Genomic DNA, 576,716 nt, shown 5'->3' with positions numbered 1-576,716 from the left:
AAAGTTGATTGAAGAATTAGAATGCCTTAAAAATCCTAAAATTAAAATGGTTGAATCAATATTAAAGTAATAATTCTTGCTTTGTTGTCTATTTTGTTTCATGTTAGTGTACCTATACAATCTTTCTTTTAATTAATGTTTGCATGATTTGTATTTTTCCCACCTTGCACTTTTGATCTTTCTTGCCCTTAAATTTAAGGTATGCCTCTTGCAAGCAATATATATTTTTCTCAGTCTGATACTTCGTGTTTTTCATTGAAATATTTAGTCTGTTTACATATAATGTAATTGTTGTTTTGTTTAATTTTGAATCTTTAATCTTGCTAATTGTTTTCTATTTGTCCTATATGCTTTATGTTTCTTTTTTCCTCCTTTCTTGTCCTCTTTTGAAATGATCAAATATTTTCTCATTTTATATTTCCCCTCTCTATTAGCTTGTTACTTGTATTATTTTATTATTCTTTTACTGGTTATCATACAGATTATCATGTGTCTCTTTGACACATTACAATCTACTTTAAATTAGTTATTCTACCATTTTTCAGATAATGGGAGTATCTTACAACATTTTAACTCCACATAGTCCCCATCCTACCTCTGTGTTACTATTGTCAAGTATTTTATCTCTACATAGATTTTAAACTTCATAATGCTACTGCTACTGCTTCTCATTCTTTAGCAGTTGTACTTCCTTTTTGTATCACTTCTTCCTTAATATTTTTTAGTGAAGCTCTGCAGACAATAAATTCTCTCAACTTCTATTTGAATGAAAATGTATTTGTTTCACCTTTAATTTTAAGGGTATTTTCACTGGGTATCCAATTCAAGTTTGGCAGTTATCTCTTTTAGCCCTTGAAAATGCTATTCCACTGTCTTCTTGCTTCCATTGTCTACATTTAAAAAGTCAATTGTATGTCTTACCAGTGCACCTTTGAAGGTAACATATCTTCTCTGTTTTCTTGTTTTGTGTGTGTGTTTTTTTAACTTAGTCTTTTTATTATGATGTGCCTAGCTGTGGTTTTCTTTGTTTCTATCCTGCTGAGGACTCACAGAACTTCTTGAATACTTGGCTTTGTATTTTTCATCAAAATTGGGAACTTATCAGTCAGTATGTAAATACTGTTTCTGTCCTAACCTTTTTATTCTGGAATTAGAATTAAGCATGTATAAAGCAAGTTTATCTTGTCACATAATGACTTGCACACTGTCTTCTATATATATTATCTTTTTTCTTCCTCCACTTTAATTGGGTATTTTCTAATGATCTTTCATTTTACAAATCCTTTCATCTGTTGCTTTCCATTTCTCCCCCAACTTTATTGCAATATATTTCACAAATAAAAATTGTGTATATTTATGGTTTACAACATGATGTCCTGATATACATATATACTGTGAAGTGATTACTGCAATTAAGTTAATTAACACATCCATCACCTCACATAGTTACTTTTTCTGGGAAAGTAACTGGTTCTCATCTGGGAAGATGAGAATACTTGAGACTTGCTCTCTTAGCAGATTTCAGTATACAATTTACTATTATTAACTATAGTCACCATGCTGTACATTGGATCCCCAGAACTTATTCATCTTAGAACTGTAATTTTCTACCATCATCTCCCCATTTACCCCACTTAAAACTGTGGTAACCATCATTCTATTCTGTATGTTTGGCTTTTTTTTTTTATTTTTTATTTTTATTTTTTTAAGATTCTGCATATAAGTGATTATTCCATTAGGAACAAAGTTCCATGAAGCATTTGTCTTTCTCTGTCTGGCTTATTTCACTAAGCATAATGCCCTGTGGGTTTAACCATATTGTCACAGACAACAGATTTCCTTTTCTACTGCTATATAATACAGGTATACCAGCTTTTCAAAAGTTCATGTTAAGCCATTTTACTTCTATGAAAGACCTACAACAGCACCTGTCTTTGCTAACTGCCAAGAAATCCAATAGAGTTTTTTCACTTTGATTTTAGAAAGGTAAAAGCTGAAAATAGTGTTCAGTGTTTGTTTTGCAGTGGGCCATTATAGAGGTAGCACGTGCCCTGAACAGTGAGAGTGGCACCATCAAGCTCCGTCCTGAACTACACTCAGCATCTCAGCATCAAGCTGCCACAGCTTTGAAAAATTTCAAAGGTCAGAAACTCAAAGCAAGACTAGTATGCAGACCATGCAATGGCCCACATGAGAGATGATGAGGGCCTATCCCAAGGTCCTGAGATAATAAAGGTATGTGTATAAACATCCACTATGTTTATAAGATAAACAAAGCTTAAAGAAGCATTAAAAAGAACAAAGCAATTAAATCGGGGGTTGGGGGGGGAGAAAGGAAGTTAAAAAGAGTAAGTATGGGACAACCTAATAAGACATGTGGCAGGAGAAGAAAATGAGCCAACTTACCCTTTGGTTTCTCCTGAAGTGGTACCACAGTGCAGGCCTCCTTAGTCTTCCTTACCCTAAAATTACATATTATCATAAAATCACCTTTATGTAAATCCAGGATAGATTAATTTAAAAAATACAATAAGAGACAAGAAGCTGCCTTCAGCAAAACTCACCTCCCGAAGGACATCACATGGAAAGTAAATAAAGATTAAAGAAAGTGAACTCATTCCATCATAACTAATCCAATCAGAAGCAGATAGGAACAACTCAACATCTCGGGTTTTGTTAATAAATTTTACCTGTAGATAAGTGTAATGCCCAATTTTCCGCATATTTATCTTTATCTTAACTTTCTCCAAGTATAATTCAGGGAATGCTAAGAGGAAGGGAATCAAGATTAAATTAAAAAGGTATCTAGACAGGCCGATACTAACTATTGCTTATTTGTGTACCTTTTATTTGTTAATCACCACAATCTGAATTTTATCTTAATTAACTTTTGTTCCTACTGGGAACAGACCTACATAACAAGTGGGTTATTAGAGGAAGTATGTCACCACCGAACCTGCCGTAGGTGAGATAGGTGCAAATTTCCTGTACCTATATTAAACTGTAGAAGTCAGCCGGAACTTTTAAATGCCCTTCACCTCTAGGATTACTACTATCAGTTACATTACCAGAGTGTGCCTTGAGAGTCATTTTAAGTGTATGATTATAATTAAAGAAATTTGAGGGGTGCCTGGGTGGCTCAGTTGGTTAAGCGTCTACTTTCAGCTCAGGTCATGATCCCGGGTTCCTGGGATCCAGCCCCACATTGAATTCCCCCTGCTCTGTGGGGAGCCTGTTTCTCCCTCTCCCTTTGCCTGCCATTCCCCATGCTTGTGCCCTCTCTCTGTCAAATAAATAGATACAAAATCTTAAAAAAATTTTTTTTGAAAAAACAATCATTGTTTTAAAACAAATATTCACATATGGAAGGAAAAAAGGTAGGAAGGGGTTGTACACAAGACGAACAAAAATGTGTTACTTCCCTGCTTTGCCACGGCTTTTCGTTCACGGGGCGCTGTGCAATATGCAGAGGAGAATAAAACACTTGCACGCAACTCGACATGTTCTCACTAGACTGGCTAAAATAAAGACACTTGTTTCAAAGACAGGGAAAAGAACTAACATTTATGTTGGCCAAGCATTTCATAAACATTATGGCACGTAGCCACCACTCTTCCACTTTGTATACGAACAGCACTTGTCATAACATGAATTTAATATATTCAAATTATCCTTCCCTGGTTAGGCAAATTCACACTCAAGTCAATGTAAAATGGCGAGGAATCATTTCACTAACAGCCAAATTGCAAACGAAAGAAAAATGAAATAGAGTGAAAACACTAGGAAGCCAAAGGAAAACTTAAGATTAAGAGGTAGTTGGGCTAATTCAGGGGGAGCTTTCTGGGTTTCCAGTTTCTTAAAGATGAGCATGTGCACTGAAAGAAGAGTAACAAGACTGCTCTGTACTGAGACAAGTCTACTGCCAGACTTAGCCCTACACCCTCCTCCAAGGGTCCTGAGACTCCCAATGAGAATGACAAGGGTCAGGTAAGGGTTGGGGACACGGGGGTCTCAGTAAGGATGGAAAGTCTCTGTCCTTAAGTAGGTTTTATACTGTGTTTCCAGCTGTCTCTGTTCTTTCTACATCCTTGCCATCCCTCCTATTTACTGGTTACCATTTATTCCACTAGCAACTCGCTCGCTCTCTTCCACCATTGCTGATTCTGCCTTATTTCATTATAATCTCGTGGAAGAAAGAGTAATTTTGCTTTTCATACTTTTACAGCTTGGAAATCTGTCCTCAGATAATATTAAAAATGATAGGGAATAGTTTGGGGGCACCTGGGTGGCTCAATGTTTTGGGCCTGTGCCGTTGGCTTAGGTCATGATCTCAGGGTCCTGGAATCGAGCCCCACGTTGGGCTCTCTGCTCGGCCAAGAGCCTGCTTCCCCCTCTCTGCCTGCCTGCCTCTCTGCCTACTTGTGATCTCTCTCTCTGTCAAAGAAATAAATAAAATCTTAAAAAAATGATAGGGAATGATTAAACAAACTATGGATTCTTTAATAAGATACAATGTAGCCAGTAAAGACTGTTTGAAGGTCATGCAGTGACATGAAAAAATGAATATGTGTAATTAATATGTTAAAAAGGCAAAATAAAAAATCGTAAGTACACTAAAATCATAGAGAAAACAAAAGTCCACAAAAATGAAGAAGAAAAGAAGAGAGCAAACACCCAACAAGAAAAGTCGATATGTTAGGATGGGTAAATTATCAAAATATTGTTTATCTTTTTTCACTCCAAATTTTCTGCAAAGTTCTTGTGCATTTTCATAATTTAGTAAATTATACATAACTTTTCATTTTTAGTGTCATTTTATATGACCAAAACTTATATCAGGAGTAATTAACAAAAACAACACTGTGGAAAACTCAATAAGTATATTCTAAAACTCCTATATTTGTATGCTGTGTGTAACTGGCTGACTTTAAAGCTCAGGAAATATGAAAATACAAAATTTCCCCTAAGGAAAGTAGCAACTTGGACTACTATAAATGCATCATCTTTTTTTGTTTGTTTGTTTTAGGCTGCCAAAGTGAATAAGTCCTGGATATTCAATAGATACCTGATGAATAAATAAATAAACCAAAGCAACCACCAAATCGAATATGAGACCATCTTATTAATTTCTAGATCCCTTTGGAGAAAAGGGTTTTCTTTTAATGGTATGCCAGCTAGCCTAATTTATAAAAAGGAAGGTAATTATGATAATGGTTTTAAATGCCAATATTCAAAGTGAATGGGACTTTTCTGGAGGACAGCCTCCTTGTCCACTCGTCAGCGCAGGTCTTCCTCAGGCTGTCATCTCATTTAGAACCTCCCCTCACATGACGTCACTCAAACTAGAGACGAAACCCGAGGTACTATATTCAGCGTACAGAAACCTGTTAACATTGCAGAGACTTCATTTAATTTTATTGCTAAAAATTCCGATATTCTCATGGGCAATCTATACTAGAGCAACAGATATTTTTAAAAGGAAGTCCTTAAGTCCTTTCTGGCAATGTCCCTTGAAAACTGAGAAAATGGCTTACTTGTCAAACTGACTAAAATTGCTACCTAGACTAAAACAAGAGATCCTTTATGAAACAAATATCAGTGGGCAAGAAAGACTTCCACTCACTAGGCAGGAAAACCTCTCCGTTTAGCAGTTATTACTACAGATGCGAGTGGAACGCAAGAGAACTGAATAGCAATGGTCTACCTGACTGGACACATGTCGGGGTCAGCCTGCAGCAGTCTCTGACGAACCTCCAGTGGAGTTGAACTTACACTTTTTGGGCAACTCTGCAGTCCTGGTAAATACGGCATCTTGACACATTCTTTGAACTCTTCTAGACCAAAGGCTGTGGTGTATTCTAATTAAAAATGGTATCATAATTAATGGTATTTTTCCTGATGAAATGTATGTAACTTCTTTTACTACATATTAAAATGCATAATACAATATACTCAATCAGTCATTAAGTAGAGAAAATAAAGCTACTGTCCTTTATCTAGTATCTTTCCCAAGAAGTAGAATAAGGAAAAAGGGCAGGTTCACAGATCTCCTACAGTTGTCCCTGTCTTATGCCCTCATTATTTTATATAATTAGAATTTCCAGAATATTAGAGATATTCACATTGAAATAGAGTTTAAAAGCACTTTTAAGAGTCTAATATTATCTGCTACTTTAAACCTTTCTACCTTCTTGCTTTTATGTAAATAAGAGGTATAAATACATGGTTATTTAGTTAACAATGAGACATAAAAGAATTTTTTTCAGGCATTGATTTTAATTTTCTCAGGGGTGCCTGCGTGGCTCAGCAGTTAAGTGTCTGCTGTCAGCTCAGGTCATGATCCCAAGGTCCTGGGATAGAGCCCCACATCGGGCTCCCTGCTCAATGGAGAGTCTGCCTCTCCCTCTCTCCTTCTCCCTCTGTTGCTCCCCCCTGCTTGTTCTCTCTCTCTGTGAAATAAATAAATAAATGAAATCTTTAAAAAATGATAATTTTCTCTCTGCAAAATTTCACAGCAAACCTATAAACACTAACATTGAAGCATCAAGGTTTCTTCTTCTACTGACCTCACATAAAAGAGATTGTCAAATTATTATTTTTTTTAACGTTTATTTATTTATTTGAGAGACAGAGTGTGAGAGTGGAGAGCTCAGAGGGAGAGCAGACTCACTGCCAAGCAGGGAGCCCGATGTGGGACTCGACCCTGGGACTCCAGGATCATGACCCGAGCTGAAGGCAGTTGCTTAACCAACTGAGCCACCCAGGTGTCCCTGTCAAATTATTTAAAAACAAAACAAAATGAAGTCTAGCACAGTAATAAAAATAGTATTTAATGGGACTGGAGTTATATTAAACCCTCCAAATGCCATTTTGCTACCTTTGATTTTTCTTCTTCTGGGAAAAAAAGAAGTTTCTCCTGATCAAAAAACAGACAAATTCTCTTTTCAGCAATTAGATTTAGGGGTAAAAGGACAGATAAACTTAGGTTTTCTGAGTATCTTTAATGGGAATCCAGTGGAAAAGTTGGAAAAATAGAGCAACACACTCAAAACCAGGAGTGATGACATGGGTTGGGGAGTTTGGATTTTACTCTTTTCAAGAATTACATCTCTATTTATAAAGCTGAAGGCAGAATTCAGGATAAACAAGAAATACAATTAGAATTTGAAATTTGAAGTATAAACTGAAATTAAACTATTAATATATTCATACACATGTCAAAATCCCTCAAATTAGTCTTTATTGAGGAAGGGTAGAATGTAAGATACTTTCCACATAACTCACACAAAAAATAAAGTTCTGGTTAGAATTATGATAACAAAAAGATGCTGTTAAAGATTTGGGTTTCTTAAAACATAAAAATCAACTCGAGATGCTTAAAAACAAACAACATTTGTGAAAAGTAATATGACCCAACAGAGGTAGTACTGCACTGATGCCAAGAGAAGTAGTTCTTTAAAATTTGTTTCCATCATGAGTTACAGAATTATATTAAGTAAATTAATTTTAATTTGCTTCCATTTTTATTTTCCATAAACTTAGGATATTATCCTTCCATAAATGTTACAAAAATTGTAAGATGTCTCCTGACTGCTTAAAAAAATATATGTTAGTTTAAGGCACTATTTCTATATTTTCTTCAGTAAAATAATTGTAAAAATAAACTTACCTTTCTTCATCTTTTGTGTTTCTAAAACTGCTTTCCTCCAACTACTCTCAAAAAGAAAACAACTGTCAAAGGAATTTCTGGTGACACTGGAAGTATCAAATTTGATTTCCGGAGACAGGACTGGCATTTTTTCTTCTTCTTTCAACAGTGCTGATGAAAGTGAGATTCTGCTTCAAATTCAGGACACAAAATACAAACAAACAAACAAACAAAAAAAAACCCGTATTTTAGAGATAAGTATTTTTTCTGATTTGTTTTCCATCATACAGATTAAATATTAACATAGGCTTACATGGAAAGTTCACTTATAACATGTAAATACATATTCCTGTGATTTTAAAGTAAGTGGCCTTTAATAATATAGCTAAAATTGGTAGTAAAAGTTTTTTCTTTTAAATATTTTAATAAGTTCTTTCAAGTCCCAGGGCACAGATAATTTAGCAATATAAAAAAATTTGAAGTTCAACAGCAAGTTAGGGGGGACAAGACAATAAAATGTTTAGGATTCTCTCAAATATATTACCGTTATACACAATGACCAAGTGGGACTTATCTCTGGGAGGCAAGGATGGTTCAATACACAAAAATTAATGTGATATACCACTTTAAAAGAATAAAGGATTAAAAAGTCACATGATCATCTCAATGGATACAGAAAAGGCATTTGTCTCAACAAATGACAGTCTCAACAAAGACAAAGAAATAAAGACAAAGAGATAAAAGACAAAGACAAAGAGATTAAAAACTCTCAACAAACTAGGAATAGAGAGAAATTATCTCAACATAATACCGGCATGTAAAGTCCACAGTTAACTTCACAATCAATGGTGAAGAATCAAAATGTTTTCCTCTAAGATAGGGAATAAGGCAAGGATGACCACTCTTACCACTTCTATTCAACTCTAAGTGCTAGCCAGAGCAATGAGGAAAGAAATGGAACTCAGACTGGAAAAGCAACAGTAAAACTGTCCCTGTTTACAGATGTCATGATCTTAAATATGTAGAAAATCTTACAGACTCCACCAAAAAATCACTTGTACTTTTATATACTCAATAAACTATCTGAAAAGGAACTTAAGAAAACAATCCAATTTACAATAGCATCAAAAAGAAGAAAATACTTAGGAATAAACTCAGTTAAGGAATGAACAAATTATACACTGAAAAACACTGATGAAAAATTAAAGAAGACACAGCAGAAAGACATTCTATGTTCACAAATCAGAAAACTTAATTTTGTCAAGATAACCATACTACCAAAAATGATCTACAGATTCAATACAATTGAAATCCCAATGGCATCTTTATACAGAAACAGTTAAAAACATTCAAAAATTCATATGGACTCACAAAGGACCCCAGATAGCCAAAACAATCTTGAGAAAGAAGATCAAAGATGGAGGCATCAAACTTGCTAATTTCAAAATATATCACAAAGCTAAGGTAACCAAAACAATATGATAATGGTATAAAAACAGACATATAAACCACTGGAAGACTAGAATCCGGAAATAAATCAACATATACACAGTCAACTGGTCTTTGACAAGGATGCCAAGGAGTACACAAGAGGGGAAGGATAGGCTCTTCTAACAAACAGCATTGGAAAAACTAGATATCCATATGTGAAAGAATGAAACTGAGCCCTATCTTACACCATACACAAAAATCAACTCAAAATGGATTAAAGACTTAAACCTAAGACCTAAAACTGTAAAACTCCTATAAGAAAACATAGGGGGAAAAACTTCATGACATTGGTCTTGCAATGATTTTATGGATATGATGCCAAAAGCACAGGAAACAAAAGCAAAAATAGACAAGTAGGACCTGCATCAAACTAAAAAGCTTCTGCACAGCAAAGAAAACGATCAGTAGAGTGAAAAGGAAACCTCTAGTCTGGGAAAAATATTTGCAAATCATATATCTGATAAGGGGTTAATATCCAAAATATATAACTCCAAAGCAAAAAACAAAACAAAACAAAAAACCCTAATAACATGGTTTAGAAATAGGTTTAAGGACTTGAGTAGACATTTCTCCAAAGACATACAAATGGCCAACATGTATGTGAAAAGATGCTCTGGCCAAGGCCAAAGAGGTTACTGCTGTGTTTTCCTCTAGGATTTTGAGGTTTCCTGTCTCACACTTGGGTCTTTCATCCATTTTGAATTTATTTTTGTGTATGCTGTAAGGAAGTGGTCCAGTTTCAACGACATGTTGCTCTCAAGTTTTCCCAACACCGTTTGTTGAAGAGACTGTCTTTTTTTTTTTTTTAAGATTTTTTAATTTATTTATTTGACAGACAGAGATCACAAGCAGGCAGAGAGGAAGGCAGAGAGAGAGGAGGAAGCAGGCTCCCCGCTGAGGAGAGAGCCCGATGCAGGGCTCGATCCCAGGACCCTGGGATCACGACCAGAGCTGAAGGCAGAGGCTTTAACCCACTAAGCCACTCAGGTGCCCCGAGACTGTCTTTTTTCCACCGGATATTCTTTCCTGCTTTGTTGAAGATTGGTTGACCATAGAGTTGCGGATCCATTTCTGGGTTTTCTATTCTGTTCCATTAATCTATGCATCTGTTTTTATGCCAGTACCATACTGTCTTGATGACTACAGCTTTGTAATATGGCTTGAAATCTGGAATCATGATGCCTCTAGCTTTTCTTTTTTCTCTTTTCTTTTCTTTCTTTTCAGGATTGTATTTGGAGTCTTTGTGGCTCCATACAAACTTTAGGATTGTTTGTTCCAGTTCTGCAAAAAATGCTGGTGGTATTTGACAAGGAGTGCATTAAATGTATAGATTCCTTTGGGTAGTATAAATGTTTTGACAATGTTTGTTCTTCCAATCCATGAGCATGGAATGTTTTTCCATTTCTTTGTGTCCTCTTCAATTTCTTTCATCAGTGTTCTAGTTTTCAGAGGACAGATCTTTTACCTCTTTGATTAGGTTTATTCCTAGGTATCTTATTGTTTTGGGTGCAATTACAAATGGGCTCAATTCCTTGATTTCTTTTTCTGCTGCTTCATTGTTGAGGTACAGATGTTCTATCTATCTTTACACTTTGTTGAGGGTTTTTATCAAGAATGGATGCTATATTTTTCAGATGTTTTTTCTGCATCTGTTGAGAGAATCATATGGTTCTTATCTTTTCTTTTATTAATGTGGTTATCATATTGACTGATTTGTGAATATTGAACCACCCCTGCAGTCCAGGAATAATCTCACTTGATTGTGGTGAATAATTCTTTTAATGTATTGTTGGATCCAATTTGCTAGTATCTTCAATTTTTGCATCCATGTTCATCAGGAATATTGGCCTGTGGTTCTCCTTTTTAGTGGGGTCTTTGTCAGGTTTTGGAATCAAAGTAATGCTGATTTTGCAGAAGGAGTTTTCCTTCCATTTCTGTTTTTTTGGAATAGTTTGAGAAGAATAGGTATTAGCTCTTCTTCAACTTCTTACCAGACTAGTAATTCTACTTCTAGCTTACTAGACACATCACCAGAGATAAGGAAAATAAAAGCAAAAATGAACTATTGGAACAACATCAAGATAAAAAGCTTTTGTACAGTGAAGGGAACAGTCAACAAAACTAAAAGGCAGCTTATGGAATGGGAGAAGGTATTTTGGATCATATATATAGATATATAGAGAGAAAGGTACAGATTTCACATCAATAAAGAGTAAACAAAACAAAGACTTTGAAGTCCTAACTACAAATTGGAAGTATAAGACTTTCATCTAAAAAAAGAAAAAGACACACACACACACAAAAAAGCGTTTTCTAGCTGTTTACTAAACCTAATAAATAAAGTGTGACTTAAAAAAAGAAAAAGAAAAAGAAGCTTTGCACAGTGGCAGTATCGTGGCCAGTGAGGTTTATCTGAGGTGCAATTATTGCTAGTTGAAAAAGAAAAGAAAAAAGAAAAACACAAAAACCAACCAGAAATAGCTGATTCCAGGTCTGTGGAAGGAAATGTACAAGATAAGCCTAGAACATTTTGCCATTCCAGAAATCTAGTAATCTGTCAGTAAAGACTATAGCCATGGTAGTCATCAACTTAAAAAGGCTCCAAACTGACCAATAATGAGAGTTATAAACATTAATAAAAATATTAACTGCAGTGAATTGAAATATATTAAATATGTATAATACATACATATACAGGCATACTTGTTTTATTGTGCTTCACTTCATTGCACTTCACAGAAAATTGTTTTGTTGTTGTTGGGTTTTTCTTTTGTTTTGTTTTGTCAAATTTGAAGGTTGCTCCAACCCTTCATGAAAGCAAGTCTCTTGGTGCCATTTTTCTGACAGTATTTGCCCATTTCACATCTGTCACATTTTGCTAATTCTTGCAATATTTCAAACTTCTTCATTGTCATTATATTTGTCATGGTGATCTGTGATCAGTAATCTGTGATGTTACTATTCCAACTGTTTTGAAGTGCAATGAAGCGTGCCCATATAAGACAGCGAACTTAATCAGTAAGTGTTGTGTGTGTTCTCACTGCTCCACTGACCAGCTGTTCCTCCATCTCGCTCCCTCTTCCCGGGCCTCTTTATTCCCTGAGACACAACAATACTGAAATTAGGCCAATTAATAACCCTACAATGGCCTCTAATTGTTCAAGTGAAAAAAAGAGTCACATGTCTCTCACCAGAAATGATTACACTTAGTAAGGAAGGCAAGTCAAAAGCTGAGACAGGTTGAAAGCTAGTCCTTGTGTGTCAAACAGTTAGCCAAGTTTAAATGCAAGGGAAAGTTCTTGAAGAAAATTAAAAATGTTACTCAAGTGAACACACGAATGGTAAGAAAGTGAAAGTGTCTTAACTGCTGACATGGAGAAAGTCTGAGCGGTCTGGATAGAAGATCAAACCAGCCACAACAGTCCCTTAAGCCAAATACAGGGCATGGCTTTGATTCTCTTCAATTATATGAAGGCTGAGGGACATGAGGAAGCTGCAGAAGAAAAAGCTTAAAGCTCACAGAGGCTGGTTCATGAGCACTAAGGAAAGAAGCCATAACCATAACATCAAAGTGCAAGGTGAAGCAGCAAGTTCTCCAGAAGATCCAGCTATGATAATTAATGAGGGTGGCTACACTAAATAACAGATTTTGGGGGCACCTGGGTGGCTCAGTCGGTTAAGCGTCTGCCTTCAGCTCAGGTCACGATCTCAGGATTCTGGGATCAAGCCCTGCATCTTTCTCTCCCACTGTCTGCCACTCCCCCTGCTTGTGCTGTCTCTCTTTGTCAAATGAATAAATAAAATCTTTGGGAAAAAAAAAGAATATGTTTCATTTACAAAAAATAAAAAATAAACAACATATTTTCAATGGAGATGAAATGGTCTTCTGTTGGAAGAAGATGGATCTAAGATTGTCATAGCTAGAGAGGAGAAGTCAATGCTTGGCTTCAAAGCTTCAAAGGACAGGCTGACTCTTGTCAGGACCAAATGCACCTGGTGACTTTCATTGGAAGCCAATGCTCATTGACCATCCCCCAAATCCTAGAGCCCTTCAGATTTATGTTAAATCTATTCTGCCTGTGCTCTGTAAGTGAAACAACAAAGCCTGGATGACAGATGTCTGTTTATAACACGGTTTACTGAATATTTTAAGCCCACTGTTGAGACCTACTCAGGGAAAAGATTCCTTTCAAAATATGACCCCTCATTGACAATGCACCTGGTTACCCAAGAGCTCTGATGGAGATGGACAAGGAGATTAATGTTTTCATGCCTGAGCACAACAGAAATTGCTGGTTTGTAGGCCTGTAAAAGAACTGATCTCTGAATTTTTTAATTAAACAACTGAGGTCTGGAAGGGTTATTAAATGGTTTGTGTCTAACATTATACAACAAGGAACAACAACAACGAATATTAATTTTATCAAACTCTCTTCTTTTAGTGGAAAGGAGAAATGGACAAAGGAAAGCGATTAAAGAAATATTAAAATTGAGCTCTAACAAAATTAAGACTAAGCATGTAAAATATTAAGAAAAACAATTTTTAAAAAAATTGTAAGCGAAGTTTGCATTTGGACATAGGGGACTTCCCATTTCCTAAAATTCATAGGCAGTTAATTTGCCAGTTTGTGTTTAAATATTCAACTCACAGGAAGAATTACATAGAAGCAGTCCCTATATTAAGAATCCCCAGGCTGAGTTGAAAAATGAAGAAATATAGGAGCAATGGCACCTATGATATATCCCATCCCCCTATATATCCCAGATCCCTTTGTTACTTCCCCATTCCTGTTCACCCCTCCCTGGATGGGACAAAATATTTATTTTCTTATTAACCTTTCTGTGCCTCAAGTCTCTTCATCTAGGGAGCTAATAAGTTCTGCCTTACAGAGTTATTATGAAGTCTGAAGGTGATTTAAGACAAGCATCTAACTAAATGCCTAATATGTTGCTTTAATTCTCAAACCAGAATCTTTAGTTCAGACAGCAGTAAGGTAGCTTTATACACAGAGACAAATGATGGCTGCTATTATTATCATAATTATCATGATTACCACCCTAGGCCAAGAATCAACTAATGGCTGGGTACAAGGGAGATGCAGCTTGACTCAATGCCTCGTCCTCTTTTCCCTTCAGGGTAAAGGTGCACCCCTAGAACTCTTCTGTTTTTCTTCATACTGACCTCTTCTTGCCTTATGCTCTCCATGTCCTTCATCTCCTTGCATAGTACAAATGTAAATATTTTCCCATGATGTTCTATTCAGTTTTGCGGTATACATCTCCCACTGGCTGCATCTGCCAAGTCTCCTTCCTTGTTTCATTTCCTTATGTAGTTTGTAAACTTTGACTGTGAGCTCATCTTTAGAGAGATTGCTACCTATGGGAGTCCAGCACTCCCTGAGCTCTGGAAACGTTGCTGTACAGACTTCTCCATTACATGGTTTGGGTAGTATAGACATTTTGGTCCTGGGTTTCAGAGGTGCCAGAGTAGTGAATATGTCAGTTTCTTGGGTGGTGGTCCCCGAAGCATGTAGTCATGTGAATTCAGACCCCAGACTTGAGCTGTATGGGTATGAAGCTGTGCACAGTCTGTGTGTTAACAGCTAACTCTTTTCCTGCCATAGTCCAAGTGGATGGTAGGCTTCCTTGAAGCCTCCTCGGGCCAATGGGGGCATATTTTTCTATTATCACCTCAGTGTCTGTAGCAGGTTGTATTTTTCAAAGAAGGACACACTAATACATACTCATTCCTACACGTTCTTCCTTCAATGTGATGTTGATACTCCTCCTTCAAGAGATGAAGTCTGTGTTCCCTCTCCCTGAAACTAACTTCTTGCGTAAATATAGTGCCGTAGAAGTGACACTGTGTGATTTCCAAGGCTAGGGCGTAAAAGGCAATACAATTTCCACTGGCTCTCTCTTGGGATCTCACCTTTGAAATCCAGCCACCATTTTGTGAGGAAGCCATCATATAAAGGTTCCAGTTGACATCCACAGCTAAGGTCTCAGCCCACAGCGAGCATCATCCACCAGACATGGGGATGAATGAGCCTGCAGGTGATTCTAGCCCCAAGCTTTCGATTCTTCCATCTGAGAACCCAGACATCGTGAAGCAGAGCCAAACTGTTCCTGCTGTGCACTGTCCGAATTCCTGACCCACAGAGTACAATAAATGGTTGTTTTCCACGACTAAGTTTTGGAGAAATTTGTAATGCAGTCATAGTAACTGGAACAGTAGTCCTTTGTGATTTCCAGCTTTCGGCAGATGCTCAACAGTGGCTTCCTATGTGAGTGTTCCTTCATTGCTGGCACCTGGGGATTTCCTTCTCTTGGTCCCTAGCTCAGCTACATTTCCATAAGTTATCTTACTATATTTTACCCAGCATTTGAAATATTCCAAAGTAGAATGGAGTCCCATCCGTGTCAGGTCCTTCTGCCACATGACCCAGAAGTTCCCATAACTTTTCAAATAAGGACATAAAAGATGGACGCTTTTGATTCCTTTTATATGTATACTTAAAAATAGGAAAGATAATAAACCCTACAGAAACTGAATTTATTACAGGACAGATAGTTCCTTCCAGAAAAAAAATACAAATGATCAATAGAAGTTCATCCTCACTAGTTCTCAAATAAAAGCAAAATAATATAATGAGCTATGACTTTTGCCAATCAAAATGGCAAGGATCTTTCTTTAATACTAGATAACACAAGATGAGGTTCAAGGAAAAGAAGAACTCTCATAAGTTTTCAGCTTATGTATCAGTATATTATGTCCAGAAAGCAATCTAGCAGTATATATGTTCAAATAATTTTATATGCTTTTGAGCCAGCAAATAATATAAAATTTATATAATATTATATATATAATATAATAATTTTATATACTTTTGAGCCAGGGATTTATCCTAAAGGAATGACCATTGATACATACAAATACAAGGATGTCAAATCCTGTATTTTTTATAATAGAAAAGAAAAAAAGGCTGAAAATAACCCAAACATCAAAGAGCACTGGTAAGGTTATCTTTATTTTTAGCTTTGTTTAAAGCAAAATAGTTTTCAAGTGAACATAAAGACAAGTTGCAGATTCATTGAGAAAGCTAGTTATTTATTTACCCATAATGCCAGTCATTGTGCTAGGAGCTGAAATACAAAAATGATGAAGATGCAAAAGCATATAGTATGTTGAGGGAACAAAGTAAACAAACAATTATAATTCATTACAATAAATATTAGTGATAAAAGTACGTTTCAATTCTGTGGTACAACAGAGCGCTTGTGAACCTAGGCAGTTGGGGGAAGTAGGAGTTTTGCTTTTGTTTTTTAGCAAGGGATGTTCAAGCTAAGTCCCACAGGTTTTCAGAAGTCGAAATTGACTGTGATGGTCAATAGCCTGAATGTTTACTGACACTCTTGCTCCTCCAGAGAATAGAATTGTTCCTAAGAAGTGCCTGCCTCCCTGTGATTGGAACGTGAGCAATGTGTAACACTTTCTGCAAGAAGCCTTTAAGAAGTAGGTCTGCTTTCTCTGCACCTTCTTCTCCTTGCCACAGGTGAGATAATAGGGAAGTGCTAATGAACGGCAGAGCCTGGTCTTACAACCAATTGGAAGAAAGCTTCCTGCTGACCAGGATTATCTGCTTTGGAATTGTTATGTGAGCAAGAAAGAAACTTACCATTAAGTCACTAAGATGTTGAGGTCCATTTGTCATTACAGCTAGCAACAGACTAATACATGCAATTTTTTATTCCCAAGTGTGGTATTAGCTCACTTATTCAAATACATTCACTAAAGCATGTACTGTGTGCAAATCAATATGCCACGTGCATGACAGCTATGAAGAAAAATAGAGACTCTGGCTTTACAGAATTTCCAGTGCAAAAGGAAAAACAGCAGCCACTCACACAACTGTAATATAAGGCAACGTGTGACATTACAGCCCAAGAGGAGGGAGTGATGTCTCACACCAGGACAGTTTTAAAAAGGCAGATGCCATTTTCAAATGGAAGTTCAAAAAAGACTTGGAAGAGGCTAGAAAATGACACTCAAATAGAAGTTAGACAGGCAGAAATGCAGGTATAGGCATTCCAGGAAAAGATACAGATGTGAAAGATGCCTCAGAGAATGGAGCAGGATTCAGATGAGGGCGCTGTGAGAGAGAAGGAAACGACAGTTTGAGGCGAGATCACAGACAAATCTGAATGCTAGCCCAAGTGCTTTGCACTTCTGTGAGCAATGGGAAGGCGCTGACGGATTCTGAAGAGAGCTGCGGCACATTCAGGTACGCTTTAAAATTAATCTGGCAGAGACTGGAACCAGTTAAGAGTCCACTATAATAATAATAGTCCAGAGTGCTTAAATTAGAGTGGGAATACAACAGCTGATTGAATTTAGGAGGTTCAGCAAAGAAAAAAAGAGTCAAAGATGACTGAGACCGTGAACTAGGGTGACTAAGAGAATGATGAATTACATTCAAAGAGAAATTGCTAATCTGGGGATGGAGAGCAACAAAGAGCTAGGTTTTAAGTAAAATGAGTGGCAGACATCCAGGTGGAGCTACAGAACCTGGGTCTAGGCTGTAGGAATTGGGGACCATAGCTTCGGTTGGGAGAAGAAATTTTAAGAGTCATCTATTCACTAGTGAGAATTGAGGCCAGAGACTGGATTAAAGTTGCCAAAGAAGACTTGAGAGGCAGAAGAAAGCCAGATTTCCTTAAAAGGTCCACAAAGCAGGAAGAGAAAGAAGAGGCTGGGAGGTGACTGGAGAGGCAGAGAATACAGAGGAACCAGAATCATAGGAAGTACTGGACCATGTCCAATTCTCCAGACGCTCGAAATGGAAGGAACAATTAACAACACAGCAGCACCAAAAGTGCAATCTCATTTAATCCTCAAAGAACCCGATAAAACACAATTCCCAGTCAATTCCCGACCAGGAATTCCCACCCAACAAAGAACACATTTTATTCATCCAAGTAAAAGGAGCCCGGATTCTAACCTTGATTCTGCCCTGCAATAGCTGCATAACCACAGGGTCATGAAGAAAATAATAGCGCCTCCGATTCTCAGAGGGTTAGTGAGGATTAAATTTCAATGCACGTAAAGTGTTCAGCATGGTGCTGGACATGTAATAAACACTCAATGAGTGGAAGCTATTGTTTTAACTGTTTTTAAATAATCATAAACACAGATTTTTCATAACACAGTCTGTAGATGGAAATGTCAATCAGTAAAGATGTTTCAGAATGCAAGATTCCACCAAAACTTTTTAACATACATACGTGACCCAGCAATTCTGCTTCAGGGAATTCATTTTACAGAACTGCTCTCCATGTGTAAGAATGTTCATTGTTGCATTGTTTGCAATAAGTAAAAACTGGAACCAATCTTAAGGAGGAATGGTTACGTAAATTACAATACGTCCGTACCATATGATCACACATTCGTATGATGCAACTACCCTATCAATGCAGACCTAAGTAAACCGCTATGAAGTTATTTGTCACATCTTTTTAAGTGAAAAAGACAATTTCTAAAAAGAATCCAGATATGATTCCTATGACGATCCAAAAAAAAAAAAATGAAAAAAGAGTGGAAGGATAAACACTAAATTAACTCTAAGAAGTGTTAGAAAGAAAGGAGAAAAAGGTGAAGAGAGGGCCTTCACTTCTAACTCTATATTCTTCTGTATGAATGAGAACTACTAAATGTGTTATAATGTAATTTTAAAAATGTAAGAAAAGAAATGTCAGAAGTATTTTTGAAGAGATGCCACTGTAACAGAGGATTTAAACTCACCATTAGCAATGTAGAGAAAGTCAATGAAGATGGACAAGCGGGGATTTTTGTGCTTCAGAGAGTACAATACCTTGAAAATGGTTGCAAAGTTGCATTTCTCTAGACAGAGGCTCCGGTTTTCACGTCTATGGCCCCCCAAAGGTTGTAGAGGTAGAATGACCCATACAATAGAACAGACACAAATCTGTTCTAGTATGTGTAATCCCTCATGAAAAAAGTAATAAACACACAAACTATACGTAAATCAGAAATGGCACAAAGCAAAATTGGCATGAAAACGGAGCCAGAGCTAATTAACACGGTCAGTGTCCCAAGTCCTGCCCCACATGGCTGGGTTCAAGAGTGAGGTACAGCAGCAGCCAAAGGCAGAAGAGAAACAACCCCTTCCCCACACCGCCCTTTAGTCTGAACCCTGGGCAGGCTGGAGGGGTATCCTGAAAAGGCGTGTCCACCTGACACAGGGATGCTCGAACTAGCCTGTACAGAGCTTGCGGAGTGCTGAAACATACTCTGGCAGGCAGGTTCTCGTGTCCCGTTTTCGTTCCCATCTCTCTGCTTCACCCGACCCCGCAGAGCAGCTTTGGCCCGGTCCTCAGCCACTCCTTGCCCGCCAGCTCCCCTTAAAGTGTATCGAGAGAAACCTTGGAGTGATTCATGTGCCTCCCTGGGCTAGTTCCCCTGCCCGGAAGGGGGCCTGACCAGCTGACTTCTGGTCCCCACCTCCCCTTCAGCCCTGCCCTGCAAGGTCCCCCCGCCCCACCCCACCCCTCCGCTCCCGCTACGCCGGGGGTCCGGAGACTACCCGCACTCACTGTCCCCGCAGCTCCACCTTGGAGGAGAGGGGCTTCTTCGAATGCCTGGGCCGTGGCGGTGGTGCCCAGGTCTGAGGCTCCGGCAGCGGGGTCAACGGGGGCAGGGGACAGCGCGGGAGCCAGCGGCCGCCCGCAGCCGAGCCGAGCCCTCGGCCCAGCTTGGCCCGGGCGCGCGGCTGGCAGCGGCGGCGGGGCAGGGAGGGCGGCCCAGCGCTCGTGCGGGCGCCGCTCTCGGAGCGAACATGCTCGGCTCCCGGCAGCCCGGCGACGCTCCGGAGTGGAGCGCGGCTCGCCCGCCACTCAGCCCCGCCCGGCCCGGCGAGCCGCACGGGTTGCTGCAGCCCCGCCCGCCCGACGCGCTCCGGTTGCCAGGCGCCGGGAACTTCCGGGCCGCCTTAAGCTCTCGTTCACCAGCCACAGTCTTCTCCCAGCAGGGACTGACGATTAGGGTGCCCCGCCAGGAAGGCCCCTGGGCGGCTAGAAGGCCGCTTGGGACTCAGTCGGCAACTACTATAGGTGCCGCCACTATAGTAGGGGCACCGCTACGGCGGGTGGTGGGGGAGGGCGGAGTGCAGGTTGGGAAGGAGCTGAAAAGAGTCTGGGTGTATGGGAGTCAGACATGGCCCAAGTTCAGTGAGGCACGAAATTTGCGCCAGGCGCCTGTAGAGTGGGTAGTGGGCAGTTAGACAAAGTTATGTTCAGTTCTCTGGGTTGCATTTTTAAGATTCAAACTAACCAGGCTCTCCAGAGTACTGATGAGTGTGGAACTTTCAAACAGCCCAGCAATACCTGCTATCTCAGTCTCAGGTTAAGTGACCTAGCCATCCCAGAGTTCCCTCACCATGCCCACCCGAATTCCATGTTCTGTCTCCTTTGTCTAGGTTCTTTGGTGAAAGCTTAGGTGTGTGTCCCCTCCCCAGTAAGGAAGCCTAGCACCCTGACTTGCGTGATAGGACCTTAGCATCTATACTTTTGCTGAATTAAACCCTCTAGCTCCATTTCATGACCCCAAATAGTAATAGATGGTTTCAGATCTTTCAAAACTGAAGCTGCTTTCAAACACACCACTTTTCTGTGTTTATTAAGCGCCACACTCACATTTCCTAGTTCCTCTGGTTAAGAAAACTCTAATCAGATCTGGAACCCAATACTTATCCCACCACTTACTTGTGTGATCCTGGGGGAAGGAAATTTAACCCCTCACCTAAAAAATGGCGATAGTGGTATACTTACCTAATGGAATAGGCTGCACATTAAAATGACATGGAGAATTTAAAGAGAAAGGCCTGGGACCCATCCCCCCAACTAATCGATTCTAGGATTGCTCTCAAAGTGGAAAAGGGACCAAGGATTATATAAAGTGTACACTAGCAGTCAATGCATGATTGAATGTTTATTATTAAATGGTCTGCTTTTGAGTCTGTCATATCCTCTTGGCTGTCACATCTGCCACTGACACTGCCTCCCAACTCTTGACTCCTGCTGTTCTATCAACAGTTGTCCAAATTCTACCTCCTTTGTGAAATTTCCCAATCTGCAGAGCATGAACAATTTCCTATACTCCCCTAACATGCTGTTCTATTTTCACATAATTGACCCCTACACAATAAAACTCATCTGAGTCCTTTACAGTAATATATGTGCGTGTATACATACATACATGTATTTAATCTCCATGAACCCACAGTGCAGCCCCCAACTCCTCTGACCATTCACCAAGGACAATGTGCCTGCAACTGGAAAATTAAAACTTTAAATTCCTATTGCTTTCAAGAGGCTTGATTCAATCAAAAAAGCAAAGGACTGCAAAGCATCAGGCACTATTCTAGGTGCTAGAACAGAGAAGGCAAATACTCAAACCTTATAGTGGTACATATTCTCAAAACCTTGAGTGGCTGTGAAAAGCATCAGGAATAAATGGAAAAGGATTTCAAGGAGTAAGAAATGCTGTGAAAACTACAGGGTTATATTAAGAAATGTGTAATAAGACCTTTTTCCAGAATTACCAAGTAATATACACAGACCTGAGGGCCAAGTGTTCCAGACACAAGATTATAAGGGCCAAGAGTAATTAGAAGCTTGTCGCTTTTAAGAAACAAGAATATAGCTGGGAGCTAAAGATCAAAGAATGGCCCTCCCAAACATTTCCTTGCCATAATTCCTGGAATATGCTGCCTACAGACGACTTTTGCTGATGTACTTAAACTAAGGAATTTGAGATGTGGAGACTATCCTGGATAATCTGGGTGTCTCAATTTGATCACAAGCGTCCTTAGACTTTGAAGATGGAAGAAGGGGCTACAAGCCAAGAAATCCAAGTGGTTTCTAGAAACTGGGGAAAAAAAAAAAAAACACACCAAGAAATTGTGTTTTCCTCTAGAGCCTTCAGAGGGCAGGCAGGCCTGATGACACCCTTAGCTCTGGGAAACCAATTTTGGACTTCTTACCTCTGAAATTGTTAAAGACAATAAATCTGTTTTAAGTCCCTCAAGTTTGTAATTTGTTACAACAGCAATAGGAAACAAGAATTTAGTGCCTACTCTGTATCAAGTACTAAGTTGAAAGGATTAAAAAGCTGGCCTTAAAAAGTTTTAACCAAGCAAGGGAGACATCTGTATGAAAGCAACGTTTTAGCTGGTTCGATATCAGTCTGTAAAGGAAAGCAGTGGGGGCAGAATGTTGTCAGTCTTCCCCTACATGTGGTTCCAATACCCCAGAAAGCTGACACATTCTAGACATCTCTGTAGCACTTATCTCATAGTACTTGTGTTATGTCTAGCTTACTAATTAGACTGACAAATGAAAGTACAGGCTCTTTTCCTTTATATGACCCTGCTAGACGCTCAAGATGTAATATACAGTAAATAGTATTTACTTAGCACTTTGAGCTAGGACTGCTGTAAACACCGGACATCTTTATCAAAAATCCTAGATTAGACACATCTAAACTATCTTCCCCATTTTGCTGATAAAGATTCATTGGCCCAAGCTATTGAGTGAATGCTGGATATGAACTTATTTTGTCTCCAGAGCACTCAATCCAGCCTATGGCAAAAGAACTTCCAAAGCAGTATGAGGAAACACCTGCTAAAGATCAGTGAATGCAACAACTAAGCTTCATGACTTGAAGACAGGTAGTTGGTTTAAGATCTTAGAATGCTGGAATGTTGAAGGGCACAAAAGTAAATTTACATATGTGAGGTGAATTTTTGTAGAACCAGCTGGGTGGGGCCCAGGCTTTCAAAGATTTGTTAGCCTTCTAGGGAACAGTCCCTTATAGGTGATACCATCTTTTAGGAGGTGGGTTTTCTAAACAAGGTGTTAACCTGCATTTCAATAGGTTGTAACAGTTCACAAAGCATTTTCATACACCTTTTAGTCCTCACAATCCTGTGAAGGCAGACCCATTACCCTACTCTACTCCGTAGAACCTAACAGCAGAAATTACCACCCTGACATGCCTTTCTCCTTTCCTGCTTTGCAACTGCCTAGGTTCCTTTATTCTGAAGCAAGCACTTTAGACTGCTCCATGGCAGTATTAGATGTCTGCAACTCCTCCCTTACTCCCAAACTCTCACATGGTTGTTTCCCCATCCTCTGGGCCTCTGGCCGCAGTCAGAAAGTAATTTGTATGAACTGAATCTCCCAGACTGAAACATGTCCAGAAAGGACATGTACTACCAATATACTGTTTATCCTACATATTCCCACAGATGTTCCTATCCCTCCACCAGCTTCAAAAACTTTTGCTTCTTTGGGTAACGTGTCCATTTGTGGGCTATAAACAAATGTACCACTAACTACTGATAGTGGGCATTTACTGAAAGACCAAAATTTCTTGCAAAATACTGCTACACTCAGTAACATGTAATACTCACATGACAAACTCAAGAACCTTCTGAAGATGTCTAAAGAACCGCCACACCACTGGCACAATCAATCGAGGACTACAAAAACTTTTTATATGTACTTTGTATTATGTTCTACACTGAAAAGTATCAGTTCACTCATCTGTGATACATCCAATACATAAGAGTATTACTTATAAAATAACAAACCTTTTCACGTTTTTGCTTGTTAGTGCTATAGGTGCTCCAAAACAACTTGCATCTATGGGCACTAATTTCATTTTTTACCTTTATAACATCAAAATGCATAATGGAATTATTAAAATCTCACCTAAATATCCAGAAGATGCAAAACAAAAATGGAATACAAAACGAAAACACATTCACAACAGTACTTTATAGAAAAGCCAAAGCTTCAGAGGACAGAACTTCAGCAACATCATTATTTTTCTTTATAAACTGAGTTTTTATTACCTTACCTATAAATCATGTACAAAAGCCTATGAAATAGGCTTCCTTAGAACAGACCCATCTTGGCTAACTACGTGGCACAATGCAAAAGTGAAAAATTAAGATATATTCTTCATACAGAAGAGTCTTTAATAAACCTAAGTTATGTTTTCCACCAAGATACAAATGTGACCCTAGTTTTACACGCAAAGACTGTTGACTTTTAATTTTTTAAAGATTTATTTGTTAGAGAGAGAGAGAGCACGCGCGCGCGCCCTCGAAAGCACAGGCAGACAGAGTGGTAGGCAGAGGCAGAGGGAGAAGCAGGCTCCCTGCTGAGCAAGGAGCCCAATGTGGGACTCGATCCCAGAACACCGGGATCATGACCTGAGCCAAAGGCAGCCGCTTAACCAACTGAGCCGCCCAGGCATCCCTTGACTTTTAATTTTATCACATACTAAGACTTGCTTTAATGGTTGAGGGACAGGGGCACCTGGGACTGAGCCCCACGTGGGGCTCTCTGCTCAGTGGGGAGCCTACTTTACCCCCCTCTCTGCCTGCTGCTCTGCCTACTTGTGATCTCTGTGTCAAATAAATAAATAAATAAAATCATTAAAAAAAAATTGTTAAGGGACAGCAGGGTCAGGCTAGCAAAAAAGTCACCAAGACGACAACAGATTTCCATTTGAGAGTAGTCCTTTATTAACTGGCCCGATTACAAAAATAATCATGGTAGATACCTGAAAAGGGGGGGGGAAAAGCTCATTAAAGAAACCACTTTAGTAGATCACAATTAACATAAATCAAGAAATTTTAAGAAAGTGCTTCAGAAAAAAGTGCTTAAGAAAAAAAACCCAGGCTTTTTTTTTTCTTTCCTCCACAAATATCCACAAAAGGAGTAATCACACCAGCTGTAACCAGGTGACTGGCTTTCCACCCCTTAAAAATATTAGAACCCCACCCAACAATTAACAATGTTTACCCAAAAAGCCTAAGATCACCACCACATTTACTCTTATTATTAAGTAAACTTTTATTTGGATTTAGCTGCTCACCTTAGTTCATTCTTCGAATAAGCCTATTGATCTGGTCTTCCCTGTTGCCAGCATCTCCACCTTCCACAAAATGGGTGGTCTTTTTCTTCATCCCCCCTCGTGGAGAAGATAATTTGAAGGGCCATAAAAAGTTGTTTGCCTCTTTGAAACGTTTTCCAACAGTATAGATCTCGTGAATCAGATCCTCCATGCAGATGATGCCATATTTACCTGAACATTTTAAAGATCATTAAAATCGTTAGCTGTTTTTATAGACTGTAGGATATTTAGCAAGGACAATTACAGGCCATGAAACTTTAAATCAAGAGTAAAGCAGCAAAGAGGAAAATTCATGGCTGTATTTACAAAGATGAGGCTTGAGCCAATGAAATCATAACTTACATTTTCCAGACTTGTGCATCGTAGGGAATATGGATAGATTAATAATAGAATGAATATACGGCAACAAGATGCCAGAAAATGTCAAACTTTTCTAATAATCAAGTTTCTCCTATAGGCAGAACCTACCAAGAGATCGGGCAATCAATGTGTTATCTGTCAGGGCAATTCGCTTCTTGTTGATTTTGCCGTAACCACGCTTGTAGATCAATTCATTCACTGACTTCAGGTTAGGGTACCTAAAATAGAAAAAAAAAACAGATCTAAATAACCAAAGAATAGGGTTATCACCATCAGAACATCTGAAATCCATCTTGCTAATAGCCAGTTCAAAAGGAACTCTTAGTAAAGAACAGACTTACCCCCATGCTATATATGGTTCCACAATCCTTAACATGTTAACTGAAGCCTTGTTGAGCTTAACAAAGGTGCCATTGAAGATTTGACGAAGGCGAAGAAGCTGCAACACCTTTCGAACCTTTGGGCTCACACCATTGATACTGCAGAGAAAAAAGACAAAATTCACTCAGCTTTATCAGAATTTTTATTAAGAATAGGAAACAAACCATTATAAATTCTGGACAAGTCCCACCTAAATAAACAGCAATCTTCTCATGTTACAATGACCACTGGCATTTTTCCTTTAGTTAGCTACTCTGACATTTTAAACTTCCTGACCTATTTTTTTTTTCAGCTGAGTATTTATAAAGTTTGATTTTCAAAGCAAATAACATGTCTTATCTCATGCTGTCTACAAATATTTAACTATATTCTGCAGTTTTCAGCAATGTTCTTTCAATGTGAAATTTAATTATGAATTGATACTTTAATTCACTCATTTTCAACAGGCTGGTTCTGAAGTACTTGTATTACCAAAACTTTTTGCCAATTATATATTTAAGCTTAAAAACTAGGAAGATTTGATTTTATCCTAGAAAACTCATTGCTTTTGAAAATGGTACATCACAATATGGCACATTTTCTATAAGGAGTTTTTTTCCTAGGGGCCAATTTCAACGTATTGTGGTCTGTGTGAATACCTTATCTAACAGATGTTCTGAGTAACAATTCAACATCGGAACCTATTTCTTTAAGATTTTATTTTTGACTGAGAGGGAGACGGTGTGACATAATATAAGCAGGGGGAGGAGGAAATGGAGAAGCAGCTCCCTGCTGAGTAGGGAGCTTGATGCAGGGGCTCCAACCCAGAACCCTGGGATCATGACCTGAGTCGAAGGCAGATGCTTATGCTTAACGACTGAGCCACCCAGGTGACCCAACATCGGAACCTATTTCTATTAGCTTACCTAGAGGCAGAATTTCTGTGAGTTTCTGGGTTGGTTCAGCAGCTCTTGCTTTGACCATAGCTACAGCCATGTTCTGTATACCAGCAACTTGCTATCTTATCCCCTGACCCTTTTACCACTTCACTTTGTATGCATCTTTGTAAGAGCACTTATGAACTTATACTCTGGCTTCTTTTGAAGATAATCTCCAGGACACGGAATTAAAATTCAAATGCTCAGAGAACAGATAGGGCTTTGGGCACAGGCCTTGCAACTAAACCACTAAACCACAACCCTCCATGTTCTATGCCCAAAATACCTTTGTTATGCCCAAATATCTTTATTCCAGTGTTTCAGAACCAAAGCCCCCAGAAGCAATGTCAAATCTTGCTGAGACCATGTAGCTTTCCCTTCAAAACCAGAACGCAGTTAAAACTGAACTCACCCTCTGATCCTGATGACAAATGCCAACTTGGGTTCCGCAGGTACGTAGAAGTTGCCAGCTTTTCTTGCCATCCTCGCCATCCGAATCTCAGTTCTGTACATCTGTCTATATTCTTTGTGGTAATGCTTAGCTTTTTCATAGATAAGCTTCCTCCTTGCCTTTCGAAGCTGAAAACCAATACCAGTTATTCATCGGATTTTTAGTTCCCAAACACAATCAGCAATACCAGTTTGGCTATCTTACTTATTGCAACACTAGTTCTACTAGAAAAACGTTCCCTTGAAAACTTCTTCCATGCCAAAGCATGCCTTAATATCTCAAAGTGCAGACACTGCCTTCATTTAAAAAGCACCTTAAAGAGCTAATAACCAAGCTCACTGGTACAGTGAGTGAAATTAACAAGTCTTGCTGAGAAAGAACATCTAGTTCCCAATCCAACCACAAGGCCTTTACATGGAAAGTGCCTCAAAAATTTACTTACCATCTTTTGAGCAAACTTCTTCCTCAGACGCTTGATCTTCAGCTCAGCGAAATTCCTTCGCTTCTTTTTAAGGGTTTCTGGCACAGCAGGAACCTTCTTCTTCTTCTCTCTGGCATCAGTGAACACAACTTTATTAGTAGTTCAAAGAGCACACAACATCGCATTACTCCTCATCTGTACTGCGCAGGCCTTGTCATTTAGCACAACTACCGTCACTGCTTCTAAAAATTTGCATCTTCAGCTACTCTAGCTCCAGCATGCTGTAGTGGAAGACGCAGACTTCAGGAAGTTTCTGTGCGTACCTTCGCCTTTTAACACGAACCCCTCCACTTAATTAGGAGTCAGAGACTACCGCAAATTCACATCTAATGCACGGTCAGCCCCGGCCTCCGGGAACTGGAAACCTAGAGCCAAGTTAACGAAACGTACACACTGAGAAACTGCTGCAAGACATTATCCCTAGACTCCTAACGAGGCTGAGTCTAAGGACCTAGGATTCTCAGGAAAAGAAACTTAAAAAGCCTCCCAACTACCACCAATTCAAGTCTAAAGTCCCACATGCTAACACCAAAAGCCTCACGACGGGGACGACGGAGCCAAATACCAGAAAAGGATGAACCCAACTAAAACGTTCTGCGTCTCCTTTGAAAGACAAGAATACCCACAGGTCCCGCACATACTCGGCTCTCACACCTCGTTCCCGGTTCATCTCCAAAACCTCCGCCCCAAGGCCGCCTGCATCCCATCTTAGCCCGGCGGCCCCACTAGTGTCACAGAGCGTCACAAACACACAAACAAATGGGTAAAGGTACAAGCTACCGCCGGATCGAGGGAAAGTGAGACAAAAGATCTCTGGTTTCGCGGATGGAGAAGGATTCTCAAACTGACGAAGAGCAACTTACTCTGCACCCTCCATGGTTCCAGCCGGAAAAAAAAAAGAGGAAGTCAGCGCATGCGCGCTGTCCACTTAAAGACGACAAGAGCGAAGCCCCACAACTCATAGGTGTCCCAGGATAAGCCAGAAAACAACTCAGAACTGAGAACTCGTCTCGCAGACTCAAAATTAAGCACTCCCCTGATTCTGCACCTTAAGATCAAGTTTCGGGTAAGATTCGTATGAGAAAATGCATGCATCGATTAGACTCTTTAAGCGATATCATAAGAGCATAGAGCGCTGACACCTTGACTACTCGGGGTCCTAGTCCCTAGGCTGCGCTGACAGTGTACTTCTCGAATTCCACCCAGTACTGTACGCAAATGACACGCCGCACGGGGGCGAACTACAAATCCCGGCATGCAGCACTTTCATTGCCCGCCCGGAGGTAGCGCAACGTTTGACCCGGATTGTAGGTGACCACGGCGGTGGTGATTTCAGCCAGGGAAAATGAGAGCCTTTCGGCCCACGTTCCAGAGGGCTAGCTGCGATTCTAAGTCGCTGCCAAGACCCGGCTTTCGACGGCCTTCTCGGCTCTCTGCCAGCCCTAGCCATAAACGGCACCCTACTGGCGCCCTGCCGAGGTCCTTCTCTCGGCTCCTCCAGCCTGCAGGGCTGTCCTCCTCAGCGCCTGATCGCAGGAGGGGCCGTCCAGAATCCCACGTTTAACGAAAGTGTCGAGATAGGGACTAGCGCGGACTCGACGGCAGAAGGAGGATGGCCCGGACACTGCCGACTGCCAGGCCTGGCAGGCGGAGGCTGGGACACCCCACGGCAGGGGGCGTGAGCCCTGAAGGGAGGCGCGACGAGGGCTGGAGGCTGCGGCCACGGCCATGTGAGAGGGGCTGCCCCGCCGTGGTTCGGCGGACGGCTGGCGGGCGGGGGGCTGGGCCGGGGGCGGGGTGCGCCCGGGGGCGGGGAGGGCCGAGCGGAGGGAGGGCCGATGCCGCCGCCGGCTCTTCCCGGTCGAGGGTTATATAGCGCGGAGCGTGGAGCCCGCTCAGAGGCGGCCGGGAGCGCTCCGACTTGCAAGCGGCGCTGCGCTGTGGAGCCCAGTGCCCAAGTGACAGCCGTGGGGAGTGCAGGGCAGGGTACTCGAGACCGCGGGGGCAGCTGCAAGCCGTTGGGCAGCGCTCGACTGCGCCGAGAGAGTCGCCCCTTCGCGGCGCTCCCGCTGCCCCGCACCCCACTCTCCCACCCTTTCGCAACTTGGGTCAAGTTGACAACTCCCGCGGCGGCCGGCGGGCCCGTGCGGTCTCCGCTGCGCGCCCCTCCCCCGGGGTGAGAGGGAGCCGCCGCGCCGGCTCCGGGGACACTCGGGCGGCGGCGGCTTGGCCATGAGGGCAGCGCGCGCCGCCTAAGTCGCGGCTGTCACCGCCGCTGCAGCGGGACCGACCGGCCGGCCGGGCGGGCGCTGCGGGACGGGCGGGCGACCGCCGGCAGGAGGCGCCGAGCCGGGCGGCTGCCGCGGCGGGCACAGCTCGGGGGCCACCGCGCCGAGCCCGGGCGGGAGTGTCCCCGCGCAAGCAGGGAGCGGCGCCGCGCACTCCAGCCCGGAGGGCACCTCGAGGGAGGGCGCGGGGCGCAGCCTTCTGCTCTCGGCGGCTCTGACAAACGCCCCGGGGGCCGGGAGCCCGGCTGCCCTGCGCGGGGTGGGCGCGGACGCGGACGCTGGACTCGTGCGCGGTTCCGGGCGTCGCGATGAACATCGTGGTAGAGTTCTTCGTGGTCACTTTCAAAGTGCTCTGGGCGTTCGTGCTGGCCGCGGCGCGCTGGCTGGTGCGGCCCAAGGAGAAGAGCGTGGCGGGCCAGGTGTGCCTCATCACGGGCGCCGGCAGCGGCCTGGGCCGCCTCTTCGCGCTCGAGTTCGCCCGGCGCCGGGCACTGCTGGTGCTCTGGGACATCAACACCCAGAGCAACGAGGAGACGGCGGGCATGGTGCGCCACATCTACCGCGACCTGGAGGCGGCCGACGCCGCGGCGCTGCAAGGTAACTCGGACCTGCGCGGGATCAAGCCTCTCCCCACCCCCCGAGGCGTCTCGGGGAGGGCCCGAAACCCCACTGCCTGGGTGAGCCCCGCTCGCAAGGAAGAGAAGCACCCCCTCGTCTCCTGCGAGTGGAATTTGCCCCGTGAGAAAGGAACACGGTCACCTCTGTCTTAGAAGGGGGGAAGGTGTGCCGAACTCGCCTTGTCTTTTCGGAGGTCCTGGGGGAAGAATGTCGGGCTTCCTAAACCCTCTGAGGATAGCGAAGGCAGAGCGAACTTGCTAGCACAGGTTTGAATTCTAAAGAAATGCCTCCCTCCGGTTTGCGATGGGGCAATGAAGTGTCTGGGAAGTTATTCTCAGACTCGACTGATGAATGTATCTATATTATTAGATCTGAATCGCCGAGGCAGCATTGATGATTTCACTATAAGTTTAGCCACAAGAAAATAATTAACATTGTTTCACCAGGGACAAGTAAGTGCTTTAGTTATATACTCAGCCTCCTACCTTTCAAAGCGCTTGGAACATTTAAGCCTCATTATAAATTTATTTCATGTTTTTGTTAACCTCAGGAAATCTGCCTCACGGTATATTTATTAAATAACCTGAATCTGAGATTTTTTTTTTTTAAAGCCAAAGCGGAGACCATAACCAACCATAAATATTGGTCTAGGAAATTTGGTAATGGCTCTTACTCTTTGATAAAATTTTTCGTTTCCAGATAAAACATTGAACTATACCGGGAAGATTAACTTGAGACACCACCCCTCCCCCATATCGATCATTTTTTTCACTAAAACTATTGGCACCTGCCTTTTAGGTCAGAAAATCAAAGGTCAAGAATGTTACATTTTCAACAGTGGTATGGAAGGGTAGCAAATACAGATTATTGTGCTCCCTGCCAAAACCTAAAAGAGAAAAGGTATTCAAAAACCAGGAAAGAGAATTTTGGTTTTTAAATTGAGATCTTATGTGGTAAAATTGCATATTTACCTGTAAGTTTCAATTTACGTGAGGTGCTTCTTAGGAGATCTCAGCTATTCCAGTTAGAACAAACCAGTGACCTCCATTCTTTCACGAGAAACTTTAGGTTCATTTCTGGGTTTTGGATGACTTCAGACTGTTAACTGCAGTTTTGATTTGCGAGCCTGAAGGAGAGTTTCCATTTTGAGGGTGCTGGTACTAAAAGAGTAAAAGCCGGTTCTGGCCACCGTTCCTCAAAAAAGAGGAGTGTGTAGTGTTTGTGGTTGGGTGGGGGGGGGGCGTGTTACTCTCTGGGCTGAGATCAGTTTTTTCCAGGTGTCTTTAGCTCCAGGAAGCTGTTCCCATGAGGTCTGACTTGTATCGGGCTTGTCACAATTACATGATTTTCCCCTAAGCAAAGTTATCCGGTAAATTGCTGTAATTCCCAAAGACTTTTGGGGGAGGAAGGCAGCTGTAAGTTCAGTCATTGGCAAGCCTCAGGGTGTTAGAAATTTGAAGCTCACTGTAGTATTTTTGTTTTGTGTGATCTTTGTCCTACTGATTGCCATGTGACTCACATTTTGCACCCCCCACCCCCTTCTCTGTTCCATTTTCCCCCCCCTTCATCTGGACTTCTGAGGACAGCTGGAAATGGTGAGGAAGAAATTCTGCCCCACTGTAACTTGCAGGTTTTTACCTACACCTGTGATGTGGGAAAGAGGGAAAATGTCTACCTGACGGCAGAAAGGGTCCGCAAGGAGGTCGGCGAGGTCTCAGTCCTGGTCAATAATGCTGGAGTGGTCTCTGGGCATCACCTTCTGGAATGTCCCGATGAGCTCATTGAGAGAACCATGATGGTCAATTGCCACGCACACTTCTGGGTAAATATAAACATCCTTGTTTTTATTACTAGGCCCTCCTCAATGAGAAGGTTGGGAAGGAGCCAGACTTCAGTACCAGCCTGAAAGATACCCGTACTGTTTCACTGCAAAGCTGCTTTCTAATTTGTTGTTTCCCCGTGGTGAATTACACTGCATTGCCAGTTACTATCAAATAATTATTTTCTACCCTATCCCATGCAGTCTTTCTGAAGAGGGCAAAGGACTGAACATTTCGAACTAGTTTTGAAAGATTGCCATAAAAATAACAAGAGGGAGCATAAAACCCTGGGTTTGTTTATTTTACTTTCTGTTGAGTTTGTAAAACATTGGTTGTTCTTATGAATTCCTGAAGTCAGAGTTTAGGCTTCCAAATTACTGCTCAGCCGCATTTTAGAAAGTGCCAGAGATTCTGAGATCAGCATTTGTGGTCCATTGGGAGTGGTCAGGCCACCCTAGCAGTCACTTAACATCCATTGACCATCCACAGGGTCTGTGGCCTTGTCCTGGTAGAGTACATGTCAGAACTTTCTCAGCTTACAGGATGCCTCTCTCGGGAGAACAGAGGTCACCCTGCTAGGACCACAGAGTCACTATATGAGGGACAGGAGGACTGTGAGACTTGGGGAACGAGGGACTTAAACCATATCAGCTTCTAGCCATTGGAGCTCCTATAGCATCTAAGGATGAGGGAGAAGGAGGGCCTTCTTGCTCTGGGGACCAAACAGATCCCAGTTTTTCAGCTAAACTTCAATAATGGAAGGTGTGAAGCTCTCCCCTATAACTCTGCACGGTGGACCTTCTTTATGCTCTTTTTCCTCCACGTAATTCCTGTTTACTTTTGTAGACATGTAAGAGCCAATAAAGAAAGGGTAAGGAGATAGGAAACTCCGTTTTGTATTTTCTATAGGCGGATTAGCCTTCTAATGGAACACCACAAAGAACTGTTTCTTCTAAATAGGTCACATTAAACTTCCTTAATTTTTTAGCAACTGCCTACAAACTTAATCTGGCTTTAGAAGTACTTATTCAAATGTTGTTCCTTGAACATCAGACCATTTCTCGGATCCTGAAAGAAGCTTACTTTAATGTTTTATTTTAAAACATGAGTTTTATTTAATTCATTTTCAAACCTCTAGAAATGAACACACAAGTGGTGCGAGCTAACTCATATGGATGTTTTAAATGAGTAAGGAGATTATCAAATGCAGTTTGGTGGGATTTAAGTGTGCTTGTGCACATGGGCATGTGCATAGGTGTGAGAAAGAGTGTATGTGTGTGTGTGTGTTGTGTGCATTGAGGGTGGGGAACTGAATAAAAGTCCTTGCTGCCATGGGGTGCATAAGAACAAGTGGCAAGTGGCAAGGGGGTGGATCAGGTGAGTAAAGACCGGTACAAATGAATAAACTTGGCATTATGGTTTATCAAGAATCTTACGTTTTTATAATTCTGAGTAAAACAACCACCATTTGAAATAAGACACATGTGAATTGTGGGTGGACTTGTAGTTTTCAGAGTAGAAGGGTAAGGATGAAGCTGCCTTAGAGACTCCAGTTGCTCTCGGTCAACTTGTCATCTTCAAATAGATGTACAGCCATTGGTAGGCTAGTTGTGAACCGCCAATACCGGGACTGTTCTTTTCCAAGAACCTTTCATTGAGATGATCCTCGGTTTCTGAACTGTAAACTTTTACCTATACGGTGCTCTAAAGTTTAGTCATCTTGCTTGCTTTCTCTGTATGATTATTTTGCCGGATAATATAATTTCAAACGTAACCACACTTTTAAATCTGCAGTTAAATACCTCAAGAGGAAAGCAGCCTCTCTTCACTAGACATTCTGTAAAATGAGAGAGCTAATTGAGAGTGTGTTAAACACAGAAAATCCGTAGCTTTGGCTTTGAAAATGCACATCAATTGATAAACTGTGCCTTAACATTAGACTACTTTCTAACCTAAGGAGAAAATTGAATCAAATCTCCAATAGGAAAATGATTGTGGAATTGAACCCATATACTCCCATATACTAAGGAACATACCACCTTCCCAGAGTCCTTACTTTGCTTTGAGATGTTGCTTAACTACAGAATTTAGGGAGTTCTTGGAAGCCTTGACGGTAATGACGTCACTTCATATTAAAATATGGGAGGCTCCTGAATTCTCCAGCTGTTTTTCCCCTAAGCATCTAAACTTAAGAATTTATTTTCAATATTGAGTCAGAAAATTCATTTTAGAGTTGGAATTTCTGACTTCTTGCCGAGCCTTATAAACCCTTTAAGAAATTGAGATCTAGCAACTAAAATTTAGAAGAAGGCTTACTATAATTTTTACAATGATTTGGCGGGGGGTGGGGTGGTAGGTGGGGGGTGTTAGATGATGTAAGAGCTACCTGAATTCAGCTTCCCTTCCAGTAGTCCCCTTAAGCAAAAATGTCTGACAACTGTCTAAACATATATTAGCATGTGCTGTTTTCCTTCCAAAGAAAATAACCAGTGTGTCTTTTTACTGTATCTGGGTGGGGAGAAGTTGCCCCATACATTTTATTTAAAAAGTAGATCAGCTGAGCAGAGAGTTGTTTAGTCGTTTGAACGATTAGTCTTGAGCCAGACTTGTAAGTAGCAATTGCTGTCTGTTTTCATAAAATACTGCATGGTATGTTGATCCTGACCCAGCGTTAAAGTCCTGTGCAATGAAATAGAAAACCGTGTGGACTTCCACTGAAAAGCTGTGGGCCCCCCCCTGCTTAAAATCCCTTCTACTGCTGCCTCTGCCTTCAAGACCCTCTTCCTCCACTCTGGTACGTTTTAAGGCCTCGCACAAGGTCCTAATACAGTCTTCCCTCCCCATTCCAGCCCTTTTCCTGGCATTTTCGCATATTAGAACTGCAAGGATCCTTAGAGATCATCTTGTCCCATCCCTTGTTTTCTGATGAAGCTGCAGTTGAATGGCTTGTCTAAAGCTTTCTCTCTTCTTGCCATTAACGTCTTGCAGCATCTGTTCATTCTCACCCTTTGTGGCATAGTATGTACTCTTTGGTTTATTATTATTTTTTTTTATGCATTGTGTCCTGAAATTCCAAAATAGATGAGAAGCTGTCTGAAGGCATTTGTTCTATCCTTCCTATTTGTTTTCCCCTGCTCGGAATAGGACTCCACTCCTAAGATTCAATGAACATGCAGTAAATGAGTGTTCAGTAGGCTAGACTTCTGTTTAAAAATTCAGAAGATCACCTATTCAGGATGCTCACGGGGGCCTGTCTGCTGAAATTTCGAAAGGTAAGCCTTATGGTGGACTGACTAACGCTGTGCAAGATTGAGGAGACCTCAAAATGGGGCTGGCTCACATTCATAATGGTTTGTATCTCCTTTTGTTTTGCTGCACAACTTTTCCACTCTCCCTGCCCCACCCAGGTGCTCACATATTGATTTAATAGTATATTAAATCTGCTCTTGATGCCAGGCTAGCAACTTGAGAAGGCTGGTGTTGATAACCCCGTTGGAAACAGGCTCAAATCGAATGTGTGGCAACCATTCCTACCTGCCAATGGTGGAGCCTCAAGGAGAGGATGCCCACTGTAATTCCCTTGTTGGTTCTGAACCTCATACAGTTTATTTCCCTGCACATTGAAAGTTTTTGCTGTGCTCAGCATTATCCTACCCAGCCCTCCGGTCTGCTGTGATGCTCCCACCTTCCAGGATTCTTCTATCACCAGCAGCTCTCCTAGGAACCTTCTCTTGGTCGCCCGTCAAGAAGTGATAGGTTTGGGGTAGACTCCAGTCAGTATAATCTGTTGTGCAATATTCTCGTCAGGGTCAGTGCAAGACCAAGGAGAACGTGTGCAACACAATGCACTTTAACGTTGCCATAATCCTAGCAACCATTCACTTAGGCCCTTTCTGTGGCTCCATGGGATACGAAAGCTGGAAAATACCGTGCTCATCTCCGAAACATGGCAAGTCGGCCTCCATACAGGAATTGCAAGCCTGTATTTTCCTCGAACATGAATATTGCTTCACTTGTTATTTTTTAAGAGGAGTAGAATCTTAGCCTGCCATTTTTACAAGACAGAGTTTATCTGTAGATCCTTTTTGGCCCAAGAGCTGCACTTGGCCTTTATACGTGAGCAGCAAATTGATCCCTGATTAACCAAAAGGGGGAAGCAAAAGCATTTAACTCCAGGCCTTTTATGTTCTGAAGAAATTTTGCATGGTAAAGGGCTAAATCTGTCAAATAGCAAGTCGGTAATTTACTTCTATTGATATGGTAGTCAGACAAGATAATTGGTAGTTAATTAATAGACCACTTAACTTAAAAGGTTTCACAGTTTTAAAATACTAATTACTGAATTAGGCATTTATCTATATCCAAATGTCTAAAGTCTATTTAGTTAAAATCCATCCAGGAAAAGTAAAAGCCCACCAGCTAGATCTGAGTAATGTAGCACTTAAAGACATTAGTGCTATGGTAGTACCTAATATCTCATGAATGGTCCCTAATCATTCATGTTTAAGTTCCTATGTGATTTACTGGTTTTTAATCTCAAGTGCTGTATTGTTCTCTGGTTAGAGAAACCTAGTTTTGTTCGAGGTCTCTTAGATTTAGAATTTTTTATAAATCATTTCTAAAATATTCATATAAAACTCTTTGGCCAGTACTTCTTCCTTCAAACCATAATTTTAAGAATTGTTATACCATATATTTTATAAAGTAGTATTTTCCTATCTTAAGGTAGCTACTAAGAAGTTGGAATTCACGGCCAGTTTTTAAGTCTGTACTAGAACTGGCTTCTGTTGCCAAATAAATATCATAAGCTTAAAAATGTTTGAGCTTCAGAAAGACTTTTTATTTCAACTGAACTTTAAATTGACATGGGGTAAGCATACTTTATCTTATTAATTCTTGTGGTCCCATTTAAAAACATCTCTCAGGTAGCAATCACTTGGATACTTGGGACTGTATCCCTAACATATTCCTATCCCTAACATTTCATTGCCTTGCTTCCTAATACAAAATAAGATCATGTGCCCCTTAAACCTCAAGTTTCTATATTTGGTATGTTATGTGGTAGGCCCAAATTGCTTCTATTGCTACTAGAAATCAACATCTGTGGTGTGATAAAATGTCACTTTACATAACTGGTATGAGCAGGGCACCATCCTATAAAAATCCTTGCAGCATCTTTGATGTGTGTTCGAATCTGTGTCCGGATACGTCAGTAGTTTAGAAAATATTGCTAAGTGACCAAGATCATATGAAGAAATAGCAGTGCCCCCCTCGTTGCCAGTGTGTAGCTTGATCTTTCTACAGAATGTGATCCTGTTAACCATCTCTTAAACTCCAGTCTTTAGTTTCCACGATAAGCCCGCTTTCTCCTGCTTCTCTTCTGTCTTCCCAAGTCCTCCTGGCCTCCCTACTTCTGAGATGTAATGACTAGTATTACATGCTCAAACCTCTTTGTAACTCTAGCGGGGTAATCTGTTTATTTCAGTAGCTTCATCTAATTTCTGAGACAGTTCCCAAGTTCACACAGCTGTTTTGGCTGTTCCCCTCATTCCTAAAATCAATAAGTCTCAAAGCTGAACTAACTCCTTTTTGCCTCTTCTTGAGTCCCCTGGTATGGCCAGGGCCAGGTTTGGGAACATCAGCAGTATCTTTAATTCTCCATCCTGCCCACATTCGCGGGTCCTGACTCTTCTGTTGCTGCCATGTACTTTGATCCCCTCCTTCCCAGTCCCGTGTCCTCCCCTGTGCTTCTGTTGCCTCTCGCCTGGACTTTGGAAAGAGTGTCTGAACTTCTTTCCCCGTTCCTGGCTTTTGCTCTTCAACCTATGATTATCTAAGCAGACTCGAATTTACTATGTGTGTGCTTAAGGACTATGCTGACAAGAACGTACTCCAAACCTTTGGGTGACCGTATTGTTCCCAGCATGAAGTCCAGGCTCATTAACATGGCAGCTTAGATCTTCTAAAGCTGATTTCCACCTGCCTTCCAAATTCATCGCCTATTATGTCTCCTGGTCAACCCTAAACTCCTGCTGGGTTAGACACCCTGTGCCCCTGATGGAGCCCTGTGCACTCAGCTGTTCCACCATCTGAGACCTGTCTTACTGGGAGACAAAGCAGTTGAATAGTTTAAACAAAATGTATCACTCCTTCTGGGAGGGAAAAAAATATTCAAAATACTTTCATTTTGACTTAATAGTATCTTTATAGCTTAAAGAGGCGTTCCTTGTAGAGTAGTTTAAGTCCTGGTTCAAGGAATGGCCCACTCTTGCTTGCTTATGTGCTATTTATCTCGATTCCTTGAAGCAAAGTTGGTGTTTGGTCTTTTCTCCCTTGTTATTTCTACATCTAGGACTTCATCCATTATCTGTAGATAACGTAGTAGAAATTAATCTATAGGACACGTCAAAGTGAAGGCGTTCTTTAACCTGGGCTAACACTACTTAAATAGCTTTTTCAGAAAGGCTGAATGGAGGAATGTTCCCTGGGTGGGGCCCTCAGCCATTTATTGCAGGATCGGGTCACAGGACCTAGAGAAGAGCTACAAGCCCCATGGCCAAATACATAACTGCTCTCATTCTCCGGATTTATTCTCTGCCCTTAGGTTTGTTTTCTCCTTAGCCATTTTCAGATTTTTAAGATCTTTGGCAAATTCTAGTGAATTGACTTTAGTTAACTTCAAGTTTAATAACCTCATTTGGGACTTAGAATAATTTTTTGAAGTAGGAAACCCCTTGTATGTTGACTAGCTAAAATTTAAATTAAAAAAAAAAGGAAACCCCCCTTTTCTTAAGCTCCTTTAGTTAAGGAATATTAATAACAGACTCATCTAAACTTTCTGTTCAGTTTCTTTCAGAAACTAAAATTAAGCCTCATTCAATTATGATAAGTAACCAGTTTGCCTCCATTTAATCCGGATACGGGCCTATATGGATAGATGTGTAGATGACATGTTTATTTGCTTGTTTGAGAATGCCCAATGAATAATAAGGCTCGTGACTCTGGTGCAGTTATAGCCAACAGGCTGGAAAAAAAAGCCCTTTTGAGCCACACTGTGTTAAGTCCCAAATACCCAGGATGTTTTTGGAACCCCAAATTGTATTATGCTGAATTTCCACTAGGGGGTGTCCTGACAGGGTGGATTTGTATCTTATTTCCTTCTGCACTCACAAGCAGTAATTTTCCTAAGATAAAGGGCCTTTTGTAGCTAATCTTTGGAGTATGACAAACTCTGATAGTCCTTAAGAAACAGGGAACTACTCCCTGTATCGACTGAATGAGTTAAATCCAATGTTTTGAGCCTGGAACTCTGGGGATCAGATTAAAATGTGTTAATCTCTCTCGGTTTAATTAGTGATTTTTTTTTTTTTTAAATCTTAGAAGTTAGTATAGGAGTTAGCTATTCACAGAACTAACCCTTTCTTATAGTTTCTGTTAACTGACCTAAGAAGTTCCTTTAAGGCTGCGACCTCTTTTGTAAGCATAATGGGAAATTAACCCAGAGGATGGAATCTTGTAATTCTTTCTTTGAAAATACCAAGCGGACAGGTAGAGCATACAGCCAATCCTGTGGTAGGGCAGCCTTAGTGAAGTTCCCTATGTTGTGACCTAACACTGTTAAGATACTGCTGTGCAGAGTAAAGGTTGTCGGAGCATGGCCTTGGGATTTAATCACGATTACCCTGACACATTTGGCCAGCCAGTCAGTCCCTGCCGCCTGGGTTTGCAGGCTTACGCCATCCCAGCACTGGAGGGTATGCCTTTCAACACGAGGAAGGCTAACATGAGGAATGCTAACATCGTTTACTTGATCTTACCCAGCATGGCCCTTTCTTGAATTCCTTTTTCTTTTTACTTTATTTGTCAATTCTCTTAAAAACTCAAGTTCACACCTGTCAGGGACCATTTTCCTAAATGCTCTGAAACTAAAATTAAGTGAACCACAGGGAAAAATTGAATATCCTCTCATAATGATCATAAAACTTTCAACACTGCAGCAAATGCTGCTAGAATATTTAACAAGTGAGGGCAATTACTGCCGCAACCTTGAGTGCTGTCAAATTAGCCCAACTGACAAGCCACTTACAATGAATTCACATTTGGAAACAAAACATTACTTGGTCTGTGAAACTTTCAAAGATCACACAAAGTTATGTGTGAAAGATGGCAACTGTGTTAATGTTGTGAAGGTTGTTTTTTGTTGTCATTGTGTGGTTTTGTTTTTGTTTTTGATTTTTTTTTTTTGGTTGTAGGCTTTTTTGTTTATTGGTTTGGGGAAACCGTAGTGTTTCTCATTTGCTACTTGCATAAAATGTGAATTTCTTGCCTTTCTTTCAAATAGCTTGGTACTGGAATTTTTAAATATTAACAAGGTTCAGCTCCTTGGTGTTATTCTAAACAATGGGGCTCAAAATAACACTTCCCAAATCAGTGTAACTGGGAAAATATTTGTGGTGTAACTTATGTAAGCACATGGGTATTTTGAGGACAAGTGAAACTTAAAATTCAAAGCCTGAATTTTCCCACCTGCAAATTGCACTTAACGTACTGCCCCCTACTGATTTCTCAAGGATTTTTAAAAATGGGGTAGTTCTTCTACAGTCTCTTGGAAAAAAGAAACACCAGGTAAAATAAATTATCTTAAAATCGTTCTGTAACGACTTTTAGTATTATGTCTGCTGGACTTTTCTCTGCCAAGCGTTATTAATTTATCTTTTAAAATCATTGTTGTCTGTTCCTAGTAAAAGAGGACTAAAGGAGAGGATTAGAGAAGAGGTGTTACGGAAAGCGTTTTTGTTTCCCAGCATTGTCTAGGATTCTGGGTGAAAGGGGTCGGGGCAGCCGAAGCAGATGCTCAGCACTATGGTTTTTGAGGCTGCTTCTGGTGGTCAGGTAGTGGGTTTCTGCCGGAAGCGTGGTCTGGCGCTGCCTGGAGGGCAGGGAGGCCTGGGAGCCATACAAAGGAAGAACCAGGAATTGCAGGAACTTGAAGAAACAACATAACCAAAAATAGATAGCACTTATAACCAAAAGAGCCTATAAATATATGCTTAATGAGCCTGGAGTGCATTTACCGGTACTTTTATATAGCACTTAAATTTTACAGACCCTTTCATAAACACTCTTCTCTCATTTGAGCCTCAAAGCAACTCTGAATTAAGTAGAGCCATTATCCCCATTTTTATGGATGAGGAAACAAATGAGAGAGGTTATAGGAATTGCCTAAGGTCACCCCTGGGGAAAGAAGAAGCTAGGATTCAGTCCCTCATCCTAGGACTTTAGTTTAGAATCTCTACAAATACTCACCTGAGCTACATGTTCAAAGCTAGTAGATTTTCCTGTGAGTCACTTATGCTTTTGCCCTTTGGTATAATGAAAGAATCCACCTTCAAAAGTTGATTTTTTTTAAACTAGCATAGTTCATTTAACAATGACTAATGAACCCTAGCTTCATATCATCAGAAAGTTTGCTCCATAAATTAGACAAGAATGTAAAATTCTAGACTAAAGAACCAATACCACACTAGAATTTTATTACTAAAGGCCAGTTCAAGTGTTTTTCTGTAATTTTCCGTGGTTTGCATCTGAGATGGTTACTTCATTGAGATGACTAGGATATCCTTGGTCACTTAGCTTCCTTGCTTTTCCTAATTCACATGTCAGCACTGAAAGGCTGGACACAAAAAGCGAATAAACATGGCACTTCAACAAGATTTGGCTGCGCAAATTTCTATAAACACTTGGTGCCAAAATGTCAGTAACAGGATGGTTTTAGTTTTTTGGTTTTTGTTGTGATTTTTTTAAAGCTTATCTCCTAGAAAATGTAAAAGCTTTATTCTGTTACATAATAATCTTATAGGATTAGAATTCCAGAAAACTCCATAAGCTTTGCATTTTAGAAATGCTAATCATGGATTTTCAAAATGATGCAGTTTTGCCTAGTTGATGGCATCCAAACTTATAACCGAAGCATCTGATTTGTAAAGGGCTAATTTTTTTCCTAGGTGTGATTTCCTCACAGGCTTACCAAAGCATGAAGTTTTCAGAAAGGTAAATGAGAAAAACGGAACAGGTAAAGGCTGAGGCTGAAAGGCCTTGTCTTGAAAGCTGAGCCTTCAAAACCTCTGTGGATGTGGGGAGAGGACTTTGAAGCCTTCTCTGTCTGTGTTTGTGAGCTTGTTCTAATGGCGATGGGGGTGACTTAGTCCATTTACACTGCTGGAACAGAACGCCAGACACTGGGTGCGTCACTGACGACAGAGATTTATGTCTCACTATTCTGAAGGTTGGAAGTTCCAGAAGATGAGGATGCCAAGCAGATTCAGTCTCTAGGGAGGACCTACTTGGTTGGTAGACAGCTGTCTGCTGAAACCTCACACGGCAGAAGGGATGAGGGGTCTCTCTGGGGCAAAGGGCACTGATCCCATTCCTGAGGGCTCCCAAAGGCCCCCACCTTCTAATACCATCACAATGAGCATTAGATTTCAATGTGAATTGTGGTGACACAAGCGTTTAAATGACAGCAGAGTGCTGAAAATGGATCCACGGCAAATATACAGAGAAGCCGTCTGTAAACTCTCTCATAGTTGTCTGTAGAAGGCTCTGGGCAAAGCTTGTTTGGTTTGAACCAACCTTATCTTAAAAATATTGTTGGGGAAAAAATATATATATATATTGTTGGGGAAATGGTGTGGGGAGTGAAGAGTGGGGCTTCCCAGCCTCTGATATCCTGGTTCAGAGAGCACGGGTAGGCTAAAGGGTAGTGAAATCTTGCAGTTTTGCTGAGCTTCTAGAAGAAATTGATCTGAAGCCACTTGAGGTTTAAAGTAGATTCCTCAGGTCACCCTAGAACCTTGTACTCAGCCTGCACTCCAGGGCAGTGGTGGCAGCAGCATCACTTGGCAGGCTACACGTTAGGGAAGCGGACTCTCAGGCCCCCTCCCAGACCTACTGGATCAAAATCTGTATTTGATTCCAGATCCCAGGTGATTCTCTGGCACATCACATTTTGAAGAGGAACTGGTCTTGAATGTGCATTTTCCTTTCCACTTTCTCAATATTCTCCTTCCTGCTGCCTTTTTGTTTTTCTTTCCTGAGCTAATCAGCCCTTTAGGAATCTCATAGACAAGAAAAATTCCAGACCACACACTCTGTGTTCCAATCCTAGTCTAGGTTTATTTATTTATTTATTTTATTTGGATTCCGGTCCATTGTCTAAAAGGAAGAGTGCAGGTGCTATCTTGCTCACTATTCCCCTTGGTGACTGTGCCCGGAGTGGAGTTTCCAAAGCCATAAGCATCATGAAAGAAAGTCAAGACCCTTCAGGGAAGAGATACATTCTTCCCACCCAGGAAGTAAGTTAGCACCTTGCCTGTTGTGTATACCCCTTCCTCCACTCCTGGCCCTGGCGTATCATTGGCTTCCGGTATTGGCTGACGGAGAGCATGGTGTCTCATCCACTTATGATACCTAAGGGGAAGTCTTCCTTTTTAGTTTTCACAGTTTAATAATATTTTAGGTGGGTTAGCCAGAATTGTGATTGACAAGTGATTACTGCTGTCTTTTAGCCCACTTTAGTCTTCTTCTCCCACGAGGAGAGAACAGACCAGTTGCTGAATCAGCAATTATTACCCTTGAAGATATTTCTTAATTTCGTTGTGGAGTGGTAGTTCAAAGGCATGAACATATAACCTAAAACTGATGGGCTTTTTTTTTTTTTTTAAAGATTTTATTTATTTACTTGACAGACAGATTACAAGTAGGCAGAGAGGCAGGTAGAGAGAGAAGGGAGGAAGCAGGCTCCCTGCTGAGCAGAGAGCCCGATGCGGGACTCGATCCCAGGACGCTGGGATCATGACCTGAGCCGAAGGCAGCGGCTTTAACCCACTGAGCCACCCAGGCGCCCCAAACTGATGGGCTTTTGAGCCCAAATTTAAGTTGTGAGGTTTTTTAAAAAGCCCAGGATGCCTTCCAAACCTAGAAAAATGTCATTACATTACAAGAACTAAAGCTTAGAAAAAATCATCACTGGACTGTATGGAACTTGATTTGCTACTGTGCATTTCTTTCAGAGGTTCACAAAGCTTTCTCTTTAACAGTGCCTAATACTATTTAGGTACCCCTTAGACTCATATATAATGAGTAAATTCTGTGTTGCTACCATGCAAGCTTAAGAATAAAATAAGTTTTCAGGAGAACCTCTTGATTATATCTTTAGCTTTATATTTCATTTAGGTAAAGATTTTAATTTTTTTAAAGACTCCACAGTAAGCAAACTAAGAAGCGAGGGAGAAGTTAAACTATTTAGACATATGAAATACAAAGGACGATGGAGGGTGATCATGAGGACATTGTTGGGTAAAGCTATTGGAATGGGGGCAGGAGGGACAAAGGAGTCCTGCCCCTTCAGATAGCCTGAGCAGTGGCCGAGCCTGTGTGCGGTGTTTATGCCTCACGGAAGTGGTTACTAGTCACTGGAGCAAAACCGAAGCCTCTGCCCTTTGGAAGATCTGTCTTTATTACAGTTTCTGAGATGTGATTTGAGTCTGGGGCAAAGCAAAGGGATTAATGACAAAGGGTTGTTTAGCAGACTATTTGGCTGCAATTTTGTGGGTTATTTTCATTATTCTATAAAGCATTATTAAATAGGGAAAGGGCCCTGAGCTTGAAGGAGATCATGGAACACTCCTTTGATCATCTAGGACTCAGCCAGGGGGAGGGTCCAGGAAAACAGCACTTCAAAAACTGTGTTCAGCATTCAGTTTCTTTCAACATTCTGAGCTTTTGTGAACTCAACTGAAACACAGAAAAACGATTATTTTGCAGAGAATGTGTAATTTCATTAATATGTAAGAGGCATGAATTCAAGTTACATTATTTTAAGAGGCACAGTCATGACATCATATAAATATTTAATGAACAGATTTTTACTGCTCACCAGCTGCTGGCCTCTGTACTAATGGAACTGACACCTTGCTGAGTCATTTACGAGAGTCTTATGCAAGGTACACCTCAGTGTTACAACTTGTATTTCCAACGCGTGGTAGGAATCCAAGAAAGAATTATTGGACATAAGTCATCGTAACATTTTTGAACAAATGGAGAACCTCCTCTTTTTGTCTCACAGATGAGTTAAAAATCAAGGCTCAAAGAGGTCAAGTAACAAGGATGGACAGTTGATTGGCAGCTGGGACCATGTGGTTTTTGGACTCCAAAAACCAGTGTCCTTTCCAGACAGATTGAGTTTTAAGCCACCTCCTTTCCGGTATTTCTGCATAGCAAACCCTAAAACGCAAGGGAATGTTGGTGTCTTAGTGGCTGCCTTGGGCTAGATTCATCCTGTGCTTTAGCAGTGGGAAGGCAAGTTAATGAAGCATTTATTTTTGCTGAATAACTAATGGTGTCATCATCTAGGTGTTCATTTGAAAAGCCTTGCTCTTTTATTAGCTTCTTGGTTGCAGGGCAACTGTAGGAGTGTACTAGTGCATGTGTGTTAAGCATTAACTGCTGATGCCTTCAAATGTTAAACTAATCCCTGTAGCCTCAAAATAATAGAAGGATGGTAGATGTCACATGGGTAAGAACTCAGGAGTTAGGACACACTCTTTAGTTTCTTCTAGATGGCTAAAGACAGAGTGGTGTGTGTCAAGCTGATAAGAGACTTTGATGAACATTTTGTGAAGTCTGAGGGAGTAGTTCCAGGCTTTACTGTCTTGGGGCTCTGTTGCATGATTTGTTGGGAGACTTTTCCGTCTCTACAAACACACCCAACTAGGGAAAAAGGGGGAAAAGCTGTCATTCAGTTCCACGAATTTCAGAATTTGTGCTGTCAAATCCAACTAAAATACTTTGTCAGCATATTGTTAGCAAGTATAGATTTAGTTTTTAATTCCTAATTAAAGATAACTTTGTAGTGAAAAATTTTTAACTACATGTTCTGGCGTTGGAGTGAAATTTCTTAAAGTTTGGCAGTCAGTGTGTTTACTAAGCAGATAACCTTTAGATCTACAGAATTAGGAGTATTTATTTAGCCATACATTCCTTTCCTGGGGTAGCTTGTGGGGAGCATGTCACCATTTTACCGTCTTTAAACATGCTAGCGATTTCTCCTCCTCGCCTTTTTGACACCGTTCGCTGTATTTGCACAGCGCCTTCGACAGTTTGTTCTAAATTGAATCCCAGTTTTCCGGGAGCAGTGACTGAGTGTTCGGAGAAGAGTGCCACCAGATGTCATTTTAGCCTTGTAAATAAGCAGTATGTTCCTTTGTGATTCTGATAAAGATAAGTTACTCTGGTAGCAACAGAGGCAGAAGGAGCAAAACACCAACTAGAATTGTTGGACCACCTGGAGAGGTGCTAAGGGGATGTCCAGTTATATGTTCTTTGTGCAGTGGAGTCTTGATTGTCGTTTTTGATTTTGTTTTGTTTTTTTCCTCAAATTGTTTATATGCTGCTGTTATTTGGAGATTCTGAAAATCCTTATACATCAGAAAACGATTATGTATGTGCTGATGGTGTTAATCCTTTTCCCATCATAATATGATTTATGGCCCTCCTTAGAAACCAAAATCTCCTGTTTCTTGGGTGTTCAAATGAGAGAGAAACATTTTAAAAAGATTCTTTTTCAAAGATGGCTTTTCTGGAATTGACCAGAAGACAGTTATGCAAACACACAAAAATACAGTATGTGGCCTTTTTCTTCAAGAAATTAACATGGCTTTTTCCTTGGTGTCCATTAACCTGGAATCGCTTACAAATACAGAGAACACATTCTGGGTGTTTTAGCTACACCTTTAAAATGTCATCAGTCTCGAACATTTCAAAAGCCAGACTTTGCCGGATACCACATTTCTTCACATTCTCTTTTGTTGAACTTTCGGCTAATTAGCCCTGACAGTGCAGCTGCAGGCCCTGTGTCCCAGTGTGTCATTAAGAGCACCGGGAATGATCTGGGGGTTTACAACTGTTGGAAGTTAATTTGGCGTAAACCTAACTTTCAAAGATTTCTCGAGATAAGACATGTCATGTCTATGTCCAGTCACACTTCTGTTTCAGAAATTCTTGTTTATATTATAAATATGACCTTTACAGTTATCTTTCAAAGTGCCCAGGGCTTTGAAGAGGAACCCTGAGGAGCTATAGCAGCATTAGACTTAAGTATGTTTCATAAGAACGTCAGGGTCCATGTCAATGTCCTTCCCCCACTCCTTCTTTTTTTCTTTTTAGTCACATTAGCAACCTTGTCAGCTGGTGGCCGATTATGGTACTGGAGTCTTGTGATAAAATTACTCATGGGTATGCAAAGGTCCGTCTCCACACTTTTTAGCCAGAGTTCATTATTGAGAGTGTTCTCTTTTTCTAGATGAAATGATCCCTAGGTCCATTCTAACTTTACATTCTCCCACTGACCATACCAATTAGGGCATATGGGTTGCTGACTCTGAGACACCCTAGATCAAGAGTCAGCCGTCTCTTCCTGAAGAAGAACTACAAGGCTTCCTCTGTTTCATAGACATTTGAACAAAAGGACATAGCAATGGAGTGCAGTTCTCTGGCTCAGGTTAAGCATCTAGCTAACCTTGCCAGCCACCAAACTCCATACTTTAGACATCCTTGTACTAAGTGGTCACTTAGGATCCAAGTAATCCTTCCCTATAGTGGGGATGACACAGCAGCCCAGGTGTTCGGTCAGCGATCTGAGTTTCCTCTTTCAGATCGCTAATGGCGGCGCGCGCGAGGATTTATACTAAAGCCGTTTGGGTGTGCTCTTAGATTTGCCCTTGATGCTCCTTTAATGACTCTTCGAGACAAAGTTAAAGATCACGAACCTTAGCTTGAACTGACTGGTGTCATGGCAACTAGCACTTCACCTTTCACTGGTCCCCATCTCGTACATGTTACAATATTTGTGCGCATTAATAATTCATTGCAAAGTGCCAGATTTCTTTGTGCTGTCAAACTGTGTCAGGGACAGAATATGCTGTATCTCAGATGTCATCTACCAGACTGTTGAGGGCAAGAGTAATTAGAAAAGAAAACTAGTCAGGTTACTTGGGAAGATTCCTGAAAATATGATGCTTTCTAGCCACTCATTTATAGCATTTTCCCTGTAAAGTAAGGGATAGAATTAGTGTTGATCAAAGTTTATTTGGTAATGTGCCCCAGACATAAGGCAGGACTTGGGGCTGTGGAAATAAGGCATGAACAGTAATTGCTCGCCTCCATTCGGGCAGCAAAGGAAAATGATTAACAGCCTTCGTGCTCCGTCACATGGATCAGGCTCCAGCATGAGCCCTGAAACCCCAAGTTTAAAAAAAAAAAACAAATGGTCCTGATGTGAATGCTCTTATCCCAGGCTTGCCTTTGCCTGGCACATGGGAGCTGAGTGTTTGAGCCCAGCCTTGGAAGACGAGTCTGGGTTCGCTGCCTGACCCTGGCCTTGGATAGCTTTTTTCACCTCCCAATTTCCTGAACCTTGTTGGTTGTGCTCAACATTGATAGCGGTTGTTGTGATTGTAGTATTAGACCTATGATCGGTGTGCTTACTAAATAAAGAAAATAGGCCTTTGTCTTACGATGGAGAAAATGCAAGGAGACATTGGATTTCATTTGTACAACAGGCTGTGTTTGTCCCTGATTAGGCACAGAAATCACATATTTTAAACTAGACACTGACCTGCCACCTTTTTTTTTTTTAATTCTTCCTCTCTGCAGAAAGCTTTATATTAAAGCAAACCTGTGTCACAGTTTACTAGTTACTCAAAGTGAAGATTATTTTGCTGAAAAATGTTTACAACCCACAGTTGGAGAAGATTTTGGTCACTTAGCCATATTTAGATTCTTTTGTTTCTCTTTCTCTTTTTTTCTTTTTAATACAAAACCAGTAGCTTGAATGTCCCTCCAGACTACTTGGAAGGAGAGCAAGGGGGTGAGGAAAGCAAGCCCAAGTCACGTTTTTTAAAACATGCAGCCAGAGCACCCTGTGCATAAACTAGAGCTCTTATACTGGATGCACTGATTTAACATGGTTCAGTGCTGGGAAGTATGAATTCTGCTTAGAGACAGCCACAAAACCTGCTCCCATTCTAGCCATCATTGCTTGGCCACATCATTAAACAGTACCTGCATGTAATAGATGTTCAAGAAATAATCGCTGAAGGAGGAAGTTAATACCACAGACTAATTTCAGGACAAGGGGAGGGGTCATTAACCAGTTTCAGAACCATGCAACAAATTAAACTTAAAAAACAGCTAGGAACTTGTTAATCTTCTATCACCTACCTTTATGTGGTGCTGGGGATCTGGATTAGTCATTTAGCACCTGCAGGCAACAGCATTGCCCAGGAGTCGGGGGGAGGTCATTAGTGCCAGCCCGCTCGGGTGTCCGTGTGTTTCCAGCCAGGGCCAGCTGCCAGCTAGAGCAAATGGTCACTGGCGATATGAACAAACAGGGTCAGGGATTAAGCAGCAAATTCTTACCGGTGTTGTATCTTGTGTGTAATTTCTTGGGATTTAATATTGAGACTCCTCACTTAAGAACTTAACAGTAGGATCCTTTGTACTAAATCTATCCCTGTCTTCCAAGACTAGGCAAACTTTGAATACTGAGAAATGCTCTCTGAGTCGCATCACGAACACATTTTATATTTTTCTAGCTAATCTGGGAACAATCATAACCAGCTACTTAAAAGAAGCCTTATAGACTTGGTTACTTAAGGATGTTTTCTTATTCAGATTGGAATATATGTCTTTCTTTATGATATTACCTTATTGCAGTTCTGTGATATGATAGCCATATATAAGCCGGAGAGCCTGAAATTGAACATATAATCAATCACCTGAAGGACCAGGTCTTGCCTTTTTTGGCTACCAAGCACACCAAAATAATAATTACTCTCCTAACTACCCTAACCATTCCCACTTACTGCTGCAAAGAAGTAAAATCTGGGGGCACCTGGGTGGCTCAGTTAGTTAAGTGGCTACCTTTGGCTCAGGTCATGATCCCAGCCAGGGTCTTGGGATCCAGTCCCGCATCGGGCTTCTTGCTCAGTGGGCAGCCTTCTTCTCCCTCGCCCTCTGCCTGCCACTCTGCCTGCTTATTCTCTCTCTCTCTCTCTCTCTCTGTCAAATAAATAAAATCTTAAAAAAAAAAAAAAAGGTAAAATCCAGCTGAACGTGTGTCTCTCTTCCAACCAGCAGCAAGCCAGGTCTCTGAAGTTCACAAGGAACATTGTTCACATTCTCTCCTCCACAGTACCCATCACAGGGCAATAGTTCTCCCATGATTTTTGAAAGAATAATCAGTATCTTCCAGCTTAGTCTGAGGCAGCCAGGCAAATAAATCTAAAACAATCAATCAAAATATCACAAAACATGTAATTGTATGTTACAGGGAATGGTCCTGACCATATGTCTTAAAGAAATACGAACAAAGTCAAGGTGGTGCAGAATGATATAAAGGCTCCACACCTTCAGTAGAGAATTATTTGGAAGCTCTTGTGACATAAGCATGTTGAAAAGCACAGGAGGCTTTGTAAACATGTGATTAATATTATACTTCAAATTACGTGGGAGGGCATTGGAAGTAGATTGTCAGAGAGGAGATAAGTTCACAGGTAAAACCTGGTGGGTGAGAATAAGTGTGCTCTGGGTGACCACAGTGAGGAGACCCAGACAGATGGGGTATGAGTTGGGGTGAAGGGGGTCGTTGCATGATGATCAGGAGTCAGACTAGGGAAGACCTTGGGATACTTCGCAGCCGTTCATCTGGCAACTGTGTGCATCATGGATTGGAATGAAGAGAAACTTCAAAAGAAATGGAATGACTGTTTTTGATCTTGTACGTGCAAAAGTTATTGTAACAAATTAGATATTTATGCAAAAATTCAGTGATCCCTCAGCCAGGAAATGCTCAGAAAAGGGTATGCAAGTCTCCTTTAAGTCCACTGTGTTTTGTTTGGGTTCTTTTAACTTCATAAATCATGGGGAAGCTGTGTTGGCAATGGGATATAACTCAACAGTAGACAGATTGCTCTTTGCTGCTTTCTTTTAAGAAGCAGGTTATAAAACTGTTGGGAGCCTGGTAGAATAGTTAATAGATCATCTTAAGCAATTCGAAGTAATTTTTTTTTTTTTTAATATAGCCTTGTGTCTTGAAGGCAAAAGAGCCAGAGGGGGAAGAAAGAGTTTAGTGAATAAGAAATCAGTGCCTGGGTCTATTGCCCTGTAAGTGCCACGTGCTCAGCTACACTGAGTGGCGGGTCACCTGCTTCTGTGGACAAGTCACTGCCCTGTAAGCCCCCCAGGGGAGTGTGGTCATTTAGAATGCTGTAAGCTCCTGTCGGTTAGCACAGGACACATTTCTCATGATGAGCATCCTGTACTTTTATCCTGCATTTTTACATCCTGAAATACTTTACCTCCTGCTAGTGCGCTTTGGTGAAGCTTTGGATGCTGGAAGATGATGCTGGAAGATCTCTTCATTCACAGGTCCCTTCCTGTTTAGACATAGCCGTAAGGTAGACATTAATGCAAGGCACTTACTCGCAGGTAAGCTGGAGGTCCCTCACAGACTGTGAGATAGCTGTGTTAAAGTGTCAGGAGCATGAAAAGATCCCTGACCTGGGAGTAGTTTAGATTAGCAGATAACTATCACTTGAAAGGTGATAAAGAGCCTTCGACTGATGGCTTTCTTTTCATCTCTGGCGCTTGTCCCCAAAAGCTCTTGTGTTACAAGTCTGGTTGGTCACGGCTTCTAATAAGCCTGCCACACCGATGATACGGTGTTATGCTAACCAGACACTCAGAGGATCTACTCTTTTAGTAAATGTATAAGATCTTGAAACAAGTCAGAAAATGTACCATTATGTGGGTAAAACTGATTTTATCATGTGGCTAAAACATAACGTAGGATTGCTTTGTAAATGAAATTCAGTGTCTGTTCTAATCCTTGACTCTACTCTTCTTTCAGACCACAAAGGCTTTCCTTCCTACCATGCTGGAGATTAATCATGGTCATATTGTGACAGTTGCAAGTTCCTTGGGATTGTTCAGTACTGCCGGAGTAGAGGTTTGTGAGATATAAAGCATTTCCTTCAGTCAGTCGGTTTATCTCGTGATGTGTACACCAAAATCCCCCAAAGAGTACTGCCGCCCACACGTTCGTGAAAGCACTTGGTTCCACCTGTGTGCCGTGTGTGGAATGTCTGACAGTAACCCAGGGCCAGCTGTTGGGAGTGCACCTCTAGTATCTTCCGCCATAAAATCACTTACACTAGCTCGACAAAGCTACAGCAGCAGCTATGCCCCATTTTCATTAGCAGTTTTGCTTGATGGTGGCGGGGAGGCACAGGGTCAAGAATGAAACCGTGGAGGGCAGTGGCAGTGCCCTGGGAAACAGACACGTGAGGCCAGAGCTTGACGTCCTGTTTGGGTCGACTTGCCAAAAGCGAACTGTCTTGTATCCATTCATCAGAGGAGATGGTTATGGCAGATGTGAGGTGTCTGGCTTTGTTAAGTTTGCAGAACTGGGCTTAATCAACCCCATTCTTCACCATATTCCAAAAATAAAGTGTTCGTATGTGTGTCGTTCTGTTAGTCCTCTGGGTGCCTCCAGCATAAAATTGAAAACCTCATCCCCATGCAAATACACAAAAGGATACAGACTAGATGGCTTCCACATTCTGCATTTCCATTCCTACATCTAAGGTGGGGTAAGGGATAAGAACTTTCTGTACCATGTGTTTTTAGATTAAAGTCTGGCTTAAGTTTACAAGGTGTACTTACCATTTCCATTTTCACTTTATCCTAAAGAGAAAATCGGATCCTAACGACTTATAACCTAAGCTAGGTTCACCTTTGCTCTCCTAGCGTTAATTAGACAAACTGGATTTTCATTCTCCTTTACTGAACAAGAGACCATTTGTAAATTTTCCAGACACTTCAAAGTGAACCTCTCTCCATTTTTAGCTCCCGCTTGTTAGCTTTTATAGAATCCTTTGTGGTAACTTCCCCAAAGTAATATGATACTTGGTCGATGTGGCAAAAAGTGTTCGTCTGTTTCTGCTGTTGCTTTGAAAATATTATTTCTGCACTGAACCACATCAGATATCTGTCTTTGAAAATCTTTCCTTTTCTTTGCTTAGTCGCCTGTAACCTTCTGTATCAAACATGTAACCAGAGTACTAGGATCAGGGACACTTGGGTTTGGTCAGTGTGGTGTGGGATCTGTGCGCATACTTAGTGTTTCTGTTCTCCTCCCTCTAACTCAGGATTACTGTGCCAGTAAATTTGGAGTGGTGGGTTTTCATGAATCCCTGAGCCATGAGTTAAAGGCTGCTGAAAAGGATGGAATTAAAACAACGTTGGTTTGCCCTTACCTTGTAGACACGGGCATGTTCCGAGGCTGCCGAATCAGGTAAGTAAAAACCTGTCTTATTACTGATAAAAAACTTTTTTTGAAACTTTTTTTTTCCATGTTGGAGGAATATGTAGAATTAGACCTTGCACCTTAACTATCATTTGACAACTAAACTTGTTATTTCGTTGGTCAAGGTTTGTAAAATTCGGGTAAATAAGATTAACAAGTGAGGTTCTGGTACCACACTGATACTAACACGAGGAAGTCAGTCTAGAAGCATCAGACAGGAAGTGGCCTCTCTGTACCTTCAAAGGAGGAAACATAAATACCCAGGGTCTCCCTTGGAAGCTACTTCCTTAGGAGTTATTTTGTTTCTTTAGTATTAGTGTTGGTAAATGAATGTGACTTTGATTTGGATATGAAACAATGTGACTGTCACAAAAGAGTAAGCCTTTCTTCTAAAAAGACCTTTGAATATTGCCCTCCAGATTTGGGAGCTTTCTTTTTGCAGAGTATACGTAGGCAGATTCACTATAAAAAAATGAGAAGAACTGTTTCGATTTACTAAAAACAAAATAAAATACCCACACACTTTGAAAGGAGGCATGTGGGAATATAAATGTCAGGCCACGTCTGACTTGAACTAGCGAGTAAACAAAACCACAAATCATTAAAAAGATACTTGTAAAGACATGCTTACTTTGAGATTCTTTGCTTGGATGAGTTTGAACGGCAAGGGAAGATAACCGAACCAGTTACCCGTTGTTCAGGGCCATTCTGAACACGTCCTGAAGCTGGCCACGCTGTGAAGTAGGTGGAGCTTGATTTGAGTCATTCCATTGTCCGGCTGACTCCACGTCTGGACTGGGAATGGACTCGAGCTCTGCCTCTTTTCCCGAGCGTGCACACGTGTGTGTGTGTGTGTGTGTTTCTTTCTTTCGTCTTATATACTTAGGAACCAATTGCCTGGGGTCTAAGGAGCCCTGTTTCCTATTTAGCTGTTTCCTATTTAGCATCATGGCAGGTGTCCAAAGCTGTGGTGGGACAATGGAAAGTGAAAGGAATAAATTATACTATTAGGTTATTTCAATGTGTCATGTAATGAATTCAGCTGAAGGTAGGATTGTCTATATGCTCTTCATTTCAGAGAGCCCTGAGAGAAAATGCCTTGGTTTTCCCTCTGGGGGCATCCAGGAAAGTGTACAGCTGACTTATTTCACTCAGAAAATTTATGCCAGTGTTACACACCATCATTCTAACAACACTTAGCACTAAAAGTTTGGCATTGTGTTTGGGTTTACTGTTTATTATGCCAAACGTCCTCTTCTTTTTCTATTAAAAAAAATAGAGGGGTGCCTGGGTGGCTCAGTGTGTTAACGCCTCTGCCTTTGGCTCAGATCATGATCTCAGGGTCCTGGGATAGAGCCCCACATCAGGCTCTCTGCTTGGTGGGGAGCCTGCTTCCCTTCCTCTCTCTCTGCCTGCCTCTCTGCCTATGTGTGATCTCTGTCTGTCAAATAAATAAATAAAATCTTTTAAAAAAATAATAAAAAATAAAATAAAAAATAGAAAAATAATGTGAAATACATTTTAAGGCATTTTAAAAACATTATCTCACTTTACAGAAGAGCAGACCAATTTTGCTTTTTTTTTTAATCTGTTTTCTAGACTGTGCAAATAAAATATATTCAGAGTAGGAAAATTTAGAAAATACAGAAAAACACCATGCAGAGAACAAAATGGGCCTGAGATCCTGACACTTAGATAACCTCACTGGTAGTGGTTGGATGTCTATTTCCAGTCTTCCCTGCTTTGTGTTAACTCTTCATTTCATTTTTTGAATATTTAACTTTCAGGAAAGAAATTGAGCCTTTTCTGCCCCCACTGAAGCCTGATTACTGTGTGAAGCAGGCCATGAAGGCCATCCTCACCGACCAGCCCATGATCTGCACCCCCCGCCTCATGTACATCGTGACTTTCATGAAGAGGTAACTGTGCGGGTTCCCTCCTGGGTCGGGCCTCCCCCAGGACCTACCGCCAGCCAGTGCGCACTTGCTAACAGACCCCTTTCTCATTTCAGCATCCTCCCTTTTGAAGCAGTTGTGTGCATGTATCGGTTCCTAGGAGCAGACAAGTGTATGTACCCATTCATTGCTCAGAGAAAACAAGCCACAAACAATAATGAAGCAAAAAATGGCATCTGAGGATCTTTTTTGTACGGAGTATCGTTTCTATCAGAAGGCGATCCAGGTGTTTCAGTCCGACACACATCAGCATTACTGACAGTCTCTGGATTCTAAACCCACGTCGACTTTTTTTTTTTTTAATCAACTTTAAAAAATAAATAAATGAAGTGCAAATTAACCAACTAGAAGACTTGGAAACGTGATCAGCAAAAGTGAGCTTACGTTGTTGCCAACAGGGTCCTTTGAGGCAGAACCCTGAAACCTGTCCTATCTTTTAGACAAGCACTGTGTGACATCTCCAGGCTACCATTATTTTTCTTAAAGAGCAGAAAGCCTAGAGATGGGAACGACAGTGTGTTTCACCTGTGTGGTTTTTTTTTTTTTTAAATATCCGTAGAGTTTATTAACTCTTGTAATTAAACTCTAGCCAATTGACACCCTTGCAACTTCAAGGACTGCTAGTGCTATATTTTCTCATGTTTTCTAAGTTTCAGTTTTGCAAAGCCCATGGGGCTGCTTGTGGTGTTTGTGTGTACAGCTCTTTTAAAAAAGGAATTTTGAAATCTCCATCAATTTGAAGTAAATGATGTTTGATTATTACAGTAATGGGATCAGGTCTCTTTCTTAAAGTCATAAGGACTAAAGTGTTAGCCGAATTTTTAATTTTGTCTCTGAAATCTTTCCTTAAAGCTCTATTCCTCTGGAGACCTACTTATCCACAAAGGTCATACATTTTCTACCTGTGAATTTTGCTGCATACAGAAAGTGCCCTTTCCTCAGGAAGTTGCTGTGTTTCATTTCTTTAAATGGACTTTTATCTAGAATACACAGCAGCTCTGCAAAGGAACAGTTTCTAAAAATGGGAACTTCTGCATTAAAAAAAAGGTACCCATTTTTGTGCCAACTATGATTAGTGAGGGGGAAAAATCATATTCTATGGAGTACGTATTGGAAGGGTGTAAAGATTCTTTTGAAAGTTTTATTCACATTGTAGAACAGCAATTGACATTTTTACAGTATTTTTTTGTAAAGCAAACTATTTTGTGCCTTGAATTTGGTAAATGTGTATTAGTGAAATGTTGTTAAAGTGGACTTCTACCTCTGTATCTAAATGTATACCATCCACTTGTAAATTACTATAAACTATTATGTGATTGCTTTTTTTTTTTTTTAGAATGTCTTGTTTAAATAGCAACCTATGTTTAAGGCTATTAAAATAAGCCATCTTTTACTAATTAATTGGGAAGTTTTATAAAGGACTGATTAAATTTAAAGAATTAACTTACATGCCACTGACTGTGTGATTACTAGTGATCAGCAATATTCTAGAGAAAATCATTGCGTTCGTATTAGACCTTAAAGAAAAAAAATGTTTGAATGGGATAATGTTCAAGAACAGCCATTAACAATTTAGGGTGCCATACACTCAAATTTCCTTTGTTACCATACACTTAGATGAGATACTTTATGAGGGGTTTATTAACCCTGAAAGTGGGAAAATAGCATCTCATTACCTCTGTGAGTCTGCACCACAGATCAGATCAGCACTGTAATCACTTACGGGAAAGTCCTGCTCACTGTCAGTGTCCCCGATGCTGGTCTTCATTTATGTTTGAATTTCTCTAAAAAGAGAAATGATAACCAAGTCTAAGGCTATTATAATAATTGAGGCACTGGCTGCCTCTTAATTTTCAACTGGGGATTGAAAGTTTTGAAGTAGTGCTTCCTAACACTGTGGGGTGGAGAGACGGTTCTTATCCAAGTTTATCCGGTTCTGCCTCAGCCAGCCCAGAGCACTCTCAGACCATCAGAGAAATCTGTGCTACTTTCACAACTCATTTATTGATCTTAAGACTAAGGAAGGTCTTCTTTACATTTAATGTTATTCTCACCCGTTATAATTTAAACCTATTTCTATTTTCGTTCAGTACTGACCTTATAAGCTTGTCCATCTCTAAGTTCAATAAACCTGATGCATTGAACTTTCTGGTATAACTCATCAATTCCCTAGCCCCGGCCTAGTTTAATTAGTTCTGTGGCTCCCCCTTGAATACTGTCCAAATTCTTTTTTCTGCCTTTAGCTGTGGAGTTGGAAGAGTTAGCGTGTGTTTAGAACTGCAAGATTCCTATGTGTTGTATCTGTTCAGCCCAGTACCACGTTCTTCCTATGATGCTACTTTGATGATGACTGCTGTTTTCTCTAAACATGAACTCCCCTCGTCAAACCTACATACTAGTGTTGATCACATAAGTAATTGCGGAAGTTACTTTTCTTGCTAATTAATAATCTACCACACACACCCCCGCCCCCCCCCCCACCACCCCACCTGTCATTCATGCCGACTCTGAGTTCTCTTTTTTTGTCATCTGGCTCGTTCAGGGCTACTGGGCTCAAGGCTGGCACCCAGGGAGCACTTCTGTCCCTCACCTATAACTGATTTGTGCCCTCCTCCCCACCTTTCAACCAGTTTAATGATAATCATATTGAGTGGAATCAAAAGTTGTGAAGCCAGCAGAGATAAATTCCAACTATTGTTTCCCTCTTGATCTACCAGGTCTGCTGCTCTGTCACAAAAGATTAGATTAGCTTGACGGGATTGAGCTACATAAAGCCAGGCTCATTGTGTGTGTCTGTGTGTGTGTGTGTGTGTGTGTGTGTGTGTTAAAGTATCCTATTTCCTTGAAAGGCTATAGCTTTCATATTTTCCCCAAGTTAAAAAAAAAAAAAAAGTCAAATGTCGTTTTCAAAGTTTTCTTTTCCAACTGGCAGAAATAATTCAAAATTGGTGTTGATCTGAATCTTGGAAATTTGCTTTTGCCTCCAACAATATTTAAAATCAGTGGGGTTTGGGGGAGGAGGGTAGTTCTTTCCATGCCAAATTTATTGCCTGTGTCTGATTAAAAAGAGGAGAAGGGAAAGCGAGGCTGTGTTGGGCCAGAAAGGCTGGTACGTGGGGCCGGGGGGCCAGGAGCATAGTCAGCATCTGCCCGCCGTTCACCAAGCACATGAGGCATCTGCTAAGCCGGAGGGCCTGGCCCAGGGACCCAAGTCGCTTGCGGTTGACCCATAAGTTCAAATACCAGTAACTATGTGAGTATGCCACAAATGAAGCCTCAGAGTGTGACGAGGTCTCAGCGAGGTGGCATTTGAGAGAAGCCTTGAAGATTGGGGAGGTAGCACATGGAGATGAGAATGGGAGCTTGGGCATGCCAGGGAAATGAAGGTCAGGAGAGGCTCAGAGGTTGAAAAAGAAAGATGATACTCATTGTGCCTGAAATAGGACGCACAAAGAGAATGCCCTGTGTTTCCTAAGTGGGTCCCATCTTGAGGATCGCCTCCATTCTAGGCTGAGGATGGAGAAGAGAGAAGCCCTAGGAAAGGACATGAGCAGAGTTGTGAAGTTAATAGAATCCGTTGCCACAAAGGCTATTGGAATACAGGAAGCTGGGAGACCAGGTAGGAGGGAGGCTATTGCAAAAGTCAGGCTAAGAAGTGACGAGCATGAAAAGGGACAGATGGCCACCAGAGTCCCAGTGTTTAGCTTAAGGACTGAAGAATGGCTCATCACAAGCCAGGTTGTATGTAAGTGGAAACGGCAGAACAGCACACCTGATCTCAGAAGCATTGCCTTGGAGATGCTGGGGTACAGTCCCTGGCAGATAGGTGGACATCGATATCTGCTCCTTAGGAATAAGGCTGGTGCTAAGATTCTGGGTGCTAAGAGGCATCTGCCAAGAGGCTGTGCCGTGCAGTAGAGCTGGGGGGCACAGGAGAAGGGCCAGGGCCTGCAACTTGGGGAATATGAGGGAGCTGCCGAAGAAAAAGGCATAAAAGGTGACGTAGGAGAAAAGTTAGAAGAAACCAGACTAGAAACAATTATCTCCTCTGCCTGGACCTAATCTCCAGCCTGAGTCACACTTAAGAAACCTCAGTCTGGCCCAAGAAAAAGCGTCTGTGTGGCCAGCCCTGGGGCAGAGGCCCAAAAGGTGAAGGGCAGTGTTAACAGATAGCGCATGGAGTCTCTAGGCGTGCACTCAGGTTTCTAGTAACTGAATCCATTGTTTAAATGACCAAAGGAAAATTTCTTCCTCTGTGAAACCTGGAAACCGTTGTTTGGCAGTTCTGTTTGCTTGGCCGCGGAAGCACAACTTGCTTAAATGTGCAGGCAGCGTTTCATGAGAACCCTAGAGGAAAAACAAAGTACATTTCAAGTATCATCGAATGGATACATGTTAGCTCAAGTGAACCCCTTTCACTTGCCAAAAAAAGGGGACAGGACCTGCCTCTAGCCGACTGCTCAACAGGACAGTCTCCCATCTGCTTCCCTCGAGTGCTGAACCCAGCACAAGCCAGGCACGCTCTGGGCACATCCCTAGGTCAAGAGGGATGTCCTCTGCTCTCCCCGGCTCTCCCTGGGAAGGTCAAGATCGAGCCACGTGGGCGACCACAGTCCTCTGTGTTCGTTCTGATGACTCTTCAGGCGCTTGAGTTTCCCATGTCACACTCGAGAGTCCAGAGCAGCACTTAACTGCGTTCCTGACCATCTTCCCAGGGAAGTGTCGGGAATGTGCACCCGCATCGCCTGGAATCCTACTCACTGAGCAATTAATTCTCATCTCGCTTGCGCCGTTCCTGCAGAGCATTTCCACAGTGTCTTCCAGGAGCTTCTAGCAAGCTTTTTAGCTGTAATGGTTGAAACCTTTCTAACCACCAGCCAAAAGCAAGAGCATTGATAGGCCCGGAAAACAAAGCATCTTCAGCCCAGATTCTGAGTTTGAGGTTTTCCTGTCAAGGTGATTTAAACCATGCTGCAGAAAGATGTATGTTCACAGCAGCCATGAAAAATGTCCCCTTGCCTTGCCCACATGTCCTGGGTGGTCCACCTGGACACCACGTGGCAGACCTCCCCTTCCCCACAGCGGGGACATCAGGCTCCTCTCATCCTGGCCCTGGCCATCCTGACTCTGTGCGTGGCCTGTGTGGTCCAAGAGGCCAGTGGGCAGGTGGGACTCTTGGCCCTGAAACCAGCACATAGCGTGCCCCAGCTCTAGAGTTCCTGTTTGAGAGCTCAGCACTGTGGATCGAATCACGTCCTCCTCAAAGAGACCACATTGATGTCCTAACCCCCGGTTCCTGGTGATGTGATCACATTTGGAAATAGTGTCTTCGCTGTGTAATCACAATGAAGTCATTTTGAATTAGGATGGGCCCTATGTCCAACCCTGGCATCTGTCTAAGAGAGACAGACACACCAGGAGAACACCACGTAGAGAGAGAGAGGCAGGGACTGGAGTGATGGCAGCTACAAGCCAAGGGCCACCAAGGGGTACATGCAAGGAGGAAGCAAGGAGCAGATTCTCCCTTGGGGGCTCCAAAAGGGCGTCAGCCCTATCGAAGCCTTGATTCCAGATTTCCAGCCTCTGGAACTGGGAGAGAGTAAGTTTCTATCTTTTTAACCACCCCTTTTGCCATACTTATTTAAGCAGCCCGAGGCAACACACATACCCAGGGCCTGCAGCCTTGCCTCTGGAAGTCTCTGGTGTGTAACCTGGCCACTGTAGCTGGCCCCATCTCAAGGATATTGTGAGGGATCTATGGGAGGACACACAGAAGACACGAAGGGATCGCATGGGGCTGAATTACAGGAACCTGCTGTTATTCTGCCGTCTTTGACCTAACCAAGGGCCATTCCCCACTGAAGAGTTGAGCCCGATAGTAATGATGGCCGTGGCCGTGGCCATGGCTGTGATGGTGGGCAGTGCTGATATCAGAGTCCTTGTGGGTGGTCCTGCTTGGTTTTTCCAACAGTCCTCAATTCTCTGACCCTGGCTGGGTGTCCGGCAATTCAATTCTGCTCAGAGTCAGCACAGAAGGAAGGGCTCAGTCCTGTAAGATTGCCCCCACCTCAGATGCCAGTTGCAAATGCGGGCCCCAGCCTACCCACACAGCGGACGATACATTGGGGGATTTCCACCCCCCCACACCTCAGGTTTGATAATTTTCTAGAACGACTCAGAACTCAGGTGAACACTATCCTTATGAGTACAGTTTGTTATAAAGGATACACGTGACAAGCAGATAAAGAGGCACATAGGTCAAGGAGGAAGGAGGGGAGTTGGCGCACAGCTTCCATGCCCCATGGGGACACACCACCCTCCCAGCACCTTAATGCCTTCACCCACCTGCGTCTCTCCAAATCTCATAGGTCAAGAGTTGTTATGGTGGTTTAATTACTCAGGCTTTCTTGATTGGCCACAGTTGGCCACTGGTGAATGAACTCAATCTCCATCCACTTTTCCTACGCTGGAGGTTGGGAGGAGGGGTGGTCGAAATTTCCAACCCTCTAAGTGTGGCCCGCCCCTCCCTTGAAACTAACTACATGTCCACTCTGTGTCATCCCCGAAGCAGGAACTCAGGTATGGTGGAAAAAGGCTTTTATGAATAACAAAAGACACTCCCATCACTCAGGAAATTCCAAGGGTTTTAGGAGATATCTCTATGCCAGGAACTGGGGCAAAGACTAAATATACATTTTTTCATTATATCACAAACACCTACTGTGTTGCAATGACTTATTTGTACATCTGAGGACAAGTGTCCTGTTTCATTCATCCCATGTGGTTTCAGTCCTACCCCTCATATAATGCTAAGCACACAGTAGATGCTTAATAAATGTTGACCTGCATGACCTTTGTGCCCAACACACAATACCTGCTGGTCTTATTTGTGAAATAGAAAGGGTCTTTCCCAAGTCTTCTGTGTATGAAAGGATCTCTTCCCCCTGTTGTGTTGTTTCTGAAGGAACAGCAAGGACAGAGGAACTTTCTATTTATGTGCCCTTTGAGTCTTTTCTCTGATCAACCTCACCTGTATGCAGAAGTGACTGAAGACCAGAAAAATTTGTAAGGCACCCCTACAGATGCTGGTGTTCCAGCCCTTCGGGATATCTGGCTAGTCTCGGAGAGAGGGAGAGAGAAAGACAATAAAAGTTTTCCTGAAAAGGATGAGTGTTGAGGCAGACACAGAGAACTTTAATCTGACCCCTATAACACCATTTTCTTCTGGCTCAACTGACAATGGAAAGCTTGTCCTTTGGGGAAAATAAAATAAAATAAAATAAAATAAATAGAAGTCTCTATTGTCCAGGAGCTGCCTTTTCATTTCCACCACTTTGCTCTGACTTTGACAATGGCATTGTCAGATTTTAGGGGATTTCCTGCATGATGGATGCTAAAGGGTCTTCGCCATATCCCTGGAAGTAGACCCGAGTTGTCTTTCTCATGACGGCCTCTGGAGCCCAGTGCTCTGCCCTCGGCATTCCTGAAGCGGAGGGAGGCCCTCTAGGACTACCAGCTGGAAAACGCAGAGCCTGGCCAGGGAGTGAAGAAAGGAATACGGCTGTCACGGAAGGAACTAGATGGAGCAAAATCTGCAGCCCCGGGGGAGATTCCCTAACCACAGTTCCTCCAGCTGCTCCGACTTCCTGCTCCACCACCGCCTGGAGTCTGTCCCCGAAGACATTCCCACAGCCAGCTGAAAGCCCAGGAACCGTCCCCCCTTACCTGCTACAGATGCAGGAGAGTACGTTCTGGAGAAGAGGGATCGACCAGGCTTCCCTCTCAGGGACCCAGCATCTGGGAACAAGTTTCATGCCTGCCTCTAGGTTTTAGCTCAGTGAGCCACTCAGTAAGAAGTGTGTGCAATTTGGGCACTTCTAGTCCATTCTCCACAAAGAACTATCAATTCGAAATGATTTCTCTTAGAGGGGAAGAAGTAGTACTTTATGTACGCGAGGGGGGAAAAAATCAAGTCATTTTAAAAACCAGTTCAACGTCCGCTAAAGAGGAAAGGATGAGGTTATGCAAGAGGACTAGAGAAAAATGCACAAAATGGCAGGATTCACGGGGCTCTCCCCGGCGGTGGAGGCGAGTAGACTGACGTCGACTTCTTAATGAGCCCTAGGGTTTCTAGTATTTTCTTATTGTATGTGACCCCTAAATCAGATTCATTTGAAATCAAACCAGTTACACACCAGAAAATTTGGGAGGCAGGGAGATAGAAAAGAAAAAGGTTTTAGATTTCCAACTCCAAGTGAGATATGTTTAGAGAACATACCCCAGTCTTGTACAGTTATTTAAAAGACTAGAACCCCTGGGGCGCCTGGGTGGCTCAGTGGGTTAAGCCTCTGCCTTCAGCTCAGGTCATGTTCTCAGGATCCTGGGATTGAGCCCTGAATCCAGCTCTCTGCTCAGCAGGGAGCCTGCTTCCCCCTCTCACTCTGCCTGCCTCTCTGCCTACTTATGATCTCTTTCTCTCCGTCAAATAAATAAAATCTTAAAAAAGAAAAGAAAAGACTAGAACCCTTTATCATGCTGAGTGAAATAAGTCAATCAGAGAAAGACAATTATCATATACCTCTCTGATATGAGAAATTTGAGAGGTGGGAGGATTCATGGGGGGAAGGGAGAGAAAAAATGAAACAAGATGGGACTGGGGAGGGAGACAAACTACAAGAGACTCAATCTTAGGAAACAAACTGAGGGTTGCTGGAGAGCTGGAGGGGAGGGATAGGGTGGCTGGGTGATGGACATTGGGGAGAGTATGTGCTATGGTGAGTGCTGTGAAATGTGTAAGACTGATGATTCACAGACCTGTACCCCTGAAGCAAATAATACATTATATGTTAATTTTTTAAAAAAAGAATTTTAAAATAAAAAAACAAAAAATAAAATACTAGAACCCTTGTGTATTGTTGGTGGAAATATAAAAATGGTGCAGCCATTACGAAAAACAGAATGGCAGTCCCTCAAAAAATTAAACATCAAAGTACCATATGATCCAACAATTCCACTTCTGAGTAGATACTCATTAAAAAAAAAAGAATGAAATCTTGCCATTTGCAAATCATGGATGGAGCTAGAGAGTATTTTGTTAAGTGAAATAACTTAGAGAAAGACACCACCATATGACTTCACTCATATGTAGGATTTAAGAAACAAAACAAACTATCATGGGGGGAAAAGGAGGGGAAGACCTAGAAGCAGGCCCTTTTCCTTTTTTTTTTTTTTTTTTAAAGATTTTATTCACTTGGGGTGCCTGGGTGGCTCAGTGGGTTAAAGCCTCTGCCTTCAGCTCAGGTCCTGATCCCAGGGTCCTGGGATCAAGCCCAGCATTGGGCCCTCTGCTTAGCAGGGAGCCTGCTTCCTCCTCTCTCTCTCTGCCCGCTTCTCTGCCTACTTGTGATCTTTGTCTGTCAAATAAATACATAAAATCTTAAAAAAAAAAAAAAAAAGATTTTGTTCACTTATCTGAGAGAGAGAGCAAGCAGGGGAAGAGGGAGAGGGAGAAGCAGACTCCCTGCCAAGCAGGGAGCCCAACATGGGGCTCAAATTCCAGGACCCTGGGATCATGACCTGAGCCGAAGGCAGACGCTTAACCAACTGAGCCACCCAAGCTCCCCCAAGAAACAGACTTTAAACTGCAAGCTGGTGGTTACCAGCAGGGAGGTGGGTGGGGGATGGGTGACATAGGTGATGAGATTAAGAAGGGCACCCGGGATGAGCACTGGGTGTTGAATCACTAAATTGTACACCTAAACTAAACTAACAGTTCACTGCATGTTAACTAACTGGAACGTCAATAAAAGCTAAAAACTAAAAACAGAAAAATAAAAAACTAAAAAATGAGCAAAGAACTTGAATAAACATTTTTTCAAAGAAGATGTACAAACGGCCAACAAACACCTGAAAAGATGCTCTACATCACCAGCTAGTAGGGAAACGCAAGTGAAAACCAGAAGATACCACTTGACATCTACTAGGATGGCTATAAGATATTTTTTTAACAGAAAATAAATGTTGGCAAAGGCATGGAGAAATGTGCACACTTGTACATCGCCCATGGGACTGTCAAATGGTGCAGCTGCTGTGGAAAATAGTGTGGAGGTTCCTCAGAAAGTGAAACCTAGAACTACCATGGGACCCAGCAATCGCACCTCAAGGTATCCTCCTAGAGGAATTAGAAGTAGGTATTCAGACAAAAACTCACACACGAATGCTCACAGTGCTACTATTCATAATGGTCCAAGATGGAAACCATACAGACCTCCCTCAACAGGTGAATATGCTGTACCAGCCACGGCATGCGTCAACCTGGAAAACACTGTGCTGTGTGAAAGAAGGCAGTCACAGAGGACATGCTATGTGATTCCATTTCTGTGAAATGTTCAGAAGAGGCGAATCTGTGAAGACGGAAAGTTGACCAGCAATTGCTTAAGACTGGTGCTAAGGGTGGGGAATGGTGGTGTGACAGCTAAAGGGTACAGGGATTCTTTTTGGGATGATGAAAATGTCCTAAAATTGACTGTGGTGATGGTTGCACAAGTCTGAATATACTAAAAACCATTGAATTACACATTTTAAATGGGTGAATTGTATGGTATGTGAATTATATTTAAAAAAATAAAAGAATAAAGGAATGTGTTTAATAAACTTTTAAAAGTTTTCCATTCATGTTTGCAAAATTCATGCACTATCCCCATGGTCCACGACATACCATCATTTCAAATTTGCTGGGGCCCAATTTCAATTCCACAAGCCAGGAAGCAGGCTGGGACATCTGACCGAGCCCTGGGGCCTATTGGGAGACCAGAGGCCAGCCCAACTCCTTCACTCATGTGGCATTAGTGTTCTTTATACATTAAGATAAAAGAGAAATAGTAGACATTCTAATACCATTCTGTTTCTTTGTGAACAAAATGGTCCCGCTCCGGGGGGAGGGGAAGCCATAAAGTCAATAGGTATGAAAACGTGATGGTGTTTACTAATTGGAGTGATGTGGGAGTCTGAGTTTCTTCAGGAAATACTGAGAGTCTGGTGAGTTTGGAATGCTGGCTTTTAGAGCGAGGAAGTGACCACAAATCTAGAGGCAGAGTGTCCACATTTGCAGGGTTCATTCCACAAAGGTAGCTCTGGCCTGGTGTTGGTACCCTAACAGAACACACTGGCTGGACATCAAAGGACTTCCCATACAAGTACCAAGCCTTCAGGGTCAAGGACAGCCCAGGGGAGTGAGCCTCACCTAAGGCTCCCAGGTTGGTTATGGAGGATCAGTAGAATGAAGCTTGGCTAGAGGGCACAGTGCAGGGGTGGTTAGGCAGGGCTAGATGCGAGGGGCAAAAAGATGTCAGTGGTGACTGGGTCTACCAGCAGCCACAGGGGAAGGAGGCCACAGACTAGAATACCTTGCAATCAAGGGTCTGTAAACAAATGCTCAGTCTCACTGGTAATCAGGGAAAAGTGATATAAACCATGAAGAGATACCATTTCATGTCTATCGGATTGGCAAAAAGGGAACCAGTCTGACACTACAAATGGTGGTCCAGGGTGTGGAGCCACAGGAATTCTCGTAACACTTGGCGGGCACGTACAACCGTCTGGCCAAACTGAAGCCATACCCACTGCTCTACCCCACAACCCTCACCCTAAGTAGAAAGCCTAGAGAAATCCTCACATGTGCTCACAAGAGGATCAGAACAAGAATGCCCATTGCAGGACAAAATTAGAAGCAACCTAAATGTCCTTCAAGAGGAGAATGGACACACTGTGATATGTTCTTTCAGTGGATTATTACAAAGCAGTGGAAAAAAAAAGCATGAACTATTGCTATCTGTGCCCACAAGGATAAATCTTAAAACGTACTATTGAACACAAAAAGTAAGTTGCAGAAGGATACATTATATGATGTCATTTATTTGCAGTTCAAAAATATGCAAAACTATTTTAGGTTCTATTTTAGGTTCCTTTATGGGTGCACGTATTAAATAAAGGTGTAGAAACATACATAAAATGTTAAGCACCAAATTCCAGATGGGGCTCATCTCTGGGAAGGAAAAAGAATAGGGTCTGAGGATACAGGGGCTTCAACTGTATCATGTTTTTGTTTCCTTCTAAGGTTCTGTATCTGAATGAAGTAGGGGAAAGTGCTGAGCTCTAACAGATAGGTGGTAGACACCTGGATGTTGTCTTTTATTCTTTTTTGCATGCTTGAAATCCTTCAGTTTTCTAAAAGTCAAAGGTGAATAAAGGAGAAGAGAAAAGAAACGCATGGATCTCTTTCTGTATTTGCTTTCTAAAACCCTTTAAACCTAGAAAATTCCTTAGAGGAACAGAGAGGCATAGGCTCAGTCTATGTTTGTCTATAGACTGAGCCAAGGGTTAAAGAGGGACAAGTGACCCCACCTACCCTTACACCAGGAAAATACGCCCAGGGCTGGGGGGCACATGGGAGAAAGATGGATGAGAAGCTATGACAGAGAATATAGATTCTGTGATCCCTGGGTAAAAAATTCCTTTTCCTCCTCCCCCATGGGGAGTCCTGTGGAAGGGATAACAGTTAAGACAGTGTTTAAGGATTTGAGTGTATGGGCTGTATCCCTCTCCCAGGGATGTTGTATGGCTTCCCACCGCCTTCCCCGCAGCCATAAGTGGGGACAGGGCCCAGTCCGTCTGCACTATGACCACCGTGGGCCAACCATGGAGCTAGACATCACCATTGAAGAAACACAGAACCCAAGTAGGTGACATGAAATAGCTCTAAGTGTGTGGTCTTACTAGGCCAGAAGAATATATGGGATTGGGGGTTCTGAACAGAATCAGGCATTAAATAAATAAGGTGGAACAACATGGGCAGAGGGCATTGCAGACTCAGATCAGGTGGGAGACAGGGGCGATGGTTTACCTTGAACCACGGAGATTCCAACTCCTCTAAAAGCATGGCGTTCCTGCTGACGGTAGATCAACTTCCAGGTATGTGTCATGAAGAAAACTGGATCCTGTGTCCACAGAAAAAATCCCTTTTTGTTGTATCATCTCAGGCTGCTGGAATGCAAACTACAACTTGCTTAGTTCAACTTGCTTGCTTCTTTTGACCTTGTCTTTTGACCTTGGAAAGGGTTCAAATTAAGTATTAATACTTTTCTGTTAGGTTTTGCAACAACTTGTGTATACTGGGCATTCTGAGTGTTTGTAATGCTTAAGAGGAACTGGCATTAAAGAATCTAATCTATCAGCCTCGTGATTCTGACTTAAAATGGGAAATTGAGTAATTGTTTAGATTTGTGATTTTACTAGGTTTGTAAACAATATTGGAATGTTTACGAGAACTTGAGATGCACTATATTTTTAAGTTCAATTTATTATACTTATTAGAATTGTTTGAGCCTTTGGGAATGTTCTGATTGTTAGGCATTTGAAGTGCTTATAAATAAAACCAAATATATTAAATTTATAAATCCAATTTTAAATGTGTGAGGAGACTTAATTAACCCAATAAGGGGAAAAAGCCCCTTTAAGAGTGATTGTTAAAATTTACTAGATTTATAAGTAAAATAATGAAAGTTGTCAGTTGAACTCAAAAACTTAAGGAAAATTAGGGTTTTTTTTCCAATGTATTGCTGAAAGAAATTAAGTGTAATTTTTAAAATGTATCTACAGATGTATCTACAGATACATGTATCTACAGATCTCTTCTACACACAAAGCTGCCTCAAGGAAATTACAAAAAGCAACTCACACTGGCTCTGGCGCTTTACAGAAGTGGCAAAGTGGCTGCCCGGGGCCATGCGGTGAGAGGGACAGCATGCAGAGACACCAGGACATGCTGATGTCAAGGGCAAAGTGTTCCTTTCCCTAACCTCTGCCACTGCATTAGCAAAGAAGCTCCACAGAAGCTCTTTTCTACCTTTTTTTACGAAAAATTTCAAACACACAGGAAGTTGAAAAACATATAGTACATTGAACATCCATACACCTAGTTTCAAAAGTTGTAAAATTTTTTGATACTGGTTTTATTTATATCTATATTTCTGTCTGCCTATCAATCTATCTATCCATCTATCTGTCCTACAGAACCATTTCAACCATATCATGACATTTTATCTCAAGACGCCATGTGCCCCAAAGCTCTGACCTTCCAACCTCCAAACCTGTGCCACTTCCCTGGGTTTCTGTGACATGGTGTTCTCTCCCTTCTTTACCTCTTTGATCAACATGTGGGAGAATCACATGCAATGACTGGAACTCAGGGGACGTTTGGTTGGAAAGAGGGATACACAAATACATCTATGGGGGTTTGAGTGGAGACCCATACATGGACCATTAAAGAAGCAAAGGAATATATTTATATATCTACATACCTGTCCACTGATTAGCTGTGATGGGGTACCTCTGTAGGATAGGCTCAGGGTTGGGGGCTGGAGGGACTACTCCTCAATATTCCTCCAATATGCCTACCATGCATCTCCCTCAGGGCCTTTGCACTGGCTGTTTCCTTTGTTTAGAACACTCTACCTCCCAGATTTCTACATGGTTCATTCTCTCACCTCCTGCAAGTCTTTGCTGAGAAGTCACCTTCTCATTCAGCTCAGGTCATGATCCCATGGGTCATGGGATCAATCCCTGCATCAGGCTCTGCACTCAGCAAGGAGTCTGCTTGAAAGTCTCTCCCTCTGCCCTTCTCCCTGCTTGATAATGCTGCTCTCTCTGTGTGCTCTCTCAAATAAAACAAAATAAATCCTAAAACTCACTTTCTCAGTTGGACCATACCCATGCCCCTGAAGCTGCTTTATTCTCCTCTAAATCATGTAATACCTTCTATGTCTTACTTATTGCTTATGTTTACTGCCCATCTGACTGCACTACAGTGTAAGCTCCCTGAGGATCTGTTTTGTCACAGTAGTATCCCCAGTGCCTGGGACAGTGCCTGAACATCTCACAGTAAGCTTTCATTCATTATTTACTGAATGAACTAATAAGCGAATGAATGACTTCTGAGGTACCTTTTAGTTCTAAGAAGTTGGGAATTTAGATTGTGAAGGGTAAGAAGACTGGATTTGGAATCAGAAGGCCTAGGTTGGCATCCCAGTTTTTGTCATTCATAAGGGAGGTTATCTGAGAATGTTAGCCAAAAATGTAAATGAGTCTTAGTCTCCTCATCTGTACAATAGGGTTAATAAAACACAATATTTGCTTTGTGTTTGCTGTGTTCCAAGCAGTTACCAAGCACATTGCCACCTTAACCAAATTATAATGGGACCACCTGATATCACACGTCTCCTAATGTGATAAACGTATTTGGTATACAGCATCACTTATAAAGCATTTTTGTCCAGAATATTTGAACTTAAATAAGTCTCTTGACCTAATTTCTTTTTTTTACAAGAAAACCAGAGAGAAAGAAACAGATTAAAACAATCATGAAGAAAAAAATAGACAAATTCAGAATTTGGGACATTCTTCGAGACAACAGGCCTTGCCCCCGGAAACATATTAACTTATGAAAGTCATGATGATGGTGAAGGGCTAGTCTAGATTAAGATAATCTGAAGAGATGCACAACACGTGATTCTTGCTTGGAATGTGGTTCTAGAAAGCATCAGTTGGATAGGCAAAAACTAGAAACAACAATAGTACCTACAACCTGTTGGATGAATAAACGTATTTATAAAATATATATAATGGAATATCCCACAACAGTACAATATTCTGTGTTGAAACCCCTAGGTGATGGTACCCACCTGTCCCACCTCTGCCTCCACCCTCACATGGGTTAATTTTTGTAGACAACATGAGAAGAGCACTGACTAGCTGGATGAATAATCCATTTGTTTGAACCAATAAGTAGCTGGAGGTGAGGCCTAGTAGGAGAACTTGAATTTGCAGCTCTGGGGAGTAGAATTTCCAGTCTTGGAAAACCCCAACCTCGATTTACCAAACTGGAGATGCATGGACATTGCAGAACATCCCAGGAAGAAGTTCTGGAACTTCTCAGAGAGCAGAGTAGAGGGTACCTGCAAATCTTGGGCCTGCCCTGGACATGCCAGGTGTCTTTCTACCTTGGGCTTGGGTTCTTCAGGCTGGATTTCCACACATACCCATTGAATTAAGAACTTGGGCTGCACTCTCTTGGATCAGTTGTTGGCACAGGCTGCTTCGGGATCTCGTGAAGCCAGTCAAAGCCTGGGTGGCACCATGTTGATCACAGGACACATTCATTCATCCACGGTGCCAGTGAGGGCTCAGCCAAAGTATGCAGCTGGGATTCAGACCCAAGCCCTTGCTCTCAGGGCTGCCTAGAGTTCCTGCAGCTGGACAAACGGGTTATCCCTAAATGGGGAAGCTGTTCCACCATAAGCATGAATGACCCCTTAGGGGACCCAGGTGCACCATTTAGACCAGGATGGGGGACCCTGCCTTGGTGGCTCCTGTTGCCCTCAGGCCCACGCTGCATGCAGGTCCCCACTCCCTCTGCCAGGCGAGAATGCTTTCCACCATCTAAAACAGCATTTGCTCAATGGGGCTGGAAGAAAGGCTGTAAAACGGAGAAAGTCATTCAAGGTGACTTTCTTCTCACTTGGCAGATTTCCTGCCAAGATTTCAAACTTTTTCAGACTTGAAGTGAGAGCACGAGAAAATCAAGGGACCTTGGGATCTGAAGGGATCGCAGATAACGCAGAGGAAGCCATTCTGAGGAAAGGTTCCAGGGGGATTTCCCTGGAAGGATTTTCTGGAGCGTTGGGGTTTAGGTTGGCCGAGCGTCGTGTCAAAAGGACTGAGGTCCCCTGGTGGGACAGGGCAGGATTCAGAAGTATGGGGAGGCCCACGGTGGACAGAGAGGCAGCTCTTCCTTTCTGCCCGCAATGCCCAGGCAGTTGTGGTCCTGAGGACTAAACTGGCTTTTCAGATTCTACTTCTTCCATTCCTGGCCCTTTGTCTGATGATCAGAGCTACCCAGATTGTAAAGAGTTTCATCCAAGTGTTGCTCGGACCCAAGAGGGGCTATTAACTGAGACCACACTCTCTCTTGCTTTGAAGGCTGAGGCAGACAAATAACAGATGAGAGAGTTCTTATGTAGTTCAAATGCAAGACGGCCCAAAAAGAACTCCAAGGAGGCTGGTGAGCAGAGCGGAGCAAACATGAGCTTGATAGCCCATGCCCAGCTGAAGCTGAAATACAGAACGCCGAGGATAATAATAGCAGACACTTACGGCATGCTGGCTTTCATTTATTAACTCATCTAATCCACACAGCTACTCTGTGAGGCAGTTACTATTAATAAACTCAGTTACAGGCGAGAAACGAAGGCACAGAGACATTGACTCATTTAGCCCAAGGTCACATCCACCACGGCACAGAGCCGGGCCTGAAACACCTGGAAGTCAGTTTCAGAGTCGGCACTGCCGGCCACTCCCCTTTCTCACTTGCTCTCGCTCTGAGTCAGGGACCCATGTGTCTGTTTAACAGTGGAAGTTGGGCTCCGATTCCTGGGCCACACAGGGATGTAAAACAGGATGCAGGAAGCCAGCCCCACACCCCAGGGAGGGAACCACCGTCCCGAGGGGAGGAACCACCTTCTCTCCATGCGTCTTCCCATGAAGCACAACCCCAGACGAGGTGATCCAAGCAAGTCCTGCCTCTGGTTCAATGATATCCAGGGAAGGAAAAGAGGCTCAAGGTCATTAGTCATCAGGGAAATGCAAATCAACACCACAGTGAGATACCACTTCACACCCTCTAGGACGGCTAGAATCAGAAAGATAGAAAATCAGTGTTGGCGAGGAGGTGGGAAAATGAGAACCCTCACACAATGATTGGGGGGAATGCACAAGGGTTTGAGAAACAGTCTGGCAGTCTGCCAAAAAGTTAGATACAAAGTTACCATATGACCCAGCAAAGAGAGGAGGGGTTTCTTGGGACTCAGGGGAGAGGGATCTGGGGTGTGATTACTTAATGGATTATAGCTGATGAAACTATTCTCAAACCATATAGAGGTGATCCTTGCACAGCTTTGTGAATGTATTAAGTCCCACTGAATTGTTCACTTTAAAATGGCTGATTTTACTTTACCAGAACTTGACCTCAACTTTTTGAAAAAGCAAAAAGAAAGCATAAAGTGTAGAAGAGGGGAGAAATGTAGTTTGGCATCTGGTCTTCTGAAAACGTGAGCACTTTGGTGGATCATGGCTAAGCGCGAGCCACGGGTGCCATTGTAATGATGACCAACACATGTATGGTGGGCTTCCCCCCATCCAGCCCTGCCAGGCACGGCCCTAGCGCTTCCCTTGGATCGACCCATCTGCTCCTCATCACCGTGAAGGCGAGGCTGGGAGGCTGTATGGCACACTGCACACTACACTATACACTAGCAAAGGGCAGAGCTGGGATTCCAACCGAGGCACTCTACTCCAGAGTTCATGCCCTCACCCAAATAACCCGACTTTCCGCAGTAATAATGATAACGTTGAGAATCACAAGAGCCAACATTTAATTGGTTCTGAGTGTGTCAGGTATGTGCTAAGAAATGTGATTCCTCTCTCATTCCATGAATATTTGTTTTATTCTGTGGTGGTTGATTCGGTAGGCGATGGGTCACGTCACTAAGCGAGATAGGCGAGGTCTCCATGCTCATGCAGCTGACATTCCAGGAGGGAGAGACAATGCACAGATAAATGTGAATATTACATCAGGCAAAGGCTGATCCAGAAAACAAAGTAAGGAATAGGGCTGGAGGGAAGCTAGTGCAGCAGGGAGATCCAGGGAGACCGCTCTGAGCAGGTGACATTGAGCAGACTTGAATGAAGGGAGGGAGAAAGATGGGCAAAGACCCGAAAGGAGAATGGCTCTGGCCAAGGGGCCAGCAGCGCCCAGGCCCTGAGGTGAGAGCAAGCTCAGAGAGCTGCAGGAGTACTGCGGGGTGGGGTTGGGGGTGGGGGCCGGAGCATGGGTGGCGGCCTTTGGAGTCATGCAAAGAAGTCAGAGCACGTGGGGACTTGCAGGCCATGACGAGCAATTTGGAAGTTACTCTATTGAGAAGCCACGTCCTATCTCACTTAACTCTCACAAACAACCCTACGAGACACCCACACTGTTATTATTATCCCTGTTTTATAGGAGAAGAGTGTGAAGCACAGAGGGGTTGGGCAAGAAATTCAAGATTCCACAGCTAGGAAGTTTGGAGCTAGTAAGTCTGACCCAGGTGTTGTGATCCCAGAGCCCAAAACCTTAAACAAACAAACCAAAACTCTGCTGCAGATCGCTTGCCGCTACCCGCTGGGACTCAGGCTTTGCTAGTTCAAACTCCCAGGAGAAGCGCACATACCGCTCACGTTCTGTATTTGAGGCAGAGCCTTGAAGATGCCCAGAGAAAGAGGGGGACAGTGGCATTAGCCTTGGCACACGGAATCCCAGCTTAATCCTCAGTCTTTGAGCTCGGTCGGACTCATGGCCCCGTTTTACCAGCAAGGAAAACTGAGCTACAGTTCTTTAAGTTGCCACAGGTTCTAAGGGGGTCAGGTGGTAGAGCTGGAATTTGGACCCAGACAGTCTCAGATGAGAGTCAAGGTCACCACTAGCACCGGCCCTGCCAGCATTATATTCCATGAATTTAAAATTCTGTCTCTGGGAGCCTGGATGGCTCTGTAGGTTAAGCATCTGTCTTCGGCTCAGGTCGTGATCCCAAGGTCCTGGGATCAAGTTCTGCAGCAGGCTCTCTGCTCAGCGGAGAGTCTGCTTCTCCCACTGTGCGCCCCCCACCATGTGCACTCTCTCTCAGATAATCTTATTTTAAAAATAAAAAATAAAATAAGATGCCATGTCTTCTCCCCAGTTAATGTACCCCCTTCCTGTGGAAAGGGAGAGACCACTGCTTCTCCTCTTATACCCAGCACCTGTTCCCAGTCAGGCTAAATCCTCAGAGTTTTCTTTCCTCCCTGCCCTCAGCCCCACTGTCTGCTGCCACATCCTGCCAAGCTGTCTTGAACCTACTCATGCCCTCTCCTCCACACCCAGTGTCCCATTGCCTCTCACTCTCTCACTCACAAACTGGGAATGTAAAGACAATCGGACATGGCCCCACCCTCAACGAGCTTTCTATCCAGCAGAAACCAATGAGTAGACAATTCGTATACAATGAATAAGTCCATGGGAAAGGAGCGCATAAGGTCACACCCACAAGTGGGAGTTGGTGAGGGTGGACATTGAGGTGACTAGAGGAAGTCAGGGAAGGCTTCCTGGGAGAGGTGACACCTGAACTGAGACCTGCAGGACGGTAGAGATAGTAGTTGCTAGACAGCTCATTCACAGCTCTCCTCTCTGCTGTTTAGCCCTGTACACCAGTCCTGCCTCCCCAGCCCCAAGCACTCAAGAATCCTGTGCTTTCCATACTCTCCACCCTACAACTTGTGCTCAGACAGTAATTGGAAGGCAAGAAGCAACTGTCCACAGACCTAGGTTCAAATCCCCATTCTGACACAACTCGGTAGCCTTGGGTGGGTTGGTCAACCTCAATAAGCCTTCCTTTCCTCAACTCCAAAGTAGCGTTGGAAGAATTAGCAATAACAGATGTCAGCCTGGTGCATGTTGCTTACTAAGGGGTTGCTTTTTTAAAAAAATTTATATAAATACAAGTTAGTTAGCATGTAGTTAGCATGTAGTGTATTATTAGTTTCAAGGGTAGTATTTATATATTTTTAAAGATTTTGTTTGTTTATCTGATGAGAGAGAGAGAGTGTGTGTGTGCGCACAAGCAGGGGGAGCAGCAAAGGCAGAGGGAGAAGCAGGCTTCCTGCTGAGCAGGGAGCCCGATGTGGGTTTTGATTCCAGGACCCTGGGATCATGACCTGAGCCAAAGGCAAATGCTTAACCAATGGAGCCACCCAGGTGCTTCTCAGAGGCAGTATTTAGTGATTCACCAGTTGTGTATAACACCCAGTGTTCTTCACATCACGTGCCCTCCTTAATGCCCATCACCCAGGTAGCATATCCCCTCACCCCTCAGTGGATACCCCCACCGTATACCCCCTCCAGCAACTGTATCCCCTCCAGCAACCCTCAGTTTGTTCCCTAGAGTTAAGAGTCTCTTACAGTTTGCCTCCCTCTCTGTTTTAATCTTATTTTATTTTCCCTTACCTTCCCCTATATTTATCAGTTTTGTTTCTGAAATTCCAGGTCTGAGTGAAATCATATGGTATTTGTCTTTCTCTGACTGATACTGTTTGTTCTGCCTAAAACTTCTTTCCCTCTCAAACCTCCATTTCTTTAAGAAATCATCTGAGATCCAAGATTTGGAATTATTATCTCCTCCTCCAGACCCATTTCACTTCCAGTAGTGTGTCTCTCAGAGTCTGCCTTGCATGAGTGACTTACGGTACGTCTGAGTCTACTACTAGAGAGAGGCTCAGGTCAGGAGAACAGTAACTGTGTTTTGTTTATTTTTAACTCTCGGGTCTCAGCCCAATCTCTGGCTCATTGCCTGTGTTTATCAGATGGAAATATGAAACAAATCCTGTCTTGAGGAATGTCTGGGGCAACTCGGGTGGGAGTGTCATGCTGGCCACGAGCCACAGCAGGGACAGGCGGGGGACCAGAACCCAATGGTTGAATGTGCAAAGATGAGGGTTGAGTAGGGGGAACATAGGTCAGAGCCAGAAAAGGTGGAAAAGACAGAAAAGAGAAGGTAGAAAGTAATAAAACAAGCATGCTTCAAATTGTTTGAATTTGTGAAAGGAAGTTATTTTGCTTCATGTTAAAAAAAAATCTCCCACAAATTGGCAATCCCAAAAGAAGACATTTAAAGAGATATTAAATATATATATTTTTAAATGGCCAAAATTGGGCCACCTGTGTGGTGCAGTAGGTTGGGCGTCTAGCTCTTGGCTTCAGCTCGGGTCATGATCTCAGGGCTGTGAGAGCGAGCCCCACATTGGGTTCCATGCTCAGGGCGGAGTCTGCCGGGATTCTCTCTCCCTCTCCCTTCGCTCTCTCTCTCCCCTACTCTTTCATGCTCTCTCTCTCAAATAAAGGAATCTTTTAAAAAATGGCCCAATGACTAGAAATCAAAAATTAAAATTACTGAGGGTTGCTGGTAAGGAGATGGGTGGGGGGGATGGGGTAACTGGGTGATGACATTAAGGAGGGCACATGATGTGATAAGCACTGGGTGTTATATGCAACTGATAAATTATTGAACTCTCCATCTGAAACAAATGATGTATTATATGTTGGTTAATTGAATTAAATGAAAATAAAGTAAAATTAAAATAAGACACAAGATCTCAGAGTGGTAAAGACAAAAAACAATGTATGTACCCCATCGGTACCCCACCCACTTCTGATAGGATGTAAATTGATCCAACATTTAAGATATATATACCCTTTGATTCTATAATCTTACTTCTAGGAACTTCTCTAAGGGAATTGTCAAGTAAGCGGGTGATAGTATGTACAAAAAGTTTTATTACAGCGTGGCCTATAATAATAGCAAAAAGTGGCAAACCACAAATGCTCAATGACAGGAGGCTATTGAATGAATTATGGCACAATATTATGGAGCCATAAAGATAAATGTGACTAATTTGTATTTCTTAACATTGAAAGATGTTTGTGAAATAGTAAAAATGAAAAAAGCAGTGACAAAATGATAATGGGATCTTCTTTTTGTATTTGTATGTATATCTATAAATGGAGAGAGAATCTTAAGTCTGAAAGAATATTTCCTATATCCAGGGCATGCTTTATGTTTTTTCTTCAGATTTATTTATTTGACAGAGAGAGAGAGAGAGAGAGAGAGAGGGAGAGGTAGCAGGGGGAGGGGCAGAGGGAGAGACTCTTCAAGCCAACTCTGTGTTCAGGGTGGAGCCCCACACGGGGCTCAGTCTCACAACCCATGGGATCATGATATGAGCCTCAACCAAGAGGCAGACGTCTAATCAACTGAGCCACCCCGGTGTCCCATACTTTCTAACTTTTCTGTAGTAACATGAAATAAAATAAGTAAGTAGTGAGCCAGGTGGCTGCTTCTCTCCATGCCGTGCCTGCCCTGAGCCCACTGGAGAGATCCCAGGTACATGGCCACAACAGGGCCAAGGACAGAAAATGGAGTGTTTCCTCATATGAACAGGTTTGTGAGAACAGAGGTGGGGTTGTCCCACAGATCTGCTCTGGAATTAGGATCACACACTCAAATGAGCAGTCAGGACAGCCCATGGTTCTACTCCACAAAGCAAGGGTGGGCCCCGGGGAGAGAACAGAATGTTAAGACCCCTTCCCCTAGGAGGTCACTAAGTTAAGACCTAATCATTACAACCAGTCATTACAATGTCAGGCTTCCCCTGTCAAGCTCCGACAAGAGAAACCTCCTATCAGCTTTGGTATTAAGCGATCACCAGCTGGGGTTAGAATCCCTCCCTGCCCCAGGTGCTTCTGTGAGCCAGGAAGTCCCTAGGAAGCGAGCTCTACGCACCAGCATGTATTTGAAGTAAGTCCTTGGGTTTGAACTTGCTCTGCGCTGCAGGAAAGTGGAGACTTCTCTGGAAGAATGGAGAAAGCGGAAAGGATGGAGTTCGGAGAAAAAGGCAGGAAGACTGTCCAGTTAGGTCCCACTTAATTAAGAGTCCCCTAGAATTTTGTCTTCCATTATTCATTGACAACACCTCCTGCTCGGTACTATTGTCTTTTCCCGTCTTTTCCGGCATCTCCTAGCATACTATCTTGTTACGTTGATCGCACCCCCTTTCACTGGTCTCCTTATCTCTCACCCCTTCAGAACCAAGAGCCTTGGGCATGGCAGTCACTCCTTGGGCACATAATTACTGAGAGCCCTCTCTGTGCCAGGCCCGGGCATAGGCACTGGAGAGCCTGCTGTGAACAGGGTAGCCATCTCCGAATACACATTCTAGTAGATGAATACAATATACGGTAAGTACACATGAGAATATGACATGAGATACTCATTCATGCACACAATTTCATCTATATTTGTTCAGCGATTCTCGGTAAGAGAAAGATAATAATAACTCCACCTGCCGAGCAATTGTACCACATTCCCTTCAGTGCGCCTGAGACGGGAGAGGGGAACCTACCCCCTCCCCCTGAGGATCTCCCCACATTCAATGGATTCTGACGTTAATGTAGTTTTTCATAAAGCGTCACTCTTAAATGAAACCGACTGCTTCATCTGGTGTCTGACCAAAGGAAACAGCGATCTGTTCCAACTTGGAGGAAAATGGTTCTGTCAAATTTACTGAGAGATGGTATGTGGTTTTTCAATATGGTGTCTCCCTGGGGGAGGTTTCAAGGGTTACATTGATTACACAAGATTTCTGCAGTACACATGGACTTTAGACTTAATCCCTGATCAAGTTTGACTTCCCTGCATGTATGCTGTCTGCTAACTATCCACTACCTCAACAGCATTTTTTTTACGGAGTCCCTACTACATCAGTAACTCCTCTGTATACCGAAACTAGGGGGATGAATTCAAAGATGTACCATCTCAAAGAGTAAGCAATACCTTATATTCACAAGTTGTCCATCTACAAAGTATTTTGTGATGTCGGTCTAATGCTTTCTCTGCTCAGCCTTTCTGCTCCTGTTCTGGTAATTGTCCCTCCTTGCACCCTTACATTCAGGAGATGCGCTTTCCCACACTACAACCCCGAGTTCTGAATGGGAGCTCTGGTTGAAGAGGGACCACCAGCCCTATGCTGGGCTGCTCACGGTATCTCGTTCCTTGTCCCCTTGACTAGTCAGTGGAAGAACGCCCTGCTCCAGCTCAGTCGGTCAAAATGCCAGGATTTGTCCAACCGGAAGGAAAAGAAGAGACGCAGACATTTCTGATGGGGAATTCTGCAATCTGGGACGTGGGGTCGCAGCTGGACATGCGTGTGTGGCCACGCGGAAGAAGCAAGTTGAAGAACACGTGCGTTCAGATGGGAGCAGAAATGAGAGGAATGGAGAGACAGCCTCTGGCAGCAAGTCCTCCTGCCCTGAGGATACATGAGATTTCCTATAGGTTCTTTTTAAGCTGAGCTAGTTCAAGGAGGCTTTTGGTCACTTACAACCAGTGTCCAAGATATTCTTTTTTTTGGTATCTTATCGTTTGCTCTTCTCCCCGAGGAAGTTGCTCAGCAAGGTTAAGTGAGCTGTGCAGTATCCCACTGCTACTAGAGAGAGCAGCAAGAATGTAAACACCACTTCAGACCAGCGCTTGGCGTCTTCGACTCTCAGAAGAGGTTCCCCTGCTTGTGATCTCATCCCCTCTCACAGGCGTCTTGCGCGCCCTGCCTCTTGCACAACACCAAGCCACACTTATTACATCTCTGATCCAAGCCCTCAGTGACACACAGTCACAGCAGAGACTCCTCCGCAGGACTCCTGCCCACCTTCCCAGCACCCCCCTCCCTCTCTCTGGCCGCTGTGTGCTCCCCCCGCAACTCCCTGCATGAGTCATGCGCTCCCCCGGCTCTGGGGGCACGTGGCTCTCTGTGCCAGGAGCGCCTGCCTGCCTGTCTGCCCACCTTGGAGGCCTGGCACGGTCCTCCAGTCCCTACACAACTGGGAAGAGGAGCTGCCACCCGCCAGTCTGGGCAAAGCCACATCTTGTTCTTGGCTTCACCCTTAAATCTCCTCCGATAAAGGCAAATGAGGCACCAGGCTCATTCTAATTCTCATCCTCTGCCTTCCAAAATAGAGGTTCTCGGGGACAGGGACAGTAAGGAGCGGCATCTCTCTTCTTTCTCGCGCGCCCTGGGCACAATGCCTGGCCCATGGCAGGGACGCAGTCCACGTCTGCTGAGGGGACAAACAAGGGTATCCGGTGAATGAAGGCTGATGCAAATCTGGAGCGTCCATACTTCGTGAATAATCAGCATCCGTTTGGGGGTCGACCAAAGCGTTGCTGGGAAGTCAGCGATAGCTGAATGGGCAAATCTGAAATACCTTTTCAGAGATTCATCTTCACTCTTTGTACCCAATTAACGTGGAGCCATTAGTCCTTCTGAAGCTGCCAGGATCTATTAAGCCGTTTAACTTCTATCAGGCACTTCAGGATACGTCCCAAGGGCATTTTTTTTTTTTTTAAGGCCTGGGCAGCCAAAGTTTAAATGACTTCAGTGGTGAGCTTTCTATCACTCCCACTGGGAACCCGTCCACCCAAGGGATGCTCTAACAGGAGGGAGAAAGTTCCCCAAGGGTAGACTGTAATCAGTCTCAAGCCTTCAGGAAATCAGTCTGGTGCCCTTCCGCAGGGCTGACCCTCTGAGTAACTAGAACAGGAAACCACCCTCCGTGGGGTGATTGGAATCGTCCTAGGAAAGTCCCCAGGCCTCAAGGATCCCTCTGAGCAATCCGCCATGATGCCTGAAATTCCCTCCATTAATCACTGAAATATTTCTTGAGCACCTACTAGGTGCCAGGCGCTTGGAGTCTGACTCGAGATATGGGAGGTTTGTTATTTTGACTTAAGTTAGGCTTTATGCTGAGCTCCAAAGTGAACGCCCCTTTGAGGGTAGCACACTAGGCATTTTCAGGCATTCATGACCATTCTCCCAAGGAGATGACTGAGGCAAAGGGCAGCTACGTGGGTGGGGCTGTGGGACAGACAGGGGTGCCAGCTGCCGGAGAAGCAGAGCCCTGTGCAATACAGGCTGACTCCCTGTGAGTGAGTGGCCACGGTGGGCGAAGGGACCGATTCTATCCCCCAACCCCGCAGCCCCAGGGAGTAGCTAGGTTGGAGACGCCTGCACAGTGAGTGTGTCAAAGATACCCCGTGGATGGGATTAGCCTCTATGCCACAGCCCTGTCCCACTTCAAATTCTATCCAGAAATGCCCTGATCCAGAAATTGCATCATGGGTGTAGAAGCAGAACTAAGACTCCTAGGTTGGGCATTTAGTTTAAACTGTGGAAGCAAAACTCATTCAGTCAGGGCCACTCCAAACTGCAAAACAGCCATGATAATAATGCGACAGCTCGGGCTGTCATTAATCAGGCCTACTGGCGGCCAGGCACAGTACCACCTGTTACAAATAACCGGTTGTTCTCAGGAATGTCAAGAGTGTGCATTTATAGGAAACTGAGGCTTGGAGAAGCTATTTGCTCAAGGCCACATAATCTCAGGAGCCGAGATTGGGTTGCAACACAGACCCCGCACACCTCCAGAAGCCGAGCTCGTTAAAGCTGGGCTACACACTCACCGGCTGCACAAAGGACATTTTTACCACCATCCTTGTCTAGACCCTGAAGAGGCAACCTGAGTGATCCCGTCAGAACTTGGGAAGAGGAAATAGGTTTGCCCTTGGAGAGCTGATATATAAAATAAAGTAACAGTGAAGTTTTACTTTAAAGAGCTGGGCTGGCTCAACGTAACCTGAATAAGGGAATGGAGAGAGGGAGCATGCTGGGGTATCTGCGTGGCCCATTTGGTTGAGCGCCTGACTCTTGGTTTTGACTCAGGTAACGATCTCACAGTGGTGAGTTCGAGCACCTGCATTGGCTCAGAGTGGAGTCTGAGACTCTTTCCCCTCCCTCTTCCTCCCCCTCTGCTCTGTCTCATAAGTAAACAAATTAAATTAAATTTTAAAAAAGAAAGGAAGAAAGAAAGAAAGAAAGAAAGGAAAGAAGAAGGAAAGAGGGAAGAGTGTTAAATGGTCCATTGGGATATCCTGCAACAGGTGAAATCCGGGCACGCTTTCTGCATTTTTGGCCCTGTCCTGTTAATACAAAAAAGAAAGTCCTAGGCGGGGAGGAGATGGGTTTCCTTCTGGTGGAGACAGGTGTATCAGGAAGCATCACAACTGGATGAAAAGAGCCACCACCACCTTCCAAACTGGTTTCCTCCCCCTGGGGGATGGTTGCCCACCGTGAGCAGCTCAGTGGCCACAGCTCTCTGTCCTTGATGGTCACAGCTGGTAATAACTGAACTAGCTTTAACTGTGATTATTCATCCCCTCTCAAGAACTTTGGGACTGGTGCCTCCGGTAGACCACCAGCAGGCCAGAGCCTGGAACGGGGGAGCGGGGGGTGGGCACCTGTGAGGGCCGTTGGCACACGGAGCCGGGCGGCCCCAGGCAGACCAGCTGGAGAGTGTGACTCGAGTCTTCGCAGGTTTGTTATTTTGAGCTAAGTTGGGCTTTCTGCGGAACTCAGAAGGAATGTCCCTTTGAGGGTATTCCGCTAGTCCTTATCAGGCATTCATAGCCATTCTCCCACGGAGACTGTTGAGACAGAGGGCAGCTACGTGGATGGGGTTGTGGGACAGACAGGGGTGCCAGCTGCCGGAGAAGCGGAGCCCCCGGGTCTCCTGGCCTTCCTCAGATGGTTCCCTGCCAACCTCCCTCCTCAGGACTCCAGGACCTTTGAGCTGGCCCTGGCCTGCTGGCCTGCACTCCTCACGAGAAACCCAGGGAGACCTGCTACCCACGGGAGTGGGTGTGCATCTTGTCAGACTTCTTTCCATTCCCTCTACACTCTGCCTTCTGAGGTTTCACACACCGTCACCTGAGAAACTAGTCGTGTGTTACCTTTCCCAGACATTAAAAATAAAAACCTTTTCTGAAGCATTAAAAATCATTATAATTTTTATTATATAATAACACATATGTATACCCATATTACTAAATATAATATTGTATATTATTTATACATACATTATAAATATTATGTAGTTATAATTGAATTCCAGAAATGTTCAACATTTAAAAAAGAGAGGATATCATGAACTCCCAATCCTCATGGCCTAGTTTCAACAATAATCAAAATTTTGCCGATCCGGTTTCATCCATCCCTCACACCTGTTTACTCGGCATTTTTAGAGCAAACACCACAGGACGTACGGTTTCACCCACAAACACTTGAGTATGCGTCCCTCACAGGTAAGCACATTTTAAAAGACATAACCATAATGCCGTTATTAACAAAGATAACAAATGATCTGGTAGAATTTTCCATTCTGGGAAATGGAAATGGAAATCAGCCATTCAGCTGATTGTTCGCTCTAAGTGTTGGTAGCTAGTCCCGTTATAGCCAGAATGTTCTGTAAACTGCTAAGAAAGATTTAGAGCGATGGGATGGCTAATGGAAATAAAATGCCAGCCACATACATAATTTCATATATTCTAGCCACATTAAAAAAGTTAAAAACAAACAGGTGAAGGGGATTAAGAGTACACTTGTCTTGATGAGCACTGAGTAATAGATGGGAGTGTTGAATCACCATTTTGTAACACCTGAAACTAATATAACACTGTAGGTTAACTACATTGGAATAAAAAAAGTTAAAAGGAACAGGTAAAACTATTTTTAATAATTTAATTTAATGTGAAATAGCCAAAATATCATTTCAAAATGTGACTGATATAAAAAATTTTGAGATATTTTATATGCATTTTTATATTGCATTTTCAAAATTGGATGTGGGTTGGACACTCAAATCCCATCTCAAGTCAGAATAGCTACAATTCGAGTGTTCCAGGGCCACATGTGGCTGCCATATTGGATAGGGCAAAGGGAGACACTTGTTTAGATTCAGTTTTATATATTTTATGGAGAAGAATACTTTGTAGGTGCTTTGTAGTTGTAAATTTCCTGTTTTGAAATTCCCAGATAGTTTAGCATTCCCTGATGGTCAATTCTAAATCCATGATATCACCAGGGGTTACAAAAGTCATGATTTTCTAATTCTATTATTCCTTCTGCATTCATTGGGAAGGATTCTCACATAAAGATGAACTCTACCGGGGCGCCTGGGTGGCTCAGTGGGTTAAAGCCTCTGCCTTCGGCTCAGGTCATGATCCCAGGGTCCTGGGATCGAGCCCCGCATCGGGCTCTCTGCTCAGCAGAGAGCCTGCTTCCTCCTCTCTCTCTCTCTCTGCCTGCCTCTCTGCCTACTTGCGATCTCTGTCTGTCAAATAAATAAATAAAATCTTTAAAAAAAAAAAAAAAAAAAAAGGATGAACTCTACCTTATCAGCTCCTTGGTTTCTCTGAAATGTAGTTCACACAGGGAATGTGGATTGCATGTTTATTCTTCTTTTTACCACTTTTTAACCACTTTTCAGAGAAATGAATTGGTACCCAAACTACCTTGAATGGAGACCAGGAAGGATTCTCTTTTTATCATTATGAACTCATAGTTTTCTGTATTTCTACCTTTCGGTATATTGCAGTCATTATTCTTTTTGATGCTAAAAATGTCCCACCTTCAGCTGGTAGGATTCTCCAGCTGGCTCCTGGGCACTTTTTGCCTGTGCTTTCTGGCACAATCCCATAGGATCATCTTGAATATTGTCTAATCAGTAATTAGCTATTTCTCTAAGACGTCTTGGTTCCTCTCAATGTTCCAGGCATCTTTAAAGGATTCCCCTTGGGATGATAACATAACCTAGAAGATTTGAATAAAACTGAGAATTGGAAGCACTGAGATAAGAAACAGGACAAAGGGCTTCTTCTTTTCAGAGGAAGAAGACTAGGATGAGAGGAGAAAGGGAGATTTCAGAGGTTCTTGCAAACCTCTACCTCCCTGCTCATCCCTTTCTCTGAATTTCTACTCTCCATACCCTCTACTCTAAGGAACTAGAACTTTCTTTCTTTTTTTTTTTTTAAATATTTCGTTTATTTATTTGTCAGAACAAGCAGGGGGAGTGGCAGAGGCAGAGGGAGAAGCAGACTCCCCGCTGAGCAAGGAGCCGGATGTGGTACTTGATCCCAGGACCCTGGGATCATGACCTGAGCCAAAGGCAGACGCTTCACCAACTGAGCCACCCAGGCGTCCCAGGACCAGAACTTTCTATTGCTATTTGATGCAGGTGAAAGCTCAGCCAACTCAGAATCCAGGGACCCCACCTGACCTCCCTTTGCGAAGGGCCCAGAGCCTTTGTCCAAAGTTACCTCACTTCCCACCCAGCCCTTCCTGAGCCAACTCCCTGATGTCTCCCGGAGAACACAGTCGGCATCATCCCAATGACATCAGGGAAACTCCTATTTCCAGCAGTTTCTCCTTCAGCTGCAAAAATGTGCAGCGGTAGACAGGGTGTGGGCTTTTGAAGTCTCTGCAGGAAGCGGAGTTGTTTTCTCAGCACCGGGTCTGAGAGCATCTTCTGTGAGATCTGTAGTTGCTCAGCTGCTCTGGGGCCCTCCCACCCTCTCACCCTGTCCACCACCACACCCGATGGGCCAGGGAGGGCAGACCCCACACCACGTGCTGGGTGTAAGGGAGGACAGAGGACCAGCACGGAGCCACTGAGCAGTGAAAGGCAACGGAGGCTGGCGAGGGGGATGCCTTATACTTCTTCTGGTTTCCCTGAGTGCTCTTTGTTTCTCCCACTCCTTGCTCAAAAAGGCAATAAACATCACCGCACTTAAAGGTACGTCAGCTTAAGAGAGCCCCCCAGTGCCTGCCGCACTCTACCAGCGTGTTTGTGCATCTGGAACAGCCATTCCATATCGTTTCCATAGTTTACTGCCACTACCAGATAAAAATGGTTTGGGGGTTTTTTGTTTGTTTTTTGGCTTTTTTAAAAAGATTTATTTATTTATTTGAGAGAGAGAGAGGGAAAGAGAGAGAATGCTTGCGTAGCGGGAAGTAGCAGAGGGAGAGGGAGAGAGAGAATCTCAAGGAGGTTCCACGCCCAGCGGGGAGCCAACACGGGGTTCCATCTCGCAACCCTGAGATCATGACCTGAGCCGAAATCAAGAGTTGGATGCTTCTCGGACTGAGCCAGCCAGGTGCCCCAGACAGACATATTTTTATCCCAAATCCTAATCTTAACCCCAGAAGACAAAGAAAGAAGTCCCCACTTAATAACACTCAGGCACCTGCCAATCATGGCACATAGCTCAGAGAATAGTCACATCGGTTGTCGGCCTACTGTGTGCCTGGGGTGCATTCCCAGGTGTTTGCTCCCTTCAACAGTCCTGTGGACAAGGATTGTTATCCCCATTGAATAATTGGAGAAGGTGAAAATCCCTAGAAGCTAAGTCCTTGGCCCAAGGTCACACAGTTGGCTCAGGTCAGGTCTCCATGTCCCCATGATTCCCTTTCTTCCCCATCTGCTTCTCCTTTCAGACTCTGCAGGCAGAGCTAGGGGAGTCACTTGGTCAATGAATCCTCTTGCTTGGAACTAGAAGACCTATAATACATTTCCTATTCCTTTTAGACATAGAAATTAGATCATTACCATGGCTACGACAGTATTAAAACCACCATACCATGGCTTCTACTTTAGACCTAAAGAAACAGACACCAGCTCTGTGATATGGTTAATAGAAACATGGCAAAATAGAATGAGTCAGACCATGTCCCTCTTCTGCTCGAATGTCTTCTCATCTCAGGGTACGCATCAGTGTCCTTGTAATGGCATTCCAGGTCCTACCGTGTTTCCTCCTGGCTCTCCTCAGCCTGACTCTGCTCCTACCATGTCTGGAGGGCACCTTTCCCATTGGGGTCTCCATGAGGGTGGTCTTCTGGGGGTGTGCAGGCACAAGATGCTGTGAAACACCCCCCACCTCCCTTGCTCAGTCCACTCCAGCCACGTCAGCCTCTTTGCTGTCCCCTGACACCCAGCCCCACGCCCATGCCTGGGCTCTTGAGCTTGCTGTTCTAGGGGCTAGCGCAGGGTGGAGACAGGATTCAAACCCAGGCATGGGGTCTGGGGCCCATGCCCTTCACTGTGGTACCAGGCTGCCTATTCCCATTCAAAAGTTTTCACACTGGACTTCATCTTTCCCCTTTCCAGGGATGGATGCCTCATCATAGCAAATAATATCCCCTTGTTTTGTAACCCCTAAATCATTCGTGGGTTTTCACGTTCAATGCCATGGGCATGGGGAAGAACTCCTCCTGCTGCTTCTCTAGGAATCAAGGGAAGCTCTCAAATGCAGGAAGCCTCCAAGCATTTCCTAAGGATTGCACGGTTGTATTCCATTCCCTTATCTTAAGCCTGACGAAGCTTGACCCTCCCATTACTTGAAACCTCTTTCAAAGGCTATGGACCCTTCATCCAGTCTTGGGAAGGTCCTGGGGGGATGGGTGCGGAGGGGTGCATGCGGGGGGGCTACGCAGGAGTTGGTTCAGATGGGCATTCGGGTGCACTTGGGTGACTGCCACATCTAGACTTGCATTGAGGGTCAACCTGGTTACCACTGGGTATAGATACCTTCCCTCAACCAGGCACTTTGTTTCTTGTCTCATTTAATCTTTGCTTCCCCTTACGAAGTGCCTCTTAACATGTCCCCTTTACAAATGAGGAATCTTACCAATGTCCTAAGATTGGTACCTGGGCCTGATTCCAAAACTCATGAACTTTTCAACCAGCTGCCCTACCTTTCATAAGTAGGTAATCTCTCCATCCTGCCCAACTCCCAATTTCTGGATCTATGGCACATTAAATGTGCAAAAATGCAAAGGCAGATGGTCATGCTTCATGTCTGAACAGTATTCTGTTAGCCTTAGAAGACACCCCAACAGGAGGCTAGAATCTGGGATCCCATCAAGTCCAATGTTTATTTTTTTTTCTAAAAGATTTCATTTATTCATTTTACAGACAGAGATCACAAGTAGGCAGAGAGAGAGGGGGAAGCAGGCTCCCCGCTGAGCAGGGAGCCCGATGCGGGGCTCAATCCCAGGACCCTGGGATCATGACCTGAGCCAAAGGCAGAGGCTTTAACCCACTGAGCCACCCAGGCGCCCCAAGTCCAATGTTTATTATAGTGTGCTACTATTCCAGACTCCAGAACATTGTAGGTGATATTCAATATTTTTTAAATTTTAATATGCTTTAGGAAAAAAATACAATCAGCACACCACGCCTATTATTTAAACTACTAATTAGGATGAAGCTATGTTTTAGAAAGTCATCAGAAATAATAAGGAACTAATGGCACTGGTTCCCAGAGGTGGCTAAAGTCAAGACCACAAATGACAAAAGATGACAAACTTGTGTACTCCAATGTGTAATGATCACAGTTCCGTCCTTGTCATACCCCAGCTAGGACACTGACTTTTTAGTGAGTTCAGTTAATGATTGTAAAACGGTACCGAGTTCCCCTGCCAGAATGATCTCTTGCTGGCTTTTATCACTACCTAAAAAATGGACGAAGGTTTCCTTTACTCTCACACATTAAAAATAAAGTGAAAACAGGGGCGCCTGGGTGGCTCAGTGGGTTAAAGCCTCTGCCTTCGGCTCGGGTCATGATCGCAGAGTCCTGGGATCAAGCCCTGCATCAGGCTCTCTGCTCGGCAGGGAGCCTGCTTCCTCCTCTTTCTCTGCCTGCCTCTCTGCCTACTTGTGTCTGTCAAATAAATAAATAAAATCTTTAAAAATAAATAAATAAAGTGAAAACACAAAATAAAGAATGTTTTCTCCACTTCATGTAGACATTTCATAGGCGATTTACTGAAAAACCACCTTTAGTGCTAGGAGAGTTTATGGGAAACCATAACCCGCCCCAAGAATAAACAGTAAATGGAATGATGATTTTCTAGGAAGCGCTGTCTCTGTCTGCGGGAGCAGCAGCAATGAGCTGAGAGAGGTTTTTGGCAGCGCCGCAGGGCCCCGGAGAACCAGGAGTGGTGATTAAGAAAGCATGCATGAGTTTATCTCCGTGGGAGTGGGGGAGTGCCTCCTGTGAAGCATGAGGGTGTCCGTCTTATCTGGGGATTTCCTTTGGCATTACAGAAAATGATGCCGAGTGCCTCCATTCCCTGGAATAAGAGGGGAGAGGCCAGCCGGGGCGGCGACTCCATGGGGTCCGGATTCTCACGCTTGGCCACTCTGACTGACCTTGGCTCTGAAGCCCTGGTGGAACCCTTCATCCTCTGCCTGGCCTGCTTTGCAGGGCAGCCTGAAACTGGGGGTGGAAAGCTGAGACCCCAGCCCAGGAGAAATGCACTCCTGCTTTACACCTTCGTAAGTAAAAGCTATGGTCAAAGCACAGGGGTAGGTGGAATGTCTTTTAACAACAAGGCTGCTCTGGTGTGGAGATGTTTGTTGTAGCGTTGGCAACGGCAAAAGGTTGGAGACAACTGCATTGTTCGTGAGTGGGAGACTGGCTTAGTGTATTGTGGTATGTCTGGTATGCCCTATGATGACATACAATGAAACTCTTTTCAAAAGATGATGGCAGATCTATGTGAATGGACAGAGAAAGGTGCCCGATTGTGTAAATGGAGAAGATAAGCCACAGAACTATCCGTAGAGCGTGATCTGATTTTCACATATTATATATAACTCTGTATGTCAATGCATAGAGAAAGGTCTCGAGAAAATCTGCCTGCTGGAGAGGGTGGGGCAGGGCTGTTTGATGAACTTGGTGTTGGGGGGTGAGAGACGGTTTGGTGGCGCTGCCTCTCCTTTCAGGATCTAGCCAAGATTTGACCTAATAAGACAGTACTGGCGGATAGTTAATTCAAGTGACTGGGTTTGCCTAAGGCGGCCCAGTGGATAGGCTGTGGAGACAAGATTTGAACCCAGCTCCTCTACCCCTCCAAGCTGATTGTTTCCAGGACCCTCTCAAGGAAACCTGAAGTTTGGGTCCTTTTCCAGTCCTTAGATACTGCCCGTGGGGCTCTCCCATTGACTATGGAGATGGTCAGACCCACTGTGTATGGAGAATCAGCCAGCCTGGAGCAAAACTGAAGAGGGCTAGGCCAATTCCACACACCACCCCCCCCCCCACACTGGGACTGCTTCCTCTTTTGTCTTCCACAGTATTCGAGATCCCCCGTCCTGCTCATGAATTCCCTGGGGTCCACCTCTCTTCCCTGGGCATTTCCCTAAACTTAAGGGCTTCCCCTCCCTTTATTTGTTAGTCTTATTAAGTCATTCCTCAAAACCTTGCTCTCTGGGAAAGAAGCAGTAAACAAATTCCAGGCATCTCTGCCAGGCAACACATTTGCATGTTAACTGGGATTTTCTGGGAAAAACTCCTTCCCCGGAACAAATCCGTCCATTCTTTCCACATGCCGTTTGTGAGCACCTATTCCAGGCCAGGTGCTGGGAATCAGTAGTGAGGTCTGCCTGGTGGAGGAGGCCCTGCAGGGTCAGGGGCTAGCAGAGGCAGGGCTGGTAGGGAGATTTCAGACAAGCGAGCAGCGGTGCCCGAGATGCTTTGGGAAAAATGAGCTTTGTGAATCAACAGTCAAAGCAGGCCAAGGAAGCACTGTTCCAGCGTCCATAGGACAGTGTGTTCCTAGGAACAGCCAATTTAGGGAGAAAAAATTTAGGTTCAACTCTCACTCCACCACCTACTCACTGGGTGACTTTAGGCAAACCCAGTCCATTGAACCTGCAATTTCCTCATGAGTAAAATGGGGATTAAAAACAGTGCATAGGACCTAACCCATGGGATTCTAGTCACACTAAACAAGATGTGCTGTAATTTGCTCCCCACATCACAGTGTCCCATATGAATGTTGTTAAGATGTCTCCTAACTCTTCCAGGAAGGGTAGTGTGGCTTGTGGCTACTGCCCTCCCTCCTCCTAGGAACTGTGACCCAGGAGGCTGACATAGTTGTCAGGTGACAACCCCCAGTAGCATGAGCAGTCAGATATTCGGACTCTGAGGCCAGGCATCCAGATCCAACTATGTGACCTTGGGCAGCTCATGTCACCTCTGAGGACCTCAGTTTTCTCATTTTAAAATGCAGACAATAATGTAACTCACTCTATGGGCTTGTTGAGAGGATTAAATCCATGTAAAAGCTACACAGATGGTAAGCTCCTTAACATCCTTCTTGGTGATGATGATTTTTTGGATTTGACACAAAAAGAAAAAGCAACAAAAGCAAAAGCAAACAAGTGGGACTACGTCAAACTAAAAAGCTTCTGCAGGGCAAAGAAGTCACTCTGCGAAATGAAAATGCAACCTACTGAATAAGAGAAAATATTTGAAAATCAAATATCTGATAAGGGGTTAAGACCTGAAATATATGAAAATCTCATACAACTCAATAGCAAATAAATAAATAATCTGATTAAAATGGCAGAGGATCTGAAAAGTCATTTTTCCAAAGAAAATATAGAGATGGCCAATAAGCCCATGGAAAGGTGTTCACCATCCCTTATCATCAGGAAGTGCAAATCAAAACCACAATGAGCTGTCACTCCACACCTGCTAGAATGGCTATCAACAAAAAGATAAGAAATTAGAAGCATTGGTGAGGACGTGGAGAAAGGGAAACCCTCTTTCACTGTTGGTGGGAATGCAAACTGGTGCAGCCAATGTGGAAAATGGCGTGGACGTTCCTGTCTATTTCTGGGTATTTATCTAAAGGAAATAAAAACACTAACTCAAAAAGATACCTGTACCCCCATGTTCACTACAGCATTATTTATAATAGCCAAGACATGGAAATAACCTAAGTGCCCAGTGATGGATGGATAAAGAAAATGTCATAGATACATGTGTTTGTGTATGTATGTGTGTATGTGATTGAGGTTGTGTGTGCGTGTGTATATATATGCATATATGCAACATATATATAATGGATGATATATTATACATATGTTTAAAGGAATATTATTGAACCATAAAAAGAAGGAAATCTTATCACGTCTGGCAACATGGATGGACCTTGAAGACATTACAGTAAGTGAATTAAGTCAGAAAGAGGAAGGCAAACACCATATGATTTCACTGACCTGCAGAATCTAAAAGCAAACAAACAACACCCCCTGAAGTCAAAGCTACAGAGAAAGATTGGCAGTTGCCAATCTCTGGGAGGTGGAGGGTGGGCAAAATAGGTGAAGGTGGTCAAAAGAGACAAGCTTCTACTTAGAAACCAAATAAATCCTGGGGATAGAATACACAGCATGGCGACTATAGTTAATAATACCGTGCTGTATATTTGAAAGTTGCTAAGAGAGTAAATCCTAAAAGTTTTCATCATAAGAGAGGTGCTTGGGGTGGCTCAGTCAGTTAAGCCTCTGACTCTTGTTTGCATTCTGGTCATGATCTCAGGGTCTTGGGATGGAGCCCCACATCAGACTCTCTGCTGAGCGGGGAGTCGGCTTCCCCCCTTTCTCTCCCTCTGCCTGCTCGTTCTCTCTCTCTCTCAAATATATGAATTCATTTTAAAAAGGTTTTCATCATAAGAAAAACGATTTTTGTAGCTATGTGTGTTGGTGGATGCTGCCTGGATTACTGTAGTGATCATTTGACAATACATACACATATCGAATCATTATGTTGTACATCTGAAACTAATATAATGTTACATAGCAATTGTACCTCAATTATTAAAAAAAAAAAATCTATGTAAAAACCCGATGAACCATGCCTGATTTGGGTTGATCCAGTATGAGCTATTGGCAGGGACCCCTGAAGAAGGGTCACGCACTCAATGATGAATAATGCTGGATGGGCGGTGTGCTCAGCACCCTGGTTGTTCGAGAATTTTGCTTCATTTCCTAGCAGAAGCGAGCCATGTACGAGCAATGCATGACTGATAGTCTCTAGCATACTGACTCTCTGACTATAGCATTAGTCACAGATAAAAATGTGTCAAACCCCAGGATGTGAGGCTTTACCCTTTTTTTCTGCAAAAATGGATAAGGTCTAAATTATCAAACTAATAGCAGGCTACTAAAAAGAGCAAAGCAAGGGATTTTTACAACTAGTTCTGAGGATAAATAAAAAATCAATGGAAGACAACTATTACAAAAGGAATTAAATTTAGACCTAAATGTGAGATCTGAAACCATAAAAATCCTAGAAGAGAGCACAGGTAGTAATGCATTCGACATTGGCCACAGCAACATTTTTCTAGATGTGTCTAAGGCAAGAGAAACAGAAGCAAAAATAAACGATTGGGACTACATCAAAATAAAAAACCTCTTCACAGCAGAGGAAACAATCAACAAAACAAAGAGACGACCTACTGAATGGGTGAAGATATTTACAAATGATATATCTGATAAGGCGTTAGTGTCCAAAATATATATAAGAACTTATACAACTCAACACCCCCAAAACAAATAATCCAATTAAAAATGGGCAGGAGACAGGAACAGATATTTCTCCAAAGGAGACATCCAGATGGCCAACAGACACATGAAAAGGTACTCGGCCTCACTCATCATCAGGGAAATGCAAATCAAAACCACAATGAGATATCACCTCACACCTGTCAGAATGGCTAAAATCAAAAACAACAAGTGTTGGTGAGGATGTGGAGGAAAAGGGACCCTGGTGCGCTATTGGTGGGAATGCAAACTGGTGCAGCCACTGTGGAAAACATTAGAGAGTCCTCAACAATTTAAAAATAGTATTATTATCCAGTAATTGTACTACTGGGTATTTACCAAAGAATACGGAAACACTAATACTAAAAGGTCCATGCACCCTATGTGTATGGCAGCATTATTTAGGAGGAACCCAAGTGTCCATTGGTAGATGGATGGATAAATAAGATGTGACACACACACACACACACACACACACACACACTGGAATACAGCTCAGTCATAAAGAAGAATGAAATCTTGGATAAATCTAGAGGGCATAATTCTAAGTGAAATAAGTTAGAGAAAGAAAAATATATGACTTCCCTCATATGTGGATTTAAGAAACAAAACAAATGAACACAGGAAAAAAAAGAGACAGTGAACCAGACTCTTAAACAAAGAAAACCAATTGGTGATTGCCAGAAGGAAGTGGGTGTGGGGATGGGTGAAACAGGTGAAGGGGATTAAGAGTACATTTACTGTGATGAGCACTGAGTAATGTATAGAATTGCTAAATCACTATATTGTATACTTGAAACTCACATGATACTATATGCTAATTAGACTGAAATTTTAAAAATAAATAAAAAAATAAAATCAAGCAAAATGAATTAAATTTATGAGGCTGTTGAATTCTAAGAAACTGAGTATCTTCCTGTTGACTTGGGGGATTCCAGGAATGCCAGTGCCTTCCAGCGTCATTCAAGCAGCACTGACTTGATATTTGGTCATGCTGGTCCTGGACACAGATGAGAGACACAGGAAGGCAAGACTGTTGTACCATCTGTCTTCTTCCAGCATCAGCAATGAGGTGTGCGCAAGTGCTGGTAAGTAGTACAGTAATAAAGCCCTTGGGATTTCAGAAGACGGCTTGAATTTCAAGGTTCAGGATGAGTAAAGGAGGATTCAAGGAGGGAATGAGGTCTGGGTCAGGCAGGATGATGGAGAAGGAGGATTCCTTCCAGGGAAGATCATTGGTATCAAAAAGGAATCCATTTTAAGTCTCTTCAAATTTGGTGTCAGAAGGACTAGAGAGAAAAGAAAAGGGGAATTATAGGGATTCGTATGCCAGAGCAAGGGTCTCTCAGGCAGAGTAAAGCCGGAATCTATCCAATGGCACCAGCTTCCTGGCAAGGGGAGCCCTCAAGCCTTAGACAGCCCCGTCCTTCGTGAACTCCGACCGAGGAATAAAGGTTTAAATGTACCCTCTGGACCAGACCTCAGTTTATTTTCCAAAAACAATTTATCAGATGTTCCAACCTCATAATATGTCCCACAAACTTGGGGACCGTTCAAAATATGGAACTAAACTCCTTTGTGGTTGTTTCTGTGATCGACAGGAGAGGACGATGCAGATAGACTTGTGACACAGCCTCGTGGGGTTTGAGCTTTGCTGCTTTTTTTTCCTAATCAGAAACTCAGCAAGGTTGTGCCTTTCTAGCCCCGCAAAGAGACATTTTTATCTAATAGTGAAATGTGGAAACATTTACCAGTGTGGGTGCGGCTACAGTCCTGCCAGCTCCAACGCATGGAATCCCCAGGAGCTCCCGATCCAGGTCTGGCCTGAAGTTTAACCGGCAGGTGACTATTCTGTCTGCTGTCACTGATGGGCTCCAAAGCACCAGATCGGGGAGTACTGCTTCCGGAATCCAGCATTCACCATGAAGCCTGTGGGTCGAATGCCAACGCCCAAAGATACGGCTGCCTGTAACGGGTGAATGTCAGCTTATTTGGAAAAAGTCTTTGCAGATGTAATTAAATTAAGGATCTTGAAATGAGCTCATCCTGGTTGAGGACGGGCCCTAAATCAGGGACACCTGGGTGGCTCAGTAAGTTAAGTGGCTGCCTTCAGCTTAGGTCGTGATCCCAGGGTCCTGGGATCGAGTTCTGCATCGGGCTCCCTGCTCAGCGGGGAGTCTGCTTCTCCCTCTGCCTGCCTCTCCCCCTGCTTGTGCTCTCTGTCTATCTTTCTCTGACAAATAAATAAATAAAATATTTTTAAAAATTGGAAAATATTAAAAAGAAAAAAAAGGGTGGGCCCTAAATCCAATGACAAGTGCCTTTATGAGACAGGAGAGGGCCACGCGAAGATGGAGGCGGAAGCTTCAGTGACATCCATGTGCCAGGAAGAGCCAGGATGGTGAGGGGCCAGCGGGAGGCTGCAGGCTCTAAAGGAGTGTGCTTTCCTCTAGCCTTCATGGCGCGCAGCCGGCCCGTGCCTTGATTTGGGAATTCTGGCCTCCAGAGCGGACACAGGATCCATTTCTGTTGTTTTCAACCACCCAGTTCATGGGAAATTTGTTACCAGCAGCTTCGGGAAACTGACACAAATCCCTTGAGTTGTCTTCATAAAGCATCTAACGGAAGATGTTAATTCAAAAGTTCTTTTGTTTTGAAGAAACCGCCCCCTCCATTAAAATTGGCCAGTAACTATCATTCAAATGAGCAGTCACTGGGTAAAGAGGAGGGCAAAACAGAGAAAGACTGGCGCTGAAGCGTAAGCCCCAGAATGGACTCCCGGGCTGTGCCCCTGGGGTAGTCAAGTCGCCTCTCAACTCATCTCTCAACTGGAAACATCACACAGAGCAAACAAGATTGGTCATGAGAATGCGCCATGTTGGCATGAAGGGTTGACGGGTCCCTCTACCAGTCGTCTTACCCTCGAGGGCCCCCTTGCTGAAGCTGTAGATCCAATGTAATCACACAGGGCATGAGCTCGGCAGTCACACTGCCCAGGCTCCATGGCGTACAGTCTTGTGACCTTGGGCGAGTTCTTTCCGTGAACCTCAGCTCCTCATCCATACAGTAAAAATAATAATAAAAATATCAAGCCACTAGCATTGATCACAGGTTGCGTGTTAGGACTGAGGAACTTAATACATGGGAAGGATTCGATTGGCAGAATGCTTGGCCTATAGTAAGATCTCAGAAAAGGTCACCTGTCCTCATCAGTACCATTATTCAGCTCTGATAAAGAGGGCTCCGAGCATGTCAGGCGGTCCCAGGGCTAGGATGCCACTCCTGTCACGCCCCCAGCCCTGCTGGGTCCCCTTGCTTTCCTTTTCCCTCACCCACCACACCTTGCCTGTTCTGAATGCAAATGTCATCCCCCTAAGGAGGTAAGAGTAATAATCCACCAACAACAACTGGGATTTTGAGCTGGGGAGGAGGGAAGCAGGAGGCAGAGGAGCCACACACTTCAGTACCTCTGATCTTCTGCTCAGTTCAAGAAAAATGGAGTTTTTAACTTAAAACACCCATGCATTGAATAATCTCATTTTTATAAAGCTTATGTGACTGTGCATTTTTCTTCCTATGGTTCTCTAAGTCTGTCTGCATACAGAGGTGTCTGGGACGACATTGAGCGAATGTTGACAATGGTAAGTTATGATGTAATATTCCTTTGCTTTTCTGCCTTTGTACTTTTTATTCCTTGAGCATGTATTAAAAAATGTATTATTTTCACAAAAACAACAAAGGTTTTTGTTGTTTAAATTAAGTATACTCCTTGTCCAACATGGGGCTCAAACTCACAGCCCCGAGATCAAGAGTTGCATGCTGTACTCACTGAGCCAGCCAGGCGCCCTGATGACGTGATTTTTAAAAACTCGTCTGTTGTTACCTAGAGTAGGCAAATTCACAGAGTCATCAAGTAGACTAGGGTTTACCAGGGTTGGGAGTGGGGGTGGGGAGTGAAGAGGTATATTTAATGGGTGCAGAGTTTCTCTTTGGGGTGATGAAAAGTTCTGGAAATAGGTAGTGGTGATGGTGCATAACACTGTGAGTGTACTTAACACCACTGGAATGTACGCTTGCAAATGGTTAAATTGGTAAATTGTGGTATATCTCGATAATACCACAATCATAAAACAAAACAAAACAAAAAAATCCCTTATCTCCTGTGTTTCCCATGCCTTGGACACTATGATGGTAAATGCCTACATAGCCACGATGGCCAAGGAGCATGGCTAATGGGCTCACTTTTCCAGCTCCGTATTTGCATATATGACGCCTTAATGATTTAACCCCAGGAAGAGACTGACGTGGGGATATCGGGATCTTAGGCAGGGCCCAAGGAAGAAAAATTGCTAACTAATTTGAGTGGAAGAGAGGGGTGGGGTTGAACAGAATCTTTCCTGTTGCCCTTGAAAGCCCAGCAGTAGGTTCGGGCTTTCCTTTCCTTTGCAAAACTGGCCAAGAAGTTCTGAGCCTTGGAGCTGGCCTTGGATCCCTTTGCTCTGTATCTTCCTCTTCAGCTATGTTTCCCATGTTTGGCCCAGTAATCCAATAACCAATTCCAAATTTATGTCTGTGAGCCTGGCCTGGTGCCTGTCATCTTCCAAGGAAGCACGGTCCCGTACTATGTGCTCTCTCTCTGAGGAAGACGGATCAGCAAATCGTGGACTGGAGACAGGAACTCAGGCCCCACCTCTGGCTTGTCAATTCCAAGCCCCTCAGAACCTCTGTTGAACATCGCTGCCATGGCAACTGTGGGGGAAAACACCTGGCCGGAGGGAGCCTGCCAAAGCCCCCTGTAGCAACAGGGACGAAGAGGGTATTTCCGGGAGAGTCAGTGAGCAATTAGAGACGAAGGGGCCAGATCTGAGCCAGCCAGCTTGAACGGTCTGGAAGTGTTTGACCCAGAGTTTAAACCAGAGAGGCTGAAAATATAATTTTTTTTTAAAAAATCGGTATAATTGCTTTGTAAGTGCTAAAGCGAAGGACCCTTTTTGAAAGTTCTTTTCTCATTCTTTATTCTGGGGCATGATGACCAATAAGAACGTTGGCCTCCATTCCTGGCCCTTCATGGGGTTTATAATTACAGCAGATCCGCAGAGAGCTCCCAAACACCCTGGCCCGGCCAGGCGGAGACCAGCTGTTTGCACACAGACCTCGAAGGGAGTGATGCCTGCAGACAGCAAAGCATGTTCTCATATTAGCGTCCCGCTCGTAAGCAGGGCTGCACCAAACTGTTAACATAAGTCACAGGAGGCAAAGTGGCTTCCCTGCGTGTGTTTCTCCTCTCTGCTCTCCCCCCACCTCTTTTTTTTTTTAGCACGGAGTTTTAAATTTCACGTTCTGTGATCTAACTTCCCATTTCCCACTCACAAACAAATGACATCTGGCCACTCTCAACAATAAACTTGGAAAGATGAGACATTTCCTGTTAGTTCTCTATGTAACCCCTGCTTAAACTTTCAAATTCCTGAAAGAATTGCCTGAAAAATAAATGGATCATTAAAAAAGTGGGGTGGGGGGCGGGGAGGGGAGGGACCTGCCACAGGAGCCCTTTAACAGTTAATGCTGATCAGTTTTTACCAGCATTTTGGCATTTTTTTAAACCATGTTTTAGCGCTGAAAGATTAAAATAGATTTGTTATTCTGCACAACCACCTTATGGAAATAGCAACCGAGAAAGCCTTCCACCGGGCTGTTGGCTCCAACATCGCGGCTGATGGCCCAATTCCTTTAAGTGGAGGTAGAAAATATGATTTTAAGGTACTCGGCTGGTTTTTAGCACCCCGCTTAGCCAGCCACGTGATTGCTAAGAAATTGCCTATGTGCAGCTACCCAACACTTGTCACTCCCTTCAGATCTACGTTGCCAAACCGGAACTTCCTTCCTCACCTTCAACGGCCAGCGGGGCATGTCTTCTTGGAGGCCCTGCCCTTACATCCTGTTCAGCTTGAGGGAGGCCGCTTACCCCTCGCCAATCTCCCCAAACCAGCTCCTTTCCCACACTTCCTCTTTCTCTCCGTGGTTCCAGCTTTCTGCAGGATGCGGTGCAAGCAGTGACATCAGGGTGGTGTAAGCCACTCTGCCCCTAGAGACAGTGACCCCTGCTAACACACATGTGCCCCTTTGTCCCATTCCTCCAATTCGACCTTCTCTGTGCTTTTCTTACCGCACCCGGGGGAGTCCAGTGATTTCCTACTAGGTGTCCCTCCACCACTTCCTGTCCTCACCCACCTAGAAGGTACCAGCTCATCTTTCTAAGGCGCCACCGAAAGCCGGCATATTCCTCTCAAAGCCTTGCGATGCATTCTTAATGCTCACACAGGGCAGCGTGGGCGTCATGGGGGTACCAGGCGGCAGTCGCTCTGGGCCCTGCGCCCCGGGGCCCTGCGTGGGGTTGAATGCTCTGCGGTCCTGTGTTGAGACTCAGAATGTTGGAGCAAGGAACCCCAATGTTCATTTTGCCTTGAGCCCTGCAAAATAGGTCATGGGTCCTGCTTCCATTGCCAAGTCCAGACTCTTTAGCTTGGCGTGGAGAACTGTCACAGTTGGCTGGCCCCTCTCTCTAGTCACACAAGTAGGTCATCAACCCTCTGCTCCAGCCTTTCTGATTGTGGGTCTGTTGTGACGGAACGCACCGCGCTCATTCCCGCTTCACCTTCTTTGCTCATTCAGTTCCTGTCTCCAACCATACCTTCCCTACACTGCTGCCCCTCTCCCATCAGCCCTACTCCTTTGTCAGTATCTTCCTCCTGCCTAATCTCTCCCTTCATTCCATTCTCCTGGCAATGGTGGTCAGCCTCGTCTGACTCTTGGATACTTCTTTTTTGTACTTACTTTTCTCCTTTTACTCCCTGAGCCTTGTTCTCCCAACTGGTATGTATTTGGGTTCAGGGAGCATGTCTTATGTGTCAGTGCCCTCCTTACAATGTCTCACAGGGTACACGGGTGCTATTTTTCCCTGTTTCTAGTGAGGTGTGAGAATGTCTCTGCTATAGGGCGCCTGGGTGGCTCAGTCAGTTGAGTGTCTGCCTTCGGCTCCAGTCGTGGTTCCAGGGCCCTGGAATCAAGCCCCGCACCTACATCCGGCCTCCTGCTCAGCGGGGAGTCTGCTTCTCCCTCTCTCTTGGCCCCTCCCCCCAACTCTTACACACACACACTCTCTCTCTCTCTCTAGCTCTCAAATAAATAAATAAAATTGAAGAAAAAAAAGATTGTCTCTGCTCTATAAATGAGTAACAGACACAAAATGGGTTACAACTTAGCCAAGAGAAGAATGGAAAACTAGACTGTTCCCTGAGTACCTCCATCCATTAATACAATGGTTGTGGAGTGGAGTGCCTGCTTTGGGCCCGGCTGTGTTCTGCTCTGAGCAGTAGAGAGGCAGCTGGGGGAGTGGTTGCTAGTTCTCTCGGGGTCCACTATAGTCCAAGGGATGTTCTGCTGCTGGGCCCACAGAGGCAGGCTGTCCCCCTTTCCATGCCACCCTTGGGCTCATGGGGAACATTCTTTAACTCCCAGGTGAGGCCATCCCAGCCATGTCCTCTGGGGTCTTGGTACCCACCTCCCGGTCTCATCTCTCAGATTCCTCAAACACTCTTGCGGGATGGGCTGCCAGCTCTCGGCCTGGGACACGGCTTCTAGGAACAATGGCAGAGTGCTTTCCCCACTCAGGCTCCACTAACTCAGGAAATCTAATTCATAAGGAATTTGCCCAAATCAGTGGTTTCTGCTCTGAGTTCCCTCAAAAGCCCTGTCTTTCCGATCATTCACTCCCTGGGGCAGTGAAGGCCTCCCAGTGGCTGCTTCCTTGGGGTACAGCGAGGGTTAAGGGGTAGAGGAAATATTGGGAAGTACATTGGTTAGTACTGTAAATCATGGAACACCTCACGCTCCTCTGTTTAACAAATACTCACAGCACTCCTTCCACGGGATGAGCCGTGTGCTGGCCGCTGGACCGACCCCATTCGCTCCAGCCAGGGCCTGCCCCCGCCCCGTGGGCTGCACAGCACATTCAGACCTTCAGTCTAGAGGGAAGGGATTCGAAGTCTCCTCTGCTCTAAGGAAACGCCTCGTCAGCGCGTCTGAAAACTGCCCTCCCAAGGGAAATGACTACTTAGACACAGAGCAAGAGGAACTAATAGGCTTTTTCTTGCAAATACAGATAAAAAGGACAGCTCCTGGTGGGAACAAAAGCCCCAGGGACCACACACACAAATATGTTTGCTAGGATACTATAATTTCTTTGAGCTGTGATGTTCTTCTTCCTTAAAATCCCCTCTTTTAGAGTTTGTCAGGCTTCAAGCTTTGGAAAACAACGTGGGTGCCTTTCCTTTCCTCATGCCCCCTTTTTGAAAGTGAAGGGCTGGGGAAGGGCAGTTCCTGGTGGCAGGTGTGTTTTGCCTCCCTAGGTTTTCAGTCCCGGGGGCAGGACTGGTTGTCCACTCCAGGGGAAGGAAGGGGAAGAAAATACTGGGCCAGAATGAAGAGTGGGAGCCACACGGCCCAGCCCCCGCGGTCCAGCCATGGGGTCTCAGGCCGGGGGTCACTGGTGTGGTCAGTGCCAACTGCCTAACTCTTCCTTAGATGGTGCTGAGGAAGGCGCTGCCCAGAAAGATCCTCACAGGGAGGTGGAGGGGACGCGACAACACAGGAGGCCAGCCACATTCTGAGAAGAGCGGAAAAGAGAATTGTGAAACTCCCTAATGGCCCACTACAGAACAGAGGGATTTGCTTTTCTAATGCCACAGAATCGCATCCGGAAAACACTAATTTTTAAATTCAGATTTATTTATGATCACAAAGGAAAGGCATGTTGATTTCTCATTCTCTGGTGAAGTGTTTTTGATGGTGGGATTTTTTTTTTTTTAAAGATAATACGTCATTTATTAAGCTCTGCATAGAAAAATGACTATTTTTTTCATGTTTATTTGGAAAAGGCTGTTTTTTTCTCAAGAGGTTCTTACCAAACTAAAATCAGAATCCAGCCACGGAGGAAAACAAAGGCATTTGACATTCATCACTACTTGTTGAGGACCCACAGGACCCAGGGCATGGCCGGCACTGCGGCAGGTAAGACAGACAGCCTGGATCCTCAGGGGACTTGCAGCCCACAGGGGGAGAGAGATAAATGCTCAGACTGAGTGTGAGGAAGGAGGAAGAGATGGCTAGAATTCCTGGAATAGCTTGCATAATTTGACCTGAAACTCTCCAACAGTTCCCATTTTGTTCTGAGCAGAAAGCCAAGTCTCTCAATGGCCTCCAAGGCTCTACTCCATCCGTTCTGGCCCCTTTCCTCTGCGGCCCTCTCTCCTCCTCTCTCACTGCTCCCTCTTCCTTCCCCCCCAACACACACACCAACCACACTGGCCTCCTCACCATTCATGCCAGCCTGGGGGCTTTCTCTCTGCCTGAATATTCCTTGCAGAGATACACTTCCTGCTTCAGGCCTTTATTCAGCTATCACCTTCTCCATAAGGCTTTCCTCCCACCCTCAACACACCTCACGATTCTTCCCTGCATCACAGACCTCCCAAAAGCACACGAGGTACCCTCAGGGGTCCATGGGCTCACTTTGAGAACTCCTGCATTGGAATTCCAAGGGGTACTCATTAATATCCAGATCTGTTTTAGTGGCTCTGGAGAAGAGCCTAGATCACTGCATTCAGAAAAGCAGCTCAAGTGATTTTAATGATAAGGTTCAAGACCACCCTTTGCAAAAAAAAAAAAAAAAAAAAAGGTGGAAGGGGAGGAAGGAAGGAAACCACTGAAAGATTTTAAATTGAAGGTGACAGGATTGGATCAGACCTGCAGTGAAGCCTGGGGACCATACTCCCAACCTCCAAGAGATCATGTTGGTCTAAATCAGGGGCCAGCTAACTACCTCCTCTGAGTGAAATCTGGCCCTCCACCTGTTTTTGTAAATAAAGTTTTATTAGAACACAGTCACACCTATTCTTTTACATAACTATGGCTGCTTTTGTGCTAGGATCACAGGGTTGAGTAGTTGTAATAGAGACTGTATGGTTGGTACAGCAAAAAATATTTACTATCTCACACATTTCAGAAAAAGTGTGCCAATCCCTGGTCTAAACCAAGGGCTGGAAAGCAGAGAGAAAAAGCGATTACTATTTAGATACAAGATCAGATGAGTGGATGGGGTGAGGTGAGAGTAGGGAGGAGGACCTGAGCCCATGAGGGTGAGCCCTGGTCTCAATTTCAGACCACTGAGTACAGGCCAGACCAGCGATTGTGATACATGTTGCTGGAACATGTATGAGGACAGTCACTATGTTTTGGAACACGCATTCCGTATATTCTCCAGGCCTAACACATAGTTTCTTTCTTCTTCTTCTCCTTCTTCTCCTTCTTCTTCTTCTTCTTCTTCTTCTTCTTCTTCTTCTTCTTCTTCTTCTTTTTAAGATTTTATTTATTTATTAGAGAAAGAAAGAGAATGAGCAATGGGGAGTGGCAGAGGGAGAGGGAGAAGCAGACTCCCAGCTGAGCAGGGATCTCAATGAGAGGCTCTATCCCAGGACCCCGGGATCATGACCTGAGCTGAAGGCAGACACTTAACCAACTAAGCCACCCAGGTGCGCCTTAACACACAGTTTCATTGAGATTTCTTATAGTTTGTGGTTTTTTATTGAAATTTCCTATAGAAAAGGCTGGCCTTTTCCTCTCAGAAATAAGACTAACAACGTTATCAGAGGAACCCTAGGCACAAATCTAAAATGCATTATAGGGGCACCTGGGTGGCTCAGTGGGTTAAATAAAGCCTCTGCCTTCGGCTCGGGTCATGATCTCAGTGTCCTGGATCGAGCCCCGCATCGGGCTCTCTGCTCAGCGGGGAGCCTGCTTCCTCCTCTCTCTCTCTGCCTGCCTCTCTGACTACTTGTGATCTGTCAAATAAATAAAAATCTTTAAAAAAAACGCATTATATATATACACACACACATATATATAGTGTATTACCTCATTTATTCCCATCACCCCGTGAAAAGGTACAATTATTTTCACTTTACAGATTGGAAAAATGAGGCTTCTAGGCTAAATAAAGTGCCCAGAACCAGTGTGAGTTCAGAGTTCTTAATATTGCCCTTTGCAAACATGAAGATTTACTGGGTATTTTTATGGTTTGCAAAAGTGGTTTTTAAAAGACCACTCCCGGTGACAGGTAATGGAGGATTCCATTGTTAATGCGTTTCCCTCCAGAGCTGGTCCTACCCTTTGCTTCCTGTTTCAAAATCAGTTACTGATGCATAACAAAACATGACACTTAATCCCATCTACAGTAACTGAGTATTTTTATTACCAGTTGCTGTGGAGCCTGGCCAAGGCTTATGATAAGCTAAAGAAAATAAGTCCCAGCCATTGGTGATTGGATCCCACTGATTGACAGTCTCAGTACCGAAGCAGGAGATCCAAAGCGGAAAACCACGGTGCTTTGCCTGTCCACAGCCTGAGAGAGAGCCAGCCACCCCCAAGCTGATGCCGGTCCCACTGACTTTCAGCGCAGACTTCACCTTTGTCACATGAAAGCCCGAGTGCATCTCCAGGCGGGGGGGAAGGAAAACGAAATCTTCATTCGCTCATTCCCTCTATTTCTTTCCCCATTCAGCTGAAGAACACAGCAAAGCTGCTACCCAGCCGTCAAAACGAAGAGAACGGGTTTTATTCATCAGCTGACTTGAAGAAAAACAGTACCGTGATGTCCTGTTCAACTGGAATTACTGTCCTACAAAAGACTGAGACTGAAACCGAAGGAGAGGGTAGCAACAGGAAAAACAGTAAAATGATGATTACCATCTTTTTAAAAACTCACAGGAGATGACGGCTCTAGATGATACGCACTTCCAGATTTGTTGCTGTGAAGAACCTGTTCCAATAAGCACATCGTTCTTCCCTTCCCTCGCCTCCCCCCGCTTCTCATTGCCAAGTGCGGTACAACCCAGCCTCCGTATTGTGGCCAGCAGTTCCCTGATGATCTGGCCCTCTCGTCCACGCCGGCTTCCGTGGGATCCTCAAGACCATGACCCCTCCCCGCTCAAGGCCTTTGACCTGGGGCTTCTCCCAGGTCATCCTCCTGCTTTTGGCTTCATCCTCCTGCTCTTGGCTCCAGCTTGGCTCAAAGAGGCTGCCCCGGGGGCCACGCAGTCACTCTCTCGGCACCCTTAGCCCTCCTCCCGGGCTGCATTAAGATGCTTGGTTGCGCTTTGCGTTATGTACCAGGGACCCTTGAACAGCACAGGTTTGAACTCCGCGGGTCCACTGATAGGCGGATTTTTTTTTTTCAATAGATACAGTACTGTACTGTCCATGTACTTTCTCTTTCTTATGGTTTTCTTGATAACATTTTCTTAGCTGACCTTATTGTCAGAACACAGTATATGATACATGTAACGTACAAGATACGTGTCAGCAGACTGTTTCTGTTATTGGTCAGCCTTTTGGTTGACAGCAGGCTACTAGGAGTTCTTAAGCCTCGCCACCATTAGTAGTCCTTAAGTTCTTTTGGCTCTCTCCCAACCTTGTCTCTCATTTTTCCATAAGCTCTTCCTTTTTTTTTTTTTTTAAGATTTATTTATTTATTTGACACAGAGAGAGAGAGATCACAAGTAGGCAGAGAGAGAGAGAGAGAGGAGGAAGCAGGCTCCCTGCCGAGCAAAGAGACCTATGCCCAGGTCTCCATCCCAGGACCCTGGGATCATGACCTGAGCCGAAGACAGAGACTTAACCCACTGAGCCACCCAGGCACCCCTCCATAAGCTCTTCTTTCAAGTTCTTCTTTGTCTGAGTCAAGTTTATAACTGACTCAGGCTAAAGAGCCAACAGACATAGCATCCCCTGATGGAAACCAGAACTACCCCTCATGCAATGCCAGCCCAGGTGGAGAGCCCCAGTGGCCCGGGCCCTTCCCACCAGTTCAAGCCCCACCCGACTCATGCCTGCTCAGATGGCTGTAGAGGAGCCCCCAGTTACCCCCTCATTATAATACTGAACTCTCCACCCAAGGAGGAGCACAAGCCTCATTTACATAACACACTGTGCGAATAGGCATGCTTCTTTAAGGCACATATGCGACCTTAAGCCCACCTGCATGTATGATGATACGCTCCCCTTCCTAAATATTCATCCTAGCCCTAAATACAAGGAACCCATTCACCCTTGCTTGAGGAGTCATGGTTTTGGAACTTACTGCCTGTCATCTCCTTACTTGCTGCAAATGAAGTTCCCTTTGTGCAACGACTACTTGGTGTGGTTTCTGTGATTCATCAAGGAGTGAACTCACATGACTTGGGTTACAGTAGGTTATATGGTATATGGTCTATGGTATATGGAAGAACGTAGGGGCAGCATTTCATATCAGTGGGGAGAAGGCAGATTTTTCAATAAATGGACATATGAAAGAGACTAAAATCACCATCTCCCATCAGATACACCCACTTGCGCCCTCCAACCTTCCCAAAATTCGAGATGGATTTAAGACCTAAATGTAAAATTATGAGAAGAAAATGTAGAAATTATCATTACGACCCTACATGAAGGATAAGTTACTTATCGCTAGGTGTTAAAAGCAATTTTCAGATCCCAAAAATAAAAAGTATGGAGTAAAAAAAAAGAGATATATTTCTCTACCTCAAAATAAAAAACTCTACAACAAAAACCACCATAAACAATGTTAAAATATTAGCAACTGAGGGGGAAAATACTTTGCAACATATGTAGCAAACAAAGGATTAGTAAAAAGAGTATAAAGAACGCTTGTAAATCATTAAGAGACAAATAATCCAATTTTAAAATGGTTAAAGAATATGAGCAGTAGTTTGTTTTTTTTTTAAAGATTTTATTTATTTATTTGACAGACAGAGATCACAAGTAGGCGGAGAGGCAGGCAGAAAGAGAGAGGGGGAAGCAGGCTCCCCGCCAAGTAGAGAGCCCGACACGGGGCTTGATCCCAGGACCCCAGGACCACGACCCGAGCCGAAGGCAGAGGCCTCAACCCAGGTGCCCTGAACAGTAGTTTTTTAAAAGAGGATCTGTAAATAGCCAATAAACATATAAGAAGTTACTCAGTCTCATTAGTACACAGGGAAATGTAAATCAAAACAAGGAGGACCTATATTGTAATTGTGTGGTGACAGATAGAACCCACACTGGTGGTGAGCAGAGCATAACACTAGACTTGTGGAATCACTATGTTATAGATATGAAACTAATGTAACATTGTGTCAACTCTACTTCAATAAAAAACAAACACACAAACAAACAAAAACCAGAAGGACGGAGGTCATCCCTATGGGATTGGCAATATTTAAGTGGGATGGGATCCTGTGTGGTGAAGATGTGGGGTAAGGGAGATCTCAGGGTGCTGTGATTGTAGATTAGATTAGTCTCACCTGGTCCTCAGGGGCAGCAATTTAACTGTATCTCTTACAACTCAGAGGTTCTACCCCAGGACCAGCAATTACACGTGTAGGTATCTTCTCTAGAGAAACACTTGTGCCTCCACACAAGGAGGCATGCGCAAGACAGCCAGTGCAGCACGGCTTGCAAATGTGAGAACTATAAAAGTATATAGCAAAAGGGGGAATGCCTAAATAAAACAACACACAGGACATTCAGAGAAATGAATCACATCCATATGGATGAACCACCAGAGATAACCCCCCAAACATACTGCTTGGCGATAAAAGCAACTTTCAGATTAGATGTAGAGGGTGGTAATCATTTATATAAAAACACCTACATGAAACAAGACTGTGCCTTTTCCAGGGGTGCATATAAATGTATGCAAAGTGTTAAAAGTTGTCTGGAGGTATACCCACTGGTTCATAACTGGGGTTTCTTCTAGAGAGAGAAGGTAGTGAGATTGTGGCAAGGTGGCTGAGGAGGGTATGAGCTATCCAGTTCTGATTCTGCACCCAGTTCTAATCAGTGGGGTTTTCCCCACCATGAGGCAATTAACTCGATTCAATTCTGACACTGTGTACATAGGGTCAGACCCCACAGGTCAAGGGTTCAGTCCTACAAGACTGACCCCCTGCAACTTCAGATGCCAGTAGCAAGTGCACATTGTCCTCTGTGCTTCTGATCGTCAGGCTACACAATCTCAGATCTCGGTTCTCTGAATGCTATCCCTTTGGGTTTTTACGGGAGGCTTCATTATAGAGGCACAATTGACTAAATCATTGGCCATTGGTGATTGGATTCAATCTCCAGCCCCTTCACTTCTGCCCAGAAGTCAGGAGGTGGGGCTGAAAGTTCCAACCCTCTAATCACATGCTTAATTCCCCGGGCAAGTAGCCCCCATCCTTAGGTTACCTAGTGGCTTTCCAAAAGTCACCTTATTAGCATGATAGACACCTTTATCCCTCTCATCACTTAGGAAATTCCAAGGGTTTTAGGAGCTCTGCGCCAGAACTAAAGACAAGGACAAATCACAGTATCACAGCAGTTCTCTGAGTTTTTGGTATCTATCATCTGTCTTCTGTGTAATTGACACAATTTAAAAAAATAATTTTCATTTAAGAAAATAAACTGCTCCTCAGTGAGTAAGGTACCAACATGGAGAGTAAGCTATTAGACAATTTTATAACAATTTAACAATGTCCCAACATCCAAGCTCATGATCTATGGGTTCATCTCAGTAAAGAGGGCATAGGCCAGTTGATGAGCTCAGTGAGTGCTTCCTCCAGTTGGTGGCAGAAGAGGAAGGCAGAGGGATTCCAAATGAGTGAATGATTCAAGATATTGCTGATTTGAAGATTGAGAGGGTCACCTGAGAAGGAATGTGAATGGCCTCTAGAAGCTGGTCCTGGCTGACCTTCAGCAAGAAATGGGACATTCAGTCCTACAACCACAAGGAGCTAAATTCTGTGAACAACCTGAATGAGCCTGGAAGCAATTCTTTTCCAGAGCTTTGAGGTAAGTCCAGCTGACAACTGGGTTTCGGCCCAGAGATACCCTGGGCCTAGACCCCAGCAGGGCCCACCTGGCCTTCTGACCTACAGAAGCATATGCTAACACATGGGTATTATTGAACAATAACAACAACAACAACAACAACAAAGCCAGGGTCAAGAATAGGTTTTCTTGGGATGGGCCTTCTGCCTGTAAATTGGAAATGTAGTACTTAAGATCTCCTCCTTCTGCTGTTTTTCTTTTAAGGCTGTGGTTCTTAGCTGGCTTGGAGAGGGGAGGGTGTTATCTTTCCAAGAGACAATTGAAACAGTTTTCAGGGGAAAAAAAATGTCTATGGGTATTTGAGATTGTCACAAAGACTAGGAATCTCTCTGGCCATTTGCTGTAAGCACTGAAGAAGCCAAACACTAAACCGCAGGCACATACTGCCCCATGAACCATCCTGCTAGCTGAGAAACATTGTCTTTGTATGGGTCAGACCGAACCTCACATATGTAAAAAGGTCTAAGGTTTACTGTTTGTTTGTTTTTTTTATTTACAAACTTAACAGTTGTTGTTGAGGGATTATTCCACATTTCCATGTGGGCTGCTCTTCTGTACGGATAGGACATCAACATTATCTAAGACTCACTAATGGGTGAGCCAAGCTTGCACTTTGCTCAAAATCAATGGGTAGGAGAAAGGGTTAGTGCCATTGGTGACCAGTATCACACGAGATTACAGTCTTGTTGACTTGTGGGTTGCTGCAAATTTATGAGGAAAGCCATAGTCAGGGCATCAAACAATGAGCTGCTGCTTCTGGTGTAATAGATTTGTTACTGAATACGTGTTACTGGGAATGGAAACTGGAGTCTGGAGAAGGCACCATGATACCCTGGGGTGCAGGGCAGTGTGTTGGCAGCCTAAACTCAGCCCCACAATAACTCAGTCCTCACAGCCAGTCGGGCCAGAGAGATTTATGGACCCCAAGGAACGCGTGCGACCAAGGCTGCTCAAAGGAGGCAATACATTGTGAGATTCTGACTGTCAAATAACATGTTGGGGTTTCTTCAGTGGTCCCAAGACTTAGAGATTACCTCTTTAACACATCAATAACTTAGCCTCTGGTTAGCAAGGTTCACTGGGGCATGACTAATCAGAGGATGAAAGTGTCTTTGTGGGGATTAACTTTAATGAAAAGAAAAGGGATAGTTATTTGGGGAGTTTGAAATCTTCCATAAATCAAAGCGAACACTGACAAAGCAGGTTCATAAGGTAAGAATGAAGCCATTGTGGGGAAAATTAAGGACCAGCTACTTTTTATATAAATCACAGGTCAGGTCTATATTGGTTGAGGATTCCATGGGAACAGGACCATTTAAAACTTCTTCAGGTGTAAAGGAATGATATTTGGGGGAAGCTTAGCCCTCCTTAAGGAAAACCAGATGGCCCTTGTCCTTGTTAACCCTTTCCACTGACTTAGGATTATCTAGCAATGGGCTCCTTGAATATTTGAGGGCGCAATCTCCACTTATTCCAAATTCAGCTCTCAAAGTACATCTTGAACCCATTCCTTACCAAAGGGCCCTATAATTTAAAGCCTATCCAGGAAACCATGGAAATGACTCCATGTAGCCCACCAATCACCTAAGAAGGATGATTCTCTGTCCCATTGAGAGTTTAGGCATTAAAGTCGTAAAATGAGCCAGAGGTGGACTCTGCTGTAAGCAAGTAACTGAAGTTTACTCTGCAAGTAACAGGGAAAATTGACTTTATATCTCTCCCGATGCGATGCATTGCAAAGGACTTAACATCAACAATGTTGTGTTGCTGCCAAAACTGTATAACCTGAGTCTGATCATGGGGAAACTACCGGATAAACCCAAGTTGAGCGAAATTCTACCGAACAACTGACGTGTTCTCTTAAACTTTTCTTTTTTTCGTAGAAGACAAAGAAATTCTGAATGGCCATCCCAGATTAAAGAGCTATGACAACAAAATGTAATGTATCATCCTGGACTGGATTCTTGTCAAGACATAAGTACTGCTAGAAACAATATTGGGACGATTAGTGAAATGTGTAGATGACCCATCTTTTAGTAACAGTACTGTATCAGTGTTAAATTTTCTGAATTTCATAGTTATATATAGTTATGTAAAAGATTTCACTAGTTTCTAAGAAACAGAAACATTTTATGGTTAAAGTTTATGATATTTGCAACTTATTCTCAAAAGGTTGAGAAAAAATTATATATGAAATACATGTGTGTTTGTATGTATCGATTCACGGAATTTGATTTAACTACCTAATGGCATCACCATCAACATCTCAGGCTCCTTCCATTTCTTTGCATTGCCCCTGCTGGACTGACTTCACCTTCGTGCTTTTTTTTTTTTTTTTTAAAGATTTTATTTATTATTTGGCAGACAGATCACAAGTAGGCAGAGAGGCAGGCAGAGAGAGAGAGAGGAGGAAAGGCACTCCCCACTGAGCAGAGTGCCCGATGCGGGGCTCGATCCCAGGACCCTGGGATCATGACCTGAGCCAAAGGCAGAGACTTAAACCCACTGAGCCACCCAGGTGCCCCCACCTTCGTGCTTTTATTGCGACTATTGCAGGTGGTGTATCCAGATAAGACAACGTGCCTAAAAGGAAGAAATAGCATCTAGTTCCATGGTGAGTCTCCTTTCTCACGGGAGAGATGTAACTTTCTCGGCAGTTGCCTACAGATGTCTTCCCATATTTCACTAGACAGAATTGGCTTGTGTATGGGTCTTGGACCATCATCGAATGGCAGACGGAATTAACTAGTTGGTTAGACTAACTGGCCTAGCCTACTCATCTGCGGTCAAACAGATTTCAGGAAGTCGACCATAATATATTTGTAGTGAGGATTCTCTAGAGAAACAGAAAAATGTATATAGAGAGACATGTAAGAGGAGATGTATTATAGGAATTGGCTCATATAGTGATGGAGGTCAAAAAGTTTCAATCCGCCGTCTATAGGCTGGAGACCCAGTAAAGCCAATGGTATAATTCAGTCTAAATCCAAAGGCCTGAGAACCAGGAGCTCCCCTGTCCAAGAGCAGGGAATTTGCCTTTCTTCCGCCTTTTTGTGGATTGGATGCCTGTACATATGGGTGAAGGCAATCTTTTTACTCAGCCTACTGTGGAATCTCTTCTAGAAAAAACCTCACAGACACATCCAGGAATGTGCCAGCTATCTGGGTATCCCCTGGCCCAGTCAAGCTGACACATAATACTAACCACCACAGTATTCTTTACCTATAAGGGGAATCTACTTTGGAAAGTAATTTTTTTTTCAGATACCACAGGAGGGTTCTTAAATATTAAAGGCTCACATACATTTGCCCACCCTTCTAAATCAACATTGGTTACTTCTACTTTCACCAAAGAAATAGCTCCTTTATTGACTGCTCTAAGAAACAGTCTGAAAGGAAATACCACACAGCCCTAAAAGGGGGAGTGGATGTCTCTAGAGTTTGTTTACTTTTTTTTTTTTAAAGATTTTATTTATTTATTTGACAGAGAGAGATCACAGTAGACAGAGGGGCAGGCAGAGAGAGAGAGAGGGAAGCAGGCTCCCTGCTGAGCAGAGAGCCTGATGCGGGACTCGATCCCAGGCCCCTGAGATCATGACCTGAGCCTAAGGCAGCGGCTTAACCCACTGAGCCACCCAGGCGCCCCTAGAGTTTGTTTACTTTAAGCATTCACATATATATATAATATATACACAGATATATATATATATATATATATATAAATCCAACAAATATTTATTGAGCACCTACTATATTCCAGGCACAGGAATAATAATAATGAAAAGCTGTAGTCTCTGCTCTTAAAGAATTTACACTGTGGTGGTAAAACAGACATCCTAACAAATATAATAAACATCACTAATGGTAAGAATCAGAAGGAAAGACTACTAAAGATGGGTGACATCATAAAGGAAAATTGCAACTATCTCAGATACTTGGGATTCTCATGATATTAATCATGCCATAAAATATAGGCAAGATGGTTGCATGTGTTGCAAGTGTCATCCTTTTGTTTCTTTTATGGGATTAAAATAAAATTCCTATATGTATTCATATTTCACAACAGATTATTCCTTTCAAATAAAAAGTTAAGTGTTGGTTTTCAACCCTGACACTTTATTCCCTAAGAAGTCTTACGACACAGGAATTTATTTTAAACTATGCTTGTAGATTTTCTCCATCCAGTTCCACTGGCTACTGTTAATAGTTAAAGGGGAGAGACTCTTTAGGCTTGGTTATTGATGAGCGAACATGTAAGACTTACTATTTGCCAGACACTAAGTGCTTTACATATATCACTCATTTATTCCTTGCAGCAACTTTATGATATAGAGTAAGGAAACTGGGCTAGGAAGGATTAAATAACTTGCTCAAGGTCATAGGGCAGTAAGTGATAAAGATGGGATTCAAAAAAAGTTGGCCTGGCTTCAGAGTCCATGCTTAGTTCTGCTAGGCAGTAGAGGTGTGTAACCATGGGAGCTGATCTCAAGATATATTTCAGTACCACACTCTGTTGCTCACCTGATTCATTTCTACATATGTGTCAAGTACGTATGAAGGCAAAATCCAGGTTATTCACAGAATATTATGAGTCAAAAAAAGAGATCACAGGGAAATATAAATTAGAAAATATCTTGAACTGAGCCAACCTGGAAAAACAGGCCATATCAAAATTTTAGTCACAACCAAAGCATGCTGGAAGAGTAATTTATGGATTTTAACACTTACATTGAAAAGGAAGAAAACTGGGTGCCTAGGTGGCTCAGTTGTCAAACATCTGCCTTCGGCTCAGGTCATGACCCCAGGGCCCTGGGCTCGAGCCCTACATCCCTCTCCCTGCTCAGCAGGAGGCCTGCTTCTCCCTCTCTCACTCCCCCTGCTTGTGTTCCCGCTCTCACTGTGTGTTTCTGTGTCAAATAAGTAAATAAAATCTTAAAAAAAGAAAAAAGGAAAGGAGAAAACCTAAAAAATGGTAACTTAATTTTGTATCTTAAAAAGCTAGGAAAAAGAAAAGGACCAATTCAAGCCAAAAGTAAGTCCAGGGTAAGAAAAATGAAGCTCAAAGTGGAAATTAACAAATATAAAAGAGAAAATTAATAGAGGAAATCAAGGAAACCAAAGTTGGTCTTCCAAAAAGACCCAGAAATTTGAGAAAATTTTAACAAAAATGACCAAGGGATAAAAAAAGGAGAGAAAGCACAAAATACCAAAATTCAAACTGTAAGTGGTATCATACCTAGAGACCCTACAGAAATTAAAAGTCTTTTATGAACAACTTCACACCAACAAATTAGATGATTTAGATGAAGTAGTCAAATTCCTAAAATGACTATTAAATTCCTAAAAATTATTAAAGCAGATTCAAGAAGAAATTTTTTAAAATTTCAATAGAATTATAAAATGTAAAGAAAATAAATTGGGAACTAAATATCATTCCATAAAGTAAAGCTCACGGTCAAATGGCTTTGTTAGCAAACTGTATCAAACATTAAAAAAACAAATACCAATCCTACCCAAAGTTCTTCAGAAAAATAAAGAAGGAGAAAACAACTATTAACTTATTCACTGAGGACAGTATTAATCTGATAGCAAGGCCGGATAAATACATCACAAGAAAAAAAGAACTAAACAAATCAATATCCCTTATGAATAGACATAAAAATATTTAACATAATATTAGTTAACTGATTCCAGAAACATACTAAAAGAATTATGCACCCTGAGCAAGTGGGATTTATCCCAGGAATGCAAGATTGGTTTAACAACTCCAAATCAAATAATTCATGTAATATGTAAGTAGAAGACAGAACAAAGACCACATGACCATCACAACAGACTGAGCACTTGACTAAATCCAATGTCCATTAATGATGAAAACTCTTGACAAACCAGGTATAGAAAGAATTTCCTCAGTCTGATAAAGGGCACCAACAAAAACTAACAGCATGCTTTTTAGTTAGTGCCAAAAAACTGAATGCTTTCCCCCTAAGATTGGGAATAATGCTAAGCGAAATAAGCCAGTCAAAGACAAATACCATATGATTTCACTCATGTGTGGAATTTAAGAAACAAAACAAAAAAAAAAGAGACAAACCAAAAAGTACTCTTAACTGTAGAGAGCAAACGAATGGTTACCAGAGAGAGGGGTGGGAGGGAGGATGGGTGATGAGGATTAAAGAGCACATTTATCATGATGAGTACCGAGTTGTGTATAGAATTGTTGAGTCACTATATTATGCCCCTAAAACTAATATAACACTGTGTGTTAACTACACTGGAATTTTAAAAAAATTAATTGAGAAAACATACTTGTAAGGAAAGAAAAAAATTGTTAATTAAAATTTTTGAAAACAGGCTGGGAATAATGCAATAAAGTCTGCTGTCACCACTTCTGTTCAAATGAAGGTTGTAGCCAGTGCAGTAAGACATGACAAATAAAATACAGACTGGGAAGGAAGAGACAAAACTCTCTTTGTTTGCAAGCATTTGTATGGAAATGCGAAAGTCCTAAAACAAAGAAATTTGAAAATATCAAAGCTTGCTATAGAAAGCTTAATCTTAAAAATTATTATATGGAAGCTACAGCAGTCAAGAATACATGGTATTGACATAATGATGAACATACAGATCAACAGAACAGAAAAGAAATTCCACAAATAAAGCCTTACATATGTGGTCAATTGATTTTCGAAATGTGTCAAAGCAATTTAGTGGGGGAAAGCATGGGCTTTTCAAGAATTGGTACTGGGCCAGTAGAATATCCAAATGCAAACACATGAATTTAGACCTTTATGCAGTTCACAAACATTAACTCAAAGTGGATGATAGATAGACTAATATGTAAGAGCCGAGCCTATAAAATTTCCAGAAGAAAACATATGAGAAAATCTTTTTGACTTGGGATTTCAAAAAGATTCATAAATGGGTCACCAAAAACATGAACCAGCTGTTATAAAAAATAAAAATAAAGAAAGAAATAACATGAGCCATAAAAGAAAAATATTCGTAAATTGGACTACATCCAGGATATATAAAGAGCTCTTAAAACTCAACAATAAGAAGGAACTGAAATGTCCGTCAATGGATGAAAGGATAATGAAGGGGTGCCTGGGTGGCTCAGTCAATTAAGTGTCTCCTTTCAGCTCAGGTCATGATCCCAGGGTCCTTGGATCAAGCCCCACATTGGGCTGCTCAGCTGGGGAGCCTGCTTCTCCCTCTCCCTCTACTTGTTGCTCTGCCTACTTGTGCTCTCTAGCTCTCTGTCAAGTAAATACATAAAATCTTTTTTTAAAAAAAGGATAAAGAAAATGCAGTATGTAGATAAAGTGGAATGTTATTAGCCTTAAAAAGGAAAGAAATTCCAACACACGCCACAACAAGGATAACCTTGAAGATGCTATGTTAAGTGAGATAAGCCACAAAAGGACAAGTATTGTATGATTCCATTCATATGAGATTCCTTGAGTAGTCAGATTCACAGGGTCGGAAAGCAGAATGGTGGTTGCCAGGAGCTGGGGAGAGGGATGAATACGGAGTCGCTGTTTAATGGGTACAGAGCTTCAGCTGGGAATATGGAAAAAAGCTCTGGAGATAAATGTCAGTGATGGCTGCACAACAAGGTAAATAAATATACCTAATGACAAATGTATGGTTAAAACGGTAAATTTTTTGTAATGTATATTTTATAACTTCGAAAAGACCAAAAAGGAAACTCAATAGAAAGAGGACAAGCAACCCAATTTATTTTTTTTGAAGATTTTATTTTATTTATTTGATGGAGAGAATGCAAGAGAGGGAGCACAAGCAGGGGGAGAGGGAGAGAGAGAAGTAGGCCTCCCAACGATCAGGGAGATGGATGCGGGGCTCGATCCCAGGACCCCGAGATCATGACCTGAGCTGAAGGCAGATGCTGAAACAACTGAGCCACCCAGGCGTCCCAAGCATTTCACTTCTTAGAAATCATAGGGTTAAGTGTGCACGGCTCCTGACTCCTGCAATTATTCTGTGGGTTTGAAACTGAGTGTGTTTTACCAGGCCAAGAGCCCGCCTCTGGCACCTCTGAGGGCTCTTTCTCACTATTCATTTCACTCAGTTGTTATTTTTTCCTTTCTGTATTCAGTGGCTTTATAATGTTCCAAAATTTTCCATGAAGATAATTTCCAGAAGAATGAGCTACTAGGTTTGGATAGCAAGCTCACCGGCTCACTTACCACCCCTGCAGGACTAGCCTGGCTGACCTTGTCACTTAGGAGACATGCCCAGGCCCAGGGATCCCACCAACCACACCCCTCCAACTCTCTGTAAGGAGGAGAAGCCAGAAAAACCACCTCCATCTCCCCCTCCTCCAGCTGGGTCTCAGCCCTCCTCACTTCCCAGCCTAAAGCAGCCATACAGCAGGGTATCCCGGGCTCTGTGAACAATGCTTTCAGTGGAGGCCTGGCTCAGGCCGGCATCCTAGGCTGAACCTTACCCTCAGCAGGACCCTAGTCCCATGCCCAAATCCAGTCCCACACCTACATTTTAAAATAAAGTTTTGGGCGCCTGGGTGGCTCAGTGGGTTAAAGCCTCTGCCTTCGGCTCAGGTCATGATCCCAGGGTCCTGGGATCGAGCCCCGCATCGGGCTCTCTGCTCAGCAGGGAGCCTGCTTCCTCCTCTCTCTCTGCCTGCCTCTCTGTGATCTCCATCTGTCAAATAAATAAATAAAATTTAAAAAAAAATAATAAAATAAAATAAAATAAAGTTTTATTAGCACATGACCATGTTCATTCATTTACATACTGTCTATGGCTGCATTCACACTAAAGTGTCACAGTTGAGTAGTTTTGACAGTGTGGTCCACAGAGGTATTTACTATTTGGCTATTTGGTCTTTTACAGAACAAATTTGCTCACCCTCTGCCCCATCCCCCAATGACCACAACTCTATGTCTACCTTTTTAGAGGAGGGCCGGTATCAGACCTGTCACCAGGGGAGATGTTGTAAACACAGACTTCTGTGGGGGCACCAGTGTCCAGCTCTTGATAAATTAAAAAATCCTAAAAAAAAAAAAAAAAAAAAAAAAAAAAATTCCAGGTGCCTAGGTCACGTCCCAGAATAGCTAAGTCAGAATCTCTGGGAAGGGGACCCAGGCATCAGCATCTTTAAAAGTTTCCCAAGTGATTCCAATGCATAGCCATATTTGGGAATCACTGAAGAGTTTTATCCAGGGATGCTGGGAGGGAGAGCTGGTTCTTTTTCTTGTTTGTTTGTTTATTGGTGCCATGTCATTTACAACTTTTAAAGGTCAGATCAAAAACAGGTATGTCATAGACTCGAATGCAAAATCTACGTGAATTTTCAGATATTTTCTATTTGCAATGAACTGTTTGCCACTTTAGGTCGCTCGCAGCTATCAAGGGAAGCCATACCCCATGTGAAAGCATCTTGCACTTGGGAAGAAGCCAAAGTGGGGCTGCGGTGTCCCCGGTAATCTTTGTCTGAATTTCGCCGTGAACTCACCTCTGATGGAACCACTGATCGCGTCTCCAGGGCCTCCTCCTCCCAAAAGCAGCTATGAATTAACTTCCTCAAAAGTGTACCTGGATCCACTTCTTTCCTCTACTGGCTGCGCCACGGCCGTCTCCCCTGGCCCCGCAGTGGCCTCCAGATGAGACCTCTGGCTGCATTCCTTACCCATAACAAGACTGATTTTATGAAATCTGACTGTGTCTCTTTCTGGCCTTAAACATTTGATGGCTTCACACTGCACCCAGAGGGAAACTGAAACTCTTTACTTGGTTTTCAAGTCCTGCCCACTGCCCACCCGTCCAACCTTAGGTGCGCCTTTCACCCTTCACCCCTGGCTTCTCTTGGCTCCTGAAAGAACCCAAGCACAGCCCCACTGAAGGCCTTTGATTCACCTCAGTGACCCTCCCCACACAGCGTCACCTTCAGGACTTAGCTGACAAATGTCTCCCCACGCGGGCCTTCCCCAACACCCCGCCTGAGGCAAGCACTCCCTACCCCAAGTTACTCTCTACTGAGTCTCCCCTTTCATTTTGTCCCTTTAGGATAAATATCACTGCTTGTAATTTTTTTTAAGATTTTATTTATTTATTTGACAGAGAGAGACACACAGAGAGAGGAACACAAGCAGGGGGAGTGGGAGAGGGAGAAACAGGCTTCCCACTGAGCAGGGAGCCCAACGCTGGATGCCCAATCCCAGGAATCTGGGATCATGACCTGAGCTGAAAGTAGACACTTAATGACTGAGCCACCCAGGCACCCCTGTAATCTTTTCCTTCCTTCCTTCCTCCCTCCCTCCCCTTCCCTCTCTTCTTTCTCTTTTTCTTTCTTTCTTCTTTCATTCATTCTTTCTTTCTTTCTTCCTGATTCATCTACTCTTCTAGAATCTAAGTTCCTTTAGAAGAGAGACTGAGTCATTTGAGACTCCACTGTGTGCCCAGAACCAAACCCCCATGATAGGTGCTCAATAACTATTTATTGTGTTGAGGTTAGTTTAGTGTTCCTATCAGCCAGCCCTGGTTTCTCTCTCTTGTCCACACAGATGGCATGTCATACAGAGGTTGGAATGCCCATGCCCATAGGGTAGGAGTGAATGGGAGACAGCCTCTGAGGGGCCAGCAGTCACTCATTCCTGCCGGCTGTCACCATGCAGGTCCGTGGTTGCTGGACCTTCCAACATTTCAAGAGATGTAGACAATCTAGATCTTATGTGATTTTAAAACATTGGCAACTAAACTAAACTAAGCTTAACACACACACACACACACACACACACACACACACACACACACACACAACCAACCCTCTGGGAGGCCAAGCAAAACACATAACACATCTGTGGGCTGGATCCAGCCCGAGGGCTGCCCGTTTTCAACCTCTGCTGAATTCCAGATGGGCTAACTCTCTGGTTCTCCTCTGATCTTCCAGCTCAGTTACCCTATCAAAGGGAGGAATGAGGTTAGATGTGGTTTGGATTATCAGTGTTTCCTAAGAAAAGATAGTTCTTTGAAGCATGAATTCAACTCTGGACTTCAAGGGCTATAGGCCCAGCAATGGGGTGAGCTCAGCCAGTCTGCCATTCACTAAGCGTTCCTGCGTACCTGGTGGTGCCAAGGACAGAGCAGCCTTTTGGCCAGAGGCTGGAGATCAAAGTCTTGGGCCACCTGCTTGCAGCCAGCCCCACCACCGCCCTTCCTCATTTGGCCCTCCCTGACCAGCCCTCTAGGAGATCCAGCTGCGCTCCCCATGTCTGGCTCACCTCACCAACCTCCTCCTGGTCCCCAGAAACCTGTTCACCCCAGAGGACACCACCTCCTCCCTTGCAGCCCCATCGGCCAGCCCTCCCGGACAATAGCCATGCCAAGGGTGAGCAAGGTAGTTTGACTGGCGGCCAGCACTGTTTTCTTTCATTCTGCTTTGCTTTACTATGTCTCATCACATATCCACCTGTCCATCCCTCTCTTCATCCATCAGTACACTTTCCTTTCTGATGTATTTCAAAGTGAATTGCAGACACGGTGTGCTCTAACTTGCACGTGGTTAATATTCAACCTTTGTCACTGTGTTTTGAAATAAAAATTGACTTTTGATAAAATGTACAACCCTTAAGCATATAGTTTTGAGGTTGGACAGATGCATAGGCCTGAGCAGCCCAAATCCTTATCAAGGTACAGAATAGTACCATCAACCCAGAGCACTCCCTCATGTCCCCTTCTCAGCCAGTTTCCCCACCTGCCCCCCAGAAGCCAGCCCTGCTCCGACCATTTTTACCGTGGATGAGTTCACCTATTCCCAAATTTCATAGATATGAAATCATGCAGTGTTGACTATTTCGTGCAAGGCTTAATTCAGTGAAATGCATTTGAGGTTCATCCAAATGATGAACGTGTATGACCCATTATATAAGTACCTAATTTCCTATTGATGGGTATGTGGGCAGCTTACAGTTTTCGGCGATTACAAATAAAGTCGCCATGAGCATCCCTGTGCAGGCATTTTGGTATCCTTTTATTCTCTTGGGTAAACACTGAGGGGTGGGAAGCCTGGGTCACAGAGCAGATGCATGTGTACCCTGGCTTTAACCAAGGTTTCATTTTAATCAAACGATATCAGCAATCACCACTGAATTTCTCCAAGGGCCACACCTGGCTGGATATGTCCAGAAAATGAAAGATAGACCTTGCCTTCAGACAGCCTGCTGTCCAGTGAGGGCGACAGACATGCACCTATGGCCACGTCAATAACACATTTGGGCCATGGGTTGCCCCACCTGCTCGGGAGAGAGTGAATGAGGCAGCCCAACGGTGCCCTATGTTTGGGCAGGTAGAGGCTGAAGCATCCAGGAGGGCTTCAAGCAGGAGGCAGCATGCATGCTGCACCCAGAAAGCGGGACAAGTGAGCATATGTGAGGCAAGAGGAGATGAGGAAAACACGAGGGCAGGACAGGGTCGGATGTGTTCAGAAGACAAAGAAAAGACAAGCTGACCTGGCCTAGAAGGGCCTGGAGAGAAAAGAAACATCAAATCAGGCAGCAGGATGTTTGGGGCTCTGATCATTGCCAATCAGGCCACAGAGTTTCAGGTTTTCAAGGGTTCTCCCCTGTTCTCTTCTGGGGCTCAGTGAGCTGGGTTACCAATAATTTTAGCCCTAAACAATATTCCAAAAATCCAGACACATCTGAGGAATTTTAAATTTCCTTGGGATTTCTTTCCAGTTGCAGAAAATCGGGCATGTCATTCCAACGCTGCTCTAGTGACGTTCCAGGTTCGCTTTGCAGTTTCTCGGTTAGGTGGCTACCCTTCGTAGGAGGTGCACAGAGCAGGACGTCCCTGGTCCGAGGACCAGGCAGTCACTGTCAGTGTTCCTTATGTGCTCGATTTGTGACTTTGCAGGCCCTGCCCTCTGCCCTGTGCTGCCTACAGTTCTGAAGGCAAGGAATGCAGGCTTCGGGCCAAGTTAAGAGAGCCCCCTCAACACCCGTGTTCTACCCTCAGCCGCCTGGCCCATGAGACCACACGACCCAAATGGGCTGGCAGCAGCTCGGGGCTCCCAAGTGACAAGACGGAGCCTGTGCTTCCTGCGTTTTGCACTCTTTTCTGGTAGGACAAACCATCTCCTGACAAGAACATGTCTCCACTGCTTATGATCTGTGTATCTTTTCCAGACCTCACAAGGGCACTACCCAGGTTGAGGCTTGGGTCTCTGACTCACAACCCTACAAAGACGATCCGATGGCCTCAGGCAGGAGAAAAATCTGTTGACCAGCTCTTGTGGCTCTTACCACATACTTGGGTTGTCAAGGCTCCAAACTGGCCTCTGTGTGGGACTAAAAGTCCCATTAAAAAATGGGCAGAAGACATGAACAGACATGTCTCCAAAAAAGACATCCAGATGGCCAACAGACACATGAAAAGATGCTCAACCTCACTCATCATCAGGGAAATACAAATCAAAACCACAATGAGATATCACCTCACACTTGTCAGAATAGCTAAAATCAAAACCACAAGAAACAAGTGTTGGCGAGGATGTGGACAAAAAGGAACCCTCGTGCACTGTTGGAGGGAATGCAAGCTGGTGTGGCCACTGTAGAAAACAGTACAGAAGTTCCTCAAAAAGTTAAAAATTGAGCTAGCCTATCATCCAGTAATTACACTACTATTTACCCAAAAAATACAAAAACATTAGTTTAAAGGGATACATGCACTCCTATGTTTATTGCAACATTGTTTACAATAAGCATGTTATGGAAGCTGCCCAAGTGTCCACTGACAGATGGATAAAGATATAATATATATTATATATATATAATAGATATAATATGTGTGTATATATAGACATATGTATATTATACATATTATATATGTGTACATATATAATATAGTTTATTTACATATAATGGAATATTATTCAACCATGAAAAAGAATGAAATCTTGCCCTTTGTAATAATGTAGGCGGAGCTAGAGAGTATTATGCTAAGGGAAATGAGTCAGTTGGAGAAAGACAAATGTCATATGATTTCACTCATATATGGAATTTAAGAAACAAAACAAGCAAATGAAGACAAAGAGATAGAGAGAGAAACCAAGAAACAGACTCTGAACTATAAGAGAACAAACTGTGGTTCCTAGAGGGGAGGTGGGGGTATGGGCAGAGTAAATGAAGGGGATTAGAGTACATTTACCATGATAAGTACTGAGTAATGCATAGAATCGTTGAATCACTATATTGTACATCTGAAACTAACATAACACTGTATGCTAACTATGCTGAAATTCTTTTTCTAAGTTAATATATAGTTTATATATATATATATATATATTTTTAGTGTGGCAGATGTTCGCCTAAGAAGCAATGGAGAACCACAGTGGGAGCAACCTCAGCTCTGTGGGCCATTGTCCCACATTTCCTCTCCTTTGACATTGGGAGACACAGCTTGCTGAGAGAGCTCAAATAGCCCCTGGGCACAAATCTCAGATGTAGGCATGTCAGGTGGTGGAGAGAGCACCTGCCTAGAGAGACCGGGGCGCCAGGCAGCCCACAGCTGGAGGGTAGCTTGTACAGAATCGCAGGTGCCTTTGGGATTTCCTCTCCCCTGCTCCTGGAGCATGAGTCCCGGTGTGTTTGGCATTTCCAGTTTAAGCCCTGAAAGTCCCATGTCCCAGGACACCCCTGTCCTGAGCAAACGCTATAAATAGCAGTGGTCCTATGCAGCACTGTTCTCTGAATGAAGTTTGGGTTTCCGCGATGCTGGTTAAAAGCGTTCTCCGGAGTCACCTCATGGCCCAGCCAGGGCAGGTGAGTGGAGCACAGCACGCACTCCTCTTTCAGCCTGGCTGTTAGTGAGGCGGGAGATGCCGACCCTGCAGGCTCCAGAAATATGGCTGCCGGTCATGGAGGAGGAGCCAGGGCCGTGGGTCTCAGCTGCAAAGACGGTTTCTAGATCAGCTGCCACAGTAATTGGTGAGGCAACAGCTCTCCTATGACTGTTTTATTTGCGATTTCAGAGTGAGCGAATGTTATACGTGCAGTGAGCCTGGATCTCTGACGTGGTGGGAAGTCACATCAGCGTCCTCCTTCAGACGGTTTGGTTCCGGGTGAGGCTAGTGGCATTTGTCCCCTTCTCCCACCCAGAAGAAAGAGGATGCAGCTTTGTAGGTGCTTCGTTGCACCTGCAGGGTCCAAAGGAGACACCTTGGCTAGGCAGTTTTTATTTCTAGAAGCGCATTCTCTTGTCTGACTGTTCTGGTCCACTGGATTTGAAGGATCTGAGATTCTTCCTACTTTTGCCCTTCAAATATGTGAGGGCTGCTCCTCCAGAAGAGATATGGAAGACATTACCCTGTGGTTGGGCCTCTGCAACGCTAGTCTCTTGAGCCACTGTCTTTCTGAGGTGCCACAGAAGTTTGCGAAGTCCCATTGTTCTACGGGTGTTGGGCCAAACTGTCTGCAACAGACCTCATAGTGTAAACATACCCATGCCAGACTCAGGGTTCTAGGAACTCCCTCTCATCTAGGTCACCCCCCTGGCCTGATATTGCAACAACGTGCCATTGATAGTGTCATCGATTGTCCCTCAAGGATGTGTGGCTGAGCTCAGTGCTGACGGCTCTGAGACGACTGTGGGCATCTGTCCTCCACCACCCAGGCTAGCCAAGACACACAATGTGTTCTTCGTTACAGGCTGCACAGGGGGTCTGAATTACAAGGAAATAATTCAATCTATCAGGCTAGGGTGAAACTGCCAACCAAAAGAACAATTTATGAGATCATCCAAACCTGGATGAGAAATTAATTCCATACACGATAACTCACCACAGACCACCTTGTTTAATTTAATTTTTTTTTTCCTGGTAATAAGATCTTCCTGCTATCACTTATGTTCTTGACGATATGAAAACAATATAACCATTATGCTAGAAACTGCTTTAAATCTGAAATACAGAAAGTTGTAACAGTAGTATGAGCTTAAAGAGAATTTTGTCGGTTCTAAATGAATTTATTTGAGTTAAAAAGTCTTAGCATGCTTATTAACAATGATCACAACCAGTAAGAAAAGTGAAACTTTGGCCATGGTAGTTGACCCAGAACTTTCTGAGCCATTCTTGTTTCAATCTCAAAGCTCTGCTTCCCAGGGCCATGCTCTCCCAGCAAATTGGTATTGACTCTGTGCTCCCAGGAGACCAAAAGGAGTGTACTTCATGCTTTTGTCATACTATCCCTGAGAAACTCATGACTGAAATTTTGGGAAAAATTAGTACAGATGAAATAATAGTCAAAGCCATAAGATTGTATGTCATGGTGCCCTGGAGCTCAGGCTTAATATCAACCAGAGGGTTTGGAATAGGGCTGCAGGGATAAGCGGGGCTCACAGCAGAGCAGGAGCCTGGGAGACTTGAATCAGTGGTGCAGAATAAAGCCACAAACACACGGTTATTGGGATCAAGTGTCATATCATGGAACAAAATTAGCCCTCAGTGCAAGAAAGAATGGGAGCTTAGCAATCTGGGCCCACCTAGTGCTGGCATCTGGCCCTCTCTTGTGGAGACTAACCAGAAAAAAAAAAAAAAAAAAAGAATGCTGTGTTCAGCTGACTGTGTAAAAATGGCCCCAACCCCAAGAGGCTCTAATCACTCATTTGGAGAAAACCCCTCATCACCAGTTGGATTTTCCCATCCCTCTGTGCCCCAGCCCCATGTTGAGACATTCACTCTACTTTGTACACTGACCACAAGGAGACAGAAAGAGGCAACAAGGAGCTCCTACCCTGTTTGGCAACTTGTAAGGGATTATGAAAAGGATTCTGGGTAGCAAAGAGGGAAGCTAATGGCTAATTTAGGGTTTGCTTTTGATTGTTTACCTAGAAATTGGGTTCAAGTCCATGGAAACAATAAAGGAAAACTGTCCCAGTTATCTACTGCTGCATAACAAACCAGCCCGAACTTAGTGACCGAAAGCAACTTTTGCATTATTTCTTACAATGCTGTTGATGGGTTGACTGGGCATCCCTGAGTGGAACTTCTGCTCCACATGATGGTGGCTGGGGTAGTGGTCATCTGAGGCTTTGTTGGGCTGGAACATCCAAGAGGGCCTGCCTGTTCACATAGCTGGTAGTTGATGTTGGCTGTCAATTCAGAGTTCAGCTAAGACTTGACCAAAGTGCCTATAGTGTGGTCTTTCCCTGTGGCTTGGGCATCTCACAGCATGGTGGCTGGGTTCCAAGAGTGACAATCAGAAGAGACAGTGACCCACTAGGGAGGAAGCAGGAGGCTAGACCCAGAAGGCTAGGCCTTGAACTGTCACAACGTCACTTCCACCAGATTCAATTACAGGGCCAACCCAGATTCAAGGGGAGGGGAAATAAACTCCACTTCTCACTAGTGAGAGAGACATTTTATAGCCATCTTTAATTTACCACTAACACCTAATTAGAGCCTTTCCACATAAGACACCATATCCCAGACTGTGCCCACCCCCACTCTATCCTCACAACCTTGGTCCCCTACACAGCTCTTACCAAGAACCCCACACAAGGCTAACTACCAAGGAAATTTAAACCAATATCCTCTGATTCCTGGCTCTTCTCTTGAAGCAGAAGCCCTGTCCTTAGAAGGCAAATAAAAGCAGGCCAAGCTAAGTCCACCAGCCTACCAGAAGAATGGACAAGTTACTGCCACGGTGGGAAGGGGCCTCCAATAGGAAGCACCTCTTTGGAGAAGCATCTACAGGCTGGACACCGAATGCCCATCCGCTGTTGTCCCGTCTTCAGAGGCAGCCAGCACACTCACTGGTCACAGGTCCCTGGAGAGCATGCTGATCAGAATGAGACTGGCTAGTTTGCAAACTCCCATGGGCACTGCCTCCTTTTACTGCACTGACAGCGCCCAAGCAGATGCCGTCTTTGGATGGTGAGTGGGCAGAGATCATGGACAACAGCATTCTTTCTTCACTAAATATTTGGATACACATTGCCAAATTGTTCTCTAGAAAAGGTGTACCAATTCACAGTCCTTGAATCGAGTGCAATAGTCTGTCAAGTATCCAGAAGACAATAGATGCAGGATTTTGCTTGAGGAGCTGTCTAGCCCTTCAAAAGGAGAGAGGCTGCCCTTCCTTGTGTCCTCCTCTTCCTCCTTCCTGAACAAGACTGTCAAAGGTCATCCATGACCTCCTGGTACCAGATCTTCGGGGCTCTTTTCTTGCTCACTCACTTCCTCACTGTGGCAACCAACACTTTTGCCCATCCCATCCTCCCCTGGCCATCCTTTTCTTATGACTTGCATTCTTTCTCAGACTTTCGCATGAACTTTTCTCTCAGCCTACCTCTACTTCCCAAGGCTTTGCCTTGGCCTTTTTTTTTTTTTTTCCTTCTCTTGTTCTACTGGCTCTATCTGGAGGATTTTATTAGTTTACATGTCACTGATAACCACCCATGTGCTTATTCCTCACAAACACCTTCTCTTTCTCTTAAATGTCTTTCCTATTGTTGACGTTACATGTTCAATTACCAGTTGGAGATCTTTCTCTGGGTGTCCTGCAGGCATGCCAGACTCAACAAGTTCATGAATGACTTGCTATTCCCCTGTACTCCCTATTTTAGTGGATAATACTGCCATTTACCCAGCTTCCTAGGCCAAGACACCGGAGCCCGCCTGGATGAAAATCCCTCACGTCTCCCCAACATCCATGTGGCTGAATCTACCTTCTTTATGCTTCCTGTTCTCCTTCCCTACTGCTACTGCCCTCATTCAGACCCTCAACTATATTGTAAATAACCTTTACTACAGGGGTGCCTGGGTGCCTCAGTCATTAGGTGTGTCTGCCTTCAGCTCAGGTCATGTTCCCAGGGTCCTGGAATTGAGTCCCACCCTGGGCTCCCTGCTAAGCGGGGAGCCTGCTTCTCTCTCTGCTCCTCCCCGCTGCTTGTGCTCTCTCTCTGACCAATAAATAAATAAAATCTTCTTTAAAAACCGCAATAATTAAATAAATAAATAAATAAATCATGACTTTTACTACCCATCATATGGGACATCCTGAGTCTCTCCTTCTCTTTCCCAGGGTGGTATATGAGCAAATGATTTTAAAGCATCGATGTTAAAAAAAAAAGCATCGATGTAGTGCTGGTATGCTTGTAACCAGACAGAATAGAAAGAAGCTGCTTTTTCATACTGGCCAGGAGGGACAGGGCTATTTTATACAGTTCTTTGTCTCTTTACTTCCAAGAAAATTATACCAACAGAAGCCAACCTTAGCTTTGGTCTAATATTTCAGAGTCACTTTACCAGCTTTGGCTGCCCTGACTTCTGGGCATGTGTGTGCCTTTCTGGGTCACTGGTGGGCTCCTTCTGCCATCTTCTCCTGGCATCCTGAGGAGTCTAGAGCAAGAGGTGTGTCATGAGATAGTGGGGGCTGTGTAATCCCTTTGTCAGAAATAATTCTCCAACCTGTGGATCATTCTCACCAAACACGTCCCAGGAGGCATTAGGAGCCACAGATACAGGGCTTTGTGGAGAAGACATCTCAAAGAAGATCCTGTTGTATGAGTAGCCCACAAGAGCTTCCTGTAGGTCTCTGAGGCTATTCAGTTTGGGGTAACATTTATTTGTGTGCATGTTTTATAGCTGCCTTTAAGAAACTAAAACCTCATGACTCAAAACAGGACTATGCCTTATTCATCTTGGCCCCTTTCTCTTCTCAGCATTTATAACATCTGGCACACAGTAGTAATTATTGATTAATTCATTGATTGGCTCTTGGTCAATAATAACTCATGTTTATTGAGTCCTTGCTCTCTGCCACATATGGCTCAAAACACTTTACATGTATTAACTCATAAAATTAATTTATTTAATCCACATAACAACACTGCCATTCTTACTTAAAAGCTAAAGAAGGTAAGGCTTGAAAAAGGTAAGGGAACTTACCTCCACATCTGTAAGGAGTTAGTGGAAAAGCCAAGAGTTGAGCATAGATGGTCTGACGCCTGAATCCCGACTCTTAACCATACCAAGCACTGCTTTCTTGACAAAAGGTGGATCAAGATTATAAATCAGTAGTTCGTAAGGTTGTTGGTGATGAAGGTGGTGGTTGTGAGGAGATGGTAGCTCATAAAGCCTCAGATATCCTGGGGATTTGCCCCAGAAAAAGGAAACATGCAAAATGGATTCCTATAGCACCTTGGTTATGAGTTGGCCAGGCTAGGTCACCAAATCAAGGGGAGCAGGATTCCAAGGTAGACATTCTTTTTAATTCTAAAACCCAGGTCATTGGCCTGAGTTTCCTCACAGTGCTTCCTATAAGCATTGTGGGAGCAGCAGAGGCTGAAATCAATTCCTAATGTAGTACATCTATATCTGTCTTCTTGCATTTTCTCTCACTACCTTGTTGCCATCCATTTGCCCAATTACACCAGAAACTTTTTATTTTTTTTTAATTTTATTTTTTTTTAAAGGTTTTATTTATTTATTTGACAGACAGAGATGACAAGCAGGCAGAGAGGAAGCAGAGAGAGAGAGGAGGAAGCAGGCTCACCTGCTGAGCAGAGAGCCCGACGCGGGGCTCGATCCCAGAACCCTGGGATCACGACCTGAGCCGAAAGCAGAGGCTTTAACCCACTGAGCCACCCAGGCGCCCCTACACCAGAAACTTTTTGAGGACAGACACCTTTAAGTTTCAGCTGATTCCTCATAAGACTGACTCCGTATTTGCTAATTGATTAATAGGTTGGAATCTTGTTAAGGTTAGAGACTAGAAGGCAAGATATGTTTACTCAGATGTTTCCAGGCTAGTGGTCTGTTCTAAGATGGAGGGAGTGGCTGTCATGGAGCTGAGCACTCAAACAGCTGTGGCACGTTTTGTGGTGGTGACTATGGAAGTGATTGGTTCCAGGCAAAAACAGAGGTTCTAACCTTCTCCGATATCAGCTATGGCCAAAGGGCCAACTTCTCCTTGGAGTTCACTTGTAGGCCTCAGCTTTGCCTGGAGCTTAATAATCATCTTGAGTTGGTGAGAGATCTAGTTCCTTCCTCAGCACTCAGAGGATGAGGAAGGACGTGTGACCAAATACTTTTCTGGAAAATTACTACCCATGTAGAAGATTTACATGGGAAATATACATGTTTCAAGGGAAACAGAAGATTTTGACCACTTATTCCTCAAGCTAAGGGGCAGGCATTTAAAGACTTACCTGTAGGGAACACTTAGCCTGTTCTGGTCACAAATGTCTTCTCCAGAACTTCCCATTTCCTCATCCTTTTCCAGTGCAGTGTGGCTTTCTCACCCATTTCACTTCGGAATTCAAATTTCTGATCCTATTTTCTGCCTCCTCCCACCCACTTAAACAACCAAATCTCCTCCCTTCTTTGGGCTTCCTTGAAAACTTATGAGTAAAATTTAAAAGAAAATCAGACCAAGATTGCTTCCATCTCTACCCACCTCCTTTGTAAAAACCAGAAATCCCCTTACAGTTAAAATCCTCTCAGGATTACAAAAGCAGGGAAGGGGCCTTTTGTCTTCTGGTTTTATAGAAATCACTGAGGACAGACGACTACTCATTGCCTAAGTTTCTCATTATGTGTGTTACGGGAAAGGAGGCTTTTAAAAACATACTAATTGGCATCACTAGAAAGTTTTCATTTTTTATCCTATGTAGTTTAGGACTTATTCAGGACAGCTTTGTGGGTCATCAGACCCTTGAAACTGAAGACTTGAAAGGACTATAGAAAACCAAACAAAATGATACAACCTTCACAAACCTGAGACCAGTCTATGACATTTGGGAGACTGTTAGTTATTAAAGTTTCACTGTTTACATTGAAAGTAAGAACTGGCACATGATTATAATGAGTCTTGCCCCCTGGGAAGCAGTCAAGACAGATATCTATTGGGTTGTCTCATAAGACAGTGATTCTTCTCTGATGACTACCCTACCCTGCTCCACAGGGGTAGAATGAGGCGGCCATATTTGTACAATGTGGGCCAGAGGTGAACACCTGGTCCGAGGTGGGCCAATCAGGGGTTCCTTCCTTTGATTTAAGGAATGAAATCCGAAGAGGGATTCATTGTTCTTCAGGTGGTTGTTAACTTGGGTCCTCTTGGTAGCCATGTTCTCTGATATGTGTACTTGAGAAGCAGGAGCTGGTGTGGAGAGAGATGATTCAGACATTCAGAGGGAGGAGGGGAATTAAGAGACAGGGAGAGAGAGAGCTTCCTGGTTTCCCCACAGCCTTCTACTTCCTGGCTCCAGTTTGTGTCTGCATTTCTGCCCTTAGGTTCTGTGAAACAGCACCGTACAACAAACTTCCCATTGCTGGTTTGAATAGGTTTCTACAGCTTACAACCAACAGACTCCAAACTGACAGAACGGTGGTATTTTCCTTGCAGGTATTTGATTAAAAATCCACACTTTAGATGTCAAATTTGAACATAGGCGTACCACTAGTAACAGAGGTATGAATGGTAGTATAAATTTAGAGCTGTAATGCTCTTAGGGGCCATCATTTTATAGACGTGGAAACTGGGGCTCCAGAAAGCTAGATCCCTTGCCGGGGTCCCATCTGTATCTGAACCGGGTCTCTGGGCGCTTGACTCTTTGGCTCTGGCTCTTTCTCTACTACCCACTGAATCTGACTGAAAGATTTTATTTACTTTCACAACTTGTGCACATTTAAAAAATAGGCCACAGACTCTGGCATATTCTTGCCCCTGTTGTTTTTGGATAAGAAGCTGAAACTTGAAGACGTTAAATGACTTCGACAAGTCTACACATTCACAGAAGGGCGACTGGAACTTGTTCCCGGGCAGGAGACTCCATCCAAGAGGCCAGACTTCTCCGTCCAGGTCACTGCTGATCCAGTTAGACCCACAAATCCATCAGGGCAGGGGTTTTAGGGTCGTTCATCTGCTCAATAAACATTTACATACCCAAGTGGGCACTGTTCCCAGGCCGGGAGATATGGTCGGGGGTGGTCTGTCTCCTGAATGTAGGGAGGGCGTCTTAAAGAGCTTCTTCATCTGCTGTATGTATGTTTGAGGCTGGAGGGTGGGGACTGTCTGTGGACATTGTGGGCCGTGGGCGGTGGAGGAGAGATAAGATAATACTGCTAGAGGGAAAGCAGACGGTGGCTTTCCGACAGTGTCACCTGAATAGAGTCCGCAGCCCCAAAGCATGTAATACGGGCGAGGGAAGAAGTGACTGATGGGGACAAGCAGGTGAACCTCGAGCCCCAGTGCGGTGGTTGTGAGACCAAAATGCTCCACTCTCTGTGCTCATTTCCTTGTGGGTCTTTCCCTCCAGCTAGAATGTGGGTCCTCCAGGGGGAAGTAGTTTCATTTGTTTATTTATTTTCTGCATTCCCAGCATACATCAGAGTGCGCTGGGGATCCAAGGGAGCTTTGAGCTATGTTAAGAAGTTAGAACATAGAGAAGAGCTTCCCTAACGAGGTAATTTTTAAATGAGTCTTGGCAAGGTGAGATTGAACTTGGGTGGTGTCTGCCAGAAATAGACAGTGGGCTTGACAGAGTGTAAGGAAGTCTTTGCTTTGAACCATGTGTTACAAGGTTCCTCATCATGAGCCGCGTATCTGTGATTATGGAAATGTAGGAATGTATCTGGGAGTGCGGACTGGCATTAACTCTGCTAGCCTAGGGAAGGGATATAAATGCAGAAATGGGAAGATGGGTGGGATAGTACAGTGGGTTTCCCTGGGTCCAAAATCCTCTGAAGTGAGGGTGTTTTGGAACCCACCATGTTTTGGATTAAAATGCCACAGTCCCCCTGGGGTTGGAGGTATAATAATGTTAGCAACGGGAACGTCGTCCCTGATCATGAGTGACTGTCTCTGTGTTGTGTTAAGCAGTGAGATTTAAAGTTTATTTCTTTAACAAGCTTATCTATCCCTTCGGTAAATCATTCATTTACCCATTTTTGCATGTATTCAATGTATCATTTATGCTTTTATCAGGTACCTATATCATGGTGCAGTAAGTGAGGGGAAACTCAAAGACAAATTCATAGACGATTTTGCCATTAATGACTTTTTAGCTCTGTGTGCAAAACTGTTAGGTTTTCTATCATCCTTGGCTATAATGATAACAAGTAGCCTTTGGACCTTAAAAGGTACAGAACAAACTGGGCAGTGACCACATACCTGCAGTGGGATGAAACACTAACCGACTGGTCTGGACCACATTTCCAAGGTCACCAGGAGTCCTGAAAACTTTCGTACAATACGTGGATTTTTTTTCGTTCATCTATTTTTATTTTATGGTGCAGGAATTTGTTGGAAGCTATGGATGACAACAACAAAACTCACTGTTGAGAAGGTTGGCTGGGGAGAAGAATGCTAGGACGACTCGGATACATCACCACAGGAAAGGGAGGAATATCTTGTGGCAGCCTGGTTGGTGGTGTCTCACCATCGATCTTTGGCAGGTTGTACTGGAAAGGGATGGTCAGAGTTCCAAAGTGCAATATTATATTTCCAATTAAAATGTAAAAACAAAGCTTTCTCATAAAGCACATTGGCCTCAGCACTGGGAAGTGACTACAAAGCCCATTGCTGATTGAGAAAAGCTGAAAGCAGACACTGTAATTGATAAAGGAGATAAGTCAATCTGTGTCCTTTAAAGAATAATGAGTTCCATTTTTCATCAAAAAGATCTCATTGTGCCGAAGAAACATTCTTTCAATAAATCTACTTAATGGTTTCCCCTCTAATGATATATAACATTGTGCTTTGGAATGAGCTTGGAGCATCCTAGTGGGTTCCTGGAAGGGTCTGCTGGCCACCCAATATTTGCATTGCTAATCCAACCCAAAGAAAACCCGAAAGGTTCCCAGACAGTGCTGCCTTGTGGGGGAGGGGGCGCAATATCTAAAAGCTTGCCCAGGCTCTTCAAGCAGGTAGATGGGATGAAATTTTTAGATCATTACCTCACCATTAAAGTTGAGGTCCTATGCAAATTTGCACCCCACCCCCACCCCACCATGCCCACCACCACCCTGGTGTGTTAGGGATACCTAAGCTCTGAGGGTGACAGTGTAAGGTTTCCGGCATTTGGGTGCTGAGAACCCATGAGCTTGTTTGTTCCCTGGGCTCACCACTCTCCAACAACCCTGACAGCCTTGGGCCTTGGTGTTGTTCTTGACCGTGGGCTGCAGGAGGTAGTCCCTGTTTATTGTGTTCGGTAAACTGAAGATCCACTTTGAAGACCCAGCCTGAAAGAGTGCTGTGTCCAGGCCCGTCCCCCTGCCCTCCCGGACCAACCCAGCCGAGGGCCTGAGCCTCAGGTGAAAGGCAGAGCCAAAGAGACAGCCCGTCCCTCCCAAGGGAAGGATCCAGGGCCCTCTGCACCCTGGTGCTAGGCAGCAGGATGTGTTGCTCAGCTTGGCTTACCTTGTGACCCCCCAACTTTACACACATGCTGTTATTTCCACAAGGACCCAGCTTTATGTAACAAGACCCATTTCCTCCAAGGGCACCCAGCCCTCCCAATACTGGCGGACTTCCCCACATGGGAATCATTAAAAACAACCCTCGAGTTATTTCCTTATGTTGCTGTTTGTTTATTCTCCAGTCGCGTGTGAGTCAGCCCGATCATGATTTGTGGTGGTTTTGCTTATGAAATCTTACATAATTATATTTCTCTTGTCATGTTGGGTCGAGCCGTGAGGCCATCGAGTGTTTTCTCATTGCACAACGTGGGCGAATCAATACGGAGAAAGGCTGAACAATGAGGTGACGTGGGCTGGTCGGGAAGCCGGCTCCGAGTCACCCGGGAGGCGGCCCCACGGTGGCACGAGGGGCCCGGACGCCGGCTGAGGCCACCAGGGCTTCCCCCCAACCATGGGCTGACGAGGCTGGGTGGCGGCCTTCGGGACGGGGCTCACTAAGGTGAGAGTTAAGAGAGGAGAGCCAGGGAACGAAAGAACAACAATGACAACACTTCACACAGAAACCGACCAAATGTTTACTGCATTCGCTACACGCCGGATTCCAACATGCTGGTCCAGAGCGTGGCTGGCTACAAGCTGGCAAGACGGTGACGGCTCCTCCGACAGGCTGTCCCTTCCCCGCCATGTACATGATTTAGTTTGATGCCACTCACTGTCCCAAGTCCAGAGGCGGTTAAGAATGCGCTCGATGCAAAACAGTGAGTGGCTACAACACACGGATGAGGGTGGGTGCGATTTCCACGGCGGAACGTGGAACCCAGAGAAATGGTTTGTGGAGGCCAGACGCCTCCTCAGTGGCTATGGGACTGATGGAGCTCCAAACCCACAACTGGTTGTTTTTGTTGAATTCCTCGAGTATACTGAAACTAGTTGTTCCTAACATTATTTCATATTTTAAATAAAATATCGGACCTGATTCCAACCTCGTTTGCTTGCATACATCTCTGAGGCGTGAGCCTTAAAAGTTATTCCTATGGATACAGGATGAAGATTACAAATATCGGCAGAAAAAGAGGAACCGTGTGACTCTATATGAAGACAACGACCATCACATTCCACAGCACGTCATGGGTTAATCTCTGAATCATCAAGCATTATTTAAAAACAAGAGAGAGAGAGAGAGAGAGAGAGAGGATAGAACTGAACACAAGCGCCACGACAAAAAACAATCCTAACAACAGAACCAAACCCAATTTCCCTATTAATCCTTTAAAATTTTTACCCCTGTTTCTAACACTTCTCATTAATTGTTATTTTAAGCTCCAGTAGCAGGATCAGATTTCTGCTGCCTCTGGGCAAATGAGTTTTGATCTGATCTCAGGTTCCAAGGGAGATGCTCAAAGTTTTATTTTCCCCCCCGGTTGAGTAAACAGTACTATGCATATTATCGCTTGTGTTAGAATAGTGTTGTCTTCACATAAGACTCAAATAATGGTATTAGTCATTCATTTCCTTGAACACAGACACCCTCATGCGTGCTGACAGGTTTATAAGGATGTGGTGGCAGCCGCGGTCCTGGGAGCTGCTAGATGACCGACTTTGATTTCTTGCAGTCCTGAGCGATGGAGCCCGGGTGTGTCTGGTTATTGTCCGCTTTCTCTCCCAGATGCTGGGCTTGTCTGGAAGATTAATACATTAACAAGAGCTGAAGGCCCAGGGTTGCACGTCTTCAGACATGTTTATTAGCAGATGGCACACAGGATTCAAAGGTCACCACAAAAGTGACATTTTAAAGTGAAACAACAATATTTATGTTCAGATAGTCTACTGATGAGATCATGTGGAAATGTTTTTGATTAAATTAGCTTATAAATGGTTGCCAATCTATAGACAACTTAAAATGCCAGGTCTGTTTACCAAATGTGTTCTTCTCACGCTCTCCCCGTTTACAAATTAACGACCAACGACCAAGCGCTGTTGGTTGTTAACCAGGAGGATCGATATATCTGGTTTTTACTTTCTGGGTTATCTATTTTTTTTTTTCCCATTCTCAAAAATGTTATTTCCTCTTCTGTGTGTTTGGAAATCTCACCTGCAATTATTAACGGTTTGGAAAGAGTTCGGATTCCACTACGGTAATGCAATTGCTTTTGGATTCTCTAGTGTAAATTGGGCCTCTGAGAAAGACCTAAACGTCAGGCTCTCAGGTAAGACCTGATGTTCAGTATCATAAAAAGGCTGTGAGCTGGATTCGGAAATACTCGCTCCAGCTGCCTTCTCACCACTACAGCCCTTGGGAGCCACGCTTGGGTGGCAATGTCTGCTTGTGTCTCTACAACACTACGAAAAACAAAATGCGGTCAAGGGGAGGAAACACCTCGTCTGGGCTGCTTTTTCTTTTCTCTCTCTTGTGCCCATGGCTTAGCAGGGGTGTGAGTGAAAATCTTTACCTTGGAAAGTGGTTTAGCTAGAAGAAAGCTCAAAGGTATGAAGCCAAACCGATGTTTTAAGAGTTGTGCAAGTCTCTGTAGTCAGCAAAACTCACATAAATTTTTCCAACAAAGACATTAAAAACGCAGAAATAATGATCAGTTAGTAGATTAAAACTTTCACAGACATACTATGGGAAATGAAAATGACCCTATATGCTACTGTTTCTCATTTATTTACATTTAATTGTGTTATGAATAACTTTGTAAGATACAGATATCATTGTCCTGAGGGTTTTTTTAACCTTATTGTCATCTATATCTCATTTTTCTGTACAGTTACAAAATTAGAAATGTAAGATTACAGCAGAAGAGTTACTCACTTTTCAAGAGAACCTTTTTCAATATTCATCGCCCCTTCCATGGGATCCAGTCCTTGTTCAGAAAACTGTTTCAAGGCACTTAAAGCTGCCTAGAAATGAAAACAAACACACAAACAAGGAGATCCATTCACTGACTTCAATGTTAATAAACAGGTAATTGTAAAAGAGAGCTGAGATGTATACTTAAGACTATCATTTTCATTGGTCTAAATAAATGCTTTTTTGCATCATCTAGCAAAATTACATCTGAAAGGCTATATTATCATGGAGCAATGTATATACCAGGAGGGTTTTACTTCTGTGGAGGGAGGAGGTGGGGAGAGGAACCCCCAAAGTCTCATGCCCTGTCCCTCATCCGCGATTTTGTTAAGTCACAGAGTTTTTAATCTGCAAATGTAAAAACACCTAGTTTAAGCCTCTTGCAGTCTGACAACGACTTTGCATAATTTCTCCTCACATTACTGAAACTACCCTTTGGAGGCGAGCCCATCAGATTTCCCCAGCTGAGGTACTCTTCCCAAAGTTAGCACAAAGGTATTGTTCCATTTTATATTTCGCCCCAACCAAGTCACAGGAGGCGAGCAGAGAAGTGGACCCAAGACACTCATGCATACCGAGGGGGTGGCAGGATGGTATTCTGCGAGGAGAGAGAAAATGGGCGCTCCTCGGGGCCCCGGGGAGGCAGGCCTGGCCACAGCAGAGCCTCCCGAGGTGTTGATTCGCCCGTCATGCGTGGGACGCTGAAGGGTGTTGACAGGCTGGCGGAGCCTTGCTGGATAGCTGGGAGGCACCAAAAATGCGATGCTGATAAGATCTACATAACTTGTTGACACTCTTGTGCATGTTCCAAACTGTTATTTCTTCAAATAAGAATTTGGTTCTTCTTCCCCTCCCCCCCACGGCACCACTTTAAAGCTCCATTAGGAGGGCTTTGTTGAGTCTGAGATAGGTGTGAGCGGCTGGAGCTGTTTGAATCCTCGACATCCCGCTGGGTCACACTTTGGTCATCTGTGTCTTCTCAACTGCCTTTGAGAAAGGGCTAACTAACTCTTGCGGTTTCCCAAACGTTTATCTGCCAAGGGCCCCTTTGGGGTAGCTGACTAAGTGTGTGATCCCTTATAAATGTCATTATTCATAATATAGTTTCTGATTTTAATTTTTAAGGTAATAAGGTAACTCCTTTAGAGTAGTTTCAGGTTTACAGGAGAATCAAGCAGGGATGTCAGTGCCGGACCCCACTGGTCCGGGCCCCTGCTCAAGCCGTACAGCAGGCTGACAGAGGCCTAGGTGGCGGGTTAGCGCTCTTTCCAGTTGGGTAGAAGTGTGGCTCTCTCACTGGGATACCATTACTGGTTGAACTGTACCCCTCCCCCAAAATCTATATATTGAAGTTCTGACCCCCAATACCTTCAAATTGTGGCCTTATTTGAAAATAGGGTCATTGCAGTTTTCAGGGAGATGAAGTCCTACTGGAACAGGGTAAGCGCAAATCCAATATGACCAATGTCCGTATAAGAAGGGGAACTCTGGGTGTGGACACACACACACAGGGAGAATACCACATGGAGGCAAGAGATTGCAGTGGTACAACCAAAGCCAAAGGACATCAACGATCACCAGCAAACTGCCAGACACTATGGAGAGGCCTGGAACAGAGTCTCCCTCACCGCCCTGAGAGGGAACCAACACCATCAACACTTTGGGTTCAGACCTCCAACCTCCAGAACTGGGGGAAGATACTTTGCTGTTGATTAAACCGCTCGGTTATAGGTCCATCATAATTCCTCCTTAAGCAAAGTAGAACCTCTTTCTCCTGTGGTGTTTCCTTTTATTATCTTTGTATTATAAAAATAGTTTTCATTACAGGACAATCATAATAGGTATAAGCCAAAAAGAAATGCGGAAATAGTCACCATCCCACCCACCCATTTACCACTTACTACAATGTTTCCATGTGCTTCCCTATCTCTTTCCCATAGGCACATGCTTTCACCTAGATCATATCTTGACACTGTTTTATAAGCTGCTCTTTCCATTGAACACAAGCAGTTTTGCAAGTCAATAGAGCCAATGTCAATGGCATCATTTCGCCTGACTGCCCAGCATGTTGACTCGATACGTCCTCTTCTACTTAGCCGGTTCCTACCGTTGGACATTTCGGACACTCCCAATATTGAAGCTGTTATTAAAGCTGCATCCAGCTTTCTGATGGTTAAAATTTTGGTGTACCATCTCAATAATTTCCTTATGATAAATTCCTAGAAATTGAATTTCTAGGCCAAAACGCAGGCACATGTTTAAACCTCTGACCTGAAAATAAATAAATAAACAAACAAATAATAAATAAATACCCGACAGGCACTTTCCCTCTGCCCTCAGAGAGGTTGTGACCACAGCAGCAGTGTTCCTCTAGGTGCTTTTGGAATTAACCTCTCAGAACCACTTTGTGGGGCAATCCCAGTTTTGTCATCTTATGGCCCCACCTTCTTCATTTGTCCATCCTGACTGTGTACTCTAGTCATTGGATTTGGCTTTGAGTAATTTTGGTGGCTTTCAAAAAGCCACCAGAGTCAGCTTTCAAAAATTAAGCTGACTCTGAAAAGATCCAGATTTGGACAATTCCCCTCCCCCAGAGGAAGTCTGCAGCCAGATTTGGCTTTCGTTGAGATTCATTCAACTGAGTGACAGCTGAGGTCCTTCCCAGTCTTGAAATGCTGGGGTGCTAGATGCACTTCCTAGGTGCCTTGCTGTGAACAGCCCCGTGGGTGTGCACACTCCCAAGGGCTTGTTACATGAGCCTGAGCTCTGGAGGCCCGCCTCACGCATACGTGTATGGGGTGAGGCACTGGGCCCACTCACTGCTAAGCTCTCCAGACCAGTCCATGCCTGACCTTTCCAGATAGCCCGACTTTATGGGAAGGGCACCAATGAACTTACAGGTCTTGGTATATTCCACAATTTTGAACAAATGAACCATTCTTTTTTCTGATCCTGTAGTATGTGAATTATTGACAGGAATGCTAGTTTTTATCAATTTCTTCCCAAACGAACTATTGTGGAGGGCTGTTCAGTACCCCCAAACTTAAACTGGCCATGTGATATTGCTGCACGAGACACACAAGAGCACCAGGGCTTCTTGGTTCTGTTTTACTACCAACAAGGTCAAAATGGCAATCAAAAACAACTTTCAAAAACAATTTTCAAAAGTCATTCATAGCCTAATTGTAGCTCATTTTCCGTAGTTGTTTTTGGGGTACTTGCTGCCTGAATGCCCGGAACCAAACATCCTGCTCCACTAAGTCCAGGAGCCAGTGACACCTGCTCTGTTCCATCCAATAGGAGATGCACACAGGAGACGCAGGCCAGGTCTCAGGGAGCAGGTTCGGTGTTTTAGCTCTTGCAAAACCTCCTGGATGATTTTATCAACATGTCAAGCAGGTCCCCGTGAACTTTCAAAATGCCTGTCATCACTCAAAGAATGTACTGAAGGCTGGAATGGCGGCGTGCTCTTTCACTCAATGCCACGAACAGATTTTCAGAATTCTTGCGTGCCTTCTTCCCTCCCAAGCTATGCTTAAAGGCTTCCAAATAACATTCCCTTATTTATCTGATGAGATAATTCAACCCACATCTTATTGATAACCCTGAATACAATTGCTTATAAATAGGAGAGGACTTCTTACTAATTTATAAAAAGACAATGAAGGTCATTTATCTTCTCTGTAAACAGCAATAGCTACCATTTGATGAACATCACTCTGCCATAGTCATGAGACCGGGGCCTTTACCCGAGTGACAGCAGGTGTTTCCACAGCCCCGCAGGCGGGTCCTCCCCAGGAGGAATTCAGTAACCTACTCCAGGTCACACGAGTAGCGAATGACAGAGCAGAGATTTGAACCCAGATTTGCACATTCTTGACCACATCCCCTCAATTCCTTCAAGCCTAGACAATTTCAACATGACTTTTTCCAATATCATTATTACCAGCTCACTCTTATTCCTTCCTCCATACTCATTCTATTAATTATTCCCCACAATAGTTACTGGAGGTCAGTTCGTATAATCATCCCCATTTTCTAGAGAAGGGGTTTGTTGTCTTGTGGGGACCACAGGGAGCTGCCAGTCTCCAGCCTTCTTGTGGTCCCTAGGTTGACTTCTGAGGGCTCGTTCAGCGCTTCTCTGACTCTTGTAGTTTGGGCTAAAATTAAATCGCTATAGGAATTATTTTGTCACTTAGAATTACCCCCGACTCCCCAACAAGGTAACTTGACTGCCATTTCTTAACATTCCGAGGGTACTAAGTCTTGCTTACTTTATTTGCCCCCCCCCCACCTTGTTCTGAGAAGCTTCATTCCTCACCTGCGTGGGGTTGTCTGAAGGAGGGAAAAACAAGCTGCAGGGTTGGCCTGGGCCCGTGGGCTGTAGGGTCCTGCAGCAAGAGGAGGTGCTGGGATTGCAAAGGTGAACGGACAGAGAAAGGACGGAGGGCTCGGCAGTGATTTATAGAGAGCGATAAGCCAACTATGTTTAGGAAAGCTGAGATGGGCAGGGGCTGTTGACCAGGTGCCTCCTCCCACAGGTCCTATCAGAACACTGGCCCTGCTGCTTCCTCTCCCACTGGTCATGAGCTCAGCTGGGGAGCTCCCACCCTACCCCCAATTCATCGGCCACCGCTTTCCCAGAGAGGATACTTTACAGCTGAAAAGATGCCATCTGGGAGATGGGCGTGCTTCACTTTCTACAGCAAATCGGCTCCCAGAATACGATAATGCAGCAATGCCCGAAATAGCCCCCTTCATTTAGCAAGACTCAATTATCAATCATTCCAAAGAACAATGTATAATGGAATGGCTTTGTGAACAAATGCTGAAAGTGAACAGTCCACAAAAACATTTTCCTACGCACAGCCAAATCTGTCCAGGAGATGGTAAAATCAACAAAATGTCCATGTTTAAACTATTCCAACGGAATAAATTGTTACTTGCTAGAGGCCCGTTGTTTAAAAAAAAAGTAAGAACAGATTATAAAAACGCTACATAATAGTAAAGGACACTGGAGTGAGGGTGAAATCAAGTAACTCTCATTTGGAGAGACATCTAAAGCCTGAGTACGGAGCTACTGAGAGGGTAAATAGAGAAGAAGAGGCCCTTCCTGTCTCCATTCACTCCTCAGCCTGGACGGTTTGCTGTGTGATCCCTGTGAACTAATGCTGGGGAATCGTGGGAAGGAGGCAAATCTGGGTGCTTAATGAGGAACATCCTGAAATGATGCTTAAATCCAAGTTGTGTAATTTCCCCCACACCGTGGAGTTGAGAATTTCAAAGATGCACTCACGTAAGTACCCAGAACCCTCCATGTGGCTCCAGCCACAGACAAAGAGACAACTCAATGATTTCATTTCCAAGGTCAGAAAATGTTTCCTACCAAATCAAAACAAACTCGCTCAGCATCCAAGCGTATGTTACTGCAGTCTACCAAGCAGAATCTCGAACTTTAGCTTTATGACCATTTATGTGTTCTGGGATTCCAAAAGAGAAGAAGAAGGATGAGGAGGAGGAGGAGGAGGGGGAAGAGGAGGGGGAGGAGGAGGGGGAGGAGGACTGGTGGTGGAGGGGGAGGGGGAGAAGAAGAAGAGGAGGAGGAAGAAAGAAAAGGAAAGAAAAAAAAAAGAAAGGTATAGTCAAAGCTATTCACGTAGCTTGGTTTGAAAGCAGAAAAATTTTAAAAAAACATTTTAAAGAAGTGGATGACATTTCCTTTTCTTATTCCTGTCTTTTAAGCTCAACACTTGTATCCATTTGTGTGTGTGTGTGTGTGTGTGTGTGTGTGTATGTGTTTCCCTTAAAAGAAAGCATCCACATAGATACGTAGAAATATTTTGGTCCCCAACAGATTTTACAACTGTTTTGTGAGGAAAGCCCCACAGGTTCTTGAACAGATGTCGCTACCATTTCATGGATCACTTGTTTTGTGCGTAGTTATAGCAATGCCAGAAACAAGATGCCAGGAAGATACTTTCCATGCCTATTTGTTGGTCTTGGTTTGCACGCTTGCACGCGCGCCTGTGTGTGTGTGTGTCTGTATGTCCGCACAATGGAGGTGAGACTTCCCAGCCATTTCTGCAATTTCTAACTTTCCTCTCATTAATCAGCAATGAGCAAAATGTGTTGGAACCAGTGCCTGTTCTTCCTGCTTTCTTCTCCAAGAGTTACATTTTAATGGAACAGCATTAAAACATTTTTTGAGAGACAACAATGGTCCTCGCTAGCAAAATTGAGAATTTTAGCTCATCCTTTTACGACACACTGTTCTTCTTGTGGTGTTTAAACACAGTGTCCAGTGGATTCTTTTATTTCCTTTTTTTTTCTCCTCATTTCACACTTTTCCCACCAATTTTACGTCCTGAATCCCAGAAACAGGCTGTTCCCATTAAAGTTGAGGCAGTCACACATGCCTGAATGTGGCCTTCATTTTTAAGTCAGTGTTCAAGGTTTGTTTTGTTTTGCCTTTTTCCCCCGAAGTGCTTGCTCATGTGGAGCTCTTCCTGGGAGCAGCTCTAACGGCTAGATTCCTTTCAAAATGCACACAGCGGTCATATGTGCAGCTCACTAGAAAGGTCTTCTTAAATGAGAAAATGATGGGGCTTCAAACGGCAAATGTCTTTATTTGCAGCTGAGGACTCCCCGAACTTCTCATCCCAACAGTCTTCGAGACTGGCTCTCTACTGAATCCTTTCAGCGGCTGAAAACCAGCAGGTTCTTCCGTAAGCTTAAGCATTATTGCCCCAAGAATGTGAATTTTAACATCCCTAGTTATCATTTTCTGGCTTTGAAAGGTCTGTAACAAAACACAAGTCTCCCTTTCTTTAAAATAAAAGATACCAAAGAGAGAAAATTAGAATTCTAAATTGGATCCTCAGTCTACCACATTGCAGATGAACTGATGATAGGACTTAAAAAATAAAATGAAAAGGATCACCCTGAGCTTTAATTAAACCATTTGTTGCCCTGATTCTAACAGTTTCATAGAGCCTGCACTTTTCGTTTATGCTCACACAGTCCTATTGGTTCATGTCATTTCCATAAAATTGGTACTTTATGAACGGCTTACTGTTGGAACAAAGGGATGTCAGCCTGCTTAGGTGATGGCTATTCACTGTAAAAAAACAACAACAACAACAACAACAAAAAAGGCAGGTGGTGGTCTGAAGACACAAAAGTTTTAGGCAATCTACCAAAGCAGAGAACAGGAATTTTGGCTCTAGAACTAGGGAAACTGGTACAAACTTGGGCACTCACACTACAGACTTAGGCATCTTCTATATTGGGTGGTCAGGCTCTTACATTGGGTGATCCACGTCAGCCTTGACAATGATACAGAGTCAAGCTTAAGGCAGGATTGACAGAGCTGAGGAACGTTTGTGAGTGCTTAGGACAAACATCAGCTGTGGTATCATGATGCCATGTCTACTCTAACCACACTGGTTTTGTTCTACCAACATCATTCCTTTCAAAATTCCTGCGTTATCCAACAAAAAGTCCCCTCTATAATGGCATGTTACCACAACATGCTGCTGGGTGCAAAGGCAGGTGTCCATCAGTGGTAGCAGTGTCACTCCGTGCTTGGCAGTATGATGCTTTCCCCCCTCCACCAAGAAGTGTCCATGTCCTCACCCCCAGAATGTGCGTATGTTACCTCACATGGAAAAACGTGGTTCTGCACATGAGATTGAGGTATAAACATTGAGATGGGAAGATTATTCTGGATTATCCAGATGAGTCCAATCTAATCACATGAGTTCTTAAAATCAGAGAATCCTTCCTGGCTTTGGTGATGATATGTCTAGAGGATGATATGTCTAGGAAGAAATGGTCAGAGTGATGTTGTTAGTTTTGAAGACAGAGGAAGGGGAACACAAGCCAAGGAAAGTAGGGGGTCTCTAGAAGCTGGAAAAGGCAAAAAAGCAAAAAGACCAATTTTCCCCTCAAACCAAAACCAAAATCAAACCAAAAAACTGCTGATGCCTTGATTTTAGGCCAGGGAGAGCCCTGTCTGACTTCTAATCTATACAACTCTAAGATAATGCGTTTGTGTGGTTAACCCACTAAGTCTAGTCATTGGTCAAAGCAGCAAGAGAAACTCATCTACTCTTCCTCTTATCTTGAAAAGGAAGGGTGGGGAACATGGTGTTTGCAGTCTCTCAGGCCTAGACTAAAATGCCAGTCCTACTGTAGGCCAGCTGTGTGTCTATGCAAGTTACTGGACCTCTCTGAGCTTCTTGGGCTTAATTCCTGGACTATAAATGAGAGCTTTTATTACACACTTTTCTGTTTTTGTGTTTTTTTTTAATTTTTAAAAGATTTTCTTTATTTGTCAGAGAAAAAGAGAGCACAAGCAGGGGGAGCAGCAGGTACAGAGAGAAGCAGGCTCCCTGCTGAGCAGAGAGCCCAACATGGGACTTGATCCCAGGACCCCGGGATCATGACCTACACTGAAGGCTGATGCTTAACCGACTGAGCTACCCAGGCATACTATACCTTTCTCTCTTGAGACCATGTTCTCCATGTTCACTTATGCCCCCATTTCTTATATATTACTATTACTTTTTCTAGCGCATTGCTTACCCATCTCTCTTCCTAAGAGAACTCTAACATTATGCCCACTCCTTAATCAAAAGCCGTTAAGAACTTCCAGCCACCTAATAACACTCTGTATCCTTGGCCTGACATCCATCAGCTGGCCCCATTCTACTCTCCAATTGCATTTACTGCAATTTCATTACAGCTTGTTTCCCAGAGTGTGACGCCCAGATCAACAGATCAGTCACCAGCCTCAGGAACACCTGGCAGTGTTATCAAGAGCTCCCCAGCCAGCTGGCCTGGAGACACACCAGCATTGCAGAAGCCCCACCCACATGGATCTCCTGCCCTGGTCTGATGGGTCTACCTCTTGTCTGCTGAAAACATCTGAGTTTTCTTACCTCCACACCTTTGCTCCTGAAGTCTTTCATCTTCCCAGGGTGGACTTCCCTGATTTCCAGCCTGTCTCCCACCTATGAACTTCTGACGGCCCTTGCCATCTGCCTCCCTGAACTGTGGGCTATCTTCAATGTATTTGTGTCCTGTCTCAAATAGTTGGTCAGCCCTTGGCCAGCCAAGCCATTTTCCTGTTGGAGATCAGCACAGTATGTTCATAGAACATCTTCAAGGAATATTTCTTGGTTGATTGTTTATTGGTTTCCATCTGAAGCTCCCTAAGACAGACAAGTACTCACAGACACATTTCTGCTTTCTGTTTTCTCTCTGTACTCTGAGTCAGCATCTTGCTCCTGCTTGCTTTTTCTCACTTCAGGACATTCTCTAAAGCTTCTCTCCTATGAGCCTCTCTCTCCTCCTTTTACACACCCTTCCCACCCGCACCCATGGCCTCTCTACCTATAGCCAATATGCTGTAGGACAAACAGTCCCAGGAAAGCAGAGCTGGGTGGTCTCTATCATCCATGTGAGAGAAGGTTCTCCTGTCCCACAGTCTACCTGCAAGGATTATAGATGATAGCTACTGACTTTTTGAAATGTCAATCGTTTGGGTTTTGGCTTCTGTTCTCTTTGGGGTCTGTAACTAATGCTTCCCCTTCCCTGGGCCAGTGTGAGGTCTAAGAAGAAAGTGCCTGGGAAACCTTCCCCGGGAAGACCCATAATGGGGGCTTTGCCTGAGACCTTCAAGGCGGCACATCCTGAAATAAAGGACCAGAGGGGAGTCTCTTCCCCCCAAGGAGAACCTGGTTCTGGAGAGCAATGGTGCCTGAATTCTGCCCTGCCCCAAAGGTTCCTTTGGTACTCGATGGTTCTTTGATATTCTCCTCCAAAGAGGAGAAGCATTGCCCCTGAACATGGGCACACACTGCTCTGTCTACACAGAAATTCCAACTAGGTTTGAGTATGTAATTGAAAAAGACATACAGTTATTCCATAATTTTTAAAAATTCTTTATTTTTTTGTTATTTTCTTGTTTTTTGTTATTTCATAATTTTTACTGCATTTCATGTGCTCTTGCATTGCATGGATATAGGGGGCAGTTGGGAACAATAGGGAGTGATGGTCAAACGATATAACCTATAAAGTTTTGTTTAATTTTGAATTATAGTTGTACCGAAATAGAGTCCAAGGCGGTAATGGCAGGTGGGTTGTAGGCCTTACTGGTTCCCTTAATGGGTGAGGCAGGCAGAAGCCCGATTTCTTTTCTTAGGGCATTTGGTGGCCATCCTGGCATTTGGTGGCCTCCTTAGCCTCACACTTCCAAACATTCACAAAAGTACAAAGGATAATATACTGAACCCCCACACACCTACCACTCAGATTAAGAATGATCAGTATTTTGCCAATCTGGTTTCATGTATCTTCATGTTTTCCCAGAGGACTCCAAATCAGGTATCAGAAAAGACACATGCCATGATCACACCTAACAAAATTGAGAACAAATCCTTTCTATCATCTAAATACCCAAGTCATGTAAAACTTTTCCTGATAGTCTCAAAGATGTCTTTTAAAGTTGGTTTTTGAATCTACATCCCAACAGTTCATGCGTTGTATTTGATTCATCTTTTAAGATCTGGGAGTCTCGTGGAATGCAGAATAATGGCAATGCTGTCCAGGACCTACTCCCCACCGGAACCCGGGGAGGGAGCAATGAGCCTACATTGCCAGGAGTGTCCTCTTTAACCTCAGGGTTCCTCGGCCAGTGCCGGCCAGAGAGGGACATGTGACTGTACAAGAAGGTGCAGATGGATGTGACCTTATAGGCTTGGAAGGGCGAGTTAGCTAAGGCCGTGGAGCAAGGAATGAGAGGAGCTGACAGAAGCTAGAAAAGTCCAAGAGATGGATTCTCTTCCAGAGCCTCCAGAAAGTAACACAATGCTGCCAACACCTTGATTTTAACCACAGGAGACGGTGTCCGACTTCTGACTGCAGACTGAGAAGAGACCCTGGTGTTTGAAGTCATCATTCCTTGAGCAGGGGACTGAAAGTCGCACGGAGCTGTGAAGGGCTGATGCCCTGCTCTCTCCTGAGACCAGCTGGTATTGGGCCCAAGAAGGCGAGGCCCGGGCCTGACTGAAACAACCAGGGGAGGGGAGGTTGGGCTGCAGGAAGAAAGGGGGCCAGCTACATTGGGTGCTTTCTTGGGGCACTGGTTCTCTGCTGGCCACATCAGGCAGGACAGAAGGAGCCCGTCACCCCACTCCAAGCAAGCTGTGCTCTAAGGCAAGTCACTCATCACTGAAAACCTGCAAAGACCTCTCCCCACCCTTAGGGACTTAGGTACCTCTCCTCTTCACCCCAAATGCTCTGTGCTCACTTCTTTTCTGTTTCTTGACCTGGACAAGCTCTTTCTCACCTCGGGGATTCAGGCTGACCAGACTCTGTGGCCACCTCTTCTCATGACTGAGAAGCCTTCGGATCTTGGCTCCACAGTGGAACTAGACACCCCAGCTAGATCACTGCCTCCTCCAACCCCCCGTGTGGGGTGGTGGGGGAGCAGTAGAGAGGAAGGGAGTATCAAGCCAGCAACAGAGGCTGAAGACTTGTCTAGGTAGGATGGTGAGTGGTGACTTCTGGCTGGACTCAGCAGGGAGGACTGACCTCAACATGGGGACCATTTAGGTGAGGCCAAGATCTGAAGCTAGACTAATTCAGGGTCACTGTCAAAGCTGGAACCCAGATAGGCTGGGACCCCATACTCACTGGGCTCACCAGAACCTATACATGAATGTATGTTAATCAGCAACCTCATATTTTTTTCTAACATTAATCGGTTTTGGGGGGACTTCTAACCCTCCTGCTCTTTCTCTTAGGTCACTGGGCACCTCTTCTTAGTTTCCTCAACCGCTGGCTTTTGCCTTGCCTGGACTTTTAAGTCCATCCTTGGGCCTCTTATCTTCTCTACCATTATTCTCTCCCTAGATCATTTCACTGAGGCCTATGACTCAAATCCCTTATAAACATTGATGGCCCCCAATTCCTATCTTCAGCCTGGCCTTCTGCCATAGAGTTCTCAAATACAACTGCCCAGCGGATTTCTCCCCTTCGGTGTGTAAAAGGCATTTAAAATCTGCCAAGACCCGAATTCAAGATTACCATCTTCCAAACCACTCCTCCCCCAGGACATGTAATCCTCATTCAACCAGTGGCTCTGACAAAAAACATTAGGAATCAACCTCACTCACCTCCCACATCTGACCCGTTATCAAGTTCTGTTGGTTTCTCTTTGAAATGCATCCAGAATCCAAATATGTCTTGCTACCTGCTCTCCTGCCATTCCAGCCTAGGTCACTGTCATCTCTCAGCAAGACTCATGCCATTGCGTTCTAACCGTATTTCCCTGTATCTATGCTCACCTAAAGCCATTTCTTCAAATACACCCAGAGTGATAGGTGGGAAACGTAGATGAGAACAGGTCAAGATCCTGCTCAAAACCCTCCAGGAGTTTCTGGTTGCTCTCAGAACAAAATGCCAATTTCTGATTAGATCCAAACCCGTAGGTGACCCTAACCCAGCTACATTTTCCTTACCATGCTGCCCATACCCACGGAGCTCCAGCCATGCCAGCATATCTCCTCTTTATAGAATACCCCAAGTTCATTCCTGTCTCAAGGATTTTCATATGCTTTCCCTAGACCTGGGATTGTTTCCCCAGTTATTCGCATGGGCTCTCTCCCTCACTCCCTCTGGTTCTCTACTCAATTGTCACTCATCATGACCACAGGACCTAGATGAGCTGCACCTCCCCATCCTAGCCGGGTGTTCTTGCAGCTCCTCACGCTGTCTCCCTTTCAGTGCTTACTGCTCCTAAATCAGTATACGTTCAATAAATATTTATTAATGACTTGAAAGAATGAATGAATAAATAATTAAAGACAATGGCCATGTTCAAGAATACCTACATGCCCTATATATATAGTTTTGTTAATTCTCAGAAGTTCCCTATGGAAATTAGGGAGTAGATCGTTTCCCCTATTTATTGAAACCTAGAAGTTACCATTCACTTAATGTTTAAAGACTGATTATTCAGGTGGAATGAGTAGGTGCTAAATGTTAGTCTTTTAAATGGAGAAAATGAAGTATAACGAGAGGTCTCCAAAGTGAGTGTTCTCATGTGTTGTAAACTTACTGTATACCAATAATGCAACTTTGGAAGGAACTTTATTGGAATTAACTGTAATTTTTTTCTAGAAAGTGTTTCTCCCTTTTTCAAACTAAGAGAAATGTAAAGTCACTATAAAGTTCAAGTAAACTATATCTTCTTTTTCTGACTATCACTGAAAGAAAAGCATATTGCTGCTAATATCGCACTTGGTTTGGTAATTTTTAGAAACTCCAGTAAAAGTAATTTTTAAAGTCTATGGTTAAATAGTCATCTCAAAGGAAAACTAGTATCTTAATTTCCTAAAAACATCTTCATTTAGACAATATAATCAAAGAAAGAGACTTACTTTGTGTTAAATAATAATGATCACAAATGGTCCTCTTCATCTACCTCCACCCGCAAATGAAAAGAAATTTAGTATACTTCTGGGGATACGCTCTAGGTCTGCCAAATACTTAAGTAAAAAATTCTCCTAAGTTGTTTCAAGAAACTGCTGGTACTCTAACAGCTCCACACATTCTAATATATCCAAACACAAGGGTTGATTTTTTTTTTTTCTAATTGCTTGGCTGCAGACGAAGATGTAAGGTTATAAGTATAAGAATTTATGTGATGATCAGTGATGGAATCCTAATCCATCTTAAGCTGTAAGCATGACAACTGGCAGTTCCCAACGTGTATTAAGAGGCAGAGAATTTTTTTCTCTTGCCTGAGGGTACATTCCCTTTCAAAAGCAAAATATTTTTCTTCATTTGCTTTCTAAAGATATCACATTAAACTCTACTCTTAATGGTTAATCTTTTAAGGAGGCAAGATAGATTGGAGAGAGAATCTGTGATAGATTTATAAATTGGGGGCAAAATGTAACACAAGGCATTCCAATACTCAATTTCAAATCAAAACCTTAACTTGGGCAAGGGACATTATATCAGCCAACAGCATTCTTTAGAAATGCCTGACATTCAGTTGGATAGAATTATATATTGAAATAGATTGTAGGCATATTGTGAATGTTTTTGCTCTAGCATCTGGTAGCATCAAAGCCCAGGAGGAAGAGTGGGTGACCATGCCAGAATTTAAAAGCTGCCTTTTGGATGAATATGTGGAAAGGATATAAATTAAGTTATCAAAAGGCTAGAAGAATTTGCTGAAAGGGGGGGGAGGAGGGTGCTAAAAGCAATAAGCCATTTGGAATTTGATAGCATGCAACTTTCATGCTTTGTGTAGCTAGTATTGTTAGCCAAGTAAAGATAAAAGGGTATTTCAAAAGAGAAAAATTAATGAATGAGGACAAGCATAAAAAGCAACAACGCAATACCTGATCTATAAAAGTTAAGTAGTACTTATGTTATCTGAGATCCAGTGTGGGATGAGCCCCCAGGGAAATCAGGCACCTCCTCTATGACGTCTTTGGAAGAGAGCAGTGACTTGTGATTTCTGTGTTCTGTGTATTAGTCAAGATAAGCTAACTGTTGAACAAATACCCCCAGAATCTCAACAATCATGAAAGGGCCAACTGGGTGTTCTTGGACTGTGGATCCTAGTCAAGCAGGGTCCCAGGCCCCTTCCATCTTGTGACTCTGCCCTCTTCTAGGCTAGCATTATGGTCCTCTCCTTTCAACCAGTGGGTGGGAAAATAAAACGGAAGGCAGTATGTAGGAGGATTTCATGAAAGAAGATGAAAGCACTCATACTCCCTTGACCAGGACCTGGTGACATTACTACACCTAACTCCATGACTACACCCATCTCCACATTGGGTACTAAATCTGGCAGTGCCTTGAGGAGAAGAGGAAGCAGGTGTGGTGGTATCATGTTACTGCACTCACTTGCTGAGGCATCTACACATCTCTCTTCTCACGCTAAGTTGTAAGTCTCCAGAGTAGGGTAGAATTTGGTCTTATCTGTTCTGATAGCTGTAGCAAGAGCTCTAACATAGAGTTAATTCTCAGTTTGTAGTCAGGGGATATGGGGTGCCACGTGAACAGAGTGAACCTGGAGATGTTAAGACTGGTCGTCTATGCTCTAATATTGCCAAGAAATGCCTGGATTTTTCTCCCTTCCCGAAGATGGCCTCTCTGTGTAGATATTTCCAGAGAACACAGGGACCACATGCCAACAGTGGGCATGGGGCACCAACTTTGTTAATTTTCATTGTGTCTTTATGCAAGAAGCCTTCACAGGAGAAAATCCTCGTACCCTTCACCTCTCAGAAGGCACCTGAGTGGAAGAGAGGTTGGGTTCCTGAAAAACAAATGATAGGGTGCAGGTTTTCTAGTGAACCCCAATCTCAAGAATAAAAAGGGAACCAAAATCTTCCCCAAGGATAAAGCCGACTTCCTTATCAACTGAGAAGGAAGCCAGAAGTTATAGGTGAATAAGCAGGACTATAGAACATTATGAAAATCTAGAACCTTATTCTTTCTGTCTCCATTCGGCTTCAGGTGAAGCAAGAGCAGCCCCTGTGTGACTACTAAAGGACTAGGATCTAGAATATATAAAGGATTTTCAAACTCAAGAGTAAAAACCAAACAATCCAATTGGAAGATGGGCAAAGGACTTGAAGAGATGGTTCACCAAGGAGGGTTTACAGATGGCAATTAATCGTGTGAAAAGATGCTCCACATCACTAGCCATTAAGACCACAAGCTTATTAAAACAGCCAAATTAAACAGTAGTGACTATACCAAATGCTGGAGAGGATTCAGAGAAACTGGATATCATACACATTTTTGATAGGAATGTAAATATGGATCAGCTACTCTGGAAAATAGTTTGACATTTTCATAAAAATGAAACATAAACTTACCATACAATGCTCCTATCACACTCTTGGGCATTTATCTCAGAGAAATGAAAATTTATGTCCACACCAAAACCTGTACACAAATGTTCGTAACAGTTTCATCTGTAATAGTCAACAATTGGAAGCTACCCAAATACCCCATAATAGATGGGCTATTAAATAAACTGGTGCCTCCACGCCATGGGATAACTCAATATGACTGTACAATAAAAAGGAACAAACTATTGGTCCACACAATTTGGTTGGATCTTAAGGGCATCAGGCTGAGTGAAGGTCACTTACTATATGATTATATTTATGTAACATTCTCAAAATGACAGAAGTATAGAGATGGAGAAGACATTGGTGGTTGCCAAGGATTAGTGATGGCATGGGAGGAGGAGTGGGAAGAAGGTGAGACTAGACTGTACAGGGATAGCACCAGGGAAATCTCGGTAAAGATGGACAAGTTCTCCACCTGGATCACAGTGGTCGTTATGTGAGTCTATACATGTGGAAACTGGTATAGCCCTATCATATACACATGGTACCAATAGCATCCTCTTGGCTTGGCTATTGTGCCATAGAAAAATAAAATGGGACCACTGCAGGACAAAGTACACACAACCACTCTGTACTACTCTTGCAACTTCCTGTGAATCTATAACTATTTGAAAATAAAGTAAAAAAAAAATTAAAAACAAAATAAAATTAGAACAGTGCTTTTTGAAAAAAGTAGTATTTTTAACTTTAAAATGAATCATTCTTATCGTAAAACTTTGAAAAATACTTAAATGTTAAGACCAGTTCCTCATATTGTCTCGCCCTTCAATCAACTCCAATCCCACACTCCAGAAATAACTGCTATTTATGTTTTGTCTGTGTTTTCCCAGGTATTTCATTTGTTATATTCTTATATATACAACCATGGACTTTTTATTTTTTCCTCAAATGGAATCCCTATGCTTCTTCTTCTGAATATAATAATAAGACACCTCAGACATCTTTTCATGCCACCCAAACCGGCCCTATTTTATTCTTTTTAATAGTTGCATTATATTCTCCTGCACAGTTGTGCCATAATCTATTTAATTAGTTTCTTACTAATAGGCACTTAGACTGCTTCTAGCTCTTAAAAATAAGGTTCCTGAGGATATTCTTATACATATAATTTGTGAAAATAACATCTACAAGATAAATTTAAATTTTTCTATATTGTCAAATTGCTTTCTGAAAAAGTTGTAACAAGTTTCGGGTAACGGCTGCCTGAAAGAGAACAGGAAGGCAGTCACCAGGGCCTGGAAGGGGAAAGAAGCACAGGAGCTGCCCCTGGCAGGGGAGGTGGGCTTCTTCAGAGAATAGCTCTGCCACCCACCTCCACATGTGGGGAAGCCATATTTACTGGAAGTTAGCATGATTTTTCTCTTTCCTCCTACTTCTGGGTGGCTGGATGACACTTAATCCCCACGTGGAAATGAAGTGAGAGGGTCTAGCTCACCATCCGCTGGGAAACGTGAGGCTAATTGGTCTTCCCTCTCAAGACATGCTGTTATAGTCCCACGAGCTTCAACATGGCACTTAGGGCATCAAGTGGTGGGGCTTTCAGCTGACACCTTTCAACTTCTCTGCATCAAAATAAATACTAAAAATTCAATTCCCTCTCTAAAATCCTTGGGCATCTCAGAGGACTTTCCACTTAATACAAGTTTCAGGATTTAGAGGGATATATTTAAAGAATTCATTTATGGTGTTAAACTCTTCCCTTTAACAAAAAGCAACATTCATGGTCATGTTATGACCATCATAAAAATCAGTAAAAACTTCATTTTTCCAATATTATTTTAGCAAATACCCAGTCTTATCCAGTCCAGTCGCTCTAGTCTGAGCCTCTTGTGGCTCCTTGTTGTCAGTGGAAGAGTTGAGTACGGCAATATGACTCCCAGTGACTTCATGACGGCGCACCTCTCCGAGTTTTAGCTTCTGCTATTCCCCTTCTTCCTCTTATTTCATTTTTTTTTGTAGCTTTAACTTGCTTGTAGTTGCCTTACATGCATCATGTTCTTCCTTACCTCGGTGCTTTTCTCCTTCTAATATCTCTGCTTGCATCCAAATGGCCTCCTCACCTGTCTTGACCTAGCTGGCATTTCTTTCAAACCCAACTTAGACATCTTTCCTCTAGGAAGCTGGCCTATAGCCTTTTACTAGGCCCAAATGTCTGTTCTCTGCAGATACCTACCACTTCCTACACCATACTAAAATTATCTACTTGTCTATCTACTGTGGCAGACTAGGAGCTCTTCAAAACTATAAGCCATATCTTCTTACTCAGGTTTTCATACCCAGTACCTAGCAGAGCAGGAGCTTACCATGTCTGTGCAGTGCCACTGAATTTTTGCCACAACACATGAGTTTGAGAACTAAGGACATGGACATGTTCCTTCGCTCTCCCCTTAATCTGTTTTTGTGTGAACACTGAGCATGGGATAATTTTTGGCTATGGGAAGTAGATGTGAGAAATCTGGATTCCTTGGCCTGTTCTAGCTCTGTCCCTCTTCTATATTTTGGTAAAACAAGTAGTGTTCAAGGTAAGGGATTTGCTTAAAATAATATGGGAGCACCTTTTCTGACTTACTGAAGAACAAGTATCAGCAAGTCCAGCACCCTGGAAGGACTTCCTTCTCAGGAGTCCTTGGGTCTAGAGCTCCATCGTCTCGAGTTGCCTACTTCCTTGGGGGACAGTCACCTGACCCACCTGTAGGGTTGGCAGGTCCTGCTGATGGGACATTGATGCAGCTGCCTCGAGCTGAACCTGTTGGAGCACCTGAGGCTAGAGTGGGTTTCCCTGTGTTTATAAGAACAGGCTATATAAACATTTTTGCACCTGTTTATTTTTTAAAAAGTTATGTGCTTGGCAGGTTTTGGCCTTATTAACTGCCACAGGTTGGCATAGTTAAACAAGAGAGGGTAAGTATAGTTTCTTCCATCCCTCACTGCCAGAAGGGAGCAATACTGACCAAAGGATCTGCTGGCTCACAGCCATCCCTCCAAGAACCCGGTGTGATGCCGGGTCAGCGGCCCATTCCCAACACAGTTCTAGTCTGACTTAACATTGGACTAGCACCTGTGGGAAGTGATGGGACTCTCCCAGGGAGGACCCTGGGAAAAACTCTGAAAGAGTCCTCTCCCTCCTAGCTCCAGCATCAATGAGTTCTAAACTAGAGAGAGTAAAGTTTGGCAACATCATCTTAGTTTACAGGAACTCATGGATCAAAATCATTTTGGGAAAAATCATTTTGGAGGAAAATTCCACATATATATATGTTTTAAACATTTGCTAAAAGAAAGCACAGGTCTTCAAAGGGTGGAGGATCATTGCCCTGGACCTGAGCCCACCGTTTGCAGAGGAACTTGCTTCTCAGAGAGGTCCTGGGACTCCTCTAAGGTCACAGAGCTGGTAAATGGCCTGCCCTGGCCTTGAACCCAGAATATCTTCAGCATGCGGACAATCTGGCTGGAAGATGCTACATGAACTTGTTTAGCTGACCTTATGGCATGCCGGGTCCCAGGGCCTATGCCAAGTACTGTGCCAGGCTCTGGGAACACAAAGATGAAGGAAAGACAATCCTCCCCCGAGTGAACAGGGAGCACAGAAACATGCGTCAGTGACGCTCGTGCAGCCGGCCATCGGTGGCGGGGGGTAGGGGGTGGTGGTGCGCAATGGGGGCCTGCAGCCTGGCGGGGACAGGGAAGTCTTCTGGGGAGGCATGCAGCCCAAGCATTTGTAGAGGATGAGGAGGTGTGGGAGAGAGGCATCCAACATCGGGCCCAGAATGGCAGAGGCACCAGGATGAGAGGCAGCGTGCCTTTATGTCTGTGTCCCACAGGGAGGCACAGCTGTTCCTGGAGCAGTGAGAGGGAATGGGGCCTGTCTTCCCAGGAAGCTAAAGAGTTAGGCTGGCTAGGCCCTGCAGGGCCTGCAGTGACAACAAAGTACCACAGACCAGGTGGCTCACGCCACAGAGGGTTATCTTCGCAGGGCTCTGGAGGCTGAAGTCCGAGATGAAGGTGATGGCAGGGCCGGTTTCTCCTGAGGCCTTGCTCCCCAGCTTGCAGATAGCTGCTTTCTCACTGCGTCCTCCGACGGTCTTTTTTCTGAGCATGTGCATCCCTGGTGTGTCTCTCTGTGTCCTAATCTCCTCTTCTTATAGGGACACTGGTCAGTCTGCCCACCCTAATGGTCCATTTTAATCTAATTGCCTCCCTTAAAGCCCCTCTCCCTAAACACAGTCACATTCTGAGGTACTGGGGATGAGCCTTCAACATTTGAATTTGAAGGGATTTTTTTTTTTTAATGTTTTAATAGTTTATCTTGAAGGTCATTTAAAAACAAAGTTAAAGACAATCTGAGAAAAAATTGCACAGAATATGCTCATTAAATAAGTATGGTGATTAAATCAAAATAAGGAATATATGTTTTCTTCTGCAATTCTGGAAATAAGTTCTATTGTCCTGATGGTTCTTATACTTCCAAAAAGGGGGAAAAAATCATGGCAATTAAAGCCGTCTCTTAATCATGTAAATCTATAGTAGAAATCAAAATTTTCTGTTCTTCCCAAATTCAAGCTTATAAGCAAATATCCAGCTTATAAGGGCCATTGTGTCATTTCAAACTGTAATGGGGGGCGCCTGGGTGGCTCAGTTGGTTGAGCGATTGCCTTCAGCTCAGGTCATGATCCCGGACTTCCAGGATCGAGTCCCGCATTGGGCTCCCAGCTCTTTGGGGAGTCTGCTTCTCCCTCTGATCTTCTCCTCTCTCATGCTCTCTCTCACTCATTCTCTCTCAAATAAATAAATAAAATTTAAAAAAAAACCAACAAAAAAACAACAAAAAAAAAAACTGTAATGGGGGCAGTGGTATGCCCACTTCTGTGTTTTCAAAGGACCCACCTGCCCACAGCTGGAGGGTGGCAGTGGCAGGGAGACCAGTTGGGAGGCCATTGGAATGAACAAAGCATCTTCTCCTCCTGACTGACCTGATGTCTCTGTGGATCTTACACCATGACACCCCTCATTACACTGCTTTCTCCGGGCAGAGGCCTTCACTCTTGTTGGGCCCAGAAGGGCTGACTGGTTGGGGTGTGGAGAGGCCTTTCCCTCGTGCCCCCTCACTGCCCTTTGCTGCCAGGTCTCTGCTCTGACCTGATCTGCTGGCACCTTCCACAAACACCGAAGGAAGCACCACCTTCCCTCTGGGGCTGCAGGGAGGCCAAAACACCTTCCAAGTCACTCAGCGCGGGACAAGGGCCAAAGGAGAGGCCGAGACTCCTGGAGGCAAGGGGCTGATTGAGAAACAGAGCCACAGTCCACAGCTGCTGGTTAGAAGATGGCATCCTCACCGAGACAGGGGTTTAACTGGGGCCCATGCATTTAGGGACTCTGTGACTTTAGACAGGGAGGACATCACATGTTCTGGGTGTGTATTAGCATGTAATGGAAATTTAGCACTTCTTTAGGCAAAATATTAGAAATACTGGAATTACAGCAGAAGTATAGTTGTTAGACCAATTGCTAGATCTTGTTAGTCCACGTGCTAATAAATCCATTTATTACTACAGCACAAATTTATTCTGAAATATTTACTCTCACATAACATAAATACTCTTAAAGCATTTGATCAAAATGTTCAATATATGAACATTCAAAATGTTCATATATTGAAATATGAAATTATATTTCAATATAATTTATTGAAATCTTGTGTATTTTTACTTTATTATTACTTATGTAGTTTAGAAATATTCTTCCACAAAGAGGTCTACAGGTTTCACCAGAGTGCCCAGAGGGGCCATTGCTCAAAAGAGGTTAAGGACCTCTGTTTAACCAAGTCCACAGATGAGAAGGAGAGTCTAGAGAGAGGAAACTAAGTACCCATTTTACCCCCGGTGAATGAGACATTTGGGGGCTAGGACGTCAGAGGATTTAAGCTGCTCCTGGGCTAGAAAGTTTAGGGCTTGCAGTTATAATACAGATAAAGAAAGATATCCGTATTTCTCTGAAGAAAACTGTTCTTTGGCTTTCAGTATCTTTTTGAACACAAGCCCACATCTGAAAATGGGGACTGTTTGCATAGTGCTGCCCATCACAGGGACCTCTGCTCTTGATCTTGGACGTGTGCATTTAAGACCTACCAGCGCATGCTCAATCAGGAGAAGGTGCTGGAGTGGGGGACATGGCTAAAATCATCCCTGCGTGTGTGGTGTCTCGGCTCCAAGCTCACTGGCTGCTGCTTTTGTTCTCTCTCTCAAGATACCACAGGGTGTGGTGGCCCCGGGGACTCTTTGTCACCACCCCTCAAGGGGATGATGACGCAAGAAGGTGATGGCATCTGCAGTTACCAACCACCCTCTTGCTCCTCTAAAATGTTTGTGTATCACGCATCCAGACACCGGCACGCAAGGCTGTGGCGAGCAGGCACGGCAGGCATTGCGCCAGGAAAATGCCGAGAGGCCCGGTTATCCGTGTGCTGATCCCGCGTGCCACAGTTGGCAGGCATCTCGCCACATTTCTCTCCCAAAGTAACTGAGTAAATGTGAGCCTCGGACAGGAACCTCTCATTCCCAGCGGCTTTCATTATTTCGTGCTTTCGACTTTGGAGATGTTGTCTTTGCTCGTCCCACTTGAACCTACAGCCGTCAGCTCCTTTAATAGGGGTGTCTATAAAGAACTGCCCTGAAATATGCTTTTCCAGTGCACTTAATGTCTTTCCAATTAAATCCAGATGTGAAAAGCTGAAGGAGCAGTTCTCAGGACTGAACAAGATGACATAAATCTTGCAGCTGACAGAGATCCCACTGAGCTCGGTTGGGGAAACTCACAGAGAACTTGTTTGGGTCCAGAAAGGCGGCTGGGTATAAAGACAGATGTGTACACTCTGAGTCCAAAAAATATGCTGAGAGAGAAAACGCTCTTCCAACACAGTGCCTACAAATAGGGCTGGAGGCATGAAGCAGGTTGGTTTTGCTCCCCCTCCCACACTCGCAGCTAGATCAAAGGAGGTGACTGAAAAGGCTTTGCTAGAAAACAGACTAACTCAGCGATGCTTCCTGGTCTCCTTAATTGCTCTTCTCAGGGAGAGGAAGGTGGGCACTCCTGACAGACCTTTGCTGGAAGAGAACAAGGGCTGTTTGTGCAGCTGAGGGTTTGGCTTTTATTTTTTTAATTATCAGGTTTTGTACACTTTCCAGAAAGTTCCTTTTAAAAATAGTATAGTCTTCCTTCTCTTCTCCAGATGCTAGGAAGTGCAGGTTCAACCCAAACCGTGTCTATTTCAAAGGGACACAAAAACCCGGGGCTGGAGTTCAAGGAGTTTGGTGGCATGCTGCCCAAGGACTCAAGGCTTGGGTTTTCTCTTACCCTCCCAGTAATTTTGTTTTTAAAGCTTGGAAAACAAATTCCACTGAGGGATCAGCTTCTGCAGGATGTAGCAATGGAGAAGGGCGGGCAGGCAGTGGAAGCAAGGAGTTGGGTGCAGGGAATGAGCCTAGACTGGAGCCAGCGTGGTCAGTTAGATGGACAGGTGCACCGCGGACAAACAGCTCCCGATGCATCCAGAAGCCTCGCCTCCTAGAGTTTCAGGTTCACGGGAGAGCAGGGTGATTTTTTCCTCTCAAGAGTCTGCCCAGTTATCCACTGCTTCCTCTCTCCCCTTCTCCTGCCCCATTAGGACGGCAGCTCCGTGACAGGACAGCAGGTGTGGGCAGCTCACAAGGGCTTGGTCAGAGCCACTCCTGTGAGCCTCACCTGGGTCGGGAACCAGTGTGGGGAGGAGACTTGTCCCCTCTCAACTGAAACTTTTGGCTTTTTCCTGCCACGCATCCTGTGTAAAGCCCCGATGAGAGTGCATTTCATTGACAATTTTATGACCCTGACCATTTCCCCTTGTAACCATATCTTTAAAATGGCTCCTTGTCTTCAGGTGGATGAGATCAGGGCTGTGTTCTTCCCTCCACTTCCTGCTGCTAAAACGTCTCTGCCTCGAACAATGGCACTAAAGTATCAGAAAGTGAGTCTGGGTCGCAGAACTGTGTGTGTAACTTTGACCACTTTCATTTTCCATTTTGAGATAAAAGCCAAAACATGTTTTTTAAATTTATGTTTTACATCTTTCATTGGGTATTACTTTTCTGAGTGAATTCTAAGTATTGTAAAGATGTCTTCAAAGACAGACAACTTTAACTGGAAAGAAATTAATGCAAATTACAGCGTACCGCAGTGACATGCTAATTTATAGCACCGTAAAGGTACAGTTCAAAGCTCGAATGAGCCAGAACGAAGTTGGTGGATTGATGGTTTGCAGTAAGAAAGGTTCAGAAACAATAAAACGTAGCCAGGATTTTAGTTTGGAAATGAACGAAAAGGTGCATTTGTTCCAAGTTACTGAGCTTTTAATTTAGATCTACTGTTAAAACCTAATGCATTTTGTATTTGTGGTTAGTAAATGACCCTATCCCAGTGTCTTTTAGGAGAAATTGCAAAAGAGCCTGAATAATTTTCAAAGATAAGACTCACAGCTGCAGGTTCCTTAGCAAAAATGTAATCTCTGTATCTCACCTTTAACATGAGAAAAAAGCAGAAATGTAAAAAAAATAAATAAATAAAAAAATAAGATACACCTATGGTTATTTATTCTTTTGTGGTTAGCAATTGTTGTAAAAGGAAAAACATATTTCCATGGAGACAAAAATTCACCTGTAATAGCATATAAAATACTGTATATTCATAAACCATTGCTGGCAATGATTTGCCCCAAACATTTGAATCTGAGCAAGATCATAAAAGCTATCATCTGATATTTTTTCATGATTACATAAGCATGGATTTCCATTTCTTTGCTCAGTATTCTACACCTAAGGTGCAAATATATTCGGAAAACATACTCTTTAGAACCTGAGCTCTGTCTGGAAAGAACTGAGAGGCACTTGGCTACCCAAACCAAGCTGATGAAAACTGGCAACGGGGCTTGTCACAGCCCAAGTGCTTTGGGCCTGAGTAGATAAACCAGTTTGAAAATGGATAGCTCTTTTTAGAAATCAGAAGGAGATTTTTTTTTTCTTTTAAGAGGCAATGAATTCTTAGTGTAGGTAGATTTTTTCATTGTATGCCAACAAGAAATATCAACTCTGCTTTGGTAACACCAATAACATGTTTCTAAAAGACACCGAGCTGCTGATTAGGCACGAGGCCTTTTTTTCTTAATTTCTTTTTTCTTTCTTTAGCAGGCAATGGTCCTAGGTGTGCCAGAGCAGCCAGGCACTGTCTCCCCACCGGGGGTGTAAGTCCTCTGAGGACCTGCCCTCGCAGCCGCCTGGTCCTAGAGAGCCCTGTGCCTTCACTCAGGGTGCGTGTCTGCATAGCCCGAAAACAAATGGGCACTTGCCCTGGAAAGCTGTTTTCCTTCTCCTTGAGACCATCTGATTCTAAATACACTACTTAGAGAAAAAAACCCAGAATATTAGATTATTTAAGAATTAGTTATCTTTAATAAATAAGCAATCTATGAAACAGAGGTTATTGAATTTGTTTCTCAGTAGCGCAAGTTATCAGACAGGAGTTCTACTCAGCAGCCCAAACGAGCAGCGGGAGTCAGCACTACCAGCTGCGTGTTAGTTTTAAAAATGCCACCCGTTCATAAAGTTGCGTTTCACTGCATATGGCGAGAAGCATTAAACAGTAACTGTGATGTAACACCCACTGGACATGTTTAAAATTTGCAGAACCCTAAAGAATAATATTTCATCTTGGATTATCGGGTTGCCTGTTTCACTTGTAGATGCGACCTCGTGAAAAAATGTTCCGTAGATGTACCTTCAACTCACATGTTAATTTATGCTTTTCTTTCTTTTTTTTTTAAAACTCTTTCACTGCCCACCGCTTCACCCCTCTCCTCTTTCCCCTGACAAACACTAATCTGTTCTATCAAAGTTCTGGTTTGGGTTTTTTTGGTTTTTTTTTTAGATTCTTCATATACATGATATCACACAGTATTTGTCTTTCTCTTTCTGACTTACTTCACTTAGCTAATGACCTCAACGTCCATCCATGTTGTTGCAAATGCTAGGATTTCCTTATTGTTTTTAATGGCTGATGATAATACTTTATTGTGTATATATACCACATTTCCTTTATCTGGTCAACCATCGATGGATACTTAGATTGTTTTCATGTCCTGGTAATTGTAAATAATGCTGCCATGACCATGGGGGTGCAGATGTCTTTTCGAGATAGTGATGTTGTTTCTTCTGGATCAATACCAAGGAGAGTTGCTGGATCACAGTTCTATTTTTTATTTTTTGAGGAATCTCCACACTGTTCTCCATAGTGGCTGCACCCACTTACATTCCCGCCAACAGCGCAAGAAGGTTCTCTTTTCTCCTTATGCTTTCTATGTATCCCTCTCGATAGTATCTTGGTAAAGTGGATTTAAAAGACATTTTCCTCTGATTTTTATTTGTACCTGTATTGAAGGATATTTTTCTAACCCCTAACTCAATGGCAGCAACAGGGAAAGAAAGTGAAGACCAGGACCCACAGGAACGGGGTTCTGGGTCACTTTGTGCCAAGAGTACCTGCCAGTCACTTCCCCAGCTGCTCCCTTCCTCAGCGTGACAAATGCAATAACAGTCCATGATGACATCTTACATTTGAATGGCATTTAACCTTTTATTATTTTTAAAGAGCGAAGACAAAGAGTATGCGACAAGGAAAGGACTAATGGGGAAATCTTTCAGAGGTAATTCAGTTTCGGGATGCCTGGGTGGCTCAGTCAGTTAAGCATCTGCCTTCAGCTCAGGTCATGATCCAGGGTCCTGGGATCGAGCCCTGCCTTGGGCTCCTTGTTCAGCTGGGGTGTCTGCTTCTCTCTCTCTCTCTCTGCCTCTCCTCTGGCTTGTCCCCGATCCCCTCTCTCAAATAAACAAATAAAATCTTAAAAAAAAAAAAAGGCAATTCACCATCATCTCAGGTCACTGAGCTGTAGAAGTTCTAGATGTACAGTCTATAGATTATATTAATGCACAAACACCACGTCAGTGACCACAGCAAAGCCGGCAGTGAGACCATGCTCACCGCTCCCCAGGGGACAGTGACACTGAGGGAGAGCTGCAAACGCACAGGTCTGTGATTGTTAGCACAGATAGGTGGGTGCCTGGGAAGCAGCACTGTTGTCAGGAGGACGAAACCCTCCCTGGGCTAGCAGAGGAGTGGCTGGGGCAGTTCTTCCAAGCTAGCTCATGCTTAGCCTCAACTGGAGATGGAAATATTCAGCCAGGCGATCCCACTCAGTGTTTGCAGCATGACACTGGAATTCTCCCATGTGCAAATCCACCAAACACATGCCTTTCTGCAGGCAGAGGGGCCATCTGGAACCCATCTCCTTGTACAAAGGTGCAGGTCATGAAGGCCACTGCCCGAGATGCTTGGGCTGGGCCCGGGACTCGGGGCTATCTAGTGGTGGGGAAGTTTCCTCATGTAAAGGTTCAGAAAGGAGGCAGCACTGATTCAGAGAACTTCACAGCTTTAGTCTCTGGTCCAACCACTACTCTCCACCCTGTGACCAGGGTAGAGGGGCCAGGAGCCAGGACCACAGGTCAAAGGTCAAGAGGCCCATGAGGCTCGCTCTAGCCACGGTAGACAATGCAGGCTCTTTAGCAGAACTTCCCTTGATCTGGAATATTCCCAGCGGTTGCGGGACAGCCACAGTTTGAGGCAGGTCCATGCAACCCAAATCAGGAATTGGAGACAGCCCTCCCAGCTCCCAGAGACAGGCCCGGGGTGGTGGGGGGGTGCCTAGTGCCTTTGCTTAGGCTATTCCCTCTGCCTAAAGGGCCCTTCCCACCTGTCTTCACCTGGAAAACTACTACTCATTATTTACGCTTCAACTAAGCTGTCATTTCCTCCCTGAATGCTCCCCAAATTCCCTGAGGGTGAGTCGTTCTGCCTTTTGTACTTCCAGAATGCTTTGCCCATATCTCCATTACGGATTTTTATCACATCCACGATATGTGAGACCACACGCCTCTGTACTCCACCAGGCCATGAGCTACTCAGGGTCAGAGGGTATGGTGTATGTATCTCTCTAGCCCTAGCACAAACCCAAAATATATAGGATATTCAATAAATATTGGATGGATGGATGGATGGATGGATGGACGGATGGACGGATGGATGAATGGATGGGTGAGCAGCTGAGGCTCAGTGTCTGAAGGTATCAACTAAATCAAAGTTCACTGGCTATTTTTAGTCTAAGAAGATGGGTTCAATGTCTAGGAGAAAGTCAGAAAGGAAACCATGTATTGGCACATATCAGTTGCAAAGATGCCTCTCTCCAGTGGGCAGGATCAGGCTCGGCAGTAAAACAAATACTCTTACAATATTCAGATCTGTGAGTAGCATGCATTTCAGTCTGGTTGCCATGGAGCGTTGTTGAATTAAATGTTAAGTAGGGCATAATTACTGCATGAGATTAGGCACAAAAGGGCAATCTAAAATATACAGTGTGGTCTATTTAAAACAGATCCCAGTTGGTGGTATAGAGGACTTTAAATAGGACCTATTTAAAATAGGTGAGCCTGAATCCAGGGTAAGAAATGGAACCTCTCATCTTGCATTACACAGAGAAAGAATAACAGAAATCTGCCCAGAGTTATCAATCATTCATTCCATCAGGCGTCTTTTGAATACATCCTCCATGCACAACGTGGTCTCTGCTTTACGGAGGGCATAAAGAAATAGGAAATGTGCATGCGAACGTGGAAGAATTGTCAGGTGGGAGTGAGAGGAAGCAGGAGGGATGGGGCCACACAGCCTAGCCACCGGCAGGAATGAGCGTGGAGCCCGCAGCTGGAGGTCTTGGAGACTTTCCATTCTAGTGCATCTCACCAGATAATCTTTCTCTTCCTGCTACTCATCCGTGGGTCACCTGGGCGGATACAATCCTACATTTTTAGAGTCACTGACATTTTCTTCATAACAACAGCTACACTTTTCCCTCAAATATGCATAATTTATGCATAAACACATTTGGACATCTATTCAAAAATGGAAACAGTACCAGGGCTGCAAAATTCAAATTTGAGGAGTTATTACAGAACAATTTTACCTCATAGTGAATCACTTACATTATATTAAAAACCACATTTACCAAAGGAAACCAAGGTCCTTTTCTGTTTGTTCCCAAATCTTTGATCTTCTGGTTTAATAAATGTATTGAGATTTGAACTTGTTAATGACTGACTTCCTTCCTTCCTTTATCCATGTTTCCTCCTTCTTTCCTTTATTCCTTTCTTCCCTTCCTCCCTCCTTCCCTCCTTCCTTTCTCTCTCTCTTTTCTTTCCTTCCTTTCCTCTTTCTTTTTCTAGCCCTGACATCTTTCTTTAATTTGCATTGGGCACTCTTTGAAATGCTATGATTTTTCCTCATGGGTGCATTTTATCTATGAATTAAGATTTTCTTCATAATCCCCTCTGGCTTTTTCTTGCTAATCAAGGGCACTGAAAGGTATGAAAATGACTGCCGTGCAGTCAGATATCTGTTTTTCCAGTGGAAAGAGGCAAGAATATCGAGACCCAAATCAAGCTTAAAAATACACAGAAAGAAATATCAACAACTAAAAGAGCATTCCGTGTTTGATATTACCATCTAAATGCTGGTGAATCACTAAGTAAGACCGTAGGCTGATGTCTGGGCAAGGGGTCCTTGGAAGCTGCAGGGCCCTCCCAGGGAGCTGATTCTGGGGAGGGAGAAGGGCCGGGAAGCCGGAGCCACGGGCAGCGAGGACCCCAGGCAGCTTCCGCAGCCCCGAGGCGATGACACGTGCGGTTGGGTCTTCATCTCAAGTGAACCATTCATGCTTAGGCACCCTCTCATATTTCCATTTGTAATGTTGTCATAAAGGAATTTCATTTTATACTTTCCAGACTAATGACTTGGTACAAAAAAGATATGCTGCTAAAATGAGAGGACGGGGGAGGAAAGGAATTCTTGCAGACATTGTGAATCAGCAGTGCAATAGGCCGAGAAGAGCTACGCCGTGTCTTTGATCTCCCCCGCCTCTGTGACGCTGAGGCTTTGCTTACAACTTACTCAATCTGAGCTCTAAATACCACTCTTAGGTTTTCTCTTTGGTGTAACCTTTGTCTGACTTTTCTTTCTACAAAGATATCCTTATTTTAGCTATTTTAATTTATCAGAGTTCCATTAGGATAGGCACGATATGCAAAGTACTGAACAACAGGTTAACACGGTTAACAGTTTACTATGGGCACTGACCAAGCAGACTGCCAGTCTGGCCCGGGGCAGGGTCTGAGACACCCCTGTCGTACTGAGTGTGACTTCTGTAGTTGCTGGGTTTTGGGGAGAGGAGATGAAGGGAGATCGGTCTCAAAGAGGAGCCTAAGCAGCCACGGGATTGGCAGAGGGCGCTGAGAGCTCTAGGCCATGGCTCTTTACCAACGGGTATGGAAGTATTTCAATATTTTAACAACTAGTATGGGCATAGGAGAGCATACTAACACCAATCTGATAAACATCATCCCCATTAAGATCTATCCTGAAATTTCCTTCCCAGGAACCTCACAGGAAGAACTACGATTTAATTAAAATTCTCAGCTTTACTTCCATAAAATAAAATTGGCTCTAGCACCGACTTGGAATTTTGGTTTTCATAGTTATAGCTTTCCTCATTAGACAGTTCAGCTTCAGGGTAATGTATCTGAATCTCATGGTTTCTACGCTGATTCCAACTCAATATTCTAAGATAGTGAGGAATATTTATTTTTATTCCTGCTTTCATTTTCATGTACAAATGCCTTCTTACTTTATCGTTCTTTGGACTTAAGCCTGTCTAGTAAGTTTATAGAAACAAGAAAGAGAGAAAAAAAGAGCCTCCACTTTCATTAACAGTTGCCAGACATTCTTTCTCGATACTTGTCAAGCAAAACTCAAGGGAAAATGTTAAACAATTGAGAACAAAATTATACCCCCTGAAAAGTAGCTATAGAATGTTCTTTTTAAAAAAAAAATCTTTAGTAACTTGAATTTTATCTCTAACTGTAAAAATTTTGGCTCATTCTGAACGCCTTTAACAAAGATATAAGAAAATTAGCTCTTGTTACACGAAGCTGATTTTCATCATGTGTATTCTCAAAAAGGGAAACCAGAATTTTATCCTGCTATATTCAGAACCAAAGTGCTGTAAACCAAGCTCTGAATACAGAAAGAACAGGAGGAAGTTGATGCTGGTCAGTGGGTGGATGGCATTGGAGAAGGGCAATAACACTTGACATTAATTATACATCGTCCCACCCGGTCCTAGTTGGGGTATTTGCCAAGAAGTTCTTACATTCCTGTGGCCAGGGAACAGGGCCACACTAGAGTTTCATGGAAAACAACAGTGCATTATTAAACATTTTAATCACTCCAGCTCCCTGCAATGACTAAAATATCTAACAAAAATTTTCACTGAATGGAAGCCTACTTTTGTCAAAGTAATCAAATTTTGACTTTAAAGTTTTTTTTTTAAAAGATGTCTCCCATGTTTATTTTTCTCTCATGACTAACGACTGCTGATTTAATATTAACTTGCTAAGGTTTTTATACCACAATGATATATGCAAAGACACAGGGGCACCTGGGTGGCTCAGTCTGTTGAGCGCCCGCCTTCGGCTAAGGTCACGATCCCAGGGTTCTGGGACCGGACCCGGCATTGAGTCCCCTGCTCAGTGGGGAGCCTGCTTCTCCTTCTCCCTCTATGCTCTCTCTTGCTCTCATTCCCTCTCAAGTGAATAAATAAAATCTTAAAAAAAAAGATAGATGCAAGGACATAATTTGTACACACGCAAAAAAACGTACAGAGGATGCTGTTACCTTGCCAGTGTATAGTCACAGAAGAGAAGCAGAGCTCCTCCTCACCGCGTGAAAAAACTTAATTTCCAACAAATACCAAGCATATGAGCCATTCCAGATCGGCTTTATTATTATATTTGTATGAAAGAGCCATCCTTTTCCACTCTATAGAAATAGCTTTAGAGAATACGTTTTCCATATGGAAATTGGAAATCCGTAAATCCTTCCTGAGAGCCATCTGAATGTCCAGGGGTTTGTTTTGTTTTGTTTTTTTTGTTTTAAAGGGGTGACTTTAAATAGTTGAGAGGCACTCTGGTTTCTGGAGCTGCATTTTTATCCTCTCCCTGTCAGGAAGTGGGTCCTCCTACACGAAGTCTGCTCTCATTAAGATGATCCCCTCCCTCCCACCCCCAGAGACCTCAAACTGTGGCCCTAGTATGTGCAGAGCTCCCACTGAAATAAAAGCTGTTCCTCAGACTCAGGCAGCTCTGCCCCCAGATATTGCCACGTCCCACACAGGCTGCTGTCATTACACCCACGCCGTTGTCACAACACCCAACGGGCTGTTACTCAGGGCTCTGGTATGCTGCCGAATATATGCATTAAATAGGAATTTCAAAAACATATTTCAGGAATACTTGTCCTTGGCTCCGCAACTTCACTTGCTCAACATGGCCACTGTCTCTGGAGGAGCGACTTCTCTCGGGCATGGCTGGCGGGGATGCTTGAGGCCTCTTGGCCTCGCAGAGGACGTCAGAGGAATGCGGCCAGAGCGGTGCAGGCCAGCGCTGACCTGGACTGCTCCCCTTCTCTCAGGCCATTCGTACGGGTCAGCACATCTCGCTTCACCCTCATCCTCTACTCGGCAGTGGTCGCCAACCCAAGCTTAAACTCGGTTCCAGTTTTGTGTCCTTATCTTCTAGCCGGAGGAACCTGACCGGCTGTGTGTCTGGCAGACGTTCTCCCGACACTGCCTTGATGCTGTGGAGGCTCACCTCCATGTTGAACCGAGCAAGAACGTGGAGGAAAAGGGCATTGTTGTTATTGTTTTGACTGAGGTGATTTGGGAAGGTTCATCTGTTCCAAGTTAGAAAACGGCCAGGATCTGATAGAACAAATGACTAAATCAATATTTAAGGGCTTTAATTCTTGTTAAACATGTATGCTAAATTACCACAGGGGATGAGAGACGTTCTGAACAAGTTTAAACCCATGTGATATTTAGCTTAAGAACTCCATTTCACCTTCCCTGAAAATGGTCACAAATACGTCGGCAGCGGTGAAGGATGGCCAAGTAGTAATGACAAAGGGCTTTTGAGGAACACACTTAAGGGAGGGGGATGATTTTTGTCCTTTGCTAAGGTTTCAGTACTCTTAGATCCATGGTCTCCTTCTTTTTTTTTTTTTTTAAAGATTTTATTTATTTATTTGACAGACAGAGATCACAAGTAGGCAGAGAGGCAGGCAGAGTGAGAGGGGGAAGCAGGCTCCCTGCTGAGCAGAGAGCCCGATGCGGGGCTCAATCCCAGGACCCTGAGATCATGACCTGAGCTGAAGGAAGAGGCTTTAACCCACTGAGCCACCCAGGCGCCCCGATCCATGGTCTTCTAGACTTGAGGCATCTCGTGGTGTTCCCTAGTTGCACTGGACTGGGGGGCTCAGCTGTGGTGACGATAAAACATCGGTTGCTTCCAGGATGAGAGCCATGATTATTTAGTGCCCTACTCAGTCCATAGCTTTGTTTTCACCATCACTCTGATGTTATCAGAAGCTCTGAGATTGTCCTAACATATTGAGGATATGTTTGTTGCATTCCACAAATTTCCAATATGCTTCTGAGAGGGATTCGTTCCAAATGGCTTAGCTGCTGACGCTAGGATCTGCTTTGGACTGGGAGTCTGGACCATAGCTCTGAGCTCTAGTTTTTGGGGTGCACCTGCTCCCTTACCCTCTCTTTCCCCAACTCTTTTCCTTCTTTCAGTTGAAGGAGTCACTGAATAACTGTGTGCCAGGTTCTTTGGTGTGTAGTAAGTGATTATATGGGCTATAGGGTCAGACTGACTTGGCCTGGCGTCTGGCTAAGAGACTGGGGAAATGGCTTCCCTTCTGAGTCTTAGGGTCTTCGATGAGTTTCATCAATGAGATAATGCAAGCAAAGTATTTACCACAGTGCCTGGCACATGGATGTGTCCGACACAGGAGCTCTCATGCTTACACAGATGTACACGAGAGACCACAAACAGCTCCTGGGGCTACTGGGGAAGGAAAACATGAAACAGTGCATTTCAATACTTCTGACAAATGCTACTTTTAAAGGGATGATGCTTATCCCAGCTTTGTAATTGGGTGGAGGTGAGACTCAGAGGAGGAACACAGGAATTGATACCTAAGCTCTATCTTACTGTATAAACTGGGGAAGATACCCTCGCACTGGTTTGGGAGGAAAATCAGAAACCTGGTGGAATCACAATTAATTTAGCAAACATGGGGTGTCTAACACATAATTTCTTCTGCGTATTGTCAAGTGCTTCGGTATGCTAGGGAGAGGATGCCACTTACATCATGTCATCCTGGTGGCAGCCAGTGAGGTCAACAGATAGTGTAAACAGGGCAGCGAGTGGGAGGAGGATGGAGACCATGCAGCATGGGAGAATGAGGTGGGGAGAGGCAGAGTCAGGTAGGGACCCAGCCACAGGCTTTCACCCATCTGTGGAATGCATAGGAGTTCTTAAACTTGGAGGCTGCAGGGCTGGAACTGGACCAGTCCCCCAGAACTGCACACTTGGGTCTCTGCCTAGCCGCAGTGCCACACCGCGAGTTTGGTGCCATTGTCCCCGGCATCTCTCCCCCTCCTCTCCCCTCCCCAGTCAATCCGACTTCCCTGCTTCCTTGTCTGGTCTGATTACCCAACCCAAGCCTCACACATCACCTCCTCTGTCAGTCTTTTCAACCACTACCACCCTGTCCCATTTATAATGGTTATTTGTCCACATCTGCTAATAAATAACAAAAAATTTTAAACCTAAAAATATGGAAGATATTTTCCTTATTCCTCTGGCATCTATGACTTCAAGTGTCACTTGTGATATGCCAAAATGTAGTCAACTTAATGTCTTTATGATACCTAGTATTTAAAAGAATGCAATTTATTTGAATGCCTTTGGAATGTATACAATCAATTGGTTAATAGAAACTATGGCAGGGGCACCTGGCTGGCTCAGTTGGTAGAGCATGGGACTTTGGATCTTGGGGTTGTGAGTTCAAGCCCCACATGGTGTATAAAGCTCAGTTAAAGATAAAAAAATAAATACAAATTTTAAGATAAAGTTAAAAAAAGGAAAAGACTATGGCATTCCAGAATGCACAGCCAATGATGGTGAAGAAACTTCTCTGAGGACTGTTTGCACAATAGGTAATTAACTTGAAGGTAGTCATAGTAGGAAGCAATGAGAAGGTTCCTTTTTTCCCCTTCTGTCTGCCTCTGTGTCTGCTTTTATGCCTATCTATACCATTTGTTGAGCCAAAATGGAAAAGTGGGTCTAACAGAAGTGGCTTTGACTCCTTGCTATGTGATCATGGACAACTTAATTACGACACTACAACACTTGCTAGGGAGTGATAAGACTAATACGGTCTAGTTTTATCTTACTTTATGCCTTATTGAAGCAATACGCTGGCCTTTGAAAATGAAAATGGCACATAGATCTGTACATGTGGCAATACGCGTGAGGTAGGCTTTTACTGGTTCATTTGTACTCTTTCCAGACCTGCTTTGAATGAGCAAGATGCAAATAAAAAATGGCTTTTGTAACAATGCTGTCCAGAAAGATTGTATTCCTCATATCTATTTCATTTCACTTCTGCCATTTCCGAAGAGTAAATACACTTTATGCATGAATTTCGGAGTACTTGATTGTAAAGGATATTGCTTCATAAGAAAGACTATAGAAAAATAAATCACCATAATTTTTATGTAAGCTGATGACACAAAACAAATGTTTACAGTTCAGGTTTCTGAGGCTTTCTAAGTGGTCAAGGCCTTAGTCTGATACTCTTCCCACGACTTTGTTAAAAGTTTATTTCTTGATGTACCATCCAAGATTCAGGACACTTACTTTTATGGGAAGCATGTTCAGGAAAAGGAGTCAAAGTATCTACTCCATTCATGAAGGAGACTTTCAAGAAGGTAATTTCCTTTGGCTCTGATTTATCCCATATCTGGGATGAATACAAGTTTGATTTGTGCAAAATGACTTCTGATCAGGGAGTAACTGCAGGGAACATTTGTGAGCTGAACGAGATAAGGAAAGTACCTTTGGTGTCACGGAATTGATTTGGAATATTTTTCATTTTAAGCTTCCACGCAGGTTCATTAACCTTGTATGTGCACTGAAGAGGAAGTGGGGGGTTGGTGGTCTTGAAATCAAGACTTTACAATGGTGTATCAAGAGCCTTCCCACCCAAGGCCAGATTTGTTGTGAAACATCTTTATTCCACCATTTTACCCCCCTTTTTCATAGGGGTTTTGAGCAACACTTTCCAAGTTGCCTGAAAATTGGTTGCAATTTCTAGCTTTTGAATGAAACTTTTGTGGGATATTGCCTGAAGCAGAGAGCCCTAGTTTGGTTTGGTATGGTTTTTTTCACACAAGAAGCATGCTGGCAGACAGACCAGGCAGAACCCTGTTTCAAGAGGCTACTTGATCTTCTAAGCTCACACGGAGCAGTAAAGCTGGTTCTCAGACGTCTCCATTTTCTCCCTGAATCCTTTCTGAATGAAGGTTCTTGCGGCTGCTTACTATTCTTTTAGAGGGTGACACCCATTCTCTATTCTCCTCCACTTTGAATATCATTTTTCAAGCTTTCTGGGAAGCGCTGTTACACTTCTATGAAGAGACTCCAACTGCCAATCTTGAAATATTCTTTGAAACCAGTAACACCAGGTGCTCTGTTCGAGAAGGAGAGGAGGCAGCTCCATAGAATATACAATACAACATTTGTTTGCCAGGAGCATTGGATTTACACACACACACACACACACACACACACACACACACACACACAACTGCAGCCTAAATAGCTCAGTGTTTCTCTTGAAACGCTCTGACGGTTCAGGAAAGGCAAGGAAACTTTCAAAAACAAAGCATTTTAAAAAATGGAAACAGAAGAATCAAAGGAAACACTAAAAAAAAGAGCCCGAGTCAAACACGGCTTGTATTAACATGCTTAACAGAACGGAAGTTGGGAAGTGAGATGAAGTTATACCATCAACCTGCAAGTAAGAACGAACTCTTTCAGAACGATGAAAGATCTACTCTTTGTAAGCCATTTGAGAGGGGGCGGATTTGTTTTTGTGATATCATTTTAGGAAGATACAGCTAAAATGAGATCATTGCTCACTGGAAGATGCCACTGATTTCTCAGCATAATTTGTGTATGGAACCAAAGTCAATGGAAGAATAAACATCAATTTGGTGTTTTCTACTCTTGTCAAGAAACTATTTATTGTCCTTTTGAATTTTCACAGAGTCTTGCTCTTCAAAGAGCAGAGATCCGCAAAGGAGGAAATTCAGGTGGCAGAGATGACCCCCACCCCAGCCCACACTCAGCAACAGCCTGGGTCGGACCCCTCCAGCTCCCAGCCACTCGAACAGTGTGACCAAACAGGCCTAGGCTATCCTATCCCACGGTCACCAGTTTAAAACATGATAAACATCGGGGTGTCAGGGTGGCTCAGTGGGTTAAAGCCTCTGCCTTCAGCTCGGGTCATGATCTCAGGGTCCTGGGATCGGGCCCCGCATCGGGCCCTCTCTCTGCCTGCCTCTCTGCCTACTTGTGATCTCTGTCTGTCAAATAAATAAATAAAATCTATAAAAAACAACAACGTGATAAACATCAAATCCTTTTGGATGCGTATTGACGTTTTCCAGCACATATGACAATTTTTGTTTGTTTTACTTTATAATTGTTTTATTCAAAGCAAGTTTTAAAACATAATTTTTTTCTTTAAAAATGGGGATTTTAAAAATAGTTTTAAATATTTAAGTGGATTTTTTTAAAACCATAGTTCCTTTATGCTATCCTACAATATAGCCCATCCTCATTAGGCAGTTTCTGTATTTAGTAGCAATGTATTTGACCAGAAAATTGTATTAGGCTGACCCATTTATTTTTTTATCTCTTAATTATTTCTTCAAACTTATTATCTCTTCTAAACCAAGTGTGGGTTGCTACATGTATTTTTTGAGGCAGGTGATTAACTTCCCTTCCTGCTTTCAGAGGATAATGTTTTAAAATTTCCCTTCTCCTAAACTTTCATAGGTATGGCTGCTTTCGATTTGTTGTGATGGATATTAGATACCAATACCCCTGTATATCCATCAGAGCCTTGCCTTGCTGTAATCTGTTGTGTGTGGGCACACGTGTATGTGTGTGTATTCTCACTGCTTAATTATACCACAGTGGAATTAACACCCCCCTTTGTATCTTTATTGCTATTTCCTTACCCCTGCCTTTGCAGGCAGTGTGTGCTAGGGTAGAGTTAGGCCCAAATGCTCTCATGTCAATCTCTTGACTAATTCAGCAAACGCTAGGGAAGCATTCTTGCATTTTAAAGCAGCATTCTTGCATTTAGATCTGTAGCTCTCCCAAACCTGAATGGCGATCCCCAAATTACATTACTTTAAACCCAAACACCATGATGTATCCTCATAACTGTCTTTCTGGGTTTCAGGTTCATGAAGTGACCCAATCATCTTTACTATTTCTATGTTCTGTTCATTTTAATGTGGCTAAGGAGTGTGAGTCCTTCCTTCTTCACAATGGAGTTCTGGGTCTTTAAAGGCATAAGTTTGCCAGCTATTCTATCCCAAGTCTTTGCAATAAAATGCCTCCAGAAGAGAGGTGAAAGGGCTGGAGAAACGCCTTTCTACCCTCCGGCTTATTAGAGAGAGAGGAGGAGGGCTTCTCCACAGGATGAAAGAAATAATCCAGGAAGGAAGCCAGGAAGAAAAGGGGGCGGAGGGAAACTGAAGCCAGTGTCTAGAGGTTGGTGAATGGAAGAATGTGACACAGAAGAGAAGAATGGAGAAGCCACTCTCATAGACCTCACCATCCACCCCCAAAGGCCTATTTCACAGGCTGCTTCTCCCCGGAGCCACCCCTCCTCTCCCACCCCCCCTTCTCCCACCACTGCAATCCAGAATGTTTTATCTGTATCTCCCTTAGAGTCCTCACCGATTTCTACCTTGTGTTGTGTTTGTGCGATCTCCTGTAAGCCCTCCATTCATTCAACATGGAATAAACAATCACTGAGCACCTTCCTTAATGGCAGGCACTTGGCTAGGTGACAGGGATATGAAGATGATTGAGACATGATCCCTGCCCTCGGGAGGCTCACAGTCCTGGCCTGGCCCTTGCCTACAGCACCAGGCACAACCTCTGCCAACTCCACCATCTTGTTCCTATGTCACTTCTCTGTCAGTACAGGCCCTCTTGCCTGAAATGTTCTTTCTTTCCTTTTCCTTGTTTGTCTTTGGAGGTTCAGGCACAGACTCTTCAGGGAGGTTTTCTTGAACTGCCAGGCTGAGTTCCCACAGCATATGTACACTCTTCTTTTAGCACTTCTCATAAATTGAAGTTTTCTTTGCAAATCTCTCTCCCCCAGTGCAATCAGGGCAGGCACCTTGCCTTCTGATCTTTGATTCTCTAGGCTCAACCACAACACCTGTTGTGTAGTAGATACCCATTAAATATTAGCTGAATAAGTAACTGATTAGCCCTCTTCATAATATTCCTCTTAGGTGAGGTGAGAAAGATATCACTTATCCCTTTTTATAGGAAGGGATGGTACAATGGACCGAGCATCTGTGTTCCCACTGTCACAAAATTTATATGTTGAAGCCTATTCCCTAGTGTGATACTATCTGGATGTGGGGCCTTTGGAAGGTGATTAGATCATGAGGGTGGAGCCCTTGTGAATGGGATTAGTGCCCTTACAGGAAGAAACACAAAAGAGAGGCTCTCTTTCTCTGCCAAGTGAGGACACAGCAAGAAGACAGCCATTTGCAAACCAGAAAGAGAGCCCTCATCAGACATAGACCAGACTGGCACCCTGCTCTGCGACTTCTCAGCCTCTAGAACTATGACAAATTTCTTTATTTAAGCCAGCAGCCTATATAGTACTTTGTGAAAGAAGCCCAAACTCACTAAGACAAATAGAGAGGACAAATGACCTGACTCCAAATACAAGTGATGGTAGGGCTGGCAAGATGCCACATTTTCTGCTCTATCCATGAGACTAAGTAAATTTGCTATTAGAAAAAGATAAGTCTTTCCCCTCTGTGTTGGCTTAAGAGGAGGGTTTGGATAGGAGATAAAGAGACAAGGGGACAGACACAGCCAGAGACCATGAGTGAAACACACCCATTTTCTGTGGTCCCTAGAGAATACAGGATGAGAGTCAGTGCTGTTGCATGTATTCTATCCCTGGTCAGTTCAAGAAAGGAAAAGAAAATGGTCAAAGGAAGAAAGATAGAAAGTAGATCGGCAAGTGAGTACCCGTCCTGGGCAAGAACACACATGCAAATATCCAGACAAAGGGTACCCATGCGGAATCAGACGAAAGCTGGAATAAAAACCAAGCTGCTTGAGGAGTAAAGCTGTGAACCCAGAAAAACGGGAAACAGCTCGACAGATTTATGAATGAATTTCTAATTTGACTTCCACACAAGGGTAACCAACAGGAGCACAAAGCAGTGGGAGGGGCCTGACTGTCCCATTTGAATCCGGAAGCCCTGGGGTTAGGTCTCTGTCTTCCAACTGACAAGCTCTGTCACTTCCTGCAAGTTACTTAGCTTCTCTGAACCTGAGCTTCTTTGCAAGATGATGTAACGCTGTATTTTTATAGGGTTGCTGTGAGGACTGACTCTCCTTTAAATAAGAAGTTTAGATTCAATTTTCGAATGATTACATTCACGACTGGATTAGGTTATCCGCGAGTTTCCCCAAAAGCTTCTAGGCAGATATGCCTGTAAGTCTCAAAAGTGAGGTTTCCGTTCTTCAGCTCCCCCAGCTGCAAGGGAGTTTGGACAACAACTACTTGTTGGGCTTTGGTTGTGGTTGTTTTTTCTCCCCTTCTATGAGATGAAAAATTTAAGGCAGAAGGGTAGGTTAGGAAAGGCTTTGGGACCAGCCAACCTGAGCCATAGCACGCAAGCGCTGGTGGCAAGAGCACGCACACAGACAGACAGAAGCAAGGGGTCATGGGACGAACCAAGTTTAGCAGTAGCTTGGGATGAGGAATCTAATTAAACAGTAAATTAAGTGTAATAGGGACGGTGGCATGGAATAGCCCATTAAGAGAAACTGCTGAAGCAGTCCCACACTAGTTTCCAGGAATAACACCTAGGCATATTTCCAACAAAACTGAGTAGGAGATGGAGTTGCTGCTTTTAGGATCTCCCTTTTTCATTACCTAAAGCCACCATTTGCTTTCACTTTTCACTTCTTCACCCCTTTACCCTCAACCCTAATTATTTTTAATACCCCTAAATCAGCACTCTCTAATGTCATTTTAGGGTGAGCTCCATTTTCCAGGGTTTTCTATTTCTCTTGCTTTTCTCCCAGTATCAATTATCCTATGTTTAATTTTCTCAGATTCCAATGATTGATTATTGCCTCTATGGCGAAAGGAAGGAAGGCAGGCAGACAGGCAGGCAGACAGGAAGAAAAAGACAGGAAGAAAGAAATTCAAGCTAAGATGGGTTACCCCTCTTTAATATTTACATTTTAATAGCAGCTCTTAATGTCTAAATGAAAAATCAACAGGTAATATAGGCATGATTTGGAGCATTGAAGGATAGGACCAGTGGAAGAGAGATTTTCAGACTAGGGGACCTTGCTTTAAGCTTACGCATTATTACACCCCTACATTGGCTAAGCTAAAGGCTAACCCTTCTAACAAAATCCCAGAGCTGAGATGCAGGAAGGGAATGCAGAACGGATTTGCCATTAATCGGTGTGTGGTGTGATAGGACAGGGTGGTGGTGTACCAGAACTGGGTGGGGAAGGACAGATCTGTCAAAACACTAGAAGAAAAACTGATGTGCTAAGAGAAGATGACACTGGGTTTAAAATAAAGCTCGATAAAAAGCTACCCAGTTAGGTAACACCCAATCAAAACAGTGCCGCTAATGGACTAATTATTAGCAGGGAGATACAACTGTGAATGGGGTGGGTCTTGGGGATGGGGCATAAGGAGAATAGGAGTGAGAGAGAGTCTACTGAAGATAAATGAAAGTTAACTTTACATTAAATGATACACCGGGCACAATTAAAGAAATTGTCTTTGCTTAGTCTTCCGTAAATTATCTTTTCTTCCCCCCTATGTACTTAGCTACAAGCGTGTGCTATTAGAAAGTCATCAATAAAAAAACAAGGGTAGATAAAGTAGGGAATAATTACTCACAATATAAAATACTGACTTTATAAAAAGAATTCTTGAGTTTTTAAGTGCTATTTAAAATACAATCCAAATATCCAAGATCTTTTTTAAAAATGAACAGAATAAGCTTTTAAGAATTCTATCTCATAAGGAAAGGCCAGCCCATGTAATAGAGAAATAAAGCTTTCAGTTGATTTAGTTCAGCATTAAGAAAAAAAAAAAAAAGAAAGAAAGAAAAAAGAAACATACAGTGTGAATAGATAAAGGAGATGGAAAAATGCAGCCCACCTTCAGCTGTCATAAGGGGTCATTTTATACACAGTGCCAGGAAGCTCCTGTTTCACCAAGAAGGATTCATTAAGTAGAGTGAAAGTCAATAAAAATGAGTTTTATTAAAAAGAACTGATGTAATTAAAGGTATTAGTGAAAACTAGCCCAGTTATGAAGGGGAAATGACTCAGCAGCTGTCTAAGAAATGAAATGATAAACCATAGAATCTTCTCCCAATTTTACATATTGCAGGAAAAAAAAAAAAGATACTCTACATACTTTGTAACAGCCAAGGTGAATGCCCACATGATGGAGGAAGAAATACTCACCTAAAGCTGTCGTTCTTCAGACAACAGTGAATTACAGTACTGACCACGTCACAGCCCAGCAATCAGGTTGTGGCCGTAGTAAGCAAGCCCCCACGTGACTCAGACGGACACGGCTTAAGGGGAGAGGTGATTTTCATCAATACTGTTCTGTATGTTAAGACTGAAATGAGAATATTCGGTCTCTGGAATATTTAAAGCTGCATCCTGGGGAAAACAGATTTAAGACGCTCTCAGGATGCCAGATCAAATGATGTTTCTGAGGGGAAAAAAAAGTGTGTGGGGGGGAAGCCAGTCAAATGACAGAGCAGCCACACATCAAAGGGCAGCAGAGTGGCTGTGCAATACGGTTTTTAAAAAGAATCCTTCTATCCAAGTTTTTGTGGTCTTAGTCACATGGTTTGAAAATGGAACAAAAATCCACATGCCTTGAGACCAAGTCATGTGCGTGCGGGGCATTTCTGCAGAGCTTGGATGTATGGCCGTGCATGGGAGCCAGAGGCAACACGTGAGTCACCAGCACCTTCGCCCCCTAGGGAGCCCCCAGCTTAGTGTCATGATCGGAACACTGCCCTGGGAGACACAGAAACCGCCGGAGGCCTGGATTTGCCGGTGATGCCAGATGACAAGCCACAGCCTAGTCTAACACCTTCTACTATAACACCATCAAAAGGATTAAGTGCTTACTGGCTAAAAAATAAAATTAAAAGGTGGATCAGAAGATGCTCCAAGCGACGGAAAGCTTAGTGCAGGGCTCTCCTGGCTGCCTCACCCTCCCGCCAAGGGGGAAAATAAAGAGGAGTATTGTGAGAAGAAGGGGATGGAAGAAGTTTGGAAATTTCCAGTTACAAAAATAATAAACAGCTCATAATAAGATCAGTTACAAATGGATGGCACTCTCCAAATCAGGCTGGAACATTTTTCATCCTTTCCGTGATCCACACAACCTTTCTTGTCGACCCCAGAGAGTTGCTAAGACAATCAGATGAAATACTGTCTGCAAGCATGATTTGTAGGAACTATAAACCCTTCAATAATTTATTGTGGCATGTGGTCTAAATGGTTAAAAAACAAAACAGAGCACGTCAGGAAGCCTGAAGAAGAATATCTGAAGTGGTCAGGCCTTTATCACGTCCCTGGGTCTGCAGGCACTTTCTTCTCGAAATGTCTGCTTCTGCACTCAGAACCGTATAGCTGGGGCAGTGAAAGGGAGATTGTCTAATAGAAGTATAAATAAAAGTTGGGTAGCCAACTTCGGGGTGATTTTGTGATCTAATTACTATTGACTTTTCATGATGTGCAAGGGAAAAACATTAGAAAAGTTTTGGTGAATCTGAGACTTTAAGCTTACCTTCCTTAAAGCTCTTTCTACCCACAGACTGCTGCTCCATTAACAAGTGAAAACTACCACTTTCTATCTCTGACTATGGCTTAGGATCGGGGTTTCCCAACTCTGCTATTTGTCACTCCTCAGGCAGAGGTGTGTTCTGCTCAGTTCCCATCTTAATGGGAGTGTCTTAGGGAGAGAAGAGAAAAAAGCATGCTGGTTTGAACTAAAATTAATCATGCCTTTTGATACTTATAAAGCTAATTTCTACCCAACCTTCCAACAATGGGTAGTCTATATGTCAAAATATCACACAAGGCTACATTTAAAAATGGATCAGTCTCAGGGCCCCTGGGTGGCTCAGTCAGTTAAGCGACCAACTCGGTTTGGGTTCAGGTCATGATCTCAGGTTGCTGAGATCAAGCCCCGTGATGGGCTCGGTGCTCAGCAGGGAGTCTGCTTGGGATTCTTTTCCTCTCACTCTGCCTTTCCCTGCTTATGTGCACTTGCTCTCTCAAATAAATAAATAAATAAATAAAATCTTAAAAAAAAAAGATCAGGTTACACAGATATGCTCAATTTTTGAAAACACATCAAAGTGTATGTACACTTATGTACTTTTTTCTGTTGTAAATTTTACTTCAGTAATAACTTTCGTAAAAAAGTGGTGCACCCTCTTAAGTTGACAGGATCCAGTTCGATTTGCTCTGACCGGTACTCTGACACCACCTGTTTTCAAACTTCCTACTTCCCACGGGTCAGGAAGCAACTGATCAACAGAAATGGACTGGCATCTGAAGCTTAAAGCTGAGACACAGAATATATAAACAAACATTTTTACTCTTCCTATAAATCATGGATTCAGTAAGTGGGTTTGTGAATTCAATGGCTTACAGGTTTACAGATCCATGGATATTCTGAAGTCAATGGGTGATAGCTTGGTTATTTGGATTTTGTTCTATTTTTGAAATGTCTTAAAAACCTTTTAGATTCTAGGGGTGCCTGGGTGGCTCAGTGGGCTAGAGCCTCTGCCTTCGGCTCAGGTCATGATCCCGGAGTCCTGGAATTGAGTCCCACATCAGGCTCTCTGCTCGGTAGGGAGCCTTCTTCCTCCTCTCTCTCTCTCTCTCTCTGCCTGCCTCTCTGCCTACTTGTGATCTCTGTCTGTCAAATAAATAAATAAAATCTTTAAAAAAAAAAAACCTTTTAGATTCTACAACCCCTATATGAAAGAAATTTAGAAAAGTGAGTCAAAACCATCTATTCAATTTATTTACATTGACAAAGGGTTTTCCCTTGATATATGTTGGGGTCTCATTTAATGGTAATTTAGAATCTTGGAAGATCCTTTTGAAAACGATCATGCTATGATTTTTTAACCCCCTCATTTTATAGATGAAGAGCCTGAGATGCAAAGAGGTTAAATGATAAACCTATGAACATACAGATATTCACAAACAGAATATGGACTAGAATTCAGGTTTCCTAAGTACTAAACCAATTCATTTTTGTTCTAGCATTTTCATTTCCACTTACTGTTGATTCACAGAATTGTGAACAACTAAAAAGAGATGATGTGAAATGAAGTTACTATGTGACATGAAAATTTTAATTTACTGTGATAGTCACTCATTCTAAAGAACAGAGCCAAGAAATCCTGTGTTCCTAAGTGGTTACTGACTTCTAGAAACTGGTTAGTATCAGTTTAGGAACTCATATGTTAAAAAAAAACACTAACACTCATATTGGGAATTGTGTTTATTGTTACCAAAGGGAGCTGTGTGGGTTATTTTACCTTCTTACTCAAGAACACATACTGTCAGAAGAGCACCAAATAACCTTAGACCAGCCAGAACAGAATCAATCAGACCCTTCTACGCACATCTGAGATAGATTTGATGTTATTATAAAACTTCTCAGCTTGAAAACATTTGGACTAGTTTTATCCTACAATGGCTTTTCAAGGACTATTTACCTGCTATGGGTCATTACTATTTGTAAATAGTAATAATTACTTAAAGTCAAAACTATTTACCGTGTTCATTCTGTTTTCCCCAGCCATATATGCCTCAGACTCACCGACTGTAAAGCAAAGTAGATGCATTATTCTCTAACCAATTTACCTCCTGGCTTTATATTATGGGTAATGTACTGTGACTTGGTATTGTGACCCTTATTCAGATTAAAATTATAAGTTTCCTTGATCATGGCTGCATAACATCTACAGTGTGATTCAGTATACTTCTAATAACAGAAATTGCGAGATTAAACCAGGCTTCAAAAGCAACCACCAAAGAAAATGAATTCACAGCATAAAATACTGAGGCAGCTGTTAACATCTTATTGTACTCTCACCCAAGACTCTCAGGTGACTGGACATGGACATGGTCAGTTTTTATCATTTGTGCAATAAGAATCTGAAACAGCAGTGCTTTCCACACCTTAGGATATCATCTATTAATTAGCTCTGAAATCATTTTCATGGGTTTCAACCAGCACTGCTTTCTCAACAAAAGAGATCAAAATAGAATACGACAGGACAGAACAGAAAAAATAAAACGTGTGTGTGTGTCCCTGTGTGTGTATTTAGTCATGATGATAAATTTATTCCTAATTGTGAGCCATAAAATAAATGGTTTGAAGTTCACTTCTCTGAAATATTTATGGGGGATGAGACAAACAGTGTTGCCCTTTGGAAAATCAACTTGGCTGTGGTGTAGAAAGGACTGGTGGGGACAGGCCTGAGTACAGGAAGAACAGCTGCGATAGTCAGGAAACAGATGATAGTGTTCAATGGAGGGCGAGGCTGGTAAGGATGGACAGAATTTCTGCGACGGACACCGGGGTGCTGAGGAGACCAAGGTACTGAGGAGGATGCCAGAAATGCAACCTGGGTTGTCGAAGGTTCTACCCTTGAGCAACTGGTTGGGTTTTTGTTGCCCTTCTCTGAGGCAAGGAACACCAGAGCAAAAGCAGTCTGGAAGGCAGAAGAAAATTATTAGGTTGGGCACATTGAGATACCAGGTTGAAAATATGGAGAATTAGCATAATTTGGATAAATTTTTCTATAGAATATTTTTATTTACAAACCAATCATTATCTATTGTCTGATACTAAAAGTTAGCACCAAAATTTGGCACTAATGTTAGAAATACATATAAATGGTGGTTTCTCATTTGCTTGTTTTGTGGTAAGGAAATAGAGTGAGTACATAGGAATTTGCAAGTGCCCAGACACTGGGGACAGGATGAAAAAAAAAAAAAAAAAGACATCTTAAGCAAATGTAAGTAAGAACCATTATTAACAGAAAAAGGTTGAAGACGATGTATAGGAACATCTAGCATAAAAGTTGACACATAGTAGATGCTCTATAAATGTTAGTTTTTCTTTCCCTCCACTTTTTTATACCTTGTCTATGGGTCTGAAGATATGGCAATACAAACTATTTACGTGAGTATATCTCAGGTGAGCTGATAGTTAGATTTACGAGAAGATGCTATGACTCATGAGCAAAACAGACCATGTTCTTTATTTTACAAGGGCTACCAAGAGATCAATGGGCAAATTCACGGTGTTATCTCTAGTAAGGAGGCTGAAACTCATCACATGCATTCTGTACCTCTCACCTTTGTCTGATTTTTAAGTCTTTTCTTCAATTCCTTCACTTAAAAAATACCAATGAGAATTTTTAAAAGTCACTTTAAATCTTTTTTTTTTTTTTTTTAATAATTCAAAGCTCACAGACAGGTGGACCAATGGGTAAATAGAAAAGAGACAGACAGATGGTTGAAATTGATGGATGGCTGCATATTTGATTACTAATCAATGAGCTATGAGTTTTGGGTAGCTGAATTTGTTCCATGAACGGTGTTTTCTTCTTTTTAAAAAGGTGTTTATTATGAAAAAAATTCAAACATATACAAAGGAGAGAGAAACCTCATGAACCTGTGCCTCCAGTATCATTTCAATGGTAAATGTTTAAGTATGAATCTCCAAAAGGTAAGGACACTTTAAAAATGTAACTGTAACATTATCATACCTAAAAAAAGTTAACAATGATTCCAGTAATTCCTTAATACCATCACACATCATTAGACACTTACTATTTCTGGATCAATTTATGAAACAGATCCTCAGTTAGTTAAATTTAGGGTAAGAGCAAGAACTTTACCAAGGATCTTTCGCTTCACTGTCTGAAGCTGGGATTCCTCCAGCAATTCCTTCACCTTCTTTCTGTCTTCCTATGTCCCTCCCATTCTGCCTCATCTCCGTCAACTACAACTCCAATTCACAGGCTGATGCATGCACGCTCACACTCACACTCACACACACACACGACGGGTGGAAAGCTTTAAAATTTGCTGGCTATGTGAAAATGAATGCTTGATATAAAAATGAAAACTGTAACACAGCAGAGAAACAGGCTGGACAAGCTCTTAAGAAAACTCGTCTTAAGAATTATCAAGGGAGAGGAGTCAAGACGGAGGAGGAGTAGCAGGCTGAGACGACATCAGGTCGCAGGAGTTCAGTTAGATAGTCATCAAACCATTCCGAGCACGTACAAACTCAAGAGGACATGGAAGAGAAAAGAGCAGCAATTCTAGAAACAGAAAATCGACCACTTTCTGAAAGGTAGGACTGGCGGAGAAGTGAATCTGAAGCGATGGAAAAATAGGCTGGAGGGGAAGGGCTGGCTCCAGGCAAGCCACAGAGCAATGGAGTACAAAATTTGAACTTTTAAAAGCCTGCTCCACTGAGTGACATTGCTCCAGAGGCTAAATGGGGGTAGAGCCCTCGCAGGGACAGTGTGGTCTCAGGTTCCGCGGGGTCACAGAAGGATCGGGGGTGTCTGAGTGTAGCAGCACTCACAGGTATCAGAGAGGAGAAGCCAGCGACAGAGATGGAGCCGAGGAGTGAGCTCTCAGCTCCGGGTTACCTTAAACTGTGATCCGTGGCACTGTTGGACCACTGTTCTTTGAGCAGGGACCCCACAAGTGGCAGATCCGGGGAGACTCACCTTCCTTCTCTGGACGCAGGAATCTGCTAGGTTTGGAGACTCCAAACAGGGCCATGGGCCAGACACACAGATGCTCCGCCACAGGCCAGGTGAGCTTGGAGCACGGCCAGAGACCAGGGAGACGGGAGTGATTGAGCACTTTTCTCTGAGGGCACACTGAAAAGTGGAGCCCAAGCTCTCGGCTCCTCCAGGCTGGAGATTGGAGGACTGCCATTTTCATTCCTGTCCTCCAGAGATCTATGGAAAGCGTTCACAGAACAAAAGCTCTGGAGAGCAAACCCGAGCAGATTACTTAGCCCAGCACCTGTCAAGGGCAGTGCAATTCCACCTTGGGCAAAGACACTTGAGAATCACTACAACAGGCCCCTCCCCCAGAAGATCAGCAAGAACATCCAGCCAAGACCAAGTTCACTGATCAAGAAACAGTGGAATTCCAGAGGAGGGGAAAGCAAAGCATGGAATTCATGGCTTTCTCCCCATGATTCTTTAGTCTTGCAAATTTAATTAAATTTTTTTAATTTTATTTTTTCTTATTATAATTTTTTAAACTTTTCCTCTTTCCTCTTTTAACATTTTTAAACTAGTTTATTTTAACAATACCTTTCTAAAAAAATCTTTTTAAGCCTTCATTATTATAGTCATATCTATCCTTCATTGTACCTAACTTTATTTTTTGTATACCTATAGGGTTTTTTCTTCTAAAAAATTTTTGGGGGACGCCTGGGTGGCTCAGTTGGTTGGGCGGCTGCCTTCGGCTCAGGTCATGATCCCGGCGTCCTGGGATCGAGTCCCATATCGGGCTCCTTGCTCCACGGGGAGCCTGCTTCTCCCTCTGCCACTCTCTCTGCCTGTGCTCACTCTCTCTCTCTCTCTCTCTCTGGCAAATAAATAAGTAAAATCTTTAAAAAAAAATAAATAAATAAATAAATAATTTTCGGGATACAATTTTTCTTTTTTTTTTTTTTTAAGATTTATTTATTTATTTGACAGAGAGAGAGAGAGAGAGTGAGAAATAACACAAGTAGGCAGAAAGGCAGGCAGAGAGACGGGGAAGCAGGCTCCCCACCGAGCAGAGAGCCCGATGCGGGGCTCAATCCCAGGACCCTGAGATCATGACCTGAGCTGAAGGCAAAGACTAAACCCATTGAGCCACCCAGGTGCCCCAGGATACAGTTTCTTCTAATAGCTCAAAATACACCCGAAATCTAGCACAGGGCTTTGTTCTAGTCTCCAGCCTGAGAAAATTGTCTCCACTTCCTTTTCTTTCTTTTTCCAACCAACTTACCTTATCAATTCCTTTTTTTAGAATTTTTTTTCATCCTTACAGTCATATTCCATCCCTTCATTGTGTTTACCCTTATTTTTGTATATATATAACTTTTTCTTTCTTTAAAAAATTTTGGGAGGTAGTTTCTTCTAAGAGACCAAAATACACCCAAAATCAAGTGGGTGGCTCTGTTCTTTTCACCAGTCTAATATATATATATATATTTTTTCATTTTTTAAAACTTTTTTAAACTTCTTTTTACCTCCTTTCTTTTCCCCCCGATTTGGGGTCTCTTCTGATTTGGTTAGTGTACATTTTTGTGGGGTCTTTGCCACCCTTTTAGTATTTTATTCTCTTGTTCATATATTTTTATCTGGATAAAATAACAAGGTGGAAAACTCAACACAAAAAAAAGAAAAGAGGCAGTACCGAAGGCTAGGGATCTAATCAATATGGACATTGGTAATATGTCAGATCTAGAATTCAGAATGACAATTCTCAAGGTGCTAGCTGGGCTTGAAAAATGCATGGAAGATATTAGAGAAACCCTGTCTGGAGAAATAAAAGCCCTTTCTGGAGAAATAAAAGAACTACAATCTAACCAAGCTGAAGTCAAAAAGTGTATTAATGAGGTGCAATAAAAAAGAGAGGCTCTTACTGTTAGGATAAATGAGGCAGAAGAGAGAATTAGTGATATAGAAGACCAAATGACAGAGAATAAAGATGCTGAGCAAAAGAGAGACAAACAATTACTGGACCATGAGGGGAGCATTTGAGAGATAAGTGATACCATAAGATGAAACAATATTAGAATAATTGGGATTCCAGAAGAAGAAAGAGAGAGGGGGGCAGAAGGTATACTGGAGCAAATTATTGTAGAGAATTTCCCTAATATGGCAAAGGGAATAAGCATCAAAATCCAGGAGGCACAGAGAACCCTCTCAAAATCCATAAAAATAGTTCCACACCCCATCAGCTAATAGTGAAACTTACAAGTCTTAGTGACAAAGAGAAAATCCTGAAAGCAGCCTGGGACAAGAAGTCTGTAACATACAATGGTAAAAATATTAGATTGGCAGCAGACTTATCCACAGAGACCTGGCAGCCCAGAAAGAACTGGCATGATATATTCAGAGCACTAAAAGAGAAAAACTTGGGACAGCTGGGTGGCTCAGTTGGTTAAGCGGCTGCCTTCGGCTCAGGTCATGATCCCAGTGTCCTGGGATCGAGTCCCACATTGGGCTCCTTGCTCAGCGGTGAGCCTGCTTCTCCCTCTGCCTCTGCCTGCCACTCTGTCTGCCTGTGCTCTCTCTCTCTCTCTGATAAATAAATAAATAAAATCTTAAAAAAAAAAAAAAGAGAAAAACTTGCAGCCAAGAATACTATATCCAGCTAGGCTATCATTGAAAATAGAGAGATAAAAAGCTTCCAGGACAAACAAAAACTAAAAGAATTTGGAAACACCAAACCAGCCCTATAGGAAATATTGAAAGGGGTCCTCTAAGCAAAGAGAGACCCTAAAAGTAGTAGATCAGAAAGAAACAGAGACAATATACAGTAACAGTCACCTTACAGGCAATACAATGGCATTAAATTCATATCTCTCAATAGTTACCCTGAATGTTAATGGGCTAAATGCCCCAATCAAAAGACACAGGGTATCAGAATGGATAAAAAACCAAAACCCATCAATATGCTGTCTGTAAGAAACTCATTTTAGACCCAAAGACACCTCCAGAGGAAAACAATTTAACATGCTAATGGACATCAAAAGAAATCTGGGTGGCAATCCTTATATCAGATAAGTTAGATTTTAAGCAAAAGACTAAAATAAGAGATGAGGAAGGACACTATATCATACTCTAAGGGTCTTTCCAACAAGAAAATCTGACAATTTTAAATATCTATGCCCCTAACATGGGATCAGACAACTATATAAACCAATTAATAACAAAATCAAAAAACACATTGACAATTGCAGGGTCATAGGGAAGCTCTATTTTTAATTTCCTGAGGAATCTCCACACTGTTCTCCAAAGAGGCTGCACCAGTTTGCATTCCCACCAACAGTGTAAGAGGGTTCCCCTTTCTCCACATCCTCTCCAACACACGTTGTTTCCTGTCTTGCTAATTTTGGCCATTCTAACTGGTGTAAGGTGGTATCTCAATGTGGTTTTGATTTGAATCTCCCTGATGGCTAGTGATGATGAACATTTTTTCATGTGTCTGATAGCCATTTGTATGTCTTCATTGGAGAAGTGTCTGTTCATATCTTCTACCAATTTTTTAATATGATTATCTGTTTTGTGTGTGTTGAGTCTGAGGAGTTCTTTATAGATCCTGGATATCAACCTTTTGTCTGTACTGTCATTTGCAAATATCTTCTCCCATTCCGTGGGTTGCCTCTTTGTTTTGTTGACTGTTTCTTTTGCTGTGCAGAAGCTTTTGATCTTGATTCCTCAGGAAATTAAAAATAGAGCTTCCCTATGACCCTGCAATTGCACTACTGGGTATTTACCCCAAAGATACAGATGTAGTGAAAAGAAGGGCCATCTGTACCCCCAATGTTTATAGCAGCAATGGCCACGGTCACCAAACTGTGGAAAGAACCAAGATGCCCTTCAATGGATGAATGGATAAGGAAGATGTGGTCCATATACACTATGGAGTATTATGCCTCCATCAGAAAGGATGAATACCCAACTTTTGTAGCAACATGGACAGGACTGGAAGAGATTATGCTGAGTGAAATAAGTCAAACAGAGATAGTCAAGTATCATATGGTTTCACTCATTTGTGGAGCATAACAAATAATATAGAGGACAAGGGTAGATGGAGAGGAGAAGGGAGTTGAGGGAAATTGGAAGGGGAGGTGAACCATGAGAGACTATGGACTCTGAAAAACAACCTGAGGGTTTTGAAGGGGCGGGGGGTGGGAGGTTGGGGGAACCAGGTGGCGGGTATTAGGGAGGGCACAGATTGCATGGAGCACTGGGTGTGGTGAAAAAACAATGAATACTGTTACGCTGAAGATAAATAAAAAATTTAATAAAAAAAAAACACATTGACAATAATACAATAAGAGTAGGGAACTTTAACACCCCCCTTACTGAAATGGACAGATCACCCAAGCACAGATCAACAAGGAAAAAAAGGGCTTAAATGACACACTGAACCAGATGGACATCACAGATATATTCAGAACATTCCATCCCAAAGCAACAGAATGCACATTCTTCTCTAGTGCACATGGAACATTCTCCAGAAGAGATCACATCCTGGGTCACAATCAGGTCTCAACCGGTACCAAGAGATTGGGATCATTCCCTGCACATTTTCAGACCACAATGCTCTGAAGCTAGAACTCAATCACAAGAGGCAAGTTGGAAAGAACCCGAATACATGGAGGCTAAAGAACGTCCTACTAAAGAGTGAATGGGTCAACCAGGAAATTAAAGAAGAATTGAAAAAATTCATGGAAACAAATGAAAATGAAAACACAACTGTTCAAAATCTGTGGGACACAGCAAAGGTAGTCCTGAGAGCAAAATATATAATGATACAAGCCTTTCTCAAGAAACAAGAAAGGTCTCAAATACACAACCTAACCCTACACCTAAAGGAGCTGGAGAAAGAATAACAAAGAAAGCCTAAACCCAGCAGGAGAAGAGAAATCATAAAGATCAGACCAGAAATCAATGAAATAGAAACCAAAAAAAAAAAAAAAAAATCAATAGAACAACCAATAGAACAAATCAATGAAACTAGGAGCTGGTTCTTTGAAAGAATTAATAAGATTGATAAAACCCTGGCCAGACTTATCAAAAAGAAAAGAGAAAGGACCCAAACAAATAAAATCATGAATGAAAGAGGAGAGATCACAACCAACACCAAAGAAATACAAACAATTATAAGAACATATTATGAACAACTATACACTAGCAAATTTGACAATCTGGAAGAAATGGACACATTCCTAGAGACATATAAACTACCAAAACTGAACCAGGAAGAAACAGAAAACCTGAACAGACCCATAACCAGTAAGGAGATTGAAGCAGTCATCAAAAATCTCCCAAAAAACAAGAGCCCAGGGCCAGATGACTTCCCAGGGAAATTCTACCAAACATTTAAAGAAGAATTAATACCTATTCTCCTGAAACTGTTCCAGAAAATAGAAATGGAAGGAAAACTTCCAAACTCATTTTATGAGGCCAGCATTACCTTGATCCCAAAACCAAACAAAGATCCCATCAAAAAAGAGAATTACAGACCAACATCCTTGATGAACACAGATGTGAAAATTCTCACCAAAATACTATCCAATAGGATCCAACAGTACATTAAAAGGATTATTCACCATGACCAAGTGGGATTTATTCCAGGGCTGCAAGGTGGGTTCAACATCCACAAATCAATCAATGTGATACAATACATCAATAAAAGAAAGAACAAGAACCATATGATACTCTCAATAGATGCTGAAAAAGCATTTGACAAGTACAGCATCCTTTCTTGACCAAAACTCTTCAAAGTGTAGGAATAGAGGGTACCTACCGCAATATCATCAAAGCCATCTACGAAAAACCCACACGAATATCATTCTCAAAGGAGAAAAACTGAGAGCTTTTCTGCTAAGGTCAGGAACCCGGCAGGGATGTCCATTATTGCCACTGCTATTCAACATAGTACTAGAAGTCCTAGCCTCAGCAATCAGACAACAAAAAGAAATAAAAGGCATCCAAATCAGCAAAGAAGAAGTCAAACTATCACTCCTTGCAGATGATATGATACTTTATGTGGAAAACCCAAAAGGCTCCACTCCAAATGTGCTAGAACTTGTACAGGAATTCAGTAAAGTGTCAGGATATAAAATCAATGCACAGAAATCAGCTGCATTTCTATACACCAACAACAAGACAGAAGAAAGAGAAATTAAGGAGTCGATCCCATTTACAATTGCACCCAAAACCATAAGATACCTCAGAATAAACCTAACCAATGAGGCAAAGAATCTGTACTCAGAAAACTATAAAGTACTCATGAAAGAAACTGAGGGAGAGACAAAGAAATGGAAAATGTTCCATGCTCATGGATTGGAAGAACAAATATTGTGAAAATGTCTATGCTACCTAAAGCAATCTACACATTTAATGCAATCCCTATCAAAATACCATCAAATTTTTTTAAAGAAATGGAACAAATAATCCTAAAATTTATATGGAACCAGAAAAGACCTTGAATAGCCAGAGGAATGTTGAAAAAGAAAGCCAAAGTTGGTGGCATCACAATTCCAGACTTCAAGCTCTCTTACAAATCTGTCATCATCAAGACAGTATGGTACTGGTACAAAAACAGACACATAAAAAAAAAACAAAACAAAAAAAAACCAGACACATAGAGGGACGCCTGGGTGGCTCAGATGGTTAAGCCGCTGCCTTCGGCTCAGGTCATGATCCCAGGGTCCTGGGATCGAGTCCCGCATTGGGCTCCTTGTCCGGCAGGGAGCCTGCTTCTCTCTCTGCCTCTGCATGCCACTCTGCCTGCTTGTGCTCTCTCTCTCTCTGACGAATAAATAAATAAAATCTTAAAAAAAAAAAACAAAAACAAACAGACACATAGACCAGTGGAACAGAATAGAAAGCCCAGAAATAGACCCTCAACTCTATGGTCAACTAATCTTTGACAAAGCAGGAAAGAATGTCCAATGGAAAAAAGACAGCCTCTTCAACAAATGGTGTTGGGAAAATTGGACAGCCACACGCAGAAAAATGAAACTGGACCATTTCTTTATACCACACACAAAAATAGACTCAAAATGGATGAAAGACCTCAGTGTGAGAAAGGAATCCATCCAAATCCTTGAGGAGAACACAGGCAGCAACCTCTTCCACCTCAGCCACAGCAACTTCTTCCTAGAAACATCACCAAAGGCAAGGGAAGCAAGGGCAAAAATGAACTACTGGGATTTCATCAAGATCAAAAGCTTTTGCACAGCAAAGGAAACAGTCATCAAAACCAAAAGACAACTGACAGAAAGGGAGAAGATATTTGCAAATGACATATCAGATAAAGGGCTAGTATCCAAAAATCTATAAAGAATTTATCAAACTCAACACCCAAAGAACAAATAATCCAATTAAGAAATGGTCAGAGGACAAGAACAGACATTTCTGCAAAGAAGACATCCAGATGACCAACAGACACATGAAAAAGTGCTCCACATCACTCAGCATCAGGGAAATACAAATCAAACCCACAATGACATACCACCTCACACCAGTCAGAATGGCTAAAATTAAGTCAGGAAATGACAGATGCTGGCAAGGATGTGGAGAAAGGGGAACCCTCCTACACTGTTGGTGGGAATGCAAGCTGTTGCAGCCACTCTGGAAAACAGTATGGAGGTTCCTCAAAAAGTTGAAAATGGAGTTACCCTACGACCCAGCAATCACACTACTGGGCATTTACCCTAAAGATACAAATGTAGTGATTTGAAGGGGCACATGCACTTGAATGTTTATAGCAGCAATGTCCACAATAGCCAAACTATGGAAAGAACCTAGATGTCCATCAACAGATGAATGGATAAAGAAGATGTGGTGTATATATATACAATAGAATACTATGTAGCCATCAAAACAAATGAAATCTTGCCATTTGCAACGATGTGGATGGAACTAAAGGGTATTATGCTGAGCGAAATAAGTCAATCAGAGAAAGACAATTATCATATGATCTCTCTGGTATGAGGAATTTGAGAGGCAATGTGGGGGGTTTGTGGGCTAGGGAGGGCAAAAATGAAACAAGATGGGACCAGGAGGGAGACAAACCGTAAGAGACTCTTAATCTCACAAAACAAACTGAGGGTTGCTGCGGGGAGGGAGGTAGGGAGAGGGTGTTTGGATTTGGACATTGGGGAGGGTATGCGATATGGAGAGTTCTGTGAAGTGTATAAGCCTGATGATTCACAGACCTGTACCCCTGGGGCTAATAATACATTATATGTTAATTTAAAAAAAGAATTGTCAAATTTGTAATTAATGGCAGCTATCAAAACTTGGAGCAGAGCATCCTTAAAGGCTATAGACCCAAGTACCTAAGTATATACATATGTATAGACATATATAGGCACGTGTGCATAGGCCTAAAAAGTATACACTTTGCAGTGCATATTTGAAGTAGAATGTCCTACTGCAAAATGTCTGAAAAATTTTATATCTACTACATCTCTCTCAAAATATATTTGGGAATGCAGACGTAAGACAGTAAATGGCTTCAGGGGAAAAAAAAAAAAGCAGCAGTCACACTGAGTTTAATGTGTCTTTCCTTCTTCTGCTCCAGCCAGCCTCCTCCTGGTGCCCCTGATCCGCTCTCTTCTCCGTTTCATCTAAGACACAGCAGCTGACAGAGTCAGATTGCTAAAGCATAGCTCCAGTCTGTCATGTCTTACTTAAAAATCGACCATTGTTAACCGGTGTCAACAGAATCAAGTTCGGATTTCTAAAAGTGGCAGCCAAGGGTCGTGACCATCTACTCACAGCGTGCTCTCAGGCCCCATGCCCCACCGCTCTTTCCCACCCCCGTCCCACGGAGCTCTGCCTGCGTTGGAACACTTCCACTCCCTGAGCATGTCCTCTTCATGTTTCTGTGGTTTCACTCATGTGCTTCCCTCTGCCCGAAATACAGTATTTCTTATTTGGCCAACAGATAATAAATGCAATCTTGCAATGAAGAGATAAAGACAAGGAATAAGGCATGATCTTTGCTCTCAAGGAGCTCACCACCTAATGGGAAGCACAGATAAGTAAACAAATTTCAAGAGAAGTATGAGAGTTAACAGACATATTAATATGTTCTGGATTTGATGGAAACACAAAGGAGGGAGCACTTAACTTTTGTTATGGATAAGAGACTTTGAGAAATACAGCATGCACAAAATACACAGAGAAAGGAGGGCCCAGTGTATGATTTAAGAACCCCCCAAATAAATAGGAAGAATTGACGTGTGGCTACAGGATGGCTATATTTAAGAGCTCAATCTAAAAACATTCAGCTTATTACTCGTAATGTTTATGACAGGCTGTTTTTTTGCTAGGTCTATTTATTTTTCTAGTAATCTTTGTACCCAACGTGGGGCTCGAACTCCCAACCCTGAGATCAAGAGTTGCATGCTCTTCTGACTGAGCCAGCCAGGCACTCCCTGTTTATGACAGATTGTAATCACAAACTCAAATATAACTCGTTTACTTTATGAAGTCTTTGCTATCAAATAAACACAGAATCTGTGGGAACCAACGTGGAAGTGCAGGATAGCAAAGGGAGGCCAAGCGTTGGTTTATACACCCAGAGACTGGAGCAATTACTCTCAACAAATTACAAAGCATACTGAAATACCAGTGAAAGGAAGAAGTTCAATGCGACACTGAAAAGTGAAGCTATCATCCTGTATTTAAGAGTATGACATACTTGCTGCTACGTTCACTCTGTTATTTAAATTAAAATGTTTTTTAAAAATTCTTTTTATTAAAGTATAATGTGAAGAGTGCACACGTACAATTTTACTTAAAACAAAACACACCAACAAACATCTATCTGTCCACCTCCTAGTTAAGAAATAGAACATGACTAGTATCTTGAAAGCTCCTAGAATCCTCTTCCCCAGCTGCCTCTCCCTCTCTTCCCATGAGTGGGGGTCCACTCTCTTGTTTTTCATGATAATCACTCCTTTGTCTTTCTTTACAGCTTTACCATCTACATCTTACCACCTGAACAACACTTGGGTTTTGTTTTTTGAAAACTGCACAGCAAACACCAGCCTAGCAATCTAAGGAAGGAGCAATATTGCTGACACTATGTGGAAGACCAGGAGAGGAGAGACACAACAAGGGCCTAGTCTGGCTTCAGGTTTTCTGAGGATTTATGAGCGCCTCTCCTGGACAAGTCAGAGGGCAGCTGAGAGTCCTGAGAAACAGAGGCCTCGCTGCCTCTGGGCTGTTGTCACAGCTGTAATGCCAACCAAGAACCAGACGTCTGGCAGGACTGTGGTCAGGTGTGGGCTGCTCTCTGTCATCTGTTTTTTTGTTTTTTCTTGTGGCAAACTATATATAAAACTTACCATTTTAACGGATACAGCCCTGCGGCATTAAATACATTAACACTGTTGCGCAACCCTCCCTGACATCCATCTCCAGAACTTTCGTCTTCCCTGGTGAAACTCTGTCCCCCACCATCCCAGTGATGACTACGTGACTTCCTGTCTTTGTGGAGACAGGCCCCTCATGTAAGTGGAATCACACCGTATTTGTCTCTTTGTACTGGTGTACGTCACTCAGCGTCAGGTCCTCAGGGTTCATCCATGCTGCAGCATGTGGCAGAATCCCCTCCCTTTTTCAAGCTGAATCCTATCCCATTCCATGTATCTACTGTGTTTTGTTCATCCGTTCATCTGTTGATGGACATTTCGGGTACTTCCACATTCTGGTTATTGTGAATACTGCCGCTATGAACGTGGATAAACCGAGAACTCTTGGAGATCCTGCTTTCAGTTCTTTTGGGTATCGACCCGGAAGTGGAATCGCAGGATCCCATGGTCATTTTGTTTGGCTTTTCGAGGGACTGCCCTACTGTTTTCCGTAGCTGCTGCCGTTCATTCCACACTCCCCCAGCACTGCACAGGGCTCTGATTTCTGCAGGTCCTTGCCAACGCTTAGTATGCTCTGTTTTTGATAATAGCCATCTTAATGAGTTGTGAAGTGGTATCTCATTGTAGTTTTTATTTGCATTTCCCTAATGATTCGTGATGTTGGATAGCTCTTCATGTTTTATTGGCCATTTGTCTACCTTCTTTGGAGAAATGAGTCCTTGGCCTTGTTACTGAATTAGGCTGTTTGTTTCTGCTGTTGTTGTATCTTCTGTTTTTAAGTTGTGTCATACCTCCCGCTCATGGGAGTACATATGAGGAACAGGAGGAGAAATGAGCACCCTCAGATAACCAGCCAGGAGGACACAGAGAGGAAAGTAGGAACTTCATTAGTACATGATCAAAGGGGGAAAAATACAGAAAAGAATCTGTAGTAGGCTCTCCCGGCATAATGTCTTCAGGTAAAAACAAAACAAAACAAAACAAAAAAAAAACAAAACCACAACAGTACACTCCCAGAAGAAGTCCTGGTGATGGTGACCGTAGCAGCCAAGGTGTCTATTCTGTTCTGTAATGTAGACAAGTAAGGTATACAATGTATCCTGGCCTCACCCTTCATCTTCCTCATGGAGATTGCCTCTGCCCGCTCTGTGCACCAGATCTCCTGCTTTCTATCTTGTTCTATCTCTCATTTTGAGGGGGCATGTTTTCAAGTAGCTTTTTTTTTTTTTTACAAAGGGGGCATAGGAGGCAAATATTTTTAAACTTTGCATGTCTGAAAATATTCTTATTGTATTCTTTCATTACTGATGATTAGTTTGGGTTGGTATAGAATTCTAGTTGGTGACTATTTTCTTTTGGAATTCTGAAGGAATTGTTCCACTATCATTCCTGCACTGCTTTCAAGAAACCCAAAGCCATTGTAGTTTCTGATCCTTTCCATGGGATCTCTAGCTTCTTGGGATACCGTCTCTTTGTCCTCAATGTTGTGAAAGCTCATAACATACTTTGGTGGGGAGCTATTGTCATTCATTTCAGGGCACACTCTGGGTTTTTTCCAATATGAAAAATCAAGTCCTTTGTTCTCTATCCTCTATTTCTGGAACTCACAATATTTGGATGTTGGACCTCTTTTCTGTTTTCCTATTTCTATTTTCCATCTCTTTGTCCTTTTGTTCTGCTTTTTGACAATGTTCCTCAACTTTATTTTCTAATCCTTCTATTAGCAAATGAAAGCAGTTTCTGGGAAACAGCATCATCCTATTTGTATGCTCCACAACAATAAAGAAAAGGGCACACCTTCTGAGCAAAGGTTTCAGGCAAGTATAAAGGGAAAATGGAGCCAAACGTTACAAAGGCCAGTCCTGGCTGTAAGACCAGGTGAATTACGCATGCATTATAGGTGCAGTGTGTGTGGCAAGGGCTATTGTATTCTTTTGGGTTTACTGAATAGCCAGCTTTACTCAATTGTTTTCTGCTCAAGGGAGTTGTTATAAAGTTTCTTCCCTGATGACCCTGTGTTCCAACTTAAGAACAGAATTTCTCAGTGGTAACATCTTGGAATGCCTTTGTCTCTCAAAGAATTTGTCCATTTCACATAAATTGAATTTATTGGCATAAGCTGTTCATAATACCTGCTTGCTTTACTTTTAATGTATGCAGAATCTGCAGTGATGTTACCTCTCACCTCTGATACTGGAATTCTGTATCTTTTCTCTTTTCATCCTAACCTCTAGTCTGGGTAGGGGGTTATCAATTTTATTAATCTTTAAAAAACAGGTTTTGGTCCTACTGATTTTCTTTGTTCTTTGTATTTATTATTTCACTGCCTTCTGCTATGATCTTCATTATTTCCTTTCTTCTACTTACTTTGGGTTTTTCCCTCTTCCTTAGTTTTTTTGAGGTAGAACTTGACACCATTGATCTGAGGCCTTTCTTCTTTTCTGCTATTACCATTTAGTGCTATAAACTTCCCTCTTAATATTGCTTTAGCCATGCTTATAAATTTTAATGAGTTGTATTTTCATTTTCCCATCGAAAAGATGACCTAATTTTTCTTGTGATCTCTTCTTTAGCCTGGCCATTATCTAGAAGCATGTTTAGCTTCCAAATATTGGAAATTTTCCATATATTATTGTTATTGATTTTTAATTTAATCCCAATGTGTTAGAGAACATTGTTTGTATGATTGATTCCCTTTAAATTTATTGCAGCTTGTGTTAGGGCCCAGAATGATCTGTAGAGGAGAATGTTTCATGTGTCCTTGAAAAAAACATGTGCACAGCTCACTGAATGTTCTATACATGGCAGTTGGGTCAAGTTGGTTCACAGTATTCAAATTACCTATATCCTTACTGATTTTCTCTCTACTTGTTCTCTCAATTATTGAGTGAGGAGTGTTGAAATCTCTGACCATAACTGTAGGTTTCTCTATTTCTCCTTACAGTTCTATCAGGTTTTGCTTCATATATTTTGAAGCTTTGTTAACATGCATAAACATTTAGGACTGTGTCCTCCTGATGAATCACTCTCTTCATTATTATGAAATGATCTTTTTTATCCTTGTTAATATTTGTTGCTCTAAAATCTACTCTGTCCCATATTAATAGAGCCACTTCAGCTTTCGATTTTCTTTGAATATCCTTGAATGCAAAGAACAAATAGCCATGCATATAGAACCACCATCTCTATAAAATGTCTGACACAAATCATAACAGTAACACATTAACAAGTTCTGAGTGGTTAAAAAGATTTAAAAAGATGACCCCCAGAGCAGGGCAGTATTATTCTTCAGACTGACGACGTCAGTATCAGTTGGGAACCTGATAGAAATCCAAATTCTCAAGCTCCACTCCAGACCCACTGAATCAGACTTTCTGGGATGGGTCCCAGAAATCTGTGTTCTAACAACTACACCTGGGGATTTTGAGGCATATCAAAATTTGAGAGTCACTTCTAGCTTCTGATTCTAGGAATAAATATTTGGATCAAAGTAAGCCAAAAAATACTTTTTTTTCTTTAAAGATTTTTTTATTTATTTGAGAGAGAGAAAGAGTGAGAAAATATAAGAGGGGAGAGGGTCAGAGGGAGAAGCAGACTCCCCGCCAAGCAGGGAGCCTGATGCAGGACTCGATCCTGGGACTCTGGGATCATGACCTCAGCTGAAGGCAGTGGCTTAACCAACTGAGCCACCCAAGTGCCCCCCAAAATACTTCTTTGGGGGTGGACCAAATGAAAGCTCTCTCTAGCTAGAAGGATATTTTTGCAACTCTACATTTCTATGATGTTGCCCCAACCAAAGGCCCATTTTTGTGTAAGTTAGTTATACAATAATACTCCTGATTAAAGTGTAATAACAGATTAAGTAAGCATACAGAAAACTAACTTCATTTTAAATAGAATCATATTTCAGGAAGAGGGAGAAGCATTCACTGCCTTGAGTTTTTAGCTGTGATTTTTAAAAAGTAGGAAATACTGCTTGTGGAAAGATTATAATGAATTTTCATTGCACGTGACTACTGAGTCTTAGGGATAAATCAAAGCTGGGTATGGCTAAAAAATTCTCCCTTTTAAAACAACTTTGTTTTCCTTTAAGTCTAGTATAATACGTGGGTCACTTATCTTCTCAGTTAAGTTTCCCTACTTAGCGCAGTTAGTCTGTGTATATAATAATTTTTTGAGTGCTATCCCACACAGGTAGATTCTTCTTCCTTTTATTTAAATTAACTCTTATTCCTGGAGAGGGCTTTTTTTTTTTTCTTCTTTCCAGCTCCAGCTAGTCTGTACCATTTTAAAAGCTCCTCTCAGGTGCAGGGCTGCACTCAGTTCTTCACACATATTATCTCATCTAATCCCCACTGTAACCCTGCCAGCAGGTATGACATTCTCCATCAGAGATAGGTAGAGCAAGTGGCATGTGGCCCAACTGCCAACTGCTAGGGTCCGTGTATGAGCTGAGCTGGCAGTTTACTCCTAGACTTCAAATCCTGGAGAATTCCCACTAGGACTACCATACTTACTAGTTATAACTATGAAACATAAAGAATACAGAAAGGAAAAAGGTTCATGATCTAAAACAAACGAACAAAAAAACCCCCCCAAAACACTTTCCTTTTAGTTCAAAACATTTTTTTAATCTTTTCTTTTTTTAAAAAGATTTTATTTATTTATTTGGCAGACAGAGATCACAAGTAGGCAGAGAGGCAGACAGAGAGAGGGGGGAAGTAGGCTCCCTGCCGAGCAGAGAGCCCAATGCAGGGCTCGATCCCAGGACCCCGAGATCACGACCTGAGCCGAAGGCAGAGGCTTAACCCACTGAGCCACCCAGGTGCCCCTAGTTCAAAACTTAATAGACATCTGAACAGTAAACAAACTGGTTTATTTCAGCATACATGACATATTTCTTGGTATGAAGGGAAACCTAAGGAAGGAGAAGAAAGTCCTTACCTTGGCACTTTGTAAATTGACTATATACAAACACATACCCTCATACAAACACCCAAAGCCAAAAAAGTTCTTCCAATAAAGAGTAGCAGGAGTCGGGGTGCCTGGGTGGCTCAGTGGGTTAAATAAAGCCTCTGCCTTCGGCCCAGGTCATGATCCCAGGGTCCTGGGATCGAGCCCCACATCGGGCTCTCTGCTCTGCGGGGAGCCTGCTTCCTCTTCTCTCTCTGCCTTGTCTCTCTGCCTACTTGTGATCTCTATCAAATAAATAAATAAAATCTTTAAAAAAAAAAAAGAGTAGCAGGAGTCATTTCAGTATATTGCCTTTCATTTAATATAGACTGGACTATATATCTGTATTAAATATGTTTAAGTTTTATTTTTAATAGAAGTCTTTTATTTGAGCTACATATACTACTTAAAAAAATTTTTTTTCACAGTCAGAAAGAGCAAGAATCACTAATTGTAGTATGGAAATTTTGTCATACATCAATAATTGGGTATTATAATATTTTATGATAACTTACTGATTTGAACTATTTGGTAAATAAAATTTAAAACTTCATTTTCAGAATCACAGGAAGAAATTAGGTTCAGATTAAAGCTTGGATGCTATTTACCCAATTGGGATGGCTTAACTGGTGGTTTTCTCTACAAAGAATGGTAAACAGAACTCCCATACCTCTTCTAATTTCCTTGTATCAGAACCAAAAATAATATTTAATATTTGCTTTGTACCTTACACAAGAAATTGAAAAAAAAAAAAAAACCAACAAAAACCGTGCACAGAGTAGTCAGTGGTCAACAAAAGAAACTGAAAGCCTAAAACAAGAGACACTTTGGAGGATGAAGTGATTGGTCTTTCCTCTTTGTTCTCTATTTCTAACAGCACAAAAACGGAAGTATAGAAAAAGTATTTTCAACATGCCGATGAAAGAGTAAAAAGAATCACTTGGCTTGAAGGCGTTTTAACAACGTAACATTAAGGAGAGCAGAGGCTGTAAAATAAAACCAAAAAGTATGTCCACAAGAACTTGAAGAAATCAGGGGAAAAAAATTAAAAAATAAAACAGAAAAATGCTCACGAATTGTCTGGACAATCACATGGAACCATTGACTTGGTTTGTTGTGATTTCAAACGAATTCCTCTTAAAATATGTGATTTACATGTGACCATTTACACAGCTCTTATCTATGATTTCAAAGGTGATCAGTTCAAAGCTTAATGAATTTTCTTGATATTGAATTGTTAAACCTTTGAAATCTTATATTTCAGTAATGTACTATTAACTGAACATTTAAGCAAAGCTGTACGATCTAGAGAAAATTCAATCTCTTCTGATGATTAAATTTCAGTAATTGAACATAAAAACATCTGGAACAAAAAGGGCTGTATAAATGAACTGTCAGCATATATTACAACATTACAGTGTTGCTTAGGTAAGAAAATGCTCCTGGAAGAAGTTGGCACAATGATCAGCCAATTGGAAAAACAGAGGAAGTAAGCTATCACTGAAATAACGAGGAGGAATTCCATTAAGGCTCCAGGCCAGGTATGTGAAGGAGGTGTGATTGATATGCAGGACTGTGAGATTAACTGTGTGGGACATGCTGAGGCCGTGCCTACATGCATCACACATAATGCTATATTTGGTATCAGAGTTTGACTGAAGGGGTGTTTACAGAGTCATTGCTCTTACAGGCTCTTTTCTCTTAAATGCCAAGGATTCTGTTTCAGCCATGGCGTCAGCAAGGGAGCATTTTCACGAGGAAAAGAAAAATAGAGTCATGGCCAGAGTTAGTCTCATATTGAGATGTGATTAGTGTTCACTTTTAGTGTCAACTACAATTTAAAATGCTACATCTCATACAAAGGCAGGGATGACAATGGCCATGAGCTCATCAAGTCCCTATGTTCCTATCAGTAGGTCCTTTTGGGTACTGCTAACAAATGGTAAGATTTTAGAAGCCAGCATAATGACATGATATAAAAACAATTTTAAAAATTTGATATTTATGAGCATGGGAATATGGAAGAAGTCATTGTTTTGAAGCTGCTTCTAGAATTGCTACAGAGCATTGGAATCTAGCTCAAGTTAACAGAACATCCTTGAAATATTCAAAGACAAGAGTTAACTCTGAGCATATATTTCCAGTGCAAGTGACCTTGTGATGAAATAGAGGTTACTTGGATGGATTTGAATATTCTGTCTTTAAAATCTCCTTTCAAATGGAATAGAAGTGAGACTCTGGAAAGCTAGCACAGCAGAACCTTGTTAATGGATCCTGGCTTTTTATTACATAAATTCGGATGCAGTGAGGGTTAGATGATGTTTTTACTAAACTCACCTAGTGCTTGTGATGAAAGTGTAATATCTTAGTCTGTAGGGTGAGTTACTCCTGTTTATCAACATCCAAGTTACAGAACACTAGAAGAAATGACCAACCTGGGATTCCTAGCTCTGCTCCCTGCTCCCTGTGTCACCCTGGTCAATCACTCCATTCTCTGTGGCAATTAAATGTGTAAAAAATAGGCACACTAAGGTTAGTTTTAATTACCTGCAAAATTTTCTCTAATAAAATAAGGATTGACAACTGGCCCCAACAGAGGTAAAGCAAATAACCTAAAGGTATTTACTTTTTTCATACCTTATTCATTATTTAGTAATGCTACATCATAACTACACTTCATCCTTCTTCAAAGACCAAATTCAGATGGACACATTCTAATCTCATGGGCAAAAGGAAGAAGCAGGGCAGTGGGCACTGTCAGAAGAGTCCCTATTGTCTGAATCCACACCAGCAACTGGAATTACATGTGATTTTTTTAAATGTTGCTTTGTTCTGCTTATCTTTTTAGAGCACTACATCCTTACACATTTAAAATAATAGTCTGTTCTAAAGTTATCAATTTAATGTGACTTAGAGGCATTGACTATCTTCTAGGCACAATTCCATGTACTTAAAAGTTGGTGCTTCACCCTTGAGGAGTTTACAATCCAATTACCATGGGCTCCAGGAGAGAAGTGCAAAGTACAGGGAGGTTCAGTGAATAGAAAGATTTGAAAGAGCATTAAAGAAAATTTAAAAACATGTTTCCGGGTAAAGGTGACCTCTGCAATGAGATTCAAGAAGCAATAGAACCATGAAAGTAAAAGATAGGGAGAAGGCTGTCCAAAATGAAGAAAAGACAAGAACAAAATAGTCAGGAAAGTCCAAAGAAAATCAGGTAGTGTGGCCAAAGCCCAAGTTGTGTGTGGGACAGTAGCAGAAGAGGCTGTCAAGAAGATCAGGGAATAACATTTAGGATCTTGGATTCTTCTTTTCAAGAGTCCAGACAGAGGGGGAAAAAATGGAGGCCACACTCTTGTACAACTAACCTGAAACTATGTCAATTAAGTACAGGATACACTGTTTTCTTTTATTGGCTGTGGGAGTTCAATGAGCGCAGGAATCCTGTGTTCTAGCTTCTGGATCTCCAGAGCCTGCCATTGACAAATGCCCAAATTCTTTCTGAATATTTATGTAAATGGACAAATAACTAAATTGACTAAGGTAAATGTGAAAAATTTAATGTTACTATTGGTATATTTTTTCATACTGGTAAGTTCCTATGTGATTTATTTCAAATGAATAATAAGCACATGAAAAATTCAATGGGATTTTTCTTTTCTCCACATGATTTCCTTTCTAAGTTGTTCAGAAGATCATATAAATATTAAAATATTAACAAATATTATACACAATGAGTTAATGCCACAGACTTGTACTAGAGACTGGTTTTGCATATTATCAAGTAGAGCTTTGTATGAAAAGCAAAACAGGTATTTTGCCAAAGATGACATCTAATAATAGAAAATCTTTTTCCTATCAGTTTTTCCTTAAAAATACCTGTTCCTCATATCTGCTTTTAAAAGGGTTGTTTTACATTAGATGCAACAAAATCTCTTGTAATGTTTGCACAAATCCACATCTAATACTCCAGAATTTTCCCTCCTCATTGGCCACTGAACTCTTGGAACTGGGCAGAGTGATAAAGGCACTAAGAGCTTCTCCTCCTACCTCTGGCATTATTCAAGCAAGGAAGGATCTTAATGAAGCTATGGTTTAAGAACTCTCTTGTTCATCAGGCTGCGAAGGCTATCTGTAGGTCAGTCAGGGAAATGATGCAAAGAACTTCCTTCTGAAAGGATTCTCCAGACATTACTTCTGGGAAAGACTCAGTGCCTATTACTAACTCTGGTGAGCAGTAGGAGTGGAGAGGCTGGTAAATGTGTCTTGACATATGGAAGAGAGGAAATCTGGTGTTTCCTCCCCTCACTAAAAACCTCTGCTCATCACCGGACATTAATAAAGAGGTGAAGGGATGACTTGTGAATTTTCTGTTATAATAGAGGGAGCTCCCAAACACAGCAGTGATTATGGATGAAGAATTTACCTTTCTCCCCTTTCACATAAACACACAGGAGTGCCTTTCTATTTGATAAAGAGGGTGATAGGAGAACTTCTGATTTGTTTGTTTGCTTAGTGTCCAACTCCTGCCTTTTCCTGCTGTACTCTGCAACTCAAAAAAGAACGCTTTTCCTGCAAACCGCCCACATAAGACACGTGGGCACATCTGGAGAGCTCTAAGTGTATCTGTACAAGCCAATACTATAGTAGTATTATCAATGCTGAACAGTGGTTTAAGTGGTTTAAATAATCCCAGATCAAATTAGCTTGATTCAGATCAACAATTGATACTGCAGAAGAAAATAAAAATTTGGGATCCAAGAGAGGGGAGGTTAAACTTCATTTAAAAAACAGAGTTTAAGTTGTCATTAGATACAACCTATACATAACATAAAAATTCATGTTTTATAACAAATCATAACCTACATTAACCAATCCTAATGAAATATTTGGGAGACTCAGTGATTCTGGAATACAAGATTTTCTTACCTAATTTGTTTGGTTAAAAAGTCAGTTTATCATAAACAAAAACCATTTTGAATGGTTCACATATTTAATCCAGGCAAAACAGCTTTAGTTTTGAGGCACAGTCTGTTCACAGTAAGTGTTCGGAAATATTTGTGTGAATGAATGAAAATTTTACCGTAATTACTTTTTGTCCCTTGAAAGCACAACAGGGTAATGTAAGTGTACTCTTCCATAGAGTATAAACTTTTAAATTATTCTTATTTGTAAATAAAATTTCAAATTCCAAATAAAATGATGGGACTAAAATCAGAAAACTATATACATATACATATACATATACTATATATATACATATATATTATACATATACATATATATGTATATACATATACATATACATATACATGTATATACATATACATATACATATATATATGTATATGTCCTCTGACAGTTAGCAAGCAATATATATCATACATATATATATAATACATATATATGTATATACATATACATATATATAATATATAATATATAATATATATAATATATATAATATACATATATAATACATATATATACATATACATATACATATATATGTATAATATATATGTATGATATATATTGCTTGCTAACATATACATATATATATGTATAATATATATGTATAATATATATTGCTTGCTAACTGTCAGAGGACTCACCCACTGAGGCTAAGAGTTTTATAGACTCAGTTTTACAGAAAGTTTCTTGGGAGCATTAACATGTAGTCCCATTAAGCATAAAATATATATATATTATATATATATATCACAGTGCTCTTGATATCATCAGTTGTGAATATTCAAAGGTAAAAAATCTTTACATTTCCTATTCAGAAGACCAAATTTATCAGGAAACAGCTTTTGATTACAAAGAATGCAGCATTTACGTCTCTGCTAGCCCAAAGAAATAAAGCTCAGTAAAGGAAATAAAGCTATAGTAAATTGCTCCAAAGCAAAGGTAAAATGATCACCCAATTAAGTTATAACTTTAAAAATCACCTTGAGGTTAAATTGGAAAGAAATATGAGGAAAAGGGCAATTAAAGATCAGTCTTTTAAATTTGGGGTCTTCCCATTGACAATGAAAGATCCAGTTACTTAAACTGTTCTTTGCTATTTCATTTATGAGTTGCTTTTAACAGTATTTCATCCCTCAACAGAGGAAATAAGGAATGCTCTTTAGGGGAAAAAAAAAAAAAAAAGCTACACCAGGCTATCAAAATCTTTGCTAAGAAAAATAAACTTATCAAGATTGATCTCCTGGTTTTCTCAGAAGTTCACCAATTCCAAATGTTCATATAAATTTCAAAAGGGAAGAAAACAAAAAACTTCTCTATAATAAAATGCCTAAAAATTTGTTTAGGGGAGCACTGGGATTGATAATAGTCATATTTTGTGAAGTGCTTTTAAGTATAATTAAAATAAGTATGCATCTATTTTCTCTTCTGGAATCGAAGCTTCTATTCTCCATTACTAAGAAGCAGAGATCAATTTTGTCTACCAATTCTTAAGGAATTTTCTAGAATAGTTTGTTCAAGAAAAGGTTGAACATGCTTTGGCAATACTTTGGCAGACGGGACTGTTTTTTCAAAAAAAAATTTTTTTTAAACCTAACAGCAGTGTAACTACTAAATATGTCTACAAAGCAAGTGCAAGGGAGACTTCCTCTACATTAAAGCATACTGGAAAGTTACTTCTTTTTCAAAAGGTCTTTACTATTAGTTAATGAGAGAGCAAGTGAAAATGATAAAAAAAATTATCACATGACTAAAAAAAGATTGGTTATTTCCCTTTGTTTTAAAATTCTCTTCCCGCTTCTTTTAAAATCCACTAAAAAGACAGAGTTTGCTATAAATGTCACTGAAATGGGATGGATAAATGGTTAAGTATGACTGAAGGCGGCCTTAATCTAATGTACCATTGTCTGTCAGCTAATCTCTCCTGGTTTAACAATCTGAGTTTAACTACTTCATGATGAATGAAGGGAGCAAATGACCTGAGTGTTTCAGACCATAAAACAGGCTTAGGGAAATAAGTTGCAAATTTAATCGCCAGCCTTAGACTGGCCATCAGTGGCGATATAGCTATGGTTTTAACAGAGACTAAGAGTTTTAAAGGAATTGTCTTCAGTGTACTATTAGGTAATGAAATTCCGATCATTTACATTTAAGTTACCATTTACCCTAAAGCAGCCTACTATATGTGAGATTTACCCTTACATGAGCTCTGAACTGAAAGGTGGCGAGCTAACTGTCAGAGGACCCACTGAGGCTAAGAGTTTTATAGACTCAGTTTTACAGAAAGTTTCTTGGGAGCATTAATATGTAGTCCCATTAAGCAAAAAAAGACTCTGGTTGTTAACAGCAGGAGGTCTATTGTTCAAGGAGAAGTACATTTCTCAAGATTCATTATGAGGTGGGGGGGGATCCTTTTTGCCATTCTGCATATAAAATCTTCTCAAAAAGACATCTGCTGTTTAAAAAAATTCCACCTACTTTTACTACTACAACCTTTGCTAATTTTCTCCAGTTCTCTGCTCTGACTTAAAAGTCATTTCCTTAAGAAAACAGATGACAGACAGGTTGAGTGACTGATTACATTGTGCCATCACTTTGTTTTTCTCAGAGGCCTCGGTTTAAGAGGATGGATGTTGGTGTAAATGACAGAAAGGGGAGCTTCGCATACTATTTCACTTCTGTTCAAAGACAAGCTAATGTAACCTCACTACGGTGCAATCAACTTGACAAATGGACACCGTGCAACCCTCTACCTCCCACTGAAACCCGAGAGAGGCTGGTTTACCCAATATTCTCCCTGTGGATGGAGAAAGACTTCATGCTGCTAGGCTGTATAATGGGTTCATCTGATAATTCTTTGCATGTAATGAAATTTGATAATATGGAGGTGAAATGCATCTCAAAGAATGAAGCAAGTTAATGAACTTATAAAACTACACTTAGGTCTTTTAAAACCTGAAAAAATAGAAAAAGGGACCCAGCTCAAATGATGTTGGGAAAATGTAGCAGTTCTCATGCTTAACTCTGCAATCAATTAAAGATATATGGCTTTTACTTACAATGAATAAAAGATCCTAACTCTAAGGAGTACAGCTCTAGTTAAACAATTCAATATAATCTGCAGGCTTTGGCGTGCCTTATCATTACCATCAGATTTTGCCAGACTCAGGTCTTTACCTCAAGAATTTTATGTTACTTTATTCTGTTGAATTATTTCCCTGGAAGCTTAATATTTTTCCTTTTAAAGTGGCAAATATCTTAAGGAATTTATAAATACTGTCATACAGAATTGATAAAGAGTTCATCTGGAGATTTAAACATATCTTAAACTGGCTATGGACACAAAAATCACAAAAATCAGGGCTTCATAAGGAATATAAACTTTATCTTTAAAGTCATAGTGTGAATCTTTGCTTTTTCCAAGTACAAATGTTTAGATATATTATTTAAGAAAGAAATACATGGTATCGTATATGTTGCAGGCAAGGCTGATTTCAAATCCTCTAGTAAAACTGTCTATTGGTATTAATGCTTGCAAATAAATAACCATGAATGTAAACTGCAATCAGAAGCAGTTTTAACACATGTAAATGTTGAATGAGGTAGAATTTTAGTCTTATGTTTACTTTGCTGTTGTCACAAATAAAAAAAGCACTTATGAAAACATTTCATGCTGAAGTGAATGGATTTCAACAGCTGCTGATTTGGTGACATGGAGAACCCCAGTGGAGACATCCTGCTGAATTAACGTTTTGGAAATGTTAAAAAGAAACTTCAAACAGACCTCGTTTAGCAGGCGGTCAAAGATTTTGCTCGGTGGGGATCATGTGAAGGCTAGCAGAGCAGTCACTCAGCCATGAATCAGACTTGTCAATAGTTGCCTATTTTCTCAACAGGTGACTCAAAAAGGCACACAGTCTATTTCCCCTAACATTTCTATGTTTACTCTGCAGAACAAAATTATCCTAGACTTCTCCGGCATTATTTAGGAAGGCACAGCACACATGGGTGGGGAAACTGTGATTGAAGGGGTTTGAATATATTTTTTAAAAGTTATGCCTTCCTTCTTTTCTAAACAATAAAAAATTAGCTAAGCTGTATTTAACATCTACTGATTTTCAAGCAAACTTTCATCCTAAATTAGAAATCTGGAACAGATTCAATCAGAATTATGAAACAGGAAAAAATCCTGGTGATAACCCCAAATCAAACTCCCATTTTACAGCTGAGGAAACTGAGGCCCACAAAGACCTAGTAGAGATTTAAGTAATTTGCCAAAGATCATATATTTATTGATCAATGTGTTAGACAAGAATGTCTATCTTCTGACTCTGGGGTACAATATGATTATACTTGTCCTTAAGAAATAAATCAGAACTAGGCTTCATTTAGCAATGAAAAAACACCAAAGGAAAGACACCATTAAACTGGGCAAGTTCTCATGGTTCAGTGTTTTTCTGATTTGGCATGTTTTAATTTTTTTTTCCTTTAAACTTGCCACAGAGAGAGAGAGTTAACGGAAAATTCCTTCCCCACATTACCAAGAAGTGGGGGTGGAAGGGGGCGGGGGGAGGGAGGGTGAAAAGAGGTCTAGTACCAAGCTTTGTTTTCAACTCTCAACATTTAAGAGTTTAGTACAAATACAGAGTACAAAAATAATACAGCATCTCACTGTTACTGATTCAGATTGGCATTGTAAAGTGTGCAATACAAGCTACTATTATGTCAGAAAATTACCAGGTATCCATTAAATGAGCCCAGACTACTTTCTATTGTTCCATTTTTTTAGTTGTTTTTGAAAGCCGAAGTACAGAGTTCAGTGAGAGTTCTCAGAGGTGACTCCACAATCATAGCCGTGCTCGTTAGCTTAGTCAACTTCACCTACTGCTCCCTTCAACACAGTCATTACCAGCCAATGCTAAAATGGAATCTGAATGCTTAGTAAGACACCTCATGCTGGCAAGACATTTCCCAGAAAAGTACCCTGTTGAAAATACTTTCTACACAATTCAGAGATAAAAATTAGTAAGAAGCTTAGGTAAACACCAGTCCCATAAACACATACACACAACCAAATACACAAACCTCTCAGGGCCTGAGCTCACTAATTCCTGTTATTGAAATTTACCTTTAAGTTTAACTCTTCATGTCACAAGGAAATGCAAAGGAAATCTAATGCACAGGCTGATGGGAGTGTAAAAGACAGACTGGGTTTTTACATCAAAATGAAAAATGCCCTCATTCTGGGACTCAGAATTCCCACATACAGAAATTAAGCCCAAGGAGATAATTCAACAAATGGAGAAAGACATACTTGCAAAGATTTTCATGGCGGTATTTCTTTAGGGTAGTACAAAGTTGGAAATTAAATTGAATTAAAATTGAATGAAGTTGGCAAGAAAATAAAGATATATATATATATATATATCTTTACATATATGCAGCTGTTAAAAATGGTCACTTACTTAACATAAAGTTACAGTTACATCAGCATAAGGACTAACAAATAGATTAATAGAACAAAATAGAGAGCCGAGAAGTAGACCCACACTTACTTGGTCATTTGATTTTCAACAAAACACCCAAATTATCCAACTGTGTTGGGATTCCTAACTGAACACTATGTGTGAAAATAAACAACTAAACACCGCAACTCCTTGTACATACCCCACACAAAAATTAACTTTAGGTTTACTGTAGACCTAAATATAAAAGCTAAGACTATAAAACTTTTTGATGAAGACAAAGAAGAATATCTTCACGTGTTGGGAATAGGCAAAAGTTTCTTGAAAGACAGATAAGTTATCATAAAACAAAAAACCATTAACTTGACTTTCTCAAAATTTAAAACTTCTCATAAAAATACATTGATGAGATGAATAAGATAGCCGCCGACTAAGAAAAACTATTTTCAAAGTATGTATAACAAAGGATTGGTATCTAGGATATATAAAGAACTCCTATAACTTGATAATGAAAAAAAAAAACCTACTTAAAAATGGGCAAAAATTTGAATAGACTCTTCACTAAGTAAGATATGTGAATGACCAATAAACACATAAGAAAAAGCACTCAACATCATTTGTCATCATGGAACAACAATTTGAAGCCATAATGAGATACCACTACACACCCACCAGAATGGCTAAAATTAAAAGGACAGCACCAAATGTTGCCAAGGATGTGCAGCAACTGGAGCTCTCCTACATCATCGGTTGGACTGTTGAATGGTGTCTTACAAAAAACATACACCTACTCTATGACCCAGCAATTCCACTTTTAGGGATCAATCCAAGAGAAATGAAAACATGTCCACAAAAGACTGTACAAGAATGTTCACAGCAGCTGTATTCATCGTAGACAAAAACTGAAAACAATTCAGGTGTTTATCAAAAGGAGAATGAATTTACAAACTGGCATATTCATACAACAAAATACAAAATTCAGCAATAAAAAGAAACAGACTACAGATAAACACAACAATGCTGAGTAAAAGAAGCATTACACAATGGCGCATACTATATGAGTTCATTTATATAAAGTTCTGGGACAGGCAAAAATAATATACCAGGGAAAAATATCAGAACAATGGTTGCCTTTGAGGGTGGTGAGTGCTGGGATTTACTGAAGAAGGACATCAGGGAAATTTCTGTGGTGATGGGAATGTTTTCTATCTTGATGGGGGTTTGAGTCATACAGACATATGGTCAGAACTTGTCAATTGATACACTTAAGATTTGTGCATTTTATTGTATAATTCTACCTCAAAAGGGAAAAGAGGAACCATAAACAAAAATTAAGTTAATGACATGAATGTTAAATTACTGGGGTAGCGGGGGTGGGGCACCTGGGTGGCTCAGTTGGTTTAGTGACCAACTCTTGGTTCCCACACAGGTCATGATCCTGGGGTCCTGGGATCGAGGTCCAGGTCGGGCTCCATGTGCTCAGCACAGTCTGCTTGAGATTCTCTCCTTGTCCTTCTGCCCCTGACCTCCCACCCACTCTCTAAATAAGTAAATAAACAAATAAAATATCTTTAAAAATTACTGGAATAGGGATGGATGTTTGCTTCCTTCTTTGAAATGCATCCCCCCCCAAAAGACAGATAAATGGAGATGCTGAAATATAGAGATATGTGATGAAGCACGTATAGTAGTCAGAATGCAGGTGATTTGCAAGGAGCATGTACAATTTTTCAATGTAACATTTTCCTGAACTGACATGTTACCTCTATTAACAGATACTTCTTTCATCTTTGTATACAATGAAGTTTAACTTTTTCTAAGAGAAAAAAAAGGATTGAACGATTTTCACATCCATCTATGGAAAATGTCAAAAGAATGTAGAAAATACAACTAGTTCGGTTTGGTCAGTCATTTGAATATCAAAGTCTGTTACCCTTTGGAACAATATGAAAATGCAGTGACAGTTCTGCCACCCTTTATTAAAAAATCTCTGACATGGCTCAGAGCAAAGAATCTTTTAAAAATGATCTAGAATAAAAATAAATTGTAAGCCACTTATACTTTAATTAGAAATATAAAGATTACTGAGAAATAATATTATCTTAAATTTGAATGGAAAGCTTTGTCAACAAAAAACATTTTGAATTTTGTAGATGGCTGATTTATATGCATGCAGAAGGCAAAGCAACATTTTTCCAATTGTGTTGCACCAAAAAATGGGAGATAAACCACAAGATACTGTAGAACCTTCCAGAATCATGTATAATAAGAACCCTTTATTATAATCTGAGTATCTTTACCATATAATCAGATTAAAAACCTAAGCTGTGCTCCTATTTCTAAACCAATGTACTTTACTGATAAAGAGATTGCACTCTTATTTTTTGGTTATGATTTTTTATTGGCAATTGAAAAAATAAATCTACTTTGTATCACATTCTGGGATGATTTAGTATGACCCAAAATACCATGCAAGGAAGCTGATCTGATAGAAGTGTTTTGGTCTCTTTAGATATTTTAAGTGCCAAATATATTACTATATATAAAATTCGATGATACACAGGGGAGTGTGCTTATGGTATTCAGTAATTTAGAGATACTAAATTAACTATGCTACTTAATATAAAACCACATAATAGACCCCAGAAGGATTTCTTCATTTGGCTGCATAGAACAATGTGCTTTTTCCTCTCGGTTAGATAAATACTTAGCATCACAGGTCAATAAAGCAAAAGTCTGCCATTTAACTGGAATTGAGAATTTTTTAATGGTTATTGGATATAAGAGACGGTCAAAGTGTGAAGTTTAAGTCTTATTTACATTTTTCTTCTGATGAGTTATTTTAAAAAACACATTATCAGTTACTTTACCAAGTGATTTCTTTCCTTATCTAATGTCTTCTTTTTCTTATTTAATGTCATATTATAGTTTCTCAGCTGTCAAATAAAATGTCAATAAAAATTCATACATTTTCATTACTTAATTTAGCCACATTTAAAGACTGGGTCTTTTAAATAAATCATAAATTACCAGGGTGATTAATTCCCAAAACTCAACATATATGGGTATAGTTAACATAAATTCTTTGGTTTATCTAATGAAAAGTGTGACTGTAAAATAACAATGATTAAAATATCTCAGAAATTATGTATATAAATGAGTATTGTCTTATTAATATTCATCTGGGAAAGCAACAATTAATATAGCTGTGGAATTCCATGTTGGAACTGTCTTTCACAAGCTTGTGTGAATGTGTCTTCTCTCTCTCTCTCTCTCTCTCTCTCACACACACACACACACACACACACACACACGAAGTTGCCTTCTTTTATGACCACAATTTCAGACACAATATTCCTTAGCTGACAACTCCAAATGACTTGTAGTTACTCCTAAGAATCAAAGCCACCACAAAAAGTGATAAAGTTGCTACCGAAAGAATGTTGGGAAAATTCTGAAGACATTTCTGAAAGTGGAAACTCAAACACATCACTAAAATAAACATACATTGCCTCCCAAGATGCTAACATGGCCACTTTGGAGGAACCAATACTTAGATGCATACACTCTGGAATGTGTGTGTGTCTGTGATTAACTGCCACATTTTTTTTTTATAAAGATTTTATTTATTTATTTGACAGACAGAGATCACAAGTAGGCAGAGAGGCAGGCAGAGAGAGAGGAGGAAGCAGGCTCCCTGCGGAGCAGAGAGCCCGATGTGGGGCTCGATCCCAGGACCCTGAGATCATGACCTGAGCCGAAGGCAGAGGCTTTAACCCACTGAGCCACCCAGGCGCCCCCAACTACCACATTTGAAGGAAGTATACCAGAATGGAAAGAACTTTATCAGCATCAAAAAGCCTGGGTTTGGGTTTCAGCTCTGCCATTTATAAGCTGTGCAAGTTTGGGTAAGTCCTTTCACTTTTTTGGGTTTCAATTTCTTCATCTTTAAAAGAAGAGTTGATCTATTTTCTAGATAACCTGAACAGACCCATAACCAGTAAGGAGATTGAAACAGTCATCAAAAATCTCCATACAAACAAAAGTCCAGGACCAGACGGCTTCCCAGGGGAATTCTACCAAACATTTAAAGAAGAATTAATTCCTATTCTCCTGAAATTGTTCCAGAAAATAGAAATGGAAGGAAAACTTCCAAACTCATTTTATGAGGCCAGCATCACCTTGATCCCAAAACCAGACAAGGATCCCACCAAAAAAGAGAATTACAGACCAATATCCTTGATGAACACAGATGCGAAAATTCTCACCAAAATACTGGCCAATAGGATCCAACAGTACATTAAAAGAATTATTCACCACGACCAAGTGGGATTTATTCCAGGGCTGCAAGGTTGGTTCAACATCCGCAAATCCATCAATGTGATACAATACATTAATAAAAGAAAGAGTAAGAACCATATGATACTCTCAATAGATGCTGAAAAAGCATTTGACAAAGTGCAGCATCCCTTCTTGATTAAAACTCTTCAAAGTGTAGGGATAGAAGGCACATACCTCAATATTATCAAAGCCATCTATGAAAAACCCACCACAAATATCATTCTCAATGGAGAAAAACTGAAAGCTTTTCCGCTAAGGTCAGGAACACGGCAGGGATGTCCGTTATCACCACTGCTGTTCAACATAGTACTAGAAGTCCTAGCCTCAGCAATCAGACAACAAAAAGAAATTAAAGGCATCCAAATCAGCAAAGAAGAAGTCAAACTATCACTCTTTGCAGATGATATGATACTATATGTGGAAAACCCAAAAGACTCCACTCCAAAACTGCTAGAACTTATACAGGAATTCAGTAAAGTGTCAGGATATAAAGTCAATGCACAGAAATCAGTCGCATTTCTTTACACTAACAACAAGACAGAAGAAAGAGAAATTGAGGAGTCAGTCCCATTTACAATCGTACCCCAAACCATAAGATACCTAGGAATAAATCTAACCAAAGAGGCAAAGAATCTATACTCAGAAAACTATAAAGTACTCATGAAAGAAATTGAGGAAGACACAAAGAAATGGAAAAATATTCCATGCTCATGGATTGGAAGAACAAATATTGTGAAAATGTCTATTCTACCCAAAGCAATCTACACATTTAATGCAATCCCTATCAAAATCCCACCCATTTTTTTTAAAGAAATAGAACAAATAATCCTAAAATTTATATGGAACCAGAAAAGACCTCGAATAGCCAAAGGAATATTGAAAAAGAAAGCCAAAGTCGGTGGCATCACAATTCCAGACTTCAAGCTCTACTACAAAGCTGTCATCATCAAGACAGTATGGTACTGGCACAAAAATAGACATATAGACCAATGGAACAGAATAGAGAGCCCAGAAATAGACCCTCAACTCTATGGTCAACTAATCTTCGACAAAGCAGGAAAGAATATCCAATGGAAAAAAGACAGCCTCTTCAACAAATGGTGCTGGGAAAATTGGACAGCCACATGCAGAAAAATGAAATTGGACTATTTCCTTACACCACACACGAAAATAGACTCAAAATGGATGAAGGACCTCAATGTGCGAAAGGAATCTATCAAAATCCTTGAGGACAATGCAGGCAGCAACCTCTTTGACCTCCACCGCAGCAACTTCTTCCTAGGAACATCGCCAAAGGCAACAGAAGCAAGGGCAAAAATGAACTATTGGGATTTCATCAAGATCAAAAGCTTTTGCACAGCAAAGGAAACAGTTAACAAAACCAAAAGACAACTGACAGAATGGGAGAAGATATTTGCAAACGACATATCAGATAAAGGGCTAGTATCCAAAATCTATAAAGAACTTATCAAACTCAATACCCAAAGAACAAATAATCCAGTCAAGAAATGGGCAGAGGACATGAACAGACATTTCTGCAAAGAAGACATCCAGATGGCCAACAGACACATGAAAAAATGCTCCACATCACTCGGCATCAGGGAAATACACATCAAAACCACAATGAGATACCACCTCACACCAGTCAGAATGGCTAAAATTAACAAGTCAAGAAATGACAGATGCTGGCGAGGATGTGGAGAGAGGGGAACCCTCCTACACTGCTGGTGGGAATGCAAGCTGGTGCAACCACTCTGGAAAACAGTGTGGAGGTTCCTCAAAAAACTGAAAATAGAGCTACCCTATGACCCAGCAATTGCACTCCTGGGTATATATCCTAAAGATACAAACGTGGTGCTCCGAAGGGGCACGTGCACCCGAATGTTTATAGCAGCAATGTCCACAATAGCCAAACTGTGGAAAGAGCCTAGACGTCCATCAACAGATGAATGGATGAAGAAGATGTGGTATATATACACAATGGAATACTATGCAGCCATCAAAAGACATGAAATCTTGCCATTTGCGACGACGTGGATGGAACTAGAGGGTATCATGCTTAGCGAAATAAGTCAATCAGAGAAAGACAATTATCATATGATCTCTCTGGTATGAGGAATTTGAGAGGCAATGTGGGGGGAGTTGGGGGGAGGTAGGAAAAGAAAAAATGAAAAGATGGGATTGGGAGGGAGACAAACCATAAAAGACTCAATCTCAAGAAACAGACTGAGGGTTGCGGGGGGGAGGGGGGACGGGAGAGGGTGGTGGGGAAATGGACATTGGGGAGGGTATGGGCTATGATGAGTGCTGTGAAATGTGTAAACCTGACGATTCACAGACCTGTACCCCTGGGGATAAAAATACATTATATGTTTATTAAAATTAAAAAATTTAATAAAAAAAAAAGAAGAGTTGATCTATTTCCAATAGAAATATAATGGGGGCCACATATATAACTTTTATAGCCCATTTAAAAGTAAAGAGAAACAGATGAAATTAATTTTAATAATATGTTTTTATTTAACCCAATATATGCCAGTTATTATCATTTCAATCCTTAATCATGAAAATCATTAATGAGATCTCACACTTTGGGGGTGGTAATTAAGTCTTTGAAATCCATGTGTATTTTGTACCTACAGCATATATCCAGTTTGGCTCAGCCACCTCTCAAATGCTCAAGAGCTTTGTGTGGCTAATGGTTAACATACTGGACAGCACAGATCCAGACAGCTGCTAACAGTTCTTTCAGTTTTAAAAACTCTATTATTACTCTGTTGTCAAAATTAATATATTAATAGAATCCATACAAAATTCAGCCAAGGACATGAAAATTACAGGTTAAATACTTCCATAGGAGCTTGACTTTCACCACAAAGATTCATTAATTTCCTATCTTATCTAGCATTTATAAGCTGTGGATGATTTTTCCTAACATTGAATAATCATTAAGAAGTAAAGAACTGGCAACTATCTTCTGAATTCAACCCCAGAGAGTAGATTAACTAATCTATTAAACTGGTTTATGTCTGTTAAATAATTGCCAAGTACCCATTTCATATTATATGATGCAGATTTGGCCTACATCTAAAGCTTAGATCTTTAATCCTAAGAAACCTAAGACTATTTTCAAATGAATAAACATTCAAAGTTAACCCTACAGTGACAAGGCCTATTTAATTTCTGCTTTGTTTCCTTTAGCCTAAATGAAATGAAAAGTCTAAATGCTATGAAATAGTTTTTATATTAGTGTACCACACTGCAAGCACATCAGTGTTCAATAACAGATATCATTATCAATTCTTGGCAGCTTATTATTGGGAATGACCATGCTCATTAAAACAGGTGATGATAGATTCTAACGGAGAAAAATGGACAAACTGTTAGCTGTGTTGTATACCTTAAAATTTAAAGACTGGAGTAGAACCTACTTGCATCACAGGACAATATCTCAATTATCAATTACACTTGCAACAGACCCCTGTAAGTTACTTATCTCCAGGTACAATTATACATCATCTCAAATAGCTTTTGAGTTTGTTATACTAAACTTTACAAATGAAGGTAGAGCTACCCTATGACCTGGCAATTGCACTACTGGGTATTTACCCCAAAGATACAGATGTAGTGAAAAAAAGGGCCAGATGCACCCCAATATTGATAGCAGCAATGTCCACAATAGCCGAAATGTGGAAAGAGCTGAGATGCTCTTCAACAGACGAATGGATAAAGAAGATATGGTCCATATATACAACGGAGTATTATGCCTCCATTAGAAAGGATGAATACCCAACATTTGCATTAACATGGATGCAAATGGAGGAGATTATGCTAAGTGAAATAAGTCAAACAGTAAAAGTCAATTATCACATGGTTTCACTTATTTGTGGAACATAAGGAATAGCATTATTCTTCTAATGTTTAGGAAAAGGGAAAAATGAAGGGAGAGAAATCAGAGGGGTGACAAACCATGAGAGACTGTGGACTCTGAGAAACAAACTGAGGGTTTTAGAGGGGAGGAGGGTGGAAGGATGGGTTGGCCCAGTGATGAGGTATTAAGGAGGGTATATACTGCATGGAGCACTGGGTGTTACAGGTAAGCAACGAATCTTGGAACAGTACATCAAAAACTAGTGATGTACTGTATAGTGACTAACATAATAAAAATAGTAATAATAAAAAAATTATATGAAGGTACTCTGACATTACTATAATCTTTAGAACCTTCCTTTTCCTCTTAAATTTTAAGAGTAACAGCACACCCAAGTGTTTTTGTATCATTGTAAGCCACTGTATAACAGAAAACTTATTTTAAAAAGGAGTTAATAAAACACCTCAGATGCTTTGTCAAAATACAAGAGGTGTTTCTGAAAACCTCTAAAATGTATTTCAACATGATATATAGCGAAAGCTGATATAAATCCATATGTATAGGGGGCAACAAAACAACATATTTGATCCCTTAATAACTAGCATAAAATATGTTGTGTTTGTAAATTTGCCTATAAGATAAAATCATGTTATTTGAGGTCAACTTTCTACATGATTTGTATTACTTAAGGAGCATTCGGCAGAGCCAGCACAGTACACAATACTATCTCATTTCTGAAAAAAAAGGTAAATATTTATCACAGAAACCAGTGAAAAGAGTAATAAAGGTAAACTCTTAATGTTATGTGGCCTGTTCCTACTGTACTGCCTGGCACTCTGGAGTTGTTCAATGTTTGTTGCATCAATGGTCATAGAAGATACACACTGTACTATATATGTGTGTGTAAACACTGTGGTCTGCATTCATTCTATAAATAAATAAACAAATACACACACACAACACATTTACTACATAGGTACATGTTTTCTTTTCTTTTTCTTTTTTTTTTTTTTTTGAAGATTTTATTTACTTATTTGTCAGAGAGAGAAGGCACAATTAGGTGAAGCTGCAGGCAGAGGGAGAAGCAGACTCCCTGCTGAGCAAGGAGCCTGATGCAGGACTCAATCCCAGGACTCCAGGATCATGACTCTGGGCAGAAGGCAGACGCTCAACCGATTGAGCCACCCAGGCGTACACGTGTTTTTTGTCTGTTTGTTTGTTTAACTAGAGGAATCGGTTAGTAAGAAATTTAAATTTGATTTTGAAGTCTGAATCTTAGTTCTCCATTTGGGTGACACTGAGACTCAAATCTTGGGGTCCCTGGTTGGCTCTGTCAATGGAGTGTGTGGTTCTTAATCTTGGGGTTATGGCTTCAAGCCCTACATTGGGTATAGAGATTAGTTAAAAATAAAATCTTAAAAAGAAAATAAATAAATAAAATAAAATCTTTTTAAAAATTCAAATCTTTTTCCTGCTTTCATTCATTATGCATTGCATTCATTCACCAAGTTATTTATGTAACCAGCACCATGAAAGGTATGGGACTGATATAAAAAGAATAAATGTATCATGAAAACAAACAGACCAATAATTATGAAAACAAAGGAATTGCTATTTGGGGAGGTTAAGAAATTTGCCCAAGGTAACCCAGCCTGTTGAGTACAAGAACCAGGTGTCAAATCTCAACCTATATGTCTTCCAACTACCCAAGAAACACAAGCCTAGAGCTGGTTAGGGGGTGTGATGGTTAATTTTATGTGTCAACTTGGTTAGACTGTGGTGCCAAGCTGCTTGGCCAAATACCAGCTCAGATGTTGCTATAAAGGTGTTCTGTAAATTTAATTAATATTTATACATCAACTGACTTTAAGTTAAGGAAAATATCCTCGATAATATTGGTGGGTCTTACCCAATCAGCTGAAGATCTCAGGAACAAAATTATGTTTCCCAGAGAAGGAATTCTGCCTCAAGACCATAACATAGAAATCCTGCTTGAATTTCCATACTGCTGGTTGCCCTATAGATTTCAGACTAAAGATTACCAAAACTCTGATTATGTTTCCAGCTTGCTGACCTGCACTACAGATTTTGGACATCTCAGCCCTCACAACTGTAAGCCAATTATTTAAAATTATTTTAAGGGCACCTGGGTGGCTCAGTGGGTTAAAGCCTCTGCCTTCGGCTCAGGTCATGATCCCAGGGTCCTGGGATCGAGGCCTGCATCGGGCTCTCTGCTCAGCAGGGAGCCTGCTTCCCTTCCTCCCTCTCTCCCTGCCTCTGCCTACTTGTAATCTCTGTCTGTCAAATAAATAAAATCTTAAAAAAAATAATAATAATTTTAAAATTCTCTCTATATACAAATATATCCTATTGTTTATCCTATTGGTTTTGTTTCTCTAGAGAACCTTCACTGACACAGGGAGTCATAGGAAATGGAAATTGGGAAGGCATCAAAATGTGAACAATAATGCAATTCATGGATATGGATAGGACACAAAAGGAAGCAAGGTAGCAAGGATAAAACTTAGGTACAAGAGCATATAAGGGCCCTGCAGAAGACAAGAAGTCAAAAGGAAAAGACTAAATCAAGCCAAAAGAGTGTTTCACAAAGGAGGGAAGCAATATTGCAGAAAGGCCAACTAGGATGAGGGATGAGTTTAGGTCCTGGTATTTGGCAATTAGACACTGGTGACCATGGCCAGTGCAAATGTAGTGGTGACTGGGATAAAATTCATACTGTATTCCTTTGCATTATCTACCAATAAATAAGAAGTAACTGGAAAAAGCTTGGCAATTGAGAAAAGGAAGAAAATAAAATAATAGCTCAAAAAAGAAGGTATAATGGAGGGGAAAGACTTCAGAATGAGGGGGATATTTGTAAGTTGGGGGAGAGAAGACACTGGAGAAGAAGATAAAAGGCAGATGGCAACTGTTGGGAAACCAAGTCCCAGAAGAAGTAGAATATCCCAGAAGATGGACTCTAGACCACAGGGGTAGGGATAACTTTAATCAGAAGTGTAAGACTTCTCAGTGTAAGGCAAGCAGTGTTTAGGTAAGGGACAAGTGGTATTACGGATTGCTCTGAAGCTGGGGCTCCATGTCTTATTTCATTTATCCTTTATTTTCTCAGGGAATTTAGAGGTGACGTTATGGCTAAGAGTCATTACTAAATAATATATGTGTGTCTGGTTCTATAAGGGATTAAAAAAAGCATGAGACCCATTCTCTGCCAGTCTACCTGTCCAGCTAATATGGCTTACTATATTTTTAGTCACTAAACAAACAAAAAGTTTTAACCATTGCTAGTACTGGGTTATGGAGTATATTGTGGGAAACCTTTAGCCAAATATACTAATCTCTGCCAGTTATCAGTAAAAAATATTATTGGTCCTCTGCCTTTTATCATTTGTATAACTTTTTTTAATAGAAACTTGAAAACAAGATTTCTAATACATACTTTAGTTATAATTCCAATTATAAAAATAACTACATGGTCTTAGCGGTCACAAGAAGAGACCACTATTATAAGAACATGATAAAATAGCACAGTATATTTTAATCTTATTATGTCCAAATGTTTAGAAGACTTAAGCTTGAGACTAGTGATGTGATCAACACTTCTTTTATTATTTTCTTAGCTGTGAATATAAAGTGATTACACAAGTAGTCTGTAACATTTTTTCCTTAAAATATAAAGAAATCTGCATAATTTTCTCACTTTTTACTAAACTAGGAGATGGGTAGCTGGAAGCTAAAATCTTTAGGGTCTCCAGTGATGCATTAACTAAACCAAAAGGACAACTTTACTCATTTCAAAATGTTTTATTATAACAGCAATCTTCGAAGGCAAACACAAAAGATTCTACTATGCTTAGATTTTAAAACATAAATAACCAATTTAATGCATCACTAATGATGCACAATAGATGTCTTCTTGTAGTACCAATTCAAATAAGAGACTGATGTAATCTGCCAGATACTTCAAAGTAACTAATTTGGTAATAAGAAAACACTCCTTTTGTGCAAACTTCCCTACTAAAAAAAAACTGCGGAAACCTTCCCAGTTGGATATTTACTAAATAAAACTGTTGAACTCTCATTAAAATGTTATTTAATAAAAACAGAACTAAGTACCTTAGGTCTTAAAAGTTTATCTTGAATAACATTACGCTTTTAAATGGAAATACAACCTATACACAGAAAATAGATATTAATGGCAAAGTATGACCTATTTTTAGTATTGTGTATTTATATTCAATGTATTTATATTCAATGTCTTAAAACTTTTAAATATCGATTACATATGTTGCTATTATGTTGTACACTCCATATACACACACTCCCGATGCCTTATCTATGAAAGAAGTAAACTAGTACATTTTACTTCTCTATAAATCTTCCCCAGCAAGTATAAGTAAAACATTTCCCTGAGTCTAAACTTCTAAAGGTAAAGGCTTAGGTCAGTTTCCTGAACAAATTCTATTATAATGTTTAACATATTTCCAGGGGGAGAACCTTAGACTTCTTTCTGCCTTTGTTTTCCTTTACCTACCATGGAATCCACAATTCCAGCCTAAATGGGAAAAAATACATCTATCTATATCCCAGCAAGTATTTCCAAAAGCATGTTAAATAAGATTATTGTTCTCTGACCAAGGCCATTTGCAATTTGTCTTTCGGCTCACAAATGTCAAGCAAAATATAAACGTAAATAAGACGTTTTCAGTAATCTGTTGTTCCTTCTCCTGGAGCCGCTAATCCTGGGAGAGTACCAATTATTCCACAAAGGAACAAGAAAGAAGGGGTTTCCATTCCTATAGCCACTGTGGGGTGGGATGGGGGCAGCATCCAGAAGTGGCACACGAGAGAGTATTCTTAGGGTTCCTTCCAAGGGTATTCAAAAGAACTGATTACCTAATTTGTGAAAAATATTTTCTTAAAATTGGAAATTTTTTTACGGCTGATCATTCACTGGCAGAATACCCATGACTTTACAGTAGGATTTTCCTTCACTTCCTGATATTTTTAGGATATATGCTCCCAATTAAAAGAAATAAACAAACTGATCTGAGCCATGTAATAATGAGTTCTACTATCAATAGAGCAGTATTATATTGTTAATGCCACAGAATTTTAGAACTTAAAAAAAAAAGATACTTCTCAAATTAACTTGCTGAATTATTTCTTGCTTAATGTTATTGCTGTATATGCCCTATACTGGTACCTTAGTCATAACTGCTTTGTGTATGTAAAATTTTCATGGCTTCTCCTGATTGGATGGAATCCAGATTCTTTGTCTTGCCTTCCAAGACACCTCACAGCCTGATCTCTCTCTCTCCTTCTAGTCCTCATTCCCACTGCTATCTAAGGACCAGTGGTAGACTTCAGCAGAGTTCTGTCCACTGAATAAGGCTCTCCCCTCCCTCTTCCGTGCCTGAGCTCTTGCTGGCCCGCTTGTCAGACCAAATGCCTTTTACTAAATGCTTTTTCTCTATTGCCTAGAGGGAAATCTGGCTCATCCTTCACCTTTTACAGAGAAGACCACCTCCTGCATAAAATTTTCTTAGCCAAAAACCTCCCTGCCTTGGCCTCAAAAGTCCTTAAACATTTCGCTTCTGTTTCTCATAGGCCAGTGATCTTTCATTTGCATTATAGATTTTCTTCTAAGCACGGTGATCACTTTTTAGGGGGAACATTCATTTTCTACACACATCTTCACATCCATTTGCCCATATATTGTCACACTGCCTTGTATGCAGCAGACGTTCAATAAAGGTTTATTGGATAAATTAAGTTTTATGGAATCATAATCTTTTATTCTGGATTTATTCTTATTCGAGCAGTCACCGTGGAAACCAGTGGCAAAAACAGTTACTGCCTGGGATTTCATCTCAAAAGCAAACAATAGAAAAGATTAATCTCTCAATTATAAATTCAATTGGAGGTGAGACTAGAGATCAGCGTCATTCATAAGATGAGACTGTAGAAACCAGGGACTGAGCAATAGGCCATGAATGATTGGTTTCCTTATAACTGTGAAAAAGATACACTGCATAGGAAAGTGTCCATGGGAGACATCATTTGGCATAAAACAAAAATGAATGTCTGGTATGCTGAAGTGTTTTATAATGAAGTTTTGCTTAATATATTCTTTACTACCCTATTTAAGTGGTCAAATTTTAAAACCTCCAAATCAATGAGGCTTATAGTCATAGCGAGGCTCATTTCCTGAGATGATACATGATTCTCTGCTCAGAGTTCTATCATCGACATAAATTGAGAAGACTGTAATGGAAGAATTAATAAAATAGGGTTTCCTTTCAGGGAACGGACCTAAACGGTGAATCACAATTTGAAAGTTACTCATCTAGAACAACAACAAAACACCCAAGCATCTTGCCTCTGGTTTCAAAAGCAACAGTACTTCCTTTCTTCCTTCCTTTCTTTCTTTTTTTTCTTTCTTTCTTTCTTTTTTTGGCACATGGAAATACTGAATAAATATTGGTTGAACAGATGAATAAATGACTGGCCGCTCTTCCAGTAGACTATTAAAAAAGAACACTTGGACAAGGGATGCACTGTGAATATCTAAGTGTGTACTTGAGGGGAAGAAACTAAAAGTGTGCCCCTCGGCAGGGATTTGAGCACTGTCCCCCCTAACTTTATACCGTTTCTGCTCCTATAGGACAAGAGCTGCAGGGAAACTCCATGACTATCTGATGGCTCTGGCCTGGGCTTACAGCCCTTAGGGAGGGAGTCTGTTTCTTTTAGAATTAAAGCAGTAGTCTGCTACTTCTTCAAAGATATCTGGAGGCAAAAGGACAAAATAAAACCCATACAAAAAGAAGGAAAAAATACTCCTAAGAGAAGGAAAAACAGTACTAATGTTAATACTAAAAAATAAAAGTGAACTAATATTTCGTGACCTGAATAAAGAAAATCTCTAAATAGCATACTTTGAACAGGCTATTTTGTGTCAGGCTATTTTTGAAGTGTATTCCAAGGCGCAAGAAATTAATGAGACCTCCAGAAGCCTTTTATATTCATGCTAGCCCAGAAGGGAAAGCAATGGGCAGTGATTGGTATGAGTTTAAAGAGGACTTCTGATAACTTCCTATCAGCTCCTACCAGATATAGCAGCTTACTTAAAACAGAGTTGATAAAATTTAGTTCAGGGTTCAACAGTATTTCCCAAGAAATTCTGAGACAAAATTGTGAGTGACCACAGTAATTTTCTCTTTAGTATTGTATACAAATATTTTCGTATTTTATATTGTGCCCCCAAACATGAGTGTTTGCTACCAAAAATCAACACAAGGTCTATCGTCACCTCTATCTTCCTCTATTTCATGGGAAAGTTTAGGTATTACACAGACTATACATTTCAAATGTATAGAGTGTTGGAGTTTTTCAAAATGACAATCTTAAGGTCACTTAGGAAGAAGTGACAAAGGACGGTGGAAAGTCCTGCTGTTCCCTCTCTCTCTAGCAGCTTACTTTTGCCACCTAGTGGGGGAGGCAGTTTCCCAGTGAGGTTGGTGTTTTGTCTAAGACCTAAGAGCAGAGGTCAGCCTATTAGAAAATAACTTAACATTTCTTTCATAGCAGGAGAATCAGACGGACTTTTTTTTATAACCTTAAGTAATTTTTCCAAACTGGCCTGTTCCATATCTATAGGTTTGTTTGTTTTTTTTTAAAAGCAGTTAGTTTTCACTACAATGACTAACCTAGATAACTGAAGGGAAGATAAATCCTTTTTGTATCTATTTATAATTTATAACACCAGGAAAAAAAACAAAACTTTTCCTGGTTTCCAGTGGTTCTGCATCCCCTTACCTTGTGGTATTTCCTAAGGTGTATGTTTTGGTTCATTCCTGTATTTTGTGCTTATATGGGGACCAAATCTATACTTTTATCCCTCATTTCTCATTGTGACTCTGACCTCAAATCTTTAGTGATCTACTGAGTATCATCACCTCTGGAACTGACATTTAATATGTCAAAAGCCTAAGTCATGATCCTCGAAAAGAAATGAAGAATGGGTTTCCTTTTGAGCCAGTGTGGCTGGGCTAATCAGAGCTAGAGTGCACGCTAGGGTCAAAAACAGCAGAGAGATTTTTTTTTAAGTATGTAAAAATTAATGAAACAAGTTAAGCAAAGGAAACAATCAGAAGTCAGGATCAGTTTACTGGGCTGGGCAGGAGGAAGCATGACGACCAAGAGTTAGGGTGGGGTAATAATAATGAACAGGAATTGAGGTCAGGAACATAGGAAATTTGAGGCAGGTCACAAAGCTGAAGCTAAGAAAATTGGAAATAAGAGGCAACCGAGGTTGGAGAAAGTATCATAGCTCAAGTCCTCAGGCTTGAGGTCCATGCAGGGATGAAGAGGGCTGAGGACCAGCAGAGAAGTGCAATTCTTGGGCCTGGAAATGCATGGTGATGCCTGGTTTTCCACTCTAGCTCTGTCAAAATAGGAGAAAACAAAACACGACAAAACCCGGTCCTCACAGAGTTTGCTGGAAAGTTTCTTGAGGTGCTGGACGCACATGAATGACTGCTTACCAAAACTGCCATGATCACAAACGGCCTTATAATCCTCTTGGTCTCTGAGGCTTTGAAGCTTTCAAGTGTGTCTTTTTTTAAACACCTTTACTGAGGTATAATTTATATACCATAAAGTGAGTCTACTGTGAGTGATTTTAGCAAATTTAGAAAGTTGTACAAACATCATCACAATCTAGGCAGAACATTTCTGTCACTGCAAAAATTTCCCTGTGCCCATTTGCAGTCATTCCTCACTCCCATTCCCAGACCAAGGTAAACACTGATCTGCTTTCTGTGTCTATAGATTATTTGCCTTTTCTGAAAATTTCATATAAATGGGATTGTACAGTATGTGGCCTCTTGTGACTGGTGTCTTTCATATAGCGTGTTTTTGAGGTTCTTGGTTTTACAGTGTATCAGTTCATTCCTTTTTACTGCTAAATAGTATTCCATTGTGAATATATCACACCGTTTTTATCCATTCACCAGTTAGGGGGCATTCAGATTGTTTCCAGTTTTTGGCTCTTAAGAATAATGCTGCTATGAATATTCACATACAAGTTTTCGTGTAAACATGTTAATTTTTCTTGGTAGAGCTAAAAGTAGAATTGCTGTGGGGCGCCTGGGTGGCTCAGTGGTTTAAAGCCTCTGCCTTCGGCTCGGGTCATGATCTCAGGGTCCTGGGATCGAGCCCCGCATCGGGCTCTCTGCTTGGCGGGGAGCCTGCTTCCTCCTCTCTCCCTCTCTGCCTGCCTCTCTGCCTACTTGTGGTCTCTGTCTGTCAAATAAATAAATAAAATCTTAAAAAAAAAATAAATAAAATAAAAGTAGAATTGCTGCATCATGTTTAAGAAATTGCCAGATGATTTTCCAAAGTGGCCGTACAATTTTACATCCGCACCAGCAAGCCATGAAGGTTTCAGTTTCGCCACACATCCTTGTCAACATTTGTTACTGTCTGTCTGTTTTAGTATAACCATCGTAGTGGGTGTGAAGTTGTATCTCATTGTGGTTTTACTTTGCATTTCCCTAAGGCTAATGATGTTGAGCATCTTCTCGGGTGTTTATTAGCCAATCACACATTTTCTTTGATGAACCGTCTATTCATACCATTTATCCATTTTAATTGAGTGCCTTCTTATTATTGTGTTCATAAGAGCTCTTCATTTATTTGTAGGCACAAGTAATTTAACAGATATATGATTCATAAATAGTTTCCTCTAGCTGGTGGCTTATTTATTTGAGATAGAGTGAGAGAGAGCACAAGCAGTGGGGAGGGACAGAGAGAGAGGAGGAAACAGGTTCCCCACTGAACAGGAAGCCCGATGCAGGGCTCGATAGGAGGACCCTGGGATCATGACCTGGGCTGAAGGCAGACAGATGCTCAACCGACTGAGCCACCCAGGCGCTCCTTCTTCCCTTTTTCCGAATGGTGTCTTTTGAAGCATGAAAGTTTTATGTTTAGATAAAATCCAATTTACCAATTTCTTCTTTTATGGATTATGCTTTTGGTGTTGAATCTAAAACTTTGCCTAATCCAAGGTCATGAAAATTTCTACATTTTTTCCAGAAGTTTTACATCTTTAGGTTTTACAGTTAAGACTTTTATGATTTTAAGTTAATTTTTGTATGTGGTTGAAGTGAGACTCTAAATTTGTGTTTTTTCATATGGATATTTAATTTTCCCAGTACCATCTCTTGACAAAAGAATCCGTTCCCACTTAATTTCCTTAGCACTTTTGCGGAAAATAGACTGAACTTAAATATAAACATTCATTTCTGGACTGTTCCATTTGAATCTGTTCCATTGATCTACCTGTTCATCCCTATGTCACTAACTTGAATAATGTAGTCTTACAGTAAAAAATTTGAAATTGAGTAGTGTAAGTCTTCCAATTTTGTTCTTCCTCTTCAAAATTGTTTTAAATATTCTGGGCTTTTTGCATTTCCACTAAATTTAGGATCAGCTTGTCAATTTCTAAACCAAACCAAACCAAAAAAAAGCCTGCTGGGATTTTGACAAAAATTGCATTGACCATATAGGTCAATCTGGGGGAAAGTGGCAAATTAACAATAACGGGTCTTCTAATCTATGAATGTTGAATGTCTCTCATATATTTAGATCTTTAGTTTCTCTCAGCAATGTTCTGTAGCTTTCAAGGTAAAGATCTTAGTACCTCTCTGGTTAAATTGATTCTTAAATATTCTATTGTTTTCAATGCTATTTTGAGGAAATAGTCTTCTTAAATTTATTTTTGGAATATGTGTTTCTAGTATCTTTGTATCTAGTACACAATTGATTTTTTAATATTAATTTGTATTCTATAACTTTGTGAACTTGTTTTTAAGTTCTAACAGGTATTTGGGTATATGTGTATATGTGTGGATTTCTTAGGATTTTCTAAATACAGGATCATGTCGTCTACAAATAAAGACAGTTTTGTTTCTTCCATTCCAAGCTGCATGCCTTTTGTTCCTTTCCCCGCCCCCCCCCTTCTTTTTTCTTTTGCCCTTGCTACAATCTTTAGAATAATGTTGAGTAGAAGCACTAAGAGCAGGCATCCTTGCTTTGTTTCCAAACTAGGGGGCAAGGCATTCAATATTTCACCATTAAGATGACGTTAGCTATAGATTTTTCAGATGTCCTTTATCAAGTTAGGAAAACACCTAAGAGTTCTATTCCTAATTGTTCAGTTTTTAATCAGGAATGGGCACTGGATTTTGTTAAATGCTTTTTCTGTGTCTGAGATTATTGTGTTTTTTTCTCCTTTACTAATCTGATGTATATAGTAGGTGATTTTCAGATGTTAAGTCAACCTAGATAATGGTGTTTAATGTTATTTTATGATATATGCTGCTTGATGTTGTCCCACAGTTTCTGAGGTTCTGTTCAATTTTTTCATTCTTTTTTCTCTGTTTTTCAGACTGGATAATTTCTTTTGATCCATCTTAAAGTTCATGGATTCTTTCTTCTGCCATCTCAAAACTGTTGTTGAAAACTCTAGTGAATTTTTCATTTCAGTAATTCTTATTTCTAGAATTTCTACTTGATCTACTAAATAATTTTTATCTCCTCAATGAGAGTCTCTATTTCTTGAATTATTGTCATTATGTTTTTCTTTAGTTCTTAAATGTGGCTCCTTACATTACTTGGAAGATATTTATTATAGCTGCTTTGAAGTTTTTGTCTGCTAAGTCCAATATCTGGGCCCACATTTTTTTTCCACTCAGTATTTTTTTCTACCTCCTTTCTCTTATCTTGTGATTTTTTTGTTGTTGTTAAAAACTGGAATTTAAGATACTATAGTGGAATAACTCTGGATTTTGATGTTCCTCTCTTGGAGTTGTTGCTGTTCTTCTGCTATGAATTTGCCTAGATTAAATCTGTGGAATTGATTTCCCCATGGCACGTGGTTCTTTGTGTCTCTCTCTGACTTCCTAGGAGTCACGCTTGTGTCTGCATAGCTTAGTCAATTATTGATTAGTAATTGTGCTCAAACACAAGAAGCCAATAAAGCTTTTATGTTGCCAATGGAGCTGTGTTTGGGCTGGGGAGCTCATCTAAAGCTCAAGCAGTTCTCAAGTCTGCCTTGGCATTTACTTTCTGCCAGACCCTTTTGCATCTCCTCTGCATACGTGCAGAATTCCACGAGCAGCAAGGTATGTATAGCTATCTTGGGCCCTCTCTGGTCTCTCATGCAGATGTATAAAGCCTGTTGATCAGCCAGGAAAATATTCTGGCTTCTCAGGGCTCCTTTCACGGTATCATTTCCCAAATCTCCTTCGTAAATTTCTGGCTAGCCTGTTGGTTTGTTGTTGACCCCAACCAAGACTGTAACCTCAGGTTTACTAAGCTACTAGCTAGCATTTCCTATTTGTTTGCCACCAAGATGTCTACTGTTATTCACAATGCCTGTGGGCATAGGGTTTTTCACATTGCACTTAAAACCAAGTGAGGCCATTCCTCCAATGAAACTTCTGGTTTTCATGGCTTTCCTCATCATTCTAGAACTACTATGTTGACTGAGCCTGAAGGTGGGGCATGGCAGCAGCTCCAGACAGGAACACCACAGAATCCTACTTTTCTTACCTGAAGTCCACTAGTTTTTTCCATGAATAAATGCTTTTCAATTTGTTGAGTGCTTTTGGTCAATTTCCAGAGTGTTAAAATTACACTTTTTGATACTTTTGTCTAGTCTCATGTTGCTTTTTGAAAACAATTGTCCAGCTCTCATTCTGCCATATTGGTAGTGTGCCTTTAAAGCTATTTTTAATCCCTCTGTTTCCTCCTGCCACACTCAGCTGGTCACCAAGTTCTGCTGATTCTTTTTATGCAGTGTGTCTCTGGGAGAGATGCTGTTTTTCTTGCCGTTTTTAGAGACACACCCATCAAGATAACCAGTACCTATTCATTCCTGAATTACTATGACAGAAGCTTTCGTCCCCACCACAGTCAATTCTGTATCTGGCCACTACACTGATCTTACAGACACCAGATAATCATATCCCTTGTTACTGACTGAAGAATGGTTCTTTGCTGCAAAAACATAAAATTCATGCTGCTTAACCTGTCAAAATGTACTCAACTGCTTTGATCTTATGCAACATCATTTATTCCTGGAGCTCCCGCCAAGTTGAGTTTTTCTTTCCCCAAATATTCCTTTGCCAATTTCCATGTTTCTAATTTTTTCATGTTGTTCCCCTGTGTGGACAGCCCTTGCAATTTGTCTTTCAATTTTGGGTTCATCAACTCCTAGAAGGAGCGGATTGAGGTGAACTCTTCTACTCTCAATCATTTCTGTATTCCACAGCTTTTCAATATTCATACACATATATAGATTTTGTAAACACTTCTGACATTAATCATGTCAGCCTGCAATCAGTCCTTAATTGTTTCTATATGTGTTTTTTCTCCAATATTTTTCCCTTTTACATGGATTTTATTTTTAAAAGCATTTTAGATTCACAGTAAAATTGAACAGAAAGTACAGAGAGTTCCCATAGAGCCCATCTCCAACCTTTGATTATACTCAATTTGAGGGCTTCCCCAGTTTACAAAATTGGAAATACTTCTTACTGTTTACTACAGTGATGAACATGCTTAGTATATGATTGCTGAATTAATAAAATGCTTCTTCTTTTCCTAGGGAAATTTTTAAAAATCTTAAGAAAAATGATCACTTTAGGATGTCTCTGTGCCTCCCCCCACAAAGAACTTAACTCTTACATATACCTCTGAAAGAAGAAGTGATATTTAACATTTTTAATAGTTGTGTGGCATGAACACCAATGAAATCAGACAACAAAACAGTCCTGAAAACTCCTGTTGTCCCAAGAAATGATCCATTATAATATTCCTAGACCATGAAGAGGTCCTACAGGTCCTAGACATGAGGCCATGATGGTAGGGGGTAGAATATGGGGCAGTAGCTATTTGTCAAGTAGTATGAAAGTATTTAAACCATTAATGTACATATGCACAACTATATCAGAGGACACGAACTGAATATCAGTCCCACCAATAAGTCAATTGATATTCTCTGGATTTAATAAAGACTGTAGAATAAAATATTGATAATATGGACTTCTGTCAATCATAAGCACTTTTCGTTTTGGAGAGCAATATGAGAACAATGAGTGTCTGTAATGCAAGGTGCAGAGAAGGACACACAACATTCAGAAGCCAATGTCAAGGGTCAGTTAGGCAGTACAAGACCAAACAGAACAAAAGTACTAGTAGGCCAAGACAAACCAACAAACCAGACAGGAGCTAAATCGCCAGGAGTCAGAGTTCAAGGTTCAGCCAAAAAGACAGTAAGGATCTGCTAGGTAAGGAGACCAGCAAACAGTGGCCTAAAAGCAGAAATGTATCTGCAATGAAACTGCAGCCAAGCAAATCTATCCAAGAGCTGATCTCTTATGTTTTCTTCTACAGCAAGAACCTATGTGAAGGCATGACCTCTCTCTCTGCAAAAGAGGTTAGTGAACCAAGCAGGAAGCCTACTGGCGTATTAGTCTTTCAGAGTGAGAAATTTAAGCATGGGTCTTGGTAGAATGGTGCCACTTCTTGCCAAAGGTACCAGGTTTGCTGGTAGCACACCACTGGATTGCCTAGCAAGGATAATAGACTTTTTTTTTTTTTAATCACTAATTGACCCTTACTAATTTCAGATATGTTAAACATTTGGGGGCTTAAAACTATCTTCAAATTCTTTCATCAGAGGATGCAAAAAGAAGCAAATTAACTAAAGGCTATTTTAAAAATATGTGATCTGAAAGGCATTAGCTGCCAACTTAGAAACAAAGAGAGCGGGCCAAATAATGATTAGCAATGAAAGAATAAAACTGAATATTCTGAAAAACAACTAGTTTGTCTAAAAAAGAATTTTGGAAATGGGGAGGGGCATGACTTAATTGAAGGTGTGTTACTAAGAGAGAGAAGGTTTCTGTTTTTCAGTTTTAAATAGTATAATAAATCAGACACAACACCATAATTTGAGTTTACGAGGAAGGTAATACTCTTTAGGTAGTAAAAGTGACCTCCGGTGGGCAATAATGCTCTCAAATCTGTGGCCTAGGGAGCTATATTCCATTGATCGTCACTTTAAAAAAGTCTATATATGCAACAGTTTTCCACTATAACTTTCACATCCATTTACTCAATTATATACATATGGTATTTATTGTTTAAATAATGTATCTGGTTATGATTTCATTAGTATGAACTGTTAACAGAAAGGTTTGTGGGGTATTTCCCCAATGATCTTCAAATCGACTTCATATATATTGATCTACAGATCAGCAGAAATATTAAATTCCTACTTAAATAATGTAAAATTAGAAAACTGAATTAAAAATTAAGGAACTATTGACTTGGAGTATGTATGTAGGTCCCAAACTGAACAGAAGTTATTAGGGAGAAAAATCTAGAAAATACTTTGGTTTTGTACTTAAATTTGTTGAGATCATGAACATGAAATTATCTTCAAAGGAGTAATCTCTTTTGAAACACTGAGCTACAGGTAAGCTGGGATATGGGTCAAATAACCACCCTAAAAATCATTTTTAGTGTAGTTGAGAAAAGTCGGGGTTTTTGAAACTTGAAATTTCACACTTTCCATTGATTAAAATAGCTGTTATTCATCACTTCAGGAAAAAGTGGGAGAAATAAAGCAATAAGTTAAGTTCCTGGGTTTTGACTACAGTCCAAAATTATTTTATAGGTCAAGTTAATAAGTCACTTGTGTGCACAGTATCACTGGATATATGCAACCTCTTAGAAATGTGGTCATGCTATACTAAGCATAAATGAAATCCTGAGTCAGTTATAAACTACATAATATTTAGTCTTCCCACTACCTTCCCCTATAACTCACTGTTGGTTCTAGAAACTGCTTACACATCTGAAATGAAAGAAGTGAAAGATAACTACAGAAGCAAGAGAATATTCCCTACTACTTAAAAAAAAAAAAAAGTCCAACTATGATTTCTAAATGGGATTTCAAAAGGAGACAAAAGTAACCTTTGCTAAAGACAAACTTTCTTCCAGTGCTCTGATGAATGTTGATGTAGAAAGACTTATTATTCCCTTAGCGAATAAAACTGATCTCCATTGTAGAGTAAATAAATCCAAAATTCACAATCAAGTCGAACTGTGCTATAATATGGGAAGTATTTCCAGAAAACTGGCTTTCTAAAAGAGAATGAACTCTGAGTGACCATGTATAAAACAACCATTTGATACAAATTCAGAAGGTGAATGCCTGTTTCTTCTACTCCAGGAATTAGACCAACAGATTTTTTTCTGTAAAGGGGCAGATGGTAAGTCTTTCAGGCTTTGCAGGCAATAAGGTCTCTTTCATAACTACCCATCTCCGATGCTGTGGAGTGAAAGTGGCCACAGATAATACCTGAATGAATGAGTATGACTATGTTCCAATCAAACTTTATTTATAGGCACCAAAATTTGAATTCCATATAATTCTCACATGTTATGAAGTATTACTCTTCTTTTGATCTTTTTTCCATCATTTCAAAATCTGAAAACCATTCTTAATTCAGATGGTAGGCTCGACTTGGCCTGCAGGCCATAGTTTGCTGACTCCTATTCTAGTCCATCGATGAGTAATTAACTATTGGGAGAAGTTGTTCCTAGTGACTTCCTTCTGAAATGTTTTCTTTGAAGGTATAACTGAATTTATAACTATGTATTGTGATACATGTTAACTAAACTTACTGTGGCACTAATTTACATAAAATGTTATACACTTAAAACTAATACAATGTTATATGTCAATTATACCTCAATTAAAGAAAAACTAAAAACAAAAACAAAACACTATGTGATCTACTGGGCTAATTACTAAACTATAAAATGTAAAGAAATAAAGATATGAGTAAATTCCTTAACTATAATATATATTGGTGTAAAATGAGAATTTCATATAACAAAGTTAAAAGTCAGAAGAAGAAATTTTAGTCATATAATCATGAGATATGTTTCAAGTAGAGGAGATATTTTGAAATAACTCAATATGAAAAAAACATCAGTAAATATGAAAGCAATTTCTCAAAGGAAACATTAAAGTTGATGTGCCTTTCTAATATCTCTCTTAGCACCTATTTCATAAAAAGTAAATGGAAATCAAGTTATGTTTTGAATTCTGGCAGCTGCAGGACCTTGCAGAAGCTGCCAATGGCAGTGATCATACTCTTTCTGTTGAAAACACCACCCCCCCCCCCACACACACACTGCACTCAGCTGTGGCTTGCTATGTGTGGCAAGTGTAACAGCTGAAGTTCAAAACCCATATTGAATCTATGTAAAACAAAGAATGCCACAACCCTATTATAGATATCCTAGGATGATGATGATGACATGGGGTCTGTTATTAGCCAATGCCACTTATATATGCCCTTATTATATTAATACAAAACTTTGTCTTAGGTTCAAACCTATGAAGTTCATCCCTCTTTAGATTCTGAGGACTGCAGTCCCCAAGGACATTTTTCAGTGAATATTGACTTGTATGCTACACTATGGAATCCTAGAATCAGGAGGCAGTCCCTTAAACTTGAAGACCCTGAGAAGGTTGTAGGCGTATACGTGACAGGTTAGACAAGTTAGAGGATATAAACACAAATTCATGGAAATATATGATGGATTCTTAATGACATATATATTCAGAGTATGTAAATACTCTGAGGTCAACATATGTAAGTTCCAGAATGCTTTCACAAATAATGTCCTTATAAGGCCATCATGAGAGAAAGCATACTCGGTCAAAGATTGTATTTCTCTCACTAATTCTACCAAATCCAAGTTATTCTCATTTTCTTCAAAATTCAATTCAATTCCAATCTATTAACATGAATTGAGTGTCTTTTATGTGCCAGAGCACAGGCATGGAGAATATTAAGGTGAATGAGACACTGCCCTGTACCTCACAGAGGTCACTGCCTAATGAGTAGACCAATACGAAAAACAATGGGAAGACAGTTTGATAAGTGTAATAGTGGAATAATGTAGAAAGTAGGTTTGGGGAAGACCTGTTGACTGGAGTGACAGCTTGGTTGGATCTGACAGACACAACAATTAAAGTTCCTCTTATGAGCAAGGACAGAATGGCCCAAACAGAGGGAAGGTGTAGAAACAAAGATACAGATGCAAGCAAGCATGAGATATGGAAACTCAAAAGTGCCAGAACATGAAGTGTGGGTATATGGGCAAATGGTGAAGGAAGAGAATGGAGACAAAGGTAGGGACAAAATCATAATTCCCACAGACCTGTACGTGCCAAACACATGTGGCTATTGAGTACCTGAAGTGTGGCTCATCCAAATGAGATAGGTTTGGGCTATCTGAAGTGTGGCTCATCCAAAATGAGATATATGAAGAAAGATTAAATACCTCAGTAATTTTAGAAGTTGATTATATGTTGAAGTGATACTTTAGATATATTGGGTTAAATTGCATATATTATATTATATATTATGTGTGTGTGTGTATATATATATCCAATATACCCAAAATATATATTTAAAATATATATTTAATATATAGTAAATATATTTAATGTACACTTTAAGATTTTACTTATTTATTTGAGAGAGAATGAGAGAGAGAGAGAGCATGAGAGAGGGAGCATCAGAGGGATGCTTAGACTCCTCACTTAGCAGGCAGCCCGATGCAGGACTTGACCCAAGCCAAAGGCAGTCGCTCAACAAATTGAGCCACCCAGATGCCCCTAAATAAAATATATTAAGATAAAGTTTACCTGTTTTTTTTTTAAGTTTTTTAATAGGTTTAGTAGAAAATTTAAAATTGTATTTATGGCATCTAATTCCTCATTTAAATTCATGGTGATCTTGAGGCATCTGGGTGGCTCAGCTGGTTAGGCAGCAGACTCTTGATTTTGGCTTCATCATGATTTTGATTCAGGACATGATCTCAATGTCCTGGGATCGAGCCCCAGGTCATCAGGCTCTGCACTCACTAGGGAGTCTGCTTCAGGCTTCTTTCTCTCCCTCTGTCCCTCCTCCTACTTGCTCGTTCTCTCTCTCAAATACTTAAGTCTTAAAAAAGAAACAAACATTGCCAATTTGAATACCTTTTATTTCTTTTTGTTGTCTGATTGCTGTTGCTAGGACTTCTAGCACTATGTTGAACAAGAGTGGTGAGAGTGGGCATCCTTGTTGTGTTCCTGATCTCAGTGGGAAGGCTGTCAGTTTTCCCCACTGAGGATGACATTCGCTGTGGGTTTTTCATAGATAGATTTTATGAAGTTGAGGAATGTTGCTTCTATCCCTATACTTTGAAGCATTTTAATCAGGAACAGATGCTGTATCTTGTCAAATGCTTTTTCTGCATCAATGGAGAGGACCATGTGGTTCTTCTCTCTCTTCTCTGATTTGTTCTATCACATTGATTGACTTGTGAATGTTGAACCACCTTTGCATCCCATGGATAAATCCCACTTGGTCATGGTGGATAATCTTTTTAATGTACTATTGGGTCATTAAGAATCTTGGCATCCATATTCATCAGGGATATTGGTCTGAAATTCTCCTTTTTGGTGGGGTCTTTGCCTGGTTTGGGGATCAGGGTAATGTTGGCTTCATAAAGAGTCTGGAAATTTTCCTTCTGTTTCTATTTTTTGAAACAGCTTCAGGAGAATAGGTATTATTTCTTCTTTGAGTGTTTGGCAGAATTCTCCAGGGAAACCACCAGGTCCTGGGCTCTTGTTTTCTGGGAGGTTTTTGATCACTGCCTCAATCTCATTACTAGATATTGGTCTATTCAGGTTGTCAATTTCTCCCTGTTTCAGTTTTGGAGGTTTATAGGTTTCTAGGAATGCACCCATTTCATCTAGGTTGCTTAAATTATTGACATATAACTGTTGATAATAATTTCTGATGATTGCTTCTATTTCCTTAGTGTTAGTCGCGATCTCTCCCTTTTCATTCATAATTTTATTAATTTGGGTCCTCTCTCTTTTCTTTCGGATTAGTTTGGCCAATGATTTATCGATCTTATTGGTTCTTTCAAAAAACCAGCTTCTAGTTTTGTTGATGTGTTCTACTGTATCTCTAGTTTCTATCTATTGATCTTCTATTGATCTCTGCTCTAATCTTGATTATTTGCCTTCTTGTGTGGGGGGCTTGCTTAATTGGTTGTTGATTCTCTAATTCTTTAAGGTGTAAAGGTGTAAAGAGAGCTGGTGTATTAGAGCAGTGGAACAGAGTAGAGAGTCCAGATATGGACCCTCAACTCTATGGTCAAATAATCTTCAACAAAGCAGGAAAAAATATACAGTAGAAAAAAGACAGTCTCTCCAATAAATGGTGCTGGAAAAATTGGACAGCTACATGTAGAAGAATGAAACTTGACGATTCTCTTATACTATACACAAAGATATACTCAAAATGGATAAAAGACCTCGACGTAAGGCAGAAATCTATCAAAATACTGGAGGAGAACATAGGCAGGCAGTAACCTCTTCAACATTGGCCACAGCAACTTCTTTCAAGATATGTCTCCAAAGGCAAAGGAAACAAAAGCAAAAATGAACTTTTGGGACTTCGTCAAGATCAAAAGCTTCTGCAGAGCAAAGGAAACAGTCAACAAAACCAAGAGGTAACCCACGGAATGGGAGAACATATTCGCAAATGACACCACAGACAAAGGGCTGATATCCAAGATCCATAAAGAATTTCTCAAACTCAACACACGCAAAACAGATAATCATGTCAAAAAATGGGCAGAAGACATGAATAGACACTTCTCCAAAGAAGACATACAAATGGCTAACAGACACATGAAAAAATGTTCATCATCATCATCGTCCTTTCAACTCCCATCAGGGAGATTCAAATCAAAACCACCTTGAGATACCACGTTACACCAGTTAGAACGGCCAAAATTAACAAGACAGTAAACAACAAGCACTGGAGAGGATGTAGAGAAAGAGGAACCCTCTTACACTGTTGGTGGGAATGCAAGTTGGTGCCACTTTGGAAAACAGTGTGGAGATTCCTTAAGAAATTAAAAATAGAGCTACACGATGACCCTGCAATTGCACTACTGGGTATTTACCCCAAAGATACAGATGTAGTGAAAAGAAGGGCATCTGTACCCTAATGTTGATAGCAGCAATGGCCACTGTCACCAAACTGTGGAAAGAAACAAGATGCCCTTCAATGGATGAATGGATAAAGAAGATATGGTCCATATATACAATGGAGTATTATGCCTCCATCAGAAAGGATGAATACCCAACTTTTGTATCAACATGGATGGGACTGGAGGAGATTATGCTGAGTGAAGTAAGTCAAGCAGAGAGAGTCAATTATCATATGGTTTCACTTACTTGTGGAGCTAAGGAATAACACGGAGGACATTGGGAGATGGAGAGGAGAAGCGAGTTGGGGGAAATCAGAGTGGGAGACAAACCATGAGAGACTGTGGACTCTGAGAAACAAACTGAGGGTTTTGGAGGGGAGGAGGGTCAGGGGTTGGGTGAGCCTGGTGGTGGGTATTATGGAGGGCACATATTGCATGGAGCACTGGGTGTGATGCATAAGCAGTGAATGCTGCAAAGAAATAAAATAAAATGAAGAACAAACAAACAAACAATAAACTCACAGTGATCTTGGGGCACCTGGCTGGATCAGTCAGTACAGTATGTGACTCTTGAGCTTGGGGTTATGAGTTCAAGCCCCACATTGGGCGATTACTTAAAAAATAAAATCTTTAAAAAATAAAAAATAAACACATAATGATCTCATTTCTCTTGCCAGTGACTAGTTTAGAGATGGGGTTGTGAATCACCCAATCCAAGCTTGTGCCATGAAGGAAAGACGGCTGAAGGAGTTCCTGATATAGATGTCTTTGCCCCTAAAAGGAGACCGGTATGATCAGTTCTTTCATTTTCTTTTAAATGTGGCTACACTCCCAGTGACACAGAGAACGACTGTGACCATCTTTCCATGAGCCAGAGTATGAAGCAGAGCTAAGAAATGGAATAAACTGAGTCCTTACTGACATCACTGAGCTACTTTATCAACCAACCCTGGAGTTCACTCTTCCTCTGAACTTCCTGTTATGGGAGATAACAAGTTTTCTTATTGTTTAAGCCAGTATGAGTCAGGTTTTCTGTTACTTGTAGCCAAAAGGATCCTAGCTGATACACTTCATTAGGCTACAATTACCTCAAGGGAAAGGGACTATATGCACTCATTTAAGACCATTTAGTACCACAAAAGTTCTATATATAGTCTATAATGAATCCACGTATCATTATTGTGATAGTATATACTTAATATGTGTGAAGGCTTTTACTTTCTCAGTTTTAAATTACTGTATCACTGTAAGACATTATGGAATAATTACTAAGGCAAAGAGATTTTTAATTAGAACAAAAAAAAAAACTATGAGCAGAATTTAACTAATCAAAAGTAGAACAGAAATAACCATTAGATTTGTAACTTGTTACACTTCGTGGCTGTCCTTTCACTGAGAGGTCCGCCTTGAATTCCAGTCAAAGCACACACATGGGGAACAACTGCACTTGATTTGCTAATCTGCACATAAACTCTTACAGGTAATGTAGCACATGAAGCAAATATACAAACACTATAGTTTATACCTCATAGAATTATTATGAGAATTAAGCAAAATAATGGATGTAGATCCTAGCACAGTATCTAGTACACAGTAAACACATTTAATATAAATTTGGTTCCTGTTTTCTGTTGAAGAATTTTTCATTTCATAAATTCTAAGTACTGTGCTAAGTATGCACCACCATTTATATCATAATTTCATTTTATGTTGACTAGAAGTCAGATTAGAGCAAATAGTAATTTACATATGTCACACTTCATGGGCAAGTTAGTGCTTGGTTAGGTGGTTGATTTATTCATTTTTTTTTATATGAAGCAAGCGAGTTCCAAAGCTAACCTGAACAAAATGAGGTAGGCAGTGGTAAAACTATTAACTAGAAATTAACCTGCAGTATTTGAACAAATCTATGTCTGCTTACCCAGTATAGTTGAGATTGTGAGATTAATAATGCAGTCTAAATAAAGGTGAATTTAAAAAAAAGAAAAGACAGGGAAGTTTATGATTTTGAGGGTACCTAGAAGGTGACTGATGAAAGTAACAGAGAGTCAGCAGTGCTCAGTAACATCCAAGGGTGATGAAGAAAGATGTAGAAAGTGTCAGGCCAGAAGAGAGAGGAAAGAATATTGGGTGAATTATATCAAGCTAGAAGATTCCAAAAACCTTTCTGCACTATTACAAAGGATTTTGCTTTTAATAATAACCACTAACCAATATAAATTTAATTTCCAAATAGGAACTACTGAAAAACATAGAGCAAAACCCCCACTAGCTCCATCTCACCAAATAAATGCGCTCTTTGCTCCACTAATGAGTAAGGATGACTGCTCATCACTGAAGCCACCATATGATCTGCAGGTTTTAAATTTCACAGGATGATTAGCCTCCTGAAGACTACATTAATTAGTTATCTAGCTTATTACGAGGACTAGAAGAAGCCAGTTACCTTTGTATGCTCTAGTAGCTAATGCAATATTCCCAGAGAGTTATTAAGTCAACAAATGTTTGCTAAAAAATATTTGAAAAGAAAATCAGTATCTGGAATTTAAACTGTTTTTATTCTAAACAGTTAAACATTCTAAACTAATGTAAATGTATGGTATCACATTTGCTGTGATGAATAAAGCAAACATACATAGACCATTTCCACCCAGACACCACAGAGACTGCCAAGCATCAACTAGCCTGGATGACTGTCCACTGCTTGGATGAGAGTTCAGAGTTTCCAAATGGGAAACACTACAGATCGTTTCTCTGAAGTCAGGCAGGCTTAGACCACTTTTTGGAGATTAACAATAATCCTGCGAGCCTGAAGCAGACCTTACCTAACCACTAACATTCAGAGAAGCTCTAAATCAGGCTCTAAGTTTAATTTAGTGCATTCTAAGGTGGGTCCAACATTTTCAGAGAATGCACGAAAGAAAAGGGCGTGTCATGTTTCTACATTTCTCTGGGGCCAATTCCATATATGGGTCACTGATAAAGGAATAAATCTGGATTTTTTTTTAAAGCTAGGTTTATTGAGGTGTAATCTGAATACAATAAAATGTACCCTTTTCAGCATACAGTTCTGTAAGTTTAATAAATGCATACAGTCATGTTCTAACACCACAATCAAGCTATAGCACATTTCCATCACCCCCAAAAATTGTTGTGACAATTTATGGTCAATCCCTCCTCAGGCCCTGGCAACCAATGATCTGTTTTCTACCTCTATCATTCTGTCTTCTCCAGGTCATACACATTGCATCTATAGTATGGAGCCTTTTGAGTCTGGTTTCTTTTATGTCATGATACAACTGGCAACGAAGCCAATGAGACTGGGATACCGAGTGGAAAGGAGAGTGGTAGGAATTGCAATTGGAGCATCAGAGAAAGCCAAATCACATAGGGACGTACATGCCATAACAAAAATTCCGGATTTATAGTAGGTGTGATGGGAAGCCACTGGGAGGTTGTAAACAGCTGAATAATGTGATCTGATTAAGTTAAAATAATTTTGGCTTCTGTGCGGAAGATACACACAACGGAACAGAAGTAGAAAGAAGGAAGCTAGTGTAAAGACTACTGCAATTGTTTGGGTTAAACATGATAGGGGGTGCCTGGATGGTCAGTCGGTACAGCTGGTACAGTCGGTACATGAGACTCTTGATCTTGGGGGTGTTAAGTTCAAGCTCCATGTTGGGTGTAGAGATTACTTAAAAATAAAACCTTAAAAAAAAAACCCAACCCATAATAGTGACTACAATGGCAACACTGGAGGTGGTGGAAAGTGGTCTGGTGACAGATGTAATTCAGAGGAAAGGATACTGGAACTGGATGTAGCATTTGAGGAAAGAGGAGGCAAAGATGCTCCAAGGAGCTTGGCTTGAGCAACAAGGTAGATGACGGTGTCATCTACAGGATGGATAAAAGGAAAAGACAGGGGAAGAGGGAGAGGCAGGTTTGGTGGAGGGAGGCGGGAGAATTGGAAGTTCCATACATTTGGACATCATCAGCATACAGATGATACTGAATCTCTCTCCTCTATTCTGTAGATCTGTATGGACCTTTGATAGAGATATTTTTAACAGTCCTTGTCCTTTTACTCCTTAATACATGAGTAAATACACTGGATAATATATTTACTCTTTACTTCACTAAGTTCCTGGAGTTAAATCTAAAAATATAATGTAAACTGTAAATGTTCAAGGCTAGACAGTTCTTCCATTTCTCGCCTTCATTTTCTACATAGATAAGAACCTCGTGAGTTTCATAGGAAGGACTGCCTCTAAATTTTACGTATACTTTTTCTAGAATACTTATTGTTTGCTCAACTGCATTGGCTCAAATGAATTAAGAATAGAAAACATTTTGTAAATGATCGCCATTTTTCTTGCTTTAAAACGTTTTCCGGTATTTACTGATTAATAGGTGAAGCAGCATTTAGTGGTCTACCCTTTCCGACTTACGAGATCAAGTTTATTCTTTTGGCATGGTGAAGAAGTACTTGTTGCTTAGACAGACCCTCAGTATGAGGAAAGGGTAATGGCAACATAATGCAGAAAAGCTGCAGGATGTGGAGCAAAGGTTCACTGCGTCTCCCTTCCTCAGGGAGCCCGATAACCCAAGTACAGGGAGAAGCACTGATCACGCCCCTACCTCCATTTGTACCTTGGAGGCTGCCAGAGTAGAGCATTTGGCAGACAGGGTGACCACTCCAGTCATAGCTCCCTTCATTTATGCATCTAACCATCCATCTTCCATCCATCCATCTGACCATTATCAATGCCTTTCCTGAAAGTCTTTTTTTACCTTAAAATTTCATGCAAGTTCATCATCTCCAATGCAACTGTATTTGCTTTAATATAAAAATAACTTTACTTACTTACCATTGAGTAAAACTGACATTCCAGACAGATCGAGTATTAAGAACTCTATGTACAGTTGTACAGGTTATATACTGAACACTTCATGGGTGTGTGGGGGGGTTCTATTCCTGCTATAAGTCTTATGGATTTGGATAGCAGTAAAATGCCTTGAGGAAGAAGCATCTTTTTTTCCTAATTTGTAAAGGTGCCATATGGCCTAACACCAGCCCAGCGCTTTGTATAACACGTGGCCACATGGACTGGGCATAAGCCTGAACCAGCCTCATTATTTTACTCCTGAAGAAGCCAAGTTCCAAGAGGTACAGAGACAAGTTCCTACGGCTACTTCATGGCAAATCTAGGTTTTATCTCAGTCTCTATTCCCATTCCAGTGCTATTTTATAGCAACATGCTACCTCTGCTAACAGTGGGTTCTTCTCAGGTGTGTGGGCTTCTGAAGCACTTTCATTTCTTTGCTTGGCTGAAGGAGGAGAGGCCTTTGTAGGATGGTTATCTCATGCTGCTCTTGCATCTGTTTCTGCCATGAATGGATACAGAGGGGTACAGCAGTCGCTAGACTTTTTGGTAAATATTCAGAGTAGCAAAGTTGTTAGATTGCAAGCTCCACGACAGCAGGAACCATGTCCAACATTCCTGTCATTTCTCCCGAACCTAGCATACAGCTAAGTTATCGTTTTCTATGGGAAATGTGTTCTGTAAGTTTGTTTAGGTCCCACCCTCTACTGCTGCTGCATGCTTTCCTGCAGCAGGAGCGTATGTCAGGGCCAAACTCGGAGAAGCACTGCAGTCATCTCAAAACTGCTTTCAAGGTCAATATGCTGTCAACTGCTTATTATTGGTTGGTTTCATTTAACCAGGAGCAGGAAGATCAGTCACAGAATCATAAAACGGTAGCACTGGAATGGGTCTTTTAAGTCATCTAACCAACTCCCTTATATAACATTCCAGAAAACAGGGTCCTAAAGAGAGGCAGAATCCACTCAGGTAGCTGCATCTAACTTACGCTATGGTTAGTTCCTAAAACTTAGGTTTTCTGCCTAATTAGCTGCTTTTTCCTAAACCCCACAATACCTTGCCATCAATCAACAAAACATGACTGGAAACCCCACAACGTCTGAAACATTATGAACTAGAGAGGTGTGCCCTTAAGAATGTTTTTTTTGAGTTGGACAATAAATCATGTGTTTGAGAAGATACACCACTATGTTCTTTTATTCTTTTCATGCAAGGGTACTCCTCAGAGAGAAGGAAAAAAAGATTAGTCAGGCAAGACCATAAGAAACTCTCAAATTTACTAAGAAATGGATATAAACGTGGGTGCCCACTGTTCTGCGTATGAAGTTAATTTAGAAAGCACAGCTGGTTAGTCAAATGGTAAATTGTGTGCATGTGTATTTATTTTGGCTCCAAACTAGAAACTCTATGACCCAGATCATTAGTTTAATCTAATCTGATGATTATTTTAGTTGAGAATATCTATTATCTTATAAGCAGGATGCATTTTTAAGCTGCTAACTAAACAAAGGAATTCTGTTATTATTAAACAATATACTTTTCAGATTTTTAGCCTTATTTCAGAAATAAGGCTTTAAAAGTAGAAACAACACTGGTGCGTCATTTTAGTAATATCCCAAATTATGGGAGTAAGTTGATGGTTCTGAAAGTTCAATTATTTTAACCACATTCTGTAATACTCAACCCTCTTCAACAGAACTAAATGACTATAATACAGTGAGACTCCAGTGTTATCTAGTTTTGCTAACCCTGCTTCTTACATGTAATTATTAAAAATGAAGATAACTTGTAGGGCAATTATTTCTTCTGTATAAGAGAATTCTATATTTAAGTTAATAATGAACTACAAATTAGATGTCTAAAATAATTTAACTCTCCTAAGATACCAGTTTCCCAACACAAAAATTGTGGAGTTTTCAAAATTCTAGCACATGGTGCTAGTAGATAATATATTAGGGAAAGCAAAGCTGTACGTGTGCGTGTAGCTTCCATTTTTATGGTCTCTGATTTCTCAGCTGGGCCATAACGCAGCAAAATGGCAGTGGCATATTATACCTGGTCATGGCTGGCTTCAATGGAGCTTCCAATAGCATGGAAAGTCATCTGCACAGGGGCTAATGTCAGACAGGTCACACACTCTTTGCCACTTTGTCTATCACAGTAGTGAACCTATAACAGAACACATGCAATCTGCTGAACACCACTTGTAAGAGGGAGCCAGATGCAACAGGTCCTGTCCAAAGGCTCTATATTTCCACAAGAATTCAAATATTTTATGCAGAACACACTTCAAATATTTAAAACCTTATCAGGACCTTACAGTATCGATGGAAAATCTTTTAATTCCATTTTAAGTACTTCTGAAGTTTTGAAAGAGCTGAGGAAATGCTTTATAAAATGTTTTACACTATAACAGCCAGTAGAAAAATTCGCAATTAAGTGCTATACCTGTCTTTTTAAGTCCAGCTTTTCGTAATGCATAATGCATAAAAGACTTGAGGCAAAAGTATAAGGCAAAGTTCACTTGATTTCAATGGAATTTTGTCAACCTGAATTTTCACTCATCTTTGACTCTATGTCTGTGTGACTGTCACTTAATTGGTAGTGACATTCTTCTATTTCTACATTATAGTCTCTATAAAACCACTATTAAATATATACAGCTATCACTACATCATGTTCTGCTTGACATTTTGACATTACAATCAAATAGAATTAAACTAAAATGATTTCTAATGTGCAGACCAAAATAAAGTTACCATATTATTTTTCTTTTAGTTAAATAAAACCAACCATTATTAAAACCACATGTAAGACACATTCTGTATCAGAAGTAGGGTAAATGGGGGTAAAGGGAAGTGTGAGTCCCTCTTCCCAGTGGGAAAATTTACATCATTTATCTACTTTCACAAAAGTTCTTTCACGCAGCGCTTATTTTAATTCTAAGCTAACAAAGCAAAAACAGCATTGCTTTTGAGATAAATTAATGAAACAAGCCTATAGAATGGAATTCCTACTAATTATATTACAGAGAAAACTGGTCTATTAGTTATCACTTGGCTCAACTTGTTAAATGTGTATAGATCTAGGATAAAAGCTTAGGTGAAAATCTTGAATTTGTGAGGAAGAAAATTAAAACACATGTTAGTTCTCTGAAGCTTAATTCTGACTGCTGTGTAATACCCTATATTAGGTGATATACCTTTATTATAGATTATGGTCCATGTATATTTTGTCATGGAAAATTGACATCTGACTGAAAATGACAACAATATGGATCTTAGTCTAATAGTTTAATAATTGAACTTTTTTAAGCCGGTAGGGTTAAGATTTGCCATCAGTTTCCCTGAAGGGAGGGAAACTTTCTGGAATCTCTAAAAAGTAGTTTAGAGTTTAAATCGAGGAAATATACAAAGCTTATTTCCAAAGCACTTTAGAGATTTTATTATAAAAATAGTTTTTCCAAGTTAACTTTGGGGGGAAAGTCTTGACAACAGTTCTAAATCACCGTAGTATACCTCCTAAGCAAACTGAAAGGTCACTCAGTATATGTGAGTTCAAGCGTATGGAAGTGTTTACTATGCATCAGCTACATATGATGGGGGGAAAATGAAACTTATCACATAACAGGTTTATGCAAAAGCCAATAAATGGTGACACTAAAATAGCTATAGCTCACAGCTGTTTATGGTACCATTAAAATATGAAGTCGTATAGAGTGCTATTATAAAACATGTTTTTTAAAATAAAACATAATCGCCCTTTGACATCAGTTGAAAGTCTGTATGAAAGACATGCCACTTCCCTAAATATCCAAATTGACAGTGAATACACTTGTTCTATTCTTTCTTCTAGAGAAATGAAAATTACAAAGGACAGAAATACCACAAGACAATCCCAGTAGAAAATATAAATTCCAAACTGCATTTGCATCCATGGTTTAGATATTATTACTGAAAGAATTAACTTCCTCCTGGAAGCCTGCGATACCCTATGAAACACTGTGCCTCCCATAGACATTCAACATTGGTGACCACATGTAACTCATACAGAACAGATGAATGTAAAGGTGTAAGTCTGCACACAGCTACAAATAAAATGTCAGAGCATCCAGTGCATGTGACAGAGACTGCCAACTGTCCTCTAATATTCTTCCACAGTAATTCCTAGCTGGCCACATGAATGCTCAGAATAAAATTCATATTTCCCAGGCTCCTTTGTAGCTAAGACACCATGTGACTGAGTAGAAGGTAAATGAAAGAACTCCATTAACAGCTTTCTAGAAACTTTAAAAAAAGAGATTTTGAGTGTCTGCCTTTTGCTTCTTCTTGACTCATTTTGTCAGTCCATTGCCTGGGATATAGACAGACATTACCATCTTTGGCCAAAGGACAAGGCTGAAACCTATAGATGGCAGGGTGGTGAGTAGGCAAGAACCTGGGTTCCTGAAGACTCCATGAAACAGACCCATCACACTAGGTCTGGACTACAAGCTTACAGACCTTTCCATGAGAAAAGAATAACCATCTATTTTATTTAAGTCACTGGGCTTTTTAATCATTTAAAAAGAACCTAATCCCCATGGGACTTTCTCTACTGCCCTAGAATCAACACCAGAACCACAGCCAACAACAAAAGGAGAGCTAAGAGCTGCCAACATTAAGGCTAGGCCTTATTCCCAACCCCTTAATAAGAGTCAGCAGAACTGATCCAACAATACACAGAAGAACTAGGAAGGGGAAAGTGAAGGGGAAGGAATTATCTTGATTGTCATCCTTATGAGAAATATAACATTTTCAATGAGTGGGATAGCTCTAAGAAAAAAGTTAATACAGAGTGGGAGTACTTACATTCTGTCCCCTAGCAGAACCCATAGGCTTCCTTTGAAAACAAATCTTGATAGAAATCAGTATGTGCCCCTAGCAGTTTGGAAACATAGGAAAATAAAGAGATTAAGTTTGGAGGTATCTGAGAGCTTGCTGAAGGAGTCTAGGCACACAGTGTGCCTGAAAACAAAATGAAGAAAAGGATGAAGGGATATATGCTCACCCTACATATTCATGGCCCTTGGAGCCATGAGCCCTTGGCCCATGAGCCAAAGAGAAGCTTAACAGAAGCCAAAGGGATTCTCAGGCCAAACAGAGACACCTACCAACAGACGGGGTCAGAGGCAAGGACCACGGGCAAAGTCCAAAGGACATATGGCTGTCCTTCAGGGACAGAGGAAACTGGAAGAAACTAAATGCTGCCTAAAGAAAATTATGAATGTCATCTACATGGAAACCAGAGTGGATGAAACCAAGTTAGGACATCATCTCCCCCTATCTTGGTCCCCTTCCAGGCCTCCCAACACCAGTGCAATAAGGCCACAAAATGAAACAGATGGAGTATGACAAAGAGGTCTCAAAAGCCCCCACCCCAACATCTATATTCAAAGACACTGGAATGAGAGGAAGGGAAAAAGAAATCAGTGTACACCCTCCCTCCTCCAAGTGTCTTGAGCCAAACTGACTGGCTTGCAATGGCTGGGATCAGAGTTTGGCATTTTACCATGAACTAGACTCAATTTTTAAAGAGCTTCCCTATGACCCTGCAACTGCACTACTGGGTATTTACCCCAAAGACACAGATGTAGTGAAAAGAAGGGCCATCTGTACCCCAATGTTCATAGCAGCAATGGCCATAGTTGCCAAACTGTGGAAAGAACCAAGATGCCCTTCAACGGACAAATGGATAAGGAAGATGTGGACCATATACACTATGGAGTATTATGCGTCCATCAGAAAGGATGAATACCCAACTTTTGTATTAACATGGATGGGACTGGAAGAGATTATGCTGAGTGAAATAAGTCAAGCAGAGAGAGTCAATTATCGTATGGTTTCACTTATTTGTGGAGCATAAGAAAAAACACGGAGGACACGGGGAGATGGAGAGGAGAAGGGAGTTGAGGGAAATTGGAGGGGGAGATGAACCATGAGAGACTATGGACTCTGAAAAACAATCTGAGGGTTTTGAAGGGGCGGGGGGGGGGGTGTGGGAGGTTAGGTGAGCCTGGTGGTGGGTATTATGGAGGGCACCGTATTGCATGGAGCACCGGGTGTGGTGCATAAATAATGAATTCTGTTACACTGAAAAGAAATTAAATTTTAAAAAAAGCTAAACATAACTAGACATCAAAAAAGGAACATGAATGGGAGACCTGACAGAGTATGGAGTAAAGTGGTGACTGGAAAAATATAAAATCATTCCATGTTTATACCTCCACTGCACTGAGGCTGCCCAATAAAGCATATAAAATTATGTGGAAAATACAGGAAATTATTGATTGAGGACAATTCCAAATTAAACAAAAAGTAATAATCTACAGATAAGAACCCTTAAGAGATAGTCACACTTCACACACCACTCCATCAGCCACTTGTAAAAACAAGTTTGATACGGCTCTGTTCAGTTTCATATTTTCTTCTTGGACATAACAACATTAGAGTTCATAAAATTATGAATGTCAAAAAAATGATAATGTGCAAATGACATTCTGAAATTCATCCTTCTACACAGAAAAACGCTTCCTGTGATTCAAAGCATCAGCAGAAGCCAGAATTCTTAGGACTACTAGCTTGAAATAATTAGGGTAATAAAATTCCACTACCTCTTCAGAACTGACAGAGCAACATTTTCTGTTGCAACAGAGCAGTGTGTTCCTACAAACGTGGCCCTAACAATTCCAGTATGCGGTGTCACAGGACCTTGATTTTGATTAGAGAAAACTGAATAAAGATAATTTTAGAAGATTAAAAAAGTCATCTTCTATGTGTACTTTAAGATTTATTGTCTATAAATCACGTCATTTTGCCATCTTTGGTACTCTAAAATGTTAGCAATTGATCTTGATTGTTATAATGTTATAGCACTTGTTTTGGATTTATAACACTATCAAATACTGTAAAATGACATTTTGTTTCTTTTTTATGGATTTACAAAAATTATTCCATAGAAGATGGGCAGAAAATTTCAATATATGTAAATTAAACAATGTGGCTATCTTTGAAATGTACAAATCTATAATAGTTTTTATTTTAAAATAAGTTTTCTAGTTTTGACTTGTAATCACATAAACCCAGATGAGATGCTATAATCGTCCATTCTACTACTGATTTTGCCAGTCTAGAGATTTCTTTTTCCTGAAGAGGAGATACACATCACTTCAACCATTCATATAACTTAAGAAATAAAGAAAAATACTATAAGCCTTAGAATAATTTACATTAAAAGTTAGGTATGTAAATTTTTTCATGCCATTTTGAAAATATGAGAGGGCATCCAAGTGAAAATGTCAATTCCCTACCTCCTAACTCCAAAATAAGTTCCATCAAACCATTTCCTGCAGGGCTGAAATTCCTTGATGTTGCAGGACTACTAAATATTTTACTAATCTCAGAGGGAAACTGGTTAAATGTTTGCTGTCAGATGTTTTTAATGGTCACTCCCTGTGGGACAAAAGTGAGGAGGGTGTGAAAAAGACCCATGTTTAAAGAAAGGTGCTCTTTAGATCACTAAGGAAAGATAAACACCTGTGCATTCATATGTGATACCTAGCATAATCACCGTGGCAAGAAAACATGTTTGATTAGTGCATCTCAGGTTCATGAACCGTGGGGTCTATTGCAAAGAGGCAGGCAGAGATCCCCTTTTAGCTACTGCTTAGAAGCTCTGCATAGAGAAGAAAAGGCAGCAAGGAGCTAAAGAGTGACAGGTGTAACACTGGAACTAAGAATAAGCATGCCAAAAATACGCTTGACTTTTGCAGTCTGCAGTATGGAAGACCTGTATCTTTATTAACACACAAAATAGCATTCTCTTGGCAAAATGTGAAACATTATTATTTGATAAATATTGCCCTAATAAATAGCTTAAATTTGTATTAAACATTCTTAACTGCTTGATGACATGTAAATCATCTTACTTATTTAGGTCAACTGCGGTCAACAGTAAAAAGCTACATTATGTTAGTTCTATATTCAATTAATGAATTAATTTATATGTAATAAAGTCCACGAAAAGCACTTAGAACAATGTCTGACTCATGGTTAGCATTAAAATATATATATATTAGATATTCTTATTACAATTGTAACATATCATAATAATATAATCAAAGACATGACAAGATATATAATTATTAACAGTAATACTACATTAGGATAACGTCTGTCACTGACTTTCTCTAAAGTTTTTCCCAATCCTTTTCATAACTAAAATCAACTCCTTTGTAACTAAAATGTAAACATATATTTAACATGTTCAGTCGTGTACCTGCATTTTAGCTGTTGGAATAATCTGTTTCATTCTGTATGTGATATGCTTGTCACATTAATGGCTCTAAAGGGGTAAGTGAATGAAGGAAATCACATTATAAAAACTGAGACTCAACTTATAATTATCTTTTCTCTTTCAGAAATTCTATGCTTGGGATAAGCTTTGAAAATTACATGCCTGTACTTGGTAAAAAATTTGGCAGAGATGTATAGATTTATGTCTACTGTAAGTCACAGATTAAAAATTGCATAGCAAATGCAACAACAGATGTGTTATCAATATTGTCAAGGGAGATAATTGCGCTCTTACTTTAAGGGATGAGTATGTATGACAAAAATCCCAAATCTTTTTTCTTCACTTTTCAGTTTCTACTCACTATGCTAGTGGAAGTCTAAGGAAGAAGTCAATTAATTAGAAAGTAAATCATACACGCACATATATAGTTATTTTAGTTTGACATCTCCATTGGAAAAAAAAAGCACTAGGTGATTTTTAACAGTCAATTTCATAGCTACCAGAAAAGAATCTTCTGTCTTTTGTAATGTGCACTCATGCTTTGACATTCCCACATATTTATGTATTTATAACAAGACATGTTAAAATCTATTATAGGGCTTAAAACAAAATAGCTTTTTAACAAGAAAATTTTTTTCCAAGGTCAAAGGAAAATTACAGTTCATTTAGGCAGTTAGTACACCACCGAAGTTAACCTAACACAATCTCCTCCCAATAGGGCCAACCAACTAATTTTCATGTATTAGAATTCTATTGTATTGTACTGAATATCACTTTAAAGACAAGACCTTACAAATCTTTTCATTATATACCAGTTTAATTTATAACAGCATTTAGTTATTTTTTTATAAGAAATATTGGAAGTGTTGCTTTCTACTCAGGAATTACAGATTTTAGAAACATACTGTATCTGTTTTCAAATATAATTACATTCATGATGCAAAGACCATTGTGACTTCTACTTTCAGACAAGATGAAACAGATCTACATCTCCCTATTCTTCCTGCTAAGTACAAGTAAAAGCTTGGGATATTATATATAAGACAAACGTAAGAGGATTCAGAAAGCAGGAGACAAGGAGGAAGAATCCAAGCTAGGGATTTCAAGACCCAAGAAACAACAGAATGGTGAATCTCTCAGTTTTCTCTTTGCCTCATGTATCCTGGACTGTATGCCAGAGAAGCTGGCAACATGGAAATGACAATGGATATAGAAAATAATAATAATAATAACAACAGGGGTGCCTGGGTGGCTCAGTGGGTTAAAGCCTCTGCCTTCGGCTCGGGTCATGATCCCAGGGTCCTGGGATTGAGCCCCCGCATCGGGCTCTCTGCTCAGCGGGGAGCCTGTTTCCTCCTCTCTCTCTGCCTACCTCTCTGCCTACTTGTGATCTCTGTCTGTCAAATAAATAAATAAAATCTCTAAAAAAAAAAAATAACAATAATAGCAATAATAAAACCCCAAGAAAATATGCTTGCTCTATCCAAAGGGTCAGAAAAAGAATAAATTAGCAAGACAGAAAACATTTAGATGATAACTTCCCTATTCCAACCAAACACCATGGAAAATATGGCAGACCCACCCCCACTCCCATCAGCAAAGACCAACTGCGGAGCTTAGACTTCTACCCTTGCCAGATTAATGAGGTGACCCAATTCCCCAACTAGGGTGGTGATAGAGAAGGCTGAAGAGGAGTCATAACTTTTACCCCTGCTGGATTCCTAGGCTTTTGTCTCAATCTAGTGATATTGAGGCACGCTATATCCTCTCACTGGGGTGTCTCAGAAGGGGCACAGTGGAGGGTCAGGACTTTCACCACTTTGCAGTTATAACATGCCCCCCTCTTCCCATCAGGGTGTCAACAGAACTCAGTGGAGAAAGTGAACTTCTACCCATAACAAGTAACAAGGTGGCACTCCAAGATCCCTAGCTGGTGCAACAGGGGATTTAAAAAAACAGAAGTCATACATAAGACACAGAGATTTATTATGCCTGAAACATCTAGGATTCAACAGAAAATCATTCATTACACCAAGAACCAGGATAATCTCAACTTGAAGAGGAAAGGCAATCATGAGATGCCAACACCAAGATGACATAGATGTTAGATTCATCTCACAAGTGTTTCAAAGAAGCCATTATAAAAACGCTTTTAAAAGCAATTACAGGGGTGCCTGGTTAAGTCGGTTAAGTGTATGCCTTCAGCTCGGGTCGTGATCTCAGGGTCCTGGGATCAAGTCCCATGTCGGGCTCCGTGCTCAGCAGAAAGTCTGCTTCTCCCTCTCTCTCTGACCCTCCTCCCCGCTTATTCATTCTCTCTCCCTCCAAAAAAAAAAAAAGAAGCAATTATACACACATTTGAAAGAAATGAAAAAATGTAGTCTCACCAAAGAAACAGAAGGCATAAGAAGAACCAAATAGAAACTTTATAGCTGAAAAATAAAATAACCAAAATTAAAAACTAAGTAGAGAAAACAGAAAAAAGATTTAGTAAATTTGTAGATAGAAACATAGAAAATCCCCAACCTGGACAACAGAGAGAAAATAGATGGAGAAAAGTGAACAGAGATACAGATATTTCCAGGATCATAATGAAAGATCTAATATTTGTGTCATAAGAATCCCAGGAGGAGAAGAGACAGTGACTGGGGCTAAAAAGAATCTGAAGAAATAATGGCAAAAATGTACTAAATTCTGGTAAAGATACAAGCCTACAGTTTCAGAAGCGGGGCAAATCCCAAACAGAATAAACACAAAGACACAACATAATCAAGCTTCTGAAAATTACAGAGAAAGAATAAACTTAGAAGCAGCTTGCAGGATGAGAGAAACAACTCCTGACCTACAGAGATGGAACACTCTGAAAGCAGTGTCTCAGCAGAAACCACGGAAGCCATAAGGAACTGGCACATTTTTAGAGCGCCGAATGAACTGTCAACCCAGAATTCTCTATTGAGCAAAAATATCCTTAAGGAATGAAGGGGAACCCAAAACAATCTCAAATGAATGGAAATCGAATATAAGTCCAAAAGAATGGCTAAAATAAGGTCTTGAAACGGAAAGGAAATGATAAAAGCAGGGATCTTGAACTCCATTGGGAAGAAAGAAAAAACACAGAAAGGAGTAAAAACAGTGGTGAATATAGAGTACACTTTCCTTCTCTTCTTGACTTTTCTGAATATGTTGGGCATTAGAAACAAAAATTGTAACACTATCTGATATGGTACTTAATGTATGTAAAGGAGATATTAAGATAATTACATTACAAACACAGAAGCATTTGGGGGACTAAGAATGGTACAGCATCAATTCTGTGATATTCTTACCAGAAATGTATAACCTCAATCAATCAATCATGAGAAAATATTAGAAAAACCCAAATTCAAGAATATTCTACAAAATAAATAATCATACTATTCAAAAACATTAAGATCATGAAAGGCTAAAAAACTATTACTTGATTGGAAGAGATTTAAGAGACATCACAACTAAATGCACTGTGGGATCCTAGACCGGACCCTGGGCAAGAAAGAAGACATTAGTAGGAAACACTGGAAAATTTTGAATAAGATTACATCATCATTAATTTCCTGGTGCTGACAATGATACCGTGGTTGTATAATTGTTAGCGTTAAGCTCTTTCTACCTTTCTCTAAATTTAAAACTATTTTTTAAAGGCCATTATAAAAGTAAACCTTTAGTGCTTCAGAATAAAGGAGATTTGAAAGAGGTCACGTGCCCATTAGAGTAGATATCAGTTTTTCTGTGCATATCAGGGTTTATATTAAAAGAATCTTCAAACACAAGAAAAGAGAATCAGTGGAGATTAAATTTTCTTTTCATTAGAAAAATAAAGTCACTGTGCAATGTGGTCCTTTCTACTTCTGATATGGGAAGGAAAAAGGATGCAGGAAAAAAAAGTTTCTGGCATAAAAGCCTAGAAAATTGTAATATCTAAAGCATCATGACAAAGAGAAGTTAAAGGTTCCTCCTTAAGTTAGAGATTTTGAGAGAAAAAAAATTATAATAGAGGCCTATTCATGGGAATCCTAGCAATGGGGATGAAGAAACTTGAACCAAGAGATACCAATAAATGCTACCTGATTTCCAAAAGCTAAGAAGTAAGTTGCTGCTCAGGCTGCAGGAGCAAACACCATCTATGATAGATTATTTCTCAGCTATTTTTATTTTTATTCTAGGACAATATTACTATCACTACCTGAACTTTCTCCTCTATCATTAATGTCATTACAAAAATTTCTACTGAAATTACTTCTGATAGGGAGCTAAGTTATTAGGTTCTTCTTTTCAGCAGTTGACAAAAAAGGTGATAGAGAACCAGAAGAGATTGCTCTCATAAAAGCCAAGAGAATAGAAAGTTTAAGATGAAAGACAAAGTTTGGAGTTTGAGTCCAGCCAGATTTACTGCTTCAGAAAACAAAATTCGAAACTATGCAGAGGAATGTAATAGAATCTAGAGTCTCTATACTGTATCACTGACAATAGTCAGGATTCAATCCAAAATTACTTGACCTGGAATAGACAGGAAAAGGTGACTCATACTCCAGTGAAAAGACACTCAATAGGGACCAAATTCAATATATCTGATGTTGAAATGAGTACAAAAGGTGTTTAAAACACCTATTTTAACTCTTCTTATAGGAAATCTCAGCAGAGAAACCAAAACTTCAAAAAGAACCATATGGAAATTCAAGAAATGAAAATACAATATCCAAAGTTTAAAAAAATTCACTGAAGAAGACACACAGTAAGCTTATAGGTCAATTAAAAAATATAATTTAAAGTTCAGAGAAAAAAATTTTTTATGAATAAAGACTCAGGAATCTGTGACAATATTTTAAAAATACGTATATATGGAGTTTCAAAAGAGGAGCAGAGAAAGGGTGCAAAATACTTACTCAAAGAAAATATGGCCTCAAATTTCCCAAATTAGATGAAAGCATTAAGTATACAGTAAATTCCACAATGGCTCCAAAATTCCTAACTTCTATACTTTTGATTGTGACCTTATTTGAAAATAGGCTCTTCGCAGAAGAAATTAAGTTGAGTATGTCAAGATCATGCTGGCAGGGAGATAATATTTGCAACACAAATATTATATAAAAAGGACTCTCATAGTGCCATAAGAAAAGAAGACCCCAATTAGAAACTTGACAAAGACGTGGACATTTCACAAAGACCTATAATTGGCCAATAAGGACATAAGAAGAAGATCATAGGGGTCATTAGTGAAATACAAATTAAAATATAAATGTGATACCACTGTACTCTTACTTGAGTAAGACTGATCATATCAATGTATGGAACTCTCATACATGTTAGTAAGAATGTAATATGTTACATTATGCATATTGAAAAAAATCTGATAGTTTCTTATAACTTTGTACATACACTAACCATGTGACCCAGCAAATTTACTCCAGGGCATTTTTCTAAGGGAATTAGAAAGATGTCTGCATAAAATCTTATACATGAATATTCATAAACAGCTTTATTCATAATAGCACCAAACTGAAAACAACTCAAATGTCCATCAACAGGTAAAGAGAAACAACTTGTGGTATACAGCCCTATAGTGGACTACTACCTCATGAAAAACAACAAAAACCAACCAAACAAAACAAACAAACCAAAAAACCCTCTACTCTATACAATATGGAAGAATCTCAAAAACATTATAGCGAGTGAAAGAAGGGAGATGCAAGGCTATGCATACTGTATGGTTCCACTTTTATGAAATTCCTGAAAAGGCAAAGCTAATCTTTAGTGACAAAAGAGGATATCCTGGTTATGCGGATCCATGGGGAGGTGGGGAAAACAAGATGCAAAGAGGGACCAGGAAAACTTTTACAGTAATAGCAATATTGTCTTGATTGCGGTAGCAGTCACATGGTTGCATATATTTTTCAAAACTTTGTAATAAAATGGTTCTAATTGCACATAATTATAGCTCAATAAGGCTTTTTAAAATATTAAAAAGGTATAGCTATCTTTGACACAACAGTTGGAGACATGAAGTCTCTTGCATATACTTCTCATAAATAATCATAACTAATCTCACAATTAATTTCCTAGCAACTATTACCTTCGGATATTAACACCATTTGAATTTATATGTGTTTGGATGTCCCCTGTCCCTACTCCACATCTCACCCCCACACACCCATTTTTATGTTAGTAGCTCCATGAGAGCAGAAACCTTGACTGTCACTTACGTTATATCCTCAGAGCCAAGAAGTATGCCTGGCCCATGGCAGGTGCTCAATATACTTCAGTTGAATTAATGGATAAATGAACTCTTTACATTGTTAATATTCATCAGGAATCTCTCCTAGGCTACTTACTCATTTTCCCTGGTCAAATTTAACTACTTCTTTTTTAAGATTTTTGTTTATTTATTTGAGAGAGAGAGAAAGCACCAGCAGGGGTAGGGGCAGAGGGAGAAGCAGACTCCCTGCTGAGCCAGGAGCCTGACGTGGGGCTGGATCCCAGGACCCCGAGATCGTGGCCTGAGCCGAAGGCAGATGCTTCACAGACTGAGCCACCCAGGTGCCCCGTAAACTTAACTACTTCTATGGCTTCAATTCCATCTGTATAAAGATGACTCTCCAAACTGTGTGTCCCATCCTTTCTTGCTGATCACCAGAAGCATTAAGAACTACCTCTTGCACAACTTTATTCAGGCAATGCAAATTTCACGTGTTTAAAATGGAACCCATTAACTTCCTTTACGTTCTCTCATCTCATCAATACTAAACATAAAACCTTGCCTAAAACATATCACATTCATATTATCTTACTTTATTTCACTCTCAAATTCTTGAAAAAATAGTCTATGTATTCTCAGATAGTTTCCATTTACTCTTCAACATATGTGAATCTTGCTTCAACCTGGAACAGGCCAGTGAAAGCGTACCCATAAAAACCAGCACAAGAGGTCATTTAATTCTCTCAGCTGTAGCTTACACAAGTGCACCTTAGCCCCATTCCTCTACACTCACAGCTCTGCCCTAATCCAATCTTTGTTATTTCTCTACTGGATTCATTCAAAACCAATCTAGTCTTTTTTGCTACCAGTCTTGTTTCTTTTTTTTTGTCTAATTAATGCTTTGTATCGCAGACAGAATTATCTTTCTAAAATACAAAACCAGGGGCACCTGGGTGGCTCAGTGGATTAAAGCCTCTGCCTTCGGCTCGGGTCATGATTCCAGGATTCTGGGATCGAGCCCCACATCGGGCTCTCTGCTCAGAAGGGAGCCTGCTTCCTCCTCTCTCTCTGCCTGCCTCTCTGCCTAATTGTGATCTCTGTCTGTCAAATAAATAAATAAAATATTTTTTAAGAAAAAAAATAAATAAAATATAAAACCAATGTCCCTACTCTTTTAAAAATAAGGCCACAGTCTCTGCTTAAAAGCTAAAATCTAAACTCCTAGCAAAGCACAGCTTCTTGGTCTCCCTGCAAACCACTGCCACTTCAACTCTAAGCATTTTATGAAATACCATGTCCTTTTATGTCTTCAGTGCTTACCTTCTGCCTGCAATTCTTATTCACCTGAAAATTCTATGTGCTCTTCAAAACTTATTTCAAATGTCCCATCTGCTATAAATTCTTCCCTAATTCCTTCAATCAAAGCTGTTCATTCTTATTTGTGATTCTTGACATGGCTAACCACACCTCAAGTGAACACTTATCAGGTTACCCTTATTATGCCCCTCATTATGGGGGCAGAATTACAAACAGTATTTCATAAAACTTTAATTTTTTGTTATCAAGCTGCTGTGTAACGTTCAAACACTGACCCCTGGAGATGGGACTTATTTATGGTGGTGGCCAACCTTTTGCATATTGGATTTATTTACCTGTCTTTCCCCAACGTTATCATAACTCCTCCTGTGCCCAGTGCTTGGCATGCTATCTAGCATGTGAAGTTACTTATGAGTACTGGCCCAGAGTCAATAAGCAGGTGTTCCATTATCTGTTCTTCAGCTAATCAATTCCAGTATTCAATGGCTTGACATCTCTAGCCTGGTTAACTTCATGTCCATCTAACTCTTTTATATACTGAAAATTTTTTCTCTTAATTTTTCTCCTAATATTTTTAAACATTTTTCTCTTAATAAGATTTATTCAAGCCGTCAGTGTGTCATCTTCAAACAGTAGTCCTTGTTTCTTCAATGTTCCATTTTAGGACTTGATTCTGGACTTTTCTTATACTTAAAAAAGATGACAGTCTGAGGGTTTTGAAGGGGCGGGGGTGGGAAGTTGGGCCAGTCTGGTGGTGGGTATTGTGGAGGGCACGTATTGCATGGAGCACTAGGTGTGTTGCATAAACAATGAATTCTAGTACACTGAAAAGTAATAAAAAAAATTTTTTTTTAAATGACAGTAATAACAGATAAAAACATGTATGTTTTTCAAATATCCCTTATCTCTGACAGTTAAATCTGCCTTTTGATGTGACCATGTTAAGATAGCAGAACTTTTCAGAACTTAAGATCTGTCAGGATTTAAAATTAATAGTTTTGCAAGGGGAAATAAGTAAGCTATATTACTAATAGGATGTCTTACTTGTGTAGTCCCCCAAATGTGTGTTCACATAATAAAATTTTATCTCAGAATAAAATACAAAGTTCCTTCCAGCTCAAGAGTCAGAATTCTTACATAACAGACTCAGCTAAGAGGGCTTAAATACATTTATTAATGAAATCTACGACTAAAACAAAACAATATCTAGAAGGCCATGGACGATCACCACAAACTAGTCCTACTTACAGGAACAAATCTTCAAACATTATACAATAGTTTGATTTAGAATAAAGATCTATAGCAAAAAGCAAATATGTACCAGGCATTTCTGCTTGTGTCGTAAGATAATGTACATGCCTACATCACTATCTAATATATAATGAGTCCATCAATAAATGTCAGTTTCATTTTCTTGTTTACCCATATATCTCTGATATAAAACATGCCCCTGTTATGTTAATATCTTTTTCAGTGTATAGAAATCCTTTATGTGCAGTAACTCCACATACTGTTCTCTCTCTCTCAAGAATTGCCCTGAGTGAGAAGAGAACAATATCGATTAAATTTTAACCACTGTCACTAATGAAAAAAAAATCTTAGATATAGCTAAATGCTGGAGAGAGGGAAACAGATCATTTCAACATGACTTTGAATGACCATTAGTAAAAAACAAACAAACAAACAAAAAGAATGACCATTGGTATGTTGCTACTAAACAGACATGAAGGGACTTGATGGGTATTAAAATCAATCTTACGCTACTAGTAAAAATCACATCATTGCCAACCTTCTGTAGCAAAAGGAAATGTAGTTCCCCTCTAGATGAAAAATCCTTTATTTTTCTTCAAAGACTTGATTTTCAAATGATTCCAAGTAGAATTCTTATGATGAGTTGAAATCTCTTTTCACACAAACAGAAAAAGCTACAAATATTTCTACTCAGAGAAGACCCATAATAACAGCCATTTTTTTTTCTGTACCACAGTGGCTCATTTTAGAGCCATATCAAAGTCACTGTGGTAGGAAAGGCTCTTTCTTTGGTTGTATATTACTTTTTCTTTGAAATATTTTATATGTCTTACTATGTGTGTGCTGGTACATCAAGGCTCAAGATGAATGTCTTTGTCCATCTGACTTCCAGGCTATACTCTGCAGTGATTTAGGGTCTAGTTAGTCCTGAATAGTTCATGCAGTAATAATGGACTACTTTACTCAAGACTTGCTTGCCTCTTACCTGTATTATTGTTACTAATCACAATATATGTTTATATGCATCAGGATGTCTTTCTTCCAACTAGAATTTTTCTCTATAGAGTTGGAAATTTCACCAAAATGAGTTGGTAATTCCACTGTTATATAATATGTAATAGTAAAGTTATGTAATATGTAGCCTGCATACCTTTGGGAGTTTGGCAAAGTATGTCAAATATAATGATAATAATATAATAATTCAGTTTGCAGGAACTTGGGTTGCCCATCTGAAGAACAAATATAAGCTTAGGGTCACTATAAAAAGACCAAGCCGTGGGGAGAGTTCAAACACTAAACCAAGTTCTCCACGGTGTTTGGAAAGTAGTAAAGGCCAAACCCAAGAGGGATTTTTAAAGAGTGACCATAAGTCAGAGCAGTATCTGTTGACCCCATGCCAAACCCATAGGTGTGTTCTACTCATTGTACTCTGAATAACTTCTCTTCACTTTACACCGCCATTTGTGTAACAATGTAGGTGAAAATTTGGGCTCAGAAGTGACACAGTAAGTTATGTTTCACAGATATATTTAAAATGGGGCGGGGGGGGGGGGGGCGGCTGGGTGGCTCAGTGGGTTAAAGCTTCTGCCTTCAGCTCAGGTCATGATCCCAGGGCCCTGGGATTGAGCCTCTGCTTAGCAGGGAGCCTGCTTCCCTTCCTCTCTCTCTGCCTAATTGTGATCTCTGTTAAATAAATAAAATCTTAAAAAAAAAAAACTGGGGAAAACATTTCTATGTGGGAGAGTTATATGTGTATGCAAGATTTCTTTCTCCATATTCTGCTTTTAGAAACCTACAAAGTTTAACTTATATTGCTCTTTGAAAAGAAATGGATTCCTCATTCTTCAAAAAAAAAAAAAAGGCTGCAAACAGCCACTTTGATGATAAATATTTGGATTATAAAAAAACGAGGTATAATGAAAATTTTTTAAAAAAGGGAAAGAAAAAAGGTTAATTCTCAGACTGGCCAGTACCTTCCACACCATATTCTCAATGTAATCTATATTAAGGTCATATTGTTAAAATATTATACATCATATATGTTAAACAAATATTTAAAAGAAGACTATAACTATAATAGAAGCCTGTTATAATCCTATTAAACTTCACAAAAGGAGACATAACAGTTGAAATATATTAAGTTTGAATTGTATTTGAAAGAAAGTTTTTAATAAGTAGATATTTCAAAGCTTTCTACTGTTCATTTTCATCTTGCTGGAAATGGCACTAACAACTAAAACAATAATAAAAAAGCTCTTCTATAAAACACTCTTTGATTTTGTAAAATAAACTATTTACGGTTTAACTAAGATAACAACTGTTTCTTTATATTCCTCATGAAAAAAACAAACCTAGTTTATTATATTTTACTCTGAAGGTTTCAAAATCAGCTCTGTTCAATGGAGGATGATCACAATAAGGGGACAGAGGAGCAAACTGAAATTAAATTCATCTAGAAAGGATAATTTGCTACAAGGATTCATTTTCATTTCCAATGAAATTACTTTTCTAATGATTCATTTAAATAAAGTGTGATATCATGATTTATAAGAAATATATATTTTGTCTTCAACCCTTTTTTCTTGAAACTAGCTCCTAAAACCCTTGCAATTTCCTAAGTATTGAAAGCGACAGAGTTGTATGTTAAGGAGGTGACTTTTGAAAGCATCTGTGGATGGGAGCTGATTGAAAATGGAGCCAAGAATTGACTAGGGAGTTGAAACTTTCATCCCCACCACCCCTGACCTTGGGGGAGGGAGAGAACGGCTGGAGGTTGAATCAGTTGCCAATGGTCAATGATTTAATCCATCATGACTGTATAATGAAGCTTCCATAAAGCCCAAAAGGACAGGGTTCTGAGAGCTTCTGGTTGGTGAACACATGGAGATGCTGGGAAAGTGGCGTACCAGGAGGAGGCATGGAAGCTGTGTGCCCCAGCCACACACCTTGCCCTAGACATCTCTTCCCTCCAGCTGTACTGAGTTATATCCTTTCACAATAAACTGGTGATTTAGTAAGTAAAATTCTGACTTCTGTGAGTTGCTCTAGCAAATTAATTGAACCTGAGGAGGAGGCTGCAGGAACCTCTGATTTACAGCTGGTCAGTCAAAAGTACAGGTAGCGGGGCGCCTGGGTGGCCCAGTGGGTTGAGCCTCTGCCTTTGGCTCAGGTCATGATCTCAGGATCCTGGGATCGAGCCCCGAATCTGGCTCTCTGCTCGCAGGGAGCCTGCTTTCCCCCTCTCTCTGTGGCCTGTCTCTCTGCCTACTTGTGATCTCTCTCTTGTCAAATAAATAAATAAAATCTTCAAAAAAAAAAAAAAGTACAGGTAGCAACCTGGGCTTGACTGATAACCTCATAGTTGGCAGACGAGGGTGGGGGTCTTGTAGGACTGAACCCTAGACCTGTGGGACCTGATGCTGTCTCCATGGAGACAGTATCAGAACTGAGTTGAATTCTCAGACACCCTGGCTTGTGCTGTGTGAGTACCACCCAACCCCTGTACATACACTAGAATTGGTGCAAGAACCAAAAGACAAGGGAACTTGCCTATACCTAATTATACAAATCTAAATTTCTAATATCATTAGTATGGCAAAACATATTAATGATATTAAAACTTACAATAATATAAATTATAACACAAAAAAGTTTTCCACTTTGGTTCAAATGCACAGCATTTCAAGAATGTCTCTGCCAAAATAACTGTCTTTAAAAAGCTGAACAGTTTTGGCATTATCGAGGTACATAACAAAGAAACCTGAAACACACTGGTATAACTGTAATTTCTAATGAGTTTTTGCGAAAATCACTGAAGTTATAGAAGCATACCTGACTGGGCTGGACAAAAATCTAAGGCTCGCAGAACTATTGATATAAAACTTCTCTTTAAATAATATAAAACAATCAATAGGAACATTCAGGTTTTAAAAGAGGATAGTTAAAATGCACTCAATAAAACTTCAAAGAGACATGTATTGATTTATGATGGGGATCCAAAAGCTTGCATCTAAAATAGGATAAAAACTTTAGGTGAGCTCAGGCAATGATGAAAAAACTACCAAGAATGTGCAAGTGTTCAGTCACATTCTTATCTGTGAAGTCAGCTTTATTAATAACTTTAATTGTATAATAATTATAATTATTTTATAGATTTAAGCAAAGGATGTGAGTTTAATACCTACATTCTAGTGAGCAAACAAGCTTTCTGTAATTTATAAATTTCAATTAAAGATTGGATAATGAAAAAAATTTTAAAGTTTAAACAACTTAGTTTTCAGTACACTAATGTATTTTTACTTTGTAATACAATATAGCTGTCACATACAATGGCTCTGATAGGCTTAAGTCAAATTTCAATGGGCAAGGAAGGTCAAAGAAGGGTTTATACAATATTCAATATGCAATCATATCTATTCAGTATACAATAACAAAATAAAAAAGTACTAACCTAGAAACACAGAAAAAGAATTTATTGTTTTTAAATTCCAGAAATTAAAAATAACAGAGTAGCATGTAATGCATAACAAGCTGGCCCTATAATTTCTAAACTACAGTCCAATGGAAACATTTAAGAACGAGAAACAGTCTACATGTTTTCCTACTAGGTAAAGACACCTGAGAAAGTTACCCATAAAGAAATAGATTTTAAAACTCTTAACTACAAAGACCCTTTTACCGTGACATTATGAAGATATGCTCTGTGCCTGACAGCACACTAAGCCTTTTCCCACAGAGCTTCTGTTACTGCTCAGCTGCAGGCTGTGATCTATCAGTGATACAATATTCCACATCAATACCAAGCTCATTTGACCAAAGCAGCACAGCAATGTTTTAAAACCATCTGTTTATATTCAATAGTATGTAAAAATCACAGTACACAAATTTGGATATGTTTAACTTGTCCATAAATAAGAGCATATTATCTTAGTGTAAGCTTTAGAAAGAGGTCTGAGCAGTCAGGCCAATAATGGGGGAAAAAGACTCTACATTTTGACTAAAGTAATTATAAAATTGCAATTGTTATCATCACCAAGAAATAACAAATAAATACAAATTAAAAAAAATTTAAGTAGTTTCTCTGGCAGCAAAATTACATCTACCATAGTAACATTTCCAAGCAAAAAAAATCAATTCGGAGCTTGAATGTATTTTGTGCTTTGTTTCTATAAAAATGCAGTGTTACTCTCAGACATTTCTAAATAACTAGATTTGTAAATAAGCAGTGAATTTCTTTTCATCACAGTTTATTTTTAGTTCATGGTGCGCAGATTATAGAACTAAATTATTAGCTTTTTACCAGTACTTTAACTGTATGAATCGTGGTCTTTTTATTTTAAACAGTGATTTATTGTCATTCTTAAGGTAAACAACAAAAACAAATTCTAAAATTTTAACTTCAAATTAAGTGTTTCAAATTTCAGATGACAAAGCCAATAACTGGTAACAGCTTCTTCAATTTCATATTAATAGTCTAATTAAAAACTTACTAAGGATTACCTGGCAATAGATTTGAAAGAATCAGGTTTCTGTTGAAGGCAAACAAACAAAAAAACATGCAAAATACCTGCTAAAACACATGATCTTCTTTCTGATTTTATATCTAAACTTGTAAAATGTTTATAAATACATGATCATTCTACACAATACAGAGCTTCTAGAGCATTGCTAAAGGAAATTACAGTTTTTGGTCTTAAGGAATAAGACTAAGATGGAAAGGGGGATGAAAACGGTGAAATCTGGGGGTGCAGTACACTCTTTCTACGCACAAGCACGTGGCTGCTCATCCGGTCAGGTCAGTGGTTACCATTCAGGACATGATTCTCCCGGCAACTAAGAAATCAGAACACAGCTATTTCCTCGTCCTAGAGTTAACAATTCTTTTAAAAGCTCTACCCAGAAAGGACTGTTGTTTTGTTTTGTTTTGTTTTAAAAGGAATCAAAGAATAAATAGGGAAAAAAATTTCCATCCCCAAATTCATATACACAGGTTCAGTGAGCTGTGAGCTACAGTCAGACTGACCGGTGAAACAAAACTGTTAGTACCATGAGACAGGTGCTACCCTAGACAGTTCAAAACATGATCCACTAAAACAAATACATGTTTTTATGCCTCAAACAACTAGAAAGCATGTCATTACTGTTTAATTAGCTCCTAAGATAACAGAGTTCTAGGATGTTGTACCTTCACGGTATACCTGAATCATTACTAGCAACAGAATGCCAACTTCAAAACTGCTATGAAAGTAAAATCATCATCAGAAAAATCCAGCCTTATTGTAAATGAGGGAGAACTTAGTGCTAAATACTAATACCAAATGTATGAAGGCAGAATTTTTGTTTGTGGAAGACAGAATGAGGAGTTAAATGTACCCAATCAAGACCAACTGGAAGACAGAACAGAGAATTAAAAATGTTTCAGAAAAAAATAAAATAATAAGAGGAAGAAGGAGGAAAATGGAGGTGATCCAGGCAGCAAAAGAAGAATGGATAGAATGAAAATAAAAGAAAATGAGGCACGTGCATATGGCTCTCTTTTTTCTGACCTCTGTGTTCCTAATACTTCACAATGTAAGTGGCATACAGGTCACACTAGCAGGCAAGGATGAGCTTTCTGATGGATAGTGATGAAGGATTTGGGGCTAATGAATTTGTTTTCTTGTTTTTGTTTTTGCTTTTATTTCATACCTGAAAGCCTTGAATCCTTGCTAAATATTCCAGTTGTTTTGAAGGTTGTACTGGAGAACAAGGGGGAGTAGGAGAACTTCCTTTTAAACCTATGGCTTCAGCTGTAGGAGATGTTCCATTCATTAGGAGTTCCCTGGCAATTGTAGCTGAGCTATTCGATGTGGGAGATATACTGAAGAAAGAGCTTGAGGGTTGGTTCATATCTTTGGGTGACAAATAGCCTAGAGTAGTGCCAGAGATTACTTTGTGGCGGCTGGCTTCCATCTCTTGATAAACATCAGGAGACAAATGAAGAATTCCTTTTGGAGCTATAAATAAAATTAAGGAACATTGTTATTACATTTAAATAATTAAAATAGAAACATGTTATAGCATTAGTCACATAATGATTTTACTTGGTTTCATAACAAAGCAGTAAGAAACACTGTCAATTAAGCATCTTCCTCATAGGTGCCAAGGCATTGGCAGCCTCAATTTAGAGATGAATAACATGTCAGAAGTTTAAAAAGATTGGGAATGTGCTGGGTCTTCAACCTGCAATTTAATATTTTATCATCTCCGAAAGAGACACGAAACCCCTCATATATGTAGCAATTGAGAAACAGTAAGTCAAATGAAGGCTGAATCAGTCCAAGTCATCTGAGGTACAAACTCATATACCTGATGGCCTCACAAAGGTATCCCACAGACAATTCGAACCTCATGAACACTTCAAAAAGTGACAGAGTATCTTCTTCCCAAAACTGGCATTGTCTCCTATCTTGATAATCTCATTATGATGCCACCATCTATCTGCTCAGGTGCCCAACCTACACTCCTGACAGCCATCTTTGACTCACGCATAGATAAGCAGTTACCACAACCACTCTAGAATTTGTTCCATCATCATCAAGTATGCTAGCTCAAGCCAGACCATGGGCAGGTTCTGATATCAAGAGGAGGGAGCCGAGAGATACGTTATCAGTCGGTGGGGTTGTAAACATAAAAAAGAAGCCCTTTCCTTTGTCTACCATTTGTCTCAGAGCTGTTTCAAACCACATTTCACACTGAATGTTCTAACGTCTTTGGATCAGACATTAGCATCTCTCAAATGTTGTTATCTTTAAAAATTATTGAGAAATCACCTCTCTTGGAGAATGTGCTCTGACAGACACAACTTAATTCCCATGCTCTTGCCTCTCTCTCTCTTTCCCCCCATTAACCTTCTGATTCAAGCCTTCACTGTTTCTCACCTGGACTACTGTTAACAATCACTAAAAGATTTCGCTGTTGGGGCGCCTGGGTGGCTGTTAATTAAGCTCAGGTCATGATCTCCGTGTCCTGGGATGGAGTTCTGTGTTGGGCTCCCTACTCAGTGGGAAGTCTGCTACTTCCTCTGCCCCTCCCCCTGCTTGTGCTCCCTCAAGGGGGCTCTCTCTCTCTCTCTCTCAAATGAATAAAATATTTTTTTAAAAGTTTCACTGCTGCTAGTCTCCCTGGTGTCCATTTCCCCAAATGTCATTAATACAGCCCCAAATAAAAGTCTCCCATGATAAATAAATCTAGGAAATAATGCAAAGGATCTCACATACACACCCCCCTACCTTTTGGAGGATTGAAAATGCACATTAGCGGCATAGTAAAGACTAAGAAGTTTAGAACAAAAATCTATTCAGCTTGGTTTAACCCAGGACTTCACAAATTTATTTTTTATCCAATTTTTTAAATTTTAATTTAATTCTAGTATATTTAACATACAGTGTTAGTTTCAGGTGTATCATATACTGATTCAACAATTCTATATCCTAGTGTTTTACATAACATTAATAACAACTCTTTTAAACACTTTGAAAAATGCTAAGGCTAGCCATTTTCTTACTTTAATGTCTTTTCTGGCTTCCCATCACTGAACTATTAAGTCCAAACTCCTTGGGATGACATATGAAGCCCTTAATCATCTGGTTCCTCCTTACATTTCTATTCTCTTCTAAATTCTTCATGAAGATCCCATGTTCCAGTCATGCAGATATGTTCACACTTTTCCAGCATTCCATGCTGTTTGATCCCATCACATCTTTATTTCTGTTGTTCAATTACAAACACACGCACGCACGCACGCACACACACACGGTTAAGCTCCTATTGCTAGGTTCCAGGCACTGTGCTAACCAACGCTGTCCTGACCTCTAGTCAGGTTGAGTCTGTTGGAAAAGGAAAACGAAAAGGGATCATGTAAAGTGGCAGGTGCCTCAGCGAAGATGGATCCAGAGAGCAGTGGGCATGGGAAAGGAGAAGGACTAGGAGCTCAGGAAAGGCTTCCCTGGCATGACACTGACAGCAGATTTCAGGGGATAAGGAGAATAAAGCCAAGGAGGAAGAGAACTGAAGGCAGAGAGGCAAAGGCAGGGACCAGCAGACTGCGTGTGCCAGAAAACCTTCAGCAGTTCCTTACCACTAGGGCACGAAGAGACAGGTGGGAACTGCAAAAGGTTAAGGTAGAGGGAGGCAGGGGCCAAGGTCCAGGGACTTTATCCCGATAGCATCAAAACATAAAACATTTGTTATTTTTTAAAAATAATTTATGCAGCTCAAATTAATAGATTTTATTTTATGGATTTTATGGATTGGCTTTATTATTATGCCTTTGTGTTAGTTTTATAACTGGGAAGAAATTCCAATAAAATTTTTTTAAAAGAAAACATGCACTGGATAAAATACAGACAAATCCTCCTCTAATCAGAGGAAATGACTATTAACATTATGCTTTAAATATATGCTTTTAATCTTTTTTTGTATGAACTTTTTTGGTGTTGAGTTGAAGAAATATGTTAAAACATAGGCCTACTATATGATCCTGTTGTTTATAAAACAATATACTTCTGCTACTACTATTAAGGCATAATATTTCATTACATGAATTGCTTCCTTAAACAAGTCCATATTGTTAGACATCTAACTTGTTTCCAAATTTTTGTAATTATAAACAACATAGTGATGAACATTTTTGTTTTTAAATCCTCGTTTATAGGAAAATTTATTTCCTTAAGTTACAAGCAGAATTGCTATTCAAACAATATGCATTTTAGGTTTTGACATTAACAATTTGCTCCAAATTGGTACAACTCCAAAAAAGCTGTAAGAATTTCACACTCCCATATTAATATATGGAAGTACCTATTTTTTCCTATTTTGGGGTTGAATATAATTATTTAAAAAAAACTTTGCCTCTGCTTTGTGTGTAGATAAGTGAGAAGATTTTTAAATGATACCCTCTGTACCAAAACAATAAAAAAATGTACGCTCAGTCCTACACCCTGACCTCTGGGAGGTGAGAGGAGCTAGAGATCCCCAATGATTTAATCAACCTTGCCTATGTAATGGAACCTCCATATAAAACCCTTAAATGATGAAGCTTGGAGAGCGCCCAAGTTCTGAATATATTCATGTGCTGAGAGGGTGGTGTACCCCTATGCCAACTGCTGTGCTCCAGACCCTTCTGGACCTCACCCCATGTACCTCATCATCTGGCTATTCATTTTATATCCTTTATAAAAAAAAAAAACAGTGATAGTAAATAAAATATCTTGCTGAGTTCTGTGAGCCATTCTAGCAAATGATCAAACTTGAGGGGGTTGTGGGAACTCCCTAAATTGAGAGCCAGTCAGTTGGTGAGAAGTACAGGGGGCAGCATGGGACTTGTGACTGGCATCTGACATGGGGCAGTCCTGTGGGGCTGAGCCCTTCAACTGTGGGGCTCTATGTTAATTGAGTCGTGTCAGAATTGAGTTGAACTGTAAGACACCCAACAGGTGTCTGGAAAATTGGAGGACTGGTTGGTATGAGGGAAAAAAAATCCTCACATATTTGGCATCAGAAGTGCTGTGAGTAAAAACAGTTCATATGTCAAAATTGATCAAACTGTATACATTATGTGCAGCTTATTACACTTCAATTATACCTCAATAAAGTTGTAAGAATATTTGCCAATTTGATAAGTGAAATGTCTTACTGGTTTTTGCTTTTTCACAAGCTGCATAAATACCACATATAATTCTTACTTAAATAATAATTTAAATGTTATGACTCTAAATTCTACACTCAATTTAAGAAATCAAGAAACTAACAGCATTACTTCAGTATTGTTATTATACAGCAGTAATGGGCTTGCCAATAATAATATTATAAAGCAACAAAAATGCTCTCTCAACACTCCAGAGAGGCATTACATCACAGTGTAAGAACTCATGCAGAGTTCAGGCTCCCTTATTCTACAGTAAAGCCCGAGTTGACTTTTCTTCATAAATAAAGAAGATTCCTTTCTAGAGAGCTCAACTAATATAATAGTTGTTGAAAGACTGTAAAGACACATGTGGATTTCTGTGGTCAACTACCGAATGATTTTTAACTTGAGTATTAGTAACAGAGTGTATGGATTGGTCACAATTCATTTATGTTCTTCCTGTTGTAAATGTAAGTAGCTTTTCAGTAGGGTGAGGGCCTGAAAGTAGAATCAAAGAGTAATTTAGGCTATACATATTTAAGAACTTTAACTTATTTTGCCAATTAGGCCTCCTGAAAAACTATACCAATATGCTTCCATTAGCAGTATGTGCCTAAACCTGTTTTTCTCATTCGTCTGTTGACACAGCTTTTAGTTATTCTAAATAATTACTGACACTACCACATTTCATTGTTATATTGATTTACATTTATTTAATTACTGTGCAGGATAAACTTCTTCTTGTGTAACCATCGTAGGCCTGTGCCTTCTTTTCTGTTAGTCTGGACCTCAGTTTTGCTCAGAGACTTCAAATGTATTCCCCTTGCTCAAGCCTATTACATTCTACTATATTCATGCTCTTTCCGAGATGTCCCTAACCCTTTCTCCCGTCATCTCTATCTGACTTTGCCTTTAATACTCCTATGCTGGTACTAATGGTCTGTAACCATTGTACATAGCTACACTGCAGATACAACCCTGGCATTATGCTAGCACTTTAAATGAAATTATCTCATTTAATACTCCACAACAACCACATGAAAAGGGCATTTTTATTTCTCTATATTAGAAATGAAAAAACCTGAAGCATGGCACTTAGCCAAGGTCATATGGATAATACAAAGCAATGCCAGACTATGACTCCGAGGCATCTGTCTCTAGAGCCTGGATACTTAAACATTACATTCAATGACCTCCTGAAAGAACAACTGAGGGGCTAACTAAGTGCAGTGCCCAGCCAGCTCCAAACAGGTACATTTAATCCAGGAATTAAACTCCACACCTGGGGTTTGCCTGGGGTCGACACCAGGCTGATCCATGTCACTGTGGTTGCCCCTCAACATTCCAGAGACTGCGTCACCAAAATTTCCCTAAAATATGGATGTTCGAATAGGATTTTAAAAGCCCAACCTTGCCAACAACTGTGACATCTGACAAAATGAGGAATGCTGGGCCATCGTGCCCATTTTACATGTTTCCCCCATTAGGCCTGTGCTTCTTTCTATTGTGTACGTGAACCTTCTGGTTCACGCAGAACCTCCTGGAGCATCTTCATGGAGTTCCAGTCCTTACTGGGAGAGTTGCAGAGGACATTTTGAATCAAGCTCTCTTTAAAGATTTTATCAGATGTGCAGATAAGCAAACTCTGGAGAACCTTGCCTTGCAACATTCAATAACGTCCTGACTCTCTGAGAGAGGCTGAAGATCGTGTTAATGAGTAGTGAGTACTATCAGGGTAGCAGAACAACAGGGCAAGCCAATGCAGTAAGATCGACAATGTTATCACACTGGTGCAAATGGTTAATCTGTAAGGAAGCATTTCTCTGCAAGCCCATGAAATGAGTACATAGCTATTTCTTAGAAAAATCAGTTAGTCACTTTTTATATCAAAGCTTTGAATTTTTTGCATTTTTGTCACAAAACTTGGACTAAATTTTTTTAAATAAATATTTAAATATCCAATAATCCTCAGGTCTCCTTTTGCCACAGTGAGTTTTACATAACAAAAAATTATAATTCACATAGGGCTAAAAATTTTTTTTAAGTGAGACAAGAAGCAGAATGCTGGGGTGGCAGATTCCTCTGACTGAAATTTAGCACATGTGGGGTAGATAGACTCTGCTTCTACTTCGATAACATCATGGACAATTCACCAAATTTTAATAAGAAAGTCAATTATCTGTGTATATTTTGAAAGCTGATGCCTCAGATTTTTATTCCTTCTTTGGCCAGAAAGAATATTTTGCTGGGGTGCACAGTTGGTTAAGTGTCTGACTCCTGGTTTCAGCTCAGGTCCTGACCTCAGGGTTGTGAGATCAAGCCCAATGTCAGCATCCATGTTCAGCACGGAGTCTACTTAAATAAATAAATCCTGGGCATGTAGTGTACAGCATGGTGACTATAGTTAATAATACTGTATTGCATATTTGAAAGTTGTTAAGAGACTAGATCTTAAAAGTTCTCATCATAAGAAAAAAAATGTGTAACTGTGTGGTGATAGATGTCAACTAGACTTCCTAAAACAAAATAAAATAAAATCAAACTAGGGGGAAAAAAAAAAAAAAGACTCCACCTCCCTTTGCTCCTTACCCTACCCCAAGTCCCTTTCTCTTAAATAAATAAATAAATAAATCTTTTAAAAAAAGAATACTTTTGTTTAGTGTTACCTATCCTGCTCTTGATTAGCATCAATTATTTTAAAACACCCCTCAATTTTTTTGAACTGGTTATCTGAAAAGTTACTTGGCTGCTACTGGCAAAATTGATTCCCAGTGAGTTTTGTTTTTTAAAATCTCTTGTCCAAAGTTTTAAGTGGCAGCCAGGTACTAATACGTTATGTGGCTGATCTTCCTGTTGATAAATGTGAAGTCCACCTTGCTAGCATTTGCTGCTCACTAAATTTCCCTTGTGTGTCTTGATGGTGGTAATAGTATCTTTTGTCATCATTCTAATCTGCTCAATAAACCTTATCTTTAAAGTTTCAGAAACAAATTGTAATTTTAGAAAAATCTTTAAAACTGGGAAATGGACTAGTTTCACAACAGGAAATCTGAGAAAAGCATGAGCAACAATAATATCATTTATCTATTTTACAATGATTTTTAAAAATCGTCTCCACGAAAATTCATGAAATCCAAGTAGGGTCTGTTGTGTTATACCAGTATCAATTTTCTAGTTTTGTAAGTGTACTATAATTACGTAAAATGTCACCACTGGGAGAAGCTGAGTGATGGGTACATGCAAACCCTCTGTACTACTTTTACAGCTTTAAAAAGTTGTAAAAACCCAATTATAAGAAAGCGCCGTTATATTGCTCTGGGCCTCTCGCTCCGTACAGAGACCCTAGAACAAGATCCTGTTAAGACATCAAGGTAGGAAGGACAGTGGCACTAGCACTAGATATGGGCCTCAGAGCAAGCAGGGCTGGCACTGGCAGTGCCTGCTCCTTGAGGGCTGCAGCTTTGACCACTGCCTCTGCCTAATGCAGTCTCTGGTTTCCAGGCTCTGGGCTCGAGTCTAGCATTCTTTCTTTCCCAGGGAAGTTCAGGGCCATTTATCAGATGAGCACATATGCAGCCCAAGAAGGAACCACCAGACCACCATGGTCACCTTCCCAGAGACAAGAATAGTCAATCCATCCTCTGCATGTTCTTTAGCTACTAAGCTGGTTGGACCTTAGAAATTTCCACTTCCAGCAAACTATAAGACACTCTTAACTCTAGGAAACAGACTGAGGGTTGCTGGAGGGGAGGTGGGTGGAGGGTTAGGTAAATGGGTGACAGACATTAAGGAGGGCACTGGATAATAATGAGCAACTGATGAATCACTAAACTCTACCCCTAAAACTAATAATATAGTATATGTTAACTAAAGTGAATTTAAATAAAAAATTTTTAAAAAGAGAAATCTCCATTTCCTGCTGCTGTATTGTTGAGATATAATGGAACAAGGTGTTATTTTTAGGGGACCCCACCTCTCCTTTTCCACACAGCTCAGTATCTACCTGTCTTCAAGCTGAGGCTCAAGGGTCCCTAGTTCTGCCTAATTTTTAAGTCAAATATAAACTATTTAGGAGGAAACAAAAACCAATTAATGCAAAATTTGGAAGAAATTCTTCTGAAAATCAAACTAAAAAAGGAAAATGTTAGATAAAAGCAATACAATGGAAAAACTCAAACAAATATAAATAATTTATCAGAGTTTTTAATTTTATTTTAATTTTTTTTATTTGTTTGAGAAAGAGAGGGAGACCAATGAGGGAGAGTGAGAGGGAGGAGCAGATTCCCCACTGAGCATTGAGCTGGACATGGGGCTCGATCCCAGGACCCTGAGATGACGTGAGCCAAAGGCAGACACTTAACAGACTGAGCCATGCAGGCGCCCCAGAATTTCTTTTTTAAGGTCAGTTTCAGAATCAGCTTGGAAGGAAAGTTCTCTTAACTAGCCAACATTTGATCACATCTCACATTACAGATAACACTAAAACTATTCTGATTAAAGAAATAGCTACACTGATGGGACATCTGGGTGGCTCAGTCAGTTAAGCAACTGCCTTTGGCTCAGGTCATGATCCTAGGGTCCTGAGACTGAGTCCCAAATCGGGCTCCTTGCTCGGAAGGGAGCCTGCTTCTCCTTCTGCCCCTCCCCCTGCTCATGGTCTCTCTCACTCTCTCTCTCTTTCACACTCTTTCTCAAATAAATAAATAAATAAAATCTCAAAAAAAAAATAGCTACACTGAAAAAGATGTCATTACTGAACTAATGAATAAAATGACATATTTTAATGTGCTCAAAAAGCATAAATTAAATCAGTGGTGAAAACTAACCTTGTTCTTGCCCTTAGAGTTAGACAGCATTAATTTTGTGCATTTTATTGGTCTTTTTTTCTTTTTTCTTTGTTTTTTTGGGAGGGCAGGGGCTACATTTAACCTGATGTATGTGAACTTATTAATTTGGTGAATGCATATGAATTAAATTACTGGCAGAACTTGTTGGCAAGATATGAAAGTCTTCTGGTGATCATAGTACCAAGAGGGAAAAGTGCTTAGTGCAGCCCTGATCCACAAAAGGTGGAATCCTAGGGGAGAGTCCTGACAGGAAGCCATGAAACAGAATCCTGCACACCTCAGGGGGATTATACCTTCATTATTTCAGTAGTATAATGCAGAGCAGGGAAACAACAAAATGGTAAATGATAAGTTTCCTTTAAAAACCTAAAAACAATAATAGAAAAAAAAAGTGCTTTTGAATTTTTTTAAAAACAAATTTCAAATAAATTGGGAAATGCCTTTGGAAAGCTTGTTCCACTGCACTAATGTACACTATCTTAGCCAAGGAAAGGGGCTAGTCAAGAGTTTTCAAACCCAGGAGCTGAACTGTTATTTTTTCTTGAAAAAAGAAAATTTAAAAATACATAATGACAAAGTATAAGGACCTGAGTATGGTGAATAAATCTACAATTCACCTTAAAAATAAAGATGGTCTCAGTTGGCTTATGTAGAAGCTGCTCAAGGCTCAACATTTTCAGTAAGATAGAACTGTGAATATTTCTATTGAGTAAGACAAAACTGTTAGGGTAAAAATGAAGTTTGGGAGCAACTTGTGAAGATAATGAGCCACGTTCAATTATTTGTCATTTAAATAGGGTTAAAATGTTGCTTATAAAATAAAGATCATTAGTCATCTATCTTCACACACACAAAAAAATCTATTAGTGAATACTTTCCTAAAACTGCAAAAAAAAGCCCCCACCAAGCCCCATCCCCCCAACAATGGATTATATAAGCCCTCCATATGATACAAATGACCAATCTCTCAGCAGGAAGAAACACATACTTAAACAGTTGTCTACTGTAAAAACCCCCTACTTGCATCCCATTGTTTCCCTCCTAGCACTCCAAGCATCTGTTCCAGATAGCTCATAAAACAATAATAATTATAGCTAAAACTCACATAGTCTTTACTGGAAAGCAGGCTTTGCATGTATTACCTCAGTCCTCACAATGACCCTCTGTCACAGGAATTATGATTATCTCCATTTTTACGGTCGAAGGCCCCAAGGCACAGCAAGGTTATGGTGACCTCTCAAAGTTACAGCTGGTAAGTGGCAAGCCTTGGGACTGCAACTAGGCATCTGGCTTTGGGGTCAGTATGTGTAACTACCATTCAATCAGTAAAACAAACAAACAAATATAAAACCCAGAGCTATTATTCTTTGCATCTGTAAGTTCAAGTTCTGTGCAAATGAGTCCTGAAATATTCTAACACCCGAACAGAGAAAAGAAACTGTCAAGATAAGCTTAATATGCGGTGTCTCCTGTTTTTCATTTCAAACTTATTTTCTAGGCTCAATGAACCAGAATCTCACTCAAGTAGCATAATAATAGAAAAGACAGACACAGGAGCCAGGCAGAAGTTACTTAAAAAAAAAAAAAAAAGATTCCTCTTGTGAAACTACCATTTGGGAAGATATTGAAAAATAATGTGCTCAGCCAGCATCATAATTTTGTTGTGAGAAAGTAACTTCAAGTATTAGGTTAACATAATAGAAAAAGCACAGCTTTAGGATAAAAGAATTTAATCAACACAACACTTTCTTTTCATTCTCTTTATATGATATAAATTATGCTTTAGTTTATTACAAATTAGTCTATGTATTACTCAGAAAGTTATGGCTGATTCCACAATACTGTAAATAAAATGAACTGATTGGAATCATACAAATATTAAGGACACTTCTTATTTTAAAAATTGCCTTGCAAAAATAACAAATTCATTTTTTAGGTCAGGAGTTTTTGTCTAGCAAGGCACTTAGACAAAAACTACTTTAGTTCAGACAAGCACACACAAAAAAATGTTGTTCTACTCTTACCCATGACACCAAAGGCCAAGTTTGGAGCCTAAACTTTTACTCCCAAAAAGCCATAACAAGATTCCTCACACCCTCACTGTGGTAGTATTAGAGAAGGCCTAGTAGGGAACTGGGACCTCACCCTATAGTATCAATGGAGATCACAGAAAGCCTGGACATTTACCTTACCCCCACCCAGCATGAGATGTCTTTTCCTCTCCCTGCTAGAGTGTTGTCAGGAAAGGAAACACAGAGAGTTAGGACTTTAATCATCAACTAGTAGTGAAAGGATTATTTTCACTGTGGTGTGTATGAAGACCATGTGCAGCCAGAATTCACAGCCTATCCATCAATAATAAAGAGTACCCCACCTTGGGTATCACTATAGGTAAAAGGGGTAAACTGGACTTGTACCTGCAACTAACAATAACAAGGTGGCACCCCTCATTCACAGGCCAAGTGGCACCCCCCACACACCACTAGAAACAGGTTTATAAAAGATTCATAGTCTCATAGTATCATATGAAAATGTCCAAGTTTCAATCAAAACTTGCAAATGATATCAAGAACCATGAATATCTCAAATTGAATAGAAAAAAAATCAAAAGATGCAAATATTGAGAGGACAGAGATTTTAGAATAATCTAACAAAAATTTTAGCAAGTAGAAACATGCTTGAAACAAATATAAAACAGAGAGCTTTGGCAAACAGAAAGTCTCAGAAAAGAAATGGAAGATAAAAAGGAAACCAAATGACAATTTTGGAACAAAAATACACAGTAATTGAAATAAAAATCTGAGTGGATGGTTTCAATGGCCGAATGGAGGGAACAGAAGAAAGAATTAGTGAAGTAGAAGTTAAAAAGACAGAAGTTACCCAATACAAACAACAGAGAAAAAAAAAGACTGGAAAAAATGAATAATGAATACCTCAAAGATTAGTGAGACTACAAAAGAAGATCTAAAATCTACACTTAGATTTTAGGAAGAGGGCGGGGCTGAAAAAAGCACTGAAGAAATAATGGCTGAAAATGCCTGAAATTGGCAAGAATCAAAAAACCTCACAAATTCAAAATGCTGTGTGAACCCCAAGTGGGAAAAACATAAAGAAATCCACAATAAAACACATCATAATTAAACTTCCAAAAACTAAAGACAAAGAAAAGGAATCTTGAAAGCAGTCAGAAAAAAAGCAAAACTTAACCTGAGAAAAACAATTCAAGTGACAGTAGATTCTCATCCTAAATCAGGGGTGCCAAAAAGAAAAAGCACAATATTCATCAAGTGCTGAGGGGAGTGGAAGTACTGTTGACTCAGAATTCTATATCCAGGGGTGCCTGGGTGGTTAAGTGGGTTAAAGCCTCTGCCTTCAGCTCAGGTCATGATCCCAGGGTCCTGGGATGGAGCCCCACATCAGGCTCTCTGCTCAGTGGGAGCCTGCCTCTTCCTCTCTCTCTTTGCCTACCTCTCTGCCTACTTGTGATCTCTGCCTGTCAAATAAATAAATAAAATCTTAAAAAAAAAAAAAAAAAGAATTCTGTATCCAGAAAAAAAAACAAACAAAAAACTTGAGGAATGAAGGGGAGGGGATATTGAAGCATTCTCAGATACAGGAAAACTAAGACAATTTTCACCAGTAAACTCACCCTAAAAGAAAGGCTACACCAAATCCTCTATAGCAGAAAGGAAACAAAAAAAGAAGGAATCACAGAATGTAAAGAAGGAAGAAGAAACATGGTAATCAAATAATATGGGTAAATATACTAGAATATCTCTTGAGTTTTTTTTTAATTTTTTTTTATACAAAGCAAAAATTATACTACTATCTGATGTCAGTCTAAATGTAAAAGAGGACGGGCACCAGGCTGAGTGCCTGGGCTGACTTAGACAGTAGAGCATGTGACTCTCAATCTCAGGGTCATGAGTTCAAGCCCCACATTGGGCATGGAGCCTACCAAATAAATAAATAAAAGTAGGTATATATGTATATATGTACATATAGAGAGGACATACTTAGGACAATTATAAATAAGAAAGGTAAATGGATAAAAAGGGAGGTTAAGATTTCTATATTTTATCTAAAGTGTAAAATAACAATATTAGTAAACAACATTATGATAAGTTATATAAAGTAATACCTAAGGTAACCACTAAAAAGAAAAGGCTATATAATGAGATACACTCAAAAGTAGTCTAGATAATCAAACTGGAATTCTAAAGAGTGATCAAGTAACCCATAGGAAGCAAGGAAAAAAAAACAACAAAAAAGAATAGATAGGAAAAATAAAATGGCAGACTTAAACCCTAACATACCAATAATTATATTAAATATAAATGACCTAAATAAACAAATTAAAGGGAGATTGGCAGAGTAGATTTTAAAATATGACCCAATTATATGCTGTCTAAAAGAAACTCCAAGTATTATGAGATAGGCAAGTTAAAAGTTAAGGATAAGGAAGTTTTTCTTATAAATATTAATCAAATACTAATAAAAAAAAAAGAGCAGGGCATTCTATTTCCAAAAGAGGACATGAGGAGATCTATTAACCCACCCCCATCAAACAACCATAATGAAAACTATTAATTTAAAAAAACCTTTTTAAGTTTCTGGAAATTGTTCTAAGTGCATACAGCAAACAAGACATTTTCCAATGTAATAAAAAAATTGGCTAGACTCTGTCCCCAGTTCTTAGGAGGTAGCCTCTAAATCCTTGGAATTTCTTTTGTTATTCATGGGGGACCCCTTGGACCACATCAGAGTTTATGCTAACAAAATGAGTCAGGATGGGTGATGGCCATGTCAGAAAAACCAACTATGTGATTAGATGGTTAGAGCTTTGAATCAAATTATATCAGCCCAATTTCTGAGAAAGGAGAGAGCTGGAGACTGGTATCAACTTCCTGGCCAATGAATGATTCAATCAGTTATGCCTATAAAATGAAATCTCATAAAAATTCTGGGCAATCTGAAAACTTGAGTGAGCCCCCCTGGCTGGCAATACTCTGTGCATATTACACATGATGTGTAAGGAAGGGTGATGCACCCTGACTTCATGAGAAAAGGATTGGAAGCTTTGTGTTTAGGAGCCTCCCATATCTCACCCTATACATCTCTTGGCTGGTTCTGATTTGTATCCATTCTGCTATAAAAATATCATAATCTTAAGTATAGGGCTTTCCCGGATTCTATAAATCATTCTAGTGAATTATCAAATCTAAAGGGCCATGAAAAGCCGTGAATTTATAAATAGTTGGTCAGAAGTGAGAGTGGTCCTAGAAAACCCCCAATAGCGGCTGGTATCTGAAGGGAGGTCAGTCTTATAGAGATCATGGGACATTTAGCATAATTCCAGGTTTTGCATCAGAAGTCATTATACTAAGTCACTGATCAAGAAAATCTAGCAAATCTTGGTAAAAACAAGAATCTGTGGCATTTGAGCCATGACCCATTTCCTCCCCCATAAACAGCTAAGAAGATGGTGGTGGGGGCTCTCTTTCTCCTCAGTCTTCTGTTAAGGAATATGGCATTTTACCAGGAAGGGCAGACTATCAGAATATCTCATTTCCCCTAGCTGTAAGCTGAAAAAGCTAAATTCCTCACATACATGGCCATGAAACTGGGCAATCCCTTCTTCCATCCAGCCCCCACTCATACAGCAAAGGCTCTACACAAGCTCAGCAGGCTGAAAAAAAAACGTGGGAACTGACATCCCTCCCTCAGCTTGCTCAGAGGAGTGAGGTTCATGTCAGGAAATGCAAGCTAAGGGCAACAGAGCCTACTTCCCCTGCCCAACACTCTGGTCATAAAGCAGGGGTGTCACTCTCAGAGAAGTGACAATTGTCCCCATTCTCACTCCAGAGCACTGACTCAGAAATTATGCCCAGGGGATGAGGTAGTCCTTAACAGAGCTGTAGAGATCTCTCAAATGAAATGACTCTATTTGAAATGGATTATGGGAAAGTTTAAGCCTAAGAGCATTCTTGAAAACACTGGAGATTTTGGTGGTTAGCAATTCACAGGAGTCTGCTAACTTCATGAAAGCAGCAGGAAGCTATACTGTAAACCTGTCAGTTTCCCAGAAAGAACCAGGGAAAGAGACAGACAAGAAGAGTGCTCTTGGGGTCAAAACCTGAAATAATGGCCTCAAAAAATATTCTGAAAAGGGATCCAAATGTAATTGGATCAGACTGACAACAATTTATGTCCCAAGAAAACAACAGGGCTATCTGCCAGCAATTAGTAGAATCCAGCAGCTGAGTGTTAAATCAACAAAGGCAGAAAACTTAACAGAGATCAGACAGAGAGTAAAATAGAGCCCTACTAAATTTACTGTTATCCCCATTTGACCACATACACACTAAAGACTCCTCCCTCTGAGAGAAGTGACATCAGAGGCTTCATACTGCAAGAGAAAAAAATCTCACAAAAATAGTCCAGCTTTTCACCTAAGAATAGGAACAAGACAAGGATCCCCATTTTTGATATGTCTATTCAATAAATATTAGAAGTTCTAACCAGAGCAATTAGGCAAGAAAAAGAAAGAGAAAGCATTCAAACTGTATATAAAGAAGTAAAATTATGTCTGGTCACAGATTATATGATCTTACCTGCAGAAAACATGAGAGATTCCACAAACTGTTAGAACTTATACATAAATACAGCAAAACAGGAGGACATAAAGTCAACACACAAAAATCAGTTTGGATTTCTATACACTAACAAGCTATCTGAAAAGGATATTAGGAAAACAATACATTTACAATAGCATAAAAATATAATATTTAGATTATTCATAATTGTGAATTATTAAATTTAATATTATTAAAATGTCCATACTGCCAAAACCATCTACAGATTTGATGCAATCCTTATCTAAATACCACTGGCTCTTTTTACAGGAAAAAACCCTAAAATTCATATGGAACTATAAAATAGGCAAATCAATCTTGAGAAAGAAGAATCAAGCTAAAGACACCACACTTACTGATTTTGAAACATTACAAAGCTAGAGTAATCAAAACTCTGGGGACTGGCATAAAAATGGACATATAGGCCAACGGAACAGAACAGAAAGTCCAGAAATAAATTCCCATATATTTGGTCAAGTAATCTTTCACAATGTTGTCAAGAATACACAATGAGGAAAACACAGCACATTCAACAAGTGGTGTTGGGCAAACTGGATATCCAGAACCAAAGGAATGATACTGGACCCTTACTTTACACCATATACACACACACAAAATCAACTCAAAGTGGATTAAAGATTTAAGCATAAAATCCAGGCAATGATTTCTTAAATATGATACCAAAGCACAGGCAAAAAATGCAAAAATAGACACAAGTGGGACTATTTCAAACTGAAAATTTTCTGTACAGAGAAGGAAACCATCAACAGAGTGAAAAGGCAACTTATGGGATGGGAGAAAATATTTGCAAACCATGTATCTTATAAGGGGGTAATACTCAAAATATATAAAGAACTCCTACAACTCAACAACAAAAAGACTAATAATCTGGTTTAAAAATATGCAGGGGAAGGATTTGAACAGATATTTCTCCAAAGAAGACATACGAACAGCCAACAGGTATATTAAAAGATGCTTGACATCACCAATGATCAAAGAAATGCAAATCAAAATGTTAATGAGGCATCACCTCACCCCTAGTAGGATGGCCATTACTTAAAAGAAAAAAAAAGGAAATATTAATGAGGATGTGAAGAAATCTGAACCCTTGTACACAACTAGTGGGAATGTAAAATAGGGCACCCATAATGGAAAAACGTATGGAGATAACTCAAAAAATTATAAAAAGAACTACCACATGAAACAGCAACCCCACTTCTGGGTATTTATCTAAAAGAACCGAAAACAAGATCTGAAAGAGAATTTGCATTCTCATGTTCACTGCTGCTTTATTCACAACAGCAAAAAGTAGAAATAATCTAATCTCCATCAATGGATGAATGGATAAAAAAGAATGGCATATACATACAGTAGAATATTATTTAGGGAACCTGGGTGGCTCAGTGGGTTAAAGCCTCTGCTTTCGGCTCGGGTCACGATCCCAGGGTCCTGGGATCGAGTCCCACATCGGGCTCTCTGCTCAACAGGGAGCCTGCTTCCTCCCTCTCTGCGTGCCTCTCTGTCTACTTGTGATCTCTGTCTGTCAAATAAATAAATAAAATCTTTAAAAAAAAAAAGAATATTATTTAGCCATAGAAAGAAGGAAATCCTGTCATATATAATAACATGCGTGAACCTTGAGAACATTATACTAAGTGACATAAGCCAGACACAGAAAGACAAACATTACATGATCCCACATATATAAGGTATCTAAAGTAGTCAAACTCACAGAAAACAGAAAGTAGAATGGTCACTGCCAAGGACTGGGAAGAAGGAAAAATGGGGAGTTGCTGTTCAATGAGTACAAAACTTCAGTCATGCACAGTGAAAAAGTTCTAGAGATTTGCTGTACAACATTGTGCCTACAGTTAACAATACTATACAGTGCATTAAAAATCTGTTGAAAGGGCAGATCTCATGTATAACATGCTTTTAGCCATAATAAAAAAAATATACAAAATTTAATTTAAAAATAATAAATAGGAGGTGGGTGGGGGGATGGGGTAACTGGGTGACAGGCATTAAGGAGGGCACATGATGTGATGAGCACTGGGTATTATATGCAATTGATGAATAAATGAACTGTATATCTGAAACTAATGATACACTGTATGTTAAGTAATTGAATTTAAATGAGAAAAAATTAGTCAATGTCCCATATACTAATAATGAACAAGTGGAATTTGAAATTAAAAACAAAATACATCAAAAACTATGAGGTACTATACAGTTGCTAACTGAATATAATAAAAAAAACAATACCACGTATATTAGCACCCAAAAAATAACATTCTTAGGTATAAATCTAACAAAACATGTACAACATCTCTATGAAGAAAGCTATAAAACCCTAAAGAAAAAAATCAAAGAGAACTAAATAAATGGAGAGAGATTCCATGTTCATGGATAGGAAGACTCAATATTGTCAGTATGTCAGTTCTTCCCAACTTGACCAATAAATTCAATGCTATCACAATCAAAATCCCAACAAGTTATTAATGAATACTGACATACTGATTCTAAAGTTTATATGGAGAGGCAAAAGCCCCCAAAATAGCCAACACAATATTGAAGGTGAAGAACAAAATTGGAAGACTGATGTTACTCAATTTCAAGAGTCACTAGAGAGCTACAGTAATCAAGACAATGTGGTATGGGTGAAAGAACAAACAGATTAAAGAAACAAAAGAGAAAGCCCAGAAATAAACCCCCATAAGTATAGTCAATTCATTTTTTGACAAAGGAACAAAGGCAGTACAGTGGAGCAAAGACAATCTCTTCAACTGTCAGATGGTGTTAGAACAACTGGATATCCATACACACAAAAATTAATCTAGATACAGACCTTACACCTTTCACAAAACCAGTAGACCCAAATGTAAAATGAAAAATTAATAAACTTCCAGAAGATAATATAGGAGAAAATCTAGATGACCTTGAGTATGGTAATGCCTTTGTCGTTATACACTAAAACAAGATCCATGAAAAAACAATTGATAAGCTAGACTTGATTAAAATTAAAAACTTCTGCCCTAAAAAAAAACAAAAACAAAAACAAAAACAAAAAGACAACAGTAAAGGAATTATAAGGCAAGTCACAGACTGGGAGAAAGTATTTGCAAAATACATATTTGATGAAGGACTATTATGCAAAATATACAAAGAACTCTAAAAACTCAACAATAACCCAATTAATAAACAACCCAATTAAAAATAGGCCAAAGACCTTAACAGACACCTCACCAAAGAAGATACACAGATGGGAAAAAAAAAAAGAATATATACACATGGCAAATAACCATATAAAAAGATGTTCCATATCATAGGAAATATAAATAAAAATATAAAATGAAAGATCACTACCTACTTAGTAGAATGGCCAAAATCCAGAATACTGACACCACTGTTAAATGCTGATGTGGACACGGAGTTACAGGAGCTCTCACTCATCGCTGGTGGGAATGCAAAATGGTACAGCCACTCTGGAAGACAGTACTCCTACCACACAATCCAGCAATTGTGCTTCTTGGTATTTATTCAAGGGAGTTAAAAATTATGTCTACACGAAAACCTGCATACAAGTGTTCACAGCAGCTTTACCGTTAATTGGAAAATGTGGAAGCAACCAAGATGTCCCTCAGTAGGTGACTGGATAAACTGTGATACATCCAGACAATGGAATACTATTCAGCACTAAAAAGAAATGACCTACCAAGTCATGAAAAGACGTGGAAGAATCTTAAATGCTTATTGCTATGTGAAAGCCAATCTTTTTTTTTTTTTAAAGATTTTATTTATTTATTTGAGAGAGAGAGTGTGAGAGAGAGCATGAGAGGGGAGAAGGTCAGATGGAGAAGCGGACTCCCCATGGAGCTTGGGAGCCTGATGCAGGACTCAATCCCAGGACTCCAGGATCATGACCTAAGCCAAAGGCAGCCGCTTAACCAAATGAGTCACCCAGGTGCCCAAAAGAAGCCAATCTTAAAAGAATATGTATCTATGACTCCGACTGCATGATACTCTGGAAAAGGAAAAACTATAGACGATTAAAAGATTGGTGGCTTGGGGGAGAGTGGAAGAGATGAACAGGCAAAGCACAGAGGACTTTTAGGGCAGTGAAAATAGTCTGTATGATATTGTAACGATGGATATATACCATTAGACATCTGTCCAAACCTGTAAAATGTACAACACCATGAGTGAAGCCTACGGTAAACTATGGGATTTGAGTGACTATGATGTATTGATGGAGGTTCATCCTTCGTGACAAATGAACCATTCTGGTGAGTGACAGGGACAATGGGGAAGGCTGTACATGTGTGGGGATAGAGGATATACAGGAAATCTCTGTACCCTCCTTGCAATTTTGTTGTAAAATCTAAATCTGCTTTAAAAAAATCTTTTTTAAAAAATAGAAAATTTAAAAATAGTCTGACATTTTGTATTAGCACAAAGTGTAACAAAGACAAGACAATAGCATGGTGGTAAATGTACTAGACTGAAGCCTCCCTATCTGAGTTTGAATTGCAGCAGGAGATAGCCTCTTTACCTTGCTTTCTTGATCTGTAAAATGAATTAGACTAGAAGAACTTGAAAATCTCTTTCAGCTCTAAAAGCCTATGAATCATCTTAACACAAACCAGAAAGCTTGGAATAAAACAATACACTTGAATAACATCACCCAAAAAGCCTGTTGAGTGTTTTTTAAAATGGACTATTATTGAAGTTTTTTAAGTCTTAAGAAAAATCATGTAATGCAGATGGCTGTTCCATTGTTAAAATAAACATTTCACATGCTTTCTCAGCCATTTTAGTGTTTTTACATGATCCACCCAAATATCAAACTGGTATCTGAAACAATAGTTTGGACATTTTCCATGTTATGAAACATCCTAAATGTTCTTTAAAAAAGATTCTGGTACGTGATATACAAAACATTCTTTCAAGAAAATGCATACTTAATTTTAGTGGAATTTCTTAGAAAAAGCATTATTCAGTTTTTCTTAATTATTAGCAAGTGATATATATGGAAATAAACACGTTGTATAGTGGCAAAGGTGGACCTTAGAATCAGAAGATACAAGTTTAAGTCTTTACTACCTCTACCTAACTTACTGTCCCTCAAGCAAATTAATATATCACCCAAGACTCAATTATCCTGTTTGTAAAATGAGAGGTTGGACATTCTCCAAACTTTTCACACTTCAGACTGCTTGTATTGTTTTTTTTCTATGCATACCATAGCTCAAGGATCTGCCTTTCAGACAGATTGTATTTATTTAGGGTAATATTTAGGATAATAAATCATCTTCTGGTTTCTTCTACCAAAGAATATCAATCTGAGATTCAGAACAACTTGAGATAGAAATTCAGAGATACATTTCTAATTCAAAGCAATAAATCTACTAAGAAAGAATGCAGTATTTCTATTAGGTTATTGAAATACCAATAACAACACCTATTTTTATATTGAGTAGAGCAACACCAAGCTGAGAAGCACAGGTCTAAATGGTAACTAAGACAACTGATACAGTGGGGAAAAAGTAAAACGACCATTTTCTTTTCAATTGTTCAAATGAAATTACAATGTCAGGTACTGTGCTCTCATGATTTACTTTTTAAATCAAAACAATTGGGTTTTTTCCCCCTAGTTTACACTTATTTTTTAAGTCTTCCCTCCTTTTCCCTTGGGGAGGGGTGGTTAACCATGTTTATCTTTTAGATTGATTAGCTTTCCAAGAAGCAGTTTCAACTTTAAAAAATGTTATTGCAATCACCAATAGTACCAAAAATAGTACCATGCAGTCAAGAGACACTTTCTGAATAAATGAAAGAATAAATGCCACATCTGTTGTATGCAGAAGTTTTAGGGAGACTATCACCACTGCCTTCCTGAATCTTAAACCTAATAGCCCTCAAGCATACAGTTGCCTCTTCCTTTGACTACCCTTACTCCTTTTACTTCTCATGTCAAGGGGATTTTTATCTTTCCAACCACATGTACTCCATGTAGTATGTGCTGAAAGATCATGGATCGAGCACTTCTCTGTTCATATTTGTTTTAAATAAATGGAGTTTTAAATTGATTCATGTTAAAACACAATAAAGACACAATGATTAAAATCGGTGCATGGACAGTCAAATGAAGAGAAGAAAACAAAAAGTCCAGAACAAAACCAAATACAGAATCTTAGTATATGATAACGGTAAAGTATCAACGCCGTGGGGATTAAAACTGAAGCCATACTTGCAGTATAAATCCCAGATGGACCACAGATTTAAAGACAAAAAAAAGAAACTTCTTATAAAAGTTCCAGAAGATAATGTAAGAGAATTTTTTTATAATTTCACAGTGGGGAAGGCATTATTAACTATGTTAAGATTACAAGTGCTATATGGACTATAAAAGAAAGACCATGCAAATATGCTAAAAAGAAAACCAAACTTTAAAAGAAGATTTCACCATAAACAAAGAGAACTTGAAAAATATTGGCAAGTCCTATTATAAAGGCACATACACTCTCTAATCAAATAAGAAAGAAGACCAACATCTAACTTTAAAATGAGCACTAGTTATGACACCACTGACATAAAAAGTATAGAAATGGCTCATAAACATACAAAAATATAATTAATCTCATTAATTTCATTCACAATAGGAGAAATGCAAAATAAAACTATACTGAATACCATATTTCAACTATCAGGTTGGCACAGATCCAGGAGTTTGACAGCACATTGTGTTTCTAAAGCTGTGGGGAAACAGGAAATCTCATATAATGCTGGTAGGAATGTAAATTGTTAAATCTCTACTAAGTATAACCTGGCTACATCTATCAAAATTTATACGTTTTCATATTCTTTGACTCAGTAATTCCACTTGTAGGAATTTACCTAACAAATATGCTAACACACACGTAAAATGATATATGTATGAGGTTTTATACAACAGGATAATTTATAATAGAAAAATAACATAAACCATCTAAATGCCCATCAGTTAGGAACTAGTTAAATAATAAAAAAGTCCTATGCATATCAATATGAAAGGCTCTTCAGGACATACTGTTAAGTGAAAAGAGAAAATTGTACAACAGTGTGTCTGGAACAGTAGGAGATATAATAATACATACTTGAATTTGCTTGTATATGTATAGGAAGATTCTGGAACAGCACAAAAGAAACCAAACATAAGTTAACTTGCTTGGGAGACAGGGTAAAAACTGTGTGAATGAGAACAAAAGTGGGGAAGACTTTTTACTTTTTTTGCATTATTTATTTTTATCCATTGTAAAAAAACTAAAAAGAAAAATAAGATTAATGATATAGTTGAATTGGAATTAAACTTCAGCTAAATTCATCATTGAAAATGAAATCAAAGGTAAAAGATTTTTTAAATGTCTATATCTAGAGTGTGGAGAAGTAGATACTTTGAGGGGCACTTAGGATCTCCCATTACAAAACAACTGGTGTTTTTATAAATCTGAATGTACATATGCCCTATAACATATAAATTCCACTGGCAGATGTGATCCCCCAAACTCTTAGACATGTGCACCAAGAGAAAGATTAAGAAAAGTTCATAGTTTTACGTTAATAAAATCCTAAAAATAACTCAAATTTGGATCAATAACCACATAATGGATGAAACACAATAATGTAACAAATTAATCTTAAATTACAGTAAGTGGGAGAATAAAGCTTAGAAAGAATACCATCTTTCTAAAGTTTAAAAAAAAAGCAAACTAAACAAATACTGTTAAGAACTCATACTTATTTGGTGAAACTATGGAATAAAGGGTAAAGGGACTACATATAAAATGCAGATGGACTGGTCACCTCTGTTGTGGAGAGGCATGGGAGGCCAAGGGATACGAAAGAGGAAAATGTGGAGGTAAGGATATCTGTAATATTCTTATTCTTAAATTGAGTGGTGTGTTCACAAATGCTTATTATATTATCAACTTCATAACTTAAATGTGTTAAGTGCTTTATGTGTCAAGTTGTGTTTTTTCTTTAAAGATAATAACACACAAGTTTAACATTTCTTGGCAAACTGTAATACACCACACTGGATTTATAAAACTCCATCTTTCTAGATAAGCTGATGAATAAGTAGTTATAAGCATTAACCTGATTTTCTCTTTCTGCTTATTGTAGAGTTTCTTTTATAACAGAAAAAATCAGTTAAGTAGGTATATTAGTACTTCAACTTTCAATCTCTGGGAAACTTTCACCGATGTGGCATTATAAGCTCTCTTCCAGTTATGAAAATGATAGTTTTAGACACCTTTTGATCCCCATAGAGCTCCGAGAAGAGCATATATTTCAGATTTCCAGAACAAATACCTAAAATTAAAATTTCATTCAGCACTTTAGAAAACTATACGTTTTCTCTTCTTAAAAAAAAAAAAAAAAGTCAGAGACGTACCTGGATTGAATCAGTTAAGTGTCTGACTCAATTTCAGCTCAGGTCATCAGAGTTATAAGATCAAGCCCGGTGGTGGGCTCCATGCCGGGGACAGTCTGCTTGAGATTCTCTCTCCCTGCCCTTGTCCCTCCCCACCACTCTCTCTCTTTCTCTCTTTATTTATAAATAAATAAATAAATAAATAAATACATACATATTAAAATTAGAAATAAAAGCCATAATAGCTTCCTGAAGTGGATTTCAGTATATAGAAAACTACTGCCCTAGCTCTTTAATACGTACTCCATGTTTAAATTCAACACATTGAACAATTCAGGCCAAAGTTTGTGACTCCTTTTGTCTTGTTTTTAAAGATTCATTATTTGGGTGGGGGGCAGAGAGGGAGAGAGAGAATCCTCAAGCAGACTGCCCGCTAAACACAGAGCCTGACATAGGGCTTGATCCCAGGACCCCAAGATCATGACCTGAGCTGAAGTCAAATACTTAACCAACTGATCCACCTAAGCGCCCCATGAGTGGTTTGGGGGTTTTTTTGTCATCTTTTTTGTTGTTGTTGTTGTTATTTTTAAAGATTTCATTTATTCACTTGAGAGAGAGAGAGCACAAGCAGGGGGCGAGGCAGACAGAGAAGGAGAAGCGACTCCCTGCTGAGCTGGGAGTCCCAACATGGGGCTTATTCCCAGGACCTGGAGATCATGACCTGAGCTGAAGGCAGATACCCAACCATCTGAGCCACCCAGGCGCCCCAGCCCTGTGAGTATTTTAAATATACTTTTTTGGGGGGTTGCCTGGATGGTAGTTCAGTCAGTTAAGTGGCTGCTGCCAGCTCACGTCATGATCCCCAGGTCCTGGGAGAGTCCCACATCAGGCTCCTCGCTCAGAGGGAGCCTGCTTCTCCCTCTGCCTGCTGCTCCCCCTGCTTGCGCTCTCTCTCTCTCTCTAACAAATAAATAAATAAAATCTTTAAAATATAAATACATATTTTAAATTTATTATTATTAGCCTATTTGTGTCCTTTGTGTTTATTTATCCTGTTGCTATATATGCTGCAATTTACACTGTTTATCATTTGCCTTTTTATTTTCTTACGCCGCTTCATGAATTCACTTTCAGTTTTTATGTACTTATATCCATCTCTTTTTTTCTTCATGCTTTCATCCTTCGCTCTTACACTTAAAAAAAAAACCAAAAACCTCATACTGCAATCAATAAATGCATCTTTAAACTGTTCACATGGCAGCCTTTCTTAAAAACCATGTATCTGACACTTTTTTTGTCTAAAAATTGAGTCAAACCAGTTTTTAAATTCATGAAAATTTAAATTCAATCTTTCCTAAGAATATTTCAGAAAAATATACTATGTTAATCTAATTAAAGACTTTCATTCTAGTTTCAGATTCTTTTCCATAAATGAATGTGCCTTTAACTACAAACTCAACTTGTATGACTGTAACAGAAGCAAGCTTAACGCTGCCTCTCTTCTCCCTAGAGTCAATGGGCAAGACAAAAGAATCCCAGCCCAAGTAATAAAAAGGCTTCTCATCACTTAGCCAAGCCCAACATAGCCACCCATGGAAAAGAGGGAGACAGTCTTTTCGGAACATTTGAATCTGTCTTCCCTTGCTCAGGGGAGGACCAGCATCTCCCCCTGCAGTCTCACCAGGTACAAGAGCATAGGCAATGAGGATGTGTAGGTCTTGTTGCCCCAGCTGCCAGTTCAACAGACCTATATTTACGGGATAGGACTTCGTTCAAAGACGACTAGCCAGGGCACAAACAACCTAACAATCTTTTAAAAGTAGATAGCTAAGTCAGCTACACTCTTAGATTTCCAGCGTAGGATTTATGTCTAAATAAATAATTAACATGATCACTTTGTTTAATATTTAAATCGAACTAACTTAGTTGTCTCATTACAAAGTGGTTTTGTTATGCGAGGCACAAAAGTAAATTGTTCAGGGACACTCCCAAAAGACTTAAAGAATCTATTAGTCTGTTTTCTTAAAATTAAAAGTACAACCCTCACCCACACCCATACAAAAAAGCAGGGGTTCTAAATACATACACAGCATGTGGGAAGCAAGCCTACAATCTATCTTAAGTCATGTCACTGGGATGGTTTGGCTTCCTGGTTTCAGGATGTATAAGTTTAACAATATAAGGATATGACAGAAAAGTGACAAAAATTTCGGCAAGTCAACTATGATACTGAATTCTATCAGATAGAATTCTATCCCATCCCAAAAGTATTTGTCCTGGGTCATCTCTAATGAACCTAGAAGAGCCAGCATATTTCACAGAGGCTAAATAAAACTTTTTAAAAGGTTAACGGAAAAATATTTATGTGAAAAATGCCTCCAAATAATCTTTTAGTGGGTGGATTCAGCACATACCAGTGAATACCTTTGAGCTTAGTCCAATTTTGAATTAAGCTAGAGTTCACCTTTAAGAAACAATGAACCTGTTTTTAAGTAAAACCCTCTATTAATAAAAAACATGGAATGTGAATACAAAATAAAAGATATTATCAACTGAACTGTATCTAAATATTTTACAAAGTTTTCCATGAGCTGTCAGTAGATCTTTAAAATGCATGATCTTTTAAAAAACTTGTTAGTCATTCATCTGTAAAAATCTAGCTTTTTATGTGTATGCCAAGCATAAAATTGCCCCATGCTAAATTTAACACAAACCTCACATCACAGTTATGTGTTCTCGCACTTCAACATGACTATGACAGTAATTTAAAGGGTAAAACACACAGAACAGTCAGTCTACCTTTTGCTGCAATTCAGTAGAATGAAGAAAGCCTGAGAAGCATTCAAAAATTAGGTCCATATTTTAAATCTGCAGGCAATCAAGCCAGGAGTCAGGCTATGCAATCACAATCACTTGCAAAACCATTTAAACCATTTTTTTAGTTGTAATTGTTAGCAGTTTCTTATGACTGTAATCTTTAAAAAAATATCTTCCACTTCAAAAATTAAATGCACATGTACATTAACTTTTTTTGTCTACTTAGAGTTAGGTGCTAGCCATGCCAGGTTAAAATTTTCTTTCTTCTTTCCAATTCTGCATTCCCTGCATTTAATTTTTGTACACTATGGTTCCAAGTTAATTTCACAATATTTATCCAAACAATGGTTAGCTAACTATAATTTGTAAAGTAATATAGAGTTTAATAAAGAAAATAATACAGTCACTTTATGATAACATTCTACTTTTTACAAAGTAGTATGTTACCTTTGCAGATGTTATTCAAGAATGGTTAATCATTTTACAAATGTTAGATTATTAAAGATACTCAGCATTATAAACTTGTATGCATAACTCTTAACAGAGCTCATTGAATCAGAAGACATGAAACAAGTTGCTCAAGGTCAGAAAATATGCCAGCGTGGCAGCCAGCAAGGACACTTTGAATTCTTGTCTTCCCCCACATGCGCCATCCCAAGAGATGCCTACTCTCATCTTTGCCTGCAAAACTCTATTCTTCATCAGACAGAAACCAGTTAGGGCAGAATTTCAAACTTAAGGAATTAAGTAAAAAGAATTTAACATTAATGTTACCATAATATACAAATTTAATTTTCAGCTAATGGATTCATCACTTGAATGATCAATTGCTAAGAAACAAACTTTTTGCTAATGTTATATTTAAGTAGCTAGGAAATGGCTCCAGAGGACACTGGAGTGCTGCTAGAGAGAACCAGCCATCAGGGAGTAAAACAGTTACATTTCAGAGCAGGGCTGCCGGCATCCTCTGTGATAACCTGAGGCAGAGACTACTCAGTGTTCAGACGGAAGAACCCAGGCTTTGGCTTTGTCACCTCTCACAGTTTGGAAGGGCTGAGGGATCGTATCCTTCTCTCAAATTCTCAATTTGAACTACTGGAGACTGAAGGAAGTTCTAAAGTGTTAACAGTTTAGTTAAGTTTCAAGCTCGCTCCAAATAGCTTCATCCATTCTAACATTATGTCTAAAGCAAATCTTTCATGCATTCTTACAAATTTCTGATCACTGAAACTCACTGGCTTCTTTGTATTATCTCTTCCCCAACTCGCAAATAAGTTCCAAAATCCTTTAGCAAGTTAAAAAAAAAAAAAAAGTCAAAGCTAAGAGGCAAAATATCATTGTTAAATGATAGAGTTTGGGGGTGCCTGGGTGGCTCAGTGGGTTAAAGCCTCTGCCTTCGGCTCGGGTCATGATCCCGGAGACCTGGGATGGAGCCCGGCATCTCTCTGCCTGCCTCTCTGCCTACTTGTGATCTCTGTCTGTCCAATAAATAAAATCTTTTAAAAAAATGATAAGAGTTTGTAGGTTATCTATACTGTGATTTCATGTTAAAACTATCTGACTTCTATATTCAAAAGCATAATGTTTATATTCTTTGAAAAAATATCTAGTGCCAAAAGTAACTACTCAAATATAAACTACATATACATTGGTCACCTGGTGCATTAAAAAACATCTGACAGACTAAAAGTGTAAGAAATGGGGGCACCCAGGTGGCATAGTCAGTTGAGAGTCCAACTCTTGGATTCAGCTCAGGTCTGATCTCAGGCCTGTGAGATGGAGCCCCATGTCAGGCTCTAGGCTCAGTAGGGAGTCTGCTTGAAATTCTCTCTCCCCTTCCCCGTCTACCCTGCTCCCTTCTGCCTAAATAAATAAACCTTTAAAAAAAAAAATCAAAAAGTGTAAGAATGGAATTTTTGATAAGACTACATAGAATTATGTAATTTTTATTTAAAAAGGGAGGGAAAAGGCATGGAAGAAAATCAACATTCATTATGTAGTTACTAGGAAACAGGTACTGTGCCAAGTATTTTACAAAAAACTAAAATCAATTTAATGTTTCTTATATTCCCCTACCAAGTAATTATAAACTGATATATTCAAACATCAAAGGAATTAAACACAAACTCTCTGAGAATCCTCCCCTGATTCCACTTTTTTTTCCTTTGGGCTATACGCTAAACCTATCACATTCATCATTCTTATATATATATAGACCAAAGGCTCAGAATCCTATTATTTAAATTATTCCCAGAAAGTAACTCATGAATACCATTACCTCACTGAAATATTCTTTTCAAGAAGCTAGTTTTGATGATCCAAGGATGCAATTCTCATAAGCACGCTTTGATTAAAGTTTGTTACTGATTTCATTTTACATCAAGAGATAAGATGTTAATATCAAAGAATACTCTTCATTACAATGATTTACATACTTAAGCTTAGTCAGTTTCCACAAGTTATAAGGAAGAGAAACAGAGTTAGACATTAGATAAATTTGGCTACACTGAAGACTTCATTTCAGAGGGTCGTCACTGGCTGGGTATTTGTTTTACTGATGTATAGTAAAACGGTGACGTCAGGGAAAACAGATGCTTTTTGGGAGAGGTGGGAGGAAGTTAAAGAAAGATGCTTGTGCTTCCAATGCATAACAGTTTGATCATGTACCCCTGAGAAAAGAAATAAACTAAAGGGATTTTCAAGTGTCTGATAACACTATATTTGGAATAAAATTTCTCACATTTCTCATATTTCAATTAGCGACTTAAATAAAATAGTAAACATTCTAACAAGTCAGCACAATGTGAAAATGCTTCTTACTGTGTTAAATGAAAACAACACAGTACAAGATAATTATATAAAAATATGTGTGTACGTAAAAAGAACTGAAATGGGATACAGTTGATTTTATTTTTTTAATTTAATTAATTAACACATAGTGCATTATTAGCTTCAGAGGTAGAGTTTAGTGTTCATCAGTCTTATATACTAACCAGTGCTCACTATATCCCATGCTCTCCTTAATGTCCATCACCCTGTTACCCCATCCGCCTCTCCTCTCCCACCCCAGCAATCCTCAGCACTTTGTCTCCTATTCTAGTTTGTCTCCCTCTCTGATTTCATCTTCAAACAGTAGATTTTAGAGTATAATGGGTTAATAGATAATTGTTTTACTTTCTTGATTCTTTTATATTATAACAATGATGCAACAAAAACAGCTTTAAAAAATTAGATCCTCACCATGTAGAGTAAATGGTATAGTTTGCAATGACTAAACCATGCTAAGAATATGAGTGCTTGTGTCTTCCGTCAGCTCCAGAAAATCAAATACCATGACTTCCTTGTCTCTACCACAACATCTCAAGCCCAAATAGATCCAATAAATATCCAGTGCCAGTCTAATCACTGAACCACTGACAAACACCAAGTGTAGTCAACATGAAAGTGAAAACTTACTGTTATTTGTTGGTTCAGGAAACCCAGCCTTTGGACCACTCCATCCTTTGTTTTCCCCTGTCTGAAAGATTAAGCCAATTGTTTAAATTCAGAGAAACAGATTTATGCAAAAAGAAAAAAGTTAACTAACCAATTAAGCAAAGGCAAAAGTCTCTTGCGTGATTATTTATTCTCTCCCTCTTTAACCCCAGGACCATGGACACAAAAGTAACTAATATGAACAGTAACATTCTTCCTTTTCTATATGCAAATCTATTCTTATGTCTTCTTCTGCTTTTATCTGTTCATCTAAATTTATAATTTAAGTAATCAAGAAAGCCTCATAGTCAATACATGTAATATATACAACACAGGCTCTATCTAGATGGTTAAAAAGCAAACAATTCTTAAACAATTCTTTTTTTTTTTTTTAAAGATTTTATTTATTTATTTGGCAGAGAGAGATCAGAAGTAGGCAGAGAGGCAGAGAGAGAGAGAGAGAGAGGAGGAAGCAGGCTCCCTGCTGAGCAGAGAGCCCGATGCGGGACTCGATCCCAGGATCCTGAGATCATGACCTGAGCCAAAGGCAGAGGCTTAACCCACTGAGCCACCCAGGTGCCCCTCTTAAACAATTCTTAAATAATAATCATCACAAGTGCTAAAGTAACTCAAAGGGCTTTATGGTCTCTGAGGTCTAATCAACAATGAAAATATTACCCTGTTCTATGAAAGCTCTAAGAAGGTCATGAAATACTGCTAATGACATATACAGAAGATTGAAAACTAAGCCCAAACTTTAAGTAAAACTTGTAATATCTTGACTTTTGTCAGGCCATTTGATCTGCCTGTTATAAAAATATATTCAGAGAAGCCAAGGTATTTTGAAGTAGTAAGTATTTTAGTCAAATTAATAAGTGACTTTAACTGGTTATGTTCTCTTTGTGTGGAGCTGGTCTTATTGATATAAAGTACTACAGGGGAAAAAAGTCATATTTCCTACTATAATCAGCTTTTATATTTACACTATCAGATGTCAAAGTTCAAATGGAAAAATAAACTCTAGATATAAACAAAAATATAATCCTAGCAAATAGTATACCACTGTGAAAGGACAGAAGAGGAGTAAATGCTCATAAATGCAGGGGGGTGTCAATGGAAGGCCTGAGAAGACCCCACATACACATTCTCTGTGAAGATGAGATCAGAATGAGAAGAAAGCTGCCTGAGGGAGGTTAGAAGTTTGAGGAACGTGGAGCAAGGTATAAGTCACATTAGGGAAGGGAAGAGGAGGCAGATCAGAAGAATGCAGATTCTCAGGCACCCACCTCTGAGACCCAGGCACAGTCTGCTTGAGAATGAATCTGGGCAAGAAAATCAAGAACTATGTCCCCACACCCACCATACTCTTATGATCAAGTAATAAGCACAACAGCTGACTACAGAGCATGCAGATATACCTCACCCCTTGGGGCAGTGAAGAGGGACTGCTGAAACCTGAGGGCAGAGCAGAAACATTGAGGGAAAAAAATCCTGCCCAAACCACACACCACACAAAACACAGATAATAGCATGCCACTGCTGAAGGAATTTGAAGTCAGTAGTGATGATAGCAACAATAAAACTCAAAATGAGGTCAACTACTGACAAGATTGATACCACCCTCTACACCCTCCAGAATTGACAGTCTGACAGAAAAGACATGCCTATTTCTCAACATAAATACTGTTTAACTCAGCCTCCACAATTTTTCAATATAAAATGTACACCACTTATTCAAAAATTATAAGACAACCAAAATTGCAAGAATTGCCCATTGTCAGAGGATAAAGAAGTCAACAAAGCAGGACCCAGAGGTCAGAATTATAGGAAATAAATTTTACAATACCTAAGATTAGCAGGTTAGAAGATTTAATATATCTAATGTACATAATATAATGACAGACAACATGCTTAAACATATGGGAAATCTCAACAGAGAAATAGAAACTATAGAACAAAATCGATTGGAAATCTTGGGGGACAGTCACAGATGAAAATTAATGCTGATGTTATTATTAACACATGGACACAGGTGAAGAAATATTCACTAAAACTGCAGATAAATCAATAGAAATTATTCAAACTGAGGCACAGGAAAAAAAGAGTAAAAAATTAAAAGGAACAAAAGATACTAGAGCTACAAAACAATACCAATGGTCTAACAAATGTGTAACTGGAAACTCCACAGAAGAGAGGAAACAAAGAATAAGAAATATTTGAAAAAATAACAGCTGAGAATTTGACGAAGTAGCCAAATTATAACAAACCACAGATACCATGTTGAGAGACCACTAAGCAGGAAAAATATAAAAAGGGGAAGAAAGAAGGAAGAGGGAAAAAAAAGAGGAGAAAGGGAGGAAGGAGAGAGGAAGAACAGGTTAAGAGCACAGAAGGATAAAGCAAAAAAAAATCGTATTTACACATATTATAGTCAAACTGCTGAGAACTAATGAAAAAGGAAAATTCTGACAGCCTTCACAGGGAAAAAGATAACATGAAGAGGAAAGAGTAAGTAAGAATTACAGCAGAGGGGTGCCTGGGTGGCTCAGTAGGTTAAGCTGCTGGCTTCGGCTCAGGTCAGGATCTCAGGGTCCTGGGATCGAGTCCCGCATCGGGCTCTCTGCTCAGTGGGGAGCCTGCTTTCCTCTCTCTCTGCCTGATTCTCTGCTTATTTGTAATCTCTGTCTGCCAAATAAGTAAAAAATAAAATCTTAAAAAAAAAAAAAAAAAATTACAGCAGATGTTTCAACAAAAATTATGCAAGTCAAGAGACAATGAAACAAGATCTTTTCAGTACAGTAGATCCCCTTATCCACAGGGGATGTATTCCAAGTTCCCCAGCAGGCACCTGATAGCACAGATAGTACAAAACCCTATATATACTATGTTTTTTCCTGAACATACACACTTACAACATGTTTAATTTATAAATTAGGTACAGTAAGAGATTAACAATAATAAATAATAAAATAGAACAATTATAACACTATAGTAAGTTATGTGAATGTGATCTTTCTCTCAAAATATCTTACTGTATTATACTCACTATTCTTGTAATGATTTGAGATGATTAAATGCCTACAGGATGAGATTAACTGAGGTGAATGGCAAAGGCATTCTAATGTAGAGTTAGGCAACTATTAATCTTCTGATGAGCTTTCAGACCTGTGGATGGCCGCAGGTGACTGAATCCATGGTAAGTGAAACCATAAATACGGGAGACTATGGAGACTACTGTACTGAAAGAAAAAAACCCAGAATCCTATATCCAGACAAAAATAACTTACAAAAATGAAAATGAAATAAAGACTTCTTTATCAAACAAAAACCAAGAGAAATTACTTCCAGTAGTTTTGTTAATACAAGTAGTTCTAGAGTAAGTATTATAAGCAGGAGTATAATACCAGAAAGAAATCTAAACAAATGAACATTATTCATGAATATGCATCTACACAAATGAATGAGGAGTACTGAAAATGGTAAAAATGAGGGTAAATATAAGACATTTTTTCTGATTTCAACAACATAAAATGACAATTGACTATATAAAGCATAATTAGTAACAATAAATTGTGAGTTTTATACAATATATAGAAGTAATATGTATGACCACAATAGGAGGTCTCTGAAACATAGAGTATAATTGCAATAGGAGGTCATAAAGACCGATAGAAAAATAAAATGTATGACCATATTAGAGGTTAAAGAGAAGAAAGTGAACAAAGAATAAATGGAATAAATAGAAACAAGTAGTAAGACAACACATTTAAATCCAGCCATATCAATAACTATGATAAATGTAAATGGTCTAATCACCTTCAATTAAAAGACAGACTGTCAAATTAGATTTTAAAAAGCAAGACCCAATTATGTTTTCTTAAAAAAAGCAATTTAAGTATAAAGACACAGATAGGCTAAGACGATGGGGGGAAAATATCTCATATAAACATTAATCAAATTTAAACTGGATAGCTATAGTAATATCAGACAAAGCAGAATTCAGGGAAAGGATTATCAAGGCTAAGGAAAGAAATCATATAATAATAAAGTGGCCAAGTCATCAAAAAAAAATGCTAATTATATATATATATATATATGTTAACCACAAAGCTTTAAAGTACACAGAACAAAATTGATAAAACTGAAAGAAGTGGATCAATCCAAATTTATAACTGGAGACACTAACAATAAAAGAAGCAGAAAGAAAATCAGAACTAATACAAGACTGGAAAGAAGCCAAAAAGAAAATTAAAACATATCTTGAACTGAATAAAAATAAAAACTCAACTTGTCAAAATCTGTAGGACAAAGTTAAAAATCTGCCAGTGAAATTCACCATTACAACAGACTAAACAGAAAAATCATATGACATATCAACAGATGCAGAGAAAGCATTTAGCAAAATTCAAAATTCAAAATGTACTGACAATTAAGTAAAAAAAAACCAATCTCTTAATAAAGCAGGAATATAAGGAAATATCAATCTGATACAGAGTATCTATGAAAAAAAAAACTACAATCATCATGGTATTTATAAAGGTGAAAGACTGAATGACTTTCCTTCTACTATGGGGAACAAGGTAAGGATATCTGCTTTCCTATTCAACAATCAACCACTTCTATTCACCATTGTACCAGATGCTCTTTTCACAGCAATAAAGTAAGGCAAGTAGATAAAAGCATACAGATTAGAAGGGAAGAAATAAAACTGTCTTTCTTCATAGATGATATGGTCATCAATGCAGAAAATCCCACACATTCTACAAAATAAACTATTATAACTTATTACTCAGTTTAGCTAGGTCACAGAGTACAAGGTCAATGTATAAAGACCAACTTTATACAACAGAAAAGAACTGGAAATTGAATGGTACAGTCATTGGTTTAAAAACCAACATCATTAAAAAATATACCATTAATAATATATCCAAAAACATGAACCACTTAGGGATAAACATAAAAATTGTGTAAAGTATTTCTATGAAAACATACAAAACATTGCTGTAAGATATTTCTATAAAAACCTAAATAAATGGAGAGCTAGATCTTGTTCATGGACTGAAAGATTCCATATTAAGATACTGATTTATGTGAAACTGATATTCAACACAATCCTAAAGAAAACTTTCCAGTTGTCTCTTTCTTTTCTTGGTAAAGACTGATTCTAAAATTTCTATGGAAATGCAAAGGCTCCAGACTAGCCAAAATAATTTAAAAAATAAAAAAACAGAACAAAGACAAGAGTTCTTTATCTGATTTCAAACCCACACATAATTGTAATAGCTTCAGGATAGACATATGGATTAAAGGAACAGAATCTAGAAACGGACCCACAAATATGTGGTCAACTGATTTTCAACAATTGCTAAGAGAATTCAATGGAAAAGCATTAATATTTGAAACAAATGATGCTAGAACAACTGGATCACCTACGTGGAAAAGGAGGGAAGGAGAGGACAGGAAGGGAGGGAAGGAAAAGGCAGGGGAGTTCTTTATCTGATAAAGAATTTGTGTCCAAAATATATAAAGAACTCTTATACAACTACTCAATAAGAAAGCAAACTATCCAATTTTTAAAAAGACAGAACTTTGAATAGCCATTTCAGGGAAGAGATATGAATGGTAAATAAACATATGATAAAATACTCAACATTATCAGTTATTAGGGATATACAAATTAAATTCCAGTGAGATAACATTACACACCTATAAGTACAATTAAAACTATCAAAACCAACAATACCAAGAGCTGAATGTGAAGTAACTGCAGCTCTCAAACACTCCTGGTGGGAATACAAATTGGTACAGCCTCTCTGGAAAACCTCTTCATAGCTTCTTAACAAAGTTACACATGCGCTAATTATACAAATATGTACATAAAGAATATAGTAGAGAAATATATACATATAAAGACTTATACATGAATGTTTACAGCCACATAGTTTATAATAGCCGCCAAGTAGAAAGAGCCCAAATGTTGGTGCAGACTAAAACAATAACAGACAATAGAAAAGAACAAACTAAGGATAAATGCAACAGCACGGAAGAATCTTAGCATTATGAAGCCAGACACAAAAGGCTTCCTAATGTATGAGCCAAATTATATGATGTTCTGGAAAGGCAAAATTATAGAAACAGAAATCAAGTGAGTGCTTGCCAGGAGCTAAGGAGAGGGGAAGAGATTTTTTTTTTTAATATTTTTATTTATTTATTTATTTGACAGACAGAGATCACAGGTAGGCAGAGAGGCAGGCGGAGAGAGAGAGGAGGAAGAAGGCTCCCTGCTAAGCAGAGAGCCCGACGCGGGGCTCCATCCCAGGACCCTGGGATCATGACCTGAGCCGAAGGCAGAGGCTTTAACCCACTGAGCCACCCAGGTGCCCCGAGGGGAAGAGATTAACTACAAACAGGAACTTTTCTGGGGTAACAGAAGTATTATACATCTTAATTGTGGTGGCAGTTAATGAATGTGTACACATATAACAACACACTTATGTCAAAATTCACTGAACTGCATCTCAATAAATCTGAAATTTTTTATAAAGTGGGGATATATTAGTATATACACATAGAATATCTCTGTAAAGATATTTATTTCTATTTATCAAATCCTTATATAATATTCACTGTATTTCAGACAATATTCTAAATGCTGTACAATTAACTCATTGTGGGAGATGCTATTCAAAAGAGAGACTAAGAGACCAAGGATCTCAGAGTGAAATAAGATTAACTTTTTCCTCAGTGTTCACCCACTCATGCGATTTGAATTCTTTCAGCCATATATATAATTGTTTATTAAGAAAAAAAACTTTTTTTTTAAGATTTTGTTTATTTATTTGAGAGAGAATGAGTGAGAGAGAGCATGAGAGAGGAGAAGGTCAGAGGGAGAAGCAGACTCCCCAAGGAGCTGGGAGCCCGATGCGGGACTCAATCCTGGAAGTCCGGGATCATGACCTGAGCTGAAGGCAGTCGCTCAAACAACTGAGCCACCCAGGCGCCCGAAAAAAAACTTTTTAAAAATACGCTTTTGCAGGTTTTTAAGCTGCTTTTGCCACGTTCATCACAGATTTTACTGACAGATCAGTGTATTCAGTCCTTGTCCTGATCTCTCTGTAGCATATGACTGCTACCTACTTCTTTTTTTTTTAATGTTCTGTTAGTCACCATACAGTACTTCAGCTGGAGGAATCATGCTGCCTACTTCTTAAAGCCACTCTCTCTTCCTGTTCACAGGTTTTCTTTCCTCTTCCTTCCCATCTCCCCCATGCACATTATCGGCTACTGAAAGCTTATCACACAACTTCAGAAATACCTCAGCTATCTATCCCCTTGCTTCTCTCCCACCACTGCCTGAGTTCAGACCCTCGGCATCTTTTACCTGAACAGCTCTGCTAGCCTCCTAGCTGGACTCTCAGCCTCCAGTCTCATCCTGCTCAAATACACACCCTGTGTTACTCACATGGCTGTCTTTTGAAGAACGCAAAACACATCATGTCACTTCCGTGTTCAAATCTTAAATTAGTAACTCCTCAAGCTCTTTAACTCACATAAAAACAGTGGCCTCAGCTATTCCTGACTTTCCAGATTCATCTCCATATTCTCTAGGTTCTGGGATACTATAATTTTTGTTACATGATTAAAGCTACTCACTGTTAACACTTAAGGGTTAATTTTTTGAGCATAGGGACCAAGTTTCAGTAATCTTATTATCTTCATCTACAAGTGTTTGGCATTGAGTGAGTGCAATGGTAAATTTTATGTGTCATTGTCTGGACCATGGTGACTAGGTAACTGATCAAGCATTACTCTGGGTGTTCTGTGAGGGTGGTTTTGGAAGAGACTGACATTGAAATCACTGAACTCTGAGTAAAGCAGATTCCTCTCTGTAATGTGGGTGAGCCTAATCAGTTGAAGACCTACCTAGAAGAAAAGCTTGACCTCCCCTGAAGCAAGAGGGAACTCAGCAGAAAGCTTCTGGACTCAGACTTAACTCTTGTTCTCCAGGCCTCTCCCTCAGATTTTGGACTAGCCAATCCTCTGCAACTGCACAGGCCAATTCCCTAAAATAAGTCTCCGTGACTTATGTACAAATATGTATGTACACACACACACACACACACACACATCCTGTTGCACTGTTTCCCTGGAGAACCTTGAACAGTAATATAGTGCGTATACAAAAAATGTTTTCATATTAATAAAATTAGTGGTTTATTTTCACTTAACATACAAATACATGTCTACGAGGAGATTTATTTTGACATATATTTATAAATCACTCACCAGTTTTAAGTCAATATAAATGTGTTAAGTTAAAACAACATATACACAATATAAGAACTACAGAATCTTGAACACATGTTAGGTTTCATGTTACAAATACTTTTAAAAGAAGAAAAAGCATTGACTAGCCAGGTTATAAAAACAGAATTGAAATCTCTAGCGATATCACACACACAAATAAATCTTAATCACTCAAAATAATTGCCTAGATATTCACAGCTGTCTTAAAAAGAAAAGTATATCTAAATGTTTTCTAATAGATGATTTTGTTTTTACTCTAAATTTCAGAAATGTGTTCCTATAGAAACTGAAAACATCTCTAAAACAGAACCCTTATGTGAGAAACAGCATGGAAAAAAAAGCATATTGTTTTTGATAGAAATAATCATTAAGCCTGTTTTATGAATTTTCATTTAATAAAATGTTTAGTCAAAATAATTTCTACATGTGCACAGATAAAATGATAATACAAAATGTAATTAAGCTAGTTTCTGCTAAGTTATCTGCCAAGAGCAGAATCTGGGGTTCTCTGCTTCTCTTGCAAAAGAGGTAGGTGTTAATGATGTCATTAACTGCTGCAGAAGAAATAGGGGACCATGAACATAAGTCTTGGCAGAAAATAAACACCCTCTGAGTTTACCTTTAAATTTAAAGTAAATAGAAAAATTAGTTTATAGAGCGCCTGTCCAATATAGTTCCTGCCCTAAAGGGATAACTCAGGATCTTTATTTCCAGTGTTTTCAGCTGTATTCCAGAAATAAAGGCTCACAAACTCTGTTCTTTAAAAAGCACAAATTAAAACTGTGGCTATATGGCAAAAACCACGAGTCAATAAGCCAGAAAGTATTCAACTGGAATTATATAAAATTTATACAATAATATAATTTTTTAGCATTTTCCAACTGTAAGATTATAGTATTTTATCTTGGCCCCATAAACAGATGTTATTTTGTACCTTGAGAATCTATCTTTAAAGATACAGAGTACCACCTGGGGGCCGGGGCGGGGGGGGCGGGGACACTGACTTCTACTTTAACAGTAGTTAAGACATTACTTAGAGTCAAAAACACTGGAATAGGATTTGTTCCTCACTCTGATATTCTGACAGGATAGGCATATGTACATATAAATCTAGCTCTCACCTTGTCAAGTTGATCTTGAAGACTAGTGGATGCTTTATAACCAAGCTGTAACAGCATTGCTTCTGCAGCATTTTTTTTGGCTATCTTTTTGTTAGGTCCTGTTCCAGTAGCAACTTCACTGCCTACTTTGACCTGATAAGATTAAAGGAAGAAAATGAGGATAATTGCTTTGGTAAACAGGAACTTCTTAACACCACAAAACAATGTGTCATGCTCTTTAGCATTCAAAAATATAAAGTTTGGTCCATAATGAAAACAGCAACTAAGATACTAACCCATTTAAATAATGTTATAAATACAAGTGAAAATATACGTGGGGAAAAATACAACAATATGGTCCTCAAACTGACAATGGGGGTTTATCTCAGGGTGACAGAATCTTAAATGATTTTTACTTCCTTATATATTTCTATGTTATTTGATTTTTTAAACAATATTATTTATATAAGCAGAAAAATAAAATTCACATTGTAACAGAATTTATGTTGATTATGACTACATTTAGTATTATTTATTTAATGAACTAAAAAACTGAAATTCATGGTGCTGCCATTTAAAACAATGCTCACATTGCATCCCAAGTTTATAAAGCTTTATATAAATAGTTCCTGAGGAAAATTAATATACAAGTGTTAATACAATATTGTGGTTAAGAACAAAGTGGGGCGCCTGGGTGGCTCAGTGGGTTAAAGCCTCTGCCTTCGGCTCAGGTCATGATCCCAGGGTCCTGGGATCGAGACCCGCATCGGGCTCGCTGCTCGGCAGGGAGCCTGCTTCCCCCTCAGTCTCTGCCTGCCTCTCTGCCTACTTGTGATCTCTGTCTGACTTGTGATCTCTGTCTGTGAAATAAATAAATAAAATTAAAAAAAAAAAAGAACAAAGATTTCCAGGTCAGGTCTGGGTATGAAATTATTCTAGAGGCGCTTAGGTGGCTCAATTAGTTAAGCACTGGACTCCTAATTTCGGCTCAGGTCATGATCATGCAATTGAGCCCTGAAAGGGGCTCTAGCTCTACTCTGGACACGGCACCTCTCTGTCCCTCCCCAAACCTCCCTCTCTGTCTCTTAAAAAAAAAAAAAAAAGAAAGAAAAGAAAAGAAATGAAATTCAATTCTACTACTTCCTAACTGTATGAATTGATTCAAATTAGTCAACATCTTTAAGCTTCAGTTTTTTCATCAGTAAAAGAGGTACCCCCCCTATACTACCTCACAGTATTGCTCTGAAAATTAAACAAGAAAATGTATGTAAACTACAGTGTATAATATATCATAATTGCTCAATAACAGGAGGTTGTTTTTTTTTTTAAAGACTTTATTTATTTGACAGAGACAGAGTACAAGCAGGGGGAAGGAGAAGCAGGCTCCCACTGAGTAGAGAGAGCTCATGACTCTGGGATCATGACCTGAGCTGAAGGCAGACGCTTAACTGACTGAGCCATCCAGGTGCCCCTAACAGGAGTTTTTTATCATTAGAACTATTCCACAATTATCTCTGGGAAACAAATGACACACACATACACATATATGTCTATATATGTATTTAAAATACATCAGCCATCTCATATCCACACATATATTTCCAAATTGGGTAGTGTTTTTAATGCTGCACCTGCCAACAGCTAATGCAAAAAAAAAAAAAAAAAGAAAGAAAGAAAGAAAGAAAAGAAAAGAAAAGAAAAAGAAAAAAAAAAGTAAATCAGAAAGTTAAAAGGAAAAAAATTTAAAAAAAATTTTTTTTAAGATTTTATTTATTTGAGAGAGAGAGAGCGAATGAGAGAAAGAGAAAGAGAGAGTGCACACAAGCAAGGGGAGAAGCAGAGAGAAGCAGACTTCCTGCTGAGCAGGGGCTCAATCCCAGGACCCTGGGATCACGATCTGAGCCAAAGGCAGATGCTTAATTGACTGAGCTACCCACGTGCTCCCAAATAAATACATTAAGAAAATTTTTAAAAAGAAAGCAAAAAGTACAGCATTATAAGGACAAATAAGAAATACACAACCACAGTGAGATTTGTTTTTATGAATTGGGTCTCAATAAACGATCAAAGCAGCAAACAATAAGATAATCAGGACTTTATAAATTAAACAAAGTAGTCTGAATAATCTACAGGCAAAGAAGAACCCCAGTAAAAATTAGAAAATATTTTAAGTAAGTAATAATAGAAATACCAAATAACAAAATTTGAAGTTTGCAGCTAAAGGAGGGTCAAGAAGAAAATATATAGTCATAAAAGCTTAGGGAATGGCAGGAATATAATGAGCTAAACATCCAGCTCAAGAAGTTATTAGAGAAAAATGAATCCAAAGAAAATAGAAGAATAAAGACAAGGGCAGAAATTAAGGAAACAGAAAACAAAATACAATAAAAAATTTCAAAAAGCCAAAAGTTGGTTTCCTGAAAAGACTAATAAAATGATCAATCAAATATTAAGACTGATCAAGGAAAAGTAAGAGAAGACACAAATAGGAATGAAAATGGGAGATTAATATACGTTGTGTAGCATCAAAAAAAAAAAAAAATAAGGGATAGGGGCGCCTGCGTAGCTCAGTTGGTTAACTGTCTGCCTTTCTTCTGGGATCAAGTCCCACATGGCTCTCTGCTCAGTGGGGAGTCTGCTTCTCCCTCTCCTGACTCCCCTGCTTGTGCTCTCTCTCTCTCCCTGTCAAATAAATAAAATCTTTAAAAAATAACAAGGAATATTGAATATTCCAGCTAAAAATTTTTTAATATTTAAATAAAGTAGAAAAATTCCTCAATAATACAAATTACCAAAACTGGCATAGAATAAGCCCCAAACTGTATAGCTCTATAACCATTAAAAAAAAAAACAATAATTAAAAGCATTTCCACAAAGAAAACTCCAGAGAGCTCCTCCAGCAAGTTCTACCTAATATTTAAGGAAGAATAATGTTAATCTTACAAAAATTCATCTAAGAATAGAAAAAGAGATATCAGTCCCCAATAATATTCAGTGAGGTATCACTTTGATTCCAAAATCCAACAAGAACAGTATAAGAAAAAATTTTACAGACCAATTTCACTCATGAATATAACTGCTAAAGTTTAAACTATATAAGAGTAAACTGAACAAAGCAATATAGAAAAAGAAAAATCATGACGAAGTTAGGTTTATCACAGAAATTTAAGATTGGTCTAACATTTGAAAGTCAAACAAAATCTGTCAACAGAATCTGCTATATTAATAGGTTGAGAAGACAAAACATACGGTCATCATAATAAATGGAGCAAAAGCATTTGATAAAACTCAACATCCATTCATAATAAAAATTCTTAGTAAACTAGGGAAAAAAGGGAACTTCCTAAATATGATAAAGGGCATTTTGTAAAAAACCTATAGCAAACCTCAGCAAATGTTATACTTAACATCGAAATTCTGAAATTAGAAACAAGACAAGGGTGCCTTCTATTTATACTAGCATTTAACATTTTACTACAAATCCTAGACAGAACAGTAAGGCAAGAAAAAATATGGTATAGAATTAGAAGTATAAAAACAAACCGTAATTATCTGAAGATATGTTATTTACATAGGAAATCCAAGAATATCTACAGATAAATTATAAGAATTTATGAGTGTTAAGTTTTCTATGTAAATAGTAGGATACAAAAGCCAATTGCATTTTTATATCCCATCAACAATCAAGTAGGAAATTATAAAACTTATTAAATGCAAATCAAATACCTATGATGTTTAAGAACTTTATACAGAAAATAATAAGCACCAAGAAAAATTAAGATAAACCTAATAAATAGAGATATGCCATACTCATGCACGGAAAATCAGTATGATACCAATTCTCTTCAACGTGACCTATAAATTCAATTAATTTTCATCAAAATTCCACACATGTTTTTACAATATTTGACAAACTGATTCCAAAATTTACATGGAAATACAAAGTGCTAAGACCAACCAAGATCTTTTTGAGGAGGAATTTGGCAGCATTAAAATTAATTACTTCTGTTCCTCAAGAGAGCATCACTAAAATCGGGGGGAAAAAAGGAGAGTCACAACACAAGGAAAGATATTTGAAATGTCATGTAACTGAAAAGGACTCACATTCCAGAATATATAGTAAATGCCTCTATGTTATTTTTTTTTAAACCAGTACAAAAATAAGCAAGAGAGCTGAACAGGCAATCTATATATAAAAATTTGGATTATTTGACCAGATGTCACTGTGCTTTGTTTAGAAAAAAATTAGCTTCAATAGCTTCATGCCACTTTAATAAAATTTCACAATTACAATATACTGTGCACTAGCAATGAATTAGTATGTAGTACAACTAAATTTAGTTTTCAGATATAAAGCATGATACTTCTACCCACAGTTTTCTTTTCTGGCTTTTGGGTGAAAGCATAATTAGCTATTTCATTTGTCTCAGAACATACCAGTTCCCATCTGGTAACCAGACTTGTGTACTGTTTGCCATTTATTCTTACACAGTATTTAGGTTCCGTGTTACCATTTCTATCATTACTTTTAAGATTCAGTGAACAAAGTACTTCTAACACAGTGGTTAGAAAAAAAAAACAAAACCTTAAATATAAATAATGTGCAAATTATATGACAAAGAAATTATACTCTTTTAATAGAATTTTAGTAAAGATGAACTAAATGACCTAGTTCTTGTAGTATACGAAACACTGAAAATGTATTTATTACAGAATTTCTGTAACAACTATCACAAATGTCACAGTTCAAATCTGTGCCATGTCTTTGAAATATTTCATTGCTTTTTCTTCTAAAACTAGAAACCATCACATTATGACAACTCAGCCAGATTCTACAGACCTCACTCAGAAGCACTGATCAAGTGCGGTCCACAGTGGTTCCCTGGAGCGGAGTGAACACACGTGACCTGCCGTATCTGTGCTGGCCTGCCCTGCCCTGAACACAGCAGGCACTAGCTATAATGCGCTTGAGTCCCTGGCTAAAGCCAGGCCTCTGATACCTATTATTTTTCCCAGTGTTTGCTCTGCTTCCCCAGCTTCACCCGCCTCTGTGTTGTTGCTGGAAGCTTGCAAGCTAACAGATTAGGCTAGCTACGTCAGAAGCTTCCTCTACTGCTCTGAGGGTCAAAAGACTTGCCAAAGTAAATGGAAGCAAGATCACCGAGCAACAAAAAAATGTATCATCTGGTTTTTTCATGCTACATACCCCTCACTCACTCTCATTCAATTCTTTTGCTGCTTCATCTCTAAATCACATTTCTCCACCAAGGCCTTATACTCTTTGACTCCAGTCTCCTGCTCTTGGGGAATGCTGTTCCCACCTCGGCATTCACGTTGGATCTGAATCTGCCAGCTTCCCATCTGACCTATTCTGACACCTTCAGGACTGACTGTTAGAAAAGGTGCTTCCAGATTCATTTTTGCCATTCACTCACCCCTTGCTTCACACAAGTTTTTATGGTGGCATGGCTCAACAGTTTGCAGGTAGTTATCCCAGACTTATTTGTTACTACTGGAAAAGGCGAGTGTGCTGAAGGACTTTGATTCCCTAACAAACACAGTGGTCACTCAAAAAAAAAGAAAAATCACATCATTATAAAAGCAATTAAGTATATAAGTAAACTTTGTAAGTCATCTTTCTAGAAAACTCAAAAAATTTTTAACCATTACAAATATTTTTACACTAAAATGTTAATTTGTCTGCAAAGAAGTTCAATTATTTTGCTAAGCAGTAACTTTAAGACTGCCAGATTTTTACATTTAAACAAATCACTTAAACGAGTCAAGTCCTCAAAAAACTAAAAAAAAATTCTAAAATAGCATATACCAAAGACAATTCATTATCTTTCAGTGAGTCACAAATAAAACTGATGAAATTTGCTTTATATTTTAAAAACCTGAGATTTTAATCACAGGAAGGAAAAATTAACTCAATAGAATGTGCTATTGCCAATGTGTATATGTGATATACATTGAATTTAGTTGTCATTATTTTCTCTTCAAAAAATTAAGATATAAAATATAAAAAGCTTTCTAAAAAAAAAAGCTTTAATAAATATGCTCTGGAAATAAATATCCAAATAATCGTATCAGAGATTTTTCTTTGTCTAGTAATCAATACAAGTAACTGCATCTACTTTATAATATACAAACTTATCTTTATTTTTCATAGTGATAGATAAATATGAGCATATTATATTAGCTCTAGATATTTTTACTTCCACATTCAGTTATAACAAATGATAACATTGCTTAAGTAGTTTATACAAAAGCCTTTACTTTGATAAACTCGCTGCAATACTATAATGAATCCACTGGGGATTCCAGAAGGGGGAAAGCAATATGAATTCAGTGTGAAAACATTTAAAAGCATAGCCAAATGTTCCCATTTGACTAGAATGTTTATGAATACCCATAAAATGGAAGCTGGCCTAAGATATTCTAAATTCCTTTTTCAGAAGGGGTACTCAATATACTCTGCAGGAAAAAAAAAATTGTTTAATAAACTCAAAGCCAGTTTTTATTCTTAATATAGGTCTAAATTTTAGGTGATTTTTTTCCCCCTTTCCCCCTTTTTTCCTCTTTCGGAGTTCAAAAAATATATTCTAGAATTCTTCCTAGAATTCTAAACATGTAAAAGGAAAAATGGTAAAGTGTTTTATGAAGTGAAAATACTAGAATAAGACCGTTCTGGGTCTAATGACATCTAGATAGAATGTGTTTACTAGTCATAGAAGCAGTCCCCTCTTTTTGGATATCGAGGTTCCCAACCATGGTTTATCTGTGACTGCATTATTAAGTTTACATCTCCAACAAAGCCAAACAACTAGCTCTCAGTCAGGCAGAAAGGCAGCAAATATACACCAAAGGTTTCTTAAGGTTCTGCTATATACATATACTATACTGGGTACTGTGAGATAAAGAAATGTGGAGATTATAAATTGGGAAAGAAGGTAAAATTAAGAAATGCATGAAAAGGGGGTGCCTGGGTCGCTCAGTTGGTTAAGTGATGACACTTGGTTTCAGCTTAGGTCATGATCTTGGGTCATGAGATTAAGCCCTGTGTCAGGCTTCACACTCAGCACGGAGTCTGATTGGGATTCTTTCCCTCTTCCTCCTCCTCCCTCTCTGCCCCTCCCCTGGCTTGTGTGCATAGGCACTCTCTCTCTCTCTCTAATAAATAAATAAAATCTTAAAAAAAAAAGATATGTATGAAAAGTTAATAAATATAAGATACTACGTGTTACTACCAAAATGTCCACCACATGGTGAGCCCTTAATAGATATATGTGGGTTTTAACTGGATTACATTAAAGGTGAGATCCACGGGTCTGACTGGAAAAAATTTGACAAGCCAATTATAATAAAAAGTTTTGGAACAATAAGGAGAATTTAAATATGGACTGAGTATTAGATGATTCTAATGAATACGAATCATGCCTAATATAAGAACATAAAGGAAAACTTCCATATTTTTTAATGATATACACTAAGTAGGTAGGCTGAAATGGTATGTGGCTAGATATTCGCTCTGAAATACCTCAAGAAAAGACGGAAGGGAGGGAAGGAGGAAAGAAAAATTGACAGCTGAAGCAAGTGGGAGAGAAAAAGTCTTCATTGTTGTGTTTGGATATTAGGCATACTCCTCATATGCCACTGCTAGTGCATTATATTATTGTTTACAGTTTACTATTAAGTATAACCACCTTTGGATATGTTTGAAATTTACATAATAAGAATCTGAGGTTTCTTCAATATTGGGGCTTCAGTTGGCAAATGAAGATAAACAGGCAGAATTTTAAAAGGGGGGTATTTTAGGCATTGTACCTCAATCTGCAACCTCTAAATCTCTAGAGGCCTAAATCTCAGCAGTTCTGAGTCTCTCGGTCCTCACCAGAGTTAGGTAGGAAGTCAGCTTTCTTTTCTTAATTTTCTGGATAACCCAAAAGCTCATGCTCTTGGTCCTATTCCATCTACGACATCTATCTTCTAAATGATGTTTCTAATTCCATCTGTATCCTATTTCCCAGTCGTTAACAGCCTCTGGCTGGAAACTGTAACGTAAGTTAGAGATATGCATTCTACACTAGAAACTCTGTGGTCAATAACCTGTGTGAACTCACAGTCCCTTCAAAAACCCAGACTGTCTATTCTAACATGTCCTTGACACTTGAATGTTTCAACCAAGTTGGTAGGTGGGCCTAGAAGGAAGGAATGTTATTAGTTACTAGTTTGCCCTTCCCCCATGTCTCTATTACAACCTGGGTGTTTCCAATTTTTTTTTCAGTGTTTCAAAAATTTTTTTCTAATATAAATGTTAGAAATACCTGCATCACAAACTCCCGACGTCGGGGCATTCCTCTTTCTGAAAGCAGAACATAATCTGGCTCCTTTTCCTTTTTGGCCTGTTGAATTTGAGCCAGGCGGCTAATGGGGTTCATTCCTTGACCGTATTCTGGTCCAGCCTAAAAAATAATTTCAGAAAAAATCTCAAAACATGCTTTGTAAACTTGTTTTTGGATCCTTAAAGAAAGAGCGGTTCTCCCCTCACCCTCTGCAACCCAAAACCAAAACTAGAGAAGATAATGTAACTGGATAGTCATTTAAGAAGATTTATAAAGGTAAATCATAGAATGGATCTGAAACAAAGGCTTCTATGGGATTTAGGGCTCAAAGGTTTTATTGATAAGTTGGGTCAAGTCTGCTTTTCAAATCTCCAATATATTAGAGTTGCTTCACAACTTGTATTCATCAAAAAAACACCAAAAAAGGGGGCACCTGGGTAGCTCAGTTGGTTGAGCATCTGACTTTGGTTCTGGTCATAGTCTCCTGTTCCTGGGATTGAGCCCTGTATAGGGCTCCCTGCTCAGTAGGGAGTCTGCTTGTCTCTCTCCCTCTGCCTCTCCCAGTGCTCATGTTATCTCTCTCTCCCCCCCACTCAAATAAATGGATAAAATCTTAAACACACACGCACACACATACCAAAAAGAATGTAAGAAGACAAGCCATGAACTAGGAAAAGATACCTGAAATACATATAACTAAAAAAAGATATACCCAATATCTAAAATACATATCCTTTTAATTTTTTATTTAAACCAACTGAGCCACCCAGGTGCCCCAAAATATATTTTTTTAAACTCCTAGAAAGTATTAAGACAATGTAAAAGAAAAATAGGCAAAAGAGGTGAATAGATATTTAACAGAAGAAAAAAATATGAAAAAATAATCTCATTAAGACTCAGAAAATGCATATTAAAACCATAGTGAGACACAATTTCATACCCATCCACTTACCAAAAATTAAGAAGTCTGACAGCCCCAATTAGTGAGGATGCAGAGTAACAAAAACCTATACAATACTGGGGCACCTGGCTGGCTCAATCAAGCTAGCATGCAATTCTTGATCTTGGGGCCGTGAGTTCAAGCCCCACACTGGGTGTAGAGATTACTAAAAAATAAATAAAATTAAAAAAAAAAACTTATACAGTGATAGTAATATAAATTGAAAAATAATTTGGCAAAGACAAAAACCAGTAGCCTACTCACAGGCATGTTATATCCCTAGTAAACTGTTGCCCATATGCACTAGCACACACGTACAAGAATATCCAGAGCTACATTATTTGAAATAGCAAAAAAACCCTAGAAACAACCTGAACAATCATCAGTAAAAGAACAAATAAATTATGGCATATTTATATAGTAGAGTGGCATATAACAATGAAAATGAATTAGTGGTGGCTCAGGTCATGATCCCAGGGTCCTGGGATTGAGTCCTGCATCGGGCTCCTTGCTCAGCGGGGAGCCTGCTTCTCCCTCTGCCTGCCAATCTCCCTGCCGATCTCCCTGCTTGGGCTTCCTTTCTCTCTCTCTCTCTCAATAAATAATTAATATCTTTTAAAAAAAAGAAAAGAAAAGGGGTGCCTGGGTCGCTCAGTGGGTTAAAGCCTCTGCCTTCGGCTCAGATCATGATCCCAGAGTCCTGGAATCGAGCCCCACCATTGGGCTCTCTGCTCGGCAGGGAGCCTGCTTCCCTTCCTCTCACTCTCTGCCTGCCTCTCTGCCTACTTGTGATCTCTGTCTGTCAAATAAATAAATAAAATCTTAAAAAAAAAAAAAGAAAGAAAAGAAAATGAATTAAGGATAGCTACATGCCTCAAAATAATGATTTTTTTTAAAAAGCTTTAAGAAAAGCAAGCACAGAAGAATAAATACAGGATGATATAATTTACGTAAAGCCCACTAAAACCACAAAACACTGCTGAAATTAAATGAGAGCTCAATAAATGGACAGATATATATGGTCATGGATCAGAAGACTCATTATTCTTAAAATGTCATTTCTCTTCAGACTGATCAATTCATTGCAATCCCAATCAAAATCCCACTAGGCTTTTTCTTGTAATAATTCATAAGTTAATGCTAAGATTCATGTAGAAATGCAAAAGACAAATAAACAAATGACTGAAAAATAGAACAAAACTGGAGGACCCAGACTACCTGATTTCAAGATTTATTATAAAGCTATGGTAATCAAGACAGTATGTATAGTATTGGCATAAAGATAGACAAAGAGATTAATGAAACACAGCAACATTCAGAAACAGACCCATACAAATATGGTCAACTGATTTTTGACAAAGGTGCAAAAGCAATTCATTGGAGAAAGGGCTAGACTTCTCAACCACTGGTACTAGAACAATTGAATATTCATAGGCAAAAAAAGAAAAATCCCAAAACTTCATACCTCACACCATTACGAAAAATAACTCAAATGGTTTACAGACTTAAATGTAATATCTGTAACCATAAAACTTCCAGAAGAAAATACAGGTGAAATTTTGTGACTTGGTTAGGTGACAACTGCTTAGGCACAACCCTAAAATCATAGTCCATAAAAATAATAAACGGGAATTTTTCAAAATTAGCAATTTCTCTTCTTTCAAAAGGACAAGTCATAGGCTTGGAGAAAATATTTACAAACCACATATATGATCAAGAACTTGTGGGGGGAGGGGAGTAAAATAGGTAAAGGGGATTAAGAGATATAAACTTGCAGTTACAAAATAAATAAGCCATAGGGATGTAATGTACAGCATAAGGAATGTTGTCAGTAATATTATAACAACTTTGTATGGTGACAGATGGTAACTAGACTTCATGGGGATCATTTCATAATGTATAAAAATATTGAAACACTATGATGTACACCTGAAACTAAGAGGATATTGCATGTCATTTATGCTTCAATTAAAAAAAAAGAATTCTCACTAAAAAATAACTTGTATCCTAAGTATATGAAGACCTCTCAACATTCAGTAATAAATTTATTATTATTTAAATTTTATTATTTTTATTATTATTTAACTTCCCTCATTTTTTAAATGGGCAAAAGATCTGAAGAATACTTCATCAAGCTTCATGTGCTACCAAACACATAAAAAATGCTCAATATCATTAGTCACTGGAGAAATGTGAATTAAAACCACATGTATCTGCACAACTGAAATTTAAGACTATACTATCTATTAGAAAGGACACATGGCTGATGAGAATATAAAACAGTACATTCATGTTAAGAAACAACTGGCCATCTCTTAAAATGTTGAATATATACCTACTAAATGACCAAGTCATTCACTTCCAAGCATTTACCACTCCCTCCTAAAAAAAGGAAAGCTTAGCCCATGAGATTTATACAGAAATGTTCATAGCAGCTTTATTTATAGCCCCAAATGAGAAACATCCAAAATATCTACCAAAGGATGAATGGGTAAACAAAGGTTGGTCTAATTATATGACAAAATACTACTGGCACTAAAATAGAACCAATAACTGATAAATTGAACAACATGAATGAATCTTGAAATGATTTATGCTAAGTGAAAGAAGCCAGCCAAAAAAGGGGTAGTTTCTTGGGAACAGAAGATGGGAGGAATTATAGAGGGGCATGAGGAAACTTTTGGGAGCGATGGATAGGTTCATTACCTTGATTATGGTCATGGTTACAAAGGTGTACACATATATCAAAACATATCAAATCATATTCTTTAAATATGTACACTTCATTATATGTCAACTATACCTCAACAAAGCTGTTTTAAAAGCTAACTAACCGGGGCACCTGGGTGGCTCAGGTGTTAAGCGTCTGCCTTCGGCTCAGGTTGTGATCTCGGGGTCCTGGGATCGAGTCCCGCATCAGGCTCCCTGCTCGGCGGGGAGCCTGCTTCTCCCACTCCTACTCCCCCTGCTTGTGTTCTCTCTCTCTCTCTCTCTCTGTCAAATAAATAAATAAAATCTTTAAAAAAAAAAAGCTAACTAACCAAATGCCATTTTTTCAGAAAAACAAACATATAGTAAAATTATAAGGTAAGGAATTGTTAAATATAAAACCAATGATTATGATTAACTATGTGCGGTGGTATATGGATGTGACAGGAGAGGGGCTCACACACATCTTCAATCTCACTGAGAAACGTTTTATATTCAAGTTGGGCAGTAGGTCTTACTTTTACTTAGTATGCTTTTTAACTTACAAACAAATATTATATAAACCATTTAGAAGACACTCTATTTTTAACACTATATGGGTAATGTTTGTGAGGAAAGCTTTTTAAATCTTTTTAAACTTACATATGGCTGTTTTAGTGCCTTCTAAAAGGTTTAAAAACAAAAAAACCTTTGCAAATCTCTGTGGATATGAACTTTCTTCATATATTATTTCTAGAAATAAAGCTTTATATTTATCACATGGTCAAAACCTTATTTCCAGCAGTGAAAATTTCTTCTAAAACAGGTATAAGACACAAGGGTTATCAATATATTACAGATGACAGATGTTACACTAAACTTATATATACAGTGAGCTCCTCCTAAGAACTGCTGGGTCTCAACCATATCTAATTTGGTGCTGTAGGTGAGATCCTGCAGGATCTTTTAAATTATGTTTATGATTTTGGACTTTATCCAAGGAGCAATGGGAAATTACTAAAAGATTTCAAGCAGAGGCATGACATGATCTGACTGATGTCTCTAAAAGATAACACTTTTTAAAAGATCAGTTGATATCAAAAGTATTATAGGAAGGCCAATTAAAAACCTGCTACAGCAGTTCAAGCAAGAGATGATTGTGAGCTGAACCAAAAGGGTGGCAGAGGAATGGAAAAAAATGAGCCAACTTAAGAAATACTTAACCTGATAATCAATTCAACAGGACCTGACGACTGACTGGATAAAATGGCTAAGAAAGAAGTTAAAAATGACTCACAGAAAGATATTAGCAAATGACACTACAAAAGATCTATAAAGAACTCCTCAAACTCAATACACACAAAACAGATAATCACATCAAAAAATGGGCAGAAGACATGAACAGACACTTCTCCAAAGAAGACATACAAATAGCTAACAGAGGGGCGCCTGGGTGGCTCAGTGGGTTAAAGCCGCGGCCTTCGGCTCAGGTCATGATCCCGGCGTCCTGGGATCGAGCCCCGCATCGGGCTCTCGCTCCGCGGAGAGCCTGCTTCCTCCCTTCTCTCTCTGCCTGCCTCTCTGCCTACTTGTGATCTGTCTGTCAGGTCAATAAATAAAATCTTTAAAAAAAAAATGGCTAACAGACATATGAAAAAATGTTCATCATCATTAGCCATCAGGGAGATTCAACTCAAAACCACATTGAGAGTCCACCTTATACCAGTCAGAATGGCCAAAATTAACAAGACAGTAAGCAGCAAGTGTTGGAGAGGATGGGGAGAAAGGGGAACCCTCTCACACTGTTGGTGGGAATGCAAGTTGGTGCCACTTTGGAAAACAGTGTGGAGATTCCTTAAGAAATTAAAAATAGAGCTACCCGATGACCCTGCAATTGCACTACTGGGTATTTACCCCAAAAATACAGATGTAGTGAAAAGAATAGCCATCTGTACCCCTAGTGTTCATAGAAACAATGGCCACAGTTGCCAACCTGTGGAAAGAACCAAGATGCCCTTCCACGGACGAATGGATAAAGAAGATATGGTCCATATATACAATGGAGTATTATGTGTCCATCAGAAAGGATGAGTACCCAACTTTTGTATCAACATGGATGGGACTTGAAGAGATTATGTTGAGTGAAATAAGTCAAGCAGAGTCAATTATCATATGGTTTCACTTACTTGTGGAGCATAAGGAATAACACGGAGGACATTGGGAGATGGAGAGAAGTGAGTTGGAGGAAATTGGAGGGGGAGACAAACCATGAGAGACTGTGGACTCTGAGAAGCAAAAGGAGGGTTTTAGAGGGGAGGTGGTGGGGGGTTGGGTGAGCCTGGTGGTGGGTATTATGGAGGGCACGTATTGCATGGAGCACTGGGTATGGTGCATAACAGTGAATTTTGGAACATTGAAAAAAAATTAAATTTAATTTAAAAAAAATGACTCCCAGGCTTTTGTTTCAGCAGCAGGATGGTGATGCCAGGCACTGTGATAAGTAATGCTGGAGGAGAAGGAGGTTATGATGACTTTGATGTGCCTGCAAAATTACAAAGTGAAGATGTCCAAGAGGCAGTGTAGAGCACAGAAGAGAATTTGGGAATCATCTATATAAAGACTGAATTGAAGCCCTAAAAGTATGAACAGCAGCCTAGGGGAGAGTAAGAGAAGAAAAAGACTTAGAACTTTAGTACTGTAATAGGTAGAAGAAGAGGAAAGGAAAATGTTAACTTTTGATAAAATAATGGTTTCTACCTCTATTTACATACCAGAAAAATGGAAACTAAATGAATTATAAAGGAAGTAAAGTACTGGTGAGAAAAGATGAATACAGACAATAAGTTGTAAGTCTAAGATTGGGGTATCAATAAAAAAGTGAAAGGAAGCCTTTGAGCCTAGCTCATAATGATATTCAAATAAAAATGTACTTTCAATGATATATTGTCTCCATTGTTTAATTTGCCTCTTTTATAAAAATGTTCTTAAGTTCCATGGGGCACCTGGGTGGCTCAGTTGGTTAAGCATGTGACTCCTGATTTTGGCTCAGGTCATGATCTCAGGGCTATGAGACTGAGCCCCGCATCCAGCTCCACACTTGGCATGGAGCCTGCTTAAGTTTCTCTCTCTCCCTCTCCCCTGCCCCTCCCTCCCTCCTCTTAGAAAAAACGGCAAGTTCTAAAACACTGTTGTTGATATGGATTCCAGCGACAAAAAAATGAGATGTTTAAATCCAATTTGATAATAATGAAGTCTGAGAACATTAAGACTGGCTGTTCCTTCCCTTGATTGAAATTAACTATTAGCATCCTTGACAGTTAAGTTATTCCTTGGATAGCAAGATTTATGTTACCTTTCCACAAACTAGTATGAAAGTCTTCTAACTGTTGTGTCCAGGAAATTTTATCTCCAACATCAGAAACACTTCCCTGAAGTCCCATCTTACAGAAGAGAACTACACTAAAAAATAAAATATAAACCCAGAGACATCCATAGGGCAGTCTTACATTTTAACAAGGTAATTCTGTACCGTTAATTTTAAAATCCAAAAAGACTTCACAATCAACCAGTTTCAAATGGGCACTAGAATCAGACATGACTAGACCTGGAACCTGTTACATGATCTTGGGTAAGTTTCTTAAACATCAAGCATTCTATCTGTAAAACAGGATAACAGCTACATCACAGCATGATTAAGAAAATTAAAATAATGTGATGTTTTATTTTAAATAAAATCAAAGTAAATCATCAACAGTTTATTCTCTGCTTCTACTGCATAATAAGGAACTGTAGAGCCTAGATGTATAAGACCTATAAGGAAGGATAAAAATGCTGCAAACTAAGATATTATTTCAACCTACCCATTTATTGGCCCACCATACTTAAAATTATCTAGATTCCAATTCATTGTATGCATGTTGCTGTCTCAAAATGACCTTACATTTCAGAATATGTCTATAGGTTTTATTTTAACATAAGACAGACATGGTACAAATAATTCCAAGTGTGATGTATGTGAGGAAAAATGCAGGGGCTAACTTAATCTGGGAGTAGGGGAGAACAAAAAAGGCTTCCCTAAAGAAGTCAAGTTCAAGCTGAGATCTGAATAGTGGATAGGAAGAAAGTTCTGAAATAACATGCTTATATACTAGAAGTAGCAGCAAAAAATACTGAAAATTCAAAATGTTTATCCCCAATCTGGGGGATAACATTGAAACAATAATCTTGCTTTTAATGGCTATAGTTAAAAGCAACAAGGGTTATGTTTATATTCTATCATAAAAATGTACAGATCTTTTCTAGTCTAATGGCTCACTATTTGTAACTTATTAAGATTCAACTTAGTTGGGGCACCTCGGTGGCTCAGTGGGTTAAGCCTCTCATTCAGCCCAGGTCATGATCTCAGGGTCCTCGGATCGAGCCCCACATCGGGCTCTCTGCTCAGTAGGGAGCCTGCTTTCCCCTCTCTTTCTCTGCCTACCTCTCTGCCTACTTGTGATCTCTCTCTCTGTCAAATAAATAAATAAAATCTTAAAAAAGATTCAATTTAGTTTAATAAATTAGTTGGAAATTATTGTGACCAGTTTTGTGCTGCCATTCTGATGCAGAGCAGTGTTCTTCCATCATGGAAAAGCTAAAGATTTTATATATAAAAAGACTTAAGACAAACAAAGAAACTAAAACAGACTCACTAATACAGAGAACAAACTGGTGGTTGGCAGAGGGAAGGGGAATTGGTGAAATAGGTGACAGGGATTAAGAGCTAAAAACTCCCAGTTACAAAATAAATAAGTTACAAGGATGAAAAGTATAGCATAGAAAATATAGTCAATAATAGTGTTATAATGAAGTGACAAATAGTGACCAAATACTCAATAATATGTAGAGTGTTGAGTCGGTATATTGTACACCTGACACTAATATTTCATTGTATTTTTACTTTGTAGTTCTACAAAAATTCTTAAAAAAATATTGAAGAAAATAGACCATGGATATATTCACATACATATAAAACGTGAATAGACAGAGTTACAGATAAAATAACAATAGTTAATCTTTATTGAGCACTTATAATTTATATTATTAATAAATATTTAATAATAATTACTAATGCATTCTGTGTATAATTCAGTTAACAGGTAACAATCCTATGAAGTTCAATTATTATTCCTACTTTCATAAATAAAGAAATATAAGATTATAAAAGTTAGGTAAACTTACTCAGGTCACAGGGATTCATACTCAAAACTAATTCCAAACGTTGTGTTCTTAAAGCCATACCCTACTCCCTAACCACATGATATGAATGAAAGCCAGCCCTCAGAACCAGCAGGACTCAGGATAAGTGGATCTATTTGGCATTTATTTTTAGTCTACCTTACATATAAGGTAGAATGCTATTTCAGGGAACACATAACCCACACTTTCTCAGGGAGACAGTGATAGTATTCATTAAGAAGAACACATGTACGGGGTGCCTGGGTGGCTCAGTCCGTTAAGTGTCTGCCTTCAGCTCAGGTCATGATCCCAGTGTCCTGGGATCGAGCCCTGCATCGGGCTCCTTGCTCAATAGGGAGCCTGCTTCTCCCTCTCCCTCTGCCTGTCACTCCCTCTTCTTGTGTCCTTTCTCTGTCAAATAAAATCTTTTTTAAAAAAATAAGAGGAACACACATTTATATATTTATTTATGTAAATACATACGCATGTATCTTTAAATTAAACAAAGGTACAAAAGGCAGAAAACCTATAAAAATACTGTAGTTGTACCATTGTACAATCTAAACAAAAGAGGTTCATCAAAGAGAAAATGTAATGTACAGTTGACCCCTGAACAACATGGGGGAGCAAACACCTATGCCCACTCAGTTAAAAATCCATATATAACTTCTTTTTGTTTTGATTCCCCCAAAACTTAAATACTAATACTAACACTAATAACCTACGGTTGATCAGAAGCCTCATTAATAACTTAAAACGGTGAATTAACACATATTCTATGTGTTATGTATGTTATGTGTATTATAAGGAAAAGAAAATACATTTACCATACTGTAGTTACAGAAAAAATCTGCATATAAATGGACTTATGTTGTTCAAGGGTTAACCCTGCTTCATTTTTGTAATCCCTGATCTGTAGAGCCTAACCTAACAAGACACTGACTTGGCAACTGACACGCTAGCAGCTGAAGGCCTTCTGTGAATGGAACTCGAGCTCACGCACCGCCTACATACTGAGCACTCACAGGCAGCGTCCTGTACTCAGCGCTGAAATCATCTCATTCCTTTTTTGCTTTTTGTTGGTGGTGGTGTAAACAACAACAAAAAATCTGCTCTAGTGAAAGAAAGAGTTACGACATCTTGAAAAATCGCGTGCTCTGTTTTCTTCTCTGGCAAGGTATACGTGACTGAAAAAACAGAAACAAAACACTACCACTTACCTCACAGGGCTGCTATGAGGATTAAATGTGATAAAGCACATGAAATGCTGGGACACACAGTGCTTTATGCACACTAGCTCCTGCTGCTCTCACCGGCACTGGTATCATTCACACGATTATTACCCTGTAACCTACCACCATTTCAGGATATCCCGAGAAGTCACTATAGCACAGACTAGCATGCAGAAAGAACACAGGACTGGAAATCAGAGTAGTTCAAGCTGCTCTGCAGCCCCAGGTGAATCAGAGTGAGCAAAGTCTTTGGACATATTTCACAAAATCTTAGTTGTGAAAAAGGGGTAACGTCATCTATCTTGCACAGTCCTGATGAGAAGCACACTAAAGGTGATCATGAATGAGAAAGTATCTTTTAAAACCAGAGAGAACAATAAATATGGAAGGTATGATTGTTTGATGAACAAACGCAGGTGTCCAGTGTCTAAAAGCAACACAGAATAGTCATTAATTTATAGTCCAGGGCCACCCTTGACTCTGGGGATGCAAATAATCCACAGGTGTAGGTGCCTGCCCCACAGAAAAACTTTTATCTATAGTTACCATCATACTGATACAGCGAAACTAACCAGTGTTCACAAGCACACACTTACCTTTACTATTGTTTTAGGGCGTTTTTTAAAAAATAATTTTGGCTTTTCAACCACAGGAAGAGGCGGAAGTTTCTTAAGCTCCTGGAGGACGGTGGTGGCAGCGCGCTTCTTGGAAAGTTTTTTGCTATTTCCCTCTCCTTCTGCAGAGAACTCTCCCACTGACACCCGAGTAACAAAGCTTTTCATATGCGGTGGTCCACTTTCTTTAATAACCTATTAAATGTAAGTAAAATATTTCATATAGGCACTTAAGAAATGTTCTCATCACATGAATCTTTTAAAAATGTTCATATCATAATCAAAATTTAAATTATAAAGAATGATGCCAAAATTATAGATTTCTTTAATAAAGTTATATAGATATTATATAGGCACATTCACTTATGATACTTACGATGTTTAATGAACTGAAGCCGAAAGAACAAAAAAACAAATAAATACATTCAATTCATAGTCAAAATTTGTGTTTTACTAGCTTAAAATAGGCAATTCTAATTATGGTGACCCAGTTTCTTATGGAACAGAAAATTAAGAATATAAAACACACCATATTGGATTACATACACAGACCATCCAAACAATAATTTGTATTTAACTGTGAACATCTCTAATTTCTTCCCTATAATAAGTTACTGAAGTACAAGACTACTTCTTCCTGGGGTTCTCTAGCCCATAAAGCATCCTTCATGTGGAAGCCTCTCAAAAATAACTTAGGGTAAAAATAACCTATTTTTGATGGAGTCCTCAAAGGCTGTTTTACAGAAAGGAATGTTTACTTTCTGCAACAGCTTAAAAAGGTAAGTAGACATACCATAAAAAAATACCTATCTTAGAAATGGAATAGCTGTGATGTTCCTAAACATTCTGTATTCTTTAAACTATGCCAGCTTTGGAGGAAAGATGCCTTCCAAAACCCAAATGCTCAAAACTTTAGTCTCCTTCAAAATCCTGACCTATAAAAGATACCCTAGTTAAACAGTTTACCATTTAACTTTATATTAAAATTGTCTTCTAATATTAGATAGCAATTAGGAAAGGAAAAGGGAAACAACACAGGATACAAAACAACACAGTTGGATTGTATCCAATTGGATTAATTCAATAATGTTGGATTATTATTATCTCACTAATCCAACACTATTGGGGATAAGAAAACTTATGATAATCATACTTCCTATTTAATTTCAGTTTACTAGCTGAAACACCGAAACTGTTTATTTTAATTACTTTGATGGATAGTCCCTTCAACTAAAAAAAAAGTTCGTGCTTAACGACTTGACAGAACAGTAAATATCTGAACTTTTATTACTCACATTAGATCGTCATTATGAAAACTAAACATTCTATACTATATTAATGCTTCCAATGACTTCTAAGACTTACAAAACTGTTCCTATTCATTGTAGCCTTTAAAAGGCCCATGTTCATTAACTTTTGAGTATATGTAATTACTTTTGATAGGTTTTCTATATTTCCCCCATCATTTCTTGGTGGAACCAACAGACCCCCAAGTATATTCCATCCCTGCCTTCCTCATTTTGCTGCTTTTAATCTGCCATAAGGTGAGAGATCAGATAAGCCAACTGAGGAGAACTCTGTCTAAGGATAGGTTCTCAGTCAAGGTCAGTGTTCTTGGCAGTAAATAAAATGTGGGAGCTTTCTAGTCAGTGAACATCCATAATCTGAAGGATACTCCATAATCATTTCAGCTTATTTCCTGGGTTTTGCCTATTTTCTAGATATTTAAGTTACAAAATTAGTGACCTCTTAGTAAAGGAGGTTATTATAATAATTTAAAAATTTTCCCTTTTAAATTTCACATTTTATAAACATTTTGTGACATGTTTATCTGGTTGTAGAGACCTGCTTAATTACTTCTTAGTGATTTATTAGTAGAAGTTAAATTTAAACCTATTTTGGTTCCACAAATTTAGAAGAATTTAGTAGTAATATATATACGTCACTATTAACTTGAATACTTTCAATTTAATCCTATTAAAAACACCAAAACTTACTACAAATTATCTTATACTCACAAAATAAATTTTATGATGAAAATTAAAATGTCATATATACAAATTATTTAATACAGAAAAGCCAAAGAGATCAGCAGAAATTTATGATATTATAGTAGTTCTATTTTCCCCCAGGGCCTGTATGATTTCATGATACACAGTTTGAACACAAGGAAGCACATTAACTCTTTCAGGATATTAGTATGCCAGCTGATTAATTTGTTTGCTTATTTTAAATAGTAAGGAGCAGGGGGAAAGAAATGAAAGATCACTACTGAGCACATACCTCAAAACTGACGGGCATATTTCGCTTCAGAGCAATTTCAAACACTAAGCTGATCTCAGATTTATTCGCATCTTTGTCATCATCCATTTCTTTTCCTGATTCGCCATTCTAAATCACAAAAAATAGTATGACGATGAATCTTCACTTTGTAACAAACTGTACATATATTTACAATTAAGAGGGCCTATTTAAAATACAGTAAGAAACAAGAAACCAGAGACTGTATCTTGTGGGTTCCTATCCATATAACAACAGGAGTGGTGGGCTTTGCTGAGAGGCTTTTTTGTAATTTAATTTTTAGGGGGTTTTGTTTTGTTTTTCATTTTTTGTTTTTTGCTCAAAGTGGAAGGATAAATGCTGAGTGTGGAAATCTTTTACTTAACCATATACTAATTTGAATTCATACTATGTCCCCAGACTCAATTCTCTGTCTATCCCCCATGCACACAGACACACAACACTTTCCCTGATATTCTAGTACGCTTCTTAATCTTCTGTAAAGACCAAATTATAGAAAGCTTATAGGATGCAAATCAGGATTTTGGAGCTCTATGTCTGGCTCTGGCATCAATTTGGTTATTCACTTCTTTAACACATAATTCTGAAGAGATTCATATATGTTGAATCCAGAGTATTAGAGATAAAAAGATCAAGAGACAGTATTCCTACTGCCAAGAAACTTATGACTTAGTGTGAAAACAGATAAGCAAACAGATATAATGAAAGTGTACAAGCAGAAAAATACCTAAGTCAGCCATTAACTAAGATGAATCTCAAAGGGGGAGGACAAGAGGTTTGAGGGCAGGGGAAATGTAGGGGTTGAACAGAAAAGTTTGCAATAATTAAGTGGAGAGCTCAAAAACGAGGTGACTTATCAGACATGTCTGAGCCAAAGATACTATTTTGAAATCAATAGAGAAGGCTGCTAAAGCCATGAGAATGGGTGCAATTACTCAACATCAGCCTCGATACCCTGGTCTGTAAAATAAAATAGGACTGAAACAAATCTATGAAAATCTCTTCCACTTGAAACTCCTTGATTCTAAGTGAACACAATGTAATCTATGCTCAATAAACATAGCATTAAATGAAGGGTAAATGAATGAAACTTCTCAAGCTTGTTCACGTCCCCAAATACTGTGCTGCCTGAGAAGTAAAACCCATAGGTGGATCAAAGTTCTCAAAGGTAAGGTCATCCTAGCAGGAACACAAGAGTCTGGTACAGTAGACAGGTGATCTGAGAAGGAAATCATAGCAGGTCGTCACTCTAATATTCTTTCCTAACAGAAGAGATTATTTCTTTTATTTTTAGAAACACATTTATTTGTCTTGTCAATAATCTCACTGGGGAACTACAAGGAAGAGACTGTCACATGTAGGGGCAACATACCTGAGGTGACTTTTCCGGAATAGGTTCATTCTGCAGTGCTTGAAGGGCTTTCATCGCAGCATTGTGTCTAGCAGCTTGTCGAGTCTTTCCTTCCCCAAAAAATTCATTATTTCCTACTGTCAGCTGAACATAAAAGATCTTGGGCATTGGGCAATGATACCTAAGATAAGAAAATAAAAATATTAATGTTAGTTCAGTAAAGCCATGCTGTAATCATGAGTAAGATTTGTTTTCTTGAAAATGATAGCAACCATATAAGGTACTATATACTCTCTTACTCACCCTAGCCAAGTATTAACCTCATGAATGTATTTATAAAAGACAAAATATGAGTCAATATAGCGATAGACATATTTCTCCATGAAAAGCACATTACAGAAAACAATATTAAATATAATATAATAGAAATTATTCAATTATATCACAGAAAACTTTTAGTAGAGGTTTTCAGCCAGATCTTGAGAGATGTGAGCTGAGTGGTCTGGTGCTGAAGGGGGCCACAACAGAGGCAGGAGACTGGTAAGCCCACTTAGGGGACAACATGCAGAAGATGGTGACTTCAGTAGAAGACAGTTATGGCTAGACATGGGAGGGGAAGAGAGATGGAGCTACGACTCCATTCCAAAGGAATAAGTCCTCTGCCAAGTAACAAGAAGATCAGACTGAACATAAGAGAGAATGGGAACATAAGCCAATTCTTAAGCAGGTAAGCAATATCATAATAAAATAGATTTAAAGAAAACATTTTCAGCAGGTTTGTGTTCAACAACTGATGGAGTTACAACTAGAAAGCAGCAGTGATGTAAATATGAAGGGATAAAAGGGCTGAATGAAGAAAGAACTAGAAGAAATTAAGAAAAAATTAAGAGGATATGTAATACAATTCATTAATTCAACAATTACTTATGGAGGACATTCTTTATGACAAGGGAATACGACAATGAACAAAAACACACTGTACTGGGTAAGACAGATAATATATAAGGTAATATGCAGAATATCTAGTATGTTAGAGATCTAAGTTAAACAGAAAAAGGAAAGGTCAGAACTGTCAGGGAGGTTGGTTTTAGACAGGGTGACCAGGGAGGGTCTCACTGAGAAGATGGCAACGGTGTAAAGGCCTAAAATAAATGAGGGAGGAAGCCACCCAGATATCTGGAACAGTGCACTTGAGACAGAGAAAACAGCAAGTGCAAAGGCCCTGGGGCAGCAGTGTGCCAAGCACATTCAAGTAATTCAGAAGATGCCTATCTGGCTACAGTGAAGGGATAAGGAAAGAAAAGTTAAGAAATGAAAAGAAGTAGCCAGATACCTTAGAAATTATTGTAGGGATTTGACTTTTGCCCTGAGTGAAATGGCCAGCCACTAGAAGGTTGGGAAGAGAAGCGATATATCTCACTTGCACTTTGGAAGGATCACCTGATGATTATGTTGATAATAGACTGTAGGCAAATGATAATGGAAGCAAGGAGATCTATCAGGAGACTATTACAATAATATAGGAGAAAAGCAACAGGGGCCTGTACTGGGGTGGCAGCAGTGCAAGCAATGAGAAGCAGTTGGATTCTGAATGAATTTCAAAAGTAGAGCTGATAGTGGGGGGCTGTCTGGGTGGCTCAGTTGATTGAGCATCAGACTCTTGATTTCGGCTCAGGTCATGATCTCAGGGTCATGGGACTGAGCCTCTCATTGGTCTCTGTGCTCATCAGGGAGTCTGTTCCAGATCCTCTCACTCCTTCTGCTCATGCCCACCCCTGTGCATCTGCACTCTCTCTCTAAATAAAATCTTTAAACAAACAAACAAACAAAAAAGCAGAACTGATAGGGTTTACCCAAGGATTAGTTATGGAAAATGAGAGGAGTCGAGGATGACCCCAGGGTTTCTGAGCTGAACAAGTGGACGACAGAGTATGCATACAATGAACTGGTGAAGACTGCAGAAGGATTTGATTATTGGACATGGGTATCAGCAGCTCTGGTTTGGAAGTGTTAAATTATTCAGCCTGTTTAGACATCCAAGTGGAGATATCAAATGAACAGTCAGATTTTTGAGTCTAGATTCCAGGAAAGAGGTCAAAAATGAATATAAAATTTGGGAATCATCAATATATATGGAATCTAGGGCCACAGACAGGGGCACCTAGGTGGCTTAGTCGGTTAAGTGTCTGCCTTTGGCTCAGGTCTTGATCCCAGAGTCCCAGGGTCAAGTCCCACATCAGACTCCTTGCTCAGTGGGGAGTCTGCTTCTTCCTCTGCTCCCCACCCAGCTCATACTCATTCTCTCTCTCGCAAAAATAAATAAAATCTTAAAAGCCACAAGACAGTGAGAACTCTGTGGGAAGGAATAACAGGAGAAAAACCAGGCAAGTACAATGTTCTTCCTAAAAACCAGAGGGGAAAAAGTCTTTCTAGGAGAAGGGAGTGCTCAACTGTATCAAATTATACTCACAGGTCAAGTAAAATGATGACTGAGAATTAAGACACTGAATTGGGCAATTAACAAAACTAAAAAGGATCAACTTTGATGCAATAGTGGATTTACAATGTAATGCCAAAAAATTAAGTTAAAATCACTCAAGTGCTGAAAAATGTCTGTTTCAAACAAAGAGAAGTCTAACTGAAGTCCTACTGAGTTCTGGATGATTACTGGATAACCAAAGAGCAATGTTCCATATTCACTCTAAGATAAACTGGACACAGCCCATCGTACAAGAATTTATCAGGCAGATGGGACTAATTAGGAAAGGTTTACAGAAGGTAAAAGACTAGAAAGGTGTATCAGCACTGAAGATGCAGATTTGGGAGGCAGTAATTGAAACCATGTGAGTGGGTAAGCACCTGGAAAGGGTAAGTGTAAAGGAACCAAAAAAGAGACCCTAAGGCTGGGATCTGATTGAGGTCCATGATCAAAAGGCAGGGGAAATAATAGACAGCAGTGAAGGAGATGAAAGAGGGTCAGAGTTAGAAAAGAAATTACCGCACAATGTCAGGGAAATCAACAGTGTCAAACATCGTGGAGAAATCCAGAGTATGAAAAAAAGAAACAGTCACTGTTTTAAATTCTTAAAGTCAACTTTCTTGGCCCACAGTTACTATTACTTTGTTTTAAGATAAAGTATTTTAAATGTGTTTTTATTATGTCATATGTTCTCATTTTTAATAGGCAAATATAAAAAAGTTAAAGGAAGAAAAAAATCACTTATGGTTAAAGACTTTTAATATGCAAAGACTAAAAAAGCATTAAAAACCACAATCTGTTTTGCTCTTTGATTACAGTAAGTAGTATACTGAGGTGCACAACTTCCTACTGCATTCCTGAAGTGCACTTTCCTATTATTTTAGATCCCCTTAATGCAGATATATTAACAGACTAATATAATAAATGCAGGTTATCTTCATTTGTATACCACAAAATTCAATTTTCCTCCTACACAGAATTCTGTGCATATTTTTAACTTGTTACACTATAAAACTTTAAAACAGACAACCTGAAATCAAAAATTTACTCCTGTACTAAGATCTTCTATGGCAAGCTTTCACCACAGAGCAAATGTTTACAATTAATTATACACTTCTGAAAACAGAGGCCCACAACTGGAATGCTAACAGACCTTTAACTACAGTAGAGGGAGTGGGCGCCACTATAATCACTAAGGCCTGCTGACAATTACAAAACTCATTTTGGTTTGCCACAGAGACAAACAAAATTTCTGTTCATTATGACTTTACTGGAATATGATGTCATAACACATAGCCATACTGAAACAATCTGCTGATTTTCTGACCAAAATATTAATTGCATACTAAAGAGCCCTTGGGGCCTCTTCCTTTTTAGCCCTCAAATACGGCTCTATGTATGCATATGTATATGCATGTGGGTACATATGTATGTGTGTATTATACTGTATAACTATCAGAGGAAAAATTAGGTTTGTTGTATTTTAACAGAAAAAGTAAACTATTCTAGCTCTAACAACAGGAAATACCAAGACCAAATGCCTGACTTGTTTTGTTCTAGTTTCATTCCATCCTCTAACTTAACAATGATTCTTGATATTTACCCCATGTGGTTTATCACCTAATATACCACATCTCCTCACATCATCATGACAATTAAGATTAGCCAGAGTACCCTCAATAATGGCACCCAGACTCAACTGTAGGAGAGATGATGCAGAAAGTCTCTTTGGATGTTAGGTCCTGGTCTCTAAATATTTGTTTCCTTTGCTAAAGAAACACTCAAAGTTTGTTGAAGGTTGATGCATGCTAAAGAGAAGTTCTTTTCTATATTTATTTCAAACATTAAGCTCATTTTTGGTAAAGTACTTTTAACAACGTTTACATTTCCAGTGATTACTGTTAAAAGATGGGCATGAAAACTTACCCATCCAGGCTATTAGAGTTTCAGGTTCAAAGGGCTTCTACCACAGCCTCCAAAATGTATTTTGCAAAGTGTGATCCCACTCATCAGAATTATCCCCAGTGCTTATTAAAAATGTATGTTCCTGGGGCGCCTGAGTGGCTCAGTGGGTTAAGCCTCTGCCTTCAGCTCAGGTCATGATCTCAGGGTCCTGGGATCGAGCCCCGCATCGGGCTCTCTGCTCAGCAGGGAGCCTGCTTCCCCCTCTCTCTCTGCCTGCCTCTCTGCCTACTTGTGATCTCTGTCAAATAAATACATAAAATCTTAAAAAAAAAAAAAAAAGTATGTTCCTGTGCCCCACCCCTGATCTGTCCCAGAACAAGAACCTTTACCTTAGTAAGATTCCCCGGGGAGTCTTTCATACTAAAAGTCTGAGAACCAGTGTTCACTACAACTTAGGTGATTTGAGGATGACCTCAACCTCCACACAAGCAAGGGACCACGTACATTCCTATAGCACCATGTTTAGGTTTCCTCTCTCTCTCTCTTATTTAACCTCACAGCAACTGGGTGAGACAGATGTCCCCATGGTCACCATGAGAGGTAACAAATGTCCCCAACAAAGGTGAGAGGAGTCAAACTGAAGTCTTTTAACTTCAGAGCTCAGGAAACTTTAAAGTCGTTTCCTAAAAATCTGCTTTATCCTCTTCTATTTTTGTGTTCCCATGTGTTTATTAAATGGGAAGGCTAGAGAACCTAAAGCAAGAGTTCTTTCTAAACCCAAGGTCCACTGATAGACCTCAGAGGCATTTTACTTAATAGCTGCTGAAAGAACAAGAGCTCCATAATGAAATCCTATGTTTTTATGGGATGTCAAGCCAAACAGGATCAAAAAAGAGACACAAGTGAGTAACTTATCATTCGGTGAAAAGTCAGAATAATGGGCATAGGGTGCCATATTGCTTATAGTCTAAATTTTATAAAGGCTGCTTGTAAGGCCTTTTCCCCTCCCCTGCCTCTTTGCCTTCTGTCCACTGGAAGTCTTACAAAAGATAAACAAAATTTCAAATAAAATAAAATAAAATCTTTCCTTTCTTCAGATCCAAAAAAAAGGTCTTTAGATTTGGCCTATCTTCAAGACATAACAAGTCAATACAGCAATAAAGAAAGGATATATATTTGGTTCCTCTGAATTAACACCTGACACTCCTTATACAGTCTTCTTTTGATTTTTGAGTTAAGGGAAGATTTTACATTCTTATATAAGTATTCTTATAAGAATGTATATACTTCTATTTGATTTTCAGTTGGAACAGGTTTCCATACCATCTATCCTTGCCATCCTCCCTAAAGTTACTTCAGTAATGCACTCTTTGCAGACTCCCTTCGTATGAGTTTCTGAACAACTAAAAGCCATGTGTCCTCCCTACCATTTGGTGACTGCCTTATTCTCTAACATCACCACTTTCTTAAGTATCATTTTTACAAGGTGAAAAAGACATATTTCAAATAACATGAGAACTTTTAAAAATTGAAAAATAATTGCCTCACTTTATTTGATAGCATTATTCATAAATCTCAACCCAGCTTAAGCATTCATATCTCCTTTACAGGTTTATGTACTAAAATATATGAACAAGTTATCTTCTCATCTAGTAAGGAGAACCTTTGGATTTCTGTGTTTATTTCTAACATTGACTGAAAACAGAAATGTCACTTAATCTTTCTATCTCCATTTACTTATCTGTAAAGTATTTGCAGAATCTATATTTAAAGACCTCTCAAGGCCAAAACTTAGAATTCAAATACATGTTGATTATTTTTGACTCTTTGTACACATTTTGGCACTGCTGAGCATTCTTTTTACTTGCTATAGAAAAATAATAGGTTTTATCATAAAGCTATAAAATAGTCCTTGGCACACTTTCAAGTTTGTATGTATATAAAATGTCTAGATAGGAGAGGGTTCTTTCTCTATTCACATCTATAAATTTTGGAAATATATCTTTTATGGGATCTAAATGTTAAGTGTTGAGGAATTTCAAAAATTAGGACCTATTAAAAAAGATTCATAGGGCAGCTGAAAATAAGCTTTAAAGGAGGGTAGGGATAGTCTATTCTGTTTGTAGAATTATTATAATTATGTTTAAAATGCCCAGGGGAAAATACAAAAAGATATGTACTAGAAATTAGGATAGGATGCACTGATGTGATGGAATTATAAATGATGATATCTTTCATAATTTAAAATTTTTAAAAATAATATGGTTGTACTAGAGTATAAACCAAAAAGAAGGAGGAGGAGAAGAAGGAGGAGAAGGAGGAGGAGGAGGAAGAGAAAAACAAGGAGGAGAAGGAGAAGGAGAAGAAGGAGGAGAAAAGGGGGAGGGGGAGGAGGAGAAGGAGAGGGAGGCGGTGGGGGCGGAGGAGAAGGGAGAGTAGGGGAAGGCAGAGAAGGAGGGGGAGGAGGAGGAGAAAAAAATTAACTGTAAAAGTCTAGTCCCCATCCAAATAACACATCTAAATCTGTGTTCCAAATGTAAATTTGATAAATTAGTAGACTGACTGTGTATAGACCATAATCCACAAGAGTAAATAATCTGTACTGTGTCACTGATACTGGTACCACAATAAAACTATGGAAAACATAGCATGTTATCAAAGAGCCCCACTTTGTAAATACACAATCAGTACTCTCAATCCTACACTTTGATCCAGCATAAACCTATCCTTGCACCTTTCCTAAATGGATACCTAGATAAATCACCATCACCATCATCAACATTAGCATCACCATTATGACAATTACAACAAAAACATACAAAGCACTCACTATGTGTCAGGCACTATTCCAAGCACTGTATACCAATCGCAGTCACTATGACAAGCCCAACTTCATTTTACACACAGGAAATGAGAAAGAGATACTTAATTTGCCGAAGGCCACCCCTCCTTGAGCTAACATTTAAACCCAAGCAGTCTCCAGAGCCCATGATCTTAACCTCTACACTATGCTGTCTATGGACGAACTACATAAATGAGCACCATAAACTGCAGAGATACTAACTATAAACTATGGAAAGGTCATGCTAGACTTGGCATTTAAGTCAAAGTAGACATAAGAAACCAACGGTCACAGGGCACCTGGGTGGCTCAGTCGGTTAAGCATCTGCCTTTTGCTTAGGTCATGATCCCAGGGTTCTGGGATCAAGTCCTGCACTGGGTGAGGAGTCTGCTTCTCCCTCTGCCTTTCACCTCACTTGCGCTCTTTCTCTCTCTCAAATAAAATAAACAATATATTTTTTAAAAGAAACCAAAGGTCATACTGATTACCAAAGAGAATTCTTGGGGGCATTATAAGTCCAGGAGAACATGTTGGCTACAGTCTTACTCCTCTCTCTCATTCTTTGTCTCCTCTCTTAACATTTTTGAAGCCCATGCTTAAATGTTGATGTTCCATTAGGGAACTACAGACCAAAAGCACAATGACATACTACCACACAGCCCCTAGGATGGCCATAGTCAGGCGGCCACTGTGGAAAACAGTCTGGCACTTCCTTAAAACGTTAAATAGAACTACCATATGACCCAACAACCCCATTCATTCATATATAGATAGATAGATAGATAGATAGATATAAAATTTTAAAAAGGCACTGAGGGGTGTCTGGGGGGCTCGGTTAGTTAAGTGTCTGACTCTTGATTTTTCCTCAGGTCCTGGAGCATACTTGAGTGTTTCTCTCTCTTTCTCCCTCCCCGCCACTCTCTCTCTCTCAAAAAATAAATTTTTTTAAAAGGCACATAAATAAAAATATGTATACAAATGTTCACAGAATTACCCATAATAGCCAAAAAGTGGAAAAAACCAAAGGTCCAGCAACTGATGAATAGACAAACTACAGTATATCCATATACACAGCAATGAAGTACTGATACCCAGTATAATGTAGATGAACTCGGAAAAACTTATGCTAAGTGAAAGCCAGACATAAAAGGCTACATATTGAATAATTCCATTTAGATGAAATGTCCAGAATAGGGAAATCCACAGAGACAAAAGTAGATTAGTGGTTGCCAGGGGCTGGGAAGGGAGAAAATGGAGAGTAACTGTTAAGTTTCTTTTAGGGGTGATGAAATGTTCTGGAATTAGACAGTGGTAATCGTTGTACAACAATGTGAATGCAGTAATTCACAGCATACAGAATTGTATACTTTAAAAGTAAAAGTGGTAAATTTTGTTATTGTGAATTTTGCCTCAATTAAAAAAAAATGTTGATCCTCCCTAGAGTTCAATCTTCTCATAGACAAAACAGTCTTCCTAGGTGATCTCACATATTCCTATTTACATTTTTGGCAGACTCCCAGAAATCAGCCTATCCAGCGGGGGAAGAAGAGGGCAGGCAGGGCAGGGACAAGGGAACAAGAAGCACCCCTCCCTTTTGCACTCTTGGAAATTAATGACCTGCTCTTCTTCTTGCCCTTGTTTGAGTGCCAGGGGGTATGTGAATTAAATTAATGCAATGAATATTTATTAAGGGCCTAATTCATCCCATAGACTGTTTTAGTCCCTTGGGATGGTGGACTGCCCTCAGGAGACAATCAATCAATGAATAAAAACAGTATCAACTGTAAGATGGGTTAGAAGAAAAGTACAGCAGAGTAAGAAAGAGTAATAAGAGATCTTTTAGGAAGTGATGTTTGAATAAAGATGTAAATGGAGTGAGAATTCCTGGCATACGAATGCCTGGAGGGGAAAAAAATGTTCCAAGCAAATGGGACAGCAAGTGCCAAGGCCCTGTGGAGACAGCATATAGCCATTTTCATAATATATTGGGTTTTCAAAGCCGAGAATGAATTTTTAAGTATCTTTTCAGTGTCTGTATAGTTAACAATTTTTACTTTTCACCTCTTAGTAAGGTGTTCTTTATCAACCTATTTTCTAATAGTGAAACAATTTTGCATTCCTGGAATAAACCCCACTTGGTTATGCTAGTTTTTCTTTCAATGAATTGCCAAATTCTGTTTGCCGGTATTTCAATTAGGATTTTTTTCCATTGATATTTTATAAATAATACTGATATGAAGTTCTAGTCCTTCTTGTTTTTTTTTAACTGGCATTGTTGAGCTAGAAGGAAGACTAGTTTTGATTGCCCAAAATAATGTGTTTCCTATTTTTCAAAGGTTCAATAAAATTTCTCTGTGATACCTTCTAGCCCAAGTACTTTTCTTCAGGGTGGTAGGGGGAACTAATGGTAACTAGCTAAATGAATACTTGTCCTTTTAGTTCTATAGCAATGGATCTTTTTTGGTTGTTTATATTTTCCTACACAATCACCCAGTTCGCCATGTTCTGAAATAATTTTCCATGAGTTGAACAAAGTAGTCCTTTATGAGAATTTTCATTTCCTGTGTGTCAGGCCTCTCTTATCAGACTGTATTTTTTATTTGTGCTTTGCATTCACATTTGCTTGATTTGATTAGATTAGATTTAATTAGATTACATATTTAAGTATTTTATTGGTTTTTCCTAAGTACAGGTATTGGATTCTGCATATTTTTTTCTATTCTTCTTCTGTTTTCTAATTAAGCTATTTCTGCATTCATTTTCCTCCCTCAGACTTATTTTGTTATTCCTTTTCAAACTTCCTGTGCTGGATAAATAAATAATTTTCATGGTATCTATTAATATAGGTATAAGATAACTAAATTATCTAAATTTGCCTTCTCACAGGCTTTGTTTGTATTGTAATGTCTTCAAGAGAAAAATATACTATATAGTTCCTAAATATTTTTGGTAACAAAGTGCCCTGTTTAGTGAACTACCATGAGTATCCTATGAAACACACCTTGGGATATGCTGTTTCGGGCATTATGCCTTAGTTAAGAGTCTGTATTCTACAGGTTACTTGCTTAATCTGCTAGTAGCTTTTTATCTTGAATGTAATAAAGATTACTTAACATTAAAAAAATACAATTAAAAATGTTTATTAAGTACTTTTTATAAACTTGGAGTAAATAAGCACTAAGAGAGGGTGTGAATAGAGGAAAATATCAATTGGATTTAAGTTCCAACTACTAGATATAAGCACTTCAGGTAAGAGGACTTAGTTCTCTAAGACTCATCGGTGATAGGAAAGATTTTTGTCTGTATCAACTTTCTGAATCTTATTCAAATGGCAAAGCAGAAAAAAATTACTGTATTTTTCATGAATATCACATTATATCTGTGTATTTTCAAATAGATATATGTGTGTGTGTGTGCATTTGAAGTGCACTCTCCACCTCAAAAACATTAGTAAAATGTTTTAAAGAAATACAATTTTAAGTTTTCAATATGTATTCACTAAATACCACATGCTAGTAGTCTAACAGCAGATTCTTAAAAATTTAAGAAAATTATAGGTGTGGAAGGCCAAAAGGTAAAAAAAAATGAGGAAATTATAGGAAATATGGCTCATTTTTCCTTTGACTTGTAAGAAGATTCTCATTATTCAATTCTATCAACAGATCATCTTTGGTTAAGGGCAGAGAATGTTCTGTGAAAAACTAGTAGAGAGAATCTCTCAAGTCCTTTAAACAACAAAATGGTTTCTGAAATTGGTTCTAGAAAATATTTTAAATGTTCTTGTTCCTCATTAACTTAGCTCAAAAGTATATGCCTTTAAAAAAATACAAACATATCAGATTGTATTTTTAGAAGAAGTTTCACAGGCTTTTTGAATAAATTAATTTTGTAATGTCTAGAATAAAAGATTCCAGCGGATGACTGTGTAGAATCTTCCAAGAGCTTTAGAAATTGTTTGCTTTGTTACAATGTCCAACCCAGACATCTATTCCAGTGCCTTTGCTGATCAGAATTCACTATCAACTTTGGATGCTTGCCCACTTCAAATACTCCCCAAAGTAAGGAGACATTACATCAGCGGTACTGCAGAAAGATTAATGTGCTTTGTTTGGAGATGTAAATGGTAATTATACTTATTGCATATTTCTAGTACTTAGCCTTTTTTACCTGAACCTAAGTGAATCTAGTTGTACATTTGCATATAGTTTAATAATAACAATAATGTGTAGTTAACAGATATTCAGTGGGATATTAAAAAACTTAACTTGGCATTTTCCCAGCTAATTGTTTTTACAGCTTGACTTCACTTATGCATTAGCTACATTCATAAAAAGGTTTACATAAAGCAAATATTTTCATACTAAATCCCATTTTCCCACTGTTGCCCAATACTAAATCTTGAGTTGAATTGTTATAAGAAAATGTTGGCTCCGACACATCATAAAAATTTCAATTAAACATCTAAACATGTATACCAAGGAATAAATACATTTAATCAATTATTTTATAAAATATATTTTATCCTCTCACTTGTAATAAAAAATAAACAAATGGATAAAACAAATGGATAACCATTTGTTTCATATTCCCATAATCATTTTTTTTTAAATGCAGAATTTGGGGTGACTTCCACAGAAGCTAAAAGTAGAAATATAATTTATTAGCTGGACCTGCCACATGGAAATATGCTGTCAGATAGATTCAAACAATACAAGTAGTATCAGATTATTGATAATAATCTTTGAAGGATCTTAAAAATATCTTCTGTTCTTGGTAATACACTTTTGACATTTTATTATAATCCACACCAGATGATTTATTGGAATTATACAGATCATTTGGAGCCAGTACCATCGTCTGACTTGAAACTACTTTTCAAAGAAATGGGAAAAAGGACCTAATTAACTACCTGGATCCTTTTGCACTATAAAAAGTAACTTTTGCTAAAACAAAAGAGTACCTGGCACTTTTAGAAAACTCTTTTACCTTTAATTACAATTATTTAGAGGTAATGTTAAGCAATTTATTTTTTTCTGCACAAATCCTCTGGGGAATACTACACGTATTGCAATTATCCATGTTCTCCTTTTCCTGTAGATAAAAGAGGTATGCTTTTCAACAATAAGTTAGTGTCGATTGTGTCTTATTCCAGGATATATGCTAAGTTGAGAACATCAAAACTTCTTTATTTTTGCTTCAGGCAAAATACCTGTACCTGAGGCACAATCATGGCAGCAAGTAAGACAATACTAGTAAAAATAGGACGCTGATATGCAGTCTGACTATCATACATGGAAAAAGGTTGAATAATATTTAGTATGAAAGGCTAACAGTTCTAACCTTTCATTATGATTCCTATTAAAAATATGAATAAGGGGTGGCTGGGGGGCTTAGTCAGTTAAGCATCCAACTCTCAATTTCGGCTCAGGTCATGATCTTAGTGTCACTGAGACTGAGCCTTATGCTGGGCTTCATGCTCAGTGTAGAATCTGCTTGAGATTCTCTCTCTCCCTTTCCTCCTGCTCCTCCCCCTACATGCACATACACACTCTCTCTCTTTCTCAAATCAATAAATAAAATCTTAAAAAAAAAAAAACAATTTGACTAAGAGAATGTATTTTTTTTTAATTTATTTGTTAGAGAGAGAACGAGTGAGCACAGGCAGACAGGGTGGTAGGCAGAGGCAGAGAGAGAAGCAGGCTCCCCGCTGAGCAAGGAGCCCGATGTGGGACTCGATCCCAAGACACTGGGATCATGACCTGAGCCGAAGGCAGCCGCTCAACCAACTGAGCCACCCAGGCGTCCCGAGAATGCATTTTTTAAAAGATTTTATTTATTTATTTATTTGACAGGCAGAGATCACAAGTAGGCAGAGAGAGAGAGGTGGAAGCAGGCTCCCTGCTGAGCAGAGAGCCCAACGCGGGGCTGGATCCCAGGATCCCAGGATCATGACCTGAGTCGAAGGCAGAGGCTTTAACCCACTGAGCCACCCAGGCGCCCAAGAATGCATTTTAGCCACACTGCAAATTCTCTCCTATGAGCGAAATAGTTTTTAAGGAGACTCTTAAATGAGTCTGTCATGGTATCTTACTATTTCCAAAGAGTAGATGTTTATATGAGTTAGCATAGTACGGTAGAAAAAGCACTACCTTTGAAAACATATAATCTTGGGTTGGAGGGCCAGCTCAATCCTTCACTGGCCACATAAACCTGGAAAAATTATACAGCGTATCAGATTATAATAGGAAATCATAATAGTTTGCCTTCTTTCTTCCTTGGCCACTAATCCATCATCCTTCTTAAACATCCCACAATGTCTCTAGGATGCTTGAGCTCCTCTTGTGCTTTTTGTTATTCCCTGTTAATAACCTAGGGACCATGCCTCTAGCTCCTCAGTATTATGTCTGCCTGGGGAGGTCCAGGAAAGAGCTGCAGTTATGCTAGCAGATCTCTAGCCTTTCAATTCCCATGCTTGGGGGCATTCCCTGTCAGTGCTCATACCATCCCAGGGAGACCCCTTCATGCTCTTTAGGAAAACTAATATTTGGTTCATCAATCATTCAAGAAGCCAACGCACTTCAAAATATCAGGCAATGTTCAGAAGATATATTGATAAGTTCAGATATTACGAAAATCAGTAAAAACCAACTAAATAAACCTTCAAATAAATTTAATGCAAAAATAATGAACAATGTTAGTTTAACTATAATTCTTTGTCTTGTGTCTTTAAAGACATTTATATACATGTTTGGGGTTGTGTTCTATCTCTGAGGACTATTTTATGACCCGCCAGTCAACCACAGTGTAGGAGGCCAGTAACTCTTTTATCTTTGAAGAAGTGCATCTTGACCAGAGAATGTGAGAATGTCAACAAATAATAAGGAAATAAAGAAAGCAAGTGGGTCAAGGTTGTGCTAACTGAAGCCAAGGAAAAGCCTGGGAAATTAATGAATAATAACCTCCCACGAAACGCCAAACTAAGAAGAGCAGTAGGCCATGGTAAGAATAATACCTGAGGTAATTATATGGTCTAAAACTGCCTAAGATTCTAAACCTAACCCAAAGGTAAAAGAGAACAGTAAAACAGTTGAAGTTACTCATTTTCATCTCAGTGAGAGGCGAGATGAGAAAAAGAGAGAGAGAAAAGCCATGCAAGCAAACAAGGGTGAAAAATACTGGGCATGATATTAAGATTATTCTATTACATTAGACTATTGAAACTCAACATACAGAACTTACTTGGATATAAAAAAGATCAGACATAAAATAGTTTTACTTCTGTTTTAAAATGGGGTATGTAGACAAGTAGTAAATTCAGTACAGTAAAAAATCTCTTGCTGCCATTAGTGATTTGGAGAAACCCTTCCATATACTCTTAATAAAACAGGATGTCAAGCAAAATCAAAAAGCCATTCAAACCTATTGTGTAAAAAGTTCCAGAAGTTTTTGAGGAAGCAACACAGAGAATTCCGAAAATCTGAGACCCACATGGGAGTACAGTAAGAATGCATCTTGAGTAAATTTGACCAATTTTTCTTTTTGTTATTCTCCTGAAAAAGTCACACAAGAGAAGGAAAGAAAAGGCTTGTAAATGAGACTCTACAACCTTATATGAAGAGGATGACACTTCTCTGAGACAGGAGAAATCTGCAGTGTAATCTGAGATTTTAAGACTCTGAGAATGCCAAAGCAAGAGAGTGATCAAGACTGACAGGAGAAGGACCATGGTAATCTCTCAGGAAGCAAAGTCACCCCATACATGCGTAAGAAATTTTGGCCAGAAACTGAATACTTTAGTGCTTGGTGAACTTATGATGAAGTCAACTAGATGAAGAGCTAAACTTATAATCTTAGTTGTCATTTGACTCTTGTTTTATCAAAATGTAATTCTAATAAAATCAAAATAAGTATATTCTTTTACTTCCCAAGTTTAAGAAGGACAGGACTCCCCTGCAAATGTCTGTGAACCCTCTATTAGACCATATAATTTCTTTACTAAAGCAAATACTTTAGAGTAAATGATTCACATACTATTCTGGGAGCAGTGTTCTAGGAAGGCTATAAAAGGACTGATTTCTGCTCATACACAGGGAAAAGGGGAGTCTTAGTCACTGTAGTCCTACTGTCTTGTAACTGGCATGGTAATTAGCACTTAAAGAGTCCAGTAATAGCTGTGAACTGAGGGAGTAAGCACAGCTAACGTTTAACTTACTATATATGCCAGCATTGCACAAACAGCAACTCATCTAATCCTTAATAATCCTTACATAAATCCTTATTATTTCCATTTTACAGCTGAGGAAACTGAAGAACGGAGAGGTTAAGCAACTTGTTCAGGTGGAACCAGGTTTCAAACAAAGGCAGACTGACTACCTCCAAACTGTATTACTGTAGTCCTCTCAATGTGAGAATGAATGATTAGGAGGGAGAAAATTAGACCAGCAAGGGCCAGGCTCTTAGCCTCCAGGAATAAAGCAAATCAGGCCCCACAGCACAGGGAGTTCAAAATAAAAGGATGGGGGGATGGGCAAAATGGGTGGAAAAAGAGCCAACTTTAAATTCTTTGTAACTCAAAAAAAAAAAAAAATTCTTTGTAACTCTGCTTCATGTTTAGCAATGTCTGTGAAAAAATAAATTTGATATGTAAGTCATTTTTATATAATTAAGCAAATATATAACTATTAAAGTATAAAATTTCATATCTGTTTTACATAAATCTCTAGAATTACTCCAGGTATGTATATTACTTTTGGGATACGCTGCCGTAAATATTAGCTATTTCATGTTGAAAAGCTGGGAAAATGCTTGGTACATAAACACGTTGTGTTAGCTCATAAAAAAAAAATAAAAAGTAAAAAAGAGATGCATGTGAGATCCGACAGAGGAAGTGCTAGGAGTGGATGAACCTAGTTATGATGGTTGCTCCAAGGACTTTGTAACATTTGGAGTGATCAATGACCTCAAGGCAGCTGCATGTTATACTGAGGACAAGCCAGATCTATAGTTTTCATCCCTGGCTACACACTGCTATCAGCTGACTTACACAAATCAGTAAGAAAAAGACTATTAAGTCAATAGAAAAATAAGCAAAGGTTATAAATTCACAATTTACAGGGAAAAAAATTACTTTTACACATACAAGAAGATGCTCAACTTCGTTTATAAAGAAATACAAATTAAGATGTCAAAAAGGAGTTGTTTTTCACCTAATTATGTTGTCAAAACCCTCCCCAAAGATTTAAAATAGCTTCATCTCTAATCTGGATTATCATAATAACCTCCTAATGGTTCTCTTAGTTGCCAAAGCGAGCCTTTCAAAATGTAAGTCCAATCATGTCTCTATTTTGCTCAAAACTCTGAAATACTTCTACATCTCATTCAGAGTAAAAGATAGCGTCCTTACAATGGCCTAATACAGCTTTACATAGGTCGGCTCCAAACCATATCACTGACTTCAATCACAACACTCAACATTTTACTTACTTCACTCCAACCAGACTGGTCTCCTTCCTGCTTTTCAAACTCACCAGACTTGTTTCCACTTATGGCCTTCACCATGGCTGATCTCTTGCTTCTACCCCAGAAAACCTCAAAGCTCACTTGTTCTCCTCCACAGTTTTTGCTCACCTTCTCAATAAGATCTATTTAAAACTGCAATCTTCTTCCCTTTATTCTGCTCTACTTTTCCACTTGTCCACAGCATTTCTTACTTCTGAATCTACTATAAAACATACTTATTATATTTATTTTTTTATTCTCCATATCATCCAACTAGAATGTAAGCTTCAACAAGGCAGAAATGTCTGTTTTATTTATTAACGTATATAAAGTACCCATAAGAATGCCTCACATACGGCTAAAATGTATGTGCAAAGATATATACCACAACATGTTACAGAAAAAACATTTGAAACAACTAAATATCCGTGAATACAGAATTGGTTAAATAAATTATAGAACAGCGGTGCCTGACTGGCTCAGTGGGTTAAGCCTCTGCCTTCGGCTCAGGTCATGATCTCAGGGTCCTGGGATCGAGCCCTGCATCGGGCTCTCTGCTCAGCAGGGAGCCTGCTTCTCCCTCTCTCTGCCTACCTCTCTGCCTACTTGTGATTTCTCTCTCTGTTAAGTAGATAAATTAAAAAAAAAAATTATAGAAAAGCCACACAGTGGAATATTAAGCAGTTCTTAAAATAAGCAACTGTCCTGTTTTCAGTATGGCTAAGTAAGCTCTAATTGGACCAATTCTTTGTGGGAAACTGTCATTCTCAACAAAAAAAAAAAAAAAACAAACCAACCATCTGAAGGCACTGAAGAGTGAACAAAACAGGTATTGGGCAGTAGTTAACATTGGAGAAAGGAGCAGAACACAATGGATTTCTTTCTTTCTTTCTTTCTTTCACAGCTTAAATTTAAGGGCAGGTTCCACTCTATTCCATGAGGAGCAGCTAAAATGCCAACAGAAAACAGTCTTATTAGCTTGAAGGCCCAGAGATAAGGATTCAGAGCAATCAAGGTAAGTGGAAAATAAAGGGGAAAATCTTAGAAATAACAGATCTAGAGAGGAAGAGCCCCGAATTCTGTGTGGGGTAAAACTCTGACCAAATCTCTAATGCCTGAACCACACAGGTACAGGACAGACTCAAAACAACACAGCTAAGAGATGGAAATTTGAGATGCTCCTCAATGCAAACAAATATTTTATTGGTAGGCTTCAGTCAAATTAATTGTCTAAAAACTTTGTCATACTTCAAAGGGACATTATAGAATCTAGTTTCTAGACTACAATTCATAATGTCCAGAATACAACCCCAAATTACTAAACATGTGAAGCAGGAAAAAAAAAATGATCTATTCTCATGATAAAAGACAAAAGAAAACAACCCTGAAATGATTCAGATGTTAGAATTAGCATACAGAGGTATACAATTCTCAAAAATATAAAAGAATATATGCCTCTAATGACTAAATGTATGGGAAATCTCAGCAAACAGCAGAAACTATAAAATAAAAAGCTAAATGGACTAATGATGTACTATATGTTGGTTAATTGAATTTAAATTAAAAAATAAAAAGCTAACTAGAAATTCTAGAACTCAAAAATATAATTTTCAAATTTTAAATTTACTAGCTACATATAGTAATAGAATGGGGATGACAGAGAAGTCAAGATTAATCAATAGAAATTATATTAAAAAGTCTAACAGATGGCGAGAAATGAAAAAAAGAAGGCAGAAAAATATTAAAAGACACAAAAGCTAAAAAATCTCTTGGTAAAAGACACATTTACAAAGTCAACAAGTTCAATGAACTATATTAATATAAAGAAAACCACAAAAGGTGCATTCTACTTGAATTAATAAAAACCAGAATGATATTATTGCATGCAGGGAATAATTCAGATGATAACTGACTTCCCTTTTTTTTTGGTGAGTTAAGGTATTTATTTATTTTTATTTATTTACTTTTTAAATGGTTGACTTCCCAAGAGAAAAAAGAAATGAGACAAGACCTAAGACATAAGTACAAGACAATGAAACATCTTTATAGTGCTAGAAGTAAAAAAGCTGTCAACTCAGAATTCTATATTCACTGAAAATATCCTTCAAAAATGAATGCAAAATAAAGATATTTTCAGTTAATGAGAATTAAAAGAATTCACTGCCAGAAGATTTGTACTACCAGAAATGCTAAAGGAAGTTCAGGCTAAAGGGAAGTAAAGCAAAATGGAAACCTGTATCTTCAGATATGAATGAATGTATGAGATACAATAACTTTGTGAATGTATGTGAAAGACTATTTTTTCTGTTGATTTTTTTAAGACACATAGACTATTTAAGCCAAAATTATAATACTGTGGGGTTCATAATGCGTGTAAAAGTAACACAAATGACAACTACAGTATAATAGATGTGCTGAGGCATTGAATAGACCCATACTGTTAAACCTAAATTTTCACACTAAAGTTAGAAAAGATGATGTAGCTTTTCATATACTAATACAGAATTATCCTTAAAGTAGATTTCAGGGGCGCCTGGGTGGCTCAGTGAGTTAAGCCTCTGCCTTCGGCTCAGGTCATGATCCCAGAGTCCTGGGATCGAGCCCCGCATCGGGCTCTCTGCTCAGCGGGGAGCCTGCTTCCTCCTCTCTCTGCCTGCCTCTCCTCCTACTTGTGATCTCTCTCTCTCTGTCAAATAAATTAAAAAAAAAAATCTAAAGTAGATTTCAAATTTAAAAAAGAGATTGAGGATACTGTCACAGAATGATACTTTTTTTTTTTAAGATTTTATTTATTTATTTGTCAGAGAGAGAGAGCACAGGCAGACAGAGTGGCAGGCAGAGGCAGAGGGAGAAGCAGGCTCACTGATGAGCAAGGAGCCCGATGTGGGACTCGATCCCAGGATGCTGGGATCATGACCTGAGCTGAAGGCAGCTGCTTAACCAACTGAGCCACCCAGGCGTCCCAAAATGATAGTTTCTTAAAGTAAATATTTATCTATAGCCAGAGAAAATCCTGAAAGGATACGCATGAAACCAACAAGGGCAGAATGGGTACTGGAATGCCAGCGTGGCACAATGTTTATATTACTATTCAAATTTTTTAAATTATGTAGTATATAGAATACAAAAAAGGAATAAAATAAAATACATATAAATACTAAAAAGTAAAAGTTCTGAGAAGAATAAGATGTTTAGGGGCACCTGGGTGGCTCAAATAGTTAAGCATCTGACTCTTGATATCAGCTTAGGTCATGACCTCCAGGTGGTGAGATCCAGCCCTGTGTCCAGCTCCAAGCTCAGCGGGGAGTCTGCTTGAGATTCTCTCCCTCTGTCTCCCCCCTGCTCTCTTGCTCTCTTTCTCTCTCTCAAATAAATAAATCTTAAAAAATAAATAAATAAAAAGAAAGAAAATGTCTAAACTTTCCTTGATTCAGAATTTCCCAAACCTCTATGACTAGAACGGACTCCTCTCCTTTTTTCAAATAACAGCCATTCTATCCCAAGAAAGACTAGTATTGCAGGCACTGATTTTTTAAAGTCACTTTTTGATTAATTAAGCCAACTAAATACAGTAAGAATACTACTTGAGCTACTTGAAATACCGTTTTTTACTTAAGAGTAACTGCAAATATAACTACAACTTAACTGACAGTTTAATGCAGTTATAGCCACTAAAATTCTAGACTTAATATTTTCCAAAACATTCTTAAATGCTGTCACTATCCCATGGCTTATTTATTTTAAAAACTCTTCATTGGGTACTTCTGACATTCCTGAGCAAACTGGATGAAATTAACCACCTTTGAGAACACAAAAACTTATTTGTTGGAACATCCAAATGATTTAGAGAATGCCATAATATATTTTTTAATTCCTAAAAAATGGTATGAATTATAACTCTTATTCTGGTGTAAAAACAAAAAAAAAAGTAGAATTTCAAACTTTATTTACATAAAGTTCAACTGATACTATTTAGAATGTATCCATCTTGGTGTTATAGTTTAATATAGAAAAAATATTTTCTATGTGATAGTATATAAATTTTACTAGTTCCTTGAGGTTTGGGGTTCCTTGAGGTTTGGGGTTCCTTTAAGTTTTAAATCCTCTTACCAATCTACTTTAATACTGTTTTTTACTCAATTTATCTTTATATATACACCAACAAAAGAGTAAGACCACAACTTGTGAATACTCAGAAATTCTGTAACCATGGAGACTGTGTATGTTTCTATGTTCTTTGAAGGGAGGACACAACCCTAGTTTTATCTAGGATAATCTAGGATAATAAAAAAGAGAATTTATTATGAAAAGACCTGGGAGGGGTGCCTGGGTGGTGCAGTAGGTTAAGTGTCCGACTCTTGCTTTCAGCTCAGCTCAGGTCGTGATGTCAAGGTGGTAAGGTTAAGCCCCACACCTGTCTCTGCACTCAGTCTGCTTAAGATTCTCTCTCCATCTCCTTCTGCCCCTATCCCTCCCGCCCCATCTCTCTCTCAAATAAACAAATAAATCTTTAAAAAAAAAAAATCTGTGAAAGGAATGAGATGCTAGAATGAAAAATATGGAAATCTAGCTACACTCAGCTAGTTTTCTTCATAAGTGAAATGTTAATAGTAGGGGTTAATGAGCCATACCAGGTACCTATTTTCTACAACGCTCTCAGATGACCCATGCTGAAATAAATTTCTGTATTACAAATGGAACTAAATATTATATTAAAAAGGACATGTTTAAGCACCCTAGAGGTATCTACGTATTTCATGCTGCTTCTTAGCTTCATGTTTTAGGTAACTTTGAACAAGACAGCCATAATTCCATTATTCTTGTTCTGGTTTGGTATTACTTTTACTTCTATTAAACCACAAAATTTACAAAGAGAAAAAATTCATCTGCAAAACTATTCCTATATTTGTAAACAAAAATGAAATCAATACTCCTAAGAGACAAGAAGAGAGCTCTCAAACAGAATTCATAATAGAATCTTAAAATTAAACTAGTAGCAACATTCAAATTAAAGAGGTAAAGTTGCCTAAGAATACTTACTCTAGCTGAGTTAGGAAAAAAACATTCAATTATTGATTCATTGGGTCAACTAAATCCAGTGAGAATACTATTCTGTTACTTATGTGATCATTTGAAATAATTATTTAAAAAAACTCAGTCCATCACAGTCAACTTCAAATATAACAGTTTTCCCCAAAAATCAAGCTATATGGAGGAAATACATAATTATCCCAAATTTCTGATTATTCTACAAGAAATAGTTCTCAAATCCATGTGCTTCCCATCACAATACATGACAATATATACTGTTTACTGATCTATAGGAGAAAGGAAGGAAATTAATTGAAATTAAAATAAAACATACGGGACGCCTGGGTGGCTCAGTTGGTTAAGCGGCTGCTGTCGGCTCAGGTCATGATCCCAGCAGCCTGGGATCGAGTCCCACATCGGGCTCCTTGCTCGGTAGGAAGCCTGCTTCTCCCTCTGCCTCTGCCTGCCACTCTGCCTGTGCTCGCTCACTCTCTCCCTCTCTCTCTCTGACAAATAAATAAATAAAATCTTTTAAAAAATTTAAAAAATAAAAAAATAAAATAAAACATACATCTTTTACCAGAAAAAAGAAACAAAGAAAACCAGCAGGAACAAATAAATGAAAATTATTAGAAAATATTTATTTAGAGAATTAGATATACAGAAAACACAGTTCCCTAAATTTCAACTTATAAAATAACTCCATAAACTCTTACCCATTAATCTAGCCTAAGGCCAGAAAACTTCTTCTGAAAGAGCCAGATAGTAAATATTTCTGGCTTTGCAAGCCATACGGTTTCCGTCACACCGGCTCACCACTGCTGTTAGAGTGTGAAAGGGGCCACAGACAGTACATAAATGAGAGAATGCGCTGTGCTCCAGTAAAACTTTATTTATGGTTACTGAAATCTGAATTTCATGTAATTTTCACACATCACAAAATATTATTCTTCTGCTGGCTTTTTTTTTTCAATGATTTTTAAAAGTCCAACCTTAGCTTATGGACCATACAAAAACAGGCAGCAGACTGGATTTGGCCCAGGGCTGTAGTTTACCAACCCTTGATCCAAAAGTACAGGAAGAGCAGTTCCTTCTTTTATTTTCTAAATGCCCTTTTTCATAATAGAATATAAATAATATTGCATTTTAATATACTATTATTTTTACAATAAGTTAAGTTCTAAAACAGCAGTATCTGCCAAAATAATGACTGAACCAAAGCTAAGAAAACTAAAATGAAGTATTCTTTTTTTTTTTTTTTAAAGATTTTATTTATTTATTTGACAGACAGATCACAAGTAGGCAGAGAGGCAGGCAGAGAGAGAAGGGAGGAAGCAGGCTCCCCGCTGAGCAGAGAGCCCGATGCGGGGCTCGATCCCAGGACGCTGGGATCATGACCTGAGCCGAAGGCAGCGGCTTTAACCCACTGAGCCACCCAGGCGCCCCTAAAATGAAGTATTCTTAATATTTCAAAGCTACAGGGCATGTGGGTGGCTCAGTTGGTTAAGCAATTGCCTTTGGCTTAGGTCACGATCCCAAAGTACCAGGATCAAGTCCCACAATGGGCTCCCAGCTCCACAGGAGTCTACTTCTCCCTCTGACCTTCTCTCTCATGCTCTCTCTTACTGTCTCTCTCTGAAATAAATAAAAAAATAAAATCTTTTTTAAAAATTTGCAAAGCTACAAAAAAGAGGTTATAAAGAGACAGAAAAATGTGATTTCATTATGCATTCATGGATCACAAATTTCACATAGAATTAATTAAACTCATTCTGTGTAAGATTTGCCCATTGATCTATATAGAGTTATTAGTTATACTCATGCCAAACTATGAATTTCTCATTCACCCCTACATATAAAATAGTATTAAAATGTGGCCATAAGAATTCTGGCATTTTCATAGTTCGTGCTATTCTATATCTAACACTAAAACGTCTTAGAAAAAGTCATAGGACATACAGTCAAGGAAACTGTTTTATAGTAACTTACTTTTAGCTAGTTGTTAAGATCTTGAGCAAATCACGAAGTTAGCATTTCCTAAAGTCCATTCTGTATCCACAGATGATTCACTAACATAACAGGATCCGTGGTCAAACAAGTTTGGGAAATGATATACATTATATATATTTCTAGAAGATTTATAATGTACATAAACAGATCTTGAGTTCTGAGAAGTCCTATAGTAAATAAATCCTTGGATTGAATTTAGTACTCTCAAAACTTACTCAACTACTTTTTTTTTAGTAATACTTACTAATATCCCCCCAAATTAAAATTCCTTAAAGCACACTTGGGGAAATTTTGTGACCAGTAGAGCTCAGGTAAATACCCCTTTAAGTTCTGAATTTTAAAACTGTGAAACTATTTCTAAGTAGTAATTCTGTGAAAGCTGTTCAATATTAAACTCAGGTTTATAAATTTAAACCATCTAGACCAAATGTACTCTTTATGCTCCCACAATACTCTGACCTTCTTCTTTCAGAAAGGACTGGAGTTTGGATTAAAATCATCTTTCTAAACTTCTAGACTCAACTCCTTCAGTGAGAAACAGAATCATGTTCTACCATCCTTATTTCTTCAACCCAGCAGAGTGCCAGGATCATTAAGTGTTTTCCTTTTTCTTTTTTTGTTTTTATTCTAATGCACAATAGGCTCCTACTTGACCTACCCCTAACCACTCTTACAGTTCTATTGCCTCTCTATGCACATGTGGTTATGTTTCCTCCTCCTCAGAAACCTGCATCTCCTACTGCTAAATTTCTTAGGATAGCCCTGGAGGATCTAACCTTTGCCTACCCTCTCCAACTTAATCTCATATTGCTCCTCTGTTTTAACGGAACAAAGCTAATACAGATAATACTAAGGGGTAGAGAGGAAAATGCCAGGCAAGAAACCAGGAATGTTAGGGTGGGATGCAATTTTAACTAGAGTGGCATGAAAGGGACATACTGAAAAGGTCACGTTAGACTTTGACAAATGAGAGGAAATAAAAAATAAATACAGCTTTATAATATAAGTATGGATGACTCATTTAGAAAATGTGGCCAAGGAGGCTGGAGTAGAGCAGGCACGGCGAGAGCAGTAGATGAAGTCAGAAAGGTAATGAGAGGCCTGGAAGAGCAGGGCCTTGGAGGGCACTTGTGTGTGCAGTCAGCTCCCACATTTACTCTCTAATTTAGATCTCTCCTCTGAGGTCCAGTCTTCTCTATCAAACCACATTCTTGACAGCTCCTTTGGATATCTTAGTGATATGTTTATGCTAGAGTCCTAATTCCCACTCCAAATCTATTTCCTCCAGTCCCCCACATCTCGGTAAAAGGCAGTAACCTTTACCCATTGGTACCGATTTCAGACACCTGAAAGCTCCTCCACTAAATTGAGAATAGACATAAAAATCTAACAAAACATTCTCTACACCGTCAGTGTAGTAAACTTGAAGAGCCTAATCGTATATATGTAGTACTCCAATGAAAACTGCCTCTCATATATAAATTATACACATAAAGGAAGGAAATCACTTGCATCTGACTCCCATGTCAGGGTATTAACGTTCCTTGGGGGCAGAGGATGGGTGATGTGGAACATTAAATCTGAGTGTCCTCTGAAATGCCAAATGTCCCAAAATGGTATATATGCCTAGGGTTTAGTGCTAACAGTAGCCTCAGGCTAGGAGGCAGCAGTGAGACAGGAAGAGGTCCCTCCAGCCTTTGACAGTTTAAGCCTAAAAGTGGAAGGTCCCGTGAACCCCATCAAGCAGGATGAGTGTCCCAAATAGCTTTATATTTAAACTCCCTAAAAAGAAATGAGAACTACAGACACTAAACACCTGCTGTGTTTGAAAGGTTCTGAAACCTCTCTAACATCCCCAGGTTTCTTATTTGTGCTACTGCCTGTTATTTCATGGTAACTAGCAACAAACTCCACAACAAAAATAACAATAGATTATTGTGTGTTTCTACAGTACAATACTTTGCAAATGTATTAAGCAAGTATATATCTAGTTACAGGAAAATTCTTGTGATACATTTTAAGTGGATAGGAAATTTGGGGCTTCTACAAACATAAAAATGTTAGTAGTAGTAGTTTAGTAGGAGATGAGACTGTAGATAATTCTTTAAACCAAAGGTTTATACGTACTTGTCTTAGAAAGTAGTGACAAAGTAAGGAGCTAAGAAGGCAAAATGAAAAACCAGACATGGATTCTGCCATGGACATTTTACTAAACTTTCTGTAATTTTTTCAACAGAAAAAAACAGATTCTGACACATATTTTCTTGTCCTCTTTTGGTAGTCCTATTATTCAAAAATCTTTTGTGAAAAAATTTCCACCAATAAAATACAAATACAAATCTGACTCCTTTAAAAAATTTTTTTGAATTTCACTCTTTACTGAAATATAAATTAACTATAAACAATGCTTTAAAGTCTAAGCAAAATTTATACACAGAAAAGGAAATAAGGATGGTCATCCTAAGACAAAGTAGAGTAGACATAATTCTTCCTATTCTTAATGCTAAATACAGCTTAATTTCAGATCATTACATATATATAAGCATAAGAAAATTTTGCAAGTTGGAAGAAGACTGGCTAGAGAACTTGAGACCAAAGAACAACAGATGAATGAGTTCCCTGTGATTCCTCTTCAACCTGTTATATCCTGAGTTGGGTACTAAAGAAGCCAGCAACCTGAAAACATCAATGTGTACAGGAAAAAAACCAAAAACCAAGCTATACACAGCAAGCTATTCTCTCTAGCAAAAGAACCAGGAAAAAGGCAGCTGGGCAGCACAGAAATCTTTTGGGCAATAACTGTCCTATTCTAGCAATACACCACAAAAAAAAAAAAAAAAAAAAAGCTGCAACCCCAGCTGATCTCTGTCAGCAAAGGCTAATTAAGGAACCTAGATGCCTATGCTCCCCCAGCTGTAATGAAAAGTTCTATTTCCCTGCTGGAATGGTGTCAAAAGCAAAGCGAAGTTACAAGGTGTCAATGAGGCAAAGTGCGCAACCTGAACTTCCATCCAGACCTGGCATAAACATAAACATAAACACGATATACAGCTCCTGCTGGTGCAGTATCAGAAGAAGCCTACTAAAAATAAGACCCACAGTCTCATAACATAATACCCACAATGTTCAGATTCTATCAAAACCATTCACCATACCAAGAAACAGGACAAGCTCAACTTAAAATGAGAAAAGACAGGGCGCCTGGGTGGCTCAGTGGTTTAAGCCGCTGCCTTCGGCTCGGGTCATGATCTCAGGGTCCTGGGATCGAGTCCCACATCGGGATCTCTGCTCGCAGGGAGCCTGCTTCCCTCTCTCACTCTCTCTGCCTGCCTCTCTGCCTACTTGTGATCTCTCTCTCTCTGTCAAATAAATAAATAAAATCTTTAAAAAAAAAAAAATGAGAAAAGACAATCACCAGATACCAAATCAAGATGACACAGATGAAATTACCTGACAAGTATTTTAGGGCAGCCATCATAAAAATACTTCAGTGAACAATTACAAATGAAACAAATGAAAAAGTAAGAAGTCTCAGTAAAGAAACAGAAAGTCTAGTCCCAGAAAAAAACCAGATAAGATAACGAATCAAATGGAAATTTTAGAACTAAAAAAATACAATAAACAAAATGAAATATTCCTTAGATGGGCTCAATTCAGAATATAGATGACAGAGATAAGAATCACTGAATGTGAGGTGTTCACAGCTGCTGCCATGACAGCTTTAGCTCACAGAACTCCAGCCAAAGGAGAAGGGGGGTAAATTAGGAGGTCTCTGTACCACAGCTCCTACAAAACAGACCGCCCACAAATCAACCAAAGGTAAAAAACCAAGGAAGCAACTGGCTACAAAAGCCACTCATACTCTACTGGAGGGGTGAAGAAACCTCGTCGTTACAGAACTGGTACTGTGGTCCTCAGTGAAATCAGACATAATCAAAAGTTCACTGAAAAGGCGCCTAGGTGGCTCAGTCAGTTAAGTGACTGACTCTTGATTTTGGCTCAGGTCACGATCTCAGGGTCGTGAGATCGAGCCCTGAGTGGGGCTCCATCCTGAGCATTAAGTCTGCATGAGATTCTCTCTCTCCCTATCCTTCTTCCCTTCCCTTTCCACCCCCATCATGCACACAGGCTCTCTCTCCTTTTCAAATAAATAAGCAAATAAAATCTTAAAAAAAAAAGAAGAAGAAGAAGAAGTAGTAGTCCACTGAACTTCTGACCCACAAACGTCCTTTCCAGTATCTGGTGTGAGAAATTGCTCAGGAGTTCAAAACACATCTGTGCTTCCACAGAGCAGCAGGAGGCAAATGAGGCCTAGCTGGTGGGCATCTCTGAAGACATCTACCTGTGTGCTATCCATGCGAAACGTGTAACAGTTATGCCAAAGACATCCAGCTAGACTCTGCATATGTGGAGAATGTGCTTAAGAATCTATGATGGACGGGGCGCCTGGGTGGCTCACTGGTTAAAGCCTCTGCCTTCAGCTCAGGTAATGATCCCACGGTCCTGGGATTGAGCCCCGCATCAGGCTTTCTGCTCAGCGGTGAGCCTGCTTCCCCCTCCTTCTCTCTGCCTGCCTCTCTGCCTACTTGTGATCTCTGTCTGTCAAATAAATAAATAAAAAAAAATCTTAAAAAAAAAAAAAAAAAGAATCTATGATGGAAAACATTTCATTCTTAAAAAAAAAAAAATTCTCTTCTTCCTGTTATTGGTAGTTCTGAATGTTAGATCATTTTCCCCACAGAATCAAAAGGCACCTAATTATAAGACTGCAAGTAGAAAAATTGGGGACAGAAATCAGGTACTGGCATTTTTTCCATTTTCATTTGCATGTGAATTTTTAATATAAATACAAGGACATAAAGCATTAATGAAAGTTAAAATGTTTCAGTGAACACATTTCAACAGTTTGACTTTATAACAATTATAAATAAATCTGCTAAATTCTTCTGGACCAAAAAAAAAAAAAAAAAATCAATGAATGTGAAAATAGAACAATATGAATTCCCCTATGTGAATAATAGAGAGAAAATATTCAGGGGAAAAAAAGTGAACAAAATCTCAGAGAACTACAGGGCTATCACAAAAGATCTAACACTTGTATAATTGCTATCTCAGAAGAAGAGAAAAACTGTGTAAGGTTGAAATTATCCCCCTAAAATAATGGCTGAACATTTCTCAGATTCGTCAAGTTATATAAATTTACAGATTCCATCAATCTTAGAAAATTCCAAAGAGGATAAAACCCAAAGAAATCTACACCAACACAAATTCCTGAAATCTAAAGTCAAAAAATCTTGAAAACCACAAGAGAGAAATAACACCTTATCATATCTTATCAACAAAGGAAAAATAATGGATAGCAATCAGAACTATGAAGGCCAGAAGAAAAGTGACATAATATTTATCATGTGCTAGGAAAAAAAAAAGTTAATACAAAATTCTATACCAAATAAACTTATCCTTCAGGAATGAAGGAAAAATCAAGGCATTTTCAGGGAAAGAAAAACTAAAAGAATGTGTTGCCAGTGTATCTACCCTAAAACAACAGAAACAGAAAGTTCTTGAAATAGAAAAAAGGCTCCTGGAACTTTAGGGAAAAAAAAAAAAAAAAAGGAAAAAATATGGGTAAACAGAGGAAATTTTTTTTCTCCTCTTTTAGTTTCTACATTATATTTGATATCTGAAGCAAAAATCATAACATTGGCTGATATGGTTTCCAAAGTATGTAGAGAAAATATTTCATTACAAATGAAAGAGGATAAAGGGACTTAAAGGAAGCTTAAAGTTTTTAAACTTATACTGGTAAAACGTCAACACCAATAGACTAATAATAGACTAATAAATAGACTAATAAATTACGCATAACATAATACCTAAAACAAGCACTAAAAAAATCTATACATATTTTATTAAAGAGATACACCCTGAAATACCAGGTAAATCAAAACAGAATTCTAAAAAGATACAATTAACCCACAGTAAGGCATGAAAAAGAAGACAGAGAAAGGAAAAACAGAAATAAGTGAAATGAGATTAAATAAAAAATAAAATAAAATGGTAGACTGAGGCCCTAACATACCAATAATTACATTAAATATAAATGGTCAAAATATCCCAACTAAAAGACAGAAATTGGCAAAGTGATTTGGAAAACATGACCTGAATATATGCTGTCTATAAGAAACTTACACAAAAAACAAGTAGAGAGTAAAAGGATCGGAAAAAATGTATCATATAAATGTTAATCAAAATAAAGCAGTATTGGTTATATTATTATCAGACAGACTTCAGAGCTAAGAAAATTATCAGAAACAAAAAGGAACATAAACATATGGAAGAAAAGGTCAATCCATCAAGGCAATACAGCAATCCTAAGTGTGTTTCCATCAAACACAGCAGCAAAATGGGTAAAGCAAAACTGACAGAACTGAAAGAGAAATAAGCAAATCCACAATTGTATTTGTAAACTTCAATAAGCTTCTCACAACAACTCAGAGAACAACCAAATAGAAAATCAGCAAAAAAAAAAAAAACCCAAAACAAACAAAAAAAAACAGACAAACTCAACAACACTATTTACTAACAGAATTAAATCAACATTTACAGAACATGCTACCAAACAATGGCAGAATACATATTCCTTTCAAGTACCCATGGAACATATACCAAGACAGACCATATCCTGAGCTACAGAACAAATCACAACAAATTTAAAAGACGTGAAAGTACACAGAGCATATTCTCTGACCACAATGGAATCAGACTAAACAGAAAATTAACAGGAAAAATCTCCAAATATTGGGAAGCTAGACAATACACTTCTAAAATAATCCACAGACTAAAAAACAAGTACCAAGGGAAATTTTTTTTAAATACATGGAACTGAATGAAAATTAAATATAACATCAAAATTTGTGAGCTGAAGCTGAAGCAGTGATATTTACGTTCATATAAAAACTATATGAACATTTGCATATAGTTTTTATATGAACATAAACTTTCATTTCTCTGGGACAGGTGCTGAGGAGTATGACAGTTAAGTCACATGGTAAATGTATATTTAGTTTTATAGAAACTAGCCAAGTATTGTCCAGAATAGTTGAGCCGATTTTGCACCACAAACAGAAATGTATGAAGATCCAGTTTCTCCTCATCCTCACCAGAATTTGTTGCTGTCATTATTTCTGTTGTTGTCATCATTCTGGTAAGTGAGTAATAACACATTATAATGGTCTCAATTTATACCTCCCTAATGACTAAAGATGTTGAACATCTTTTCATTATTTTTTTGCCATCTATATGCCTTCTTTGGTGAAATGTCTCTTAATGTCCTTTCCCCATTTTCTATTGCTTGTCTTTTACTGTTGTGTGTACTTACTGCTTATACCTCAGACAGGAATGTTAAAAAATATTTATCTATCTATCTCTGTTGACTTTTAATCCACAATATCAGGAAAACCTAAGAAAAACATCCTGCAGTCCAACTTTTTTTTTTTCTTTCTTCTATTTTCTTTCCCTTTCTCTCTCTCTCTCTCTCTCTCTTTTTTTTTTTTTTTTTAAGATTTTATGTATTCATTTGAGAGAGCAAGAGAGAGAGGCACAAGCAGGGTGAGGGGCAGAGGGAGAAGCAGATTCCCTGCTGAGCAGGGAGCCCAATTCAGGGCTTGATCCTGAAACTCAGGGATCATGACCTGACACTTAACCAACTGAGATACCCAGGCGCCCTTCTGTCCTATCCATCCTTTTCTTTCCTTTCTTTCTTCCCTCCCTCTCTTTCTTTCTTTCCTTCCTTTAAAACAGTGAACAGAGATTGTTACATCTAAAAATCAAAAAGCTACAAAAAAGTTTCCTTTTTGCTTCCCAAGAAGAGATTCTGGTGACAAAAAGAAATTAAAACAAACCAACAAAAAACTGGGGGGAAAAAAGTACACAGAGATTCTAGTTGGGAAAAGAGAAGCAATAACAAATAAAAAAGTCAAGTCAATAAAGGAATACCTTTGCAAACGGGATTTTTGAAAAAAAGTATTGACGTGGCAATTTTGTAAGAATTCACATGCAAACCTTCTCATATCGGAAAGTAAGTTTCTCTGTCTCTGTCTCTGTCTCTCTCTCTTTTTTTAAGAAACAGAGAGAACCAAAGTCAAAAGAAAGGGGAAAGTCGTGCACAAATACCTCTTCTTTCTCCTCTAATGTGTGAGACAGTAATTTTATGAAGTTTATTAAAGCAATCGCTATTTCTGTTCATTCCCAAAGTATTTTATGTGATTACATATCTATATAAATTCACCAAACTGTATTCAGCTAACTGGCAACTTCATTCTACCTGAAATGCAGAAGAAACTTAAAATGTATGAAGGGAAAATAAATTCTGGGCACCTGGGTGGCTCAGCTGGTTAAGCCACCACCTTCGGCTCAGGTCATGATCCCAGACTCCTGGGATGGAGTCCCATATAGGGTTTCCCCTGCTCTGCGAGGAGCCTGCTTCTCCCTCTCCCTCTGCCTGCTGCTCTGCTTACTTGTGCTCTCTCTCTATCTCTATCAAATAAATAAATAAAATCTTAAAAAAGAAAGAAAGAAAAGAAAAAGAAATTCTGAAGTCAAAAAAAACCCATGAACCAAATAAAGTTCATGTACTTTACACTTAAAGGATTACCTTAGAGCCTAATTCAAAGCCTTGTTATTCTTTGTTCCCAATGCTAACTGCCATATCAGTTTACAAGACAATAGCAGTTTAAGAGCATTAAAGAGGTCTCAGAGAGCAAACATTGCCAGACAAAAGTACACTGACATGCAACAAAAAATAAGAGGACAATCTGGATGATTTAGGAAGTAACAAAAGCAGACTTGGGTACTCAAGAAACTGATGTCTTGGGGTACCTGGGTGGCTCAGTTGTTAAGCGTCTGCCTTCGGTTCAGGTCATGATCCCAGGGTCCTGGGATGGAGCCCCACATCCAGCTCCCTGCTCAGCAGGAAGCCTGCTTCTCCCTCTCCCACTCCCCCTACTTGTGTTCCCTCTCTCTCGCTGTGTCTCTGTCAAATAAATAAAATCAAAAGAAAAAAAGGAAGGAAGGAAGAAACAAACTGATGTCTAAGAGTATCTGACATAAGAACAAACCATGTATTTGTCTTGCAAGACTTATGTTTGTCATTTATAAGGCTGAGACTGAGTCAATATGAGTCTTTATATTCATAATTGTGGCATTTTTAACATGAGAATGTGTGCCATAAGTTTTAGAAAAATTTTGATCCACAATTACTGAAATACGAAAAGTTTTAATTTCCAAAAACAGGTAAATCCTCAGCAATTTGGGAATTTTAGCTGTCCAGAACAATTGATTCCCTGAGGTCAGTGGTTAACTATAATTTTTACCTTCTACTTTCACTCTTTCAAAAGTTCTATGACTACTTAAAGATTTTATTTATTTATTTGAGACAGAGACAGTGAGAGAGAGCATGAAAGAAAAGAAGGTCAGAGGGAGAAGCAGACTCTCCATGGAGCTGGGAGCCTGATGCAGAAATCGATCCCGGACTCCGGGATCATGACCTGAGCCGAAGGCAGTTGCTTAACCAACCAAGCCACCCAGACACCCCAAAAGTTCTATGACTACTTAAACCAGCATATCATAATATAATCATTGATGTTAACAGATGGTAATGTGTGTTTTGGTTGCTACTCCAATGGCTGGGCATTAGAATTATCTGGGGAACTTTTTAAAACACCGGTGTTCAAATTCCCCAATCAGAAATTCTGATTTAATTAGTCTAGATAGAATCTGGCATCAGACTTGTTAAACCTTTTCAGGAGAGCCTGATGTTCAGCCAGGGTTGGGAACCACCAAGATATACAGTTTTCTGCATGACATCTTTAGGAATCTTTAAGAGGGATAAAGTGTATACACCATTTCCCAAATTTGTCCTCACATCCCTTTTTCATGGAGCATCTAATAATACTGAGAGGTAGTTCTTCAGATGAAAATCAAGGTAAATATTAAGTTTAGAATGAGAGGTTTTAGTTTTAACTAAAAATCTTCATAGTTTATTTAAAAGATGCTTACATTAATCCTGTGACCCAAAAGCATTCATACATTGTAAAAGCTAATTCCAAAGATATATTCATGCTGCCCTCTAATGGTTCAAGATAAGTATTTTTACCTCTACTATACCAGAAATGTTGACAAAGAATACAATTTTATTATTTGTAAATGGGAGAATTATATTAAATATCATAGATGGAAAATAAGATCAGTTTTGGGTGTGATGGAGTTCAAAAGATTAACTATGGCCACTATATCTGTGTTCAAGGCTTTTTAAATTATCTAGCTATTTTCATCATACTACCACATTTGCCAATCCATGTGAAAATCAAGATAAAAATTTACACCACTTCAGTGCATTCCACGATAGTGAAATTCAGCTTTACTTCAAGTACAGCTGCAGTAATGGTCTTCAAACTCAATGTTCATACCCCATACCCCATAAAGGAATTTTGAAAACGACGTATATTCTTGCACATTTTTATTACATCTAAAATTTCATTAGCACCTAAAATTTTTCATTAGCTTAAACACGAAGAATATAGTTTCTGGTTTACTATAAATATTGGCAGTTTAAAATAAAAGTGTTATGTCACTTCTTTAAATGTACCCAAAGGAATCTAAATATCCTAACAAGTTGATACTTATCCTCAAAAACGCAAAAATTCCCCTCAGTGTATGAAGAATTTTATTATCATTTTTTTCTTCTTAAAACTTGCATCTTATTCCACTTTCTCCATGGAATTTTTTACTGTTAACTTTTATACCTGGAAGTCTTTTATTGCTCATTCTATCATAATCCTATGCATCAAAATATGGATATTAATTTAAATGTTTAGATGTTTGTATTTCCTGTCACCATAAGCACATGCAAGTTTTTTAAAAATCTGGAACGAGTCATTATGGGAATTGTTATTAGTATATAATAAATGGAACAACATAAATATTATACACTTCAATGAGTAATTTTTTTAAAAAATATTTTATTTGGGGCGCATGGGTGGCTCAGTGGGTTAAGCCTCTGCCTTCGGCTCGGGTCATGATCTCAGGGTCCTGGGATCAAGCCCCGCATCCGGTTCTCTGCTCAGCAGGGATCCTGCTTCCTCCTCTCTCTCTGCCTGTCTCTCTGCATACTTGTGATCTCTCTCTGTCAAATAAATAAATAAAATCTTTTAAAAAAATATTTTATTTATTTGACAGAGAGAAATCACAACTAGGCAGAGAGGCAGGCAGACAGGAGGAAGTAGGCTCCCCGCGGAGCAGAAAGCCCAATGCGGGGCTCGACCACAGGACGCTGGGATCACGACCCGAGCCGAAGGCAGAGGCCCTAACCCACTGAGCCACCCAGGTGCCCCCAATGAGTAATTTTTAAACGAGTAAAATCTTAGCAGGTATACTTCTCAGTGAGATGGATAGGAAAGAATACTTCTCACCACTAAAATGAGATAGGTCCTCAATTTTTACTCTGATTTCACAGTTTCCTAGGTATAATCACTGAGAAACATTATTCACATGAAGAGGTAAATCACCCCTGACTTTTGTTACAGCAAAACAGTATTTTGTCACAACTTATGCTGTAATCTACCATCAGAAATTGCCTTTAATGACATGGCAACTGATAACTTGACCAGATTCTCTTGCAATTTGTTGAAAACAAAAAACTAAAAACCACTGACTGGCAATAGGATGTGTTACACATTTATTACTAGTATTGAGCTTCTCAATTTCAAGGAAGTCCAAAAAGGCATTCTTAAGACATATCAAATGACTGTTATATCAATTATTTTTTTATCTACCAGCATCTTTGCTAATTTGATATACTTAAGAAGGGTAAAAAAATTAAAATGCTGTTAAAAGCTCAATACCTTTCTGCTGATACAATATTTGTTTTATAAAATGCTTTTATCTTGGGACGCCTGGGTGGCTCAGTTGGTTAAGCCACTGCCTTCGGCTCAGGTCATGATCCCAGGGTCCTGGGATCGAGTCCCACATCGGGCTCCTTGCTCAGCAGGGAGCCTGCTTCTCTCGCTGCCTCTGCCTGCCACTCTGCCTGCTTGTGTGTACTCTCTCTCTGACAAATAAATAAATAAATTTTTTAAAAATTTAAATAAAATAAAATGCTTTTATCTTATCACGCTCTTCATATATATTTTCACCAAAATTTGGGATAGCAGACTTAGCTGATTTAATTTATAGTAAACACCCAAGAGTACATACTATTAACCAATCCCAAATTAGACTCCCCCCTCTAAAAAAAAGTCTTAGTTTCTCAAGTCAAATATATGTTGGGCTTAAAAGAATAAGATTTTTAATTAGTTTCACTAAGCATGACCTAAGTATATGCTATATGCAGGAGCATACCAAAAACAGAAACACCAAAAAATAAAAGGATAGATAAAGGTATATTAGACTAATAGAAATTTAAAAAAATATAGAGATTATAATCCTGGTATCAAAGTAGAATTCCATCTAAAATGCACTAATATGGGGTTCCTGGGTGGCTCAGTTGGTACCTGCCTTCAGCTCAGATCATGATCCCAGCGGGGAGTCCGTTTCTCTCTCTCTCCCTCTGCTCCTCCCCCCTGCTCATTCTCTCTCGTTCTCTCTCTCACAAATAAATTAAATCTTTGAAATAAATAAAATAAAATAAATAAGATAAAATGCATTACTGTAAAGGATTCTAACGCTAGAATCTGCAATCTCCAATAATATATAAAAGTTATTTATATCTATGTGCCAAATAACTGCAACTACTTTATAAAGCAAAAACTAAAGGAGATGCAGGGAGATACAGACAGAAGCACACAAGTACTAAGACATTTTAATATACCACTCTTGGTACAAGACAGAACAAGGAGGCAAAAAAAAAAAAAAAAAAGGAAAGATATAGAACAGACAAAACAACCAAAAACCGTATGGAAAATCATATATACTTCAAACTTCATATCCTTTATACTTCTTCTCAAGTGCACATGCAATATTCTCATTGATCCCACATTAAGTCTCAAAGGAAGCATGAGTAAGTGCCACCCAGTAGAAACATTACAAACAAAACAAAAAAAACCCCACAAAAAACAGTCTTGGATCACAAAGTGATAAGCCAGAAATTAATAACAAAATTGCAAAATAAAAAAAAAAACCTTCTACCTGAAAAATGAAACCTTTATTGAACAACTTCTATAGGAACAGGAAAATACCAACTGGAATTACAGAATTAGCAACAAAAATGATACTGAAAATAATACATAACTGGATCCATAAGACACATATAGAGCAATAATCAAAGGAAAGTTCACAGTCTTTAATAATTATGTCAATAAAAATGAAAGCATTAGAATCAGTGAATTAAAGTCAACTCAAGCTGCTTTTCTCAAAGTTATTATTATTAACCTGGCATTAGATTCTATTTGTTCATGCTCTGCTCTTCTTACATTATTTATATTTGGCATCAGATTTCAATTTCCTTTTCTGCACTGTCTTTACCAGGTTTAGGTAACAATGTTTTATAAAGAGAATTTAGAAATCCCCCCCCCCACCTTTTCTTTTCACCTGAGTCCTTTGCTTTAAATTTATACACACTAATATTTGGAAACTCCCCTCTGTCTCTATTTCTGTCTAGTCTACTCTATATAACAGTAAGACTACCTGGTCTTTGATAATTTGGTAGACAAACTAGACTACCTCTGTGAAACAATGGGGGCCTGGTCCTTCTGTGTGAGTTTATTAACTTTCTCTATTGTTTTCAATGAATACTGGTTCATTTAAGCTTTCTATTTTCGAAGGGGCCAATTGTGGTAAACAGTATTTCTCCAGGACATTATCTGTGTCATCTAGGCTTTCAAATATATTTGTACAAAGGTCTGTGTAAAGTAGTCTCTTGTAATTTGTTAAGATTTTTCTCTGTTCTAATTTCCTTTGTCATTTCTATCTTAATCTTTATTACTTCTTTCTCTGTACTTTCGTTTATTTTTTGAACTAGCTTTTATGATGTTGAGCTAACCTACGCAAGAGCAGTGTCTTTTCATTTACTGAAGTGTACTTTGTCTTTCAAGAGTACTCCAAAATTTTCTACAAGTATTTCTGCACATATGTTCATAAGTTCATCCCTATTTTATCCCCTTCATTGTTATTACAAATTGAGTACTCTCTACCATTATATACTCTACCTAATAATTCCTTGTATATATATATTTTTAAGATTTTTATTCATCTATTTGACAGACTGAGATCACAAGTAGACAGAGAGGCAGAGAGAGAGGAGGAAGCAGGCTCCCTGCTGAGCAGAGAGCCGGATGCGGGGCTCGATTCCAGGACCCTGGGATCATGACCTGAGCTGAAGGCAGAGGCTTAACCCACTGAGCCACCCAGGCGCCCCTAATTCCTTGTATACTTGAAAGCTATTGACTCTAGATGTTCATTTTACATTATGCTACCTTACTGAATTATTTTACTGTTTGAAATATTTTCTAAACTTACAACTCTAAATTATTCTCTTTTCTCTAACTGCATTAGCTCATCTGTCTAGGACAATGCTGAACAGTTTTGGAGATGGTGTGCCTCATTACCCCATTACTGATCTTGGTGTTAAAGAAGTTAAATAATCTTCTAATTTTATTTATTTGTCAGAGAGAGACCACACAAGCAGGTGGGGCACCAGGCAGAGGGAGAGGGAGAAGCAGGCTTCCTGCCCAGCAGGGAGCCAGATGTGGGGCTCGATCCCAGGACCCTGGGATCATGACCTGAGCCAAAGGCAGACGCTTAACTGACTGAGCCACTCGGGCATCCCAACAACCTTCTAATGTACTTTTGAGGTGTCTGCTGTAATTGACATTCTGGCATTTATCATTCTGTTATAATCATATATCCTCCTTTACTAGGCTGTGAGCTCAAGAGTAAGAACAGTGTCATCTTCATGTTCACCAGCATCTCATCTTCATGTTCACCAGCATTTCATTTCTCAAGAACTACTGATTGGCACCAACATACTGAATGAATCAACCTATGAATAAATATATTCCTAGTTCCAGTGAATCAGAGGAGAAAAAAAAAAGTGTCCCCAGACAAGAATCTGGAACTGAGAGGTGGTGTTAAAATTGGCTGGACCACTTCATACTCATTACAATGGCCATTATCAAAAAATCAGAAAACAGTAAGTTTGGCAACCATGTGAAGAAATGAGAACCCTTGTATAAAGCCAAATTTGGCATGTGGATTTTATTTTTAAACTAGAAATTTCTCTACAAAATATAGGAATTTTTTTGTTCTGGCATTCCATCTCCCCCCTTACCAACTTCAGATTACACTAAACATTAGATTCAATACCACTGCTATAAACAAAGCACATCTTACCCATTGTGCCCTAGGCTAGCTAAGTCAGTGCCTGTGTCCATCTTCAGCTACTCACTGGATTCTTTTGCATCTCATTTTACCTACTCCTGTCTTTAAGCCTTCTTCTAAAGCATGCCTAGCACCTAAGGCACTGGCCCGTCCTTGGACTGACTAAACTTGCTTCTATTAATTAACAATTTGAGGGCGCCTGGGTGGCTCAGTGGGTTAAGCCTCTGCCTTCAGCTTAGGTCATGATCCCAGGGTCCTGGGATCGAGTCCCACATCAGGCTCTCAGCTCAGTGGGAAGCCTGTTTCTCCCTCCCTCTCTGCCTGTCTCTCTACCTACTTGTGATCTCTGCCTGTCAAATAAATAAAATCTTTAAAAAATAATAAAAAATAAAATATTTGAAAGTAAAGCTGTGGAGGGGAAAGTATCTTTATCCATCACCTTTCATGTGTCTGAAACCTTCGTGAAACCTTCATTAATCTTCTACTCTGTTGTTAGAGTTGCCAGAGCCTTATTAGTGCTATTGATCAGGTGGCTTTTAGGGGAAAATGTTCCTTGAAACCTAATTTAGAACTATTTACGAGGTGCACTGTTCACTATAATTAAAAAGAGCTTTTATGGGCTATCTTGGGAACTCTGCCACCATTTGCCACAATCTATGAGAAATACATTCTAAGTTTCCAGTAACCAACATAAAAACAAACTTTGGAACATGGCCTATTTTGATGCTCACCCAAAATCTTGCCCAGAATTTATTAGACACAATATTCCATTTCCAAGAAATCCTATTATTGCAGAAACTTCTATAAACATGTAACATAAACTCTCATTATTAATAGTCACAGCACTTGCATCAAAAACCATACTTAAATTTCTTTTGAAATCCAATTAACATTAAAAACTTCACAAACCTTTTGCTAAAAAATCAATAGTTGAAAAAAACATACAAAAAGTGACTGAATATTAAGAAAAAACACCTGGTAGATAATGTTTTTCCACTTCATAAAGGAACTCTCCAAGATAAAGAGAAGAAGAAAGAATTTTTCAAATTTCTCAGAGCTAAGACTAGCAACCTGTTTAAATTCTCTTTGCACAATTCTGAAAATAGAAAGCCCACTCATCTATATGTCACATGTCACATTACCGAAGTCTTCACAAACTGAACTGTCATTGTGTCCAGATATTTTTTTAAAGATTTTATTTATTTATTTGACACAGAGAGAGAGATCACAAGTGGGCAGAGAAGTAGGCAGGGAGGGCAGGGGAAGCAGGCTCCCCGCTGAGCAGAGAGCCCGGTGCGGGGCTCGATCCCAGGACCCTGAGATCATGACCTGGGCGGAAGGCAGAGGCTTAACCCACTGAGCCACCCAGGGGCCCCTGTCCAGATATTTTTTTTTAAACACAAGTAAATAAGCATTGCTAAAGGAAGATATGCTGAACTACACAAAAGAAACATTTGTGACAGAGCACTCCTTCAAACATAAAGGGAACTAAATATTGTACTTGTTTTTCAGAGGATGAACAACAGATTAATAAAATTAGTCTCAAACAAAAGAATAGAGAATGCTGCTTCCCATAATTAGGACAAAAATTGTTGGAATTTTAAAAACAAATATGTGGCTAGAAAGATCACTTCTTGCAAAACATTATGAATATAGCATTTATTACATTTAAGTCCAGGGTGCATTTTCCTAAAGAATCATGATAAATTTGTGGGAGAAGAGGACTTAACAGTAATAATCCTTTTGGTGCTACTTTCTTTATATTCACCTTTACAGAGAATAATTTTTAAACTTTCAGCATAAAAAACTCAGAAAAGATTCTCAAGAGAATTACAAAAATAAGTGGCCAAATAAAATAAGACCATCCACCCAGAATTATAAAAAGTCATTTTTAATTTAAAGATTGGCTTTACTTACTTCTGCCTTGTTTTGTTTTGTTTTAGGGGGATATGAATGTTAAATGTTAAATGCTAAACTGTGTGACGTGTAAAAAGTTTTCTTACTTAGTAAACTTAGAGATAATTTAAACAGTCTCTAATATAAAATTAAATGGTGAGTCCTGGGCTTGCCTGACTGCCTTTAAGAGCAGAACAAAGGAGTCTGGAGTTCTAAATTTGTATCATGGGAAATTTGTTACAAGTTGTTAGTCCTTGAATACTAATTCTGTGGCAAGAAAACACAGACTAGCCATTCCTTGGAAATGAAAGTGAAAAAGTTGAAAGATCAAAGGTGAAATGGATGGCTATCAAGCTATGTGACAAGACAGAAGAGGTATGTGTATAAATGCCACAAATAATTAATTTTTATTAATTAACTTTCTGAGGCTTGCGTTTAAATCTCAAATTAATAACTGCTGATGTGCACAGTTCTCCAAGGGAGAAATGACTTTCTGGGCTGCAATGGCAGTATCATTCCAGGATCAACTAAATTCCAACAAAAGGCCAAAAGTATGCATATTTGTTTTATAGAATCAGTCATTCCTTCTATAAAATGAATACTTAGAAATGGTAACAGAATCATGCCTGATTTTTTTTAATTGCGCAGAAGTGAATTATTAAAAAAACCTCTCAAAATAACAATGTCCTAGGACAAATACTCTATTTATTTATTTTTTTTTTTAAAGATTTTTTTATTTTATTTATTTGACAGACAGATCACAAGTAGGCAGAGAGGCAGGCAGAGAGAAGGGAGGAAGCAGGCTCCCTGCTGAGCAGCAGAGCCCAATGCGGGGCTCGATCCCAGGACGCTGGGATCATGACCTGAGCTGAAGGCAGCGGCTTTAACCCACTGAGCCACCCAGGCGCCCCAAATACTCTATTTAAATATTTAAATTCTTTTTAAGGAATTACAAACACTATGGTGAAGTTTGGTAACAGGCCATGTGTAGTCACAGGAGTCTCATATTTAATCCTAAAAACAACACTATAAGGAAGCATAATTTATTCTCCCCAACTTATAGATGAGTTAACTGAGAATTAGAAGGTTGAATAACCTGCTCAAATCCACACAGCCATCATCTCAACTCCAAAACCTGTACTTAAAACTAGACTATATTATCTGTAAAGGCTAATAATTAAATAACATTTATTGAACAGAGGCAAAAGCTAACCAATTTACAGACATATCATTTTATCCTCAGTCTATGAGGTAAATATTATTTTAGCCTCTAGTAAAACATTTACAATGGTTTCAGAGAAACGCTTGAGATGCAAAAACCTGATGCTTTCTTCAACACATTTTTAGCTTCAGTACTACAAAATACATATTTTTTTAAAAATACATCAACTTAAAAAAAAAAAAAACCCTCAGCTTGGGACACCTGAGTGGCTCAGTTGTTTAAGGGCCAACTCTCAGTTTTTGGCTCAGGTCATGACCTTGTGGGTTGAGCTCCATTGGTCCATTGGGTTCTGCGCTGTGGGGAGTCTGCTTAAAGATTCTCTTCCTGGGGCGCCTGGGTGGCTCAGTGTTAAAGCCTCTGCCTTTGGCTCAGGTCATGATCTCAGGGTCCTGGGATGGAGCCCCACATCGGGCTCTCTGCTCAGAAGGGAGCCTGCTTCCTCCTCTCTCTCTGCCTGCCTCTCTGCCTACTTGTGATCTCTGTCTGTCAAATAAATAAATAAAATCTTAGAAAAAAAAAAAAGATTCTCTTCCTTTGCCAGCCATACCCTGGCCCCCGACTCACACACTCTCCCTCTCTCAAATAAGTAAATAAATCTTCAAAAAAAAAAAAAAACAAAAACTCAGCTTTATTGAGATAAAATTTGCATGAAATGAACTGGGCCTATTTTAAGCTCACAGCTAATAAGTTTTGACATAGGCTTGCATAACACTAACTAAAATCAAGGTATAGAACATTTCTATCACCCCAAAAGTCTTGTAGAAAAAAATCCCCACCTTCAGATCAAGGCAACCAATGAATTGCTTTCTGTCACCATGGGACTGGTTTTGCTGGTTCCAGAATGTCACAAAAATAGAATCTTACAGTATATACATAGGTATCTAGCTTCTTTTGTACAGCATAATGTTTTTCAGATTTGTCCATATTGTTGCTTGAATCCAACGTCTTACTACTGAGTAACATTCCATGGCATAGCTAGTGGTTTAGGTGGTGGATATTGGGGTGCCTGGATGGCTCAGTGGGTTAAGCGTCTGCCTTTGGCTCAGATCATGATCTGGGAGTCCCAGGATCGAGCCCCACATCAGGCTCCCTGCTGGGTGGGGAGTCTGCTTCTCCCTCTCCCTCTGCTGCTCCCCCTGCTTGTGCTGGCCTCATAAAATTAGTTGGGAAGTGTTTCTTTCTCCTGTTTTCTGAGGTACTGATATTATTTCTTCTTTTAATGTTTGACAGAATTTATTAGTGAAATCATCTGAGATTTGGGTTTTCTTTGTGAAAAAGTATCTCATACAAATTTAACTTCTTCAAATTACTGAGGGTTTTTATGTATTTGTTTTGTTTTTGCTTTTTGTCTTTAAGTCAGTTTTGGTAATTTGCACTTTCTTATAAATTTGCCCAATTTATCTAAGTCAGGGGTCAGCAAATTTTTCCTTCAAGGGCCAGAAAGTAAACATTTTAAGCTTTCAGACCATATAGTCTTTCACAACTACTCTACTGTTAAAGTTCGAAAGCAGACGTAGACAATACATAACTAAATGGACATGACTATATTCCAATAAAACTTTATTTACAAAAGCAGGCAGTGAGCCTGAGGGTTACAGTTTGCCAACCAGTGATCTAAGTTATTAAATTTATAAAGTCGTTCATAAAATTCTCATACAGGTTTTAATGTTAGTATGATTCCCTCTTTTATTCTTGATATTTGTAATATGTATCTTCACCTTCTCTCTTTTGTCAGGCCAGCTAGAAGCTTAGAAATTTTATTAATCCTTTCCCAGAAGCAGCTTTTGATTTTACGATTTCATGGACTCTTTCTACTGTTGGTCCATTTTCAATTTCATTGGTTTCTGCCCCTGTCTTTATTATTTCTTTTTCTGTATTTCGGATTTAATATGCTCTTCTTTTTCCACCTTCTTAAGGGGGAAGCCTAAAGCACTAATCTTGGACCTTTTTCTTTTTTCACATAAGCATTTAAGGCTATATATTTCCTTCCAAGCTGCATCCACATCTCAGTGTTTCATTTTCATCTTCATTTAGTTCAGAATATTTTTCTAATATTCTCTGTGACATCTCCTTTGGTCCATGAGTTATTGAGAAGTTTGATGTTTAATTTCCAAATATTAGTAGACTTTCCAGATATTTTTATCACTTTTATTTCTAACTTAATCCCTCTGTGATCGGAGAACATAGTTTGTATTATTTCAATTCTCTTAAATTTATTGAGAATTGTCTTACAGCAGAGCATATCATCTATCGTGGTGAATGTTCTATGTATGCTTATAAGAATGCATATTCTGCTGTTATTAGATAGGGAGGTCCAGAACACTGGTTGACAGTGTTATTGAACTCTACAGCTATCGTAGTCAGCTTGGCCTGCCATAACAAAATACCTTGTTTAAGGTGGCTTAAAGAACAGAAATTTATTTTCTCACAGTTCCAGAGGCTGGAAGTCTAAGATGAAGGTGCTAACACAGTCAGTTTCTGATGACGGCTCTCTTCCTGGCTTGTAGACAACCAACGTTATGTCCTCACAGAGCAAGGGCAGGGGATATGCGGAGTAGAGAGCTAGGTATCTGGTGTCTGTCCTTAAAAAAGCACTAAGTTCATCATTCACCCTTATGACATACTGAAACCTAAATACCTCCCATAGGCTCTATATCAAAATATCATCACATTTCAGGTTAGGGCTTCAACATATGAATTTGGGGCGTACACAATTCAGTCCACGCCAGTGCCTTAGTTTTCTTATTTTTCTGTCTAGTTATTCTAAGGCCTGCTAGTAGGTAGGTAGTAGGTTAGTAGGTAACCATTGTAATAGTTATGTCTTCTTGATGATGTTACCCTTTCATCATTGGTAATTTTATTTTTGATAATACTTCTTGTTCTAAAATCTACTTTGATATAAATAGAGCCATTCCAGCTTTATTTTATGTTTGCATGAAATATCATTTTCCATCCTTTTAGCCAACCTGTGTCTTTATATTGAAAGTGGATTTCTTTACATACCATATAGTTGTATTTCCTGCTCTTTTATCAAGTCTGACACTCTTTATCTTTTAACTAAAGCATTTAAACTTTTTACATTTAACATAATTACTGATATGGCTGGATTGAAATCTATCATCTTGTTTTCTATTTATCCCATGTATTCCTTACTCCTTTTTTCTCCCTCTTTTCTGCTTTTAGATCATATTTTTTATTCATTTTACAGCCCCTATTGTATTCTTAACTATTATTTTTTTGCTTTCCATCAATATACATCTTTAACTTAGCACAACTTCCCTTTACATCGCATTATATCAGTTGATGTATAATGTAAGAAACTTACCTAAGTTTTCTAGGTGTTTATAGTGGGAAGGTAAATCTGGTCCCAGTTATAGGCAGAAGCATAAGGCCCCAAAATGTTTTTAATAATTTTATTTTTGTCTAATATTCAGGAAAACAGATGTTGGGGGACTTTATTTTATATTTCACCTCAAAGAAAAAAGGTGTATTTCTATTTCATAAAATGAAATGTGTCATATCTGGTCTTATCAAATGAGTAAGAGTTGCAATGAGTTTCCCTATAAAGAGTTACAATGTCGGGGGCGCCTAGGTGGCTCAGCGGGTTAAAGCCTCTGCCTTCAGCTCGTCATGATCCCAGGGACCTGGGATCAAGCCCCTCATCAGGCCCTCTGCTCAGCAGGGAGACTGCTTCCCTTCCTCTCTCTCTGCCTACTTATGATCTCTGTCTGTCAAGTAAATAAATAAAATCTTAAAAAAAAAAAAAAAGAGTTACAATGTCCACTAGTTCTCATCCTTAATTTTAAATACCGCCTGCCTTAGAGAAGAGCTTCTGGCCCAGACTAAATCCTTCATTTACCCTGAAATCATTTACCTTACTTCTCTTTAAAGGTGTGTACTTGGCTGACCTTTTCCTGTTAGGAGACAGCATATGAAACCAACATATTTAAAGGACAAGAAAAGGTCAAGTATTAGTGATTTTATATGGCTTAACCTCTCATTTATGTTAGCCACTGGCCTTAGAATACTAACCAGTGTGAACGCACCAAGTCTGTATGTTGTTTTATTAGTATACAAGCACCATCTGGTGGCAGAAAGCAAAATTGTAGGCTTTTCCTGTTTATACCACTACCGTTAAAAATATATTGTTTTTCAACTGCTCTACTTTCCAACATGTTTTTTAACAGGGGCATTATAAACTACTGAAGGACACTTAGATTGACAGTTTGAATTGTACACCTAAAACTAACACAGTATGTTAACTATACTGGGATTAAAATTAAAAACTTAATTTAAAAAAAAAGTTTGAACAAGCTCAAAATAAACAGCACACCAACGTTAGCAGCTAGTTATTAGCTTATATAACAAACTTAGAAATACAGTATTTCAAAAACTAAAATCTTGATTATTTCTAGTTTCACTGATAACATAATGAAATAAAATCAGTTCAGATACTTCAAAAAATTTCCTTCACCCTATCAAATTTCCAATGGTAGCTAGAGATGTCCGGAAAGTTCTTTCCAAGTCTCACAGAGGTGAGACCATGAAAATTCAAGTAGCTACCTGGCTCTGCCCAATGGAACAAGTAAACTCAGCAAAACAGTCCTCCTTTCTTGTTTAACTTACTATGACTTACACCAAACATCTTAAGAGAAGCAACTTTACTAACGTGGATACAAGTGACTGGACCAGGAATTGGATACATTAGTAAACAAATAGTGTCTTGACACAAAATATACCAACCACACCTGAGGATGGAGGTGCTTGGCAGGGGAGCATGCCACCAAATTTTTCCAAATCAAATAATGACAAACTGGCATAACCAAATCCTTTTGGGAAGGAAGTATAAATCCTAGATGAACAAAGAACAGACTGGTCACTCAAACTTAGGTTGAATCCTAAACAATGTCATTTTCTGCAAGATGCATTCTGATGTGTAAGCTTCAGGGACACTCTAGACCCTAAAGTCCCTCTTCACATGTGTACTTCCAACAAACCTTCAAAGCCAAAGATAATCTTCCCATACCCTCCACTAAGGCTTTGAAGAGTAATAAAATGGACCTCTCCTAAGTATCTCATAGGCAATTTAAACTCAACATAGTCAAAACAGAATTCCTGTTTCCAAAGACCCACTCCAACTCCTCATGGTGAACAATATTACTAGTGATCCAGATATGTGAAAGTTATCTTAATCTCCCACCCCCCACCAACCAATCAACCCCCAAGTGCTATCAAGTCCATCTTCTAAATATCTGGACACTGCCCTCCCCTCCATCTTCACAGTTCCAGGCTCTCATTATGTTAAGCCCGAATTACAACATCCTTGTAACTCATCTTTCTCCCTTGAATTTTAAGCCTATCCAAACTATTTTCCCACATACTGCCAAAGCAACGTGCCTAAAATAGATGCCCAATTATTTTATCCCTCGCTCCCAATCACCTTCAGGACAAACCTCTTCCCAAGGCCATCTGAGGACATCAGATGAGCACCCTGCCTGAGCTTCAGCTTTTCATTCCAGATGTACCAAATTCGTTACACCTCCATGATGAACTGAACTTCTCAGGATTCCCTGAAGTTGTTCCCCAAAACTGATTGCTTTTCCTTCTCTTCTTCACCTGGCTAATACCTCATTAACCTTGAAGATTCAGTTCTAGTGTCAATTCCTTCTGGGAGGCTTCTCTGAGTCCCCAGTCTGAGGGAGGCATCTGTCCTCAACGACTCCATAGCACCATATGGTCGCATCTATCTCTCTGTTACTATTTCTCTGCATTGTTTTCATCTTTTGATGGACTCAGAGTCTACCTGAGTAGACTGGCTTGCATCAAAGTACCTACTCCTAACACAACATGTGGCAAAGAAGAGGCATTCAGTGAATATTTGCTAAGTGCTTTCATTTGGTCTTATTATCTCTACTTAGCAAATGAGGAAACTAAGGGAAGTCTACTACCTTGCCCAAAAACACACAGCTAGAAGCATCACGATGAGGATTTGAACCAAATGTTCTGACTGTAATGGAAATGATTTTCCTTCAGAATCTTTGCTTTCAGGGAACCATTCATTTAAAAACAAAAATAAAAACAAAACACCTGTGCTCTGCAAGCAGCTTGGATGGGATTACTCCCTGTTTCTCCAGACTGGGCACAAACCCAAGCATGGCCAATTAAAGTATTCCCTCACACCAAATCCAGTCTGAATGACAAAGAGATGGACAGTCTACTCAAAGTCTTTCTTGGGACTTTCCTAAGAACTATACAAAAATGTGTTCCTTCTCTGCTACTACAAGTCTAAGGACTATGTCGCATGAGGTACAGTGAAATGAAAGTGAATTTCTTTGAAAAAGAAGTCAAGCAGAGGAAAAATGAGACAAGAGCTAAAAGGAGAAATGGAAAATGAGGGAAAAGAAGACTAAAGCCCTATATTTAACCATGCCTGACGATCTCCCCAAGAGACCTCCCAGTTACATATGGCAAAAATTCCCATTTTCAAACAGTCTAGTTTGCGTTGTGGGCCTTTGGCCATCTGCATCAGCAAACTGGGGACAGTCTGGCCACTAGCCAAGCAGTAAAGCTTCTTGCATCTGTACATACACAAAATTGATAAACTGTCTATGGGAGGCCTGATTTCAGCCATTCTGTTCTTAGGATCACGTATATCATTTTTTATAACCAAGACAGGAGAACAAAAGCGTAAAATGTTCTCTAACCTTTACAACTTAGACTTTGTCATATAAATTTTTGTAGCTTTCTACTTTGTATCTGTTAGTGAACAGTGCTCCAAATGAGAAAGGAAAAGATGTAACTGGATGTATTCATTCTCAAACATCTTAGGTGTAACAAAGAGAGACAGGTACTTCCAAGTCCAGGTTGCACCCAGATTTTGTTCATGGATAAATCTTTTTTTTTCCCCAGCCATCATAAACCAGGGCAATGAAGGGGCAGTGCTTTCAAGCGCCTCCTTAATCCTTCAAATGAATTTAAGTCAAGAAGCCTCATCAGGAAAAAACAGAATTGAGGGGCGCATGGGTGGCTCAGTCAGTTAAGCATATGACTCCTGGTTTCGGCTGAGGTCACGATCTCATGTCCCTGTGTCAGGCTCCATGCTCAGAGCAGAGTCTGCTTCAGATTCTTTCTCCCTCTCCCTCTGCTTCTCCCTCGCTCATGCTCTCCCATTCTCTCTAAATAAATAAATAATCTAAGAAAAAATATAGGATTTCATTAAAAAATATTTTTTTTAAAAAACCAGCATGGTGATACCTAATTATTACTTAATATTATTTTAAGTAGAAAATGAAAGGACCTTTTTATAAATCCCTCTAAATGATATCTGTTTCTTGGACTTTTTAATAACCTTTCATTCCCTGCCTTATTAAGAAGCTACTGATTCATTTGGAGTCTGACAAGGAGAAAAGCATCTCCTCTAATCTTTGATTCCAAATTCCCTGTGACGCATTCAGGTGTTGTCATCTATAGATTAAGGTCATATATGAAATCCGAATTTTTTAAGTATTTTTTTAAAGATTTATTTATTTTTATGTGATAGAGACAGAGAGAGCACAAATGGGGGAAGCAGCAGGCAAAGGCAGAGGGAGAGGCAGGCTCCCCACTGAACAGAAAGCCAGACATAGGGCTTAATCCCAGAACCCCAGGATCATGACCCAAGCTTTAAGACAGCTTAACTGATTGAACCCCCCAGGAGCCCCATGTGAATCCTAATTTTTACAGCCTAATGAGTAATAGTTAGGTTGCCCTTCTGTGAGCAGAGCTTTTCAGTTGAAACATGGCTTGGCAGCTTATCAGTACTTCCCTATTTTATTTTTACCTTTTTTGTAATTTGCAGAATATTCTAAAGACTCTCCAACAACCTGAAAGCAAAGTCCACTTTATCCATTAAGTGGGAATGGCCTAAAGCACAACCTCTTAGAGAAGTCATAAATAAATTCTTACGCCCCTCATGACAACCATTGAATCAGATATTGAAACTAGAAATTGCCAACAAAGGAAAAATATCAACATTCTTAACAGGAGACCTACAATAGAAAAAAAAAAAAGTCAAACCATATGACCCTGTCGCATTCTCATATACCAACTACTCTCCTCCTTGGTTCACTCTTTTCTAGACATACTAGTCTCCTGGAGAAGATATCAACATGCCTGGTACATTCCTACCTTGGGGGCTTTGCACTTGCTATTTGTTCTGCTTGGAATGTTCTCTCCTCTCGTGACATACACCCTACTTACTCCCTCTCTTTCATTAGGTCTTTATCGAAAGTCACCTTCTCAGTGAATAACCACCTCTTAATGACTGCCTTAGAACAAGAGTTCTGTAATAATGATCAACAGAGATTATTGTCAGACTTTTCATTGCTTTAGCACCAGATTTCTTTCATTTAAAAGTAATAAATCCACTAATCAAAACTCCAGGAAGATTTCAATAAAAAACCACAGATATCAAAATATAATAAATATTTAAATATCCTTATGAGTCTATTCATTATAGTACATTAAAAATAAAATATCTTGATAGGCAAGGTATTCCTAACTCAGGTAACCAAATAGATCTACTGTGCTTAAGTGGGCAAATAGTTTTATTTATATTAGGTAACCTCAGGCTTGAGAAAGGCAATAGGTATGTTATACAGAAAAAGAGAAAGTGAAGCAACTAGAAGAGAAATGTTATGTCCTTCTTGCCACCTATGTGGCGTGGATAGCAGGTTGAGAGCTGACAAGCCTGCCACTGGATGCTCCAGTCAGCAGACACTGTCAAAGAGGATGAGAATGGAACATCCCAGGGAGTCAAAGCAAGTTCAGGATTCAGGTCAAGAGAGCAAGGGAGAGATGGTAAATATTCTGTGGCAGTTACCTGACAGGAAAAAATGGACTACATGTCTCCAATTGCAGGTTTTGGCAGGGCAGGAAAAAAGGGGGTCAGCTATCTGGTGGACAAGGGACATCATCACAAAGACCAGAGGAGCTCAGAGGACAATACAGGACACCCACATAAAGGTGAGGGTCCCTCCGTTCCTACCAAGACAACACAGTAAATTCCCCCAGAAACACCTGGGAGAAAAGGGGGGAGAAGCAGAAGTCTAAGAGGACTATACTCATTTTTCTTAGAGAACCTAAGCAATAATGTTTAAAGGAACCATTTACAATCTGAACAGGACTAAGTTTTAAATGGTAAATACACCACTGCCGAATAAGACACCGAAAGGCATTCTACGATGTACAGGCCACACGTCTTCTCATATCCGAACTGTAATGTTAGCAAACGCACAAAATGGTTTAAAAAGTATCAGTATCCCAACACTAGAAGAAATGATAATTATGCGACATAATAGGGGTGTTAGCTAATACTACAAAAGCAATCATAATGCAGCATAAATGTACCAAATCAGTAGGCTATACAGCTTAAACTTGCCCAGTGTTATATGTCAATTATATCTCAATAAAAATATTCTTTTTAAGCATTAGCAAATATCTGATCACAAGAATTTCTCAGGCATAAAAGCAGTTAGAGAAGTCACACACACACACACACACACACACACACACACATATTAGGCCATATAATATCTAAAACTGTTGCACATCAAAACAAACACAAAACTAAAAGCTAGTATTTTCAAAGCAGGAAAATGAAACAAAACAAATGTAATGCTAATATTCCCAACACATAAACATTTGAAGACTTGCCAAGCAATGCAACAAAAATTAGCAAATTCAAATAGACAAATCAAAAAGGGCAATCAAAATATCTGAAAACTGATCAGCCCCACAGGTAATCAACAAGACCAAAATTTAAAAACATACCACTTTTTAACTATCAAACAAGACAATGTGTTTTTCTAACTCAGCGTTATCAGAATGGAACAGAATATACTCTAAGTAATTAGTACAAATTTTAATGTAATTGGACAACATATTATTTTTAATCCAGTCTTCCCCTAACTGTAATCTATTTTAAGGAAATAATCAGTGATGTGAACAAAAATGTGTATGCAAAGATTGTTGAACATTATTTATAATTGTCAAAAAAGGGGGACAACTAAGATGATCAAAACAGGTATATTTTGTTTATATACTTATAAAGTATTCTTTGTTTATACCTGTTTGTATCCTTGTAAAGTATACCCTGGCCAAATGAAGCACTGTATAGCCATTGAAAATGTTTTTCAAAAATCACTTAAAAATATGAAAAACAGAGGCAGCCGACTGGCTTAGATGGAAGAGCGTGCAACTCGATTTCGGGGTCATAAGTTTGAGCTCCATGTTGGGTGTAGAGATTACTAAAAAAAAAAAAAATAAACTTTTTAAAAATATGAAAAATGATCACTATATCAAATTAAAAGAGGGTACAATATTGTGTATAAGAGATGAACAGATTTGGATGTATCATGCAAAAGAACACTATTTAGATTAGAAAGGGGCAAAATCCAGATACAAGCAACAAGGATGAATCTCAAAAAAAACAAAAAACAAAAACAAACAAGAAAACCATCACATGAAGTGAAAAAAGCCAGACACAGAAGAGTACATACTGTATGAGTCTATTTATACGAAGTTCAATAACATGCAAAACTAATCTATGGTGAAAGAACAATGGCTCCTCCTAGGAGGAGGTATAATGAGTGCAAACAGCTCTGAGGAAATTTTCAGGGTAAGAGAAACATGCAGAACCTTGACCGGGGTGGTCATCATGTGAGGACACACACATATAAAAAGCGATCAAGTATAGATACATATATATATAAAAATAATAGTCATCACAATGTACATTTAAGATCCGTGCATTTTGCCATTCACGTAACACACCTCCATAGGTACTGTAAAAATTGAATAGAAAGATAACTTCACTTTGGCCAACTATATATGCAAAGAATTTTAAAAAGTGTAAAATACATCAAAATATTAAAGGTATTTAATTCTGGAATTACAAGTTATTTATATTTGCTTTTTAACATTTTGCATTTTCCACATTCTCCACAATGAGTTACATGACTTTTATAAATGATCAGAAAAAAAACTAACTTTTTGAAAAAATTCTGCCTTGTCCATAAAAGAAAATTCTGTTACACATGCAACTATCACAAAATTATGCAAAGTGTAGAAAGACTTAGTAAATCCTTCCAACAAACTTCCTATAAGTTAAAAATACTCATGTCTGCAATGTATTTGAACAAATAAAGAAAACCACTAATTAAGCTAAGTATCTTCTTGGTAAATAAATGAGCAAGTCAACTGAGAAGTTAGCACTATATTGTGGCATTATTTTAAAACATGGTCCTGCCTGCAACAAATATAGGGCTCGCATGCCTCAACAAAAACTAGTTCCTGAAAACCAGTTAATTTTTTAAATGTATTACTTTAAATATTCTTTGTGATCCTGGACTTATCTAAATTCCATGCAAAATGCCCAAGGTAAATGTTCCTTACACCGAAAATAGTCCTTGAGTTTCAGAAACTTTTACAATATGCGAAAAATAATAAAAAGAACAAAACCAAAGAAGATATACAAACCTCTGATTGTACATGCCCCGAAAGTTGTAATTAGCTCTATAATTTGGGAAAGGCTTTGGATCTAATGGCCTGTAGATGGCAGGCTCTCCCCTTTTCATAGCAAGCCCATTCAGTTCCACAGTTGGAGTTATACTACCTGTTTAAAAGAAATATTGAAAGCAAACAAGTGAAATATTTCCGTAATAAATCACACAAGCCATACTTACATTACATGTAATTACCATGAAAGAAGGGAGTTGATGGCCTGTCTGTATGATTTTCTCAGGGGTGTATAGACAAACTACATAAACAGGAAAATTGTTTCTAATGAAATCTCTCTGGGGTTTTTGCAACCTTTTTTGTATATTCACGACCAAAAATTCAACTTGAAAGTCAGACTGTTTCAAAACGAGGGGAACACAAGATTCACAGATTGCTTAATTTGGATACTATAAAGAAAGTATTGAACATCAGTATTACTCACCCCAGGAATAACCCCAGTTATTTAATCATTAAAAACATTATCATCTGTGAATAGTTTTATATTTTGCTAATCAAGCAACTAAAATTAGCAATGAATACAGGGTCATCAGTAATTCTTGGACTTATCTCATGAAAATACATTTTGAATTTTTTCTATAACCAACAACAGAACAAAGTAAATCTACTAATGCTTTCTGGAAACAATCGTAAAAGATAGATACTGAAGCATTTACAGATGAAGTGATACATCTGAGGTTTCTTTCAAAATAATTCAGAGGAGGGGTGTCTGGGTAGCTCAGTGGGTTGAGGCCTCTGCCTTCGGCTCAGGTCATGATCCCAGGGTCCTGGGATCAAGTCCCGCATCGCATTGGGCTCTCTGCTCAGCAGGAAGCCTGCTTCCCTTCCTCTCTCTCTGCCTGCCTCTCTGCCTACTTATGATCTTTCTCTGTGTCAAATAAATAAATAAAATCTTTTTTAAAAATTAAAAAATAATAATAATAATAAAAATTCAGAGGAGAGACATGAGAAACAAGACTCGCCACCACATGTGGATAACTGTTGAAGGCAATGATGGGTATGAAGATATTCACTACCTTATTTGCTCTACTTTTGTAAAATTGTGAAATACTGTAACACACACAGTAAATTATTACATCACATTATTTTGAGTATCAAAAGAGGTTATTTCGTAAAACATTATGTTTATGTTCCATATAACAAATAATGTTCATAACAAATATGAATCTGAAGTTTTTATAGAAAATAAAATTTATTTTTTCAGTGTAAATCCTGTACTATTTTGTTGGAATTATGCCTTTTGCAACAAACATTTAAGACTCCATTCATCACATACAAAAACAGGTTCCCTCATTGCAGCAAAGAAACTGGGACTTGCAGAAAGCACCCACCGGGGGTGGTGGAACCTGACACAAAGCACAACCAGCAGCCACATCCTAAGAGTCAGTAACTGCTCACTTTGTGTCCCAGTTCCAAAGAATTTATGTGAAACCACTAAAGAGTGTGATAAGAACAGGAACTAAACCAAGGTTAAGGGGAAAAACAAAGAGTGTAGAAGGACAAAGGAGGTGGAAAAGAAAAAAGATGTGCATAAGAAAAGAATGTTAACGTACTGAATAGTAAGTCCAATTAGTCCAAACCCCTAATTTAATACCAACACTCAGGGCAGAGGAAGAGAAAATCAAGAATAAGGGGATTCCCTTCTCTTTCTTTCTTTCCTATAGTATTTTACTGAGGGATAAGTAAAATGCACAAACCTTAAGCATACAAATCTACAAATCACTACACATTGTAAACACTCAGGGACCACCATTCAGATCAAGATATGAATGTTTTCATCACCTAGAAAGTTCCATCATGGATATTTCCAGTCAATACCCCCCTCCCCAAGTTACCTATTCTGACTTCTGTCATCAGAGTTTTGCCTGTTCTTCAAACCTGAATATGTACTATTCTGTCTTGCTTCTTTCACTCCATATAACAATTTTGTTAAATATTTCAGTATTGTAAACATTTTTTTTTAAATCACTGAATAGGAGTCTACTGAATGGATACATCGGTTTATCTATTCTGCTGTTGATGGGACATCGAGTTGTTTCCAGTTGGGAGCAATTAAGTCTAAAGCCACAGTGTTTCAGCAGACACACACACTCAGTTCTCTTAGGCATGTCTCTAGCAGCAGAACTGCTACTAGATCATAGAGCATGTTTATGGTTAGCTTTATTAGAAACTGTCTAACAGTCTTCTAGAGGTCTAACACCAAAGAGCAGTCTATATCTTTTTAGAAGTTTAAGTTTTTCTTATTTCATATTGATAGCAGTTTAATAATTAACATGTTAGTCAGCTGTAAGATTTATGTCATTCTGCATTCTACTTTGCAACAATCATACAGACACAAATAGCATAAAGTTCAAATGGAGAAAAAAAGAAAAGGTAAAAAAGTTTGAAAGACCTCATCCTTTAAGAAGGGCAATAAACAGGAAACTAATGTGTCTAAAAATCATCAATGAGGTGATTTTAATGCCCTGGTAGGATATACTATACCAAAACAGGGTTTTAAGCTAGGTAAAAGGATTGTATTCATATCATTTAAATAAATTAATGATTTCATATAAATTCCTCATTTGAAAGTAAGGCTGCCGTCTATGTTCTTCACAGAAACGTGAGCTGATCTTCGTGAGGGAGAGTGGAGAAGCAGCAGACAAGTGTGAACTGTGCTGAAGAGGTTTTGACCCTGGGAGCCAAGTATCTCCACTTGTTTCAGAAAGAACTAGTTTGCCACCACGGCATGTGCACAGCCTCTCTACTTACACAATAAGGCATCCATGGTAAACACTTATAGAGTAACTTCCAACTATGAGAGCCTGCAAGTAATGCTAAGCACCACTCCAGCAGGTGCGGGCAGGAGCCACGTTGCATAAAGATGATCACGACACAGCATCCTCAGGCGTCAAAGCTGACACCGTCAACACAGAATCCATCTCTGGTGTTTTTTCGGTAGATTGAAGGAAACTTCTGTATATATCAGTGATAAATATAACAAGGCTAACTTATTATATATACAAAATACATAACAACTACTATGGATTCCCATTATGTGGAAGGTGAAAGAGAAATGCCACAGCTAGTTTTCAAGGACCTACATATTGCTAACACTCAAGGAAACAGCTTTGTAAGCAGTTAGAATAGTCCCTGGAACACAGCAGTCACTCAGTAAATATTTGTTCAAAGAATGAACTGACTGATTAACCAACCAAGGTTGCTTAAAGAAATGGCTGGTGCCAGGGCCAGGATAAGGAACATATGAGATGACCTGGGAACATCTTACTGAGCCAGAAAGTAAGAAGTGCTCAAGAATGATGAAAATAGTAGAAGACACTAGAGTCAACTGGAACCATACCGCTGGTCAAGTCTGTGACAAATTGAGAATCGAAATAAATAATGATAGATTATAAACCTGTAAGTAAAATAGGAATCCAAGAGTCTATAGTGATAGAAATAAATGAACAAAAAAAAAAATGAGGGGAAAGAGAAAATTCTAGGGTAGAATGCCAACTAATAAATCTTTAAAAAAAAATTGGAATCAAAACATCACACTTTTAAGAGAAAATAAGTTTCTGTTGTTTTAAGCCACATAAATCAATCAATCAATCACTCTGTGGCACTCTTCAGAGTATTGCTGATTCGGAAAAGAATCGTTAGTAAATGCCAAATCTGGTAGGTGAACGTAAGTTTCATGAGGAACAGAATGTTTATATAGTCCCAAAGTTTCTCCTCAGAAAATACTTATTAGTTCCTTATTATTTAATAAGAAAACATACTTACTAATTATACTGTGCCTAGCAAACATATTCTTCACCAAGTGACAAAAGTCATCACTAATGGGACAAATCAGTATCAGGTTTATCCTGATAGGCAACACTGAACTAATAAGCCCACACCACTGCAACAATCATGCTAAAAATGCATAAAATCATGAGGCAACTCCAGATAAACTCAATTGAGGGGCAGTCTACAAATGATGTGGCCTGTATTATTCAAAAACGTCATGGTCGTAAAAGACAAGAACTCCAAGGAACTATTCCAAATTGAAGAAGAATGAAAAGAAATGATAAATACATGACCCCAATTAGATCCTGGACATACAAAGGATATTACTGGGACAGCCAATGAAGGAAGAATGGAGTCTTTGTGATACATGATAATACCAGATCAATGTTAACTTCCTGACAGGAGAATGGCCATGTACTCAGGAACAGTACACCGAAGTACTAAGGGGAATGGGACCACAGGTTTTTTTAAAATGGGAAAATTATATCAACTGGCACTCTACAACAGAGGTCTCAATACCAACAACCATATGAAAAGGTGCTCACCCTCATTAGTTATTAAGGAAATGAAAATTAAAACAACACTGAATTACTACCATACCCGCAGAAGAACAGCTAAAATTTTTAAAGCTGAAGAGACCAAATGTTGACAAGGATGTAGAGAGCTCTCATGCATTGCTAGTAGGGAAGGAAAATTATACTTTGACATGATGTATTATGTATGCATTTACTGTGTGTGTATTTTTTTCAAGTAGGAACCTGGAATGGGGAAAACTTTTTTTTTTTTTTTGAGACACAGGAGTCCCTAAATTGGGACGGGGCAAAAAGAGAGGGGGTTTTGCTCTGTTGCCCACGTTGGAGTGCAGTGGCTATTCACAAGCACAATCCCACTACTCCGATGTGTTCTATTTCCAACCTGGGCTGGTTCACCCCGCCTTAGGCAACCTGGTGGCCCCTGCTCCCAGGGTCACTGTATGAATGCCAAACTTAGTGCAGACACTCCATCACCATGGCGCACTGCAGCCCAGGACGTCTGGACCAAGTGACCTTTCTGCCTCTGCTTCCTAAGTAGCTGCGACTACATGTCAGCCGTACGTCTCATGAACGTTTGGGGTTTTTTTTGGTTTTGATTTTTGTTTTTGTTTCTGTTTTGTCATCCTGACCCTTTGATTGTTGAAATTAAAAAAATAAAAGATACTTTAACACAATGGTGAACATACAGGGCAAAAGCAAATAAAATTTAATGTTGAGTTAAGTAGCAAGCTGAATGTTTGGGCCTCCAAATTGCTTAAAAATGGTTATGTTCACAGTTTACAGCAGTTGGCTTATAGGTGAGAGAATCATCAAAGTTTTTCCAACTGAACATCCAAGGAAATTCTTATTTCATGGACATACTTTAATTGCTGCTCTAATTCACTATTCAAACTGGCCAAAACTATGATAGTTTCCTCACTGTGTCTAACGATGGCTCAATAGCTTTCTTACCTTTCCCAATAGGTCTAGGAATAAAAGACCGTGATGTAAGAACAGCAGCTATGATACCTGTCTTTCATGTATGCTTACTGACTTTCGGTCTTAATTCTTATTCTGATTTGCATGAGCACATGCATAACCCATGACCCAACAGTTCCTATACTAGGTTACATTCCCAACAAAGATGTATATGTACAAGACTGGTCACAGCAGTTTTATTTCTAAGAGCCCAAAACTGGAAACAATCTAAATGTCCATCAATAGCACAATGAATAAATAAATTATGGTATATTCATGAAATGGCTACTATACAGCAATGAAATACTATATACTGGTAAATACAACATGGATGAATCTCACAGATGTAACACTGAGAAAAAGAAGCTATCACAAAAGAGTACAGTGCATGATTCTAATAAGCAGGCACAATGAATTTAAGACCGACAAGCAGACTAGTGGATCCTTTGGAGTTGTATGACCACTTAAAGGGGGTATGAGGGAAGCTTCTGGAGTACTGATAAAGCCTGTGGTACTGGTAAAGTGTTAACAGTGCAAAAAACCATTAAGGCTTTACAATTATAATTTGTGCATGTAACTTTACCTTCTCAGCTCACTGCAGCACTCAACAGCAGAAACTCATCTCCACTGGTCTTTCAGACTCTCCTATTTCCTTCCCCTGACTCCCTTGCTGGTTTACCTCCCATTATAATTCTAAAGTGGACCTGATGCAGAGATGGGCACACACTGCTCCTGCTTCACACTGTATGCTCCGAACAGCTCGCTCTCTATTATGGCTTCAACCACTGGATCAACAACACTGGTCCTTCTGTTCCATTCCCACTGCCATTCCCAAAGCTCTCATAGAACAGGGAGCATATAGTACTCAATGCAGGGGAGTTTCTTTTCTTTTCTTCACCCATAAACTATGGCAATGGTTTCCTAACTTATCTTGCTTTTAGTATTTTCCACCTTCAAGCCACATATAAACTGAATTTCCTAAAATGATGTTTTGAACACATCATCCACTAGCTTGTAAACACTAGTCGCCAAAACTACAGATAAAATCTGATCTCCTAAAACTGGCATTCAAGTCCATCACAATTCATCCCTACTGTATCTCCAGTCTTATCTCGTCCTAGTCACTTACCCACTCTAATTAAAAACCACTCCCCGCAATTTTTTTTTTTTTTTACCAAAACTATCATCCACAGTCCTATTTCCAATGCCTTTCCTCACCTTCTGCCTAGAATATTCTTTCCTCAACTCTATACCTGCCTACTCTCCATTCAAGGACCTTATCTTCCCTCAAGTACTCCCATCCATGTCTATCATTACTTATAATAATGATGAGTGTTATTATTCACTTGGTACTTAATCTTTACCATTAAATTATGTGCTTTATGTATACAACTGTAAAATTTTCACAGAAAAGGACAATGTTTTACTTCTCTTAAATATATAAAAGCAAGTGCTTAATACATAGAGACAGCGGTATGGTACTAATGATCAATCAGTAATCTAAAGAGATTTTTAAAAATTATAAAAGCAGACCGTCTCTTACCAACTTCAAATGACTAGAATAGGTGTTTTTCTTTGTTGTAGTAATATTTTGCTTATTTAAACTTCCTTAATAAATACTACAATCAGTTGAACAGAAGCAAAAGGAGTAATAGGAAATTCATGCAGTTTTGGAAAAAGCTGTCCTTGAAAGAATAGACTATGTCTACTTAGCATACGCCACTTGAGAAAGAAAGAAGCATTAGATGATTATAAGCAGGAGCATATGGACTCTAATGAAATATACAGAGTCATTTGTGGAAGGAAAAAGTTTTTTTTTACTCCATCACAAAAATACCTAAAGTATTATTTGTTAGAAGGTAAACTCTTAAATTAATAAATTAATGAGTAAATGGATGTAGGGTTAGTACTAAACTTATGGAACTTTATTAACTTGATGTTATCGATTCATGCATTATGTCCAATATAGGTTTGTCTCTTCCAAACAGATGACTGGATGCACAATGTTGTTGGTATTACATGCAACTGGAACAACTCTTTAAAATTATTCTTAGGAGATAAAAATCAGAAAACTTGTTTACTTAGCGTTATATCACACACAGATTTTTTTGGGGGGTTTGTGGGTTTCTTTTTTTTTTTTTTTTTAAACATTTTATTTATTTGACAGAGAGAGACACAGCGAGAGAGGGAACACAAGCAGAGGGAGTGGGAGAGGGAGAACCAGGCTCCCCACTGAGCAGGAAGCCCGATGCGGGGCTCGATCCCAGGACCGTAGGATCATGACCTGAGCCAAAGGCAGACACCCAACAACTGAGCCACCCAGGTGCCCCGGGTTTGTGGGTTTCTTAATAAACTTCCATAAGTATTCTAAATTTGAGCGGTTCTATCAACCATTTCTACACCAACAAGCAAAATAAGATGCTTAGGTCTAACTGTATAATTTTTTATTAAGCTAAAATAAAGAATAACTATTTTTAATTATTAAACTGTACATTTTTATATGTTATATAAAAAGAGAAATTAATCATTTCTTTTTTTAAAAGATTTTATTTATTGATTTGACAGAGAGAAAGCACAAGTAAGCAGAGTGGCAGGCAGAGGGAGAGAGAGAAGCTGACTCTCTGCTGAGCAGAGCGCCCAATGCGGAGCTTGATCTCAGGACCCTGGGATTGTGACCTGAGCCAAAGGCAGCCTCTTAACCAACTGAGCCACCCAGGTGCCCCCTCTATCTTTATTTTAGAAAAAACTCAGGCACTGCAGCATTATTTATAATAACCAACTTGTGGAAGCAGCCCAAGCATAGACAAGCATCTGTGTCCATCCATAGATGAATGGATAAAGAAGATTTATCTTCTTTATCTTTATAGATAGATAGATAGATATCTTCTTTATAGATATATCTTCTTTATAGATAGATAGATATCAGAACATAGGAATATTACTTAGCCATAAAAAAAGAATAAAATCTTGCATTTGCAATGACATGGATGGGGCAAGACAGTATTATGCTAATTGAAATAAGTCAGTTTGAGAAAGACAAATACTGTATGATTTCACTCATAAGTGAATATAAGATACAAAATAAATGAACAAAGGAAATAAGAGAGAGAGAGAGAGACAAACCAAGAAATGGACTCTTAACTACAGAGAACAAAATGATGGTCACCAGAGGAGAGTAGAGTGGGGGGATGGGGGAAATAGGTGACAGGAATTAAAGAGTACACTTATCAGGATGAGCACTCAGTAATGTGTAGACTTTTTGAATCACTATATTGTACATCTGTAACTAACATAACACTATATGTTAACTATAATGGAATTAAAATTAAAAACCTAAAAAAAAAAAACCTCAATCATACTTTCTGTTCTTTGTATCCAAATGTATTTTTGCAACATTTAAAAAGTAAATAATGCATCTTTAGAGTATCAACAAAGCAAATTTTTAAAATAATTATAATTACCTTCCTCATTCTCTCACCTTCAATTACAATTCAGTTGTTTTGTGTGTGTGTGCTATTAATACCTCTTGACTATACAAATGGCCTGCTATAAAGAAAAATACAGAGAAGAGCACATATAGAACACAACAACACAACAGAAGGAAACAAGTAAGTGCCATACCTGGGTTATTATTAACATTACTTTTGGGTGGTTTCTGAACTGGTTTGGGAAGTGTTGATTCAGTCAAAGCTTTGTTAGCAACGGCTTGTTGGGCCTTCTTTATACTGCTCCCTTCGGATTCCCATGTCTGCTCACCAAGACTCAGTTGCACTGAGAACATCTTCGAAAAACATAAAGAGACAGAAAATATTAAATTTTTCAGGAAATAAAATATACTGTCTGAGAGAAAAACAGATATACCATAGAATCAAATTTTAGAGCTAGGGGTGACCTTACAAATTATTTGCACTAAAATATTATCCCACCTAGTGAAATCATTTTAAGAGATTGTACCAGATCCTGTTCTATCCATTCAAAAGCATAGCAGCAGCACTAAGTGAACATTTGGGGTAGAATAAAGCAAGAAGAAATCACTTCCCTAAATAGAACGATATTGTTAATGTCATTCAAATAGTCCTCATAAAAGCAGAATAAGTAAAGGAAGATGAGAAACTAAGAGAATCCACAAGGCCCTGTCTCTGTAATACTTATAAAATCTAACACCTTAAATGTCATACTTAGTACAATCTAGTCAAAGAGTCAGGAAATCCTTCTAAATATTATGTCACCAGGAAACTCTCAATCCTCCACAATCAACATTTAACCAGTCACCAAATTCTGTTAATTTTAACCTCACAAATATTTCTCAAAGCTCTCTCTCTAAAAGCAAACAAACAAACAAACAAAACTCCTCAAATCCAACTGTACCACCTCAACCAACCTCAGGTTAAAAATCTTTCAATGGTCCCACTGTGGTGTGGTACAAAAGTTCTTTTTGTCCATCTTCATTTCATAACCACCCTTTCCTATATCATCTGAATATTCCATTCACACAATTATTTCCATGAGAGTTCAAAAGCTATTGTTCACCTTCTAATATTGAGAATCAAGTTACAGAATACACAATCTACTGTTTTCCATAGAACGCCTACTACTTTGTAGCAATACAAAATATTAACCCCAAGATACTTTTTTTTTTTTAAGGATTTTATTTATTTGGCAGAGAGAGGTCACAAGTAGGCGGAGAGGCAGGCAGAGAGAGAGGGGGAAGCAGGCTCCCTGCCGAGCAGAGAGCCCGATGCAGGGCTCGATCCCAGGACCCTGAGATCATGACCTGAGCCGAAGGCAGAGGCTTAACCCACTGAGCCACCCAGGCGCCCCAACCCCAAGATACTTTTAATTAATTAATTTTTGTTTGACTCTCGAGACAGCCCCACGAAAGAACCGCTCTCAATTTCATGCAGAGATAAGGGAACAGGCTTAGAGAGAATTGATTTGCCCACAGTCCTATAGTTCGTAACTGATTCAACTCTGGCTGTTCAGACACCAACCAAGGTCACGGCATGCCGTGCTGCCCTCATCAGTGGAGTAAACTCAACTCCTAAATTTGTTTTCTTTTTCCTTCCTGGGTGTTTCAGTATTTATCAAGTTCGTTTTTGTTTTTGTTTTTAGGATTTGAGAGAAAGAGAGAGAGAAACTGCTAGCGTTGAGTGCAGAGAGGAGCAGAGGGGACAAGCAGTCTCCCTGCTGAGCCTGGGGGACCCTGAGACCATGACCCGAGCCAAGGTAGACGCTTAACAGGCTGAGCCCCCAGGAACCCCCATGATGATTTATTCTTTCTCACAATTCTAAATTCTTAATTTAGAATTAAATTTAATTCTTTAATTCTTGGGGTCAAAATATTAACCCCAATATACTTTTAATTAAAAAGATATTTTTAATTTAATTTAAAATTTTTTCATTAAAAAGAAATAAATGTATATTCGCAGGAAGGAGATCAGGTAGAACATACCTTAACCAAGTGATTAAAGTTAGCATCATCAATAATCATACAAACTAATACCATGTACCTCCTGATATGATCCAATGAGAAGCATTTAGTATTCTTGGCCAAAAATGTTTAACCTGAATCTAATCACTGGAAGAAAATCAGACAAGCTAGATTATGGTATATTCCATAAGACAACTGGCCTAAACTCTTAAAAAATGTCAATGTCATGAAAGGAAAAAGACACAACAAAAGAATATGCCATAATCTAGATTTGTCTGGTTTTTCCCATGATTAATCCATATGATTTAACCTTTTCTGCTTCCTAATCTTCTAGATGTCACTATTTTCCTAGGCTCACAGGCCATACACCTTCAAGAGGTCTTCTTTGTCTCCATTTCTCTCTCCATTTTCACCTGCATCCAGTTATCAAGCTGCTGATTCAACTTCAAAAATATTTTTCAGATCTGGCCTCCTCTCTTTATGCTCTTCACCAATGTCTTAGCAAGGAATATCAACCTCTCTCCCCTAAATTACTATAAGACCATTCTAACACCATTCCCTTAACGTAAGACATTCCCATTCAAACAATCCTTGTGACCACCACCAACATGAATATTCTATAAAACACAAATGTATCCAAGTCAATCCTCTGCTTTTCTGAAACTTCTCTAAAGGATCCCATTAGCTTATCGTACACCTAAAACTAATACAATATTTTATGTCAATTATATCTCAATAAAACTGGAAAAAACAAAAAGAATCCCACTAAAATACAAATTTAATAATTTAAATAAGAAATGCTAGGACGCATTTATGAGTTTAAGTAGTAGCTTTACCATTTACTATGTGCAAAGTTAGGACAGTTACCTATTCTTTCTGTTTCCTTATTTGTTTAATAAACTGGGACTAAAAAGAACACATAGAATTGTTGTGAAAATTAAAACAAAAGGATGTAAATGCTGCCACTTGAAAGGCAGAGATTGTCAAATTTGATTAAAAAAGGAAAAAGCACAATCTGGGGTGCCTGGTTGGCTCAGTCAGTTAAGCATCTGCCTTCAGCTCAGGTCATGGTCCTGGGGTCTGAGATTAAGCCTAGCATTGGGTTCCAAGCTAGGCAGGAAGTCTGTTTCTCCCTCCCCCACTGGCGCTCTGCCCTTCTTGTGTTCTCTCTCTCTCTCTCTCTCTCTCTGCAATAAATAAAATCTTTAAAAAAAGCAAAATCCAACTACATGCTTCCTACAAGTAATGCATTTCAACTATAAAGATGACAGAAAAAATGTATCGTGCTAACATAAGTCAATGAAAAGTTAGATGACTATATTAATATCAAGCAAAGTAGATTTCAGAGTAAAGATTAATACCAATGATAACAAAGGTAATTTCTTAAGGATAAAGGGGCCGATTAATGAAAAAGACATAACAATCCAGAACATTTATTAACTAATAACACAGCTTCAAAATATATGAAGCAAAAATAAATGTAACTACAAAGTAAAAAAAAAAAAAAAATCCACAATTTACATCAGAAATCAATGTCCCCTTAATAGGTGACATAGCAATTAATAAGCAATCACAAAGAATATAGTAGAAATGAACATACTATAAACCAACAAAACCTGATGGGCATTTTTAGAACTCTCTACCCAAAAAGAGCAGAAAATACATTTGCTCTCAATTTCTCACAAAACATTCACGAAGAAGATATTCTAGACCATAAAACAAGTCTCAATAAATTCAAAGGATTCAATGAAGCAAAGTATGTTCTCTAACCACAATGGAATTAAGTTAGAAACTAATAACAGAAAAATCTCTGGAAAATCTCCAAACATTTAGAAACTAAGTAATGTATTTCTAAATAACGCATAGGTAAAAGATTAAATCAAAATGGAAATTAGAAGGTTTAAAACTGAATAAAAATGAAAATACTACTTCTTAGAAGATTAAATTAAAATAGTTCTAAGAGGAAATCTCTAGAACTAAATGCCTGTTCTAGAAAACTAAGGTCTCAAGTTAACTTTAGTTTCAATCTTAAGAAACTAGAAAAAGAAGAGCAAATCAAATCTGACATTACAGGGGCTCAGGCAGTTAAGTATCTGACTCTTGATTTCAGCTCAGGTCTCAGGGTTGTGGGATTAAGCCCCATGCCGGGCTCTGTGCTCAATGGGAGTCTGCCTGGATTCTCTCTCTGCCCCCACCCTTCACACACGCATGTGCACGCTCTCTAACAAATAAATAAATCTTAATTTTTTTAAAAAAACTGAAGTTAACAGAAAAAAAAGTACTAAAGATAAAAGTAAACAATGAAACAAAATAAAACCAAATAGATCAATAAAACCAAGAGCTGATTCTTCACAGAGATCAATAAAATTGGTAAACCTACAGCCAGACTAATCTTGGGGGAAAAAAAGACATAAATCACTAATATCAGGAAATGAGAGAAGCAACATCACTCCAGATTCCTAAAGCATTAAAAAGATAACAAGGGAGTATTTTTAACAACTTTATACCAATAAACTCAACAACTTAAATTCTGTGAAAGACACAATTACTAAAGCTCATTCAAGAAGAAATAAGTAATCCAAATAGTCCTATAAATGTTAAAGAAATTGAATCTGTAGTTTAAAATCTTTCCTCAAAGAAAACTACAGGCCCAGATGGTCTCAATGATAAATTCTACTAAATATTGAAGGAAGAAGTAATACCAGTTCACATAAAGTCTTCCCAAAAAAAGAGTAAGATATTATTAGGGAAAACAATATAAATCAAAACTACAGACCAATATCTCTGATAAAGACAGATGTAAAAATCCTTCACAAAATATTAAAAACAAGGAATGCAAACTGGCATAGATACTCTGGAAAACAGTATAGAGGTTCCTCAAACAGTTAAAAACAGAACTACCCTATGATCCATTTTGTATTTACCCAAAGAATACAAAAACACTAATTCAAAAAGATATATGTAATCCGATGTTTACAGCAGCATTATCTACAACAGCCAATTATGGAAACAACCAAAGCATCCATCATCTAATGAATGGAGAAAGAAGATGTGGTACAAAGGGAAGACCCATAAGGCTAGCCAGCAGATCTCTCAACAGAAATTTGGCAAGCCAGAAGGGAGTGGCATGATATACTCAACATGCTAAATGGGAAAAATCTGCAGCCAAGAATACTCTATCCAACAAGGCTATCAATCAGAATAGAAGGAGAGACAAAGAGTTTCTCAGACCAACAAAAACTTAAGGAGTCCATGACCACTCAACCAGCCCTGCAAGCAATATTAAAGGGAACTCTTTGAGTGGAAAGGAAAGACCAGAAGTGACAAAGACAAGAAAAGAACACAGAAAATCTCCAGAAACAATGACAAAACAAGTAATAAAATGGCACTGAAGGGGCTCCTGGGTGGCTCAGTCAGTTAAGCGTCTGTCTTCAGCTAGGGTCATGATCCTAGAGTACTGGAATGGATCCCTGCATCAGGCTCCCTGCTCAGCGGGGAGCCTGCTTTTCCCTCTCCCTCTGCCTGTCGCTCCCCCTACTTGTGCTCTCTCTCTCCCTCTCTCTCTCTCTAATAAATAAATAAAATCTTTTTTAAAAAATGTAACAAATATATTATCAATAATTACTCTGAAGGTAAATGGACTAAATGCTCCAATCAAAAGAGATAAAGTGTCAGAATGGGTAAGAAAACAAGAGCCATCTATACGTTGCCTACAAGAGACTCATTTTAAAGACACCTGCAGATTGAAAGTGAGGGGATGGAGAAACATTTATCATGCAAATGGATGTCAAAAGAAAGCTGGAGTAGCAATACTTTCATCATACAAACAAGATTTTAAACCCAAGACTGTAACAGGAGATGAAGAGAATCCCTATATCATAATAAAAGGTACCATCCAGTAAGAAAAATCTAACAATTGTAAGTATTTATGCCCCCAACATGGGAGTACCCAAATACATAAAACAATTAATAACAAACATTAAGGAAATCCTTGATAATAATACAATAATAGTAGGGAACTTTAACACCCACTTACAGCACTACATAGATTGTCTAAGCAGAAGATCAACAAGGAAACAAGGGCTTTGAATGACACAATGAAACAGATGGACTTCACAGGTATATTCAGAACACTCCATCCTAAAGAAACAGAATACACATTCTTTTCAAGTGCACATGGGACATGCTCCAGTACAGATCACATACTGGATCAAAAAACAGGCCTCAACAAGTACAAAAAGATTGGGATCATACCATTCATATTTTCTGACCACAAAGCTATGAAACTTAAAGTCAACCACAAGAAAAAATTTGGAAAGACCACAAATACAAGGAGGTTAAACAACATGCTTCTAAACAATGAATGTGTCAACCAGGAAATCAAAGAAGAAATTAAAAAATCCATGGAAAACGAATGAAGATGAAAACACAATGATCCAAAACATCTGGGATGCAGCAAAAGGAGTCCTAGGAGGGGCACCTGGGTGGCTCAGTGGGTTAAAGCCTCTGCCTTCGGCTCAGGTCATGATCTCAGGGTCCTGGGATCCAGCCCCACATCGGGCTCTCTGCTCTGCAGGGAGTCTGCTTCCCCAACCCCCACCTCTCTCTGCCTGCCTCTCTGCCTACTTGTGATCTATCTCTCTCTCTCCCTCTAAAAAAAAAAAAAAGGAGTCCTAGGAGGGAGATATATAGCAATACAGGCCTACCTCAAGAAGCAAGAAAAATCTCAAATATACAACCTAACCTTACACCTAAAGAAGCTAGAAAAAGAACAACAAATGAAGCCTAAAGCCTGCAGAAAAAGGGAAATAATAAAGTTTAGAGCAAAAGTAAAGGATGAAGGAACTAAAATAACAACAGAACAGATGAAACCAGGAGCTGGTTCTTTGAAAAAATTAATAAAATTGATAAATCCTGAGCCAGACTCATCGAAAAGAAAAAAGGACCCAAATAAATAAAATCACAAATGAGAGAAAAGAAATCATGACCAACACCACAGAAATATAAACAATTATTAGTGAGTATTATGAAAAACTATATACCAACAAATTGGACAACCTGGGAGAAATGGATAAAAATAAATACATAAGCTACCAAAACAAAGAGGAAGAAATAGAAAACCTGAACAGACCAATAACAACCAAAGAAATTATATCAGTAATCAAAAATCTCCCAAAAAATGAAAGTCCAATTTGAGAGGCGGAGTTGGGGGTTTGGAGAGTAGAAAGGAAAAAAAGAAACAAGATGGGATCAGGAGGGAGACAAACCATAAAAGACTCTTAATCTCACAAAACAAACTGAGGGTTGCTGGGGCGGGGGTGGGAGGGGTATGGAGAGGGTGGTTGGGTTATGGACATTGGGGAGGGTATGTGAAACGGTGAGTGCTGTGAAGTGGGTAAGCCTGACAATTCACAGACCTGTACCCCTGGGGCAAATAATACATTATATGTCAATAAAAATAATTAGTAAATAAATACATAACTAAAAATGAAAATCCAGGGTCAGATGGTTTCACAGATAAATTCTACCAAACATTTTTTTTAAGATTTTATTTATTTATTTGACACAGAGAGAGAGAGAGAGAGAGAGGGAATACAAGCAGGGGAAGTGGAAGAGGGAGAAGCAGGCTTCCCACTGAGCAGGGAGCCCAATGTGGGCTTTGATCCCAGGACCCTAGGATCATGACCTTAGCAAAGGCAGACGCTTAATGATTGAGACACCCAGGCGCCCCTCTACCAAACATTTTAAAGAAAAGTTAATACCAAAAAATAGAATGGGAGGAAAACTTCCAAATTCATTGTATGAGGCCAGCATTACACTGATACCAAAACAAGACAAAGACTCCACTAAAAAAGAGAACTACAGGCCAATATCGCTGATGAACACAGATGCAAAAATTCTCAATAAAATACTAGCAAATCAAATCCAACAGTATATTTTAAAAAATCATTCACAATGTTCAAGTGGGATATATTTCTGTTTGCAGGGTGGTTCAGTATTTACAAATCAATCAATGTGATATACCATATCAATAAAAGAAAGGATAAGAACCATGTAATCCTTTCAATAGATGCAGAAAAAGCATTTGATAAAGTACAACATCCATTCACGATAAAAACACTCAACAAAGCAGGTTTTGAGGGAACATACCTCAACATCATAAAAAAGGCCATATTTTAAAAACCAGCTAATATCATCCTCAACGGGGAAAAACTGTGAGTATTTCCTCTATGGTCAGGAAGAAGATGGGAATATCCACTCTCACCACTATTATTTAATGTAGTACTGAAAGTCCTAGCCACAGTAATCAGACAACAAAAAGAAATAAAAGGTATGAAAATCAGAAAGTAAGGAGTCAAACTTCTACTATTTGCAGATGTCAAGACATTCTATGTAGAAAACCCAAAAGACTTCACCACAAAATTGCTAAAATTGATACACAAATTCAGTAAAATCACATGATACAAAATCAATGTACAGAAATCTGTTGCATTTCTATACACCAATGAAGCTGAAAAAGAAATTAAGGAAACAATCACATTTACAATTACACCAAAAACCATAAGATACCCAGGAATAAAACTAACCAAAGAGGTAAAAGATCTATACAACACTGAAAACTATAAAACACTGATGAAATTGAAGAGGACACAAAGAAATGGAAAAACATTCCTTGTTCATGGACTGGAGGAACAAATACTATTAAAATGTCTATATTATCCCAAGCAATCTACACATCTATTGCAATCCCTATCAAAATACCACAAGCGTTTTTTCACAGAACGAGAACAAACAATCCCAAAATTTGTGTGAACCCCAAAAAGCCAAAGCCATCTTGAAAAAGAAAAGCAAAGCTGGAGGCATCACAATTCCAGACTGCCAGTTGTATTACAAAGCTGTAGTGATCAAGACAGTATGGTACTGGCATAAAAATAGACATGTAGATCAAGAGAACAGAATAGAAAACCCAGAAATGGACCCACAACTATATGGTCAATTAATCTTCAACAAAGCAGGAAAGAATATCCAACGGAAAAAAGTCCATCTCTTCAACAAATGATGTTGGGAAACTGGTCAGCAACATGCAAAAGAATGAAACTGGACCACTTTCTTATACTACACACAAAAATAAATTCAAAATGGATGAAGGATCTAACTGTGAGACATGAAACCATTAAAATCCAAAAGCAGAACAAGGCAGTAACTTCCTTGACATCAACTGTTGCAACTCCTTACTAGATTATTTCCTAAGGCAAAGGAAACAAGAGCAAAAATAAACTACTGAGACTTCATCAAATAAAAAGCTTCTGCACAGCAAAAGAAAGAATCAACAAAAATAAAAGTCAACCTATGGAATGGGAGAAGATACCTGCAAACGACATATCTAATTAAGGGTCAGTATCCAAAATATATAAATATATAGAGAGATCCAAAATATATAAATATATAAAACTCAATACCCAAAAAACAAATAATCCATTAAAAATGGGCAAAACAACATGAATAAACATTTTTTCAAGGAAGACATACAGATGGCCAACAGATACCTAAAAAGATGCTCAATGTCACTAATCATCAGGGAAATACAAGTCAAAACCACAATGAGATATCACCTCACAGCAGTCAGAATGGCTAAAATGAACAACACAGGAAATAACAGCTGTTGGCGAGGATGCAGAGAAAGGGGAACCCTCCTACACTGTTGGTGGGAATGCAAACTGGTGCAGCCACTCTGGAAAACAGTATGTTGGTTCCTCAAAATGTTAAATATAGAAGTACCCTATAATCTGGCAACTGCACAACTAGGTATTTACCCAAAGGATACAAAAATACTAATTCAAAGGGATTTATACACCCCAGTGTTTATAGCAGCATTATCTATAAAAGCCAAATTAGGGAAAGAAGCCAAATGTTCACTGACTGATAAATGGATAATGAAGATGTGGGAGATAGATATGTGTGTGTGTGTGCGCATGTGCACACACACACACACGGAATAGTATTCAGCCATAAAAAAGAATGAAATCTTGCCATTTGCAACGACATGGATGGAACTACAAAGAATAATCCTAAGCAAAGTCAGTCAGAAAAAGACAAATACTGTATGATTTCACTCATGTGGAATTTAAGAAACAAAACAAAGGGGGATAAAAAGAAAGAGGAAGGCAAACCAAAACAGCCTCTTAACTATAGAAAACAAACTGATGGTTACCAGAGGGAAAGTAAGTGGGAAGATGGGTAGAATAGGTGATGGGGACTAAGGACTGCACTTGTTGTGATGAGCACCAGGTGCCATATAGAGTGCTGAATCACTATAATTTATACCTGAAACTAATACTATATTTTATGTTAACCAACTGGAATTTAAATAAAAGCTTAAAAAATACATTAAATGGGATCCATCAATATGGAAATGAGCTAATACATTACAACCAAGTGTTTTATCCCAGAAATGCAAGGTAGAGTCTGCTTTTGAAAGTCAATCAACGTAATTCAAAATATTGAGATCAAAAAAACAGAAAAACCATATATTACCATCTCAATCAACGTAGAACCACATGACAAAAATCAACATCTATTCATGTTAAAAACTCTCAGTAAATGTTAAGTAGAAAGGAATTTCTTCAGTCTGATAAAAGGCATCTACAAAAAAGGTACATCTAACATGACAATTAATGGGGGGAAACTGAAATGACTGCCCATAAGATCAGGAATAAATTGAGAGCTGTCTGCTGTCATCACTTGTATTCAACATTGCACTGAAGTTCTAGCCAATGCAATCAGGCAAGAGAAACAAATAAGACATTAAGATTGGAAAGTAGGATTAAAACCTGTCTTCATGAGGGCCTGGGTGACTCAATCAGTTAAATATCTGCCTTCAGCTAGGTCACGATCCCAAGGTCCTGGGATCAAGCCCCAAGTCAGGGAGCCTGCTTCTCCCTCTCCTCCCCACTCATGCTCTCTTTCACTATCTCTGCCTCTTTCTCTCTCAAATAAATAAATAAAATCTTTAAAAATAAAAAATAAAATACATAGAAATTTATTCAAAATGTCTTTATTAAAAAATGACATGTGGGGGCGCCTGGGTGGCTCGGTGGGTTAAAGCCTCTGCCTTTGGCTCGGGTCATGATCCCAGGGTCCTGGGATTGAGCCCGCATGGGGCTCTCTGCTCAGCAGGGAGCCTGCTTCCTCCTCTCTCTCTCTCTGCCTGCCTCTCTGCCTACTTGTGATCTCTATCTGTCAAGTAAATAAGTAACCTCTTTAAAAAAAAGTTATAAAAAAAAAAAATGACATGTGGAACCCCCCCAAAAAATCTAAAAAGGAATTTTTTAAAAATCAACTGGAACTGATAAATGAGTTTAGCAAGATTTCAGAACACTGCATCAATACACAAAAATTGCTGTATTTTTATACAAGAGCAAAAACCAATAAGAACAAGAAACTATAATTTAAAAAACATGACCACAGGCAAAAGCATCAAAAATATGAAATACTGGGACATCTGGGTGGCTCAGTCGGTTAAACGTCTGCTTTTGGCTCAGGTCACGATCCCAAGGTCCTGGGATCAAGTCCCACATTCTTGCTCAGCAGGGAGCCTGCTTCTCCCTCTTTTAGACACTCCCCCTGCTTGTGCTCTCTCTCTTTCTCTGACAAACTAAAAAAATAAATAAACTCTTAAAAAATATATGAAATACTTAGGGATAAGTCTAAAGCTGTAAAATACTTTACTGAAAACTACAAATATTGTTGAGAGAAATTAAATAATATCTAAATAAATGAGAAATATTTTGTTGGTGTGTTGGAAGACTCGATTTTCCTACCATGTCAATTTGCCCCAAACTGAGCTATACAGTCACAGCAGTTCTATTCAAAATCCCAGCAGGGTGTTTTATAGAAAAGACAAGCTGATTTTAAATTCATATAAAAATGCAAAGGAACAATCTGAAAAAGAAGAACAAAATTAATAGACTACTACTCCTAGATTTCAAGAATTATAAAGCTACTGCAAACCAAACAGCACAGCCTTTGCATAAAGATGAGAAAATAAATCAATGGAATAGAAAAGACTCCAGAAATGAACACATACATGGACAGCTAATTTTTGACAAAGATGCACAGCAACGCTGTGAAGAAAGGATAATCTCTTCAACAACTGGACATCCATTTGCAAAAAAATAAATAGGCCTTGCTACATCTCACATGACATACAAAAATTAACACAAAATGGCAGTTAGATCTAAATGTAACAGCTAAAGCAATAAAGTATCTAGGAAAAAAACATAGGAGAAAATCTTATGATAGTGCATGATGCAAAGATGTCTTAGACTTGATACCAAAAGTACAGGGAACAAATGGATAAACGAATTCATCAAAATTAACTACTGCTCTCTAAAGATGCTGTTTAAAAAAAGAAAAGATAAGCCACAGAGTAGGAGGAAATAATTTCCAAACATATATCTAATAAGGGACTTGTACCCACAATATCCAAAGAGAGACATCAGAGAAGACACCAAAGTAGGAAGCTCTGACTAAGGAAAAGTGCCTATGATATAGGAAATATCAATATCAATAGATATTTTGCCAAGGATTTTTTTAATCCAATATTCTACTAACAAGCAGTGATATAATTATCTGAGTACCCCCATCAACATAGTTGCTAAGAATTTACAAATCATCATTCCATTAAACTACACTAGAACAGATACTGAATTTCTCAAATTACAGATGAGAAAACTGAAACTCTAAATCACTTGTTCAAGGCCACGTAAGCTGGATAATGTAGAGCAAAGATCAAGTTTGACAAATCTAGCTAGCATAAAAGTATATAAATAAAAAGACTACTTGGCTTCAAGGCCACTGGGTGATACTGTCTCCCTCAGTGATACCTATTCCAAAGTAAACCTCAGAGTGCAGCTACTGGAGTTTTCTTAACACTGACTCATGCATACCGAAAACTTCTCAAAATTGGGAAATAGAGGAACAGAAGAAAATACATTTTGTCTTCTTTCTGGTTCTCTTCCTTATACTTTACATTGTAATAGCTTTCTTTACAGGTTTGAAAAGTAAAAATGACAATCCGTTAAAAAAAAAGAACTGTATGTAGGTAACTAGGAGATAAAGCAATGTCACAATAACTCACACTAATATAAGTGATACCAAATTACTTCAGCGTTCAACTTGAAAGTGAGCAGAAAAACAAAAGGGGGCAAGGAAAACATTACAATTTGTTAATAGTCACACATTAAAAGTTGCATTAAGTTGTTCAGATTCTGTAAGACTCAGTGGAGGAAAGAAGATCACTACTTCCCATCAACGAGTATGTATGAAAAGATAATTTACACCACTCTGAAGACGTTTATCTTGTGTTTCTCAACTCTGGATGCACATTTGAGTCATCTGAGGGCTTAAAAATAATCCCAGCGTCTGGGCTTCATCCAGGACCAATCAAATTAGAATTTCTGAGGGTAAGACTCATGCATAAGTGTTGTTTAAAGCTTCCTTGGTGATTTCAATGAACAACCAAGGTTGAGAACCACTACTGTAAGTATGTGTACATATAACATATAAACATATATATGTACATAAATATGTAAATTGTTATGTAACTGGTTAATCTCCCAAGAAAATAAGTGATACTTAGCAAGTGCTAACCAAGGGGAAGACTGCTGAGTGTACATACAAAGCATATGGAATTTAAGCTGGGTAAGAACCATATGAGGAATGAGGGGAGTGAGAGGTGGTAAAAGGGTGGTAGAATCGATAGATTTGTGGCATGGAAGAAGTACTAAAATTAAATAAGGAATGAACTAGAAAGTTAGGAGGTGTCAGAGAGAGATGAATGCTTGAGATTAAGACTATAGAGGGTCTTGCAGTTACTGGTTATGATAAAGTCAAAAATATGATCACAGGAATGAGTGGCTAGAGGAGAGGGAAGCAAGATAACAAAAATACAATGACTGAAATGTCAGCATGTTGGAACAATCATCTACTTAGTGAAATCATCGAAAATTAAAACACGATGAGTCAGAGTAAAAGTGAAGCATGAGAAATGTGATGGAATCACCCAGAGGTCAACAAATGATTACTGTGAGGTGACATGGGTTAGCCTATTAACATGAAATTGAAAGCTGGGGAGTCACCTCAAGGAAGAATTCCTGGAATTACAAACGAGGAGCTAGGAAGACAGTTCCTCCAAGAGCCATAAAATATAGAAGAACAATAACCTTAATAAAGCTCAGTCTAGTACAAAGTAATGACCAACATGTACAGCACAGCATTTACTACACCTGAGGAAGACAGGTCCTGCTAAGGCCCAGTGGAGGGATCAGAGAAGTTTCACAGAGGTTTAGAAGATGTGCTGTGTGAGCTTAGTGTTCAAAAATGCATAAGAACAAAAGGACCTTCAAGGCAGGGAGACACTACAACATAGGTGAAGCAGAGAGATGTGAAAAAAACATGAACCATTCCAAGAAATGCAACAGTTCAATGTGATAAGGGCAGAACAGGAATGAATACAAAATGAGTACGAATTAATGGGTACAAAAGAGAGTCAGGATAAATGACTTAACAGGTAGACCAAGGCCACAACTTTATTCTCTACGTAAATGATATAATGACAAATTAAACTGTTGCCCATAAATCCTTCATAAAAGTCTCTAATAGGGAAGAAAATTAACAGATTTCAGTTTAATCTCACATATCTTACTTTGAAGGAGGTACTAGAAAACAATTATATAATCCAATAGCCATTGCTTTATACAGATTAACCAATTTGAAGATCAATTGTTTCCACATAAAAAATTTACGATCATAAATTCAAAATTAAAAATGTACCATGGGAATTTGTGTACAACTGAGACTTTTTAAAACATATAAATAAAGTTCAAACATAAATGTATTAATTATAGACTTCCTTATAACATATATATAAACATATATATGAGGCTGTATGTAAATATAAATTGCTCTCCCACTCAAGAGAACAATATTATAAATGAATGCATAAATAACAACAATATTGCTACATACAACTTTTATAAATGATGAAACTTATAACTGCATATCACAATGGAAAAGATGTCTCACTAGGTAACTTGTTATATTTACTCTGTGTCCATTTTACTTTAAAAGCTATAATTTAATGGAAAGAACACTGCATTTGGGAGCCAAAGAACACATATTCAAGTGCTGGCACAGGCACATATGAGCTATTATTAAAGCAAGTCACTTAACTTTTCTGTGTGTAAGTTAATTTACAAAACAGAAATCAAAATCCACATCTCCTGATCTGTTAAGGTTTTTGTGAAGCACCAAATCTGACAGAGCTTTGTAAACCATAATGAGCGATAAAATTGTTTAGTTACAGACTTCTAAATATTATTAATATAGAACTAAAAGCCTTCAGGTCATCTGCTGCCCCTCCCTCCACCCCCCAATGAAGCACAATTAAAACCTGAGATGATAAATCTGATAGACTTTGATAAGCATGTCTCACCACCTCTCTTCATAACCTTACCTTCGAATGAGCAGGCCCTCTTTCTTTCAGAAGTTTATACTGGGGTTGGACTCTATTGAAACGGGCTAACTCATTTACCAGACACATTGGAGTTTTCTCTTTGGGGTTTGCCATTTTATCTTGGAGAGAAGCTGTAAATAAAAAGGCTTTAAAGTTTTTGTGAAGAATGACTTTAAAATGGAAGAAAAGCTAGTTTTGACTTTTTTAGATCGACGTCAGATTGTAAATTTGGATTAAATTATTTTCATGAATTTTATATAAAAAATTCAAAACATCTAAAGTGTTCCATTACATGCAACAGAAATATGTATCACATTTTTAACAATAAATTAAGGTAACTTTTTCCCTAAGTACCTAAATTGCTCTCTATACATTTTTTATAATAGCACACATACAGATTTTTAAATAATATGATTATAATCATTTTTAGTTTATCTTATAACTTTCCTTTCCTCTCAAAAAATTTTAGCATAAAAACATAATTCTCCTGATTCTTATTACTATAAAACTATATTCTGTCTACCTTTTTATCATTTGATCTTACTTTTTTCTTCCTTCTAATTTTGAGGCAGTATATTAATTGAAAAAGCTCTAGATTTGGGAATGGAGTCTAAGCTTAAGTACTAGCTCTTCCAACTACTATTTTTAGTAACTTCCTTTTCTTTTTTTTTTTTTCATAAAATTTTAAAAGAAGTAGAAAGGATAATTTAACAAATGTCCAAGTTCTTACCCCTTAGAACTGAAATTAATATTTTCCAAGTTTAAGTCTCATTAAAAAAATAAAAACAAAACAAAACAGTATTATATTCCAGTTAAGGTCCATTTATCTTTTCCAGAAACCACTACTAAATGAATTTAGAATATATCCCTCTGGAATATTTTATAATACGTTTACATGCATGCATGTATATCCATGAAAATACAGTCTTGAGATATATATGGTTTTGCAGTCACATTAATAGTAATATTACATAATTTTCACAACTTACTTTCTTCACTCTTAATTATGTTTTTGATATTATAACTTATATAGATCCACTGCATTACTTTTAACTGCTGTATAATTTCCATCACAATACCACATCAGTTTTCTAATACACTCCCCTACTGACAGACATTTAAATTGTTTCAATTCTTTACCTTTATGAGTAAAAACATGCTGCCAAATGGCACTCAGAATGACTGTACCAAATTACCTTCTGCTGGCAGTATGAGAATTACCACTTCCCTTCAACCTTGAAAACATGTAGTATGGTCAGGTATTTTAATTTTTGATAATTTGATGTCTGACAAATTGTATCCCTCTATTAGTTTTTGTTCTCTCCACTATTATTTTAATTTGCATTCCCATTTTCCTAGTGAGTCTAATCACTTTCTTGTCTCATTGATCATTTGGGTTTCCTCTTTGGGAACAACTCCTGCCGTTTTTTCTATTGATTATTTTATGTATAATATTTATCAATATTTTCTTTTACAGTCTGTGCTTGCAATTTGTTTAAGAAACCCTTCCCTAACCTGCAAGGTATTAATGATTTTTACTTAATTTAACTAAGCCTTCTATGCTTTATTCCTTAAGGATATAATAAATCTATCCTACTTAACTCACAGGTTGTTTTGAGGTTAAGTTTTTTTAATGTATGGTATTCTAAATTCTACCACAATTATTACAGCTTCAAAATATTTTCCTAATACTGTATTATTTTATCCTGTATTAGTCATTCATCTCATTTACACATTAACTGCTTTTTAGTCTTCTTTCATCTCCTATTAAATCATACCAAGAAATATTTTAAAACCTTAGCATAAAACATGCAAGAGGCTTACTTTCTGCTCAATTAAACTAGTCACAATGTGTGGAAAATACATTAAATAAATAGAAATAGCTGGATTTAGAAACTTTATGAACTTTCTATGGCAAATTTAATGAACAAAACAGTATTCTCTTAACTTTTTCATACTCTTTTCAGGATCAATAATTTAATCCAATAATTTGATCACAACATTACAATTAAGAAATTATTTAATTAAAAAACTACATAAACACCTACTAAAGCACAGGTGAAAGAAAGGAGAACCTAAACAACCACCTGTAGGACCAATACAGTTTGACAACTGATTCTACAATTAAACCACCCTAAGTGGCGTGTAAAACAAAGAGAAAAACTGGTAATTTTTACTTTTTGGAACAGCACAAAAAAGACAAGAGTAAGTCAAGAGAGGTTTGAGGAAATCTGCATCTTACTTACTCCACTGTAAATTTTATAAACTGTACCATAAGTCAGTCATCATATAAAATACTAGGTGACTTGGGTTATAATCAGTTTGGGTCCTTGCATACCATGGCATTAAATAACTCAAGTAAAACAGAAGACACAGATACTTATGCCTATATCAAGAAGCAAAGAAAAATGACAATTTGTTAAAAATGAGAAAATATTAAAGTCTGGTAAAAATCAGCTAATTTTGCATAACATTTAAATAGCATATATACTACTACATAATTTTTATAACTCAGCAATGCAATATATTCATCTGTTAAAATGCAAAAAATATTAGGAGCATATCAAGCACAATGTGACAATTTTATAGTGAAAATTTTTCATAGCACAGGTTTTTAATATATTAAAATGTGATTAAAATGATAAAATATATATGTTGGCTAATTGAGTTTAAATTTTTAAAAAATGATGTTTATAGCCCTGTATACTTGCTTGGTAAGAAAACCCGATCTAAATCCTTTAAAGGAAAATGTCAACTAATAACATGGTGTTAAACGTGTATTTCATTAACTTTGACTTTTCACTGCATAAAAATAACATAAATCTTATAAAACATTTTAATGTGTAGCTTAAGGTTTGGTGTGAAAGGTGTGCAAATACACACAGAATCTCATTTAGATAAAACTTTATAACTAAAATTTAAAGGTTTAAATTTGGCAAATTTTAAAATATTTAGTCCTAGTTGTAATTTATTTTACAGAATAATTAAAACTTTATTTTAAATAGCTGTACCTCTATTTAATCAGGAATCTTTTTTTTTTTTAAAAGATTTTATTTATTCATCTGACAGACAGAGATCACAAGTAGGCAGAGAGGCAGGCAGAGAGAGAGAAAGGGGGAAGCAGGCTCCCCGCGAGGCAGAGAGCCCGATGCAGGACTCGATCCCAGGACCCTGGGATCATGACCTGAGCAGAAGGCAGAGGCTTTAACCCACTGAGCCACCCAGGTGCCCCTTTAATCAGGAATCTTATTAGTATTAACTACTTGACAGAGCTCAGTGATTGAGCAATAAAAATTTAAACCAAAATTTTTGGGATGCCTGGGTGGGTCAGTCAGTTCAGTGACCAACTCTTGATTTTGGCTCAGATCATGATCTCCGGATCATGGGATCTAGCCCTGTGTGGGGCTCTGCACTCAGTGGGGAATCTATTTGAGATTCTCTCTCTTCCTCTCCCTTTTCCCTCCCCCAATTGCACAGGTGCATGATCTTGCTACTCTCTTTTTTATATCTTTTTATATCTTTTTCAAGAAATTAAACCAAAATTTTAATAAAGCATCTACAAAACTATAAAACTAATTTATAAAAATTAAGACCTACAAGCTTAATTTATTTATTTTTTTAAAGATTTTACAAGCTTAATTTATATATAACTTCTTAGAAAAGTCAATAATGCAAAAAGGGAGAAATAAATACACTGTTGCATAGGTATACAATTTCAAGAGACCTGTGAATTGTTTTCATCAAGATATTTTGAACTAGGCTTCAAGTTCAAGATATTTTGAACTAGGCTGGGATAAAAGCCTACTTAGAAGTAAATAAAATTAATGATAATGGATTTCACAATCTAAGACCTTCCCATTTTGAGAGAGCAACTGCCGTTTGATGGTTGGAACCTGCTTTGGATATCTCAGCCACTTACTGATTCCATATGAGTTTGAGAAAGTATTTAAAGTTCACTTTCTAGACAGTAAAACAAGAATAATAGTTGTTTTTATATTACTGGATAATTTTATGGGTTGAATGAGATGACGTAAGAACTGTTAACAATGATAAGAATCCATTATTATTCTGATTATAAACAATTTGTTAAAGCACACTACCATCAAATTGTGAAAAGAGTGATACAGTTTTATAAACGTTTTTTCATAGCCCTCCAAGTTAAAATATTCTGAGTTAAAATGTTAGGATAAGCTGATTTTATTCACACAAACAGACTTCTTTAATATTCTGTAAAAAGCATGTATTTGTTATTTTTTCCAGACTTATGACTTATGACTGACTTATAAATTTGGTTCCACTGAAAAATTTCCAGCTGTGCTACAAAAGACATTTTAAGATTTCTCATATTTGTGTTAGGGAATATTCTATCTTTGTTGATATTAAATTTGTTTAAACATAACTCACCATAACTTTGATAATACTGGTAAACAGATATTTATAACACCAGTATCAACACATTCAACAAAAAATTAGATACACTCTAGTCTTTTTGAGATAAACCCTACTTTTGAATTTTTATAAAATGTCCTGACTCTCTGGGACTTAAATCTTCAAACCATACCAAAATAATGGAGCTGAGAATTTTTAATCAACAGGCAAAATCCCAGTCCCAAGAGAGCTCACAGAATGGCATAAGAAACAGGCACATACCATAAACAAATACAATACTACAATACAAATGCTAATAATAAGGCTGCTACAGGGAGTTCTTAGGTGAAGGAGGTACTAAAAGGCAGGTTTCAAGAGGTGGTGATTAGTTAAGTAAGCTAGCAAGGGTAGAACAAAGACAATCCAAGTTTGTCCACAGCACACATGCAGGAGAAAGCACATAAAACACATCACATTCCAGCAAATACAAGTAGATCGTTAGCAGAAAACAGAATGCATATAAGGACACTGCAGAAAAAACTGACCAGAATCCACCAAAACACCAAAAGCTTCCTAAACCAGAACTTAGAGTAGCAACATTTTTAAAGTACTTAAATTGCAGCCAGAGCTGTTGCTAATACATAGTCTACCTCACCTGCCAAGGCAAGTCTCTCCACAGAAGAATCCGTTTCCATCCCTGGTCCCAGAAATGACTTGGACACAGTTTCTAAGTCTCTTTGCTGGCTTCCCTTCCCCTATGCCCTGCTATTGGAAGTGATTCATCCTAATACCCAAGTTAAAAAAAAAACAAAAACAAAAACAAAAACAAAAACAAAAAACAGAGTCAAAGGAGCAAAGGAATTTGCCTTCCAAAGGCTCTTGCCTTCTAGGAGAAATACGATTACCTCTCCACAGCTGTAACTAAAACAAACCATGTAACTTCAAATTAGACTATAACCTAAGGTTGTCCAAGCAAAATCACTACCCAAAGATCAAACTGTTCTAATTGCCTACTGATTAGGGAAAAATTTAAGTTCCTACCTCATATAAACATAAAAATTAATTCCATAAGTATTAAAATGTAAAATATAAAAATATGATAAAATCACAAGAAAATTTGGCTAAATATCTGTCATAATCCTGTAAGACAAACACGTTTTCTAGGTAAGAAGGGAAACCTAAAAGTTATAACGGGATAAACTAACAGATTTAATAACAACATAAAAATGTAAAACTCCCATACCAGCAAAAGATACTACAAATGATGCTTAAAAAGTCTACAAACTGGGGCGCGTGGGTGGCTCAGTGGGTTAAAGCCTCTGCCTTGCTCAGGTCATGATCTCAGGGTCCTGGGATCTAGCCCAGCATCAGGCTCCCTTTCCTCTCTCTGCCTGCCTCTCTGCCTACTGTGATCTCTGTCTGTCAAATACAGAAATAAAATCTTTAAAAAAAAAAAAGTCTACAAACTGAAGAAATACTTGCAACATATAAAGAAAAATTGTTAACACCCATAAAACACAAAGATGATAAAAAAATAAAATTTTTTAAATCCAGTAGAAAAAAGGGCAAATGTACTCACAATCAACTCACAATATAATTTGAGTAAACACATCTGCTCAAAAAACAATGTCTAAAATAAATATTTGAATTCCAATGAAATGTAATTTGCCACACTGAACCGATAAAGACCATAAAATGATCATATAGGTATTGGCAAGGATGTAGGAAATAGGTGCAAACTCTACCAATGCAAATAGAACATGGACAAACTTTTTGGTGAGCAAACTGGCAATACTGATTAAAGCTTCAATTGATTCAGACTCCAACTCTTGGTTTCAGCTCAGGTAGTGATCTTAGGGTTATGAGATCGAATCCCGCAATGGGCTCTGCACTCAGTGAAGAATCTGCTTGAGCTTCTCTCCCTTTCCCTCTGCTCCTCCATGCTGTGCACATGCACTCTCTCTAAAATAAATAAGTAAATCTAAAAAAAAAAGAACAGCAACTCTACATCTACAGGAAGACTCACATAAAATATACACAGTGACAATATGCATAGCAAGACTATAATTCAAGAGCTACAAACAAGCGAAATATTTATCCAGCAATAATTAACTGGTTAAATAAACTACAGTGGGACACTGTGGTCCCTGTGGGACCCTACAGTGCAACCCTGAAAAGATGAGGTACAGATCTTGTGCACTGACATGGAAAATGTTACAAAAGTGTTAAATGAAAAACAGGACAGCTTACTGTCTGATCTTTTTTTTTTTTTTAAATCAAATAGGCATCTATGCATAACAGAAGAAATGCAACTGGCAGGGAACAGAAAGACTCCTCATTTTTTTTCCTTTAGTTTTATTTATTTATTGTCAGAGAGAGAGAGTAAGTGCATGCACGTGCAGGGGGAGCAGCAAGCAGAAGGAGAAGCAGGCTCCCCACTGAACAAGGAGCCCTATGCAGGACTTGGTCCCAGAACCTTAGGGTTATGACCTGAGCTAAAGGCATTTGCTTTACCAACCTACTGAGCCACCCAGGTATCTGGAGAATCCTCACTTTCTACTTTATAGTACCCCATTGTTGTACCTTTTTACAATGAATAGATATATATATATACACACATATATACCTATATATATACTTTACATTTAAAAAATTATTTTGTAAAACCATACCAAACGTAGGGAATGGTTTACAGTGTAAGTTTTAGACTCTGCCATTGTTCTTTCCAGTCTTTACAGGGCCACCAAGTTTCTGAAAAACAAGATGCTCAAGGACCTGATTCAAAGCAGGCAATAAGTGTTATGTCTACAATCCCTGACTTTTACAAATGAAGCCACCTTGGGATTTAAACACTGCTAAAATATAGTGTAGCTTTACCAACATTTGATAAGGTCGGTCTTCTTAACTTTAGCCATTGTAATAGCTACATAATGGTATCTCACGGTGAAGTTAATTTGCATTCCCTACTGACTACACATGTTGATCATCTTTTCATATTCTACACACTATCTATATTTATCCTGTAATGAAGCATCCATCAAAATATTTTACCCATTTTTTAATTGGGTTACTTTCCTTATTGTTTTATCTGAAGAGTTCTTTACATATTCTAAATATGTCATTAGTCAGGTATGTTTCACAAAGATTTTCTCCCAGAATGTAGCATCTCTTTTTATTCTCTTACCAGTGTCTTTTGAAGAGCAGACTTTAATTTTAATAAGATCTAGTTTATCAATTCATCCATTTACATACTGTGCTCTTGGTGTTGTATCTAAGAAATCATTACCTAGTTAAGGTCTCAAAGATTCCCAATTTCTTCTAGCTTTATAGTTTTAGGTTGCACATTTAGGTCTCTGGGCCATTTCGAATTAATTTTTGTACATGGTGCAAAATATGGATTCATTTCCATTTTTTGTAGATCAATGTCCAGTGCTCAAGCAGTATTTGTGAAAAATGCTATTATTTTTTCCACTGTATTGCTTTTTATGGCTTTGTCAAAATCAGTTATCAATATGTAAGTGGGTTTACTTCTGGACTATCTCTTATGTTTCATTGATATATTTGTCTATTTGTATGCCAATTCTGCTTTTATTGTAGCTTTACAATATTTCTTGAAATTAGGTAGTGCTGGTTCCCCAACACTGTTCTTTTTCCCACTTGTTTTGGCTATTCTAAGTTCTTGTATTTACATATGAATTTTATTCTAGGCAAAAATGCCTGCAAGGATTAGAGAAGAATTCCCTTGAATCTATAGATTAATTTGGTAAAAATCAACATTTTTCTTTCATTTTTAAAAAAATTTTTAGGTTTTTTAATTTTTTTAAGATTTTATTTATTTATTTGACAGAGAGAGCATACCAACAAGCAAGGGGAGCAGCAGAGAGGGAGAAGCAGGCTCTGGCTTAGCAGGGAACCCAATGCGAGACTCCATCCCAGGACCCTGAGACCACGACCTGAGCGGAAGGCAGATGCTTAACCAACTGAGCCACCCAGGCACCCATTTTTTTTTTTTTTTTAAGATTTTATTTGAGAGAGGAAGATAGAGTTAGCATGAGCAGGGGGAGGGGCAGAGGGAGAGAAGCAGACTCCCCACTGAGTGGAGAGCCCTACCTGAGGCTCCATCCCAGGACTCTGAAATCATGACCCGAGCTGAAGTTAGACGCTTAACCAACTGAGCCCCTTAATTTTTTTTCTTTTTTAAGATTTTATTTATCTGACAGAAGGAGACACATCGGGAGAAGCAACACAAGTAGGGGGAGTGGGAGAGGGAGGAACAGGCTTCCTGCCGAGCAGGAAGCCCGATGTGGGACTCGATCCCAGGATTCCGGGATCATAACCTGAGCTGAAGGCAGACACTCAACAACTGAGCCACCCAGGTGCCCCATTTTTTTTTTCTTTAAGATTTTATTTTTTATCAGTTCTATACCCAACATGGGGCTCAAACTCACAAACCCAAGATCAAAAGTCTCATGCTCTTCCAAATGAGCCAGCCACCCATGATCTCAGGCACCTCAGAGATCATTTTTTAAAGATAACTCCTTAAACTTTAAAAACCTTTAAGAGAATTATAATTACGGTACCCAAGTTTCCACCAATTTTTTTGTCCAGAATAGTTGGTTGTAAAGTTAGAATTCTGTAAATTGGTGATGTGTTCTTAGTACTCTGTATCTATCTATCTATCTTCCCAAGACAAATTTGTGTGCTTTCGCTTTTTTTCTTGTTGTTTTTGGGTGAGAGAAATGAAGTTATAATAATGTGTGTGAGAGAGAAATGAGGCTATAATAAAGAAATATAGGTTTTTTTTTTAAGATTTTATTTATTAGAGAGAGAGAGAGAGAGCACAGGCAGACAGAGTGGCAGTCAGAGGCAGAGGGCAAAGCAGGCTCCCCGCCAAGCAAGGGGCCCGATGTGGGACTCGATCCCAGGACGCCAGGATCATGACCTGAGCCGAAGGCAGCCGCTTAACCAACTGAGCCACCCAGGCGTCCCAGAAATATAGGTTTAGAAGAGACATTGAAGGTCATCTTGTTCAGTGAGAGAAGGTTTGAGTGAGAGAAAGTGCAGAGGAACCCCTCCCTGCCAGCAACCTAAGTTAATGCGTTGTGTAGAACAGCACGGATTTGTGGATGCTCCCCAATTAGGAGCTCACTCTTCATTTACAGATTTTTGCAGTGTGTTCCTAACTTGGATATTTCCCTCATGCCATGACCTATCTTTCAGGTCTCCATGCCACACTCATTTTCCCATGCCTATATTCCCCCTGACATGCAGCTCTTCAGATCTGTGCTCCGTACCTCCTTCTAAAGTCTAGAAACTTAAGGTTTGTGATAGAACTATACTTTAGTTATGCAGCTTAGCAAACTCCTTTTTTTTTTTTTTCCTAAAACTAAGCTCTATGCCCAATGTAGGGCTTGAAGTCATGACCCCAAGATCAAGAGTTGCACGTTCTACTGACTGAGCCAGCCCAGAACCCCAGGAAACTCCTTTTAAAATTTACACCCAGACTTCTCTCCTGCCTACTAGACTGAAAGGTTAACTGTTCGATGAACCCCACCAGCTGAGGCCTACTAGGAGCTCAAGCTTAAGCTATCTAAACCAGCCTTGGGTTTGCACCCCTCCTGCCATCCTTATTTCTCTGAAAGGCATCACCTCGCAGTAACCGCAGCTTGAAACCACTGTGATTTCTCTCCCATCTCTCGTGTTCAATTGCCAGTGTTGCAGAGTTTGCTTCTAAAATATCTCTTCCGTCCTTCCCTTTTTTCTTTACTCCCTTTACCACTAAACCAATGCACACTCTCATTACTTCCCACCAATCTGTGGTTTCCCCTTGATTCAATCCAAAAAAATCAACATTTTAACAAAGTTCAGTTTTCCAACTCATATACAGGTTGTACAGTTAATTCTCAATATTGAAATAACAACATCTCATAGATAATTATGTTTTTTAACATCACCATGAACAGTGAATTATCAAATATCAACAACCCACTGCTGCTAGGGGAAAGACAGGTTCCTACAAACCTCTAATCATAATATTTTTCTCAATCAATACATAATGCTGCTTTTCATGTGTTTCTGGTTATAAATCCCCTACTTAGTATATATTGTTGATTAACACTGAACTCAGAGCTGACAACACTCTAACTCCTGCATGAACAAAGCTAATCTAAATACATGTACTTTCCCCATAAGTCACATCACAACATTCTTGTGCTTAGGAATACTACACAGCACCTTAGCACCATGCTTAGGAGACATTTTATTTTGTTTTAAGGTGTTGTTTTTTTTTTTTTAATTTACTTATTTATTTGACAGAGAGAGATAGATCACAAGTACGCAGAGAGGCAGGCAGAGAGAGGGAAGCAGGCTCCCTGCTGAGCAGAGAGCCTGATGTGGGGCTCGATCCCAGGACCCTGAGATCATGACCTGAGCTGAAGGCAGAGGCTTAATCCACTGAGCCACCCAGGTGCCCCAGCTTAGGAGACATTTTAAACAGGCAAATCACCAACCAAAAAACACAAAAGTGCTAAAAATGTGGCACTAAACAGAGCAAGAAAAAGACACTTGCTTAATGCATGAGAGCTAAAACAAGAAAACAGAATGTTCATCCTCTGGACTCTGCACATCAGGCAACTCTAATTTTGTGCCACTCAGCAGAGCACTGCAAGTATTGATCTGAGGATTACAAATAACTTTTACCCAATGGTTCAATTCAAAATATACAATCTGTATCAATTGTATCTCTAATGTATTTAGGTATCCTTCACTTTCAACAGTATTTTGTAGCTTTCAATTTTCTTTAACATATTTTGTTAGATTTATCATAAGTATTTCATGTTTTCATATTTTTAAATGGTAACTTTTATTTCAATTTCTCATTCCTCCTTGCTACTTTATAGAAATCCACCTGATTTTTGTGTATTAATGTCGTATACTTCAACCTTACTAAACTAATTTGATTAGTGCTAACAGGATTCTGTGTGATTTTCAACATAGACAATCAGGCCATCTGATTGTGAATAAGGATAGTTTTATTCCTTCCTTTCACATGTGAATAACATTTTTTTTCTTCCCTGATTGCACTACCTAGAATCTCCAGGAGAATGTTGAATACGACTGGTGAAAGTAAACATCTCTATCTTGTTCCTGATTGTATAAAGAAAGTATTCAATCTTTCACCAGTAAGTATACTGTCAGTAAATGAGGTTTGTCATGAATGTCCATTACCAGATTGAGAAATCTTCTTTTTTTGTAACATCATTATTTTGTTTTATATTTTTCAGTGTTTCAAGATTCATTGTTTATGCACCACACCCAGTGCTCCATGCAATACGTGCCCTCCTTAGTACCCACAACCAGGCTCACCCAACCCCCCACTCCCCTCCCCTCCAAAACCCTCTGTTTGTTTCTCAGAGTCCACAGCCTCTCATGGTTTGTCTCCTCCACTCCAATTTACCCCAGTTCACTTTTCCTTTCCTTCTCCTAATGTCTTCCGTGTTATTCCTTATGCTCCACAAGTAAGTGAAACCGTATGATATTTGACTCTCTCTGCTTGACTTATTTCACTCAGCATAATCTCCTCCAGTCCCGTCCATGTTGATACAAAAGTTGGGTATTCATCCTTTCTGATGGCTGCTTAATACTCCATTGTATATATGCACCATATCTTCTTTATCCATTTGTCCACTGAAGGGCATCATGGCTCTTTCCACAGTTTGGTGGCTGTGGCCATTGCTGCTAAGAACATTGGGGTACAGATGGCCCTTCTTTTCGCACATCTGTATCTTTGGGGTAGATACCCAGTAGTGCAATTGCAGGGTCATAGGGTAGCTCTATTTTTAATTTTTTGAGAAATCTCCACACTGTTTTCCAAAGTGGCTGCACCAACCTGCATTCCCACCAACAGTGTAAGAGGGTTCCCCTTTCTCCACATCCTCTCCAACACATGTTGTTTACTATCTTGTTGATTTTGGCCACTCTGACTGGTGTAAGGTGGTATCTCAATGTGGTTTTAATTTGAATCTTCCTGATGGCTAATGATGATGAACATTTTTTCATGTATCTGTTAGCCATTTGTATTTCTTCTTTGAAGAAGTGTCTGTTCGTGTCTTCTGCCCATTTTTTGACATGATTATCTGTTTTTTGGGTGTTGAGTTTGAGTTCTTTATAGACCTTGGACATCAGCTTTATAGTGTTATTTGCAAATATCTTCTCCCATTCCATGGGTTGCCTCTGTTTTGTTAACTATTTCCTTTGCTTTGCAGAAGCTTTTTATTTTGATGAAGTCCCAAAAGTTCATTTTCACTTTTGTTTCCTTTGCCTTTGGAGTCATGTCTTGAAAGAAGTTGCTGTGGCCGATGTCGAAGAGCTTACTGCCTATGTTCTCCTCTAGGATTTTGATAGATTCCTGCTTCATGTTGAGGAATCTCACTTCTATTCCTAGTTTGCTAAAGGTTTCTTGTTTTGTTTTGTTTTGTTTTAATTAGGAATGTTTACTGGATTACTCGAATGATTTTTCTGCATCTACTGGGATGATTATGATTTTTACTTTTTTGTTTGTATATATGGTAAATTATACTGATTTTTTTTATTGTTAAACCAACCCAGCATTCCTGGGATAAACACCAGGTGGTCATGACATATTAAACTTTAATACACTATTGAATTGATTTGTTGAAATTTGATTTGGATTTTTTGCATTTATGCTCACAAGTAGTATTATTCTGAAGTTTACGAATAATGTCTTTGCCTGGTTCTGGTTTCCCAGTAATGCTAGCATCATAGGCTTTGGAAAATATTCCCTCCACTTCAAGTATTTTTCAAAAGTTGATGTAGAATTGGTATTATTTCTTCCTATAGTGTTTTATCTAATTCACCAGTGAAACTATCTAGACCTGGAGTTTTCCTTGTAAGCAGATTTTTAATTACAATTCCAATTTATTCAATATATAGAGGGCTATTCAGATTATCTACTATTTTCTTCTGCTTCTTTTGGGATTAATTTGCTCTTCTTTATCTACTTTTTTAAGGTAGAAACTAAAGTCATTCTTTCTTCTTTTCTATTATAGCATTTAGAGCTACAGATTTCCCTCTCAGTACTGTTTTAGCAGCATCCTCCATATGTTGTTTCTGTTCTCATTCAGTTTAAAATATTTTCCAATTCCCATTTGATTGCTTCTTCTAACGATGGGTTACTTATAAGCATGCTATTTAATTTCCAAATATGTGGAAATTTTTCCAAGGATCTTTCTATTAATGATTTCTAATTTAATTCCACTGTGTCTGAGAAGATTCTTTATGAACTGAATCCTTCTGAATTTATTGAGACTTCTTGATGGCTCTATCTTGGTAAATATGGTCTATCATGGTAAATGTTCTACATAAACTTCTGTAAACCTAGCTAAGTCAAGTTGGTTGACAGTAGCATCCAACTCAACTGTACCTTTGGTAGTTTTCTGTCCACTTATATCAATTATTGAGAAGAATTACTGAAATCTCTGACTATGTGAATTTCTCCTTGCATTTCTAATTAATTTTGTTTTGTATGTTTAAAGTTTGGTTATTAGGAGCATAAACATTAAACCTATTATGTCTTCTTAATTAACTGACCCCATTATTATGAAATGACCTTCTTTACCCCAGATAATACTCTAATCTCTGTTGTCTGAAGTTAATAAACTCATTCCAACTTCCTTTCAAATAGGTTATATCATTTTCCACTTTTCACTTTTAACCTATTCGTGTAGTTAAAAAAAGCTGACGGCCTTCCCTTTGAGGGAATGGGGGAGGTCAGAGGGAGAAGGAGACTCCCCGCCAAGCAGGAAGCCCGTTGCGGGACTCGATCCCAGGACTCCAGGATCACGACCTAAGCCGAAGGCAGTTGCCCAAAAAACTGAGCCACCGAGGCGCCCTGGTGGATAATCTTTTTAATGTACTATTGGATCCTATTAGCTAGGATCTTGTTGAGAATCTTGGCATCCATATTCATCAGGGATATAGGTCTGAAATTCTCCTTTTTGGTGGGGTCTTTGCCTGGTTTTGGAGTCAGGGTAATGCTGGCTTCATAAAAAGTCTGAAAGTTTTCCTTCTGTTTCTATTTTTTGAAATAGCTTCAGTAGAATAGGTATTATTTCTTCTTTGAATGTTTGGTAGAATTCACCAGGGAATCCATCAAGTCCTGAGCTCTTGTTTTTTGGGAGGTTTTTGATCATGACTTCAATCTCGTTACTAGATATTGGTCTATTCAGGGTGTCAATTTCTTCCTGATTCAGTTTTGGAAGTTTATAGGTTTCCAGGAATGCATCCATTTCATCTAGGTTGCTTAACTTACTGGCATATAAACATTGATAATAATTTCTGATGATTGTTTCTATTTCCGTGGTATTAGTCTTGATCTATCCCTTTTCATTCATAATTTTATTAATTTGGGTCCTCTCTCTTTTCTTTTGGATTAGTTTGGCCAATGGTTTATCGATCTTGTTGAGTCTTTCAAAAAACCAGCTTCTAGCATCGATGTGTTCTACTGTATCTCTAGTTTCTATCTCATTGATCTCTGCTCTAATCTTGATTATTTCCCTTCTTGTGTGTGGGGTTGGCTTAATTTTCTGTTGATTCTCCAGTTCTTTAAGGTATAAAGAGAGCTGGTGTATTCTGGATTTTTCTATTTTTTTTAAAGGAGGCTTGGATGTCTGTGTATTTACCCCTTAGGACCACCTTTGCCGCATCCCATACGTTTTGGACCAATGTGTCTTCATTCTCATTGGTTTCCATGAATTGTTTACGTTCTTCTTTGATTTCCTGGTTAATCCAAACATTCTTAAGCAGGGTGGTTTTTAGCATCCCAATGTCTGAATTCCTTCCAAACTTTTTCTTGTGGTTGAGTTCCAGTTTCAAATCATTGTGGTCTGAGAACATACAGGGAATAATCTCAATGTTTTGGTATCGGTTGAGCCCTGACTTGTGACCCAGTATGTGTTCTATTCTGGAGAAAGTTCCATGTGCTCTCAAGAAGAATGAGTATTCTGTTGTTTTGGGGTGGAATGTTCTGTATATATCTATGAGGTCCATCTGTTCCAATGTGTCATTCAATGCTTTTGTTTCTTATTGATTTTCTGCCTGGATGATCTATTACTGAGAGCGGTGTGTTAAGATCCCCTATCTTTATCTGGACTAACAGTTGTCTCATGTATGGCTGCTCCCGTATTGGGGGCATAAATATTTAAATTGTTAGATCTTCTTGGTGGATAGACCCTTTAAGAATGATGTAGTGTTCTTCTTTATCTCTGACTACACCTTTAGTTTAAAATCTAATTTATCTGGTATGAGAATCACTACCCCAGCTTTCTTTTGAGGCCCAATGGCATGAAAGATGCTTCTCCATCCCTTCAACAAAACAAAGAGGTAACCCACAGAATGGGAGAAGATATTCACAAATCACACTACAGACAAAGGGCTAATATCCAAGATCTATAAAGAACTCCTCAAACTCAACACCCAAAAAACAGATAATCATGTCAAAAAATGGGCAGAAGACACAGACACTTCTTCAAAGAAGAAATACAAATGGCTAACAGATACATGAAAAAATGTTCATCATCATTAGCCATCAGGAAGATTCAAATTAAAACCACATTGAGCCACATTGAGATACCACCTTACACCAGTCAGAGTGGCCAAAATCAACAAGATAGTAAACAACATGTGTTGGAGAGGATGTGGAGAAAGGGGAACCCTCTTACACTGTTGGTGGGAATGCAGGTTGGTGCAGCCATTTTGGAAAACAGTGTGGAGATTTCTCAAAAAATTAAAAATAGAGCTACCCTATGACCCTGCAATTGCACTACTGGGTATCTACCCCAAAGATACAGATGTGCGAAAAGAAGGGCCATCTGTACCCCAATGTTCTTAGCAGCAATGGCCACAGCCACCAAACTGTGGAAAGAGCCATGATGCCCTTCAGTGGACAAATGGATAAAGAAGATATGGTGCATATATACAATGGAGTATTAAGCAGCCATCAGAAAGGATGAATACCCAACTTTTGTATCAACATGGACGGGACTGGAGGAGATTATGCTGAGTGAAATAAGTCAAGCAGAGAGAGTCAAATATCATACGGTTTCACTTACTTGTGGAGCATAAGGAATAACACGGAAGACATTAGGAGAAGGAAAGGAAAAGTGAACTGGGGTAAATTGGAGTGGAGGAGACAAACCATGAGAGGCTGTGGACTCTGAGAAACAAACAGAGGGTTTTGGAGGGGAGGGGAGTGGGGGGTTGGGTGAGCCTGGTTGTGGGTACTAAGGAGGGCACGTATTGCATGGAGCACTGGGTGTGGTGCATAAACAATGAATTTAGAACACTGAAATAAAATAATTTTTTTTTTAAAGTGCTTCTTGTAGGCAAGTATACAGTTGCATCTTGGTTTTGATTCAATCTTGGCCTTTAAATTGGGGTGTTCAGAATATTATTTATATTTGTTTATATTTATATTTATAATGGGGTTACTCATTAAAACATTTCATCCTGCTCATTAGAACATATCTTGCTATTTATATTTGTCCCAGCTCACCTTCTTTCCCTTTTCATGTTGTCGACTTCTGTTGGATTGTTTGGTATGATTAAATCCTACCTACTTTTCTTCACATATTACATATGACTCTGTTTTCCTATTTTGGTGGCTGCTTCAGAGTTTACAATATATATATATCTTTAATTTATCACAGTCTGCCTTTAAGAGATATAATACCACCTAATGTAGAACATAGGAGTCTTATAATATACTTCCATTTTTCCATTGGCCTTTAAGCTACTGTTATGCATTTTACTTTTATGTATGCTATAAACCATACAGTACCTTATGAACATTGACTCTAAACAATTATATTTTCAAGAGATTAAATTAAATGAGAAAAAAATTCTACATATTTACCCAAGTAATTATCATTTCTTGTGGGTTTGTTTGTTTTTTACTCAACTAGCATCATTTTCCTGCTGTCTGAAGGACAGACTAAAATTTTCCTGAAGTGGGAGGAAAGGACAGGGGAGTTAGCATTGAATTTCTTCAGCTTTTCTGTGTCTGAAAATGACTTTTTTCATCTTGATTTCCGAAACATATTTTTGCCCGATATAGAATTCTAAGGAGATTATTTTTTCATCTGCCAATACTTTAAAGATGCTAGTCCACTGTTCTCTTGCTTATATTATTTCTGACAAGAAATCTAATGTCATCTTTATCTTTACTCCTATGCACAAGACTTAATCATGTCATTTTTTTCTCTAACTGCTTTTAAGATTTTATTTTTATTACTTGTATTTGGTAATTTCATTATGATGGACCTTGGTGTAGTTTCCTTTATATTTCTTATACTTGGTAGCTCATTGAAATTCCTTATGACTTCATCTTCTTTTTTTTTTTTTAAGATTTTATTTATTTATTTCACAGAGAGACAGCAAGAGAGGGAACACAAGCAGAAGGAGTGGGAGAGGGAGAAGCAGGCTTCCGGCGGAGCAGGGAGCCCAATGTGGGGCTTGATCCCAGGACCCTGGGATCATGACCTGAGCCAAAGGCAGACACTTAACAAATGAGCCACCCAGGTGCCCCCAGTTTCATCTTAATAAAAACTTATTCGGAAAATTTTGGTTTATGGTTTCATCTTAATGAATCATATTTAGAAAGTTTTGGGCCACTGTTTCTGGAAATTTGTATTTATGTAACATGTCTCCTTAAGGAAATTTAATTATTTATATATTTGTTTGAAGGTATCCTACAGCTAATTGATGTTTTCTCCCTCTTTCTTCTCCATATGTTTCTACTGGATGGTTTCTACTGCTATGCCTTCAAATTCATTAATCTTTTTCCTGCAATGTCTAATCTGCCATTTATCTTATCTAGTGTATTTTTTGTCCATATGTAGTTTTCATCTTTAAAAGTCTAATATGGATCTTTTTGCATCTTATACATTTCTAACTCTCTGAAAGTATGGAATATAATTACAACAAACAGTTTTAGCATCCTCTGCTAATTCTATCATCTGTATCAATTCTGTGTCCCTATGATTGATTATTTCCATTATGGGTCATGTTTTTAGGGTACTGTGCATATTTGGGCATCATTAACTGAATGACATGCACTACGAATTTCAATTTGCTGTATGCTGGTATTTCCCACTCCTACATATCTTCCTGAACTTTGTTCTAGGATGCAGTTAAGTGACCTGGAAATACTTTGTTTTCTTGCTTTTATAATTTGTGAATCAGTTCCAGAGCAACATCTCCTCAACTAGGGGAATATGCCAAACTCCACACCTCAGTTCTCACTGCCTGTGCCACATCCTGGTAAGTCTCTCAGTACAGTAGGTTGGGGCGATTATAGGGCTCTCCTCATTTGTTTCTCACCACTCGGGATCATTGATCATCACTGCTTCATAAGCAATGTCTTCAGAACTACTGTTTGGAGGGGCGCCTGGGTGGCTCAGTGGGTTAAAGCCTCTGCCTTCAGCTCAGGTCATGGTCCCAGGGTCCTGGGATCGAGCCCCGCATCGGGATCTCTGCTCAGTGGGGAGCCTGCTTCCTCCTCTCTCCCTCTCTCTGCCTACTTGTGATCTCTGTCAAATAAATAAATAAATAAACGAACTACTGTTTGGAGTACTCTGTTTTGCGGAGCAGGGGATTGTTTCATGATTATAAATATATAGTCCCTGTTACTACATCTAAGCCAGATGCAGACCATCCTTGTACTTTTAGTCTATTTTTACTTTTATATTCCAAATAAGTTTCTTGACACCATATATTTGAGTATTATTTTTCTAGTCAATCTGAGTATCTTTACTTTTTAACTAGATTGTTTAGATCATTTATATTTCATTTAATTATCTAAAAGGGAAGATATATATCCACTATTTTGCTATTTTTGTCCCAACTCTTTTTTTAAACAATTTTTTTAAAGGATTTTAATTTATTTGAGACCAAGATATACAAAGAGAGAGAGCATGAGCAGGGGAAAAGACAGAGGGAGAGGGAGAAGCAGACTCCCCGCTGAGCCAGGAGCCAGGTGCGGGGGTCAATTCCAGGATGCCGGGATCATGACCCAAGCAGAAAGGCAGATGCCCAACCACCTGAGCCACCCAGGTGCTCTGTCCCACCTCTTATTTTTTCCTTTATTCTTCTTTGCCTACATTTTTTTAAATTTTTTTATTTATTATATTATTATAATATATTATTATAATATTGTTATTTAAAATATTTTTATTTATTAGTTTTTATTTTTTTATTAATTTTTGAATTTTTTAAATAAACATATAATGTATTTTTTCCCCAGGGGTATTGGTCTGTGAATCACCAGGTTTACACATTTCACAGCACTCACCATAGCACATACCCTCCCCAATGTCCATAACCCCACCACCCTCTCCCAACGCCCCTCCCCCCAGCAACCCTCAGCCTGTTTTGTGAGATTGAGTCTTTTATGGTTTGTCTCCCTCCCGATCCCATCTTGTTTCATTTATTCTTTTCCTACCCCCCAAACCCCCATGTTGCATCTCCACTTCCTCATATCAGGGAGATCATATGATAGTTGTCTCTCTCTGATTGACTTATTTCGCTAAGCATAATACCCTCTAGTTCCATCCACGTTGTTGCAAATGGCAAGATTTCATTTCTTTTGATGGCTGCATAGTATTCCATCGTGTGTGTGTGTGTGTGTGTGTGTGTGTGTGTGTGTGTATCAATCACATCTTCTTTATCCATTCATCTGTTGATGGACATCTAGGTTCTTTCCATAGTTTGGCTATTGTGGACATTGCTGCTATAAACATTTGGGTGCATGTGCCCCTTTGGAGCACCACGTTTGTATCTTTAGGGTATATACCCAGTAGTGCAATCACTGGGTCATAGGGTAGCTCTGTTTTCAGCTTTTTGAGGAAGCTCCACGCTGTTTTCCAGAGTGGTTGCACCAGCTTGCATTCCCACCAACAGTACAGGAGGGCTCCCCTTTCTCCACAACCTCACCAGCATCTGTCATTTCCTGACTTGTTAATTTTAGCCATTCTGATTGGTGTGAGATGGTATCTCATTGTGCTTTGCCTACATTCTTATGGATTGATTAGTTTTTAATATTCAATTTCATCTCCCGCATGGGCTTAAGTTATTTTTCTTTTTTTTTTATTAAGCAATTGCTCTAAATTATACAAAGCCTACACTCAAATAAGTATTGTACCACTTTGTGTACAAGTATAGGCACCTAACAATACTGTATTTCCCTTTCTCCTGTACCATTCTTTATGCTACTGACATTAGTCAATCTATTTCCATGTATGCTATAAACCACCAATTCATTGCTATTATCTTTGCTTTAAATATCTTTTGAAAAGTTTAAAAATGAAGAAAATATTTTTTATATTTACCTCGTATTTTATCATTTCTTCCACTCTTCATTCCTTTTCACAGATCCAAATTTCCATCTGTTAGTATTTTCCATTTGCCTAAATAACTTCCTTTAAGATTTCTTGCAGTGCATGTCTGCTGAAAATAAATTCTCTGACTTTGCTTCTCAAAAGTTGTCTCCAGGGGTGCCTGAGTGGCTCAGTTGGTTAAGTGTCTACCTTCAGCTCAGGTCATGATCCCAGAGTCCCGGGATCGAGCCCTGCCTTGGGCTCCTTGTGCAGCAGGGAGCCTGCTTCTCCCTCTGCCTGCTGCTCCCCCTGCTTCTATGCATGCTCTCTTCTCTCTCACACACAAATAAATACAATCTTAACCAAAATAACAAATTTAAAAAAAAGTTGTTTCCATTGCAAATCATATACCTGGGTAAGGGACTGAAATCCAGAATACATAAAGAGCTCTTACATCTCAACAACAACATAAATCCCAATTTTAAAATTGGGAAGGAACTTGAATAGACATTTCTTCAAAAATGATACATAAATGGCCAACAAGCATATGAAAAGATACTTAACATCACTAATGATCACAAAAGTGCAAACCAAAGCCACAACGAAATACCACTTCACTGCATTAGAATGACCATTAACCAACAGAAAAGAAAAGAAAAAAGAAAAGAAGAAGAAAAAAAAGAAGTATTGGTGAGGATGTGGTACCATTTAAATTTCAGAATTATTTGGTCTAGCTTTGTCAAAAATGGCCTTTGAATTTTGATAGGGATTGCACTGAATCTGCAGATTGCTTTGGGTTGTATGGACATTTAAATACCAGTTCTTCCAAACCATGAGCATGGTATTGATTTACATCTGTGTCCTCTTCAATTTCTTTCATGGTGTCTTAGTTTTCAATGTAGAAATCTTAAACTCCTTGGTTAAATTTATTCTTAGGTACTTCATTTTTTTAATACAATTATAAATGGGATTGCTTTCTTAATTATTCTTTCTGATAACTCATTATAGAAACTCCATAGATTTCTATATGCTGATTTTGTATCCCATTAATTTACTGAATTCATTTATTAGCTGTAACAGGTTTTGGTGAAGTCTTTCAGGTTTTCTATATATAGCATCATGTCATCTTTAGGTGGTGTCAGTTTTACTTCTTCCTTTCAAATCTGGATGCCTTTTTATTTCTTTTTCCTACCAATTGCTGTGGCTACAATTTCCAACAGTATGTTGAATAAAAGTGGTAAGAGAGGGCAGCTTTTTCTCGTTCCTAATCTTAGAGGAAAAAGTTTTAGCTGCTTGCCACTGAGTATGATGTTAACTGCGGGTTTACTATATATGGCCTTTGTTATGTTGAGGTACACTCCCTCTGCACCCACTTCATTGAGAATTTTTATCAAAACTATGTGTTGATAACAGTCAAATGCTTTTTCTCCATCTCTAAAGATGATCATACAATTCTTTCTTCATTTTGTTAATGTGGTGTATCATGTTGGTTGATTTGTGGATGTCGAACCATCCTTGCATCCCTCAAATAAATGTCACTTGTTCATGGTTTATTATCCTTTTAATGTACTACTGAGTTCAGTTTCCTAATATTTTGTTAAGAATTTTTGCATCAATCAGAGAAAGGGGAACCCTCCTACACTGTTGGTGGGAATGTAAGCTGGTATAGCCCCTCTGGAAAACAGTCTGGAGGTTCCTCAAAATGTTGAAAATAGGGACGCCTGGGTGGCTCAGTTGGTTAAGCCCCTGCCTTCGGCTCAGGCCATGATCCCAGGGTCCTGGGATCGAGTCCCACATCGGGTTCCTTGCTCCTCGCAGGGAGCCTGCTTCTCTCGCTGCCTCTGCCTGCCTCTCTGCCTGCTTGTGTGTACTTACTCTCTCTCTCACTCTCTCTCTCTCTGGCAAATAAATAAAATCTTAAAAAAAAAAAAATGTTGAAAATAGAGCTACCCTACGACCCAGCAATCACACTACTGGGTATTTACCCTAAAGATACAAATGTAGTGATCTGAAGGGGCACATGCACCTCTATGTTTATAGCAGCAATGTCCACAATAGCCAAACTATGGAAAGAGCCTAGATGTCCATCAACAGATGAATGGACAAAGAAGATGTGGTATATTTATACAATGGAATACTATGCAGCCATCAAAAGAAATGAAATCTTGCCATTTGCAACGATATGGATGGAACTAGAGGGTATTCTGCTGAGCAAAATAGGTCGATCAGAGAAAGACAATTATTATATGATCTCCCTGATATGCGTAATTTGAGAAGCAGAGTGGGGGGCTTGGGGGGTAGGGAAGGAGTAAATAAAAGAAAATGGGATTGGGAGGGAGACAAACCATAAGAGACTCCTAATCTCACAAAACAAACTGAGGGTTGCTGGGGGGAGGTGGGTGTGGAGAGGGTGGTTGGGTTATGGACATTGGGGAGGGTATGTGATATGGTGAGTGCTGTGAAGTGTGTAAGTCTGACAATTCACAGGCCTGTACCCCTGGGGCAAATAATACATTATATGTTAACAAAAATAATTAATAAAAAAGTAGATGCCCAAAAAAAAAAGAATTTTTGCATCAATATTCATTAATGATGCTGCCTTGTAATTTTTTTTTAATTTTATGTGCAGTCCTTGTCCGGTTTGCTATCAAGGTAATGACAGCCTCATACAATGACTTCGGAAGTATTCCCTCCACAATTTTTTTGAAGACTTTGAAAAAGGTAGGTATTAAGTCTTTCTGAATGTTTGATAGAAATCACCAATGAACCCATCTGGTCTTGGACTTTTGCTTGTTGACAGGTTTTTGATTACTTATCAATCTTCTTTGTAGTAATTGATTCATTCAGATTTTCTATTTCTTCATGACTCTGTCCTAGATGACTGTATGTTCCTAGGAATTTATCCATTTCCTCTAGGTTGTACAATTTGTTAGCATATATTTCTTGGTGGTCTCCTATGATCCTTTGCACTATGGTGTCAGTTGTAATTTCTTCTCTTTCAATTTCTGATTCTGATTATTAAAACTTTCACTGTTTTCTTGGCTAGTCTAACTAAAAGTTTGTCAACTTTATCTTTTCAAAGAACCAGCTCTTAGCTTTATTTTAATTGTTTCTCAGTCTCTACTTCAATTATTTCTGCTCTGATCTCTATTATTTATTTTCTTTTATTAATTTTGAGCTTCGTTTGTCTTTTTTTCTATCTCCTTCAGGGTAAAGTTAGATTGTTGGAGATTTTTCTTATTTCTTGGGGTAGTCCTGTATTACTATAATATTCTCTCTTAGAATTGCTCTCGTTGTATCCCAAAGATTTTGATATGTCAGAGTTCTATTTTCATTTGTCTCTCAGTATTTCTTTGCTATCTTCAATGACAAAAATTTTGAGTTGCATGTCATTTAACCTCTCCATTTTCATGGTTTTTCAAGTTTTCTTCTTGTAATTGATTTCTAGTTTCATACCATTGTGATCAGAAAAATATGCTCAATAGAATTTCAATCTTTTTTAATTTATTGAGGCTTAATTGGTGGCCTAACATGTTATCTACCCTAGACAATACACCATGTGTGCTTGAGAATAATGTGTATTGTTGCTTTTGAATGGAATGTTCTGAATATATTAAGTCCATCTGGTGCCATTTAAGGATGATGTTTCCTTATTAATTTTCTGTCTGAATGACCTATTCATTGATGGAAGTGGGTGTTAAACTCCCCTACTATTATTGTATTGCTATCAATTCCTCCACCTCGGTCAGTTAATATTTGTTTTGTACGTCTTGATGTTCCTATGTTGGATGCATACATATTTATTAATGCCATGTCTTCTTGTTGGATTGACTCCTTTATCATTATGTAATGCCCTTCCTTGTCTATTATTACAATTTTTATTTTGAAGTCTTTTTTGGTTGCTGAGTATAGCTATAGTAGCTTTCTTTTCTGTTTTCTTTTCTTTTTTTCTTTTTTAATAAGCTCTACACTCAACATGGGGCTTCACCTCATGACCGTGAGATCAAGACTCACATGCTCCACCGACTGAGCCAGCCAGGCACCCCTCCAGGTTTCTTTTCATTCCTGTTTGCATGGAATAGTTTTCTCCATCCCTTCATTTTTAGTCTGTGTATGTTCTTACACCTGAAGTGAGATTCTCACAGATAGCATAGATAGGTTTTTTTGTGGGTTTTTTTTTTAAATCCATTCAGCCACTGTGTCTTTTGATTGGAGAGTTTAGTCCATTTATAATTACAGTAATTATTTATAAGTATGTACTTATTTCCATTTTATTCATCGTTTTCTGGCTGTCTTCATAGTTCCTCTGGTCCTTTCTTCTTTTCTTCCCTTGTGGTTTGATGGCTTTCTTTAGTGTTATGTTCAGATTCCCTTTTTTGTGTATTTGTTGCAAATTTTTGCTTTATGGTTACCATGAGATTTATACACAACTTACTATATATAGAATGGGCTGCTTTGAGTTGATAGCAATTACATTTGAGCACACTCCAAAACATATTTTCTTCAGCTCTGCCCTTATTTTTGATGTCATATTCTCCATCATTTTATGCAGTCTTTAACTATCATAGTTTTAGTTATCTTTACTATTTTTGTCTTTTCTTAAGCTTCATACTTGCTTTATAAGTGATTGACCCTTTTTTTTTTTTTTAATTTTTTTTGGGCAGGGACAGGTAGAGGGAGGAAAAAGAGAGTGAATCTCAAGCAGGTTCCACACCGAGCGCAGAGCCTGATGTGGCCTTGATCTCACAACCCTGAGAACATAACCTGAGCCAAAAGCAAGAGCAGGATGCTTAAACGACTGGGCGAGGCAGGTATCCCTGACCCCCTACTTTAAATATGTATTCAGCTTTTCCAAGGAGATTTTTATTTTCACACATTTTGTTATTAATGCCATTTCTTTTCAGTTTATGTAAGTCCTTTTAAACATTTCTTATAAGGCTGGTTTAACAGTGATGAACTCTTTTAGCTTTTGATTATCTGAAAAACTCTTAATCTCTCCTTCAATTCTGAATAATAACCTTGCCAAGTGGAGAATTCTTGGAAGGTTTTTTCCATTCACCACTTTGAATGTGTCACACCACTTGCTTCTGGCATGCAAAGTTTCTGCCAAAAACTCTGCTGATAGCCTTCTGAGGTTTCCCTTTCATGTAATAAGTTTTACCATTTTAATTATAATGTATCTTGATGTGTACCTCTTTGGATTCATGTTATTTGGAATTCTCTGAGTTTCCTAGACTGTATGTCTATTTCTTCCCCAGATTAGGAAAGCTTTCCGCCATTATTTCTTCAGATAAGTTTTCTCGCCCTTTTTTTTCTTTCTAGAACCCATATAAAGTAAATGCTATCCCACTTGATGCTTTCCCAAGGATCCCTTAAGTTATCTCCATTTTTTTAAAAATTCTTTTTTCTTTTCACTACTGAGTCTACATGAGTTTCATTGCTTTGTCATCAGCTAATCATCAGCTCACTGATCCAATATTCAGTTCATTCAGTCTGCTATTAAACCCACCTAGTGTACTTTTTCAGTTATTTCAATCTTCAGTTCTGTAACTTGTTTGACCTTTCTTATATTGTCTCTTTATGAAGGCTCTCATTGTATTCATCTATTCTTCTCCCAAGTTCGGTGAGCATCTTTAGGGCCATTAGATTTTAATTCTTTATCAGGTTGATTTGCTTATCTCCATTTCATTAATGTCATTTCCTGATGTTTTATCTTACTCTTTCATTTGGAACATATTCTCTATCTCCTCACTTTGCCTGGCTCTTGTTTGTTTCTATGGATCAGGCAAATGAACTATCTCTCCCAGTCTTGAAAGAGCAGCCTTGTGTAGATGTCACATGCAACTCAAAAGCAAAATCCTCTCTGACCACCAGAGCTAGATCCCCTATGTGGGCTGTATGCACTGTCTACTGTGGTGGCACCATGTCTGCAGCAGAGTGAGTGAGGCTGGCACCTGGCTCACCTGTAGCATGTGACTGGACCTTCTTCCACCTGGCTGCAACATGTGATTGCACTGTGGGAGTAGGGAGGGTTCTCATCTGGGTGCACCCACTGGCTCTAGCAATTTGAGAGATAATTACAAAATGGTTCCCACTACTACCAACATTAGTAATGTAGGATGAGGTCACAAATATGGCACCTACCAATGTCTCCATCTCCAGAGAAAGTCCCAACAGTTTCCTGCCTGACTCACAGATGTCTTAAAAGTACTAACTGGGTCTTCTTGACAAAGGCACTTTTCAAACTTGTACTTTTGTTCTGGTCCTGGGGTAAGTATATGTGCAAATCCTCTAAGAGTGGGTTCTCCATTCCCTAATTTTATGGTTTCTCTGGATATAATCCCAGGTAGTTGTCAAAGCCTGGTGTTTAGGTGGCTTTTCTCTTTTATACAGGACCTAAGGATTAGGATGTCTGATGTGAAGCACTAACCTCCTACTCCTCAGGAAAAGTTTTGTATTTTTTAGTTCCCTCCTGATTGTGTATCACAGCTGGGATGGGCGTTTTTGCAAGATGGTGTCCTCTGCCTCTTCTCCCCAACTCAATTCTGACTTTTTTGTCCTTTGTTGTAGAGGGCTCTGTTCATCCAGTCTTGAGGTTTGTTTGTTTTTTTTCCCCCAGAAGAAATTATTCCATATGTAGTTATTTGTTATGAGAAGAGCAAGCTTAGGATCTTCCTACATCTCCATCTAGAACCCAACCCCTTAATTTTTTTTTTTTTGAGGTGAAATGGACATAACATCAAATTAAACATTTTTAACTGAACAAATCAGTGGCATTTAGTACATTCACAATGTTGTGCAACTACCACCTCTACCTAGTTCCAGAACATTTTTATTGCCCCCAAAATAAACTCTGTACCCATTACGCAGCTGCTCCCTATTTCCCTTAGCCCTAGGCCCTTGCAAACATCAGTCTCAGTTCTGTTTACATAGGTTTACTCATTATGGGTATTTCATATAAATGGAATCATACAATATATGTAACCCTTGTATCTGACTTATTTCACTTAGAGAAATGTTGCCAAGGCTCACCACATTGTAGCTTGTACCAGTACTTCAGTTTTGTTTGGTTTCAGTTTTTTATATATAGCTGAATTAATAGTAAATGGTATGTATATACCAAAATTTATTTACCCATTCATCCATCTACAGGCATTTGGACTGCTTCCATCACTAAGCTACTATAAATAGTATTACTATTAACAAGTGTGTACAGGGGCACCAGGGTGGCTCAGTGGGTTAAGCCTCTGCCTTCAGCTCCAGTCATGATCTCAGGGTGCAGGGATCGAGCCCCACATTGGGCTCTCTGTTCAGCAGGGAGACTGCTTCCCCCTCTCTCTCTGCCTACCTCTGCCTACTTGTGATCTCTCTCGCTCTGTCAAATAAATAAATAAAATCTTAAAAAAAAAATAAGTGTGTACATATATATGAGTACCTGTTTTCAGTTCTTTTGGGTATACATCTAAGAGTTGAATGACTGGGTCATAGGCTAATTCTATGATTAATTTTTCAAAGCACTGCCAAACCATTCTCCACAGGTGAACCATTTTACATTCCCACCAGCAATGTACAAGGATTTGGTCCTCTACACCTTCACCAACACTTGTTACTGTTTTTGGTTTTTTATTCTAGCCATTTTAGTGGGCATGAAGTGGCATGTCATTGTGGTTTTCATTTGCATTTCCCTTATCGTTAACAAGGTTGAATATTTCTTCATATGCATACTGGCCGGGGCACCTGGGTGGCTCAGTCGGTTGGGCATCTACCTTTTGCTCAGGTCATTACTGAGGTGTCCTGGGATCAAGCCCCAAATCAGGCTCCCTTCTCAGTAGGGAGTCTGCCTCTCCCTCTCCCACTCTCCCTGTTCATTCTCTCCCACTCTCTCTCTCTCAAATAAATTTTTAAAAGTCTTAAATATAAAAAGAATTAAACTTTTTTAAAATTTTTAAAAAGCATATGCACGTTGGCTTTTGTTTATCTTCTTTAGAGAATTGTCAATTCAAGTCCTTTGCCCATTTTTTAGTTGGGTTGTTTGTAGTTTTGTTGTTGAGTTGTCAGGGTTTTAGTTCTTATATTTAGGTCATTGATCCATTTGGAGTTAATGGTTTCACGTGGTGTGAGGTAGGGATCCAAGTTTATTCTTTTGCATGTGGGTATCTAGTTGTCCCAAAACTATTTGTTAAGTGATAATCTTTCAGGGCGCCTGGGTGGCTCAGTCAGTTAGGCATCTGCCTTTGGCTCAGGTCATGATCCCAGGCTCCTGGGAGGGAGCCCCACGTCAGGCTCCCTGCTCAGCAGAAAGCCTGCTTCTCCCTCTCCCTCTTCCCCCTGCTTGTGATCCCTCTCTTGCTGTCTCTGTCAAATAAGTAAAGAAAGTCTTAAAAAGAAAATTTTCTTAATAAGAAAATTATATTTTCTTATACTGAGTGGTCATGCCATTCTTGTCAAAGATCATTTGTAGAGATATATATATATATATATATATGTATATATATATACACACACATATATAATATGTCATATACAATAATATAATTTTTATATATTAGTTTATGTCTCTCCTCTCAGTTCTATTCCACTGGTTTATATGTCTATCCTTATGGCAGTACCACACTGTTTTGACTACTGTAGCTTTATAATATGTTTTGAAATGGGGAAGTATGAGTCCTCCAACTCTATTCATTTTCAAGAACAGAGTTTTGGCTATTTGAGACCACTGCAATTTCATATGAATTTAAGAATCTGCTTTTCCAGTTCTCCAAAAAGGTCACGAGAATTCTGATAAAGATCTCATTTAATCTGTACCTTGTTTTACATAGTATTGTCACCTCACAATATTAAGTCTTCTAGTCTATAAACACAGAATGTGTTTCCATTTATTTGTCTTCTTTAATTTCTCTCAACATTTCATAGTTTCCAGTATACAAATCTTTCAACTCCTTGTGCTTTTGGACAATATTAAATGGAACAATTTTCTTAGTTTCCTTTTCGGATTGTTCACCACTGGTTTACCAAAACACAATTTTATTTTGTGTGTTGATCTGTAACTACAATTTCTCTGAATTTGCATGTTAATTCTAGTGGGGTTTTGTGGATTCTTTGGAGTTTTCTATATATGGGATCATGTTGTCTACAAATAGGAATAACTTTACTTCTGCCTTCCTAATTTGGATATTTTCTTTTCCTTGTCTAACTTCTCTGATTGTAAGTCCTACCAAAATGTTGAATAGCTGTGTGAAAATAAGTCCCCTTCGGGTGCCTGGATGGCTTAGTTGGTTAAGCATCTGCCTTTGGCTCATGTCATGATCCCAGGGTCCCAGGATTGAGCCCCGCATCAAGCCCCTGCTCAGTGGGGAATCTACTTCTCCCTCTACTTCTGCTCCTCCCCCAGCTTGTGCTCTCTCACTCATTCTCTCAAATAAATAAAATCAAGAAAGAAAGAAGGAAGAAAGGAAAGTAAAAGAAAAGAAAATAGGCATGCTTGTCTTGTTCCTGATCATACAGAAAAGTTTTCAGTCTTTCACTACTGAACTGGATGTTAGCTGTGGGTGTTTCATAAATCCCTTTATCATATTGAAGAATTTCCCTTCTCTTCCTAGTTCTCGAGTGTTTCTATTACAAACAGGTGTTATAGTTTGTCAAAAGTCTTCCATATTAACTGCTGATGTTTGCTTGTTTCCCTTCATCCTATTAAGGCAGTGTATTACACTGACTGATTTTCCTATGTTGAACTGCCCTGGCTTCCCACCTGGATAAATTCCACTTGGCCATGGTGTATAACCATTTAAATATACTGTTGGATTCTGGGGCACCTAGGTGGCTCAGTCATTAGGTGCCTGCCTTCGGCTCAGGTCATAATTCCAGGGTCCTGGGATCAAGCCCCGCATCAGGCTCCCTCATCAGCAGGAAGCCTACCTTTCCCTCTCTCACTCCTCACTCCTCCTTGTGTTCTCTCTATCGCTGTCTCTCTGTCAAATAAATAAAATCTTAATGAATACATAAACAAACAAACTTGGATTCAGTGTGTTATTTGTGTTTTGTTGAGGATTTTTGCAGCTATACTCATAAGGAATATCAATCTGTAGTTTTTGTATTGTTTCTCATGGTGTCTGGCTTTGGTTTCAGAGTAATGCTGGTCTCATTGAGTTAGGAAGTATTCTCTGTCCTATTATTTTGGGAAAAGTCTGAGAGGAATTTGTGTTAATTCTTCTTTAAATGTTTGGTAGCATTCACCAGTAATGGCATCTGGTCCTGGATTTTTCTTTCTTTGGGAGGGATTTTTTATTTTTATTACTAATTCAATTTGTTTGCTGGTTATAGGTCAGTTCATATTTTCTATTGCTTCTTGAGTCAGTTTTCGTAATCTGTGTTTCTAAGAATTTGTCCATTTAATGCAGGTTATCCAATCTGCTGAGATACAGTTGTTCATAGTGTTCTCTTATAACCTTATTTAACATCAACAGCAATATCTCCATTTTCATTTCTGATTTTAATTATATGTGTTTTTGCTTTTTTTTCCCCCTTTGTTGGTCTAGGTAAAGGTCTGTCAATTTTGTTGATCTTCTCAAAGAACCAACTTTTAGTTTTGCTGAGTCTCAATATTGTTTCCCATACTCTATTTCACTTATCTGCACTTTAATCATTCTTATTTCCTTTCTTTGACTCACTTTGGGTTTAAATTTGCTCCTCTTTTTGTTTCCATAAGGTGAAAAATTAGATTTCAGTTCTTCTGAGTTCTTCTTTTTAAACATAGGTATTTTCTATTATAAATTTCTCCCTGAGCACTGCTTTTGCTCTATCTTATTATGTCATGGTATGTTGTGTTTTCATTTGTCTGTAATTATTTTCTAATTTCCCCTGTGATTGCTTCTTTGACCCACTGGTTATTTATGAGTGTATTGTTTAATTTCCACAAATTTGTGAGTTTTCCAGTATTCTTATTGACTTCTAGCTCCATTCCACTGTGACTGAAGATACTTTTATGATTTCAGTTATTTAAAATGTATTGAGTTTTTTGTGATCTAACAGATGGACTATCCCTTGTAGGATCTCATGTGCACTTGAAAAAAATGTGTATTCTGCTCTTACTGGGTGTTTTGTGTATGTCTATTAAGTCTAACTGGCTTATAATGCTGTTCAAGTCCTCTATTCCCTTACTGATCTGTCTAGACATTATATCCCTTATTCAAGGTGAAACAAGCATTGCAATTTTTGAATGAATGATTAAAACCATAAATTTTATTGTTGAATTCTCAACTGTGTTGCATTCCTCTAATGCTGGACTTTATTCTGGTGCACAGTTAATTACTTGGGATCATTTGAAGCCTTCTGAGGACTCTTCCCAATTCCTCATGTATTACAAGGTCTTTAGACTCTGGATAATTTAGACACAAACTATTAATGCCTTATATAAATTCTGGAAATTGATTTCTTACTGCTTTCCAGTAGTTCTTCCCCTGACTTTGAGTAGGCCTTGTCATGCATCTACAGATCAGAACTCGGCCAAAAACTCGAGAAGCACCCCTTGCAGATCTCCAGAATGTTTTCATGCTTGAGTGCACTTTTTTACTTACCTATATACTCACCCCTTTTCCCTCAAGTCTCTTCTCTCTGGCACTCTGCCCTGTGATTCTAACCATCTTGACCTTCCCAAACACTTATCTTTGTTTCCTAATCTCAACAAAAGTGAGCTCTGTTTTAGTTCCTCCTCCTTGCACTGCAGCCTATACACCACCTTTAGGCTCTACTGTAAACTGGTGTAATAGAAGGGCTTACCTCATGTGTTTCCATTCTCTCAGGAATCAGTCTGATGCCACCTGCCATCCAATGTCTTAAAATCATTGTTTACATATTTATATGTTCTCAGGTTGTTTTAAGGAGGAAGGGTATATTATTGTTGCATAACAAATTACCCCCAACTTAGCATCTTAAAAAACAAGTATTTATTTTTTTCACACAGTTTCTGAGGTTCAGCAATCAACCAGCAGCTTAGTTGGGTGGCTCTGGCTCAGGATATCTCATGAGGTTGCAGTCAAGATGTTGATAGGCCAGAGTTTACAGCTGGAAACTTGACAAGGGCTGGAAGATCTGCTTCCAAGAAGACTCAGTCACACACTCTTGGCTATAGGCCTCAGTTCCTTGTTAGCTGTTGGCAGTAGGCCTCAATTTCTCACCACATGGGCCTCTCCATAGAGCTATTCACAACATGGCAGCTAACTACTCTGAATGAGCAAAGGGTGGAGAGCGGAGAGGGGAGGGAAGCCCAAAGGGGAGAGAAGAAGCAAAAGCCACAATGTCTTTTATAACCTATCCTTGGAAATGATCCATCACTTCTACCACATTCTATTGGCTATATATGAGAGGATTATACAATGGTATAAATGTCAGGAAGCAGGGATCATTAGGGCCATCTTGGAAGTGGGCCACACAGAGGAAAAATCCTGTTAGGGCAACACAGCAGAAAGCCAAAGTCCTTCTTACATGGTTTAACCTCCTTATGTTATTTTTTAAATCCTCAAACTATAGACTGAATCCTATGGCTTCAAGAGAGATTGGCAGATTGTAGATTCTACTCCACAGCCAGACTTGAAGATAAAAATAACTAAGAGTAAGTAGCAGCAGCTTTTAAGAGAAAAGAATAGAGTTCTTCATGCCTATGGCAAGAAAGAGGAGAGTACTTATGGCAGACCTGGACTTGAAAAAACATCCAAGTGCTTTTCATTCCCCCAACAACTACTCTACTCTAATGATTAACTTAAGTATCTGCCATCCTTTCTCATCAATCTGCAGAGCCAGACAGCAATAACAACAGCAATATTAATAGCAGCAGCAATAGTGCCAGGGCCAATGCTAAGCGTTTTACCTCAGTTATTAGTTCAACTGCTCCTCACAATAAACCTGTGAGATAGGTATAATTATCTCTTAAATTCTAGGCTTTAGTTTCTTGATAATCCTACCCTAGCTTTACGCTTTACAGTGTATCTTGGTACACCTTTATTCTTCCTACATAACACTTCACTCCCTCTTGTCCTATAGAGTTCTCCTACTCTTCTGGCACTGAAACACTGTTTTGTCCTGCCTGTCCTCCCATTCCACTTGAGTCAGGCCTTAAAGATTTCTCTTAGCTCCCACGTTCCCAACAAACACTCTTTCAAAGAAACCATCAGACTACTGAAACTTCTGTTAATCCCCTCCTGCTGGACTCTCCCAATGCTACAGCTGCCTAATACAGACTTCCCCTTAAACCAGGTAGAACACATGCCCTGTCAGGTCTGCCTCATCAACGAATCCCAAAAACTTTGTCTTATTTCAGTCATTCATTTAAAGATATTATTTCACGGCACACATGCCTTCTTAATTTGTGTTTGCTACTGCTTAATGTTAAAATGGGTTTCCTTTCCCTGGAGGTTTAAATTAATCACCAGGGAGAAAGGTCCACAATATACCAAACTCCTACTTAGTATAGTACCCTGGAAATATAGGTTCCCACTAGTTATTTGTTGAATAATGAATGCAAAATATAAAGTAATGATTATAAATACTAGCTCAGAAAACTCTCAAGGGGGTATAATCCAAAAAATTTTATTTACAAATAAAAAGGAAAAGTTACCAGTAGACACATGTAAACAATTCACAAAAAGACAAAACACAAAAGAACAACAAAGAGAAGCAAATCATAGAAAAGCAAATTAAAATATCATTTTCAAACACTGAAAATTTGTTTAATAAAATTATTCTAATAGATATAATTTTATATTTTTGGTATTTTAGCATCAAATATCTTTAAAATTTGCATACCCATTTGACCAGTACTTCCATTTCTAATAATTACTTATAAGAAAATAATGGACAAAGGAACATAGTTATATGTAAAAAAAAGAAAAAAAATCACTGTGGCACTAACTATAATACAATATCTGTGCAATAATAAGGGTTTGATTAAACAAATTTTAGTAATTCCAAACTACAAATTATTAGTAAGTCACTTCAGAATATTATATAATCCCAGTTCTTTAAAGTAACATATATTCACATAAAAATATAACTGCATAGAAAAAAAAAAATCTAAAAGTATACACCCCAAAATGTTAGCAGTGATTATCTCTGTAAAAGAACAGTGGAATTACTTCTTATTTTTTTCTTTTTCCTTATCTCTACTACTTAATTTTTCTAAATGAGTAGCACATGGACAGCACACATTTTTAAAAGGCTAAAGTAAAAATGAAGAGCACAATTTAAAGGTAGAAGTGCCATTTCTATTAATAGAACATGGAACATTTCCATGTTCCCTGATAATAATCATGTCAGACAGAATTAATAGCAAGTAAAATATTTCAACAGCCTTGTTTTTAAGTAGTTCTGGGAATACACATGGAAGACTCTATTAGTACTATTCAGGCATCTTAAGACAACAAACAAAAAGACCTCTCAAAAATATAGTACTAATCCAAAAGACAGTGTTAAAAATCACACAGTAAAAACCTCAACTGCTTTAAGGTAAGTGTCATCTTCAATCACCTTTTAATGCCTTTTCACATTTATCTTGAAAGCCTACACTCTAATGGGAAAGCAGTCATCACAAAAATGATAAAGCATCAATCATTCCTATGTTTAAGAATTCAATGCGACTTTAAGTTTGGCTGAAGAGAAAGTCTCTAGAACTTCTATTCCAAAACAGATTAATCTTTCCCCTCAGACTTGAACATCTCGGGGGATAAAACTTAGTTGATAATAAGATGGAATTCTGAGGTTAGTCTAGAAACACATGTGTGTTACAAGCAAAGCATGTATACCTCTAAGCACAGTGTACAACTTCTAGCCAAAGCACAGGGAGCTATGTGTGGCCCTGAAGAATGCTGCCTAAAATTGTTTGTAAGGCCTCATTCAAAATGACCAGTAGCACAGACAGTAACTCTTCATTAGGACTAATCTATAATTTTCAATGATGCTGATGGCATAAAATGAATATTCTTTCCACCTCTCTATGGTAGAATATGAAACAAATTATTCTGATTGCACCTGTATAATTAACAGCAGGTTATCCATACATTTAGCATCAACACAAACCTACAACACAGTTTGCAAGTCACATCTCATAAAGCTCCATCAATGGATCCAATGGGATTTGACTACAACTATGAAAGTATAAAAAGCACTAAGCATAGCACAGCTTTAAGATTCCTTTAAACTACATTTGTAACATCTTTGATGAAAGTAGTATTTATTGCACAAGAAAATTTTCTAGTACAAGGAGAAAATCAAAGAACAACTTTGCATAAAAAAGAGATTTTATGTTAATAGCATCTAGGTAAAGCAAGCACATGATACCTAAACTGACAACACAATTGTGTGATTATTGTTGAAAAGAATGGAGATCTCCTTGCTTTAGTGACAACCTTAGCACCATCCATCCACTTACTCAGCAAATATATGAAAAACCATACACAACCAGAACCATTCTAGGACCCGGGGAGATTAAAAAACAAAGTCGCTACCTTCATGGGGCACATGGTCTAATAAGGAACAGAGATGTTAAGCAAACAATTACACAGTTGAATATAACTGCAAATGTCAGAATGTCATTAAGGGCAGGGTACTATGAGAGCAAACAGTAGGACTGGGAGTCAAGTGAGCCAACCACAGGGGAGGGAAAAAGAGGCCCAGGCAGAGGTAATCTATGCAAAGACCCTGCGGCTAGAATGACCTTGCCAATCCAGGAACTGAAACATTTAGATTGGAAGCATTTAGATTGTTTCCTGGGACCCTGTTAATTCTGAGATGTATAAAGACACCCAAGTTAAGAGATCAGTTGGGAACTGCTACATGGGTCTAGAACACAGACTAAGTATGAACTTAAAAGTCATTGTTTTAGAGATGGTGTATGATGCACAGGCACTAGAGGGTACTACTTAGGCAAGGTGAACTGAACAGGGTAGGGCCAGGCGTGTATTACTTCCTCAAATCATGCACACACAAGAGTCATTACTTCTTACAATCACATTACTTACTTCTCTCTCAATTTATAAAATCTGAAATAAAACAAAGTATTTTCTAATATTATAATACAATGCCCTATTTGCCCAGAAAGGATAAGATTAAATATATAAAGTTCTTGGAGAAACAGTAAGACCTAAGGAAAATATTTTTTTCAGTGAGTCTAAGACATTGTATGCTAAAGTTTATTTAGCAAGGCACTTCCTTCTAACCTTTTCCAGTGCCCTAGAAAAGGAACTTTTTTTAACACACTGATATAACTGCTTCACGAGATTTGTCACTAGAAATGCTTTTGGTCTGCAAAACTGCCACCTACTGAAACTAGATTACAATTGTAAACATGCTGAATACACCAGGTCCTGGAGGGATGTAACATCAAAAAGACCAGACATATCTTGTGCTCTCTGCACACTGAAAAGTTAACAACTTTCAGAACTATTGATTAATCCTTAAACAACCTGCCCTGCACAGTCTCCTACGATGAATATATAATATGTAATCGCTCTATTAAGCAGTGGTCAGCGTCATGGTTACAGAAAAGTTGGGTTAACATGTTCCACAATGTATGGCCCAAGCACCATATTAAGTAGGACATGCCTTAACACAAACTCACCTGATTTATTTGAAGCATGTTAAAACAATATTGACCAAACTGCTGTATCCCTCACGGCTCCAAAAACTGGAAAATGAAAATGAAGAAATAAAGTTCAACTTAGTTGGTGATCTCAATGATTAGCACTTTAAATACATGTTGATCAAAGTCAAATATAAAATGAAGTAGACCTAGATCAACACAGAACTTCTATGATGATAAACATGTTTTCTATTTGCACTGTCTAATCCGGTAGCCACTAGCCACAAAGGGCTATTCAACATCTGAAATGTGGCTAACGCAACCAAGAAAGTAAATCTTTACATTTTTTTAAACTTTTCTTTAATGTTAATTTAAATTTAAATAACCCTATGGGACTACTGGCTATCATAGTGGACAGTGCAGATCTAGGTTGAAAAATGTCCCTTCTGGTTTTACAATTCTAAGACAATTCTAGCCAAAGTCAAGCTATTAAAAATAATCTAAAAACTTCAGATTAATATTTAATATACAGTCCCCTTTCTCAGGAAGATTTTAAAGTTTTGTTTCCAAACTCTATAAGCTAAATTAAGCCTACACATACTCCTCTAGGTGGTATGGAAGAGTACACAGTTAAGATTACCTAGCTGGATTTTTTTTCTGTTTGTGGTTTTATCATCACTATAAAAAGAGCACACATAAAAAATTTCACATGAAATTTTCAGAAAAAGAAATCACCGTCCTGACACATCCCATTGGTATATTTGGATTTGTTTCCTTCTAGTTCAGACCTCCCCACCATGGTTGTATTTCTCTTCACATGGTAAATCTCTTCTACACTTAATTTAAAAACAGATACCAAATAAAGGGAGATAACCCAAATCTATAAATGAACAAATAAATCATGGATTCTTATAATGGTTAAAATGTACGTAAAAAATAAATTATGGGGGGGGGGGCCTCTGGGTGGCTAAGTTGGTTAAGCACCTGCCTGTGGCTCAGGTAATTATCTCAGGGTCCTGGGACTGAGCCCCAAGTCAGACTCTCTGCTCTACAGGGAGTCTGCTTCTCCCTCTCCTTCTGCCCCTCCCCCTCTCTTGCTCTCTATATCTCAAATAAAGGAATAAAATTTTTTAAAAACTAAGTAAATAGGGGTGTCTGGGTGGCTCAGTGGGTTAAGTCTCTGCCTTCGGCTCAGGTCATGATCTCAGGGTCCTGGGATTGAGCCCTGCATTGGACGCTCTGCTCAGCAGGGAGCATGCTTCCCCCTCTCTCTCTGCCTGTCTCTCTGCCTACTTACGATCTCTCTCTGTGTGTCAAATGAATAAATAAAATCTTAAAAAAAAAAAAGTAAGTAAATAAATAAATAAATAAATAAATAAAATACTTTATGTGGGTGCCTGGCTGGCTCAGTCAGTAAAGCATGCAACTCTCAAACTTGGGATTGTGAGTTCAAGCCCCACACTGGACACAGAGCCTACTAAAAAAAAATAAGATAAAGAAAAATAAATTATGTATAGATCCCCCCCAAAATTATATAAAAGCAACACCACAGTCTCGATAGGCAGAAAAGAGCTAAATCCAACCACTTGGGTAGAAAATTTAATGCTATGAAACTTTAATATTAAACTTTCTATTAGAAGCAGAGATTCTTAATACACATACACACATACACACACACACACACACAGATTCACATATATATACACACATATGGCTACCACTTTCTCAAGATGACAAATGAATCAATTCAAAATGAACTGGAAACTTTTCCATATATATTTTGTATTTTCTATTTATATTATTTTATACTCATATTCATATTTTATATATTTTAATATAAAATATATATTTTTTCATTTTATATATTTTAATTTTTATTATGTTATATTATATATTTATATTTTATATATTTCATTTTTATATATTTGTTTTATTTATATATTTATTTACATTTTATAGGTTTTCTATATTAAATATTTTATATAAAATTATATATGAATATATAAATATATTATATATATATTATATGAAATATGTCCTATAACAAAAATATATATATCTTTTATATATATATCTCTCTCAGCATCTGTAACAATTTTATATTTTCCAAAAGAATCATATGCTGTAGAAATGGCACAAGGCCTGAGGATCACTTAATTTGAATCTTAGTCCGAGCTCTTCAGGAGATTACCTTTCGGGCCTTGGTATATTACTCTGTGTGTCTTTGAGTCCTCTTTCTTTCTTTCTTAATGTCTGTGAAAAGTAAACTAAGATCATTGTGGGAGGCAGCCTCTAGCAAATAGAATACAACAGAAATAATGAGATACCACTCACAATACTGGGTTTCAGAAAGATCACAACTTCCATCTTGGGTGTTACGTGCTCTCATTCTCTCCCCTATTTGCTCTGAAGGAAACTAGCTGCCATATTGTGTGGTACCCTTTGGACAGGCCCAGATGGCTAAGAACTGAGAGAGGCCTTTGGCCAATAGCCCAAAAGAAAGTGAGGCCTTCAATCCAATATCCCCCAAGCAAATGAATCTTGCCAAGAGCTGTATGAATGAGCTTGGAGGCAGATCTTCCCCCAGTTAAACTCTCAAGATAAGAACACAGTCCCAGTGATAGCTTACTGCAAACCCAAAAAGACCTTGAGCCACAAGCACCAGGTAAGCTGCACCCATATTTCTAACCCACAGAAACTGAGATAATAAATGTTTGTTTTAAGCCTTTACTTTATGGGGCAGTTTGTTATACAACAATAAATAAGACATTCCCATTCACTCTAAAGTTCTATAATCCTATGGTGCTTTAGGTATTAATTAACATATCTATATGGGTCAAAAAAATTAATTCCCTATTTAACATGAGCAAATGAGTTACATTAGAACTTGAAAATGATAAATTATGAAACTTAAACATTTACATTTTACTCAAAAGATGAAATCACTAAAGTGTAGGAGTAGTCAAATGGTACTAAAATACACTAGCTATAACTAAAAATACACACTCAACCAATATTCATTTTTTTAACTGAAAAACATTCATTTGGAAGTTAAAATGTGAATAAACCACTAAAAGCATCTCAGTGACTTAGTATCCCTTACTTTCTAGAATTTAACATTATTTAGTAAGCACTCACAAAATCTGAAAAATCCTATTTTGTATCATTTAATGTAAGCCTCTAAATATAACAAATGCTTATCTATAGACTTGTGTTTCTTCAACATTAGAGTTTTTTGGGTTTAATTCCAATGTAAGTAACATACAGCATTATATTAGTTTCAGGCGTACAATATAGTAGTTCAGCAATTCTATACATCACTCAGTGCTCATAAGTGTTCTCTTAATCCTCTTCACTACTTCACCCACCCACTCCCTTGTTTTCTACAGTTAAGAGTCTATTTTTTGGTTTGTCTCTTTTTCCTTCCTTTGTTCAACTGTTTTGTTTCTTAAATTCCACATATGAGTGAAATCATACAGTATCTGTCTTTCTCTGACTGGCTTATTTCACTTAGCACTGTATTCTCTAGACCCATCCATGTTGTTGCAAATGGCAAGATTTCATTCATGGCTGAATAATATTCCATTGTATAAATATACCACATCTTCTTTATCCATTCATCTGTTGATGGACTCTTAGGTTGCTTCCATAATTTGGCCATTATAAGTAACACTGCAATAAATATACAGGTGTTCTTCAATATCAGAGTCTGTAACACTAGTGGCTGATTCCAAGAAGTAAGCACAGTAAGATATAAGAGTACATTTTTTAAAGTTCTAATCTTCTGATATACAAAAGGTAGTTGTAAGAAGAAACAAAAATAAAAGCACCTATTTGCTTAAAATTGACCATACAATTTTAAGTATTCTGTAAGCCTCTCTTCTATAATTATAAAGATCTGTATAAATTAAAACATGAAACTATGTCTATAACAGCACTGTGAGGTAACTGGACAATCTTCTGAAGTTCCTCCGTTTTTACCAACAAATTTTATTACATTTACATCAATACAAAAATTATAATTTGCAACCACACTATGGACAATTCAGAATGCCCAGTGGCATGTCTTTAACACCTCCTTTCTCCTTTACAGACATGCCAGATCTACTGTCCTAAAACAACTTGATAAAATATCAATAAAATGCAGTACAGTTTTATACTGCCCAAGATATCATAAAATCCACCTCTCCTTCCTCTGTCAAAAAAGTTTCCAGCTACAGTTCATTCCAATTACAGCTAAGTACTTTTAGAGAAACCTATTCACATGTCTGAAAAATGCCCTACAGTGATATCCAGTCAGGCACATTAGGACATGCAGTTCCAGATTCCAAGCTACTAAATGAAAACAGGCAGGACAGTTTATGGAGAGAGGGCACTACTAACTGTAACAGATTTGTTGCTCATGAAGAACTGGAGGTCCAACTTGTATCTGAAATGTACTGCTAACACAACTTGCTGCATTTATTATTATATTTTGCCCAGCTGGTAAGTTGAAAGCTGTACAAAATTCAATCTATAAAATCCTCAGCAATTAAACACTGCTTCATAAATTGGCATTATTAATTTATCTATAAATTTTTATATCAGCACCCATCCCACAACTAACAGGTAATCCTCACTTAAATGTCCTGTTTGACAATATAAAAATCAAAAACATTTACTACCACCATTCTTAGGCTCCAAAATACCATAAAACTAAATATCAGCTTAAAAATTCTTACTCTAAAAAATTCACAGGGTCCTTAAAAAGCATTAAAAAATGGATTTTGGGGGCTCCTGGGTGGCTCAGTCATGATCCCAGGATCCTGGGATCAAGCCCTGCCTCGGGCTCTCTGCTCAGCAGGGAGCCTGCTTCCTCCTCTCTCTCTGCCTGCTTCTCTGCCTACTTGTGATCTCCATGTGTCAAATAAATGAATAAAATCTTTAAAAAAAATGGATTTTGGGGGGCACCTGGGTGGCTCAGTGGGTTAAGCCTCTGCCTTTGGCTCAGGTCATGATCTCAGGGTCCTGGAATCGAGCCCTGCATAAGGCTCTCTGCTCAGCAGGGAGCCTGCTCCCCGGGCCCCCCCCCCCCCCCCCCGCTTTCTCTGCCTGCCTCTCTGCCTACTTGTGACCTCTCTCTCTGTGTCAAATAAATAAATAAATAATCTTTTTTTAAAAATTGATTTTTTAAATTCTCATTTCTTTTTAAAAGTATGACTCAAAAAACTTTTACATAAGAAATCAAAATTTAGTATAAATTTTAATTATCTCCTAAGAGCCTATGAAAGATTCTAAGTATATAGAAATCTCACCACAACCAAGAAAAAAAGAAAACTTAACATTTATCAGACACCTATGTTATATATAACATCCTATATTTTGCCATTTTTACATTAATTCATTTAATACTCATCACTTTGGAATGTAGGTGTTATCTCCACTTTTCTAGAAGTTGCATTACATCCCCATAGTCCACTGCTAGGATTAAAACCTAGTATGGTCTGGTTGAAGTAATCATCTCTTCATTATACATTAAATTCATAAAGACTTCACTTCTTAAAAATTTTCCTGTCACAAAGGTCTTGACCTCTAGGACCACGTAAAGATAAGCCTCCTATATAGAACTCTGGGGATTTATTTAAAATCAAATGGTTATATATCCATAAATATAAATTATAACTATTATGGATTCTAGACACTCATTTATATTTTCTTGAGTACCTATAGGAGGCACAAATATATCTACACATAATTTGATCATATTATGCACGCCTCCAACTATTCTAATATTAACAATTCAATTTTGCAATATCTAGATTTTTCTCTCTTTACTATCTGTACACATGACGACACCCAGAACTCAAAGTGAATAAAAGGAGAGCATAATAGTAAAGAAGTTAACCACAAAGAAAAAAACCCAACATATTAACCAATTATATCTTCCAGAATCTGATCCCAAACAGGAATATCACTCAGCTCACTTTCTGTATTGCTTACACACTAAACATTTGATGATCATCTTAGATATTTTTTATATTCTTTGCTGAAAACCAAACCAACCCACTCTTTCCTAGAACTTCATTCCAGGCAAGCCAAGTAAACTAAAATATGAAATGTATATGGCTTTCCATGCTGATCAGGAATAAAGAGACATAATAATGTAACTTACCCTCAAGTGGTCCAGGAAAAAAATACTATGTACATGTGACTGACGGAGATCTAGTGATAAGTGGGTAAAATGGTAACAGGTGAATCTGAGTAAAGATTACAGGAGTTTCTTTGTATTATTCTTATTCTTGCTACTATTCTATAAGCTTGAAATTATTTCCAAGTAAAAAGTTAAAACCTAAAAATTATATGCCATTTAATATATAATTAAAAATTATATGCCATTCTATTTGTAGTTACCAATACATATTCTGATTATACAACAACATTTTTACACATACAAACTGGATTTCTGAGGAAAATTTCAGTGATTTGCTAGGAAATATGCACTATATCCTACCAACTAATAATCACTTGGAAATAAATTTCAAACTACACTGCTATGTAATGAAATGTGGCGATGGTGACATCACAGAAGGGGGAAAAAAAACCAGTAGACACACCACATAGTTTGGTATAAATGCCTCACAAATTTAATACAGGCCTACTGCAAAATGCAGCAAATCTACAATTCAAGTGATATATGAGATCTCTGGTTTGCAGTAAAATATAGACAAACTAAAAAATTAAACACTTGCCATATTACAAAACAACTGAGAATGCAGGGTGTCTTAGTTTTGATTGTTTCATTAACCAAGATTTTTTCCCCCACTGCAGTTCAATTCACAACAATATAATTGAATCATCTTCAGAAAGGACTAGGAAAGAAATACCCTTCCGGAGAAATGTTGCAATCTTCGCTCCTACAAGGTTACTATTATCCTGCCTTCCCATCACAATTTTGAATTCAAGTGTTCACCACGGTTTCTTAAAATGTAAGGATGCATCAGAAGAGAAGCAATGGTCAGCAAAAGTTCACCAAAATTGTGAAATTAAACATTAAAAATAAGGGTTTTCAACTAACAGTAATATACCTTTAAAGGATCATCTCTATCGTTTCTGCAGGAACCACCCACTTTAAAATCCTTTAGTACATTCCCTTAATTGAACGGCCCATCTCTACACCAGTAGTAGTTCTTAACCTTTGGGGGCAGGGAGGTGGCGGGTCACGCCGAGTACAGGCCCTTTCCCAAGAAAATTGTTCACAAATGCAAAATTCTGCACATATTTCCAGGAACTTCCAGAACCCCCGAAGCCATTATCCCCGCCCCCCCTCCCTAAGAATCCCAGTTCAGCGTCTCCTCGATTGCCTCTGCAGAACACTCCCCTCACCACAATCCCGGCTCTCCCCGGGAGGGACTGGAGGCTCTGCCCTCACACAGCGGATTCTGTAACTGATCTTCGTCTCTCCTCCCAACTCCCTTCACCTCGGCAAGGTCACTAACTGCCAACTACCCCTTTAAGCCGAGCCATCACGGTAGTAGTTCCTACGAGCCACAGCAGAACTTGCCTGTCATAGGATATATTTTGTCCCCTCGGCCCCACCTACCTTCCCCGTTTCGGCGTGTTACGTCTTCACCACTTGCCCATTATACAGAAATAGCCACCAGCACCACCCCCCGGCGCGCCCCTGGCCCGCCGCTCCTCCCGCGCCCCCAGGGCCATTTCCCGCAGACCCTCCAAGGGCCTCGCTCCATCTCTTCCCCTTCCCTTCCCTCCCCTCCGCAGGGACCCACCTTCGGGCCCTCCCCCTCCCTCCCTCCCACACCGCCGCTTCACCCACCGTCCCCTCTCCGGGCTGTTCCCACCGGGGCCCCCAAGATCCCACCTTCCAGCGTCCTCCGTCGGGTGCCTGTCTCCCCCACCCTCCCCCAACCCCGGCATTCCATTTACGCCGGCCTCCAAGCCTTCCTCCCGGCTCCTCCCCTCCGGACACCTGTGTCGTCCCACCCTTCCACACACGCCCCCCCCCCCAATTCATTCGCCCCGTCCCCGGCTCCTCAGCACCCCCACCATCATCCTCCCCTCCCCCTCCCGCCAGGAGAGAGCCCGAGGAGGGAGGGAAAGCGCGGGGGAGGGGAGGCCGCTAAGGGGCCGCTCTTCTCGGGGTTCGCCGCGCGCAGCGGACCTGCAAGGCTCCCCAGCGCCCTCTGTCTCCTCCGCTAGCGGGGCGGAAGTCGAGGCCTCCCGGACGCCCCCAACGAGGGTATTTACCTTCTTGCCAGGGACACTTTGCAGACGGCTCCAACATTGGCAAGCACTACAGAGAACTGACCCCGCTCGGCCGCCGCCGCCGCCGCCGCCGCCGCCGCCGGCTTCCACCCCTCGGGCTCCCCGCCCCCCGCCTCCGCCCGCCTTCCCTGCGCTCCCGCCGCGCCCTCCCGGGCTCGCGCCGCGCGCCCCCGCCTGCGCAGCCGCTCCCGCGCCCCAGTCAGCCCGACGCGCGCGCGCGCGCGCTCCCGGCCCTCCGCGGACCCGGGCCGCGCGCCTCTCGCCGACCCTAGCTCCGTTCCTCCTCCTGCCCGCCCGCGGCCGAGCGCGGCCATTGTTTGCGGCGCCGCTCCCGCCCCCTGGCGGCCGTCCGGCCCCCCGCAGCAGCGGCCGCCGCGGGCGCTGCGTACTGGCGCCGGCACAGTGGGCCCCGGGGCGAGGGCCGTTCTCTGAGGCCTAGGGAACCAGAGCGAGAGAATGCAGGGGGAGCGCAACCCCGTCCGCAGTCTCCTGGTCCTCCGTTCAGCTCCCTGGCCTGGCTCCCCACCCCCTCAGCTGCAAAGGGTGGGCCTGAGGCAGCTCCTTCCACACCTGCACTCGGCAACTGCCTCCACCGCCCAGTTGACCTTCTGCTCCTTCTGGACGCCGCTACGCGCCCAGATTCTCTGCCCGTACCTTCCCCAGGCTCTCTGGCTGCCCCCCTCTGCTCTGCTGGGGACACGCGACCATCCCGCGTCTGCTCCGGCCGCCGCTGTGCAATGCACGGTTTAGCGGATCCTGCACCTTTCCAGACTCGGGAAGGAGGGGGGAGGGGGAGGAGAGGAGGGGGTCAGTGCAAAACACTAGTGATCGGTAATCACCTGCTGTCCAAGATCGGCAGCGTGGCCAAACATAATCCTCCACCAAAACACACACACGCACACACACACATAACCTATTGGTTCATCAAAAAGAAATCCTTAGAACAAAAAATGAGGACCATCTTACAACAGTGCCCTAGATCCTAGATTGTTGAGGCAAGAGTGCCAGAAAACTCGAATTACTTCTTGAATCGTCCTGGTTTTGATGTGGGTTACAGTCCAGATGACTTAACCCGGCTAAGCCCAGTGAAATCCAATCCTTCACTTACTGAATGGCACCAAAAATAATTTGACAATAAAGTAAGTCTAGAAATAGAATTATTACTTTGTTTTCACAAATTCCCCATTTGCATTATTATTCCCAGGGTTCCTTCTACCAAGCCTGATTTCAGTCATCACCTAAAACTGATAGGTCTATCTACAACTGGGGAGACAATAATAGCCTAGTGGTTAAGCCAAGGGAACCAGAATTAGATAAGCAAGCCTTGGTTATCCACTTGCTAACTTCAGGACGGTCGTGCTACTTATTCAGTGCGTCTGTTTATCCTTTTGTTCAAGAGATTACATATGATAATATGTATTACTGTGATTGTATATAAAGCCCTTTAAACTGGGCTTGGCATATCGTACTATAGTAGCTACTGCTACATTTTCCTCTTAGAACTTTCCTAAACTCCTTCTCCTCTTTACCTCTGTCAGTTCCCACACAGTTAACATGTTGAAGCTCCCTAAATCTGCACTAGTCCTATTGACTTCTAGCTTCTCAAGCCTAGCATCAACCAGCAGTTCTCCAAACAAGCCTACCACTTTTGTGTCTTCCCATAGGCTCTTACCCTCTCCCTCTACTCCATCCCCCCTCACGGGATGAAGAAATCATCCTTCAAATAATTCTAAAATCAGCTCCTTGAGAGGCATTTTCTGACTCCTCTGAGCTGTCTCCTGACTCTCTCTTCTCTGGCACTGTAGCTATACTGAATTATATTGAGCCCATCTCTCCTCACCAAACAGTGCATCTTTTCAGGGCAGGCTCTGTGTCCATTTATCTTTGTAGCTCCAGCATCCAACAGCAAGGGGTGGAAGTAAATGCATTTGGAATAAATGGATGAGTTTATGCTTTTAAAGACTCTAGAGTGGTCAGAAATTTCATCCCCTCTGATTCAGACATTTAAAGTTAATTGAAAACTTTGCCTCCATTGTAATTTTTTCTATTTTATTTTATTTTTATTTTATTAAAGATTTTATTTGAGAGAGAGCACAAGCGAGCAGGAGCAGGGGGAGAGGGAGAGGGAGAAGAGGGCTGCACACTGAGCAGGGAGCCCGATGCAGGACTCAATCCCAGGACCCTGGGACCATGACCAGAGCCAAAGGCAGCCACTTGACTGACTGAGCCACCCAGGCGCCCCTGTAACTTTTTCTTATACCTGATTTTAAGTCTTCAGTTATCCACTTGCTAAGGGACCATGGGCATGTTACATTTAACCCCAAATAGACTGATTTTTTAAAATTCTGTTGGGGAGGAAAAATTTTCCTTTACCCTCCTAGATTCTTTGGACGGTAAACGGATATAAAACAGATTAACAAGAGAAACACTAGCTACATATACCTCTGGGAGCCCCATAAGCACAAAAGACCCAAGGACAAGTCAGACAATCAAGGTTTATATGCCATCCTAAGCGAAGAAATGGGATAGGAGCCTGGGGCTTCAAATGGGAGAAGGGTGATTCAGAGGATGATAAGAAGAGCATATGTTTGGTAATTAGATGTTTGTCCTGCCATACAGATAAGTCATTCAGATAAAAGATATCTCCAGTTATAGCTCTCTCTGAGCCAGACCCCATATCTAAATTATTTAGCTAAAAGAGAGATAAAGCCTTTCTTGAGTCACTGGGTCTTGCTTGTCTTCAATCAAAATAATCTACATCCCAAAGCAGCATATTTGGGGGTCACATATTCTGCTCCCCTTCAAGCTATGATAATCAGAAATTTGTTGTTAAGCTTGAAACCACTTTCAGTTGCTCAAGGTATGTGTGTGTGTGTGTGTGTGTACATATATGTATAGCATCAGTGCATGAAATCACCTGAGTGACACAGAAATCCACACATAAATCTATGATCTTCTGAAGATTTTACTCTAAAATAAAATATTTCAATAGGAGTTGAAAGTAATAGATATTTAAAGAAGAGTGGTCCTATAGGCAGCTGATTAAAACAAAGCAATTTATCAATGCATCTTCAGCAGGTACCATGGAGTCAAATATTCAAACATAAGAAAAATATACTTTCAAATTCATCTTTGTCAGGTTTGAGAAATTTGAATGGGACAGATTTCAGAATCACAAGCCATGTTTTCTCTTCCAAATACGTCCTCCTTTTTCATATATATTTTTTAAAGTTTGCGGGGGGGTGCCTGGGTAGTTCAGTCATCAAATGTCTGCCTTCAGCTCGGGTCGTGATCCCAAGGTCCTGGGTTTGAGTGCTGCATGGGGCTCCCTGCTCGGCGGGAAGCCTGCTTCTCCCTCTCCCACTCCTCCTGCTTGTGTTCCCTCTCTCGCTGTGTCTCTCTCTGTCAAATAAATAAATAAAATCTTTTTTAAAAAATAGGTTTTTTGTTTTGTTTTTAGCAATCTTTATGCCCTACATGGGGCTCAAACTCACAATCTCAAGGTCAAGAGTCACATGCTTTTCCAAGTGAGCCACCTAGGAGGCCCCTCTCTTTTCTTGTATTATTACATCCTTCTCTTAACATGTTTCCCTGTAAAATTCATCTAGCCCCAGTGCCCACTATATAAATTACTCTCCTTTATATGTTCATTTCAACTTATTTTTATCACTACAGGGTATGTGTTTCTTCCAGTATACCTTCAGCTCCTCGAAGACAAGAACAATGACTTCCTTATCTTTGCTTCTTCAGCATCTAGCAGAAACCACCTACGGTGATCAATAAGTTCTTGTTGAATGAATGGATGGTGAATTTGACAAACATTTACAGAGAACCTACTATACGCTGAGTACTATTTATGGCCCAGGGACACAGAACAATGGAAAAAATCTGCGAAATCTTTCTCCTCCTTACAGAGGAATGAATGAATAAATGCATGAAATAAACATTTCCAAATCCTTTACCTCTAGTAGAATTGCATTCTGGAAAATTCCCATGTATTTGTGTGTTCACAAATAAATTGATTGTTTGGAACTCAATAATTTTTCCATAATAATGATGACAAAATAGTTATTAGTAATGAAGGATAGTTGGAAGAAAGGCAGGCAGGGACAAGGGGCCCCACCTGAAGGGGAAACCACCCTTTAAAGGATTTTACACCACCCTGGAAGGAGCCCTCCACCCTTTCCTACATGATAGGTATAAGACAAAAACCTGATTTGGTAATAGGCTCATGGAGGATTAATCAGATTTAAAAAGCCCACCAACAAGCCCATAAAAACCCCTAGACTTAGAATCACCAGTGGTAACCCTCTTGGGTCCCCTCCCTCCTCCTTGGGAGCTTTGAATCATGGCTCAATAAACCTTGCTTTGCTGCCCACCACACTTTGTCTGGTCTACCTATTCATTCTTTGAAGTTGTGTGACCAAGAACCTTGTGCACCAAAGGAAAAGAAATTCTGCAACATTAGGATGTCAGCTGTCTGAACTGTACTAAAAAAATGAGTAGAAATAAATTATGTTGTAAATATAATCATTAAGAGTAAGGAAACAAAATATTATTTAATGAAGTATGAAAAGGTTCTTTTAAGTTTCATGAAATGTCCAACAACTATTTTTGGAATAAATAATAGGGAATGAATTGTGCTCATATTGACTTTTCTTTTTCCTTTGTATCTATCATCTTCTCTCTAAAAAATCTTTTTTTTTTTCTTGAATATATCTATAGTTCCCACCATGCCAGAAATTTGAGTCACCTATGTTCTGTCTGATATTTTTTATTCTAATTTATTTATTAGCTATTTACTGGCATTATGTCTCAATTTCAAACTTACTTGCCAAAATACAAAATGAGATAGCTTTGCAATCTGCTTTTTCATTTCAATCTGTGTTTTATAATCTGTAAACTGGGTTCTTTTATTGAATATGTACTTGTACTATGTTTATCTACAGTACAATGCACTCATAGAAACAATTTTTCTGTTCATGGATATTTTCCTTCTATCCTGGGTAGGCTGTCTTTTGAATGGCATGTTCCATTTTCATATTATCATTATTATTATTATTACTTCTGCTGTGATGATTGACCTAATTTTTTTTTAAAGATTTTATTTATTTGAGAGGGAGAGAGAAAGAGCGAGAGAGCACAATCAGAGGGAGCATCAGAGGGAGTGGGAGAAGCAGGCTCCCCGCTGAGCAGGGAGCCCGATACAAGGATGGATCCTAGTACCCTGAGATCATGACCTGAGCAAGATGCTTAACCAAGACTAAGCTACCCAGGCATCCCTGAACATTATTATTATTATTTTTTTCATTTTGCTCATACCTAACCTAGGAAGCTCACTCCAGATCCCACTATTAGCTTATCATTGACCAGTAGAATGTCTGGGGAATAAAATTCTGTTTTGTTTCGTTCATTTCATTTGTTTTTAGGGATGGGAGAATGTAATATTGTGATATAATACAAAATATTTATTTTTGTATTTGTCCAGGGTTTGTGGCATGATGCTCCTAAAATTCCTTTAATATCCCTAAGTGATAAGTGATAGGAGCATCTTTTGCTAAAATATTTGGATTTTGTTCCCAGATTCAGAAATAGCTGCAGAGTATTAAAGGTGAAAAGGAGTGCCTTTTGCTCTCATAAAAAGTCCCTCTCAACCACACCTGAGTTTATGTTAATGAGGTGACTTTTGGAAAGTGCCTAAGGATAGAGGTTGCTAAGGGAACCAACCACACCTTAGAGGGTTGAGACTTTTGGCCCCACCTTTTGACCTCTAGGGATGGGGTAGAGATCACCAATGGCCAATGATGTAATCATTCCCGCCTACACAATGAAACCTCCATAAAAAGATAACTGAAGAAGAGAGCTTCCAGGTTGCTGACTCGTCAAGGTGCAATGCCTGGAGAGGACAAGGAAGCTCTACGCCTTGTCCCCTATTCCTTGTCCTAAGCACCTCTTCACTTTGACTGTATCTGAGATGTATGTTTTCATAATAAACTTGTATTCTAGTAAGTAAATGTTTTCCTGTGAGTCACTCTAGCAATTATTGAGCCTGGGGAAAGGCTATGGGAACCCTAGATTTTTACCCAGTCAGTCAGAAACACTGGTGAAAATCTGGTCTTTCAATTGACATGTGAAGTGGGGGGGGAGTGACGCAGTCTTGTGGGACTGAGATCTTAACCTGTAGGGTCTACACTAAGCCCATGGTATTCAAGTCAGAATTGCTTGGTGTGTTGGTGTGAGTAGTAGAATAAAGAAAAACCATGTTGTCCAGAGAATCAGAGTCCAGAGAATCAGAGAATATGTTGGTGGTATGGGAAAACATTCCACAGAATGAATCTATAATTTGGCTTTATTCCACCATATTTACCCTAACTTTCTGATACTTTTCCTTAAACTACATATAGCTAACAAAGGCTAAAACTGTGCCTTCTTTATAATTGTTAAATTTCTTTGCAATGGAAATAAATTTGTAACATCTCCAAGGCAAGAGGGGTGGGGAGGATGGCAGGTGTTGTTTCTTAAATAAGTTCAATGACTTCTTCAAATACTTTTTAATTGTGACTATTTTGAAAGGCATCATCTTAGCAATCACCTCTCCACCTTTCCTTATTGTACCCCACCCCCAACTTTTCAAAAGACTTCATTATTCATAGAACATTCTTTTCCTTCCCGTTTGTAAAGGAAGGATAAAAAAAACTAAGCATGTCAGCTATTTATACCTTCTCATTCTTTCCTCTCTTTGGTAATTGTCAATGACATTCTGCATTAATAATATACTGTATTGCAATAACCATCCTAAAATCTAGTGGTCTAAAACAACAGCAATTTATTTAGTTCAAGCAGTTTGGGCAAGGCTCACTATCTGGTCTCTGCTCCATGCAGAATTAGCTAGAGCAACTCATAGGCTGAGCCTGTATAAGGGCATGCTTACTCACATCTGTGGTTGATGGTGGCTGTCAGCTGGTACTGTCAGCCAGAACACCTACCTATGGCCTCTCTCTAGCTGCTTGGCTTTCTCACAGTGTAGTGGCTGGGTTCTAAGAAACAGGAAGTCAAAGACATCAGTTTGTCTTCCCTAAATGTAAGCTCTGTGCCCAGCATGGGGCTTGAACTCATGACTCTGAGATCCAGAGTTGCATACTCTACCAACTGAGCCACCCAGGTACCTCAAAGACATTAGATTTTTAAGGGCTGGGCTTCCAAGCTGGCACAGATATGCTGTGAATTCTGCCATGTTCTATTGGGCTCAGATTCAAGGGGTAGAAACTTGCTCTCATCTCTCCACGGAAGGCATGTCTCATCAAAGAATTTCAAAGTCAGATTTTAAAACTCCACACGTTCTCTGAAACATACCACCTTTTCTTTTCACTGTGTTGTTTCTGTGTTAAAATAAAAGTGACATTGAACATTTCCTTCCATGGATACCTCGGTCCACGTGAATCACCACAGCTGATTTCACAAATCTAATATTTTCCTTGCCCACTGAGGGCAGTTGCACACCTGAGTTATGGAGATCACGAAAACCAGGTTCAAAAGGAAGAGGGCTTCATATTCTTGTCTAGTCTACTCTCCTCCCCAGGTCAAGCAGAGGCTTTGGGCAAGTTAAAGGAGTTAGCAGTTGCAGCAGCAAGAAGAGATAAATGGGTATGTTGGAAGCAAGAGGAAACTTCCAGAACTCATGTGCAACTGGAACATCTCACAATGTCATGTTTCTGGGACATGGCACAGTTGGAAGTGGGCCATGCTGCCAGTGAGGAAGTGAGAAGTGACCTAGGGAGGGACCACAGAAGGCAGCCAGACAAGTCTGCCACAAGCAAGGGGGGTTCCTTTTTCTCCCAGTCACAGCCCAGCATCACCTGCAGGCTCAAGCCACTTGATCATTTACTTATTCAACATATATGCCCGTGATAGGATCTAGAACATGTTATCCCAAAAAAGAACCCATTGGCATATGGAATATTTTAAGCTTAAGAAATTTGAGAAACAGCATGTGCAGGATGACTTTCTGACCTTCCCCTGAAACAGGAAATAAAACTCTCATGTGAGAGGCGCCCTCCCTATACCTAGAGAAAAGGAGCATTCTTGTCACCAAAGATGAAGGGACCCAGAGAGGAATCTGCATTAACAGGCCTCACCAAGTTTTCACCAGTTTTACTACACTTACCTCATAACCTTTGTCCCGTCATCATCCGGCAACTCTTCATCGAACCTAGCATAACAGCACGCAGGCTTAATTGTTTCTTCGGGTCTTCACTTCTGTAGGAAGGATTCTGCACCACATAAAACTTCTATTAAATAAATCTGTATGTTCTTCTCTTATTAGTCTTTTGTTACAGGGGTACCAGTCGAAAACTTAGAAGGGTAAAGGAAAAATATTTTTTTTCCCCAGCTCTGCGCTTGCCAGGGACTGTGAACATGAGGAATCCTGGCCCTTTTGTCAGTCTTTTTCTCGACTAATAAGCCTCACTATTTCCCCCCAGTGAATGCATGTCCAATTTCTCATTGCAATCTTGCTTTCACACTTTAAAAATTACCCCAAACTGAGGTAAATGGAGCTGACTTGTTTGGGGCTGTTTAATGTTGGGAGAGTCACTATTTCACTATTTCCCCCCAGTGAATGCGTGTCCAATTTCTCATTGCAATCTTGCTTTCACACTTTAAAAATTACCCCAAACTGGGGCGCCTGGGTGGCTCAGTGGGTTAAAGCCTCTGCCTTCGGCTCAGGTCATGATCCCAGGGTCCTGGGATCGAGCCCCGCATCGGGCTCTCTGGTCAGCAGGGAGTCTGCTTCCCCCTCTCTCTCTCTGCCTGCCTCTCAGCCTACTTGTGATCTGTCTGTCAAATAAATAAATAAAATCTTTAAAAAAAAAAATTACCCCAAACTGAGGTAAATGGAGCTGACTTGTTTGGGGCTGTTTAATGTTGGGAGAGTAGTAGGGGTCTCATCAGCCTGCTCAACCTTTTAGTAACAGTGCAGTAGTAAGACCTGTGTTTTAAGCCTACCTGTGTTTTAAGCCTATCAATATGTTTTATTAATCCATGTTTAAATAAACATCTAATGACTTTCACCGAGCTGGGATTAGTCCTCTGACTGTCCTCTTTTATTTTCAACGAATTTATTTATTTTTTTTAGTAATCGCTACACCCAACATGGGGCTCGAACTCATGACCCTGAGATCAAGAGTCTCATGCTCTTCCTACTGAGCCAGCCAGGCGCTCTAACTCTCCTCATGTGTCTTTTATTCACCCCTATCAATGTTTCTTTCCTTGATTCACCTTATTTCTTAATAACCATTTTAAACTTTTCATTTTCCTAAAACCAGTCCTTGACTCTTCCCCAGCCTCTCCCATTCTCTTGTTCATTAACCTAATGTTTTTATAAGCATCCGTAAGACCCATGAGGAGACGCTAAGACAGCAAAGTCCACAAGGTTTCTAGACTGTTGCTCAGTTGTGTAGCATTAATGTTATATGGGATGCCCCAGCAAGAGGGGGTCCCTCAACCATGGCATTTACCAGTATTTGGATAATGGGCAGATTCAGTAGGTGAATATCCTGATTATCACGAAACCAGTCCCCCATTGCCTGTATATGAAAGGCATCAGTGGCTTCATCTGTGGTGTTCCAGTTGCGTTTATAGAGAGAGCTGGGTAGTCACCCTTCTCAGGCTCAACAGATCTTGCAGTGGCTCTTTTCTAGCCCCCAAGGCTGGCTCTTCCCTCAGAAACAAGTGTTTGGATCATGTAGAGCCATCCGTGATCGTTCAGTAGTAGCTGCGGGTCCCCTCTGAACCCAAACATGCCCTTCCATCTACAACATCCAAAACCAAAGGCAATCCCTCTAAATTACTCTGAAAATCCATTTTCATCAAGGTTCTTCAAGAAGCTGATGATACCCACCCACAAAATGGCACTCTGCCACACCGTACTCCTGCTTTCAGTAGTTTCCTGGTTTTTCACCACCCCTTCCCCAATGTGGACTGTCTTGCTGGGGGCCAGAGGTCTTAGAGGTACTGTGTGTTGTGCCTGCAGTTTTTCCCTTTGAGGGGGGCATTGAAGTCACAGGCCTAAGCTCAGATCAAACAGAAATCAGAGCCTGGTCTAGCATCGAAGTTCAACCCAGTACTCTCTTAATTCCATTTTAGTGATTATGGATAACAGTAACCAAGAAACTGTATATTTTACCTTTTGTTTATTGGTTTGCATTTTCTTTTTTAAAATTTTTTTTAAATTTATTTATTTGTTAGAGAGAGAGAGCAAGCACAGGCAGACAGAGTGGTAGGCAGAGGCAGAGGGAGAAGCAGGCTCCCCGCGGAGCAAGGAGCCCGATGTGGGACTCGATCCCAGGACACTGGGATCATGACCTGAGCCGAAGGCAGCCGCTTAACCAACTGAGCCACCCAGGCGTCCCTGGTTTGCATTTTCTTATGGCCCCAATAAACCAACTTCCAAGGAGTTGCAGCCATCTCTAAATTCCACTGATAACTTTTACCTTCAGTAAATGATTGCAGCACAGATGCTGTTCCACCCATCGGGACCATGTGTCATCCAGCAACCAAAGCTTCCTCATCCCTGAACCTTTCATCCTTTCTCTTCCCAAACTATAAGTTGGTTGGCCCCACACAGTGTCAGGGGGGCACAGAGGCACCAAATTTCTTAATACACTGGCAGGCCTCATTGTCATTTGTAGGTGTAGATCTTTTTCCTCTACCCTCTGGAGATTCCAAGGATCTTAGAAGCTCTAATGTCAGGGAAGACTAGATATTATAACAAGAAAATGCTCCTTTCTCCCCCTATCACTCAGGAAATTACAAGGATTTTAGGAGCTCTGTGTCAGGAACTGGAGGCAGAGACCAAATATGTATTTCTTACTATGTCACAAGTGTCTACAGGAGTATTTTTTAAGTTACCCCTCTGGGTGGACACAGCTCCATAAACACAAGTGTTATTGATTAGAAATCATCTTTATGCCAAGGAAAAGGGAGTGAGCAGAAGATGCACTGGATTTCCAGCCCCACTAGGCCCTCAGCTGGGGCTTTTGTAGGGCAGCCCAAAACAGTGAGCACATGGTCTCTGGGCTGTGGGGCTAGTCAATGTCCTTACACTAGTTGTTGGTTTACTTAATACCCTAAAGTCAGAAATGCTCTAACCCCTCCCATCCACTCCCATGCTAGTGCCACTTTACTACTTACATTCAGTGAGTGTCTGTCTTCTGTCTGTCTCCTTATAGACTAAAGGAATGAAAACACTCCTCACTAGATCCTATAAGGTCAGTTTTCCCAGCATTCCTTTTAGAAGCAGGTTTAATGAATGCTGTCAGAATTGCCCTTGGATTGTCTAAACTCAGAATACAAAGCCAGAACCAGTCTAAAACAGAATTAACAATATCAAGTATGGAAACTTCGACCTATAAATTCCCAAATTCCAGACCATAAACAGGGCTGACCCAGAATATCATGAACTGTAATTCCATGGAATCATTTCAATAGATGTTAATAGCTGTTATGAGAGGGAAGGAATCTTTGATTAAATATATCTAAGAAGCTGCGAGTTCAATAAAGTTAAAACTTCTTTCCTGCAGGATTTCTCAGAGCCTTTCTTCTAGCAGTATAGATGATGTCTCCAAGAACAGATAGGACATGCTCTGTTTCAAATTCCTATGACCATAGGAATTTTTGGGCAAGGAGCACATCCATGGAGCATATTTTGAAAAACATTAAGGCACAAGGACTTAGATACAGAGAGATTCTGCCTATAGGTGGAACCAAAGTCTTCCATTCCCACCTAGGTTGTAAGATTTCTGATATAATAAGAAAGGTCATGTACATTGCTAATTTCCCTCTATATCTTTAATCATTAATTGATCTTTTTTTTTTCCAACTGATCATTTTTTAAACATTGACTTAATTTTTCTCACGATTTTATTTTTAAGTAGTCTTTACACCCAATGTGGGGCTCGAACTCGCAACCCTGAAATCAAGAGTCACATGCTCCACTGACTGAGCCAGCCAGGCACCCCATTTTCTTTATTCTGAGATCTCAAATGTTCTCTTGAAAGGATCATTGATGGCCCAATGTCTAAAAAAATAGTTTTCAGTGCTTTCAAACTGGGCTAGCAAACTAGGGCCTGCGGGGTAAAATGGCAAGCTGCCTGTTTTTCTAAGTAATGTTAAAAAAAATACAGTCATGCCCTTTCATTTACATTTTGCCAATGCCTGCTTTTTTGCATCTGCAGAGTTAAGTAGTGGCAATAGAGACTGTAAGGCTCCCCCAGATTAAGAACGTTTCATATCTGGCTCTTTACAGAAAAAGTTTACCTGTCCCACTTAAAAGAGAAAATGAAAGGTAGTGTTAATTCAGTACTCAAACCATGTGTCTCTTTTTCAAATCATATTTCAATGAATTTAGCTAATTTAAGTTTGAATTAATACAATTAATTTTACTTTCCCCCTTTAACCATCTCTGTGTTTGTGTGTGAAGGTTATCCTTTGGTTTTTTTCTCAGAGAGCCCTCTAATCTTCCATAATAAACTTCTTGCCTAAATATAAAAGTTGCAATTTTTCAAACTTGTACTTCTGATTAAAAATGGCAGATCGAAGGGTGCCTGGGTTATATTGGTTATGTATCCAACTCTTGGTTTTGGCTCAGGTCGTGATGTCAGGATCATGAGATTGAGCCCCGTGTCAGGTTCCATGCTTAGCGTGGAGTCTGCTTGTGATTCTGTCTCCCTCTCCTTCTGCCCCTCTCACCGTGCTCTCTTTCTCTGTAAAATAAATAATCTTTCAAAAATTAAAATAAAATTTAAAAATAAAATTAAAATGGCAGATTGGACACACCCATTTATCTCCTGTCCCACAAAAATCCTATTATAATGAAGTCAAAAATTTTAAAAGACATAAGCTCCCACAGACAAATGGAAGAGACAATAATGAACAAATAATTTTTAAGAAAGTCAGGAATACATAAAGTGGATGGAGAAGCAATAACTAATTTAATGAGCTGAGGAAGCTGATCCCAAGTGGCCCAATGAAAAATGAGCTGATCTAACAAGAAGAGTGGTGGCCCAGCTCAGAAACGAAGGTCTGGAAGTACTTAGAGGACATAAGGCATCAGGCTTACAACAGAAGAACTGACTGAAAATCTGTATAAGGAACCATTAAATTAGTTTTTCACCCTGCAGCAAACAGCTGAGCAATTCTCTTTTGCTCAGCCCCTCAAAGAGATGGAAGGTTTATTCTTTGGGGAGAGTGACCCAGGGAGGCCCAGGGCTCAGTAATACTAGATGTGGTGTAGGTATAGGTAAAGGGCTGACAACATGGGCTTGGGTGAAAGTAAACCACGACTCACGCATGCACCAAACTCTTCCCTCTCTCTGGCTGACTGCTAGTGATCCATCAAAATTCATTCTCTCTTTTTCCATGATAACCAAGTTGTGGTTGGGCAAGTGGGATGTCAGGCAGTCAGCAGGGTTCCCAGCCCCACTGCAGTGTGATCCACAACGCTAACTTCTCACCCAAGGAACCTGAAAACACATTCCTGCACCTGAGCTGCTCCTGGCTCTTCCCCTTTCCTCAGAGGAATGATGGGCTCCTTCGACACTGTGTTTCAACCACAAAGAAAAGGACAATGCCCGAGGGTAGTGATTCTTACACCTTGACATGGATCAAAATCATCTCAGGGTTTATGAGAACACTAAGCCCCATTCCCAAAGTAGCTGACTCGGGATGTCTGAGGTAGGCCTGAAAATCTGCATTTCTAACAATACTCTAGGTGATGCTGATGCTATTGGTCCAGGTCCATTGAGAACCATTGCCCTATGATATGTACCCAGACAGAAGAAAACTGAATTCCTAAAATGACTGGGTGCAGATGAGCAGTCCACTTACCCAACCTTGATAGTTATGTGAAAGAAAACTTTTTCAAGCCACTGCACTTCTAGATCTCTTCAGCAGATAGCTTTCTATTCTAATTAATATCCTAATTAATAGTCTTGCCTAGCTCCTGGAGGTGTGGCAGGAGAGTCGACAACCAGGTTTCTCTTGAGAACCTGGTTGGCTGCAGAGAAGCAATTTTATTTATTATTTATTTATTCATTAAAGATTTTTTTTAATTTTTAAAGATTTTATTTATTTTTGTAAGAGAGAGAGAGAGAGAGCAAAAATGAGTGGGAGGAGGGGGCAGAGGGAGTAGCAGTCTCCCCACTGACCAGGGAGCCTGATGTGGGACTTGATCCAGGTCCCTGGGATCATGACCTGAGCCAAAGGTAGATGCTTAACTGACTGAGCCACCCAGGTGCCCCCAAATTTTTATTTATTTATTTGAGAAAGACAGAGATAGAGAGAGCATGAATGGGTTGAGAGACAGAGGGAGAGAGAGAAGCAGACTCTGCACTGAGCAAGGATTCCAATGTGGGACTCGATCCCAGGACCCTGGGATTATCACCTGAGCTGGAGGCAAACACTTAACTGACTGAGACACCCAGTGTCTCAAGAAGCAATTTATATATACTGCTGGAGTTACTGAACAAAAACATCAATAATACCCAGGTTTATTTTCATTTTGCTATAGCAAATCCTCCATGTCAATTAGCCACACCCATGCAGAGACCTAGTCAGCTTTGTGTGCCTCCCAAACACAAAAAGAAGGCATCTAACACAAAAGACAAAAAAAAAGAAAAAAAGAAAAAAAAAAAAAAGGACACCTGGGTGGCTCAGTCGGTTAGGCATTTGCCTTCAGCTCAGGTCTTGATCCCAGGGTCCTAGGATCAAGTCCTGTATTGGGCTCTTTTCTCAGCAGGGAGCCTGCTTCTCCCTCTGCCCCTCACCCTGCTCATGTTTTCTCTCTCTCTTTCTATGACAAATAAACAGATAAAGCCTTGAAAAAAATGAAAAGAAAAAGAAACAGGACTAAGATCAGAGAGAAACAATGCAAGGAACCGAAGTTTGTTTGCTTGTTTTTTTGTTGTTGTTGTTGCTTTTTAATTATCATTAGTCAGAGTTTAGAGAACATATTGTACCCTTTAAGAAGAACTGGATGCTGCTTCCTTTCCAACCAGGGCCTGGCAGAATGGATTCTGTAAAGGGTGGCCAGAAGAAGGGTCATCAATGAGGTGGTGACCACAGAAAACATCATCAACATTCACAAGCAGACCCAGGGAGTGGGTTTCCAGAAGCATTCCCCTCAGCCATTCAAAGAGATCCAGAAATTTGCCATGATGGAGATGTCAGCTCCAGCTGTGCACACTGAGACTGGACTCCACAAAGCTGTCTGGGCCAAAGAAACAAGGAATCTTCCATACCATATCTGTGTGTGATTGTCCAGAAAATGTAATGAGCATGCAGATTGACCCAACAAGCTGCATACATTGGTAACCTATGGACCTGTTCCCATGTTCGAAAATCTACAGACAGTTAGTGAGGACGAGAACTAACTGCTGATTGTCAAATAAAAGTAGAAAACTGCAAACACATAAAACAAGAACTGGACGCTATTTCAAAAGTCATAATCTGAAAAAATACGTTCTTGGAAATTCAAAATGATAACTGAAGTAAATATTAAAATAGAAGAATCAGAAGAATGACACATAAGTAAGGAAAAGAAAAGAATTTTAGAGAATCAGTCAAGGAGGTACAACAATTCTCTCCTGAGAGTTCCAAAAACAGAGTATGAAGGGATGTAAAAGAAAATTTCCTCATGCTGAAGGACATGGATTTCCAAATTGAAAGAGGCCATTATGTACCCCACAAAAAGCAGTGAAAAAAAAAAGACCCATTTAAAGGCACATTATTATGAATTTAGTACTTCAGTGATTAAAATAAAAATCCAAAATCTTCCAGAGCAGAAACATATTACAAATAAAAGAGTAAAGAAAATAAATAAAGAAATAGCATTGTCTTCTCAAAAAAAAAAAAAAAAAAAAAGTTGAAATCTAAAAGTTAATAAAGACATACTTTCAAAAAATTCCCCAAAAAAGAAGGCATCAACTTAAAATTCTATACTCAGGACTGCCTGGGTGTCTCAGTCAGTTAAGCATCTTCCTTTGGCTCAGGTCATGATCTCAGGGTCTGGGATCAAGTCCCACATCAGGCTCCCTGCTCAGGGGAAAGTCTGCTTCTCCCTCTGCCCCTCCCCTCTGCTCATGCTCTCTCTCAATCTCTCTTAAATAAATAAATAAAATCTTTAAAAAAAAAAAGAATTCTATACTCAGTGAAACTATTAATCATATATAAAGGTAAAGACATTTTTAAGTCTAAATTTAAGCCTGGTCTCAGAATTTACCTGCTGCTTCTGCTTTCTCTTTCTACTGAGAAAATGAAGGCAAGTGAGAAAGTAAACAAAGAAAAAGACCCTAGATCCAGTAAACAGGGATCCAATATGCATGATACACAAAGGGATTTTCCAAGATGATGGTAAAGGGAAGTCCCTGCATGATAGCTGTGGGTCAGGCCCAGAAAGTAAACAATCAACATCAGAGGAGAATGGAGGGTTTACGTAGAATGACTCCTAGAGAAAATGGACTGATGAATTATCTGTGAAAGACTGAATTACTCTTAAATAAATCTTGTGGTTCTTCCCATGATGTCCCTCCTTCCACAGCCCCTAGAAAGACTATAGATCCCTGTCCCATTGATGCTGAGCTTGGCCAAGGATCTATTTGGCTCAATACATTGTGAGAGAAAATGAAAATAACTTCAGAGTAGAAACTTAAGAGCCAGTTGGCCACATGTCCTTTGCTGCCTACCACAGACCAACCACGTTCCACAAAGAGCCTGCTCTTCATTGCGTCAAAAAGTGGAAATAGTATGCAGTCAACCTGTGACAGATTAATATCCTGAGGAAAACAAACAAACAAACAAACAAGATCTTATTTTCTTGAAAGTCACCAGAATTTGGTGGTAAGTTGTTACCAGAGCATGACCTAGGATGTGCTGCCTGATACCTTATTTGGTATTTTTCAACCATGTGGAAAACTGCATTGTGAGAGTGTAGGAAGACTTGGTGATAGGTATCTATAAAACTCATTAATTTAACAAATACTTATTGAACTCCTATCATATGTCAGGAATTGTTTCTAGGCACTGGGAATATAATAAGTAAAAGTATTTAAGAGGCAATTACTACTGTCAAAAAATGATTATAAGAATAGCACAGCAAAGAAAACCATCAACCAAATGTAAAGACAATGTACTGAATGGAAGAAAATATTTGCAAATCATTTATCTGATAAAGGGTTAATACCCCAAATACATAAAGAACTCATACAACTCAATAGCAAAAAATAAATAATCCAATTTAAAAATGGGCAGAGGATCTAAATATAACTACACACACAAATCCAGATCTATTTATCTGCCATGTGGTCAATATGAACAATCTTATAGATGTTCTCTGTCCAATAAAACCCCAACTTCACTTTCATTATGTTGGGAAACCTGTCACAAATTCCATGTGGTCCTGATGGTGTTGTGAACTCACGGTCACAGGGGCAGCCATGAGACCCAGTCCAACCAAAGTCCCCCCCTTCCCCCACCCTCAGCGATGAGGTGCTGCAAACTATAATAATCCACAAAAGACCAAGCACAGTCATCTCTAAGACAGCCATGCAAACAGTAGGAAAGACACATTTGTTTTCTTGGAGTCACTAGGCTGGGAAGGTATAACTGTCAGTGACCTTCTTGCCCACCATCTTAATGGAATCTGCCTACAGAATAAAGCCACACAGAGCTGGGAGAGGAAGACAGAGGCCTGCCTACCCTCTTTGAGCCCTGCCTCCCACTATTCTGCAGTCAGTACCAACCCAGACCCTCCCATTTCATAAACCAACAAACCCCATTTAGATAGCTTCTTAAAAAAATAATTATTTTTAAGACTTTATTTATTTATTTGACCGAGAGAGATAGTAAGAGAGGGAACACAAGCAAGGGGAGTGGGAGAGGGAGGAGTAGGCTTTCTGCCCAGCAAGGAGCCCAGTGGGGAACTTGATACCAGGACCCGGGGATCATGACCTGAGCCGAAGGCAGATACTTAACCGACTGGGCCACCCAGGTGCCCCAGCCTTTTTTTCCTTTTTAAAAGATTTAATTAATTAATTTATTTGAGAGAGAGAGAGAGAGAGAGAGGGAGGGAGGATGCACTCAGGTGCATAAACAGGGGGAGGGGCAGAAGGAGAGAATCTCAAGCAGACTCCTCATGGAGCCTGGAGGCCACCTAGGGTCTCTATCCTATGACTGGGAGACCCAGAGACCACAGCTGAAACCAAGAATCTGATGCCCAACCGAATGAGCCACCCAGGTGCCTCTAGCTAGTTTTACTTGCAAACAAAAATACCCCTAATACAAGGCCCAGGTACAGCTTAAAATGTGAAGAAGTGTGAAAGATATTTATAAACACAAAACTATTTTAATCTGAAATTTCGTTTTGATGACTAGGAGATCTGTCACTGACCTCAAAACAATTCTCTCAACTGAAATTCCCTTTTATTCTATTTTTTTATTTTTAAAAGATTTTATTTATTTATTTGACAGACAAATAGGAAGAGAGGCAGGCAGAGATAGAGGAGGAAGTAGGCTCCCCAGTGAGCACAGAGCCCGAAGCAGGGCTCGATCCCAGGACCCTGAGATCATGACCTGAGCCAAAGGCAGAGGCTTTAACCCACTGAGCCACCCAGGCACCCCTCCCTATTTATTCTAAATAGGAATTGTATTTCCTCTTAATTTTTAGTTAGAAGTTTCAATTATTTTCCCTCTTTCTGTAATAAAATAAATTCATATTTGTACATTTTGCTATTGTTCCCTTGCTGTATCCTCTCTGACAAAAATTTATACTCTTGATACTGAGTTACAGCTGAAAATTACTTTGTCTTCCACGCTCCTAGACTGATGTTTCAAAGAGAAACAATGTTGCTGTTAACCTAAGAAATTAGGAAGTGAGTTAAAACAGTCATCCTCAAACCTGGCTGTGTGGGAGAATCATCTAGGGGGGTTCTGTTCCCCTAAAGTATGAATTCTGGCTCTATTTCAAATCTTACTGGAGGGAGACTGTTGAATTGATTTAACACTCTGCAATGCTGTGTTGAACAGTGTCATAATTTTTTCTTAAAGAGACAAAGATATAAAATATAATCTCTTTCCTTTCTGTTACTGCCAGGCACAAATGAGTTCATGAAAGTCTCTTTTTTCTTAGCTATAGAGAACAAACTGGTGGTTACAAGAGGAGGGGCAGATGGGTGAAATAGACGATGGGGATTAAGGTGTATACTTGTCTATGATGAGCTGAGCACTGGGTGATGTATGGAATTGTTGAATCACTATGTTGTATACCTGAAACTAATATAACATCATATGTTAACTATATGAAATTAAAATGAAATAAAACAACACAAAAATTAAAATTGAAAAAATTAAAAAAATAAAAGACTTTTCAGCTTTGTGAATAGAGGAAACATTTTGGCTATGTAAAAGTTTGGGCTAAAGATAAAATTGCAGGGATATCAAAATGAGAATAATGAGAAACTCTGAACTTAGATTCAGAACTTTTGTTAACCATTCATTTAACAAACATTTAGTGAATTTTTTACTTAATACCAGGTAATATGCAAAAAATTAGGGGTAAGATGTTAAAAAACAGGGGAGACTGGGTGGCCCAGTCCTTTGAGTATCTGACTCTTGATTTCAGCCAAGGTCATGATCTCAGCGTCATGAGACTGCGCCCTATGTTGGGGTCCGTAATCAGTGTGGAGTCTGCTTGAGATTCTCTCTCTCCCTCTTCCTCTACCCCTCCCCTGGCTTACATGCACACATGTGTGTGTGTCCTCCCTCTCAAATAAATAAAAAAAAAAAAAAGTATTTTCTTTTTTTTTTTAAAGATTTTATTTATTTATTTGACAGATGGAGATCACAAGTAGGCAGAGAAGCAGACGGAGAGTGAGGAAGGGATGCAGGCTCCCTGCGGAGCAGATAGCCCGATGTGGGGCTTGATCCCAGGACCCTAGGATCATGACCTGAGCTGAAGGCAGAGGCTTTAACCCACTGAGCCACCCAGGTGCCCCAAAATGTATTTTATTTCAACCTCAAAGTCAAGCAGATTTCCATGACTTAAGTAAAATTTCCTTGTTCATGTCCAGTTATATGTATGGACACTCAATTCTTACATACTGCAGAAGGCAATGTTCTCCAAAAATTCTCTTCTGAAAAAGAAACATTCTTATCCAGAAGTTATCATGAAAGAACTTTAATATTACCTCTTGGGGGAAAATATGTTCAAGAAAAATTAGAATGTATTCTTTTAGTCTAAATACCTAATAGATTGCCTTGAGTCTATTCAGGATTCCTGGTCTGGATATCAGGGTCAATTACCCCCAGCCAAGATGGCCTTCTTACCAGCCTGTCCCTGAATATAAGGAATCCAAAGTGCTAAGACAAAAGTTATAACTTACATATAATGGAACTTGTGCTATGTCCCCTGGCAAAAATGCAACCCCTTGGATTCCAGGACCCACGTATTCTCCCTATTAGAGACAGAACTCCAACAGAAGTCTCTGATTCAAGTGTACGTACAACATCCTGGAAGACAGCACCCATCTTTGCAGGCAGACCATTGCCTCCAAACTGGTACACGAGCTGTCCCTCCAGTAGGCTCTTGTAATGTACTCTTGGACCAATTAACTCTCAATGGTGCATATGTGATAAGCCAGTTGATCCCATGGTCACGGGCCCACTCCTTCACTTCCTTTGCTGTGAAGTGGACCTCCTGGTCAGATACCACATTATTTGGAATTCATGTCTGCAGATCAAGGATTCTATGAGATGCCAGATAGTGATGCTTGTTGCTTGACTCTGCTGGCAGAAAAGGTAAACCAATACCCAGAATCAGAGTTATTCTGGTGAGAACAAATTGCTTGCCCTTTGTATTAGTTTGCTAGGGCTGCCATAAAAAAGTGCCACAAAACTGGGTACTTACACAACAGAAATGATCTCACAGCTCTGGAGACTAGAAGTCTGAAATCAAAGTGACAGCAGAGTTGGGTCCTTCTGAGGGCAGCGAGGGCACGGCCTGTTCCAGGCCTCTTTCCGTGGCTTACAGATAGCCATCCTTCTGTTCACATGATGTTTTCTCTCTGTCTTCACGCAATCTTCCTCCTTTGTGTGTTCTCTCTGCCCAAATTTCCTTTTCTTATAAGGATATCAGTCATATTGAATTAGAGCCTACCTTAATGACCTTATTTTAAGTTGATTACCTCTGTAAAGACTCTCTAAATGAGATCACATTCTGAAGTACTAGGGGTTAGGACTTCAACACATGAATTTGAAGGGGACACAATTCAGCCCATAACATTCTATCAGGACAAAAGCGTCCCAATGTAGTGATCCCACCACTGGATTGTTGGGTGCTAGAGATATACACATACACACACATTTATGCACACACACACAGAAATACATTTTATTTCTATAAATATTCTAAAGCTTTGTTCTACAATGCAATTAAGTTACTTGGGAAGAGTTTGATCCTCTTAAAACTTACTTTTGAGGGTTTTTGAGGTGAGCACAGAGTAGTGTTTAGTCTAGGATTAATTTTTCCCCACTACTTAGGCAATGTTCTTCTGAATATTCCGCTCTATGCCCCATGAATTTTAGGGTTTGCCACTCTGGCTGGTGGGAACACAAATGTGGTCCAGCTTTTTTTGATCTCTGCGAATTGCCCCTTTGGGTGGTTCTTTCTCCAGCCTGAGCCTTTCCTAACACGCTGAAGACTTACCAGTTGCTGCCTGTGGACCCCTGGCGCTCTCTTTCTCTGCAATGCTCTCTACCCTCCCATATTTGCATCTGAAAACTCCAGTCTCCCTGGGCCTCCCTTGACTTCCACCTTTGTCTCCTCAATTCCGGAAAAGGGTTGGGCTCTACTTGGCTCTCCCTTTGGGCACAGCAGCCTGGAAAGAGCACCCCAGCAGGAAGATGCTATAATTGTAGGGCTCACCACATTTGTTTCCCTTCTTCCAGGGACCACTGCCTTCCTTTCCTGATAGCCAATGTTTTAGAAACTGTCGTTTCAAAATTTCAGGTAGCTTTTTGGTTCTTTCAGTTCTTTTCATTCCTTAAATTGGTCCTTGTTACTTCACCTTGGCTAGATACAGAAATTTGTAATTAAAAAAATATATATTGTATTTTGGCAAAGTGGTGGGAGACAGTATCAGAGGCTTCCCCGTGGCTTTGCCTAACACGATGGCTTTGGGCCCCTGTATGTCAATCCCAATCATATACCCACACGTGGTAGACTAGCCACAGAATGAGGTTACAGACCCAATGGACCTACACGGTAAACTGGAAATTGCCAAGGACACTATTTATTGCCTGCCTCCTCATTTGTCCCCTCTCTGAAAGGGAAGCCAAGAGGACATTTTAGGCCTCTTGTGTTCAGTAGTCATACAAATATCTGGGTATTCTCCTTTCTTCATTGTATAATCATCTGAGTAAATAACACCACCTGAGTATACACTTTTGGGGAAGAACTTGGGTAGTCATTACAGTCATATACTTGCCATTGTGTGGCAGCAGGGTTCTTCCTCCTGGGGACTGGACCAACTCTACAGTCAAAACGCTCACTTCTTTAAGTATTTTATTCCCTTTCTCTACCATAAGGAAAGCATTAAAGGCAAGTGGATCCTACCAACGGCAAAACAGATTCCATCAAGAAGCCTACCCATGAACCACTGGGGATGCCTCACAAACAGACCCCCCCTCAACTGGCCCACAGACACCTCCACACTCCACATAACTCACCCACAACACCCGCCCTGCTGCAACTGGGTTCCCACGCATACTTCCAATAGTGGTGATGAGAGAAGACTTTGGAAGATGGCTGGTGAGCACACACAGAAAGCTGGCCTGAATCTGTGGGCCAGGGAGAGACCACAAACTAGAGCTTTAGCTCCAACTTTGGGAAAACAAAAGAAAGGCTGTCAGCATTGTCAGCATGGTGTGTTACAGAATTGAGAGAAAGCATACAAGCTTAAGAATTCTTGCACAAGTCGGAGCCAGAAACATGGAGCACGTGTATCTATAGAAGCTCTGAGAAAGCCTTAGAATCCCTAGCAGGGCTGAGGGAAGGTATTTTTCTTTCAAAGGCAGAAAAGACTACAGGAAGTGACTGTTACTTCAAATTCAAAGACAACAATGTAACTCTTCAAGGAACATGAAAAGTCAAGGAAACATGACACCACCAAAGGATCACAATACTCCTCTAGTTACTGATCCCCAAGATATGGAGATCTGCAACTTATTAGATAAAGAATTAAAGCAGTTGTTTTAAGGAAGCTCAATGAGCTGCAAGAAAACACAGAAAGACAATTCAACAAAATCAGGAAAACTATATAAAAAATATACAATAAAGGGGCGCCTGGGTGGCTCAGTGGGTTAAGCCTCTGCCTTCTGCTCAGGTCATGGTCTCCGGGTCCTGGGATCTAGCACAGCATCAGGCTCTCTGCTCAGCAGGGAGTCTGCTTCCCTCCTCTCTCTCTGCCTGCCTCTCTGCCTACTTGTGATCTCTCTCTCTCTGTCAAATAAATAAATAAAATCTTTAAAAATATATATATACAATAAAAATGAGAACTTTACAAAAACAGGAACCACAAAAAAAGAATCAGATAGAAATTCTGGAGCTGAAAAATATATGAATGAAATGAAAAAAAAATGCAGCGGATCAAGTAGAAAAAGGAATCGGAGTTAAAAGACAGGAATTTTGAAATTACATCGTCTAAGAACAAAGAAAAGAACAAAGAGAGTGAAGAAATCCCATGTGATCTATAGGATACAGTAGAAAGAAACAATTTGTGAATTATTGGAATCCCAGAAAGAGAAGGCAGGGAAAGGGGGTCAGAAAGCTATTTTAAAGAAACAATGACTGAGACTTCCCAAATCTGGGGAGAGATTCGCATATCTAAGTTCATGAAGCTCATAGGTCACCAAAAGCTCAACTTGAAGAGATCTTCTTCAAGATACATTATAATGAACTGTTAAAAATAAAAGATGAGAGAATCTTAAAAACCAGCAAGAGGGACACCTGGCTGGCTCATCAGTTAAGTGTCTGCCTTTAGCTCAGGTCATGATCCCAGGGTCCTGGTTGAGCCTTACATTGGGCTCCCTGCTCAGTGGGGAATCTGCTTCTCCCTCTCCCTTTGTTCCTCCCCCACATTCATTCTCTTTCTCACTCTCAAATAAATAAATAAATAAATAATCTTAAAAAAAAAAAAAAGGCAGCAAGAGAAAAGAAACTTGTAATTTACAAGAGATCCTCCATAAGGCTATAATCAAATTTCTTGGCAGAAAATTTATAGGCAGGAGAGAGTGGGATAATATACTCAAAGTGCTGGGGGAAAAAATGTCAAAAGAGAATAGCTGATCTGGCAAAGTAGTCTTTCAGAAATGAAGGAGAGATAAAGACCCTCCTAGACAAAGAAAAGCTGAGAATTCACTGCCACTAGACCTGCCTTACAAAAACTGCTGAAAGGAGTTCCTCAAGATGCTACTAATTAGTAACATGAAGACGTATGAAAATAAACAACCTACTGGTAAAGGTAAGTACATAGTCAAATTCAGAATACCTGATACCTTATAATACCTAGTAATACGGTGGTGTGTTAATCACTTAACTCTAGGATAAAGGCTAAAGGACAAGAGTATTAAAAACACCTATAGCTACAATTATTTGCTAATGAATACACAATATAAGAAGCTAAATTCTGACATCAAAAACAAAAGGGGGGGGATAAAAGGGCAGAGTACATGGCTGAAGTTAAGCTGTCACCAGCCTAAAATAGACTGTAATACCTATAAAATATTTTATGTAAGTGGCAACCACAAAGCAAAAACCTACACTAGATTCACAAAAGATAAATAGAAGGGAATCAAAGCATATCACTATGGAAAATCATCAATTCCAAAGGTAACAAGAGAGGGAGAAAAAAACAAGGGAACTAGAAAACAGCCAGAAAATAATAAGATGGCATTTGTAAGTCTTTACTTATCAATAACTAATATAAATGTAAATGGATTAAATTCTCCAATCAAAAGATAAGTGTTTAGATGAATAAAAAAAAGACATAACTATATGCCACCTACAAAAGGCTCACTTCAGCTTTATAGACACATATAGGCTCAAAGTGAAAGTATAGAAAAAGATATTCCATGCTGATGAAAACTAGATCATAGTAGCTACACTTTTATCAGACAAAATAGACTTTGAGTCAAAACCTGTAACAAGAGATGTAGGTCATTATATAATGATAAAGAGGTGACTTTATCAGGAGGATATAATAATTATAAATATATATGCACCCAAAATCATATATATGCTTAAATATATTTTTAAATTAAGTTTAAATATATTTTTAAATATATAAGTATATATACTTAAGTATATTAAGCTAATAGTAACTGATCTGAAGGGAGAAATACACAGCAAGGGATACCTGGGTGGCTCAGCCGTCAAGCGACTGCCTTCAGATCAGGTCATAATCTTGAGTCCTGGTATTGAGCCCTACATCAGGGTCCCTGACCAGTAGGGAGGCCTGCTTCTCCCTCTCCCTCTGCTTTTCCCCCTGCTTGTGCTCTCTCTCTCTCTCAAATGAATAAATAAAATCTTAAAAAAAAAAGAGAGAGAGAAATATACAGCAATACAATAATGGTGGGGGACCTCAATGGATAGATCATCTAGACAGAAAATCAATAAGGAAACAGGCTTGAGTCATACTTTAAACCAAATGGAGGTGTACCTGGCTGACTCAGTTGGTAGAACATGCAATTCTCGATCTTGGGGTTGTGAGTTCAAGCCCCATGTTGGGCATAGAGCCTACTTAAAGAGAAAAAAAAATAAAGTATTAAACCAAATGGATCTAACAGTCCATTGTGCAGAACATTCCATCCAACAGCAGAATGTACATTCTTGTCAAGCACATAAAGAACATTCTCTAGAATACATCCTATGACAGGCCACAAAAGAAATCTTAACAAATTTGAGAAGAATGAAATAATGCAAAGTATATTTTCTGGTCATAATAGTATAAAACTAGAAATCAGGGGTGCCTGCATGGCTCAGTCAGTTGGGTGTCTGCCTTCAGCTCAGGTCATGATCCCAGGGTTCTGGGATCGAGCCCTCCTTTGGGCTCCTTGCTTGCAGGGGAGGGGAGGAGGGCTGCTTCTCCCTCTCCTCTGCCTACCACTTCCCCTGCTTATGCTCTCTTGCTCTAAATTAACAAATAAAATCTTTTAAAAAATTAAAATAAAATAAACCTAGAAATCAATAACAGGAGGAAAACTGGAAAACTCACAAAAATGTGGAAATTATACACATACTCCTGAATAAACCGATGGACCAAAAAAGAAGTCAAAGGGAAATAAATACCTTAAAACAAATGAAAATGGAAAGAAACAAAATTTACCAAACCTTATGGGATACTGCAAAAGCAGTTCAAAAAGGGAAGTTTATAATGATAAAGATCTACATTTAGAAAAAAGATCTCAAATAAAACATCTAACTTACACCTCAAAGAACTAGAAAAAGAGGAACAAACTAATTCCAAAGTTAGCAAAAGGGAGGAAATAACAGACTGGAGCAGAAATAAACAGGATAGAGACTAGAAAAACAATAGGAAAAAAATCAGTGAAGCTAAGAGCTGATATTCTGAAAAGATAAAAAAACTAACAAACCTTTAGCTAGACTAAAAAAAGAGAAGACTTAAATAAAAGCAGAAATGAAAGAGGAGACATCATAACTGATAACACTGAAATACAAAGGATCCTAAGAGACTACCATTAACAACTATATGTCAAGAAATTGGATAACCTAGAAGAAATGGATAAATTCCTAGAAACACAAAACTTACAAAGACTAAACTTACATGAAGAAAAAGAAAATCTGAACATACCAATAACGAGTAAGGAGATTGAATAAGTAACCCAAAATTTCCCAACAATGAAAAGTCCAGGACCATATGGTTTCCCTGGGGAATTCTGCTGAACATTTAAAGAAGAATTGATGCTAATCCTTTTCAACTCTTCCAAAACATTTAAAGGGAAGGGACACTCCCCAACTCAATTTATAAGGCCAGAATTATCTTGATACCACAGCCAAGTAAGGACACTACAAGAAATAAAACTATAGGCCAATATCACTGATGAATACAGATATAAAAATTCTCAAGAAAATCTCAGCAAACGAGATTCAACAGCACATGATAAGGATCACACGCTATGATCAAATAGGATTCACCCTTTGGATCCAAAGATGGTTCAACATATGCAAATTAATAAATGTAGTACACCAGATTAATAGAATGAAAGATAAAAATAGAGAAAAAGCATTAGACAAAATACAACATCATTTCATAATAACAACTATCACAAATTGGTATAGAAGGAATGTACCTCAACATAGTAAAAACCATATATGACAAGCCCACAAGTAATATATTCAGTGGTGAAAGGTTGAAAGCTTTTCCTCTAAGACCAGGAACAAGAAAAGTGTGCCCACTCAGTACTCCTATTCAACAAAAGTACAGAAAGTCTTAACCAGAGCAAACAGATAAGAGAAAGAAATAAAAGGCATTCAAATTGGAAAGGAAGAGGTAAAATTATCTTTGTTGCAGATGATACGATCTTATACATAGAAAATCCTAAAGATTTCTACCAAAAAACTCTTAGAACTAATCAACAAATTCAGTAAAGGTACAGGATCCAAAATCAACATATAGAAATCAGTTGCATTTCCAAGTACAAATAACAAATGTCTGAAAAATAAATAAAGTAATTCTAGTCACAATAACATCAAAAACAATAAGATACTTAAAAATGGGGGACTAAATAGATATTTTTCTAAAAAAAGACGTACAAATGGCCAATAGGTACATGAAAAGATGCTTAACATCACTACAGGGAAATGCAAAGTAAAAACATGAGTAACCACCTTGCATTGTTAAAACTGTTATTATTGAGAAGACAAGAGATAACTAGTGTTGGCAAGGATATGGAGAGGATATGTGCACACTTGTGCACAGTTGGTGAACTATAAATTGGTACAGCCACCATGAAAAACAGCATGGTTATTCCTTAAAGAATTAAAAAATATTATTACCATATGATCCCGCAATCTCACTTCTGGGTGTGTATCCAAAGGAAATCAAATCAGGATCTCAAGGAGATATATGCATTCCCTTGTTCACTGCAGCATTATTCAAAATCGCCAAGATAAGGAAACAACCTAAGTGTCCATTATCTATAGAAAAATGGATATAGAAGTTGTGATATTTATAAAATGGAATATTTTTCAGCCATAGCAAAGAAGGAGATCTTGCCTTTTGTGACAACAGGCATGGCCCTTGAGGACATGATGCTAAGTGAAATAAGTCAGAAATAGATAAATACTCTATGGTATCACTAATATGTGGAATCTAAAAAAGCCAAACTCATAGAAGCAGGGAGCTACCAGTGACTGGAAGTGGGAGAAATGGAAAGATGTTAGTTAAAGGGTACAAACTTCTAGTTATAAGATGAATATGTTCTGGAATCTAATGTATACCAGGACCTACTTTTCCTTTGTTATTAGACTCAGTATATTCCAGGTAGATTTATTTCTTAAACTTATGCTACTGGCAGCTAGAAGAGTTGGGAGCAGAGCCTGAGAATGTTCCTTGATGCGTCTTCTCACAGAGGAGGGTGGGCCATCTCTATGGGCTCTTAAATTACAGAGTAGCCAGGGAGCCATCATCTTTGGGGTCAACCACCCAGGTATCTCTATCCCATGTGTCAGAGTCTCTCAAGTTGTCCTATTAGGGGGGCGCCTGGGTGGCTCAGTGAGTTAAACCTCTGCCTTCGGCTCAGGTCATGAGCCCAGGGTCCTGGGATCGAGCCCTGCATTGGCCTCTCTGCTCAGCGGGAAGCCTGCTTCCTCCTCTCTCTCTGCCTGCCTCTCTGCCTACTTGTAATCTCTACCAAATAAATAAATAAAATCTTAAAAAAAAAAAAAAGTTGTCCTATTAGGGCCCTGATGTCCCCATAAGAGACCTGCCTCAGCTGAGCATCCAAATATCTTTGAAGCTCAAGAGTGTTTATTTACTTTTCTTTTCTTTTAAAATTTTTTAAAAAGTAATCTCTACACCCAGCGTGGGCTCAAACTTACAGCTCCAAAATCAAGAGTTCCACACTCCCACTCAGTCGACTCCACCATCAAGGTTCTTTTATTTATTTATTTATTTATTTATTTATTTATTTATTTATTTATTTATTTATTTTAAAGATTTTATTTATTAGAGAGAGAGAGAGAGCACAGGCAGACAGAGTGGCAGGCAGAGGCAGAGGGCGAAGCAGACTCCCTGCCGAGCAAGGGGCCCGATGCGGGACTCGATCCCAGGACGCTGGGATCATGACCTGAGCCGAAGGCAGCTGCTTAACCAACTGAGCCACCCAGGCGTCCCTCAAGGTTCTTTTAAATGCAGACTTCAGGGGCACCCGGGAGGCTCAGTGGGTTAAGTGTCTGCCTTTGGCTCAGGTCTTGATCCTAGGGTCTTGGAATTCCACTTCGAGCTCCCCCCTCAGCAGGGAGTTTGCTTCTTCCTCTACTCCTTTCTCTTGCTCATGAGCTCGCTCTCTCTCTCTCTCACACACACACACACATAAATTAACAAAATACATACTTTTAAAAGATTTTATTTACTTGTCAGACAGAGAGAGAGAGAGCACAAGCAGGGAAAGCAGCAGGCAGAGGGAGAAGCAGACTCCCCACTGAGCAGGGAGCCCAACCTGGGGCTTGATCCCAGAGCCCTGGGATCAACACAAGCTGAAGGCAGACGCTTAACTTACTGAGCCACATGGGCATCCCTAAATAAATAAAATCTTTAAAAAAAATGCGGACTTTGGTCTTGAGCTTTTCCTGCTCTTCCATTGCAGGAGATAAAACCTTCTTTGGCGGTTACCAAAGAGGCCCTCTGGTGTTCAGAATCAGTTTTCAATGATTGTCTGCCCTCAACTTCGAATTCCCCTCTATAGGAGATGCTATGGACTGAATTGTGCATCTTGCCCCCTACCAATTCATATATTGAAGCCCTAACCCCATATGATGATATTTGGCAATGGAGCCTTTGAGACATGATTAGGTTTAGATGAGATCATGAGAGTGGGGCCCTCATGAAGGGATTTATGCCCTTATAAGTAGAGCATACTCTCTCTCTCTCTCTTAGTGCTGTGAGTGCTGTGGTTGTAGCCACCAATCTATAGGATTTTGTTACAGTGGCCCAAGTAGACTAAAACTCAGATTATACAGTTTATTGATAACCAGTCAATTTCATTGTCCTTGTATTCATTGTTCCCCCATATTTTTCAAATGCCTGAACCACTGTACTATCCAAGGTGGTCCCCTCCAGTGGAACATTCTTCCAAATCACCACTTGTGGAAGTTTTAGCAACTGGGCCACATAATACTTGTAGCAGGGCTTAGCAATGCCCCAAATGCCACCTGGGGTGGGGTCCTCATTGTCAGGGAGAAAGTGAGTGACTGGATCTCAAAACTCCATCTTATCAATCTTCTTGACCACATTCAGTGCCAACTGCCTTGATTTAGGCAGTCCAGAAAGCAAGACACTGGTGTTAGGAGGGCACAAGGTTTCTTGAGGGGAAGGGTGTGTATGTTTGTAAAAGATAAAAAAAGGATCAAGCTAGGGGCACCTGAGTGGCTTAGTTGGTAGATCAATTTTGGGGTTGTGAGTTTGAGCTCCATGCTGGGTATAGAGTTTAAGATCTTATTGATCTAATGGGAAGATCTAAAACAAGGATTACCTATTAGAGAAGTGCCACATTCAGTAGTAATGGCCAGGCCATGTTCCTGGCTGGGGGCTGCTTGGGAAAAGTGTGATTCAGGCTCTAAATCTGGTGGATCCTGAAGGGCTACAGTTGGAGGATACCAACCAGCCAACCGAACTAACTGAAGCTAACCAGCAGGCTAGTTCATGAAGGGAGATGGTGCACTCCCACAGCAGCCACACCCACTTTGAGGTCACCCGAGGTTATATATTATAAACATATATATATATATTTATTTAAGACTGGAATGTGCATATTTCAACAGATCAGAAATCACAAAACAATATGTAGAATTCAGTTATTCAAACAGAAACTAAAGAAACGACCATTTGGAACCAGCATAATTTCCCCAAAAATGCATTGCACCAGAATAACCAGGATTTCCTTTCTTCGATCAACTATATAGAAACGTGGCCTGACAGATCATAGTTTGAGGTTTGGTAGCAAAGTAGCAGAGAGTAGTTAAAAGGTTTAAAGAACATACTGTGCTGCAGACACAGTATGATAGACATACTAAACAGTATGCTGTAGACTCATGTCCTTACTTGCTTTTTTAAACACTGGAAAGGTATAGAAATTCTTAGATGTGGTACTGAAGAGGAGGAAGAGAGAGTATAGCACATGATGGAATTTTAAAAAACCCAAAAAACAAAAAACACAAGGCTCAATAGAATGGTGGAACTAAACAAAGTAAAATCTTATGGGAATAAGTAACCTACTTAAATAGACCCCATCTCCCCGCAAAAAACAAATGAAACAAAACAAAAAACAACCCTACATAGATATAAGAAAAGTCAACGATGTACCTTTTACTGATCAAAATCATGGGGCATGGCTGCCAAGAAAGTGGATTCAATCTTAAGCTTTATTAAAAGTATCGTCTAAACCACTGTTTTCCAAACTTGTTCTAAACAGCAAATCCTTTCTCCTAATGTAATTTTATGCAGAATTTATACGAGATATATTTAAGTGTGCTCTGAAGTACATCCAAGAAATTCCTAGAGCTCTGAGAAAGAGCTTGAAAACTCCTGACCTAAACCAGAGAGCAAATTCCATTCTGTTTCACAGATCAAACTATTTGTAGTTAAGATCAGTTCTGGTGACCACACTTTAAGGCATCTTGACCCTACAAAAGAATGAAATTATTTTAAAATGTATTCTGTGGGGGTGCCTAGGTAGCTTAGTAGGTCAAGCATCCAGCTCTTGGTTTTTGCTCAGGTCATGAGCTTGGGATGCTGAGATTGAGACCTGTGTCAGGCTCCTTACTCAGTGCTTTCCCTGTGCCCCTCCCCCAACTTGTGCTCTCTCTCTCTAAAGTAAATCTTTAAAAAAAGAAATAAAGAAAATGTATCACATAAAAAACCAGCAAGGGAGATAACTTCTTGAAAAAAAAAATGTGTTTTCAAAACATCTGGAAATATCTGGAGAAGAGACCAAAATTTATTCCATGTATCTCCAGAAGGTAGAATCGGGAAAAAAGAGGTAGAAAGTGTATTATTAGTTTCCCAGAGCTGCTGTAGCAAAATACCACAAACTGATTGGCTTAAAACAACAGACATTTATTCTCTCACAGTTCTGGAGCGAGAAGTCCAAGATCAGGTATCAGCAGGATCATGCTCTCCAGAGGCTCCAAGGACGAATCTTTCCTTGCCTCCTTCAGCTCCTGGAGGTTCCCAGCAATCCCTGGTGTTCCTTGGCTTGCAGGTGCATTACACCATTGTGACGTGGCATTCTCCCCTCAAAGTGCCTGTGTCTCTGTGTCTTCTCCAACTTGCAGGCCATCACTCATATTGAATTAGGGTCCACCCTCCTCCAGGATGACCTCACCTTACCTAATCACATCTTCGATGATTCCATTCCCAAATATGGTCACTTTCGGAGATACTGGGAGTTAGGACTTCAGCATTATCTCTTAAGGGGACACTCTTTAATCCAGGTCAGATAGTATGTAAGGAGACTTCAGTCTGAAAGAAATAACTTTCTAATAAGATTTATTCAATAGTGCAGTAATTTTCTGAGTTAATTCCCATTCGTGAACGTAGTCAGGGGTGATCACTTCAAAGATGTTAAGAAATAACTAATTCATTGGTTAGGTTATTAGCCTAGAAAATATTAAATTCCTTTTTAGCTGTAGGTCAACAGGCAATAAGCTCATGACCTAAGTAACATTACATCACTGTTTCATTAGCATTGCCACATAAAAACTTCAGCTTACATCTCCACTGACTATATAAGCTACTGTACTTGGTGCTATGAGAAAGTACAAACACATCTCCTCCCCCAAATCTGCCCCTCACCTTGTGTCTTGGTGAAAGTCATCAGCCTCCTCTCAGTTGTCCAAGCCAGAAATACGGGGTTCATGTTAAGTATAAGCATATTGACTTAGAGCCTGGATTCTGGAGTCAGTCAGATTCAGACTTCAATTCCTGCTCCATCACTTCTAAGCTGTAATCTTGGGCAAACTGATGATGGTTGAGTTGTCCATTTTCTTATACTCGACTTCAGGCCATTGCCATCCTTTCTTTGTCTTTATTGCTTAAAACTTCCTAATTCTAATTGAGGTATAATGTTCAGTAAACCACTAATGCTAAAGTGTGGAATTTAATGTTTTGACATACATGTACACCTGTGAAACCAAGATAATCAAGTATCCATCACCTCCAAATGGTTTTTCCCACCACCCCACATCTCCAGGCAAACACTTCTCTGATTTTTGTCACTATACGTAAATTTGCATTTTCTAGAATTTTATATAAAAACATAGTATACTTTTTGTGTGGGCACTTTCACTTAACATAATATAAATTTATCAATGTTCTATCCCTTTTTTATTGCTGAGTAGTATTCTGAGGTATGGATATCCCACTTTGGCTACCCTTTCACCTACTGATGGTCATTTGGAATGTTTCCAGTTTGGATATTTTGCGAACTTGATACAAACCCTTCTGTATAAGTCTTTGTGTGGAGTGAAATGGCTGATTTGTACAGTAGGTGTATGTTTAATGTGGAGCTTGAAGTTACGATCCTGAGATCAAGACCTGAGAAGAGATCAAGAGTCGGACACTTAAGCGACTGAGGCACCTAGGGGCCCCTATGTTTTAACTTTTTAAGAAGCTACCAGATAGTTTTTCAAAGTGGTTATACAATTTCACATTGCCATCAGTAGTGTAGAAAACTTCCCATTACTCCATATCCTTGCCAAAACTTGGTAAGGCCAGTGTAGCAAGTGTGCAGTGGTTATCTTGTACTTTTAATCTGTAGTCCCCTAATAGCAAATGATACTCAGCAGCTTTTCATCTATTTACTTGCCATCTCTGTATTTCCTTCAGTTTAGTTCAAGTAAAAAAAATTCACAAACTTTGCCCAGTTTAAAATTGGGTTGTTTGCTTCATGTTATTATATCCTAAGAGTTTTTTAAAAATCTAAATACAAGTCTGGGGCGCCTGGATGTCCCAGTGGGTTAAGCCACTACCTTCGGCTCAGGTCATGGTCTCAGGGTCCTGGGATCAAGCCCCATGTCAGGCTCTCTGCTTGGCAGAGAGCCTGCTTCCCCCTCTGTCTCTGCCTGCCGCTCTGCCTACTTGTGATCTCTGTCAAATAAAATCCTTAAAAAAAAAAAAAATCTAAATACAAGCCTTTATCACATATATATTTTGCAAATACACTGTTTTGCTGTTTCAATTTGTCCTTTGAAAGCCTAAATTTTAAATCTTGTTGAGTCCAATTTATCAATCAGTTTTAGTAATTTGGTTCATGGCTAAGAAATCTTTGCCAAATCCAAGATCTCAAAGCTTCTGTCTACCTGAAGAAGTTTCACAGTTTTACTCTTTGAGTGTATGATTCGTTTTGGGTAAGTTTTGTATAGAAGATTTTCATTTTTATTTTTTTGCAAATAGCTTTTCAAATGTTCTAGTACCATTTATTGAATAGACTATTCTTCCCCTCTACAAGGACCTTGTTAAAAACCAATTTCTGGACTCTCCTTTCTGCTCCACTGATATGTCTATCTTTATGCCAATACTTTATAATAAATTCAATTCATCATCATTTGTCAGATACTGATAATGGTCTCTTATTTTTAACTGTCTAGTTTTCTGATCCTTCAAGTTCACTCTCCAGGACTACAGCCAAGGTACGTGTCTTAAGTGCAAATCTGAACTCATCAGTCCCTGTCAACCATGAAATAAAATCAAAACTCCATTAATTTGGTCTTTCCAATTTTAGCTCCAGTTTCGTCTTCCATTTTATTTTTACTACTCCCTCATCCAAATGCGATGCTCCAAACACTGCTCTCTCTCACCCTGGGTACTTCCTGTGCGTCTCATCTCAGATGCCCTCATTTTCATTCTTCCACCTTTGCCTAGCAAATGCCCACCACTTCCCCTGGGAATTCTCACCTGAACTTAAGACAGCTTTGACTGTCCTCACCTTGATGTTCATTCAACACTCTGATTAGCCTATCACACCAACTGGCACACTATTTTAATTAACCATTTGTCTTCCCTACCAGATCATAAGCTCCTTGAGATACAGCAGGCACTCAATATTTGTTTTAAAGATGAACAAGACGGGGCACCTGGGTGGCTCAGTGGGTTAAAGCCTCTGCCTTCGGCTCAGGTCATGATCCGGCTCAGGTCATGATCTCAGGGTCCTGGGATCGAGCCCCACATCGGGCTCTCTGCTCAGCAGGGAGCCTGCTTCCTCCTCTCTCTCTCTGCCTGCCTCTCTGCCTACTTGTGATCTCTGTCAAATAAATAAATAAAATCTTTAAAAAAAAAAAAAAAAGCCTCTGCCTTCAGCTCAGGTCATGATCCCAGAGTCCTGGGGATCCAACCCCGCATCAGGCTCTCTGCTCAGCGGGGAGCCTGCTTCCTCCTCTCTCTGCCTGCCTCTCTGCCTACTTGTGATCTCTGTCAAATAAATAAATAAAATCTAAAAAAAAAAAGATGAACAAGACAGTTACTTATTCTTTAAAAGTTCCCAACAGGATATGGTATGCAGAGCAGTAAACTGTATCAGATCCTCTCACTCCCCTCCACCCCCATACCTCCAGTGCTTTCTAGGTCTATTGTTCCATAATGTCTTGTTTCCTAGAAGGAATAACCCTGATCCCGGCGTCCTGGGATAGAGCCACGCATCGGGCTCTTTGCTTAGCAGGATCCTGCTTCTCCCTCTCCCTCTGCCTGCTGCTTTCCCTACTTGTGCTCTGTCAAATAAATAAAATCTTCGGGGGGTAAAAAAAAGGAAGGGATAACCTTTGTGTATTGGTCACTGTATTAAAATAAATCATTTATAAGTATAGTACGTGGAGGAAGCTGTTCTCTTCCTAGGTCTTCAAACTTTCATCTACTCTTGGCCTCCTTCTGAGGACACTGCCAGAGACGTCACCTCAATCCAAGTTCAAAATCTGACATTCCCTGAACCATTCCAAGATGAATATCTCAACAGGATCGTTTCCTCAGGTGACCTTTACTCTGGGGATGGAACTCTGCTGGTTTCTGGGTTTAAACTAGTTCTGATGGGTGGGATGTTGGTATAGTGGCTCAGACTCCTGGTTTTATTTTCTGGGCAACATTCCCTGCCATACTGCTGACACAGTGGCTCAGCTTTATTATCTCCTAGAACTGATAAATTAATGCCCTAAGGATGAAAGGAACGGAGTACTAGAGCCTCCGCTGTTTACTGGAAACTGAAAGACCAATTTCTAACTTACCCTCACTCACAAAGCCCTACACATCATTTGGCCTTTGGCTGCTGCTCCCCCACTGGCTTACTCTGAACCAGCCACATCAACTAGGCTGGCATTCATACATGCATATCCTGTCCCAGGGCTTCTGTACTTGGGATCATTGGACTTGCCAAGAACCCACCTACAAGGTTTATAATTTTCAAGTCATTACAGTTCTTGCAGTCAACTCATTTCTGTGATTACCAAAAACTGCTATTTGCTGCACCTTGTAGTGCTCATCACTTTTGATGTTGCATTATTTTTCTTTCTTATCCTGCCTATAACATAGGCCCTTTGAAGATAATGTGCTTTCTTTTATCTGTCATCCTTCTTAGCATAAAAGTACTAAGTATTTGCTCAACGCCTGTTTTTAACCTTAATATTAGGTTTACCTTTATAATCTCTGGTCTCCACAAATATATCTAACTTAAACCAATTATATTCTTAATTTGTAAATAATTCAAGGTAACTGATTTTCCTCAGGTACAGCAAAATATATGAAAACTTTTTTTAATAAAATAAAATCAAACCAGTTAAGAATGGTTAATGATTAAAAAAAAAAAAGAATGGTTAATGATTTACTTCAAAGTAGTTATTTTCAAACTCTCTGGGGTAGTAAGGATAGAGTGTTCTGCTCTGACACTTCACACAGATGGTGGTTTAGATGTATGTTTCAAAACTGCTAGCACCTGAGTAAGTTTCTTTGGAAAAGTTAGTATAAAAATACAAGTACAATCAAATTAATTTAACAAACATATATTAAAAGCTTATAGGATAGGTACTGTGTACTACATGCTGCGGACACAAGCACCATTGAGACATTGTCCCTTAGGTTAAAGAATCCAGGATAGAAAACTGGTAAGGAGTAGGAAGGGAAGAAAGACAAAGATACCCTTTAACTACATTTGAACTAGACTTTTCAGGTAGAAAAAGAGATGATGAACATTCTAGGAACATGGAAGAACATTAGCCAAGTACAGGTAGTATTGTTTTGCTATTACTTATATGGAACAAGGTGTGTGGATGGCTGAAGAGCAGCCTGGGAACACCAGGATAATGGCAATGGCACTGGAGGGAAGGGAGAAATTTTAGATATATATTTTTTAAAGACAGGCTCAATAGAGATTAATGATGAAAAAGTATCAGAGAGGACTAGTGGCAATTCTTCATCTGGATAACTAGGTTGGATAGAAATGCCATCGTGACAGAAAAGAAAAGAGAAATATGTTTTTGGGGGCTTGGGAGGGGACATAAAGTTGGATACCTTTTCTGCAGGATATAGCCATCCTTATTAGGTTCTTGCCTGATGAGTTTTATCTACCCACAGTAGGTCCTTGAAGGCCAAGTACCTATATGAGAAGATAATTTCTACCTTAGTTTCTTATTTCAACTTTCATTATTAAAACATTTCCATACTCCACTGAATTAGAAAGAGCACACAGGTCTCCCACTTATATATTTTGCCTTAAGCAAACATTAAAAAGAAATCTCATAAGTAATTTAAAATATTTATTGACAGGAATTCCCAGCAGGACAGATATAGAACCACTGTGGCCTTGGCCCATATTACCCAAGCACAGAAAACCGTTAGCTGCAGCATCGGACTTCAATTCAGTTCATGTTTAATTCTGCCATATATTAGAGTGAAAAGTACTAAGGAATATAGGGATTTCAACAGAATTACTTATCCACAGTGGCTTAAACCTTCTATGAGAGGTAGAAATTATTTTAAGGATTATAATAAAGGGAGAGAGTGTCACCAAATTCCAAGTACAAAGGAAGCTGGACCTTACATTTATCTAACCAGGTACTCATCTAATGTTGAGGGCTGCAGAACCAGCACGCTGAGATAAGGCAGTTTTATGATAGCATAGCTGCCCCAGTGAGGAGTAAGGTGCTCCTGGGCATGCACATGCCCCGTGAATAGAAAACCTAGAAATCAGAAGAGAATATTAAATTTCTTCCTGCTATGAATAACAGAGATGCAGAGAGATATTCCTTCTTCTGCTTATCTCCTTTTCTCTTCTCATAGCTTCCGGAGTCACTCATCTAAGTAAGTTATTTGATCTGTGTGGATATTCAGGAAAGCATCCCAAAGTTCTCTACAGTATATCCTTAGGAATCATACAACTTGAAGCTCAGCAACATCAGACTCATGGTAACTCTAAGCAAATGCCTGAGTCTCAATTTCTACCTTTTCTGAAAACAACCATCTTTTACTCAGGATTTCATTAATTAAAGCATGAAGAACCACTAAAATACACTAGGCTACACTACTAAGTAAACATTATCTGTTAAATATGTAAGTGCTTTAGTGACTATCTTCATTTTGTTGCACTTATCTTTGGAAATGGGCATTTTACTGTTTCCACAATCCTTTGTAGATCACAGTCCTTTGTAAAGAGAAACTAGTACATAAGTAAATTTTTACATTATAAACTACAAAGAGACTTAATATCTATTCAATTTAATATTCAAGTCTACATAAAATAAATCAATGACAACTGCTTTATTATTAAAAGTTACTGAATTCCATAAAGCACACAATGTAATTTATATTCAACTAACAAAAGTTTGATACATGTATTTAAAAATATATAATATATAGATTTGTCTTAACATTTATATTCTATTCAAAAAGCAGTAGCTTTACATATTTTACAACTTGAATTATAAAATATATATACATCCACCCTATTCAAACCCTCAAGCATGAGCTTCCATTCCTATTAATAAAATGCAGAATCTGTATTTCTGAATATTGAGAGAAAAATGGTACCAACTAAAAACAACAAACCCATTTTAACTTGAACATCGACTTAATTCTTGCCTATAGATAACTGATATAATAATCTTTTCAAATAATTATTTTACCCCGAGCCTGATAATCAATATTTATATAAATAATCTGTGGTTAACTATGAAGAGACTTGCATTTATTTTCACGGTTTCTGTCAATCAATCACATTCCTTACTCAACTTGTTTCTGCTTTAAAATTAGAGAGGTGGGATTATGCAATCTTTCCATTAACCGCTAAATTTGACAAGTGATGTCACAACTAATAAGCCAAAGCCCAGAACCATGCTTTGCCTTTGAGAAAGCAGTGTAGAATGACTGCAGAAGCAAACTTTTCACAAAACCCTGACAATGTATGCATCAAGAAACTGTTCTCTTCTTCACTGTCAACTGCACTCAACTTGCTCAATTAGTTCTTTACACATGTTTAAAATATACCAGCTTCTATTCAGGCATTCCTTCCACAGATTCAAAATATCTTCAGATATTACAATGTTTTATAAAAAATTTTTCATAAAAAAGACATTCATGTAACCATTCTGGAGATTCATCCCTAAATGTAAATCCCAATAACATTTGAGAATTAAAATCACAATAAACACCTCAATTACAGGACCATAGTCAGGAGCAGAACTTCAACTTTAAGGATAAAGATCTAAGTCTGAAGTACATGTTTAGACTCCATAGGCCTCTAATGATAATGATGCATACAAGCCTGTCTTTAATACACAGTTTATGCTGAGAAAACAAAAGTCTCCCACAAATTCCTTAAAAAAAATAAGTTCCAAATCTCAAAATGGCTTAGAAACTTAAATGGAGAAACACTTTTACCAAAACAAATAATTTAATTCATTTGAGCAATAATTAGGCTTTGGGAGAGTCACCATCCAAAAAGTAAACCAAACTCCCTCAATATTAGCATTTAGGAACTAAATTACTAGTTAACAGCTCATTTATTAAGCAATTATTCAACAAATTTAGCCACATACTGATGGACTGAAATAAGGTATCAGAAAGTCTATGTATTTTATTTGTAGGAAGGAATCTTTTTAAAGAAAAAATTCTGATGTAATTTCACTAATCTTCCTTCTTTGGATTCCCTAACCTCAAGAAAAGGAAAGGGGAAGAAAGGGAGGAAGGGAGGTAAGGAAGGAGAGAGGAGAACTTAGGGAAACTGCTGAAGACTGACATATTGGACATCCCTGAAGAGAAAGGAAGAAAGAAAAATGAAAGAGATAAAAACAAACAAAAGACTGCAAAGAGGATTAGGGCCAAGGGGTGCAGACTAAGAGACACCTTCACAGATCTTAATCATGCAAAGGCATTAGCATAACACAGAATCATGCAGTAGCTGATTTTGTAACAGTGAATCCGCAGAAAAGATATGGGAAAGCCTCAGTTCTTTTTGAAAACCAATTTATATACACTTAATAAATCCTAAGCATTCAGCTAAAATATGTACAAAAAACTAAATAAAAGTGAGATTGAGAAATATAAGCAGCAGTAACCATAAAGGCTTAGAACTAGTGACACTGAATTCTTTATTTAAAAAACTTCTGAACACACAGTACCTCCTCTTCTCATCTATTTTTAGGAAGAAGTTTTAACAAGTTTAAATATCTCAATTCTCAAAAACAATAGGCTTTTTAAAAAATAAGACTTGATTACCAGAAACAAGTAATATGTGGTTACATACCATTTGCATATCACTACTCATTTCCATTATTTGTCAATTCATCTTTGATGCAATCTGGAAATAATTAAGCAGTCACTAGATACCTGTTTTAGAATCTGAAGAAATTATTATTTGCCACAGGAATCTAATGATATATATTTGCATATATTTAAAATTTCAGAAGGGAAAAACTAATAAAACTATCCTAGTTACTTTATACCAAATATTTATATACCTAGTCAAAACAATAAGGATTAAGATCTTTCTCCAGATGAACTGTATATAAAAGCTAATTTTTAGCATTTCCTTTTGGGGATTAAAAAAAGCTTTATTTCCCTGCTAACTAAAAGGAGGAATTCATCCACTACAAGTTAAGTCCTTTAGAGGTGAATATTAAATTCCTCAAGAGAACAGCCATAAAATTTATTTTAAAAAATTTATCTTAAAAAAACTGAAAACCATTTCTTTCTTTAAAATCTATGGCATTAATACCTACTTCACATAATATATTTTTTTGAAAGGGCACCAAGTTCATGATCTAAGCATGCAAAATAAGGAAATGAATGTATCACTGTCTTAATAGAATTTGGCAAACCAGAAGAATGGCCTTAAAATAAATAAATAAATAAATAAATAGAGAGTACATATTGTCTAAATATGAAAGTATAATTCTGTAGGCCTATGCAGCAGATAGTGCCCCATGGAGCAAGGAAAGAGGGAAGTAGCATAATCCTATGTACATTTTCTTGGTATTCTGGTTGTTGTTCAACAACACATTACAGAGAAATATTCTTTTTATTATTACAAAGCCATTAAATGCCCTCTCTAGAGCAATGACTCAGGTAAACGTCTTACGTCTTTTAATAATGTAACTTACATTTAAAATTAACTTAATTAAATCTAAGTGCAAAGGAGTTTCCAATAATTCCTAAGTTCAAGGGAGTACTGTAATGAATAAGGTGTTATTGCAAATTCTGAATGGTTGGTATTCCTATATTTTATGGTATTTCATCTTATCTTCTCTTTAAACCATAAAATGTACTGAAATTATTTGGTTTCCTTTACTTTCCTCTACTTTGTTTTATTTTATGGTATCTCTATGTAGAGAAAGAGGTATGTTAAAATACTGCTTTTATTTTAAAAAACTCAATTGAGGCTATATAAGACCTATTAATCTACAGGACAGCACTGTTAATCTTTGACCTGGTATATTAATTCCTTTGGTGACTAAATGTCACAGGTCGTTTCTTTATAAAAGAATTTTAGTAAGTGGACCAGCAATATGGAGAAAGATCCCCCACCCCCACCCCTGAAAATGATCAAGTCAATCAGTAGTTTGGAGCAGTTGTGTAAAATATGAAAAATATATAATTTGCCACTGCAGATTTCATATTAAAAAGCAGTTAAAAATTAAGAGTAGCTCAAAGCATTCCAAAAAACATTTTCTGTCTTAGTTAAACAGGCCGAATGATAAGACTGATAGACTATTATGAGAATTTATGTGTATCTAGTCAAGAAAGAACAAAAAATGTGTTTAATTTTAAAAAGTGGTAGTTGCTAACTGTAGTATAAACAGTATCCACAATTTGGTGGCTGGCCATAGTTTTAATTTTTTTTTTTCAAGTTATTTCTACAGCAGACATATTTTTGAAGTCTACCCACCCCTGAGTTCAGCAATTATACTTTTAGAGTGTAAAATTATATGCCCTTAATTAACAACATGTACAAAGCTACAAAATGTCATCTATACAGAGATTAAAAACAATTTTGAAAATATTCCTTGCCAATTATTGATTGGATGTTTTGCTGGGGTACATACTTCAAACCTTTCAGCCAATTGGCCTTTATTTTTAAGCCCAAATTGATTCATATATTTATTCACTGCAGGATATGTCAAAAAGAGTGCAACAACAGGCATTAGTAAAAATAACATTGTAGTAGAAACAGATTTTTGCATATGTGAAAAGGTAATTTATAAAATACATAATTGCTTTTTAAAAAGAGAACCTAGTTGCAATATCATTAACTTACATGGTACTGAGAATTGGACGTTTCAACAATTTTTTTTCTATAGAAAAATTTTATCTAGCTGTAAGCAAAGTCTTTTCAACAACAAGAAAACAAAATAAAAAAAATCCTTCCAGGAAAAACTGTACGGTTATGTGAGACAAATAAGCAAACATACCACTCTAGAGTGTACTTTTGACTAAATTTTAAAATAAAAATGTCCACACTCTTTTGTTAAAACATTAAGCCTCTGTCAAAAATGTATTTCTTATTTTAGGGTACAGGATTAAAGGACAAAATGATACTTACAAGTAAAGAAAAATTACAAGAAAAAACTCGACAAAAGCTTTTCAATTGAAGTACTGTAACATTCAAACTTGACTTAAAACATAACAAAAGAAACAAAATTGCAAACGAAAACTCTTTATGGATTTTTCAAACATAAATAAATGAAATAGTGTTTAGGCAGTAGGGCTCATGCTGATGGCTAGCAGGAAGTAACAGAGTGTAATCTACTTGGAAAAATCGTTACTGTACAAACAAGCCCCAATTAAGGACTGCAGCAGTTTCATCCTCACTGCCATTATTCTTACTTCCAAGATCAAGCCTTGATTCAACCGTTCATACCCTAGATTACTCATACCTTTACTCCAGAGACTGAGGAACTATATACAAATGAATTTATTTTCACCATAGGGATAAACAATATTGTACCTCTCTGCCAATGTTACTTGAAAACCTTCCATGTCAAAACAATTTGACAGCAGATATAAACAATTCAATAAATACGCAATGATCTTTCATTACAGTCCTTTAAAGACGCATGTTAATTCATGCTGTTAAACCTTAGGATCACAGTGCATAGAATCCAAATATAAACAGTTGGGGTGACTTTCAAAGTAATGTTGGATCCCTCACTTTATTTATAATCCCATTATAACCAGTAAGTTCATTTCATAGGCCCTATCATGCATTAATTATTGGGTGGCAGGAGTTAATGAAAATTTTTCCTGTTTAACGTCCATTGCCGGCAATGAACGTCCCAAAACCGCCAAGGAAGTCATTGTTATTGCACAATACGTGAGGACCTGGAACTTTTCCAAAAGCTTAAAAAAATAAAAATAAAAAATGGAATTATATTGACATTTCCTGACACCTGCATTAATACTGTATGACTAATAAAAGCATGTCAGTTGCCTGGACTGAACCAGCGATCAACATGCGCCCAGAATGCACACGAGTAAAAATGCAGTAAAAGGAAGTAGTCTTCATTGCCTATAGGTCACTTCCAGTCAAAGGTTAAAGTTCAAAGACTGAATGATCAAAGTGCTCATTTTCTCAGTAGGACTATCTTCTGCTAGGAGGATGATAACAGTGGCATCAACAAGTATCATCTTTAAGAAAAGGAGAGAAAAAGACAATTAAAAAAGTCAAGCATGCGTAAGTAAAATCCATATACGTTAGTCTAACAAAAATAATTTCAAGAAGAACATGGTTTACATGTCTGACTTGCCTCCCCCAATCTTTACAAATAAAAAATCCCATTTGTGTTCAATTATATAGTAACAAACAAATCAAGTTCCATTCTTTCACAGAAATAGCAGTTCACACAAGTCTTAAATGATGCACCAGTATGTTAGTTCTATTTAAAATAATAAATTGATGTATGTTAGCACATATTAAGGATTTATCAGTCATAAAGAGTTCTTTTATGGGCAACAATTTTAAGTTGTAATGAGATAGGAAGTAAACTCCTGACCAACAATGTCATAGTATTTAACACAGGATAATGCATGTTTTGTCTTTATAAAGAAATAACTTCACAAATGAGGTACAATTACCAAATTAATTAATACACTGTTCATGTTTATTTTTCAAGTGTATTTTCTAAAGATAAATTAATTAACATTTTTAGCAAATATAGATACATATACAAACGAGGCCATTAAAAAAAAACACCTCACAGATTTAGTAATGCCTTCTGTTAACCTCAACACATTATGTAAGATTGTGGAGTTCCTAACTTACTTTACAAAATTATTTCACAAGACTTATCTGAAGGATTTATTTTGAGGACTGGTTACTCCTCGGAAAGCAGCTTTAGAAAGAAGACAGACTAGTGGCAACTACCCAAGAGCTGTGAAAGTTCTCAAGGAGAGCGTTGCTGAAAAACTGGCCAAAATATTTTACAAACTATTCCACCTTAGGATCAATACACTGTTAATAAAAAATCCCCATCTCCAATGACTCAATGAGAACTAAAACCCAGTAAATCTGATTTCTATGCTGGGCAAACTCATAGAATAATATTACTCTATATTTTAATGCCAATCTAAAGGGTGAAATATACCAGATTTTTAAAATACATTATTAGAAATCTTTAAAGAAAATATCTTTAAGAAGAAAATAAATGGATAGCCTATAGCTTCTAAGTGTCACATCAAAGTATCTGTTTCTTAAATTACTATGGAACTTGGAATAACAAGGAGATATGGATGCCATGGATGCAGAACAAACTTAAGAATGTAAAGAGGGTCCTTAAAACATCACTCTTCCAACGGAGTAATTTATAACTCTAGGGTCTTTGGAAAAAAAAAATAAAACTAATCACACAGACTTCTAAGCTAAGAGATGGCACTAAATTCTACCTAATAAGTCAAACCTTAAGTATTCTACCACTTGACAATGTATACAGTAAGAAAAGGGAGACAAAATTCAACTTGAACATCATGTACCTATTTAATTACCAATAGTAAGATTTTATCTCCAAAAGGTATATCATCTTTGATAGACTACAACATAAATGTATTTCCATCACGTTGTTCATTCTGAAGTACTCCAGTATAATAAGTGCTGTAGAATGTGCTACAATCCACCAAAATGATTAAGAAATCCACACAAAGCTATTCTCCCTAGCCTAATCCCTACCTTGGATTAGATGTTTTAAAAAAAAAAAAAATAGGACTAATATTCCCTGCCTTGAATACTCTATCTTTAGAGAAATAAACTTATTAATAAGTAAGTTTTGAAAATAGAGTTCTATTATCTCTGATAGTTGGACCCACAGGGACACAATGACTTAAACATTACAAATCTGTCACAGCTGTAAGTAATCAAAAAATCTACAAGCAAATACTTAAGTATGGAGACAAGTATGAGCTAAAGCCATGGCTAACTTTTCCCCAAATAAAAAGGCCATCACTGAGAAGTAAAAAATCCATTTGTTACCAAAAAGAATACTGTTTCCTAGCTAGATGAAAAAACATTATTGAATACTAAGATGGTTTACAAAAAAAAAGTTTTTAGAGCAAACCCATCGTGGATCAAGACAAATATAAGTCTGTAAAACATGATCAAAGAACTCAATATTTCTAACCTCTTGACTAAGTATTTGTAGCAAGATGAAGGCCTGAAAAAGAAAATCTCAGGTTAACCATTTAAATTTTTTTCTGGAACTGTAGAAGCCCTTATTAAAAGTATACCCTCAAATGTAATATACAAATAACCAGTTCCAAAGAGATGACATCTACCATGGCTAACTTCACTGACTTTTGGGAAATATGAGTGAGAGAGAACTACATGAGAAGAAAGTCAATTAGTTTCCCCCAGAGCATAAAAACTATCACATTTTAATGGACTTCACAACCATCACATTATATTGGAGACTACCTCCCTATCCAGGGAGTCCCAAAGACTAAAGACTAAAAGAAAGACTAAAAGAAAAGGAACACAGTAATAAGTCAGTAGATATGAAGTGGGATTTCACTTCCAAGATAAAACTAAATCTTTGGGGCACCTGGGTGGTTCGGTTGGTTAAGGGACTGCCTTAGGCTCAGGTCATGATCCTGGAGTCCTGGGATCAAGCCCCGCATAGGGCTCCCTGCTCAGCGGGGAGTCTGCTTCTCCCTTTGCCCCTCCCTCCTCTTGTGCTCTCTCTCATTCTCTCTTTCAAATAAATAAAATATATTTTTTCAATGAATTTTTAAAAAGATTTTACTTATTTGTCAGAGAGAGAGAAAGAGTGAGTGAACACAAGCGGGGAGAGCAGGAGGCTAATGGAGAAGCAGGCTCCCTGCTGAGCTGGGAGCCTACTCAATCCTAAGACTCTGGGATCATGACCTGAGCCAAAGGCAGGCACTTAACCAACTGAGCCATCCAGGCGTCCCATAAATAAAATCTTAAAAACAAAACAAAACTAAACTAAATCTTTACACATAGGTTTGTATCTCAACAGTTTAGGAATTAAAGGGTTTTTTTGTTTGTTTGTTTTTATGAATCAACTAAGAAAGATTCCACAGAAGACAACAGAATTGTTATCCATCAAGAAATAAAAGGAAAAAAACTGTTAGACTGAGTAAAATCCGGACTTAGAAATTTAGAAAGTGATTCTCTAATCCTAAAAGGTACTGCAAATGTAAGAAAAAGTTCACAAATAACGTAGGTAATTCTATGGACAGCTATAAGGCAGGAAGAAATTTTGTTAATACTAGTCTGAGATGACTGTGTTCCTATCACCTTATAATCCTTAGAATTCTACAGTAAATGTTCCAGCTGAATGGAACCAGAACAGTCTACAGTTTTGTAAAACAAGAAGATATTCTCTACACCTCCCCAAATTTATAAACTTAACAGTTTATTGGACATAACAGCTAAACATCATGCCAATCTATTTCCTATAAGCCTAGTCTTCTGAAGCCAATACTCAAATTACAGTCTTAAGCTATACTGCTCAATTCTGTATCATGTTAAGGAAAATGCTTCAGGAACCAGATCAGTACTGCCATCTGTGGAAAGCAATCACTTATGAAACTAAGTTGTGTATGTTTAATCTGGATGCTAGGAAACAGATGAATCATATTATTAATGAATTCTATTATCTATCTTATTGAAACATTTTTATGGTCCCATAAAAAGATACTTTTTATCTTTTTCAAGCACAATTATGTCTATTGTATGATTTTGAACTTTGACACTCAATCATTCATTCATTTGTGTACTAAACTGTATACATTTGTTTTCTATGGACCATTCTAGCCCTGAATTATAGGTCAATTCCTCAGCCCCTTTATATGCTGAAATGAGTTGTCTATTCAAATACCTATTTTGGTTAGTTCCCTTTGTTAATTTTTTAATTTTTAACCCTATTGTGTTTAATTGATTTTTCTTTCTTTCTTTCTTTTAATATTTTATTTATTTGACAGAAATCACAACTAAGCAGAGGGGCAGGCAGAGAGAGAGGAGGAAGCAGGCTCCCCGCAGAGCAGAGAGCCCGACGCGGGGCTCGATCCCAGGACACTGGGATCATGACCTGAGCCGAAGGCAGAGGCTTTAACCCACTGAGCCACCCAGGTGCCCCGAAAATAGGTGTGACAGTTAGGCGTTTTTTTTTTTTTTAAGATTTTATTTATTTATTTGACAGAGAGAGATCACAAGTAGGCAGAGAGAGAGAAGGAAGCAGGCTTCCCACCGAGCAGAGAGCCCAATGTGGGACTCGATCCCAGGATACTGAGGTCATGACCTGAGCCAAAGGCAGAGGCTTAACCCACTGAGCTACCCAGGCGCCCCTTTTAATTGATTTTTCAAAGCATATGGGCCTCTGGCTAAATTTACAACACAGAATATTTGCATTCCAAGGCAGATATGACTTTAACCCTTTAGTGAATAGAAACTGTAAAAGTAATAAAATTCTGGAGAACAGGCTGATAGCAAACTTCAAGTAAGAAACAATAAGGAGTATGTATTCACATATCAATAACTTTTTATACTTTAATAGGAGGAGCTAGAGAAGAAGTTCAAAAGAAATGCAAACAGGGGCACCTGGGTGGCTCAGTGGGTTAGGCCTCTGCCTTCGGCTTGGGTCATGGCCTCGGGGTCCTGGGATCGAGCCCCGTGATGGGCTCTCTGCTCAGCGGGGAGCCTGCTTCCCACCTCCCTCTCCCTGCCTCTCTGCCTGCTTGTAATCTCTCTCCCCATCAAACAGATCAATAAAATCTTAAAAAAAAAATAGAAAAAAGAAAAGAAATGCAAACAGAAATGCCTATGGTATGATACCACAAGTAACAGTAGGGTAGCAGTTGACTGGCCTACATTTTCAAGATATACCAACAATGGGGAAGATAGTTTAAGTTGAAAGAGGCTTTTTTCCCAAGAACTTAACACTGGTTATTTGGCAGCTCAATTTTGGTGTATCAGTGGAATCCTACTCTTCTATAACCAGGACATCTACTGAATTGCCAAATTACTGTTTTTCATTAATAGTGCATCCATCCTGCATCCAGGAAGCCCTCTCTGAAGCACACAGATATTACAAATCTAAACCCAAACCTCTCTTGCCTCTTTGATTACAAATACTGACAAACACTCTGACCCACGTTGACCCAAGTATGTCGGTTAGCACAACACAGGACTATGGAGCTTGTACCTGAGGGCTACAATTCTGCTTGGCTTCTAAAAACTGAAATGTTAAGTGTTTCAGTGAGTTCATCTAATTCCAAGCAAGACCTTGCTCAGTCTCTGATCTTTTTATTTAGGTCTGCAGGTCACATCAGGACTCTGATTTGACTTTATAATCGTTTCAGAATTAGATGATGCTAAGAAATAACAAGAGTCCATATTTCTTGGTAATTTGTTGTTGTAAGGAGAATATGATTAATCCATGAAGATCTTTTTGGAACTAAAGCAGCTAAACAGAAAAACATAAGCTGACATCTGGAAAGATCAAAAACAGAGCAGACACGTTTTGCTTTATGAGTTAGCATGACTTATAAGATTTTCCAATTTCAAATATAAGGCCAAGGTGAGCTATTTTTCACATTGTTATAACTCACTCTGAAATGTATAAAGGCAAAGATAATATATGCTACACAGCTGAAATGCTTTAGTTTTTTAAAGGTGGAGGAAAAGTTCAAGGAAGATTGTCTACACCCAGTCCCCTTTATAAAAGAGCAGTTGCTCTATCATGTCAAAGTATAACTAGTATTACCTGTGCTTGATTTCATATGAGGGTCACTCCTAGAGCAAAACTGTTGACTTAAAGGGGGATTCTGGGAGGGGAAGGATTTAGATATGCAGGGTTCAAGCATGAGTAGAGAACATATTGAGATATGAATAATCACTGTAAGTCAATAAACTGGGATGTTTTAAACAGAATTATCTGTAAATGAAAATAATGTATCTGTACCTGGGACTGGGACCTAAACTAGAATAATCATAATTTAGTTGAAAAAGAATTCAGTCCTTTTAAGATGGCTAATCTGTATTTGGGGGGAGAGGGGAGGGAAACACTTTTAATCTGTTTATTGAATATCGCTTCTCGGCCTTTTGGCTAAGATCAAGTGTAATCTGTTTATTGAATAAAGTGAATTCTTACACAAACCCTGGACTATTATTATACATTAAGAGGCTAATTTGGGGGTGCCTGGGTGGGTCAGTTGGTTAAGCATTTGCCTTTGGCTCAGGTCATGATCCCAGGATCCTGGAATTGAGCCCCATGTTGGGCTCCTTGCTCAGTGGGGAGTCTGCTTCTCCCTCCCTTTCTGTCTCTCCCCATCACTCTCTCTTTCCCTATCTCAAATAAATAAACAAAATCTTAAAAAAAAGGGGGGGAGGCTTAATTTAGTTTGAAAAGCCTCTCTTGGTATTTCTGGGCTAAGGTGGAGAATTTAATAGCTTAAACTATTAAAAGGCTTTTCTACTTTAGTCATGAAAGTATAAATTTCTTAGTTAATAGATAAAAACTACTATAAAAAACTTATATGAAGTGTATTTTATTTTAAAGAATTTATTTTATATTTCTAGTTTCACTATGTGACCTTTCTCCATTTCTTATCAAAAGCACATAATGAAAAATTCTGGGAATAATCTTAGAGAAAGGACTTCTCATAAATCCTTTCAACTACATAAAGGAGCATTAGAGGGCCTAAAAGATATTAATCTTTCTGAAATTTCCCTACCAGGGAGGAAGAAAGGGGGAAAAAACAGGAATATACTATCTAACATTGGGGCAGGACAGAATGGTAAAGAAGGTTACACTTTCAAAATAAATGTTTTTTTTGGGTGCCTGGGTGGCTCAGTGGGTTAAAGCCTCTGCCTTCGGCTCAGGTCATGATCCCAGGGTCCTGGGATCGAGCCCCACATCGGGCTCTCTGCTCAGCGGGGAGCCTGCTTCCTCCTCTCTCTGCCTGCCTCTCTGCCTACTTGTGATCTCTAATAAATAAATAAAATCTTAAAAAAAAAAATAAATGTTTTTTTCTTTTCTTTTTTTTTTTTTTTTTTGAGAGAGAGAGAGAAAGAGAATGCATACAAGCAGGGGGAGGGCATAGGGAGAGGCAGGCTCTCTACTGAGCAGGAGCCGGATGCAGGACTTGATCCCGGGCCCCTGAGATCATGACCCAAGCTAAAGGCAGACACCTAATGACCGAGCCACCCAGGTGTCCCAAATAAATGTATTTTTAAAATTCATTATTCCAAGACAATTTCCTCTCAAGTTTTATTAGAAAACTCCAGTGGTTTAAAAACACTATGGAAGGGCGCCTGGGTGGCTCAGTGGGTTAAAGCCTCTGCCTTTGGCTCAGGTCATGATCCCAGGGTCCTGGGATCCAGCCCTGCATCGGGCTCTCTGCTCAGTGGGGATCCTGCCTCCCTTCCCCTCTCTCTGCCTGCTTCACTGCCTACTTGTGATCTCTGTCAAATAAATAAATAAAATCTTTTTTAAAAAATAAATAAATAAAAATAAAAAAATAAAAACACTATGGAAAAGACAATGGGGGATTTTTCTATTATTAGTGAAGCTGCGTTGGGAAGAGAGTAACTATACTATCTTCAGAACTTTGACACTTTAAAAATGTTTGATTTAGTTGTGTTTGTCAATATTCTTGATTGATTGATCTTAACTTTTTATGAATCTGGGAACTTTCTATGCTAAGACCAAAGGGTCTGTGACATTCAATTTTTTTTTTCCCTTTCTCTTTTTTTTTTTCTTTTCTTTTTCAGAAGGGCTCCTCAGAAGGGCACAGAGAGAAGAGGCAGTTTGGTTTTTGGTCCTAAAAGGCAAGAATATGAGAAAGAATGAGAAGCCAGCAATGTAAATTGAAGTAAAGGGCTGTAGGGTCTTGTTAAGTGTTTTAGTAGACCTTCAGTGCTCAGAAAGAATTAAGTCTGATTATTAATTAATTTTATATGGAAAGCTGTCCCTTTATACCTCAGAATCCCTGAAACGGTAGTTCTCAAGTGACAAGCTCCATCAGAATTATCTGGGGATTTCTTAAAAACTAAAACAAAACCAGCATTCTAGGCACAGTAATAAAGTTCATTAGACTCTTTAGAAGAGAAAGTAATCAGCAAGACTTTGGTGAAAGAGTTCCCAAGAGGGTGTGTGTAGGGCAAGGACTGGTTGAGGCAGGAGGGTGTTTCTGTGTGTGTCTGTGCAGGATTCATTCCAGGAAAACAGCACATGGGGGATAAGAAATAGAGTATATTATAATGCTCCAGTGAACATTCCACTGTATAAAACACTTCTTGTTTTAAAGATGATTTTCTTAGGATGGATTCTCAGAAGTTTGGTAACTGAGACAAAAGCCTTGAATCTTAAATTTTAAGCTTGTTAAATATTGCTGAATTTGCTATACCAACAGCAAATATGAGAGTACTATTTTATTCTACCCTTTACTCTTTTCTAGCACTGCATTCATTTTACTCAACTCTGCAATTTAATAACAGTTTCAAAATACTAAATCAGTAATTATTTTACTGTGAACTTTTTGGTCTACGCTTTTAATTGTATGTATTATGTTAAGAATTTTCATAAATAGTCTTTATTTTTAATAAGCTATAATTGTTTTTCACATTTTTAAACCTTATGCTGACTGTGCTTTGAGGTTTTCCTAAAAGGTTTTCTAGGTGGCTCAGTCGTTAAGTGTCACCCTTCAGCCTGGGTCCTAGGATGGAGCCACATGTTGGGCTCCCTGCTCAGCGGGAAGCCTGCTTCTTCCTCTCCCACTCCCCCTGCTTGTGTTCCCTCTCTTGCTGTCTCTGTCAAATAAATAAATAAAATCTTTAAAAGAAATAAATAAATAAAACATTTTCTAAAAGGTTTAAATTTTCATATAACTATTTAATTTCTGATTCCTTTTAACTTCAGAAATTCTTCCTTTCTCCGAACTGATACTCAGCTTAAAAAAAAATTATATTTTTTTTGTTTTCTTAAAAAAAAATTTCAATCCACAAGGAAGAGTTTACATATGAAGTAAAAATTTAAATATTTCTTTCCCAAAATGATTACCAAGTTCCTAGCAGGATTACTTACTAAATAGTTTTTTCCTCATTGGTTTTGTGACATCCAACTGATTATATATTCAAATCTTATACATAAGAAATAGAAATACAAATACAAATAGAAAGTAATTCTATTTTGATGTCTACTCTTGCATTAATATGTTTTGGTATCTGGTAGACCAATTCTCCATTATCCTTTAGTTCAAAATCCAAACAGCTCTTCTTGCCTATTATTCTTCCCCAAACTTTGAAGCACCCAGCCATCATTCCACTGGATTTTTACTAAGTTATATTAAACCTGTAATTTGTAAAACTATACATTTTTCTATAATATTGATTTGTCTTCCAAGTTTTGTCATTTTTCTTCTAGATCATCTATAGTTGTCATTAACATTAGCTGGAATATTTATCTGTTGGCTCTCAAAAATGGCATTCTTTCACTGTGTTTTCTAACTTGTAACTGCTGATGTAGTGCTATCATGTTGATTCTAATCATCACTTATCAACACCTAACAGAACTCTCATAATTTAAGAAGTTGTTAAATGACTCAAACTAACTCAGTTAACAAGTTTCACAAAGGATAGAAAGGTAAGGGGGAAAGGCCATATTCCTATAAATTAGCTCTGTCAATTCTAATTTCTTACTAGACTAACATTTTACAAAAGAAAAATAAAGGAAATGCTCTTATGGATACAAAAATCACAGAAGGTAGTTTTTGTTCACGCACTTCAAAAAGGACATTGAGGAATATAAAATTTTGTTTTGAATTTCAAATACACCTCTTTAGGGAGGCAGTGAGGTCAGTTTAGAAAAGATGCTTGCAGTTTTCAATTATAAAGCTATTAGCAGGGGTGCCTGGGTGGCTCAGTGGGTTAAGGTCTCTGCCTTCGGCTCAGGTCATGATCCCAGGGTCCTGAGATTGAGCCCCGCATCAGGCTCTCTGCTCAGCAGGGAGCCTGCTTCCTCTTCTCTCTCTGCCTGCCTCTCTGCCTACTTGTGATCTCTGTCTGTCAAATAAATAAATAAAATCTTAAAAAAAAAAAAAGCTATTAGCACTCTCCCAACAAAAACAATAAAATAACATTAGTGAGAATACTGTACTCATATAGCTACAGACAGAAGAAACACAAATTTTTGAGGACTATTAGAACAGGAAGAGCGTTCTTAAATGGGTCATCTCTCACAATGTGATCCCCCTCCCACCACTAAGTACAGTACCAGAGTTAAGTAATTTCGAAAGACATCAAAACTTCTATTTCAAGTAATAGGTTTCCCAATAACTAATTCCAGTTTCATCTGGAGATTATTAAGGACCCTGTTTTTAGTAATAAAATGGTAGCGTTTCAGAATGTTAAAGCAATTTTAGATTTTACTTGTATGGTAGCCATGATTTTATGTGCTCCATTAAAAATCTAGTCCAACATATCCTTTAAATGGCTTCACTTTTTTTTTTAAATGGCTTCACATTTTAAAGACTCTTCTCCATATTACAAAAATACATTAATTATATATTCCTTCCTTTACTGCAAGCAAACAGATATATAATCCTTCAAACCAAAATGCTATAAAGTTATTATTCTAAAATAAAACTGTGCTTACCATGATACCACCATTTTGTTTTCTTTGGATTCTTGTTACATGTTCGAACATAAAAAGAATTATCTGGTGGTCGTCTCTGAAACCAAAAGGAGTTTAAATAGATAAGAGAAGTTGTAAAATGGAAGAAAAAGCTTTAGCAGAATTATTACATTAAGTCTAAAAACAATATAAATGCTGATGTGGCACAACTGAAATAATATATTCCAGGAAAAGCAGCCCCTTGACACTGAAATTTAAAAAATAAATAAAAACAGGGGCATGTATGTATGATTTGGATTAGGTTCCAGTGGGATTACTAGAGAATGACTATTAACCCAAAGAGGCAGCATTAGGTTTTAAGGAATTTTGGTTCCCTTTATTTTATCTAATTAAAACCCAGAAAAGTCTATCTAAACTCAGTTTGAGAAATTAATAGCAACTTATAAACCTCCAGTAAGGTAAGCATCACCAAGGACAGACCAAAGGATTCAGTTTGCAAACAATATATAAGAGGAAAAAGGGGAAAAAGCTATCTTGGCATTTCTGCCATATATATGCCCAACTAGCACAATATTACATACATATGGCAGTTCTGCAAGGGAGCTACAGTAGAAATAGTGATGCCAACAACAATGAAGACAGATTTTGAACGGGAATTTTCCTGAAAACTGTTGGACTGACCAGACACGAGAAATACTGTGAGTCTCTACAAAAATATGGAAACACGTCAAATTTGTATTAAAGCTACTGAGCACAGGTTAGTAGATAAGTTAGTAGATAGGTCCAACCAAAAACCTATGCTGAGTAGGACTGCCTAGACAGTAGGTAGGGAAATAGGCAGTCCACCTGGCACTTCTACAACTCACGTACAGAACTCTGTGATCTTAATTGAGCCTAATAACGCCCTTACAAGTTAATATTAATAGTAACTTAAAAAAAGGGAAGAGTAGAGCTTAAGTTAAACTAACCAAAGATTACCCTGCTGATAAAGTTTGAGAAAATATTTGAAAAAGTATCATGAAATTAGATGCCTGACGACTTCAAAGAATAGATAATCTGTTGCTGTTTGTCCTGTAAGTCATAATCTGTGTTAATGTGGAATAAATTGCTACCACTGCAACAAATAACTTCATAAATTCATTTTCTCTGTATACTGGTTAGAACCCAATCTTCAAAAACAAACAAAACAAAACCAACAACCAATCTTCAAAAAAAAAAAAAAAAACACTCATTCTATTCGTTTAAGAATATAACCAAACTGATAAGTGATCACAGAGATTTGGTTCTTAGAAAAATAAAGTAACTATATAAAATGACGGATTACCAAAATTGTTTCAGGAATGGAATACAAGCTAGAAAGTTTGGACTATCTGTATTGTAAGGGCACTAAGAATAAATGGTAGATTACTGAAAGACTTCTCAATATCAGAAATTATCTTTAATCTACTGAAATCTACATGACATGATGGATTTAAATGCCTTTAATTGAGGGAAACATCCCTGATTATGAAAATGAAAATTGGAATCAAAGAATTATGAATAAATCAAAGTTCCCAAATACTTAGAGTAAAAATTAAAATTTTTATTCAAGTCAAATATTAAAATGAAACTCATAGAACTACATTGACCACAGAATAAAATTCAACTGTTTTAAAAAAGAGTTTTTGGTGAGTAGTTAGAAGACTTTCAAAAGCTTATTTGGAGCTAGATCCCCTCAGTGCCAAAACAAGTTTCCTCTTTATCTTTATAATCTAGTACTTAGCACAGTAGAAACAGCACTTTACTAGGTTCCTAATAAACATTTACGGAATTTTACTGCATTTCACAGAACTAATGCTGCCAGAATTGCTTCCAAATTACTATCTTGGTTAAATATAATTTAGTTCATATTATATAATATAGCTTACCAATAATTTAAATGGAATAATACTAACTATGCAGGAAAAACTAGTAGTAGACAACTGAAATGTGAGGGGGATGAGAGAAGACTAGAAAAGGATAAAGGAGATGGAGAATATAGTCATTTTCTAGTTTTTAATAGTAAGTCATTACATTTATTTATTTATTGTAAATCATTACATTAAATGTAAACAAAGCACTAATCATTACAAGGCACCTGTAAGAGTTATGTGCACACATCACTGGTGTTCACCTCAACTTTTCTTATTAAAATCCTATACTTACTGCTTCACCTTTCTAAAGACATTAAACATTAATGAGGATACAGAAATCCTTCTAACTGCAAACTGCTCTACTCTATACCTAAAAATTTAAAAGTTACGTGTGTGTAGAGGGTAGAAGTGTGGGAGCAGAGAAAACATGGAAGCAATAAATAAGACTTGTTTTCAAAGCCCTCGAGGTTAACAAGTGTGGCCAAGCTCAAGTGTAGCCTTAAAATGCAACCTAGAAAAGCCCATAGGCAAAGTTAGTTAAAAAACACTACAGTAACATAATGTGTACCCTATTTCATCTATTCAAAGATGTATGTTTTTCTGCACATTTTAATATTCCTGAATGGGGATACATGCCTTTTAACATGTATTAACTGTCACAGTTTAACTGACAGAAGTTTCTTACATTCTTATATGGTATATAAATTGCATATTAATGCTCTTAATGCTGTAATTAAAAAATTCAATTTAAACCATTATTTCCCCATGCTTCTTTGAACAAAAAGAACCTGTTTTTTTAAACCTAACACCAAGAATCTGCTTATGAAACTAACATTTCAAGAAATTCAGTTTGCAAACAATGGCTTAGAGTGTTTCAGCCTAGATAACCTATCATTTAAAAATAAACTACTTAAAGTTCTCTAAAAACTCATTTAAAGGGGGCACCTGGGTGGCTCAGTGGGTTAAAGCCTCTGCCTTCGGCTCAGGTCATGATCCCAGGGTCCTGGGATCAAGCCCCATATCGGGCTCTCTGCTCAGCGGGGAGCCTGCTTCTCCCTCTCTCTGTCTGCTACTCTGCCTACTTGTGATTTCTCTCTGTCAAATAAATAAATAAAAATCTTTAAAAAAAAAAAAACTCATTTAAAGTTCTCTAAATGCTAATTTAGTAAAAATGAGAGTTCGATTTCAAGAAAACAGGGGGGAAAAACTGCTATAATAACCCCACAGATCCCTAATCTGTAAGGTAAAGCTGTTTCTCCTTTAGACCCAATACAAAAGGAAAACCTCATGAAGAAAAGAGGCTTTAAAATAGAGAAATACATGAACACTAGGCTACACACTGACTCTCAGGCAGAAATCACAAGAGGGCCAGAAATGCACACAGGATTTAGATACTTTAAAAGGGTATCCTAAATTTAACTCGTGTGATTTTTCTTTCTGGTGTTTTTACCTTTCCATCAGACAGAATCTGTGGATAAATAAAGGGGAATGAGAAGAAAAGTCCTGAAAATTCTGCTGGTCTCTAACCTTTCTCTTTCAACCTAATCATGATGATCAGTATGATAGGAAAGCTCTGGTTCCTGGGAAATTCCCTAAAAGAGGCTGATAGGGTGGGAGCCAGCAGAGGGGAGAAGGGAAACATGCTCTTGGGACTTTCCACTGTGAAATCTAGAAATGAGAATTTCTTGTACACTTCTACCTTGTGCATGCTTACAGAAATAAAATTCAAATTATTTGAGAACATCTGCAGAAATTTTCTGTTTAAGAAATATAAAACAATGTCTGACTTCTACATGGAATGAAAGATTATCGAAGTAATTTTCTAATCTGTTACTAAGCATATTATCCACAACTTCTTAATAAAAGGCATTAAGTCTTCCTTCACATAAATTATGTATTAAAATAGTTTCTCTACCTAAACTAAAAAAAGAGATATTACCTGGAATAATTCTGAGAAGTCCTACCTTTTCTTTGCAGCTGGAAAGCATGCTAATAATGCTAAGACAAACTGATTGGACTGAGAGCGCTGGGGACCAGTCTTCTGTTAGAATGGATAAACAGATATGACCATTGCTATAAACATGAGGATGAACGGGAATATTTTCACCAGTAAACATGACCTAAGAAAGAATAAAATTCCATTAACACTCAAATATTCTGTATTACCAAGAAATAAAATATTCTCCATAGAACTTATTATTTTAAAAACCAATTAAAAACAAATAAAGTAAGTGCTAGAAACAAGATAAACAACTGCTTGTTGTTTATTCTCATCAATCCACAAAGTACTGGTTTTACTGTGTGAATGAGGATGTAGGGAATGGAACATACAGAGAAAAAATCCAGGTCATCTGTTTTTTTACTTCAGCTATTTTTCACAAATTCCCTTTAAAAATTTATAAATTCCCATGCATATTTAGCCCAATAAAGACAATTATAAGATGTCTTTTCATATTCTACTCATTGCTCTCTGCATATAGAAATACAAAAATATTCAATTTTGAGACAATATGAATTACATGTGACAGGAACACCCCTTTCACCCGTAACAATGCTACCACCTAAGGTGCTATGTGCAAAAGGAAATAATTTACATATACCATCTCCTCTAAACTTGCTCATCCATTATGATACATACACATTACTACTTACTGATCAGCAAATAACTGTACCTACACACACGAAAAAGTTTGAATGAGTCAAGTTTTTCTCCGCCTTTTTTTCTACTCAATTCTTCTAACAGTTTTTCCTTTCTCCACCTTGTCTCCACACTAATTATAAGGTAATAAATCTATTATTCCTTCCTTTGCCCTAATAACTCATTAAGTATCCCAACAGTAGTGTTTCTTAAACATATCTACCCTAAGCATCTGAACAGGGAGAAGACTGAATTCATACATCCCAAAGAACCTGTAAGCACAGGCCAAACTAGGACAAAGACAATGAAGTCTAATATTTCAGGCTGTTTATATTTTACCTCATAAAAATTATTTTGATATAAAAATTAATCCACCAATCTTTATGTGTATTTTGTACTGTGGTAAGATCTAACATTTTTACTCTGTTGTTAATAGTAATTACTAATTCCTGACCTTAAGAAAAAAAAATCACCTAAAGATCTGGGTAAAAATATAAATGCAAGAGCTCCACTTTCACAGATACTGATTCAATAGGTATGGTGGGATTTTTATAAAGCTCGTCAAATATTAACCAGTAGTTCCCAAATGAGACTTACATGTATCTCTCTCAGCCCTAAAACTCCCTCACACTTGAATTCACAACAAAATCTTACTAAGAAGAAACCCCACCTTCAGTTATATCAGAAATTGATGAAGTATTTATTGCTCTAGGCATAACCTATTTTCCCCTTTATATAAGAGCAAAAAAGACAGCCAGTGAAATAAGTGTGGCTAGAGTAAGGTATGTCAGCATTTAATATGGGACATGTTATGGAGAAGTACCATAAACTGGGTTTTTTGCTTTTATTTTCAAGTATCTAGCTACAAAACTGTCTTCATTACAATTTCACAAATATTTACATTTTAACAAAGCAATCTTTCATATATGTAGGAGTCCCCTAATATTTCAAACATACTACTAACATATGGAACTTGTTTCCTTGGCTGAAGTTAATATAAGAAAACAAAAGGAATTTTTTTCTCAAAGGAATGACTTTACACACTTGCATATTTTGTTTCTTTAAATTTTGGTCATGCACCCTCCATTCCCACTAAAAAGAGCTAAAATAAAGCTGAAAACTAAAAATAAGTCTCAAAGTAAGAGATATCAAGTTACTCGCCCTGCCTGACTGCAGAAGACTACCCAATCCCCAATTTTAGCACAGCTGTGTTTGAAGCTTACCATTTATCTCAATTTTATCTATCAGTGCTAGTATCCTTTTCATCACTTTTTGCTAAAAAAACAAAAGGGCTCTCTGTAAAAGGAAATGACTGCTTAAATGGTCTTGCAGTTCCGTACTTTGAGTCTACCCACAATTATTCTAAATTTTATTTTTTATAAACATGTAGTTTATTATATATATTTGATATTCCCACAATGTGTTATAGATGTCTAGAGTGGAAGTTTACAAATCTTGCAGAACATGCATCTGCTTTGGGGTATTCATTCAGCCACAAAATTCCATTTGACCAACAGGATATTTTCATTAAGAATACAAACAATGGGGACGCCTGGGTGGCTCAGTTGGTTGGGCGGCTGCCTTCGGCTCAGGTCATGATCCCAGCGTCCTGGGATCGAGTCCCACATCGGGCTCCTTGCTCCGCAGGAGCTCCCTCTGCCACTCTGCCTGTGCTTGCTCGCTCGCTCTCTCGCTCTCTCTCTCTGACAAATAAATAAATAAAATCTTTAAAAAAAAAAAAAAAAGAATACAAACAATGCCCAAGACCTTATCCCCTGGTCACAAATATTTTTTAAGGGGTATTTCTTTTCCAGTCAGATTTCCTTTTTAAAAAGTCACATAGAATAGTGCTCTGAAAGTGCCAAAAAATGAAGAATTGCCAAGTTACCTTCTTTGGCAAAAATTAATCAGTGCATCAGCAACCACCAAGGAAAATACACAGACAGCAAAATACAAAGGTTATCACAACATGCTCTGACTAGCCAATTCACAAAGCAGAAGGAATGCAATAGTGCTCTTCGAGAGAGCAGATTATAAACTAAATCACTTGACCTGAGAACCAAGAAGTACCCATGCATCAAAAGGAAATCAGGAGCAAGGAAAAGGGATGGAAAACAGTAGAAGACACCTACAGCAGGAGCAGCAGACACTGATAAGCACCGAAGAGAGCCAGAAATCAAGACAGAAACAGCTTTGAAGGTTGAGGGGACTGAAATAAAAAGAAATCAGATCTCAGTAAACCTTAAAAAAAGAAAAGCAAAGGAAAGGGGCCGGGGGAAAGCTGGGGCTTTTTAACATGCTGCATGCAGGGTAAATACAGCCAGCCTGAAACTTTCCACAACCAAATACGGGAATCAATTAGCTGCACAGACTATAGGTAACCCCTAGGGCCTAACCTGCCAGATACAGAATTTTAGAAGTTTGTCTAAACATGGAAAGGCTAAGTTTACATGTCAGAGATGAATTCCTGAAATAAAAGAAAAAACTTTTTTCAAAGTTTATTCATGTAAAAAGGCTGGTAAGCAGTTTCCACAGTTTTGATGTAAACTCTGCGATTCTGGTTCTTTGCATGTGATGCGAAAAGTAACCAAGGCTGAACTTCTTCAAGATTGTGCTCTTATTTAACACATGGTACAATCCAAAGGAGGAAATGGGACATTGCAGTTACTTTAATGCAGCCAAGCAGGTTCTGAAAGCCTAAGAGATGATTAGCTGTTTTCAAAATTAAAAAACTTTTTGGGGGGAGTCCCAAGTAGCCAATAAAACTCAGATTTAACAAGACAACTGAATACCATGAATTTGAAACCAAAGGGAATAAATAAGAACTTTGCTAATTTCTTTATTTTTAGAATTATTTATTTTTAAAATAATTTATTCAAATTCAAACTTAGTCATATCAACAGTTAACAACTAGAGAACTGTACATATTCATAAACCAAACAATAAAATGGAACTACAGATTTTAAAGAATAAGCTGTATTATGAAAAAAAAAAAAAAGCCACAATTTTAGAAAAGGATCTTAAATCTAATGCATGTGAATCACACCTGAAGTTCAGAGTCTGCATTTGAAGCAGTATTCAGATGAATCTAAATTTCCAAACATCTCCTTATCAGTACGGCGTATTTCCAAGTTAATGCATGTGAATCACACCTGAAGTTCAGAGTCTGCATTAGAAATAGTATTCAGATGAATCTAAATTTCCAAACGTCTCTCTATTAGTATGGCATATTTTCAAGAGCAGGTGAGACCTAAGAAAAACTATGCCCCGTATCATAATTTTGGAGTTAAGTAAGCATATCCCACATCCAACATTAAGTTTTAAGCAAGCCAACCTCTGGGTAACTTTTGGTACCAATAGTGTGTCTCACAAAATTACTAATTTGAGAATGAAAGCCACCAATGACGACACAAAACTGAGGATGGAGCTTAGGTAACTGTTTCTAATATGAAATTCATATTTATGAGTACATAAGGATTTCCAATCAAGCTGAATACTGAATGACCCAATACTGAGATCTGACCATAAGGAAGGCATACTACTATGTTCAGACTAGTGTTCTGCAACTAATTAAAAAGTGAGACACCTAATGTGGCATCAAATTAGGTCAAAACACATATTATAAGAATAAGCAGTATGAATAAACTATAAAATATAAAAGCCAATATACAAAATAGATACCAGGGACAATATAAGGGAATGCTTTCTCTTATTAAAATTATAAGTAGATGGCAATACTTAATGGGCAAACTACAAAAACTGAACATGTAAGCAGAATGTTATGATCAGATATCTAATTATTAATAATATATGATATAGGCAATCTAGCATGAATGGTAAATATCTGACAAAAGTAACTAGGGACTGGAGTTTTAGCATAGTTTTTAATCCAATTTTCCAATTTTAGTCACTTAACATGTATTAGTAGCATCAATATTAATAGCTTTTTTTTGTCTTCCATAATTACCCTTATTACCCTTATGCAATTGTACAAATATTACAAAGTCAAAATTCCTGGATACAATGAAACTAAATTGCGTGCCCTGGATGGTAACCATTCGCTCTCCTTTGTAAGCTGTGTTCTTCTAGCCTACCAGTCTTCTCCTTTATCTTCCCTTTGCTTTACCCCCAAGGCTTCAACGAACAGGGTTCACTGTTCCCTTTCTCCTCGTCAGGTGTCCTAGATGCTAGACAATTTAAGGCAATAAAAATGGTTATTTAAGACTGTGGAAAGCTTAACCACCATCACATGAAAGAGCAAGGAAAATGACACCACAAATAAAAGGAAGAGAACACTATGAAAATAGGTTCTGGATCTCTGCAATGAAGGAGTACTGAGCAACAGAACCAAAGGGTCTGGGTTAAGGGGGCATGAATAGGAAGGGGAATAAGGGTGAGGAGAAAGCAGCTACTCTTTTGGACCAGTGTTTCTAAAGCTTTGTAATCAAGGTAAGTATATTTTCAGCACCACTTTAAGCACTGATATGGTTTCAGGACTAAGTACAGTATCCTCTTTCCCCTAAAAAAACAAAAACAAAAACAAAAAAACTTCCTCACCTATTTCTAAAATGCCTAAAATATCTTCAACAAAAATTAAGAGTTGAAAAGCTTAAAAACAAAGTATAACCAGGGCATTTACAAGATAATGTGTTTCAATTTTATTGCATCCAAATGGGATGTTCTGACAGAGGAAGGGGGTTTAAAGGCCAAAGATATCTGGAAGGGAAGAGCTGCTAATGTGAGGGAGGAAGTAGAAAGGAAAAGAAGCAAAACGGTAAAGACACTAAACTTGAAGACTTCACAGTTTGGAAGGAGAGATGACTATACCTCCCAATTCCTTTGAGATAAATCTTCAAATCCTTTACACTGCAAGACTCTCTTGGATAAACCCCAAAACATCCTTTCTTTTTTATCTCCTGCTGTAGCCCTCCATTTATTTATACATAAAACTACATTTGCTCATAAATCTCAAGAGAAGCCATGTCTTTTCATGATTTGTTCCCCTTCTGACATAAACTCTTCTGCTTTAAGTCCCAGTACAAACAGGTTTCTCTTTGCCCCCTCATTCTATTCTAAACCAGTCATTGCTTTCTCTTTTGCTCCCAAAGCATATAATTTATATTTCAACTTATAGTGCATCCAGTTTCACAGGCCAAAAGTTGTGGAGTCTTCCCTGACTCCTTTCTCTCGCTCATATTTCTTATCAATTCATTAGCAAATCCTGCTGGCTCAACCTTTAAAACAGGTCCAGGGTGGTGCTCGCTTCGGCAGCACATATACTAAAATTGGAACAAAACAGGTCCAGGGTGCCTGCATGGCTCAGCTGGCTAAAGACCAGCTCTTGATTTTGGCTCAAGTCATGATCTCAGGGTCCTGGGATCCCTGCTCACTGGGGAGTCTGCTTGAGGACTCTGTCTTTGCCTCTTACACCCGCTTGAGCTCTCTACCTCAAATGAGTAAATCTCAAAAAAATAATAATAAAGTAAGTCCAAAATATGGCCATCTTCCACAACCTCCACTACTACTTTCTGGTGCAAGTCACCATCAACCCCTCACCTGGATTACTGCAAGTTGTCTGGTCTCCCTTTACCCTTATACACCCAACAGTCAACGTGCCACACAGCAGTCAAATTCTTCCTTTTAATTTTAGGTAGGATCATGTCATTCTTCTGCTCAAAATATTCAAAGGTTTTTCATCCCATTCTGAGTGAAAACCAAAACTCTTATACTGGGCTATACAATCCATGACGGATCCTCCAGACCAAATTATCTCTCAGACCTATGCCCTTGACTCCCCCTCGTTTGTATACACTCCAGGGACCTGCCACATGTGCTCCAGGTTCACAGGCTTTGCATTTTCAGATTTCTGCTCCAAAGTCACCTTCTCAGTAAAACTTTCCTGATGGCTCTATCCAATGCTGCAATATCCTCAATCCCCTTTTTTTCCACCATCTTCCATACTTTATGTTTTGCTTATTGTTTATTGCCTCTTTCTACAAGAATGCAAACTCCACCTAAGGAGGTTTTGTATTTGATTTTCTTCACTACTACTGCCAACACATAGTACAGGGTCTGTTCTATGACATGTGCTAGATAAATACTTACAGAGTGAATGAATCCACATCTGCCTATCCAAATACTAAACCAATTATTAAAGGCAGGCCCAACACCTTTTAATTTCTGTACACTTTTTTGTTTCTAAAGTACAGAGCACAGTATTTGGTACAGAATTCACGTTTACTATGCATTAAATCAGTCAATCATTTACCTGTATCCTTGAATAGGAAAACAGAATATAATACAGAAAGACAGTATTTCTGAATGGCTGATGTTAAGTGTACACTAGTAGAAAACAGTGATGGAAAAGTGCCTCATCTCTTTTCCCAATATTAAAAGGTCTTGCTGTCACTATTGTTTCTTTTAAAGCAAATGACTCAGCCAAACACCTTGTTTTAGATAGGCAGCTTTTTCACTGTAAAGTGAGATACATGAAAAATTAATTACAACTAGTAAGGAAAAGAAAACCCAGCAAACTATGAAGTTTATTATGGTCTTACAGATCTAACTTACTGATACAGAAGTAATGAGTTCACAATGAGACTAGTTTATTTTAGGGTTATTTCCCCAAATTCTACTCTTATAAGTAGTGGTAAATTTAATACTGCTTATTGCATAGGAAGATCAAAGAGTAATTTTCTAATAAGTGCCAATGCTGCTGGGTCTCATCAAATAAAATTTTTGGTGAATGAGGAATTTTACTGCCCTTGAATGGTTCTAATTACTTCCTCAGAGCAATGGATCTCTGGAAAGTTTCAGTTATTGGAAAAATCTCAAAATCTGTATGTACAACAAGGAACTAATTGCTAGACCATTACCATTATTTTATAATCATAGAGATTTTGTGATTAATAAAAATTAAAAAATAATTATCAAGTAATTATCAAGTATTAGTAGACTTAGAGCAGCTCTGTTATTTTCTTAATCATGGATACTAGAATATACAACTTCTGTGATGTTAATCTGAGAGTGATGTTAATAAGTGATATAAAATCTATTCTAAAAGATTGGCATCAACTGCCCCAGAGCTTCCAAAGTTATCATATTACATATTATCTTTCACTTTTAGAGATAACAATACTGTCTGGATAAATAAGCATTTTCCCCATTCTGGTACTCACACCTAATTGGACAGTATGGAAAGGAGTAACTTGGGTTTGAGTCTTGACTATCCTATTAGCTAGCTTTTAAACCATGAACAAGACACTTTACTTCTAAACCTTTAATTTCTTCACTTACGAGGATGAATTCCTAACCACTTCATTAGAGCCGTTACAAGATAAAACCAAAATGGAAGTTACATTAGAAAGTATAATACAAATATTACTACATAGTAGAAGGCATGGAGGTAATGTGTGGATGAAATGGTTAAGTTTGAACTTACATGAAAAGCTAAAGCATTTTCAGACTTGACACCGCAGAAAATAAAGAAGAATTAGAGGTTTTAAGGAGGAGATAGGGATAGTTGTGGTGGTGATGGTGGCATTGTGTGTCTGTGCAAATCAATGAGGCAACTGCACCTTCAAGGAACTCTAACGGCACTGTGAGCAGATGGCCAGGAGTGGAAAGAACTAAAGGCTATTATGTATTAGTCCACATGAAAGATAGAAACTTGGACTACAGCATTGACAGTAGGATAAGAGTGGACTGACTTAAGCACTGCAAAAGGATGTGAAGAGCTGCATTTAACAGTGAGGGGAAGGGAAGAATTTCAATGCAAGCAGACAGGTGGACAATAACTCAAGAAAAAAAAATTTTTTTCCTTATTTTGTTACTGGAAAAGATTGAGTTTAGATGTGTTAAATTTGAGACATCTGGAGGTATTCAAGTAGTGATATCCAACAGTGGTGTGAAATTAAACCTCAGAAAGAAAAGATCTACACAGAACTGTAGAACTGGGAGTTAGCTGCTTAAGATGGTTAAAGACGTTAAAGAAAGAGAGAGAGAAGAACAAGGGGATGCTGAATAAAGAACACAGAGAACACCAAAATCAGAAGATTCAGAAGAGAGGCCAGAAGTCAAAATAGGGAAGGAGAAAAAAAGAATTTGAGATAAGATAACAGAATCCATTACAAACGCTCTTACAGAAATATTCTAGATGAAATTCAAATGATGCTCCAGAGTTTGGTATTTGATTTAGATTTAAATACTAAGGAGAGAATTTAGAGGACACTTGATTTGGTTCGTGTTTATTGAAATACTATTTTCCTCTGATGAAATATCTGTGGGCTCCCGGAGTAAGCCTTCTCCAATATCCCCCCAGTCAACAGTTTGAAGTTGGTGAGTCACATTCTTCCTTCATAACCCTTCAAAAAACTTAGCTGAAGTATAGAAGAACAGGTTGAAGGTGACAAGGAGATACCACTGCCTTCAAGGATTAACTATCTTAAATGATGCTGGTAAGTCAAAAGGCTACAAAATGTGAAGATCATTTCCTAGAGAAAAGAAACATGTTTGCTTTGGTTTCTTATCATAGTCTACACATGCTTAATAGAGAGGCCTAGAGGTCATGACAATAAATAACCCTTAGCTTTATTTTATGAAAATGATAAAAATGGGTTTCCTAATCTTATTTTCTGCTCGCACAAAAACTGCAGAACTCAAGGAATCCATTTCCATTTAATTCTGTGCCTCTATTAAAACAATTTCTTGTATTTATGAATATTACAATAACTGACCTCCATCTCTACTCCTACACTCCTTGGTATATATTTTATTTAAAGTGGCAGTGAAATAGGATTTTCCTCCAAAATAATGATTTTAGCACTTCACGAGTTTTAGGTATTTGAGAAGTTTCACTATTCACAACCTCATTATCTAGCAGTACTACACTGAGTTGGCATTAAGTCTTATCATTTTGCCACTAGTAACTCATTTACCCATCTCACCAAGTCAGAAGTCTGGAAGTCATCCTAGAATCTCCTTTTCTCTCTTCCAAAGATTAATCATTCACCACAGTTAAATAGCTCTCAAAAAAGTTCTTCTATCACCATTATCCCTTGTCTGAGTATTAACCCATTATGTAAACTAACTGTGTCTCAAATTATAATGATCAGACTTAGGGCTTATGTTTAGATATTTAACATCTTGTAATATATTCTATCTTTATGGTACTAAAAGACTGCAAGGACAGCATGTCAATGCAAAATCAAAGAAGTGTTCCTCTGAACAAATCACTTGCCCCCTCACAATATCATTCGATCATTTTATCTAGGAATAAGTGCCTCCAGTTATTCCAAATGCTAAGTTCTCCCACACCCCATGGGCCTGGGTTAGATTTCCAATCCCCTTTCTGCTAACATCTATTCATAAAAAACAATGTTAAGTTCTTGGAGTATAAAAGCGGCAAAGCTCTAATCTCAATAAAGTAAAATGTTCATAAAATCTTGATTATATTACAGATAACATAAAGGAACAAATCTATTCACATAATTACAATGGATTTCTTTATAAGTTTGTATTTAGTCAAAAGTCACTAATTTAGTGTCTTGCTATAATCTAAAAATACAATAAAATGTTAAAAAATAAGGCAGTTACCTGAGGAGAGTCAAAGGGATATCGACTACTAAACTTAAATAGAAGTTGAAATTTTTCCCCTTCATATAAGGTACCTGGTGCACCTTCCATGTCTACAATCCACCTAGAATAGGGGGAAAAAAAAAAGCAAATTTAAAACTTCTGATAAGAATTGGGATGAGAAAGGGAACACTGAAGACTTCCTTTATACCAGGCATTGGGATAAGAGTCATTCATGTGCAACAGCATACTTCATCCTCCCAACAATTTTAAGAGTAGGTATTAACACCCTTCACTGATGCTCACAGGTTAAGTAACTAGATCAAAGTCAGACAACTGGCAAAGGACAGAGCCAAATTTTAATCCAGGTCTGAAAACACAAACCCAACTCAAGTGTGCTGACACCAAAGCCTGTACTCTTGCTACTCAATTAACACTCCTTATTTTTCCAAAATACTATTTTTGCAATGATTAGAAAGATTTTATAGGTAACATCAAACTAACGAACTGCCTTTCTGATATCATTTCAGAAGCAACGACTGAAGTAGGTATCAACAACAACTAGAGAATCATGGCTGTTAGACCTATCTTCTCATCAGTATTCTAGAGACGAAACAGGAAAAAAGATAAGCTAACATCAGTCCCCTTACTTTGATGGCTATCCAAGGCTCTATAATGCCTTTCCTTTGTCTCTCACATTTCAGTTGTTTCCTAAAACTCAAGAGATTTTTAAAAAATTTTTCATTAACATATAACGTATTATTTGTTTCAGGGATACAGGTCTGTGATGCATCAGTCTTACACAATTCACAGCACTCACCAAGGCACATACCCTCCCCAAGGTCCATCACCCAGCCCCCTCCCCTCCAGCAGCCCTCAGTTTGTATCCTGAGATTAAAAGTCTCCTATGGTTTGTCTCCCTCTCTGTCCTCGTTCTATCCCACTTTTCCCTCCTTCCCCATGAGCCTCTGTCTTGTCTCTCAAATTCCTCCTACCAGTGAGATCATAGGATATTTGCCTTTCTCTGACTGACTTATTTCGCTTAGCGTAATACCCTCTAGTTCCATCCATGTTGCCATAAATGGGAAGATTTTGTGTTTTTTGATGGCTGCATAATATTCCACACGATATCTATCTATCTATCTATCTATCTCACATCTTCTTTATCCATTCATCTGTTGATGGACATCTAGGCTCTTTCCATAGTTTGGCTATTGTGGACATTGCTGCTATAAATATTGGGGTGCACATGCCCCTTCAGATCACTACATTTGTATCTTTAGGGTAAATACCCAGTAGTGAAATTGCTGGATCATAGGGTAGCTTCTCTATTTTCAGCCTTTTGAGGAACCCTCCATAAAGTTTTCCAGAGTGGCTGCACCTGCTTGCATTCCCACCAACAGTGCTGGAGGGTTCCCCTTTCTCCGCATCCTCGCCAACACCTGTCATTTCCCAACTGGTTAATTTTAGCCATTCTGACTGGTGTGAGGTGGTATCTCACTTAGAAGAGATTTCTATAGCCTCTTTATAAGCCTACTTTGTTTCCACATAAAATAATAATGAATATACATCTGTTTATAATTATAATCAATCTCTTGCTCACTTATTTTATTAGTAAGCTCTATGCCCAACATGGGGCTTGAACTCACAATACTGAGATCGAGAGTAACATGCTCTACTGACTGAGCCAGCCAAGTACCCATATCTCTTGCTCTTTTAAAAAAAAGCGGGGGGGGGGGTAGTATATTTCTTACTCTGCCCCTCCCCTGCTCATGCTCTCTCAAATAAACGATCTTAAAAATAAATTAATTACATTAATTAATTTTAAAAAGGGGAAACTGGGACATCAGGGTGGCTCAGTTAAGCATCCAACTCTCTATTTCAGCTCAGGTCTGATCTCAGGATCCTGACATTGAGCCCCGCATCTTAAGCCTGTTTAAGATTCTCTCTCTCTCTCTCTCCGCTCCCCCCCTCCCCAAACCCTGCTGGTCATGTACGTGTTCTCTAAAAAAAACAAACAAACCAAAATTTAAAAAATAAAAATTTAAAAAGGGGAGTAGAATAAGGATTATGGTGGCAAAGATGATGGGACCACATTGAAGCAAAAGTGGACTAATCATAAGAATCCTAATTAAAGCACTGGCCAACTCCTTTCATCTTAAACTTTTTAGGTATCAAAATTTATTACTTTAAGTACAGTATTAAGGAAGTAATATTGAGAATACAGTGTTGAGGTTCTAGTTATCACCCCACATACTATGGATTAGTATAATAAATGTGCCTGCTCTTTGAAAGCAATCAGCTAACACATACATGCCTTTAAAAGGATAGCTATTCATTTTCAAAGTGCATGCTGAATACCACACATGATAAAAAAAGATATGACCAAGAAGCAATATTTTACAGTGAATTACACAGGTCTGTCCCTTCGCGGTGGCCATGAGTAAGCTGTTTTACTTTTGTAAAAAGTAAAACTATTGTTTTACTTGTTTTAACTATTTCAATTCTAAAACACACATTTAAAACAAAGCTAAAAGTTCATTACAAAAGGATACTCATCTCAAAGTGTTTCAAAGATAAATGGCATTACGTATGCAAAACATGTAGTACTTTCCTGACATCAGAACCAGTAGTAAATAGTAAATTAAATATAATGCATAAGCTGCATTAAAAACAAATTAAAAACGAAAACCTGTTCTCCTTACAAACTGGGTCTTTGCTAGCCATCAAGATCCCCTTTTATCCCTGACATCTACTATGCACAATGATTATTCCAAGGAAAAATCAGAGGACTTCCTGGTGCTCTTTCTTTAAAAGTTGATTTGAAGCTTTGCGCAGTGGCAGTATCGTAGCCAATGAGGTTTATCCGAGGCGCGATTATTGCTAATTAAAAGTTGATTTGATTTGTTTGATTGATTGAGTGATGAGCTAGTGAGAGCAGGAGAAAGAACAGAGGGGAAGGGAAAGGAAAGGTCTCGGGCAGCTCTGGGCTCAACCCCAATGCAGGACTTGATCTCAGGACCTTGAGATGATGACTTGAGTCAAAAACCAAGAGTCCAGAGTTTTAACCAACTGAGCCACCTGGGCACCCCTCGTGGTGCCATTTCTTTCTCTTTATAAGGCAAATTTTAGGACAGGGACACCTGGGTGGCTCAGTCGGTTAAATGTAGGTCTTTGGCTCAGGTCATGATCCTAGGGTCCTGGGATCAAGTCCTTGCTCAGCAGGGAGCCTGCTTCTCCCTCTGCCTGCCTTTCCCCTTGCTTCTGTGCTGTTTCTCTCTCTGACAATAAATAAATAAAATCTTAAAATAAAAATTTTTGGACATATTGTACCATAAATTTACCTGTGATCTATCCAAACACAGCTTTCAAATAAAAGCTAAGCATGTATCTTAGTAATCCTTCCAATATCTGGGTGAGACAGGTCAAAGGTGGCATATATTTTCAACATTGTGCAGGATAATTTTAAATAACTTTTTGCTAATTGAAAAAGCAATATATGTTCACTATAGAAAATTTAGAAAGGTATAAACAAACAAAAATCACCCAAATATAATCACTGTTGAAGTACTTTCAGTACATTTCATTCTAGTCATTTTATAGTTTCTTTATCAATGGAATTGATGTCTAATAGTTAAATTATGTGTACACTTGAATCAGTTGGTTAAGGGTGTGACTCTTGATTTCAGCTCAGGTCACTATCTCAGGGTCATGGTCCCATGTCGGGCTCCATGCTGGGCATGGAGTGTGCTTAAGATTCTCTCTCCCTCTGCCCACCTCCCCCTTGCTCTCTCTAAAAAATAATAATAAATAAATTTTTTTAAAAAATAACAAAACAAATAAACAAAAACAAATCCTTAGTGTTTATGAGTCCAATTAAGGGCACATGCCCCTGAGGATGAATAAAATGGGAGAAGTCTCAGTTCTTAACTTCCAGTGAGTAGTTACTGTTCTAGGCTTCTAATGTTTAAACAGTTATTTTTCATGCATTCATAGCTCCTAATCAAAGAATCGGCCAACTATCCCCCTCCAAAGGAAGAACTAGCTCCGTTGGATAAATTACGACAGGATATACACCAATATGGCCTCTCTCAGGGATTTTCAAAGGGATTATGTCTATACAAAATTTCTGCATTTCATGCTGACTACAGGCTGTAACTCAAGGGATGCCATTCCATGGTCTAACTTTGAGAAACCGTTTCCCTTTTACTGACATTTAAATTGCTTCTAAATTGTTTCTAGAAATAGTAATGTTGAAATGAGTATAGTTAGTTCTAAGTTAATCTTTTTTTTTAAAGGCAAGCTCTATGTCCACCAACATGGGGCTTGAACTCACGACCCTGAGATCAAGAATTTCATGTTCTGGGCACCTGGGTAGCTCAGTGGGCTAAAGCCTCTGCCTTCGGCTCAAGTCATGATCTTAAGGTCCTGGGATCAACCCCGCATCAGGCTCTCTGCTCAAGCAGGGAGCCTGCTTTCCCCCGTCTTCCTCTGCCTGCCTCTCTGCCTACTTGTGATCTCTGTCTGTCGAATAAATATATAAAATCTTAAAAAAAAAAAAAAGAATTGCATGTTCTACTGAATGAGGCAACCAGGCACCCCTGGGTTAATCTTTCTATGTCTCTGTTCCTTCCTTAGTTCAGCATAGGGATTTATTTATTAGTTCAAAGGATATGATATGCTTTTTTAAAAGATCTTAATACATGCTACCAAACTGTCTTCCAGAAAGCTGAACGTGTTTTTTTTTTTTTAAATCATCATTCTTATTCCACTTAAACACATCTTTTAAGATCTAATTTTTTAAGACTACTTTTATATCCTGGAAGACAGTCAAAGATAAAAAAACTTTTGTGACTCATTTACAGTAAATTATTTTAAAAGAAAAATTGTCTGACAAACATCTCTAAAAACAACAGGCTTATTCTGCAACAAAGATACTGCAGTTTTGGTAGTTAAACAATTTGTGGTAAAACTGCTTGTCAATCTATACAAATGTTTCCATTTGTACAAATGTAAAACATTCCTTTAACCATTTATAAGTCATTATATTATGTGGTTCTGAAAATGGGAAAGGCTGAAATAGGAAGCACTTGATTATTACTGACGAAAATGGAATATAATCTGTTCATTACACACAACCCCCCCAAAATCTTCATTTAATTATATAGAACAAATGTCATACACTCTAAATATGTTCTCCATTTTCAAATTTCGCTTGATAGAAATTAAAAATCAATGAAGAGTCACAACAAGAAACAGAAGAACCTTAAATGAATATTACTAAGTAATAGAGGCAATCTGAAAGGCTATATACTGTAGGATTCCAACTATATAAGGGTCTGGGGAAGGGAAAACTACAGAGACAGTAAAAAGATCAATGGTTGGGAGGGGTGATGAGTACCTGGAGCACAGGCGATTTTCAGGGCAGTGAAATACTCCATATGATACCATAATGATGCTACATGTCATCGAACATTCACCCAACCATACAGCACCACAAATGAATTACAATGTAAACTACAGACTTCGGGGGATGTGTCAATCACACCTCCTCAATTATAACAAATGTCCCACTCTGGTGGGGGATGTTGACAATGGGGGAGGGTTGTGCATGTGTGAGAGCAGAGGATATGTGGGCAATCTCTGTACCTTCTGCTCAATTTTGCAGGGAACCTAAAAATGCTTGAGAACCCAGCAATGTTTTAAAAAGACTGTTATAGAGCTGGATATCCGTACCCATTTTCAAACAACAATACATCCATCCAAACATAAATAGATCCATTCTTCACATCCCTGTTTTTAAAAAGCTTGAATTCTGGGGCGCCTGGGTGGCTCAGTGGGTTAATCCTCTGCCTTCGGCTCAGGTCATGATCCCAGGGTCCTGGGATCGAGCCCCGCATCGGGCTTTCTGCTCATCGGTGAGCCTGCTTCCTCCTCTCTCTCTCTGCCTGCCTCTCCCTACTTGTGATCTCTGTCTGCCAAATAAATAAATAAAATATTAAAAAAAAAAAAAAAAAAAAAAAAAAAAAAAAAAAAAAAAAAATAAAAAGCTTGAATTCTGTCATAAGTATGGACTCAAATCTAAAAGTCAAAGCTAACTAAAATTGTTTCTCTAAAAGGATAAATATGTCCATGAATCCTGGTCACTTTTGCTCTCTGGACCTAGAATATCACTAAGTATTTGAATTATTCTCTTTGTCCTATAATTTGGTTTATTGTATACTTTTTATCTTGTTGCCTCCTATCTCTTTTACGTTTTTGAAGATTTTAAGGAAAGGTTCCATTATTTTAAGTCCCTCCCCCCGCTCCCCATTTCAGAACATTTACCCTTGTCTAACAAAACTATAAAATCAAAGGAATAGTAAAAATAGACTGATGGATGGACTTAGGATGATACTTTAGAAAACATTTCAGGGCAAACCTGTCGGGACCCCTCTCACTCGAGAGCTTTTTCTGTATCTTCACTTAAGAAACTTCTATTGCTTGGGGGGCCTGGGTGGCTCAGTGGTTAAGCATCTGCCTTCGGCTCAGGTCATGATCCCAGGTTCCTGGGATTGAGCCTCACATCGGGCTCCCTGCTCAGTGGGCGGGAAGCCTGCTTCTCCCTCTCCCACTCCCCCTGCTTGTGTTCCTTCTCACTCTGTCTCAGCAAATTAAAAAAAAAAAAAAAAAAGAAAAAGAAAACATTTCAAACTAATTGAAATGCTCATCTTTATGAGAGGACACATATGTATCTCTCTACTCTTCTTGGTTTCATATCTGAGAAAAGACTTCTTTGCGCCCAAGGAAGGAGCAGAATTAGACTACTTCTGTGTCTTCCTTCTATGCTTCACTTTTTTATCCTCATGAAGAAGTTTCTTATCTATTAAAAGAGGCTGCTAAAGAGTCTGGCATTTAGTTACCGTTCTGTACAGGGCAATTAATGTGTTCAGGGATTGGAGACACCTCTTGACTACTATTCTCTTCAAACCTCTACATGTGGTTTTGAAAAATTTGATAAACAACCTCATGCCAAACTGCATTTTAGATGAAGATCATTTCATAAACAAAGTCAAACCAAAGTTATTATATGCTGCCTCTTTAGCAGGAAACATTTTATTTTATTTTATTTTTATTTTTATTTTTTTTAAAGATTTTATTTATTTATTTGACAGACAGAGATCACAAGTAGGCAGAGAGGCAGCCAGAGAGAGAGGAAGGGAAGCAGGCTCCCTGCTGAGCAGAGAGCCCTATATGGGGCTCGATCCCAGGACCCCGGGATCATGACCTGAGCTGAAGGCAGAGGCTTTAACCCACTGAGCCACCCAGGCGCTCTGGCAGGAAACATTTTAAAATGTTACTAATCAACATATGGTTGGGGAAAAAAAAAGGTTAAGAAATCATACATCATATGCAATGTGTATGATACTATTATGTAACACAAAATGGGATATACAAAAGCATAGGATAAGATCGATTTACCTCTTGATGGAAGAAAGTGGTATGAAATATGAAATTCCACATTTAAAAATTTTTAAAGATTTATTTGGGAGAGAGAGCAAGGAGAGGGGCAGAGTGAGAGACAGCAAGAGAGAATCTCAAGCAGACTCCCCACTGAGCAGAGAGCCCAAAGCGGGGCTTGATCTCACGACCCTTAATCAAAATCAAGAGTTGGACACTTAAACAACTGGAGCCATCCAGGTGCCCCCAAATACTACATTTTAAAAAATAAGTGTATATTCATACTTTACACTAATAATAAAAGAAACAATGACTTCAAAAATTAAATACTTACTGTGTAATTGAATTCTGAACACTCTTTTCATTTAAAGTCATTCCGGGAGGTGGGTCATTTTGCAAAGCCAACAGTTCTTTCTGCAGTCGTTTCTAGAAAAGAATATCAACAGTAATTTATATTTAAAAAAAAAGAAAAAGACAATATAAACATCCTTCTAGTTTCACAGTCTGAAATCCTTGAGTAAATTTACTCCAAATGCTCACATCTTTTCCTTTGCAAGAACTTTTCATCTTGTATATATCTTATATGTCTCTTTAATTTTTAATTGTTTGTCCTATAATTCACGATCAAAATATTTCTAAATAGATTTGTAAACAATGATGCTGTAAAGAGCAGACCGCTACCTACAAAACGTCACTGTTACTCCACTGAGGTTATAAGATCTCAGCCCAGATTATAATTGCTTAAAAGTTTCAGCAGTGTTTTCTTTACTACTTTCCAATTATAAAAACCACCTTCTCCAACATCCTTAAAAAATATGTCACTTTAGACATACAAGCTTGCCAAAAAAAACTATACAAGTAACCACATGTGCAAAAATCCTTTTGAAAATGTTATGAATAATTTTAATTTACAATTTACAGCCCTTATTTGTTTTCATTTTTAAATAGGATACCTACACACAAACTTTCAATTCCAGAATATAATGTCAGGACCTGCGATATAGTTATTTTTCTACACATTAGATGCCCCCAAATGGCTGTATTTTACATTCTTCTTTATACAGTTTTTATTGCTCAACTCTTCCCATGTAATCACTAGTGGACATTCTTTCCCAGTATACAACAAAGCAAAACAAAAACCACAGAAGCCCATAGCTTATGGGTTTAAAAACCAAATAACCAATGTTATTAGAATTGCATGTAACACTATAAAGACTCTTAATGAGCATCTTTTCTTGCATTAAAGTAAACAAGCATGGATATCTGTTCAGAACTCAACAATTCTCTGCTTAAAAGCTAGCTTGTAGTTTTTCTGGACAATGAAATATTACTAACAATATAGCAATGTTTCCAGATCTTTTCAATGCTGGATACTTTCAAGTAAGCTTAACATCATCCAAAACCATTACAGGTTAGAAAACTTCTCCCTTCTTTCTTGAGAATCATTGCACAAGAACCTATTAATAGGCACATACTTGGCTCACAGACAGCTAGCTATCTATGGACCATCATGTCTTTGTTTTGTTCTCTGCAGCCCTTCTGCAATTACCTTCTTACATTTGTCTGGCTGTCACCGTACAAGGAGGATGGACAATGTTGTTGATCACAGCAAACCCAGGGCCTAAAATATGCTCAAAAACATTTGCTAATAAATCAATAAAAATTACCAAAAAAACCCAAAACAAAACACAACAAAATCTCCTAAATGGCCCTTTAAATGGCCAAGAATGAAAACTTCCCTTGGATCTTGCAATATCACAACTGCTAATAACAATGAAAATAAAGTATCGGCTACTTGCAATTTCTGACCTCAGTTGCCTCCCAAAATGTAAAATAAAGTTGCCTGCCTAAATAACTTGTTTTGAATAAAGGAATATATTTGTGATAAATTTTTGTTAGAACAAGGTTTTTAATTTATTCCACTTACAATAACAAATGTGGGTTATATGATCAAGTAAATGTTTTTATTAAGTTTTTTATTTTAATTCCAGTATAGTTAACATACAGTGTTATATTAGCAGGTATACAATATAGTGATTCAGTGATCAAGTACATTTTTAAAAACACTGGGTACAAAATGGGAGAAACTGTTTTCTTCAATGCAGGACTTCTCAGAGACTTCTAATATACTAACTTGCACAATGATTCTCCAAGGGGAAGAAGATAACACAGAGGTTTCCAAAAGTAACGGAACCCCCTTAGTGTAAACCATCTTGGAAAAATCTTGTTTCAATAACCACATTTTGGGTAACACTGCTGTAGAAACTCTCCAGATCTTGAGAACCTCACTGAAACAGGGAAAGCAATCCCTTATTATCAAATCAAGGAAGGTCCATTTGCATAGCTACTAACTGAAACAGAAGGATAAAAAGGTAAGCTATGAAGAGTTTTACTGGCATAATTATCCCTAGGTCTCCTGAACATAGTGATACAAAAGAAGAAATGTTTTCCACACCCTGATACTACTCCTTACATGTTCACAAGAGACCTGTGATGACCAAACTCCAAGAGAATCTCTAATTAACTGTTTCCTTATATTCACATTTTTCTGTAGTTCCTTCCCACACTGTACCAAAACTGTCAGTGACCAATAGAATATAGCAGAAACAATGTTACTCCCAAGATTAGGTTCTAAAAGACTATGGTTTACATTTTGGTCACTCTCTGTAGAATCATTTGCCATATTGGAAACAGCCCAATTCAGAAGCTCACATGCTAATATTACTGGCCTCCTGGGGCACCTGGGTGGCTCAATGGATTAAGCCGCTGTCTTCGGTTCAGGTCATGATCTCAGGGTCCTGGGATCGAGCCCCGCATTGGGCTCTCTGCTCAGTGGGGAGACTGTTTCCCCCTGCCTCTCTCTGCCTGGCTCTCTGCCTACTCATGATCTCTCTCCCTGTCAAATAAATAAATAAAATCTTAAAAAAAAAAAAAAAAAAGATTACTGGCCTCCTGCTAATAACCACATATTAGGAAGTTATAGTCTCCAATCCTAACCAATCATTCAAATGACTGCAGCCCAGGCCAATATCTTGCCTAGAAACTCAAGAGACTAAGTCAGAACCATCTAGCTAAGCTTCTGATTCCAGACCCTTTGGACTGCAAAGGATTATGTTTGTTCTTTCAAATTACTAAATTTGGGGGGAATTTGTTATACAGCAAGAGATAATGCAGGACCTCTGCTCCAAATTCCCTTCATGAGAAGGGGCTATCACCCCCTTTTATTTCAACATCACAGGTCAGAATCCAAAACATTCATAGGACATTTTTTTTTACTACATTAAAAAATGTAGTAACTTTTTCACTACATTAAAAAGACAATTCATGGGGTGCCTGGGTGGCTCAGTTGGTTAAGCCTCTGCCTTCAGTTCAGGTCATGATCCCAGGGTTCTGGGATCAAGCCCTGCATCAAGGTTGCTGCTCAAGGAGGGTCTACCTCTCCCTATTCATCTGCCTCTCTCCCGGCTCCTGCTTTCTCTTGCACTCTCTAATAAATAAATAAAATCTTTAAAAAAAAAAACAAAACAAAACACAATTCATGTCAGTTCCTTATTGTCTTATAGCTCCTAGGCAGTAAACTACTTTGCACATCCACCTCCTCTCCAATAAAGAGATAAAGTAGGGCCAACAGTTTGGGGGCTAATGAGTATTTACTAAGCTCAATAACAAAAGTAGTAATTCATCCATGCACTTAAAATGACAACTTAAAAAAAGACACAAAGAACGGAAGGTCAAGTGGTGTGTCTATTTGGCAGGTTCACAAAAATAGGGAATTTATCCTTTGGGGTATATTCTTCTCAGAACAGTAATTCCTGGCGTGCCTGGGTGGCTCAGCGGGTTGAGCCTCTGCGTTCCGCTCAGGTCATGATCTCAGGGTCCTGGGATCGAGCCCTGCATTGGGCTCTGCTCAGCGGGGAGCCTGCTTCCTCCTCTCTCTCTGCCTGCCTCTCTGCCTACTTGTGATCTCTGTCAAATAAATAAATAAAATCTTAAAAAAAAAAAAAAGAAAAAGAACAGTAATTCCTCGGAGAAGGCAGGACATGCATTTATTTATTTATTTATTTTAAAAAAGACTTACTTTCAGAGTGTGTGTGCATGCACACATGCAGGCAGAGGCAGAGGGAAAGAAAGCAGCAGACTCCCCACTGAACACAGAGCCCAATCCCAGCACCCTGAGATCAAAACCCGAGTCAAAGTCAGATACTTAACTGACTCAGCCACCCAGGTGCCCCAACATGTCTTTCAGTAACCAATCGGTCCTCTCAAGGGTCCACTGGATCTTCTAAGCAACTGGTTCTAATCAGCTATACTCAAAAATAAAATAAAACTAAAACAAAAATAAAAAAGGGGGAAAGAAAAAAAAAAAAGAAACTGATTCTGAGTTCCCTGAATATGGAACCAGAAGCTAAAAGAGAAGCATCTAAAAAATTTGATGTAAAAATAAAAAAATAATTCCTACTCACTTGAGGATATGAAGAACTACTGTAAACTAGAGATCACACCATGTAGCCTCAATCAACAGAAAGCTATTATCTCATGAGGAGGTATTCAGCTCCTAACTTTGAAGACAAAGCATAGAAAAAGCAGAAGAGAAACACTCACAAAAGCAATGATACCACTCACTGTGAAAACTAGCATGGCAATGTGGTCAGCTTTCCCAGACAGTGCTGAAAATGGCAGCTACAGAATGAGGTAACTGGAAATAATGGGAAATAACTGCAAAAGGAAACTACTGTAACCAAAGAAGCAGAAAACTACCCAGAAACCACTGGGTGAGGAAGAAGACAAGAAATTAGAGTTCCAGTGGTTCTTGACCAAATATCACCCTTTTCTGTACCTAAACTGGTGAGGTATGGGAAAACTAATTACATATATTGCAAATGTACCATGTTCTCTGAATGTAAGAAACATCATCATAAGATGCACTGTTATCTTACAGAACACCAGAAAAGGAAAACCGCTGCCAATTAAACACCATTGGTAAGACATTGATTGCAGATGTTTAAATATTTTTTAAAAATGTACATTTAAAAATCTATGAATATTAATAAAAGTTTGATTTCTGAATAAGTTGAATATGGCTAAAATGATTCTTTTCTCAATATTTAACACCTAACCAAAAATACATGATCTCAATCTTTAAATATACACTTTATTTCCAGAATTTACATAACAGCAGTACACAGACATCTTGTCCTCCCTGGCTAAAAGGCCTGAAGTTACTAGCAAGAGAATTTCTTTTTCTCATCTTGTGCATCAAAAACAGCCAAACCCAGAACCTAAATGTTTGGAAGCACCTCAAACATAGAGTAAATCTGAAAACTCCATCTAAGCCTCATCTTATGTTGGCTCAAGTCTGGAAGACTCATAGGAATTTGAGCTCTGAGAGATCCTGGTGGATTTATATACTCAATAAGAAAGATCTTGATACATCTAGATACCTTGAGAAGCAATGCTTATAAACACTTTCAGAACTGGTTTGGCTTGAGGCACTTCACTGGCACAGTCAGTAGAACCTGCGACTTTTGATCTTAGGGTGGTAAATTTAAGCCCCACGTTGGGTGGGGAGCCTACATAAAACAACAACAATAACAACAAAAACACCAAACTGGTTTGGCTTCTCAGTGGCTCTGGCTTGGTAGACCAGCCATGAATGCAAATGGCTCAACCCCACCCTTCATTACCTAACAAAAGAGTCTGTTTATTTTTGGTAGATACGCCACATTATTTTTGTTTAACCCTACTCATCTTTAGTGACAGAATCAATACTACAAACATTTATTGCTTCATGTGTTCTTAAACTATAATCTACTGCCTCACTGAATCCAGCTGGAGAAATATGTTATTAAATTATCAAGGATAATTTCTCCAACTCCTCATTAAATGAAAAGCATGGCCCAGTAACAGGTCCACACACCACACTTTGTGTAGCACAGGCTAAACCATGAAGTATTATCCTAATGATGTGATCTCTGCCTCTTCAGCTACTGTCATTTTCATCAATGCCCACTGTTAAATATTATTCCAGTTTTTGCTTTTTTACACAGCTGAGGATGATGGGTATGATAGTATTAAAAAAAAAAAAAAAGTACTATGGTTGTTCCATAGTGCATATTACTGTTTAAGATGAAAAATACCACATCAAATGAAATGCACCAAATAGCCAGTTGTGAATGCAACATAAAAGTTCATACAGGAAATCGGAAGTGCTAACTCAATGAATACACAAGTGGTAAGAAGTTAAGCAGCCTTACTGATGATATGGACAAAGTCTAACTGGTCTGGATAGATCAAACCAGCCACAAGAGCCCCTTCAGCCAAAGCCTAATCCAGAGTTAGGCACTAACTCTTCAAATCTGTGAAATCTAAGAAAGGTGAGGAAGCTGCAGAAGAAAGGTCTGAAGCTGGCAGAGACTGATTCATAAGGTTTAAGGAAAGAAAAGAAGCTGTTTCCATAACATGAAAGTGCAAGGTGAAGCGGCAAGTTCTCCAGAAGATCCAGCTAAGATAATTAATGAGGGTGGTTCACTAAACAACAGATTTTCAATGGAGATGAAACAGTCTTCTATTAGAAGATGATGCCATCTAAAACTTCCATAGCTAGAGAATAGAAGTCAATGGCTGGCTTCAAAAGCTTCAAAGGACAGGCTGACTCTTGTTAGGGACTAACACAGCTGTGGACTTTAAGCTGAAGTCAAAGCTCATTGACAATTCCAAAAATCCTAGAGCCCTTCAGAATTACGATGAATCCACTCTCCCTCTGTTCTGTAAACAGAACAACAAAGACTGGATGACAGCACGTCTGTTTATAACAGTTTACTGAATATATATATATATATATATATATTTTTTTTTTTTAGTTTACTGAATATTTTAAGTCTACTCTTGAGACCTACTGCTCAGGGAAAAGATTCCTTTCAAAATATTGCTTCTCATTGACATTGTACCTGGACACCCAAGAGCTCTGACGAAGATGTGCAAAGAGAGTAATGTTCTCATGCCAGCTAACATAACATCTATTCTGTAGTCATAGATCATGGACTAATTCTGACTTTCAAGTTTCATTATTTAAACACATTTTGTAAGATATAGTTCCAATAGAGTTGATTCCTCTGATGCAGCTGGGCAAAGCAAGCTGAAAATCTTCTGGAAAGGATTTACTCTTCTAGGTGCCATTAAGAACATGTGTAATTTACAGGATGAGGTCAAAGTATCAACACTAGCAGGAGTGTAGTTGATTCCAATCCTCATGGATGACTCTGAGGGGTTCAAGAATTCAGTGGAGGAAGTAACTGCAGATGTGATAGAAACAGCAAAAGTAGAATTAGAAGTGGAGCCTGAAGATGTGACAGAACTGCTGTGATCTCATGATAAAATGTGAATGGATGACGAGTTGCTTCTTACAGATGAACGAAGAAAGTGGTTTCTTGAGATGGAATCTACTGGTTAAGATGCTGTGACAATTGTTGAAATAAGAAAGGATTCAGAGTGGTAGGGTTTGAAAGGATTGATTTCTATTTTGAAAAAGTTCTACTGTGGGTCAGATACTGTTAAACACAGAAACAGTTCCTGAAAAGGAAGAGTTGATCAATATGGCAAATTTCACTCTTGTCTTATTTTAAGAAATTGCCACAGCCACCCCCACCTTCAGCACCTACAACCCTGATCAGTCAGTGATCATCAACAGCAAGACAAGAACCTCCACCAGCAAAAAGATTACGATTCACTGAGAGCTCAATGGTGGTCAGCATTCTTGAGCAGTAAAGTATTTTTCTTTTTTTTTTCAAAGATTTTCATTTAGTTATTTAACATAGAGAGACAGAAAGGGAACACAAGCAGGGGGAGTTGGAGAGGGAGAATCAGGCTTCCCGCCGAGCAGGGAGCCCGATGCAGGTCTTGATGCAGGCAGGTCTCAATCCCAGGACCCTGGGATTATGACCTGAGCCAAAGGCAGGCGCTTAACAATTGAGCCAACTGAAAAATATTTTTCAATTACCCTATGCACACTGTTTTTTCAGACATAATGTTACTGCATACCTAAAAGACTATAATATAGTGTAAATATAACTTTTATATGCACTGGGAAACCAGAAAATACATCTGACTTACTTTATTATGATATTTGCTTTGATGCAGTGGTCCAAACCAAACCCACAGTATCTCTGAGGTATGCCTGTATTCTAAAGAGTAAAAATTCTGGGGCACCTGGGTGGCTCCATAGGTGAAGCATCCAACTCTTGATTTCGGCTCAGGTTGCAATCTCAAGAGTTTTGAGATCTAGCCCCAGCTCAGGCTCTGCGCTCAGCAAGGCATCTGCTTGAGATTCTCTGCCCCTCAGGACACCCCAACCCCACCTCCCGCACGTGCTCTTTCTCTCCCTCTAAAATAAATAAATAAATCTTTTTTTTTTTTTTTTTAAATAAAAGGTAAAAATTCCTTATTTAGGGTAGGGGGAAACAGAAAAAGAAAAACATTAAAAACTTAAGAGATAAATGTCAATGGTTGCTAATTCAACTGTATGTGAAATGGCTAACGATGCCTTTCTCTCATTTCATCTAACAACCAACAGGAAGTGGAAGGTTATCAATACAGGAACATAATGGAATAAAAACAAGATTACTATACACATTACCATCATTACAGTATCAAACTACTACTATTTTTTCCCCAACATTAAACAATTATAATGGCTCTCTCTGTTCTTTCAGGGTGAGAGGCAGGCAATGAAATAATCTCACCTTATTTTAAAATGAAGCAGAATTTGATTCATGCAAATTAAGGAAACATTTTCTTTCCTACTGAATTCTAAATACACTTCTACAGACCTTAGTGCCTAACAGCTACTTGTTGAAACTTTGTCCCCTTTTTGGAAATGGAAAGCCTCCATCAGACCGGAATGCAAATGTGACAAGACTTAAAGATTCCTCTTCTTAAAAACATCCCACAGCCTAAAGAGAGATAAATATGTAGTAATTTCCACATGCTTTTGGGGTACAGTAGTGCCTAAAAGGGGAGGAGTGATCAAAGAAAGAAACCAGGATTATGGTAAACTGAAAAACAAAAGAAGGATATGTTTTAAAAACTAAACAATTTCTTTTTCAGCAGAATGGCAGAGCCAATACTCTGAAAAATTCTATAAAATGCAAAAAGTGAGCGTAGGAATCCTGAAATAAAAGGATCATAGCTGGATTTCACCTTGGGGAATTCCACCGAATCCAAGGAGGGGCAAGACCAAAAAGAGAGGAAAGAAGACTACGAACTCTTCAATATAAGGGTAAGATACAAGGCACAGAAATTTCCCTGTTTTGAACAGAGCAATGGGCAGAGAAAGAACGAACTTCTACCATGAAATGTCTTAACCTTAAGCGGACGCCCACATGGGTTTGTAGTATGAATTCCTGCAACCTTACGCAAGAATTTAATCAAAAGTGGCCCAGGAAGTAATGCCAGGCAACCGGCAGAACCAAATATAAGTCCTTGAGGAAAAAAACTTTTCTATCCCTTTGAGGCAACAATTTTGCTTGTCAGAATCTAGAGATTATGTCGATTTATCTTTGCATTCCTAGCATTCAAAACTGCCTGGCACATAATGTTTCTTGTCTTAGTAAATGTTTCAAAACAAATTAATAAGAGCGTTGACTTATTGACTATTTGCAAGTACAAGATCCAGAAACAATATATATATGTCCATCAATAGCTAAATTACACAAATTATGTCATATGGAAATAAGACTATGCAACCACTAAGAATTATGTGTACTAACAAAAGAACCCTAAAATATACTGAATAAAAAGCAAGCCTTAATCAGGGAAATACAAATCAAAACCACAATGAGATATCACCTCATGCCAGTCAGAACGGCTAAAATTAACAACTCAGGAAACAACAAATGTTGGTGAGGATGTGGAGAAAGGGGAACCCTTTTACACTGCTGGTAGGAACGCAAACTGGTGCAGCCACTCTGGAAGATAGCATGGAGGTTCCTCAAAAAGTTAAAAACAGAGCCACAACAGTCAAAATATGGAATGAACCCAGATGTCCATCAACAAATGAATGGATACGATGTGGTACAGGGGTGCCTGGGTGGCTCAGTTGGGTAAGTGGCTGCCTTTGGCTCAGGTCATGATCTCAGGGTCCTAGGATAAAGCCCTGAGTTGGGCTCCCTGCTCAGTGGGGAGTCTGCTTTTCCCTCTGCCCCCACCCCTTGCTTCTGCATGCCCTCTCCACTCCCCTGCCGGCTCATTCTCTCTCTCTCTAATAAAAAAAATCTTAAAAAAAAAAAAAAAAAGATGTGGTATACGTATACGCAGCTATCAAAAAGAATGAAATCTTGCCATTTGCAATGATATGGATGGAACTAGGGGGCATTATGCTAAGCGAAAGAAGTCAGAGAAAGACAATTATCATATGATTTCACTCATATGTGGAATTTAAGAAACAAAACAGATGAACATAGGAAAACAGTTGCTGGAGGGGAGATGGGTGGATGGATGGGATAAATGGGTGATGGGCACTTGATATACGGAGCACTGGGTGTTACCTGCAACTGAGAATCACTAAATAACCTCAGAAACTTATAATACTCTATTATGTTAATTAAGTGAAATTTAAACGTTAAAAATATTTTAAAAAGCAAGCCTCAAAATATATATAATTCCTTTATGTTAAAACAAAAGCAAGAGATTTGGGATGCCTTGGTGGCTCAGTTGGTTAAGTCTCTGCCTTCTGCTCAGGTCATGATGCCTAGGGGTGGTCCCACATCTGGCTCTTTATTTTGGTCAGGAGCCTACTTCTCCCTCTGCCTGTTGCTCCCCCTGCTTGTGCTTTCTCTTTGACAAATAAAATCTTTAAAAAAAATTATTTTATACAAATGTTATATAAATGGATAAAAAGGAGGTCAGAAGGAAGCACAACCAACTATTTTACAGCAGTCCCCTCCAAGCAGTGGAAATGGAGAAGAAAGAAGACATTCCTATTTGCATTATATACTTTTATACTAGGACTTTTACAGCAAGAATGTAGAAGTGATTTCTCATATAATTAAAAAATAAATTTAAGGGCTCAATGGATGAAAACATATCCACGTAAGAACCAGCACACAAATACTGACAGCAGCATTATTCACAATAGCCAAAAAAAAAGAGGAAGCAACCCAATGTCCATTAACTGACAAGTAGGTAAGCAAATGTTTCCAGACAACAAAATGTTATTTGACCATAAAAAAGAGTGAAGTACTGACAAATGCTGTAACATGGATGAACCTCAAAAACATTATGCTAAGTCCAACAAATCTGTCACAAAAGACTACATACATAATACCATTTATATGAAATATCCAGAACAGGCAAGTTACAGATACAGAAAGTAGACTGGTGTCTGCCCGAAGGAGACAGAGTGGGGAGAGAAGTGATAAAGAGTGAGTGCTTATGGGTACAAGTTTTCTTTTGGGGATGACAAAAATATTCTAATATTAAATTATGGGGACAGGTACACAAGTAGGTAAATATTCTAAAAACCACTGACTCTACACTTTAAATGGTCAATTTTATGGCATATAAGTTATATCTAAATACAACTTTAAAAAAATTCAGTGGACAGATTAAATAAGAGATTAAAATAGATGAAGAGAGAATTAGTACCTAGACAATAATCTGAAGAGTTTATCCAGAATGTAACAGAGAAATAGAGACAAAGTATGAGACAAGAAGACAAAAGAGAATAAGAGGCAACATTTATAAAAAGATAATGATGGAGAATTTCCTAAAAAGTTGCTGAAGATATCAATCCTAAGGTCCAAGAAACCCAATGAAATTCCAACAGCATAAATAAAAAGAATTCCAAACTTAAAAAACGCAAAGAACATCAACTAAAAAGAGCTAATCCTAAATCCAGAAAGAAAAGACAGATTACCCACAAAGATACGGCAACTAGGCTGATGGCTATCATTTTATAAAAGTAACAATAAGGACAGGTAACATTAGAACTTAGAAAACAGTGGAATTTTATCTTTAAAGTGAAAACAACAGGCAATTTTAGCTCTTATATCAAGCAAAACTAAGTTTCAGGATCACAGGTGAAATAAAGATATTTTCAGACAAAACAAGTTTACCACCAACAGTAACCAACTATAAAATAAATCTTGACTTCCTTCTGGAAAATGATCCCAAATGACAAGTTTAAGATCCAAGAAGGAATGGTAAGGAAAAATAAATATGTGAGTAAATCTGAACACTGAATATAAAACAATATAGGCCCAGGATTCCTTATGGAAAAACTCTTGGGCCCTGATGTCTTTCAAAATCAAGAAATGTTTGATTTTATAAAAATAACAATGTCATAAGAATGTCATAAAGCAGAACCCCATCAAGCAAATTAGCTAAATTGGGATTTAGCACTTAGGCAGGTAAATATTTACAGTACATGTACATTTACAGTACATGTGATTTCTTTCAAGACTATGCAGTCTCATGATCATTCAGGTCAGGTCTCACCACTAGAAAGATCTGTGCTCAACTTACACATAAATTTTGGTTTCTAAACTTTTTTTTTAGATTTTAGATTTCAATAAAAGATATGAGCTCAAAATATCAATTGGTAAGATTAGAACAGGACAAAACCAAGATACAGGGCAATCAACACATAAATTGGAAGACATATGATGGGGAGTTAAAACCATCTGAAGGTTACTATTTTTTTTGAGAAGAGTGCAAACAGGGGTGCTTGGCGGGCTCAGTCAGTAGAACAGGCAACTCTTGATCTTAGGGTCATGAATAAAAGAGTACAAATATTCATAAGCTTTATTTTTTTTAAAGATAATGACTGCTGTTTTATTATTTTCATTTCAGTATAATCAACATTGGTAAGCTCTAGGTTTTGATAACTATGCACATTAAATTAGATATCACTAATGACTAGAAGTCAAAAAAATAAACAACCAAACAGAAAAATTGGCAAAAGACTAGAACACACATTTTACAGAAAGCAACCTAATGACCAATTTACATGAAAAAGGACTCAGTCTCACTGGTAATCAGAAGATGAAAATTAAAACAAATATTACGACAGCAACATATATTTACAAAAATGGCTAACATTAAAAACAAATGACAAGACCAAGTTGGCACGTTAAGTACAGGAACTGGAACTCTCATACAGTTGATGGACAAACCATTTGGCATTTTGTAAATCTGAATATAAACTACGACTCACCCACCATTTCCATCCCAAGGTATTTATCCAACATATATATGAAAACAAAACACAAGCACAAGAATGTTTATAGTAGCATTATTCATGACAGGCCCAACTAGGAACAGTTTATCAACTGTAAAATGGGTAATTAATTTATGGTCTATTCATACACTTCAATAAAAATGAATCAGTTCTACACAAAACATGAATCATCTTATAAACAAATGTTGACCAAATGAGGTCAGACAAAGGAAAGAATACGTATCATATAATTTCATTTACGTAAAGCTCACCAACAAAGTAATCGATGGTGTTAGAAAGTCAAGATAGTGTTAACTTTTGGAGAGCAGGAGAAGATAGTAGTGATTGGGAATGGGGATAAGGAAGGCTCCTGGACTACAATCATTATTCTATTTCTTTATGTGTGATAGCATACACTTTGTGAATCTGTATACTCTGCATTTAGATTTCTGCTCTTTTCTGTATGTCAGACCTCAGTAAAAACATTCATCAAACTTTTTGAAAATTGACTGTGGTGACAGTTGCCCAACTATGAATATACTAAAAGCCATTAGATTGTATACTTTAAATAAATGATCATGGCATATGAATTATTTCTCAATAAAACTGTTAATTAAATGATTTACTAAACAATAAAAAATAAAAGATAAATATGGAAAATGTTAATTGTTGAATCTACATAAAAGCTACAGAGGTATTACTATCTTTTCTACTTTTCTTCATGTTTGACATTTTCGTTAACAAAAAGTCTGGAATAAAAGCAAGTATAACAGGGCTGCTGGGTGGCTCAGTGAGTTAAGCCTCTGCCTTCAGATCAGGTCATCATCTCAGGGTCCTGCAATGGAGCTGGGCATCAGCAGTCACTCTGCTCAGCAGGAAGCCAGCTACCCACCTGCCCTGTCCCGCCTACTTGTGATCTCTGTCAAATAAATAAATAAATAAATAAATAAATCTTAAAAACCAAACAAACAAGACTAACAACAATAAAATAAATGCAAAAACCTCTTCAACCTCAGCCACAGCAACTTCTTCCTAGGAACATCGCCAAAGGCAAGGGAAGCAAGGGCAAAAATGAACTATTGGGACTTCATCAAGATCAAAAGCTTCTGCAGAGCAAAGGAAACAGTTAACAAAATCAAAAGACAACTGACAGAATGGGAGAAGACATTTGCAAACCACTATCAGATAAAGGGCTAGTATCCAAAATCTATGAAGAGCTTAGCAAACTCAACACCCAAAGAATAATCCAATCAAGAAATGGGCAGGGGACATGAACAGACATTTCTGCAAAGAAGACATCCAGATGGCCAATAGACCCATGAAAAAGTGCTCCACATGACTCAGCATCAGGGAAATACAAATCAAAACCACAATGAGATACCACCTCACACTAGTCAGAATGGCTAAAATTAACAAGTCAGGAAATGACAGATGCTGGCGAGGATGCAGGGAAAGAGGAACTCTCCTACACTGTTGGTGGGAATGCAAGCTGGTGCAACCACTCTGGAAAACAGCATGGAGGTTCCTCAAAAAGTTGAAAATAGAGCTACCTTACGACCCAGCAATTGCACTACTGGGTATTTACCCTAAAGATACAAACATAGTGATCCGAAGGGGCATGTGCACCCAAATGTTCATAGCAGCAATGTCCACAATAGCCAAACTATGGAAAGAACCTAGATGTCCATCAACAGTTGAATGGATAAAGAAGATGTGGTATATATATACAATGAAATACTATGCAGCCATCAAAAGAAATGAAATCTTGCCATTTGCGACAACGTGGAAGGAACTAGAGGGTATTATGCTGAGCGAAATAAGTCAATCAGAGAAAGACAACTATCATATGATCTCCCTGATATGAGGAAGTGGAGATGCAATGTGGGGGGTTTGAGGGGTAGGAAAAGAATAAATGAAACAAGATGGGATCGGGAGCGAGACAAACCATAAGAGACTCTTAATGTCACAAAACAAACTGAGGGGAGCGGGGGGAGGAGGGGTAGGGAGAGGGTGATGGGGTTATGGACATTGGGGAGGGTGTGTGCTATGGTGAGTGCTGTTAAGTGTGTAAACCTGGCGATTCACAGACCTGTACCCCTGGGGCTATCAATATATTATATGTTTATAAAAAAATTTTAAAATGAAAAAAAAAATGCAAAAAATAGCTAGGGCAACTCCTGAAAGAACAGGAGGTATATCTTTAAAACAAGAAGTGGGAAAAACAAAATGAGAAAAAGGAAAAATAAATCAATCCATACTAAGGGAAAGACAAAGATACAAATAAAAAGCAGGCCAAATGAATAGCACACAAAATTATATAAGTTCCATGATATCAGTTACTCATTAAAAAAATTAGATTAAGTTCTTTAAATGGTAAAGAAAGTTAAAGAGGTGGTGAAAATATATAGTTACGAGGTTTTTAAAAGATATAACTAAAACATAAAAGCAAAGAAACGTTCAAAGTCAAAGGACAAAAAAAGATACCAGTCCACAAGAAAGCTGACATTCTTTACTAGTATCAAGTCAAACCAACTTTAAGGCCAAAAATCTAACAGAGATAAAGAAGAAATCTATATAGTGACAAAAGGTTCAACTCACCAAAAGCACAGAACTTGTATATTACCCAACTCAGGCTCAAAAATAGATAAGCAAAGGAAATTAATCTACCTTAACAACAGGAAATTTTATTAACATATCTCAAAATAATGGACAAATCAATCAGACCAAAAAAGCCTGTAAACTACTTTTGCCAGACTCCCTTGTAGGTTCTGCCAACAGGAGGCAGTGGGGGAAAAAAAGGTAAGAAAAATGCCATTCCCCATCCCCTGGTTCTGGTAATGCCTTCAGTAGAAGGTGTCTCCTGTTGAAGTCAAGAGCAGCAGGTTTCTACCAATAGCAGTAACTCTCAGAATAGCTCCGCAAGTCCAAGCTCTTCGGTTCCAGTCATTAAGCAGTACAACGCCCCTATCTTTTGAGAACAAACCTCCTTTGTTCCTCTTAAACCCTCTCCCCTTGCTTTGTAGTTCTAGTTCTAACCACACCCTTATAACCAATACTTTCATTAAATCTCTCTCCATTTTAAAATATCTAGAGTAGTTACTATTTTCTTATCTGCTCACCCATCAACAGAGCATTTCTAAAACACTGCTACTAGTAACTAGAGAAAAAAAGTTTCTCAACCCTTTATAAAACATTTATAAGAAATGACCACCATTAAGCCATAAAATCTAATTGAATGAGTTTCCAAGAACTGTATGATACAAATCACATCCTCTGACCACAATGCAGTTCCGTTAGAAACAGCAAAAAGAACTAGAAGAAAATACATATATTTGGAAATTTTCAAACATACTTTTAAACAATTCAATGATCAAAAAAGAAATCATATTACAGACAAAATATCTTCAGAAATTATCACCAAAATATTACCTATAAAACTTATGAGATATAGGGGCGCCTGGGTGGCTCAGGGTCCTGGGGATGGAGCCCTGCATCCGGCTCTCTGCTCAGCAGGGAGCCTGCTTCTCTTCCTCTCTCTGACTGCCTGTCTATTTGTAATCTCTCTCTGTCAAATAAATAAATAAAATCTTAAAAAAAGAAAAAACTTATAAGATATAGCTAAAAGTGTACTTAACATAAACTATATTATAGTTTTAAATGTTTACTTTAGAGCAATGGGTCTTGAACTTTTTGGTCTTAGAAGCTTTTGCTAACATGTGGCAAATATACACATTAACACTTACTGTATTAGAAATTTCAACTGTGAAATTTTAAAGTTTGTTAATTCACTTAAAAACAAAAATAAACTTACTGCTTAATAACATACAAGTATTTCATGAAGATAACTCTGATACAGAAACTGTAAGAATGGCATTATTTTGCAAATTTCCTTTAATGTCTGGCTTAAGAAAAGACACCTAGATTTGCAAGATGGCAGGACCAGCCCTGCAAGGTATCAAGATTTCATCATAAACTGTGAAGTATGGACACATATAGACCAAATGGGACAGAAGAGAGCCCAGATGGCGACCCATACTATTTGGAAATTTGATTGATGACCAAATAGGAAAGGCTCTTAATAAATGGGACTGAGACAAACTAGGTAGGCAGTAAAAGAAAAAATTAAGACTTACATGTGAAAGGCTAAACCATAAGACTTTACAACATTTTGGGACAAAATTTTTGATAAATTTCACAAGCTCAGAGTAGAAAAGAATTTCTTAAACAAAATGCGGAAAGTATGAACAAAAGGAAAACACGGACAAATATTTTGGGGGGGTTCATCAAGATACTATGAAAGTGAAAAACCAGATCTGAAACTGGGAAAAGAATTTAGCCTGTAATCAATAAAGGACAAATGAATCAAAAACAACCAACAGGCATTTCATATAAAAGGAAACACAAATGGTCCATAAACAAAGAATATTTGACCTATTATCAAGGAATTCAAAATAGAACCACAATGAGATGCCATCTACAAAAGTTAACTCAGAGAAGAATATGTGGTGTCCCTGGGAGTCCTGTACTACCATGAAAAACATAAGCTGATTTAACCACTTCTGACATATGGTAAAACTGAACAAAGACATGGTACGAACTATCAAGTCCACTCCTAGATAAGCAGAGAGCCCGCTTCTCCCTCTCCCTGCCCCTCTGCCTACTTCTGCTCTCTGTCAAATAAATAAAATCTTTAAAAAAAATCCTTTGAAAAAATAAAGATTTTATTTATTTGACAGGGAAAGAGGGAACACAAGCAGGGTGAGTGGGAGAGGGAGATATAGGCTTCCCGCTAAGCAGGGAGCCCAACGCAGGACTCCATCCCAGAACCCTAGGATCATGACCTGAGCCAAAGGCAGGCACCCAACCGACTAAGACACCCAGGCATCCCAATGGTAATTTTTTTCTTAAGTTAGGTATTTCATTATTTAAATATTCACCTATGATTTTCAATTTTTTTTGTATATCTATTTCATAATCTTTTTTTCTAGGCCACTCTCAGAAAAGTTTGGTTATGAAAGGAGGAAAAGCAATAGACAGACAGTTGGCAAAAGTGGAGGATGGAGGTGTTTATTTTTTAAGAACTTAAATATGCATAAATACAGAAAGAATCAAGGAAAGAGGAAAAGATAATAAATGATATGTAAAATGCCTATGAGAAGAATATGGGATCTAGAGTTTAGGATCAAGGACTGACTCAGAATGGCTAGGGAAGGGAACTGTCAAGGCATTGTCTTTTTAATGACACGAGTTGTGTACATAAGAAAGAAAGAAAGATACAAAACAAAGTATTTAAAAATTAAAATGGGGAACCTGGGGGGCTCAGTCAGTTAAGCATCTGCCTTCAGCTCACCCTACAGCAGGCCCTCTGCTCAGCAGGCAGCCTGCTTCTCCCTCCCCCTCTGCCTGCTGGCCACCTGCTTGTGCGCTCTCTCTCTCTCCATCAAATAAATAAATAAAATCTTAAAAAATTGAAATTAAATTAAATTAAAATTAAAACAACCCCAGGGCACCTGAGTGGCTCAGCTGGTTGAGCCCCTGACTCTTGGTTTCAGTTCACGTCATGATCTCATGAGTTGTGAGATAGAGCCCCTTAAGAGGCTCCAACAGGCCCTATGCTCAGCTCTGTGCTCAGCATGGAGTCTGATTGGGATTCTTTCCCTCTTCTCTCCCTCCCCTCTGCTCTTCCCCACAGAGCATGAGGGCTCTCTCTCTCTAAATAAATGAACAAACGTTTTTAAATTTGTTAAAATAATCCCTTAGTCTCAACATCCAGTGATTTTCCTGGAGTAGTGATTCTTCCTTTTGCTAATCTAATTTTCTAACATTTCAACAATAAATGTATATAAATATTCTTTTTCTAATAAAAAAGAGTAACTTTAATAATGCTGTGGCAGATGTACTAGAGAAGTTAACACAGAATGAAGGCCAGGAAATCAGACTGAAAACTAGAAAAAAAAAAAAAAAAGAGTTGGGACATAACTAGTGAACAACCAGGGCAACCAAAGGACTAAATTAGGATGCAGAGTGGAATGGATTTAGTGGTAACTAGATGGGAGGAGGAAGAAAGAAAAGAAATGAAAATGACTCTAGGATGTTAGTTTGGATGGACGGTGGTGCTATTATCTGAAAGAAATACAGTACGAGAAAAAGGCAGAACAGCCAATCTCTATGTGTGGTTGGAGGCAGCTGAGATTAAATTCAGTTTAAACCTGCAGAATTCAAGATTCTTGCGAACATTCAGAGCAACAGATGAAAACAAGTTAACCAGAGCTGAAGCACAGTTGTTCCTTTTAAATGAGGCTCTTAGGCTGGCTATGATCTCTACCATGAACCCAATGCATGCATCACACATACTTTACACCTTAATCCACCTTGGCTTCATTCAGGAGGCAAAGAGTTTATAGCCCCAGAACCAAACTTGAATTTCTCAAGCTAGTTCAGAAGTTATCTATCTTCTGTTTTGAAAATTACCACTCCAAATAAAATATTTAAGTTACCCAGAAATACTGGCTCCAAATGAAGTAAAATACAGTCCGGAATCTACTTTCTCTCCTCAATCACATTTCTTGCCATAGATGAAAAGCTGTAATCAGCATTAAGCCTGATTGAGAAGAGATCTCATTTAAGCTAACCTTTTTTTAACTTTGGAAGAATACTTAAATTTGGGTTTTTTCTCCCCCTGTAGAGGTACAGTTCAAATTTTTTTACCTTCCAGATCTGCCAGGCTGGGCTATATTCACTGACTTTGCTAAGTGTTAATAAAGAAGTTACTCAGGAAAATAAAATGTCATAAAGCGTAAAACATGCTATGTAGCGGAAAAAGCACATTACAGCCAGGGTTTGGCACACATCAAGCCTTAAATAAATACACAGAATAAAATGACCGATAATACTGTCCTCAAAGAGTGGAAAGTTTGGTTTGACCTACAACTCAAACTGCAGATCTATCACAAGAAATAAGAATTATGGTTTAGGATAATAGGATCTATCACTGATTTGTTCAAAATGTAAGTAAAGCACAAACCTTAAGAGTACAAGTTAGAATATGCTGTAAAGGATATACTTAATTGAAAAAAATTAATACCTGCTTTCCAGGAGTGTATAATATATGCAACTTTGAATAATCATCTTTATCTTAATTTATGCATAATTAAATACCTACCTCAGACCGTTCATAGGATAGAATGAGATCTTACAACAGATAAAACATTACTTTGAAAAGTTTAAAGTTCAAAATAAACACACTAAAGTAGCATGAAAATTCAAAGATGGCAATAAAAAAAAATAAGGTGGTAAATAAAAAGAAAAGATGACTATCCTAAAATTTTTTTTGTTGTTTTCCCTAACCAACTTTATTAGAGAGCAAATTAAAATATGCATCAGTTTCTTTTGCTCCGGGGAAGTATTTTTAAATAACAAACCAGCTTTTCTTTCAGCTGTAATCTATAAAACTAGCCCCAAATGTTCTCCAAAATTTATTAATGGAAAGCTTACTCTTAGCAAAAAATACTAAACATGGAAAGAATGCAAACTACCAACTTGTTTCCCCATTTTTAGCCAACAACTAAAGGGAAAAAAAAAGAATCACACTGTCTCTAAGTCCATCTCTGGTCCCTCACTTAACTCCCAGACAAAAGAGATTCTCTTCCCTTCTCAAAACTTTCCCATCCCTTTCTCTCTCCAGACCTTATCATCTAGGATCTTATTCTCATAATTAGTATTTTGACTTCTAATAACGTCACTCTTTCCCATTCCATAACTCCTTCCCTTCAGTCACCAACTGGATCTCTCCTAGCTTTAAAATAAGCAAAAAGTTGTCCTTTATCTTCTATCTCTATTTCCTCCTTTCCTTTCTCTGTCCCAACTCCTTGAACTCAGCCAACTGCCTCTAACTCCCCTCTAATATATTCACTTAAACTTCAATCCCTCAAAGCCTCAAGGTTCAATGCCACTTGCTTATTAAATCTACTGGTGCTCAGGGAGACTGGCTGGTTCAGTCGGTATAGCATTTGACTCTTGATCTCAGGGTCATGAATACAAGCCCCACCTTGGACACAGGGTTCTTATTTTGGTGACTTATCACTCACACTTATAATCTTCCACGTGAAAAGCTGTAGCCCCTTTGATCCTGTTATATAAAACTTGGCTTCATTCCTATTTCTGCTATACTTCTTATGTCTTACTTACTGGTCCCTCTTTTTGTAGGTACCCCTAAAGCAAAGTAGTTTTCTACCATTTTTGGTGAGCTTTTTCCCTATGACTTTAAATTCACTGTCATCAAGTATTTCAAGAGACAGAAAACACTGAACGCCATCAGACTAAGTAACACTATTCTTGAAAACTTATTCTAAAGAATAATTGAAAATTGAAGGTGGAGGGGGAGCACTGCATATGAAAGCTTATTTTATAATGGGGAAAAAAAAGCGGAAAAAACAGGAACATGAGAAACAACAGGAAACAATGAGAGCATGACACAATGTAAGAACAAACAGACACAACTCTCTATGTCAAGACAGCTTTCAGGGCCTTTACCGTTTAAGTTTTATGGTTAATAAGATTTTATAAGATTCGTAAGCCACAAATTTGATGGATCTTAGTTGGATAAATCCTTCCTTCTTACAGATTTAATCCCAAAGGAACACACAGCCAATGATTTGTAATTTACTGATCATAACTGTTAGAAATTATTCTAACAAATATACATATTTTTAAAGATGTACTGCATTCTTATTGCGATTTTTACTGTTCTGAGTTCAACATCTTCCAGGGAACATAAAATCTAGTTTTATAATGGAACTCATCTTGGGCAGATAAAATTGATAATATAGACAATTTCTTTGAGACCCTTTCTTTTCTGTCAAGTAGAGTTATCTGAAAAGTATAAATTCTAAATACTTAAGTTAGGGGTGTACATTTCACAAATTGCAGGTACACGTCAAGTATTGTAAACCTAGCTAAGTTAAGTTACCTCACTTTGGGCCCATTTTTTTTCATTAAAAAAAAAAGATTAAAGGATCTCTAAATTTTCTTTTAATTTAAAGCTTCCAGAAACCAGGTTATTCTACTTGTTTTCACAAATAAAGTTATATACAGCTTCCTCTAGACATTGTTCTGTCCGATTCAATCATATTTACCTAATATTAGTTTTCTGTAGTTTATAGTGATGTATATATCCTCATTAAAATTTTAAACACTTCTCTATATTATCTTGTAAATCCTGTATGATATTATATTCATCTAATGTGAACATAGTGTGGCTTCTACACATCCATGTTGCTACATAACCACAATGGTTTAAACACGTTCCCAAAATACAGTAGTCCCCCCTTATCTGAGGGGGACACATTACAAGACCTGTTGTGATATGTGAAACCAACAGACAGTACCAATATATACTATGTTTTTTCCTATACATACAAATATATGATAAAGTTTAATTTATAAACTAAGCACAGTAAGAGATTAACAACAACTAGTAATAAAATACAGCAACTGTAACAATACACTGCAATAAGTTATATGAATGCGCTCTCTCTCTCAAAATACATTATACTGAACTCACCCTCCTTGCAATGATGTGAGATGACAGAATGCCTACATGATGAGATGAAGTGAGGTGAATGATGTAGCCTTGTGACCCAGCATTATGATATTATTGACCTTTGACCTTCTACTGAAGATATGTCAGAAGGAGGATCAATATGTGAAGAGGAGGGCTTTCTGCTTCTGGACCACAGAAGCAAAAATGCAGATAAAGAAGCAGCTACTGTATAAAGAGCTGTTTTTAGTACAAATTTTAGTTGACCAAGTGAACAAATCACCACTAAGAAACCAAAAAGATCCATAATTCATGTTATAATTACCTTTTATTCTTATCTAAAGCAAGTAAATTTCCATTTTTAATTAAAAATAGTATTGAGGGGGAAAAGCTACTCAGTAGAAACAATTTTTCTCTCTCCCCTTATCACCCTTTACCCATTTATATGTCCACAAAATACGATAACTTTCTAAGCACTTTTTCCAAAGATTTCCATCAGCAGGAATAAAATCATAAAGTGAACTCTCAACCTTAAGATTCTGGGTTAGTTACTTCGTCAAACCCAAATGTCCATTTAATGAAAAGATAGTTTGTGCATTTTACTACACTGACAGTACACAATTGTTTGCTTTCTTCCTCAGCATGCTCAATTATGCTGTCCTGTGATTTTAGGGATTTATTCCAATTATTTCTCTTGACAATAATAGATGGAAACTTTTATAAGATTAGATTAACTTCAGCAAATAAGAATTAAAAAAGGAAAAGAAAATAAAAATGACATTTAATGCTTATAGGAAGATTTTTAACATAAAGAATACGGCAATGTACTTAAGACTTGGTGCTTAAAGTAGATGGCAGAGTATCTTGTGTATGTGTACGTACAAAGAAACGACCAAAATAAAAATACTTATTTTTTTCAGAAGTTTCAATTTATGTTTTATAAAAGACATTAATGTTATAAAAGGCTACTATTTTAATAAAGATCAAGTTCAAATTTCTAAGTCTTCTTTTAAAAAAAATTTGTTTTCGGAGCACCTGGGTGGCTCAGTCAGTTAAGCATCCCACTCTTAATGTTGGCTCAGGTCATGATCTCAGGGCTGTGAGACTGAACCCTGCACTGGGCTCTGTGCTGGGTGTGGAGCCTGCTTGAGAGTCTCTCTCCTTCTCCCTCTGCCCCTCTCCCCCCACCACCCTTTCCCGCCACTCCACCACCTTCCCACCCCCTGCCACCAGTCTGTCTCTAAAAAAATAATCAATCAATCTTGAAAAAATATATATGTATTTTAAGTAATCTCTACACCCAATGTGGAGCTTGAACTGGCAAACCCAAGATCAAGAGCTGCACACTCCACTGACTGAGCCAGCCAAGTGCCCCAAATTGCTGTCTTAATAATAATTTTTGCTTATAAGTATATACATAGTTGGGCCTCAGTTGTCAGAAATAGCCACAGTGTAACTCTGAGATTCTTAAGAATATCTTTAGCATGTTTCTTTTACTCCATGCAAACTCAGAAGTCAACAACTTCTTTAACATTAGTATGTAAACTTTCTGGAAATACAAGGCCATTGAAATTTCAACTAAAAACAACTTGTGGGCATCTGGAGGGCTCAGCCTGGAAGAGCACACAACTCTTGATCTCAAGGTTGTGAATTCAAGGCTAAGATGGGTGTAAAGATTACTAAAACAAAACAACTCAGTTTTTTTCCAGAGAGTAACACGAAACAATCCGTTTGAATAATAAAAAGAATATAAAATGTATTTACACTATGTTTCATCCTAATAAAAATAAGAAATATGAAAAGTATAAATGACTTACATAATCAATTTTAGGAACCCATGTTTAAGAAATTATCAATTTACTTTTATTTTTTTTTCAATTATAAAACTAGAGTTGGGGGCGCCTGGGTGGCTCGGTGGGTTAAAGCCTCTGCCTTTGGTTCAGGTCATGATCCCAGGGTCCTGGCATGGAGCCCCACATCGGGCTCTCTGCTCAGCGGGGAGCCTGCTTCCCCCCTCTCTGCCTGCCTCTCTGCCTACTCGTGATCTCTGTCAAATAAATAAATAAAATCTTAAAAAAAAAAAAAAACTAGAGCTGAATTTATCTTATTTTTTGCTACTTTATGAATGTAAAATAAGATAATAAAAACATGAACAACATATTTTAAATTAAAAAATCTGCTTTCAGTCAGAAGCAGATACAAATAAGTAATTATAGAATAGGTGCTGAAAAGAGAGAGAAGCAATACCAATTTCCATCACTTTTGCTGTTTAGAATCATGGATAATTCCTTCCAAGCCACCACCATTAACTGTCTCAGCTTTCTCTGGTACTTCTATCACTGTCAACACAAACTTCTGAAAACTACAGGCTTGCCAGGATTAAGCCAGACTTCTTTATCCTTTCAGAGTTGATTTTTGTGATTTTTGTTTTGTTTTGTTTTGGTAGTAGTATTCTAAACTGAGCAATTTCTTCCATACACCTTAAGCTGGAAGAATCTGAAGTAAAGCTCTGTCACTATGCAACAGCTTTAACTATATTTAAAAAATAAAAAGGCTTATCAGAAACAAGTGTGTATTTTAGAGATCAACAGATGTTGTCCTCTGCAACACGTGAAGGAACTAACCACAAACAGCCTGCACCAAAACATCCCCACCCTAAACAACCTCATACCTCCACCTCTAGAAGCACACACAAACAGGCTATACCCAAATCACACCCAGACACACCCCAAGTATAAAACATCTGGAAAAATAATACATTTTAAGATATGAGAAGTATCTTGAGATGCAACCTATTTGGGTTCAGGAAGAAAGCAATTACAGAGTTTTAGTATCAATGAAGCAAGATCTAAGATTATCTGCTGTCCAGATTAAGGGTATGGACTGGACATCTAATGAGAAAAAAAATAGATTTTCACTGAGTTCATAAAGGTCTCTCCAAAGTGAAAGAATTACCAATGAAATATTAATCTAGTTGAAAGATGCACAGGGGTGCCTGGGTGGCTCAGTGAGTTAAGCCTCTGCCTTCAGATCAGGTCATCATCTCAGGGTCCTGGGATCAAGCCCCACATCGGGCTCTCTGCTCAGCAGGAAGCCTGCTTCCCCCCTCCCCCACCTACTTGTGATCTCTTTCTCTGTGTGTCCAATAAATAAATAAAGTCTTAAAAAAATGCATATAAGTAAAAGGAAATTTAATACTGATTTTAAGTTCTATATACTTTTTCCCATTCAACTCAATTCTTTAGCTTCTAATGGGGCCAGGGCAGAAGCTGAAGCAAAGACAGACATCAAAGAAATAAGACATACAGCAAGAAATCAATGTTTTCAAATCACTTCTGACCTATTTTGAAGAAAAAAAAAGCATTTAAGTTTCTGTTCTATTTAAGTAAATAGAATACTGAGAAAACATCTGAGTGCTTACCACTTGAGTGTACTGCTCTGAGTTAAAACCTAACAAAGACAAAGCACCTTTACAATATATACAAAGCAGAAATGAAAAGTAGTATGAAAGAGGTAAAAAGTGCTAGGAGTTAAAAAAAAAAGAAAATGTGTACACCTGTGAGGACTGAGGCTAAGTTTGGTGGATTCATGATGTCTGGTATAAAGCAAAAGGACTAACTTGCTAGTTTTTTGTTTTTTTAAATCCCAGAAACAGTAACATAAGATGGGGAGCTATGAAATTTTCATTTGTCCCCAATTCAGGAGAGTCTCCCTACTTTAAGATCTCTAACCTTCCTCAAGAAATTAAAAATAGAGCTTCCCTATGACCCTACAATTGCACTACTGGGTATTTACCCCAAAGATACAAATGTAGTGAAAAGAAGGGCCATCTGTACCCCACTGTTTATTATAGCAACAATGGCCATGGTCGCCAAACTGTGGAAAGAACCAAGATGCCCTTCAACAGACGAATGGATAAGGAAGATGTGGTCCATACACACTATAGAGTATTATGCCTCCATGAGAAGGATGAATACCCAACTTTTTATCAACATGGATGGGACTGGAAGAGATTATGCTGAGTGAAATAAGTTAAGCAGAGAGAGTCAATTATCATATGGTTTCACTTATTTGTGGAGCATAACAAATAATATGGAGGACACAGGGAGATGGAGAGAAGGGAGTTGAGGGAAATTGCAAGGGGAGATGAACCATGAGAGACTATGGACTCTGAAAAACAATCTGAGGGTTTTGAAGGGGCGGGGGGTGGGAGGTTGGGGGAGCCAAATGGTGGGTATTATGGAGGGCACAGATTGCATGGAGCACTGGGTGTGGTGCATAAACAATGAATTCTGTTACGCTGAAAAGAAATTTTAAAAAAAGGAAAAAAAAAAGCTCCCAGGTGATTTCAATACAATGCCAAAGTGGGAAACCACTAATCAGAATTGTATGGGTAACTCAAAAAAACTAGAAGAAACTGATCTATAGTATAAAATTGGGGGGGGGGGGAACCTGGATGTAGCAAGGACATTACATTTTACCAATTTCAATACATTTCAAATCAAAGGGAGACTGAAATTTACTTATTTTGGGGGTGGGTGGGCAGGAGGGAGGCAAAAGGAGAAAAAGAATCTTAAGCAGGCTCCATGGGCAGTGCAGAGCCCCATGAAGGCCTGAGATCGTGACCCAAGCCAAAATCAAGAGTGGGAGGCTTAACCGACTGAGCCATTCAAGCATCCTGAAGCAGACTGAAATTTAAATCAAAATACAGCCAGTTCTCATTATTTACAGTAGTTATGTTACAGACTCTGAACAACTGTTCCTAAGGGAAATACAGAGTTAGGTTCCTGCATCCTTTGGCCACATTCAACCAATTAATAACGTAGGTTTTCGTGTCTGTTTAAAGACTCCTTAATATATGTTGTTGATTCATTAACATCGAACCCAAGGCTAACAGCACATGCCTGAACAAAGGTTATCTAACACACACATTTTCTACAAAACATACATTACAGTCTTCTTGCAATTTGGAACTCTAGACAGCACTTCAATACTTTGCTTGGAGGCCATTTTAAACAGTGAAATCCCCAAAAGCGCTGAAATGCAAAAAACGTGGCACTAAATAGACTGAGAAAGGGACACTTGTTTACAGCATGACAGCTGAAGCAAGACGGAATGTTACCTTGTTTGATCTACATCTAGCTACTCCCAATTTTTCAAAGTTCTGCACATGTGTGCAAATCATCACAAAAGCACCATGAGGATTGATTTTAGGCTTACAAATAAACTTTACTAGTAGGCAGACTCACAGATACAGAATCCATGAATACTGAAGTATCAAATCAAGGTAGAAGTATCAACCAAGGTAGCTTAAACTAATTGTTACAATGAATTCTATGAGGGTTTCCACTAAGCAACATCAAGAACTAAATAACACCAACATGCTCATGTATATAATTTTCCCCACTAGAATCCCCAAATTGGATTTCCTAAAAATGTGAGTTTTTCTCATAACAAATCTACATTTAAAAAAAACCTTATATATTCAATTTGTTCAATGTATCTTCATGTAGTACAAAAGTAAACAAATTATATTTTACCAACTACATCTAATCACAAAATGCAGCAATGACTTAAACAAAAAGTGTGACGGTTGAACAAGCTGACCTCTAAAAATGCCCTATGGCTCAAAACTTTTTAAGTCTAAGAATTGAAGTTGGTATGCCAATTTTAATTACTATAAAAGCTGATATATGAATAAGTATTCTCAGTAATAGTTTATTAGGACCACAATCACATTTCTTAGTAGTAGGGCTGCAATATAAATTCTCATCTGAAAAACAGTTTAACAGCTCCACTCAACCTAGAAAAATCACTTAAATCCAGCAGGATACTATCAAATCTGATGAGCTCTCAGCTTGGGCCTATGCAACTTCAAAAAAAAAAAAAAAGCTGCTCTATAAATACTATAAAACTAAATATGCCTCATCACATACGAAAGTTAATCAAAATGAATCAAAAACCTAAATGTAAGGGCTAAAACTATAACAATCTCAAAAAAACAAAACAAAACAAAAAACAAAAACAAAGCTGTAATAAAGTATAAATCTTTATGACCTCAGATTAGGTAATGATTACTTAGATATGACACCAAAAGCATAAATGACAAATTAAAAAAACAGATAAATTGGACTTCATCAAAATTTAAAAAATTTTGTGCTTTCAAGGATACCATCAAGAAAGTGCAAACACAACTCATAGTAGAAATGTTTGCAAATCACTTATGTGAGAAGGGGCCTGTATTCAAAATAAACAAAAAACTCAATTACAACTCAATAAAAAGACAACTTTATTTTTTAAATGGGCAAAGGATTTGAATAGACATTTCTCCAAGAAATTTACCAATAAATGTAAAATGCTCAATATCCTTAGTTATTAGGGAAATACAAATCAAAACCACAAGGAGGTATCACTTTACATCCACTAAGAGAGATTTAATTAAAAAAAAAAAAGACAACAAATATTGGCCAAAATGTGTAGAAATTGGAACCTTTCCACACTGCTGGTGGGAATGTAAAATAGTGCAGCTGTCATGGAAATGTCTGGCAGTTTCTTAGAAAGTTAAACACAGAGTTACCAAATGACCCAGCAATTCCATTACTAGGCATACACTTAGGACAAATTAAAACATGGCCAAATAAAAACACGTACATGAGGGACGCCTGGGTGGCTCAGTTGGTTAAGCAGCTGCCTTTGGCTCAGGTCATGATCCCAGCGTCGTGGGATCGAGTCCCACATCGGGCTCCTTGCTCGGCAGAGAGCCTACTTCTCCCTCTGCCTCTGCCTGCCACTCTGTCTGCCTCTGCCCGCGCGCTCTCTCTCTAACAAATAAATTTAAAAAACAAAAACCAACCAAACAAAAAACCCACATACATGAATGTTCATAGTGGCACTATCCAGAAAGTAGATGTGTAACAATACAAACTGCCAATTAACTGATGAATGGAAACCGGAAACCACCCAATGTCAATCAATTGATGAACGGATAAACTGTAGACAAACATAAAATGAACTCATAGCCATAAAAAATAAGTACTGATATAAGCTACAACACAGATGAAACTCAAAAACATTATGGTAAGAAGCCAGTTACAAAAGACCACATATTGTATGACTCCATTTATATTAAATACCTAGAATAGGCAAACCAATAGAGATAGCAAACAGATTAGTGATTTCTGTGGGGCATAGTCAAGGAATGGGGAGTGACTGCAAATAGGTAAAGGGTTTCCTTTGAGGTGATGAAAATGTTCTAGAATTAGTGATTGTGGTTGTAAATATATTAAAAACCACTGAACTGTACACTTTAATAAAAATGGTTAAGTTTTATGGTATATGAATTATATTTTAATTTAAAAATAAAAAACAGAATTTGCCATTTAAAACTGACATAGGAGGTCAAAATACTACTTCCTAATCCTCTTCAGTATTTGAGAATTAGTCAAGCATACATGCTAATTAGAAACCATACTTCCAATGTGCCTGGGTGGCTCAGTCAGTTAGGGGTCTGCCTTTGGCTCAGTTCATGATCCCATGGTCCTAGGATCCAGCCCCACATCAGGCTCCCTGCTCAGTGGGGAGTCTGCTTGTCCCCTCCTTCCTATCCCCCCTTTCATGCTTTCTCTCTTTCAAATAAAATCTTTTTTTTTTTTAAGATTTTATTTATTTATTTGACAGAGATCACAAGCAGGCAGAGCAGCAGGTGTGGGGGGGTTGCCAGGGAAGCAGGCTCCCTGCTGAGAGAGCCCGATGTGGGGCTCGATCCCAGGACCCTGAGATCATGACCTGAGCCGAAGGCAGAGGCTTAATCCACTGAGCCACCCAGGTGCCCCTCAAATAAAATCTTAAAAAAATAAATAAACCATACTTGCTCTCTCCTTCCTAGTGTGAAAATAGGAGAGATCTCATATGACACAGGATCATACAGAAAATTTGATTCTTTTCCACTGATATCCAACACAGGATAGGAATCAATTTTTTCAAAACATTTTTATTTATGTATTAGATGGAAAGAGAGAAAAATTGGGAGAATGAATGGAAGTAGGGGCAGAGAGAAGCAGGATTACCAGTGGAGCAGAGAGCCAGACAGAGGACTTGATTCTAGGACCCTGGGATCGTGACCTGAGCCAAAGGCAGATGCTTAACTGACTGAGCCACCCAGGTGCCCCGACAATTTTTTTTTTTTAAAGACTTTATTTATTTGACAGACAGAGATCACAAGTAGTCAGAGAGGTAGGCAAAGAGAGAAGGGGAAGCAGGCTCCCCACTGAGCAGAGAGCCCGATGTGTGGCTTGATCCCAGGACCCTGAGACCATGACCCAAGCTGAAGGCAGAGACTTAACACACTGAGCCACCCAGGCGCCCCCCAACAATTTTTTTTCTTAAAGTGAGTATCTGATAGGGGTAGTTCAAAATAAGAGGTCTAGAGCATTATAACTAACAACTATAAAAATCCACATGTGCAATGATTTGCAATTTTACCCCATATGATTATTATCCCTATTTTACATTGGGCAAAAAAAGTTACACAGCTAGAATTCAAACCGTTTATCTGAATCCACAAGCTGTGCTGATTTATTCCTTTGACATTTACTGAGGGCCTACAACATGCCAGGTACTGAGTTATGTTCAGGAGAAATAGTAAATAAATAAATGTCAGGGCTACGAAAAATTTAGCAGGGTAAGAGGAATTTTAAGTGGCAGGGATGGGAGAGCTAATTTACATTGGGTGGTCAAGGAAGGATTCTCTAAGTAACTGCATTTAAAGACAGATCTGAGAGAATAAAGGAAGTGAGCCACCCAGATAGGTGAAGACTCCAAGCAGAGGAGTAAGGGTAAAGGCCCAGAGGTAGAAATAGCAAGGAGTATATAGACAAGTTGGGGCGGGGGGGAGGGGTTTGAATGAGATAGATAATGTAATAAAGCCTTCTATTTGAATGAGATAGATAATGTAATAAAGCCTTCTATGCCCTAACAGGGACTCTGGATTATGGTGACCCCTGAACATAGGTTTGAAATGCACAGGTCTACTTACATGTGCATTTTTTTTTTTATAAATACAGTACAGTACTATAAATACATTCTCTTCCTTATGATTTTAACTTTTTTCTCTAGCTTACTTTATTCTAAGAATACAGTATACACTGCATATAACATTTAAAATATATGTTAACTACGTTATCGATAAGGCTTCCAACTAACAGTAGGCAACTAGTGGTTAATTTTTTAAGATTTTACTTATTTACTTATTTTACTTATTTATTATGATTTATTATAAGGCTTATTTTTTTGAGAGAGAATGTGTGTGTGTATGAGAGAGCGCACAAAATGGGGTATGGTCGGAGGGAGATGAAGACTCTCTGCTGAGTGGGGAGCCCGATGCAGGACTTCATCCCAGGACCCATCCCAGGATCATGACTTGAGCCAAAGGCAGATGCTTCACCAACTGAGCCACCCAGGCACCCAACGGTTAAGTTTTTGGAAGTCAAAAGCCATGCATGAATTCTGGACTGCACAGGGGTCAGCACCACTAACCCGTCATTATTAAAGGGTCAACCGTATATTCTGAGTAAAACAGGGAAGCCACAGAAGGGACGTAAGTGAAGTGACATTAGGCTTTTGTTTTGAAAGAATCTAAATAATATTTGGGCTGAGAAAAACACAGCGAGGGAATAAAGGGCATAAGCAGGGAAACCAGTTATGAACTGTTGATATATTCCAGATGAGGGATCATGATGATTTACATCACGGAGTAATTCAGAAGAAAGGATAAACAGTTGGATTCTGGATATATTTTGAAGGTAGAGCTCAAGAGAATTTGCTAATGTTTTCACTAGAGGATGGGATGAAAACCAAGGTTTCTGGTTAAACAAATGGATGAAAAAAGTTGCCATGTACCAAAATGGGGAAAACTACAGAAAAAAACAGATTTGAGAAACAAAGTCAAAAAAGTAATTTCATACGTGTTTACCTCTCTATTAATTTTCTGTTGTCTTAACCACCAATTTGACACCCTGATTTTTGGGCAACATAGATGTTAAGTAGTGAAACTGAACCTAAATCCACATCTTCTGATTCCAGATCCTTCGCCTTTCTTCCTAGTGAAGTTTTTACAAGACTTACAGAATGAGATTAGTTTTTCTCAGAATATAGTAACTCAAAGGCATGCGCCATTTGTTGGTGACCCAACACCTGCATTCACAAAAAAGGCTATCAAACGAAGAATTAAAAACACTCCACAAACAGGAACAAGTATTTTGTAAATAAAATTAATGCAGAGAGCAATGATACAAAGAAATAACATGTAACAAATATTCAATTCAAATAAACACTATGCAGAACTGTATTTTCAGAAAGATGCCGGATCACTTCTACTTTTAAAACTCTCCTTGATAATAAAGACTATCTTTGAACAGTAAAGATCTGCCATAATTTTATTCAGTGCATAAGTACATGCATAAAGACCCTTTTTAAAATGCATGCATAAAATATATTATATTATAAAATATAAGGAATATTTTTCTCCCATTTTAGCTATAGAAGCTACAAAATATTACCCCAGTAAACGTTTACTTCTTGACTGAAAAGTAATTATCCCAATGATTTCTCTACAATGCCAAACTTGTTAACATTAATTACATACAACTTCATAGCATCAACAGATTTCAGAGCTTGGTTTCTAATCGCACCTTCAGCACTCAGTTGCTATTAATTTGGGGTAAGTCGCTTTCCAAATAAGTGATCACTTACCTAAAGTCACTCTCTGTTCTACTCAAATGAAATAGGATTATCTGACTTTTTACAAGGTTAGAGTAAGAATCCAAGGAGAAAAGAACAGAAAAATACTTTGAAAACCGTTAAGGTTATGGCAAACATATAAACCAAGAAAATAAGTCAACTTTGGGGGAATATGTATATAAAAACATCACCTTTAAGTTATTTCTTTATAGGGACTCAATCTTACCATTATAGAATTGCTTAAAAGACTTCTCTAAGATAGAATTAAACTAATGCAGAACTTGCTAATTAGAAACATTTTTTGAAGTGTTAAACATTTACTGTAATCACCGGGTGACTTTAAGAGACAAAGAAAAGGTATTTTTCCTATTCTCCTGAGATATATGGCCTCAGGGGAGTGGAAGAGACCTGAAAAGTTAAATGAAACACAAACAAACACTTTGGGATAAAAATAGAAATTGCCTAATTAACCGGTAATTGATTAACAGCTAAAAGAAAGTATCACAGTGACTGCTTTGAAAGTTAAGATGATTATCTTAGCTTTATCCCTTATGCACCTGTACTCCACCTATGGTTTAGGTTTCTCATTCAAACAAAGTACCTTCCATTCTATTCTACACTGTTCCCCCTTTCCCTGACTTGTCCCAACAGCCCTATACCAAGCCGAGTACCCAGTTAACCTTCTCAGATATAATTCTAGGCATATACACTCCCCCAAGTTCCCAGTATTCAATAAGCCTCAGGATCTAAGATGAATCCATTTTCTAAGTTTTGATTATGCTGTACCCCTTCACGACCTCATCAAACAATAATCATATGGAGTCTGTCCAGGCAATGTGACTACTAAAAAAGTCAGAACCCATATTCTACCTCTCTCAATCACTACAGCCAGACACTTGAGTAAAGAGCAGTGCAGAGTTGTGAATAATACAACATAGCACTCTTTCGAAGTCATATGAAAATAAGCACACATTCATAATCTATCTAAATCTATCTAAATCTTAATCTCCTTCCATCTAGTCAAATCAACAGTTAAAACCCCCATTAGGCAAGAGAGGAAAAAGCAAGCAGAAAATCTACAAGAGTTATTAAACATTTCTAGAACTAACACAATTAAATGGAGATGTTTCTTTACACTAACTCCTGATATTTTTAAGTATTGACAGAAGCCTACAATTCTCTAAGAAAGCTTTCTTAAAAGATAATCTAACCATAATCTTGTTAATTTGCAACGTCGTTCTAGTAAGAAACAGTGGGGGGGAAAGAAAACAAAAACAAAAACAAGAAAGAATATCTCAAAGGCTCAAGTAAGTTTTGAAAACCACAACCTTGAACTGTGTATTGAAGAACAACTTTAGCAGTATTACAGAGTAGAGCAACCCAAGTATTACAGACATGTCAGAATACTGATACGCATTCCCAGTGTTTCACTTCATCCATCTTAGTGTGTGATTCAAAAATTATTTTCTATGTGCACCACCTGAGAAAAAGTTGGGAGGCACCTGATAGAGTACATTAAAAGAGTTAAAACCTCAACTTCAAAATACTCTCCAATGAAAAAGCCAAAGTCCACTCTTACTTGATGTTGATTCTGAAGACTATTTATTTCCTTTCTACCAAGTAATCAAATCCTATATTACATTTCTATAATTTGTAGGTTTTTAAAATAGTTCTTCTTACAGCTTAATAGCAGCAATATCCTGGCATAAGCTAAAGAAATCTGAAAACTTTTTAGGTAAGGACATGGTCAGAGCAGCATTTGTGTATGGTATACTTTTCCCTAAGCACTATAACTGAAATCCCCAAAATATCCATTTCCTAACTCCCTTCCATGCTTTCTCTTAATAGTATTATCACCTAATATAATACTTAAATATTTGGTTCTTATCTGTCTCCCCCACCTACAGCAGATATCTTTGTTTGCTTTTGTTCACTGCCCTATCTCCAGCACCGTGATCAGTATCAGACACAGTGGGCCCTTGAAATTTATGAGTGAATAAACAACTTTCATAATTTGATTGCAGTTTTATATGTAATTCAGTTGTTCTGAACGGTTCAATTTTGCTATTAAGGGGCTCCTGGCTGGTTCAGTTGGTACAGCATGCAACGCTTGATCTTAGGGTTTTGAGTTCAAGCCCCATGCTGGGTGTAAAGATTACTTTAAAAAAAATAGAAATCTTTAAAACAAAATTTTGCTATTAAGATGGTAAGGAAAAAATTTTGTTCAGCAAAGACAGAATAACCACAAAGAAAAGTAGTATTGTGTTTCAAAAACCTTGATTTATCTAGATTAGTTTTCAAGATACTACCAGAAAACCTGTATCAGATATTTCAAAAATACAAACAAAAGGAAAGATTCGGTTTTAATTAAAATAGGAAACATCGGTTTTCCATTCCTCTAATCAGAAGACACAAAGGAATAAAGGGTGGTAAGACAGTTGGTAATACTTGGGACACAGAAAAATGCAGTATTTCACTGGCCATGTATTTTTCTTTCTATTGGTTAAGTCACCATGTAAAATTCAAGATTATCAACATTAAGTTCTGTACTGACTCAGTTCTATACTCACTTTTTCTCTTAAAAATGGAAATCTGCCCTTTTTCAGACTCTCTAAGTCTGAATCTAACCAGCTAATTAGTTATCCCAATAATTCTCTTGTCAAATATAATCACAAGCGTTGTGGATTTTAACCATAATTTTTAGTCTTAAATAGTTCTGATCTTAATACAAATAATCTTAGTTATATACATCTCCTGTTCAACTAGTGTTGCACAGTTCCTTTTTTGGCCTCAAATGACGAAACTTCTCTAACGTCTCTGGGGAGACCGGTGTAAAGTATAATGTTTCCTCAAACTGTTCTTGTCCACCCCGGACCCCCTGCACTGATCTACGGAAAGTAGGAAAGTTAAGACATTATTCTATTCCGCAGGAAAGTCCAGAGAAAGAAGCAAAAGTAAAGAGAATATCGCACGGAAAATAGGTTGAAAGGGGACAGACAACACAAAAGCACAGAAGTAAACGTGGAGCAAATATGTGCGCAAAAGAGGAAGATGCAGAAAAGAGAAGAAAAACTGCTCTCGCCTAGAAATGAGGAGGGGGGGGAAGGAGGGTGGGGAGGGTAGGAAGTCTTGCTTATTCTTCCAGAAACAAAAGCACTAAATGCTAAGAAAAACGTAGGTGTCTTTAAGATGTTGTTAAAACTCTAAAAAGCACTCAGCTGTCACTCCAAACAGTTCTACCTTCTCTTCCTATATGTTCTCATTCGAGCTAGTCTTCATCTGTAAAATTAAATGCAGGCTATAGATAATGCAGAGACAATCTTTATAAAACTGCAGTTGTGGTTGCCATCTTTGCCTGAAAAAAAAAAAAAATTCGAACTCCTTGGATTTGGAAAAAAGGAGTGCATTAAGTTGGAAAGCCAGGAAACCATGAACTGCTAAGTCAGGTAGACAGGACACGGGTTAATAAACGCCTCCTACCAAATTAAGATTCCACTAAAGATCTAGGGAAGAGGGGCAAAAGGCTGTAGCCTTACCGCGACATAAGGGTGGGGCACCGTAGGAAAAAAAAAAAAATTTGAGGGCGAGCTATCCCGGAGGTATAAAGGGGCTGGTGACTCAGATCTCAGGAAGATTACATATTAGGCGGCAAATGATATTGATGGGCCAAGGGCAGCTTCGGGAAGAGCGACAAAGTGAGCTGCCGGACTAATATTCGTTGAGAGTGCAAAGACCAACAGAGAAAGGTACCCACGGGGCAAAGGATTAAGAGTCAGAGAGAGGAGAGCCGAGGGGCCGGGCAGTCAGGGAAGCTGGGCGTGGGAGGCCTGGGCAGAGGCCGCAAAGCGCTTCTGCAGCCAGCCGCCCTCTCCTGGAACGCCTTTTCAGCTCCCCCCCACTCAGCCCCTCTCAGGGCTGCCCTTGCCCCAGCGACGACGGCGAGAGCAGCTGTTTCCGCCCGGCCGGGGACCAAGGAGAAGGCATCCCTGAGGCGGGCGGGCAGGCCAACGTCTGAGTGAGCAAAAGGTGATTCCGAGACCACTGCCGCCGAGCCAACGCCAAACTTCTCCCTTTCCTCGTCTTAGCCTTCTTTATCACCCAACTTCCCGGCCGGCTGGTGTCCGCTTCGACCGACCGAGGACCCCCCCTCCCCCGCCCTTCTCGCCACCTCTCACCCCTCCGCAACGTCCTGAAGCTGGGAAAGGACCGGCCACCAGGGCCACTCCCGAGCCCGTCCGGGTGCCCCAGAGTCCCAGACACCGCCCCCGACAAAACGTTTGCGTCCTCTCGGCGGCTCCCTCGCCCGCCCAGATGCTGCAAACTCCTCTCACCTGCATTGACGCCATGATGGAACCATCCCCCCAAGGCCGGCGAGGCCAGAGACGCAGGGGGCGGAGTTGCCGTGCTCGCGTCACGCCGCGGGGGCCCAGCATCCTGGGCGCCGGGGGCGGGGCCTCCGGTGGGAAGGCGACGGCGGGAGGGGATTGGCTGGCGCGCTGAGCCTCCGGGGGGGGGAGGGGCAGGCGAGAGCGCGGTAAATGGCGTTGTTGGTACCTTCGGTCACATCCTGCCCTCCGGCGTCCGCGGCTGCCCCACCCGCTAGTCCTGTCGCCCAAGAAACGCCGCTTCTGGTCTGACCTGGCCACGGTTGTTGCTTTTTTCTCTATATACCCTAAAATCTTGATGATCTCCAGTCCCGTGGGTTTTTCTTTTTGTTTTGTTTTTCCAACCACAAGTGTATGGTTTGAAGATTTTTCCCCCCCTATCGATGTCCTCCACACCACCATGCCCACTTTCACATCCTTCGGGCGGGATACCACTTTCCGAGGGGCTGCTTTCTAGTCTTTACGGTCTGAAAGGCTTCTCATATTCCAAATTTGGGGGAGAAAGACACAGATTTCTTTGTACCATGGGATGAGGATTGAGAGCAAAACAACACGTTGATTATTTTAAAGGCAAGGGTACATTTGTAGAGCTGAAACTTGCCTGAAAGGGAGGAGAAATTTTTGAAGTTTTTCTTTTGTTCGTGTGCTGTTGTCTCCCCTCTGCTCCAACCCGCCAGTTTTAAACTTCACGTGTGTCAGTAATAGTTATGGTTGTTATGACATCCCCATTTGTTTAGAGATTTGACCCTAGACGTGATTTTTTTTTTTTAATGTACCAGTGCACTTTGGGGATACACTTACCCCTTCTATCACATCCGTACTCCTCTTCAGCCTGTTTCACAGTGGGCAGTTTTGTGGTCATTCGACCTAGGGATGTATTTGAATAGGGAAAGCTGAGCATTCAGTATTTATTCCGGGAATGCACCAGTTCTGCCAACATTTATCGGAAGCCACATTTAAAAAAGCTATCCCAAAACTGAAGATGTCATTGGTTAAGAGGAAAATGGAAGCCAAAGACTTGCACCTCTTGTTCTTGCTCTTTTAAAAATTTAAATGGCTGACATATTGAGTAGTAGGCTTTTACTTTAGCAGAACAAAAGCTTGAAATCTGTCATTTTATTAACTTGGAGCTCTTTTCAAGAAATTTCTGTAAGACTTAAATATAAGAGCAATGTAGAATATCCTCCTTCCCACTCTAAAGATAGATCATTTTGGGGGGCCCTGGGTGGCTCAGTCGGTTAAGCACCTGACTTCACCTCTGGTCATGATCCCAGGGGCGTGGGATTGAGCCCCCCACGTGGGGCTCCCGGCTCAGTTGGAGAGTCTGCTTCTCCCTTTCTCTCTCCCTCTGCCTCTCCCCTGCTGGTGCTGGCTCTCTCTCAAATAATCTTTAAAAAAAAAATCAGGGGGCGCCTGGGTTAAGCCTCTGCCTTTGGCTCAGGTCATGATCTCAGGGTCCTGGGATCGATCTCAGGGTCCTGGGATCCAGCCCCCCATCCGGCTCTCTGCTCAGCGGGGAGCCTGCTTACCCCTCTCTCTCTGCCTGCCTCTGTGCCTACTTGTGATCTCTCTCTCTGTGTCAAATAAGTAAATAAAATATTTTTTAAAAAATCGCTATGTTCTCCAGGAAATTCCCTAATGTAAAATGTGTTCAAAAAAGAAAAAGATCTTTAAAATACACCAGTTATCCTATAGTGTAATATTAAACCAACAGTTCTTAATTGATGGAGAGGAAGTTACGCTGGTTTGCTTTTTCCTCTTAGAATTCCATCCTAGTGCCAGAAATGGCCTGGTTTTCCCTTTGTTGTGCAAAAGGATGGTGTCCTTGGGGAATGTTTGGATGCTTTTAGCAACCAGGAATCATCTAGAAGCGTATCTGGTGTCAGCTCAGTTGTGTTGTTAACGTTTCAACTGTGAGTAAAACCCATATATCTCAATGAAAGAGGAAAGCTTTTCCATATATATTTTCTTCCGGAGATCTTTATCCCCATGATCTCTGAAAATTTCTCCAGAAGATCAAGTTTTACCATCTAAAGTTCATTTTATTTAAAAGCTGATTCTTCCTAAGGTGTAAATGACATCAGATGACTCCACAAGCAAATCATTATGACATCATCAGAACCAACAACCTGCCATGACATATGAATAAGAAAAGGGAGTCAACAGAATTCTTAACACTCCTCAGTAAAATCAACATCTGGTCCCTTGGGCTTTTTGTTTAAAAGGTCCTTTAAAGAGGACCTTCAGGGGAGGGAAAAGTCAGTACCAGTCATATCTTTCCTGGGAAATGTTAAGTGGTATATGCTTACTATCTTCTTCATGTTTTTATTAATATATAATGGAAATATCCTGATGTACTCAGGAGCTAAAACAGTGACTTTCAGATGGGGTGGAACATACAGTATCTCCAGGGAGCATAATATTTTTCTATCTAAAACATTTGACTATGCAGTGTTTGAAGATAAGGCTTACATATTTCTTTACAGTGTGGTGCTTGCTGTCACATAGGCAACAGGCAAAATGTCTGACAATACCAAAAGCGGAGTGAAGCTCTCTATAAGAGCTCCATAGGAGCAAATTTGGACAATCACTTTGGAAAACAGTTCAATAATAGTAAAATTAAAATTTCCCATGCCCTTAAAGAATCTTTTTAATAGCACTGTTTGCGAAAAAAGATACTTAAGAGACATATTAACCCAATGTAGTCGTGTTAACATTGTTTGGATCCTGACTCAAACCAACTGCAAAGGAGATATTTTTGAAACAATTGGAGAAATTTAAACATAAAATGCATATTAGATGATATTAAGCGATTATTATTTTTCTTAGATTTGATAATTTTTTTTATTTCCACATCAATTACAAATGACCATCATGTTCAAAAAGGTGATTCTCCCTCGTCTCACAAACTACCCCACCTCTACCTCCCTGGAGGACAAAAAAAAAAAAAAAAAGAGGGCATGCACAAGCTATGTATGTGCCTGAGGTTGTCCCCACCAAGGCAAAGGTAGAGGCTGTGACACAGAAGACTAAAAGCAGCTGAACTTTCTGGCAGAAAAGGGGAGGAAATATTGGAAACCAGAGTCTAGTAACTTGGAGAACTCACAAAGTGATCATTGGGCAAATGCCACAATATTGATAATATTACATGATTTATGAATGTTTGAGTTCTAGTGATTCACTAGACTGGAGAGTTAGGAGCAGTCCTATGAGAATCCTCTTGTCAGAGTGTGAAGAGGCAGAGTTGAGTCTTTGCTTGAGCCTGTGTCTCCACAGATGGTTTGTTCATATTGTCCTACTGACTGATCTCATCAGAGAAATGTCACAGTTCAGTAACCATTAGCTTGTTAACTGGATGTTGGAAAAGGCACCAAGCTAAGAATCCAATGTTTGTAGTCTTGTCCTAGCTCTGTCATGAGCAAGCTTGATCAGGGCTCTTAATCTCTCTGGGTTTATTTATCAATAAAATGAGCAAATCAGACTGCATAATCTTCTAAGTTTTCTTCCAGATTTCAAATTCCATGTGCCTAGTAGACATCAGCAAAAATTTAAATGATATGTCCAAAATACCATCTTAAAAAGTCTAAGATAAAATGCAATGGGAATGATGTACTATTTTGAATTTAAAACTCACATTTATGGATATACTAGGAATGAACTTGACTTTGTTGTAATTTATGTAGACCTACTGGCAGGCCACAGTTAACAATTTTAAAATGCTAATGTAATCCAGTTGAGCCATAGATGGGATTTAATGAAGTACCAAAACTCCAGATTTACAATTTAGAGTGGTACTTTAGGAAAAGCATAACCCAAACTAGTCATTTCATGTGAATCTCCTAACAGAGGACAAAGAAAGTTAGCAAAATAATAAAGTGTTTATATGTGACCTAATCTGTGTGACTTATTCTACACGTCAAAAATAGTTGATTCACATACATATCTGGCTTGTAAATAAAACCGTGAATCAGGAGAACTTTGTCTTCACTTTCTTTCTTTTTTTTTTAAATATTTTATTTATTTATTTGACAGAGATCACAAGTAGGCAGAGAGGCAGGCAGAGAGAGAGGGGGAAGCAGGCTCCCTGCTGAGCAGAAAGCCCGATGCGATGCGGGGCCGATCCCAGGACCCCGAGATCATGACCGATCCCGGGACCCCGAGATCATGACCGGAGCAGAAGGCAGAGGCTTAACCCTCTGAGCCACCCAGGCGCCCCTTCACTTTCTTTCCTTTCCCTATCTCTTTAGCTAAAATTCTTTTCCCCAGGTATGTACTCTTCGAGCACATTCCTTTTTTACTTCTCCCCCAAACCTCTTACCAAACATGTTCCTAGCAAGTTATACTTTTTTTTTTTTGGTCCATGGACCCACTCCACAGAAAAATGTGCATACTCATGAAATTTTGTATTTCAGGGAGGTACCTGATCTTCAGAAGTTCATCCATTACCAGAAGTGTATAAATC

General features: G+C 39.0%; 5 protein-coding genes across 16 annotated transcripts in view; 1 reads left to right on the top strand and 4 right to left on the bottom strand.

The window, feature by feature from the left end:
- The window catches only part of LOC308340853 (uncharacterized protein C8orf89), a gene marked incomplete at both ends in the record, with an annotated part of 10,140 nt that extends 2,344 nt beyond the window's left edge, over nt 1-7,796 (bottom strand). Inside the window, 4 exons of the mRNA XM_080800290.1 lie at nt 1-35; nt 2,407-2,462; nt 5,705-5,858; nt 7,670-7,796. The exon at nt 1-35 is cut by the window's left edge and continues 1 nt beyond it. Coding sequence (XP_080656416.1) covers nt 1-35; nt 2,407-2,462; nt 5,705-5,858; nt 7,670-7,796 — 372 coding nt within the window. The remainder of the gene's footprint in view (nt 36-2,406; nt 2,463-5,704; nt 5,859-7,669) is intronic.
- Nucleotides 7,797-24,729: 16,933 nt separating this feature from the next.
- RPL7 (ribosomal protein L7) lies at nt 24,730-28,928 on the bottom strand. Its single transcript, XM_080800289.1, has 7 exons — nt 28,599-28,928; nt 27,697-27,805; nt 27,216-27,382; nt 25,847-25,984; nt 25,614-25,723; nt 25,107-25,316; nt 24,730-24,791 (listed from the first exon to the last, which is right to left on the bottom strand). Exons 1-6 carry the CDS (start codon nt 28,610-28,612, stop codon nt 25,108-25,110), a joined length of 747 nt encoding a protein of 248 aa, XP_080656415.1. The 5' UTR covers nt 28,613-28,928; the 3' UTR covers nt 24,730-24,791; nt 25,107.
- Nucleotides 28,929-30,071: 1,143 nt separating this feature from the next.
- On the top strand, nt 30,072-57,290 carry RDH10 (retinol dehydrogenase 10). Its single transcript, XM_080800288.1, has 6 exons — nt 30,072-30,620; nt 32,228-32,463; nt 52,431-52,529; nt 53,731-53,876; nt 55,676-55,807; nt 55,900-57,290. The coding sequence occupies exons 1-6, from the start codon at nt 30,332-30,334 to the stop codon at nt 56,021-56,023; spliced, it is 1,026 nt and encodes a 341-aa protein (XP_080656414.1). The 5' UTR covers nt 30,072-30,331; the 3' UTR covers nt 56,024-57,290.
- Nucleotides 57,291-136,317: 79,027 nt separating this feature from the next.
- On the bottom strand, nt 136,318-458,683 carry STAU2 (staufen double-stranded RNA binding protein 2). 11 transcript variants are annotated; one of them, XM_080800579.1, is made up of 16 exons: nt 458,592-458,678; nt 449,715-449,780; nt 417,373-417,501; nt 412,350-412,480; nt 397,024-397,183; nt 388,103-388,238; nt 334,352-334,511; nt 332,962-333,069; nt 330,661-330,873; nt 319,970-320,107; nt 311,664-311,795; nt 302,218-302,278; nt 272,071-272,378; nt 250,308-250,421; nt 138,977-139,065; nt 136,318-137,843 (listed from the first exon to the last, which is right to left on the bottom strand). In XM_080800579.1, the coding sequence occupies exons 3-16, from the start codon at nt 417,410-417,412 to the stop codon at nt 137,750-137,752; spliced, it is 1,884 nt and encodes a 627-aa protein (XP_080656705.1). In that variant the 5' UTR covers nt 417,413-417,501; nt 449,715-449,780; nt 458,592-458,678; the 3' UTR covers nt 136,318-137,749. The 11 variants fall into 11 exon arrangements, with proteins under 11 accessions (XP_080656705.1, XP_080656702.1, XP_080656707.1 ...); XM_080800576.1 differs by lacking the exon at nt 458,592-458,678 and adding an exon at nt 457,920-458,041; XM_080800581.1 differs by lacking the exon at nt 417,373-417,501 and having other exon boundaries at nt 458,592-458,683.
- A 41,885-nt stretch (nt 458,684-500,568) lies between these two features.
- Nucleotides 500,569-572,302, bottom strand: UBE2W (ubiquitin conjugating enzyme E2 W; the record flags this gene model as incomplete). Of its 2 annotated transcripts, none has more annotated exons than XM_080800331.1 (6): nt 500,569-502,381; nt 512,860-512,935; nt 516,695-516,850; nt 526,963-527,065; nt 534,716-534,807; nt 572,201-572,302. In XM_080800331.1, 6 exons carry the CDS (start codon nt 572,300-572,302, stop codon nt 502,368-502,370), a joined length of 543 nt encoding a protein of 180 aa, XP_080656457.1. In that variant the 3' UTR covers nt 500,569-502,367. The 2 variants fall into 2 exon arrangements, with proteins under 2 accessions (XP_080656457.1, XP_080656458.1); XM_080800332.1 differs by having other exon boundaries at nt 500,601-502,381; nt 516,695-516,771; nt 572,201-572,235.
- Nucleotides 572,303-576,716: the final 4,414 nt, after the last annotated feature.

This window comes from Martes martes (genome assembly GCF_963455335.1).
Source record: "Martes martes genome assembly, chromosome: 4".
In the NCBI taxonomy this organism is placed as follows: domain Eukaryota; kingdom Metazoa; phylum Chordata; class Mammalia; order Carnivora; family Mustelidae; genus Martes; species Martes martes.
Note: the sequence above shows the minus strand (reverse complement) of the source record. Positions and strands in the feature narration are given on the sequence as shown.

Coding starts and splice junctions, on each gene's coding strand:
- RDH10 (XM_080800288.1), top strand. CDS start 30,332: ATGAACATCGTGGTAGAGTTCTTCGTGGTCACTTTCAAAGTGCTCTGG. Junction 30,621..32,227: donor CGACGCCGCGGCGCTGCAAG/GTAACTCGGACC, acceptor TTCTGAGGACAG/CTGGAAATGGTGAGGAAGAA. Junction 52,530..53,730: donor TCAGTACTGCCGGAGTAGAG/GTTTGTGAGATA, acceptor CCTCTAACTCAG/GATTACTGTGCCAGTAAATT.
- RPL7 (XM_080800289.1), bottom strand. Junction 25,985..27,215: donor TTTGTCATCAGGATCAGAGG/GTGAGTTCAGTT, acceptor TTTTCTCTGCAG/TATCAATGGTGTGAGCCCAA. Junction 25,724..25,846: donor GAACCATATATAGCATGGGG/GTAAGTCTGTTC, acceptor TTTCTATTTTAG/GTACCCTAACCTGAAGTCAG.
- STAU2 (XM_080800579.1), bottom strand. CDS start 417,412: ATGGAAACGGATTCTTCTGTGGAGAGACTTGCCTTGGCAG. Junction 334,512..388,102: donor CGGGGCATGTACAATCAGAG/GTTTGTATATCT, acceptor TTCTTATCTTAG/GTATCATTGCCCAATGCCCA. Junction 302,279..311,663: donor TTCAAGATCAACTTGACAAG/GTGAGAGCTAGA, acceptor TTAATCTTTCAG/ACAGGGGAAAACAAAGGATG.